The sequence below is a fragment of the Marmota flaviventris genome, chromosome 12 (genome assembly GCF_047511675.1).
Source record: "Marmota flaviventris isolate mMarFla1 chromosome 12, mMarFla1.hap1, whole genome shotgun sequence".
Lineage (NCBI taxonomy): Eukaryota > Metazoa > Chordata > Mammalia > Rodentia > Sciuridae > Marmota > Marmota flaviventris.
In genome coordinates this window covers 32,549,702-33,126,417 of record NC_092509.1, presented here as the reverse complement: position 1 = coordinate 33,126,417, position 576,716 = coordinate 32,549,702, and the positions used below count along the sequence as shown (strand labels likewise).

The window sequence follows — 576,716 nt, the reverse complement described above, 5'->3', positions numbered from 1 at the left end:
AGCAATCTCGGGTTATGGTTTACTGGGGTTCAATCTCCAGTACCCACCTCACCGCCAGAATTGACAGAACCAAAGGAACATAGAGACAAATTATTTTATTTTATAGATTTCAACACTCCCTTCAGTAACTAGTGAAATAAGTGTCATAAAATCAATAAAAATACATAAAAGCTAACAAAATTAGGGACTGGAAATATAGCTAGGTAGTGGAACCCTTGCCTTAGCATGTGTGAGGACCTGGATTCAAATCTTAATACAAAAATTAATAATTAATTAATTTTTAAAAACACGAAAAAAAAACCCACCATCTTCATCCAGTTGACATTCATAGAAGCTATACCTAATAACTGCAGAATGCACATTTTTTAAAAAAGAAACATGGAGTCAGTCATAGTAGCACTCATCTGTAATCCCAGCTACTAAACAGACCCAGGCAGGAGGATCAAAAGTTCAAAGCCAGGTCAGATAATTAAGCAAGATCCTGCCTCAAAATTAAAATAAAAATGTGTGCATGTACAAATATGTAATGTTAAATTCCACCATATGTACAACCGTAATGCACCAATAAAAATATGGAAATAAAATAAAGGTCTGGGAATGTAGCTCAGTGGTAGAATGCTAGCCTAGCATGCCTGAAGCCCTGTGTTCAATCCCTAGCACCAATAAATAAATAAATTAAATTAAGTGATATGGAACAGTCATCTATAGAGAGCATTTATTAAGATATACAATAAGCTTTGATAAACTTGAAAGAATAAATTAGAAACCAATAACAAAAAAATCTGGAAAACATTCAATTATTTTAATATTAAGCAACATAACATTAAAGACCCTGTGGTTCAAAGAAGAAAATAAAAGAGAAGTTAGAAAATATTTTGAACTAGGGAGGGAGGAGGGACAGGGGAAAAAAAGGAACAATGGAATGAATCTGACCAAACTCTCCTATGTACATATATGAATGTACCACAATGAATTTCATCTTCATGTATTTCCATAATGCACTAATTAAAAGAAAACATAAATAGGGCTGGGGTTGTGGCTCAGTGGTAGAGCAGTTGCCTAGCATATGTGAGGGAGGCACTGGGTTTGATCCTCAGCACCACATAGAAAAATAAATAAATAAAATAAAGTTTTATGTACAACTAAAATATTTTTTTTAAAAGAAAACATAAATAAATAGAAGAAAGATCAGTAGAGTAGAGGAAAGGGAAGAAGGAGAGGGAGGAGGGAAAGTGGAAGTACTGGGAATGAATTGGATAAATTATATTCCATGTTTGTGTAATTATGTCAAAATGAATCCCAATATTATGTATATCTATAGTACACTGAAAGACAAAAAGAAAAAATCTTTTGAACTGAATTATAGTGAAAACACAACACTTAAAATTTTGTAGGATGCAAACCAAAGTGATAATGCTTAGGAAATTTATAACTTTAAATATTCATATTCAAAAAGAAAAAATGTTTAAAATCAGTGACCTATGCCTCCCCCTTAAGAAGGTAAGGGTTGCAGGGAGCAGTGGCTCATGCCTATAATCCCAGCAACTCAGGAAGCGGAGGCAGGAGGAACTCAAGTTTCAAGCCAACCTCAGCAATTTAGCAAGACCCTAAGCAAATTAGTGAGACCCTGTCTCAAAATAAAAAATAAAAATGGCTGGGGATGTGGGTCAGTGATTAAGCAGCCCTGGGTTCAATCCCCAGTACCAAAAAGAAGAAGGAGAAGAAGAGGAGGAGGAGGAGGAGGAGGAGGAGGAGGAGGAGGAGGAGGAGGAGGAGGAGGAGAGGAGAGCATATAAAAATAGGAGAGAAAGTAAATAAAATAAGAGCAGAAATTGATGAAATAGAACATAGGCAGATAATAGTAAAATCTAACACGTGGTTCTTTGAAATGATAAATAAACTAAACTTCTAGCTAGACAGAACACAGAAAAAAAAAAGAAAACATAAATTCTCAGTATCAGGAATGAAAGAGAAGATAACACTGTGTGTTCTACAGATAATGAAAGAAAAATAAAGGAATGATATAAAAATATTTATGCCAGTAAATGTGACAACTTAAATACAATGGAGAAATTCCTCGAATGATTACCAAACTAACACAAAATAAGTAGAAAATCCAAATAGTCCTATATGTATTTTAAAAATTTATATTTCTCATGAAAAAAATTGCAGGACTTCCCTAGTAAATCCTATCTTACATTTAGGAAAGAAATACTATCACTTTTATACCAAGTCTTACAGGAAATAGAGAAGGAAGGGACACTTCTTAAGTCATTTTATGAGGGGAACATTATATTTATATCAAAACCAGGCAAAGACATTACAATAAAATGAAACAACAGACTAATATCCCTCATGATCACAAATGCAATCTTTAAAGAGGACCACACTAAATCCAGCAATGTATAGAACATCATGACCTAGTAGAGTTTATCTCAGTGGTGCAAGATTGTTTCAACATGCAAAATTCAATCAATAGAATCTAGCACGGCAGCAAAATAAAAGAGGAAAAAATCATGTGGTTATCTCAATAGATACAGAAAAAAGAATTTAACAAAACCTAATGACCATGTATGCTAAACAAACTGAGTAAAATGGAATAAAGAATATCTATTAGCAAAGCAGGGTGGTGTATGCCTGTAATCCCAGCTATGTTAGGAGCTGTGATAGGAGGATCACAAGTTCAAGGCCAATCTGGGAAATTTAGTGACACCTTGTCTCAAAAAAAAAAAAAAAAAGAGAGAGAGAGAAAGAGAATACCTATGAAAAAGTAAGTGTTAACTTCAACTTACTGATGAAAAAGAATGTTTTCCCTTTAGGAATAGGGATGTTTACTCTTTCCACTTACATTCAATATTTCATTCATATTTTTAGTTATTGAAATAAGATAAGAAAATACAAATAAAAGGCATACAGATTGGAAAGGAAAAATTAAAAGCATTTTATACATAGATTAAATAATTATAAACATAGATGTCATGAAGAATCCACAAAAATCGAATGGGACTAACAGTTGAACTTGGAAAGGTCACAGAATAAGAGGTCAACATAGAAAACCAATTATATTTCTATATTCTACCAACAATCAACTGGAAGATAAAAATTTTAAAATAAAGACGTGTGAGCTGGGCAAGGTGGCTCGAACCTGTAATTCCAGCAGCTCAGGAGGCTGAGGCAGGAGAATCAATAGTTCAAAGGCAGCCTTAGCAATGGTGAAGCACTAAGCAACTAAGTGAGACCCTATCTCTAAATTAAAAAAGGCTGGGGATATGGCTCAATATTTGAGTGGCTCTGAGTTCAATCCCCAGTACCAAAAAAATAAATAAAAATAAAAATAAATAAAGAAGTGTGAACTGGGTATAGTGGTGCAAACCTGTAATCCCAGAAGCTCAGGAGACTGAGGCAGGAGGATCACATGTTAAACCTGTAATCCCAGCAACTCAGGGAGGCCCTATCTCTAAATTAAAAAATAAAAAAGGGCTGATGTGGCTCAATGGCTAAAGGACCCTTAGTCAATCCCCGATATAAAAAAATAAAATAAAATAAAAATAAAGAAGTGTGGATGGACTAGATCAATGCACAGTGTATGCATGTATGATGATTATCACAGTGAATTCCATTCATTTGTACAATTCATATGTGCTAATAATTATAATAATAAATAAATAAAACATCATTTGCAGTAGCATCAATAACAAAATGTTTGCATTTATTTGTTTATTTTGCAGTGCTGGGAATTGAGCCCAGGGGTTTGCTCATGCTAGGCAAGAGTTCTACCACTGAGCTATATACCCAGCCCAGGGCTTTTATAATAAACAATAATAATGATGTAATTATGAAAAAAAGATGTAATTATGTACAGGAACTCTATCCGATACATTGACAACTACAAAACATTGCTAATAATAACTAAAGAATACATAGATAAATATACAATATTCATGGATTAAGAGACTTAATATTGTTGTCATATTGCCAGTACCTCACAAATTGTTCTACTGATTCAATGCAGTCTCAAAATCCCAGCAGGCTCTTTTGTAGAAGTTGGCAAACAGATTGTAAACAGATTGTAAAATTATCTTCCAGTAAGTTAATAAACAAATAATAAAATTATATTTGAATGCAAATAACTTAGAAGAACCAAAGCAAATTAGTAGGAAAAAAATAATATGGGAGAAATTACATTATTGCTGTGGTATTTAAGAGAAGGTAGTAAGTCCAGAAGTAGGCTCACTAAATAAGTGGTCAAGAAGCAAAAAGAATTCAATAGAGGTCTTTTCTTTTTTTCTTTTTTTTTTTTTCTTTTGTTTCCTTGCTGAAGATTAAACTCAAGGCCTCACACAGACTAGGCAAGCTCTCTATCATCAAGCTGCATCCCCAGCCCTTTATTTACTTTGAGACAGGGTCTTAGTACATTGCCCAGGCTGGCCTTGAACTTTAGATCCTCCTGCCTGAGCCTCCTGAGTCTCTGGGATTACAGGCATGCACAACTGCACCCAGCTCAAGTTAATTTTTGTGCATATTTTGAGATCTGAAAAGAGGTTGTTTATTTTTTTTTCCCTTAAATATCCAGGTAGTTGGTTGTTACCAAATATCACCCGGGTGTAGTGACATACACCAATGTCTATCTGTACTCACCACTGCAACAATTAATCTACAGGCAGCTTGGAAAGCAGCTGCCCTCAGAGAGAAAGGACATGTCCCACTATGTGTGCACTCCCTGAGGGGTAGGTAGGCTGATGTTTAATCCAGTCACTTCCCATTGCCTTCGTTCCCAAATAGGAGGCAATCACCATGCCATTCTAGAAATAAAGGCTCTCTCAAGATTCATCTTCTCAGTTCTTCCTAAGGCAGATGAGAGTCAATACTGAGTCAAGTATTACCTAGCAGCTCAGTCTAAATATAGAAAGTCATCAATCAGAAAATATGAGGGCTGCAAAAGCACACATTGCCCAAAGATGATTTTTAAGAGTGACAATGACAAATAAAGGACACAGAACTGAAAGTTGTCAAAAACGTTTTCTCTCCAATTGAGCAATTAATCTTATTTTGTAATTTTGTATATAGTTTGTATGGTGGAAAAACGTTTCTGTTGCTGAAAAAGCAGAGTACTACTGATCTCATCCAAAACTTTTCATTTTTAAGAAAGGACAGATGTGAAGGGTCTTGCTCAAAGTCATTCAGCTAAAGATGGCGGGCTGGGACCAGCATTCAGGTTCCTTGGCTCTCAGCTCTGTGTTCCTTCGTTTCGAGCACATTGAGTCTGAAATGTTGGAAAGACACCTGGATAGGTAAACTAACACATCTGTTAGGCATTACAACATGGAAATTGTATTCTGAAGTGCAACCCAGTCTAGCACATAAATATTTTTCACCCCATATATCTTTATCCAAGCATCTACATAGATTTAACTAACATGCAAGCAAATGAAGAGATACATACATAGAAATAAATTTGGGGAAATCCCATTCAAAATGTAGAGAAATATTAAAGAAATCTGAGTTTAAGAAATAAAAATTCAGAGCCTTTAGACCCTTCCCAAGGAGCATGCCCTTAACAAAATATCAGGTAAATCATGATCTAAGCAACAACCTGGATCCTGACTCCAATGTATAACTCACCATGAAAAAGAAAATAAATTTAGAGACTAGAAAAGATTTCATAATTGGGAAACTTAAGGTAGACCCTTTAAACATAAAGTTAAACATTTTATTAAATGTTTAAGAGACATATGCAATAAATTAACTAATAATATTTCATAGGCTTGACCACTATCAAATAAACAAAACTTTAAACATAGAAAATTTATTTTACAATAAGACACACATATGTAGAATCAAGAGCCTACCCTTTGACCTAATAATTCTATTTCTGGGATCCTAGCCTAAAGAAATATAAAATTCATAAATTTTTTATGCCCCAAAATGTTCACTGTAACATTTTTTTGTAACCATAAAGAAAGGATTCTGCCTAGATGTCCAACAGAAGGGCAATATTAAGCAAACCAGAGTTCAACCACAGGACAGACCATTTCATAGAAAGATGTAATATACAGAAAGATAGAATAATATGGGAAATAAGCATTGCTAACCTTTACTGAATGTTTTCCAAAAGCCAAGAACGGTGTTATGAACTTCATACACATTAACTCATTCAATCTGTACAAAAACCTATTAGAATAGTCCTTTCATTGTCACCTTTTTAGAAATGAGAAAGAAAGACATAGGGTGGTTATTAACTTGTCCAAAGTCACACAAATTTTGAAGGGAAAGCTGGCATTGGAACGTGGGCAGTGTGACTCCAGCACCTGAACTTTACCACTGTGAACAAAAGAACATAGGAATCAAAATTATAAAAAGAGATCTTTAATCTCCATTTTTAAACCAAGGAAAAATGCATCCAAAGATCAACAGTGGTTGTCTCTAGGTAAGAAGGTTATTTCTCTTTCACTTTCCAAATATTCCAGATTTTCAGTTATATGAATATAGTTTTCTATCATGGACATTCATTCACATGCCTGTAATCCCAGCAGCTCAGGAGACTGAGGCAGAAGGAACAAAAGGCCAGTCTCAGCAACTTGGCGAGGACTTAGGCAACTTAGTGAAACCCTGTCTCAAAATAAAGCATAAAAAGAGCTGGGGATGTGGCTCAGTAGTAAAAATACCACTGGGTTCAATTACAATAACAAAACAATCTCTAGTAGAGTTGTCCTTCAGATTGGTTTTAGGACTCTGCAGATACCAATATCCAAGAATGTTCACGTCCCTTATGTGAAATGATATAGTATATAAATACTACATACACCACACTGCCCCATACATCCTCACATATGCTTATTTCTTCCTTTTTTTTTTTTTTTTTTCCTTTCTTCCTTTCTTTCTATGTGTGATGTTGGGAATTGAACCAGGGGCCTCACTCATATTAGGCAAGTGCTCTACCACTGAGCTATATCACCAACTCTTGCCATGTTCTGTAAATCATTTCTAAATTACTTATAATATCTAATACAATGTAAATGCTATATAAATAGCTGATAGACTATATTACTTAAGGAATAATGTCAAGGAAAAAAAACAGGCAGTATTACTCAATACAAACACAATTTGTATTTTTCAATATAATTTCTGTCTCCGGTTGGTTGAATCCTGAGTAGCTGAATCTCCAGATGCAGAGGGCTGTCTTCATTTGCTTATTCATGGTCTTCTGAGTTACAAAGAAGATTACCCAGACACAAACCTGCTCCACTTGGAGGATTTTCTCTATGGACTCCTATTGCCCAGAAAAAAAGTTACAGAGAGGTATTACGATTTAGTCCCTGATGCCGAAGACCCATTGGGTTGGCTTGCACAAACCCTCCCCTTTTTCTGCACTTTCCTATGACCCCCTTTACCCACCAACCCCATTCCCTCACCCAACTTGTGAATCCCTTTAAGAAAGACCACCTAATTAAATTCACCTTTCCATCTTTTTCCAGGCCCAAACCAGTGTTCCACATATAATTCTCATGTAATTTCATTAATAAAAAGGTACTAAATAAATTTTGAAAAGTTTAGGTGCTGTGACCAGGAAAAAAGAATTTGCCAGAACAAAAGTGTGACTATACACTCCAAAGGTACAGAGGGTTTCCATGGCCAGTTGGATCAGATCCAGCTGAGCAGTGCCTGATGTGGAACATGGCCCAGATTCCCTTGGTGAGAGTCGGGTAGTGCGCCAGGGACCAGGGGTGGCAGGAGAACTCAGGCCTTGCTCTTTCACCTGCCAGGAATATTGGCTGCTAAATGTTACAACTGAGTTCCCCCACTATGTCAAAGGAGCTGCTTTACCCAGGGTCCTGCTGCCTCCCCAGGGATGACCTCCTTCAATGGCCAATCAATGACCCAGGCCCAAGCTTCAATTTAGGACAACTCCAAAGAGCCCTCCCAGCTCCTGAGCTCCCCGTGGGACCAGCTGAGGCCTCTGTTATGACCACAATGCAACTGAAGTCCCCTCTCTGCTCAGTCTCAGAGTTGCCAGAACCCAAAGCACCCCAATAGATCTGTGTGCAAATCTCCATCTCAGAGTCTGTTTCCCAGAGAATTTGACTTAATAGAGCCCCCAGGAAACAGAAGTTCTAACATGGCCTGGGGATGTGGCTCAAATGGTAGCGCACTCGCCTGGCATGCGTGCGGCCCGGGTTCGATCCTCAGCACCACATACAAACAAAGATGTTGTGTCCACTGAAAATTTTTAAAAAATATATTTAAAAAATTAAAAAAAAAAAAAGTTCTAACAGAGGCCTGGTTGTTAACAAGATAAAGACATGAAGAGTAACTGAGGCCAGAGGGACAATGGGAAGACTCCCAAGAGCTTTCCAACTTCGAGGAAGGCAAGAGAGGAGTCAGGAGGCTGAGAAATGGGGTGTCTCAGGTGCAAATGCCTAAAGAGTAGGAAAACCTGGTAGATGTAGGTAAATAGTCTGGTAGACAGACAGGTAGGAAGTAAGCAAGTTTAAAATGACCCTAGTAAGTAGCTTGGTTAACCATGATCCTAAGACAAAAACAGACTTAATACTGCTGGCTAGAAATCAGCAATAACAGTTCTGGGAGTGCAGATTACAGCTGAAATGTCAGGAGCTGCAAGATAAATTTTGCCCCTGATTGAGGAAAATAGAGAAATGTGAGGATTACCTTTCAGAATATCTCCTATTCCAGTTGCTTTTGAGCATTCAACAAGACATAATGTCTTTTTTCCCATTAAATCCAAGTGCTAGCCAGAGTCTCTCTGATAATTCCTGAAATTGCTCTTGACGCCTACTGATGGCACATCATAATGTAATTTCACACTCCACTCTGACAGCATGGATGTAAGGCATCCCCATGACCACTTCCAATTCTGTGTCCTGAAATCACATCCCCATAGCTCAGGGCACCTCTAAAGTTTTCCAGCAGAAGTATCTCAGGCACGTGAACATTTACATCTTCCATCTCTCAGGTATCCCTACACACCAGGAGAGTCCAATGACAACCCATGTCCTTCATGACTAAAATCTGTTTGTCCACATTAGACTACGGCCTTTGGCAGCCTGAAGGGAACACTAAGGCAGCCCAAAGTTTCCAAGGTAGACAAAAAGCATATGCGATGGTATATGCCTGTAATCCCAGCTACTCAGGAGACTGAGGCTAGAGGATGGCAAGTTGGAGACAGTCTGAGCAACTGAGCAATACCCTATCTCAAATTTAAATTTTTAAAATTTTTTTAAAAAAAGCAGAATCCAGGGGCTGGGGATGTGGCTCAAGCGGTAGCGTGCTCGCCTGGCGTGCTTGCGGCCCGGGTTCGATCCTCAGCACCACATACAAACAAAGATGTTGTGTCCGCCGAGAACTAAAAAATAAAAATTAAAAAATTCTCTCTCTCTCTCTCTCTCCCACTCTCTCTTTAAAAAAAAAAAAAAAAAAGCAGAATCCTGAAAGAATGCATAAAAGCAGAAAAGGTATAGAGGTTCCTCCAAAAATTTAAAATAGACCTATCATATGATCCAGCAACCCCACTACCAGATATATATCCAAAGGAAATGAAATCAGTAAGTCAAAGAGACATCTGCACCCCATGTTCATTGCAGCGTTACTCACAAAAGCCAAGAAATGCAAACAACCTCAATGTCCATCAGGTGATGAATAGATAAAGAAAATGTGGTGCATATACATAATGGAATGCTATTCGGCCATTAAAAAAAAAAATGAAATCCTGCCATTTGAGACAACATAGATGGAGCTGGAGATCATTAAATGAAGTGAAATAAGCCAGGCACATGATCTCACTCATATGTGGAATATATAAAAGTTGATCTCATAGAAGTGGAGAGTAGAATGGTGGTAACCAGAGGCTGTGGGAGCAGCGGGGAGGGAGGGAAGGGCATACTCAGATAGGATTAAGAGATTCCTGTGTGCCATTGCCCAGTGGGGTAACCATAGGTGACAATAATGTATGGTCATTTCAAAAAGCTAGAAGAATTTTGAAAGTTTTTACCATAAAGAAATAATAAGTGTTTGAGTAGATAGGTATGTTTAACCCAATTAAAACATTACACAAGGGGGTCTGGGGTTGTGGCTTAGCGGTAGAGCACTTGCCTAGCATGTGTGAGGTCCTGGGTTCGATCCTCAGCACCACATAAAAGTAAATAAATAAAATAAAGGTATTGTGTTCAACTACAACTAAAAAATAAATAGTAAAAGCAAAAACATTACACAACGTATATCAGTAACACAACATCACATTACCCCCATTAAAATACAATTTTTATGTTTTATATACCAAGGAAGAATAAATTTACTTAAAAATTTGTTAACATCTGTGATTACAAATTCAGTACATTTGATAAGAAAAAAAAAAAGAGCAAGAAAAAAAAAACAGCAGGCTTGATAGCAATCAAAACCATTAAAAATAAATGCCCTTGGACCCAATTTCAGAAATTTACCGTAGTTAAATTTGACACATATGTCTAAGAATATTAAGCAAAAATATTCACTTCTTGTGTCACAAAGATGTCCCGCTGGAGTCTCCCTGTCTTTCCAGATTAAAATAAGTTCAGATCAAAGTCCCACAGTGGAACAAAGCTCCCTCTGCACCCACCTTCCTCAAGATATTTTCAAATTCTCAGTAGGTCATATATTCCTCTGGCCAGTTCTGGCTTCAATATCCTGCCTCTGCACCTTGCAGTTCCTCTGTCTCTACCTTGATAACAATAGAATGTGGGTTGTGGCTCAGCGGTAGAGCACTCGCCTAGCACGTGTGAGGCCCTGGGTTTGATTCTTAGCACCACATATAAATAAAAATAAAATGAATATGTTGTGTCCACCTACAACTAAAAAATAAATATTTAAAAAAAGAAAACAAAATAATGTGGGCCATGGCCCCTTATATGATTGATCCTTTCTCTAAAGCCACCACTGGTAGAATAAACATGTTACTAGAAGTTTGTGAGTCACAGAAAACAACTTAGCTAGGGCTGGGGGTCTAGTTGGTATGAAATGTACTTCACATGCTGGAGGCCCTGGTCAGATACCCAGCACCAAAAAAAGAAAAGAAAAGATACCCAAGGAGACAACTTACCTCACATTTTATTTGGTCTTGTTTTTGTATTTATTTGTTTGTGGTGCTGGGATCAAACCTAGGGCCTTGTCATGCTAGGTAAGCCCTCTGCCAATGAGCTACATCTGCAGCCCTTTACATTTTTTATTTTGAGACAAGGTATTGTTAGGTTACCCAGGCTGGCCTCAAACTTGTGATCTTTGGGCCTCAGCTTCCCAAGTAGCTGGGATTATAGGCATGTGCCACCAAGCCCAGCCAGACTTATTCTTAAAGTCACCCCATAAGAGTTTTCTCACTGGCTGTTTCATTTCATGGGACACTCAGTGTTATGGTTTGGATCAGAATTATCTCTGAAAGGCTCATGTGTTAAAGGCTTGGTCCCTAGCAGGTGGCACTTGGGAGATGGTAGAAACTTTATAAGGTGGGGCTTAGTCAGAAGAAATGGATCACTGAGGGGCATGCCTTTGAAGGTTATATTTTGTCCCTAGACCCTTTCCACCCTTCCTTGCTTCCTGGCTGCCATGAACTGAGCAGCTTTGTTAAACCATATCTTTCTACCATAATGCTCTGCCCATGAACTGAAACTTTGAGCCAAAATAAATCTTTCTCCTTTAACTTTGTTTTTCTCAGGTATTTTGTCACAGTGATAGAAAGCTCATCAACATACTCAGTGTCTTAGTTTGTTCAGACTGCTATAACAAAATGCCTCAGGCTAGGTAATTTATAAATAATAGAAATTTACTTATCCCAATTCTGGAGGCTGGGAAGTTCAAGATCAAGTTTCCAGTAGATTCAGTGTCCAATGTCACAATGTATTAGTAAAAGAGTTAGTTAATCAAGTATAATAAAAGGCTTATATAAGACACATAGCTACTCAGAGGTGAGAGGTGAATCTGCTTTCAAATACCCCAAAATCATTGCCATTGTCCAGCCAGAAAGGGCAGGAGAGAGAAACAAATATCATTAAGAAAGTGACTCTCTGCTTTTCAGATAATGATTGAGAAGCTAATTTTAAAAAAATGGTTCCAGGTTTCACAACAGTAACAGCACTTTGCTCTTTTCTCCAATTTTGGTTTGTTGTTGTTTTTTTTTTTTTTTTTTTTTACCCACACCCCTCCCTCTTTTAATGGAGTATGCCAGATGTCTCTATAATTTTGTTTGGATGACTACAAAACCTGAAAAAGCTGTTGCCGAGATATATATATATATATATATATATATATATATATATATATATATATAAATTAAATTTGAATTTTTGGAAACTTGAGCTGTGCTATCAATTATGGAAAAAGTATCCCAGTTTACCATGTTGAGATGACATTGTACAGAAATTAACAGCCATATTGGTCTAGAAATGTTAAACTTGATTTTTTTCCATTTGTTCAGGGGTCATGCACTATATTAAATATGTAAGATCTTATCCACATGGGTTTGATTACAGAAACTAATAAATTATTCTCTAAATAATGAAAGAAAAAAAGAAAGAAAGAAAATGACTCAACCCAGGCATAGCTGTGCACCTGTGAAGATAGCTGCTCAGGAGACTGAGGCAGGAAGATTGCAAGTTTGAGTCCAGTCTGGGCAATTTAGCAAGGCCCTGTCTCAAAATAAAATTTTAAAAGGGCTAGAGATGTAGCCCAGTGAAAAAGAGTGCTTGCCCAATTTGCATGATATCTTAGGTTCAAACCCTTGTTCTTGGGAAAAAAGAAAAAAGCTTATTTTTTTTAAAGGTAAATACCTCCTGCTAATATTGACCTGTCTTCTCCAATAGAAAAGCTCCAGGGATGTATAACAAATTAGAACAAATAAATTAATTAATTAATTTTAAAAAAGAAAAGCTCCAGAAAGACTGTCAGTCTCCTATTTGTTCTTAGAGCCAAACACGATGCCTAGCGCATAGTAGGCTCACTAAATATTAGGTGTGAATGAATATTGAGCTCTACTATTGAAATCTAGTAGTTTTCTACAAATGTGTGTCAGATGATTAACTGAATGATCTCAATCTTACGTATGTCTTTAAACTATTCCTTATGAAGCCATAAAGATTTTTTTAGAGAAAACTGTAACACAGACCTTATTCAGCTACAGCATTCCTATAATCACAAATTTTCTTGTACCTTTATGAGTAGTAATACTCCTTATTGCAACATGGTCACCAGATTTTTCAGTATCCCCTCTGTGTGATGCTTTGAAGTAGAATATGATTGAACAACTGCAGTTTGAACTTGAACAAAGTTCGCAGTAAACAGATTACAGAGAATTCCCTTTAAATGTGCTCTTAAATGCTAAGAATATATTAAGCATATTAGAACATGAAGTTTACCAAGAAAAGGATGTGAGATTGAGCTTTCCAATCCAAAGCAACTACTACCATATTTCACTAAATCTAAGGCATCACTGATCTTCAGATTCCCTAAATCTACCACTAAAAGAAAAAGAAAAAAGAAAAAAAATCTGATGTCAGTTAAACTCTGATACAGTGTTTTCTTAACTACCTGGTCTCTGCCATAAAGGGCGGCCAGTGGTGGGGGGGTAGGCAGACAGCGGTCAGGCTGACATCAGATAGCAGAGGAGGAAAACTGGGTTTTCTGAAGGTCACTCTGCTGCCATTCAGGAGAGCTTCAGATCTATAGGAGCAGGACCTACAGATTAAGTGGTTTCTTAACCACCTGGAATTTTTGTATACCTATGAAAAAAACATCTTTTAGACTTATTTAGCAATAGTTTTATTATGAATTGTATAAATCTTTTTCCATGTCTTTCTGCAAATACAATAATTTTTATGCCAAATCATATAGAGATTATTGTGAAGAAATTCTAAAGGGCAATTAAATACAAATGCCTCATTTAAAGTGACAACAATGTGATAGCTATGACCAGATTCCTACAACCACAAAACAACTGTGACCTGCCCAGCAATTATTAGATAGCCATCAATTATAAGAGATACCTTGACATCAGAGATGTTTCTGTGGGGTGGGTAATGGAAGGGAGTAAGTCTTAGAATCAATAAAATTCGGGACTTAGTCCCTGAACTCGGATTCTAAGCTAAGATCCCTATTTCCCTGATTGTATCCTTGGTAACATACCATATTAGGGAGGGATCAGGGGAAAAGAAGAGGAATGGGAGAGGAAGGCAACAATTAGAGAATGGAAGTACTAGATTCATGTTCATCTTAACTAAGTCAGATTACAAATTACTTTTTAAAAAATTACTTACAAGCTTGACCCAGAGGTTCATTCCTATAATCCCAGCTACTTGGGAGGATAAGGCAGGAGGATCTCAAATTGGAGGCTAGCTTCAGCAACTCAGCAGGACCTAGTCTCAAAATAAAATAAAAAGAACTGGGAATGTAGCTTAGTGGTAGAGAACACCTGGGTTCAATCCCCAGTACAAAAAAAAAAAAAAAAATCACTCATAAATATTGCACATTAAATATTTGCTGGATAATGATTGTTTAACATAAGGCTGAGAACCAAAGAACGATCCAATGAATCCATCATTGGAGAGACTAATCTAAATCACGAGAAATCCCCCAAATGCCCAGAAAGAAATGCATATGCTCAAAAGTAAGGCTAGGTGTTTCCAAAATTAGACCCCAGAAAAGACAGGAAAAAAAGAAAGAAAGAGGCCCTTGCATTTGAGTCCTTTTGAAATCTTTCATATTGTAAATTACTCTTTCCATTACTTTATTTTGACTTACCAAATATAGTTTAAGGAAAACATTAACCTAATCTCACTTAATACTAGTTTAGATGCTTATTGATAAAACCTAATGAAACTGATTTTTAAAAGGCATATTGTTATACATTATTTGTGCCTGGGGGCATGAATATTGTAAGAGTTGGATGTCTGTCATAATTGAACCTTTCAAAACTCACCTAGAGCAATATAGAAAACACTGTGGGGGAACAGGGATGAGGCAGGAAGCCAAGAAGAGAAATAAAAATCCCATTGGCCTTAACATTACATGAATGGCTACTTGTAATTCAGGGTAGACTTTCCAGTTTACATCATGTATGAATTCAAAAATCATTTTAGATAGCAATATGAAGTGTTCTGAAAAATTGACTGGAGGTGGTGTTCAGAATGTGCTCTCCCAAAATACAGCACGTTGGCATTTGAGAAAACAGCAGAAACAGGAGTCCCCTTTCCTTTCTCCCCTAAAGCAGATCATAAAATCTTCAGGGGAGGGATACCGAGAGGAAAGGAACATTATAACTCTGGAAAACACATATTAGAAAAATATTATGCGGGGGTGGGGGTGGTTATTGGACATTGACTACGGGAGCTCTTTACCTCTGACATAACAACTCTAGTCCTTTTTCGTTTTTTATTTTGAGACAGGGTCTTACCAAATCACCCAGACTAGCCTCCAACTTTCGATCCTCCTGCCTCAGGCTCCCAACCCAAGCTCTTTATTTCACTTGGTCTTGTTAAGTAGTCCCTCCCCCTTTCAAGAAATATAATAAGGTAATGAACATGAAATCATTAAACAGAACTGCACCCAGGAATTTACCTAATGGGAAATTCAACAGAAGCCCAACTCAGCCTGGAAATTACTCCTTCCACCAAATAAGCAAGTACATTGCCTCCTCCTTTTTGTGCCCCAGTGTAAAAGAGACACTTCCAATAACCAGGGGTGGAATATCTGACCGTTGATCAAACCACTGATGAAGGGCAACCTACTGGTCTCGATGCCATAGACCATGAAGAGGAGCACTGATCCCTGCCCTCCCGGCACTTGAGCATTGGAGACAATAAGTTAACCATGAGCCCCATAGTTAATTATTTCACGACCAAAACAGCCTGAGTGAGTCAAGTATTTTGTTAGGTGGGTCAGAGCCCATGAGCAAACCAAAAAACTGTACCAGGAGCACAGGCTGTGCACAGACTGCAGCTGCCTAGTACTCAGACCACTCCCATTTTGTCTTAAAGTGAAAACAGCCAGAGAAAACCTCGGCACAGAATAATGTAGGAGCAAAGGGCACTTCCCACCCCCACTCTCTACAGGTTCAATCATTGAGTCTGCTGAAATAGACTGACAGACAGTAGATCAACAGGAGAAAAGGCAAACGAGTTTACCATGTGTCCAGGGGCATCGCAGAAGTTGAGTACCCAAAAATCCAGAGAGGTTTGTAAGCTTAGATAGGGGAAGTGGGGGGTATAGACAATTTTAGAGGAAGAGTAAATGATTTTTAGGGAAGATGAATGTACTCAAAAAGAGACAACAGCCTGAGACCAAAACCTGAAACAAAGTCTGTTGGGGTGCGGTGTGTGATGTTAACTCCAGACCTCCGTCTGCAACATGCCTCAGTCTTCCTTGATTGGTGGGATATCTGGAGAAGGGAGTCACAACAATTGACTATCTTCTGGAGCATTTGGCCATGAAGGGAGACAAGGCAAAACCTCTCCTGCATCTGAGGCTCCCTCCCCAATGGCTCTTAATTTGAAGTCCAATGTGGCATATTTGAGGGTTATAGTTTTTTGAACCCCAAAAGCAGACTACAGGCACATACCTTGGAGCATGTGTAGTGGCCATTTGTCAGCTAACAGGGATTCTGATATTTGAGCTCTCAACAGAGAACATCTGCAGTAGGGAATGTTCAATTAGCAGCAGAAAAGAGAAATGGCCCCTGATAAGAGGAAGCGACCATTCCGGTGCAGAATAAGAGTGGCATGGGACATTCTGAAAGGTCAGCAGACAAAACACAGAACTGGCTGACAAAGAGGTGAATATGCACCCAGCGGAGACCCTTCCTTAGGCACACATCCCCAGCAGTGAAGAATAATAAATTAATAGCGGAACCACACTGTAAGGTGTTTGAGGTTGTTATATATAAAATGGTGGTCACCTTCAGTGCCGCGTAAATCTGGGTCTCCTTCCCTGTGTGGGTTTTGGCATCCGTAATTAATGCTTTTATTATCTCTATAAAGTTCCAAGCTAATGAACCCCTCTAGGTATTGTTACAGCTGTATTCAGAGAAAAAAAAAAAAACAACAGACTGACAGTGAGAGTCCAGATTCTGGTGCCCCGAGGGGGTGGACCAGGTAAGCAATATCCCTCCCCCTGCAGAATGTGCCCAATGTTACAATTACTTAATGCACTTTTCAACTAGTGCTCTAGAAGAAAAAGGAGATGGATTAAATCAAAGGTTTTCAGCGCTGCCAACTGCTAAGGAGGAATCTGTCATTTTCTAGATCAGGAAGAAAGGTTAAAAAAAAAAAAAAAAAGGATGTGCCCCATGGACAATTATTTTGGTCTCTCTTTGCTCCCTCAGCTTCTGCCTCACATAACACTTCTCACACACCCCGGTGGCCTTTAGAGTACATACAAATTTCTCTGACATTACCCTTCTCTCCAGTCCCCTATTCTCATGCAAATTCCCCCTATAAGTCCTCTTCTTTCTCATTCCATTCCCATTTTGAAGCATAAAAAGAACAAAACCCCCCAGAAGCCCCGTGGTGGCACCAGAAGGGGTAGAGGCTAGATAACCTTTTGTACCTTTTCCATCAGTGATTCCCGATCTGATCCCAACGTGTTCCCACTAACGCTGCTGCCTGAAATGGTCTGCAGATTGAGCTTTTGTCGCCGTCCTATCAGATGCCCACAGCAATTCACATTCATAAAAAGGGAGATAAAATGTGTATAACTGTTGGCCTGGACTCCTGAATTCCGTTTTTGGCTCTACTAATGATTTCTTTTCAAGGACAGATTTTTTTTTTTTTTTTTAAACCTCAGTACAGAGAGTGAAGCTTCCCTGACTGTCAGGAATGGTTATTAAGAAACTAAACCAGATCTCTCCCACACAAAAGAAATTATTTGGTTAGTGTGGTTAATGCAGGGCAAAGTACAGCAAGAGAATCATTCATTCATTAAGTAAATACTTATTAGTTGCCTACATTATACCCTATATGAAATATTATACAGAAACTTAGATCCAACAGAAGAGATAAAACAAACATACTTTTTCAAGTGTGAGTGTTTGAAGGGCCCTAGGAGTTGAGAGAAGAAAGAATTAAAACTCCCTAGTAGATGTTTTTTAGCTCTTTTAGAGGCCTAAATGCAGCAAATTCAATCCGAACTAATTCAATAGTCATCAAGAACATAAAATATAAAATATTTGCTAGGAAGGCTACAAACATCATAATGAACCAAAGCTACTATTTAAGGAACTTGCTATGCATCCAACACTATGCTACACATTATCTGATTTAATCCCCACAGTGACCCTGAGAAGTAGGAAAAGTACCCATTTCACATATAAAGGAAATTCAAACAGGCTGAGTCATTTGTCCAAGAGAAGTGGCAATACAAGAATTCTAAAAATTATCAGATCTTGCTGTCCGAATATTTATCACTACATGCACTACCTCTTATTTTACCAGCAAGAAAATTGCATCATGGAGAAAAGACTTTTTCTTAATTCTTAGGTTCATTATCTGAGGGGCTGCAAATTGAATGACAAAAGACAGATTAGCAAAAGAGAAAAGACAGATTTTCATCCACATACATAGGAGTGCAAAGGGAAATGTGAGTCAAGGAAGCAGTAAGAATTTGAGGTTCATTCACCTTTTTTTTTTTTTTTTTTTTTTGGTGGTGGTGTTGCTGGGGATTGAACTCAAGGCTTATCACAACGGCAAGCACTCTACCACTAAGCTACATCTCCAGCTCTCTTTATAATTTTTTTTTTATTCTGAGATGGGGGTCTCACAGGCTAAATTGCGCAGGCTAGCCTGAAACTTGTGATCCTCCTGCCTCAACCTCCCAAGTAGCTGGGAATTCAGGCCTGTGACACCATGCCTGGCTATTTACCATCTTAATGAAGAATGAGTAGGAGCAGAAGTGCCCTTCTGTGAGAACAAATTACTTTTTAGAAGGTAGGCAGAAAAGGCACTTATGGAAACAACAAAGAACTTTTCTGAAAGATAAATGGACCCTTAGGAGAATAGATAGGAGATGTAATAGCTTTGTGACCACGTCTGCTTGGGGTATTACGCTGACTTCTCTCTTCTTTGAGAAGATAAAATAGAGTTGGTTCAGGGAAGGGATTTATGATAACAGAGTTCTTTTGGAAGGCTCTGATGGTGGGCATATAATGGATTTCAGCAACTCAAATGCCTTCAGCCTAAAGTAATTTTTATGCCCAAGTGGCATATTTTGGAGTGGCAAATCCTGATTCCCTTCTGTGATAGCTTATGAGAACAAGAACACAAAGAGCAATAGAGCAAAAGAGGACTTGTTAAAGGCCATTGAAGAATGATTAAAATACCATGAAGTTTCAGAGAAGAGATCACTCCCGATGAGGAGATCAGGAAAGCCTGAATCAAAGAAAGCAGAGGCATAAGATTCAGCATAGCAGGCACCGACTGGAAGAGCCTTCTGGTAAGCCGAAGCAGCATTTCCTTTGGACACGGTAGGAGAGAGTATAAAATCTATCCAGCGCACATTACATAATCTAATATGGCTGGGAAAATATGGAATAACTCAAAAATCCACATGTCATCTTGCAAAGGGTCTCCGCTCCCTCCGACATGTCAATACAGGTAAAAGCTAAGGAACACCTAATATTTAAGCAGAAACTCATTTTTGCCAGAATTAGGAGCTATTTTGATGCTTTGAAAAAAAAAACTATCCTTTTTAGGATATTCCTTAATAACATATAAATCCCTAATAAATTGTATAAAATTCTATGTTATGATAATTGATGGCTCTGATTTTACTGTTCTAGTTGGAGTAAAAGTCCTCAGCAGGAAGGTCCTGGCACCTGGGGTACTGGTGTCCATTGTAAGATAGACCACAAGCAGTAGCTCTCTAACACTCTTTCCAAAGATTTCCCTTTTTAAAAAGAAGAATCTGATTTTACTAAGTTGACTAACTTTACTCTCATCTAACTGATTTGCATTCCACCAAGCTCTCTTTAGTGTCTGAGAAAGGCAAGGAATCAGCTCTGGCAATGAATTGCACATAATAATCAGCCTATCTTCTGTCGATAGCAGAAAGTCTGCCCAAGGATGCATGACCATGTTCTCATATGGATCACTGTTGCAAAAGCTTGTATGCACCTGGCTTTCACCTCTATTCAAAATAGCAGTATTTTTGTCCTGTGTTCTGTGTAAAGCACATAGAACATATGAAGAAAGCTCTTTAAGCTACTATACAGAAAATGCATCACACAATTTAAAAGGTATTGTACTAATACCTTACAATCATCTCAAAAAACCTTTGCAAACACAGGCCTGGCCTCCTAATTTTTCAGAAACATTCAGTGCAGGGGTGGGAAATCTTTTTGGATGGTGGAAGGGATTCACACAACCTAAAACACCAGCATGAAAGGACCTCAGTGAATGATACAGACACCAGCACCTGCTGCATGATTGTGAGCTGTTATGTTGGACATAATGACATTTGCTGGACATATGGACATAATGAATGGAAATAACCCAGCAGGCTCACACCATGGGTCTGTTTAGTTGACCCTCCTCAAGATTGTAACTGAGTGTAGCTGGAAGAAAAAAGTAAACCTTCCCCTATATTCATCCTGCCCTCACTTGTAAGGAAGGCCCCACAGTTGCATAAACTAATTAACGAACCATTCAGATGTTTTGTCAAGAAGCAAGAATCACAGAAATTGCAGTGGTTCAAAACATGCTTTAAAAAAAATATACATACACACACACACATACATATACACATGAGACTGTTCCTGGCTAAGTAAAAGAGTAGTCGTAACTACTGTCATAAATCACAGTGACTTTTCTCAGGTTGTTTAAAGCAGGATGGAAAGTTCAGCCAGTCAAAGCTTGGGGCTGGCTCTCTGTTCCACACCTCATAAAATGAACCCAAGGTACCATTGTAAGAAAGCAACTTAGACCGGACAATGCCAGAGTCACTGGGGAAGAGAGAAAATGTGAAAAACTTTAAAAATGTAAATCCAGCTTATGTTTGGATTCCACCATTTTAAAATATGTCTTCTCAGCCTGCTAGCCACTCTGCTTGGAAGGAAACCCTTAATTTATTTCTAAGGAGTGCCAGGATTCATTAGAATCATAGTCTCCTTATCCAGCCTCATGGTTTTAAAAATGCCCTCTGGGTACTTGCCTAAAATAACTTTTTAGAGTCTGTACTCCAATAAAGAGTCCTTTGCTGAAACTTGGATCAGATGTTCATTTATTACCCTCACCTCTTAATCAATTAAAAAACATATCATAAAAGCACATTCCTTATAAGAGGAAAAACATAGGAGGTATTCTTCTTGCTGTGCTCAGAGCATAATTTTTCTAGAATGAAAGGAAACTACACATGTGTACTGAGTGAGGAAAATGTGCCTGCATCCTGGGGTAGCTGTGTGAAATATTATTACCTTATCAGAATCAGACAGAAACCAATGGGTAAGAGGAAATAACTTCCCCTTACAAGCATCGGCTCTGAGCAGGGTTGGGTGGGGATGTCTGTAGGACCAGAAAATCAGTTTACTTCTGATTTTTAAAACTGAACATTTTCTGGCTAAAAGGAAACTGTTGATCTATCCTAAAATTGAGATGGCCACAAAGATGGTAGTAGAGATGGTTTATTCCTAAATCTCCTCTTCTTGAAAAATATTTATTTAAGAGATCAAAGCCTGTGAGCCTATCATCAACTTTCCATTCTTCTTAGCACATGGCTATTTTGAACCCAGCCAGCTCCCAAATATAGGCATGGAGACATATGATGTCAGAGTCTAGCATGCACATTCTTCCCCCCACACCCACACACACATATGCTCATGAAGAATGGAAACATGTCCCAAAGTCATGAATAGTTGAGCATGCTTTGAAAGGTTACATTGCTGTATCCCCAGAGATGGAAGAGAAGGAAAACCTTGACTGCAGAGAGAAGATATTACAGCAGAGATAGCTAGCCTCTCTAATTAGAATTTTCTAGTCTCTAAAAGCAAGAGCTACTGAACAAATGAAAATAAAAAACAACAACAGGCTGGGCGCACCCTGTAATCCCAGCGACTCAGGAGGCTGAGGCAGGAGGATCGCGAGTTCAAAGCCAGCCTCAACAACTCAGAAAGACCCTGTCTCTAAATAAAATCTAAAAAGGGCTGAGGATGTGGCTCAGTGGTTAAGCACTCCTGGATTCAATCCCTGGTACAAAAAAAAAAAAAAATGCTATTGATCCCAGCTTAAAATTCTCTTAGGAGTCCATTTAGGTTCATTTAAGAGAGCAACATTTTGACATGTTAAACTTAGCATGACTTTGTCCCTCAGCTAAAGACAATCCATCAATGAACACATAATTTCAAGTGATACTTAATGTACTGCAACTAGGGATGGACTAAATATCAGAGAACTAAGTCTTCTAATCATAGAAGAATCTATCGCTGGCTCATGACAGGCCAGCAATTGGTGGAAGAGGTAAAATAGCTCCTTGGGGCGTTGCTTTTTTTTTTCTTTTTTGCAGTACCAGAGTTTGAACCCAGGGGTACCCTCCCACTAAGCTACATCTCCAGCCCTTTTCATTTTTTATTTTTAGACAGGGTCTCGCTGCATTGCTCAGCTGGCTCAAACTTGTGATCCTCCTGTCTCAGCCTCCGGAGTAGCTGGGATTACAAGTATGCACTTCCATGCCCATCTCTGGGGCATCTTTTATAATAGCACAAATCTCAGTGATGAGGGTTTCTCCCTTAGGACCTAATCACTTCTCAAATTCTCCACCTTCAAATACTATAATCTTGGGGGTTAAGATTTCCATGTAAGAATTTGAAGGGGACATGAATATTCAGAAACATAATAGAAAACATAAAGAAGATATGGAAGAATTAACACACTATGCCAGGTCATATACAATAAAGAGAGGAATGGTGTGACCATCAGAAGGTGTTATGAATTCCACTGGGCTGTGTTGTAGGCTAAGCTCCTCAGGAAGCAGACCCTGAGGCGGAGATCAGGGTGAAAAGTTATTAGACAGATGCTCAGAGCCAACACCTATGGAGGATAGGAAGGACTCAGGACAGGGCCGATGGAGAAGCTGGGCTATGGTACAGGCCCTCTGTGGGGAGTTCTGAAGCCGGGATGTTCTTCAAAATTGTCCCACACTGGACCTTTAGACCACTCCACACATTCCCACCGGTCACTGGGTGTGGCATGTCCAGAAAGAAACGTGGCCAAGGGCAAAGGGTACATTAAGAGGAAGCAATTCTCAGGTTTCCTGAGGATAGCTCCTACCTAGCCTGAAAGGCTCCCAGCACCCAAGGGAGTAAGCTCCACCCTGAAGGGAGAATCTGGACAATGTAGCCCAGCATCTGTGGGAGGAGGGCTCGAGAGCACAACAATTTCCACCACTAAGGGAAAGGATCCTATTCACAAAGGAAGGCCCTCAGTAACACCAGTTTCCTCAGCCACCTCTATCCACCTAGATGATCTAGGGATAATCACCTGACTCAAGGTTAAACATTTCATTTTTCTCCTGGGATTGATATTTGGCATAGATATAGAAAGTAGCCATCATTGATCTGTGGTAGTGCCTCTAGAGAAAGTCTTGATGATTTTGCAGGTGAGATCCCTGAAAGGGATCCTGCTGGTGGGAAACCAAAGTTCCAGCCCTCCCCTCAGTTCTGTGTAGTACCCCCATGACCTTCCTAGGAAATGCATGTTTTGGCTTGTGTTTTAGTAAGTTTTCTGTCACTGTGACAAAACACCTGAGAAAATCAACTTCTAAGGAGGGATGATTTATCTTGGCTCAGATTCAGAGGTTTCAGTCCATAGTCACTAGGCCCCCATCGTATTGGGTCTGCGGTGAGGCAGAGCTTCGTGGCAGGAACACGAGGTGAAGCAAAGCTGCTCACTTCACGGGGGGCCAGGCAGTAGAGAGAGAGGAAGGGGCTCAGGTCCCAAAATCCCAGGGCACGCCCCCAATGACTTAACTTTCTTCCACTAGACCCCACTCATAGAGGTCCACCACCTCCCAATAGCTCACAGGCTATTAACCAAGTTTATAGCATAAGAAACTTCAGGGGACATTTAAAATCCAAACCATAACAACCTGCATTCCAGAATTGGGTTTGTTGAGAAAGAAAGAAAGGAAAAAGAGAGAGAAAGAGAGAGAAATAAATAAATTATCCTACTTAATAAATAAGGATGACAAGGAGGACAGAAAGAATCTATTATGTGATTTGTGTGTGTGTGATGCCTAGGTCTCAGAGACTCTTAGTTTCACGAAGACAGGGAATAAGTCTGCTTTATGTGCTGTGGGATTCCCACTAAGCATTGGAAGTGGCATAGGGCAAGCATCTCATAAATATTTATTTAGTGAATGAATGAATAAAAATGGAGAACTTCACTGGGGATATAGCTCAGCTGGTAGAGCATGCACAAGGCCGTGGGTTCAATCCCCAGCACCACCAAAAACAAAAAATCATCTAAAAATGGAGAACTTCATGGTAGGCTAGAGTCACCCAAAGGCTTCATGATGGAGGTGGACTTTGACCTCAGCATTACAAGAAATGACTTAGCTGAGCAGAGAAAGAGAACCTGCAAGGAAGAAAAGTGGCATGAAGAAACTGGAGAAGAAGGGCAACCAGCCAGGAGTGGAGGGTGCGGATTATGGGATTAGACGAGATGGGGCAGACTGTTGAAACTCCTGAAGAACAAGATAGACTTCATGTGGCAGGAAGACATGGCCAGATCATTGTGCGAAGGATAAATGGCTTCTTCATCCACTTCCTTCCCCTCTGCCGAAAAACCCAGACCAAAAGACAAACTCATGCCAAAACCTATTACAAATTTCCACCCACCGTTATTGCCCATGGAGCTGGGTGGAGAAAAATCTAATCAGAGCCAGACTGAAAACATGTTATACCTCCCTCTGAGTCTACTTCCTGTCTCAGAGACCAAGGGTATGTGGCTACCAAAACACTAAATAATGAGAGAGAAGGAGCCAGAATAAGATCCCTGCATGTAGCCCATCTCTCTGCCTGAAAACTCAGGGCAAGAAAGGGGGTTTGGTAGCAATGATGCACTACATCCTCTGAGCATAAGCCCCACAATAGAACTCTCTAGGCTGAGCCAGCATAAAGATGTGCCCCTGTAGTCCCAGCTAATGGAGAGGCTAAGGTAAAAGGATCACTTGAACCCAGGAATGTGAGACCAGCATGGGAAACACAGGGAGACCTCATCTCTTTAAAAAAAAAAAATTCTAGAGACCCAAAGTAAGCCCACTGAAATATAAGCGTAAGAAGAAAGTATGCCACTCTCCCAAACTGCCTGTTTAGCAGACCTCATAGTCATAGAAGGAATTCTGAAAACAGAGTAGAAGTGGTCCTGTTTAAGGAAAGTATATCTGTAAAGGAAATTAACCCTGCAATGAACACTGCTTCAGTGAGGTGTTATCCATTCCTCTGGCTGTCACCCATGTATAGATGAGGTACACATATTAATAAACTTCTCTTTGTTTTTCTCTTACAGAGGTCCATCTGAACTAAGTATACAATAGGGATTCAAGACATGCTACCCCCAAATATGGCATGTTGGCATTTGAAAAAAAATGGAAGCAGGAAGTTCTCTCACCTGCACCTACTGTTCTCCCCTGGCACAGGCCATCAACAAACTGTCTGACCAGCCTCAGAGTGTAGCTCAATAGTAGAGTGTTCACCTAGCATGAGCAAGGCCCTGGGTTCCATTTCTAGTACCGTTAAAAAAAAAATACACAGCATTTCCTCTTTCTTTGGAACTTCATTTCTAAATGGATTGTGTCATATGAAACTTATATTAAATAAATTTGTATGCTTTTCTCATACTAAATAAATTTGGATGGTTTTCTCTTGTTACTCTGTCTTTTATTGTATAGATCTCAGCCTTGAACCTTGCAATGGGTAAGGAAAGGATATTTGTTCCTTCCTTACAAAGGATAAAGAGAAAAACATTTTTCCTCCCCTAAAAAGTAGAGTCAGAGAAAAGAAGAATCCAGGAGGCAGCATGACAGCATGGCAATCTGTCATGGAAGTTTGTGATCTTGCCTGGGGTATACAGTTTACCTGGAAGCTACAGGTGCTGGTTCAAATAATCAAAGGACAATTGAGGGCTGGCTTGGAAAGCATCAGGCCTGTCACAAGAAGCCCACTTGAGTCTATGTTAGAGTATGGATAGGGAGCTGAGTCCATAATTCTGTCCTTAGCTGCAAGGAGAAGCACTTAATGAGCAGAGCCAAGAGCAATTAATACTTTGGTCTGATAGCAATCATCAAGTATGAATAGCTCTTTTGTTTAAAGTTCAGAAAATAGAGGGGGAAAAAAACTTGAGGTCTGCAAAATCACACTAGATAAAAGAAAAGGGGGGTGGAATACTCAAAAGCTCACCCAAAAGCCTCAACTGAGAAGGCTCCTATGCAGAAATGCAGAATGCAGGAAAAAATTAGGGAACCTTTTGTTATCCTTAATACAATGAAAGCAAGAAGACACAAGTGATCAATTTGTAAAAGTAATAAGCACCACAAAGGAAAAACAGTTGAAATGAAGGCGAAAGTATTCATTAGATTAGTTAATTCACTTTACATATGCTTTATAATATACTTTATTATTTATGTACATATAAAGTGTATTCGTTATAAATAAATAATTTAAAAGGGAAGCAAAAGAAGAGAAGGAGTTTATAACACGAATATGGGGTGATTTACAGACCACAGGAGTGGAAAAGATCAGGCTCTCAGAAAGGACCAGAGCTAGAATGCTCTGGTATGCACATAGGGAAAGGAGGTCATGCTTTCTCTGACTTCTCTTTGTCCCACTTCCTCACCAACAATGGATATGATTAATATCTTTTATTTCTGTCTTGATGATGGGAGACACAGTAGCATCTCATTTTAATACACATTTCTTTGATTATTAAGGAAGTTGAGTATGTTTTCATGTTTATCAATATTTCCATTCAGCCTGAACAGGGCTGCTCTGAGAAATAAAATGAAAGAATAGAGAAAAAAATTGAAAACAAATGGAGGCTGCTGTGTTACTCTATTTTTGCAAAAAAAAAAAAAAAAATGAACAGCGGTTTATATTGAATACATATTTCAAATAAATTCTGAAGTTCATCAGGTTTCTATTAAAGAAGAGCAATATGTACAGAGAGAAAGACTATTTTAGATGATGAAATTGCAACCAAACAAATAAGCACTTGATGGCTAGATATGATAAAGATCTGTCATTTATCCCTAAACCAAACCAAAGTGGGAAAAAGGAAAAATTGCTAAGCCTAAAAGAAATTTCATGTCCTAGGTCATCCTTTCTAGACACCTTTTGTCTGGTTTTTGTGGGACTTTATTTCCTGCAGGGAAGCCTTCAGGGACAAACCACAGCCAAACCACAGCAGACCTGTTCCACTGGGCCTCCCAAACCTGGTTGAAAAAGTATAATTCCAACTAGTTTGGAATTATATTTTATATAGGCACAAGGATCTGTCTTGATAAAGTATTATTATTATTATTATTATTATTATTATTATTATTATTATTTTGTTTCCAAATATGCTCAGAGATGGTTAATTATAATCAGAAAAAAAATATTCTTAGCCAGACTCAATGGTGCAAGACTATAATCCCAGCTACTCCAGAGGCTGAGGCAGGAGGATCGAAAGTTGGAGACCAATCTGGGCAATTTAGCAAGATTCTGCCTCAAAATAAAATAAAAAGGACTAGGGATGTAGTTCAGTGGTAGAGTGGCTCTGGATTCAATCCTCAGTACCTCAAAGAAAGAAACAATAAAATATTCTTTACTACTTAAAAGAGGATTGAGCATTCTGCTTACAGCTGAAGGGTGTATAGCATACAAAGAACACCCAATCTAACTTGTGTAAGCCCTTGTTATGGTTTGGATGTGAGGTGTTTCCCAAAAGCTCACATATGAGATAATGTAGGAAGGTTCAGAGGAGAAATGATTGGGTTGTGAGAGTCTTAACCCAGTCAGCGAATGAATCCAAGGATAGGGATTAACTGAGTGGTAACTAAAGTGGTGGGGTGTGGCTAGAGGAGGTGGGAATTGGGGATGTGGCTTGGGGTTATATGTTTGTACCTGGTAAGGGAAGACCTCTCAGTCTCTGCTTTCTGATCACCATGTGAGCTGCTTCCCTCTGCCACACTCTTCTGCCATGATGTTCTGCCTCACCTCAAGCCCTGAGGAATGGAGCTGGTTGTCTATGGATTGAGGCCTCTGAAACTGTGAGCCTCCAAATAAACTTTTCCTCCTCTATAATCCTTCTGGTCGGGTCCTTTAGTCACAACAGAAAAAAAAAAAAAAAAAAACCTGATTAAAACAGCCCTAAAACCTGCCTTTCTAAAAATCCAACTTCAGTTTCTAATCCCCCACCCAGAAATACAAACAAAGTAAATGTTACAAGAAACTATTTCTACCTACTTCCTCAAGACCATTTATTTGGTCTTCATAAGACACTGTAAACTAGCAATGTAAACCTGATCTATGTTGAAAATGAGTTTAAAAAAAAAACCTATTTTCTTGATCAGAGATAAAAAAACAAAATTGTCTTATTCTAGCTCCAGATTTATTTTTTATTATATATATATATATATATATATATATATATATATATATATATTTTTTTTTTTTTTTTTTTTTTTTTTTTTTTTTTCCCTGCCATCCACAGTAAAAGAAAGAAAGCCAAGTGGAATCCCTGTGCTTCCTCCTCTGTATCTGAGGAGTGATGTCGTTATCACCCTAAGGAACCATTTCTGATTTAGAAGGCCGTAGAAATCTAAGCTCATGAGGCCAAGTATCCAAAAGCAAAACTGAGCATCAAACACATTCAGAACTACAATGTGCATTTTCCAGCTTGCTCTCAGAGTGGGCATATTTCTGTCATCTGTGTAACATTTAAAGGGAAAATGTCCATTAAAGAGAAGATAAGCATAAGCAAACCATTTGCACATATAAAAATCTGTTTTAAAAACTTGAAACAGTTGGAAATTCAACTGATCAGAAAGATCTGAATTTATGCTCACTTCAAAGCAACCTGGGTAACACTGGCATTGTCTTCTAAGGAATGCCCAGGCCCCTCTGTAACTCCTGTCAGAACTTTTCAAAATTCCAAAAGACCAGTCTTTCAAAGTGTTCCTGGGTGAAGGGAAAAATGACACTCACTCTCCCAGGCAAGGTTGTTTGCCTGTTCCACCGTGTGCTCCTCACTCACCCTTACTATGTTTTGTGTGTGACTATTTGTGTTTGTTCCTATTTTTTTTTTTTTTTTTTTTTTTTTTGGAGGTGGGGATGCTTGGGATTGAACCCAGGGGGCACTTAACCACTGAACCACATCTCTAGCCCTTTTTATTTTTTATTTTGAGTCAGGGTCTCTCTAAGTTATTTAGAACCTGGCTAAATGACTGAGGCTGACTTTGAACTCATGATTCTCCTACCTCAGCCTCCTGACTGGCCATCCAGCCCAGTTCATTTGCTCCTGTTGAGGCTCAGAAAACAAAATACTAAAGTATGAGCTTTGATGTGCTGAGCTGGAAAAACAGGCTCAAAACTGAGGTCTTTCTGACCCTCCTCCTCCAATCTCTCCTCCATCTTTGATTCTCTTTCTCCCCTGCAATGCTGTCAGAGGTTTTCACTGAAGTTTTATTATCTGACTAAGGAAAGTTCCCTTCCAAAGACCAGAAGAAATTAAATTGTTAACAAGTCTTCTTAATCAGGAAGAATTAATCACCTAGAGCCTGCAGGAAATTTGTTCCAGACCATTGTCTTTTCTTTGGGCCAGTTCGTCAACCCTAAAAATCATTTACAACCCCTAAAACTGCCTAAAGCCCCCTATTTCCCTCTCCCCTCTTAAGAGGATATTTAGGCCTCAACCATTTGGCCCTTCCTGAGGTTTATATTTACATGGCTCCATGCCCATGTGTGCGTTAAAAAACATGTATGACTTTTTCCGCCATTAATCTATTGTCAGTTTATTTCAGTAGATCTGAACCTTCAGGAAAGGAAGGGAAATTTCCTTCACCTCTGTATGCCTCAAAGGAAGGGACAGTGTACTCGACATTTCCTCCTCCCTCCTTTCCCAGCACCTACCACAGCAACTGGAACACACACTTCATTCAAAAACTGCTTTAGTAGACAAATGAGTGTATAAATGAATACGTCAGGGAGCAAAAACTGTACCCACATAATGCTCTGTATTTGGGACTTGCAAGTTAAATTGACAAAAGATTAGCAAGAGGAAACAAATAATTTAACTACATATATATGTATATATGTGTTCACAAAGATATGTGAATCAAGGGGACAGAATTTGAAACTACACTATGTTAGTAAGTGATAAGGCAAGGCTAAGAGGCACTTCTGGGAGAACAGGTGACTTCTAGGAAAAAAATCATTGATCCCTTAAAAGAATAGATAGAAGACAGGATAATTATCTTAATCCATTTAGGCTGCTATAACAAAAATATGACAAATAGTAGAAATTCCTTTCTCATAGTTCTGGAAGCTAGGAAGTTTAAGATCTAGACACTGGCAAATTCATGTCTGGTGAGGGCCCATTTCTGGGTTCATACGTGGTCATCCTTTCATATGATGGCAGTGGTGAGGGATCTTTCTAGGACCTCTTTTATAAGGATGCTAATCCCATTTATGAGGGCCCTGCCCTCTTGACCTAATCACCTGCCAAAAGTCCCATCTCCAAATACCCTCACATTGGGGATTGGGTTTGAGTGACACAAACGTTCAGACTACAGCAATAGTTTTATGACAGTGTCTGTCTGTCCGGGTGATTTCTCATCCAGATGCTGACTCATGCAGATTCTCTCTTCAGAAATAAGAGTCTAACTACCCTGGTCATGAAACTTCCAGGGAGGGAATTTTTGACAGTGAGCTTCTTTGAGGAGGCCCTGCTTTCAGGAAAATAATGGATGCCCAGAAAAAGCCTCTTCCTGCAGCTGTGGATTCCCAGATATCTTCAGTTCCAAATAACCCTGAGGCCACTGTAACATATTCTGCACACCTTCAAGAGAATAGATGAGTGAATGAATGAATGAATGAATGAAATCACCAGCGAAGCTTCAGCCCACCCCACCATTAGAAGGCAGGACAAGCAGTGTAGATGTGACAGCGTTCATGGTCTCTCTCCCCACCATGCAGAATTGTTATGTCCTTCTGCAGGAATCCAGAGCCTCCATCCCCAAGAGCAAAGAGATGGGAACCACAGGAAAAAGAGTCTGAGCCCAGAGCCTGAAGCAGTGGGGAGAAAAAGGGAGAGAAGGATTGCAGAGGTGACATTTCCCAGAAGCTAGCAAAGACCACCAGAAAGGTTGGAGGCCTGAAGCCCAGAAAGGCTTGAAATATGCCTGTCTACCTGTGTGGGCTACAGATGCTTGTTTTGGGTCTAATGACTTGAGAGGGGAATCAGTATGTGATTTGGGCACTGGCAAAGCAGCAGCACTCAAGAGAGAGGGAGAGTCTCCAAGGAGGTTCACTGGAAAAATTAAGTTATTCTTATTGTGTAGGAGAGGGCAACTGTCTTTTCCTCACACATCCTAGGGTCACCACTGACACCTCTGCAAGAACAGACAGATTACAAGAGAAAAGCAGTTTGTACAAGAAAAAACAGTTTGTTAACTGTTTAATATGAGTTTTACATGACATGGGAACTATAGGAAGTGAAGACCCAAAGAAACAGCCAGAGTGTTTTGTTTGCAGTGCTGGTGATGGAACCCAGAACTTCTCACCCTGCCCAGCCTTATGTTGTTTTTATATATGTGGATGTCATTGCCTGTGCAGGGTCAGGACCCCCAAATGTCTTTTTTTTTTTGTACCAGGAATTGAACTCAGAGGCACTCGACCATTGAGCCCCATTTTGCATTTTACTTAGAGACAGGGTCTCATTGAGTTGCTTAGCAAGCCTCAATTTTGCTGAGGCTGGCTTTGAACTTGCAGTCCTCCTGCCTCAGCCTCCTGAGCCTCTGGGATTACAGGTGTGCAGCGATGACCCCCAAATGTCTTAATTCACTCTACAATCACAAGTATTGATAGATACAGAGTTTGCATCTCTGGGTATCTAAATAAAGAGTCATGCAGAAGAGTACATGATATGTCACCATAAAGAAAAAGACTTTGGTGACAGCCTGTGAAAGCTGTCTCCTTATTTCCTAATGCACTTTGGTTATTTATGAACACACATGTGATTAAAGGTTTAAGCTGAGTCCTTGTGTAATTAACTCTGTGTGCATGTGTGTCCGTGTAAACGTTTGTAGCATGTGTACACAAGACGTGGGTAAGTAAAGGATCCCAAATGGGAACTCAATCTCAAAAATTTTGGCTCAGAAGTGAGACAGATTGAAACAATCTATAAAAAGGATAAGAGACAGAAAGGAAATGGAGTCAGCAGAGGATAAAGGCCAACATCTTACTGAAGAGGCACAAGTAAATTGAAAATAGATGTGTACCAACCATTCTAAAAGTTTGCTATGATGCCATGAGACTGAAAAATTACCATCTCTGTAATATGGTTTAAAACTGTGTTTACCAGCCTTGAATGAGTGTAGATAGAACCCATACACATGTGAATGAAGTGTAGCTCAGATTGAAAAAGAAACTCACAGAAGAACATAGTTTCTAGTTTGCGAGTTTTAATAAACCTAGACTATTATAAAATAGTACCTCACATTATAGAAAAAAGCAAAATTTCAGGGAAATGATTATTAATTTATCATTTCTTATTAATAGGAAGAAGTTAATTCTACTTTCTGGGGAAAATTACAAGAAACTTTTCAGTTTGATTGACTTTGCTAATATAAAAATGAAGATGTAAGGTGTAACGTGTTGAATCTCAAAGACAGGTTTAGAATGCAAGGTTACCAGGAAATGGAAGCGATAGAAGATCTTAGCTGATTTCCCCCTGGGACCTGTTTACTTGAAGGTTTAGGTATTTTGTAAATCTCCTGCATTCCTATAATGACTCACCCTTTTTCAAAGGGCTTTTGCATTTCTGATCCTTGTTGATCCCCATAACAACTTTGCACATTGTCAGAGCATTAAGTGTGAGGAAATGTGAGCTACAGAGAAGGTGTGTGGTTTATTTGAGGTGTCACGGTCAGTGACAGCCCCACAACAAATAATTCCTATTCTGCTTCCTGCAGTCATTAATGCCTCCCAAGAACAATGGAGCTGCCCAACATACTGTGTTATAATGAAGGCACACATGGAACTTTCCTGCTGGAGGATGCCAGACTGCCATCTTGGTTGTGTGTGTTCATTCCAATGAGTTTGTACCCAAGCCAGGATAAATATTTGAATGTGATCTGTGTTTACATATGTAAAGGCCTCCGGTCAGGACCTTTGAGTCCTTGCCCTTGTGTTTGCTATTAAGAATGATACAGCCAGGCTGGGGCAAAACTCAGTGGCAGAGCGCTGGCCTAGCATGCATGAGGGACTGGGTTCCATCCTCAGCACCACATAAAAATAAACAAATAAAATAAAGTGCCCATCTACAACTACAAAAAAAAAAAAGAAAGAAAGAAAGAAAGAAGAAGAATACAGCCATTGCTGTAGCATTGGGTGCTTACTACAAATAAGGCATCTCCCTGAGCATGCTATCTGGAACATCTCCCTAAATCCTCATAGCTACTCTAGGCAGTAAATACTCTTGGCTTCTGCTGTTCTGATAAGGAAACTTAGTCCCAGAGAAATAAAATTAATTGCCATTAATTGCCCAAGACATTGTTACGGTTTGGATATGAGGTGTCCCCCAAAAGCTCCTCTGTTTATGCTGGAGGGAAATGATGAGATTATGGTGATCTATCAGCCCATCTTGATTTGAATGGACTGGCTAGGCAGGTGGGGCATGGAGGGGTGGAGGAGGTGGGTCACTGGGGGTGTCCCTGGAAGGTCTCATCTTCCCTGTGACCCTTTACCCGCTTCTCTCTCTGCTTCCTGACTCCACCATGAGCTGAGCAGCTGTCCTCCACCAGGTTCTTGAGCCATGATGGCCCACCTCGCCTCAGCCTCAAAGCAATGAACCAGCCAAGTTGGACTAAACATCTGAAATTATGACCCAAAATAAACTTTTTCTTCTCTAAATTGTTCCTGTCCAGTATTCTGGTTACCACAATGAAAAGCTAACACAAAAATGCAGCTAATAGAATGAGAAGCCAGGATGTGAACTTGGTGGTCAGACTCCAGAACTCCTACTTCTGATCACTGTGAAAACCTGACTAGGGCAATCTTAGTTTCTCTGGGTTCAGTCTCCTTGATTATTTAGGAAAAAGGGTCTTACTAAGCCTCTTCCATTTCCACATATGTAGAATATAGGAATTGAAGAAGAAATAGAGACAAAGTCCAACTATCATTTGTTGATCAGCATGCAAATGGTGCTCTGAGCCCAACAGACAAAATTGAGGGCCTTCTGATGCCCACTAGCCATCTGTTTTCTCCATTTTAAACTTTTTGAATCCTGTTAGTTTATTTTACTTTACACCTAAGATATATTCTTAGTATGTTACTCACAGATTTTTAAAATCTAAATGTTATGTTAAATCTCCTGGATGAATAATCCTTTAAAAATCATTATCATGGATTGTTTATGAAAATGAAGAATTATCCCCAGCTGGGGAAAGTGGTGGGCACCTTAGGAATCTGAGGCAGGAGGATCACTTGAGTCCAGGAGTCAGAGATATATATAGTTGTTGTTGTTTGTTTGTTTGTTTTGTTTTGTTTTTTCAGGACAGGGGTTGTGGCTCAGTGGTGGAGTGCTTGCCTAGCATGTGTGAGTGTGAGGCACTGGGTTCGATCCTCAGCACCACATAAAAATAAGTAAATAAAATAAAGGTATTGTGTCTATCTACAATTAAAAAAAATATTTTTAAAAAAATCACTTAATTGCTTTTTTTGTGGAGGGTGGGATGTTGCTAGGAATTGAAACCAGAGTACTTTACTATTAAACTACATCCCCAGACCTTTTTTTTTTTTTTTTTTTAATTTTGAGACAGGGTCTCACTAAGTTGCTGAGGCTGGCCTTGAACTTGTGATCTTCCTGCCTCAGCTCCTGAGTTGCTAGGATCTTAATTGCTTTTATAAAACTGAGATTTTCATTACGAAGTGCTTGCTGAGAAGCACTCCTATACGTCAACTGCTCATTTATACGGCTTTGTGCTTTTTGTTTCATGATCATAAAAAATACTTCAAAGAGGTAGTGCAATCTGATAATACAACAATGCCTTCTTTCTTCTCAAATTCTTCATTTGCCTAATTCTGTTGCAGGGTGGAGTGGAGGGGTTCTGGTCTATCTGATGGTTTTTATGAACACATCAACAATTATTTTACTTCAGTGACATATTTTGAGGTGATAGTTCATCAATAGATTAAGGAAACACTGCAATCTAACACATTGCAGTAAGTAATCAGGACAAGATTAATGGTTACACTTAATGAAAGCCATCTGTTTTTTAAAGCGGCTTGCTTGCTTCATTTCATTTTGGATTCCAATAAGTTGTGAGTGCTTTGAAGCATACATGAGTCAGCTGAGTCAATGGAATTCTTTGAGTGTAATATTCACCTCTTTTAGAATACTGACCAATAGCCACATGGTTTGTAGTTGGAAGAAGGAAAGCAGTCAACTGACAGGCTGTTTGGTGGACTTGATGGCTACCCACAAGTCTGTCTTTTTATTTCCCCCTGGTTTAATGAATTGACGTGTGTTTTCTTGGTGTGCAGCCTCCATCACAGAATGATGGAAGCCAGACTGCTAAATTTGCTGGTCTTATAGTCGTCATATTTTACCCTCTTTCCCCAAAGATTACAAGTCAACAACCATAAAAATTATGTAATTGCCTAAAATTAAGTAGACAGTTTCTCCCATGGTGGCTTTTAACCTAATAATTGGATTAAGATACATGCCAGAAGGAGGGGGGAATGCATGCATTTCATCCTCAAAGCAAGTGTGTCTCCCTAAAATGTCCAGAACAGCTGGGCACAGTGGCACACGCCTCTAATCCCAGCAAGTCGGGAGTTATGGCAGGAGGATCACAAGTTCAAGATCAGCAAGTTAGTGAGACCCTGTCCAAAAATAAACAATAAAAAGGGTTGAAGGTATAGCTGAGTGGTAAAGCACCCCTAGATTCAATCCCCAGTACAAAAACAAAAAAAGTGCCGTATAAAAACATTAAAAAACATTAATAAATAAAACATTTAAAAACATTAATAGTAACTATCTCTGGACATGAGATTGAGTGATTATTTTCTTTTTAAAATGGTTTATTACCTGCGTTTTTCACTGTGTGTGCTTGTGCATTTGTGCACCTGGGTGTGTGTATGTGTGTGTGTGTGTGTTGCTGGAGATTGAACCCAGGGCCTTAAGCATGCCGGGAAAGTGCTCTACCACTGAGTTACATCCACAGCTCCAATATTCCAATACCTGCATTTTCAAGATGTTCTTTATAGTCTCATATAATAATTTCAATAATATATACATAATCTCGCTATAGATAGATAGATAGATAGATAGATAGATAGATATACACACACATATGTATACATAATAACCTTTTTGTTTTACTTCTTACAGGTGTAATTATATCATTTTCTGACTAATATTTTGATGGCAGGTATAATAGTAAATTAGTTCTAATTTCATATCATTTATACTTGATGATTTATAACTTTATTCCTCTTCTACAAGAGCATACAAGCTGTATCAAAGAAAGCCATTTTTCTGTACAGTTATACTGGTGCTGAAATTGCATTCATCTCCATCATCAAATGGAAAGATCTCAAAAATTTTGGTTTTCAAATAGAAACTTCTTGGCCATACAGTGGCACATGCCTGCAATCCCAGCTACTCCAGAGGAAGATCCCAAGTCTGAGGCCAGCCTGGGCAATTTAAAGAGATCGCATCTCAAAATTAAAAACAAAAAAGGGCTGGGGTGTGGCTCAGTGGTAGAGCCCTTGCCTAGCAGGTGCCAAGCCCTGGGTTCCATCCCCAGGATTCAAAAGGGGAAAAAAAAAAAAAAAGGCATTATGGCTGGAGGGTAGCTCAGTGGTAAAGAGTGTACTTAGCATGCAGGAGGCTCTGGGTTCAATCCCCAGCACACACCCATAAAAAGAACCTTCTTAGACAAAGAACAATATACCTGGAGATTCTCACTTTCTAACAATTTTAGCTAACCAGAATATAGCCCAGTATCTCCACCATTTAAAAAGGCCCCTAAAAAACCAACAAAATATCTTGCCCAGAGTAGAATCACTTTTCTTTCAAATACATGGAAGAGAGTCTCAGTGTACAGAGAGACCCTGGGCATGTTTGTTAATTCACCAGTGTCTGAGAAGACATTTTAGGGTGACTATTTTCATCCTCCAGGTTCCTAAGGGCCATTTGAGATCTATTAGCAGCCCTCAGAGTTAAGAACCCCACCTCTCCAGGGGAGCAAGAACCACCATCAGTTCTGCAGGTATTGTTCAGGCGGGTGGTCAGGTGTGAATTGGATGACAGCAAGACACTCAGACCTCCCTCCTAATATAAAGAGCCAGCACCTTTGGGATCTTGGCGTGTAACCGAAGAACAAGGAAAACACAACCTTTCTCACTTATTCTGCATGAAACAAAGATAACTCTAGCCAGCCCGTGATGCACCATAAATGCTACGGAAGTTGACAGGAGTATTTTCCTAACTTCCTGTTGCAATAATCCAAACCCATTGAGTTCATACAACAAGCCATTTATTTGCTCACAGTTCTGCAGTTGAGCTGGAACCAACTGGGCAGTTTTTTCCTACTCTTGTCTCTGGTAACTCATGCAACTGCACTCAGTTGATGGGGCAGCTGGGAGCCAGCTGGCACTGGCTGCCCCAGGATGTCCTCACTCATGTGTCTAAAATAGCTAGAATGACAGGGACAGCTGTGCCTCTCTCTCCCCATGTGGTCTCTCCTCCTCAAAGGGGCTAGCCCAGGCTCATTCACAAGAGAGCAGAAGCAAAACAACAGGACCCCCTCAGGGTTCACACAATGTCAATTCTACTGCATTCTGTTAGTCAAAGCAAGTCAGAAATCAGCCCTCATCCAAGAGGTGGGTGCTAGCCTCTATCTTGATGGAGAGAGTAGCAAAGTGAATTTGCAAGGGAGTCACTGAAGCATAACTCATTGGGGTCCCACAGTACCTTGGAATCCACTCTTTTGGCTAACAGAGACAGGGACAGCAATACCTCAGGAAAGGGTACACCCTTTGTACCCATTGGTAGTGCACCACATTGGCCATGCAGGGGCCAGAGTCCATGACCTTGCAAAGAAAGGAAGCTGAGCTGGGTGTGGGGGTGCACACTTGCAATCCCAGCTATTCAGAAGGTTGAGGCAGGAGGATCCCAAGTTTGAAGCCAGTCTGGGCAATTTAACAAGAACTTGTCTCAAAATAAAAAATGAAAAGGGCCAGGATACAGCTAAGTTGTAAGCACTACTTGCCTAGTGCCAAAACCTCTACCTTTTTTGCCCATAAGTGGAAATGTGAATGAGGTTGGGGTTCCTTTGATGATGCAGGTGAAAACTGAATCAAAGTATTAATGGGGCTAGGATGTAGCTCAGTGGTAGAGCACTTGCCTGGCATGTGCAAGGTCCTAGGTTTAATCCCCAGCACTGCAAACATAAATAAATAAATTGTTCTTGAATGTTCTCAATGCAAAGAAATGATACATGTGCATTGGAGCTAGAGATAGGTCATTACCATGATCTGATCATGACCTATTGAATATATGTATCAAAATGTCACACTGTACCCCACAGATACGTACAATTACTATGTGTCAAATTATTTTATTTTAAAAAGAAAAAATGGAAGCAAAAACAAATCTTATCCTTAGATTTTTTTCTATTTTCTTTTTATTCTTGCTGTTTTTGTTTTGTTTTATAATCTTTTTTTCATTACCTTCTTTTGACCTTGGTTCATGGCCCAGGATGCACATATAATTCTAATAAGCTTGGTCTACTGGCTTGCTAACCCATTTAAAAGGAGCTAATCCTAAAGAAGCAAAAGAACTGCTGGTGTTGAGTACTCTGACGAAAGCAAAAATGACCATAGAAAACCTAACAGAAAGGAAGAGTCAGAAAAGCCAAAAGGAACTGCTGGGAGCCATTAGCCAAGTAGGTATGACAATTTCCTTGCCAGCGTACCCCATGTTGCTGACATGTTGCAGCGACATTGAATGTAGGTGACCTTGCTCAAGGACCAAGGCAGATTAGGGTGTTCCCGGTTTTAAGATAATCGTGTTTAGGGCGTTCCCAGTTTAGGTTCCAGGTTTAAGATTATTCCTCCTGGGAATAGGGCGTATCCTGCTGCCTGAGTTCCCCTTGAGTTCTCACGGGATTCAGACAGTATATTTTGGGAGACAGAAGCCCAGTGGAGGTGGATTTGGGCAGAGAACGTGGATTTGGGCAGAGAACGTGGATTTCCCCAGAACGTGATTGTAGACGGCTGGTGTGAGTTCGGGAATAAAGAGTTGCTGTTTGAATCTACAAGCTGTGTGGTGGCTCGTGATTTTGTGCCCAGCCAGACTGCGGCATTTGTGCCCAGCCAGACTGCGGCATTTGGCGTCCCGTGCGGGGAACTTCTGAAGCTTAGAGGTAAGTGAAATTTCTCACCCTTGAGGAAGAGAGAAAGAATGGGTCACCAATTCAAAAAACAATGTGTTATTGTTTTGATTTATTTTGTTTTTATTTCAAGTTGCCTGTTCCTAGAACTTTCTCAGGCAAACTGGGAAAAATGGTTGACTCAAGGTTTGAAGTTGTTCGCCTCCGAGCAAGAGAAATTGTTAGAGGAAGAAGGCACCACAGTGAGACCAAGAACAATTAGGGCATATGTTGATACAATACAAAAATGTAGCCCATGGCTTTTTAAAGATGAGTTATTAAGTATATTAATGGGACCATCATGGTATCCTGTAGAAGGATTTTTCTTCAACAAGAAAGAGATGGCTAGTTCTGTTTACTACATTTGTCTAAGATTTGGTTTTTACAGACATCTGATTAATTTACAAAGCTAAAGTGTTAAAATATCAACCACTAAATATGAAATCAAGTACTCTTTACTTATTAAGTTCCATAAGGTAATATATTTAAACATTATGTGTGTTTTCATAAATTGGTAAATGGAAAAATGTTTAATATTGCTTTGTGTCTGTGTCTTTGCTAAAACAAGGTTACTAAGTGTTAAGATTCTATCATGTGTAATTTATATACAAAGAGTAGAAAAATTTTCAGTTGGGTTTCAATTATAGTATTATAGTATCATAAAAAACATGAAAGTCTTTCATCTTATTAAAGTGGAGTAATTTGTCTAAATCAGAAATTTTATAAGGGTTGTTTCAAAATGTGAATTTATAAAAAGGGTTAACGGCTACAAAAGAGATATTAAAAGATTGAAGATGTGAAAATATATTTTAATATGGTAGGTTAAAAAAAAAAGAAAGAAATGTTTCTAGATGAGATAATCTCTGTGTGGTAAAGTAAAAAGTTGTAAAATGCCATTTAAAAAGATTTTGAGGAAACTAGACTTACTTTAAAAGTTTGAGAAAGGAAAAAAGAAGAAAAAGGTATTTGTACATGGCAGATTGAGACAAAGCTTCTCAATGGAAAAAAAAAAAAAAGCCTTTGGTTGAAGGGCAGCCATGTAAACTAACATTAAAGCGATTTAAACAGAATCTAAGCCTCGTTTAAAAGAGTGAAGCTGTAGGTGGTGAAAAAGTATATTTAAAAGTACAGTATAGATGATAATTAAAAGGCTTTAAAAGGTTAAATTGAAGGTGGTTAAAATGCCTTCATGACGGAGAAAAGATTGTGTCATTTGAAGCCTAGTTAATTGTAAAGACATTACTTAAAAAATGGGAAGATAATAGGAAAAAAGATATTTAGATAAAGAAGATTAAAAATTTGAAGTGGAAAACTTTAAAGACAGAAGTATAGAAAGTTAAAAAAGATATAGGAAGATAAAAAAGATGTAGAAAGACAATAATTTTAAACCCACAAAAAAAAAAAAAAAAACTAGGAGGAAAATAAGCAACTAAGGGTAAAAATACAAACCTTAGGGGAAAAAAAAAAAACTAGAAGATAGAAATAAGATAGAAATGGTTGAAAATGTCAAGTAAGGTATTACACAGATAGAAAATTCAAAAAGCTAAGACAACTATTAGATACAGACATACTTATTAAAGCAAAAAGAGGGAATTGGAAAGGGGTATATATCCCCCATAGATAAACTTAAAATAACCCTTTTTACCCTAAACTTTTTAAAATTTAGATTCATCAGGACTTAGTGCTGCGGAAAGGCATATGTATCCAAAAAATGTACATAAGCCTAAGGTACTTTGGAAAGATATTCTAACAGGACAATGGAAAGGTCCTGACCCAGTGATTGTCTGGAGTCGGGGTTTTGTTTGTGTGTTTCCACAGGGAGAACAGCAGCCGATTTGGATTCCAGAGAGATTAACTAAAACAATTTCTACAGATCAAAAAGAAGATGATTTGACTCAAATCCATAACAGCTGATATCCAGAGCTCCAGCTTGGCCATTCTTACATCTGCGACAGTGATTAACCAGTGATGCAATTTTTATTTCCTTGCCAGCGCACCCCATGTTAGTTGTGGTAGTGCTGGCATATCTTTGCTGATGGTGTCACCAGTGATGCAATTTTTTCCCAAGGAGCCGTCAATTGGCTTGGTGTCGTGGCATTTCTGTATCCTCCTCCCTTCTGCTAGTGATGGTCTAAAATTTGGGGGCCAATGGCTTATGCTGGACCAGTAGTCAGTGACGGGTATGATCCAATTGCAGTGGTATCAACCTAAGACAGGAGGCTGACGCCTAAAGGTCAGTTTTCCGATGACGGGTAAGAACCATATGTTGAATTGGACAACCTACCAGGCACGGTCCATAAGCCACATTAACTTCACTCCCCCACTGGCACCAAGGCCAAATTTGGGGGCCAACAGAGGTGAGACAAAGAACCTCACCCCCCCACTGGTGCATAGACCTATCCACAAGTATGGCTGTATGCTGGACCGGTAGTCAGTGACGGGTATGATTCAATTGCAGTGGTATCAACCTAAGACAGGAGGCTGACGCCTAAAGGTCAGTTTTCCGATGACAATGACGGGTAAGAACCATATGTTGAATTGGACAACCTACCAGGCACGGTCCTTAAGCCACATTGCTTGTTGTTTAATTAATCAGAAGCGGGGAGATGCTGGGAGCCATTAGCCAAGTAGGTATGACAATTTCCTTGCCAGCGTACCCCATGTTGCTGACATGTTGCAGCGACATTGAATGTAGGTGACCTTGCTCAAGGACCAAGGCAGATTAGGGTGTTCCCGGTTTTAAAATAATTGTGTTTAGGGCGTTCCCAGTTTAGGTTCCAGGTTTAAGATTATTCCTCCTGGGAATAGGGCGTATCCTGCTGCCTGAGTTCCCCTTGAGTTCTCACGGGATTCAGACAATATATTTTGGGAGACAGAAGCCCAGTGGAGGTGGATTTGGGCAGAGAACGTGGATTTGGGCAGAGAACGTGGATTTCCCCAGAACGTGATTGTAGACGGCTGGTGTGAGTTCGGGAATAAAGAGTTGCTGTTTGAATCTACAAGCTGTGTGGTGGCTCGTGATTTTGTGCCCAGCCAGACTGCGGCAAGGAACAAACAGGATGACTTAATAAGCCAGGTGAGGTGGCAGGAACATGAAACCCCAGCTACTTGAGATGCTGAGTCAGGAGGATTCCCTGAGCCCAAGAATTCAAGGCCAGCCTGGGCAGCATAGCAAGACCCCATCTCAAAAAAAAAAATTAACAAAACCTAATCTGGGGACATGTAACTGCAGGAACAGAGACCATCCCGTATCAGATCCCAGCTATATTTGTCATGATAACCAAGACCCCCAGGCATTTTTAATCATTTTCAGCTTGAAAACCAGGAACAACTGACGAGAGCAATCTAAACAAAAAGCTCAGCATCATGTTAAAAAAAAAAACTTACCATCTTTCCTTTTTTTAATTTTTTTTAGTTGTAGATGGACACAATATATTTATTTATATTTATGTATTTGCTTCACACATGCTAGGCAAGCCCTCTCTACCACTGAGCTACAGCCCCAGGTTGGTTTGTTTGTTTTTTAAGATGGTAGGGGCAGGGCTGGGATTGTGGCTCAGCGGTAGAGCGCTCACTTAGCACATGTGAAGCCCTGAGTTCAATCCTCAGCACCACACACACACAAAAAAAATAAAATAAAATAAAGGTATTATGTCCAACTACAACTAAAAAAATAAATTAAAAAAAAAAAAAGATGGTAGGGACAGACTTTATTCCAGAGGGGTTACTACAATGGAACCTTCTCAGAGTACCTTTTGTATGCTTTATATAAATACATTAAATTTTCCTCCTGTAAATGCCCAAGCTTAGATCATGGTAGGGGATGTCAAAAGCCTAGACTTAGAAATCAGACACACCAGAACTTCACATACCAAGTGTATGACTTTGGCCAAGTTACTTAACCTTTCCAACCCTCAGTTGTGGAATGTGTATGTGTGTGTGTGTGTGTGAGTACACATGTGTTTCTCATGACTATAGATGGAACCCAAGGGCACTCTACCATTGAGCTACATCCCCAGTCCATTTTTTTTTAATCTCACTTATGTTGCCCAGACTGACCTCAAGCATACAATCCTCCTGCCTCAGCCTTCAGAGTAGCTGGGGTCATAGGCATGCGCCACCATGCCTGCCTCCAGACTTTTTTTCTGTTAAATGGAAATGGTAACAATATAATGAGCATCTATCATTTTGGTCTTGGCAGGAACCATTCCTCTGGGGATTTATACCCTCCCTAAATTACGTGTCGGCTCAGTAAATGGTGGGTTTTTATTAATTATGATTATATTACTAGCTGTCTAGGACATACTTAAGTCCCTGCAACAGAAAGAAATCTACAATATCATGGTAAATACAATGACAGATGTTCCCACAAAAATGTTCTCTATTCTCTTTCACTTAGATCCCAACCTGGAAAAGCTATGAGGGGAGATATTCCTGGAACCAGCTTCAGGGAATGTCCCCGGCATTGTCACGTGGCACATCCAGAGAGCCTGCAGCAAACCGCACCTAATTTTCCTTTCTGGGCATCAAGGTGTACTTTTTGTCCTTTGCTTTCATCAGACATTTCAGTTACCATTTTGCAGCTCTCTCTAACTAGTAGCCCCTGTTGTGAGAGTGATCATATCACACATAATGGTACGTCTGGCTTGGCAGATTATGGGGATAATGTGGGTGATGGTCACAGTTTAGCCAAAGTCTATATAAATTTCAATTACTACCTGCAGCTCTCTGCTGCACATAACTCGGTCCAGAGCTAGACTCCACTGCTTTCCTATGCTAGAAACTCTTCAGGCAGAACCTATAATCTTCCTCTATCGTCCTCATTCCTTGTTTTTATTTTCATTCTTCTCTTTCTACAATTGCAATATTCACAATTCAAATGCTGGCGAGTGAACCCCCATGACATTAACCATCTGGGAGGACGGCTCTTATCTCCTATCACCATGATTGGCTCTTCATCTTCCTGCTCATGCAAAAAATCTCAGAGTTGACAACACACGCACAAAGTGCACACCTGAGTCATTTTTAAGCCATGGACACCTGTGGTTCAGGTATATTTAAAAAGCAGTGATGATTCTAACTCTTTTCAAAAGAGCATTCGCCACTTTTCTATGTAGGGAAAGCTTTGTTAACTATGAGCCCCCACAAGTACAGTGGACAGAAAATGTCAGGAGGGCATAAATAAGCTCATCAAATAGGTTGCTACTACTTTCCCACAGAGTGTACTTTCTGATAGTCTTGTTCACTGGTGCCTTATTCTATAGTAACTAATTTCTGTAATGGTTCTATTGCCATGGGGAAAAATGTAAAATAAAATATTATTAAAATTGAAATTGGCTAAGGCCTGGATACACCCAGACATAAATTCCTTAAATAACAAAAGTGTTTAAGTTGATTTTTAGGAAAAGCATCCAGAACCCGGTTAAGGACCAATTGAAACAAGGTTTTCAAAAAAGCCAGCTTCACTGGTCAATGGCATTTTGACATGACAAGCTCAAAATCCCCCCACAGTACATGTTAACTCCCCCAAAAAAGAAACCTGTGGCCTATAAAGAAGCATAAAAACTATCTACATCTGTGCACACACACACACACACACACAATCTCCCCCTTCCTGTCATCCAATCAACAAGCAATACCACCCCCTCCCCAACTCCCTTCCTATAAATCTCCCTGCTACCAATCAGGGAGAGATTTGAGATTTTTGCTCCCATTCCCCATTCCAATCTACCACAAAATAAAATTCTTTTAGCAAAGAAAACGATTATCAGTCTATTGGCTTCTATGCGCCATAGGCAGCAAGCCCTCGCTCCCTATCAAAATGTCTGTAGAAGCTGGGCGCCATGTCCCAAACCTGTTAATCCCAGCGGCTTGGGAAGCTGAGGCAAGAGGATGAAGGTTTCAAAGCCAGCCTCAGCAATTTAGCAAGGCCCTAAGTAACTTAGCAAGGTTCTGTGTCTAAATAAAATTTTAAAAAGGCTGGGAATGTGGCTCAGTGGTTGAGTGCCCCTGGGTTCAATCCCAGTAGCAAAAAAAAAAAGAAAGTCTGTAGAGAAACCCTTTGTTTAGATGAGCCAGCTGATGTGCCTTGAAGAATTTAGGTGAAACAAAATTCTACAGCTCTACCAACTACAAACTCTCCCGCTCTCCCAGGACTGTACAGGGCAACTGCATGGCTGAGTCTACTTGGCACTTACCAGTGGGTAAGAAAAAATATATTTTCCACCAAGGAGAAATAAAATCAGAACTACTAGCGGTGAATTTGAACAGTTATCCTACAAAGTCCAAAAAGTGAGTGTGCAAGAATTGAACTACAGTTACTTTTATACTTTTTTTTTTTTTCAGTACTAGGGATTGAACCCAGGGGTGCTCAACCACTGAGCCACATCCCTAGCTCGATTTTTTATTTTTTTTTTTTTTAGAGACAGGGTCTCACTGAGTTACTTAGAGCCTCACCATTGCTTAGTCTGGTTTTGAACTCACGATCCTCCTGCCTCAGCCTCCCAAGCCACTGGGATTACAGGCAATGTGCCCTGGGTTCAACCCCCAGCATAGTGGGGGAGGAGAGGCAGGGATGAAGAAGAATGAAGACAGTTCTGTATTATTAACTGTATTTTTTAAATTAAGTAATCTAATACCCAATCCAAAATCAAATATCCTGATTTTCTCCCCCCAAAAAATGACATTTTCTCAAACCAGGATCCAAACAAGGCCTACACATTCTGTGAAATTGACCTGGGGTATAGCAAGATGATAGAGCTTGTGTCTAGCACGTAAGGCTCTGAGTTCCATTCCCAACACCAAAAACAAAAAAGGGTATAACAACACATGTCAGAAACATAACATTAAGTCTTATTTCATGTGTATGTGAGAAAGAGGAAGAGACAGAGACTGACTACATCCCCAGCCTTTTTACTATTTTTTATTTTGACTAAGTTACTCAGGCTGGCCTCCAACTTGTGTCTCAGCCTTCTGAGTAGCTGGGATTACAGGCATGCACCACTGTGCCTGGCTTAAGTCTTCTTAATTAATTAATAGTATAGCATAACTACAAGACCTTAATTCTCCTTAAAGACTGATTGTAAAATTTTACGACAGTTTTTATTCTTTTTTTTTTTTAATTAAGCCTTGAGAATAAATTCTTAACTGAATTTATGCTCCTCAAGGAGAGAGGAAAAAGGGAAGGGAGGGCCAGAGGAAGGAGAGTTTTTACTTCTGTTCTCTCCTGCTGTTTTCTGCTTGTAGATTTATATTCTCCAATAGCTTTTATTCATTCCCCCCCATCCCCCCTGGAAACTTGATTTTCCTCCCATGTGTTAGAAGAGATCGAGCAGCACAAACCCAGATTCTCAAGGAGAAAATTAAAGAGACTATAACCCATTTAACTAAAACATTAGGAATCATTTGAATAGCCCACATTTCTTTTACTTCCTGAGGAGTTTGTCTCAACACTGCTCTCTCTCCTGTCTGCCCAAACTGCTACCTTAAATTGTGGAGAAGGTCAGAAAAGACAGAAAACAAGTCCTGACCTTTGGGTAAAGATGGCAGATTGAGCCATTGCATTTGCTTCTATTGTCTCCTAAAATATGCTAAAATAACAGCAAAGGGATTTTTAATCCAATAAAAATAGTATTTTATTGGTATAAATTGGCAAAGTATAAACACTAGCCTTGAAAATCTATTTCAAAATTAAATTATAAAACTGGGCACAGCGGTGCGCACCTGTAATTCCTGTGATTCAGGAAGCTAAAGTGGGAGGATCACAAGTTTGAGGCCAACCTCAACAACTCAGTGAGACCCTCAGCAACTTGGTGACACCCTGTCTCCAAACAGAAAATAAAAAATAAAAAGGACTGGGGATGTAGCTCAGTGGTAAGGAGTCCCTGGGTTCCATCCCCAGTGCCAAAAAAAAAAAAAAAAAAAAATTAAATTAGGGCTGGGCATGTGGCTCAAGCAGTAGCGCGCTCACCTGGCATGCGAGCGGCCCGGGGTTCGATCCTCAGCACCACATACAAACAAAAATGTTGTGTCCGCCGCAAACTGAAAAATAAATATTGAAATTCTCTCTCTCTCTCTTAAAAAAAAAAATAAATTGTAGGCAAACATATACAGAAACTCAAAACATCTTTATGGAGCCTGATTTGAAAACCTTTGGCTGAGCTTTATAATGGGCCTTCCCTACAGTCTCAAGGAAGCAAGTGGACACAGTAGCAAAAGCTGGTAGCCTAGGAATCGCCAGATCTGGGCTTCAGTCCCAGCCCCGTCCCTAGCTAGCTACATGACATTAAGCTAATCTCTTCTCCTCTCTAGGCCTCAATTTCACATAGATGTTCTCACATGTCCCTGCCAGTTTTGAGAGTGGTTCTGGCTCCGGTACCAAAAATCTCAGGCAAAATCAAGTGAAATCCTAAACCTGGACCTTACTAAGCTGTAAGGGTTTAGATGAATAAAAATAAATCCATAAGGACAGGACAACTGGAGATGAAACAAAGCACCAACATTCAGAGAGCAGATAGGTGAGTGATGGCTGATTCAGCATCCTGAGAAAATTGAATCCTAATCCAACAGTGAGGAAAGTCAAGAACTGACTGGGTTCAGAGCAGCAGATCTCCAAGAGTCAGGAACTGGTGCATCAGACAGCTCTGGAAGTAGAGATGAAACCGAGCAGGAAGGATATAGGAAAGAAGAAAAAAGAATTGTCTGGAGGTCTGAGGAGTGATGGGGGTCCTCATCCCTTTCCTAATAACCAAGCTACTGCCTCATCCCTGCAAAAGATTTAATTTCTGGGTGGGTTAGGGTTGTGTCTCAGTGGTAGAGCACTCGCCTAGCACGTGTAAGGCACTGGGTTAAATCCTCAGCACCACATGAAAATAAATAAATAAAGGTATTATGTCCATCTATGACTAAAAAAATTTTTTTAAAGATTTAATTTCTGAAGGGGAATTAGCGAAGGTCTTGGGACTAGGGGCACCAAAAAATTATTTAAAGCAAAGGAAAACACAGAAACAGAGACTGTTGACCTTCTCCCTCCTCAGCTTGCAGAATGTTAACAACCAGGCCACTTCTTTTAAGCAAGATTTTACAGTCTTTTTTTTTTTACAGGATTTGACCAGCCCAAGAACAAAGATCTACTTGGAGGTACAGCGAAGACCCAGTACAGTGAAATGTACCCAACAAGTACAGCTTTGTAGTCACTGATGTTTACCTGGGAGCTGATACCCAGAGATCAATAGATATCCAAGATCAGTAGATATCCAAGGAAAGACTCCAATATAAAGGGTAGACACCACAAAGCCAGGCATGGTGGTGCATGCATGTAATTCCAGCTAGTTGGGAGGCTGAGGCAGGAGGATCACAAGTTCAAAGCCAGCCTCAGCAAAAGTGAGATGCTAAGCAACTCAGTGAGACTCTGTCTCTAAATAAAATACAAAATAGGGCTGGGGGTGTGGCTCAGTGGTGGAGTGCCCCTGAGTTCAATCCCTAGTACCCCCAAAAAAATTATTAAGGAAAGAATCACACAGGGCAGAATCTAGGAGAGTTCCAAACCTGGAGTTTGCAGTTGCCATCTCCACTTGGTGTCATGGACCCCATTACTCCTCCCAGCATTGAGGTGTGGCAATTGCCAACCAGAGAAACTCTCCAAACATCAGTATCCAGGGCTTTTATTGTGACTCCACCACGTAAGCATGGCTGACTGCCTACTCGGCTGATTTCAGTCATCAGTCCCTCAAGAGGTCAAACTAACTCTGCATGACCCAAAGCCCCCATTCTAAATCACATTTTTGGTGTGACTCAAAGACCCCAGGCAAACAAAAATGCTCTATCAAACATGATATTCCAGGGGCTTAGAGATTACTCCCAGAATCCTAAAGCAAAAAAAAAAAAAAAAACCAGATCTCTTTATGGGCAAGGTTAAATTCTTTACTATACAGGTCACCCCTTGGTTTGGGGCCAAAGTTTTCTTACAACAAAATGATGTATATTTCTTAGTTTCCCCCCAGTTGCATGTTCCTATACAAACCATTTCCATTTTATTACGTTGCCTTCCCTACTAATCTTCTCTAACATCACCCAAAACATTGTGAGTACTTCAGATTTTAATGTTATTTTACATCTTATAGTCATAGGGGCAGTTTCAATTAATGTCCAATAGTAATCTCTCAAATGGGAATTTTCTGGTCCAAAAATCTTAGTGGTTGCTTCCAGTGGTGCTCAGTCTTTTACCATAAGCCCCAGTCTGAAGTCTACATAGGGATATGGTGCAGGGAATCTGTCAATACCAGCCCTCCAGCTTGTAAGAGGACATTAATTAAAGTAATAATGTCTTCTTATCCACCATTTGTAAATTCTACCTCCTGTAACTATGGCAGTACAATTAATTGCAATGTTGTTTCAAATTAACAACCTATATGTGCTTGGGCAAACTTATTGGTTCCCATTTAACATACCAAATCAGTATGAGTGAAGGACGGATTTACCCAATGAGCAGGGCGAGAGGATGGGTAGCCATTTTAAGATTCTTCTTTTGTTTTGCTTCACTTTTGTTTTAAGTTGCCTGTCCCTGGAGATGTGTAAGATGGAAGAAAAACTGCTCACATCTGAGGAACAGATAGGGAGAAAGGATGGATGGACATTTCAGGAGGATAGAAAGGCTATAATGATTTTTTGTTGTTCCAATTTTGTTTCACTCTGTTTCAGTTTTGTTTGGCGTTATCTTCTTGGGTTGTATTATAGTTATAGTAGAAATATTCAAGTAAAAGAGAAGGTCTCTCGAGCTAGTCAGGCAGAGAAAGAAAGTGTAGAGCAGAAAAAGCCATCAGGGGTAAAGTTACAACAGGAGACTGCTACTAACACCTTTCTATCACCAGAAGGCGTAAGTGTCCAACCCAACAGCGCCACCTCTACAGGAGACTGCTACTAACACCTTTCTATCACCAGAGGACGTAAGTGTCCAACTAACAAGGCCACCTCCATATGCTGGGAGGCCCCCAACCCCTGCAGTTGATAGTTGGGATCCTGAGACAGGATCTCAAATATTAACATGCCCTGTATTTGAGGCAGGAGGGCAGCGAATTCACAATGCTTTAAATTTCAAAACAGTGAAGCAGCTAAAAGAGGCTGTAACAACCTATGGTCCTCAAGCACCCTTCACTGTAAGCATGGTCGAATCCATTAACAACTTGAACATGACACCAGCAGATTGGGCTAATATGTGTAAAGCTGTGCTAAATGGAGGACAATACCTGTTATGGAAGGTTGCCAATGAGGAATTTTGCAAGGAGACGGCTAGGCGAAATGCAGCAGCTGGTTATCCTCAGAGAAATCTAGATATGTTGTTAGGAAAGGGACCTTATGAGGATCAGCAGCAACAAATTGCATATGATCCTGGCGTATACGCACAAATTGCTGCAGATGCGATTAGGGCATGGAAGACTTTACAAGGACATGGAGGTTTACAAGGTCAATTATCTAAGGTAATACAAGGAGCTAATGAATCTTACGCTGAATTTGTAGATAGGCTTATTCAAACAGCTACCAGAGTTTTGGGGAATACAGAACAAGCAATGCCATTAATAAAACAACTGGCTTATGAGCAAGCGAATCGTTGGTGCTGATAATGCCAAGTCGCGGGTTCATTCCCTATACGGGCCACCAAATGCCGCAGTCTGGCTGGGCACAATTCAGGAGCCACTTGTCAAAAGAAACGAACTTTATTTTTAAATAAACCAAACCACACAGCTCCTCAGGAAAAACCTTCAGAGCCCAACTGCCACCACCGGCTTCCCACAAGCCTCTCAACCTCCCCCCTCCTCCTGCTCTTGAGGCTGATTGGCTGGGTCGTGTGGGCAGAGCCAAAAAAAAAGTCCCCCAATGAGCAGCTCCGTGGTCTGAAAGGGCGGGGAAACAGCCCAATGATCATCACCCCAAAGGAGCCAATCTATTGGCAGCTAGAAGTTTGCTGGGGCTGCTGTGAGCCAATCATCAGCTGGCAGCTGGAAGTTTGCTGGCAGCTGGAAGTTTGCTGGGGCTCCTTCGGCTGTAGCTCTCAACATCTTCCATTTCCCTATATGAGGTAGGAAAAGCATTCCTCCATCAGATATGGTGTCTGTCCTCATAACACATTCAGATAGAGACACAAACACTTCATATGAACTCCAATCATTGGAACTTCAATAATTCCACCATTTTCATCTAGATGACTTTGATCCTCTCAGCTATTGCATCCCACACCCTCCCACTCTTAAGTAGCTCCATTAGGACCTTGCCAACAGGTTTTGTAATCACAGTGTCTTGAGCTTCTATGTCAAGAAGTTCTAGAAAGTCTTTTATCTACCTGATGGCCATTTTACCCCCTTGTGTGCACATCACCTTAAATCCACATTGAGGGCTTAAGCCAAAGGATGAAGACCCCTCCATCAGTCCTTATCTTGATTAGTTTGCAGGACTATTGGCCTGGGTTTCTCTTTGCCATTTTTGTCCTCTGGCTTTTTAAATATGTCCAAACTATTGCAAATAGAGCAGACTTGTTTAAACTCCTTAAAATTTGTGGGACAGGGGAATATCCTAGATCCACCCAACTTTCAAGAGTGCTGCATTAAATAAGACTTTTATTTTGATCCTGTCAATTTCTATTTAAAACTATTTAAATATTTAAATATTTGTATCCTGCTGAGATGAGTTTAGGAACTCTCCCCATTTTTAATAATGAAGGGACTGTATATTTAGCTTTTTTATTGATTTTGCCTTTCCTTATGCATCCAGTGGGCCAACTCTTTAAATTCAGATCATTATTCTAAATTCCATTTATAAATTCTACCTCCTGTAACTGATGGCAGTACAATTGCAATTCAAACCTGAGGTGACCCTTTGACCACCTCAGAATGAAACTTCATCATCCCGCACAATCACCCCCATCCTCCTTCTTTCCAAACCACAGCTGTGAGTGAGTTCCATGAGTCCTTTTAGTTAATTATCAAACATAAGGGTCATCTTAGGAAACCATAAACTTGGAACTGGTTCAAAAGTGACAATAGACTTATACATGTTTCCCTTTAACTGTACAGATGCCAAACCAATAAACAGAAAATACCACCTGGAGCGAGACACAGTAGTGTGCACCAGTAGTCCAAAATTCTCAGGAAACTGAGGCAGGAGGATCACATAAGCTCAGGAGTTCAAGTTCAAGGCCATCTTGAACAACATTGTAAGACTCCATTTAAAAAAAAAAAAAAAGCAAACCCAAACAGAAAACAGAAAGAACATTGTAACTTGAAAAGAAGTTGGGAGAAGGGGTTCAGATACTATATCACAAAAACAAAACAAAACAAATTCATAAAACAGGAACTCTTTTTTTAAAAAAATATTTATTTTTTAGTTCTAATTGAATACTTTTATTTATTTATGTTTATGTGGTGCTGAGGATTACAAAAGATGAACTCTTAAGAAAAAGACAATTCTTAGAAATTATAAACTACTATCAGACATTTAAAAACCAAAAGAATTCTTGAAAAATAACACTTTCCCAAAAGAAGGACAAAAGACATATCAGGAAAACACAAAATAAAGGCTGGATTTCCAATTATGTAAGTACTGAAAAGTTTACTATCGCCCATGTATTGCCACCCATCTGTAATCCTAGTTACTCAGAAGGCTGAGGCAGGAGAATCTTCAAAACAAGGCCAGCCTAGGCAAATGAGTGAGACCCTGTCTCAAAATAAAAGTTTTAAAAGCTAGAGATGTAGTCAAAGGTAGAATGCTTCTGGGTTCAATCCCCAATATCAAACACACACACACACACACACACACACACACACACACAAGAAAAGGAAAAGAAAATGTTTTATTAATAACATTTTGCCTCAACACTTAAATTATTAAGGAATGAAACGGGACCCACAAATATGAAAAAGAACAAATTCTGCCTAGCATGTGCAATGCCCTGTGTTCAAATCCCAATGACACAAAAATAATTAATTAATTAATTAATTAAAACTTCCAAGGCTGGGGAATAGCTAAGTGGCACAGCACAGGCTTAGCATGTCTGAAACCCTGGGCTCAATCCCTAGCCTCTTAAGAAAAAGAAGGAAAAAAAAATTCAAATGAAACTTCCAGATCTTTTCCCATTTAGACATATACATGAAGATATATATTTACAAGGATAGAGTCAAGTTTACTGATTGCTTTTTCTTTTAAAAATACATCATAATCAAGAGTAGTGGCACATACCTGTAATTCCAGCTACTTGGGAGGCTGAGACAGGAGTATCCCAACTTTGAGGCCAGCCTGGGCAACCTAGCAAGACCCCCTCTCAAAAAAAAAAAAAAAAAGCACCATGAACAATTTCAATGACAATAAATATAAATATAAATCATCATCTATAATGGCTACATAGTAACAAGAAGTGGTGGTGTGCACCCGTAATCCCAGCTACTTGAGAGACTAAGGCAGGAAGAATGCAAATTTGAATCCAACCTCAGCAATTTAACAAGACCATGCCTCAAAATTTAAAAATAAATAAATAAAATAAAGGTCTTAGACTGTAACTGAGTGGTAGAGCACCCCTGGATTCAATCCCTAGTCCTGTAAAATAATAATCATAATGGTCACATAGAACTCTACTATAAGGATGTGCTATAATTTATTTAATGAATCAGTAGAGACTCTGTGTGTGTGTGTGTGTGTGTGTGTGTGTTTATTACTAGGAATTGAATCAAAGGCCTCCTACATGCTGGGCAAGGGCTCTACCACTGAGCAACATGCCCAGTCATTTATTTTATTTTATTTCATTTCATTTTGTAACATGGTCTCAGTAAATTACCCAGGTTGACTTAGACTTTCAATTTCTGCCTCAACCTTCAGAGTAGTTAGGATTATAGGTGTGTGCCATCATGTCAGCTTCAGTAGAGACTATTTGAAGTTAGTTGATGAGGGCAATACCATATGGAATCAGATACAAAGTACAAGACTTTGGTTCTATTCTTGGTTTTGCCACTTGCTGAGTGAATTTAAGTTAAAATCTGTGTGAAGTTAAAAAAAAAAAAAAAGTTCTCTGCTTGGTAAACACCTGTAATCCCAGTTGCTCAGGAGGCTAAGGCAGGAAGATTGCAAGTTCAAAGCCAGCCTCAGAAACTTAGTGAGGTCCTGTCTCAAAGTAAAAAATAAAAAGGGTTGGGGATGTGGCTCAGTAGTTAAGAGCCTTTGGGTTCAAACCCTGGTATCCAAAAAAAAAAAAAAAAATCCTCCACTAGGGCACTATCAATAAAATTATAATTTTTCATCAATAATTTTAAAAACCCAGATCTGTTGACTGGTTAAATATGAGAGTTAAAGAAAAATATTTTAAGTATGTAAATTTATGGTAGACAAAGATTTTTTTTTTTTTGAGAAAAGCACAGGATAGGAATTAACATAACATAGTTGCAAAAGTAGAGAGGACCAATATATCCAGATTCCCTTTCCTTCTCGAAAGCCTAACAATACTTCTTTGAGCTCTAGCTGAGTTCTCACCTGATGTATAAAGCCTGCTGTGATTTTTACCTTCTGATTTCCTGTAATACTTACAGTGTCTAACACATGGTTTAGCCCTTAATCATAGAGTCTTTTATCCTTCCCCAATTATTGGTCTTGGCTTCCCAACCAGGCTGTAAATTCCTTGAGTATAGAGACAGACTCCTCAAACATCCCCTCCAATACTTACTTTTGGGGACAATAGTACCAATGTAGTAGTGCAGGATTCATGGTAAGTGTCTATTAAGAACATTTGTTGATCTTCAATTTTGCAATTTAGTAATCTTACCAGTAGACCACTGTAGTTACTGATGCATATTTTGTGTCCCCAAAGACAAATCTCTAGGAATACTTAAACTTACAAATATGTCAAAGATAGCCACTTCAATTTAGACAGTCTCTAAATAATCTAGCATTTGAGGTTTCTTTCCCTTCCATCAGCTAGAAACCTAAGCTCCCCAAAGCCCCTTTTTTCCTATTTTTCACCAAATGACAGCTGCAATGACTTCCAGAGTTCAAGCCAGTACACAAATCATACTACCATGAAAATCTGCAGTTCTGTGTATTTGGCCAGCTCATTACACAATAAAACCTGAGGTCAGAGATTAAATTCTATTTCACAGCAAACAAAAAATTGATTTGACAATATACAACCAACAGTCTGTTTAATACAATATTTACAAATGGCAAACTTTGCTTCTGCCATAAATATTCTCTTTTTTTTAACATTTCATTATAAAAGCAACAAAAATAATTTTATTTTTCTTCCCTAAAGTGAAAACAGAGAAGCAGTGAATGGCTTTTCTTTTTAGTTGATATTAACTAACTTAGAACTCCTAAATATACCTTACCTGGCTAATGTTTTTAATATAGGCAATTTTCCCAATATAATTCTTTCTTTTGCCCCAGTGCTGGGGATAGAACTCAGGGCCTCACACATGTTAGACAAGCACTCTACCACTGAACAATATCTCCAGGCCCCAACATTATTCTTTATAGGAGGAAAAAGGAAAACAATTTGTCTTTAATTCCATCCTTTCTTCCTTCCTTTTTTTTTTCTTCCTTCCTTATTTCTTTCTTTAAATATTTAGTGCCTACTATGTGCCCTCACTGTACCAGGTATTGCACGAACAATAATGAACATAATGTAGTCTAGAGATAAGACAGATATAAACCAGAGATTGTAAACTGACAGCTTTCAGGTCTACTGTGGCCACACAGATGTTGGGAATTTGTAATGGTTTGAGGGTTTGTTTGCTTTTTAACCCAAGCCAGGGCCTTGCTCATGTTAGGCAAGTGCTGTACCCCAAGCTGCATCTCCAGCACCACGAGGAACTTGTTTAGCCCACACAATGTCTTTTGAATCATTCCCCAGGAGTTTAACATCAGGACATTTCACATAAAAAGTCGGAGTTCTGACTAATATGAAGACATGGAGAGTCCTGTAGCCCTGAGCCTCTTGCTCTCTCAAAAGAACAACTGGCAGATCCCACTGCGCACCACCCTGGCCAGAGACATAGAGTCCTTCCCAGTCCTCATGCAACCTCCCTCCCTGAGCGCTGAGTTAGCAACTGCCGTGTTAACAGTCACAGGAATAAGAACTGCACAGTTGCCGACAGCGTGAAGGCCACGAAAGGAAAGCGATTTATTAGAGAATATAAGAGGGAAACCTAATTTAGATTGAGGGTCAAGGATGATCTCTTTGAGGACAGGATATTTTTAACTTGGCTCAATATTGCCACTCACCTCTTTCAAGGTATTTATCCAAATAATAAGCACCATTTATTGAGAGTCTGTTGGTGCCAGGCACCTTATTTAATTCTCACAGAAACTTCTGCATAATCCCTATTTTGCTGATGAAACACCTGAGATGAAATACTTGAAGTTCAAAAAGGTCAGACGATTAACCCAAATATACAGAACCAAACGTGGAAAATCTGAGGTCAAGAAAGAATCCCTGATTGATTCCAAATTACATTGTTTAAACCACTGAAGAGTGGCTGCAGCTAAGTCCCAGTCCAATTCCAAAGTCAGTTCTCAGCTCTTCCCAAATATGATGGCAAGAAATTCAGTAGGGAGTTGGATCCCTGGTGGGTCTTTTTTTATTTGGGGGTGGGTGTTTTTTGCAGTTTTGGGGGTTGAACACAGAACCTCATGCATGCTAGTGCTATGGAGCACTAGGCAAGGGCTCCATACTATAGCTATGTCCCTATTCCTCCCTGATTGTTTTTTAAAATGAGATTGGTCCTGTTCTCAGATTATACTTCCTTCCATACACCCACAGAGCAGAGCAGGGTCACTGTTGGAGACCAGATAATTCTCTCTCTCTTTTTTTTTTTTAATATTTTTTAGTAGTTGATGGAACTTTATTTTATTTATCTGTATGTGGTGCTGAGAATCGAACCCAGTGCGTTACACATGCTAGGCAAGTGTGCTACCACTGAGCTACAACCCCAGCCCATCTTTTTTTTTTTTTTTTACAGGGAGCTGGGGTGGCACCCTGGATCGAACTCAGGGGCACTCAACCACTGAGCCATATCCCCAGCCCTATTTTGTATTTTATTTAGAGACAAGGTCTCACTGAGTTGCTCAGCACCTCAACATTGCAAAGGCTGGCTTTGAACTCACGACCCTCCTTCCTCAGCCTCCCAAGCAGCTGGGATTACAGGCATGCACCATTGTGCCCAGCTGGAGACCAGCCAATTCTGCCACTGGATCCCAGTGATTGGGACTAATGATACTTTCAAGGATTCCAACCTGAGCCAGGTTTATCAGGCTGAGTGCCTCATTTGTCAGTCCTTGCCACCTTGGTGGGGACTTCCTGCCCTCACCAATCACCCATTCTATCTGTGTCATTTAACCAGTGTGTAATCATCTCACAGAGCTCTGTCTCATCTGTTAGGTGTTCTCAAACTTCTGGGTCAGAATGGAGGAGTGTGTCCATAATCTGTTATTTCTTTTTTCTTTTGGAGTTGGGGATTGAACCCAGGACTGAGCATACTAAACACATGCTCTACCACTGAACTATAACTCCAGCCCCTATCGCTTTTTATTATGTGAGTTTATTGACTAATCAAATTACTAATCATAGCAGCTGCTTGAAAATCTCCTCCAACTTGGGCTTGCATTCGCAAAGCCCTGGGTTCTACCCCCAGTTCCAAAAAAGACAAAAAAAAAAAAAAGAACTCCACCAAAAATAAGATTAATAAATAAATAAAATCTCCTCCAACTCATTCAGGATCCCAATTAAACAGTATCAGGGGGCTGGGGATATAGCTCAGTTGGCAGAGTGCTTACTGCACAAGTACAAGGCCCTGAGTTCAATCCCCAGCACCACACAAAAAAAAATATATATATATATATATATCAGAATAGTTTTCCAAGATTAATTTTTGTAATAATAAATATTAAAGGATGGCATATTGAGCTGGGTTGTAGGTCAGTGGTACAATGCTTGCCTCACATGTGTGAGGCCCTGAGTTCAATCCTCAGCACCACATAAAATAAATAAATAAATTGTGTTTATCTACAACTAAAAAATATTTTAAAAATAAAAAGGATGGCATATGAGTTGGGCACAGTAGCACAGTCCCAATGACTCAGGAGGCTGAGGTAAGAGGATTGCAAGCTCAAGGCCAGCCTCAGGAACTTAGTGAGACCCTGTTTTGTTTTGTTTTTTTAAGGGCTGAAAAAAAATCTTTTTTTTTTTTTTAAGATAAAAAGGCTGGGGATGTAGCTCAGTGGTAAAGTATCTCTTTGGGTTTAATTCCCAGTACTAAAAAAAAAAAAAAGTATGACATGACATTTTATCAATGAAACCAATTTTAAAATGAGATAGATTTATATATGTGTATGTACACACACACATTCTTTTTTTCTGTCTAAGGCAAAAACCTAAGTATTTCAATATTTGAAGAAAGTAGAATCTTAGAATTCATGGCATGATGTATGGCTTAGCTTCCTAGCACTCCTTACCAGCAAGGACTTTTTTTCCTCACTAATAATGACGGAGCAGAAAGGAATGATACCTTCTCTCACCCATCATAATAGATGCATTCAACACTCCTATAACAAAAGATAGGTTAAGGAGAGAAAACCATAACAAATTCATGTAATTAAAGTTTTTATATGCACACAAGCCTTCAGAATGAAGACCCAGGAAAAACTGTTCATTTTTATGCTTAGTTTCAATGAAGGATGGGCAGCCAGGTAGAAATGTGATTGGTCAAAAGAGAATGATCAAGCTGGATGCACGCCTGTAATCCCAGCAATTTGGGAGGCTGAGGCAGGAGGATCACAAGTTCAACTGGGCAACTTAGGAGATCCTGTCTCAAAATAAAATATAAAAAGGGCTGGGGATGTAGCTCAATGGTAAACCAACTCTGGGTCCAATCCCCAGTACTGATTTTTTTTTTTTTTTAAGAATCCATGCTGAAGACAAGTTCAAGTACACAGAAAAAAAAAAAATTAAGAATCTATACCATGAAATAACCACCAAGAGAAAAATTTGGCAATAGGATAAAGATGATAATTTGTACTCAGGAACTGGTTTTAGTGAAATAATTAAATGCAAATTCAAAATACCTATGTTTATAATGTTTGAAGAGATAACATAAAGAATTTATTTTTTAAACAAAAACAGGTTCAATCTGACTGAACTGATTTGATTTACTGATCACCAACATATGCCCAGCATTGTTCTAAACACTTGAGATACTCGAGTGAATGAAACAAAGATTCCTGCTCTTGTGCAGCATAGATTTTAATGGGAATCAGTACAAAATCAGAGCATGTGGCTATTTCACATTATGACCTGCTAACACTAACATTATCTAATGCTATGCATAGTGAGCATAAGTCTTGATTTATAGTCTCAGGCAATTAAGAATTACAACTTTATTTCTCATATCTCTATTTAATTTTTATTTTGAATCTTCATTCCATTAACCTCATAGGCAACATTAACTTTGGACTTTTCAGGACTTTCCAACCCCTCCCCTATCATGTCCAGATGCCAGGGAACTTTCTACTAAAGCATTAAAGAAGTGATTCATTCCTCAGATCACCTAATATTGTTCTTATGACATACCATTTACTTAATAAATACTTTTTAATATAATGTTTTAGGAAAAACACATAATTATTTAATAAGAATGTCTTTTTCTATAACCTGAAAAACTTCTTAAATAATTTGAATACAAAGGTATCTACAATAAGTTTTTAAAACATAAAAGAATGCAAAAGAATTGAGAGGAAACAAAGAAAAAATATTTCTAGGAACTGAGAATAGCATTTTGTTCTAAGCACCTATGTAGCCAAGGCAATAGAGAAAAATTAAGAGTCTATACATAACATTATCAGAAAGAAAAAATGCACCATTCTTGCCGGGCACGATGGTGCATGCCTGTAATCCCAGTGCCTCAGGAGGCTGAGGCAGGGGGATCGAGAGTTCAAAGGCAGCCTCAGCAATGGTGAGGTGCTAAGCAACTCAGTGAGACCCTGTCTCTAAATAAAATACAAAAATGGGCTGGGGATGTGGCTCAGTCGTCAAGTACCCCTGAGTTCAATCCCCAGTACCAAAAAAAAAAAAAAAATACACCATTCTTTAATGGAAAAACTTCCTGTCTTTCCTTATCAGTTAAGTCTCTTAGGGACATCAATATTCAAAAAATGAGAGAATCGCAGCTTAATAGTGAACAGAATAAAAGGGATACTGAAGTTAAAATGATGTCATGAAGCTGAGATTCACAAAAAATAAAATCTGATGTTTGATTTTTTAAAGCATTTTTGGAAAATTTTGTATGTGGTAGTTTAGTCATTTTATTCCCATTTATAGCCTAATCAGAAATTGGAGCCTTCAAGACCAGATACATATTAAAGATGAATAATACTACACTCATTATGTTATTACTGCTAATAATCCAAGTCAATTGAATTGTTCCTTAAAAGTCTGAGCTAAGGTATGTCAAATCAGAAATAAAACTGAAGTAGTAATAAACCTAAAAAGTAAATTTTGTTAATAGATAAAATAAAATTGAACAAGCAATTTTTGGTCTGGAGATTAGACTCAGTGGTAGAGGGCTTGCCTAGCGTGCACCGAAGCCTGGGTTCTATCCCAAGACTACCAAGGGGGAAAAAAAGCAATGTCAAGGCTCAAAAGTCAGTTACTGAGCCAGCATAAACCTAGTTCAAGAAGCAAACAGCAGGGGCTAGGAGTGCAGCTCAGTGATAGAGTGCATGTTAACCCTGTGCTACAGCCCGAGGTTCAATACCCAGCAGAAGGAAGGGAGGGAGGGAGGGAAAGGAGGGAAGAAGGAAGGAAGGGAAGAAGGAGGGAAGGACAAGGTGAGCAAATAACTGAGGAAATAAATGTTTGAACCAAAATTACCACCATCTGGTCCTGCCTTGCTAACTCCTAAGACTCATTCAAAAAAAGAACAATCACTGGGCAAGGGGGCACACACCTGTAATCCTAACAGCTCAGGAGGCTGAGGCCGAAGGATTGTGAGTTCAAAGCTGAAAAACTTCTCAAATGATTTGAATTCAAAGGTATCTACAATAAGTTTTTAAAACATAAAAGTGAGGCACTAAGACCCTGTCTCTAAATAAAATACAAAAAAGGTACAAAATAGGGCTGAGGATGTGGCTCAGTGGCCGAGTAACCCCGAGTTCAATTCCCATTACCAAAAAAAAAAAAAAATCAAGATTGTGCTAAAAAAAAAAACTGGTCTCTCATGATCACCTTGTAAGAAAATGCCTATGCCTTGAGTGAAATACATTCAAGAATACCTCCCACTTCAATGACAAGAAAAATAATTATTATTACATTGTGTGTGTGCAAATTCACGGAAAGGCCATACAAAAAGAACTGTGGTTAATCAGCCTTAATCATGTTCTAGGTTTCTCTTCAGAAGGCCCATCAATCGCTCAGGGCCACTGGATGGTGAGTGCAGTGCTATTATAAGGAATGGCAGCCTAATGACCTGAAAGAGTTAATATAATGACCCTCCCCCCCAAGTTTATTACTAGAGAAATCTTTGAGATATTATTTGGCTCTGGCAAGAAAACGCTCATTTGTTCCCAAATATTTTTTTTACTCAAAAAGCCCAGCCAAGACACACTCTTTCTAGCTCCACTACTGCCTCCCCTAAAAACCATATTTTGTAAACCAAAATTTTAAACTATATGACTGGTTTTTCTCATGAGGCAAAGGAAAAGCCACTATGATTAATGCTTTAGCTAAAAGCATAGAACGTAGAATGGGGAGATTATTTATGGTTCTTCTCCTGAGGAGCTAATAGAGTCAGATGTTAGTCTAAAAGGTTGGAAATCCTACAGTGAGATTTTTTTTTTCCAACTGATAAAAGTGACTTCTGAAAGCAGCATAAATACTGTCTGCAGTAAGCCATAAGCACTAATAATTTTGCTATAAGTGCTCAGTCAAAGGGAGATGAACATGTTAAATGTTATTAAAAAATGGACAGCATATTATCTTGAAAGCCACAGTGAAATAGTGGCCTAAGTGACAAGCACTGCTTTCAGTGCCATGTTTTAAGATGGACAATGGTTGAGGGATTTACCAGGACCCGGCCATATAGTCAAATCACATACAGTAGCTCAAATATAAGATGGATTGAATTTTCAATTTCTACCTATATTTTCCCCAGGGCTGTTACATTTCTTTTCCCCTAAATTATTCATTCTTCTTAGGTTAATTCTGTTTGAAAGACCTGCTTTGCTAATTATTCAAGATAGGCAAGTGAGCATGAAACTTGATTTCATTATTTTTATAGTGTTAAATTTTAATTGGGCAGAGAAAGGTGTTTTGGTTTGTTTCTTTTGGTGGGAGGGAGGAGGAGTTGGTTTTAATAGAATATTTCCAGTGAAAAGCTTTTTATATTTTTGTTCTTTAAAAAAAAAAAAAAGCAGAATCCAGCTATTACAGAAGATGAGGTAGGAGAATCATAAGTTTGAGGCCAGCCTCGGCAACTTAAGGGGACACTGTCTCACAATAAAATTAAAAAGGCTGGGGGTGTAGCTCAGCTCTGAGGCCCTGGGTTCAATCTCTAGTATTGCAAAAAAATAAAATAAAACAGAAACATCAAAATTTACCCTTAATGATGCTTTTAAATTTTTTAAAGAAATGGATTCGATGAATTATTGGAAACAAATAAATAACAATTTAAAAGTAAAAGATCTGCACTATAGCGCTTTAACAAATATATTGTACCTTTACAATAAAAGCTATTTCCAAAGACTAAAGATGTAGCTCAGTGATAGAGCACTTGTCTAGCATGCAGGGTCCTGGGTTCAATACCAGCACCCCAAAACAAAACAAAAACAAAAATGAACAAAAAAAAAAAAAAAAAAAAAATATATATATATATATATATATATATATATATATATATATACACACACATACACACACACACACACATATATCCAGGCACATTGGCGCACACCTGTAATCCCAGTGGCTCAGGAGGCTAAGACAGGAGGACAGCAAGTTCAAAGCCAGCCTCAGCAACTTAGGAGGCCCTCAGTGACTTAGTGAGACCCTGTCTCAGGAAAAAAAAGGGGGAGCTAGGGATGTGGCTCAGTGGGCAGTTAAGCCTCCCTGGGTTCAATCCCCAGGACCACAAGGAAAAAGAAAGGGTTTCATGAATCTACATGAATCTGTTTGTTTTTTGTGGTATAGTGACACTCTACCACTAAGCTACATACCCAGCCCCTTTTGAGGCAGGGTCTCACAAAGGGGCTGATGGCCTCATTAATTTGCTCTCAAACTTGGAATCCTCCTGCCTCAGTCTCCTGAGTTGCTGCCATTATAGGGGTGTGCCACCGCACCCAGCTAGCGTTCAATTTCTTAACAGAAAAAAAAAAATTGAAGCAAATAAGACATAGATTGATAAATTAGCCCAGCATAGTAATCCCAGCCACTTGGGAGGCTGAGGCAGGAGGATTCCAAGTTGCCAAGTTTTGAGACCAGCATGGACAATTTAGTGAGACTGTCTTTAAAAAAAAAAAAAATAACCCTGAGACGGTCTTAAAAAAAAAAATGTGGATGGAGATATAGCTCAGAGGTAGAACACCCTTGGGTTCAATCCCCAGTACCACAAAAAAAAAAAAAGATTGGTAGTTGATAGATCAGTCTGCTTCTAACACATGACAGACTAGGTGAGTATTGCTAAATGGAAGAGTAATTTATAAAGGTGTTGTATTAGTTTAATAGGGTTCTAATATCAAAGTATCACAGGTTTGTTGGCTAATGGATAAAAATGAATTGTCTCATATTTCTGAGGCTACACAACCAAAATCAAGGTGCTGGCACAGTTGGTTCCTTCTGAAGGCGGTGAGGGAAGGATCTGCGACTGGCCTCTCTCCCTGATTTATGGATGAATGTCTTCTTCTGGTGTCTTCACATGGTCTTCCCTCTATGTGTCATCTCTATACCCAAGTTTATACTTGTCGTAAGGACATCAGCCGTATTGGATTAGAGCCTACTCTAATGACCACAGTTTAGCCTCTGTATCCAAATAAGGTCACATTATGATATACTGGGGATTAGGACTTCAACATATGAATGGGGGAGCACTCAATTTAATCCATAAAATGTATAGGTACCACTTGAGGAAACCTAGAGTACAGTGAGTACCCTGGAGCTGATCCTAGCCAGAGGATAAAAGATGAATGGGTAGAACAATATGGAACTTAATCCAATGGAGAGAATGATACCAAAGTCTTGCATTTTGGGTGGTAGTCAAACCTTCACAGGATATATATGAGGAACTGGGGAATTAACTGCCTTGGGCATTCTAAATGGAACTTTAAACCCCAGCTGTCGGAGGCCTGACTACATTAGCAATCAACAGTCTTTGCTTTAAGGTTGTATGCAGAATGTGTGTGAAAATCTTTCATAGAGACTCCCCCAGAACCCTTTCCCATGCCATTCCAGAACACTTAGCCTGCTTGGATGAGAAGTGAACAGAGCTGAGATCTTTTTTTTTTTTTTTTTTTTTTTTTTTGGCGTCACCATTGTAAGATTTTCTGTATGACTTCTGCAATGTCGTAGTAGGGTCTCTGTTTTTATATTGCCTAACAGATGTAAAGTTTTAACTTCAATATAAAGGTTACAGCATAAATTCCATATGTCTTTGTAAGTTCTATGACATGGTAAATAAAGTAAAAAACCAGCATCTACACATATGGTATAAAAGTCTCATATCAATTTTCATCAGCAGATGAAGAGTAACATACCAAGCATGTGCAAACATGTAATATTAGAGCTTTCCAGCTCGAAAAAATACTAAGCTTTTTCTCAAACTAACAACGATTGTATTCCTCAGAGGGCTATGAATATGTAGAGTTTGAAGGTTTTATGTCCAACTATTCTTAAAGTTATTTGAGGGCAGAAAAAGGTCACCCGGATTTTTTTTTTAAATCATTTTATAGGAAAACAGCTGAACTGATTTACTCTAATATCCACCAGCTACAAAATGGGAAAGAAATCTGCCCCTGTTTAAACCTGAACATCATGGCAATCCTTCAGAAAGAGAGCAAGAACATTTTTGTGTTGGAATGCTTTCTCAGATTTAATCAACTGTCATTTATCAAAGCTGCTGTCACTCTTAAGAATCCCACTTCTCATGACAAATAAAACTGATTAAAAAATAATTTCTTCTGAAGTTTGGATTATCTCAGATGAGAGGGAAAAAAATAGGAACACAAAATATCAAGATTAAGAACCAAAAAGACAATTTCCAATACCTAATTAAAGTTTGAACTATTCTCACACAAATTCATTCCTCACTAAAATATTTATCTTGGCTTTGAGCATTAACTCTCTTAAAGTGTACAAGTCTTTTGTGATTTGTTTTGTTCTGTTTGTGATGCTGGGGATAAACCCCTGGGTTTATTAGGCAAACTCTCTGCCTCTGAGCAACGTCCCCAACCCTTCAAGCCTCTGGTGAGGTTTGTTGTGATGGCATCTTCAAAAATGAGATGGCTCTGAAACATGGTGTATTTGTTCATTCTGTAATGACAATTCTGTAAGCCTCTTGGACAATGCACATTTTTCCACTGGTTATAGGGAAAATCTACAAATTGATATAGATATCCAATATTATGGGCTTCCAGAATAAAATTGAAATAATGTCTGGGGAAACAGTTTAAAATCATTAAAATGGGGCTGGAAGTGTTACTCAGTGATAAAGTATGTGCTGAGCATTCACAAGGCCCTGGGTTAGATCTCCAGCACCGGGAAGAAGGAGGAGGAGGAGGAGGAGAAAATAGGGTTCTTCCTGAGAAAAAGTAGTAAAGACCTCATAAAACAAGTCATCCTTTAACCAAATCTCCATTCAGTAGGTGAACTAGGAAGGAAAAGGAGTCGTCTAACAGTAAGAAGTTCAGAATGACTGCAGTGCTCAAAGATGGAAGGAAGGCAGGAATAGAGTGGGAGGAAAGAATGGGAATACCACGCAGCCCAGAGGGAAGATGGAATTCCGGATGTCTGATGGCCTCATGCTAAATCACTTAGGCTTTATTCTGAAGGTGACAAAGGCAAGACATATTCATATATTTGAGCTGGGGAGAGGACTTGTACTTTGGAAAGATAGTTCTCACAGTGGGCTGGAGGGTGGACTGTAAAAGAAGAAACTTGAGCCTGGAAGACCCATTGCAAAGCTATAGCAATGATGAGCTCACTACTTTTATTTTCCATTTCCAGCTAAGAGCTTTGGGATTATGAATTTTCACCCTCTGATACAAAGCCCAGACGTCAAATCGTGGTAACTCCTGCTGCTGTTTGATCTTGACCAGAGACATTGGCTTCTTCTAAAACTCGTACAACCACCCCATCTTCACGTGAACAGAATATCCCTTTCACTTTCCTTCAAGTACACCAAAATTTACTCCCTTCCCTATGGTGGATGACTTTCCTACAGTGGAGAAATGGGATTTGTCTCTCTACACCATAGTATACAAATGGAGACAAAGAGGAGATGGGTTTGCATCTGAAGACACAGATCTGGAAAACATCCCTGTGGCATGCAGCCATAAAAGAATACAATCACCAAGGGGAACATACAAAAAAGGAAGAAAGAGGCTGGAAAAGTGGACAGATATGGAGCCAGCAAAAGAAATGAAAGATCATTCCAAGATATCCGTCAAGGACAGCCACAGATACAAAGAGTCCCAAAGTTATCCCAAACAGGTCAAATAGGCAGGTCATTCATATGTAATCCAAAATTCAGCAACCCACCTTTTTTTTTTTTTGGTCACCTTGGGTGAAACCTTCCTTGAAGTTTGAAATTCGCCTGTGGAAATGCAAGTTAGTATAACCTAAAAAGAACATCATTTAAAAATATCTATTGATATTTTAAGCATACATATATTTGAGGTAGTAATTCTATTCATAGGAATTTCTCCAATAAACATGTTAGCACCTTTTCAAAATTATTTTTAAATGATTAATTAAGTACCAGGTTCAGTGGTCCGCACGTATAATCCCAGCTACCTGGGAGGCTGAGTCAGGAGAATGACAAGTTTGAGGCCAGTCTCAGTAATCTAGCAAGAACCTATCTGAAAAATTAAAAAAAGAAAAATGATTAGGGATATAGCTTAATGGTAGAGCACTTGCCTGGCATGAATGAGGCCCCAGTCTCAATCCCCAGTGGCCCAAAATAGGGGGATAAATGATTTTGATTGCATAATATTTCATGGTTAGAAGTACCACCATTTACCACCATTTGACCCAGCTATCCCACTCCTCAGTCTATACCCAAAGGACTTAAAATCAGCATACTACAGGGACACAGCCACATCAATGTTCATAGCAGCTCAATTCACAACAGCTAAACTGTGGAACCAAACTAAATGCCCTTCAGTAGATGAATGGATAAAGAAAATGTGGGGCTGGGGTTGTGGCTCAGTGGTAAAGCACTTACCTAGCATGTGTGAGGCACTGGGTTTAATTCTCAGCACCACATAAAAATAAATAAATAAAATAAAGTTATTTTTTTAAAAAGTAATATCTAAAAAAAAAGAAAATGTGGTATATATACACACTGGAATATTATTCAGCATTAAAAGAGAATAAGATGGGCTGGGGATGTGGCTCAAGCGGTAGCGCGCTCACCTGGCATGTGTGCTGCCTGGGTTCGATCCTCAGCACCACATACAAAAAAGATGTTGTGTCCGCCAAAAACTAAAAAATAAATATTAAAAATTCTCTCTCTTTAAAAAAAAAAAAGAGAGAGAATAAGATCATGGCATTTGCAGGTAAATGGATGGAGATAGAGAATATAATGCTAAGTGAAGTTAGCCAATACCAAAAAAACAAATGCCAAATGTTTTCTCTGATTTAAGGATGTGGTGGGTGGGAGGTATGGGAGGATTAGATGAACTCTAGATAGGGCAAAGTGGAAAGGGGAGGGAAGGGAAGGGAGGGGATATGGGGGTAGGAAAAAACCATGAAATGAGATGGACATCATTACCTAAGTACATGTAAGAAAACAAAAATGGTGTGACTCTACTCTGTGTACAAACAGAGATATGAAAAATTGTATTCTATATGTGTACTATGGATTGTAATGTATTCTGCTGTCATATATAACAAATTAATTTTTTTAAAAAATGAAAAAATAAATAAATACCATCATTTGCTGAGTGTGGTAGTGCACACCTGTAATCCCAGCAGCTCAGGAGACTGAGACAAGAGGATCACAAGTTCAAGGCCAGCCTCAGCAATTTATCAAGCCCCTAAGTGACTTAGTGAGATGCTCTCTCAAAATAAAAAATAAAAAGGGCTGGGATGTAGTTCAGTGGAAAAGCACCCCTGAACTAAAATCTCTAAATACAAAAAAAAAAAAAAGTACCAAGAAGTACATCATTTATTTAATGGGTACTGTGGGTTGAACCCAGGGCCTCATGCATGCTAGGCAAACACTCACCTCTGAACTATATACCCAGCCTTTTTATTTTATTTCATTTTAATACAGGGTCTCTCTAAATTGCCCAAGCTGACCTCAAACTTGAGATCCTCCTGCCTAAGCCTTCCAAGTAACTGAGATTACTTACAGGCATGAGTCACCAAACCTGGCCCAAAATCCATTTAAAATGAAAAGTGAAGGGGCTGGGGTTGTGGCTCAGTGTTAAAGTTCCTGCCTGGCATGTGTGAGGCACTGAGTTCCATCCACAGGCGCACACCTGTAATCCCAGACAGGAGGCTAAGGCAGGAGGATCTCCAGTTTAAAACCAGCCTCAGCAATTCAGTTAGGCCCTAAGCAACTCAGAGAGAAACTGTCTCTAATAAAATACAAAAAGGGGCTGGAGATATGGCTCAGTGGTTAAATGCTCCTGAGTTCAATTCCTGGTAACATAAGAGAGAGAGAGAGAGAAAGAGAAAATGAACCGAATATGTAAACAATGGTAATAATAATAATAAAAAAAAAACTCACTATTAACAAAATTCTTGAAATATCTCTTGGAGAAAACTCAAGAAATTGATAGCAATATGGATGTAAACAGTTAAAAACTAAGAGGGGATACTTATTTTTCATCACATGCTCTTTTGTTCTTTTTGAATTTTTTTCAAAGATTTATTTTTTAGATGTAGTTGAATATAATACCTTTATTTTACTTATTTATTTTTATGTGGTGCTGTGGATCTAACCCAGGGCCTTGCACATGCTAGGCAAGCGCTCTACCACTGAGCCATAACCCCAGCCCCCTCTTGAATTTCATACTATATGTTGTAAGATCTGTTCAAAAAAATGTTAGTTTAAAAAATGAGCAATTATATAAGTTTTTGTTTGTTTGCCTGGTTTGTGTTTGTTCTTGGTGGTGGTGGTGGTGGTGGTGGTGGTGGTGGGGATTGATTGAACCCAGGGCTTCAGACATGTTAAGCACACCCTCTACCACTGAGCTCCACCCCCAGTCAAGATTTTTTTTTAAGTGAGAAAATGTTTGTAAACAAGATGAAAAAATATTTTTATTTAAAGTGAGTTACTTCCCCATTCTATATACAGGGGAAATCTAGTGTCCCTCTCAATATTTCTAAGGATTCCGAAGGGAGAGAGGATACTATCATTTCTCCTAGCCTAAGAGTCCTCGGCTCTGAATTCCTAGGCTCAGCTCCAAGCTGTGCCCCCTACTCTGCTGCCCGTCACTGTGAACAGTAGCAAGGGCAGCAGCAGCCACTGGCTCTAATTAATCCTATTTTCTCCTTTAAAGTCCTCCAGTCCCAGAGTTGGAGGGTTTTTGTTTGGTTGGCTTTTTGGTTTGTTTTGTTGTTGTTGTTTATTTCTTTGGTGTTGTAGATTAAACCCAGGGGTGTTTTATCCCCAGTCTTTTTTACTCTTATTTTTAGTTTTGAGACAGAATCTAGACAAGATGCGAAGGCTGACCTCAAATTTGTGATTCTTTTGGCCTCAGCCTCCTAAATCACAGGGATTACAGTGATCGCTCCTGGCTTTTCTCAAAAATCTATTTACAGTCTTGGGTGGTGACACCCGCCTGTAATTCCAGTGACTCCAGAAGCAAAGGGAGAAGAATAGCAAGTTCTAAGCCAGCCTCAGAAACTTAGCAAGACCCTGTCGAAGAAGAAGAATGGACATATAGCTCGGTGAATGGAGCCCTGAGCCCTGGGTTCAACACCCCAAACCACCATCCGGCCAAGACACACACACACACACACACACACACAAACTCTGTTTACTAGTAACAAAAATATAGAAGTCTTATCTCCTTCCAGTTAGTGCACCATCAAAAAATTCAGTACGTGAGTCCAAGCTATCTATGACAACAATAGCGAATAGTCATCCAAGTGGCATGAGCTGCCAGCCACAGCCTCCCAGGCAGCTATGATTTCTGTAAGTAACCTTCTGTCATAGTCATTTGCTTCTCCTTCCCAGATATGTGCTGCTATTGTACCATCTCTGTGGTGGGGCCAAGTCACACATCAAAATCCTTAACCCTTGGACCAATGCAGTACGACTGTCGCCAGCAAGCCTGGCTGGCGACCTATGCTGGGTTCACAAAGTCTGACTACGTCAATAACTGAGAAAGCAGCAAGCACACAGAAATGCCTTTTCAAAATCCGGGACAGCTCTCAACCTTAGGGGTCCATTGGGAAGAGCGAGAGAGCACACCTGAGACCCTTTTTATCGAGGAGAAAGACACTTAAGAAAGTTCCACCTAAATGAGGCGAAGGATTGGGTCTCAGGGCAGTGTAACCCAATCTCATTGGATGATGCCCAGTCTCAAGGCTAAGGGTCACTCCTATGTGGCAGCTCCCGACACAGTACTAAGTTTCCAGAAGCAAATGTTTCCTTCCAGAAGCTCTGCGGTTGTCCAGTTGCTTGCCCTATAGTAGAGACCAGCCTCCAGGAGAAGGGTAAGAACATCAGTCAAAACCCACCTACCAAGGAATTCTGTAGCCACAATTCCGTGGCACCCTAGTTTCCAGGATCTTCTCTCATTTGTTACTTCTGCAGGGAATTTCTTGGTCTTGATCAGTCTCAGAAACCCACACAAAACTTCATACTTTCTGCCTTAAACTTCCCTTCTTGAACTATAGTTTCAAGGACCATCTCAAATTATTTCAGTAAGTTCTCAGACTTTGGAAACTATTTTTTTCTTTATTTTTTAAAATTTTCTTTTGTAATTGTAGATGGACAGCATACCTTTGTTTTATTTGTTTATTTTTTTATGTGGTGCAAGCACTCTACCCAGTCCTTAAAAATCTCATTTTTAAAGCATCCTTCCTTGTTATTCCTATCCTTCAGACATACTAAATCTAGTTTCTCTGCCCTATTTTTTGGGGGCGGGGTGCAGTACTGGGGATTGAACGCAGGGGCACTCAACCACTGAACCACATCCCCAGCCCTATTTTGTATTTTATTTAGAGACAGGGTCTCACTGAGTTGCTTAGCACCTCACTTTTGCTGAGGCTAACTTTGAACTCTCTATTCTTTTACCCCAGCCTCCTGAGCCACTAGGATTACAGGCATGTGCCACGGCTCCCTACTGCAACTAAATTTTAATAAATTACCACTTGTCGAGTTTTGAAATGGTATCACAGAATAATCCCAATGATTATCTAAAAAGGCTACTAACACACTCCTCCATTTTCCAGCTACTTGTCTATAAGACTGGATTTCCTTTGACTACTTTAACCAAAACAACATACTGCAACAAATTGAATGCAAACGCAAATAAGACAATCTAATATTTTCCTTGAGATTAGCTATTAGAGAAATTTGAGAAAATATAAAATAACACTGCTCTTCTAATTCCATTTTTCTTGGGAAAATAGAGTAATTTTCATAAAATGTATGTTATGTGCATTAACATGCATATGTGTATTATTGTCGTTTTAAAATGAAAAATTAATGAGTATATTTTTATAAAGTCTTTTTGTTTGCTTTAAGTACAGATGAATAGAACTCCAAATTAAAAGCACAATAAGGGGGGCTGGGGATGTGGCTCAAGCAGTAGCGCACTCGCCTGGCATGTGTGCAGCCCGGGTTCGATCCTCAGCACCACATACAAACAAAGATGTTGTGTCCGCCGAGAACTAAAATAAATAAATATTTAAAAAAAAAAAAAAAAAAAAGCACAATAAGGGCTGGGGCTGTAGCTCAGCAGCAGTGTGCTTGCCTAGCACGCATGAGGCACGGGGTTCCATCCTCAGCACTACATAAAAATATACAAATAAAGTAAAGGCATTCTGTCCATCTACAACTACTAAAAATAAAAAATAATTTTTTAAAAAATAAAGCACAATAATTTTTAGCCAGGCATGGTAGTGCATGCCTGTAATTCCAGCAATAGGGGAGGCTGAAGCAGGAAGATCATAAATTGGAGGCCAACCTCATCAACTTAGTGAGGTCCTAAGCAACTTAGTGAGACCCTGTCTCAAAATAAAAAATAAAAAGGGTTGGGGATGTAGCTCAGTGTTCAAGCACCCCTAGGTTTAATCCTTAAAACATCATAAAAAAAAAAAAAAAAAAAAAAAAAACTTTTTGTCCTGGAGATCCAAAAGTTTGAGAACTGCTTGTTCTGCTGAACTGAGAAAATCACTTTAGAATGATCTGTTTGGGGTTGTTGTTCGTGTTTGTTTGTTTGTTTCTCTCTCTCTCTCTCTTTTTTTTTTTTTTTTTTTTTTGGTGAAAAATCAGTGAGTGGCCATTTTTAGTTACATAAATACATAAGGAGCAGGCACCTACTGCTTGGGCAAAAAGCTCAAGGACAAAGTCTGTCCTTCAAACTTAGTATACAGTGGGGAATCACTGGCGATTAATCCACAAGGGGAGCAGAAGGATCTTAGGAATGGAGTCCCCAACACTGGCCCTCCTCTTTGAGATCCAGTGTTCTTTCAACCACTCTGAAGGCTTGAGAATGGTGGGAACAAAGGAGATCAAAGTCTTCAAAGGCTTCAACTCACACTAGACAGAGAAAGAATGCCACTCAGGTGGCCCAGGATCTAGACCACCACAGAGGAGGAGCAGCTTCTACGATGTGAAACCCCTGATGGCAAAGATCTCTCCACCTGCCTTTCCCAGTGGTCAGGTCCTGGGAAGAACGACTACACATGAAAGTGAACTGTTCTTTGGGAGTCCACACTGGGCCTCTGCAGAGCCCTGGACTAGCAGGGGCCTTCTTCCATGGTAAAGCCAGATCTGGGCTTACTCTTCACTGGTGATGCCTCGGCGCCATGGTGTGAGGCCTACAGCCCTAAACCAGGGCCCAGAGGAACCGAATAATTCTCCAACTTTTTCTTTACCTAATGTTTGAAAACAGAACTTATCCCCCTTCTTTTTTTTCCTCCTGTGCCAGGGATTACACATTCTAGGTAAACACCAAGCACCATCACTGAGCCACATCCCTGGTCCAGAACTCCTTCCTTTGGACTGAATAAGTTTCTGTTATTCTTGGGAAACTCGGGGGAGGGAGGGGATGGAAAGCTACAAAAGAGAGATTCTGGACTTCATGCAAAATGTGAGGCGCCAATGGATGAACAGGAAGGATGAACTGGGGGTTGTAGCTCAGTGGAAGGCCACTTGCCTAGCACATGCAAGCCCTGGGTTTGATCCCCAGCGCGGAAGGAAGGAAGGAAGGAAGGAAGGAAGGAAGGAAGGAAGGAAGGAAGGGAGGGAGGGAGGGAGGGAGGGAGATGTGTCTTTATTTGTGTAGTAAACTGACAAACAGTGACAGTTGTGCAGAATACTGTGTTAGACAGCAGTAAACAAGATAGAATCCCTGGCCTCAAAAATCTTACAGCTGCCAGACAGAAATAAGCAAACAGGGGCTGGGGTGGTGGCTCAGTGGTAGAGCGCTTGCCTAGCATGTCTGAGGCACTGGGTTCTATTCTCAGTATCACATGTAAATAAAAATATAAAGGTCCATTGACAATTTTTAAAAAAAAAAGAATGAAAGAAAGAAGCAAACAGACACTTATGGACTGTAGTGGTGATTTTGTATCAGCAATAAGGACAGAGAAGTATCCAACCAAATCTACAGAAGATGTAGAAACAGACTCCCAACTACATTAACTAGGACATATACTGTAGCTAGTAAAACAATCCCTACATGTCAGTGATTTAACACAATAAATACTGATATTTTTGTTCAGCCCTAGCAGATTTCTAGGTTCTGTCCTCCAGAAGTGTCCAGGAGACCCAAGCTGCTTCTACCTTGCCTTCACCCCAGCTCATAGCTTCAAAGCAGCAGCAGCCAACTGGTATATAGGGCCAGAGTGGGGACTTTGAGAAAGTCACATAGGATACTCAACAACTTGGGCCTGGAAGTAACATACATTATTTTGATTTATATTCTGTTCTCCAGGATTAGCAACATACACTACTTTGATTTATATTCTGTTCTCCAGGACTAGCAACTCCAGATCAGGAGAGATGGGTAATTTAAGTTTTTCTGTGTCCCACAATGAAAATGAAATGATTTGGTAGCCACATAGCATTTTTTTTCTGCCTCACAGAAAAACAATTTTTTTTTTTTCTGTACTGGGGATTGAACCCAGAGATGCTTTACCACTGAGCTACAACCCCAGCCCTTTTATTTTTAATTTTGAGACTAAGTTGCTGAAGGTCTTGCTAAGTTGATGAGGCTGGCCTCAACTTGTGATCCTCCCGCCTCCGCCTACAGAGATGCTGGGATGACAGGCATGCCACACTGGGCTCTATAGAAGCAAATTCTAAGTTAAAGGATGAATGGAGTTAATGGAAAAGATAACAATAAAGCAGCAAAGTGTTTCATGTGGGATTTTTTGTTTGTTTGTTTGTTTGTTTTGGTACTAGGGATTGAACCCAAAGGAGCTTTACCACCGAGCCACACTCCCAGCCCTTTTTATTTTTATTTTTATGTTTGTTTGGTTTTTTTTTGTTTGTTTGTTTGGTTTTTGAGATTAGGTCTTGCTAAATTGCTGAGGACCTCACTAATTTGCTGAGGCTGGCCTCAAACTTGCAATCTTCCTGCTTCAGCCTCCTGAGTCACTGGGATTACAGGTGTGCACCATCGCACCTTGTGAGCATACTAAGCAAGCACTCTACTGCTGAGCTATGTCCCCAGATCAAGAGCATTTTGAATACAGAGCATTGCACACTGAAAGCCCCAGAGGTAAAAGATGTTGGTGGGAAAGGGTTGGAGTAGATGTCAGGGGAAGTGGTAATAAGGTATGAGACTGAAAAAGCCCTGTCATAAACAGTCTGTACATCATGGACTTCATCCTAATAGCAGTGGCGAGCTATTCCAGGATTTCAAACAATGAAATTACATGATCCTATTGCCTCTGAAAGACAATTCTAGCTATAGCGTAGAGAGCCGATTGGGTGGAGGTGAGAGATCAAGAGAAAATAATTACAATACTCAGGAAGAGAAGCTTGGAACCAGGGATGTTGCAATGGGTATGAAGAAGAGCAGAGGAGTTTCAAAAAAGAATTGGAGTCCTAACTGAGCATATTTGAGGTTGTTTGAATGAGAAGTAGAGAGATGGGTGAGAGAGAGGGCGGGGACAGTGCCAATCACGGAGACCGAGAATTTTAAAAAGAAAGAGCAATTTTAAGAAGAAATATGATATGCTTGCGGAACAGCCAAGCGAAACCAGAAGGTATTTGAAAAACTGGGCCTAAAGACAGATCTTAACTGGAGATGAAAGATGTGATAGTCATCAATATAGAGATGAAGCTTAAGATTATAACTGTGGATTATTCAGGGAGTGTGTGAAGAGCAAGAATAGAAGCATGATATGCTAAGTGTTTAGTATTCATCTCTCCAGCTACAGGAGGCCTGATTTGTAGCATTTGCCCGTGTCTGTGGTGGGAACACTCCCACCCATTTCAAGCTACCAATGTGTCATCACTGAGCACTGACTTGTGAAGAGATGCACCCAGTTGGTCTTGTGAGATACTGAGAGCTGGCTCCAGCACCCAATGAATAGGAGGGAGTCCCACATATGATTATAACATGGTTATTTGAAGGATGGACAAGACAAAATAAATCCTAAAGAAGAAACCAGAGAAAGAAAGAATGTGAGGGAGGAAATGTCTGTTCACACCCTCCCCTGCCAAGATTAAATAAGATAAAAACCAAAAAGTGTTCATTGGATTTAGCACCCAAGAGGTTATTAGTATCCTTAATGAGATCAATTTCAATGGAGTGGCAAGGACACAAGGTAGATGACAGTGGGCCCAGAAATAAATGTGAAACCATATCTTTGAAACTATAGGTGTAGATCATTCTTGGACACAAGTATAGAAGACTGAATTCTATTTTCCAACAGAAAATCAAATCGGGGGCTGGGGATGTGGTTTAATGGTAGAGTGCTTGACTAGCATTTGCAAGGCCCAGGAGTCATCCCCAGCACTTCAAGAAGGAAATGAAAAGAAAGAAAATCAAGCTGGACTGATATTCAGAACCATAATAGCATTATTTATTTTCAGAAGCATAACTGCCCTCCATTCCACTCCCCACATACACATAAATGCCTGGATTTCTGTATTTCTATAGCCTCTCACTACAGACCTCAAATAAAATGGTACCATTTTCCCAGGAGGCATGAGAAAATGTATGGGTGTGTGCTGGATGGTGCTATTCTTGGCTTGGTTAACTACAATTCCCAGAATCCCTTTCCCTGTATGTTCCAAGTTAAATTTGGCCGAGAGGAACTTGAGGAGAATCTGTGAGCCAGAAGTGAAGCAGCAGCCAATATCCTCAAGTGGTCCACTGTCAGCTATGGAGAACAGACTCGAGATACTTCATGAGTCTCAGCTGGTCATCATTCTCTTTCCCTCTGCATCCACCCTGTCTTCCCAGACATCAGCCCTACGAGCAACAGGAGGCTGAGGCTAACCACTGGGTGTGTGGGTACAGACCCACAGAGACAATAGCTTCCCAAAGACCCGTGACCTCTGCCTTTGGGGGTCCCACTGATGGACCTGAATGGTGCTTGGCCTCTCTGATTTTTCTGCAGCTCTAGATTGTCCACCTCACTCCAGTACCTCAGGAGAGAAGTAAGAGCACAATAAAAGTCAAAATGCATGTTTTGGGGGCTGGAGTTGTGACTCAGCGATAGAGCACTCGCCTAGCATACTCGAGGCCCTGGGTTCAATCCTCAGCACCACATAAAAATAAATAAATAAAATAAAGGTATTGTGTCCAACTACAACTAAAAAATAAATATTGAAAAAAAAATACACAGTTTGGGGACTAGGTAGAATTTGGAAAAACAAAATGGAAATGGTTAGTCAACGCTAGAAAAGCAGATAACAAATCATTTGTAGAGGTTGGAAAGTGAAAAATTATCACGGGCTGGAAATGATGATTCATATTATACTGCAGTAAACAATTGGCAACACTGTCACCTGTGGTAATAGAGAAGATAGAAAACATACCTAATCAACTTGTGGACTTAGCTACAGTGATTTCCAAGCATAATATTGAAAGCCCCAGTTGGACTCCTAGCTGCACATAATAAAGTACTACCAAACTGTACTTTATCACTTGCTAACTGTAGTTAGAGGGAACTACAGTTAACTAAAAGGAATTAATTCAAGAGATCTATTGTACAACACAGATTCTATAGTTAATAACCATATATTACACGGTGTAATGCATATGTTAATTAGCTCAATTTAGCTATTCCACAATGTATACATATTTCAAAATAACATGTTATACATGATAAATATACAGTCTGGCATCCATATCCATGGTTTCTGCATCTTCATATTCAACCATGTTTGGATCAAAAATATTCAAAAAGCAGCAAGATGCTGTAGCTCCATGGTACAGCACTTGCCTAGCATGTGCTGGGCCTTGGGTTTAATCCACAGCATCACTATAAATAAATAAATAAATAGCAGGGTGTGGTGATGTGGTGGCACACAACTGTAATCTCAGCTACACAGGAGGCTGAGGAAGGAGGATCACAAGTTTGAAGCTGGCCTAGACAACTTAGCTAGACACTGTCTCAAAATAAAATAAAATAATAAGGACTGGAATGTAGCTCAGTAGTAAAGCACCTCTGGGTTCAATCCCCAGTACAAAAGAAAAAAATTTTTTTTAATTGAAAATCAAATGTACCTGTACTAAACATGTATAGACCTTTTTCTTGTCGTTATTCCCTAAACAATATAGTATAGCAACTATTTACATAGCTTTTACATTATATTAGTAGTAATCTAGAGAAGATTTAAAGTATGTGGTCTAAGCTGGGCAGGGTGGTGTATGCCTGCAGTCCCAGCTGCTTGGGAAGCTGAAACAGAAGGATCAATTGAGCCCAGGGTTTCTGGGTCAGCCTTGGCAATATAGCAAAGCCCCATCTCATAATTTTTTTTAAGTGTATAGGACATACTTGTAGGTTATGCTCAAATACTATACCATTTTACATAAGAAACTTGAGTACCCACAGATTTTGGTGTCCATGGAGGGACCTAGAACAAATCTTCCCATGAATACCAAGGGACAATTGTATACTTTTTTTTCTGTTTGAGGGATCAAAGAGCGAGCCTTGTACCCACTAAGCAAGCACTCTACTAACTATATCCCCAGTCCTGTATATAAATTTATTTGTAAATTTAAAGAATAATAATTTAGAGGAAATAAAATATAGGACTTGATTATGATGGAAAATTAAACTGTTTCATGTCCTGTTTCAGCCAGCAGAAAGTTCTCAGAGTAAGGAATGGCCTCAGGGTAAAAACCAAATCAAGGTTAGGCTCTAAGACCCTTTGACTAGGACTTCAGAAATATTAAGGCAGAGCCTAGTATACCTCCTCAGTGAGAAAAAAGAACTTCTAGGAATCATAAGGAAATAGTTCCAAAGAAGATCAATCCCCAAATAACTGTGAATCAGTTTAAAGCATAGGTCTGTCTTGAAAGCAACAGTGAGTGTTGGGCTTGAAATGTTGCTCAGTGTTAGAACATTTGCATCGAATGCTTAAGGCCCTGAGTTCCATCCCCAGTACCACGACATAATAATTATGGGTCTGGGACTATAGCTCAGTGGCAGAGCACTTGCCTAGCATGTGTGAGACACCAGGTTCCTTAGCACCACATAAAAATAAACAAATAAAATAAAGGCATTCTACAAAAAAAATTAAGAAATAATAATAATTGTGGATGTGACTTTTGTCTAATGAAGTGGGCCATAAATCTCATACATAGATATCTCACAGGTACTATAAGGAACCTATATCAGCTTAGCCTAACAAAAAACAAGATTATCAAATTTCAAGTAGACCTCTAGACACCAAGTTTCTGTGGTAGAAAGCAAGCTGAGCAACCTACTCAACTATAAACACAAATGCTTTTTTTAAATTTTTTTATGGAAAAGAGGATAAAGTAGAGTCCAAATCCCTAAGAGTATAGCTAAGAGCCCCAAAGAACAATGTATACAGAACCACCCCAACAGAGCAGAACCAGGCTCTAATTAAAAAACACACCTACAAGGCACAGTGGCACTGCCTATAATCCCCACAAAGGTATAGGGGGACTGAGGCAGGAGGATCGAAAGTTCAAGGACACCCTCTGCAACTTAACAAGGGCATAAGCAATTTAGCAAGACCCTGTCTCAAAATAAAAAGGACTGGGGATGTAGCTCAGTGGCAAAGTGCCCCTGAGTTTAACTCCTAGTACAGAAAGAAAGAAAGAGAGAAAGAGAGAGAGAGAGAGAGAGAGGGAGGGAAAGGAAGGACGGAAGGAAGGAAGGAAGGAAGGAAGGGAAAAGAAAAGAAAAGAATTACCATATGGCCCAGCAATTCCACTTCTGGACAAATACACAAAAGAATTAAAAGCAGGAATCCAAATAGGTATCTGTATACTTATGTTCATAGCAGCATTATTTACAGTAGTAAAAAAGTAGAAACAACCCAAGTGTTCACCAATCGGTAAATGGATAAACAAATGTGATATGAACATACAGTGGAATATTATTCAACAGTAAAAGGGAAAGAAATTTTGACATGATGAGCCTTGAAGACATCATTCTAAGTGAAATAAGCCAGTAACAAAAGGACAAGTACTATTTGATTCCACTCATATGAAGTAGTTATAACAGTCAAATGCAAGGGTAGGAGAATGGGGAGGTATTATCTAATGGGAAAAGAATTTTAATTTTGCAAGATGAAAAGTGTTCTGATGATAGGTGGTGATGATGGTTGCACAGCAATGTGAATGTACTTACCAACACTGAATTAAACATTTGAAAATAGCCAAAATGGTAGTTTTTGTGTGATATGTGTTTTTCTACAATATAAAAAAAATAGTATAGGGATACACAAGAGCTTTGGCCAATTTATATCTGATGCATATCATAAGAGTCTCACACGAGTCAGAATTGCAATCACCAAGAATACAAATCATAGCCAGGCTCTGTGGCCATGACTGTAATCCCAGCGGCTTGGAAGGCTGAGGCTGGAAGATCGCTAGTTCAAAGCCAGCCTCAGCAATGATGAGGTGCTTAGCAACTCAGTGAGACCCTGTCTCTAAATAAAATACAAAATAGGGCTGGGTATATGACTCAGTAGTTGAGTGCCCCTGGGTTCAATCTCCAATACCAAAAAAAAAATACAAATCATGATAAATTCTGGAGAGGATGATGGGGGGAAATGTACACTCATGACATTGTTGGCAGGACTGCAAATTATTACATCCACTTTGGAAAGCAGTATGGAGATTCTTCAAAAGACTATAACTAGAAAAACCATATAACCTAGGTGTCCCGCTCCTCAGTATTTATCCAAAGGAACTAAAATCACACCATACTTATCAGGCATATCAATGTTTATAGCAGTACAATTCACAATTGCCAAGTTATGGAACCAGTCCAGGTGCCCATTAACAGATTAACGAATTTTAGAATGTGGTATATATACACAATGAGTTTTACTTAGCCACAAAGAAGAATGAAAGTATGGCACTTGCTGGTAAATGGATGTAACTGGAGAACATTGTGTTCAATGAAATAAGGCAGACCCAGAAAGTCAAGGGTCCAATGTTTTCTCTCTTATGCGGAAGCTAGAGCAAAATAAGGGAGAAAAAGATGGGGAGTCGGATCTCATGAAAATAGAGAGAAGATCAGTAGAGTAGAGTAAGGAGATGTGAAGGAGGAGGAAGGAGAGACAGGAAAAGAGAGGACGTGCAAAATGAATTTGACAAAATTACACTATGTACATGGATAAATATATCACAGTCAATTTCATCTTAATGTAGATCTATAAGGCACCAATTTTAAAAACAGTAAATAAATAGAAGGAAGACAAGTAGAATAGAGAAAGGGGAATAGGAAGAGGGAGAAGAAGAGAGAAAGAGGAAGCACTGGGGACTAAAATGGAGACAATTAAATTCCATGCATGTATGATTATGTATAAATGAACCCCAAGTATAATGCACTAACAAAAGCATTAAAAAAAAAAAAATGAGGAGCTGGGGGTATAGCTTAGTGGTAGAGCATTTGCCTACTGTGCAGCACAGCAGAAAAAAAGATAATGAATATCAAGTCTGATATGATAATTGTCATGAGAGTTTTGAGGGACTTAGAATGTGAATCAGCCTATTTCACATGTGGGAAAATATAATTTGTAGCCACAGTATAGACTGCAATGTACTGCAAAAAAAAAAAAATGGTAACATATTCTTATTGCTCTATATATGTTCCTTTGCTATGTGATTTTGCAACTTCTTGTAACAGAGATTTAAGTCCTTTTTCTACTCTTTTAATCTGGCTTTGGCCAACAGAATACTTGCACAGGTGATTGGAAAATGAAAATGCATTGAGTCTTGCCTTCTCTTGCTGCTGGGAATGTTGAAATCACCATGTATAAAAACCCACGATATTACTCAGGAAGCTGATGCAGGAGAATCCAGAGTTCAAAGCCAGCCTGGGCAACATCGCCCACTTCAAAGCTTAGCAAAAAAAAAAAAAAAAAAAAAAGTCATATATCTCATGATTCTCTTGCTATGTGGTTCTTCTGCTTTATTCTGTGGGGCTTACTCATGTAGCTACCTTCAGTTAGTGGTTATGTTGGGGACTGGGTCCTTTCTCCATGTGATCCTTCATCCCAAAACTTCTTTGGGACAGGGCATTCCAAGAGGACAAAATTGGAAGCTGCAAAGCTTCCAAAAGCCTAAATTCTGGAACCGTGCCTCACTTCCACTTTATCCCATTAGTCAAAGCAAGTCTCAAGACCAACCCACATTCCAGTGGGTAGAAAATAGATTCCACTTTTGAATGAAAGAAGCAACAAAGTCACATTGCAAAAGGGTTATGCATTCTGGAACAGCAAGATCTGGGGGACATCAAAACAATTGTAGGGCATTATATTATTTTTATAGTTCAGACTGATGTTGTCATAATTAATGATACATTTGTTTGTTTATTTATTTTTTATTTATTCTGTCATAATAGGAATCAAGCCCAGGGCTCAAGCATACTAGGCAAGCACTCTACCACTGAGCTAAACCTCCAAACTTTAGTGATATAATTCAAAGCTATTCTCAAATTATAAGACTGTTATAAAAGTCTACAAGTGGGTGGGGGTTGTGGCTCAGAGATAGAGCTCTCGCCTAACATGTATGAGGCACTGGGTTCGATCCTCAGCACCACATAAAAAAAATAATAAATAATAACAATAAATGTATTGTGTCCACCTATAAACTGAAAACAAATAAATAAATATTTTAAAAAAAAAAAGTCTACAGGTGCTGACTTTCCAGGACACATACACACATCAAGAGTAATTTACCTCACCACTGGCCATTCAGTTTCTAGTTTGTTTAACTCACAATCCTCCTGCCTCAGCCCCGGAGGTAGCTGGGATTACAGACTCAGAGAAATTTTCTTTCCCCCTTTCTAGTTAGCTGTGGCAGTGCTTTCTTCAGTAGTAGCTTGGCAGTTACCTAAGTTTCCTACTCATGTTGGCCACATACCACCTAGAATATTAAGTCCCCTGAGACAAGCTAGCTTGTCAAAGGCAACACTCTTGGAACTGCCTGTTGCATTTTTTCCACGCTTGTTGGGAAGAGCATGACTCCCACAGGGCAAAGCAATCTCCTTTGAAAGGAGTTCGGAAAGAAAACTGGGAAGAGCTTGACTCTGACAGTCAACTTCTGGTAAGGTCTGTGGAACTACTTTTAATAATCTAGGTGAGCATCAACTTTAAAGGAGCTTTTTAAAATTTATATTATATATATGTATCATACACACACACACACACACACACACACACATACATTTGAGCCAGAACTAAAAGTAAATAAATAAATTTAATCTAAAGAAGATTCCTCAATTTGTTTTTTCAGTGAAAGAAATGCAAACTGCTTCCTTCCCTTGACCCCCATGGTACTAGGGTACCCAGGGCCTCCCATGTGCTAAGCAAACATTATACCTCTGAGCTACATCCCAAGGCCTTTTTTTTTTTTTTGGTACCAGGGATTGAACTCAGGGGTACTCAACCACTGAGCCATATCCCCAGCCATATTTTGTATTTTATGTAGAGACAGAGTCTCACTGAGTTGCTAGCACCTCACTTTTGCTAAGGATAGCTTTGAATTCATGACCCTCCTTGCCTCATCCTCCCAAGACGCTAAAATTACAGGCTTGTGCCACCACCACGCCCAGCTCCCAGTCCTTTTGTTTAACTTTTATTTTGAGACAGGGTCTTGCTAAATTGCTCAGGCTGGTCTTGAACTTACAATTACCCTGCCTCAGTCTCCTAGGCACCTGAGATTACAGGCATGTGCCAGTGCACCTGGCATTTTTTTTTTTTACAAGTATTAAAAATACTGGTATCTGGGCTGGGGTTCAGTGGCAGAGTGCTTGCCTCTAATGTGTGAGGCACTGGGTTTGATCCTCAGTACCACATAAAAATAAATAAACAAAATTGTGTCCATGTATAACTAAAAATTTTTTTTAAATACTGGTATCTGTCATTGTACACACACACACAAAAAAGTCAATAAGATGAATCCAGAATAAGAAATGATTAAGAAAACAATTGAAGTAAGTTTTCTGGATTATCCATAACTTCTAAATTTGAATTACTATCCATGTCAAATGATTACCTCTGAGATTTTATGATTACTATATTTGGTACTATTAATTTAGATGATAACATTTCTCCAGAAAGAAATAAAACAAAACATATATTAGGAGAAATTGATGCCAAAATAGTAAGTTTACAAATTTTCTACTCAAAGAAAAACATAAACCAAGCCCACTATGCACACCTGTAATCTCTGCTACTGGGAAGGCTGAGGTAGGATGATCACAAGTTCAAGGCCAGACTGTATAACTTAGCAAGATCCTGTATCAAAAAAAAAAAAAAAAGTGGGGGGACTGGGGTTGTGGCTCAGTGGTAGAGCACTAGCCTAGCATATGCAAGGCCCTGAGTTCAATCCTCAGCACCACATAAAATAAATAAATAAATAAAGGTATTGTGTCCAACTACAACTAAAAAATAAATATTTTTTTAAAAAGCATAAAAAAGGACAGGAATACGGCTCATTGGTAGAGTGCCCCTGATTTAATCCTCAGCCCTGAGAGGACAAAAAATAAATAAATAAATAACAGAAAACAAATTTCCAGAATAAATTGAGGAGAATTTTAAATTATTTTATTTTTCACTGAGTCAAATATTCTATTTTTGATTAGTGATTTTTAAATTGTTATAATATACAATTATTTCATGAAAACTATTAAATATTTTCATAGAAGGAATATGCCAGAGTTTCCAATTAATTCATTCCATTTAATTGATAAAAAAAAATCAGTATGTTTAGATTTACATGTGTATTATGTATAGATTATGTGTATTATGTATATAGATCTACATGTGTATTATGAAGCAAATTTATTTGAAACCCTCATACATTTAATAAATAATGAACTTTTGGATGATATGCATATTTTTCTCATTTCTCTTTGTATGTAGGGTATACTTGTTCATCTAAGGTAAAGCTGATTTTCTTTTTTTGTGGTTGTTGTTTAGATTTCTATTCATATAGTCAGACACTAATTTTTAAGCTTTTGGGTGGCATATTTGTCTGATACGTTATTTCTTTCAGGAGGTTCCCCAAAAAACTACTAATTTACAGCGAAGAGGAAGTATGCGCAAGTGAGTAAGAACAAAATACTCAGAAAAGAATCCTTGTGAAAGACGGCACACAAATGAATATTTCTTATTTTAAGTTATTCTTATGTTATCTCCAAAGAGTCACTGCTTAGGTTTTCACTGGCCTAGATGACCTTAATTAGACTTTACAAAGACTATAAAATTAGAAAACTTTCATTTAAAAAAATTAAAAACCCCTGGTTGGTTTCCCAAAGCACATCAAACATTACTTAAGACTTTATTGTTTCAGCTACTTGGATGTATCATATCTACAGCTCAGCCAGGTCTGGAAGAGTTCTGTGACTGACGCCTAATGGAACCAATTTTCACTCTGGCAGAACAAATTCAAGTTCTAATACTAACTTGAATTCGTTTCCTTTGGATGCTAGGAATCAGATCCTTTAAGAGGAAATTGCATCAGCGCCTCTGCCTATTAAGCAATATTCCATTTATTTCATCTAAATAGCTAGCAGGAACAATTGACTAGAGTCAAATCTAAAATAGAAAACAAACAATTTATTAATTTTGGAATTTACCTTTTTCTTTTTTTAGTCTTCTTTCCTTTGTGGCCTTAATTTTGTATAAACTTTACCCATTTTGGACCAATGATCTTCCCTACACAGGAAGAATAATGCAGTGCATTTACCTACCCACACTAACAATCACAGTCCAGTCGAAGGCCATTACCTGTCGTTCACATTTTTATTACCCTGCATCAGATGAACACTGATGCACTTGGAAAGAAAAATAATAATTTAGGTAGAATTCTAAAAGTTAGTGTGTTTTGTCAATAGCTTCCTTGTTCCTTGTGTTCATTCATCATATCTTGCCTTCCATTGAACTCTTTCCTTCCTTTCTGATATTATTAAAGTCAGTCATTATTAAAGTCATCTCAAAAAGAGATACCTTGGCCACTTCTAAGATACTGTCAACCAGGAATCATATTTTCAGCACTTGAAATTCTATTGTACTTTCAAGCTTCTGAAGCAAATACAATGTTCTTGTATATTTTCATGTAAACAATAATGTGATAGGAAAGATGATGCTTATCTAATGATTTTGGCATTGACCCTTGATAACTGCGACATTCTGAGAAAACCAGTCTCAGAACAAATTAAAGCATGTGTTCTGGAGTCCTACATGTCTTGACATTTGAGAGAGAAAATAACCGCTGGAAAGAAAGGATTAATAGTTATATTCATATAGTTTTAGTAAATTCTCTTTTGGCAATACTTTTTTTTTTTTTAACAATCACATAATATGTTACAAGACCATTTAAGGATTCTTGTATTGTTTAGTTCTTTCCCCCAGACACATAAAAACCAGATTTAACTAAAAATCATGAAAAGTCAAAAAATACACCAATAATTGCACAGTTCCTAATTTTCCAACTGCTTCTTCATTAAGCATTACTTAAGTCATTTGAACCACATAGGTTCAGTTATCAGTGTTACAGTGAAGTGAGTGTGGCTCTCTATGGAATGCATGCACTGTTCAGTCATTTTCAATTAATATGAAATTACTTTGCCAAAACATGACTGCAAATGAGAAGGCATTATTTTGAACTATCGGAATAGATATGGCTCACTTTTATATATTTTAATATTTTGATTAAAAAGTGCTATTTAGACAGTTCAACAGATATTTTCCACTTAATCACAAAGAAATAAATTCAGAGCAAACATGGTCAATTTACCAAAGATCCTTCCTTGATAAAGCATACATATGGGGAAGAATAAAGTAGGCCCTCAACAGTTTCCTCAACTTCTGTGAAAACTTAAAACATGGTTCCAGATTGACAGATTGTACATTAAATGCAGATTTTTAAAAGTTAACCCACAATGTGTATGCTATATGTGTGTTCATATGTGAGAAACAAGCAGCCAAAGAGAAGGTGGATGAGGGAGAGCCACAATTGCCTGCTATCTCTCCTAGCAGCTTTATTAATGGGAAATGGAGAGAACTCAGGACTCCTCTCCAGGGACAATTATAATACTAGAAAAAAAAAATCAGCCATCATGTATAATTTACTATAAAACCTCCTCATAGAAACAGAACTATAAACCCTGTTGCATGCACATCTATACACAGATGTAGATTGCACATTCTCTCTTCTAAAATTTTTATCTCAAACCTGCTTTAAATCAAAATTACCTGAACTTCAAACAGGGGTTGAGTGAGAAAGAACCTTCTACAAACTTCATTCAACCCAGCAAATAAATGCTTTAAAAATGAACTAATGAGCAGCCTCTCTCAACTGCACAAACTTGCTCCAACACTGACTGTCTCTCTTTACATTTTGATTTTGAAAGTGCTCCAGCTTTCAAAGAACAAAGAAGTAGGGCCTTCCTTCCCTCCCTTCCCACAATTTGTCCAAGCAAGTTTTTCCTTTTAAAATAAAGTTCTTTTTTCCATCCTTCTTTTGCCTTCCTTACCTTTCCATCTCTATGATCAGAAGCTTGACAAAAATATTTTTCCCCCTACGTAGGAACCTTAATACATGAACATGGGAAAGTGAGTATCATCATTCCGGGATTCAGCCTACCTGTTCACAGAGTTCCCCACCTCTACCCATTACAGCTATCCTCGCTTCTTTGCAGGCTTCTCAGGGCATCCCTGGCAGGGGGCGGGGTAAATGGAGTTTGCCTGGGCGCTGCTGCATGCACCTAGCAACTTCAGTTTTCTCCCAAGAAAAACTGGGAGATTAGAAATGCGTCTGCAATAGTTTCTGCTGCTCTGCCTGAAGTTTTCCAAAACAGTTCCAAAACATGTGCCCTGAACTCAGAAGGAATCTGGATTTAAGAATAACTCAATACACTCGGAACCCCAACATCCCAACGCTCATATTTGCCCTTCAGCCCCAACAAGAAAGCGCGAGATAGGGCTTGCATAGAGCCTATGGCCTCGGCGGGACCCGCGGAGAGGAGGGAGGCCAGTGGAGAACGACACACCGAGAAGCTGGAGGAGCATGGTGTGAGGGATACAGTCTGAGTTGCTCCACGCACGGGGATCGCAGTCGCGCTTCCTGAGTGTCCAGATCCCCAGAGCAATAGTGAGCGCAGATCAGTTTTCCTCTTTACCAGAAAGTGATCTTTTTATTGAAAAGGTAAAGCCTAAAGAAAGTCTTCTTGCGCGTTTGTTTTGGTTTTTCGTCTATTTGCTTCCCAATTAAAAAGTGGCCGCCTGGGCGACAGGTCTGCGGTTTTCACTGTGTAAAACGGATTAGACGGAAAGCCCTCGCCCTTCTCGACTTTCGTTTGCGGTTTGCAACCCCCGGGGCAGATCTGACCCCACGGCACCTGCCCAGGCTAGCTTTCCCGCAGGAGCCTAACCCGCGGATTCAGCTTACCCCAAGCGGGAACCACCCGGTGGGTCGTTCAGACCCGGGCCCGTTGGGGCGGAGCCCAACCGCACACGCAGGGGAGGGGGTAGTTCCCACGGTGAAAGTATTGTGCGCCCAGGGCCAGCAGTCTGGCTCCCTTCCTTTCAGCCCTCGCACCCTTGCTCTCTGCGCCTCTGGATCTTGGGTGTGCGCGAGTCTCCGAGCAGCCTGGGGCCGCACTCTCCTGGATGCGAAGGAAGACCAAAGGAACGGAATTTAAAGCAGAGACAGCACCATAACCTGTATTAGCTTAATCCTTTCCTGCCCAGGTCTCATAGGTTTTCTCCAAGAATCTGAAGATACTTCCAAGAGACGATGAGTTCTCATGTACATACCATTCTGTTCAAGGAAAGCATAAAAGAAAAAAGAAAAACTGCTCTTCGATCTTCCCCACGTTCCCTGGTCTCCTCAAATAAACAAAGCATCCGGGCGAGAGCGCGCTGAAGCTGAGGCGCACTAGAGGCTCTTTCGCTGTTCTGCGGCTGGTCCCGGCCTCTAGAATCCACACTTGTCGGGAGTTTGTGGGGTGTGAGTGCTAGAGGAGATTCCAGAACCCTCCAGTTTCATCCTGAACACTTTTAATCCGAGAGACCCATGAACATATCAACCCTTGGCGACCCTTTCGGACTGGCCTTCCGCTTTTAATAAACAAAAGTAAAAGTTTGTTTTTGTGTTTTATAAACGCCAGACGCGGGACTTACATAACCTCTTATACCCGCAGGTAATTATTCCTGATTGTCCAGAAAGCAGAGCATCCTTCAGGTAGTGGGGCCATGGGATCAGGAAATAGCAAGGATCAGCAGACTCCCCAACCGTTCTGGAGTGTCGTCCCGCTTAGCAAAGGAGACAAGTATCAGGTAGTGCCAGCGCTGCCAGCTTCGGGGCCCCCAAAAACACAAGCGCGGGAAGGGAATGAGGCCGATTCCACCTTAAGAGTCGGGGCGGCGCGGCGGCTGCGGAGTCGCCCCGCACCTGCAGGGGGCGCTGCTGCCCCGCGGTTCCTCCCGCACAGCCCTACGCCGCTGGCCTCCCAGATCCCGGGCCGCAGTTCCCGGAGGGGGTGGGGACGCTGGGGGAGGAAGGGCGCGAGTGCAGCCGTTAGGTAAGGAACCCGAGCCCTCCCGGATTTAGAAGCGACCTCAGCGAGGCGTTTGCTGGAGAGAGCTTTCCACATTCGGCCGCGAGAGGAAATGTGGGGAGGCGCTCTCCCCTGCCCCCACCGCCTGCCTTCCCGCCTCCCTCCACCTCGGTTCCCCGACCCCGACCGTGCTTCCCAGACCCTTTGTTCTAGAGGTTGGGAGGTGCTGGGTGGGGGTTCCCCGGGGAAGAGATCCCCCTGCGCCACTCTTAGAGGAAGGAACTGTCGCCTCATTTCCAACCCCCAGCCCTCCCCAGCGGCGTCCCTTTCTCCCCACCGCCCCTTCTCTCGCGTCTCCTTGCTTCCTTTCTCACTCGGGCGGACACCCTCATCTCCTAAGCTCTCGCTCCTAAGCCTGCACCGCCGGCATTCCCGCCTCCCTGCCCACTTTGGCACATCCGAGGTCTCCGGGATGAGGGTGGGAAAGGGGGTGGAGAAACCACGTAGTCTTCCTGACGCGGAGAATCCCCCGGGACCCCTTTAGGCCCCAACCCCTGGGACCCGCTGCAGAGGAAGGGCTTTCCCCGCGCCGCCTCGGGTCGGAGGGGCAGCCCCAGAGGGGAGGCCGCCTGGGCCGCGCCCCCACCAGCAACGAGGTGCGACGCGGCCTCTCACCACCCACCTCCAGCTGGAAAGAAGGGGACACTAGCTCGCGCCCTGGGGAGGCTAATTGCAAACGAACGCGGTCTCCTTCCCCCCAACCCACCCTCATGGGCGCCACCCGCGTCGCCTCTCCGCCGCGCGCGACCCCGAGGGCTCCTGCGATTGTATCTTCCTGAGTACAGTTACAATTGTGTTCAGCTTAATTTCTTACTGGGATGAAGGCGTCGCGGAGTGAAGCGAGGGCAAGGGGATTCGCGGGGAAGGGAAGAGCTGGGGCGGGAAAGCGAGCACCGAGGAGGGAAGACGTGGCCCGGGCGGCAACACCTTAAAGGGCCGCTTGGTGTCCCGGGCCCGAGTTCAGGAGGCAGGACTGCTGATCTAGGCCCACGCTCTGGGCACTGCAGCCGCAGACCCCAGCGGAGCCCTCCCTGCCCTCCGCTCCGTAGACGCGCTTCCGCAGAGTGTGATCCACGCACTCCTGCATGCTCACGACAGTGAAGGGGGCTCCGCACCAACGGGGTAACAAAGTCGGTGCCTCCCTCCCCAGGAGTAGGGGGCCGGTCCCGGGGCCATCACTTCCAGCTTCCTGGAGTCCCCTCCGGCCTCTGGCGTGACCCTGGTCCTCACTGACAGTCCAGAACCGCGCTAGCAGTTCTCTCGGCCGCGGGTTCCCGGGGACACACCCTGTCCCCACCCCCCGAGAGCTGGCGGCCAGCTCGGGATGCCAGGCGGCCAGACGGGCGCCTTGCCAAATTCCGCGTTCCTCTCCAGGAGACGGAGAATTGCGTCCCAGGCTCGGGAAAGCCCATAGTCCGGGCTTGGGACTAGCTTGTAAAGCCCCCCAAGGCGCCAGGGACGCCTCTGCAGGTTGAATTCCTGCTCCGTATCACTTAAATTTTAATTAATCTTTTAAAACACCGCTGTCACGTCGCTTGCAGAAAATTAATCAAACTTGAATCCTTGTTGCATAGCAAGAATTTCGATCCGAATCCTTTAAAAAGGACTTGACTTTGCAAAGTCACGTCTTTTACAGTTCCTTCATTCCCCCTTTAGCAAGGGAAATATTGCAGAAGTCAAGACATGTTTGTTTGCTTCTTTCTGTCTTCAAAATGAAACTTTGGTTATTTCTGATCTTTATTTTTCTGTCTTTGAACCAAAAAAAAGAGAGAAAGATAAATTGCCTACCTCTATTAATTCAAAATATAATTACTTTGAGTGATCTTTGTTTAAGAGCCCAGATAAACTAAGATAATCTTAATTTTAATGTGACACGACCCCTATTTTTCCTTGTGAATAATGAGAATAAAGAAGTCATTAATTAATACCAAGATATCTCCATAGAAGATGGTATCTAGTCGCGCTGAGACGCTGAAACATCAGTTGTATTAGTAATTGATACTGTATAATTGAACATGAAGATAGTTGTCTATTTTTAACCTCAAAGTTCAGAGTTTATTTGGTGATTACTGAGCTCCTAATAATTAATTTTAGTTCCTCCTTGCTGAAAAATAATTCTTATGACTCCCAGTTCCCATGCAATACAGAGGCTTCTCATTAAAATCTACCACTAAATGATTGTGAAGCTATATTTGTAGCAACTCTATTCCATTATTTATGACATATTTGCTCTATTTTCATATCTTCCTGTTACATTCACCATTGCAGTAATTTATCTACTTAAAAATGTGAGACTATAACTATAGTATCTTTACCACAGCTTTGTTTTTCTGTCATCTGTTGATTCCGTTTAATGCATAAAACTTAAGACTCAGTTTTTAAGTTTCTAAGAGTTGAGGTGAGTTCAGTTGGATCAAAAATTTTTGTGCAGTGAAGTTGCCATAGATTAGGCTCCCAACTAACACCCAGCCCATATTATCTCATAATGTCTCACAACTTTCTGTTGTTAAAACAGACTTAAGAAACAAATTCTCTTTTCCCAACAGAAATAGAAGATCATTCTCACAATTTCCTGTGTTAAATTTGAAGATAACACAACTTATATTGTAAGAAAAAAAAATCCTCCTCAAGTAATAGGGAACTCTTTTCAATAATGAAACCTAGATTCTAGCTTTAAGGTATCTGATTTTCTTAGCATCAATTTGTTGATGACCCTCACTTTTTAACCAGTGGAAGGGGTTATGAATTTATCTCATTCATTAAAAAAAGCCTCTCTACATTTTCCTCCAGTAAGATGTCTCCCCGAAATAAGTATGAGAAGTTTTGTGCCACACAATTATTCTTAGTACCTACCCTACCGAATCCATGTATTTTACTTGACTGCTATTCCTAACGGGTTGAAAAGTACATCATCTTTCCTCTTATTTCCCCCATACTACAATTAAAACTTTAGGTCAATATATGATGGAGTAATTCTCTCTTGGATTTTATATTTTCCCACTATAATTTAGACTGAAATGGGATTAAAACTGGATCTAGAGTTCTAATCTTGGTTGATGTTTTGGTGTATTCACCGTAATGAGTCCAATTCCCTGGGGTCATGAAGCTCCCAAATGTCAATCAAGCAAACTGATTCAGAAATGCCATTGTTCGACTCCCACGTCACTCGCCTTCCTCTCATTTTATTTAACAATACCGGAGTTCTCTGATCAGTCATTCGGAATATGAGGCATTATCTGGAGAAAATTCACAAAGTGTCTTGATCTTTCTTTGGGAGATACTGTTAAGGGGCTTCCGCAAAGCAGAAAGTGCTTGTTTATATTTCTGTCTTTGGGCTGCACTATGGATCGAAAGAACCAATGAATACTGCCTGAAAGAAAATCATACCGTAAATCCGTCAAAAATTAATTCATCCAGTCGAATGTTACATTTCTATTTTCATGTTGGAAGTGCCCTAGTTTGTCACCAGAGAAGTATCGAGGGTTCTGTGTCCAGTTGGCATGCCCCCACTTTCAATCCCCTCTACTTCACACATTTAATAATACTAATGTGTTTAGTCTACACTAGTTAAGAATTTATTTGGAGACGAAGAAGCTTTTGCCCCAGGAGCTTTACCCAAGCCATTCAGAAAAGTCCGGGAGCCTCCTCAACTCGCTTTTCCCAGTTGCAACCCAGGGTTATTCAAGCCTCGGTCCCAGCTCCTGGGACAACTCAAAAAGCAGAAGGCGTCGAACACTCGCTCTGAGCAGCCCAAATTAATAATCATCTCAACTCGTGAAGGCCTTGAGCCTTTATTCTCATTTCCCCGCAGGCTCCCAGGGTGGAGCCCGGCTCCTGCGAGGACTTCCTTGAAGGGAGGCAGGCACGGAAGGACAGATTTCATGGGAAAAGCTATCACTAGCGACTTTAACCTACAGGGCTGGGGGCAAAAAAGCACAAACCAATCCTCTAGGTCTGGGTTCTCACATCAGAACTCATCCAAAATCGCGACAGCAGCTCAGGCGCTGGATGCTCCCGTTTGCAGCACAGTCTCCAAACGCACCGTCCGCGAGCCGTGAGCGTCTTACACGCACACTTAGAGTGACAAGGGAAGGTGACGGCGGTTGGGACAGGGTGGAGCCGCTGTCTAATGGAACAAGCTCAATCACTTTAAAGTAAAGGGTTCAGAACTTCCAAGCTCCTCTTTGGAGGAGAGGCGCAGAGCTTCCCGCGGCCTGCTTCTCGCTGCTACCCGCGGGCTCCCAGCAGCCGCGCCACCTCTGGGGATGTCGGCCGCCGATTCCAGGCTCCACTTCCCCAGAACCTATTCTCCGCCTGGGAGCGGCCGGGCAAGGTTTACGCCGTGGTCAGGCGCAGTTTGGCTCCTGGGGGACGACCTGGCTCCCTCGACACGAACACACTCGCTGTCCGCACGGCCCCGGCCACGCGCTTTTCCCTTTCTCAGCAAGCGGGAAAGGCCTATTTGCCGAGCGGGCAGAGCGCGGGCGGCCCGGCAACGCGGGTCCTCGGCAGAAACCCGAGCTCCCTGCGACCTGCTCTGCCAGAAGGGGCGGGGGAGAGCCCAACAAGCTGCCCCGGAGGCGGGCTGTGTGAATTCCTGAGAAAAACCCCTTTGGAAAACGCCAAACCCTTCTGAACGACGTGGCTCTACCCCTCCCCCCGTCCTGCAGCCTTCCATTCAGTTCCCTCCGCATCACACAGCTCAGCCCTCACCTGTGACCTAGCCAAAGGCCTAGCCTCTCTCTCTGTCTTCCCCACCCCCGCTCTTTAAGCTCCATCCCCTCCCTGACCTTTCTGAGGCCTGAGCTAGGGTAGCCAGGGTGCTGCAGAGGAAATGAAATTGTTCTGGAGATTACAGTGGGGATTTTGGCCAGACGTTTTTCCCCTCCTCTTTTTCTCATGCTTCCATGTTAAGTGCAAACTTGTATCTCCCTTCTCAAGAATGGACAAAATTTCTCGCTTATTTGCAGTTTTGCAAAGTTCTACACACAGATCAGTGAACCTTAAGCGCCCTTGTTCAGACCCACATTGTGAAAGTTTGTCAGGGTCCCTGGGCAGTAAGCGTAATGACAGGTGAATCCAGAAGCTCCCGGGGGAGCCCGACCTAACCCCAAGACTTACAATAGGCCAGGAACCCAAAGGTTCCTCAGACAGCCTCGAGCAACAGGTACCCTACACCAGGGAAGGCCTTCAGGAGCCCAGAGGTTAGGCCCATGATCCTCCTTGACCTGAGGCCCAGAGGCTCCACCTACCTGTCTTCCCCCCAGGAGATTCCTTCTCTCCAGATTACCCCATCAGTCACACAAGAGCAAGAATCTCTGCAGTCTCCCACCTGCCCAGGCACCGCCAGTCCTTGTTTCAGCTTCAGCAGGCCCTCAACCATAGTACAGGTCCACTGGTACTTTCTACCTGCATTTTCTTTTGACTTGATTTAAAATGAAGAGCAGAAAGAAAGAAAAAGGTGATGGAGAAGGAAGAAGAGGAGGAGGAGGAAGATACCAAATAAAAAATGGCCACAGAGGATCAGAGTAAAATGGAACAATTCCTTTCTTACCCAAAGTCCCCTTAAGCCTTTCCCACACTGAAGGAGAGAGATAACTGGTCTCAATAACTATTTTCTCAAGGTAACTTTTTTGAGTGATTTTTTACTCCTGCACCTGACTGGACCCATCCTGAAGAGAGGAAAGAGCCATGTAGCTTAAGGGAGATAAACAGCTTTATAGGGCATAATAGCCTCCCTGTAGCCACTCATCACTCCACAGAAAGCCTGGGAGATTCAAGCTGCAGGAACCTAAGTGCTCTGTTGCACAACCAATCTCAGCCTTAACCCAGCCATGGTCAGCCCGAATTAGATTTAAAAGAGATGGGGAGGCTTAGGGTTCCTTCTCCTGCCTGGCCCATTCCCTGGTAAAGAAATTCTCATACAGAAATATGGCTGATCCTTAGGACCATGCTGCAAGTAGGAACTAGCCATCATTATGATGGATAGAAGACTAGATGACTGATGGCAGAGAAGGGAGAATATATACATGGAGAGGAGACACAGAGAGAGAGAGAGCTCATGGGGGTATTTGCTTTTGCCCAGCACTACAATCCAACCTGAGTCAAACCTTCTGAGTCCATCCTTACCAGGGTAAAATAGAAATCAGCCTCTGGGTTATCACAGAGAATAAGTAGTATGTGTGTGTTGGAGCAGGGGTGGGGGGTGGGGGGTAGCTAGCAAAGAAAGAAGCATATTAAGGTAAGAAAAGATCTCTTGGAAGGAGAAGCCTGAGCAGCAGCCATAGCCCATAAGTCAGTCCAAGGAACTCTTCCTCATTAAAGAAATCCTTTGTATGATGCTGCATTTCTTTCTCAGATTTGTAGCGGCCACACTGAAGGAGGAGGCAGCTGCAGTAGCTGCTGCTGCTGCATCCAGGCATCCAGCAGTGTGTCCCTAGCAGCAGACTTGGTGTCCCCAGTGTGAAGAGCCCAGGCTTTGCCCATTAGGCTGTGACTGAAAACAATTCCCCAGCTCCAAGCAGCCTCCACAGTGACTACCCCAAATCCCTAAACAGATTCCTGGACTTCAGGAACACAGTTCATAGTATCAATCTCTAAGAACTGGATTTGGTAGGGGAAAAAGAACAGAAATCCCACCCATTTCTTAAAATCACTAACAAAATCATGTGTGATAGCAGACATTTGTGTCTATATATATGACAGTTTCATACTTTTGTCCCCAGAATGACACTTCAAAAATCTTTCTCCCCTACATTGCACCAAAGGCTGTTTTTATGTCCCACTACTGTGAATCAACCTTCTGTATACCATATTGTGCATTTTCTCCTGGTTTTTAATGAAAGAAGAATTGTGCAAAAGCCACTGCTTTGTCCCAGTGCTGAAACAAAGACTAATGCATGGCCTCTCCAAAATGTCCTCTTCTCTTTTGGGGGGAAAGCTTCTAGAGTCACCAGCTCACAATTGTGGTTGATATTTAATCCTCCTTGGTACAAAGCTCATCTTTCCACTCTGCAGAAGTACCATTGAGATATGACTAACCTTTCAGGTTATATCCCAAATTGGGAGTCCAGGGCTTACATTTGGATTGTCTGGGCCTCTTCTAACCTGAACAAAAAGGATTTGAAGAAAATCACATTTTTTCCCTCACAACAAAGCATTCCTAATCACTTCAGCTTGTTGGTGAATTTTTATTCCCGTGTCCACTTGGGGTATTGAAATCGATCGCTGCAATATTTAATATATTACACTCCTAGGGTCATTGCTCTCCTAAGACCGAATTCTCTCCCTCTTGCCCTCAACTCAGTCTGGCTTCTACCCTCCCACTCCCATCTGTCCAGGCCCTCCATTTATCTGTCCACATAACACCTTTAATTCCCAGCCCAGTCAGGCAACTTCACCTTTATTCTGTTTTCTTCTGGTATGGAAAATTCTGAAAGCTCTAGGCAGCAGTGCACTTAAAAGGGAAAATGAGAAGCTCAGTAGATTGGAGAAAATTAACCTGCCACAAACAACCTCATTAAAGAACTGCCTTCCAAGAGTTAAGAATTAATAGCAAAATGGATGGGGGGGGGCGGGAACCTTGAGTGAAGAGAACTTAAACCCCTTTCCCTGAAAGGTGTATAATTTACAAGCCCAACCTAACATTCAGTTTTATTTCCCTTTCCTAGTGACCTGTCCCATAACCTTGTAATCCACTGTGGGGGCATTTTCTCTTTGGTCCCTTTCTTCTTTTTACATACACATAGGTCTGCAAGTCCAAATACTTTCTGATATTTTTGGTTCAAAAATACACTTAAATTGTTTGGAGCCTTTTAATTTAGAAAGACACTTTAAGAGACTCCTGGAATACCCTTTGGGAATTGTTAGATGATTTGAAGAGTGCCCTTAAAAGAATTGTGTTTGGATAGGAGGGGGTGGGGGAATCATGCAGAAAGAAGCATGAAAAACCAGAGTGAGGACATTTTGTAGATTTAGTGTTCTAATGGTGCTGTGGTTTATTTTGTACATGAAGTTCAAATTTAAGTAAAGCCCATGTATATGGCTTTAAGTTGCTTCTCTAATATTTTATTGGGCAGTGTATTCTACATTGGTGTTTTATATGCATAATCTCATTTCAATGCAGAGCTGCATACTAAATCCTGGAGCAAGCAGATGAGAATGCTGTATGGATATTACACTCAATTTCATTGGCTTCAATGAGACTTTGCACATTGCGATTTCCATTGTAATGGCTTATCTTTGGCTAGAATTTTACACATTGACATGCTATTCCTTTGGCCAGGATCCTGAATGAGGAAACCGTGTCAATGGGAACAGCCATAATGATTCCATTCACATTATAGCAGGTAACTGGGATCAATGGTCCTAACAGTATTTATAAAAGATTTCCTGCTTTTCTTTTCTTTAATAATGACTTCTGCACTTAAAAAAAAAAAAAAGGAGATCACATTTAAAATCAACCTTGGAGTATACACTAAAGTAATGGTTCAAACAGGAAAAGATAGGGAATTCACAATCAGGATGCTTCCAATTCATCTAGAAATTCTTCTGTTGTGTCAGGATATTATGTGCACCCCTCATGTATACGGGATCAGATCCTATTCAGATAAACCAGCTAGAGGACAAGATTTTTAGAAACCTTAGTAACCCAAGTCTTCAAAATAAATAATATTTCCTTCCAACTTAAGTTCTACAAAATAAGTTTATTTTTCTCCTATTTAATTATAATCTTACAAACACAGAGTGAAATATATATGGCAATAGGAAATGTTGATATTTTGGAGAAAATAGCTATTTCAGAAGTAATTTGTCTGAAGAATATGGCAGGAACATACAACAAATTTCCTAATTCACTTTGAAGTTTAAAGATGCGAAGGATAAAAACAATACAAGGATTAAAGTGTTTTAATTATTTTCTTAAAATGATATGCACTGGACAATTCAAATATTAACTAAGCTCTTCCACTTAAAAGTCTTTATAGGGAGCTAGGATTGTAGCTCAGTGGTAGAGCAGTTGTCTCCTATGCTCCAGGTCCTGGGGTCCATCTCCAGCACCTGCAAAAAGCAAACAAAACAGAAACAACAAGAAAATTTCTTTTTTTAGGGAAAAAAAAAGTACCACCTCCCTTTTTAAAATCAGATAAGAAACACTGGTGGTTGATGCTCACTCTTTTTAATTTTTCAATCATAAATGTTTAAGTCTTTATTGTTAACAGGAAAAAAAGTAAAAATGGGCTTTCTGAAGACCAATTTGCCACATGATGTATAACACTTGAAACAAAATTAAAAGCATCTCTGTACATTTGCATCTGGCAGTGCACTCCATGTTAAAACCATAGCCATGTGTTTATGGAGTGGAGCTCTCCTGGTCTTGAGATACACGTTGTTTTTTATAGTCTAACCAGAATAGCTCCACACATACAGGACAAGACGCTGAGAAGCCCTGGCCCCTCACCCCAGCAAGGAAGCTCAGAATCACTGGAGGCTCCCAGACTGCCTCTCTCAGCATTAAGTTCCCACTCTTCCCCCCTTTCCAACTCTGGAAATATTGTTATTTCCCAATGTAACTTTCACCTGGGTGCAAAGTTAGGTAGAGGGAGAGAAAGGAGAGAAGATGAGAGAGTGAGAAAAGAGAAAAAAAAGGGAAGATAAGGGGAAAAGTAAAGAAAGGTAAATAAACATATTCATGGCAATTCCTACTATATCCTGCAGGTCTTAAATTGATGAATGAAATAATAAGACATCTCAAAGCTTACCCATCTATTGGTCTGCATATTTGGACCCAACATAGAGGAAGAAAACTGATTTTTTTTATATTTACACCAATGACAATCAGGGTATTCATTTGAAGGGAGAAAAAAAAGAGAGAAAGAAAGAGTGACTTGAGGGGAATGAAAGTAAAATCTGCCTTTATTCCTGAGACATTCAGGAATCTAGGCTCTTTCAGGTCATTTCAGAGATTCAAAGGCCTTCCTACTGACTAACTTTTAGCCAAAGGATCTCTTATAAATTTGTGTCATATCTAACTTTCATAGGAAAGGGGAAGGGCAGCTGCCTAAACTCCCACACAGGCTCTCTTCCAGAGTGGTTTTCCTTTCTACTGCTCATCACTTATCACAAGTATTGTGTTTTTCCTGGAGCTAACAAACTGATCTTAAAGAAGGCAATCACTAACAATGGAAATAGTATTCCAGCCTTCCGGTGCCCTACATATGCTTTTCTAACAGCCCAGTCTTCAGGAGAATTCTGACTTTGTTTGTTTGTTGGTTGGTTGGTGGCTTGAGGAAAAGGGCAGGCCACTCATATGGTTTCCCTTCTGCTTCCTTCCCTTCCTTACATACAGCTGGGTTGGGGAGGGCCTTTGCAGACCTGTGAGCAGTTGCTCTTTGCTAGACTGGCAATATTTTAGGGTCTAAGTCGATTGACTACTAAGCCTTTTCCATCCCAAAAGCATCAAACACACACTGATTAGATGAATAACTGGATCTTACTGCAGAGCTTTGAGGCTGCCTGCCACTCTCTCTCTCCAGTGTTTTCTATCTTCTAGTTCTCTAACCTGAAGGAAGACCTAGGCAGCAGGAGCTAAAGAACAAGGTTACTCTAACATCCGAGATTCTTGAGGTGTTTCCTTTATAGATATTATTTTCAGACTCCACAAGCAGGCACATATTCACAGATATATCAGCTCGAATTAACTCCCCTCACCACCTCCTCTTTGGCCTTAAAAGTAGTCCCTTGCAACAAGAGGACAACCACTGCCCTTCCCCCCAGTTAGAACACCAGTCTACCCGCAGCTGAGGGCTGCAAAAGAATAGAGAGCTGGATGTGCTCCTACCCAAACAGTTCAGCTCTAAATGTCATTCTAGGAGACAAGTAGTGGTTACTCTCTCGCCAGTAAAATATTTAAATTGGGCAAACGTTTTCGGAGCACCACTATGGCACTTCTAGGTGCTACTGTTAGGTCCTAGGAAAATAAAGGGGGGTGGTGGCAGACAGCAATCTACGTGTGAAGAGACCCAGAGACCCACATGGAAGCCATTGACAAGGGTTTAACACCACACGTTTTGGGGTCGTGTTTTTCCAAGCAAATCGGAGTGATCTTTAGGGAAAGCCAAATACACTGGATGAAAACATCCTGTTTTGAGAGGCAGGCAGGATAGACACACAGCTATAGCCTGTGAATGCGTTAATCAGTCAGGAAAGGGGCGTGGGAGCTCAAGGCTCGAATTTGGCGAATCCGTGCAATTTGGAGCATTTCAACTTAGTATTGATCCCTAAACTCAATTTTGAAAACAGCCTCCACCGCAGATGTGTGGGCTGTGTTATCCCAGTATTTGCACGCATCGATTGGGCTAAAATAAAATGCATCATACTCTCCGCAAAGAAGGAAGAACCAGGGACAGTCACAAGAGGAATAGCAGAAAGTGCATAGTTAATATGGGTTGTACGCGAATCCGCGAAACAAGTGCTTTAAACCCAGGGGGATTTCACGTAATAGCTAATTTGGTGAGAGTGAGAGTGCTGCAAGCAGAAGGCTATCTTAAAAGGGAAGCTAGCCGAATACAGGTTTTTCTGATTGGTATTAACATTTCCTTGGATTTGCATTAGCTAATGTCCAAACGCTCACACACAGTCCACCTAACCCAGGTTTTCTTCCATCTGTGTAGGCTCAAGAAATTTCTTCTTTCTAGCTGCAGTGCCCGAGCTCGCAGGCTGCGGGAGAGGCGGCGGCTGCTTTTCCCCCAGAGACCAGCCGGGTCCTAAGTCCGGCAAAAGGCCGCGGGGGCCCATCCCCGGGAGGCACTCTCTGCAGGTCTGCAGGACTAAGCCAGTTCTTTTCCTCAAAGTTCATGCAAAGAACCCAGCGCCTGCCTGGTTTTGCCCGTTCCCTTCTGGGTCCCAGCTGGCTGGAAAGGGAACTGGAAGAGATAGGAAAGGAGGATAGGAATATTTTATCTTAGACTCAAGAAATTATTTTTCTTGTTAAACAAAACCAAAAACCTTTCCTCTTATTTCTCCTGTCTTCTGAGTCCCTTTCAGGTTTCTAACAGACTGTGTGTGTGTGTGTGTGTGTGTGTGTGTGTCCGTGCGTGAGAGAAGGAAAGAGAAAAAGAGGGAGGGAAGAAGAGAGCGCTTTAAACAAAAGATGTGGAGGCCCAGGCAGGGGCCTGGAGCTCTCCCCGCAGCCTGTTCTACCCGTTAGACCCTCCAGTTCCCTGGTCCGGCAGGCATTTTGGGGGGCAGGGGTCTGCAAACGTAGTGGAACGGGCCTGAGCCCGTGCTCCACGCGGTTGGAGAACCAGACAAAGCCCAAGATCCAATTCCACCGCAGCCCGGCTCAAGCCGGCGTCCGGTGCCAGCCGACTTGCGGTCGAGGCCTGACCCCCTGCGGGCTGTGACCCGGGAGGAGAGCCCTGCCCGCTCCGCCTCCCCGCAGCCTTAGCCGCCAGGGTCGCCACGGCCAGCCGGATTCCCCCCGCCGTACTCAGCCAGCTGCTCTTGGGGACCCGCGAGTTCAGAACACGCTTTCTCATTAATTAAAGCCTGGAAAGCCTTGCCACTTTCGTTCCAGGCTGAGGCAGCATCTCCAAAGGTCCCCGCGGCACTCTCGGCCGGCGCCAGCTTCCGCGCGAGGCTTTGGAGGCCGAGCGGCCCTTTACTGCCCTCTGATTGCGCTGAGGACCAGGTTAGCTCATAAAGCCTTTCACACTCAACAATGGGGATTTTCTCAACAATTAACAAGAAACAACATAATAAAGCCATTTACAAAGACCTTGCTATTTACTATAAATTAGGCACTCTTTAAGAGACCAGTGCGTAATTTCACACACTTTACAACTAGGGCCGCATTTTAAACACCCGGGAAAACAAGCTTGTTGCACTTTGCTGTGACCTATCTGCAGTGCACCTCTGTTTCCCCCTCTCCCAGTAGCAGCTTTGTTTGCCTTGCTGCACTCCAACCTCCCCAACTGAGGGTGGCTTTCCAGGTCACTGTCTCCCGTTTCCCGTTTCCAGGTCATCGTTCCACTTGCAGATAGATGCACAGAGAGAAGTTCCAAGGGACAAGAACCATGGCATCAAGGAAAGCAAGCGATACCCCATCACGTTTCTCTCACTTTAGGAGTTTCTCCCGGACCCAGCTAGTGCTTTAGCGCCCTCACCACACTCCAGGTCTCTGGTCTTGGGCCACTTCCCAGGAAATATTCGCAGCCAGGCTGGCCCATAGGAAGCCCTGTCCCTTTGCCACTCGGGTTCCACACGCTCAGTTTGGAGGCCTGGCTAGCCCTCTGCCCAAAGCAAAGAACTGGGCCTCATTTGCCTCGGAGGGAGAGATGAGGCTGGTTGAGAAGGTGAGAAAGAGCTGGGCGGCCTGTGCGTGTGCGGGGATGGGAGGTGACTTCAGGACACACAAAAGGAGTACAAAGTGAGGAGAGGCGTTCCAGTCCTAGAAGGTAGGCCGCGGGAGGAGGCTCAGGCCCTGCAGCTCTCAGCTCCAGGCCGTGCGGCCGCCTGACCAAAACACTAGGCTAGACAAGTTGGAGTGCAGGTTATTCTGTCCCAGGGAGGAAAATGGTCACATGTTCAGAGGAGAACAAGATCTGGGTGGGTGGGGGTGGGAGTCACAAAGAAATTTGTTAGCCACAGTGCAAAATGGCGGCACTTAAACTATCTTTCTTGTGTCGGTAGCACGGGCCAGAGAGCCCAGGGCTGTCTAGGTCACTGCGGCCCCCAGAACTCGGCTGCCAGGGGTTAGCGAGGGGCAATGGGACCCCGAAATCCCCCTCGAAGCTCTAAGCCCCAAGCCCCTTGCCCGCTCAGTTGTCCTCTGCCTTCCTTTTACAGGCCTCTAGGCCCAAAGCCCGCGCCTGCAGCCCCGACCACTGACCCCTGTTTACAAACACAGCCTGGGGGCGGGGTGGGGCTGGCCAGAGCTCAGGCTGGAGGGGTGGGGGAGGCCGCGCGCTCCAGAGGACGCCACCAGCAGAGAGGAACGAGGAGTTGGTGCGAGAGAGCCGGCCCGGCAGCTGGAAAGGACTGAACGCCTTGTTTTTGAAACTGTCAATTCCCTCAACCCCTATTGTGAGGGTTTCATGCAAAACATCTCAGGCCTTTTAAAGTAGGAGCTTGTGAGGCCGCCACAGTTTGAAAAGGAGCGAGAGAGTAGCGGGGGCCTAGGGCATGGGCAAAGAATGATAGCTGGGCCCCCCTCCTTTCTTTTTCTTTCTTTCTTTTCTTTTTTTCCTTTCTTTCTTTTCCTTTTTCTTTTCTTTTTTTTTTTTTTAAGTAAAAGAGGGCCTGCCAAACAGGTAAAATGCAGCCCTCCCCCACCTCCTCGATCTGCCCTAAATCCCCACCCCCCAGGCGAGTTTGCAAAGTGCCCTTTGGCCTAGGGAGCAAACCAAAACCAAAGCTAGCATTAAAAATAGTTCTTCCTCACAGTGAAGGGGAAAATCCTGGGGATGACTGGGGTGACTGGGAAGACTCGCTAAGGTGGATACCCTGTTCCTCCTTGCCAATATCCTGAGGTTAGTTGATTGGGAGCCTTTAATTTTTTTTTTTTTTTTCCCTCCCTCCTTCTTCCTAGTTTGGCTCAGGGAAATCCCTCTTCTCCCATCTCTTTCAGCAGGAAATTATTTTCAAGGTGAAGCAAAACTCACCACATTTTCTTTCTTTTGTAGATGCTGATGCTTTATTTATTTTATTTACCATGGAGGATTTTTTTCTTTGAAAGGAAAAAAAAAAAAAAAAAAGCTTTTGAGGATTTAGTTTCTTCTACATCTCTTCCTGCATGCAAACAAAACTATCATTCTTATATCAGCAGAAACTCCCAATCCAAGTCTTGTTGACAAGAACTTTGAGGAATTTGTAGACCATTGAAAGTCACCCAGACTGGAACAAGATAAAAATCCACACACTAGCCCATCATTTTGTGTTATTGCTGTTTAGTGGTGGCTCCTTGTTGTTGATTTTGAAATAAACAACCATTATTGAGATTACTCCACTGTAATCAAGTAAGCCAGTAGAAGGGAACACCCACTCTAAAAAGTAAATAGTTGGGGGGGGGGGAGCAAGCTGCATTTTCTGTAAAGGCAGATAACCTGACTATGGAAAAAGGTCCAACACATCTCTTAAAAAAATAATTAAATCTTCACTTTACAGTGTTACTGGGAAATTACTTTCATAGGAAACCAAACAAGTTTGTTTCCCCAAAAAGTCAGAGAAAGAGGCTTTTCCTGCATTTTCCTCAAGTCTATGAATGTTGAGCTAATTTAGACACAGGAATCAATGACCCTGGAGCCATATAACTTTTTTAAAAATCTATTCCCTGAAAATATTTAAATGTAAAAATGCAATCTATCAATGGAGGTAATTTTTGTTTTACTCTCAATAAGGCTTAACTTTTGAACAAATAGGACATTTATAGCATGTTAGAAAAATCTAGATATTTCCATTAATCATAAGACAACCCAAATAAAATAAACTGCACTGAGAATAATTCCCATAGCAGGATGGGAAAATAGCTAAGGGGCTAACAGCAATTGAAAGAATACCTTGTATTTGCCATATACTGCAATACTATTTAGTACACTTTCCTGACAGAAGCCCTAACTCAGGTTTTGCTGTGGTTGGCTGGCTTATAGTAATACTGTGGGGTGAAATTTGTGTTGACTATTTAATTTCTTTCCTTTTGATGGTATCACTCTGGAATGCCTCGGCCTCCATACTGCTCATTCTCCAGCTCTTATAAACTGAAACTATTGATTCTCTGAGGGTTAGAGACCAAGTGTCAAAGCTGGAGGCTGATATTTTATGTCAGAAATTCCATAGGGTATATTTGTTTTAATTTGTGCTTATTCCATCTTACAGTCCTCCCACACCCAAGATCTGTAGACTTCAAATATATTCTCAATTTATAATTTAGAGACAATGAGTCCATAGCCAACAAGGAAAGTATTAGTCTAAATGTAGTAGTCACTGTACTTTGAACTTTCTTGACTTAGCAGTAATTAGAGTAGAAATTACAGACTTCCAGTATGTGTGTCACACTTTTTACAGATTCATTTTTCAGGACAACTCACTACCTAAATTCTGTATTGCCTTTCAAAAAGGAAAGAACTCAGACTGAGAGGCCAATTTTTCAGCTTTCTGGGGCTTTAACTGTAACATGGACTGGTCTTTGGAATTATATACAAACGTGAATTTAAGGATAACAACCCTGAATTTTTGCTTTGACTATATCTACCATTCTAATAAAAAGCGATCCAGTGAACCTACATCTGGCAACATTCAAAAAGGAAAGGAAGGGAGACAGTTCAAAGCATCTGTTTACTCCATCCAAATGTATTTGGATGCAGGTATCCTCAGCTTCTGTCCTTTACAAGAGGAAAACCACAGAGCATATACAGCAATTAGGGCTGAGACCATCCAGATTTATCTGAAACATTTATAGACAAAAGGAAAATTTCAAAGGGAGTAGGAATTATAAGATAAAGGGGGGAAATAGATTAAATTTCCATGAGAAATTGTGACTTAAATTCACACAGTAAACATTTCGTTGGTGTTTTGTTTTGCTTTGTGATTTATGATCTATAGATGCAACTTCTTAGATTCAAGATAGCAAGGATATGAGATACATAATTTGTCATACTAAGTGAGATGGACCAAAAAATTATTAGATGCTACTTTTAAAACAACAACTGATCTCTGTTTTACTTTCTTAAATCTGAAACTTTTAGTACTTGATTTTTAACAAGTTTGTAAAATTTTCTTGTTATTTAGGGAAAAAAAAAAACAAAAAACAAAAAACCCCACCAGTGTTAGGCACAAAACCTGACCTGCCTCATCACAAACTATTACAACAAAACACTTCACCCAATAAATGCATTTCTTTTAGGCAAAAACATTACAAGTGAAAATGTCAACAAAACCATTCATTCCTGTTAACCATTCTTCAATCTGGAATAAGTAGAAATGTATGGAACCAGGAATTTTAAACAGTGTTTTTAATTGAAAATAAAGCTAAAGCATGCTTTTCAACAGTGCAAATTTCCATAATTTTGATTTACTGCTTCCATCATCACAACACAGTACACCAGCATGGCCCTTACCAAGGGCTAGACCCTAGCCATTTGCATGTTGAACTACTTTGATTTTAAGTGCAAATATAGATAGTCACCTCTGATTGTCACTTGCAGTAGAAACTCTCCTGCTGTATACACAAGATGGTCTGAAAACAGAAGTTTAGAGATGCAGAAAAAAAGTATAAGGTAATAAAATCCAAGTGCCTGAGTTCTAGTACCAAAAGCCCTGAAATAACTGTTCATTTTCATTTGGGGTATTATAACTCTGACCCCTCTTTCTTTTTCTTGGTTGTATTTACTACTTTGTCACTATGAAGAGTTAGACCATAAAATATCCTGCTATTAAGAGAAATATTTTAATCATACTGAAAGTTTGAAGAGTCATGTTCAGACCACAAGATAAGCAGGACAAGAGTAAGTCATCTTATTTAAAACATTTGGATGAGAACACAAAAAGGACTTTTCCAATTGCAAGGAGGGGCTGTAAAAGTAAAATCACATCTTTTACTCAAAAAAAAAAAAAAAAAAAAAAAAATCCCATATTTTACTTATTCTATTTGAGGCAGCTTTTTATCAGTAATCAGGACTCACACCCCAATCTTTCCATTAAAAAAAAAATTAAAAAGTTAAGTGCAACTATTTTTGGAGAGGGAATGAGGGGATTAAAAAGAAAAAGAGACCCCACAACCAAGAGCTCCAGAAAATTACATTTTGGGCTCACAGAAACTTCTTGCTACCTCACTGTGTAACCATGTAACCTAACAAACTTTCACTGAATTAACAGTTACACTTTCAGATCTGAAATCTAGTGCATAAACTTAATGGCTCATTGTAATATTTATTATTCAACCTTTTGACATTTATTTGTAGCAGTTGAATTGAGGTACCGGTGCATTATTAGTATTGAAACAGTAAAGTGTTCCAGCTCTACCATAATAACTGAGTTTTACTTGAGTCTTTAGCCTGAAGTAGTCTGTGGTATGTAAACCAACCCTTCTCCCACCCCACCCCCACCCTACTTAAAAAAAAAAAAAAAACCCGCAATGGAAAAAAAGTAATCCGATTTCTGTCTTCAAAATGCGATAAACCAGGACTCCAAAGGGGATGTAACACCATTAATGGACTTGTACAAACCATCCTGTGCAGTTTACAACAAAAGGAAGGTAATATGGTTCAAGAAAATATCTTCCAAAACATTTTTATGAATTAAATTTCCTGAATTTGTGACTAGGTGGAAGAGGTATTGCAGAACCGCCCAGCTGCCATTTCCATATAGGATGGGCCTTGTGAGGAGGTTGGGAATCCTTAGTGGTGTTTAAAGAATACGCTGGCCACAAATCCCCATCTTTCCCAATAATGAGTGATGGTGGACAAGGAAAATTTGCCATGAAATTAAACGGCCTTTTCACTGCTGATGCTACATTGCTGGCTACCTTTTTGCGTCTGTTTATAACTGTAAAGTCATCCAGTGTTCCTTCATGTGTCTCAGTTTTACCTGTAGGACGAGGGCTTCTAGCTGATTTCAAATTTGGTTTGACTGGAGGTGTCTGAAGGACAGGTCGTTTTCCCAGTACTAGTGTTCGGTAATTTTTTCTCACCCTGGCACCAAATTTATATTCCCCATCCTCAGGTTTTGGAGAACCTAAAGTGCATGAAAGGCCCTGACTCTGAGCCAGTGGATTTAAGGAAGGAGTTTCTTTCTCAGGGCATGCAAAACCTTCCTTGGCTGTGGTTAACAAGGCGTCCTCCTCTTTATTTTCAGTCACACTGTAAAACTCACCCTTTGTATCATTGCACTCGCACTTTAGCTTATTTGTAACAAGATCAGGTTCATATTCTTCATTAGCACTACTGTCTTCTACTTTGATTTTAATATTGTGCAGAAATGACAATGTCTTGTCGCCTGTGTCAGTGCACAGATTCTCCACTTTAGTTGCTGCTAGTGCTGCTGCATCCACTTCAGGATCAGTTTGTGAAGAGGGCAAATCCGTAGCAAATTCAGGACAATGAGGGATTTTGGAATCTTTTTCTGAATTTGCTGCTGCTCCTGAAGAATCATTATTTAAGAACCTAGCAGCTATTGTGTTGTTATCTGCACAGTGTGTAGTAGGAGTAGCTTGTAGGCATTTCCTAGCCTCTCCGAGTATTCTTTGTTGTGGAAATGCATTGTTTGTCTTTGGGCTAGGTGAAGAGGCCCCCTCTGCCAGGCAGTTAATTGTCAGGTCAGTTCTCTTTACAGTACTGGAAATTTCAGAGTGTGGGAATGTAATCTCAGATACCCTATCGTTCCTTATCTCTGGGAAACAACTCCCCAGGCTGGCCGGGCAGTACACTGGAGACGCTTTGGGGGCCCAACTCTGCAGATTCCACTCCTCTGGCGACTCCGCTTTGACACTACTCTTGAGGTCGGGAAGTCTGCCGGCATCCTCGAAAGCAGCGGGTTTGGTTGCAGCGGCAGCGGAGGCCAGATGGTACAAGAAGTTGGCCTGCGCCTGCACGCTGGGAGGCTTGCAGAAACTGGTGCGCCTGAAACGGATGCTCTGCACTGACACTTGGCTGGAGCCGGAGCTGGAGTCTGACTCCGTGGACGAGTCCTCCTCCTCCGAGCTGACTTCACTGGAATCCGAGGCCCCACTGCCCCCCTCTTCCTCCTCCTCCTCCTCCTCCTCCTCCTCTCCTTCCTCCTCCTCTTCCTCCGAGGACACAGAGTTGCTGGAACTGGACAAACTGGAGCCAAAATCCGAGTCGTTGGCTGCATGGTCCGAATAGGAACTGGACTCGGAGTCGCTGCTACAGCTCTCGGGAAAGCTGCCTAGATGGGGCTGCGGCCGGTGGTGGTGAGGGGGGTGGTGATTCGGCTGCGGCTGCTGGGCCCGGTGGTGGTGGTGGTGGTGATGGTGGTGGTGGTGGTGGTGGTGGTGGTGGGGAGGCGGGCAGAAGCTGTTGACCAGATGAAACCTCTCCAGGCAAGTGGCACCGGCAGCCGCGGCAGCCGCCGCCGCGGCCGCCGCCGCCGCCGCCGCCGCCTTGGCTTTGTAGGATCTGGGCAGCAGCAGCAAGCGCCGAGCGCCAGCGTGGGGCGCGAGCAGGCAGTCCTTGGAGCCCCCGCGCTTGCGCTTGCACCGGTAGGTCAGGTTCACCGGGCCTCCGGCTCCCGCCGCCGCCTTGGGCTGGGGCCCAGCAGCCGACGCCTGGTAGTAGGCGGCGGCGGCGGCGGCGGCAGCGGCGGCGGCGGCGGCGGCAGCGGCGGCGGCCGGATGCTTGCTGCACAGAAGGCTCCGAAAATAAGCAGGGTCCGAGTGAAAGGCGACGTAGTTTCCCTGGAGCGGGGCAGTTTCATAGTTTAGAGGGGGTTTGCAAGGCGAGCGTACGATTTCCGGGTAGTGCGAGCCCGGGTATTTGCTAAAAATCTGAGGTAGATGGGCGGCGGGGCGCGCGGCGGCGGCGCCGGGGCGCTGGGACTGCGCGCTGATTGGCAGGGGCCGCGCGGCTCCGCTCAGGCCCCGCCAAAGTTGGTGCTTGTCCTTCCAAAACCCCGGGCGGGGGCTGGCGGCGGCGGCGCGCTCTGGCGGCGGCGCCTTTGTGACCAGGGCCCGGCCGGCCCTCCTGCGCTTGGTCTTGAGGACACGCTCGGTTTTGCAGGAGGTGTAGAGAGCTTCCACGTCTTCCCGGGAGATGAGCGTGCATTTGGCGGCATGGAAGGCGATGCTGTTGATTGCCTTGAGTTTCCTCAACTCTTCCAGATCGCAGTGGTGCTTTTTCACTTTTAGATGATCCATGCGCTTGTGCACGGTCGTCCTCGGGATGTTTTTCAGCAGATCTGTGAAGACTTGGGAGAGGGCAAACATTTGCTTTCCTTTAATGATGAGGTAGCCGAGCCTCACGCCATCCACCTCTTCAAAACCTGACTTCAGGTCTCCCATCTCGGGCACTAAATGATCCCCACCATTTGCAGTAAATATATACGTGACGCATACATACACATGTATGTATGTTAATCCTCCGCCAGATGCTGCGTGTGTCTCAAGGCATCCTGCTAATAAAATAACAAAGACTGTTATTCCCGGCGAAGGGAGTGCCAAACTGTAGGCAAAATTATTGGGGGTAAAAACCCCATGAAATTACACTGACTTGATTCTTGCTTTTTTTTTTCTTTTTCGTTTTTTTTTTTTAAAAAGAGGGAAAAAACCATCCGGTTCCTGATCTGCCAGTGTGTTGCTCTGAGTCCTCGATGCAGATCAGTACCTGGGCCCCTCTATTCCTTCTCCATTGGAGCACTATGATAATGGAATGTGAAGGGAGAAAGAGAAAAGAAATGCAGCTGCTATTCCCGCCGCTGCTTTAGCTACAAATAAAATGACAGAGTGAAGTGAGCTCGTCCGGAGACACCTTCATCAATTAATTCCCCTAAAGCCAACGCTGATTGGACACTCCTGACAGGTGATGCAATAAAAATTGATATTCCACCCCTTCCCCCCAAAATCTCCTACTAATTAGCATACCCTTATACTGCCACCTCCCCTCCCAAAGTAAATAATACAGTCGGTATATAAATCTTTCCATTAAACTATCGGAGCTCAGAAACAGCCTGACTCACAGACTTCATCAGAAGCAGTGTGTGTAGGCTTAAAAAAAAAAGTATATTCCCCTTTAAAGAAATATTGCCTATTTTTGCTTTATTTGCATTTTGCCGATACAGCTATTATCGTTTCAAAGAAAAGCATTTTTTAAACATTATCAAGTCCAAATAGATATACCCCACCCCCTTTTCCTTTGGAAAATGGAGCTTAAGCGAAAATGTGCAGAATAGCCTGGTATTTCCCTTATGGGAGTGGGAAAGGAGACAGGCTCCGAGCTCCAAAGTTAAACCGCGCGGTGACCCCCCCCCCCCGCCCCCAGTACAGACTTACGTTTGGAATTTCTCTCGATTTTCCTTATCCCCCCCCCCCCCCGAAATGCCTTTTTACAACCAGAAACAAAGTTATTTGACCAAGGAAACAGTTCAAGGCTCCAGCTCCGAAACAGTGTAACAATTCAACTGGATTTCGGTTTTCTGCTGGGGGGTGGGGTGGGGAGGAGGTAGTTTCACGTCAGACCCATAACAAAGCATAGATAAGCCAGAAATGTGTACACTTTTCACAATTAACCAGGCTGGATTGTAGGCGGGATGTCCAAGAGTCCCCAACACAGCCTTTGCCACGGTCCTGTTCACGACAGATCAGAATTCCAGGGAACAGATTACTTCCTTCTGCAGCAAAGAAAATGTAAAACGCCCAAGGTGCTTCCAGAGGTTTTACATAACAACAATGAAAAGAAAGTGCTGATGTAAGTTGCAGGCTATTTCATTGGTCTGTGATGCTTTTGGTTGGTAGTTTAGGTGAATCTTCCACAACTCCCATTTTTTCCATGAAAGCCAAGCATCTGCTTCAACAAAATCACTTTGGATGAATATCAATATGGTTTAACCTCTTCTTAGTCAAATTAAGGCATAGTTTGCTGTCGTTTTCAAAGATGTCCAAAATATTGCCAAAAAGAGAGCAAGGTTCTTTCCACTTTTATTACCAGGATCCCAAGGCGGTTTGTTGGCTGCTTTGCAAAATTCGGTAAAATCTTCTTAACTGTTCGATGTTTGCAACTACAGCATAAATGCAACCCAGGCATTTATGTTTCCTTCTTCCTCCAAAAATAGACACATCCGTGTGGTTAAAGAATAAACGGATATTTCTGAGCCTGCAAGAAAAAAAAATTGCACAATAATTTCTTTCTTCACATTCAAAAGTTCCAGGTTCCCTGCTCTGGTCTGGCTAACAGGAGTAGGTATGGCAAACAAACAACCAACCAAACAAACACAAAAACCAAATCAGGAATCAGACACAAAAAGGTAGTTTGCTTGACAAGATGAAATCTCAGCCATAGTTCCCCACCCCCACCCTTCATCTTCCTTGTAATTTCCTAGGAATTTTGAAGAGAATTGGGAATTTCAAGAAGTACATCCGGAAATTAAGGAAGTCTATTTAAGAGAGTCTGTAACTCAGGAGGCTGGGATTTGAGAAGTCAGCCCTGGACTACTGTTGCACTCAGCACAGATGTAATCGCCGCTCTTCAACTTAATCAATGTGTGTACAAACCACGATGTCTAGTTCTTGCCTTTGAAATCTAAGGCTAGCATTTCCATCCAAGAAATCAGAGCTACAGCAAATTACATTTTTGTCCCTTGAATGAGGGAAGGATCATTGAATGGATCTCGTGATATTTCAGGCTTTAAACGTAACCGAGAGGCAGCAATGAACAATGCCTCGTCACAGCTAATACCATCCACCGAGTTGGCTTTCTTTTGCATCTGGATCTATCACACCGCGTTTTTCTCTTTCACTTTCACAGGAGGCAAAATGCACAAGGTTTAAACAGAAAGCGAAGTTTCCAGGAATATCATATGCTGGTGTTTGTTTTTTAAAATAGAATGACCAGAGTCTATTGCCAGGGACAATCATGTCGTTTTAAAATTCCTCCTGATGCACTTATATACTGCCAGCCCTCTCCCTCCCACCCACCCCCGCCCATTCTCCCCCTCCCCCAGCTTTAAGATTTAGACCAGAGTCAAACAGCTAAGAAATAGTAAACTCAAAAAGGCCTTTGAGAAGACATTACAAAAGGTTGGCTAGAGCGTCATTTTTTTAGGGGGAGGGCAGGTAGTTTTAGTTGTTCTTGATTCTTGTTTAGATTCACACACACACACACACACACAGGCACACACACACACACACACTCACACACTCCTATTGCTCCTGCACATAGTAACGTGGTGATTTAGTAACCATTTCAAATTTACCTTCTTCTTTCCCTTCCTCTCTTTTCACCTTTAAATTACTGGCAATATATGTGGCTTTCAAAACTAGTAGAATATTAAATATTTTCTTAAACTGTAGGTATTAATTTGTTGTGGCAATTAGAGAAAAATAAAGACTAAGCAATTTGGAAAATGTGTCTATATATACTATTTATGCAGTGTCTCTGTATGTGCACTCAGACACTTTTACACTTATACATTTTTAATACTCCTATTACACATCTTTTTTTCTTGTCTAATACATTCTTTTGTTCCTTTAACTTCCCATCATTTGTGTGTGTGTGTGTGTTTGTGTGTGTGTGTGTGTGTGTGAAGGTTCTAGCACTGGTGCTCCTGCATGTGTGTACACACACACACACACAGGAGAATGTGACAGACAGCTTTCTTGTGGCCATCAGCACACGTTGCATATCCGGGGTCTTCTCCAGGCACATTGGGGGTCGATCCCGATAAAAAGATCTAGCAGAGGTCCCTGAGCGCTCACACATGAAAGGCAGGGGACTTTAAGATGGATTTGCATGCACACCGGGGATTTCGATCAATAGCTACCAACATTTATGGCTTAGATTATTAATGCGAAAGCTGGCCAAAAGAATGGGGATGAAAAATTAAAGGTGTCTGTTATCAATTATGCTTAAAGTTATGCAATAATTTACTTACTTTGCCTGGGTGTGCAGATCCAGATGTATAAAGTACTATTCTTCAAAAGCCAGGGGGTTTCTTTGATAAATTTGTTGACCATGTCAGCTCTACAATCAAAGATGAACCCAATTCAGATGATGGACTGTATTCAAATTCTTTTTAAAGAAAGAATATATCAACTTCTAAGTTTCTATAATGCATGTGTATATGTGGATGAATATGCTCAAATTAACATTTATGTGTGTGTGTGTGTGTGTGTGTGTATCTCCATCTCTGTAAGTCCAGGAAATTATTGTGAATTTAGGCATATATGTGATATGCCCAAATTAGCATTTATGTATATATATCCATCTCTGTAAATCCAGGGAATTGTTGTGAATTTAGGCATGTATGTGATATGCATTGAGTTTGTTAATATGATCCTTTACTCAGTAAGGAATTCATAATCTACATGTTATTCTAAAAAGTATTTTAGTTTTAAAACAAAGCTGCTTACTCAAGGAAAACCCTCTGTAGCAAATACAGATTGAAATATATTCTTAATGTCCACTTACTTCTGCATTTATTGTAAAAAATCAGCACTTTCAGTTTTTAAAGTGATGGACTATGAAGATCTGAACATATTTGTCTTTACTTATCCCATATGAATGTGCTAAATTTACCTTCAGATGCTCTATTTTGATTTATTTTCACTGTATTTTATGTTTAAATACCATAGCAATTCAGTCTGACCTCTTTCCTCTGGAGCGAAGTAATGCACACGGCATTTACAGTCTTTTAAATGGTTAGCTGGGAAATGCAATAGCAATTTGCAGGAGTAGTTTACTAATGGGGAAAGTTCTTTTGAAAACCTGAAGGAAAACCTAAGAGTACTTTTGCATTTCTACACTACAACTGTCATATAATTAAAGTATTGAAGAGCATTAAAATAATCCTTTTCCTTCCAAGCTCTCTCACCCATACATACATAATTTAAATGAGGATCACCCCCCCACCCCCACCACCTAACTCTTCACCATATACATTTGTTTTAGTGATTGCTGGGCATATTTTGTTCACAGTGAATTCAGACAGAAAAGAATAAGGAACATCTCAAAGGCCTCAACAATGTAAATATACTGGTTAGAAGAATAAAAGAAATCTCTTATACTAGTAACTAAAAGTATGTATGATATTTACAATATGAAGTCTAAAATAATAATAAAGTCTCATATGGCTGAATTAGTGGAGTATACAGGAGAATAAAATCTCAACAGTTTCTTGGTTAAACTTATCTAATATCACACCTATACTTTTGGAAGAGGAAAATGGGAATGGACAAAGATGAAATGGCTAAAATGAAGAATAACTTGAATTATAATTTGATATATTTTCCTTATTTTTTTTTTGTCTCATTCAAACATATCAGGGGCAAGTCTTCCAAAGGGGGCCATCCTTCTGTTCTTAGCCATTTAAAAATCCTGTTCTTAACAGAAGTTTGGGACACAGAGTATATGCCATGTTGTCTACTGACCCATAATCAAAATGCAGTGACCTTCTACCCTTTTTTTGCCCCCTGACCCATCTTGAATTCAATGCAGCCTTTATAAATTTGCAAATCCTTGGAGGTAAAGGGGTTTTGTGAGGCTTTGTTCTGAAAAAGCCCTAAGAGTATGCTTTCTAAATGAGACAAAGGTAAAGCAGGAAACCCTAGTGGATGAGATTTTACACAGGTAAGCAATAGGCAACTCTTCAGATAACACATATTGCAAGTTAAAAAGCAGTTATAAACAGGAGACAAGGAGGTTATGGATTGCATCAAATTAGAGTGTGGTACAAATTACTTTCATGATGTAAGAAATGGTTAGGCCACAATCTTCCTGCTCTTCTCATCTCAAGGGCTGTGGGGGACCCTAGTGACCAAGGAAGGAATGGGGGTAGGGGGAAGCTGTGGAGACACAGAAGAGGGAGGAAGGGAAGAAAGGAAAGAAAGAAAGGAGTGAGACCTGATATGATCTGCAGGCACATTCCCTTATCTTTCCTGCTATCAGCCGGTTTAAAGGACACCATAATTATGATGGTGATAAAACAATGCCTGCTTATGTGTGCTGAATAAATAAAGAATGTTTACAGCTCAAGAATCTTTTAATTCCAATTAAATACTATCAAAGAAAAACCACTTTTCTTACTGCAACCGCCTTTCCCCCCAATTATCTTGTTTGTTGCAATATTTTCCTATGAGACACAAGGACCTTTCACAATTGAACCTGAATGTAGGGGGAAAAATCAGAGAAAGTAGAGTTCGACCTTTATATATTAAATAATACACAAATCTCAAGAACAATAATTTATTTGGGTTGCCCCAGTTTGTGTTTATTTTACACGAAGGCCACATGTGTAGAGACTGAAGTGATGACACTAAGTGTTGAGGCCTACCTATGGGCTGCTGGAGCCATGCTGAGCTCCTGAGCACCCGGGAGGGGAGAAAAGAAAGACAAGACAGGAGCTGCCTGACGGTCCCTGGAAAGGGAATCCTCTGGTTCTGTTCCCCTGGCTTCAGCCCAAATCCTTCTAGGAGCCCTGGAGCCAATCACTGTCTTCCACTGCTGCAGCTACTGGGAACACACAAAAAGCGGGAGATCAAAAAATCACAAGTTCGAATTTATGGATATACAAGTATCATTTCATATTCATGACATCAGCAAATCACATCATAATCAGATTTAAACAAGGTTTGGGCTGCAGTGCCTGGCAGGCAGGACACTAAACACTACCTACTAACCAGAAAAATTTATTTTCTCTTTTGGAATTATACAGTGAAAATTAAGTCTTTTAATATTGAAAGATTACTTTTCACTTCAAAGACCAATTTTTACAATAATAAATTTCAAAAAAGTCTCTTTTTAAGTTATTTCACAACATTTAAATTCAAACTTCTATTTCCTTTCTTTCTCAGTTGTAGTAGTGTTTTGTTTTTTAAAGACATATGGTACAGCAAGCCTTATGGAAAAATATACTCATTCTGCTAAATGCCTATACAAACCTGCCTTTTACTCCATGTGTCTAATGTATAGCTAACTATAAACTGAAAAAACAAAAACAAAACAACTACAAAAACAACAACAAAAAACAAAAAAGCAACCCAACAACAAACTTTCCTCAAAGAAACATCTAATATTTCTTGGTAAATACTATTTGGTGATGTGGTGCTAAAATCAATGGTAAAAAATTTCAGGGGATTTTAAAGTTTTCCGGAGAGTTGCAGGCCCCTTTCCTTTTGAAAGTTTAGAGCTCCAATACCCTCAATTCTACTGGCAGAATTAGGATGGACTTAGAGGGTCCTAAACGTGACCGATTCACTAAGGCGGGGGGCTACAGCTTGCAGCAACGTGCTCGGCAACTTAATCCTACGCTAAAAGAGGGCAGAGAGCGAAAAAGAATGGAATACAAACTGTCTCGACATTCCTAGTTACTTTCAAGGTGGATTGTGTATTTTAAGGCTGATGGGAGCATCTGGTTTTTGGAGCAAAAAGAAGAGAAGGTAAGTGTTTGTCCTTGTATGCACCAGTTCTAGAGAAACAATGAAAGAACAAAGGGAACCACTTCCCCATCTGAACATTTTCTGTATCTCCCTCCCTTTCTTGCCAAAAAGCTTGTGAGGGGATTGCTTTACTCTACCTTAAGTCGTAGTTGTTGCTAGGCTTGTTGAACTAAGAATAAAAGTTCAGAGGCAGTGTAAATATAGATTAAATAATAATAATAATAATAAAGGCTTGCTATGGCGAATCTCCACAGGGCCAGGCTCAGCAACTTGCAGCAGAAGTTGCTAAATGCATGAAGGCAAAGCCCAAGAAATAACCTATGCATACTAGATTTAGAACTCAGCCACTTAAATAGCCTTTATTGCTGTTTAAAGGGGTTCCTGTGCACAAAATGTATAGGTATTAAGGAAGCTGTGTACAATTTAGGTCCAAAAATGGCTCTATTGGTCAGGAAGAGAGTATTTTAAAGGGAAAGAGGATTCAACTGTTGACGCTACGGTTTTCTAATGGAAGAAATGGCAGCGGTGGCTGGGAAGAGAGGGATTCGTATTTGAATGTATTTGCTTTGGGGTACCCTGGCTATCGGCAAGCTTGCCTTTGTGGGTCTGTGTGGCTGAATAAGTGACCAAGTGACCTCGGCATTATATAAATGGATAGGCGTGTGTGGGGGTGGTGAGCCCCCAAAGCCGTAGAACACGTGAAACACGATTTTTTTTTACTGCCCCTCAAGCGGCGACCAAGCCCTCGTCCATCCACCCCACCTTAAAATCCGTATATTACCTGCCCTGTTAGTGACACATGTTTATGTTTATAGTCCTGGTTTGTAGTAGTGTCAAGAGCCGCAGCAAGAGGAGGGGGAGGAGAAATGAGAGGGAGGAGTAAATGCAACCACCCCCACTTGTTGTTAAAGCAAATTTATTGCGTTATTGCAAGCTCTGTACTGGGGGCTGGGATGAGAGTTGAGAGGAAGGGTAGAGTTGGGATGTGTGTTGGTGGTGGAGGGGGTGGGGAGGGGTTAGGAGATCCGCGATGGAGCTCTTCCCTCCAGCAGATCGGGAAAAGCAGCTTGGTCAAAAGGGGAGCATGCTGGCGCGGTCGAAAACAAAAAGGTTCCTCCTGCTTGCTGCGTTCACGTGGGGGGCTCTGCACGAGGGGCTCCAGGGCCCTGACCTCTGACCCTGGCTCCTCCGCGCTCTCCCGGTGCCGCGCGGCCACTTTTTACCCAGGATGCCTCGCGCGGGCCGCGCTCGTGCCGAGCTCGAGTCCTTCCTAATCCTCCATTCCCCGAGTTCCCTCCCCTCCCCCCAGTCGCCAGCCTCGCGGGAGGATTCTCCGGCAGGGAACCCCCGCCCCACCCCCACCCCCACCCCCTGGCCCGGCGGAGCCGACCGCAGCCAGGCCGGGAGGGGCGGGTGGTGCACAGCCGGGCCTCCCCGGCTGGGGCTGCGGGGGCGGAGGGGACTGCACGGAGGGAGAAGGGGCGGGCCGCCCTGCGCTCCGAGGCCTGGACCTGTTGACTGCTATTGGTCTGTCCAGACCCGCGCCCCTGCCGGCCGCAGCCCCAACCCTTCCACGGAGTCGTGGGGAGGAAATAGGGCTGGCTGTTCTCTCCGCCTCCCTCCAACTTTCTTTTTTTTCTTGGATGGGGGTGTGTGTGATGAGACAGCCTAGTAAAGTCCACCGCTGCCCCATCCTTTCTTGGAAAGTATCGTCATGCGCGGGCCCCCAGCCTCCCAGCCCCCGCTATTTAAAACCTCCTCCCTCTGTGGACCCGCTCCCCTGCCCGGAGCCGGCGGGCCCTGGGCGCCCCCGTGCGCCTCCCCCGCCTGGCCTGGCGACGTCCCCAGCGAATTGTGTTGCTTTTCTGCCCTGGAAGCTCCCTCGTTCACCTTCCACTTTTTTCCCCGTCCCAGGAGGCGTAAGATAAAACCTCTGATTGCTGCGTGCTGCCGGACACATCCTCTGCCCTCTCCTCAGAAGGCATGCGATGGAGAGTTTAACAGTATTTAAAGGAGGAAATAAAAGAGGAGAGAGTGCTTTTGCAGGTTTTAGACAACATAACATGGCGTTTAATTTTAACGCGAGAGATGTGTTTAAGGTTAAAGGTTTTCTTGGATTTGTTGTTATTTCCTTTTAGGTTTGGGATTTCCTGAGGAAAATTTTTTCCGGAGGGAAATAGCAAGTCAGCATTACTGGAAGTGAGACTTCTCAACCACTTTTGAAAATCAAGGGGGAAATTGTAAAAATACGTTAAAAAATAGCGGGAAAAAGGCCGCAGCGAGAAAAGGAGCTGCATAAGAAAGCGCCTTGAGGTCGCAGTCGGAAAAGGAGGGCCGGGCGGAGGGGAAGCGGTGAGGGGGCGGCTGAGAAGCGAGCACTAGGTCGGGCCGCGGGCCCGGGACCGGCGGAGGAATGAAGGCGCCGCAGGCCGGGCGAGCGGGAAAACCCGGACGGGAGGGTAAATGGGAGGGGGCAGGCGCGCGGCCGGTTCGGCGGAGGAAGCGGGACCGGCTCCCGTCTCCCCGGCCGCCCCCATTGTTCGGCCCTAGCGTGGCAGTTCGGCTAGCGCGTCTTTGCTGTGGGAGGGGTCGTGCGGCCCAACCCGACCCCCACCCGCGCCTCCCAGAACTCCCAAAGACTCGGCCCGGCGGGCGCTGCAAGTTTTACGATCCCACTCGGCCAGTGAGGGGTTCCCAACTCTAGACCTCGTAGAAACGCTTTACAACGTGCTGCTAAATTGAGGGAAGCTGGGCAAGCTGCAACTCACGTTAGAAGGGAAAGCAGCCTAGATATGTCTATAAATGGATCATTAGATAAGCGACGAATGTGAACAATTTTTTTTCAGCTTTTGGAAAATTAGAGCTTATCATATAAATATTTGAAAGATCTTTAAATGTAAGGGTTGCAAAATGAGTGTCAGAGTTCAGAGGAGTTAGGAAAAGCACGTTTTGCTATCCCTATTTGTGATTACTCAGCTCTTTGTTGTATCCAAGAAGTCCAATTTTAAAAGCGAGGGCTTAATTTCTTACCGTGAAATACATTTTCAAAATAACATTGAATTTCAAAAGGAAAAAAGTCCAGTGTGCCTTTAAAATGCGTATGGAAACAAATAATTGCAACCCAATCTATGAAACTACTTGTTTTCCTTTGTCAGGCATGTGGGAAAAATATTTCTGGCAAACGTCACGGTTTTTAAAAATGAAGATTTCCAACAAGTGCTCTCGAGTCTTGTAGGCAAGACCAAAGTCATCGTGCGTGAAAGGTCCTGAAAAAATAATTTCAGTTCTCTGGCCCAAACCGTACTAGGACAAGAGAGTAATTTCGACTTAGATTTATAATAGACGTTCTGGAAATTCCTTCTAAAATACTCATTACAAGCTTGTATTATGCTACGGTGTTTCCCAGGGTGGATTTTAAAAAAACCAATTAGAATTGATCTCTAATAGAATATTATATTTACATGTCATCATGAAAACATCATTTGACAAGTTTTGAATTACAAGAAAGAAGTCAATAGATGATGTTCATAAATAACATGTTTGAAAAGACCCCTTAAAAGTCAGTTAAAGGTAGTGATGGTTGTGATTTTACATTTGAAATGTTATAGAAGTTGTTTTCATTTTAACACTTTCATTTTGCAGATCTTTTTTCTAAACTTGCATTTTTTCCTGGAAATCATTCAGTTATTTTGAGGTTCAGAGAGAAATTGTTATGTAAGAAGTCATTTGAAACTAGCTAAGGAAAGGTTCAAACAGTAAAAAAAAAAAAAAAGGGGGGGGGTGGTTAAAAATTAAGTATTTTCTGTTCTTTCTGTTCTACACTCATCCATCCCCCGCCTAGTCCCCTCTCACCCTTTATATTCAATTTACATTTTTGTATAAGCCTTTGAATATTTAGAATAGCTATACAAGTTTACCCCACCCCCCACATCCCCTCGTAGTTGATAGTAAAAGGTGAATCTTTTTTCATCTTTTTCTGTTTCGGGTATTTGTTCCATTTAAAGTAAAAAAAAAGTTACAAGTCAGGATGTACTTGTGAGAAAAACAACAAATGGGCAGAAAAAAGGGCATGATGGGGGTGGGGACAGAGAGGGACATGTAGCATTCCTGGTCAGTCTTTGTGATACCTTCTTTAATATCCTGTCATTATATTTTACACTTATGCTTACACCAAAGATTATTGCTTTTTTAATTGGGCTAAAGTGCTACCATATAGAAATTACCGACATTCTGGCTCTCAATCGCTACGGTAAAGTAAGACTGACAAAAAGTGATCAGAGGCTTGTGTGTTGATTTCGCCAGGAATGCTAAGCTTCATAAGATTCACCCTATGGGGTCATGTTGGTAGTTGGCACTAGTACTGTACAATTTCAAGAGATAAATATACATTGTAGATTTTTAAAATCTAAAATATATTGGACAAATAGTTTGTTAATTGAAGGAATAAAAAATGAATTTGTCAAACTCATTCTTTCTAGGACACAATGAACTTAATTAACATATTCTTGGACTTGTTTCTGGATTTGGTAAGCAGTGGCCCCTTTTGAAGAGGAAAACATTTAAATCTTAAAAAGTGACTTCCTTTGGTCCAAATAGTATTTAGCAATTCAGTTTAATTTCTTCTTCTTCCTTTCTCTCTTTTTTTTTTCATTTTTGGAAATGTTTAATTTATTTTAAGGTTCTTTTCCATTTCAAAAACTGATTTTCCTCTTTCAAGTCCAGAATGGTAATCTTATTGTATTCTATAAACAGACACCTAAATATGTCATTTTAATTACACTTTAATTATAATAGGGATGCAAATCTTCAGTGTCAATAAAAAGTGGACCATGGACTTTATAGTCCTACTCTTACATTATATTGACAATATTCTAAAAAGTCAAAGTGTATCACATTTAAGTATTATTGCAAAATAGAAAAAAACATTTCAAGTATTAAATGGCATTTATGTAACACCTAGAAGAGGTAAAAGTATTTTCAAGATATTGTTTTTTATTGATAATTATATGGTATTGTACCCCAAAAATGTAAGTATTCCAATTAATATCAATTTTATACCAAAAGGAATAGCTAGTTCCCAAGCCAAACATAAAATTGACTAAGCCAGACCTTTTAAAGTAAATATTATACCTTGATTCCTAAAAATATTTTTAAATTTAGATTACATACAATTTAGGTTTGAAAATTAATTAAACTGCAAAAATTAAGTATATCTAACAATAATATTAAATATGATTGATTCTAAGAATCTTTTATAATACAATGGTGACTTTTATATAAAAAGGTGGTAGCATTTTAGGGCTAGTCAAATGTAGAGAATTCTAAAATATCTGGTAAATAAAAACTCTTCAGGCATATTAATTTCAATTATTGAAAATCTTTAAAGAAGCCAATTTAACTGAAAATTTCTGTTGGTTATTACTTAGAAATTTTAGTTCAATTATACATGTAAAATAAAGACTTGCTTTACTCTATTCCGAAGGATAAAGCCCAAGGCTGCAATTAGCTTTTAAACATCAATATTGTACATTAAACAAATGTTAATTGTGATCCTACTATGTACAAGATACTTGTTAAGCACTATCACAAGTTAAAAAAAATCACCTAGTAAGACTAACATGCTTCATTAAATGGAATCTTGCAAAAACCATTAGTAGAATCTCAACTGAAAACATAATTGAAATGAATGCTCTTGAATGAAATCTCAAATGCATGATACTTATAGGGGCCACGTGTAGGTTTGTATGTATAAAGATACAAAACTCATGGTAAGGTAAATAACAGAATTAGTTTCAGAAATACTATAGTATTTTAATCAAACTAGCATAAATATATATGGCTTATGATAAAAGTTTTCACATAAAAGATAGGAACTCTTGGGTACCAAATGAGCAAAACAAAATTTTATTCAAATATATAAAATTTTATATTAAAGAGGATATATCTGAAAGTGTACAGATAATAAGAAATTGCCTTTTTGAGTTTTCCAACTAATTTATTTAGATACAAGATTATAGTTTCCAATAAAGTTTAGTAATACATGACTTCTATTTTTTTTTAATTTAGCATCAGAGCTAATATAGAATTTTAAACACTTTGTGAAAGTCAATAATCTAAGCTAAGAAAAGGGTATATAGTCTTAGCATTATAAAACTACATCTCAGGTTCTATACCTCATAGACATATATGAGTCTTTAATGTTGGGTCTAATAGACATAATATGCATAACCTCTGAATAAATGTGGTTTTAAATATTTCTTTCACAGTTTCTACTTAGGTAAATGATTATGGAAAAGCAAATTCAAAAATTTGGTGCCTAGGGTACAGACTTAAGAAAATTATAAGAAGATATATTACCCACAGAGTGAAAATACATTTTCCCTTTATAGTAGGGTTAGAGGTTACATCATAAAATACTTTGGTTGAGTTTTTTGTGGTTTGCCTCAGATGATTAGTTTAGAGAAATAGATGAGCCAGTACTCTTAGTGGCTGTTATGTGGAGAAGAATAATAGACACAATAGGCTTTTGTTTAATTCTACAGGTACTAGATATACTTGGATATTTGGGGAATTAGATTTAAAGGGTAACATTATTTTAAGACTGAAATTGTCCTTTTCTATGAAGTTTTTCTATAAATCCCATGGTAATTTATTACTTTTTCAGAAGTATGTATGTGTAAAAGTTTACTTGAACTTTAATAATTCTGACCATTTAATTGTAAATCTTATACATTCTGAGACATGAGAATTAGTATATTCAGCCAAGTGCCATATACATATATGAATATATTTTATGTATCTCATAAAGGAAAAATACAACTTTCTCATTGGTATATTTCCTGCATCTAAAACTGTCCCTGGCACACAGTAAATGTTCAATAAATATTTACTGAATGAATAAATAATTCTCTGTATATTTGAACTGTTTTATTCTGTCTTCCTTTTCAGTTACTATTTTATAGAAATATATTAAGTATTGTTCTTCAGATATATAACATAAAAGTTCAATGTCTAGTATCTGAGTTAAAATGAAAATGACTTATTTATACTCATTATATTTTTATCATTTTCAAAACTCAACATGTTCAAATCAGTTTTATGTAATTTGAATTATATTTTGTTAACATTTATGCACATCTTTAGTCAGGTTACTATTTGAGATATTGATATTTATATACAGACCTGCTATAAAACATTATATTTCCCCTATTTTTAAAAATTTCAAAAAACTCTAATGAATGACAAATTTTGTTTTTTTTTTTGTTTTTGATTTGAAAGAGCAAGTGTTTAACCTACATTTCTTTTATTATGTATTACAGAAAAGGTGAGGTATTTATCCTTTACATACAAATTAATTCCATCCCAAGAATTAAGCTCCAATGCATTAAAAATAAAATGAATGTATTTTTAAATAATTTAGTGCAATAAGGCTTGATTGCAGTGTTGGAAAGGGAAATTTCACATTGATTTTAACTCAAAATTACTTTGCATTGGAGTTGGAGCAGGAATTGTATATTAAACTGGTATCCTTTGTACAGGGTAAAGATTAAATATATTGTAAAGATACATAAACCAGTACACTTTTTTTTTGAAGAACATTTTAGAATCATAAATTGTAAATACTTTTTGAGAACATAATTATCACAGGCCCATGAATTCATTGTTTCCATATTCCTCCTAAAACCTTACATTTAATATATATATGTACACATATATGTAATCCCGTAGTCGCCTTTTCTAAATATATTAATAAGTTAAATATTTGTGTCTTTTTCTTTACCCCTATCCCTGTGTATCTCTTTAGTATATAATTTTCTCTCTATGGTAAGCTTTGGTAGATTTCTAGTACTATGGATATCTCACTTGTTTTTTAAACATTTGAATATACTTGCAAATACATGCTTGCAATTAATTTGAAGTAGAAAAAAATAGCTGTTTTCTTTTCTTTCTTTCTTTCCTTTCTTTCTTTCTTTTTTTAATGAGAATGTTTGTCATGCTTTTAAAGCTTAAACCATTATATTATTTTCTGGTGACTGACTAGGAGAACTTACTTCCTCCGTCCTTTAGCATTGTATAAGTGCATTTTCCAGATCATCACATTATATTGCTAATTCCTGAGAAACCATTTTGTACCTGCAAGTTATTAACCACGAATTTGCCTTGTAACTGTCATCTAAACAATCTGTCTGTAATTCCTATTTCATGCTAAACTTTTATAATAGACGTTTTTTTGCTTAAAATCAAAAGTGGGTTTACGCGGATCTCAAAGGAAAAAAAGGTGACAGGAAGATTTTACAGCATAAAAATTGCACAGAATCCAGCTAATTAATCTATGCAGATAGGCCTAATCCATTTTCTGTTTGTGAGAAGGGAGCTCCCATCTTTCTGCCACTTAAATTACCTCACATTTCCAAGAGTAAATTTGGAGAAGAGTCTGATCAATCAAAACTGGACTCTGCTATCTTATGGTGTTAATTATCTTTTGGTGACAGACTAGGAGAACTTGGGTTCCTTCATCTAGTATTGTATAACTGTATTTTTCAGATGACAGTAATTCCTGATAACCATTTGTATTCCTATACAGCAAACTCAAGAGTGGTCTTGGTTCCCTCTAGGAATATAACCCAAACATATGTATTTGACCTGTGATGCTCTTTATCTGTCACTGGGGCCAATGTGGTGTGTAAATGAGGGGCATATCTGGTAACACTTCCACTGGGTGAACTTTGGGAAGAATCCAGGATGTGAATTTAATGGGTGGAGAGGCTGCGGCAGTACTAAGTTAGCGCGGCCAACTGCAGGAAGCCATGCTTCATTACACCCTTCACGGAAGCTGGCATATTCTCCCAACCATTGTTACCACCAGCCAGTTCTCCAGGAAAAGGCCGTCAGGTAGGTTCCCAGCGAAGGGAAATGCCCCCAGGAGTTCCCCCGAGGTACTCTAACAAAACCCCCTGCCGGCCCTCAGCATCCGCCTCCCGTCAGCGTCTCCTCCCTGCACAGCGTCTCTCCCCGACGCACACACGCAGCCCGCGAGACTGGTGCTGCAGAGGGCGGCCTCAACGTCCCCGCCCCCGCGTGCGCGTCCCCGCGCCCTCCCGTTGACTCGTTCCGGCCTCGGCGCGCCGCTTGCTCCTCGCGCCCCCACCCCAGGCACACCTCGGCTGCGGCGGCGAGAAGCGTGCGGGAGGGGTACAGGCCCGAGAGGGGCGGGTCCCGGCGGCCAGACGCGGCGGCGCGCACGCAGGCCTCGCCTCTCCCGGCCGCCTCCCTCACGCCGGCCGCGCGGCGGGCGCGCACGCCGAGTGACGCTTGGAGGAGGAAGCGCAGCCCTCTTCCCCTCCCTCGCTGCCCCAGGCCCAGCGGGAGCCCCCCCAGTGCGCCTGTGCGGAGGCCTACTTGATTATGTGTGCCCTCTTCGGGCGCCAGCGTTAGCGGCCGGGTGGAGGTGGGGAGGGAAGACGCCGAAGAGGAGGAGGCGGAGGAGGCGGAGGAGGCGGTGGAGGGGAGGTGGGGGGAGTCAGCAAGGACATGGCTCCTGACTCCTGTGCGGAACGTGAGTGACTGAGCGGCAAAGCCCGAGTGAGCGAGCGGCCGAGCGGCGGGCGGGCGGGTGGGGGAGCCGGGGAGAGCGCGGGGAGCGGAGGGCAGTGCGGGGGGAAGCACTCATTGGCTTGCTTGTGTTTTTTAATGGTCCCCCCCAACTCCCTCTTAGATGGTCTCTAGCGACCGGCCCGTGTCACTGGAGGACGAGGTCTCCCATAGTATGAAGGAGATGATTGGAGGCTGTTGCGTTTGCTCAGACGAGAGAGGCTGGGCCGAGAACCCTCTGGTTTATTGCGACGGGCACGGCTGCAGCGTCGCGGTGCATCAAGGTAAACACCCAACCGCCCGCCGGGCCGAACCGGCCTGCTCCCAACCGTCACCGCTTCCCCCACCTTGGCAGCAACTGCCAGACCGCCCGCCCCTCCCCCGCCCCGCCCCCGCCCCCGCCCCCGCCCCCGCCCCGTGCCGCCGCGGCGGCCGCGGGAGTGCCTAGCAGGGTCCGCGGCGAGGCGCAGGGGGTGTGGGCTGTGCATGTGGGAGAAAGTGCGTGTGGCCCAGACTGTCATGTGATTCTGCTCTCACTCTCAAGTGTCATTTGGTCGCTGCCTGAGCCCGGAGTCGGGGTTTGCAGACTCTCTGGGGCGGCGAGGGTGCAGAGGGTGCAGGGCTGCGATCCAAGCCCTGGGTGGGTTGGGCGGGAACGTGCACCCCTAGGTGGGGTGGCTTGGGGTGTGAGTTTGGGAGCTTGGAGACCCCTCCCCCCCTCACCGCCTGCTCCTGTCTGCCGCAGTGTGTCTAGAGACTTCCTGTGGCTTGCAGACCGACTCTGGAAGGCGGCTGGCTGCGCTGGGCAGGTGGGGGAAGGCAGGGGTGACCTTGCCTCTTTGGATCGGGGATCGAAGGTGGTCTCTGCTGTACCCCAAGCTTTCTGGCAGCTCACGCCTCCTGGTAGCTTCCTGCGGAGAAGACAGCGCAAGGCCAGTGATGTCGCTGCAGGAGTGTCTGGGGCTGAGATGCATTTGGGCTAGTTTGGTGGGGAGGCTAGTTAGTGGCTGCATTTGGCCACTGCTTAACCTGTGTAAATGAAGAGGAGGTGGTGGTGCTGCCAAGTGGCTTGGGGAACGTCTTAGTTTATTTCTGGCTATTTACACTTGGATATATAAAAAAGCCAATAAGATTTTTCTGGTTTTCTGAAGTTTTTTGACCTTTTTCTGTTCCAAGTGGTAAGGAATTGAGGCTGAGATAATCTGACTTTTTGGTGGCTTACTGTTTATTTGCCATCTCACCCCCCCGCCCCCCCCTTTCCCATTTATGAAACTGGCTTTGAGTGCTGCAGATGTTGTCTAATAGCATATTGGTAAGGACATTACCAAAGGGGAGAGAGGAAAATCTTAAGGTGTCAAAGTGCATTATTTGAAGAATGGATTATCACAATTGGGAAGAGGGATGCAGTGGTAATGATTTTGAGATAGTAAATTAACCTGAGAATGTGGTTATTGCCAGTTTCTTTTAAAGAAGGGCAGCGTTGCATACCTTCCCCCCTCCTTTCTTAAAAGGAGTGAAAAAATTGTGGAAAGCTGGATAAGGTTTTAGGATTGATATATAATATTTCTATTACAGGGTTCACTGGCATTGTGGGGGAATTATAAATCAGATGAAAAATTATCAAATTAAGTATTTTAATATGAAAATATTAAAATGTTTTAATATAAAAAGTTAAAGGTTAAAAAATTTTTCTTTCTAGAGCTACTTCCAAATAAAACTGTGTGTTTCAGACACTGATGCAGTGTTTCTTGGCCAATAGACTTTTTTATTTTTAACATTCGTATATATATTGAAAAAGGCTTAGAATTTTAGCCTTTGGAGTTTAAAAGTTTGCTGAAGTGGTGTGGGTAGTGTATTCCTGTAATCCCAACAGTTTGGGAAACTGAGGCAGGAAGATCACAAGTTCAAGGACAACATCAGCAATTTAGGAAACCTATCTATTAAAAAAAAAAAAATAGCAGGCTCAGTGCTGCACACCTGTAATCCCAGAGGCTGGGGAGGCTGAGGTAGAGGATTGCCAATTCAAGGCCAGCCTCAGCAACTTAGTCAGACCCTGAATCTAAGTTGAAAAATATGTATGAAGGCCTGGGGATGAGGCTCAGTTTTGAAGTGCCCCTGGGTTCAATCCCTGACACTCAAAATAATAAATGAATGAATGAATGGGCTGGGGGTGTAGTTCAGAGGTAGAGTGCCCTTGGGATCAGTCCCCAGTACCAAATAAAGGTGGTGCTGATTTTACATTCCTTTATTGCTTCCCAGTATTTAAGATATTTTCGAGTTTCTAGTGAGCAAACTCAAGAATGTCAATTAAATGTGTATTAGATTTCCAGAAAGTTTTCAGTTTTGAGCTAATTGATATTAAAAACTAACTTTCAACCAATGAGGCTGTGAATTAGATATATAATATGTACTTGGAATACTTGTTACAGTGTTCACAATATAAAATATTTAGAGATAAATATAGCAATTTTATTTTCTTATAATAGCTTTACCAAGAGATAATTCACATGCCATACAATTTACCCATTCAGTGGTTTTTCACTATATTCACAGAGTTGTGCAGCCATTACTACTATCAGTTTTAGATCCTTTTCCTTGCCCTAACAAGAAACCTTGGACCTGTTAACAGTCACCATTTACCCCCAACTCCCAGAGCCCTAGGCTGTTTATGGATTTGCCTATTTGAGACATTGAATGTAAATGGAAGCATTTTACTGCTATTCTCTCACTGTTGCTCTTTTTTTAGTTTTTATTTGGAGACAGGTTCTTGCCAAGTTGCTGAGGCTGGCTTTGAACTTGAAATCTTCCTGTCTCAGCTTCCGGAGTCACTGGGATTTAAAGGCATGCTCCACCCTGCCTGGTGGCATTTTACTGCTAACATTATATTTCATTTTTTTTTTCAATATCTGTTCATTTTGAAAGATTATTTGGAAATATTTTCACTAAGTCTAAAACACTTTCTCCTTAAACTATAGGGCATAGGAATGAATTAATGTATTTCTGAGTTATTTTATGCAAAAAAATCTTACAGTGTATTAAATTTTACATAATTGCTTGTTATAGTATGATTTAAAAAAATTATAGCTAGGCACAGTGGTGTACCTTTGTAATCCCTGCCACTTGGGAGGATGAGGCAGGAAGATCACAAGTTCAAAGCCAGCCTCAGCAAAAATGAGGTGCTAAGCAATTCAGTGAGACCTGTTTCTAAATAAAATACAAAATAGGGCTAGGGATGTGGCTCTGTGGTTGAGATCCCCTTAGTTCAATCCTCAGTACCCCAAAGGAAAAAAAAATTTTTGTGTGTGCCTGTGGGGAATGAAGCCTGGACCTTCAACATGCTAGGCAACTGCTTCATTGTTTCACTACCTTCCTGGCCCTTTATAAAAACCATTTTGAGCCGGGTGCAGTGGCGCATGTCTGTAATCCCAGGGGCTCGAGGCTGTGGCAGGAGGATCATGAGTTCAAAGCCAGCCTCAGTAATTTGTTGAGGCCCTAAGTAACTCAGCAAGACCTGTCTCTAAATAAAATATAAAAAAGGACTGGGGATGTGGCTCAGTGATTAAGTGCTTCTGGGTTCCATACGCAGTACCAAAACAAAACAAAGCAATTTTGAGACAGAGTCTTGCTAAGTTGCCCAGGCTGTCCTCAAACTTGCCATCCTCTTGCCTTAGCCTCAAAAGTAGCAGGGATAGTTAGGCATGGTGGCGCATGCCTGTAATCTCCATGGTTTTGGAGGCTGAGGCAGGTGAATGGCAAGTTCAAAGCCAGTCTCACAAAAGCAAAGTGCTAAGCAACTCTGTGAGACCCTGTCTCTAAGTAAAATACAAAATAGGGCTTGGGATGTTACTCAGGGGTCGAGTGTCTCTGAGTTCAATCCCTGGTACCTGCCAAAATACAAAAAAAAAAAAAAAAAAAAGAGAGAGAGAAGTTGGGATTAGAGTGTGCTACTATGACCATATGAGGTATAGCATTTTTGTTGTTATACAAATTTAGTTTTTAGTTAAACAGCTATATACATATGGTAAATAAGATGTAAGTATTTTAATTCTCTGTAAAGCCATTAATGAATAGTTTGAAGGTAGTTGGTTTAATAGAGCTTTGAAAAGGTTATTTGATTTTTCATAATTTTTCAAGTTTGAATGTTTCAAAACATTTTGTTTCCCAACAGCTTGCTATGGCATTGTTCAAGTACCCACTGGACCATGGTTTTGCAGGAAATGTGAATCTCAAGAGAGAGCAGCCAGAGTGGTAAGGACTGTTATCAGAAACATTAAAATACTTAGGAGCTTAGGATACCACACTTTTGTTGCAGTTTGAAGATTATCAGTCTTTTGTTCAAATATTATAACTTAACAGAACTTGGACCAAATATTGATTTGGAGTTTTATTTATTTGTAGTTGTAGATGGACAGAATGCTTTTCTTTATTTTTATATGATACTAAGGATCGAACCCAGTGCCTCACACATGCTAGGCAAGTGCTCTGCCACTGAGCTACAGCCTCAGCCCCTTGACTTGGAGTTTTAAACAGATTTTGTAAAATCTGAAAAAAAATCGAACCAAATAAGTGTATGTTGATGGATACTTTGAAAAAAATAAAGATATAAATAGTCATATTCAGCCTATTTTAACTATGGAATCAAGAAACCTGAAGTGGTTTGAAGGAAACATTGGTAATCATGGAATATGAGTGGCAGTAGAAGCATGACCAAGTTATATTGATATTTTTTCTGACGGGGGAGGAAAATGCCGAAATTTATCCACTACCCTAATTCTTGTATGTGAATTAATAGATTTTTAAACACTCGTATTTTCATACATTCATTCCTTTTGACAGAACAACATAAGGGCCTTTCTTCTTTTCTTGCCTGGCTACCTTCTTTCTGAACACTTTGTAAACCTCCATAAGAATGAGTAAGGTTTGTTTATTCTTGGTGGCCAATCTTCATTAGTCATAAAAAAGTTTGCAGTGTGATAGTTCCTTTCATTACTGATTACAGAATTTGATAGAAGGTAGAAAACAAACATTTTCACTTCTCTTCTTTATGCAAATAGCAAAAGTTAAAGTTACTATTTTTGCCAGCATCATTTTGGATCAGTAGAATTATGGCCTAGAAGCCAGATTGTGAGCCTCAGCAGTATTTTCGTAGTTGATATTCTTTGGTTGTGTATGAGAATGCATTACAGCAGAATTATAGCTATTGTATAGTGTTAAAATAATGGGATTTTTAGCAAATGGAGGATTTAATCAACCATAATAATTTTAGGTATGTATAGGTTTACTCTTTAATTTTTTGTTTTTTTTGTAGCATGTTATGGTTTGGAGTAGATAGGTCCCCAAGCAAAATAATTTCACGCTTTATCAGTAAATACTGATAAGTGAGATTTTTCTAGGGGGTGTCACAGTAGATTAAAGGCCAGAAAAGATTCGAAAATAGGTGATGCAGAAGGCCCTGGGTTCGATCTCCAACACCAAGAAAAAAAAAAAAAAAAGAGAAAGGTAGGCATCAGAAGAGAGTACAAAGTGATACATACCTAGGGTGTGGTAGAGTTTCTTAAATACCACTTGTTTGTTTTTATTCCTTTATTCTCTATGAATGTGATCAAGGTGTCAAGGTAAATAAGGTAGTTACTGAAAAAGGAATATTGGGAGGTACATTGCGGGGTATGTTTTATTTCAACTTCATTTGATGAGATGTAAGGGCTACTAAAGGTTTCAAAGAAGAGGAACAATCTCTAAATTCTTTTTTTTTTAGATTTTTTAAATTGTTGATAATCTTTATCTTATTTATCTGTCTATTTATTTATACATGGTGCTGAGAATCGAACCCAGTGCATCACACATGCCAGGCAAGTGTGCTACCGCTGGGCCACAGCCCCAGCCCCTCCTCTAAATTCTTTAGTGTACAACTATAAAAGTTAGGGTCCTTTGTAAGATTCAGAATCTCATTCTAAGACTATAGAAGCAAAGAAAGGGCATTTTATTTGAAGGATACAGGAACCAAAACTCTAACATGGCAATATGTCCATGAACCATAAAGGGAATTGAATTAGTCTTAATTATATTTCAATTTTCATCTGTTTGCTTGCTTCCTTCTTTTTTTTTTTAATAATTTTTTTTCAGTTTTCGGTGGACACAACATCTTTATTTTTATGTAGTGCTGAGGATTGAACCCAGCGCCCCGTGCATGCCAGGCGAGCGCGTTACCGCTTGAGCCACATCCCCAGCCCCCCATTTTTTTAATATTTCATTTTTTAGTTGTAGTTGGACACAATATCTTTATTTACTTATTTATTTTTATGTGGTGTTGAGGATCAAACCCAGGGCTTTGCACGTGGTATGCGAGCAATGTACCACTGAACTATAACCCCAGCCCTGCTTCTTTCTCTTTCTTTGAAGATTTCTCAGTTATTTACTCCCAAGAATCAGTAGTTAACTATTTGAGTGATTATTATGTGCTAGATACTGTGCTGAAATGTTTTATATCAATTAGCTCATATGATCATCCTATCAAATCTCTTGAGGGTTTTTTTTTGTGGGGGCAGGTATTGGTAGTGAGGATTGAACCCAGGGTCACTTAACCACTGAGCCACATTCCCAACTCTTTTTAATATTTTATTTAGAGAGAGGATCTTGCTGAGTTTCTTAAGGCCTTACTAAGTTGCTGAGGCTGTCTTTGAACTTGTGTTCCTCCTGTCTCAGCCTCCCAAGCCACTGGGATTACAGGCATGTGCTACTGTGCTTGGCACCTCCTGATATTTTCTGTTTCATGTTTCAAGAGACGAAATCTCAGTCCCAATTTCATGTTCTTTTAGGGAAAAGAATGGTTTGGGTGGAGTGAGGTACTTAGCTCTGGACCTTTTAGCCCTGATCTGAGAGTAGGGTCAAGTTGGACAGAAACAGTAAAGAGATCTCTGATTACGGATAGTTCACTTCTCTGAGAAATGAACTGGCTGTTCATTCTGGAACAGTAATGATCCAGAAAGATAAAGCAGCCTTTTCAAAAGAGTAGATTAGTAGTATAGAGGATGGATTTGAAAGGCGAGATTAGAAACCGAAAGAGGAGGATTTGAGGTAATGACCATAAAGATTGCAGTAGAGCTGGGCAAGCAGCTTGAGAGGATTGCAAATTCAAGGTTAGCTTCAGCAACTTAGTGAGACCCTATCTCAAAATGAAAAATAAAAAGGGCTATGGATGTAGCTCAGTGGTAAAGCTCTCCTGGGTTCAATCCTGAGTCTCTCTCCCCTCCCCCCCAAAAAAAGATGTAGGAATAGAAAGATTGAGAATAGAAATATAGAAATAGAGGGAGAATTTTGAAACATGAAATGACAGAAATACAGGAACCAAAAACTCTAACATGGAAATATGTCCATAAACCAGAAAGGGAATTGAATTAGTCTTAATTTTATTTCAACTTTCATCTGTGTGCTTGCTTCCTTCTTTTTTTTGAACTCAGGGGTGCTTTACCACTAATTATATTCCCAGCCCCCCCCCCCCCCCCCCTTTTTTTTCTCTTTCTTTTGAGACAGGCTCCCACTAAGTTAATCAGGCTGACCTTGAACTTGTAATAAAACACTAAAAGGGAACAGTTAAAGGTGATTTGAAGATATCAAGGCTAGCTGGGCATAGTGGCACATGCCTATAATCCCATGGTTTGGGAGCCTGAGGCAGGAGCAGGATCATCATGGGTTCAAAGCCAGCCTCACCAATGGAGAGGTGCTAAGCAACTCAGTGAGACCCTGTCTCTAAATAAAATACAGAATAGGGCTGGGGATGTGGCTCAGTGGTTGAGTGCCCCTGAGTTCAATACCCAGTAATCCCTTGTCCCTCAAAAAAGATATCAAGGCTGATCACTCTGAAATGGTGATACCATTAATAGGAGTTAGGACTGAGAGAGTAGCTTAGTGGTAGAGTGTGTTTATTATGTGGTATATCCTGGATTCAGTCCTCTCCACCAAAGAATACATACATACATAAATAAACAAATAAACATAAACAAACAAAACCAGACAGCATCCAGAGTAATAGTAACAGAGAAAAATGAGCAAATAGAAGAGAGCAAATGAAGCATTAAGGACAAATATGTTTGGGGCATGTTAGTTTATATACTGCTATGATTGTTTTTTCCCAGTACTAGGGATTGAATAGAGGATCTGGTGCATGCTAGTCAAGTGTTCTACTACTGAGCTACATCTCGATCCCTTTTAAAAATTTGTTTTTGAGACAGGGTCTTCCTAAATTGCTCAGGCTGACCTTGAAAGTTGCAATTCTCCTGCTTCAGCCTCCTGAGAAGCAGGAATTACAGGCATATGCCTGCATGTCCAGAACTGTTAGGATGTTTTATTGGAAATTTAGAATAAAGTTAATGGAGTGAAGTTAGAGTTGGAATTGTGTAGAGGGAATTGGGAACCAAATGACATTTTTGGTAAAAATGAAGACAGAACTATGGTGAAAAATCCACATTTGGGAGAGCAAGAGAACAGACAATTCGGTTTTCAGGAAATAGTAATTGATAGTAACAGAGTTACCATACAGAGGATTAAGAAGTTCTTGAGACAGCAATTATAGTTCTCTGGTTTGGGCAGAAGTCTTATAATAGTGCATTGGAGAGAGTAGAGGTTGGAGGATTAGATTGGTTGTTTATAAGGAAAGAGGCAAAAAAGTTGGAGGATTAGATTGAAAGTAGTTAGGTGGGACTGAGGGAAAATTTGGCCGTGTCCCCGTGCCCGTGTCCCCCAACTGGGAATTGAACCCAGGGGCACTTTACCAATGAGCTACATCCCCAGCCCTTTTTAATTTTCATTTTGAGATAGGATCTCACTAAGTATTCCAGGCTGGCCTTGAGCTTGTGATTCTCATGCCTCAGCTTCCTGAGTAGCTCCATCTAAGTTTTATTTTTTTGTGGTACAGGGATACTTTACCAATAGACTTCAGCTCTAGTCTTTTAAAAAAAATTTAATATTTTGTTTTGAGATAGAGTATCACTAAGTAGCCAGTCCTCAAATTTATGATTCTCTCCTCTCATCCTTTCTAGCTGAGATTGTAGCTGTGTACTACCCTGCGGAGCTCCATCTGTGTTAATACTTACATACATGTGAACTCCATATGTATAGTACTTTTCCATTCCAGGAATGGTATCATACTATATATGTATTCAAACTGACATATTATACATACATGTGAACTCCATACGTATAGTATTTTTCCCTTTCAGGAGTAGTATCGTACTATATTATATGTATTCTCAACTTGTGATGATATAGCTACATATTTGACCTAGTTGTTATTGTTGTGGTGGTTGTTTTTTTTTTTTTTTTTGGTATTGTGCTTGCTCTACCACTGAGCTCCCCAAACCCCGTTTTCCTTGATTTTGAAGTGCTTTTTTTTTTTTTTTTGAGGTTTTTGTTATGTATTTTCCTTCAGAGTCTATGAGAAAGTCTTTTTACTCCCCATCCTCCTGCCTCTATGTATTTTTTTTCCCCCCTGAGGATTGAACTCAGAGATGTTTTACCACTAAGCTATATTTCCAGCCCCGCCTTTTTTCCTCCTTTCTTTTGAGACAGGCTCTCACTAAGTTAATCAGGCTGACCTTGAACTTGTGATATTCATGCCTTAGCCTCTGAGTCCCTGGGATTATAGGCATGTACCACCTTATTCAACTTCTGTTACTTTTTCTTTTCTTTTCTTTTTTTTTTATGTTTAAGGATTTCATTATTTTGCTCTTGTATGCTACTTTGAATTTTAGCTGTTTTCTTATAACTAAGATTTTATTATAGTTTGTTTTTGATATCTGTTTATGCTAATAGAGGGGGGGGGTACCGGGGATTGAATTCAGGGGCACTCAACCACTGAGCCACATCCCCAGCCCTTTTTTGTACTTTATTTAGAGACAGGGTCTCACTAAGTTGCTTGATACCTTACTTTTGCTGAGGCTGGCTTTGAACCCACAATCCTCCTGCCTCAGCCTACTGAGTCTCTGGGATTATGGCGTGTGCCACTCCATGGCTAGATGGTCTTTTGATAGTCTGTTATAGTTGAGACTTGACTTTCTTTTTCATTCTTTTTTTTTTTTTTTTTTGTATTAGGGATTGAAACCAGGGGCGCTTAAGCATTGAACCATGTCTCTAGCACTTTTTATTTTTTTTTAATTTTGAGACAAGGAGTTGCTAAGATGGGTTGGGACCTTGCTAAGTTGCTGATACTGGCTTTGAACTTGCAATTCTCCTGCTTCAGTCTCCTGAGCTGCTGGGATTACAGGCGCATGCCACCATGCCTGGCTTTTTTTTTTCATTCTGAGAATTCAGTGTCCTTTTTCCACTTTGATATATTTTCAGACTTTATCACTTTCTCCTAAACTGTTTGTTTATATGTATGTTTGGAATTTTCATTGTGTTTTTCATGTCTTTTAAGTTTTCTTTTTTTCTATTTTTATATCTGTATTAGGGGTGACTCTTTAGCTCTGTCTTCAAATGTATGCTTACTGCTAACCCCAGGAGTAATTTTTTTTCATAGTAAACTATGGGAGGACACCTGCCCATAGTAAACCACATGTAGAACTTCTATTTTTCCTCTTTCAAGTCTTTGAGAAAATATATCTATCTCTTTTTAGAATATCTTGCTATTTGCTTAAGTTTTATGTTCCTTTTATTTGAACATTTAAAACATTTATTTTAAGAATGCAGGTTCAGTGGTGCACGCCTGTAATTCCATCTACTTGGGAAACTGAGACAGTTACAGTAGCAAGTTTAGGGCCAGTGTGGATAACTTTAGCAAGACCCTGTCTCAGAAATAAAAAGGGCTGGAGGTGAGTAAAGTGACCCTGGGTTCAATCCCTAGTACCAAAGAACAAAGCAAAAACTTATTTTTAAACTGCTCAGAGCTAGGAATGGTGGTGCATGCCTGTAATCCCAATGACTTGGGAGGCTGAGGAAGGAGGATTGCAAGTTCAAAGCTAGCCTCAGCAGTTTAGCCAGGCCCTAAGCACTTAGTGAGATCCTGTCTCAAAATAAAAAAAAAAATATAAAATCGGCTAGGGATGTGGCTCAGTGGTAAAACACCCCTGATTTCAATTCTTGGTTCCAACAAAATAAAAAACACTGCTCAGAGATTTTGAAATCTTTGTTAACTGTGGAGATAGATGTCTTCATATGCTTTGTTATTTTTGACTGCAATCTAATATTCAGTAGGCGTTGTCTTCCTTGAAATTCCTGTTCCTTTATTGTGAGTTGTAAAGGTGCCACTGGGAAATTTTTTACATTTCTTCCCTGTATTTTGTGAACTATATTTGGGTATGTCAGGGTGATCTGGCTTCAACTTCTTTCACCCTGTTGATGCTAGTGTTGAGAACTGTGTTTGAACACTAATAACAAAGACCATAGTATAATTACTTCTGCAAATTAGGGGCTTATTCTTTTCCTTAAAGGAGTTCAAAAAGACATAGTTTTTATGACAGCTCTGTGTGGACACCAGGGATTGGGTGTCTTCCATTTTACCATCTATCTTCCTATTATACCATCTTCAGCACATAGTTTTTATTTTTAGGCCATAGCATTGCGGTTGGATCTGTAGTTGTTATGATAGCACAAAGAAGTTGTAGGCAGAAAAGTGGTGGGGAGGGTAAGGTGTTAATATGATTTCCCTCTCAACTGAGTTGTACTCTTAAGTCCTCCTAGATATCTTATCCAACAACTTAGAGTTGATTTTCCTGGCTCTTAATTGTTAGGGAAGTTGCAAAGTATGGTCTTGAAGTTGAGCCCACTGAAGAATTCAATAAAATCAGAGTTCTGTTATGGTATGTAAGAAGGGAGAAGTGGGGTTTGGATTGACAAGCAGTGTCTTGTTTGCCTCATGGGGTTCATTACTTTAGACCATTTTTTTTTTTTTATTTTGGAATTGGGTATTGAATTACTGAGCTACATTCCTAGCCCTTTTAAAATTTTATTTTTATTATTATTTTTGTTCTGGGGATTGAACCTAGGGGCACTTAATACATTGAGCTACCCTTTTTATTTTTTGAAGCAGATTCTCACTAAGTTGCTTAGGCCAGCCTCAAACTTGAGATCCTCTTGCCCCAATCCTTGGAATCATTGAGATTATAGGCATGTGCTATATGCCCAGCCTAAAATTTCATTTTCTTTATGCTTTTTTGTCTAAGCCTAAATCTTTCCTCTTTAAATCTTCCCATTTGGTTAACCTATCAGGTAGTGTATAGATTTTTTCCTTCCTTCTTTTTTTTTTTTTTTTTTTAATATTTATTCTTAAGTTTTAGGTGGACACAGTATCTTTATTTTACATTTGTGTGGTGCTGAGGATCGAACCCAGTGCCTCATGCATGCTAGGCGAGCACTCTTACCACTGAGCCACCACCCCAGCCCCCTTCCTTTCTTCTCTATTGTCTTTCCTTTACCTCTTTTTTCCCTCTCCTTGGTCCTCTGCTTTCGGGTATGTGTGTGTGTGTGTGTGTGTGTGTATGTGTGTGTGTGTGTCTGTGTGTCTGTCTGTGGCTGGGGATGTAATCTAGGGTCTGCCACTGAGCTACACATACAACTCCCATCCTTGGTCCTGTTCTTTTCTTTCTCCTTCTCTTTCCTCCTTCCTTCTCCCTTTCTCCCTTCATCTTTTCTCCTGCTCTCCTCTTGCTTTTTCCCCCTCCACTTCCTTTTTTTTCCCTCTTCATTTCCTTTCTTTCCTATGCCTTTGTTACTGCTCTTTTCCCTGTCTTCTCTCTCCTTTTTTTTTCCCCCCACCTTTCCTTTGTTTTCTTCTTCTTTTCAAACCAGAGACCTTCTAGGTTTCATCTACCTGATTTCACCTGGGCTGACTGCTCTTTAGGACCATCTTATAGGTACAAGTCTGGAATTTTCCTTCACCACGGTTTCAGAATGTTTTCTTCCTGCTTTTGTTGGATTCCCTTTTTTTCTGATCTCCATTTCTTTACATTTAATGGTTCTTGTTTAGGTTGGCATATCTCTAAGAGCTTCATAGGAAAAGGTGCATAAAAAATAAGTTGTCGGGTTTTTCCCCGCCAGTACTGGGGATTGAATCCAGAGGTACTTTCTACTGAGCTCTGTTCCCAGCCGTTTTTATTTTGTTTTGAGACAGGATCTCACTAAGTTGCCTGGGCTGGCCTTGAATTTAATGATCCTCCTGCCTTAGTCTCTGAAGTAGTGGACATTTGAGGTGTGCATCACCATATGTAACTTTTTGTTCTTTGGATGCAGTATCCTTTCTGAGAACATTAATCAGGGTTTTGTTTTGTTTTAGTTGTCTGATATTTTCTTGTGCTCCTGTGAAACTTTTCCTTTGTATTTTTTGTTCCGATCTTTCTTGTTAGAGACTGCTTAAAAAAAAAAAGGTGACTCTTAGCCATTGATTCAAATTTAAGACAGGCTCCTAAAGAATTGATTGGAAACTGATTGACTGCATTATAGGTAACCAGCTGGGTTTTCAATTTATTCAAAGAGCTCTCCATTTATTTGTTTGAGGTCGGCAAACTTGATTACCAGTATTCTTTGAACTATTTGAGTGCCGGAATTTGAGTATGTAGAATTAGATTTTCATTTAATTCTTCTTTTTAAACCTGATACTTTTTACCTCAGCTAATCCTAATGTACCCAAGTCTTAATTTCTTCTGATATACCTTCTCCAGAATATTAAGGACTATATTTTTCTAGCATAGGGGAGAAATAGATACTTAGTAGTGTAGTAGAGAAGGAGATTGTTTGATTGCTTTTCAAATTGTGTCCATTCTCTCCTGGTTTTAGCCTCATCTGAAACCCCTCTCCTGTGCATTTTCCTTTTCTTATTGCCTGGTACTGAAGGTTCTTCTAATTTTTGGTGCTGTATGGTGTAAGATATATTTCTTTTGGGCTTGTCTTCCTGCTGCATATTTTTATACTCTGTGAAATCTTTGTTTTCTTTCTTTTTCTTTTTTCTTTGGTGCTGGAGATTTGAGTCCAAGGCCTAGCATGCATTCTTACCACTGAGCTACACCCTGTGCCCCTATGAAGTCACTTACTGCATGTTTTTCTCCTTTTTAGATTCTAAAGTTTTATAGCTATTGTCTTCCTCTAGGTTCTTTTTGTATTTGTGGCTTTATAGACCTTTATCTCATTATTGTCATTTGGTATTTTTAGGTAGATGGAGAGGGTGTAGTTTTTAAGTGGAATTAACTACCTGTGTTTCTGATATGGTCTTTTCCCATTTTTTTCCTTTTTTAATTTTTAAATTTTTTTTTGGTAGTGGGGATTGTACTTGGTACAGTGGTACCAGCTTTACCACTGAGATATATCATCAGTATTTTAGTTTTTGAGACAGGGTTTTGCTAAGTTGCTGAGGCTGGCCTTCATCTTGTGATCCTCCTGCTTCAGCCTCTGGAGTCACTGGGATTATAGGCATGGTTCACCATGCCTGGCTTCCCATTTCTTCTAGGGTCTCCCCCCACCCCCCCACCCTCAAATAAATTACTAGTTATGTCTTCTATCTTCAGTCTGTCTTTTTTCTTTACTTGATTTTTCTCATTCAAATTATAAATGTTTTTGAATTTTCCTATGGGTTCCACTTTTTACATGTTCGCCCTTTTGTCTTTTCCCCTTTTTTCTTAAACTTCCTGAAGGAATAGAATCATAGTTTTTAGTTCCACTTCTTCAACAGCCTGCTGTGTTCTAGTCTCTTAGTTATGTTTGATGATTAAAAGATACCAGTTGTCATTATCATAGCATAAGAAATTTGCATTTGCTATAACACTCATCATGGACACTGTCCATTTTGTCTTTCAGTGACCCTTAAATAAAGATCTATGTGCAAGAATTTCTTTAAATGATTTAACTTCAGGAAGATTATCTCCTTTGAGGATCTGGTATATCTCTTCCTTTTTGTTAGATACATGAAAAATTCTATTTTTCTTTTTGTTCTGGTTACCAGGCAGCTGAGAACCAAATCTGGTCTTAAGTTACATCAGCTGTATTAGTCACATTATTAGTATATTTGTTTTCTCTTCCTTCTTCCATTGGGTTTAGGACTTCACTTCTTATCTCTGTTTCTCTGCGTGTTGATTTCATTCTCTCATACTACAGACTCTCTACTACATGAGGCTGGAACCATGACTGCTGGCAGCTCTTGGCTCTCATCTTCCCAGCCCCTTCTACCACGAGAAGGGGTTTTCTTGAAGAATCCTGAGAAAAGGACTCTGACCTGTCTTGGATCATGTACCCACCATCCCTCTGGCTGGAGTGGGGAGGGTACTATGAATGGCAACCCTCACTAGAACTACATAGTTGGAGTCAGGGGTAAGAGCAGTTTCCCTAATGCAGGGGGGTGGGTACTGTTCACAAAAGAAGGGTGATGCTTATGAAGCAGATGAACAATAGATGTCCTTTATACTGGTTTTTAATATTAATTTTATTTGTAAGTACAGAAAATACCATACATTTTGATTCGACCATTACACTGTTACATTTGCCTCTTTACCACTCTTAAATTTTGTGACTAATTTAAAATGTCCCCCCCCCCCCCCCCTTTTAAAAAAGTTTTGATTCTACTTGGGCTGGGGATATGGCTCAAGCGGTAGCATGCTCGCCTGACATGCGCTGGGTTCGATCCTCAGCACCACATAAAAATAAAGATGTTGTGTCCACTGAAAACTAAAAAAATAAATATTAAAAAATTTTCTCTCTCAAAAAAAAAAAAAGTTTTGATTCTATTTAACCTATTTTCAGCATTTAAAATTATTGTGCCAAAGATTATAACTGGGTGTCATGGCACATGCCAATAATCCCAGCTACTTGGGAGACTGAGGCTAGAGGATCACAAGTTTCTGTCAAACCTGAGCAATATAGTTGAGGCCCTGTTTCAAAACAAAAACCACAATAAACAAAACCCCTCAAGATCCATGCTGTCTTTCTTGAAACACTATTTTCATGACTTCTGGGTAGCTATTTTCTTTTATAGCCTCTGAATTTTTTTTGGCATTACTTTTCTTACTTTAAAATTTAAGTTACATGATTGCTTTTCTGGCTTATTTGATAACCTCACCCTTGGTGAATTTATGCACGCATGTGGGTGCCTCTGGATACCAGTATCATCACCTGAACAATTTTTTTCCTGACTTCAGGTCTTATTTCTAATTGCCTCCAGGACTTTCTACTTAAGTAGAAATCCTATCCTAGGTATCTTTAGTTTCTCTATCTCTATATTCTTGCATCATAATCTGAGACCTAATTTTTTAAAGTTATTGTAATACTTTAATCATTTTCTTTTTCTTTTTTTTTCAAATTCTTTTTTTTTTTTTTATTTGAGAGAGAATTTTTTTTAATATTTATTTTTTAGTTTTCGGCAGACACAACATCTTTGTATGTGGTGCTGAGGATCGAACCCAGGCCGCATGCATGCCAGGCGAGCGCGCTACCGCTTGAGCCACATCCCCAGCCCCTCATTTTATTTTTCTAAGGTGATACGATGATCTGATTCAAAAAAATGTAAAAAGATGGTACGGTAAATATTCTCTTTCCCAAGAGCTGGGGGTATAGCTTAGTGGTAGAGTGCATGCTTAGTAAATATGAGGTGCTGGGTTCAGTCCTCAGCACAAAATAATCAAAACCAAAACAACAATAACAAAGATAAAAATTCTTCCTCCTGAATTTCCCACATTCACTCATTTTTATTTCCGACTCCCTAGTTTTAGTTTTTTATTTTTATAGTGCCTTTATGTGTGTGTAAGAATGTACATACCTTATTTTTCTACAAATATAGTACACGTACTGGCCTTCCTTGCCTTCTTTTTTTTGGGGCAGGGGGTGTTGGGTACCAGGGATTGGAATTGGGCACTCGACCACTGAGCCACATCTGCAGCCCTGTTTTGTATTTTATTTAGAGACAGGGTCTCACTGAGTTGCTTTCACCTCAGTCATTGCTGATCTGGCTTTGAACTTGCGATCCTGTCTCGGCCTCCCTAGCAGCTGGAATTACAGGCATGCTCCAGAGTGCTGGGCTCTCTCCTTCCCTTCTTTTTAGTACATCCCTTTCTGTCTCAAGATTATCTCCTACAATTAAAAATGTTGCTATTTTTTGTCCTTAAAAGTATCTAGTGGTCCCCCCCACCCCCATTTGTTTTATTTGTTGGTCCACCTACCCCATTTTGAATCCAGAGCCTCAGGCATTCTAGCTCTCAACCACTGAGCTACATTACCAGTCCTTTTTTCCTTTTCTTCCCCTTCAGTACTGGGGATTGAACCAAAGGATGTTCTATCACTAATGTACTTCTCCAGCCCTTTTTAGTTTTTATTTTGAGACAGAGTCTTGCTAGGTTGTCTGGGCTTGCCTCAAACTTGCAATCTTCAAGTTTGAGCCTTCTGAGTAGATGGGATTACAGGCATGTGCTATTTCCTTTGGCTTCCTGTGTGTGTGTATTTTTTTTTTTTTAATATGTATTTTTTTAGTTGTAGTTGGACACAATACCTTTATTTTATTTATGTATTTTTATGTGGTGCTGAGGATTGAACCCAGGGCCTCACACATGCTAGGCAAGCACTCTACTACTGAGCCACAACCCCAGCCCCTCCTGTTTTTTTTAAACTACTAGTGCAGGGAAAACATTCTTCTGTTCTAATGTATTTTTACTGAAAAATTTGCTCTGAAATCAGTAGTAGTGCAGGTATACTCGTTTTTTAGTAATTGTGGTAAAGGAAAATATTTTAGAAAAAGAATCCATGATCCACAATCTCACCCAGAGACACTCAAGTAGTATAGCAGTAGTGTTAAGACTATGGACTTTGGAGTCAGATCAACTAGATTTAAGACTGAACCAGTTGGGCTGGGGCTGTAGCTCAAGCACTTGCCTTGCATGTGTGAGGCACTGGGTTAGATCTTCAGCACCACATAAAAAATAAACAAATAAAATAAAGCATGCTGTCCATCTACAACTACAAGAAAAAAAAAAGCGACCAATTGCTTATCTATGCCTCAGTTTTCTTATCTGCAAAGTAGTATAGTTCTCTGGTTGTGGGCCAGGTACTTTTTTGAGGAGTAGGCAATTTCACCCTCTCAATAGGGCAATGAGATACAGATGTTATGCTTAACTGTATTTTTTTTTTTTTTTTTGGGGGGGGGTAAGAGATGAGTAAATGTTAGTAATATAGAAATCTAATAATTTGTTGAATTATATGAAAATTAATGAGCCACGATTTGAACTCTGGGTACTCCAGAGTTGGTGCTCTTAAGTGATATGCTTTAGTACAGATTATAGTTTAGAGAAATAACTTAATTTGTGTGTGTGTGTGTGTGTGTGTGTGTGTGTGTGTGGCTTAGTTCCAGCTTTATTATTTTCTTTTAAAGATGGGATGGGAAATTTAGATGAGCTGTGTCTCTGTCATGAATTTTTTTTTTTTTTTTTGGTGTTAGGGTTTCACTGAGAGGCATTTTACCACTAGGCTACATTCTCAGCCCTTTTGAATTTTTAAAATGAGACTGGTCTCATTAGCTGCTGTGGCTGGCCTTGGACTTGGGAATCAACTTGCCTAAGCCTCCCTGAGTTGCTGGGAATGTTGGTGTGTGCCACTAGGCCCAGCTACTCTTCACATTTTTGGAGCATGTTCCAGAAAGAGTTATTGAGTCAATTTAGTGGAGAGCACACCAGGTTTTTTTTGGTACTGGGGATTGAACCCAGGGGCACTTAAGCACTGAGCCACATCTCCACCCCTTTTTTATTTTTTATTTTCGATAGGGTCTCACTCATTGCTTATGTTTTAGCTAAATTGATGATTCTGGCCTGGATCTTGAAGTCCTGTTACCTTAGCCTCCTGAATTGTGATTGCATGGCATGGGCCATGTACCTGTTTTTAGCACTTTAAATATTCACTCCATCTCTCTCCTCCCTTGGATTTTTTTTTTTTAATATAACTTTATTTTTATTTTTTTTTAAAGAGATAATTTTTTTAATATTTATTTTTTAGTTTTCAGTGGACACAACATCTTTATTTTTATGTGGTGCTGAGGATCAAACCCAGTGCCCTGCGCATGCCAGGCGAGCACACTGCCGCTTGAACCACATCCCCAGCCCCATAACTTTATTTTTGTATTATTTATTTATGTGATGCCGAGGATAGAACCCAATGCCTCACCTGTTCTAGGCAAGTGCTCTACCATTGCGCTTAAGCCCCAACCCTTCCTTGCATGTTTTTTTATGAGAAGTCCACTTTTTTATCCTTGTTCTCCTATAGGTATGGTGATCTTCTCTGACTTCTTTTAAGATTTTACCTTTGTTTTTTTGCAGTTTAAATGTATAGGATTTTTGGTAATTTTCCTTGTCTGAGATTTGCTATGACTTGCTGTTTGTTATCAGTTATAGTAAATTTTCAGCCATTATTATTTTTTCTTTAAAATTTTTTTTTGTAGTTGTAGATGAAGAGATGAAGAGTATTTCTTTATTTTGTTTATTTTTATGTGGTGCTATGGATCAAACCTAGTGCCTCATGCATGCTAGGCAGGTATTCTGCCACTGAGCTACAGCCCCAACCCCTCAGCCATTGTTATTAAAACATTTTGTTTCTTTTTTTATTTTCCTATAGTTGTTAGAAGAATATCTGTGTTTTTTTTCTTTTTCTTTTTTCTTTTCATCATTTACTCTCTCTGCCTTGTTTTAGAAGTTTTATTGATATAAAATTCAGGAGTACTCTACCAGAGCCCTTTTTATTTATTTTAAGATAGGGTCTACCTAAATTGCGTAGGCTGGTCTTGAACTTTCAGTCCTCCTGCTTCAACCCTAGTAGCTGGAATTAAAGGCATTTGCCAATGCATTGACTTGGTATTATGTATTGAAATCAGGAAGTATGAATCCTTCAAATTTTTTGTTTCAAGGTTTGACTCTTTGTGGTCCCTTAAGGATTTAAATAAACTTTAGTATGAATTTTTAAAAATTTCTTAATAAAATATTGGGATTTTGATAGGATTGCATTGATTATTTAGGTCACTTTAGGTAGTGTTGACATTTTAGCAACATTAAGTCCTCTATCCTGAGACATGGGGTGGGATGTCTTTACATTCTTTTCTTTTTTTTTTTTTATATTTTTTTAAGTTGTAGATAGGTACAATATCTTTATTTTATTTATATTTATGTGGTGCTAAGGATCAAACCTAGTGCTTCTTGCATGCACGGCAGGCACTCTACCACTGAGCTACAAACCCAGCCCAACATTCTTCTTTTTATTCAACAGCTTTTATAGTTTTTAATGTACAAGTCATTTGCCTAGTTTGAATAGTTTATTAATTTATTTTTGATGTTTTAAATGGAATTTTCATTTTAAATTTTTTCATTGTAATTGATTTTTAATAAATCCTTTTGAGTTTTAATTTTCCTTCATCTTTGAAAGACTTTTTTTTTTGCCAGATATAGGATTCTTGGTTTGATAGTTCTCACTCCTTTCCTTCCTCCAAGATGGGATCTCCCTGTATTACCTGGGCTTTTCTTGAACTTCTAGAGTCAAGCAATCCTACCTCAGCCTCTGGAGTACCTGGGACAGTTTGTTCTTTAGAATTTTGCAGTGTGCCCGCTGTATTCTGACTTCCAAAATTTCTGATATGCTTCAGTGCTCTTTGGGAGGTGAACAGTCATTTCTCTCATTGCTTTTAAGATTCTCTTTTATTTTTGAAAATCTTATTTAGTTGTAGATGGACACAGTACCTTTATTTTATTTATTTATTTTTATGTGGTGCTGAGGATTGAACCCAGTGCCTAACACATGCTAAGCAAGCACTCTACCATTGATCTACAAATTCCACCCCTTCTTTTATTTTTGTTTATTCAGCATTATTGATTGATTGGGATAGGGGTTTTGCTATGTTGCTTCAGCTTCCTTGAAATGCCTGCAAGTAATCTTCATGCCTCATCTTGCCCAGTAATGGACTATAGGAGAGTGTTGTTATGCTCTTGGCTTTTCTTTCTCTTTTTTAGGGATGGGCTGGGGGGTACCCATAGGTACTTAACTCTGAGCCACATCCCTAGTTCTTTAGTTTTTATTTTGAGAAAGGGTTTCATTAAGTTTCTGAGGCTGGCTTTGAACTTGGAATGCTGCTGCCTCAACCTACCAGAATTTTAGATGTGTGCCTTCACACCTGGCTTTTGTCTTTTGAAATTTTAGTATATGTGCCTCAGTGTGGGTCTTTATGAGTTCATTTAGCTTCTTGGACGTTTATGTTCATTTCTTTTATAAAATATGGGAAGTTTTCAATGAGATATCCTTCCTGTCTCTTTCTTTCTTTCTTATGGGATTTAAACAATGCAAATGTTGACCTATTTGGTTCCATAGATTCCTTAGGCATGTTCATTTTTCTTCAGTCTTTTTTTTTTTTTTTTTTTTTTGGTACAAGGGATTGAACTAATGGGAGGCTTACCCACTGAGCCACATCCCCAGCCCTTTTTTGTATTTTATTTAGAGACAGGGTCTCACTGAGTTGCTTAATGCCTCCCTTTTGCTGAGACTGATCTCGCGATCCTCCTGCATCAGCCTCCTAAGCCACTGGGATTACAGGTATATGCCACTGTTCTTCAGTCTTTTTCTTTCTATTCTGCAGACTTGATAATTTCTATGTCCTATCTTCAAGTTTGCCGATTTTCTGCATGCTCTGATCTGCTTTGAACTCCTTTAGGGAAATTTTTATTTTAGTTTTTATGCTTTTCAGCTTGGGAATTTCTTTTTGGTTTATTTTATTTTTTCTAACTATTAATGTTTTCAATTGGTTCATGCACTGTTTTCTTCACCTTTTTTTATTTATTTGTTTTAGGTTTTTGAGCATTTAAAAAATGCTTGTTTTAAAGTCTTTGTGTAGTAGATATGCCAGTTCTGAGGCTGGCTTTTTCAGGGACATTTTCATTTCATACATGTATTTATTTTGAATAGTTCATACCTTCTTGATTCTCTGACTTGTTATTTGTGTGTGGTGTGTGTGTGTGTGTGTGTGTGTGTGTGTGTGTGTGTGGTGGTAGTGGTGGTCTGAAAATTGAATGCAGGGCCTCACATGTGCTAGGCAAGTGCTGTACAGCTAAGCTACATCCCAGCCCCAGATTTATTAGTTTTGATGAAGCAATTTGTAAGTTTTTCCTTTTATTATGGGTCATGCTTTTGCTGTCAAGTTTGATAAACTGTTATCTAATGCTAGATCCTGAAGATTTTTCTTCTGTTTCTTTAGAATTTTGTTGTTTTCTGTTTTAAATTTAAATATGTGATATATTTTGGATAAATTTTTGTGTAAGGCATTAGACTGAGATCAAGGTCATGGTTTTTGCTTTGGATGTCCAAATTCTCCAATGCCATTTTTTTTTTTTTTGGTATCAGGGATTGAACTCAGGGGCGCTTAACCTACTGAGCCATATCCCCAGCTCTGTTTTATTTTTTATTTTGATACATGGTCTTGTTAAATTGCTTAGGGCCCCGTTAAATTGCTGAGGCTGGCTTTAAACTTGGAATCCTCCTGCCTAAGCCTCCTGAGCTGCTGGGATTACAGGCATGTGCCACCACGCCTGGCTCCAGTGCCATCTTTTGAAAAGTGTTTCTGGTCCTCCATTGAATAATTGTACCTTTGTCCAAAATCAGTTAGACTTAGTTTATTTCAGTTTGTTTTTGAGTTTTCTGTTCTGTTCCATTGAGTTGTTCATCAGTCCCTCTGGATGCTATATCTGTAGTCCTTTTTATTTTTTATTTTGAGACAAGATCTTGCCAGGTTTCTGAGGCTGGGCTCAAACATGTGACCTTCTGTCTCAGCATCCTGAGTAGCTGAGTTATACGTATAAGCCACTGTGCCCAGCTCCACCCTGTCTTTATTATTGTAGCGTGGAAACTCTTGAAATCAGATTGATAACAGCTGATTTTATTTTCAAAATTGTTTTATCTGTAAAGTTGCTTTGTTGTTTTAAACATGCATGTGTACATATACACACTTTAGAATAATTTCATATAAATGTATCTAGAAACATTGATGGTGTGTTGACTGGAATACCATTAAATTTAAATATCAGTTTGGAGAGAATTGACATCTTTAACATGTTGGGTCTTTTTTTTAGTTGTTGATGGACCTTTATTTATTTATATGTGGTGCTGAGAATTGAACCCAGTGCCTCACACATGCTAGGCAAGCACTCTACCATTGAGCCACAACCCCAGCCAAACATGTTGAGTCTTTAATCCATGGACATGTTAAAGTCATTCAGATATTCTTTGATTTCTTATATCAGTGTTGTATAGCTTTTAATTATATCAGTTATAAACATGTTTTGTAGATTATATCTAAGTATTTAATGTTGGAGGGAGCAATTGTGAATAATAATATATATTTTATTTTGGAGTTCCTTGATAGTATGTGAAAATATATTTGACTTAAATATTTATCTTATAGTTTTGCTAAATTAAGGGTTTTATTGTAGTTTCCTTGGGATTTACTGTACAGATAATGATGTCATTTGTATGTAGGATTATTTTTATATTGGTTCCAATTTGTGTGCCTTTTATTCTTGTCTGACTTGTGGCTAGAAATTCTAGCTCTGTGCTCATTAAAAGTGTTGAGAGTGAATAAAGAAGTGTTTTTGACTTTAGAGGGAAGCATTCACTCAGTGGTGATAAGTAGTTAGTACTATAGTAACTGCACGCTTATTAATTTATTTTTTTCTTCTGGGGATTGAACCCAGGGGTACTTAACCAATAAACCACATCCCCAGCTCTTTTTTTTTTTTTTTTTTTTTTTAATTTGTTTTAGTTATAGTTAGACACAGTACCTTTACTTTATTTGTCTTTATGTGGTGCTGAGGATTGAACCCAGGGCCTCACACGTAGTAGACAAGCGCTCTACCACTGAGCCACAACCCCAGCCCATTCCAGCTCTCTTGATTGATTTATTTTTTTATTTTCAGAAAGGTTCTAAGTTGCTTTGGGCCTTGCTGAATTGCCGAGGCTGGCCTCAGACTTGTAATCCTCCTGCCTCAGCTTCCCAAGTTGCAGGAATTATAGGCATGCACCACTGTGCCCAGCTTTAACTGTGCTTTTTTGGTAGAAGCTCTGTATGAAGTTGAGGAAGTGTACACCTATACTTTATTGCTAATTTTCTTAGCTTTTTAAAATCATGAATGGGCATTGAATTTGATCAACTACTTTGTATGCAGTAGCTGACAGTTGTCTTTTTCTTTACTTACCTAATATGGTAGATATGTTAATTGATATTTGAATATTTAACCAACTCAGGAATAAGCTCCACTTGGTTATGGCATATAATTCTTTTATTTATGTTGTAGGATTCTGTGTAATTTTGTTAAGGATTTTACTATATAGTATTCCCTTTATATTTTCTTTGTTTGGTTATATTATTAGGGTAATATTAGCTTCACATAATGAATTGGAAAGTTCTCCTTCCTTTTTCATTTTTAGAGGAGAGTTGGTTAGAGTTTAGAGAGCCAGAATTGGTTTTAATTCTTTCAACATTTGGCATTGTTTTCCAGTTAAACATCTGGGCCTTCAGATTTCTATTTTGGGAGTTTTAAATTTATATATTTTTCACGTGTGATGCTGGGAATTGAACCCAAGGCCTCATGCATAGTAGGCAAGCAGGTGTCCTACTTTGTTAGGCTTTAACATTGTTTTTTGGTTTGTGCCCATTGATGCATCCTGGTTGCTAATTTCTTCCATTGCAAGAGTAGGGCGTCCTAGGAAAAAGAAATACTCAGGAAACTCACTGCCGCATTATACCTTGGGTCTTTCCCTTCAGTTTTGGAAATATATTTATTTTTAGTGTTTGTGGTTTTTGATTGTACTTAGTGAGGAAAAAGAGGGAGCAGTATGTCTATTCCATCTTCCCAGAAGTGGAACTCTGTCCTTTGATTTTTGTGTGTGTGATGATGATGATTGAACCCAGGGTCTTGTTCATGTGAGGCAAGCACTCTACCAACTGAACTATACTCCAGCCCGTCCTTTGATTTCATTGAATTTCCTCTGTTGTGTTTTACTTCTATTTAATTGATTTCTGCTCTGATCTTTATTATCTCTCTTATACACACACTCTTTCTCTCTCTCAGATTCTTCTAAGTCTCCCACCCCCACTTTTTTGTTTGTTTGTTTATTTTTTGCGGTACTGGGGATTAAACCCTGGTCCTTGAACATACTAGGCAAGTGCTCTACCACTGAGTCTACATCCCCAACTCTTTATTTTGACACAGGGTCTTAGTAAAGTTCCTGAGGTTGGCCTCAAACTTCTGCCTCAGCCTCCCAAGTATCTGGGATTACAGGCATGTACTTCTATGCTATTTCTTTTTAAATATAGGCTCTTAATGCTATAAATTTTCTTCTTAATTATTACGTTAAGTGCCTTAAATTACATTCATTTTTCTCTCTTTAGTTTTTGACCCATTGTGGGGTTTTTTTTTTTTGTTATTTTTTGTAGCAATGAGGATTGAACCCGGAACCTCTTGCATGCTAGGCAAGTTTTCTACCACTATGTTCTGACCAGTGGTTTACTTAAAAATATATTTAGAGTCCAAGTGTTGAGACTTTTCATGATTATTTTCCTGCTGTTGATTTCCAAAGTAATTTCACTGTGGTCAGAAAATCAGTATGACTTAACACCTTAAAATTTTTTTTAAAGAAGGTGGATTTTAAAATTAATTAATTAATTGATTGATTTTGATTCTGTGGGTTGAATCTAAGCCTTCACACTGCTAGGCAAATGTGTTCTTCCACTGAATTATATCCCTTTTTCCTGTATGAGTTAAACAATTAATTCATTATTTTTATGACAGGATCCTCTTGTTTTTTTTTGTAATAATTTTATTTAAAAATTTACTTTATATGATATTAATGTAACTGTTTCAACTTTCTTTTTTTCTTTTTCAATACTTTTTTAGTTGTAGATAGACACAATACCTTTATTTTATTTATTTATTTTTACATGGTGCTGAAGTTCGAACCCAGTGCCTCAAACGTGCTAGGCAAGTTCTCTACCACGGAGCTATATCCCCAGCCCTCTTTTTTTTCTTTTAAATTAGTTTTTAGTTGTTGAGACTTTTCATGATTATTTTATTTTTTATTTATTTGTATGTGGTGCTGAGAATCGAACCCAGTGCCTCACACATGCTAGGTAAGCGCTCTTCCACTGAGCTTCAACCCCAGCCCTATTTCAACTTTATTTTGATGTTGTAGTAACATGACTCTTTTCTTAGGCTGCTTTGAGGAGTTTTTATTTTTGTTTTTGTCAGTTTTATCATGATATATACTACTTTTCTTTTTTCTAGTGGTGGTGTTTATTGAAAGAGTGCCTTGTTACATATGTTTTTAATTTTCACAAAATATCAAAAAGTATTGTTAACTTCTGTAGGTTTTTTTTGCATTATTTTGTTTGTGGTTCTAATGACAAGTATATTTGGCCTCTTGAAGTTATTGCAATGTTAAGTTCTATTTACTTTTTAATTTTTTTGTACCAGGGATTGTACTCAGGGGCACTCTACCACTAAGCCACATCCCCAGACTTCTTTTGTATTTTATTTAGAGACAGGGTCTCACTGAGTTGCTTGCCGGCTTTGAACTTGCTATCCTCTTGTTTCAGCCTGTCTCAGGTGTGTGCCACCGCACCTGGCAAGTTTTATTTACTTTTTAAAGTATTTTCCCATTTCATTTAAATTAGTAACTATTACTTGCTTTCATGTATCATAGATCTCATAGTATCTTAGAGATCTGTAATCTGTATCTCTAGAATTTAAAATTTTTAAAATCTCTAATTTTTATTTTGTTTCTTCTTTCTGATCATGTGATATTTAGTTATAACTGTTTTAAAGGATTTGTCTGCTAATTCTGTCATTTGAGGATGGGTTAAATTGGTTTTAGTTTCACTATGGGAATGAATTTGCAACTTCTTATAAGTCTTATAAATTTTGGTTGATGGTTTGATCCCTGTGCATTATACCTTTTTCTTTGTTTTTGTATGCCTAAAAATATTTAGCATTTGTTCTGTGACACCATTAAGTTGCTAGAAAAGAGTGTGCTTCTTGAATCTTGCTTAGTTTTCTTTGAATGGACTGGAGCTATGTGTAGGTTTTTTTTTTCCCCCCTTTCTTCTGAAGCATTTCCTTTGTATACTGATATGATATGAATTACTAGGTTTCCATCCTGGCTTTTGGGAATAAGTATGGTTCACCTCATTCTGTTAAGTTCTGGTCATTTTTTTCTCTAATTCTTTTGATGGTTCTCTTCCTGGCCTTGGGTAGGTCCCTCACATGCAAGTGATGATTTTTTACTCAACCAAAAATTATAGGGTGAGCCTTTGTAGATCTCTTCATTTCTCTTTCTCTCTCCAGCTCTCTACTCAGTGCTGGTCTCCCTTGTGAGCTCTAGCCACCTTGACTTCCTTGGACTCCCAGCTTCGTTTCCTCAACTTGGGGAGACCACAGGCTCTGCCTGAGTTCCTTCTCCCTGTTCCTCGACCTGGAAAGTCTCTCAGTAAGCTGGGCACCTGTATGACTTATGTCATTTGTTTCTTGTTTCTCAAGGATCACACTGTCTTACATTACTTGTCTGATTTCTTCAGTGTTATTGTTCATTGTTTTAGGTTTTTATTATTTCATACAAGAAAGCTAAATCTAATCCCCTTTACTCCATTTTGACTCGAAGAATGATATCCTTTTGGTGATGATTTGCATTTTCATAATGACTTGTGATATTATTGAGCATGTTTTAACTTGTGTATTGACCATTCCAGTGTTCTCTTGAGTTTGTTCAGACCTTTAAGTCCTTCCCTTTCCTTTTCCCTTTCCCTTCCCCTCCTTTTCCTGCCTATTTTGAGTTTCAGAAGATCTTTATATGTCCTAGATACTGGTCTTTTGTTAGATAAATGTTTTGTAAATACTTTGCCCAGGTCTGTATTTACTTATTTATTTTAATTGTGCCTTTTGATGAGCAGAAATACTTAAATCTGATGAAGTCTAATTTATCAGTGTTTTCTTTTATAGTTATTGCTTACTGTGAGCTAAGACTTTTGCCTAACCCCGAAGTCATGAAGGTAATTTCCTTTATTTCCTCTAAAAGCTTTTGTTTTTGCTCATTTATATTTAGGTTTGTGATGCATCTCAAATTATTTCTTGTGCGCTTCATTTTTTTTGTTTGTTTGTATATGGCTATTCAATTGTTTTCATACCATTTGTTGAAAAGAATTTTTTTTCCTCACTGGATTGCTTTGGTGGAATACATGGCTGGCTGCATAAGTAGAATCTCTATAACGGGTGTAATTATAGAATCTCTATAATCACAGATACTCAGGAGGCTGAAGCAGGAGGATTGCAAGTTCAAGGTCAGCCTCAAAAATTCAGTGAGACCTTGTCTCAAAACTAAAAAATTAAAATTGCTGGGATATTGCTCAGAGGTAGATCATCCAGGGTTCAATCCCCAGTAACCACCTCCCTCCCCATTTACACACACACACACACACACACAAAAAAAAAAAAAAAAAAAAAAAAAAGATAGGCTGGGATTGTGGCTCAGTGATAGAGCACTTGCCTAGCATGTGTGAGGCACTGGGTTTGATTCTCAGCACTACATACCAATAAATAAATAAAATAAAAAAAATTCATCAACAACGAATAAAAATGTTAAAAAACAAAGAGTGGGCCATCTTTCAGGATCTTTATTCTGTACCATTGATCTGTGCCTCTAGTCTTAGTATCATCACATGATTTGTAACTTTATAATATATCTTGAAGTTAGAATCCAAGACCAGCCTTTCCCCCACTTTTCAATATTGTTTGCATATTCTACATCTTTTACATTTCTATATAGATATCAGCTTTTCCAGTGTTCCCAAAAAGGCCAATGGGATCTATCAAGGAAAACTATGAGGAAAATTGACATAACAATCTTTGAATCTTCTTATACACTACCATACTACATCACTCCATTTATTTAGGCCTTTTTTGTTTTTTTCTGATCAGTATTTTGTAGTTTTATTTGGTCTCAATCTTAAAATTTATTTCTCAGTATTTTCTTCTCTGACACGATTTAAAAATTTTTTTGCTGCAATTTTTATTTATTTAAAATAAGTAAATGCAATAAAATTATTTCTCAGTATTTTCTTCTCTGACATGATTAAAAAATTTTGCTGCAGTTTTTAAAAAAAAAATTTTAATTTATTTTTTAGTTTTAGGTGGACACAATGTCTTTATTTTTATGTGGTATTGAGGATAGAACCCAGTGCCCCATGCATGCCAGGCGAGCGCGCTACCGCTTGAGCCACATCCCCAGACTAGTTTTTTTTAATATTTATTTTTTAGTTGTAGTTGGACACAATACCTTTATGTCACTCATTTATTTTTTTTATATGGTGCTGAGAATCGAACCTAGGGTCTTGTGCTCTACCGCTGAGCCACAACCCCAGCCCTGCAATTTTTATTTATTTTAAATAAGTAAATACAATAGCTTTTGATGCTATCGTAAAGTGGTATTATAAAATTCAATTTCTGCTGGGTACAGTGACACACAGCCTGTAATCCCAGCTGCTCAGGAGGCTGAGGCAGGAGGAACACAAGTTCAAAGCCAGCTTCAGCAATAGCGAGGTGATAAGCAACCCGGTGAGACCCTGTCTCTAAATAAAATTCAAAATAGGACTGGGGATGTGGCTCAGTAGTTGAGTGCCCTTGAGTTCAATCCCTGGTACCAAAAAAAAAAAAAAAAAAAGATTCTAATTCTTAGCATATATCTTAGGATATAGAATCGATTTTTGTATATTGACTTGTGTCTTATGACCTTGCTTATGCTTAAGTAGATTACTTAAGATTTTTCTAGTGGGTGATCTCATGTCATAAATCAGTTTTGTGCTAGGGATGTCGTTCATTGGTGGAGTTCTTGCCTAACATGTGTGAGGCTCTTGGGTTGCAGCCCAGCACAAATACCAATAACAACACCCACAGTTTTTATCTTTTCCAGTTGTGTTTCTTTTATTATCTTCCATTATGGATTGTAGTTAATCTTGTTTCCATTATTTAAGGAGAGCATTTTGTGTTACAGTGTCACTGTAGACTTTTTTAAAAATATATTTTATTGGTTGTTGATGGACTTTATTTATTTATATGTGGTGCTGAGAATTGAACCCAGTGCCTCACACGTGCTAGGCAAGTACTCTACCACTGAGCCACAACCCCAGCCCCATAGCTGTAGACTTTATTAATAACTTTTATCAGGTTATTTCAAATATAGGTTTTATTATTCAGGAATGGCAAAGCCAACAGATCAGGAACACAACTGCTATTGAAAATACAGTTTGATCCAGATGCAGTGGTGCACGGCTGAAATCCCAGCAATTCAGAAGAATGAGGCAGGAGGCCAGCTTCAACAACTTGGCAAGGCTCTAAGCAATTTAGTGAGAACCCTGTCTCAAGATAAAAAGGGCTGGGGATGTAGTTCAGTTGTAAAGTGCCCCCTGGGCTCAATCCCTAGTAGCAACAAAACCACACACACATACACACACACACACACACACACACACTCTCTCTCTCTCTCTCTCTCTCTCTCTCTCACTCACTCACTTATATTTATAGGTCTGAAGAGGAGGAAGCATGTCATACCATAGTAGGGCCACATGGAGAAACACTGGGCTGGGTCAGGAGGCAGAGGGAACAAAGGGAAACCATAGGGAAATAATGGGTGAAGAAAGGTAAGTATGTTAGAATTGTCAAGTTTGAATAATTTCTAGGGCTCTGGGGCATAGGGACATTTGTGGTTTTGAGTCCTTGGCCTTGGGATGCTAGAGGAAGGGGATCTTGTGACCTAAAGTGTAAGATCATTAGTGGTATGTATGGGCTCTGGATTCCTTGGTTTGCACATAAAAGATATAGACCTGGCAGGTTGTTTTCCTGTCTAGAAATTAGTTAACCCTGGGAGGAGTGGTCTCTCTGGAGTTAGCAGAGCCTCAAGATGTCAAAGCATCAAAAATGCAGAATGTAAAATAAAATCATAATACATAAGTTGAATAAGATTTAATGATTATATAATAAGATTATCTTATCAGATAAGTTTTAAGTTCTCTTAAGATTTGTCTTAGTTCTCTGAGAGTTTATAACATAAATGGATGTTTAGTTTTCTCATGCTTTTTCCATACTGATTGAGATGATATATTTTAAAAAATTACTATAGTGAATTTTAATTGTTTCATTTTCCAGTGTTATAGTAACCTGTGTTCATGGGATACACTGCCTCTTCATGGTGTATTACCTGTTTTAAAAAAATTATTTCTAGATTCAAATTGTTAATATTCAATATTTTTGCATCTATGTACATGTAATTTTTTTTTGTCAGGTGTTGATAGTATTCCTAGTCCTAGGTATTAGTATTATTCTTGCTGAACTTAGAAAATGATTTGGGAAACATTTTTTCCTCTATTTTCTGAAAGTGTTTGAAGGAATTTACCTTCAGTGAAAAACATCTGAGCCTAGTGTTTTCTTTTTCTCCCCCTCCCCTCCCCTCCCCTCTCCTCCCCTCCTCTTCCCTCCTCTCCCTCTACCCTCCCCTCCCCGTCCCCCTTTCCTCCCACCCCCCTCCCCCTTCCCAGATTTTCTGTTTCATCTTGTCAATTTTGAGAAGTTGGGATTTTCCAGGAACTTTTGCATTTTATTGGATTGGGGATGTAGTTTATTGGTAAAATGCTTGACTAGTATGCACGAGGCCCTGGGTTCTATGCCCAGCACTGCCAAAGAAGGTGAAGTTTTCTATTTCATCCAAATTGTATTGTCCCTTTAATATCTTTGGGTTCTGAAGTGATAATTCTCTTATATTTTGTTACTGATGATTTGTGCATTTCCCTTTTTAAAAAAAGATTAAGTTTGCAATTTCAACTTTGATGTTCCCCTTCCTTCCTTCCTTATGTGTGTGTTTATTGCATTGCTAGGGAATGAACCCAGGTTCACTTTACCATTGAGTCCCAGCCCTTTTTATATATATATATATATTTTTTTTTTTTTTTTTTTTTTTTTTTTGAGATAGAGTCTTGGTGAATTGCTGAAGCCGGCCTGAAACTTGTTATTATCCTGTCTCAGTCTCTGAGTCTTTGGGATTGTAGGCATGTGCTACCAAGCGTGGCTATCTTGCTTTTTTTCTAGTATGGCCAGGGAACATAGTCTGATTTCAGTGGTTTTAAATTCATTGTATTTGTTTTGTGGCCAAGAATGTGGTCTTTCATGTTGAATGTACCAGTGTTTACCTGAAAAGAATATGTGGTTTATAGCTTTGATCAGATTATCTGTGTCTTTATTGATTTTTTTTCTTTCTTCCTCTCTCTCTCTCTCTCCTTTTTTTTGGAGGGGTCTAGTTTGGTCAGTTACAAAGAAAGAGGTGTTAAAATATCATACTGTTGGGATGGGGTTGTGGCTCAGAGGTAGAACGTTCACCTTACCATGCATGAGGCACTGGGTTCAAACCTCAGCACCACATAGAAATAAAATAAAGAGGGCTGGGGATGTGGCTCAAGCGGTAGTGCACTCACCTGGCATGCGTGTGGCCCGGGTTCGATCCTCAGCACCACATACAAAAAAGATGTTGTGTCCGCTGAAAACTAAAAAATAAATATTAAAATTGTCTCTCTCTCTTAAAAAACAAGATATTGTGTCCGCCTATAACTAAAAAATAAATAGTAAAAAAAAATCATATTGTAGGGAATTGTTTTACCCCCCCCCCTCCATTTCCTCCACCTTTTTTATTGGAACAAAGGATTGAACTCAGGCACTCAGCCACTAAGCCACATCCCCAGCCCTGTTTATATTTTTTTAAATTAGAGAAAGGATGTGACTAAGTTACCTCGTGTCTTGCTTTTGCTGAGGTTGGCTTTGAACTTGTAAGCCTCCTGCCTCAGCCTCCTAAGCCGCTGGGATTATAGGCTTGCATCACTGGGCCTGGCTGTTTATCCCTTTACTTTGGATAATTTTTACTTCGTGTATTTTGAAAATTTGTTATTAGGCACACACATTTATTTATTTTTTGCAGCACTGGGGATTGAACCCAGTGGTACTCTATTATTGAGCCACATCCCCAGCAATTTTAATTTTTAGACACAGGGTCTCACTGTGTTGCCCAGGGTGGCCTTGAACTTGTGATCCTCCTGCCTCAGTCTCCTGAATAACTGTGATTATAGATATGTGCTGCTGTATTCAACTTACCTTTATGATTATTACATCATCATCTTGACGCTTATTATCGTGAAATGCTCCTGTTTGTCTTTACTATATAATCCATCATCTGCTGTTTCTATTTTTATCCATTTTAATTTTAACCTGTTTATGTTTTTAAATTGTGTGTCTCAGCTGGGTATAGTGACGTGTGCACATAATCTCAGTTACTAGGGAAGATCAGCCAGGAGGATCACTTGAGCTAGGAGTTCGAGAGCGGCCTAGGTAACAAAATAAGATGCCATCTCAAAAACAACAACAAAAAAGGGTGTCTTTTATAAATACCATGCAGCTTGGTTTTAATTTTTCATATTTGTGTTAACATACTCTTTTATTCAGTCCCTTATTTTTTAGTCTGTTAACATTTAATGTAATTATTTGGTTGGGTTGAAGTCTACCATTTCATTAAATTTTGCATCTCATCTTTTTTAATGCTTTGGATTTACTTATAAATAACTTTTAAATATACTCAGAATTATTTTAAAAATCAAATAACAACATACTATAGAGCTATATAGTATGTATTATAGAGTATGTACATATGTACTCTATAGTATGTATATTATTATACTTGAGAGCTGAACCATTTTAAATATATAATTCATTGGTTTTTAGTGAACTGTTGACAGAATTGTGACACCATCAATAGAATCAAGTTTAGAACATTTTTATCATTTCCAAAAGAAGCTCTGGTTCATTAGCAATCCCACCCCATTACCCTGTTTCTCCTGCTCCTTGCAACCACAGTGTACTTTCTGTCTCTTGATTTGCTTCTTCTGGACATTTCTTTCTTTTTTTTTTGGCAGTGGAGGGTGGGAGGTAGGGTGTACCAGGGGCTGAATTCAGGGATGCCTAAATTCTGAGCCACATCTCCAGCACTTTTTATTTTTTAAGACAGGGTCTTGCTAAGTTACTTTAGGTCCTCACTAAGTTGCTGAGGCTGTCTTTGGACTTGGAATCCTTCTGCCCCAGCCTCTCCTGAGTTACTGGGATTACAGGCATGCTTCACTGTATGTGCCTACATTTATTAGAACTTTATTCCTTTTTATTGTCCAAAAATATTTCATTGTATGGACCTAGATTTTATCTGCATTTGGGCTGTATACATTATGCTGTTATGAGGAGTAAGAAGTTCTGTTGCACAATAGGGTGACTATAGATAACAATAATGTTGGGATGGGGAAGTAGCTCAGTGGTAAAGGATTAGGTTAGTATGTGCAAAGTCCTTGTTTCCATCCCCAGCACCACAGAAAACAAAGACACCACCATTAATAACAAAAAATGTACATTTCAAAAATCTGGAAGAAAGAAGTTTGAGTGTTACCATCAAGAAATGATAAATGAGGAGATAGATGTTTCATCTAGTTTCAACAAGTTTATCACCATATCATCTGGTACCCTATAAATATGTAAGCTTTTTATGGTTTTTTTCTTCTAGTTGTATTTGGACACAATGCCTTTATTTCATTTACTTATTTTCATGTGGTACTGAGGATCGAACCCAGGGACCCTGCATGTGCTAGGCCAGCGCTGCACCTCTGAGCGACAACCCTAGCCCCAAGCTTTTTATGTTTTTAATGTATAAGTTAAAAAATAAATTCATTTTAAATTTAAAAAGCACTGTTATGCACATTCATGTACCAATTCAATTCCCTTGGGTGGAGGATTTTTTAGCCATGTGCTAATTTTTAGTCTTTTGAGAAACTGCTAAAGAGGTGTGCCATTTTACATTACTACATGTAATACATGGAAGTTTCAATTTCTCTTTATTTTTGCCAAGGTATGTTATTATTTGATATTTGGTTTTACCTATCCTAGTGAGCATAAAGTAGCACCTCATTGGGGTGTTGATTCATATTTCCTTAATGATTAACAATGTTATGATTCTTTTCATGTGCTTGTTGGTCATTTTTATTTTTTCTTTAAATAATTTTTCAGATTCTTTGCCCGATTTTTAGTTGGTTGTATATCTTTTTTTTTTTAGTGGTTAGCTTTTTATATATTCTAATACAGTGTCTTTATCAGATAGGTGACTTGTAAATATTTTTTCCTCTCTGGAGGCTGTCTTTTTCATGATGATATTGTTTGCAGCACTAAAGTTTTGAGTTTGGTAAATTCCAATTTACCAATTTTTTCTTTTGTTGTCTCTGCTATTTGTGTTGTGGCCAAAAAACCATTATTAAACCAAGTCCTGAGGTTTTTATTATTCTTCCTTTTCCTTTTCCATCCCTCCTCCTTTTTATTTTTGGTACTGGAGATTTATCCCAGGGGCGCTTTACCCCACTGAGCTACATCCCCAGCCTTTTTTTTTTTTTTAGACAAAATCTTACTAAGTTGCCTAATTAGGGCATTGGTGAGCTGCTGAGGCTGGTCTTGAACTTGTGATTCTCCTGTCTCAGCCTCCCAAGCCATTGGGATTGGCATGCACCACAATGCCTGGTCCCAGCAGCATTTTATCACTGAACTGCTTCCTCAGGCCTTTTTATTTTTTATTTTGAGACACGATTTTGCTAAATTGCTAAGGCTGGCCTCGCCTCAGCTTCCTGCATCACTGGGATTACAGAGGCGCACTACTGAACCTGGGCTGGGGATTGACCTCAGAGTCACTCAACCACTGAGCCACATCCTCAGCCCTATTTTGTATTTTCTTTAGAGACAGGGTCTTGCTGAATTGCTTAGTGCCTCACCATTGCTGAGGATGGCTTTGAACTCATGATCCTCCTGTCTCAGCCTCCTGAGCCACTGGGATTACAGGTGTGCGCCACTCTGCCCAGCCTTTTTTTTTTTTTTTGAGTTGGGTCTTGGGTTCTATATTGCTCAGATGGCTCTTAAACTCCTGGACTCAACTGATCCTCATACCTAAGTCTCTGAGTAGCTGGGATTACAGGCATATACCACCATGTCCAATCTAAAGTTTTACTATGTTTTTCCCCAAGAATTTTATAGTTTTAGCTCTAACATTTAGAACCATGATCCATCTTTAATTAATTTTTGTGTATGATATCACGTAGGGATCCAACTTAATTCTTTTGCCCATATCTCTAGTAATTTCAACGTATTTCCTTTTTTCATCCTATTTGTAGAGTGTATCACTTATTTAAAAATTTTTAAAAATATTTTTTTAATTGTAGATGGACACAAAACATTAATTTATTTTTTAATGTGGTGCTGAGGATCGAACCCAGTGCCTCACACATGACAGACAAGTGCTCTACCACTGAGCCACAACCCCATCCCCTTATTTAAATATTTTAATGCTGTGTAAATTTTATATGTTGTGCAACTGCTAGATTTTTCGATTTACTTCTGTCCTTTGTCATTTAAACTCTTGCCATATGTGTTAGATCTACATATATTTTAATCCCCAGAAGATAATATTACTTGGTTTGCTTTCAGTTATCATATATAATCTTAGGAACTTAAAAGCTAAGTCTTTTTTTTATCTTTACCCATGTGTTTACCATTTGTGGTGCTCTTTGCTCTCTGAGGATTTGAGTTTTCTATATCATTTTCCTTAATTCTGAAGAATTTCCTATTCATTTTTACAATGCATGCTTGCTACTGATGAGTTCTGCTTGTGTTCTTGTAGCTGAAAATATCTTATTTAACTATCTTTGAAGGATGTTTTACATGGATATATAGAATTTTGTGTTGACAGTGCTCCCCACCCCCTGCCCCCAGCATTTTAAAGAGGTTGTTTGACTTTCTTTGGGCTTCCATCCTTTAGAAAAAGAAACTGGGGGGCTGAGGTTGTGGCTCAGTGTTAGAGTGTTCGCCTAACATGTGTGAGGTCCTGGGTTAAGACTTCAGCACCACATAAAAATAAATAAACAAAATAAAGGTATTTGTGTCGAACTACAACTGAAAAATAAATGTAAAAAAAAAAGAGAGAAAGAGAAATTGGGGGCTGGGTTTGGTGGCACATCCCTGTGATCCCAGCAGGTTTTGGAGGCTGAGGCAGGAAGATCTCAAGTTCAAATCAGTTTGAGCAAATTAGCAAGGCCCTGTAATTTCATTAACTAGACGGGGTTGGGAGTGAGGCTGAAAAAGGATTATAAATTCAAGACCAGCCTCAGCAATTTAGCAAGACAGTGTCTCAAAATAAGTAATAAATAGGAGGACTGGGAATATAGTTTAGTGGTAAAGTGCCCAAACCAGGAAAAATAAAATAAAAAGAAAAATTGACCATTTTTCTAATCACTGTGTCCTTGTTTATGATGTATCATCCTTTTTTTCTTTTTCACTGTTTAGACTTTTGCCCTCTGTATGTGCTTTTCCGCAAGCAGTTTGGCTTCTTGCGGAAAAGCACATACAGAAGGCAAAAAAAAAAAAAAAAGCTTGCTTCAATCTGTGAATTTATCTTTCTTGGGATTGAGAGAAAATTTGGTCATTATTTATTGAAAACACTTTCCTACCTCATTTCATTTCCTTCTTCCTCTCCTCTTACCACTCTTCTTTCCCAGGCCTTCAGTTATATATATTAGACCCTTTGGTACCATCTACTAGGTCCCTGAAATCCTGTTTGTTTGTTTTTACATTAGATATTCTCTGTTGATATAGCTTCAATATCATTATATCTATTCTTTGTCTTTTTTAGTTCTTAAGTCTAAATTCAGTGAATTTTTCACTTTACATATTTGCTTCTTTCAGTTTTAGTTTTTTGCATTCAGTTCATTTTTTTGGTGCTGGGAATTGAATCTACCATCTTAATTAAGCATGCTCTCTACCATTGTTTTATCCCCAGTCTGTATACACTTCTTCTTCTTAATAGTTTTTCTCCTTCATTGAGATTTCCTATTTTATTTGTAGGTACATTTTTATTAACCTCATATAGAACTTTGCTGTAATATTTATTTTAAAACCGTTTTCTGCTAATTCTAATGTCTGGTTCTTCTTGGGATTCTTTTTTTGGGCGGGTGGTAGTTGGATTGAAGCTAGGGTGCTCGAGCTATACCCCATCCCTTTTTATTTTGATACTGACTCTATCAGGCTGTCCATCAATTTGGGATTCTCCTGCCTTAGTCTGCTGAGTGGCTGGGATTGTAGATGTGTGCCATCATTCCCATCATAAAAATTTTAGGGTTATAAATGACCATATAAAATATTTGTACACATATTTTTTGTGTCTTAAAGTATATAAATGATGTAAAAAACAGCATATAATATTTGATAAATGTAATTTATTATTTCCTTTGTAGGAATGAAGTAATTGAGTCAATATTTTTTATGATTCATATTACTAAATTGCTTTATAAAAGAATTGTATTACAGTGTCATCAACAGTGGAAGATACTTTGTTGTCTTGTGCCCTATTTTCCATTTGGGATTGAGCCCAGGACCTCATTCCTGTGAACACTAAGCTACATCTGTACCCTAGGAATTATCTTTTACCAAAAGCTTTACTTTATTTGATTGGGATTCATCTGTTTTTAATTATAAAAGTTTTTTTTTTTTTTTTTAAAGGGCTTGGGATTGAGTCCAGAGCCTCATGTTTGCTAAGCAAGCACTCTGTACTGAGCCACATCCCCATCCTCCCAGAATCTCTTTGTGAATTGTCTATTCTATTGCTTTGGGTTTTTAAAAATAGAACATTTTGATTTCTTAGGTGTGACTATTATTTTTGCTTAAAAAAAAATTTGTTTTTTTTAGTTGTTGTTGGACACAATACCTTTATTGTATTTATTTTTACATGGTGTTGAGGATTGAACCCAGGGCCTCGCAAGTGCTAGGTGAGCGCTCTACTGCTGAGCCACAACCTCAGTCTCTATTTTTGCTTTTAATTACTGTATTGAAATTGTTATTTTGGAAGCTGGGCATGGTGGCGCACACCTGTAATCCCAGCAGGTTGGGAGGCTGAGGCAGGAGGATTATGAGTTCAAAGCCAGCCTCAGCAATGGTGAGGCACTAAGCAACTCAGTGAGAAGGGTCTCTTAAAAAGAAAGAAAAAAAAAATACAAAATAGGGCTGGGGATATGGCTCAGTGGTTGAATGCCCCTGAGTTCAATACCTGCCTCCCCCATTGTTATTCAGACATTTTGAGTTTACATTAAAGACCAGAAAGGCTTTAGGGTTTTTTTTTAAGTTAATTTTTAAAAAATTTACATATGACAGTGGAATGTATTATAATTATTATACATGTAGAGCATAATTTTTCATATCTCTGGTTGTACACAAAGTGGTTTTAGGGTATTATGTGAATTCTTTCTTCCCTGTTTGCCCAACTGTTCCTTTTTTAAAACACCTTTATTTATTTATTTAATTTTTTTTAATGAGGTGCTGAGGACTGAACCCAGTACCTTACACATAGTAGGCAAGTTCTCTACCACTGAGCTACAAGCTACAACCTCAGCCCCTGCCCAACAGTTCTTATACCTAATCATTGAAAGGATAATCTATACCTAATCGTTGAAAGGATAATCTATCAGGACTGGGGCCTGGGTTCATTCCCCAGTACTACAAAAAGAAAAAGAAACCAGGGAAAAGACAATGTAAGTCTAGATATATAGTCCTGATATTAGATTTAATTACACTTACATTAGAAATTCTTTGTTTTCCAGATAAGTCATTACTAATAGTGCTTCCTTTCTGTGAAGGAAAGGTTGTTGTATAGCTTATTTCTATAGTTATAGAGTCTATTCTTTCTTTCTTTTGCAATCTTAGCATTTGAATCCAGGGCCTCATGTATGAAAGGCAAATGCTTTACCACTGAGTTATATCCCCATATCTCCCCCTCACCAATCTCTTGAAATATTTTAGTTTGTAGATGGACACAATACCTTTATTTTATTTATTTATTTTTATATGGTGCTGAGGTGCTGAGGATCAAACCCAGTGCCTCACACATGTTAGGCAAGTGCTCTACCACCAAGCTACAACCCCAGCTCCCCCATCTCTTTTTAAAACTTTTATTTTGAGAAGTGGTCTTGCTAAATTACCCAGGTTGGCTTTGAACTGAGTGTCCTTCTGACTCCCACATATCTGGGATTACAGGAATAAGTTACTGTGCCAAGTTTGTTTTATAGTTTAGAACTATGTTTTGTATTCTGTGGTGCTAGGGATTGAATTTAGAGCTTTAATCATAGTTTGCAAGTGTTCTACTGAGCTACATTCCCAGATAGAACCAAATTATTGCTTTTTATCAAGTGTGCTTTTTTTTTTTTTGTAGTTGTAGATGGACCGAATGACTTTACTTTGTTTATTTTTATGTGGTGCTGAGGATCGAACCTAGTTCCTCACACATGCTAGACAAGCGTTCTGCAGCTGAGTTAGAGCCCCAGCCCAAGTGTGCTTGTTTTTGTTTTCTTCTTCCTCTGTCTTGTATTTTGGTTATTGTGTCTGATGACTGTGGTAGATGTTAGGGCTATAAGTCATGAAATGGAGCTTATGATTTATCAATGGAAATAAACTTAATTGTATACATAACTTATTTTTTTAAAAAAAGAGATCCCTTTTTTTATTTTTTAAAAATAGGCCTTTATTTTGTTCATTTATTTATATGCAGTGCTGAGAATCGAACCCAGTGCCTCACACATGCTATGCAAGCGCTCTACCACTGAGCCACAACTCCAGCTCCTGCATACATAACTTAGCAATTATTATTGCTAATAATTGTTTTTTTTGGAGTTCATTGTGTTGTTGTGGAAAGTTCATACTGTACATTGGTGGAGGTGGTTAAGAGTAAATATTGGAGGCTGGGATATAGCTTAGAGGTACAGCACTTGGATAGCATGCTCTAGGCCCTGGGTTTCATCCCCTGTATCTTAGTAGATTAATATACATCAATATGCTAAGAAGGAGGGTATAGGTACTTTATGATACCTAACCTAATATGGTGATTTCGAGGTACTGTCTCTGATGAAGTATCTTGAAGCAAGGACCTGAGGGAAGAATAGAGGTTAGCCAGTTCTTACTGTGCGTTAGTGGGGTTGGTTAAGAGTGCACTGGAGATGTAGCTCAGAGGTAAAGTGCTTGTGTAGCATGCTTGAGGCCCTGGGTTCCATAGCCATTACTTAAAAACAAAAAACAAACAAACAAAAAAAAATTGAACAAACCAAAAAACATAAGTCATTGAAGTGGTCCTGATGAGAGAGGGTAGGTTGGCTTGCAGAAAGGTAATTGTAGAGGTGAAGAGAGTCAGGTCTCACCAGCATTTAGGAGGAGTAAGGGTAAAATGTGGTGACTAAATGTAAGGTTAGAAAGTGGGGTGTGGCCAAGCCTGGGGCTTTGCTGCACCCCTGTAATCTCAGCTACTTAGGATGCAGAATCTGGAGGATCATAAGTTCAAGGCCAACTTCAGCAATCAATCTAGAGCTTATCCCAGAATTAAAGAAAAAAGAAAAAGGGCTGGTGATGTAGCTCAGTGGTAGAGTAACTCAAGGTTCAGCCCTCCCTACCTTAAAAAAAAAAAAAAAGATTATTAGGTAATAAAAAAGGAGGTGCTAAAGAGTTAAGTTGATAATTAGAGTAAAATACTGGAAGACAATGACTTAGCATTTTGATGTTTTTATTTACTATTTCTTACTCTTATTTTTCCTTGGTAATTTATTGTGTACTGTGTTGTATGCTATGAAACTTCTTTTGGGAATAAGATGAGATGAGATATAAATAATAGTCAGTGTGAGCTCTAGGAATATATTCTCCATAGTAGAGCAATGTATTCAAACTTACTCTGTTATATTCTTTTTAAATCTGACCTCTTGACGATCTTAAAAAGAAATGGTGGAGTGGAAGAATGTGATCCACAATAATTTTTTGGGGGGGGGGCATAGAATCTGGGGCGCTTTACCACTGAGCCACATACCCATCCCTTTTTATTTTTTATATATATTTTTTGGTACCAGGGATTGAAGTCAAGGGCACTCGGCCACTGAGCCACATCCCAACCCCTATTTTGTGTTTTTTTTTTTTTTTTTTTTTTAAATTTAGAGACAGGATCTCACTGAGTTGCCTAGCGCTGCGCCATTGCTGAGGCTGGCGTTGAACTCATGATCCTCCTGCCTCAGCCTCCTGAGCTGCTGGGATTGTAGGCATGCACCACCGAACCCGGCTTTATTTTTTATTATGAGACAGCGTCTTGCCAAGTTGCTGAGGCTGGCCTTGAATTTGTGATCTTCCTGCCTTAGCCTCCAGGGATTACAGGCATATGCCAGTGTGCCTGGCCCGTGTAATAAGAGTAACTAGAACAACGTAGTTTTAGAGAGGAGGTCATTGCGTAGGTGAGATCATGCCTTGCCACTTTAAATCAACATTCTAAATTCTTTTGGTTTGATCTTCTTTTTGTGGGGTGGTTGTGTGCTGACAATTACAATGGATTTTATCTCTTTATTGTAGGAGAAACGAGACCTACTAGACTACAGTAATATTAACTGATCTTAGAAAGTAAATAGATATAGATAAATGCCAAAACCTTGCCCTAGTTTTTATGTCGAGAGTATCTTTTTTGTTTGTTGTATTGTTTTTAAGAGGGGCCTTGCTATGTTGCCCAGGCTGGTCTCAGGCTCCTGACTCAACTGATCCTCTTTCCTTAGCATCCTGAGTAGCTGAGACTGTAGGTACATACCACTGTGTCTGGCCTTTTTTGTTTTTATAAATGTAAAATCTTAAAAACTGTGGCAGGATGTTTAAAAATAATACCATATTTTAAAAGAAGTTCTTAAACAAGGTGTGTTGGCGCATGCCTGTAATCTCAATGGTTTGGGAGGGTTACTGAGGTAAGAGGATAACAAATTCGAATCCAGCGGTAGTAACTTAGGCTCTAAACAACTTAGTAATACCCTTTATCAAAATTGGGAAAAAAAAAAAAAAGATTGGCTGGGGATGTAGCTCACTGTAGAGTGCCCCTAGGTTCAGTCCCTAGTATCCAGAGAAGGGGGGAAGTTGTTAATTTGGTGCTCTGAGGAAAATCACATGTCATTAAGAACAGTTATTTTGTTAGGAATGTTCTGGAATATACTTGGCAACTAATACAAAAACTGTTCTTCCATGTTTTCTATAGTTTTGAAGTTGTAGGGAAGATGTACTTTTGGTAATCTGAAATAAAATAATATCTTCCTTTCTTTCTTTTTTTTTTTAGAGATGTGAACTATGTCCCCATAAGGATGGAGCTTTAAAAAGAACAGATAATGGGGGTAAGTACAGAGATTTAAAAAAAAAATTTTTTTTTTTTTGGTTGTTGTAGATGGAGAGCATGACTTTTATTTTATTTTGCTTATTTTTGTATGTGGTGCTAAGAATCGAATCCAGTGCCTCACATGTGCCAGGAAAGCTCTCTGCCACTGAGCCCCAGCCCCAGCCCAGTACAGAGAATTTTGGGGGGGAAAATACAATTTTTTAAAAATATTGAAAACTATAGTGGTAGTACTATTATTTTATCAGTGTTTACTACTCAAATATTTTTCATAGTAGTGGATATAATTCAGTAATTTTTTGTAGTGACAGTTTTTTTTGTGTGAACAAACTTAAGCATTGACTATTTCATGCTGAGTGATCAACATACTTCATCAAAATCTTGATTCTTTTTTTTTAAATAGTTTTTTAGTTGTCATTGGACTTTCTTTTATTTATTTATTGTGTGAATTGAATTTGGTGCCTTATACATGCTAGGCAAGTGCTCTACCACTGAGCCACAAACCTTGATTCTTTTTTTTTTTTTTTTAATTTTTTAGTTTTATTTTTTAGTTGTTGATAGACCTTTATTTATATGTAGTACTGAGAATTGAACTCAGTGCCTGACACATGCCAGGCAAGTACGCTACTTCTGAGCCCCAGCCCCCGCCCCTCTTGATTCTTTTTTTTAAAATAGAATTATATTTGAAACTTTTGAACAATAATTTTTTGGGGCACTTGGAATTGAACTCAGGGGCACTCCACACAGAGCCATATCCCCAACCATATTTTGTATTTTATTTAGACACAGGCTCTCACTGAGTTTCTTAGTGCCTCGCTGTTGCTGAGGTTGGCTTTGAACTCACAATCCTCCTGAGACAGGTGAACAATAATAAATTTTTTATTTCTCTCTACACAGATAATGTTAGTAGTAAATGTTAATTTTAATACCCTAAAGATTTTTGTTGCTTGAATATAAAGAAATTCTGATTTCTGTCTCCTATATTATAGGATGAGCATTCCTAATCTGAAATGGATGAGCATTCCTAATCTGAAATGCTTCAAAGTATGACACGTATGAGTATCAAATTTGGATTTTGGAATATTTCAAATATTCAAATAGAAATGTTCAATTGGTAAAGTCTATGCAAATATTTCAAAATTGAAAATCTCAAATATGAAACACTTCTGGTCCCAAGCAAGCATATTAGAAAGACACTGAACCTATACTCATTTTTAAATTTCCATTTGAAGTTATCATAAGAATCAAGATTTCTTTCTATCTCAGTACCATTTTAAAATATGTAAACATGAATATATTAAGTCATGAGATACCATGAAAGTTAACTGATAGGAAACTCATTCCATGATAGTTTTCTGCCTCATTTGAGATTGTTTTTTCCCCTTCATTATTTTGTCAAGAATTATGCTGATTTATTTTTGAAAGTTAACCTATTTTCTCAGAATAAACTCTTATTATTGTGGGATCCAGTTTAATGGTTCATTTAGGATCTTGGCATCTGCTTGTTTATTTATGTATTTCTTTTGTGATACTGGGATTGAACCCAAGCTTTGCTTTTGAGCCATATTTTGGGCCATTCTCAATTTATTTTGGGACAAGGTCTTGCTGGATACCCAGGATGTGACTTCATACTTTTTTTTCCGGGTACTAGGGATTGAACTCAGGGGCACTTGACATTGAGCCACCTCCCCATCCCTTTTTTGTATTTTATTTAGAGACTCACTGAGTTCCTTAGCCCCCTCACTTTTGCTGAAGCTGGCTTTGAATTTGTGATTCTCCTGTCTCAGCCTCCCGAGTTGCTAGGATTACAGGCATGTGTCACTGTGCCTGGCTGGCTTCAAACTTTTTTTTTTTTTTTTAAATAATTTATTTTTTAGTTGTAGATGGACGCAATATCATTATTTTTATGTGGTGCTGAGGATCAAACCCAGGGCCCCGCACGTGCTAGGCCAGTACTCTTCAGCTGAGCCACAACCCTAGCCCTGGCCTCATACTTTTTCATTGCTTCTGCCTTAGCCTCCCAAGTAGCTGGGATTATAGGCCTGTTCCACTGTGCCTGGTTGGCATTGAAGAAATTAATCTGTGGCTTTCTTTCCTTATTATAGTTGTATCAGATTTTGACATTAATGTCATGCTGGTCTCATAACAAGTGGGGAGGTATTCTTTTTGTTTTTCTGGAAGCGTTTGTGTAAGATTGACATTATTATGTGTTTGGTAGGATTCACTTGTAAATTTGGGTCTAGAATTTTCTGAAGGTTATGATTGTGGATAACTTTTTTTTTTTTTAAGCTGGTTAAAGAATTCTTTAAAATTTCTAATTTTTATTGAGGTTCATTGTAGTTAGTTGATTGTAGTATTTTTTTTTGCAGTTCATTATTTCTTTATTTCATGGAGCTGGGAATTGAAACTAGGGATGCTCTACCATGGAGTTACATTCCCATTCCTTTTACTTTTTTTTTTTTTTTTTTTGTTTAATACCAGGCATTGAACCCAGGGGCACTTACCCACTGAGCCACATCCCCAGCACTCCCTCCCCCCACGTTTTTGAGACAGAGTCTTGCCAAGTTGTTTAGTGTTTCACTAAATTGCCAAGGCTGGGTTCTAACATGTGATGCTTCTGCCTCAGCTTCCTGAGTAGCTGGATCCCACCTGGCTACAAACATGTTTTGTTTTCTCTCTTTTTTTTTTTTTATTAATTTTTAAAAAAGTTCTTTGGTATTTGGGTTTGAACCCATGGATGTTTTGCTATTGAGCTACATTCCCTGTTCTTTTTAGTTTTTATTTTGAGATAGACTTTACTAAGTTGCTGAGTCTGTCCTCAAATTTGTGATCCTTCTGCCTCAGTTTCCTGAGTCATTGGGACTATAGGAATGTAACACCCACCATGCGTGGCTGCAAACATGTTTTCTATAAATGACATCCGAATGTTCACAGGAAGAAACAAACAAAAAACCAAAAAAACCCCCCCAAAAACCAAAAACCAAACCAAACAAAACCCAAAATGCCAATAGTTTTTAGTTTTTCTTGCATCTTTGTTCGGTTGCCACCCCCCACCCCCGCCAAACAACTTTTTATAGTGCTGGGGATAATACCCCATGCTTTGTGCAGGGTGATTCTTGCCAAATCTCTAGTCCTTGGTTTTATTTTTTTAAAAATTTTTACATTCACCTCCTTTTTTTTTTTTTTAGCCTTTTAAAACTATTTTGTTAAAAATGAAGGTAGAGGGCTGGGGATGTAGCTGGGCGGTGCCGCGCTCACCTGGCATGCTCGGGGCGCTGGGTTCGATCCTCGGTACCACTTAGGGTGAGGGTATTGTGTCCACCGAAGACTGAAGGATAAATATTGGAAAAGGGATTCTCTTTCTGTCTCTCTCTTCTCTCTCTCCCTCCCTGTCTCTCTCTCTGTCCCTCCCTCCCTCCCTCCTTCCCTCCCCCCACCCCTCTCTCTCTCTCTCAAAAAAAAAGGTAGAAACCCAGGCTTATACAAGGTTTAGGAACATCAGTATCACTCTGTTGACTTCTTGGAATGTTTTTAGGGCAGTTATATCCATGAAAACCTGGGGGTATAGCTCAGTGGTACAACATTGCCTAAGCATAAGCAAGATCACGTGTGGTCCCTAGAACAGAAAAAAAGTATGGAGCCGTCATCACTTATAGTAACAAGGCTTTCTTCTGGAATATCTCCTAAATGACCTGCCTGAGGTTGCTTTGCAGTTTTGTTGTTTTTTTTGTAGTGCTTAAGGATCAAACCGAGGGCTTTCTTCATGCTAGGCAAGTGCTCTGTCATTTAACCACATCCCTAACCAACTTAAAAAAAAAAAATAGTATGTGAATCTGTACTTTATTATCATTGACACGTTATTAATATACTATGTGTAATTGTATGTGCTATACTTTTATACTACTGGTAGCATAGTCAGTTTCTTTAGAATTGCCACAAATGTGAATATTGCATTTTATTAGGACATTATGATCACTGTAATTTCATTGGACAGTATGAATTTTTCACCTGGATTATAATGTTGTGGGACCATGGTCATATATCTGCTTTGTGGTTGACAAAAATGTCATATTGTGTGAGTATTATAAGCTTAAAATACTTTGTTTTTTTTTTTTTTGGTTGGGGATTGAACTCAGGGGTGCTTAACTGTTGAGAGCATCAGCTGAGTCGGGATGGCGCCTGGCGTTTTGCCAGAAGCATCTTCGTAGGTGTGGCGCACGCCCTCGTCGTCTGTGTGGCAGGTGGATGAGGAAGGAGAAGAGATGAAAGGGGGCTCCCTCAGGCTAGCAACCATGGGCGTGGAGGTTCCGGGGTACTGTGCCCACCAGGGACATGGAAGCGGGGGTCCACAGGCAGCGGAGCAAGGAGCAAACCACTCTGAGGAGGCAAGATAGAGGGACCAACAGCTCCACCTATGGAGACAACATATGCTGGGAGGCCCCCAACCCCCGTAGTTGATAGATGGGATCCTGAGACAGGACCTCAAAGATTAGCATGCCCTATATTTGAGCAGGCAGGAGGGCAGCGAATTCACCATGCTTTGGATTTCAAAACAGTGAAGTAGCTAAAAGAGGCTGTAACAACCTATGGTCCTCAAGCACCCTTCACTGTAAGCATGGTCGAATCCATTACCAATTTGAACATGACGCCAGCAGATTGGACTAGTATGTGTAAAGCTGTGCTAAATGGAGGACAATACCTGTTATGGAAGGTTGCCAATGAGGAATTTTGCACGGAGACGGCTAGGCGAAATGCAGCAGCCGGCTATCCTCAGAGAAATCTAGATATGTTGTTAGGAAAGGGACCTTATGAGGGTCAGCAGCAACAAATTGCATATGATCCTGCCATACACTCACAAATTGCTGCAGATGTGGTTAGGGCATGGAAGAGTTTACAAAGACATGGAGATTTACAAGGTCAATTATCTAAGGTAATACAAGGAGCTAATGAACCTTATGCTGAATTTGTATAATAATCTAGGCTTATTCAAACAGCTACCAGAGTTTTTGGGGATACAGAATAAGCAATGCCATTAATTAAACAGGTAGCCTATGAACAAGCAAACAGATGGTGCAAGGAGGCCATTAGACCATGGAAACATGGAGATTTAAACACATATATTAAATTATGTAGAGACATTAATAGCAAGGGCAAGTCTTGGCAGCTGCAGTACAAAAGCTTTAGATGCCAGGCCAAAAACATGCTACAATTGTGAACAAACAGGACATTTTAAAAGGAATTGCCCCATAGGAGGAGAGTTTAACAAAACTAGGTATCAAAGGGGTAGAATACCAGGTATTTGCCCATGATACCGTAGAGGGAGACATTGGGCTAATGAATGCCATTCTCAAACCACCATAGAGGGTACTCCGTTATCAAAAAATGGACCAGGACCAGGTGTTTACCCACGATATGGTGGAGAAAGGCATCGGGCTCCATTGCCAAAAAACGGACAGGGGGGCCCAATGCTCTGGGGCCCACGACCACAAATATACTGGGCACTGGAGGAACCCAGGAACACCATCAGGGTAGTGCCCAGGACGCATTATCCATTAGATCCCTCACTTGACAAACCAGAGGGAGCACAGGATTGGACATCTGCGCCTCTGCCAGAGCAATACCAACTCCAGAGATGGGAGTTCATATCATTCCCACAGGGGTAAAAGGGCCTCTTCCCCAAGGAACAGTAGGCTTATTATTGGGACGCAGTTCTTCTATTCTAAAAGGACTTATGATAAGTCCTGGGGTAATTGATCCTGATTATGAAGGTGAAATAAAAATTACAGCCAGTTCTCCAAAGGGAATATCAGTAATTTCACCAGGAGATAGAATAGCACAGTTATTAATAATACCCAGCCTACATGATAAATTTTCCAGTTGTACTGTAGAAAGAGGTTCCAGGGGATTAGTCTCCACAGGTGTAGATTGGGCTATGCTTTCTTTAAATTTAGATTCTCGCCCCATGCTAAAACTAAATATTCAAGGACATGAATTTAATGGGCTACTGGATACAGGTGCAGACCTTAGCATCATCTCTCGTCAAGAATGGCCAAAACATTGGCCGTTACAACAAGCCACTCAAACACTTCGAGGCCTAGGAGTGGCGACTAGTCCCCATAGAAGTGCAATGGTATTAGATTGGAAGGATCATGAAGGATGTATGGAAACTATACAGCCATATGTATTGGATCATCTTCCTATAAATTTATGGGGATGAGATGTCCTAGATCAATTAGGACTAACATTAACAAGTAACATCAATTCAAATGAGCCCACTATTATGGATAGACAAGGTTTTAGGAAAGGAAAAGGATTGGAAGAAAACGGACAAAGTATAGTGGCACCAATACAAATAGATCAAGAAATAGATAGACATGGATTGGGTTTTCAGGAGGGGTCAATGAGACAATCAAAATTACTTGGAAATCAGAAAGACAAGTATGGGTTCCTCAGTGGCCCCCGACTAAAGAAAAGATACAAGCAGCCCATGACCTGGTCAAACAACAATTAGCGGAGAGACATATACAACCTTCTGTATCTCCCCATAATACTCCCATTTTTGTTATTATAAAGAAATCTGGTAAATGGAGATTATTGCAAGATTTAAGAGCTATTAATAGTGAGATGGTTATTATGGGACCTGCTCAATCGGGGATTCCCCAGTTGTCTGCTTTGCCAAAAACCTGGTATGTTTTAGTTATAGATATTAAAGATTGTTTTTTTTTTCAATTCCAATTCATCCTGAGGATAGTCCACGTTTTGCATTTACTATCCCTGCATTGAATCATGAAGGTCCTGATCAGAGATATGAATGGAAAGTACTCCCTCAAGGGATGGCTAACAGCCCAACTATGTGTCAAATTTATGTTAACAAAGTAATCCAGCCACTTAGAAATCAAAATCCTGAGCTACAAATATTTCACTATATGGACGATGTATTATTAGCACACAAAGATAAAAACACATTGCTAGAATGTTATGCCACACTTACAAACTTATTAAAAAATTATAATCTAGAGATAGCAATAGATAAAGTACAATTAAATTTTCCAATTAATTATTTAGGAGTTCTATTATCCTCAACCATGGTCTGTCCACCAAAAATTCATATACGAGTAGATCAACTCAAATCACTTAACGACTTTCAAAAGTTATTAGGAGACAATTGGATAAGGCCTTATCTAGGCATACCAACAGGAGAGTTGGGACCTTTATTTGATATCCTAAAAGGTCCATCAGATCCAAATTCACCCCGCCTATTAACGCCTGAAGCAAGAAAGACATTAAAAATCATTGAAACATATATGGAAAATATGCATTTGGATAGAATTGATATAAGTTTGCCTTTATTATTTATTGTACTACCAACAAAAATATTCTTACAGGAGTATTTTGGCAAGAAGGTCCATTATTATGGATACATTTATCTTATTTTCGTAACAGTATTCTTACTAGGTATCCTGAGGCTGTAGGAAAATTAATACTCACAGGAATAAAAGCAGCAGAGGGAGTGTTTGGAATTTCTCCCAATAGAATTATTACTCCATATACTATGGATCAAATTGATGAGTTAGCTAATGAGTTAAATACTTGGGCAATAATCATGTGCAAATCTAATGTTTCATTTGATAACTACTTACCATCTAATCCTTTGTTGTCTTTTTGGTCTTCGCATCCTGTAGTTTTTCCAAAAATGACAAGAAAAACACGTATCATGAATTCTCCAAATATATTCACTGATGGGTCAAATAATGGTACAGCAGCAGTAGTTACCCCTGATCAAACTTTTACATTTTTAGCACCCAAACAATCAGCTCAAAAGGTAGAGCTTAATGCAGTATTACAAGCTTTTGTGATGTTTAAAGATTCTGTATTCAATTTATTTTCCGATAGTATATAGTTAATGCTATAGAATCCCTTGAAGATGCTGGTAGGATTTCCCCTTTCTCTACTGTTTTCTCTTTGTTTTCCACTATACAAAGTTTAATCTGGGACAGAAAAGATCCATTCTTTATAGGACATATCAGGGCACATGCAGGATTGCCTGGAGCCCTTAGTTTGGGCAATAATTTAGCAGATAAAACTAACATGACATACGTATTTTCTCTACACTTGAAGAAGCTACAAATTTTCATAAAAGGTTCCATGTCAATGCTAATACTTCACAAAAGCGTTTTAAAATAATTAAGAAACAAGCTAGACAAATAATAAAACAATGTCAAAATTGTGTGACCTTTTTACCACAAGTTAATCTTGGAGTCAATCCTAGAGGACTGATACCTAACCATATTTAGCAGATGGGCGTCACACACTTGCCAGAATTTGGAAAATTAAATATTTGCATGTTACAGTTGATACTTCTTCCGGATTTTTAATGGGCTCCTTTCATGCAGGAGGAAAAATCTAAAGATATTATAGCTCATTGCTTACAAAATTTTGCCACTGTGGGCGTTCCAAAACAGTTAAAAACAGATAATGCCCCTGGTTATACTTCTACCTCTTTTAAACAGTTTTGCTCATTATTTGGCATTACTCATATAACAGGAATCCCATACAATCCACAGGGACAAGGCATAGTTGAAAGAGCTCATCAAACTATTAAAATGTACTTATTAAAGCAAAAAGAGGGAATTGGGAAGGGGTATATATCCCCCAAAGATAAACTTAAAATAACCCTTTTTACTCTAAACTTTTAAAATTTGGATTCATCAGGGCTTAGTGCTGCGGAAAGGCGTATGTGTCCAAAAAATGTACATAAGCCCAAGGTACTTTGGAAGGATATTCTAACAGGACAATGGAAAGGTCCTGACCCAGTGATTGTCTGGAGTTGGGTGTCTGTTTGTGTGTTTCCACAGGGAGAACAGCAGCCGATTTGGATTCCAGAGAGATTAACTAAAGCGATTTCTACAGATCAAAAAGAAGATGATTTGGCTCAAATCCATAACAGCTGATATCCATAACTCCAGTTTGGCTATCCTTACATCTGCAACAGTGGTTCTCCCACACCTGGAGGCTAATGAAACCAGGATGCTTTTTTCAATATCTATTTTATTATTGCCCTTTCCCACATCATGAAGTTCTATTTTTTTTTTTTTTTGAGCTTATACATACCTAGGTTAATGTTTTGCTGATCAGTTCTATTTTTTGACTATGGTGTTTTTAAACATTGCAATGGAGATTTCACCTATAAAAAGTTACAAGGCCTTTACTATTATGTTATCTGTTGTATGTATTATATTATGTGTGCACACTTGTGTTTTGTGTTGAATGTTTGTATGTGCATATGTCCCCTCACTAAGATAATGCAAAAGAAAACCGAGACAAAATGAAACAAAAATTCTTTATATCAGCCTTTCTATCCTCCTGAAATGTCCATCCGTCCTTTCTCCCTATCTGTTCCTCAGATGCAAATAGTTTTTCCTCAGATGTGAGTGGTTTTTTTTTCCGTCTCACCCATCTCCAGGGACAGGCAACTTAAAACAAAGCGAAACAAAATGAAAGAAGAATCTTAAAATGGCTATCCATCCTCTCGCCCTGCCCTCAGGGGTGAGCAATTTACCTTATCACTTTCCGTCTGTGTTCCCATATGGGCCACCAAATTCCGCAGTCTGGCTGGGCACAATTCCCGAGTCACTTGTCAAGCAAGATCGAACTTTATTTTTAGCATGGAAGCTGCACCACGCGAGCTCTCCAGGAATTCCCTGAGAGCTCAACTGCTACCACCGGCACATCTGGCCAGCATTCAACCCCTAGGTCATTTTCAATTTTCCCTGCTCTCAAGGCAGACTTCAGGGTTGCGTGGGCGGAGCCAAAAGAGTCCTTCAATGAGCAGATTCCTTGTCTGAAAGGGCGGGGACACAGCCCAATGAGCATCACCGCAGAGGAGTCAATCAGCTGGAAGTTTGCTGGGGCTGCCGGTGGGGCGGAGTCACTGAGCTGTGCCAGCTGAGCTGGTGGTACCCGGCCCCTCTATCTTGCCGCCTCAGAGTGGTTTGCTCCGCCGCCTATGGACCCCCGCTTCCATGTCCCTGGTGGGCACAGTACCCCGGAACCTCCACACCCATGGCTGCTAGCCTGAGGGATCCCCCTTCCATCTCCTCTCCTTCCTCGTCCACCTGCGACATGGATGATGAGGGCGTGCGTGGCACCTGTGAAGATGCTTCTGGCAAAATGTCCCGACTCGGCTGCGGCTCTCAACACTTAACTGCTGAGCTACAGCCCTAGCCCTTTTTAATTTTTTTTTTTTTAATTTTAAGACATGGTTTTGCTAAGTTGCTTAGGGTCGTTGCTAGTTGCTTATAGTGGCCTTGGACTTGGCGCTTCTCTTGCCTCAGCTTCCCCAGTTGCTGGGATTATAGTCATATACCGCCATACCCAGCTTAAAAATATATGTCATACCCTTACACTACTGGACATTATAGCTTACTCTCATGTCATTGTGGCTTAATAGGAGCTGTGGCTCCTCTGAGAGTATGGTATCATATGTTGTTAGCCTGGTAGGAGCTCAGAATGCAAATTTCTACTGAATACATTGTTTTATACACCTTTGTTAAGTTGAAAACTTGATGTTGCACATTTGTAAGTTGGGGACTCTGTTTTGAATGCGTATCCTTTGTCATAAGTAGCTTCTCAAGGTTTTTTTCCTTTGGGTGTGTGTGTGTGTGTGTGTATGTGAGAAAGGGAGACAGAGAGAGAGAGAGGGAGACACACTGGGAATTGAACCCAGTGGTGCTCTATTACTGAGCCACATCCCCAACCCCTTCTGTTATTTAAAAATCTTAAAACAGTCTCCCTAAATTTCTGATTCTGGCCTTTAACTTGAGATCCTCCTGTCTTAGCCTCCAGAGAAACTAGGATTATAGGCATGTACCCTCATACCTGATTTCTCTTGACTTCTTCCTTTTTTTTTTTTTTTTTTTGGTGGTGCTGGGATTGAACTGATGGCCCTGTACATGCAACTACCAACTGAGCTATATCCCCAGCTCCCTTGACTTTTAATATTATTTGTTATGTGTTAGTGTGGTTGCCTTTTTGATCTTTTTCTTGGTGTTTTTCAAGTCTCTTGAATATATAGATTCATGTGTTTTTTAAAGTTTTGGAAAATTTGGGCTATTATTACTTTTTTTGGGGGGGTTTTAGGATCTAACTCAGGAATGCTTTCCCACTGAACTATATCACCAATCCTTTTAATTTTTTATTTTGAGACAGAGTCTCACCAAGTTCCTGAGATGTTCTCAAACTTGTGATACTCCTGTATCAGCCTCTCAAGTCATTAGAATTACAGATGTGTGCTCCTATGCCAGGCTTGCGCTATTATTTCTTTATTCTCTCCACCCACTTTTTTTTTTTTTTTTTTGCTTCTCTACTCATGGGAATCTCATTATACATATTTTCATAGGAATGGTCCTACAGGTTACTTAGGCATTGTCCTTAGAATGGATACTTTAGATTGACTTATCTTCCAAATTTGCTGATTTTTATCCTTGCTTTTTTGTTTGTTTGTTTAGTGTATTTTTCATTTCAGTTATTATGAATTTTAGCTTTAGAACTTTTGTTTTTTTTCCTTCCTCCCCTTCGCTCCTCTTTCTAATCAAAACCAGGGCCTCTTGTATGCTAGGCAAGTGCTCTACTACTGAGGTGTGACACAGCCCCAGCCCTGTTTGGTTGTTCTTTCTTTTGGTACTAGGAATTGAACCCAGGGGTAGTATGGTACTCCATCACTAAGTTACATAAGTAGCACTTTTTTTTTTTTTTTGAGACAGGGTGTCATTAAGTTGCTCATGCTAACCTCAAACCTAAAGGTCCTCCTGCCTCAGTCAGGATCCTAAGTAGCTGGAATTTCACACTAAAGCCACTGGATCTGGCTAACTTCTATTTTTTTTAAATTGATATTTAGCCCTTCGAGCAGATATAAGACAATTATTATTTTTTTTTAGAGAGAGAGAGATAATTTTTTTTTTTTTAATATTTATTTTTTAGTTTTCAGCGGACACAACATCTTTGTTTGTATGTGGTGCTAAGGATCGAACCCGGGCCGCATGCATGCCAGTGAGTGCGCTACCGCTTGAGCCACATCCTCAGCCCATAAGATAATTATTTTAAAGTCTTTGCCTAGTGAATCCAGTGGTGTGTTTCTGGGGGGGATAGTTTCTCTTAATATTGTCTGCAAATAAGCTATACTTTTTCTTTGCATGTACATGTTCTTTGCATGTTCTTGTTTTAAGGTGTGGATAAGTTTGGCTGGAGGTATAGCTCAGATGTAAAATGTTTGCCTAATGTGTGCAAGGCCATTGATTTGATCCTCATACCAACAAACAAATAATTTGATAACTCTGGAAGTCAAATTCTTCCCTTAGGGTATTGTTTTGTTGTTTATTGTATGCTAAAGCCATTTTTTTTTTAAAAAAAATGACTGCTAAATATTTTTGTAAAGTATGTATCTTTGTCATATGTACTAATTGAAGCCTCTTTATTTTTGTTTTGTCTTCATTTAAGTGTTTTGACAAGGATTTCCTTGAAAAATCAGGTGCTGAATAGTAAGGAAAACAACAAGAAAAAAAAGAAACACCCTGGCTCACTTTTGCAGCTCTGCTGTGTGCTGGGCTTTTCTTCAGTGTTTGAGTCTCTTTACAACTCTGTCGTAGCCTTCACTCCTGCTTGTCCTATATCCCAATTCCAGCTATAGATGAAAGTGAAGGATCTTCTGAGGATGAGTCTTGACTTGGACATGCCTGTGGCTCTCTGTATCTCCCAGCATACCTAAGTGTTTTTGAAAGGCACCAATTTCCCAGAGAAGATTTCTTTTTTGTTTTTCCTTGAAGGCTTTTGATACTTTAAATGTAACTGTAAACATTCACTCCAGAATTTTTTGGGTTTTCTTTGCCTTTCACTGATTTTTGAGGACCACTTTTCTGTCCTGAGTTTTGAGAAAGAAGAGTGACAAGCACATTGCCCCAGTCCTTTGGTAGTCTCCAGACATTTTGAAACAGGGATAGACAGAATTCTCTTTTTTTTTGGGGGGGGGGGGAGGCAGGTGGGTGATACTGGGGATAGAACCCAGGGCTTTGAGCATGCTAGGCTTGCACTCTCTCATTAAGCTATATCCCTAGGCCCTTTTATTTTTTTCTGAGGTAGGTTCTTCTTAAGTTGCCCAGGATGACCTCAAATTTGTGATCTTCTTGCCTCAGCCTCTGGAATAGCTAGGAGTATAGGTTTGTACCACTGTCCCTAGTACAGTTCTTTTTTTTTTTTTTTTTTTTTCCTGTACTGGGGATTGAACTCAGGGGCACTTAAGTACTGAATCACATCCCCAGCCCCTCTTTTGTAAATTATTTAGAGACAGGATTTCACTGAGTTGTGTAGGCCTTTCTAAATTGCTGAGGCTGGCTTTGAACTTGTAATCCTCCTGCCTCAACCTTCCTAGCTCCTGGGATTATAGGTGTGTGCCACGGCACCCATGTCAACAATTTTTTTTTAATATATTTTTTTTTTAGTTTAGATGGATACAATACCTTTATCTTATTTACTTATCTTTATGTGGTGGTTAGGATCAAACCCAGGATCTCACACATGCTAGGCAAGTGCTGTACCATTAAACTCCAACCCTAGCCCTCAACACAATTCTTTATACATAAAAGTTAGGTCCTTCTGAAACTAGTGACCAGGGTTCCACACTGGGAAACTCTGGCTACTCTCTTCTTCCAGATATCCTTCCAACCTAAGGCTTGCAAAGGTCAAGGGAAAGTAAAGATGCCAAAGATTTCCTGTCATTTTTAAGATGCCTTTTTCTTAAATTCTAAAAGTTGTCCTTTTTCTTGGTTACTGAAAACGTTTTACTGTTTTCCAGGGTTCTGATGAAATAGTTTCTGAGAATTTTTGCTTGATTTTACCTTGGAGTTGTATGCTCCACCATGCTGTAGTAAATCTGGATTTCGTGTATTCCTATAAATCTTTTTGAGCATTGTTCTGAAGTACAGTTAAGATCTGTGGGAACAGTTTGATATTTTGGGCCTGCTGCTATGATTTATCAGGTGGGTCTGCAATAGTGTTTGATCTAAGGGTAGTTATACCCTACTTTTGAGGCAAGACCTTCCTGAATATTCTGTCTAGTGCTTTATGAATTATGAGTTTTTCCAGTCTGGTTATGGGAATGCAAACTATTTCTGGCTGTTTGGGCTTGATGGCCATTGTTCTATCTAATTCTTTTGGAATGGCTTTTTTCCGACCTCAGATAATTTCTTTATGTATGTACACATACTGATCGATACTATGATGAATATTTAAATGGTTCCTCTGCATGTCTTTAGGGTTCTCTTTCTGAGAAGTTCTCATTTTCAGTAATCTGATCTGCTAGTTTTAGCTGTCTTGATTTCACCAGCGTTAGCTTCATCTATCTAGACTCTCAGAGTTTCCTGTGCCGTGAACCTAGAAAGCTCTGAAGATAGTAAGCTGGGGCAAACTTAGAGCTTACCTCATTTATTTATTGCCTTTTAGTCTTGATCGCCATTATCTGATATTCAGTGTCATGCATATCATTGTCTCAGGTATTTTGTCCATTTTTTTTGGATTGGGAGCATGTGAATTGTCTTATACAGAGAAGGCTAAATTTGGTCTTTGTTAAGCTACCTTAGAGCTGTTAATGTTGATTTTTTCTTCTTATGGTTTAATTTCTTCTTTTCTCCCTTCCTTTTGATTAGTCTTTAGTACTGTTTTTAATTAAATTAACAGTACAACTAATTACTATTGCATTTGAATTAAAGTAATTGCATTAAATTGTCCTTTTGGCCCTCTTTCTCTTTATTGTGGGTCATGTTGCCTCCCTTCCCCAAACCAGGGACTGAACCAGAGCGTGGTGAATGTGAGGCAAGTGCTGTATTATTAGAGCTACACGCCCTAACTCTCTTTCTATACACATTTATTTATTTGCCTGTAAAATGCACATTTACATACATATGACAGTAGAGTATATTATACATTACATGGAATATAACTTTTCTAATTAGGATTCCATTCTTGTGGTGTACATGATGTGGAGTTACTCTGGTTGTGTATTCATGTATGAGCATAGGAAAGTTAAATTTATTCTACTGTCTTTCCTATTCCCATCTTTCTCCCTTCCCTTCATTCCCCTTTGTCTAATCCAGATAACTTCTGTCCTCCCTCATATCATACCTCTGATATGATATTCACATATCAGAGAGAACATGATATTCACATATCAGAGAGAACAGAGGAATATCATACCTCTGATATGATATTCACATATCAGAGAGAACATTTATTCAGCCTTTGATTTTTAGGGATTGGCTTATTTGATTTAGCACAATATTCTCCCGTTCCATCCATTAACTGGCAAATACCATAACTTTATTCTTCTTTATGGCTGAGTAATATATAAATACTTCAGTTTATATATTACATATATGTTATATATTACATACATAATTTATTACAGTTTATATATTACATTTTTTTATACCAATAACTTCAGTTACTGTGTGCATACTTTACATAAGGTGTAGATTAAAACTGTATATATATCATTTACAATGTTCCTTCCTTGATCTTTTTTATAATTTTTTTTAAAATAGGAGCTTGTTAAGTTGCTGAGGCTGGCGTCCAACTAGTGATACTCCTGCCTCAGCATCTCGAGTTGCTGGAGCTATAGATGTGAGCCTGTTTTTTGGGGAGGGGAAGGGGGGGCGGACAGTATCGGGGATTGAACTCAGGGGTACTTGACCACTGAGCCACATCCCCAGCTCTTATTTAGATACAGGGTCTCTCTGAATTGCTTTGCTTGAGGCTGCTTTGAATTTGTAATCCTTCTGCCTCAGCCTCTGGAGCTGCTGGTATTACAGGCTCCTCTGCGACATGAGCTTTTTAAAAATAGTTTTAAAATGTTAAATCTACAAACATCAAATACCCTACCAAGGGCTGGTGATATAGTTCATTTGGTAGAGTGCACAAGGTCCTGGGTTCAATCCCTAGCAACCCCCTCCCCCAAACACAAAGACCCTACCAGACAGTGTTTTATTTTCATTTATGTGTGTATATATATGTGTATGTGTGTATGTATTTTATGGTACTGGAGATTAAACCCAGGTATGCTCTACACCAAGCTACATATATCCCCACCCTTTTTTAAGATTAATTTTTAATTTTTAAAAAATTTTTGAGTTTCCCTAAATTACTTAGGTGTGTGTTAGGCTGCATTTTTCATGTCTTCTGTTCCCTTTCTTTTGTATTTTTCATACTTGTATCTTGTTAACATCCTAGATATTTTTATTTGACCTATTTTTCTTGCCCACTAATTCTGTTTTCATCCATATTCAAACCATTGTTAATCTCCCATCTATTGATTTAAAATTTCTGTTTTTACTTCTAGAATTTTTATTTTATTGTTTTTAAAAAATATTTATAGTTCTACACGGACTCAGTATCTTTATTTTGTTTATTTACTTTTACGTGGTGCTGAGGATTGCACCCAGTACCTGACATGTGCAAGGCAAGCACCCTCTACTGATCTACAACCCGAGCCCCTAGAATTTTTTATGTGTAGTTTTCTGTTCACTGCAGCCATTTTTAATTTTGTCTTCTGTATAATTTGATCATAATACTTGTTGGGCTGGGGTTGTGGCTCAGAGGTAGAGTGCTCGCCTAGCATGTGTGAGGCACTGGGTTGGATCCTCAGCAACACCTAAAAATAAAATATTGTGTCCACCTATAACTAAAAAATAAATATTTAAAAAGAATGAAGATACTTATTTTAAAATCTTTATCTGATAACTCCAAAGTACATATCTTTTGATTTTCTTGTTTCTGCTGGTTTTCATTCATATTGTTTCATCTCTCATCTTTTGTTCTTTTTATTATTTTGGAATTCCAATTAACACGTTGTAGAAATTATTTGTAGGGAAATACTAAATACTCAAGGAAGATATATAGGGCTGGGGATATGGCTCAAGCGGTAGCACGCTCGCCTGGTGTGCGTGCGGCCCGGGTTCGATCCTCAGCACCACATGCAAACAAAGATGTTGTATCCGCCGAAAACTAAAAAATAAATATTTAAAAAAAAAAATCTCTCTCTCAAAAAAAAAAAAAAAAAGGAAGATATATAATTACTTCATTTCACAGGTTAGGGGTACTTGTTCAGGGTTACCTTAGTTACATGTTAAGAGTTTGATATGATAAATGCCCAGGTGTAGTCTCTTTAAGGACCCATGTATTTTTAGTTTATTCCTTCTCCTGGCTTGTGTCACATTTGAAAGTAGGGAGAGGTTTACTTCTTCCCTTTCTGTGTTGGTTGCCTGCACCTACCTTTCTGGAATTTCATTCTTTTCGAGTTTTATAATATACTTAACTGTGACATCAGTTCTTAATATCTTCAGTAACATTTAAAAAATTAAATGTTAAATTTAATATCAGTCATTCACATCTCAAGTGAAAATTTAAAATAATAAAATGAATGTTAATATTCAAATTGTTGATGTTAACGTGAAAATAAAAATTTAATGTTAACATTTAAGGTTAATATTAAAATATTAATTTTTTTTGGGGGGGTATAGTGCTGGGCATGAATGAATGGATGTACCACTGAGCTATATCCCTACCCAGCAAAGTATGAAAAGTTGTTTTATAAAACTTTTTTTAAGGTGTTTTTCAGAAGTAGTGTTGATCTGAATTAGTTTGCCCTTAGAAGAATTATCAGTGCTAGCATCTGAACTTATAAATGTTTTCCTTTATTTATGTTACTATGCATAATTACTGTAGAAATGGTTAAGAATACTTGGTCAGTAGTGGTTTGACTATTCTCATGCAGAACTAAATAATGAGAATTTGTTAATGCTATGCATTTCCTTAGTCATTTTTAAGAAATTTTTTTAAGAGAGGTAGTCATTTTATTTTTGATAAAACTTTTAAACAAACTTTGTTTATTTATTTTTTTTTTTAGGTTGGGCTCATGTGGTTTGTGCCCTGTATATTCCAGAGGTACAATTTGCCAATGTTTCTACAATGGAACCAATCGTTTTACAGTCTGTTCCCCATGATCGATACAATAAGGTACAGTGGATTTCATTTTATTAATATATGAATATATATTTTTGTTCTAAAACTAGACAAAAAGAAATTTTTAAAATTTTAAACTTAAAGGTTTATTTATTTATTTATTTACTCATTTATTTATTTATTTATTATTTTTTAGTTGTTAATGGACCTTTATTTTGTTTATTTATATGTGGTGCTGAGAATTGAACCCAGTGCCTCACACATGCTAGGCAGGCAGGCACTCTGCCACTGAGCCACAACCCTAGTCCCTAGTATAGAAGTTTAAAACATGAAAATTTTTTCTCCATACTAGTACGTAAAAATTTTTATTTAGTGTTTTCTAAGATAATTTGAAAAATACTTGTTTTTCCTTTGAATTTTGCAATAATTTTGAGCTTATATGTAAGTTGTAGGAATAGTACAGAAGGTGTTCCCCCTTAAGCCATTTGAGAGTAATTTACCAATATAATATCCTTTCACTCCCAAATACTGTAAAGTGTATTTCCTATAAAGAAGGGTATTTATTCTAAGGTCTGGGAATATGACTTAGTGGTAGAGCACCTGCCTAGGAGGTCCCAGGCCCTGGTTAAAAAAAGAGAGTGTTCTTCTATATAACTGCAATATAATCATGAAGATCAGGAAATTAACAGCAATGTATTATTGCTGTCTGATATTGACCTCATTCACATTTCCATGGTTTCCCCCAGAAATATTCTTTATAGCAAAAAGATTGCAATTTACATTTTTTTTTGGTGTCTTTTACTCTCAAATAGTAATTCTTATCTTTCCCTTACTTTAATAACGTTGATACTTTTAAATGTATAGTTTATAGTTGTTTTGTAAAATGTCCTGTTTGTCTGATGTTTCTTCATGGTTAAATACAAATTATATGTTTTTGACAGGAATATTGCAGAAGTGATTTGTGTTTCTGTTGCATCCTATCAGGGTGGAACATGATTTCAGTTTTTCCCATTACTGGTGCTGTTACTTTGATCACTTGGTTATGGTTTCCTTCACTATCAGGTTGATCTTTTCCCCCTTTATAAATCAATAAGCATTTTGGGGGAAGTAATTTGTATGTAAATATCTTGTTTCTATGCCTTCTATCTTTTATTCACCAATTTTAGCATACCTTGGTATTTTTTGGCTTAATTTATGCTAGTGATTAATAATAAGTGGTGGTTTCCCAATTCTGTAATTTCATTTACATTTGTCAGTTAGCATTTCATTATAAGGAAAAACTTTCTTCTCATTGATTATAAGTATAGACATATGTGTTGATATTTTATTTTAATGGCTTATATTCTATTACTGTCAATTTATGTTGATCTTCATATTATCTCAGATTTGGCCAGTGGGACCTCTTTAAACTGGCTTCTAGGTCCTGACATGTTCCTATTATTCTGTGAGCATTCCCTTGTGCTACAATATATTCCAGGCACAACTTGTATCATTCTTGTTCTAGCTCTGGAATTACTATTTCTCCAAGGAGTTTTTATTGCTTTTTAGGTAAGAATGATATTTAGAAACCAAAGTGGGCACTAGGTGTGCTTATTGTTCTTGGGATATTGCTAGTCTCAGGCTCTCTCATTTGTTATAATTAGGAAGTATATGCCTATACATACATACAGAGATATAACTTTTCACAATTGACATATTATTTCTGTGTTTATATATGTTGAAAAGTGCGAGGTCATAGTCACAATTCTGATGCAGTATATGAACATATATACATACACATCTGTATGTGTTTTTGTATCCATTTCTATATAATGAGATCTACGAACATAGTGATTTGTCTAAATCCAATCCGACAGCACAGGGTTCATACTATTTTTTTTTCGTATTAGGCTCATCTCAGACAGAAACTTGACTTTTATTATCCTAAATAATTTATTTGATTAGACTCTCCTATATTAATAAATATTCTGTTGCTGCTATTTCTTGATATAGGTGCCTTTCTCATCTCATTTTCAGGTTCCACACCCTGTTCCAGTTTGTTGCTGCTTTCCTTCAGGCTTTTTCACTTTTTTTTTTTTTTTTTGGTACTGGGATTGAACCCAGGGCCCCCTCAATCACTGAGTTGCACACCCCCCAATCTCCAGACCTCACCTCCCCCCTTTAAAAAAAATTTTTTTTTTTGAGACAGGGTCTTGCTAAGTTGCTTAGGGCCTCACTGAGTTGCTGAGGTTGATTTTAAACTTGTGATCCTTCTGCCTCAGCTTCCCCAGTTGCTGGGATTACAGGTGTGTGGCACTGTGCCTGGCCTTTTTCTTTCTTTTTTTTTTTTTGTGGTGCTGGGATTAAACCCATGGCCTTCTGCATGGGAGGCAAGCAAGCATTCAACCAACTGAGCTAAATCCCCAGCCCATGCCTGGCCTTCTTCACTCTTTTAGTGATTTAACAGCTTCCATTCTATGACTGCCTTCTCCCCCTTGTGGTGTTGATCTCTTCACCTTGCTCTGACATCACACTTACCTCTACCTCTGCTTCTCTCATAGGAGCAAACCCTGTTCAGGCTGTGACACTTGTATTAGACTGCCCCTTTCTCTGCAGCATGAAGACTTTCCTTTCTTGGCTGTACCTCATGGTTTAAGAATCAAATATTCAAGAAAGAATGGAAGGTTGGGTTATGGCTCAGTGAAAGCCATAACTGACTCACCACGTGTGAGGCACTGGATTCAATCCTCAGCACCACATAAAATAAATGTGTCCATCTACAATTTAAAAAAAAATGGAAAGGAAGGGTGAAAGGAAGAATGAATTATCCATATTTAAATCTTTTTATCAGTCTAGAATTAATTTTAGAATATGGTAAGATGTGTGTAACCTTTTCTCTGCCACCTGGTTAGTCATGTTTTTCAATCTGTTTTTTTAATAGTGATTTGAAATGCTGTTTGAATCATTGCTGAATTCTTGAGTATATTGCTGTATTTTTTTTTTCTGTTCTGTGGATGTGTCTATTCATGTCCTGAAATCACATTATTTTAAATTTATTATGTCTTTATGTATTTTGGTACTTGGTACAACAAACATTGTCATTTACTTTTTCAGATGAACATTAGGACTAACAAAAATGCAGTTTCAATTACATTAGAGTTACATTGAAATGCTCTTTTAGGGATTAAAATATTTTTATAATATGAATCTTCCCTTTAGAAACATGGATTTAGCAGGGCACGTTGGTGCACTCCTGTAGTCCCAGCGACTGGGGAGGCTGAGGCAGAAGGATTGTAAGTTTAAGGCCAGCCTCGGCACCTTAGCAAGGCCCTAACCGACTCAGCAAGACTGGAGTCTTAGCTCAGAGTTTAGTTCCCATTACAAGGGAAAACAAACAAGCAAGTAAGCAACCAAATAAATAAATAAATAAAATAAAAGAGCTGTAGAAATATGGATTTGATTTTTCTTCTTGCTTCTTTCTTTCCTTTTATTATACTTTTCTTATACTTGATTGCTCTTTGTATTTGTAGATATAAATTTTTTGCTGTAGATAGTTGGTATTGTTATAGTTCATTAGAATATGCTACCTTATGAGTCAGGTGCAATGTGCACTCTTGTAATCCCTGTCTACTTGGGAGGCTGAAGCAGTTAAGATCCCAAGATTGAGGCCAGCCTGGGCAACTTAGAGATAGACTGTTTGACGAAAACAACAAAAACAAACAAAAACATTTCACCTTAATAGTAGCTGGGTATGTTGGTACACACCTCTAATCTTAGCTACTCATGATGCTGAGGCGGGAGAATCTCAAATTCAAACTGAGCCTGGGCAACTAACACAGAGCTAGACTCTGTCTTAAGATAAAATGAAAAAGGCTAGAAATGTAACTCAGTGGTAGGGTGCTTGGGTAGTACGCGTGATGCCTTGAGTTCAATAATCTCTAGCACTGTGCACCCAAAAACAATTAGTAATGTTCTGTTCATATACATTTTATTTGCCTAATATGGGGCATGCTGTTCTGAAATGATAAGAATAGTTGAGAAATGAATTTTTGAGTTTTGGAAGATATCAATCCATTTTTGATGGTAGTGAGGGATAATTTTGGATGTATTCATTTATTTCTTTACATATGCTAGGCAAGGACTTAACCACTGAGCTATATCCTCAGTCCTGTTAAATTTTCTACATGTCATTCCATCTGTAATATTACTTTTTATTTTTTAAGCAGAGGATTGAACTTGGGGGCACTCGACCACTGAGCCACATCCCCAGCCCTAATTTGTATTTTATTTAGAGACAGGGTCTTACTGAGTTGCTTAGCATCTCACTTTTGCTGAAGCTGGCTTTGAACCCGTGATTCTCCTGCTTCAGCCTCCTGAGCCGTTGGATTACAGGTGTGCACCACCATGCCTGACCTGTAATATTCATTTTTTGTACCATTTTTTTATCAGATTTTCTTTCTCTCTCTCTCTCTCTCTCTCTCTCTCTCTCTCTCTCTCTCTCTCTCTCTGTCTCTCTTTTGGCAATACTGGGGATTGAACGCAAGGCCCCATACATACTAGGGAAAGCACTTTACCACTGAGCTATTTATACCCTTGGCCCTTTTTATTTTATTTGATACAGAGTCTCACTAAGCTGGTTAGGCTGGCCTGCAATTTTTGATCCTGTTGCCTCAGCATTCTGAATTGCTGGGATTCTGAGTTTCTCTACACTGCCTTTGATTTTAATGATAAAATGATTTAGTGTTCTCTGCATACTTACTGAGAATTTCCTGTTTATTTGCAATAAACTAAAAGGGTATTAATTCATGAGATTTTTGAGGGGGACAATTCTTTTTAAATATTTTTTTAGTTGTAGTTGGACCCAATACCTTTATTTTTATGTGGTGCTGAGGATGGAACCCAGTGCCTCGCCTGTGCTAGGTGAGTGCTCTACTGCTGAGCCACAACCCCAGCCCCAAAGGGCACAATTCTTTAAATACATGGTTATGGTAATTTGATCTCATGAGAAACAGATCCAGAGATATGTATTTGTTGAACTACTACTTATTTTTTCATTGTATTGTTATACAGTGTTCTTGAACATTGGAATAAGAGTACCAATTATTAGTTTATGTCAGCTTGGAATCCATTTGCACAAAATCGAGTAAATTGTGATATGTGTGAGTTTGATTTTAATACTACATATAGCAAAGTGTATCAAGTTGCCAGGGAGACATACTTTGAAGGCATGTCAGATTTTTTTAAACTAGTGATATTAAACTGTTTTTGAATCTTCAAGAGTCTAGCAAAATATAAGGAAGTTTTCCCCAGAATAATATACATTCCAAACACATAAATAAAACTCTCTGGGGGAGTATAGAAATACCCCTGATATGGCCTCAAACTCTCATTTCTCAATAATGAGAATTTTAGATTCTCCAGATAATATTTAAATAAACTTAATAAAAAATGTAGCATATAAAACATTTTTAATGTTTTAGGGCTAGGGTTGTAGCTCAGAGGTAGTGCACTTGCCTAGCATGTGTGAGGCACTGGATTCAATCCTCAGCACCACATAAAAATAAAATAAAGATATTGTGTCTACCTAAAACTAAAAAATAAATTTAAAAAAGATACTATTTAAAAATTTGTAATATTTTAGTATATTCTTTTTGATCTGCAATAAGAAAAAAGGTATAATTATGCCAGATATATAGATGTTATCTTTGAGTCTTTGCTTAATTTTAAGTTAGTAAAACTCCATCTAAGCCAGGTGCAGTGGTGCATGCCTGTAATTTCAGCGGCTTGGGAGGCTGAGGCAGGAGGATTGCAAGTTCAAAGCCAGCTTCAGCAAAAGCGAGGTGCTAACTCAGTGAGATTCTGTCTCTAAATAAGGTATAAAATAGGGCTGTGGATGTGGCTCAGTGGTCCTGTGCCCCTGAGTTCAATCCCCAGTAACTACCCCCAGGAAAAAAAAAAAAATGGAAAAAAAAAACCCACTTAAGTCTATCTAATGTTTGTGCTGTAATTTGCTTAACCATTCCCATATTACTGAACACGGGGGTTGCATCTAGCTGTTTTTCACACATTAAATGAAAACACGAAAACTATCTTGTTTCGCTGAAACTTCCTGCCACCCCGTGTTTTGAGTTATTCTCTGGCTAGAAATAGAATTATTGGGTCAAAGGCTATTTCTAAAGTACTCATAATATTGCCTCATTTTCTCCCAGATTCATACAGCTGTTTATAACATATGAAAATGGACATTTTTACCATACTATTGCCTATACTGAATTATTATTTTAATATTTATTAATAATTAATTAATATTTATTAATTTGATAATTGAAAAATAATACACAACTTGTGTGTGTGTATGTGTGTGTGTGTTTTATTAGGGATGGAATCCAGGGCCTCATGCATACTAGGCAGGTACTCTACCACTTAGCTACATCTGCAGTCCTCACTTATTTTATTTGTTTGCTTGTGAGGTTATCTGAGTAGTATTTGTTATGTATTGTCTGTATTTATTTCTTAAACTGTAAGCTTGATCTAAATTTTTGCCCATCTATATCAGAGGTACTTTTCTACTTTGCCTTTCAATTTTAGTGACTTAGAAAACTGAGTATTCATCTATACACATTTATACTTTATAGGTTTTGTGTGTGTGTGTGTGAGAGAGAGAGAGAGAGAGAGAGAGTGAGAGTGAGAGATGGTGTGTCAGACATACTGAGTGATAGAAAAGAAATTGAATTTTTAAAAAAATGTAATTCTTGTTAACTAGGAATATATATTATGTGCCATATTATAGTGTTGTTATTCGTATTTTTCTGCACTTGAATGGTGATATAATTCTCTGTGAAACAACCGATCTGTATACGTAGGTGAAGAGTAGGTATGTATACAGGACTAAGAAAATTATATATATCACATTTGCATCGCCGATCACTGAAGTTCCAGGAAATCAACACAGGATGTTAACTGCAATCCTTGTTCTGGCTCATACTCCAGAGTTAACATCTAATATCTTCTGCACAGTGTGAGACACATAAAGCTTTCACCTTACAACTTCTGCAGTTTTCAGAATCACATGGAAGATGAAAGTGACTTTGTTCATTGTCAACAGCTATCTTTTAAGGAGAAAAGTGCAGTTACCATAATGGTTACATCTGTACCACTAAAAACCTAAAAGCTGAGATGTTAACCATGTAAAAGATTGTCATAAGTTAATGTCTTTTGTGCCATAATATACACATGGGTCCTTGATCTATTCTTTTTTTGATGAAGAAAACAGTGAGGATCACTTATTTGAATGTGTTGACAGTTTTTCTCACAGCTCTTGGAATACCTCTGACAACACATTACAGCAGAGTTGGTCTCTACCTTGAATCCCATCCTGCAGCATGGAGGTGCCTTCACAGTCATCTTCTGTACTGCTGGATTAGGCATTGTGTTCTGTCAAAATCTTTTTTTTTTTCAGACAAATTAATATAGAGTATAAGTAAAAATTATTAATTTGCTAGCAAGGAAAATAGCAAGGTGACAGTAGAATGTGCAGGGTTATGGAGTGTATGGAAATGAAGGGATTATGTAGTTGGGAGATAGGTTGACTGATGTTAAGTAATATTTTAAAAATAAGAAAACATGAAGTTTTGTTTCAGAGAGTCACATGAATATGTCTATTTGTATATGTTTGTCTGTGATTACAGTGGGTAGTGGCATGACCTGAGATGCCAGATAGACAACAAGGCATCTAAAAGCAAATATTAAGGATACATTTGCATCTGAAATTGGGACATTTCCCAACAGTGATGTCCAGTATGCTCAGGTAATAAAAAACCATGAGGGTGCCATATAGAAACTAGATGCAGAGTACATCTAGCAACATGTACTTACTTTGATCAGGCTGCTACTGCTGGTGATATTTCTCTGGCTACAAAGTTGTGCTATAGTTTGTCAGTCTTTTCTCACCTCCATTATTGGTCAGTTTTATTTTTCCTTGAAAGCATTACCTAGTCTGGAACGGTAACCACCCACATTTCTAGAAGACACACCATATAATATCTTCACAGGGATATGTCAAAAACTTTTTTTTTCTTTTGGTACCAGAGATTGAACTCAGAGGCATTTGACCACTGAACTACATCCTCAGCCCTATTTTTGTACTTTATTTGGAGACAGGGTCTCACTGAGTTGCTTAGCACCTCTCCATTGCTGAGGCTGGCTTTGAACTTTCGGTTCTCCTGTCTCAGCCTCCCGAGCCACTGGAATTACGGACAAAAACAAAAACAAAAACAAAAAAAAAACCCAACAACTTTTTTTTTTTCCTTTTTAAATGAAATTGGGTGTTGAGTCCAGGGGCACTCTGCTACTGAGGTACAGTCTTCAGCCCTTTTTATTTTTTTGAGACAGAGTCTCACTAAGTGGTCTTGAACTTGAGATCCTCTGCCTTGTTCTCTAGAGTAGCTGGGATTATAGGCATGTACCACTGTGTCCAGCTGGGCATCTTTTCATTAGTCAGTCATACTAGTTTTTAGGTCCTGCTTGCCCTATTCTACTATGACCTCATTTTAACTTAAATTTGTAATGCTCTTCTCTCCAAATAAGGTCGCTATTTAAGCTACTTTACATATCTTTCTCAGGGGTCACAATTCATGATGATCTGTCTTCTGGCTATCCTCAAATTCATGTTCTACCAACATGCAAAATATATTCCATTTCATCCCAAAATTGTAATCCATTTTGGCAGCAACCCTAAGTCCCAAATCTTAAAATAATAAACTCAAAAAAATCTCGAATCTCTTCTTCTGAATCATCTAAATTGGGTATGAATAAGACTTTGGTCTATCAGATTTCTTTCTATCTGTGAACCTTGAAACGTAGAAAACAACAGGCACAGGATAGACATTCTTAAATAGATAAATTGGCAGCGTAAAAGGGGTCGAACCCAGTGCCTCACATGTGCAAAGCAGGCACTCTACCACTGAGCCACAGCTCCAGCCCAATCTGAATCATTTTGATGTGACTCTGTTCTAGAACATTGTTTCTTATATTAAAAAGGAAATCAAAGGATAATTTTTGTCTTTAAATAGTGAAAACTTTCAGGCTACGAATTTGCCATGGTATAGGCAACTTAATGTCTCATGCTTGACATTTTATTTAGATGATGTTTTGTTATTTGGGAACATTTTCTCAATAATCCTATTCACGTGTTTTCTTGATCCAGTCGCTATTTAGTGAGAGAATTATCACATAATTTCCTCCCTCTTTGCTTCATGTGTCTTAGGGCTTTGATGTAAGACACATATATGATTGTAATTTTTTAAAAACTATTTATTTTTTAGTTGTAGATGGACATAATATTTTATTTATTTATTTTTATGTGGTGCTGAGGATCAAACCCAGGGCCTCCCATGTGCTAGGCGAGTGGTCTACTGCTGAGCCACAACCCCAGCCCCTATGATTGTAATTGTTATATCTTAATCTGATGGATTGGTCATTGGCCATTTTATTATGATAAACACTATATTTAATAGCATTTTTATTTGAAAGTTCCTTTTGTGTGATAAGAGTGATAGGCACCCAGCTGTCTTGTGCTTGCTGTTTTTTATGGTATATCATTTTCATCCTTTTGTACCTGTTTGTACATTTGCATCTAAAGCATGCCTTCTGAAGATAGTAGTAAGATTTTTTTTTTTTTTGGTACCAGTGATTGAACTCAGGGGCATTCTACCACTGAACCCCTACTACCCCAGTCCTATTTTATATTTTATTTTAGAGATAGGGTCTTGCTGAGTTGCTAAGCACCTCACCATTGCTGAGGTTGGCTTTGAATTTATGATCCTCCTATCTCAGCCTCCTGAGCCGCTGGGATTATAGACCTTCAGTTTGCCACTGCACCCGGCTGACAGCAGTAATTTTTGTAATCCAGAGATTTTGTTTGAAAATGTCTTTTTATTTTTGTAAGGTGTCTTTGCTAGATATGGGGTTGTTGGTGAGAGGTTTTTTTTTTTTTTTTTTTTTTAATCTTGAAACATTTTGAATATGTTATTCTGTTTTCTAAAATCTATTGTTTCTTTTTTTCCTTAAACTTATTTAATTAGGTATATATGACAGTAGAATGCATTTTGATTTGTTGTACACAATGACAGCACAAATTTCATTTCTCTGATTATACACGGTGTAGTGTCACACTTTGTGTGCAGTCATATATGTATCTAGCATAATGTCCGTTGTATTCCACCATTTTTCCCCACCCCCATATCCCCCTCCTTTCTCTCCCCTTTGCCCACAGTTTCTCCATTTTTCCCATCCACCCACCATTATGGATCAACATGCATCTATTAGAGAGAACATTGGGCCTTTATTTTTTGGGATAGACTTACTTCGCTTAGCATGATATTCTCCAGTTCCATTCATTTACCTGCAAATGCCATAATTTTATTCTCTTTTAATGCTGAGTAATATTCCATTGTGTATATATCACAGTTTCTTTATTCATTCATCTATTAAAGGACTTCTAGGTTGGTTCCACAGTTTAGCTATTGTGAATTGAATTTCTATAAACATTGATATGACTGCATTACTGTAGTATGCTGATTTTAAGTCCTTTGGGTAGAGACTGAGGAGTGGGATAGCTGGGTCAAATGGTGGTTCCATTCCAAGTTTTCTAAGGAATCTCCATACTGCTTTCCAGATTGGTTGCACCAATTTGCAGTCCCACTGGCAATGTATGAGTGTGCCTTTTCCCTCATATCCTTGGCAACACTTATTGTTTGTATTCTTGAAAACTACCTTTCTGACTGGCATGAGTTGAAATCTTAGAGTAGTTTTGATTTGTATTTCTAATTACTAGAGATGTTGAACTTCTTTTTAAATATTTGTGGATTGATTGTATATCTTCTTCTGAGAAGTGTCTGTTCAGCTCCTTAGCTCATTTATTGATTGGGTTTTTGGTTTATTTTTTATTGTTGGTTGTTCAAAACATTACATAGTTCTTGATATATCATATTTCACACTTTGATTCAAGTGGGTTATGAACTCCCATTTTTACCCCGTATACAAATTGCAGAATCACATCAGTTACACATCCATTGATTTACATATTGCCATACTAGTGTCTGTTGTATTCTGCTGCCTTTCCTATCCTCTACTATCCCCCCTCCCCTCCTCTCCCCTCTTCTCTCTCTACCCCCTCTACTGTCATTCATTTCTCTCCCTTGTATTATTTTCCCCTTTCCCCTCACTTCCTCTTGTATGAAATTTTGTATAACCCTGAGGGTCTCCTTCCATTTCCATGCAATTTCCCTTCTCTCTCCCTTTCCCTCCCACCTCTCATCCCAGTTTAATGTTAATCTTCTTCTCATGCTCTTCGTCCCTACTCTGTTCTTAGTTACACTCCTTATATCAAAGAAGACATTTGGCATTTGTTTTTTTAGGGACTGGCTAGCTTCACTTAGCATAATCTGCTCTAATGCCATCCATTTCCCTGCAAATTCTATGATTTTGTCATTTTTTAATGGGTTTTTTGTTTTTTGGTGTTAAGTTTTTTGAGTTCTTTTTATATCCTGGAGATTAGTGCTCTGTCTGACATGCATGTGGCAAAAATTTGCTCACAAAATGTAGTCTCTCTCTTCACCTCATTGATTGATTGTTTTGCTGAGAAGAAGTTTTTTTTGAGTCCATCCCATTTATTAATTCTTGATTTTATTTCTTGTGCTCTAGGAGTCTTGTTAAGGAGGTCAGTGCCTAATCCAATGTAATGAATATTTGGGCTTACTTTTTCCTTTATTAGGTGCTGGGTCTCTGGTCTAATTTCTAGGTCCTTGATGCACTTTGAGTTGAGTTTTGTGTATGGTGAGAAATAGGGGCTTAATTTCATTTTGTTGCATATGGATTTCCAGTTCTCCCAGCATCATTTGTTGAAGAGGCGATCTTTCTTCCAATGTATGTTTTTGGTGCCTTTGTCTAATATGAGATAACTGTATTTATGTGGGTTTGCCTCTGTGTCTTCTATTCTATACTATTGGTCTACATACCTATTTTGGTGTTAATACCATTCCATTTTTGTTACTATAGCTTTGTAGTATAGTTTAAGGTCTCCTATAGCGATGCCACCTGCTTCACTCTTCTTGCTAATGATTGCTTCAGCTATTCTGGGTCTCTTATTTTTCAAATGAATTTCATGATTGCCTTTTCTATTTCTATAAGGAATAATGTTGGCATTTTAATTGGAATCTCATTGAACCTGTATAATAGCACTTTTGTGTAGTATGGCCATTTTGACAATATTAATTAATTTTGCCTATCCAACAATGTGGGAGATCTTTTCCATCTTCTAAGGTCTTCTCCAATTTCTTTTTTTAGTGTTCTGTAGTTTTCATTGTAGAGGTCTTTCACCTCTTTTGTTGATTCCCAAACGATTCGTTCATTCATTCATTCATGGCTATTATGAATGGGGTAGTTTTCCTGATTTCTCTTTCAGAGGATTCATCACTGATGTATAGAAATGCATTTGATTTATGGGTATTGATTTTATATCCTGCTACTTTGCTGAATTCATTTATTAATTCTTTAAGTTTTCTGGTGGAGTTTTTTGGATCCTCTAAGTATAGAATAATGTTGTCAGCAAGTAATGATAGTTTGAGTTTTCTTTTCCTAATCATATCCCTTTAATTTCTTTCCACTGTTGGAGTGCTCTGGCTAGAGTTTCAAGGACTATGTTGAATATAAGTGGTGATAGAGGTTATCCCTGTCTTGTTCCAGTTTTTAGTGGGAATGCTTCCAATTTTTCTCTATAGAATGACGTGGACCTTGGGTTTAGCATAGATAGCTTTTACAATGTTGAGATATGTTCGTACTATCCCTAGTTTTTCTAGTGTTTTGAACATGAAAGGGTGCTGTATTTTGTCAAATGCTTTCTCTACACCAATTGATATAATCGTATGATTCTTTAAGTCTATTGATGTGATGAATTATATTCATTGATTTCCATATGTTGAACCAACCCTGCATCCCTGGAATGAACCCCACTTGCTCATGGTGCACTATTTTTAAAATATGTTTTTGTATGCGATTTGCCAGAATTTTATTGAGAATTTTTGCATCAATGTTTATCAGGGATATTGGTCTGAAATTTTGTTTCCTTGTTGTGTCTCTCCCTGGTTTTGGTAACAGGATATTACTAGCTTTGTAGAATGAGTTTGGAAGGCTTCCCTCCTTTTCTAGTTCATGAAATAATTTGAGGAGTACTGGTGTTAATTTGGTTGGTAGGCATTTGATGGTATCTTCTGTTTCCTTGCTTGAAATTGATCTGTTTAAATTGTGCATGTTCTCTTGACTCAGTTTGGCTTGATCATATGCCTCTAGAAATTTGTTGGTTTTCTATTTTACTGGAGTATAAATTTTCAAAATTATTTCTAATTTCTTCTATATTTCAATAGTGTCTGTCATGATACTTCCTTTTCACGAATTTTAGTAATTTGAGTTTTCTCGTTCTTTTCGTTAGGGTGGCTAAGGGTTTGTCAATTTTATTCGTTTTCTCAAAGAACCAGATTTTTGTTTTGTCAATTTATTTAATTGCTTCATTTCAATTTCATTGATTTCTACCCTGATTTAAATTATTCCTGTCTTATACTACTTTTGGTGTGTGTTTGTTCTCCCTTTTCTAAGGGCTTTGGGCTGTAATGTCAGGTCGTTTATTTGTTGACTTTTTTCTTCTTTTAATAAATGAACTCCATGCAGTGAACTTTCCTCTTAGCACTGCCTTCATCGTGTCCCATAGATTTTGGTAGGTTGTATTGGAGTTCTCATTTACCTCTAAGAAAAAAAATTTTTTTTTAAATCTCCTTCCTGATGTCTTCTGTTATCCAAGTGTTGTTCAATAGCATATTGTTTAAGCTACTCCAGGTGTTCAAATTAGCTTCTATTTTTTATTTTATCATTGATTTCTAATTTCATTCCATTTTGGTCAGATAAAATTCAGGGTAGAATCTCTAGTTTTCTTCGTATTTGTTAAGACTTTTTTTGTGGCATAACATATGGTCTATTTTGGAGAAGGATCCATGTGCTGCTGAGAAGAAAGTGTATTTGCTCGTTGATGGATGGAATATTTTATAAATGTTGGTTAAGTCCAAATTATTGATTGTATTATTGAGTTTCTATAGTTTGTTTATTTTTTGTTTGGAAGATGTATCCAGTGGTGAGAGAGGTGTATTAAAATCACCCAGGGGGGTTGGGGTTGTGGCTCAGTGGTAGAGCGCTTGCCTAGCATGTGTGAGTCCCTGGGTTCAATCCCCAGCACCACATACAACTAAATAAACAAAAGAAAAGCATTGTGTCCATCTACAACTAAAAATATTAAAAAAAAAAAAAAAATCACCCAGGGCTGGGGATGTGGTTCAAGTGGTAGTGCGCTCGCCTGGCATGCGCGGGGCGCTGGGTTTGATCCTCAGCACCACGTAAAAATAAAATACAGATGTTGTGTCTACCGAAAAACTAAAAAATAAATATTAAAAAATTCTCTCTCTCTGTCTCTCTTTAAAAAAAAAAATCACCCAGTATTATTGTGCTGTAGTCTATTTGGTTCTTGTGTTTGAGAAGGGTTTGTTTGACATACATAGATGCCCCATTGTTTTGGGCATAGATACTTATGATTGTTATGTCTTGCTGATGTATGAATTCTTTAAGCAGTATGAAATGTCCTTCTTTATCCCTTTTCACTAGCTTTGGTTTGAAGTCCATTTTATCTGATATGACGATGGAAACCCCTGTTGTTTACATGGTCCATGTGAGTGGTATGCGTTTTCCCACCCTTTCACCTTCAGTCTGTGTTTGTCTTTTCCTGTGAGATCTCTTGAAGATAGCATATTGTTGGGTCTTTAAAAAAAAAAAAATCCAATCTGTCAGTCTATGTCTTTTAATTGATGAGGTTAGGCCATTCACATTCAGGGTTATTATTGAAATATGATTTGTATTCCCAGACATTTTGGTTTATTTTTGGATTTTATCTTGACTTGGTTTCTACTTTGATTGGCCTTTCCTTTAGTGTAGTTTCTTCCTTTGCTGATTTTCACTTCATTCTCCTGAAATATTTTGCTGAGGATGCTCTTTAGTGCAGGCTTTTTTGCTCTCAATTCTTTTAACTTTTGTTTATTATGAAAGATTTTTCTTTTACCATCAAATCTGAAGCTTAATTTTGCTGGATATGATTCTTGGTTGGCATCCATTTTCTTTCAGAGCCTGGTATGTGTTGTTCTAGGACCTCCTGGCTTTGAGGGTCTGGGTTGAAAAATCTGCTGAGATACAAATTGGTCTCCCCCTATATGTGATCTCATTCTTCTCTCTATGACCTTTAAGAGTCTATCGTTTTTCTGTGTGCTAGGCATTTTGATTATAATGTGCCTTGGTTGTAATTTTGTACATTTGGTGTCCTTAAGCGTCTTGTATCTGATTTTCCAATTCATTCTTCATGTTTGGGAAACTTTCTGATGTTATTTCATTGAAGAGATTGTGCATTCCTTTGAATTTGAATCTCTGTGCCTTCCTGTGTCCCAGTAGATCTTAGATTTGGTCTTTTGATGCTATCCCACAATTCTTGAATGTTCTTTTTATGGTTTCTTACCATCTTCACTGTGTGGTCAACTTTATTTTCAAGATTGTATACTTTGCCTTCATTTTCTTATGTTCTGTCTTCCAAGTGATCTAGTCTGTTGGTGATGCTTTCTATTGAGTGTTTTATTTGGTTTATTTTCTTCATTTGAAGGATTTCTGATTGTCTTTTTTTTTTCCTCCCCAGAATCTCTCTTTTTCTTCAAGTAATCTTTTGCTGCCTGTATTTGCTCTCTTAGCTCTTCGTTGGAGTGATCAATTTTTGCCTGTATTTGCTCTCTTAGCTCTTTGTTGGAGTGATCAATTTTTGCCTGTATTTGCTCACTTGGTTCATTCTTTAATTTGTAGATTATTTTAATTATGTGCATTCTGAACTCCTTTGACATTTCATGAACTGCGCTGTCTATGGATTCTATTATTGTAGTATCTTAAGTTTGTTTGGGGACACTTTCCTCCCTTGTTTTTTCGTGTTGTCTGTATCTTACTTGTAGTGTAGATCTGAGGCATTACAGTTTCTACCCTATAATCTTGTAGTGTTCCTGCAGATTGCCTGTATCTTACCTTGGTGTTGAGCTTCCAGTCCCCGTCCCCTGTCCCAAGATAAATGCTACTGCAACTGAACGTGTGGTGGTGGCAATATCAGAGTTTACTCAGGATAGCAGTTGGGGGTGTCCCAAGATGGCTGCAACCACTTTCAGAGATGGGGCTGAAAAGGTGGGCTTGCCTGTTCAGAGATGCAGCTGTCTCCAGACCATATATGTTTTCCCAAGGTGGAGGCTAATGCTTGAGGAGGGCTGTGGAGTTGGCTGCTGTGTCCCACGATGAAGGTGGGCCAAACCTGGGCTGCAGTGTATCTCAGTTGTTGCTAATGGGACTTCTGGTATTAATTTTATTGCTTTCTTTGATTGTGACAAGTCATGCTTTTCTCTTGCTGTTTTCAAGATTTTTTCTTTATTTTTAATTTTCACTATTTTGAATATGGATCTTTTGTGTGTATATTTTGTTTTGAGGTAGGGGAGCTTTTTTGATGCGTGGATTATTATTTTTAACCTACGTTTGGCATTTTCTACCAATATTTTTTCTCTCCTTTTTTTTTTTTTTCCAGATGTTGAACCCAGGAGTGCTTTTTTATATTTTGCGTTTTTATATATTGAACCCAGCTCTTTTTTTTTTTTTTAATTTGAGACAGAGTCTCACTAAGTTGCTTTAGGCCTGACTCAAGTTGTTGTATTTTTTTATACCCTTAGTTTACTTATTTACTTTTATGTGGTGCTGAGGATTGAACCCAGTGCCTCACATATGTCAGGTAAGCATTTACTACTGAATTACAACTGCAACCCCAGTCATTATTTCTTAAAATACATGTTCTGTTTCCCCTTTCTTCTCTTGGTTATTTTTATGTTGGTGTACCTAATGGTATACCACATATCTCTGAAACTGTTGTGTTGTTGTTCCTCCTCCTCCTCCTCCTCCTCCTCCTCCTCCTCCTCCTCCTCCTCCTCCTTTCTTCTTTTCTCTTCTTCTCATTACAAGGTATTGAAACCTGGGGCACTTTACCACTGAGCTACATCCCCAGTCCTTTTTATTTTTTATTTTGAGCCAGGATCTTACTAAGTTATCCAGACTGGCCTCAAACTTTCATTCTTTTTTCCTTAACCTTCCAAGTGGTTTGTATTATAGGTATGCCATTGTTCCAGCTCTGCAGCTATTCTTTAGAGGTATAATTTTTAAAATATTTTACTTAGATTGCATAACCTGTATTGGTCTATTTTTAAGTTTGTGTGTTTATTTTGTCTACCAGCTCAAATCTTTTGAGCCTCTTCAGTAAAATTTACACTTTGAAGTTCCATTTGATTGACATTTCACTAGCATCTGGGTACCCTCAGTGACAGTTTCTGTTGCCTTCCCCCCCCCCCCCCCCCCCCCCCCCGGTATATGGGTCACATTTTTCTATTTTTTTTTGTATGTCTTATAATTTTTAGTTGAAAACAAATTTTGGATAATACATTGTAGCCATTCTGGATAATGATTTTTCTTTCTCCTTGTGGGTCATTGTTTGTTCATTTGTTGCCTGACTTCATTGAACAAATTCTCTAAAATCTTATTTTCTCTCATATGGCTCTACTCAAATGTATACCCCACTTATTTTTTAGTTTAACTTTGTAGGTTTACCATGACATGACAAACCTAATGGCTTGGTTGTACTTAAGCCTTCCCTAGTTATATCCCCAGTCCTTTTTAAATATTTTTTTATTTTGAGAGATGGTCTTGCCGGGTTACCATTGTTGGCTTTGTACTTGCAGTCCTCCTCCCTTAGCCTGGGATTATAGATGTGTGCCATGGTGCATAGCCTTTAACTCTTCTTAACCAGCTAGGTTAGAAGGATCTGTGGCAGACTTAAAAGCAGTTCCCAAGCCACATACAAATCTCAATGATAGGCTTTTGGGAGGGAGGATAAGTATGGTAGTCCTTCCCTTTTTTAGTTTCTCTCTGCCAGCATGGATCCTCCGCTACACCAGCAAGTTGGGACAAAGATAATAGAGTTCCAGGATTCTTGACTTGTAAAACTGGGAGTCAGTGCATGGGAGCTGCCAAGGCTGAATAGGATATGAAGCACTGGTAGCTTGATCCTCCTTCTGATGAAACTGTAATCTCATATTAGAAACATCCCTTATCTTCTTGACCATCCTACCAGAGTGGAATTTCTCTAACTGGGGGGAAGAAGTGGGAAATAGGTCATGATGGGAACAGGTCATGGCCCCCAAACCATAGACTTTTACTGTTCTATTTTTTTAGATTTAGTACATTTTCTTGAAAAAAAATTTCTTATTTTATATATCCTGGAATAGTTACAGACACTTTAAATGGCTTTCACCTGTGAAGTTGTTTACTGCTGTGTGGAAAAGATTCCTAGAGCCCTTTACTCTGCCATTCTGGATGTTCTGTCTGTCCTCAGCCTTTTTTTTTTTTAATTTTTTAAGTTGTTGATGGACCTTTATTTTATTTATTTGTTTGTGATGCTAAGAATGCCTCATGCATGCTAGGCAAGCACTCTACCACTGAGCCACAACCCCAGCCCCCACCCCCTTTTTTTAAAGAAATAAGAATATATTATGGTTTTATTGAATTCAAATGACATTGTCTGTTCACTTTCAGTCTTTGGTTTTCTTTCTTTCCTTTTCCCTCCCTCCCTCTCTTCCTTCCTCCCTGCCTCCCTCCTTCCCTCCTTCTCTTCCTTTTTCTTTCTCTTCCCTTGTAATTGTTTGATACTTCCTTCTTATATTTTGAATAATTAGTAATGCTTTTATTCAGTGTGTTTAGGTTGATGATGTTATAATTTGGGATTTTACTTTTTAGAAGTATAAAATGATGTGCAATTCAGGTCAGACTGAAACTGTAATTTTTCAAAAAAGGAGTTGAAACCATTTACCCAAGTAGATTCTAGGATTTTTTTTTTTAAAGAACTCTGTCCTTGTAAATTTTGTTGCATGGTGTTATTTGGCACCACAAAATAGCATGAATGAAGTTCACTAGTTTATATCTTTTTACTCTTTAGAAATTTGATTCTGAAATTCCCACTCCCCATCTACCTACCTACCTACCTACCTGCCTACTTACCTACTTCCTCCGTCCCTCCCTCCTCAGGGTTTGAACCCAGGGGCACTTAACCTATAAAGCCACATTTCCAATCCTTTTTTTTTTATTTTGAGACAGGTCCTCAGTAAGTTGCTGAGGCTAGCTTTCAACTTGTGATCTGCCTGCCTTAGCCACCTGAGCCACTTGGATTACAAACATGCACCAGCTGGCCTTGCCTCACTTTATTTTGCTACATTTATCACCTGATTACATGTGGTTAGGCATTAATTTTTTGTGAAGTCAACTTCCAGTGAGTTTATAATTTTATTCATTATATACTGATACTCATAAATATTATTTGTGTTATTCAGCCTTGTATAACATGACCAGCCATACTTTATTTTTTGGTGGTACTAGGTATTGAACCCAGAAATGCTTTGCCACTGAACTATATCCCCAGCCCTTTTTATTTTTCATTTTGAGACATGGTGATTCTATGTTGCCCAGGCTAGCCTTGAACTTGCAGTCTTCTGCCTGACTTCACAAGTCACTGGGATTACAAGTGTGCACCACCACACCCACCACACTTAGCTTCATCCATTATCTTGAGCTGTGAAAAAAATATTACTGTTAGCTATTTTTACACGAGAAATAGACCAGATGGCAATCAGAGTTAACTTATACCTCTTGGGACATCTCGCTCTCTCGCTCTCGCTCGCTCTCTCTCTCTCTCTCTCTCTCTCTCTGTCTCGAGATTGAACCCAGGAGTGTTCTACTTTGAGCAACACCCCCAGTCCTTTCTGTTTTGAAAATTTCTTTTGAAACAGAATCTTGCTGTGTTGTTCAGGCTGGCCTCAAACATGCAATTCTCCTGAGTAGCTGGAATTAGAAGCCACTGTACCTGATTGACACAATTCCTCACAAGTAAATCTTTGGGGGCATTTCTGATTTACTAAGTCTAAAGTATCTTCCTCCCACTATAACATATTATATTGCTGGTTCTAAAGACCGTGGGAATCTTTGTGGAGAGTTGGAATGTAATCTTGCTCATCTATATGGGACAGTTCTTACTCCCATAGGTCCCAGTCTCTGTGTCAAATCCCTTGTAAATATGCTTATTTCCAGCAGAGAGGAAAGGTAAACTTTTTGTTGTTGTTGTTGTTGTACTCTTGTTACAGGAATCACTTGTTTTATATTGATGAGGAGGTATTGTGAAAATAGGGTGCAGTAGACTGTGCTAGTCCTGTCCTTGGTGCTTGTGAAGAGTCTTCCTGTTTATTTATTTATTTATTTTTATGCGGTGCTAATATTCAAATCCAATGCATGTCACATAGGCAAGGGCTCAACCACTGAGCCCCAACCCCAGCCCCTTGGCAGGGTTTTTGAGGCTATTGAAGACAGTCCTATAGTGATTTTTTTAGTAGGACTATTAGTATGTCATTGTTTGTTTTCCTATTTCTATTGTTTATAAAAATTACTGTCCAAAAAAATATTCATGTTTAGAAGTAAAGTGGGTTAGATAGTAAAACCTTACCTTCATTTCTGAAGACAGCCACAGTAAAGCATGAATGAATTTGGCTAGTTCAGGTTAGTGTGCATGCCTATAATAATTCTACCAGTCCAGGAGTCTGGGGCAGGAGGATCGCAAATTTGAGGTCAGCCTGGGCAAGGTAGCAAGACCTGCCTCAAAAAAAACAGGGCTGGGGTTGTAACTCAGTGGTATAGTGCTTGCCTAGCATGTGTGAGGTACTGAGTTTGATCCTCAGCGCTACCTAAAAGTAAATAAATAAAGGTATTAGGTCCATCTACAACTTAAAAAAAATTAAAAAACAAAATATGACTTTGGTTTTATTTTTGTTTTCGTTCCTCTGCCTTCAGACATGCTACATTTGTGATGAACAAGGAAGAGAAAGCAAAGCAGCCACTGGTGCTTGCATGACATGTAATAAACATGGATGTCGGCAAGCTTTTCATGTAACCTGGTGAGTACATTTCCATCATTGTGTAGAAAAGCAATTGGTAAATGACTTGTATTAAAGTTATAAGTTAAAAACTTAGGTATCCAAGTATTAGTTACAGTAAGTTTTATTGGAATAGTTTTTATGTTTATTTACTTATTTGTAGTAAAGATAATTCTAATAAGTGACTAATATTTACTAATGAGGATTTGCAGTAAGTGGACCTGGGTTCTAATGTACACTAAGCTCCCATTTCATCTTGTTTAAAATATTGGTATTGGTCACATACCCTTTGATTTGTAATTAGGATGAAATGAGCTGATACAGGTAGACTTGGCACAGTGTCTGAAATATTAGTAAGGATTCATTGTGCTTGTTCACCTTCTTTGTCTCAAGGGAAATTAATATGGTCACCATCATTTTTGAGGTTATGTGGGCTGCCTCTCACACATTTATATCACCAAATTTCAAGGACACAAATTATTAAAAACCAGATATTTTACATAATAGTTAAAAAATGTTTGGGAATAATCCACATACTTATTAATTTTAATAATCCATTTATGCCTGATGGTTAATGTAGGCACATGCTCATTTCTTGAGCTTTTAAGTATTTAAGTACATTCTAGGCTGTTTGAGGGGGGGAAAAGATTTTTATGAATTATCTTGATTACTATGCCTAATTTTTCAAATCTGAAATTCCCTTTTTGGGTATGAAAACTATTTTAATACTGTGATTTTGGAGTATTAAAATTGTGAAAGTTCAAATTGACAGAATTGTCATTGTAAACTAGCATTGTGTGTGTGTGTGTGTGTGTGGGGGGGGGGCGAGGTTGGGGGGGGGTGTGCCCACACACAAACACATCTTCGCACCAAGAATTGAACACAGAGCCTAGTGTGTGCCAGGCAAGAACTCTACAACTGAGACACCCCAGAGCCCTGTATTTTGTATTTAAAAATATATATATAAACATACAAGTTTCAGTTTCATTTCTTCTACTGTTTTTGGCTGAAGAACACAACTTAAGTTTATCTTGTCTACGTGCTATGTCACTGTTCCCTTCAAGAGTTGTGAACTTAGTCCTGGGTGAATGAATTTTTCCTCTTAAGCATATTCAATTTGCATCCATGGGCTAGATATATCATTTCATCCTTTTAGAGAGGCACGGGCTTTATTTGAACTTCTGATGTAGATTGAAAAAGTAAACTGAATTGTTAATTATGAAGTAGGATGTAATTTATCCTAAAGTTTTTTCTTTTTAAAGATGTGGCGTCACAGTGTTGTCCAGGTTGATCTCAAAATTCTGGGCTCTCCTGACCTTTCTGCTTCATTCAGCCTCCTGAGTAGCTGGGGCTACAGGCACACTGTATTGTGCCTGCCTGTGTCTCTGTCTTTGTCTGTATGTCTCTTCTGTCTGTCTGTCTCTATTTATTCATTCTTTTTTTTTTTTTTTTTTGGTGCTGGGGATTGAACAAAGGGCCTAGCACTTGCTAGGCAAGCACTCTATCACTGAACTACATCGCAGCCCCTGTCCCTGTCTCTTTAAGTAACGTAATGTCTATTTGGTAGCATTAAATATGTATACATCTTCATCCTTGATAGAGATGAAGAACACATTTTTTCGTTTATTCATTCTTTCATTTAGGTATTTACTTAGTTTTTGTAGCACTGGAAATTAAACCCAAGGGTGCTCTACCACTGAGCTAGATTCCCAGACCTTTTTATTTTTTGAGAGAAAGGGTCTCATTAAGTTGCCCAGGCTGGCCTCAAATTTGGGATCCTTTTTTCTCAGCCTCCAAGTAGTAAAGAGCTTATTTTAAATCATAACTATACATACCCTTTAAAAAATGATCAGTTGCAGGTTGGAATGAGATGTACTTTGCCACAAATAGAATAAAGCCTTTTATCTTAGAAGATATATTCCTTACAAGCATCTTAAGAGTAAATTTTGTTCATTTCTTTATGCTGTATTGTTTTTTAATCCATGCACCTGGACTTTATTTTCAGTGCTCAATTTGCTGGACTTCTATGTGAAGAAGAAGGTAATGGTGCAGATAACGTCCAGTATTGTGGCTACTGTAAATACCATTTTAGTAAGCTGGTAAGAATTAGTTTTGAATTTAATATTAAAATACTAGTAATTAGTTTTGACAATAGAGTGACACCATTATTTAAAAAAAAGTGTAAGAAATTTCTTTTACCTCAATTTTTGCTTATGATTAATTTGTTTAGCATGTTCTTTATTGGAAATGAAAAGATTTAATTTAAAAAAAATCTTGCTCTGCTTGTGTTCTTTTGTAAAGTTGAATAGTCTAGAATATTCTAGTTTAGAATATATATAAGTACTTGATAGCAAATTTTGCTGTACATTTAGTAGAAAAATTATTTTGTATAGAACTCCTACATTATTTTCAGTTAACTTTTGGCGTGTCATTATCCTTTTGTGATTTCTTTTCACTTGTTTCTCGTTTTTCTGTTTCATTATTGTTACTCATGTCATTTTAAATTTATTTTCATTTTTATTTACTAGGAAATAGTAAAATTGAAGTAAGGCTTTTTGACCTTAAGAAATATATTTAAGCCCATCTTTGGGAATGTTTTAAAATTTAATCAGTCTTTGCTGTTAAACATTAGCATGGATGATTGAGTTAGTAGTAATATATGATTAATCATTTCATATTTATGTTCATGTTCCTTTGAAGGATCAGTATTTCTTTAATGTCCCAAGTGTTTCTTTCTCAATCCTTATACATTCATACACTGAAGTTTTAAGGCACCTTTGTTTTTCTTTTAGTGTTTATTATTACCTTTTTCTCAAGAATGAGGCTTGCTCCTTCTTTCCTTTGTTCTTCTTTCCTTTCATATTAATAACATTAATAGAGGCTCCTGTCTTATGAAATGAGCAATTCATATCTCCAGTTTTCTGTATTTCATCCATATGAAATACAGTCATTAAGTCATCACATAATGATGATGGACTACATATAAGATGGCAATCCCATAAGTTTATATTGGAGCTGAAAAAATTGTATTTGTTTAGTAATGTTACCTTAGCTTTCATGTCTAGATACGCTTAGATTCACAAATACTTAGCATTAGTATTCAGTGTAGTATTATGTTGTACAGGTTTATAGTCTAGAAACCATTGGCTATACCATATAACCTAGGTGTATAGGAAACTGTACCATCTAGGTTTGTGTAAGAGTACTCTGATATTTGTACAATGAGAAAATCACTTAATAGCATATTCCCTAGAATGTATCCAGTTTTTCAGTGACACATGACTGTACTTAAAAGTTTTATCTCTATCATTTGATGTGAAGGCTTTGATTTAATGACTGACAAAAAATAACCAACTGTTCAAGAGAAATTTTGAGATTGTAAAATTGAAAATTTTGCTTCTGGGTATTAAGCCATACTGGAATCTTCATTTTCTAAATGAGATGTGGTACAGATAAAAATATACAAATAATGAAATGGATTTTGAAGTTTGTAAAATAGAATTTTCTCATTGCTAGTTATTGACAGAATGTTATCCCATTTGCTAGTTGGGAAAGAAGTCTGTTTAATAATTTAATAAGATCATATAAATTATTTGCATAGATTTTATCTTTTATGGTCATTTTTATCTAGTTTAAACTAATTATAGTCTCAACAATTTTTAAACACCCCAAATAAGTTTTGCCTTTGTACTTTATTATGCAGCTGTGTAAATATTTTAATTTTATTTAAATGTATAATGCTTTTAGTAATGCTTTGAAAAATGCATGGGTCTAATACTGACATTTCCTTAATGAACTGTAAAGATAAGTTTCTAGAAAACCGTATTCCATTTTAATACTGGAAGTATAAGATTAAAAGCTTCTTGCTTTACTAGTGGCATAAAGTAACTCTTCAAATATTTACTTTTCTATTCTTCTAGTCTTGGCATCCTTCTTTAACAATGGCATTTTCTCTTTTGATTGAAATATATATTTTTAAGACAGACATTGAAAATAGGTAATCTATTTTCACACAACTTAATAAAATATACAAAAATATGGCATTAATGTTAAATTGGGGGTTAGTTTTTTTCTTTGTAACAATGGATGATGTTTAAACTGGATTATATAAATTGAAATAGTGACTTTTTAAAAACTTTACCAACATTTAAAATATTTTACACTTGAGTTAGTTTAAATCTAACAAAAATTACTTAAAATTTTTATATACATATACACATATGTATATATATTTTCTTTTTTAGAAAAAGAGCAAACGGGGATCAAATAGGTCATATGATCAAAGTTTAAGTGATTCTTCTTCTCACTCTCAGGATAAACATCATGAGAAAGAGAAAAAAGTAAGTGGATTTGTTGTTGCTAAATATGTAGCACATCAATTTAATAAAAAAATTTTTTTGTTTATTTAGATAAGATTCTGATACCTAAATTGAAACATTGAAATACTGAAAAATTTTGACGAATGAAAGAGTATTAAAACCAAAGAGTAGGCTTAAAATAATGCCATATTTGTGAATATGGTTTTACCCATTGTAACTGAAAATTTAAAGTGCAACTTGATTGAAAGCATGAGAGTGATTTCTTGCATGTGTTAACTGTGGTCTTGTGAAATCTTTAGGTGACTTCAGCAATAATACTTTGTTGCTATATATCATTAACTGATTACTTCACATGTAAGTAATTATCTCATCAGCTTTTTTCCTTTATAATAGAACAGATCTGAAGTCTTGTATATTCTTGGCTGGTTTTTCTTTTTTTAGTCGTGCTAATGGTTTATTATTTTTTTCTAATGGCCAAATGTTACACCATTTGTTTGAGAATATTTTGTCTTTTAATTGAAACGCTAAAATCTTGCCTAAATACTAATCTGTCTTCTTCTGACTTGTTTTCTGCATATATTTTACTTAAGTTAAAGGATATAGTTAATTTTTAGATAAGATTATTGAATATTGTAGAATTGTTCATACTTGATTTATAATTCTTTTAGGAACATATTGCCAGTGTACTACTTATGAATTGTTTGAATGGAAGTGAGGCTAGAAAGTGCATCTTTAATAGAAAAGAGTATTCTTATATAGTTGGTATAAATTAGTTTTTGAAAATATTTTGGCATATCACAACATTTTCACATTTTTAAATAATTTGGATTTGGGGAATGCTAATGTATAATTATTTAAATACATTTTGGTTCAAGTTTTGTTTGTGCCTTTATTGAGGTAAACATTTAAAATTTTTCAGTATTCAATTTTAGGATTAGATTTCCTGTTAGGAGTAAAATAATAAATATAACTTTAAGTTTAGGACAGTTATTATGTATGTATGTATGTGTATATGTATGTATATATAAATACATATATTTGATTTTAGGCAGCAAGTACACATTTATCTTGACTTTGTTATGGAGCTGTTTTTGTGATAACATTGCAATAGTGGGGATCTATCTTGTGTCTGTCCTTTGAATTGCCAATAAAAAATGGCAGGGTTGGTTTAATTAGTAATTTTAGTAAGAGACACCACGAGTTTTTAAGATCACGATTTGCAGATTCTTAGGTAGGACTCATTATAAAGTGTGAAGAAGGAAATTTCATCTTTAATGATCTCATTAAGTTGTCTAGGCTGGCCTTGAACTTGAGTTCAGTTTATTTCAGCTTCCTCCATTGCTGGGACTACAGGCTTGGGCCACCAGTACTCACTGCCCAATACATTTACTATTACTGGTATACTATAAAAGATACCATAATTCAGGAACAACCAGATGGCAAAGATACATAAGACAATTTATGGGGGAAGTATGTAGAGCTTTCATGTTCTGTCATAATGTGTAACCCTCTTAGTGCCTCCAAATATTCACCAGCCTGGAAGCTCTCTAAACCCCATTGCTTTTTAAGTTTTTAAAATGAAGGTCTCATGCTATCACCGTTATTGATTAAGTCATTGGTCATTGGATTCAATCTCCAATATCTCTCCTCTTCCCAGGGGCCCAGGGGTAGGACTCAAATTTCCAATACATGGTTGGATTTTCTGGTGATCATCCAACCAATAAGAATTATTAGCATAAAAAAGAGTCATTAGCATGAACTCAAATGTGGTTGAAAGGAGGCACATAATAATGAATAACAAACGTATTTCTCTTATCCCTATCATTCAGGGATTAGAGGGTTTTTAGAAGCTCTGTACCAGGAATTGCTTAGGGCAGAGATCAAATAAATACTTCCTGTTATATATGTCACAACTGCAAAATAGAATTTTATTTTTCTTAAGTAGCAAAGTGGTATATAAAATTAACAGTTTCTTTGACTGTAGTAGAAATCACTAGAAATATATTTTAGTGATCTTTAATAAGGAAGTCATCTCTGTCGTTCCATACTTGTTAAAATCTTTTAAAAGAACCAACCTCACTTGTAAACCACTTCAATTTGAAGCTATTAAAAAACACTCTTTAAGAATGATTAAGCTCCCTTGGGTTGTGGCTCAGTGGTAGAGTGCTTGCCTAGCATGCGTGAGGCACTAGGTTTGATCCCTGGCACCACATAAAAATAAAGACAAATAAAATAAAGGTATTGTGTCCATCTACAACTTAAAAAAATTTTTTTAAAAGAATGATTAAGCTCCCATCATTATGTAAAACTATAGTGCACCAATAAAAACATGGGAAAAAAGCAATGTTTGAAAATTTAAAAAATGATTAAGCTCTTTTTTCATGGGAAGGCTAAAGGACTATTTAGTCAATAACTTACAGTAACTCATGGTAGTTAGAAGAAAATGGAGTTATTCTGACTTAAATTTCCTGTTCTTATGTTTAAAGAACCTCTGCCACAGAACTAGGTGTGGGAAGGATTCAGAAATGTAAAGAATAATTTATTTCTAAAGGATAAGTATCATTATTGGGAAATGAGCGTTTATTTATTTCATTGATATAGCAATTTATTTATTTCATTGATATAGCAGTTCATTTCATCTTCAGACTAATCTTTCTATTCCCCATTGCCAGTTAATCCATGTTGTGTCAGAAGAGTAGTATTAGTTTATAGAAAAAGTCACCATTAGTGATGGTATTACAGATGCTCCTCTACTCACGGTGGGGCTACATTCCAGCAAGCTTGTTATAAGTTGAAAAGAAAAGTCAAGAGTACATTTAATGCACCTAATCTGGTGAATATCACAGTTTAGCGGTACACAGTATATAGTATATTATAGAGTTTATGCTTGTGGTTGTATAGTTGGCTGGGAGCTGCTACTTGCTGACTTTGCCCAGGATTGCCAGATAGAATTGTATCTCATATTGCTAGCCAAGAAAAGCTCAAAATTCAGAATTCACAGTATGTTTTTCTTACTGAATGAGTATTGCTTTTATGAAATGAGTATTGTGAAAAGATTTTGTACCAGTTTAAAAATCACAGGTTGGACCATCTTAATTTGGGGACTGTCTATTTGTAGAAATGCACTCAGTTCCAAATATATATACCAGAAATCCATCTGTGCCCTTCTACAGTGAGATGGGATTTATCTCCTACCCTTATTTGTCCTTAATTTCAGTTTGTTGTTAACAACTGGCAACAGATATAGACACCTTTGCCATCATAAACTCTGTTATGGTGAAGGTTTGTGGCTTTTTGATTAGTGTTTTGTGCACCTGGGAGATTGATTGGATGTCTCTTTTAAGGTTACTAATCTCTTTGGAGAGAATTAGACTAATTTCTTCTGTAACCCAGAGAAATAAGACTCAATCAATGCATTTTCATTACTACTCTATGTCCTTTTAAAAGTTTTCAGCTTTGAGAGTCACCTGGCACCTGTTTCTTATTTTGTGTTCTTACCCTTTTGAAATCTTGTACTCAAGTTGAAGCTTTCAACTTCTGCATATGTAGAGAGGTAAGAAAGGGCAGAACTTAAAAAACACTTTAGAATGTCTGGGCTGTGTTTGGAAAGGCCAAAATGAGATGAGATGACTACTTAGCTAAGAAGGGCCTGATTCATGAAGAGGTTTATTTTTTTTTATTTTTATAAGCAGTTTCATTTGGCAAAATCATCATTCATGGAAACCTGCAGCTCAAAAGCACAGGGAGGTCTGTGCGTCCTCAAAGTGTGTGCTACAGTTTACTGCACAGCTTCTAGTAAGCCTGCTGGTATGGGCTCCTCTCAAAAGATGCAGGGTAGGGCTGGGGATGTGGCTCAAGTGGTAATGCGCTTGCCTGGCATGCGCGGGGCGCTGGGTTCAATCCTCAGCACCACAAAAACATAAAATAAAGATGTTGTGTCCACCGAAAACTGAAAAATAAATATTAACCCCCCCCCCCCTTTTCTCTCTCTTCTCTCTTTAAGGAAAAAAAAAAGATGCAGGATAGCCGGTATAAGACTAAATAGACTATCGAAGTAAGCCACTAGTAGCCTCCAAAATTTTGCGTTTATTTAAAGGTATTTTGCTTCCTTTTTAATGGTGTGAGTCTGGAGAAAACAGTTTTTCTTTGCCAGAGGAATTTGGCATTGTGAATTCTTCCCATAGACTTTACTTGTTGATTAGGTCTTTGAATTTTATTGTGTGAGTTTCTTATCAGCCAACACTGCTGGTATAGGTGTGATTATATCACAGATCTGATTTTCCAAGAAATAGTGATGGTTTTGGAAATCAAAGGATGAGGCATTTGCACTAAATCCTTGACATACCTATTTGCCTCAGGTGGCAAGGGAGTTTAGGTTCTTCTGTGGGAATACTTGAGACATATTGGAGACTTTGCCACTTGGTGTGATCTGATATTGACCCTTGTATGGCAGAGGCATTAGAATGTCCAAAGACAACCTACCTACCAAGTTCCTTCAGTCTGTGCAATGGATTTAATCATGCATTTGGTACTGTAAGAGCAATAACTAATCATGGTGGTAATTCACCATAAGTGTCCAGTTTCTCTTAGCCTTTTTTATTTGTTCCTATTGGTTCTGCAGGGCTTCTGTGTTGAGATACTGACTCTCTTACTACCTCTGCTACCTTTACATCCTTTTCCAAAGTTGTGGCTTTCCTTTGTTCTCCTGGAATTCTGTATTGCTTCTGTTAGACCACCCAGGAAAGGGATATGGTTTGATGAATGATTTATATATCCCACTAGTACTTCTGTATGTGATGCTTTTCTCATTAGGTGATAAAGATGTGCATTTGACACAATAGTAGTCAAAACTTTTCCTGTAAAGAACCACATAGTAAATATTTTGGGCTCTGTAGGCCGTATAAAGTCTTTTTCACATATTCTTTGCATTTCTTTGGTAAAGAATCCTTTATTTTTTGGTACCAGGGATTGAACCCAGGGGTAGTTAACAACTGAGCCATATCCCCTGCCTTTTTTTATTTTTAAATGGCGTCTCACTAAGTTGCTAAGGCTGCCTTTGAACTTGCCTCAACTTTCCAAGCTGTTGGGATTATAGGCCTGCATCACCATGTCTCGCCTTTAAATGTATTTTCTGATATCCAGTCTATAATCATCTCTTCAGTTTCTTCTCATCACCATATGATGAAATTCTATTCATTTCCTGGTTGGCCATAAAATATCTCACATTTTGATACTCATTACCATAGATTTCCCTCAAATCTTATAGTTGGCTTGCATGACCCTTATCCTTCTTCCAGAAAGCAATGTCTTTAACAGCATCACATTCTCATCAACAAACTGTCCAACTGTGAAAGAGGTATAACATTTACTCTTCTTGTGAGATATTTAGTTGGGACACAGGAGAATTCTGGGTCAGAGATGAAGGATAATTAATTACTTAAAAAAAAAAAAGAAGTAGCCAGAGTATCAGTATGTTTACACCATTCTCGAAGGCCTAATTCATAGAGCAACAACAGAAAAAGGGCCAGATGACATTTGCTCATGCTTAAAGGAAATGAACTCTGGGCTTAGGGCATTTGAATTTTTCAAATGGTGAAACATGGCTGCTTTTGTTGCACCCGTGGTAGACACAGTATCTTCTGAGCCTATTCACTATATAAACAACCTTGAAAAGACAGTTTAGAATTATGGACAGTAATTGCTTCACTTGAAAGACACACAGAAATGATTTGTTATGTAGAGTTGTCTCCAAACCCAGTATAATTCAAACTACAGTTGGTTTTATACCGTGTTTACTTTTTATTCACTGCTAAGTTCAAAATAGGCATTTTTGATTGACAGTTTTCCTCCAAGATATAAATCAGGGACTTTAAATTTCTTCTCTTTTGTGACTCTGCCTTCTTTAAAATATTGCTTTCATGGCTACTGTGCTCATTTGTATTAAATAAATCAGTGTGGCCACTAAATAGCTGGGGCTATGAAGAACTGGACCTAGAAGTTGCATACAATGGCCACATGTAACTGCACAGAAAGCTTGAAAATGTCTGTTTATATTCCAAATAAGAAGAAATTAGATTGGTGAGTAACTGTTTCTTTCTACCTCATTTAGCTCATTGTTTTTGTAAACCATATATAATTATATATGGGCAGACCATTTATAAAATTAAAGTTATAAAACAAAAAAACCCTCTCAAGATACCACCATCAGAAATAGCCATCATTACTGCTAAGTAAACATTCCAGATTTTCTGTGCATAGATAGTTAAAACTATAGTTAGATAAAAGTCATTTTTGTCAAAATGAGCTAAATGGAAGTAAAACAGGTATTATTGAACTTCAAATAAAATTTCCTTACAGAAAACATAATTCCTTAAAGATATCTTTAAGTTTAATAGTAGAAATTACAAAACAAATGAGACATTGAAGATGTAAGACTATCTTTTTAAATTTGGTTGCTTTTATGCCCCACATCCCCTTTAGTTGTAAATGGACACAGATTGAACCCAGTGCCTCATGCATGGGAGGCAAGTGCTTTACCAGTGAGCTATAGCCTCAGCCCTGTTTTTAACTCTTAATGGAATTCTCAAATCAGAGGGGCTTGGATTGGCTAAAACAATTGCAAGTTTATTATTTTGTCTAAGTTTAGAGATTAAGATTTTCTAAAGATTGGTTAATGTTTATTTTTTTTATTTTTATTTTTTTGGTACTGGGGATTGAACCCAAGGGTGCTACACCCTCAAGCCCTTTTAACTGTTCTGTTATTAAATTGCTCAGTACTTCATTAAATTGCCAAGTTTGGACTTAAACTAGTGATCTTCCTGCCTCAGCCTCCTCAGTCACTGGAGTTGCTGGTATTAGCCTCCATGCCTAGCCCAAGATAGGTTAATTTAATGATAGCCAGTTCAGCAGTGACAGGGCATTGTTGACTTTTTTGGTGATTCTTTTGGCTTTTTCAGTCCTCACTGCAGATTACTGAAGTTTTTCAAAGGTTATGGCCTAACACTTGAATATCTAAAGCCAGGGAGACAGGACCTTTTTAAGAGTGAGATGAATATTTCCAACTGTCTCCATGAATAAAATTTTTCTTCTGTTTTATTGTGCTGACTTAAACATATCTCAGCCCTAAAGCAGTCAAAGACTAAATATATCCGATCTATTTTACTGGCCATGTTCACTTCAGGGCTGGGAAGTGAGGCTACATTTATTAGAACATTAGGGGAAAGATCATGATTTTTGTGAGAGCCAGAGACTGTCAACAAGGGAGGGTTCTCCATGTTAGTTACTGTTTGGTGTTAAACTATTATGTTTTGTTTTCATTAAATGCTTTAAATTCTATATCGAGCTCCTGCTATGAAAGGCCGCCTGTGTCCATTTCACTTTTCCCTGCTGTCCAGTCTGTATGTTTTTAAAGATATTTATGTTAAATTTTTCCCATAAAAAATTCTGTGACATTCTTTTTTAACCATAATCCTCTGAGTATGGTGGGCATTCTGTGTTTAGATTTATTTGCTAGGTGTTTACTTCCAGTCCTTATGCCACAGCTCCTCCAATAAGTTCTTTCTTTCATATCTTACGTTGGCTGAATTTTGCTTTTAAGTAACATTTTGAAAGAAGTTGTTAGGACCTGTATTCTCTTGAGTTTTTCCATAACAGGAGTCTTCTTGCTTAGTTTTTGGGCTGTATCTTGGCTATATATAGGATCAGTGGGTCACAATTCCCAAGACTATGGGCCTGGAATATTGCTTTTGCTTTGGAAATGATTACAGATACACCTGCCTATCCCTTTCCCTCTTGCCTTCTTCTATCAGTTTGGGTGTTAAATATAAAAGAATTTTTAGAATTATTTTTCAATTTGTACAGTTCTATGTTTGATTATACCTTCTATTCCTCTTTATTGGATTCTACTTCAGGGACAAAAGTTATCTTTATGTTTGATTATCTTTGTTTTCTGTAGCTGTTTACTAGGTTTTTTGTTTGTTTGTTTTGTTTAATAGGGGATTGAACTAGAGTCTCATGCAGGTTAGACAAGTTCTCTGCCACTGAGGTACATTTCTAGCACTCCCACCCCCACCCCTTGTCTTTTTTTTTTTTTTTGGCAGTGCTGGGGATTGAGCCCAAGGCATTGTGCATGCAAGGCAATTGCTGTAGTACTGAGATAACACTCCACCCCCATGGCCCATTATTATTTTTGAGACAGGGTCAACTATGTTACTCAGCCTGGCCTTCAACTTGGGATCTTGTCTCAGTCTCCTTAGTAGCTGGGGTTGAAAGCATGTGTCACAATACCTGGCTTGTTTTGTTTTCTTTATATTTTCATTATTGTGATTATTTCAAGTCTTTTAGTAGAGTTTTTTTTTTTTTTTTTTTAGTTTCAACAATGTGTTGTCTTTTCCTTGCCATTTCTCTTGTATTTAGTAATTCTATAATGTTTTATTCATTACTTTGGTTCTGTAATCCTTTTTTATTTTTTTATCATCTCATTTTTGAATATTTTGGGGTTTTTTTGGGGGGGGCTGGGGTTTCTGGGGAGTGAACTCAGGGGCACTCCACCACTGAGCCACATTCCCAGCCCTATTTTGTATTTAAGAGGCAGGGTCTCACTGAGTTGCTTAGCACCTCACTTTTGCTGAAGCTGGCTTTGAACTCGCAATACTCCTGCCTTAGCCTCTTGAGCCTTTGGGATTACAGGTGTGCTCCATCAAGCCCTGCTCATTCTTGAGTTTTTTGTTTGAATTCATTTTACAAGTAAGTTTTAATTACTGTGGGGCAGTTTTGGGAAATATCTTTATTAAAGATGATTTAAATTTGCTTCTAGGTTGTAATTTTTGGGATATATATAACTTATGTATACATACATCTATATATGTGTATTTTTTAAAGTTTGGGTTTTATTTTTCGCTACAGTACTTGGGATTTAACCCAGAGCCTTGTGCATCCTAGGCAAGAACTCTACTACTGAGCCACATCTTCTACCTGATTTTTACTATTCTATGTTTTTTGTATTACGTTTTGACTACACTCTGTTTGCCATGCAGCTTTGTTTCATCTTGCTCTTTTTGGACATTTGCTTCACTTCACTAAAATTTTGGTGATTTTTTTTTTTTTTTTTTTTGCGGGGGGTGGGGGGGATTTTCACTGTTTTTGAGACCAGATTTGAGAGTGAAGTGTTTTGCAATTTTTCTGCAGGTAGAGAATGGGATACAATATAAAAGCTCACCTTTGGGCAATGTACAGTTGTTTTTTAGAATTCCAGACAAATTCTCCTTTCTAGTAACAACACAATTCATAATAATAAATTATGGAATCAACACAGGTGCCTGTCAATAAATGAATTGGATTCCAAGTGGTTATCTCTAATTAATATGGAGGAACACCCTTGCACTCATTCGCAGCTTCAATCCTTGATCCTTTACTTTGAAAGAGTCAGCACCTCTTACTTATCCTCCCCTTAACCTCAGGTTTTACTGTTTCTCTCCTGAAGCTAATACAGTACTAACTACTCTTTTTAGTCAGAAAAAGTTAAATAGGTAGGAAAACAAAGGTGAGATTTTCTTTCCAGTTTTGGGAGTCTGGTTATTTTCTTAAAAAATTGGGAAATTAGAGACAGGATTAAGAACTGAATCATATGGTTAAGCCAAGGCAGTTTCCAGTGTTTTCTAAAAATTGTTTATATCACTCTTTGTGACACTTTTTGGGTAATACATTATTATCTCCCTTGCTTCCAGTTTTTGATTGCATGTTGGTTGATTTGGTTGGCTCTTTTTACAGGTTTTTGTTCATCAAAATAAATAAATAAATAAACAAACAAATAAATATATATATATATGTTTTGGGTAATGTTGGAAGAATTTGCGATGTGATTCAAAGTCTTATGTTAAATAAGACTCATGTTTTACAAGAGATTGGTCTGCTGTGTTTTAAAGGACATTTCATATTTTTCAATGAAGGCACACTTTCCTTACTCAGTTTCAACATAAAGAATTGAGGTGTTTTAAAATAGCTCACATGTATTTTTCTTTTCTTATTTTGTGGCCAAGTATTAATTTTAATATTGGGCTTGCCGATGAACTCTTATTGTCAAGTAGTGATAATGAAATTATTTTCTCTGTGTTAGGAAACCTCTGCTAATTTAAGCTAGTGTGTGTGTGTGTGTGTTTTCCCCCTAAATCAAGTACTCTTCAGCACAATAGTGCTTTCTTTCTAGGAATCACTGCCCCAAGCTTTTCTGTTAGTGGTTTACTGACTAAATGTATATTGTTTAAAACTCTTGAGACATCTAATTCTTAGCCAGGAATTTACAAGTATTTACTACTTTTTTTTTTTTTTTTTGGCACTACTGGGGATTGAACACAGGGGTGCTCTACCACTGAGCTACATCCCCAGCCCTTGTTATTTATTTATTTTTTTAAATTTTGAGACTGGGTCTTGATAAGTTGCTTAGGTTGACCTTGAAGTTAGTAATTCTCCCAATTTTTGGGAGGATTTGGTCAGCCTTCCAAATTGTTGGGATTACAGATGTAAACCACCATTCCTGGCTTTAGGAATGCTTCTGGAACCATATATATAACCATATAAAAAAAAGTATATATATATATACACATACTTTTTTCCCCCCCTTTTTCTTTTTAAACCTGTTTTGTTTGAACCCTGGAAACAGAGAGAGATGTAAATGCTGCTGTGTTTATTTCTTTACTTGAAACCATTTAGTAATCTTAACTGTTGCTGCAGTTGCCTCTTTTCAATCCTTCTTGCATTCCCATACTGTTTGGATTTTCTGCTCTAAAACTTCTCATTCTGGGTACTCTGTATTTTTTTAAAAAATATTTTTTAATTGTTGATCTTTATTCATCCATCCATCCATTCATTCATTCATTTATATGTGGTGCTGAGAATCTAACCCAGTGCCTCACACATGCCAGGCACGAGCACTACTGATGAGCCATAGCCCCAGCCCTCCCCACCTTTTTCTTTAAAAATTCAAAAATGTTTAAGTTTTCTGAGCTGTGGAGAAATATAGGCAACAGAATCCACCTTGTATTTATTGAAACCATACCTTTCTGATCTATGAAGATATAAATATAAATTTCTTAGATATTTTAAAGATTATGACAACATGTATTTGTGAATCACAAATTTCTACAGTACTGATTTAAAAGAATTATTATAGATATAGATTCTTTTTGGAGTGACATTGGCTATCTTAACCTATGTGTTTACATAAAAATAATCCATGCTTTTTTTTTTTTTTTTCTTTTTTAGTACTTGGGATTGACCCCAGGGATGCTTGACCACTGAGCTATATCCCTATTCCTTTTTATTTTTTGTTTTGAGACAGAGTCTTGATGAGTGGCTGAGATTGGACTCAAATTTGTGATACTCCTGATTCATCCTCCTAAGTAGCTGAGATTATAACATGCTTATTTTTCAAACACACCTCTTCTGTACATTGACAGTTTTTTCTTTCATTTCCCCCATAGTATCTATATGTTGCTGTATTTAAATCTGTATTTAACAGATTGTATTTAAACCATTGTTTATCTCTTAGAGGTGAAATGACATTCAGAGGCTTTGAATTCATTAATGGTTTCTAATTGTTGTTTTAAAAATTGTCCTTCATGTATTTATATTCTGTTAATAATGTATGTAAGTGCTCATTTCCCTTTAATTTAGGCAACATTGAATCTTACTAAAAACAAAACCCAAGCTGGGCACTATGGCTTGTGCCTATAATCCCAGGGGCTGGGGAGACTGAGACAGGAGGATCAAAAGTTCAAAGCCAGCCTCAGCAATTTAGTGAGGCCCTTAAGCAACTTAATGAGGCCCTAAGCAACTTAGTGAGACCCTGTTTCTACTAAAATATAAAAATGGGCTGGATATGTGGCTCAGTGATTAAGTGCCCCTGGGTTTAATTCCCAGTACCAAAAACAAAACAAAACAAACAAACAAAAAAACCCCCATTTTTTGATGTATTATGTAAATCCAAACTTTTGTATTATTCCATGATTTGCTCTATATGACTTTTCTGTCTTTATATGTGACATTTTTGTATATTTGGCAGGTGTGTACCTTGCCTTTTACTCTCATGTGCTTTGGAGATTATTAGAATTTGTTTGCCTTTTGGTTACTTAGGATCATTTACTATTAAATTATTCTATCTTTTATACCCTGGAAAAATAAAGCCCAGTATGGGAAGAACATAGATAGAAAACTCCTTTATTATGTGTTTTAAAGGGAGAGCAATTTTGAGGACAGCCTGGGCAACTCTGTGAGAGCCTGTCTCAAAAAATAAAAAGGCCTGAGAATGTAGCTAGTGGTATTTAATTCCAGTACTACATAACAAAATAAAAAAGCCAATATTGTTTTTTTTTTTTTAATTTGTACTTTCTTAGCTTGTATGACTCAGTCTTGTATTCTAGTCTTGTTTTAAGTATTTACTGTTGCTACTACTCCATAACTTTTCTTTTTCACATTTATTATTATTTAAAAAAAATTCAGGCCTTTATGAAAGGAGGGAGCGGGGTTAGACCTCTCTCTAGTTTTACTAGTAGTTGGTTCATCTGGAAAAACTCATAACATGCATGGAATTAGATTTCATTTCTTGATCCCTCTTTTTCCCTCTTGTTCTCCCTTTCCTTCCCCTTTCTCCTTCCTCTACTTTACTAGACTTCCTTTAGCTCATCTATTTATTTGTATTTGATTGGTTCTTTTTACATATATATATATATAAAATTTGTACCAGAAATTGAACTCAGGAACGCTTAACCATTGAGTTGTATCCCCAGCCTTTTTTATTTTTGAGACAGGGTTCTGCTAAGTTGCTTAGACCATTGCTAAGTTGCTGGCTTTGAACTTGGCAGTCCTCCTGCCTCAGCCTCCCGAGCCGCTGGGATTATAGGTGTGCACTTCCATGCCCAGCCGTAATATGATTTTTTATAAAGAATACATTCCACATTGCCTCCACTTTCCCATCCCTTCACTTTGCCTCTCAATCTCTTCCTTCTACGATATGATCTTCATTTATGTTATCCTATCTTTCCCTCCCATGAGAGAAAACATTCAACCTTTGAATTTGTGAGTTGGCTTATTCACTTAGTATGATATTCCCCATTCCCATCTATTTACCAGGAAATGCTATAATTTCATTTTTTTCTTTATAACTGAGTAGAACTCCCTTATATGTGTCATACCACTATTTGTTAATTTATTCATTTATTGACAGGCACCTGAGTTGATTTCATAATTATTATTGTGAATTGTGCTGCTGTAAGCATTGAGGTGGCTATATTGCTATAGTATTCTGATTTTTTATGTTTTGGGAAACTACCAAGGAGTCGGATAGCTGGGTCATACCCACCCTACAACTTTTAGTGGTTTATCAGACAGGGCTCAACAGGGACAGTTTATCTTTCTTCCATGTGGTATCTAGCTGGATTTATTCATGAAGCTACATTAAGTTGGTAGCTGGCTTAGGTGTTCATTGTTGGTTTTATTCACATGTCTGGGACTAGGTGCTGCTGCCTGGAGGCCAGTGTCCCTCATTTCTCCCAAATATTCCTTCTCATTCTTTATTTGGCCTCTATTATCAGGGGAGTGTGGAATGGTTCTTTATGTGGTGGTTAGGATCTAAAATAGCAAAGGTAGAAGCCATGCAAATCTTTGGTTTCCTGAATTTGTACATCGTATCCTGCTGAATCAAAGCAGGTCTTGTAACTAACTCAGGTTAATGCAGTGGGAAAGAGAATGTTTTATGATTGGAGGAACAATATCCTATTGCAAAGAATGGGAAGCATGATTCCCTGGGAGCCATCTGCCACAATAATATAACTTGAGGATAGAAAAGTTTCCTCCACAAAAAATAAAAAGTATTATAGTGTTAATTTGTATTTTCTGTTGCAACAACATTAACATTGTGGTCAGAAAATATCTTATGCACTTCAGAAGTAAAAGTGAAGGAGTAGTTTGGGGTGTGATAAAACATATATCCTTAATTTTCATGCATTTTGTTCTGGTATATAATCTCTTTTAGGGCAGAGACAGATAAATTAATTTTTCGTGCCTGGAATAGATTAAGTCCTTTGAATGGTTAAATTTAAACATTATAAGAAGTAAATAAATTCAACTAAGTCTTTAGTAGCAAATTTGCTGGGTGCAGTGGCACACACCTGTAATCCCTGCAACTCACAAGATAGAGGCAGGATGATTGTAAATTTAAAGCCAGCCTTAGCAATTTAGTGAGGCCCTAAGCAACTTAAGCCCTGTCTCAAAATACAAAAGGGCTAGGGATGGAGCTCAGTGACAGAGTACCCCTGTGTACAAAAAATAGATAAATATCAATACTGTTTTTTATATTAATTCAGTTTTTAAAATATTTATTTTCTAGTTGTAGTTGGGCACAATATCTTTATTTTATTTATTTATTGTTATGTGGTACTGAGGATCGAACCCAGGGCTTCGCATATGCTAAGTGAGTGCTCTACCTCTGAGCCACAACCCCAGCCCATTAATTCATTTTTAATGGGGCTGGGGATCAAACCCATTGCCTCATCCATGTTAGTCAAATGCTTTGACACTGAGCTCAACCCCAGATCTCCATACTGTTTTTTTTAAACCTGTCTGATTACAACAACTAAGAACATTTAGGTTAAAATTCTTGACATGAAACAAAGTTGGGCTCCTAATATGTAGTTGATTTCTCATTTAATTAACTTTCTTTTTTATATTCAATTAATTAGTGTAAGTACTTTGAAGCACACCTAACTTTTGTTGTTGTTGTTGTTAGAGATAACTAATTCATAATTTTGTGAGTAAAGTATTTCTTGCCTAAGTTTCTATGCCCTGATCTCCAGTTTTTGGGATATGGAATTATATGGAAGTGGAGAATGTGGTACTTTTCAATGTGATAATACATGTGAAGGGCTATACAAACTTGAAAGTGCTGTTTATAAAAAGTATTTGTGTGTTTTTTTTTTTAAAGAAAAAGTATACATTTTGCTAAATATAAATGTAGCATTTGTTTAGTAGTATTGTTTTAGATTGATCAAGAATAAGGTGGATAATTCATTTAAAAATAAATTAGTTTTACTTATTTATATCCAAAATTAGATGATTTTTTTGGTTATTCTTTGTCAGAAGTTAGTTTTTGATAACGTTTTAAATTACTATATGGTTTAAAAGAATCTCTGCATTGCATATGTATGAGTTATGATTTAAATTTAAATTACTTCTGTTTATTTTTAGAAATATAAAGAAAAAGACAAACACAAACAAAAACACAAGAAGCAACCAGAGCCATCACCTGCATTGGTTCCATCCTTGACTGTTACTACAGAAAAAGTAAGTTTGAAGTATCTAATTATGTGCTGACTTTTAGCCCAAGAAGTGTTTTAACTCTCAATGTCCTGATTCCTAATTTTTCCCACCCACATCTTAGTCCTTTGTGCCACTTTCTGTTTATTCTATACTGTCTCCAAAGACCAATGAGGATAATAAGTGGGAGGCTCCATTGAGATTAAGAATTTGAGTGTGGGGTAGGCTTAATGTACCTGTGATTTTGTTGTCTGGCTTCACTTACTGATGGAACCCTTAGGTTAATTTTTCTCTCTGTAACTCAAATTTTATTAGCTGTAAAATAGGGGAAATAATTAATGCAATTGAATAAGATAATACATCTAAAGCAATTAGAATGGTACCTGGTTCATAGTAAGTATTTCTTAGCAAATATTAAGTATTATTAAGGTTATTATGTGGTTAATATGAAAATGAATATAGGCAGGGACAGGTGGCCGACAAAGAGTAAGCAAGTGAGAAAATGCAGTAGGAAATGAGGACAGAGTGACGGGTTATATATACTAGTGTAAGGGCTTTTGTCTTTTAGTTTGGGTGAAAAGCAAGCAATTGGAGAGTTCTGAACTGAGATGTAACATGGTCTGACTTGAATTTTGAAAGAACTTATGGCTGTATTTTCATGAATAGAGAGTCAAGAATAGTAGGGAGGACATTAGGAGATTGTTGGCAGTAATTTAGTGGAGATGGTGGTAATAGTGGAAGAGGTAATGAGAGGTGATCAGATTCTGAATACAGCGAAAGGTAGAACCCATGTGACTTTTTACAGATAAGTTGCAAGATCAGAGAGGATCCATATGTGATTCCAGAGGTTTTGATCCCTGATAAATAAAAGCAATGGAGTTGTTAATGAAGATAAGAAAGACTATGAGTGTAATAGGTTGTGGGAAAGGTGATGAATTCAGTTTTGTTGTATATTTGGGTTTTCCATTGCTGTCTGAACATACTACTGCAAATTTAGCAGTTTAAACAACATTAACTTATGTCACAGTTTTGTAAGTCAGAAAGGCTGGGCTCAAGCTGGTTCATTTACTTCATTTAAAGGTCATCAAAGTGTTTGATGGCCTGTGTTCTTATCTGAAAGAATATGCTTCTGAAGTTCATTCAGGTTATTGATAGAATTTGTTTCCTTGTGATTGTAGAATCAAGGTGCCCATTTCTGTGTTGGATATCAGCTAGGAGCCCAACCTACACTTGTAGGGCTTCTATGAAGTCTTTGCTTTCCTTACTACACAATCCCCTCTACCTCCCCTTCATCTTGGAGCCAGTCATGACATGCTGAATTTTTTCACATTTGGAATCTCTCTGACTTTCCTTCTGTTGCATCTCTTTTGCTTTTAGTCAGAGAATTCTCTCTTTTTAAAGGGCCCATGTGGTAAAATTGAGCCTACCCTGAAAAAATACAGAGTAATTTTCCCTTTCTTAAGATTCATGAGCTTAGAAACTTAAAGTTTCTTTTGCCATATAACATAAAAATATTCACAGGTTCCAGGGTTTAGGATGTGGATATAGTGGTGGGCTATTCTGCGTACATTTGATATATTAGGGTTGAGGTATCCGTTAGACATCTAAATAGAGATACTGACTAACCAGCTGTATGTATACTTGCCAGTCAGGAAAGGGGACCAGACTTTGGATATAACTTTGGGAATTTTATGCATATGAAGTTACTTAAAGCCATGAGACTAGATCACATCACCAAGGCCTAGGTTAAAAGGTCTGGAAGAAATGCAATAAGCAAACTAAAATAATAGGCCAGAGTTTGGAAGAAAAACAATAGGATGCAGTATGCTGGAAACCAAGTTAAAGGGAATGTGTGTCATATAATAAAGACTGGCTATAGATTTTTTCAAGTGGAGGTTATTAGTGACGTTGATAAACAGTTGTAGTGTGGTGGAAGCAAAAGCGTGAATGGAGTGGATGTAGGAGAGAATGGGAGGGTCAGACAGTATAAATTATTGTTTTCAGGAGCTTTGCCAAAAAGAGGAATGGTGATAACTGGTCAGGGAACTGGGGGTAAAAAAGGATATTTAAAAAAAAAAAGTAAAATTTTTTTTTTTGAAATTCTCTTCTGATAAATAATAATTTTTTTTGTGTGTGAGATATAAGAAGCAATGTTATCAATTGTAAGAATGAGATGAGCATTATAGATTTGAGCAGACAAAACACAGATAATTTACTATAATAATGGCAAAGAAAATTTACTAGGGGAATTTAGTCTAATTGTTTGGTTTACCATTTGAGGATCATGGTCAAGAATTTTAAATGAAGCAATTTTGCAGAGTTTTTAATTTTTCTCATTTCTGGTCTGCCTATATATAGCTGTGGGCACAAAGTAGAATTTAGTCAGGTTGTTGTTTTATTATGTGAATATACTGAATGAGTTGAGTGTGAGTGCAAGGAGAGTTATACTGATGGGTCATGATATTTAAAGTTAATACATAGGGAAATGAGGATAATAGAAGATAAGAGATAATAAATAATGAAATTAAAGGGTTGTTGGAATAGAGTAAATTGGAAATAGGTGGTAGTCAAGAGAGTAGGTTGTGCTAATGGAGATTATATAGTGATAACAATTATTAGTGAAAACAGAATCTAGGTGATGACGAATATGAGAGCAGAGAATAAGATGACTGGAGGAGAGTCTGTCAAGGAGCCGAGAGTTTGGAGACTGTCTAAGAAGTAAGATGGGAGTAGTGTAGGGGAGTCATAGTAATATAGTTCTAAAGTGGTGGTTGGAAAAGTTTTTGTCAAGGACTGGATACTAAGTATTTTAGGTTTTGCAGAACATACTGTCTCTGTCTAGTACTCAACTCTATGCTGTTATACCACAGAAATAATAATAGGCAATTTGTAAATAAGTGGATCTGGCAGTATTCCAGTAAAACTTTATTTATGGACACTGAAATTTAAATTTCATATATCATGAAATGGCCCTATTGATTTTTTTCAACCTTAAAAATATAAAAATCATTCTTAGCTGTTGAGCTGTGTGTACAAAAACAGGTGAATGATCAAAGGGCTTGTACTTTGCCAAATTCTGCCCTAACAGTGAGGCCTACTGTGTGATAAGGTCTGGTGACATGAGATTTTATACCTGGAGGGTTTTAGAGAAAGAGGCTTACAGTTCGCATCGCATAACAAGGAAACCTACCTATTCTCCCTATCCAGTGATAAGAACTATGGGAACAAAGTAGTCATCATTTATTGAGATAGCCACAGTGGACAGGGTGGTCCCAAGTATTTGTTGAAGCAAGAATCTGAAGGGGATGTTTAGAGAAAAGATTGAGTTACGTAGCACCTTATCCAGATGACACTGCGTTCCAGAGAGCACAATGGAAAGTTTCAGCTGTCAAGAAGGATGTGGAAGATATGGGTGTAAGAGGGTATGTTTAGAGCTGATAGGGAATTGACCTGGATGGTGTCTTTTGGTTTAGTGACATGAACAGGGGTAAAACCATAATTGTTAACGCTGGTAGACTTAAGGCAGGTGTGGTCTTGAATACTTTTAAGGGTTAGCATGGTATGGTAATTTGGGCTTCATGACCCTGATGGATGATGTAAGACTTGAGCCATAGCTTCTTTTCAGGGGAAAGATGTCATTTTAGTGTAGATTTACCACATTTATCTTTTATTGATATAGATCAGGGAATGTAAGTGTGAGTTTTATTCTTTGAGTTTCAGGGCTACTTCAAGACTCTATTTAATGTTTGTAAAATACATTTTAATAAAAAAGTCACAGGGAACTTTAATTCACTAATGTGATTTTTAAATGCCTGTATTGGTAGCTAATTTTTTTGTTATTTCTTCTTTCTTTTTTTCTGGTACTGGGGATTGAACCCACTGTTTCTGCATGGTGAGCAAGTGCTCTACCACTGAGCTATACCCCCAGCTCTGTCTTTTTAATTTTTTGGTATTGGAGGTTGAACATAGGGGTGCTTTACCACTGAGCTTCAACCCAGCTGTACTGTTCTTTTTTTTTTTTTTTTTTTTTTGAGATAGGGTCTCTTTGAGTTGTTCTGGCTGGACTTGAGTTTGCAGTCCTCCTGCTTCAGCCTTCCAAGTACCTGAGATTACAGGAATGAATTACCATATCCAGCTTGTTAGCCAGTTTTGATTACACATTTTAAAATTTTGTTCTATCTTCTGTACTTTTTTTTTTTAATTCCATTTCATGAAGTCTGAAGTAGGAGGATTACAAGTTTGAGACCAGTCTCAAAAACTTAGCAAAACCCTGTTTAAAAAAAAAAAAAAAAGTTTAGGAATATAGCTCAATGGTAGAGCATCCCTGGGTTTAATCTCCAGTGCCAGGAAAAAAAAGAAATCACATTTTACTTCTTTATTCTTGAAGTTTGCATCAAGTTTTAATTGTATTTTATATATACAACTTTTAACCCTTTTGGACTCTAAACATTTTTAAGGTTAGAAATTAGCAACAAGAGCTGGGCACAGTGATGCAGGCCTGTAATCCCAGTAGCTAGGGAGACCGAAGCAGAAGGATCACAAATTCAAAGCCAGCCTCAGCAATTTGGTGAAATTGAAACCCTGTCTCTAAATTGTATGTGTGTGTGTGTGTGTGTGTGTGTGTGTGTGTGTATGTGTATGTGTATATATATGGCTACGGATGTGGCTCAGTGGTTAAGTGCCCCTGAGTTCAATCCCCTATAGAAAGAAATTAGCAACAAGCAAACAAATTCAGTGTGATGTCATATTAAATGTAGCATTACTGTGATCTTTTAAATACTATAACTATAATACACTAGCATAATATTTTCAAACAAGCCATTTATAACCATGGTAGTGAATGACTAGTGATACATGAATAAATAAATATTGTTAAGAACAAATTGGGATTTTTTTTTTATTAATCACTAAGATTATTATCAGAACGAGCATAAAGGTATAAGAATACATAGCTTTTTGTGACTGACTTTGGGGTATTTATGTTTGTGGGTTTTGTTTATTGGTACTAAGTTCTTACATAAAAAAGGATTTGATGGAACACATGGGATTTGATGTCTGTAGGAACTTGTTTTAAAGAGTTCTTTAATATGATAAGAACAGGGCTGGGGTAGAGCACTTGCCTTGCATGTGAGACACTGGGTTTAATTCCCAGCACTGCATATAAATAAATGAATAAAGGTTCATCAGCAACTAAAAAAAATGATAAAAACAGGTAGAGATGGCTTGTATCTTTGACTGTGATTGCCTCTGCTTATATTCCCTATTTATAGTCTTTGTAGACTTTTTGAACCAGTTTTCTCCATAGTACAGTAGGATATTGCCAAGGAAGATAAGGGGAGAAAGTCTTTGCTCTTGACCTAATGAATAGATTTGCTTAGTGTTAGTTATTTTTCTAAAAAATATCTTAGATGCATATAAACCACAGTTCACAGTGAGGTTGTGCATGTCTGTAATCCTATTACTCAGGAGGCTGAGGCAGGAAAATCTCAAAATAAAAAGGCTGGGGATGTAATTTAGATAGAGCATCTGTGATTCAGTCCCCACTACTTGAAGAAAAAACAAGGTGGTCTTTATTCAGTATTTTACTTTTCATCATTATTATAACTTAGTTGTTTTTACCATCTTTGTAAATAACTCACAATTTTAAGTCTTAAAATTTGGATAACTTTTAAATGTATTTTTTTTCTCAGCATTTTTTTTGTACACCAGATACTTATCAGTTTTCTTCAGTCTCTTCTTACAGTTCTTTGGGAGAGAATAAAGAAGGACCTAAATTTTAAGTATACCTTTAAAATTATTTGTTAACTTTCATATATTCATATATATATATATATTTTAATTTAAAGACAAGTGCTTTTCTCTTTATTATTAAAAATGGTCTTATAAATAGAGTGGCAAGGTTCATAAGTTAAGAAAATTTAGGGTTTTAGTTTATGATTAAAATAAATTTAATTATATACATTGAAGTCCAAGTAACCATAAATGTCCTTTTCATATTGTTTTTGTAAGACTTTTTAAAAAATAGTTTTTAGTTGTCAATGGATCTATATTTTATTTATTTATATGTGGTGCTTAGAATTGAATCCATTGCCTCACACATGCTAGGCAAGCACTCTACCACTAAGCCACAACCTCAACCTCAAGACTTTTAGAGTATAGAACAAAACTATTTTTTGTAAAATAATTTCTTTGTGATATGTAAGTTTTTACGTGTTTGTTCCTTTTTGTTTTTTTCCAGGGATGGGAATTGAATTAGGGCCTTGCACATGCTAGGCAAGTGCTCTATGACTACACTACATTTCCAGTCCTTTTAATTTTATTTTGAGGCAACTCAAAATAAAGGCACTAAGGTGCCCTGTCTGGCAGTGAATTTGGGATTCTTTTGCTTCAGCAAAAATAATTGGTGGGATTACAGCATGAACCTCCTTACTTGGCCATTTTAAATATTTTTAAAAGATCAAAGAAATATTTAGAACTTTTAAGTTATAATGAAATCCAAATGTCAATTTCAACCACTTCATTATTTATTTATTTATTTACTTGCTTACCTGTTTATTTAATGAATTTTTATTTATTTATTTTTTAGTTGTAATATCTTTATTTTTATGTGGTGCTGATGATCGAACCCAGGGCCTCACATGTGCTAGGCAAGCGCTTTAACGCTGAGCCACAACCTCAGCCCCACTTCATTATTTATTGAAACATCTGTAGATACATACTGGGAGTTGAACCCAGGAGTACTTTGCCTCTGAACTACAACCCCAGTCCTTTTATTTTTTATTTTGACACAGGGTCTCCCTAAGTTGGGGTGAGGCTGGCCTCCCAACTTGCCAGTTTCCTGCTTCATCCTCTCAAGTTGCTGGGCTTACACGCATGTACCAACTTGCCTGGGTATCACTCTGCATTTTTAACAAAAGTTGTTATCACTTTGTTCTTTCCCTGTATTATTCAGCAAGATAATTGTATTCGCAATCTAAACTTTAAATTTTTAGAATTTTTAAATTTGTAAATGTTTTTTAATTTTGAAGAAACTGTGAATCTGGCAATAAAGGTATTCAAAAATTTAATTCAGAAATTTAATGTATCAAATACTTTGAATCTTTTGTTAACCGTTATTGAGGTATAATTGATTTGTAATAAGTTACATATATTTAAAGTAGAAAATTTGGTAAATTTTGATATAAACTATCTCCACAATCATAGACAAAAGTTTCCTTATGATTCCTTTTAATTTCTTCCTCCCTGTCTTCGTGTTCCCACTCCTGCTCCATCACCGACTGGTCCACTATCACTAAATTAGTTTTAATTTTTCTAAAAGATTAACAATTGGAAACATACACAGTGTGAACAGTTTTATTTTGGACTAGCTTATTTAACTTAGCATAATTATTTTGAGATTTATCTATGTTGTGTGTGTTAATAGTTCATTCATTTCTATTGCTGACTACTATTCTGTTATATAGCTATACCATAGTTTATCTGTTCTATAATTGATGGACATTCAGATTGTTTCCAGTTTAGAGTTATTAAAAATAAAGCTGCTGTAAACATTGTTACAGTCATTCATACACACACACACACACAAGCTTTCATTTCTTTTGCATATTATTACAAGGATTGGAATACCTGGGTATTCGTAATTTTTTATGTTTTCCTCTAGATGTTTTATATTTTTAAGTTTTATGTTTAGTTCTATGGTCTATTGTGAACTAACCGGTTTAGATTAGGTAGAGTTCATCCTTCAACATTGTCGTCTCCTCTCCCCGGAATTTGTTTGTTTTTTTGTAGTTTGTTTTTGTGGCACTAGCAATTTAACCGGGGGCCTCAAAGCATGTTATGAAACATTCTGTGACTGAGGTACATCCTCTGTCAGTTCTTTGCATTTTTAGAATTTTAAAATAAGATTGTCAGTTTGTAGAAACTAGACTGCTGACATTTTGATTGAAACTGCTTTCAATCTATAGAATATTCTTGAGAGAATTAATATCTTAATATTGAGTTTTCTGATGCCATTATATCACTGTATTTATTTAAGTCTTTAATCTCAGAAATGAGTGTACAAGTCTTGTACTTTTGTTTTTTATTTTTGGCTTTATTGCTAAACATTTTGTTAATTGATGCCATTGTAAGTAGAATTTTTTAAAATGTCAATTTCGGATTGTTTGCTAGTATATAGTAATCTAGTTGATTTCTTCTTGTTGATCTTATCTCCTGCAACTTTGCCAAAACTCTTCTATTCTAGGAGGTTATTGATTCCATAGGATTTTCTTAATAGATGATCATGTTATCTGTGAATATGATGATTTTACTTGGTTCTTTCCAATCTAGATGCCTTTATTTTGTTTCTTAGATCTACCAGAAACCCCAGTGTAATGTTGAACAGAAATAGTGAGAGTGAATTTTTTTTTTTTTTAACATTAGGGGGAAATATTCAACTTTTAAGTGTTACATATTATGTTGAAGAAGTTTTAGTTTGCTGAAAGTTGTTTTTGGTCCTGGGGATTGAGTCAAGGGTTACTTAACTACTGAACCACATCCCCAGCCTACACACACACACACACACACACACACACACACACACACACACCCACCCGCTTTTTCTATTTTGAGATAGAGCTTCCCTGAAAGTTTTTTCCTTTCATTTTTAAAATTTGCTCTAATTAGTTATACATGGCAGTAGAATGCATTTTGACAGGTTGTATAAAAATGGAGCATAACTTCTCATTTCTCTGGCTGCGCATGTTGCAGAGTCACACTAGTAGTGTAATCATACATGTATATAGGGTAATAATGTCTGTCTCATTTCACCATCCTTCCCATCCCCACACCCGCCCCCTCTGCACAATCCAAAGTCCCTTCACCCACCCACCCCAATCTCCTTATGGGTCAGCACCCACTTCTCAGAGAAAACACTTGGCCTTTGGGTGTTTGGTTTGGCTTATTTCGCTTAGCATGATATTCTCCACGTCTATTTCTTTACCTTCAGATGCCATAATTTTGTTCTTCTTTAAGGCGTTAATGTTCAATTGTGTATTTGTACCACATTTTCTTTATTCACCCATCTGTTGAAGGGCATCTAGGTTCATTCCGTAGTTTAGTTATTGTGAATTGCACTGCTGTTAACATTGATGTGTCTGTGTCACTGTAGTATGCTGATTTTAAATCCTTTGGGTATATACCAAGGAGTGGGATATCTGGGTCAAATGTTGGTTTCATTCCAAAGTTTTTGAGGAATCTCCATATTGCTTTCCATAGTGGTTGCACCAGTTTGCAGTCCCATCAGCAAATGTATGAGTGTACATTTCCCCCCACATCCTTGCTAACACTTCTTCCTCCTCCTCCTCCTCCTCCCCCCTCCTTCCTCCTCCTCCTTCCTTCTCCTTCCTCCTTCTCCCTCCTTTTTCTCCTCCTTCCTCCTCCTCCTTCCTTCTTCTTTCTTTCCCCCTTTTGGTACCAGGGGTTGAACTCAGGGGGACTCAACCACTGAGCCACACCCCCAGTCCTGTTTTGTATCTTATTTAGAAATAGGGTCTCAACGAGTTGTTTAGGGCCTCGCCATTGCTGAGACTGGCTTTGAACTTGCAGGCCTCCTATCTCAGCCTCCCAAGCTGCTGGGATACAGGCATGTGCCACTGTGCCTGGCCTTGCTTGTATTCTTCTTCATTTGTATACAACTGTCAACTAATGTATGTATATAATATTTGTTGCCAATGGACCTTTTTTAAAATTCTATTTATATGGGGCGCTGAGAATCCAACCCAATGCCTCACACATACTAGGCAAGTACTCTACCACTGAGCCACAATCCTCCAACCCCTTGCTTGTATTCTTCTTCTTCTTTTTTTCTAAATGTTTATTTTTTAGTTGTAGTTGGACACAATACCTTTATTTTATTTTTATGTGGTGCTGAGGATGAAACCCAGGACCTCACTCTTGGGCTAGGCGAGCGTTCTACCACTGAGCCACAACTCCAATCTTTGTTTGTGGTCTTGATAATTGCCATTCTGACTGGAGTGAGATGAAATCTTAACAGTAGTTTTTGATTTGCATTTGTCTAATTGCTAGAGATGATGAGCATTTTTTCATGTTTGTTGAACAATTCTGTTAATTCTTCTGTGAGGTGTCTGTTCAGTTCCTTAGTCCATTTAGTGATTGGGTCATTTTTTTTTTTTTTTGTGTGTGTGTGTGTGTGTGTGAAGTTTTATGAGTTCTTTATATATCTGGGAGGTTAGTGCTCTGAGATGTGTGTCGTAAAGATTTTATCCTATTCTGTAGGCTCTTATCAGCTGTGGATGTTGAATTTTGTCAAATATTTTTTCTGTATTTTAAAATTAGATATATTGAAATGATTACATGGGGTTTTCAGTATGTTAATATAATGCATTATATTGGATGATTTTCTAATGTTAAAAACAACCTTGGATTCTTGAGATGATTGTTACTTGGTGTTGATGTTGTATTATCATTTTTTACTTATCATTAAATTCTTTTTTTTTTAATTTTAAGGAACTATTAACATCTGTGTTTAAGAGGGATATTGGCTTATGCTTTTCTTACAATTTTTTGTTTGGTTTCAGAGTCAAAGTAATGCTGACCTTCTTAGAATGAATGAGTTTTAAGTATTTCACCCTTTCTTTTCTAGAAGAGTTGGTATAGATAGGTTTGTTATTATTTCTGTCTCTAGGCCTGACTTCTGAACACTTCTAAAGCAGTTGAGGCTAGGAGTTCTCTTTTTTTAAAAAAATTCATTAAAAAAATATTTTTAGTTGTAGATGGATACAATACCTTTATTTTTATTTATTTTTATGTGGTGCTGAGGATAGAACCCAGTCCCTTTCACGTGCTAGGCAAGTGCTGTGCTTAGCCCAAGCTAATTTATTTATTTCATAAATTTATTTATTCTTATACCCTGGGATTGAACCCAGGGGCGCTTAGCTGCTGAACCACATCCCTCACTAAATGGCTGAGGCTGGCCTTGAACTTGTGGTCTTCCTAACATAGCCTCCCGATATGTTGGGATAGGCATGTACCCCACTACCTAGCTTCCACGCCAACAAATTTGATAACCTAGATGAAGTGCACCACTTCCTTAAAAGACAGTCTTCCAAAATTCAAACAAAAAGAAATACATTACTGAATAGGCTTATGTCTATTTTTAGAAATATTAATATTTATTATTGTTAATAAAAATTAACTAGCAGTAATAAATATTTTTTTTGGAATTTTTTTAATATTTATTTTTTAGTTATTGGCAGACACAACATCTTTGTTTGTTTGTGGTGTTGAGGATCGAACCTGGGCCGCACGCATGCCAGGCGAGCGTGCTACCGCTTGAGCCACATCCCCAGCACGGTAATAACAAACATTCTCATACTCAGGCACTGGTTACAAATGAAAAGGACATAGATGGGTATATTCTCAATCTGTGAAGAAAATGTTCCTGAGTTTCGGCCTAGTTCTCCAGAATCGCAGAATCCTCGCCAGGTAGTCTGGCCTCTGCATGGAAGCTTCTTAGGCTGCATTTTAAGTGGAGAAATCTTTCCTATTTTCTGTAGGTCAACACCTCCAGGATTTGGCGCATTCTGTATTGCACATTTACTGAAGTCAATTTGTAAAGAATGGTCAACTGTGAGATCTGTCGGACAGGCAGGGTGGACTTTTTTAGCATCACCTCCAAGAGTTTTCACTGCTTCCCTCATAGCAGCAAAATCCACCATTGCTGGTATTCCAGTAAAATCTCAAAGAAGAACACGGGCAGGGAAAAAGGGCACTTCAACAATGCTTTGTTTGGTTTTCCAGTCTAAAATGTTCATAACATCTTCCTTTTTCATTAAAAAGTCATCACAATTTTGTACAGCAGCTTCCAACAGGACCCGTATTTAGTAAGGCAGAACATCATACTTGGTGCCTCCAAGTTTAGGTACATTGAAGAACTTCTTACTTGAATTGCCATTTAATGTTTCAATAAGGTACTCAAAGGCATATCCTGCACTTGGGGCGTCCATCGCCAGAGACCATATTATCCCTGCGGGGAGGGGCCGGCTGGGGGAAGGAGGGAGAGGCTGGGCCGGGAAGAGGGGGATGAAGACAGGCGGACTGGCAAGGAAGGAAGGAAGGAAGCAGTCTCCCAATAGGCTTATGTGTATTAAAGAAATTGTATCAATCACTGATAATCTTTGAAAACAGAAACTACCATGCCCAGATGGGTTTACTGGTGGATTCTACCAAACATTGCAGAAATTATACCAATTCTCAGGGCTGGGGTTGTGGCTTAGTGGTAGAGCGCTTTCGCCTAGGACATGTGAGGCACTGGGCTCAATCCTTAGCATCACATAAAAATAAATAAATAAAATATAGTTATTGTGTCCATCTACAACTAAAGATATGTGTGTGTGTATATGTATGAGTGTATGTATATAATATATACATGTTTTTTTTTTTAAAGAAAGCATATCAGTTCTCTCCAATCTCTTCCAGAAGACAAAATCAGAAGGAATACTTCGTAACTCATTCTGTTATGCTTAATATCAAATATGCATCACCTAATATCAGAGCTACATGAAAGCATTAAAGAACACTACAATTCAGTCTCTTTCCTGAATAAAAATGGGAAAGTCCTCAACAAAATATTAGCAAATCAAATCAAACATGTAGAAAAAGAATTATATGTCATGACCAAGTGGGATTTATCCCTGGTACTAAAGTTGGTTCAACATTTGAAACTCAGTATAATATATCACATCAACAAGCTAAAGAAAAATCAAGTGCTCATGTCAACAGATGTGAAAAAGGTATTTGAGAAAATCAAATTCATTCATGATTAAAAACTCCTAGCAAACTAGAAATAGAGAATTTCCTCAACTTTAGATAAAGAACATGTACAAAATTACACAGCTAACATCATACTTAATGGGTGAGAAACTCAAATCTTTCTCGCTACAATGAGGAAGAAAAGCAAGAATATCTGCTCTTACATCCTAGTATGGATGCCCGCACAAAAACCTGCATATGGATGCTTATAGCAGCATTTTTCATAACTACAAAATCAAAAAAGTTGATACAACTAATTTCAGCGGGCAAATGGATAAGCTTTTGTGTTCAAGGCTTATGCTAAAAAGAAATGAGCCAGCAAGTCTGGAAAAAAATGCGTTTAAGAAACTTAACTATGAATTACCAAGTGAAAGGAACCAATCTTAAAAGGCTGCATGCTATCTGATTCCAATTAAATGACAGTGTGGTAAAGGGAAGAGTAACCAGTGAAGAGATTGGTGGTTGCCAAGGGTTATTTGGATAGAGGGACACACAGATAGAGCACAGAAGATTTTTAGGGTAGTGAAACCACTCTTTAAGATAATAAAATGGTGTATACCAGATTGAACACATTAGAGTGAACCCAAAAGTAAACTATGAACTTTGGTTGGAGATCATATAAGAGTGGGGATAGAAAGATATGTCAGAACTTTGTGCTCAATTTACTATGAATCTAAAAGTTCTAAATATAAGATTTAATTTTGTATTGCTTATATTAGAAAAAGGCCAGATAAATTTTTTCACCTTCTACCTTAAAGTTTTAGAAAAAGAAAAACAGTAGAAAGTGGGAAAAAAAAATCACACTATTAATTAATACAGAACATAAAAATGCAGAAAAATCAATCAATGAATCCAAAAGTTTTATCATTTTAGAAGATAAACAGAATTCATAAACCTTTAGCCATATTGATCAGGGGAAAGAAAGGGTGAGGAGAAGGTAAAAATTACTGAAGCACGCTCAAGAAGTAAAAGTTGGGGATATAGCTCAGTGAATGCCTACCACTGGGAGAGAAAGATAAATTTTTTAAATAGATGTAGATAACCTAAATAGTCCTATATCAAAGAAACTGAACTGTGGTTAAGATCCCTCTCACCATGTGTGGTGGTGCACATTTGTAATCCCTGTGACTTGGGAGGCCAAGGTAGGAGGATCACAAGTTTGAGGCCAGCCTCAGCAATTTAATGAGGCCTTAAGCAATTTAGTGAGACCTTGTCTCAAAAGAAAAAATAAAAAGTTCTGGGAATGTGACTCAGTGGTTAAGTACCCCTGGGTTCATTCACCCCATTGCCAATATTTTGGTGGCATGGAATTGTTCATAGTATTCCTTTTTAATCCTTTTGTTATTTGTTAAATCTCTTTATGTTGTTTTATTATCATTTTAATTCTGTTGTTAAGTGCAAGGAATATATGACTTACATGTTTTCAGATTTGTTAAGATGTGTTTTCAGTTCAGTTATATCATTAACTGCTTTTTTACTTGTTGGATCTGTCCATTTTGGATAGAAGAGTGTTAAAGTTTTCAACTACAGTAGAGATTCATTTATTTCTCCTTGCAATTCTATCAGTTTTTGCCTCACATATTTTGATGTTTTATTATTAGTCATATACACTGGAATTATTGACACCTTTATCATTATATAATATCCCTCTCTATCCCTGTTAAATTTCTTTACTCTGGTTTATTCATATTTAATATTAAGTACTCCTGTTTTGGGGATGGGGGAATTAATGTTAGCATAGTACATTTTCCTCCATCTATTTTCTTCAGAGTGTGTATGCCTACATTTAAAGTAGGTTTCTTGACACTAGTATGGCAATATGTAAATCAATGGATGTGTAACTGATGTGATTCTGCAATCTGTATATGCGGTAAAAATGGGAGTTCATAACCCACTTGAATCAAAGTGTGAAATATGATATATCAAGAACTATGTAATGTTTTGAACAACCAACAATAAAAATTAAAAAAAAATAAAGTAGGTTTCTTAAAGAGAGAATATACAAAATAGGAGAAAATCTCTGCTAGCTTCTCTTCTATCCTTAATATTCAGAATATATACAAAGAACTCCAAAAAAAAAAAAAAAGAAAGAGAGAAAAGAAAGAACGAACAAGCGAGTGAGCAATACCCTAATAACCCAGTTGGGCAAATGCACTAAACAGACGTTTTTCAAAAGAAGAAATGCAAATGACTTAACAAATACATGAAAAAATATTCAACTTCTCTCTTATAAGGGAAATGTGGATGAAATATATGCACACTGAAATTTTATTGTACGCCAGTCACTATAGTAGTTATCAAGAATACAAACAATAATAAATGCTGACAAGGATGTAGAGAAGAAAAAAGGAGCATTTTTATATTGTTGGTGGGATTATAAATTAGTACAATCACTATGGAAATCAGTATAGATGTTCTTCAGAAGTCTAGGAATGGAATTACCTTAAGACCCAGCTATATCACTTAGTGGCGCGCCCCTACAATACCAGCAACCTTAAGAGGCCAAGGCAGGAGGATTGTAAGTGTGAGACCAGCCTCAGCAATTTAGTGAGATTCTGTCTCAAAATTTAAAAAAAAAAAAAAAAAAAAATTTTTTTTTTTTTTTTTCCCTAAATGGGCCTGAGATGAACTTCAGTGGCAAAGCACCTCTGGGTGCACCCGTACATGTGCATGTGTGCACATGTGCACCAACACACACACACAAACACAATCATCATGCTGTAGCAATACATGCATACCCATGATTTTTTTAAATAGCAGCACAGTTCACAATATAGCCAAATTATGGAACCAGCCCTGGTATCCATTAGTCAATGAATATATAAAGAATGTGGCATATAGACACAGTAAAATTTTATTCGGTCATAAAGAAAAATGAAATTGTGTCATTTTCAGAAAAATGGATGGAACTAGAGAATATTATTATTTGGCAGAATAAGCCAAACCTCAGAAAGTCAGTGGTCGTATATTTTCTGTGCGTATGCGGAGGATAGGACAAAGGGAAGCAAAGTTGGAGGTGGTAGAGAAATCTTATGAAAATCAAAGGGAAATTAGTATGGTAGAGGAACCAGGACTAGAGGGAAGGAGGAAGAAAGGAAGAAGGGAAATACTCTGGAATGTTATTGACCAAATTATATTGTCAGATAATTGTTTGTATGAATATGTAACAACAAATCCTATATAATTAGTTCTTGGATTTTTATGGGGTCATCTTTGTTTTCTTTTGGAGTATTTAGAGAATTGATGTTTAAGGTGATTCTTGATATAGTTGGGTCAATTGTGATCATAGTTTTTTAGTCTTTTCTATTTGTTGCCTTGTTTTTGTTCACCATATTTTTTTCTGCCTTTTGTGATTTTAATCAAGCATTTTAAATGATTTTATTTTTTCCTCATTTTTTTTTTTAGGAAATCAGTTATGCTTAAAATTTTTTAAAAAACCTTTTCAAGTAGTTCTAGAGTTTGCAGTACAACTAATCTAGTCCACAGTAGTGTAAGTACTAGTCTGAGTATTTTATAAACAAATGTTCCCAATAGTCTGCCTTCAGTTCCTAGTATTATTGCTGCCTTTCATTTCACACATACATAAACTACATGTGCATGTATATAACTAATCATGTACATTGTTCCTATTATTATTTTGAACAACTCTTACTCGTTAATAAAAGTCACCAGGGACAGTGGTACATGTCTATAAACCCAGCTACGCACAAGGATGATGCAAGAGGATCACAAATTTAAGGCCAGCCTGGGCAATGTATTGAGCCCATGTTTTGAAATAAAAAATTCAGAAGGCTAGGGATATTATTCAGTGATTAAGTGCCCCTGGATTCAATCTTCAGGATACACACCCCCAATCAATTAAAAAATAATATAGAACTGAGAGTACAGCTTACTGGTAGAGGGCCCCCCACCCTAGCAAAAGTTTTTGATTTATTTTCACTTGTTTATTTTCTGATGCTCTTCCTTTTTTAATGTAGGTCCAAGTTCCTGACATATTGTCCTTTGTCTTTTTTGAAAAATAAATATTTTTTAGTTGTTAATGGACTTTATTTTATTTATTTACATGTGGTGCTGAGAATTGAACTCAGTGCCTCACACATGCTAGGCAAGAACGCTTCACTGAGCTACAACCTCAGCCTGTATCCCCTGTCTTAAGAACTTTTTAAACACCCCCCCCCCCCCTTCTTTGTGGTGCTGGGGATTGAACCCAAGGCTTTGTGCATGTGAGGCAAGTACTCTACCAACTGAGCTATATCCCCAGCCCTTTAAATGTCTCTTGAAGAATAATTTACTAGGGTATAGAATTCTAGGTTTTTAGTGTTTTTTTCCCTCAACATACTTTAAATATTTCATTCTATTCTCTTCTTGCTTCCATGGTTTCTGAGCAGAAGTTACATGTAGTTCTCATCCTTGTTCCTCTATAGGCAAGGTGTCCATGTCCGTCCCCCACCTCTCTTATTTTTTTTTTTTTAAGAGAGAGAGAGAAAATGTTTTAATATTTATTTTTTTTTAGTTTTCGGCAGACACAACATCTTTGTTTGTATGTGGTGCTGAGGATCAAACCCGGGCCCATCCCCCCTCTCTCACATACACTTCTTTAAACAGTTTTTTTTCCCCCCTGTATGTGTTTGTTTTCTTCAGTTTGAATTTATACCAAGTGTAGAGTTGCTTTGTTTTATTTTTGTATTTATCTACTTGGTGCCCTCCGAGCTTCTTTGATCCGTGGTTCAGTTTTTGCCATTAGTTTGGGAGAGATTTCTTTCTTTCTTTCTTTTTTAATATTGGGATTGAACCCAGGGACACTTTACCTCTGCACTATATCCCCAGTTCTTTTCTAATTTTCACTTAAGACAGGGCCTCACTAAGTTGCTGAGACGGGCCTTTAACCTGTAAGACCATGCCTGGCCTATTCTCTTCCTCTTCCTCTTTTCTCTTCTCAGTCTTTTTTCTCTTTGCTCTTCAGTTTTGGAGGGTTCTATTGTCATATCCTCAAACTCAAAAATTTTTTTCCTTAGCTCTGTTCAGTCTCCTATTGATCTCAGCTTTTACATCTAAAAAAGCTTTTATTTTGAGCTGGACATGGTGGTACATACCTGTAATCCTAGTGACTCAGGAGACTGAGACAGGAGTATCACAAGTTGGAGGCCAGCCTCAGCAACTTAGCCAGGCTCTGTCTTAAAAGAAAAATAAAAAGAGCTGGAGATGTAGCGCAGTGGTCAAGTGCCTGTGGGTTCACCCTGGTACCAAAAGCCCCCAAATTAAAAAATAAACAAACAAAAGTCTTGTGTTCGAGGTTTTTTTTGTACTAAGGATTGAACTCAGGGGCACTTGACCGCTGAACCACATCCCCAGCACTATTTTGTATTTTATTTAGAGACAGGGTCTCACTGAGTTGCTTAGTGCCTCTCTGAGGCTGGCTTCGAACTCCTGATCTTCCTGTCTTCTTCCCAAGCTGCTAAGGATTTGTGCCACCCTTGCCTGGCTGTGAGTTTGTTTTTAAAAGGTGTTTTGGCTTGCTATGGAATGCTGGTTGACAGTTTGTGTCTTTTACTACTCTTTTATTTCTAGGTGCTTTGTTTCCATGGAGATCGTTTTGGTTGGTTTGTTTTTGGAGGTACTGGAGATCAAAACTAGGTGCTTTTTTCTACTGAGCTACAATCCCAGCCCTTTTATTTTTTCTTTACATTGAGATTAAAGTCTCACTAAGTTACAAGGTGACCTTGAACTTGGTGATCCTCCTGCATCAGCCTTCCTAGTAGCTGGGATTACAAGTGTGTATCACCACACCCAGCTGATATCATCTTTGTTGTTGTTTTGTAGTGCTTATGACATTCCAAAAATGATAAATGTAGAGAAGACCCTCTGGCAGAGCCCAAGCAAGGCAACTGAGGATGTCCCCACCTTGGATTCTTGTGTTTTTACTTGAGAGGATTCTAGGCAAGATGAGATTCAGTAAAAGAATAGCAAAATTAATTAGGAGGAAAGGGAACAGGAAAAAAGGAAAGGGTCAAAGTGGGTTCTCTGGACAAGAAGAGTGACTGTGGCCCTCACCAAGTCAGGGATTTTTAAGGATTTCCAGGTCCTATTGTTTTTGCCTTAATTTCTCATACTCCCTTAACGTGCTTATTACCTTTTGACTAGCCCGAAGCAAAGTTTTGTGAGAGATGATTGTGACATAATTTCAGTTAGAAGGGAGGATCCTGGTTGCCTGTTTGGGTATGACAGGATCTTGAAACAGTTTTCTTAAAGGACATAATTAATTATGGCAGGGATGGTTTTGACATACCAGGTCCCCATCCTCTAGGCCCTTGCCTGTCCCATTAGGCTCCCTGTCATTTTCAGTCACTCTTTATTGTCCTTTTCCTGTTCCCGAATTCATGGCTGACTAGCTACCTAACAGTAAGCGGTTTGATAATGATTGGGTTTGGGTAGTTTCGTGTGATTGGGGTTAGTTAAGCTTCATAAATCTGTGGGCTTAATGTTTTCGTCAGTTATGTAATTTTTTCTGGTATTATTTCTCCCTTCCCATTTTTCTTTGGGTATTCAACATAATGTAGATTAGGATGCTTAAAGTTGTTCCACAAATTGCTGTTTTGTGTGTGTGTGTGTGTGTGTGTGTGAGTGTGAGTGTGTTGTTGTAGTTTATTTAAAATGTCTTCATTCTTTCAGTGTTAGATAATTTATGTGCTGTATTTTCAGGCTTGGCCTAGTTAAAAACTTGTGGATATGCTTGAATAGTACATAATTTAAAATTTTAAGCACCATATTCTGTTTACTAATGTTTAAAGGCACATCTTTGTCATTCCTCTTCCTTCTGCCTCCTTTTTCAACAGTAGATAACAGAGCCTTATAGAATAATCTGAGACACCCATACTTTAAAAAAAAAATCACATCTTTGATTACCTCTTACAGAATTATTACTTGATTCTAAATGTAATGTAAAATTTTTGTTTGAAGTAGGAAATATATTTTTGTTTCTCATTAGTGCTATTGAGTAGGTATATTGGGGTTGTATCTTCTTAGAGAATTAATAATTGTACTTAGCCACTAAAAAATTATATGCATTGTAAATCACTCATTGCAAATCACAGTATAGACCTATATATTTACACACTAAGTTGGAGACTCAATAAAACCAAATAATCCAGTTTTATCTTTAATGAGAAAGAACGAAAAGACTATTTTCTTCCTTTTTTTGTGTGTGGGGATAGGGTAGTGGGGATTGAACCCAGGGGCATTTAATAACTGAGCCATATTCTCAGTCCTTTTTTTGAATATTATTTAGAGACGTGGTCTCACTGAGTTGCTTAGGGCCTTGCTAAGTTGCTGAGGCTGGCTTTGAGCTCACAATTCTCCTGCCTCAGTCTTACGAGCTGCTGGGATTACAGGCATGTGCCACTGCGCCCCTGCACCCGGCAAGACTATTTTCTTTAGCTGAGTACTGTTATTTTTCTATCACTATGATAAACTAACTTAAACAATTAACTTGTAAGCAGGAAAGGTTTATTTTGGCTTACAGTTTCAGAGGTTCAGTCTGTTCCTTGGCCCCATTGTGGCACATTACATCGTGGCAAAGCTAATAACCGAAAAGGTCTGTTTTCCTCATGGTAGCAGAAAAGAAAAGAGAGAGAGGGGGAAAGGAACTACTATCCCAACATTCCCTTGAAGATCATGCCCCCATTGACCTAATTTCCTTTCATTAGGCCCCATTTCCTAAAGGTTCTACCACTTCCTGAAGGTTGTACCACCTCTTGGTCACACCACAAGCTGGCAGTTAATTAAGCCTTTAGACACATGCTTCTTTGAGGGACAAGCCAGTCTAAACTATAAGCAAGTACCAAATGAAGTAGTTTGCATTTTGTGGTCCATATTGTATTTTTATGCGCTAAGATCATCCTCAATAGTGAGTCACTCTGTGAGAAACATTTAGGATGAGAATCTGAGAAACCAATGGCTTTGTGAATTTAATCTCAGGCTTGCTCATTGTCTCATTCAGCCCTTTTCATTTCCCTCTGTTTTTTTTTTTTTTTTTTTTTTTAAATTTTTAAATCTTCTTGATTTTGAGTTGATTGTTTGTAGTGGAATTCCCTAGTATTATAATTATCTTAACACATTATTGAAAAAGTACTTGTAAATTAACTTTCAATATGGAGTTAAGGTGATGATTCCTCTGAAACCTGTGTATCTTTGGAGGGGCAAATCATTATGTGAATTTTTTTCCCCTTAATATTCTTGACTAACTTCCTCTCCCCCCATATTAGGAAGTCTGATATTTTTGGAAACTTAAAAGGTATGGACTCTTGTTTTAAAATAAAATGTTCAGTTGGGTGCAGGGGTACACACCTTTAATCCCAGCTACTTGGAGGCTGAGGCAAGAAGATGGCAAATTCAAGGTTATCCTGGACAACTTAGCCAGACCTTGTCTCAAAATTAAAAAAAAAAAGACTAGGCCAAAGTTCAATGGTGGAGTGCCCCTGGGTTCAGTACTGTTAATTAAACAACAATGACAACAACAAAAGTGTTCAGTTATGGCTTTAATGTGATATTTGTTTCTGAATTTTGATTGTTTCTTTCACTGCTTTCTTTATAGTACCTTTTCTTCCAAATGTAATATTTTTATTGAATTTATGAACATAGTCATACTTCAGGGTGGAAGCAATGATATTCTGTTTAATAAATGGGTAAATTTCCCAACCCTAATCAGGTTGTTTTGTGGAAGTGAATAGTATATTTGCATTCATAGTACTCCACCACATTTTCTCTTTAGCCTTTATTTGATACTTGAACATAATACATGAGTGAAGAACACCACTGTTTTTTCTTAGATGACTTTTAAACTTCACTAGGTTATACAAGGATCAGATGTGAGAGGAATGGAGAACCTTATGATCAACTCAAGTAATTCGAAAAAAAAATATTTGAAAAACGAGGTGGGGTAGTTTCCAAATTGACCTGCCTAGCATGGAAAAGGTTCATGTCTCTAAAGTAAGCTATGAAGTTTCATCAGCTTAATGTGATTGTTTGTTAAATGGCCATACTTACTTTGAAACCTTTGTTCTTGTTTGTGGATTATAGTTTGTTAGAACAGTGACTGTTTTGTTTTTATGAGCTAATGTTTTGAAACTTGATTTTATGATCACTTTCTCATTTTTAAAATTTCTTCTGTGGGAAGTTCACATTTGTGTATTTTTAGGACATCCCCCCCATTTTTAGAGATTTAAAATGAAAAATATTAACCAGTTACAGTGGCCCACTCTTATAATCCCAGAGACTCAGGAGGCTGAGGCAGGAGAATTATAAGTTCCAGGACAGCTTCAGCATTTTAGTGAGACCCCATCTGAAAATAAGAAAGAAAAGACTAAGAATGTAGTTCATTTTTAAAGCACACTTGGTTTCAATCCTCAGTACCCCCAAAATATATAAGTGAATAAATAAAAATGAAACATATTATATATGTACATATATATGTGTATATATAAATATACACATATGTGTACACACACATACACATACGAATGATCAGTTCTGTTCAAGGCACTTAGTGAACTTAAATGCACTGGGTGCTTTAGATACTTTGTGAATGTAACTATGACTTAGTCTTTTAATTTCCATTTTTTGTACATACCTTGTATTTAAAATGATCATTGAAAACTAGTGGTTCAGTGGAATCTTTATCTTGTTTTTTCCCCCAATCATGTATCTTGATCAAAGTGTGGGGTAGTTGAGAATCACTTTTTAATAAAAATATTAACTCTGTAACTATAATTTTTTCCTCCAACTAATACTTGGGAAGAAATGATTTCTGTTTCAAAGACTTAAGTCATTTTTCTTTTTTTAAAAGGAGACTTCATCTGAATGCTTTGAAAAGTTATACTTTAAACTATGCAAGAGCCATATAATGGATATAGTCCCCTAATAGATTTGTAGTACCTTAGTTCTAAATATTGCCTTCATGCTTTGTACACTAAAGCTTATTATGATTTTGTGTCTAGGAGATAATATGTTGTGAAAAGTGTTGTTGCTTGAGAAGTGATACCTTTGATGTTGCTTGGGAAGTGATACCTTTGATGTCACTTAATAAATATGATTAATATGTACCTTTATTAATTGCTGCAATCTGGCTCTCAGATAGCAAAGCATTATGTATAGTTTTTTGTTTTTAATAATAGGTCTAGGGATACAGCTCAGTGGTACTGTGCTTGTTTAGTATGTGTGAAGCCCTGGCATTCAGCCTCAGGTCTACCACTGGGGGAAAAAAAAAGGTATACTATACTGAATTGTTTTTACATGATTTTCTTAAACAGAGGGAGTTATTTGTACTACTGAAAGTTTCATAAGTTTATCTTACAAGTTGAGTAATTATTATTAATTTTCCATATATTGTTTTCTGTAGCTAAATGTAATCAGTTCTTTTTTTTTTTGTTTTTCCTTTTACTTCCTTTAATGAAAATGTTAGACTTACACAAGCACTAGCAACAACTCTATATCTGGATCATTGAAGCGCTTGGAAGATACTACGGCACGATTTACAAATGCAAATTTCCAGGAAGTCTCTGCACACACCTCTAGTGGAAAAGATGTTTCAGAGGCTAGAGGGTCAGAGGGCAAGGGGAAGAAATCTTCAGCTCACAGCTCAGGTCAAAGGGGAAGGAAACCTGGTGGTGGAAGAAATCCAGGAACAACTGTGTCAGCAGCTAGCCCATTTCCACAAGGTATTAATCATGATATTTTAGTTAAAACACTTGTTCTGATTATAGTGAATAGTACTTTTATTTTGTAAAAGAATTTATTTTTTACTTACAATTAATGAATTGTTCTGGAATATTATCTAATTAGATGATACAGTAAGATTACTTTGAAGTCTAGTATTTTCTGTTAAAATATTTCTGGAACTTTTGGTATCTTTTTATGTTATAATTTGTGCTTAAAAAAGTTACAATGTAGTTTTTATGTTTAGTTGTAGAATAAAGGTTAAGACTGGGGAAAGAAACAATAAAAACAGGAGTTTTTCTTTTTACCCTTTTTAACAGTCTTTTCTATAAATTGTTTTTACTTAACCTTTCCTAATTAAACACTAGAATCATAATTAAACATTAGAACAATTGTTAGAGGATTGAACAATTTTCAGGGAATCTAAGTAGGTCTCAGTACATGGTAACTGTTGATCAATAGTGCATTTATTGTGAGGCTTGAAGTTTGAAGTAGAATTTTACTCGTCTTTATATCTTCTGTGGTTAGGCTGTTTTAGGATATTCAGTTAAATTTGAATTTTATATAAACTATTAGTATGTTAGAAATACTGTTTGTTTTTTAACCAAATGTCAGAATTAAATGGGTATGCTGTTTTAGAGAGAAAAAAGTAAGTCAGCCAAATTAATTAATTTTGGTGATACTGGAGATTGAACCCAGGGTGATTTTTGTGTTACCGGAGATTAAACCCAGGGCTGCTCTTACTACTGAGCTACATCCCCAATCCCTTTTTGAAACTTTTTGAAAGTTCAGTATCATTAGATTAATTATAGTACAGAGTTTTGCAAATTTGACTACGCTGGCCTTGAACTTGGATCCTCTTGCCTCAGTCTCAGGCCTGGCTACAGCTAAAATTTATAAAGCATAACCCTGATTGGTTTTTATAATTTTAATATGAACATAAAATTTGGACAATTAGAAACATTAATAATGTTGGAGGAAAATATACCATACATGTCCCCAAAGGACTTTTTTCCCCTAGAAGTAAATTACCCTTTGAAACTTCTGCTAATAATAAACTTATAAAGAAAATCTAGCAGAACATTATTTGAATATGTAGATTACTTAGTTTGCTGACCTCTCAGTAAGTATATTAAGTAAGTATACTTAAAAAGTATATTCATATATTTATACAAGTAGTAATTTGGGACTTGAAGATTTTCAGGTCCCAGTTTTTTTTTTGTGTGTGTGTGTTTAAGTATACAATCAAATGCCAGATTTATTATTTTATTTGAGTAAAATTTAACATTTGTTGTCATTAGTGTACCACCTTGAAAAAATAGTGAAACCTTAAATAACCTTATATGTAATAACTTCATTCACATTTTGAAGGTGATACTATCCGAATTCAGTCAGTATTTCTGCAGTTGATACTTTATTTCCAGCTGTTAAATCACATTTTTAAGTTTTTTTATTTTCAGTAGTGAAAATGGAACTCAAGGCCTGGTGCATATTAGGCATGTGCCCTATACCCCCAACCCTGTTTTTATTTTTAAATTTTGACATAGGGTCTTGTAAGTTATAGAGGCTGGCCATGAACTTGTGATCCTCTGCCTAAGCCTTCCAAGTAGCTACGATTACAGGCTTGTGCCAATAAACCAACTTACATTTAAAAATTTTTATAATCCATGAAGCATTAATCTGTTTGGAAGATAAATCACCCATTCTTGGGGAACTTCATAATATTTGAAGAATCTTTTCAGTATTAAAACATGGTTGAGAATGTCTTATGTGTTATATCTAAGATAATCTGTAAAAGTTTTAAATAAGAGGTAAGGTATTTAAGATAATTAGTTGATTTCTTCATAGTAGGTAGTATATGAATTTCAGAAAATATACATTTAAAGTATTACATATACTATTAAAGTATGCAGTGAGCTTTCAATACTATCTATAAAAACAACAACAACAACAAAGTTTTAGAAGAAAGATTGTTACAGATCAGAATGTATAAGAACTTCTTTTTACAAGGCCCTGGGTTGATCCCTAGCACCACTAAAACAAAAACAATTTCTTTATAACTGCTACTTACCTGGGAAATTGCAGTAATTCTTAAGTGACTGATGTAATGTGAATGGCCTCTTACTATGTTTTTCTGAACAAATGACTGAAAATGCTCATATAAGTACAAATAATTTTCTAAATTAATACAACAGATGTATTCTTAAAATACTGAAGTTTTAGAACTATTAATACTTTTAAAAAATATTTATTTCTTAGTTGTACACAATACCTTTATTTTGTTTATTTTTATGTGGGTGCTGAGGATCGAACCCAGGGCCTTGCACGTGCTAGGTGAGCGCTCTACCGCTGAGCCACAACCCCAGCTCCCTATTAATACTTTTTAAACAGCCATTTCAGAGGATGTTAAACTTTAAAAAATGAAAACCTTGAGACTTAATTTGAAAAGAAATTTTTGTGTGTAAAGGAAAAAATCTTTGTAAACATTTAGGTTTGATTTGTGTGAGATTAATTATGAATATAGTCTATAATAAAATTTAATACTTAGCTTAAAATTTCCTTTCCTTTCTACTTGAATAAAATACTTAAAAAAAGTTTTTATTTTGAAACACTCTAGTTGAAATACAATATAGTCTAGTTTTATGAAATAAAATAATACGTGTAGTCACAACTGAGTCTAAACATTTGCCTACTTCATTTGGCAAGCATGGAAGCGGTTTCATAAAATTATTTGGTGAACCAAACCTTTATTTCCTTACAGGCTATATTAATTTTCCACCAGGTAATAAGAACCTTGAGGTTCTTATATCACAAAATGCCATGGTGAGCTGTTCTTTGGATAGTGAGGAAAGAATAAGAATCGTGAAAGAAGTTCATAAAAACTGTCTTTCCCATTATTTTTCCTTCCCTAAAAGGAATAGGAGAATATTTGTGGTGGACTTTTCTTTATGTGGTTTCACAGAAAGTGGACCAAGAGAATTTAAGATGTAAATTAGACTACTTGTTACCATTATTTTATCATATCCATGTTTTCTTTGGGTAGATTCAGCTGAATAATAGCAATCACTGATCTGTCTTAAAGTAAACTTAGAAATTATAACCCAAGAAATATTTTGGGTGTTTATTGTATTTTGGGGAACATTTATAATCATATCTTAAGTATTTGAAAAATTAGATTTGCCAGGCATTGCAAGGTCAGATTGTGGCCTTGTTGGGTCTTGCTTGACTGTCAGAAGGTGACTTTGCTTCTTCTTTAGTCCTTTATCAAGCCTACCCAAGGTGTTGTGGGTAGGGTGGAGTGGTGGTGGTGGGGGTAGGGATGGTGGTGGTTGTGGGGTGCGGGGGGACGACTGAGGAATGTTGTGGTAAAAGGTAGGTTAAATAAAACATATCTTATATATTAGTAATTGTATAAATGATAGCTTGCAATTTAAAAGTGAATATTTAACACTATCTATAAAATGACAAGTGTTTTTAATGAAGATAATTTTAGGTAATCCTTTTCAAATCTTGCTTTGTTATAATACTGATGTCCTTAATTTTATAGTTAAGTTTTTAAAAAGTCCTCTCTTCTTTTTGATTATTGTTTCACATCTACTATTCATGGGAACTTTTGCATCCAATTTTTTTTCTTTTCCTCCCCCATTTTTTATTTTTACTACAGGCAGTTTTTCAGGAACTCCAGGCAGTGTAAAATCATCTTCTGGAAGTTCAGTGCAGTCTCCCCAAGATTTCTTGAGCTTTACAGACTCAGATCTGCGTAATGACAGTTATACTCACTCCCAACAGTCATCATCAACCAAAGATGTACATAAAGGAGAGTCTGGAAGCCAGGAAGGGGGGGTAAATAGTTTTAGTTCCTTAATTGGTCACCCTGCGACCTCAGCTATTGCACAGCCTAAAAGCTTTGAAAATTCACCTGGAGATTTGGGTAGTTCCAGCCTTCCTACAGCAGGATATAAGCGGGCTCAAACTTCTGGCATAGAAGAAGAAACTATAAAGGAAAAGAAAAGAAAAGGAAATAAACAAAGTAAGCATGGGCCTGGTAGACCCAAAGGAAACAAAAATCAAGAGAATGTTTCTCATCTCTCAGTTTCTTCTGCTTCACCAACATCATCTGTAGCCTCAGCTGCAGGAAGCGTAACAAGCTCTAGTCTCCAGAAATCTCCTACATTGCTCAGGAATGGAAGTTTACAGAGTCTTAGTGTTGGCTCATCTCCAGTTGGTTCAGGTAGGGATTTGCCCGTCATTGTTCTCTCTCACCTCAACCCACTTCTGTACCCCAAAAAGTTTTAAACAGTTATTACGATAATATTTTGAACTACTAAGTGACATTTCTTAATTTTTTATTTCTTAAGAAAGTAAAAATATCTTACAATCTTAGAAACACAATTTGGTATTTAAATGTTTGGTACTAATCTGATGTTACTTATCTAAATGTAGGCTGAACAGTTTATCTGGTCATTAATTACTTAAGAAACACCTAGAATCCATTTCTTATGTGTTTGTGGTTTACTTTTCTAGTATTTTAAAAACCAACCCAGAATTCATATTTAGAATGTGAAATTTTTGGCATTATTTTTTTCCCTTCTTCTTTTGTTGAGACAATAAATGGGGATTTATTGAAACAAAAGTATACTGCGTAAGAGAGGGGCAGGAGGCTTACCCACTAAGTCTTAGGGGAGGGTCTAGTATTTTGAACTCACTTTGTCTAAACTTCACTTTTTGCCTTTACTGTCTCAATAATTTTTCCACACAAATATTGTGAATTATTTTATCTAGAATATTTTTAGCAATCACATTTTCAGGATTATTAAAATAATTTAATTTTTTGTTTTCAAGTATGTTTAAAGTATGTTTAGTGATTTTACCATTATTTTTATTATAGTACCCACGAGTTTATGTTGTTCATATCATTGGGATGCTTCTGTTACTTTTAGTTTGTGTATGAATATTTTCAGTTTTTAAAAGATTATTAAAAATGCATGTTTTTAAGACAGATGCTTAACAGTTCTAATATTAACTGACGTGTTAGTGTTATCTTTTTATATTGGATCTTGAATATGAGGTAAATGGTTTTCAAGAAATATTGATTATAAACTTTTATCTTTTCTGGTTTTATATTTCTTGTTGAAATAATAGGACTTTAGCTAAGATTAACTATTGTTGGTTATGTTTGTTCTATTTGCTGATGGGGAATAGAGATAGGTATAGAGAAACCAGTACAATTCAATGGATGGTCATTATATTTCACATTATATATTTTATAAACGCACAATTTTGAATTTCTTTTAGTGGTGGAAATGCAAACCTTATTAACAAACATAAGAATGGCCATTCAAAAAAGAAAGGAGTATTATAGGTAAAGACGAGATGTGACGAATAGTAAATGCAACCAACTATCATCTGGGATGTATCCCATTTTGTTAAAAGTTTATATTTACTATCATTTAACAACTTTTTGTATAAAGTGTTGTTATTGTGTGTATTTTGTAGCCGATATGAGACTTTGAAAGGTAGATAAGTTGCCCAGGATTACACAGCCAGGGATTTATTTTTATTTCTAATAAATAGCTTTGGTACCTGTAGGCCAGAACACACCCCAACCTGCGCGTGCGTGCCCTCTTCCCCCACTGTAAGACCAGAACTAAATTTAAATAAATCTACTTAGAAAAAATAGGGTTCATATTCTTTTTAGCAAAAGGCATAGATTGAGTACCATATTGAGAAAATTAAGCCTAAATTTGCTTTAGTGGAGAATGATCTTCAGTAATTTCCTATAGTTTTGAAGCATAGTCTGAATTTTCAGTCTGAAAATTGCTGAAATTTTTTTTGGTTTTTGTTTGTTTGTTTTTGATTCTTGCAGTACTGGGACTGGAACCTAAGGGCACATACTAGGCAAGTGCTGTACCACTGAGCTATATCCCCCAACCCTGAAAATTCCTGAATTTTAGCACATATTTTCAGATTAGTGTAATTAAATATTAACTTACATCCCTAAAAAGATCTTAGTTGTTACAAATTTAGGGGAGATTTTGGGCATGGCAAACTGTGTTTCTTAAGGGATGGTTACTTTCAGAGGATCAGTGTTTGTGGTACATCTGTGGCATTAAAAAATGGGATTTGTAATTCCTTTACCTTATTATTAGATCATGGTAATTTATGGTTGCATTCCCAGAGATACCTTATTTCACAGAAGTAAATAACAAATTGAGCTTGCCAAGAAAGTTGGAAGTTATGTTAAAAATCACTCTGAAGATTGTATGTTTTGTAAAAGCTATAATTATGGAATACTACTGCTCACTTAAAGCTATTTGATATAATATATTCTTTAGATCTTTTTTTTAAAAAGATTTTTAAGTTATCAATGGACCTTTATATTTTTTAAAATTTATTTATATGCAATTCTAAGAATCAAACCCAGTGCCTCACACATGCTAGGCAAGTGCTGTCTCTACCACTGAGCCACAACCCCAGCCCTATTCTTTAGTTCTATACACGTTATTAGAGTATCAGATAAAACTCAGTGTAAAAAGTATTCTTATCTAGAAGAAACTTAGCAAACTGTCATGTATATTTAGGAATTATGCCTTCTTGACTACAAGTTAAGAATTACTGACTACTAATAGTATGTGCCACACACTGTTAAGCATTTAAGAAAACATTTAGTCTTATTACTCATTATATAGAATTTTTATTACTCATTATATAGAAAAAGAAACTCGGCAGATATTATAGCTCTAAGTGGTGGAGGTATGTGTATTCACTGAATTGTGAAATTTGACAGATGTTTGCTGTTGAGGGTTAAAGCCACACTAGCATAATGTCAGTCATACTTTAAGCAGAGAGAATCCATGAGTAAATTTGAACCAGTAATTTAACTTTCAGCAACAATATTTCCTTCTGATAAGAACAAGTTAACTTTTCCATTGGACTAATTTAAATTGAGAAGGCATTTAGTAATTGTAAGAATAGGGATCTTTCTCCCATATAAATAAGTATAAAGGAGGAAATGTCTACTGTGCACTGCATTATCAAAAATTGTTTTCATGCCAGACACAGTGGCACATATCTATAATCCCAGCAACTAGGGAGTCTGAGGCAGGAGGATCATAAGCTCAAAGCCAGCCTCAGCAATTTAGTGAGACTCTGTCTCAAAATAAGAAATTAAAAGGGCTGGGAATGTGGCTCAGTTGTTAAGCGCCTCTGGGTTCAATCCCCAGAATCCTGCCACCCCCAAAATTGTTTTTATGATACTCCTTCTATAAGAATGATTTGCTTTAATGTCAAGTAAGTTGATAATTTAGTAATGGTAGAGACGACCCTTGTAAGCACATGTTGGCATGATGTTATAACATAACATCCACTCTAATACTTGTTCTGTTATGTTTGTCATGTTCATTGCTCTATCCCTACTGCCAACATAGTGCTTTGAAGATAATAAATACTAAACATGTCTTAAAAAAAAAAAAAAAGAATACTACTAGTACTAAGCACTGAATGCATATCATATGGGTAATGGTATCCCATGTGATTTTTGTTCTTGATCTTGCAAGTGTCTATCGTTAGGCTGCAAGTTAAACTATTTTATTTTTAAGGCTTTTGGTATAGCATCATAGTCTATGAGGATAAGAAGTATTATTAAGTTTGAAAAAAAAAACACAAAGAGATTGAATTTTCCTTCAGAATAGTACGAAATGAAGTTCAGCAATATTACCAGAAGAGGAAGTAAATGTATGTTTAGGGTATAAGCCTAATAGAAATAAGAAGCTTGAATTTTTAGCATAGTTGGAGGTAATATTGGTTAATTAGGGTAGGATGGTTTCATGGAGAGTTGAATTCCACAGGCTGAATAAATAATCACCCAACAGTGGTAATAGCCTATGTTTGAGCACTTAAATGTTTCTAAAGAACGCTTACTTTTAGGTACTATAGTTCAATAGTTCATTCCAGGTAGGACAGCTGCTATTAGTATTACTATTTCTCCTATTTTATCATACTGGGACATAAAACAGAAGTAGAATCAGGTTCTAATAATGTGATTATCTCTTGGAATTGTTAAAAGCATGACTTTTAACAACAATCAGAATCCCATCATAACGGGTTCTAATTGTAGTAGAGTGTAGATATTTATTCTAGAAGTTCTAGATAAAATTAGAATAGAAACTCCTTGATCAAATAAGAAGTTTATAGGGATTTTATCTGATTAAAGGGTTTGGATTGTAACATTTTCATTAGAATTTAAGTACACCCTGATAAATGGCCTATTGTTTTACAATGACTTGTACAAAATGATTATTAGTATTTTGTTTTGAGAGACTGCTATAGGTTGTTCACGTTTTGGCTTCTAGATTATATTAAGATTTTGATTAAATTTCTTCCTACAGATATTTTTTTGGTACCCGAACAATTAGGTACCCAGTCTTTTGAAAATCAGTACTGTAGCATTTGGAAGAGTTAACATGCTGAACTTATCCTTTTCCTCTTTCCAGTTTATCTTCACTATATTATAAGAATTTATGATTTACTAAAGTGAAAGTTCTGCAACATTTTTTTTTCTAAACAAAAATCAGGATGTTATTTTCTCTGAGAAACATCTCATTCTTCAAATGACAAGAGGTCAACATATTTAGTATTAACTTCTTTTCTTGCAGTGTACTGTTTCTTTTCAAAGAATGTAATTCACCATTTTTAAAACTCTTAAGACTTAAGTTGTTAAATATAGATAGCACTGCCTGCCATATTGTTCCTAAGATAAGCTATTTGGAAATGTATTTCAGGGGTGAGACTCTTTAGTGGTGATAAATGCTACTAAAGGAGATTTTGGAAATATGCTCTCTTGATTGAGATCAATTTTATAGAACAAGTTGTTATAACTTTTACTGAAATTAAAGGTTAGAGAGTTTTAGTATGAGCCCTTAGAACTGTCAGTTTCCTTACTAAACATACTTCTATATCATTTCTATTTAGGTTGGTAAAATAAAACTGAAGTATTTCCCTGGTAAAGTAGTTCCATTAGTGGTATTGATTCTGTAAGCAAATAAGGGAATTATAAAGATACAAATATTAGTTCAATAAACTCTCTTAATGAAGACAAGGATTATGGGCAGTTTGTGAAGATAATATTAAATGTATCTTACTGACTCAAGTTCACAATTTTACAAACCTTGATTATCTAGGGTCATAAATGAAAATTATATAGCATATTATGTACTGCTGAGTCTAGGATATAACTTGGAATTTGTTCTTTTGGAAAATTCCCTGATTTTATTTTGGTATTTGACGATTGGAGTATTTGTTAGTACTATACCACAGTTGCCTTTCTGTAAAAGTGCTAAATTGACCAGGCCAGGCATGGTGGCACATGCCTGTAAACTCAGCAACTCAGGAGGCTGAGGCAGAAGGATTCAAATTTGAGGCCAGCCTGTCCAACTTAATGAGAACCCTGTCTCAAAAAATAAAAAGGGCTGGGAATGTGGCTCCAAGATTAAGTGCCCCTGGGTTCAATCTCTGGTACCAAAATAACAACAACAATTATAGAAGTGCTAGATCAAAGGCCAGATTAGCCATATTTCAGGGTTTTTTCCTATCACTAAAATACTTCTGCTATTACGAATGTCCTTTGATTATTTTTCATCACCATTCCAAACAGCTGCTATTTTTTCTATAATGGACAATGTCAAACACCTCAGCAGCTACCTACCCTTTTAAATCTTACTAGTATTATATTTTTTAATGAGGCATTAAGATGGAGAATTCCCCACGGTGTCTCATTTTTGAGTGTCAACTGGGAAGGAGTTAAGCCAGAGCCTAAATTGTTTCTAGATGATTGTTCTGAACTGGACTAAATGTTTGAATTTTTAAAACTGCATTTCACATAATTTTTTTTCAGATATTACAGTGATTACAAGTGTGTGCTGGCTTGTTTTTACCTTGCTTTGTCTTTCTTTCTACCTCAAGTTACTCAGGGTGGACGTGGTTAGACTAGATTTATGAGGAACATATGTTGGCAGATGTGTGAGTGATGGCTCTGGGAACCTCTCTTGTACATACAGTTCCTAAGGGGCATCTTTTGGTTAAGTGATATCCAGGGAATTCCCAGCTATCCCTTTAATATAACTTTTTGCCAAGTGTTAATTTTAAGGGACTATCAGTTCTTCCTAGCAAACCAGATCTTTTGAGTTACTCACTATCTTGATCTTGGTTTTATCATTTATTTTTCCCTTAGCATGCCATATTGAAATTTATTTTCCATATTCTGAGCAGCTCTTACTTTTAAGCATTGTTTTATTGTTTCAGGTCACTCTGCTTGTTTTCCTCATTTGGGTGGAATAAAAGAGTAAGAGTAATATCTCATTTATTCACTATTTTTGTCAAAAATAAAAGGTATAAGGAAGTGAACTAAGTGTAATTTAATGAGTTTTATACTGTTGTATATGTCATTATGGCTTTGTTTATGTATAAACTAATTATAATTCTTAAATTGTAATTTCGAGTCAGCTACAGTATTAAACTGTTTTTGATAAATTGTTGCCATCTAATGAATTATCTAAAGTGCATTAGCATATCTTGTTGCTAACTATTCTCTCATTAATGAAGTCATTTGTTATCAGATACTTTTTATACAGTTTTGTTTATAAGCCTTTTTGCCTTTTCCTTACCTTTGTTACATACAATAAATTTGTGAAAATTCCATTATGTTTGGTTCTCTTCCTCTCATATCCTGTTAGCTTAAATTTTTGTTCCTGCAGTTTGGTTTGACCCACTTAGCTAGACTTTAAGGTGGATTCCCCACGTTTTTCTGGTCTGTTTCTTATTCTCTCTTTGAGTCACTGGCAACTTCTTTGCTGATTTCTTTCTCCTCCCTCCCAACAGAAATTTCCATGCAGTATCGGCATGATGGAGCTTGTCCAACAACTAGTAAGTTGTCCAACTGGGTTGGTAACCCTGGCTTTTTGACTCTTACTTTAGTGCTTTTTCTAGTATATTTGTCTACCTTTGAACCTCTGAGTTTTATTTTTCAAAATATAGTTTTTAATAGATTTGTTTCTTCTACAAAGATAACAGCTTTGTCTTATGTTCAATATTGTATTACAGTCAAATTGTGGGCAAATTTAAGTTATTGTTGGCCTTTTAATAAAATACTTCCATTGTAGAATTGTGACTTCTGCCCTTTCATAAAATATTTTCAGTATTTTGGTTTCCATTAGTCTTAATACTAATAAAAATTTTCAGTATTTGTGCATTGGCTTAGATTCTGCACATGTTGTGACTTCTTATACTGAAGGTTGGGAAATGAGAATGTTTGATAGGGTTAGATTTTTCATTGTAATAAATACTGTTGTACGTGTCCTACTGTAGATTTACCTGTATAGAATTACAACTTATAGAGATGCATTTTTATCAAGACATTGACATATTTTAAAAAATGATTTAAAGATTGTATATATTTATATATAAAGATATATATTTATTACACTAAGGAAATTGTTACCATAAAGGCAATAAATCTAGCATCTCAGTTTAGCATGTAATATATTGGCAAATGGAATACAGTATTTAGAAATCTTTGTTATATAAAAACTGAGTGATGCTTGAAGTTGTAATAGTTGAAGCAAATAATACATGAGAGACTTAATGAAATTTTATTATTCTGATGTAGTCTGTGCCTATGTATTTCTTTTGTGTATTTGAAAATGATCTTAACCTGAAGTCCTTTTTTCCTCACTTAAAAGCTTTCTCAGAGTTGCTGAATGCAATACACAATGGTAAGTTTTATTAGACTCTTCTCTGGTGGTTGATTTATCCCTATAAAGGTTGCCTTTTGTAGATAATTCCAATTGAAAGCTAGCATGTTCTATTGATTATATGAAACCCAGGGATGTGTGGTGAGTCAGTTGTTCAACACCTCAGTGAAAACTTTGTAGATTGTCTATAGGAGGATGATAGGTCAATGTAGCTCATCAGTTTGGCTTTTATTGTCTTTCTGTGTGGCAGAATGATAATAGTGTTAAGTTTCTGAAAGTCTTTTTACGTATGCAAATAGTTTTTCTAGTTCTTTTGAGTTATCTCTTGCCAGGGCAGTTAGTAATTAATATCTACATTAGGAATTTGCTACATCACACCCCCATTGAATGTGAATTCTGTTTTTTGGAATTTTGATTTATTAATGAATTGTATACTTTTATTATGTACTCTTATTTTTTACTTAGTGTGTAGGTTGGAGACAGCCTTTTAAATTGTATCTAGTTTGACTCAGGTTTTATGGTGGAGTTGCATGTTTTCCTGGGATGAATTCTGAATCAGCATATAAGGCAAATACTGTCACTTCTCATTTTTGTGCAATTTTAAAAATTTTTTAAAATTGTACATAACACAATCTTTATTTTATTTTATTTTATGTATGTATGTATGTATGTATGTATGTATGTATGTATGTATGTAGTACTGAGGATCAAACCCAGTGCCTCACACATGCAAGGCAAGCGCTCTACCACTGAGCCACAGCCAGAGCCCCACATTTTTGTGAATTATAATGAGGATCAATCTTGTAAAAATGTGGTAGGATTTCTTTAGCTTCCCCAAGCACCTTCCTTTATCCTTTAAGCTTCAAAAATAGTCCTTTTTTGAATCTAGTGTCTCCCTTTGTTGATTTTATTTCTTTTTCTTTTTTTTTTTTGTTAAAAACACATTTAATTGCACTATTAACTTGAATCTAAGTTGCTTTTTCTTCAAGTACAGTATTTAAAGTTATTTTAAGAATTTCTCCTTTATACAATGAATTTAAGAAATAACCACTTTCTTATTAACTGTGAGAAATATTTCTTCAGACTTTAATTTCTCTCTCAAAGATTTTAGTAAAATTTGATTTAATAAAAAGTCTAGAGAAGGGTAAAACAAACTAAAAGGATTTTATTTCTTCAAGATTGTATATGACTCCAGTAATTTTTCAGGTACATTTTCTGTGACTTCATGAAATATTGCATATTTTGCTAATGTAGTTTAATTTGTGGCCAATTGGCATTGTGTTTGGGTTAACAGTAAACAAGAAACCGAAGGCAAAATGAGCATCCATAGATGCTGTTTCATTTCTTTAAGGGTGTGGGCAGTCAAAGTGGAAAATTTGTAAGTGATCATTTTGTTAATACATTTATTTATAATTTTTGCTGCCCTATATAGCCTGTAACTTACAGGCTTAGATAATGAATAACAAGGAGCTTCTGAGGAAAAAGGGATTGAACATATTCTTGAGAACAAACATGTTAACATTTTGGGGTAGAGAAGTATAAAAGCTGAAGAAATTTAACATCTTTTTTAGTTGTATAGATACATTTAGTCTTGTTCTTTAATTGATAAAATATTAGAGGCCCTGATAGAGTTTAAAGGAAAATAAACATCATAGGGAACAATTGATGTTATCTTTCACTGACAAAAGTACTAGATTGTATTAATTCAACAGGACAGTTGACAAGCACTTGATAATACTATTTCAGACACAATCTTCTAAAACTCAAAATTTTAAAGATTTACTGATATTATTTTTATAATATTAATTTATTTAACCTATTTATTAATGTAGTAATGTGATGTTTTAGTATCTGTATATGTTATATAATGTTTAAGTCAGATTAAACATATCTGGCTCCCCAAACATCATTTTTTTTTTTAATGGTACAAACTTTTCAAAATCTTTTCTTCTAGCTTTTTGATATGTATAATACATTATTGTTTTCTATAGTCACCTTACTCTTCAGTAGTACAGCAGAACTTCTTGCTCCTATCTGCCTATAATTTCGTACTTGATCTTAATGTTTATGTAATGTTAAAAATTTTAAAGTTGTTGTACAGCAGATATCTAGAATCTTTCTATTTTGCAATATTGAAATGATATACCTATCAAACATTTCCTCATTTCCTCCTTTCCCAGTTTCAATATAATGTTGACTGGAATTGGTGAGAGTATATATCCTTGTATTTTCCTTTCTTCTACAGAGGAAGCTTTCAGTTTCTAATCATAAATATGTTGGCTGTGGGTTTTTCCTAGGTGCCCTTTATTAGACTGAGGAAATTTTATTACTGACTCAATCTTTTTTATTTGTTTTGGGTTCATTCTGAGTTTCTATCTTTTCATGTTTATTAGAATTTGCCCATTTCATCTATAATGCCTTAATTACTTTGCATATGGGTATTCATAGTATTCTTATAATCCTTTTTATTTTTGTAAGAATAGTACTAATAACCTCCTTTTATTCTGGATTTTAGTAATTTGAGTCTTTTTCATTTTTCTGAAGATTTGTCAATTTTGATGTAAGAACCAACTTGTGATTTTGTTTTATCATTTCCTAATTTTATTAATCTCTGCTCTAATGTTTATTATTTCCCCTTCTCTGTTTACATTGGTTTAGTTTGCTTTTTCTAGTTTCTTAAGGAGAAAAATTAGGTTGTTGATTGAGATCAGTGTTCTTTCTAAAAGTAGGGTTTTTTTTTTTTTGTTTGTTTGTTTGTTTTTAATGCCGGGTGAGGTGGCACATGCCTATAATCCCAGTGGAATGGGAGGCTGAGGCAGGAGGATGGAAAGTTCAAAGCCAGATTCAGCAACTTATTGAGATCCTGTCTCCAAATTAATAAAGGGTTGGGAATATGGCTAACCCCTGGGCTCAATCCCTGGTACCAAAAAATAAAACTAAATGAAAATAGGTCTTTTATGATGCCTGTGCCTATTCCTTAATTGTTTTTTCCCCTAGTGTTTTCTCCTCTTTCTTATCCCATTCACATTCCATTGGAAAACATATTCCCCGCTACTCCCTGCTGCTATCCCACCCCCAGAACTGTGAACCCAGTCAAGTGTTCTACCACTTTCTTTCTTTCTTTTTTTTTTTGGAGACACTTTAGCTATGTTGCCAAGGCTGGCCTCAAACTAGAAGTCTTCCTGCCTCAATCTCCTAAAAGAGCTGGGAGTACAAGTAAACTACTGTACCTGGCTCAGAAAATATATGTCCTTCAGCTTCAGCTGTCATCTGTATTCATTAGCTCTCCAAATCTGTGCCTCCTAAGTAGACTTTCTCCTAAAATTCTAGACTCAAATTTCCAAAATACTAATAATCCTTAGTTCTTATTTTCTTCTCTAATTTGTTGTGTTCTTGTATTTCTCATCTCTCTATGGTACTCAGCCACTGAAACCAGACATACACTAGAAAGTTAATCTAAACTCTCTCATTATTTTCTTGATCATTTCCTTAAAAACATTTTTCCTATTATTTATCAGTTTACTTTTTTCTCCTCTTTTCACTGCCTCTGCTTGGTAAAGTAGAACATGATTTGTCATCTGAACTTTTTTCAGCAACTTCTTGAACTTCACACCATTAACTAATCCCTTCTCTAGATGCTTGGCAAATTGATGTTCTATCTAAAATGCAAACCAGAGTGGGCACTGTAGCAAATAACTCTTTTAATTCCAGCTACTCAACTCAAGAGGCTGAGGCAGGAGGATTCTAACTTTGAGTCCAGCACGGGCAACCTGTCTCAAAATAAAAAGGATGGGAATGTATCTCAGGGGAAGAGCAGTTGCTTAACATGCATGAGATCTTGGGTTCAATCCCCACTACTGCAAAAAAAAAAAAAAGCAAGCAAACAAAATACTTTAAAAATGCAAACCACACCATTTCACACTGTCTTAAAGGATTTTCTAGTACTTAAAGGATAAAATTCAAAGTCTTTAGTATGGCATATGAAGTTTTTCATAATCTGGCTCTTACCTGATTTTCCAGTCTTATCTCTTTTATCCAACTAGTATCAGTGTAAGCTACTTATAGTTTTTTTTTTTTAATATACTATTCTCTGCAATATGTGTGGTTTAGATTTTGGTTGTATTTGTATCAAATAGCATTTAGTAAAAGTAGCACAGTTTTATCTAAGTTTTTCTTTTCATTCATGTTTCTAGAATTAACATTCTTTTAAATATTTTTGTAATGGTGTTCTATTATTTTCTTCAGTCTATCTCCGTTATTCTTCCTGACAATTATTTGTTTCTGTAATTTATATCTTGGTTATATTTATCTTAAATTGTGAACTTAAAAACTGTTTTATTAGACAGTTAAGATTCTGGTTGGTTTTTATCATTTACTCTCTAGCATTTGATGTATTGTGTTTTATATAGAACTTTATAAAATTAAATTTTATTTGCTGAAACTTGTTCTGAAAAAAATAGTCACAGACATTGCATTTCAAGCAAACATCTTGATTTGATGGTTCTAAGATCCTCTCTGAGAAAAATTAATCAATACAAAGAAAAATACTTAGATACTTCCTGATCAAATGAGACACAGTGGGATAAATTTTAGATGCTGAGAGAAGTTTAAGGAACTTAAAAGTTAAATAAATAATGTTAAAGTTATTGAGCCAGCAAAATAAAAAGAAAGCAGATGGACTGGAAATATATAGCACAAAGGTAGAGCTGTTGCCTGGCATGCACAAGGCCCTGGGTTCCATCTGCAGCATAACACACAAACACACCACAACAAAACATATTTTTAAAAAGTAGAATCGTTTGAGATATATAATGCAAAAATCTTTTAGGAACTTTGTTAACTTATTCGAAGGCAGTTTGGAAAGGCAAATAGTCACTTAAATATATTTGAAAAAAAAAAAAAACAATATGAGGGGTGAAGCAGTATTTGATTTTGTGGTGGTGCCTTAGAAATTAGACAGTTTTGACGAAGAGAGTACAGATTTCATGGTACTAATAAGCTATAAATTTAACTTCTCTGTTTCATTTAGATACATTTAAATACTTGTAATGATTATGAAATAAGTAATATGTATAGAAATATTACAGTTTTTAATTTTGTTCTTTTGGTAGTGGGGATTGGACTCAGAGCTGCTTTACCACTGAGCCACACCCCCATATGCTTTACACTTATACAATAAATCATCATATCCCAGGATATTACAAGTGCTAAGTTTTCCCTTCCCTCCAGGCCCCTGTACTGGAGATTGAACCAGGGCAGACTTATTAGGAAAGCATTCTGCCCCCGAGCGAAAACCCAGCCCTCTAAGGTTGTTCAAATGTCCATGAATTGTGAATCATTCAATAAGAGTTAATTAGTGGGGAAATGGAATCTAGACCTTGAGTATGTTAAAAGGTTGCAAAGAACACTGGTAGAAGGTTTGGAATGAAACCTGGAAGAGTTACCTGAAAGAAAGTTAAAACTTTGAATTGCTCTCTTTAATCACAATCTAAAATGAATAGAGATATGTTGATTAATAGAAGTTCTAAGATATAAGATAGAGCTATATGAGTTCGAGGGTGACAGAACACATAATGGAATGGTATTAAGCTACGGGCAGGGTCATGATTAAGCCTGTGTAGCAAAGAATTCGGCCAATACTATACAATCTTGCTACTGAGTAGTAGAAGACATATATTATAGATAAGACTCCCGTTTCCACATTATTCTGTCACTATCGATTCCTGGAAAATAGGCTTCAAAGACTGTTTATGTTAATATCTTACTGTGTTTATCACTTCAGTTGTTGACTTAACCACTGAGGAGAAGATTATATTTCAATATGCACATTAACTGCTATAAAGAAAAATGAATTTGTGAGTGTCTCATTAAACTTCAAAGGAGGCCTTATTCAGTAAAGAAAGTAATATAAAGGGAAAGGAATTATATGAGAGATTCTTTTAAATTAATTATGTGGTAATGCATTAACAATCCCTTATATTTAGAATGCTGCTAATGACTTGAAATTCACATTGTGTTTTTTTTTTTACTTTAACCTTATTGGACACCCCCCACCCCAATAATTTCTGAAGTTTCTCAGTATCTTTCATGGTAGTTTTTAGAAACTGTGATTAAAGAAAAAAAATCAGAAATTAAAGTGTGTCTTTTCTTCAGACAGAGATGACAGTTCTCCACTAACAAAGCAGGAACTTAAATTCATAGGTATGTACCAATCTGAAGCATGGTTTTAAATGTAATAATGTAAAATAATCTTAGGGTATCTTAGTAATCTTCCTAGATTAAGCAGTGCTAGGGATCTGTAGATAGAAAGATGAAGCCTGGAAAGGATTTACCCATAATCTTGGATGGTAGGTGGGATGAACTGTGTTATCATGTTCTTATTGTTACGCTTGTTTGGATTTGTTATATAACTTTAAGACATAATAGATGGGTTTTAGAATTAATAAAATTGTTATTCATAAGAGTCTAGGTGCCTAGGTCTTTAATTATTAAGGGTGCTTTCTACATAATGTCATAAGAAGGAAAGAATATGAGATCTTATTGTTTTATTTGTATAATTCTCTAATTCTTTAATGTGTTTTTCAGAAAATTTTGGATCAGTTGAGAATGAGCATGTATATTCTGAACTAGAGAATGGAATTCACTACTCCTATGCAGCTAATATATGCATCTGTTCCATCTCTTTCCCTAAAATTGTTAGTTTTCATATACAGACAACACTAATCTTTCAGGCTTTGAAAACTTGCAATATGCAACTTTCCTTCTCAAGACTGGCTTACTGTGTTTTTCATCTTTCTTTTTTTTTAAAGCAAAATAGATTTTCTTTAAAAAATATATTTTTAGTTGTAGGTGGACACAATATCTTTGTTTTATTTATTTATTTTTTGTGTTGCTGAGGTTTGAACCTAGTGCCTCACATGTGCTAAGCAAGCACTGTACCACTCCAGCCTGTGTTATTTTTTTTTTAAATTTGAGAAGTATATATTAAATTCTTTCTACGTGTAAGATCATTAGTCACTTTATGGAAATAAGGATATACCACAGATGAACCCTGCCTGTAGGAAATACACAATCTAAAAGGAAGAGCCAGGCACACACCTTTATTCCCAGCGGCTCAGGAGACTGACACAAGAGAATTGTAAATTCAAGGCCAGCCTCAGTGATTTCACAAGTCCCGAAGCAACTTAGTCTAAAACTAAAACATAAAAAGGGCTGGGGATGTAGCTCAGTGGTAAAGTGCCCCTGGGTTATATCCCCAGTACCAAAAGTAATAATTTCTTAAAATGGAAGATAAATATGTTTTTTAATAGGAATTTCAGGGGATGTAATTAAAGCATCTTTAATGATCTCTATAGTACAAAAGCAGTTCGGAGTGAGGGAAAATTACTTTCTACTGAAGGAATGAGATGTCTAAAGAATTTTATCATTTGCTAGGCTCAGTGGCACACACCTGTAATCCCAGCAACTAGACTCAGGAGGCTGAGGCAGGAGGATTGAAAGTTCAAGATCAGCTTCAACAATTTAGCAAGCAACTTAGATCCTGTCTCAAAATAAAAAAAATTAAAGGGGCTGGGCTGGAAATGTGGTCACGCACCCCCTGGGTTCAATCCCTGGCACCAATAAAAGAAAGAGAGGGAGAGGGAGGGGGAGAGGAAGGGGGAGGAGGAGGGGGAGGGGGAGAGAGATTGATTTAACTTGATTCCTAAAGAATGTGTAGAATTTAGCTATTAGAGATAGGGTGACAGCTGGACTCCCCAGTCTCAGGTATATAATTAGTACAAGCCAGTGGCACTGACCTGAGAATACACAGGCTGTAAAGTGACAGTGATAATTATATTTGATATGAAATATTTGAGAAATCACAGCCTTGGCTACTAGGTCAAGAAGTTAGAAGTATTTGAGTTGATAAATAAGACAGTACAACCTGTTCTTTGGGAAGATTCATTTGTTTGCTAAGGATGGCCTTCAATTAGTAATCCTTTGGCCTCAGTCTACTGAGTCTCTGGGTTTACAGGTGTGTGCATCCATGCCCTTTTTAAAAAGAAAAGAAACAAGTGTAATAAAAGATACAAAAGGAGAATAGTAATTTGAAACAAAGTATTAAAAAGAAACAGTAGAAACCTTAGTATTAAAAACTTTAGCAGTGGAAGCAGAAAACACAATAAATGAAATAATAACAATGAATATAGGTAGCCAAGGAACAAAGTAATCAAGGGGCAAATTAGATGAAGGAAATCCTAGAAAGAAGAAAAGGACAAAAGATGCATGTATACATTAAATAAAGACTTTGTAATAATATAGAAGACAAAAATAGAATCCAGATAATAGAATCCCCAGGAGGGGAAAAAATAAAAGTGGAGAGGAGGAAATATTCAAAGAAATAATGGAAGTAAAGTTAAATAAAAAGTCTTAGATTGAAACTGTCCATACAGTGCCAATGGAAAGAGTGGAAAATTTTTCATCTAGACATTGAAGGAATATGTATTTAATTTAAATTAAATTTAGTTTTTGTTTGTTTTTTTTTTTTGGTACCAGGGATTGAATCCAGGGGCACTGAACCACTGAGCCACATCCTTAGCCCTTTGTGTTTTTTACTTCAAGACAAGGTTTCACTAAGTTGCTTTAGGCCTCACTAACTTGCTGAGGCTGGCTTTGAACTTGTGATCTTCCTACCTCAGCCTCCTGAGTCACTGGGATTATAGTTGTGCACCACTGTATTTGGCAGAAAAATTTTAAAGTGTTTAAAGATGGAGAATTCTAAACGAACTAATAGTTTTGAAAGTTTCCTTGGGAAGAAAAAGTCTAAAAGGATTAATAGACCAAAAAAAAAAAAAAAGACTTTTGTCACAGGGAAGTGTACATAATAAAGGTTACAGAAGTATTTGTCATAGCAAAGAATTGAAAATACTAGTAATGCGAAGAGTACACTCATTTTTTGTAGCATTTCCTGGATTTGATAATCAAGTGATATTTAGGAAGTTTGTCTAGCAACTTGGAAATGTATCTGTGATACATTTCTAGGACACTTAGCTGTCAGAATAACAAATAACTGAGACAATAAATTTATAAAGAGAAAAGGATTGTTTTGGCTCAGTTTTGAAGGTTTCAGTCTCCGGTTGGTTGGCTTCTTGCTTTTGGTCCTGTGGCAAGGCAGCAGCATATCATGGCAGGACATGGGGCAGAGTATGCCACTCATTTTGTTGCCAGGAATCCAAAGAGAGAAGAGAAAGAATTGGGGTCCCATTTTCCCCAATTAGGTCACTGGACGTAACGACCTAATGACCAGTGACCTAACGACCTCCTATTAAGTCCTACCTCTTAAGCATTTTAAAATCCCAGTAGCATCTCCCTGAGGAGCAAGCCTTTAATACCTGGGTCTTTGGGGGACATTTAAGATGCAAACTATAGGAGAGAGGAGAAGAGGAGATATGGGGGATTGTAGTAGATTGTAGTAGACCAGTTTATGCTGTGTGCAGGTAAAAAATATATTACAGTGAGGCCTACTGTTATACATAATTATAATTCACCAGTGAAAAGAAAGTGGGGGGGGGGAATCCAAACTATAGCAGGCACTACACCCAGATCTAATAAGATTGTTTTTCACTTTAGTTGGCACTTTCTCCCTTCCTAAATCTTTCTTTCACTTCCCTAAACTTAAGCAACAGCAAAAGGAATCATTGCATTTCTTGATGTTTCATGTTTGAATTTAATGATTATTGTTTATTTTGGTATGTCTCATCTCTTAATTCAGGTATTCTTTCATTAATGTGACTACCCATACTTTTATCCTTACCTGTGTTTGTAAAGAAAAAAAATCACGCAGATTTATATTGTTATAGATTCATGATAACCTCAGTTGACATTTAAATTACTTTGTAATGTTAATATACTTTAGTAAACTTTTACTTTCTGCCATCACTTATTTGTACCAGGGATTGAACTCAGGGGCATTCAACCATAGAGCCACATCCCCAGCCCTATTTTGTATTTTATTTAGAGACAGGGTCTCATTGAGTTGCTTATGGCCTTGCTGTTACTGAGGCTGATCCTTCTGACTCAGCCTCCCGAGCCACTGGGATTAAAGGCATATGCCACCCTGCCTGGCTCACTGATGTATTTTGAATTCCACCTACTTTTCCTTCCCCATCCCTAATATATTAGATCTGTCTTTTCCTCCTACTACCAGAAAATTTCGTCTTCTTATAACCCAATTCTGCAAATGAGATTAATGTTATACATATCTTTACTTTCACTGAGTCATGTTTATAGTCAAAGGCTCTACCACTGAGCCACAATACCAGCCCCTCAAATGCTAGTCTTTAAGTGTGCTTTAAATTTCGTCTTTTTCTGCCTTCTTGCAGACTTTGTCATTTTAGTTTCTTGATTCTCTCTTTTCCCTATCTGCTTCTAATCATACTTTACTCTCTCTTTCATCTTGAAAACAACAGCACCAAAGAAATGACAAACAACAAGCAAGCAAGCAAACAAGCAAACAAATAACCCCAACCCCAAATTCTTTTGATCCTGCATTCCTATTGTCTGCCTTGAAACTTCTGCCACTGATCCTTTGAGATCCCTTCTTTGTTTGTGTGACATGTCTGTGTGTGACTTTTTTCTTCTTGGGACTTCTTGTGCTTCCTGATTTCTTTCTTCAATTCTGGACACAATCTTCACCATCATACTTTACAAATCACTGTTTCCACCCCCCCCCCTTTTTTTTTTTTGGTACTTGGGATTGACTTCAGGGGCACTCAGCCACCGAGCCACATCCCCAGCCCTGTTTTTTACTGAGTTGCTTAATGCATCACTTTTGCTGAGGCTGGCTTTGAACTCATGATCCTCCTGCCTCAGCCTCCTGAGTCACTGGGATTACAGGCGTGCACCACCACGCCCGGTACTTTATCTCATTTTTTCCAGTCTATTGTATGGAATTTTTGTTAGACACAATTGGAGTTTATTTCTGCTCTTTATGTTTTTTAAGCTCTCTTTTATATTTTCCATTTCTCTATCTGTTCTGGATTGGGTTATTTTCTATTTTTAATTAATTTGGTAATCGTGTCTTTAGCTCTGTTTCCCACTGTCCCCCATCCCCATGGGGAATGAACTCAGAGATGCTCTACCACTGAGATATATCCCCAGTCCTTTTTATTTTGAGACAAGGTCCCACCAACTTGCCCAGGCTGTCATCTTGATCCACTTTGCCCCATCTTCCCGAGTAGCTGGGATTACAGGCATGTGCCCTGCTTTTAGTTCTGTTTAATTAATTGTTTCACCTGATTGTTGAGGAAAAAAATTTGTTTTTCAATTTTAGAAATTCTTTGGGGTCCCCTTTAAAATGGGCCTAGTTTGGTTTTCTTTTCTTTCTTTTTTGTTTTTTTTTTTTTAAAGTATGTAGTTCTTTTCCACATCTAAAAATATTTTTGTTTTTAAACAATCTCAAGTGTATAGAAATATTGAAAGTATAAATGCGACAACTACTATTTAGTCTTTTTGAATGGTTATGTTAATATTTTTTAAGATGACCAATTAAATTTTGGATTTTTAAAATTAGATTCATGTTTTAAAAATTTAGATTATGTTTTTGAGGCAGAATATCATAGAAATGATCTTTTTATTGCATATTAACAGATGGCACACAATCAGGTTTTTCCAATGTAAAGGTTTTCTTTTTTTCCCTTTATAAGTAGTAATTATTTTGTGGAATAAACTGTGGGACTATGTAAAAATCTCATTGCTCATCTTTCAGTGTGAACTTACAGATTAGCATATTTATAATGTAGCCCTCATGATTTATTATGAAACTGAAACTGAAATTGTTCACAGTTTTTGCCAATAGGAGCACTTGAACAAATTCCATGTCCTTTTGACACATTCCTGTTATTCTTTGAATGATTCTTTGCTTTCTTGCATGCAAATATATTAGTTTCCTATTGCTTCCATTAAAAAAAATTACCACATATGTAGCAGCTCAAGAGCACACATATTTATTAGCTTTCATTTATTTTATAAGTAGATTGGGTTGAGCGGGCTGATTTTTCTGTTTAGAGTTTCACATAGCTGAAATCAAGGTGTTGGCCAGGGAGCTCCAGAAAGAAGCCTCTTCCAAGTTCATGCTAGTTCTTGGCAGATTCTTCTCTGCAGGGTAGGACTGAGGTTTTGATTTTCTTACTGGTTTTTAGCAAGAAGGCTACCCTTCTACATTTTAGAGCTAGTTGAAGGCCAGGTAGATTCTTCTCACACAATCTTTCTGATTTCCCAATCTGCTGCATTTCTCTTTTGCCATATCTTTCAGTGACACTTCTGCTCTCCTTTTTGGTTCTTCTTCTTTAAAAAAAAAAATTTTTTTTTTTTAGTTGTAATTGTCAATACCTTTATTTTATTTATTTATTTTTATGTGGTGCTGAGGATCGAACCCAACCCTCACACGTGCTAGGTGAGCACTCCACCCCTGAGCCACAACCTCAGCCCTCCTTTTGGTTCTTAAAGACTCATATTGCATCTTATTTCATGGTCAGCCGGCTGGTTTTCTTATTTTAATCTGCAAAATTTCTTCCAGCCATACCTACAATAATGTTTGATTAAATAACCAGGGAATGGGAAATTTGTAGGGGAAGTCTTTAGAATTCTGCCCACCACAGCAAGGTATTCCTGGTTCCTTTCTCATTTTCATTCCTCATTTTAGGTTCTTAATCATTTAAAATTTTTTACCATTTGATTTTTATTTGCCACCTCTATTTTCTTTTCTTCTTCTTCTTCTTCTTTTTTTTTTTTTTAGAGAGAGAGAGAGAGAGAATTTTTTAATATTTATTTTTTTTTCGGTGGATACAACATCTTTGTTTGTATGTGGTGCTGAGGATCGAACCCGGGCCGCATGCATGCCAGGCGAGCACGCTACGGCTTGAGCCACATCCCCAGCCCACCACCTCTATTTTCTAAGGTTCTTAAAGGGGGGTCTATTTTTGTCTGCTTATATGTCATTATGGGGATTGTTCCATGTTTTCTAATGTAGGCTCGTGATTCACTTTTTAGTGTGGCTGAGCATATATCCTTTTATAGAGGTGAGATGCTTGCTTTCCCATCTGACCCTTTCTCACATTCATTTCATTTTTTGTTTACTAAACCAGGCACATTCTTCTCAATTCACATCTTGTACCTAAGGGCAGATTTTCACCAAAGTATCCGAAGTATAGATCAAATTTGACAAACTTCTTTATTTTCTCCCTATGCTATGGTTTTTGGTGTGGGATTTTGTGTGTGTGTGTGTGTGTGTGTGTGTGTGTGAGAGAGAGAGAGAGAGAGAGAGAGAGAGAGAGAGAGAGAGAGAGAGAGCCTACTCTTCCATTGAAAGTATGGCCCTTTGAAAGTCTCAGCTATATAAATAGGGTCTCATCAGTTTCCATCTTCCATCCATTAGAAGATCAAGGTCTCATCTCTTTTTCCTTGTGGGCACTGAAACGAAAGCTCATATTTTACTGAGACAGGATGACTCCTATAGGGTAGTCAGCAGACTTTAAGTTGCCTTTTCATTTTTTTAAAAATTTTTTTTCTTTTTGAGAGAGAGAGAGAGAGAGAGAATATCTTTTTAATATTTTTTTTTTTCGGCGGATACAACATCTTTGTATGTGGTGCTGAGGATCGAACCCGGACCGCATGCATGCCAGGCGAGCGCACTACCGCTTGAGCCACATCCCCTGCCCATCCTTTTCATTTTTGACCCTTAAGAGTTTCTTTTCCTTTCTTGTGGGATCAGGTATTCATTTTAGGTAACTTTAATTGGGATTTTTAGGTTCTCTTTCTGCCTATTGTCAGATACAGGAATTCTCCCATTGATAACTAACTTCTGCAGCTGCAACTCCAGTCAAGTCAGGAATAGCTTTCATGTCATCGAATGAATATTTTTCAGGTTTTCATCTTATCTGATCTCTTAGTAGATTTGTTAGGACATTCCAATTAGAAACACCTTCTTTTAAAAGTGTGTGTGTTTTTTTTAAATTACTATTTTGCTTTTAAAACATGCTTCTCTAGCTTGGTGGTCCTTTAAGACTCTTTCTTCATTAATTCTCATCAAATTTTAGCTATTTAAAATTTCTGGTCTAAAATATTTAATACCTACTAAATAATCTTACCTGATTCTATTTTCAGGTCATTGTCTGCAGTGCAGTCACAGTGACCTTATAAAATTGTTATTCTGGTCATTCCACTCTTCTGGTTACTCTGAAATGAGCCAGGAACAGTAGGCTGAGGCGGGAGGATAGCAAGTTGGAGGTCAGCCTGGGCAACCCTGTCTCAAAGTGAAATGAAAAGGACTTGGTATGTATCTCAGTGGTAGATTACCCTTGGGTTCAATTCCCAGTGTTGCAAAATGAAACAAAACAGAGTCTTTTCTTTCCATTAGGGTAAAATTAAGAAGTCCTTTATGGCCAGGTGTGGTGGTATATGCCTGTAATTCTAGCTATTTGAAACACTAAGGCAGGAGGGTGACAAATTCAGGACAGCCTCAGTGACTTAGTGAGATCTTATCTCAAAATAAAAAAAGGTTTGGGAATGTAGTTCAGTGCTAAGGTAACTCTGTGTTTAATTTTGGGCGCACGCTCGCGCAAGAGAGCAAGCCTTGTGGTTCTAAGGCTCTACCTAAGCCGGCCCCAACCTCCATCATTGAGCATTGATTTCTTTGCTTAATGTACCATACTGTCGCTGTCAGCTAGGATTCATGGTGTATAAGCCACAGATGTGAATCGTGTCCAATTCAAGCAAAAGATTTATTGGATATACATGGTTATTTTAGAGAAAAGAAAACCCTCATCCCCTTGTTCCATATCTCTGGAAGGAAAGAAATAAGGGTAGTTTCAGTGGTTAGATAAACAAATATTAATCCAGAGGCTCCTAATTTTACTACCATGATATTATTAGACTAACTTGGGTCTGACAGTTTTCTACACTTTTGAGTTTAGGATTTAAATTTTCATGAGACAATTTGACTGCGTCAGCTTGGATCCCACGTTCATCCTGGGCCAATAATGTATGAAATGTGGGAGGGGTATTTCCTATATAGAAAAATAGGATGATATCGGGAAGAATTTTGGACAGGAAAACAACAGAAATTATCTTTAAGTACTTTCTTTTAGTTTATTTGGCACTTCATAAAGATTCACTCTGTATTGCTTATCTCAATTAAGGTATCTCTTAGTCATAGGACATTACACTTTTTCCTCATACTACAAATATTTGTATAATTATTCATTTAATGTCTATCTCACCCATACTTTATAAGTATCATGAATACAAAGATAGCATCTGTTTTCTTTTTCATAGTATCTTCAACATTTATTATTGTGTCCGGGCATAGGAGCAACATAGGTTTTATAAAATGTTATATAACAAAATTTGGTTTTGGTACTGGGGATTGAACTGAGTGGTGCCTTACCACTGATTTATGTCCTCAGTCAGGCATTGTGGTACACACCTGTAATCCCAGCTGCTCGGGAGGCTGAGGCAGATGGATCGTGAGTTCAAAGCCAGCCTCAGCAAAATCGAGGTACTAAACAGTTCAGTGAGACCCTGTCTCTAAATAAAATATAGAATAGGGCTGGGGATGTGGCTCAGTGGCCAAAGTATCCCTGAATTCAATACCTAATAAACCCCTCCCCCAAGAAATAAATAAAATATTTTAAAAATTTTGAGACAGTCTTAAATTGCTGAGGCTGGCCATGAACCTGCGATCCTCCTGCCTCAATCTAGGATTACAAGCATGCACTACCACGTGCAACCATGAAACAAAGGTAACTATGCAATGTCCTATTGAGTTAGTCAATAAAATGTTATTAAAAATAGGAAAGTATGATAGTAGTTAGTCATCCCTTATCTGTGCTTTCACTTTCTATGTTTTTTGTTATCCACTGTGAACAGTGGTCTGAAGTTATTAATTGGAAACTTTCCAGAAATAAACTATTCCTAAATTTAAAATCTCACACCCTCTCACTCTGCCCTACCCAGAATTATAATCATCCCTTTGTCCAGCATGTCCATGCTGTGTATACTACACCTGTGAGTCACTTATTAGCTATATTAGTTATCAGATTGACTTTTATGGTAGTGCAGTGCTTGTGTTCAAATAACCCTTATTTTAATCAGTAATGGATCCAAAGCACCAAGAGTAGCTATACAGAGGAGGCAACCAGGGTACAAAACATGAAAGAACATTTTAAATCTGGTACTATTTGATAATGCTCTTCAGGGAATAGGAAAAAAAAAAGTATCTATAGGCTTGGTACTGTCTGTGGTTCTAGATGTCAATGGGGGATCTTGAAAGATATCCCTGCTGGTAAAAGGGAGACTGCTGTGTGTTAAGTGTATAAAGGATTAAAATTCTATATTTAATGTGCAGGCAGAATAAAACTACAAACTACACATTAAGATGTTTGAAAATATATGAAAACATATCAAAATTTTAATAATATTTGTGGTTCTTTTCTACCTTTTTATTACTATTAATTATAGTAATTTATTACCATTAATTTATTTATTTGTATGCAGTGCTGAGAATTGAACCCAGTGCAGTGCCTCACACATTCTAGGCAAGTGCGCTACCGCTGAGCCCCAGCCCCAGCCCATCTACTTTTCTGTGTATTTCAGATTTTTAGTGAGTGTGCTAACTTTTATAGTTAATATCAAAAGAAACAATATATAAAAAGTAAAATAGTTAATGCTTGCCTAAATAGATTTACAAATACTGTATTCCATCAAGATAGCCAAGAGTCTCAGGAAACAAAGCTCTAACATAATTTTGTTTTACCCTTTCTGAGTTTGAATGCCTTAGTTATGTATGGAGACATACTCCATAATCTAGAAAGGGGGAGTTAAAGATAAAGAATATTGCATTTATCTATTAGATGCCAAAGGGAAAGGCTGTTAAGGCAATATTAGTAGGTATTATTTCTCCTTTATGATTAATATTATGGTTATTATTAAATGCTTACTATATGGTATGACAAGCTAATTTTAGTATGTAATACTAATGTGTAAATATAATGTGTATGTACATATTACATGCTAATATATGCAAAGCTAATTGTACTAATACTGAAATCATTGGTATCATCCCTGCTTTGTTAACTATTTCTTAAGATGATACTATTTATTACTTTGGTTCTTTTGCTGAACAAGCAACTCAATATGGTACTGATTTGACCTAGGCAGTTCAAAACTGGCAAGCAGAAACTCAAGTTGGTGAATACTAATATTTCTGTCACTAGGCAGATATGTCTATCTTAGATATCAATCTATCAATTTTGTGTAATTGGTTTTCAAGTGCTCATTAAAACTTGAATGTTCTCTTGGCTTCTGCCCTTACTATCCTATTTTTTTTTTTTTTTTAATAAGAGACAATGTAATGCTTTGATTTATGTATGTCTTAGTGGTTATTTAAAAAATTTTTTTAATATTTATTTTTTAAGTGTAGATGGACACAACACAATGCCTTTATTTTTATGTGGTATTGAGGATCTAACCCGGGTCCCGCCCGTGCTAGGTGAGCTCTCTACCACTGAGCCACAATCCCAGCCCCATTAGTGGGTTTTATACTGCAAGTTGCCACCTATTAATGGCTAATGCAATAATTTTTAATAGGCTGTGATTTACATTTTTAATATTTATATTTTGGTGCTGGGAATTGAACCCAGGTCCTCATGCCTGCTAGGTAGTCTACCACTGAGCTTTAAAGCACCCACCCCCTTAATTTATTCATTTTAATTTGGGACAGGGTCTTGCTAAGTTACTGAGGCTGGTCTTGAACTTGGAGTTTTCTTGTCTCAACTTCCCTAGTAGCTAGGATTACAGGCATGTACCACCGCCCTGGGCCATCCTACTCTGAAGATCACCATCTGATCCCATGTTTCCAAATTTTATGAACATTTTTGATCGACATTTTAACTGGACTTCTCAGAAGCATTTGATACAGTTAATACCCTCCCTTTCTTTATGCTGTTTTGCGTGGCTTCAGTGACACCACAGTCATTCTTTTCTCCTTCTCTTATAGATCACATCTTGCTTTACAAATTCCTCCTCCATGAACTGTCCTTAAAGTATCAGAAGTCCTTAAGACTTAGGCTGGCTTTTTGTTTGGGGGTGAGGGTACAGAGTCTTCTGTGTAACCAAGATTGGTCTTGACCTTATGAACTCAAGTGATTCTTTTAGGTTGACCACCTGAATAGCTTGGATTACAAGTGTGTACCACCAGCTAGACTGACTGTTAACAACACTTTCATTCCTTATGCTCCAGTTTTCACCACCTCAGTAAATTATACTTTTAATTAGTATGCAGAAAGCTATCATTCATTCATTAATGTTTTTCTCTATCCTTACCTACCAAATGTAATTTATCTTTAAGTTTAGGTAATTCTAACTTTTGGATGTACTTCAGATCCTCCCTGTTAGTTCAGAGGGGCGTAGTTTTTCATCTAATTTATGAAATAGTCTTCTAAAACCTGTTTCTTTTCCATTTATCTCCCTTCCAATCCAGTTGCAACATAGTGGTCAGAGGGATTATCTTTTTAAACAGTAAGTCATGCTTTTTGCCTCTGGTGTCTCCCTGTTGATCATAGCTTAAATTCTAAACATCTTTACATGGCTTACCAGGCCTTGTGAGATCTGCTTCATTCACCCTCCAAGTTTTCCTTCTACTACTCTCAACTATCCTTTAGCTGTTACATACTTTTTCATCACTGAATATTTCAGGGTCTTTTGAACAGCTTTATTTGTTTGCTTTACTTTGTCTGTTAACCAGACACCTACCCAACTTTTAGTTCTCGGCTTATGCAGTGTATCATTTCAGACAAGTCTTTCTTTTTTTAAAAAAATTTATTCTAATTTGTTATACATGACAGCAGATTGCATTTCAATTCATAGTACACATATAGAACACAATTTTTCATAAAGTAGAGTCACACCATTCATGTCTTCATACATGTACTTAGGGTAATGATGTCCATCTCATTTCCCTGTCTTTCCTACTCCCCGCCCCTCCCTTTCCCTTGCCCTATCTAAAGTTCCTCTATTCCTTCCATGCTCCCCCCACCCCATCTCCATTATGGATCAGCATCCACATATCAGAGAAAACATTCGTCATTTGGTTTTTTGGGATTGAGTTACTTCACTTAGCATGATATTCTCCAACTATCCATTTACCTGCAGAAGCCATGATTTTATTCTCTTTTAAAGCTGAGTAATATTCCATTGTGTATATATACCACAGTTTCTTTATCCACTCATCTATTAAAGAGCATCTAGGTTGGTTCCACAGTTTAGCTATTGTGAATTGAGCTACTATAAACATTGATGTGGCTGTGTCACTATAGTATGCTATTTTTAAGTCCTTTAGGTATAGACTGAGGAGTGGGATAACTGGGTCAAATGGTGGTTCCAAGGAATCTGCATATTGCTTTCCGTAGTTTTCATTGTAGAGGTCTTTCACCTCTTTCGTTGATTCCCAAGTATTTTGTATATTTTTTGAGGCTGTTGCACCAGTTTGCAGTCCCACTAGCAAAGTATGAGTGTGCCTTTTCCTCCACATCTCGCCAACACTTATTGTTGTTCGTATTCTTTTTTTTAAAGAGAGAGAGAGAGAATTTTTTAATATTTTAGTTTTTTTGGCAGACACAACATCTTTGTTTGTATGCGGTGCTGAGGATCGAACCAGGGCCGCACGCATGCCAGGCGAGCGCGCTACTGCTTGAGCCACATCCCCAGCCCCTATTGTTTGTATTCTTAATAGCTGCCATTCTGGTAGGAGTTAGATGAAATCTTAGAGTAGTTTTGATTTGCATTTCTCTAATTGCTGTAGATGTTGAACATTTTTTCAATTATTTGTTGATTAATTGTATATCACCTTCTGAGAATTGTCTGTTCAATTCCTTGGCCCATTTATTGATTGGGTTATTTGTGTTGTTTTGGTGTTAAGGTTTTTTAGAGATTAGTGCTCTATCTGATGTGTGGTAAAAATTTGCTCCCATTCTGTAGACTCTCTATTCACCTCATTGACTGTTTCTTTTGCTGAGGAGAAGCTTTTTAGTTTGAATCCATCCCATTTATTGATTCTTGATTTTATTTCTTGTGCTTTAGGAGTTTTATTAAGGAAGTCGGGGCCTAATCCGACATGATGAAGATTTGGGCCTATTTTTTCTTCTTTTAGGTTCTGGTTTAATTCCTAGTTCCTTGATTCACTTTGAGTTGAGTTTTGTGCATAGTGACAGATACGGGCTTAATTTCATTTTGTTGCATGTGAATCTGCAGTTTTCGCAGTACCATTTGTTAAAGAGGCTATCTTTTCTCCAGTACACAATTTTGGTGCCTTTGTCTAATATGAGATAACTGTATTTATGTGGGTTTGTCTCTGTGTTCTCTATTCTGTACCACTGGTTTGCAAACCTGTTTTGGTGCCAATACACCATGCTGTTTTTATTACTGTTTATCTGTAGTAGAGTTTAAAGTCTGGTATTGTGATGCCATCTGCTTCACTCCTCTTGCTTTAGCTATTCAGGGTCTCTCATTTTTTCCAGATGAGTTTCATAACTGCTTTTTCTATTTCTGTGAGGAATATCATTGGGATTTTGATTGGAATTGCATTAAATCTTTTTAGTGCTTTTGGTAGTATGGTCATGTTGACAATATTAATTCTGCCTATCCAGGAACAAGAGAGATCTTTTCCATCTTCTAAGGTCTTCTTTAATTACTTTCTTTAGGGTTCTGTAGTTTTCATTGTAGAGGTCTTTCACCTCTTTTGTTGATTCCCAAGTATTTTATATATTTTTTGAGGCTGTTGTAAATGGGATAGTTTTCCTAGTTTCTCTTTCCGAGGATTTGTCACTGATGTATAGAAATGCCTTTGATTTATGGGTGTTGATATTATATCCTGCTACTTTGCTAAATTCATTTATTAGTTTTAGAAATTTTCTGGTGAAATTTTTTGGATCTTCTAGGTATAGAATCATGTTGGCAAATAGTGATAGTTTGAGTTCTTTTCTTATCCGTATCCCTTTAATTTCTTTTGTCTCAGATCTTTCTTGATTTCTAATTTTTCACTCTCATATTACCTTTTTCTCTATCATCATAGTATGTGTTGGCATTTATATTCATATATTTGTTTTAATGGTCACCTTTCTGGTAAATTGTAAATTCCTTGAGAACTTACCTTGCCTTGGCTGTTCCCTGCTTATTCCCTGCTCCTTGCAAATTGCCTGTTTCCTAGTAGCTTCTCAACATTTGTTTGCTAGACAGATGGAAAGATAGAGGATGGATGAATAGATAAATGAATATGAATCAGTCTGTTCCTGCCATCCTCTGTATCATTCTGTATCTTTGTTTCTATTTCTCTGTCCTGAACAGATACCTTTCAGAGTGTTTTCCTAGAGCTTGAGCATTTCTAGAATTCAGTTCAGTTTAAGTGAATGAATGTCTCCTTGGTTTGGTTAAAATAGTATATAACTTGTAAAATATGGAAACAGAATGAAATAAAATAGAAAGCAGATACAGAACAACTTAATAGGACTATTTTCCTGTGAAGAAAAATCTAGAGGTTTTATTTCGCTATTCATACCAATCATACCTGAGGGATGAGGGAGTTGAGGGCTATCACCAATCATTATTTTCCAAAAAAGATTTTAGAATTTTAAGCTCTTCTGCCTTGAATGAAAAGAAAAATTTTGATGTGCTCTATTTTGTAGTAGAAACCTGAGTGTGACATATAGTTTCAGAATGTCATCATTGGATTGTCATTTGGCTTTGCAATTTTGCATTTAATCACATATTAGTACAATATCAAAACAGAATTAAAGTTTTAAGATCGAAAGTCTTCAGTCACCACAGCTCTGTTTCTGAATATTATAGTTACCTGATATATTACTGCATGTGGTGATAGCCATTACTGCTTTCAAAGTGTAGTAGGAAACATTAGAGGCCTTGATAATTACAACATTTCACTTGTTTGACTTTTTATTTTAGTTAGAATTTAAAATACCAAATAGCTGTGGCTACCATTTGGTTGAAACTTACTGTGGGATAGGCATTGCTAGATAGTAAATAGATATTCTCAAAGTCAGGTAGCTAAGATTTTTGTTATATAAATGACAGTATTATGGAGGCTCAAAAAAAGATAAATGATTTAAGATCACATAGTTGGAAAAGTCCGTATTTGAATCCAATTTTGTCTCAGTCAAAAGGTTGTTCTATTTTGATGCCAGCATGCTATTTACTGCTAACTTTTGTATTTTAGTTTTAAAAGTTGGAGGTATGCCTGTAATCCCAGCAGCTTGAAAAGTAAGGCAGGAGGATCACAAGTTCAAAGCCAGCCCCAGCAACTTAGCAAGGCTCTAAGCAACTCAGAGAGACCCTGTCCCTAAATAAACTATAAAAAAGGGCTGGGCTTGTGACTCAGTGGTTAATCCTCCATTGGGTTCAAACTCCAGCACCAAAACAAGAAAAACTCTACTGTCATATACATCTAAAAGGAACAACCAGAGATATGAAAATTGTGATCTATATGTTTAATATGAATTGTGATGCATCCCATTGTCATATATAAATTTAAAAAAATAAATAAAAATAACAAAGATTTTAAAAAATCTGGAGGAAAAAAAATGTTGGAGAATTTATGTATAGTAGGCCTTTCAACCAGGTTCAGTACATACCTATAATCCCAGAGACTTGGAAGGTTTAGGTCTAATGACAAGTTCAAGGCCTGCCTTGGTGCCTTATTGAAACTCTGTTTCATTGAAAAAATAAAAAGGGTTGGGAATGTATTCAGTGGTAGACTACCCCCGAGTTTCATCCCCAGTGATACAAAAAGGTGAGCTTTTCACCATCAAATTAATAATGTAATCAGCATTTTATCTTTTAAGACACTTTGAGAATTGTTCAGTAGTTCCATAGTTGTCAACCTGAGTCTTCCTCTGAACTTAGTCTTATATTTCCTTTGTACTTTTAGGGTGCTCACTAGCATTTCTCTTCTGAATATTAGTAGCTTATGAATACTGATCACCTCTGCTTTGAGATTCTTTAAGTTCTTTGAAGGCAGAATTTTTTTCTTGCTGTCTTTAGTACTTTTTAAAAAAGAGTCAATGAATATTGATTGAATGAACCATTGACGTAATCAACTTATAAAAATACGTATCTTTTTCTTGTGTATGTGCCTGTCCTTTGCAGTGTAAGGTTGTAAATATTCATATCATTGATGTGCTTTTTCTTTTCTTTTTTTTTTTTTTTAGTTTTAGGGATTGAACCCAGGGATTCCTTGCCACTGAGTACATCCCCAGTCCTTTTTACTTACTTAGTAAAGAGATAGGGTCTCAGTAAGCTGCTTAGGCTGGCCTCATACTTGCAATTCTGCCTCCGCCTCTCTAGTCACTAAGATTATAAAGCTTGTGGTGTCTTCTGTCTTGCACAACCAAATTGAGCACTTGCCTAGCATGTGTGAGGCTCTGGGTTCGATCCTCAAGCACCACATAAAAATAAATTAAAAAGGTATAAAAAACATATAGTTACATCTTTTTTTTTTTTTTTTTTAAGTGTCCTCTTACCAAGATTTATTGCCACATTTAGTGACTTCTTTTTCTGGCCTTAAATCATCAGTGTTTTTGATTGATCTTTTCCTTCGGCTTTTTTTTTTTTTTTTTTTTTATTAATACCTTTTTTTTTTTTTTAAATGTGTTGCTGAGGATCGAACCTAGGTCCCGCCCGTCCTAGGCAAGGGCTCTATTGCTGAGCCACAATCCCAGCCTCAGCCCCGACTTTTTTTTTAACTTGATACCTAAGATGTCAGTCTTCTAAGTTTGTCCTTTGTGGTTTTGTTTTTCTTTGTCTACCTTTTAAATGGTAATTCCCTAAGATCCTGTCTTTGGTCTGCTTCTCTTAATCATACTGAGAACTTTCCCTGGGTGATAGATATCATTTTTGTTGCTTGTCTTTGACCATTGTCCATATTAAGAATGGTAAATCAAATACTTACAGAGGCTGGGTGGTATTATATATACATGGGTAAAAAGGTGAGTGACACAGTAAGGGATAATAGGAATTCTGGTGGATTAAGTTATCTATGTCTTATCTGAAGATCCAGCCAGATTGTTGACAGCTCTTCAGTTTTTCCAGGGAAGCTAGAAATCTAGACTTTTTAATTTGAAATTTCCATATTTCTACATATGAGCAGGTAGTTAAAATTTTTAGCTTTAGTGAACACCAACAGAAAGTCTTTTTGAATTTGCAAGTTTACTTTAATTTACTATCCCTCTGTGTGTGTCTAGAACTGATTTTTCTGCCAAGCCTCAGGCTCATCCCATTGTATTGTAGTGTATACAGGAGTCCTGTGTTCCACAGGTATCTCAAAGAATGTGATCATCTGGAACTTCAAAGGTGTATTAGGAAAGAGCTGAGCGTGGTGGCACATGCCTGTAATCGCAGTGGCTCGGGAGGTTGAGGCAGGAAGATTTCGAATTCAAAGCCAACCTCATCAATGGCTAGGCACTAAGCAATTCAGTGAGACCCTGTCTCTAAATAAAATACAATGTAGGATGGGGATGTGGCTCAATGGTCAAGTGTCCCTGAGTTCAATTCCCCTGTACCAAAAATGAAAACCTTAAAAAAATAATAAAAAATGTATTATGACATGGTTTCATTTTACAGAATCAGGCAGGTATGAATTTGAATCCTGATTCTCCCTCTTATTAGATCACCAAGGAAGTAACTTTATTTCTTTAAACTTCTGTTTGCTCATGTAAACTGGAAGCGATGTTTAGCTCCTTGAACTAGCCCTTTTTATTTTTATTTTGAGATAGGGTCTGACAAGTTGCCCAGGCTGACCTCAAACTTGAGATGCTCCTGCCTCAGCCTCCTGAGTAGTTAGGATTACAGGTGTGTGCCACCATGCCAGGCAATATTTATGTTCAAAGTAAATTGATCTGTTAATATAATTTAGTAATTGTTGTCTTCTAGGGCTAGAGTTTCTAAAAACAATTTATAGGGGGTGGGTGGGGAGCCACTACAGCCCATTAAGATCATTCTTTTCTGTTTTCTTTCTCTTATTTAAGTGTCAAGTTCTCTTGATCTTCCCTCCCTCCTGTGAGCCCATGTTTATATTTATAGCAAGGTTTCTCAACCTCCAAACACGACACTCTGGGCCCGATTATTCTTTGTTGTGGAACTATCTTGTGCAGCATTCTTAGCCTCTACCCAATGGATATGAGTAATATTCTACAGTTTTTGACGACCAGAAATGTTCCAGACATTGTCAAATACCGCATGGGGCACATGAGAACTACTTGTTTATAGATGTGTTCCTATCTCTTATTTTCAAAGAGCCTTTCTTCTCCATGTTTTTTGTTATTAGCATAAATGGGCAACTTCCCCCATTTAAAAAAAAAAACACTTGCTTTCCCCCAGTAACTACTTATTTGATCTTAGGATTATTTTCTCTTCTCATTTTCTTTTCTAGAATAAGAAGCCTTCATGTCCTTATTTCTGCTTTTCTTTCTGGCTTTTACCCCTCATGGAGCAACTGAAAGTGTTTTTCACCAAGTCTTTTATCATGTTTTATCTCCCGAAGTGAATGATACCACTTCCTAGCTGTCCAGGTCATCCTCATACCTTAATTCTTCCTTTTCTTTCTTCCCACTCCCATGCACATACCCATACAGTCAACCATAAGGTCTGTTCTATCTCCTCAATGTTTCTCACATCCATTTCTATTCTTTATTCTCTCAGCTGTGTCACAGAAAGTCATCCGGCCTCATCAGTCTTTGTTGTTCTCTGAAATTCAAGTCAAGTTCCATTCTACTTTTCCCCCCCTACGTTATAGCTTTCTAGAACAAGTTCTCTTCCCATTTTAGACTTTCTAAATCATTATTTCTGGTTTTGAGCTTATGCGTTTTGAAAGACTTACCAAGTGATTGTTATACAGCTATTGATTGCTTTATTTTCCTGTTTCAGAAACCTTTCATTGCTCTTAGAAACCTTCTACAAACTTTAATGTTTTTTATAAAAGCCTTCCCAATGTGGTTCCTGTCTTTTGTCAAAAGTGTTTTGCCCAATGAAAAATTATTTAGGTTCTTTTAGACAAGTATTTTATAAAATATCAGTATTTTTTAACACCAACAATACAATTTTTAATTGGGAGAGAGATCAGGAAGAAATGTAAGTATTCTCATTCATTAATTAATCTTGTGTGTCTGTGGCAAATTTGACTGCAAGTTGTTGAATAAGATTTCTTTTCTTGCAGGTATTTATAACAGCAATGATGTAGCAGTATCCTTTCCAAATGTAGTATCTGGCTCAGGATCTAGCACTCCTGTCTCCAGCTCTCATTTACCTCAGCAGTCCTCTGGTCATTTGCAACAAGTGGGAGCTCTCTCCCCCTCAGCTGCATCATCTGTAACCCCTGCTGTTGTTACAACTCAGGTACATATTATAATGTTGTGAAGTCAGGTTCAGATGGGTCTGCCATTTTTTAAAGTAAGGGTAGTTGGAGGAGAGGCAAATTAAATAGAGCTTTAATGTATGAAATATCTGAATTGTATTAAACTTGTTAATAATAGGAAATTTTTCATGATCTTCATGAGAGAGGACAAATGATTGTATGGGTACTAAATGATTCTTTTCTCTTTCTTTGTTTCTGACTTTGTCCTGATGTAAAATTATACTTTCAGGGGAGCTTTGAATTCTTTTCTTTAAAAACATAATGGTGACAAAGTATGAGCCAATTTTGGACTTTTGTGGGGTTTTAAAATAATGTTTAAAATCACAAAATAATATATGAATATCTGATGTCTAAACATTTAAAAACTAGTATGAATGTTAACCTTGTGCAGTGTGCGTACCTGTAATCCCAACAATTTGGGAGGCCAAGGCAGTAAGATCACAACTTTGAGGCTAGTCTGGGCAACTTATTGACACCCTGTCTCAAAATAAAAAAATAAAAGGGGCTGGGATGTAGCTCCATGGTAGAACACCCTTGAGTACAATCCCCAGTACTGAAGAAAGAGGAAAGAAGGAAGAAGGGAAGGATTATAATCTTAAATTGTATCAATAGGACAGTAAATGGGGAAAACTGTAGACATACTTTTCCAAAGGTAATAATTTAAGATCCCTGAAGTACGTATTGAAACCTAGGAGGCTTTACTGTTGAACTGCAGCCCCAACCCTTTTTATTTTTTTAGTTTCAGATAAGGTCTTGCTAAATTACCAAGGCTGGCTTCAGATTTGCAATCCTTCTGCTCAACCTCCTGAGTAGCTGGGCATATAGGTGTGCGCAACTGCAATAAATCTTTTTAAAATTTATTTGGAATTCTTTATATTTTTATTTGTTATTTTCTAAAATTCAAGTCGTAAGTCTTAACATTTCAACAATATTGTAATAGTATAATTGTAAATATCTAATTACAAACAGCTAGTTAAGTAGTTGTATGTAAGTTGCCGTAAATTTGAGCTTTTAGTATATGTGCATAATTTCCATTGTATGGAGCTTTAGAATATGTATGTAGTGTGTGTGTGTGTGTGTGTATGTGTGTGTATTTGTATGTAATGTGTGTGTGTATATGTGTGTATGTGTGTGTGTATATATTATTTTTCAGTATTTTTGTAAGCTGTATATCAAAGCTCAGCATTAGGTTATCTTTAAAGCATGTGAGTGAATGATGCAGTGTGAATAATCGCCATTATAATTAAGCCAAGTGTCAGAATGAACAGCAGACGGTCAGCATAGAAAATCGGTGGCATGATTATTAGTATCATCTTTGAAGATGAAAGTTAACTATTTGGTGAACCTATTATCCTGAGTAAGGAAAGTTTGATTACTTTAGGAGGGTTTTTCTTTAATTCATTTCACTAGAGAAGTGAGGTAGGCATAAGGGTTTGGGGTTAGAGAGGGTGAAAGGATAAATGAAACAATGGCTTTCATAAATAGTTTTTCTCTTTTAATTAAGTGTAACCTTGGACCAAGTCTCACATGAACATATTCAATGTGCATTTTTGTTTCTGTCTTTATACAAAAGTCTGTTTTAATTATTCTGGTTAATTCCAGGCTGAATTATGCAAAAATCTCATTCATTATGTTTGTGGGTTTAGGGGCTAGCATTAGGAAGAGGTGGATGGGGGGATGTAGGGAGGTAAAGAGAAATTTGTAGCTAGAGGGAAAATTCCATTTAACATGTGACTCACTGAAAAATCATAGTTGCGAATAATTTAGGATTCAGTCCAATTAAAATCTTTACTTTTTATCCCCTTTTCATGTTTCATTAAGATGGGTTTCTTATATCATCCAGTTTGATTCAAATGCTGCATACTGACAACTGCATCTGTGTTTCTGCCTAGCAGTAAATGCTTTCTGCCTTGAAGCTGAAGCTTATTTAGTTTGGCTTATCTGGTGCTGCTGTAGCAACCATCAGTCTCCAGGCAACTGAGGCATGTTGACCTCTCCGTTGAACTGAGTGCAGAACTACTTCCATTTAGCTTCCTGAGACAATTGTGCTGATGTTGAATGTGAAAAAATGTGAAAATTTCTAGGCAGTGTGCAAGGGAAAGTAAGATAGCCCTCAATATTTAGGTAGAAGTAACAGGACTCTTAAAATTGGTAATTGAATTTTTTCCCTGAAGTGACGAAGTTCATTTCTGTTTAACTCTTATAGAGGCCTTGTTTGTCTTCAAACCATACAATTCATTGTGTTTAAATAAACACATCTTAGTGTTTTATTTAGGTGTGCTTTATAGGTAGATGATTTAAAATGAAGAGAGCAATGTGATAAGATGAAACTATCAAAACTATCAATACAAATGTAATTCTAAGAGTGTTATCACAATCATCAAGAATCACCATACTAGGAAGAAAATGATTTTAAAAATATGAGCAGAGAATATAAGTTTTAAATTTGATTAATGTTATGCTAATCATCTTACCACCCTGCCCCCCAGTAAATTTAAAGTAGTAATTTTTAGTGAGTGGATTGGTGCCAGTGAGGATAAAAATCCAGGGATCATTCTTTTTCTTTTTTGACTTTGTTTTTATAAAAGTAAATAGTCCTCTTGTTTGAGGAGGTAAATCAAGAACGGCTAATAAAAGTTAAAACTGATTTTGGATTTTTAAAAAATATTTTTTAATTTTAGATTTGGCACAATGTCTTTATTTTATATTTATGTGATGCTGAGGATTGAACCCAGTGCCTCATGCATGCTAGGCGAGCACTCTACCACTGAGCCACAACCCCAGCTCCTTGATTTTGGATTTTAATGGGTGGTGGGGAGGGAGACAACTTGTAAAATCCTGGGGAGGGAGGAAAGTCTGATGATTAGCAATCCAAGTTCCAAAAAAAAATATTTAGAAAAACTGTTGGATAAATCAATTTAAAATCTTAAGTGTTAATTTTGTGTTACTTAATATGTTGTACTTGTTTTTAGCATAATTGTTTTTCACAAATACTTGGTAGAGTACCTGCATTACTGTACACTAGGATATATCAGTAATGTAGTTGAAATTGTAGTCTGTTAACAATATTGGAAGATAGAACTCCTGTCCATGATTGTTAATGATGTGTTCTTCCCTTGTTGGATCACAAGTAGAGAAATAAATTAGTTTCTGTAAGAATACCAATAATTTTTCATTTTCCCTTTCAAATTCCACCTTTTCCTAGTTCTGCATTCATTCTCTCTTTGGGAGAATACAAGTGTTTTGTTTTGTTTTTTTTTTTAAGAGAGAGAGAGAGAGAGAATTTTTTTTTTTTAATATTTATTTTTTAGTTTTCGGCAGACACAACATCTTTGTTTGTATATGGTGCTGAGGATCGAACCCCGGCTGCACGCATGCCAGGCGAGCTCCCTACCGCTTGAGCCACACCCCCAGCCCAGAATACAAGTTCTTTTGTTTGAAGAATGACATCTTTAATAGAAGAATTTAAGATTGAATGTAATGAAAAATAATTACATTGTATCATATATTACATTCCAATTTTTGCTTTTGGATGTAGTCTCCATGTATATAATGGTTGTTTCTTGTCCTACTTAAGAATGATATAGGTTTAAAAATCATTTAAAGTTAAAAAAATTTAAACAGTGTTTGTTTTTTTATATGATATTTACTAAATACAGACATTTCCGTATTTTAAATACAGATATTACTTTTTTATTTATAAAAGCAGCTTAGATTTCTGTGACACTTTCATCATTTTGTTTTCAGTACTGTAGCACATGCCTCTGTGTGTGTGTGTGTGTGTGTGTGTGTGTGTGTATATATATATGCACATGTTGGATGTATTATCTTACATGTAGCCTTGGATTTGTTCTGTGATAGTATCTGATAATGACACTTTCATTCTATTTGAGAAAACGAATGTTGCCTAGGCAGATTCAACTAATTGAGGGGGAAAGAGAGTGGCATGTCTGTGTTTTAATTGATTAGAATGAACATTTTATATTTTTGAGTAATTTCATAATGAATTAAAATTTTAAGGAATTTTCCTTTCTAAGCAAAATAAGTTTTTATAACTTTTCAATATATCAATATGTTGGATGATGAACAGATTAAGTAACAGTGCAAATTTGCATTTCTGAGTGGTGAAAGTAAGCCTGGAATCAAGATAGCTCTAATTTACCTCTTTTAATGAACATTTTATATTATAAAAATGAATTTTCCAATTATGTGCCTCTTATGCTAAGAGGTAACTCTTTGGAAAATTTTACCATGTCCTATTTGTGTGATGGAATGCAAAAATAGCAAAAAAATTTGAGTCAGAAGACCTGGGTTCTAGGAGATTTAGCATTCACGAATGTGATCTTGGGTAGGTCTTTTAATTTGTGTGATCCTCAGGTTTTTTCTTGTATAATACTTTGTTCCTCACCTTTCTGCTATATAATTTTGTTTTTAAGTTTAAATGCAGGCCATAAAGGACATTACTAGGTATTAATTTCAACTGTTACAAAAACAGCAGGATTACCAGTATAAAGAGGAATTGTACAGAAATAATTCCTTTATTAAAAATAGTATGAAAAATTTTTTTTGTTAAAACCTATAATTTCATAATGTAACTATGTTGAGTTCATCTGTGGATGAAGATCTTTTCCAGATCAAAAATTACTTCAATAGCTGTCTTTCTCCTAGGAATTTAATTTTCCTGATACATGGACAAGATATTAACCAATTTTGAAGCCTGCTTAAAATTGGTTGGTTATTGTTACAGTCCTGTTGTCCAATCATGAGTATTGAGTGATGATTTAACTACACTTTAATCCCTCCTACTACTTTTTGGGAACTCAATTGTGGGACATTTCAGCATTAGCCTAAACAATAGTTTTGAATACATTAAGCTCTTCACAATTAGGGAGCAGTTTGGGGCATTGAATAATGTGAAGTGATGCAATTGAACCTGACAGCTTCAACAGTCGGCCTACTCACGGGACCTGAAAGTTGTTCACACTTGGTTTCATCTCTCATCACACGCTGGGTATTAAAGCCTTACTGGTGGTAGCTGACACAGAAATGGGCTCTGTTACCAGAATGTGTTTCATAGTATAAAGTTTGAATTGAGCTGGAGCATAGATGAAACTTTCCATTGGTTCTCTAATTCTGTGTAATGTTCATTCATATTTTTCCTGGAGATCTTTCTGGTCAAACATTGTGTTTGCAAATTCAGGAAATACATAAACTATGTTTAAAAACATTTACTTTGTAGTATTGCTATATTATTATAGAACAGATTATAATATTACTGTATAATGATACGTTTATACAGTCTACACTGTTATACCATGTTACTGAAAAATGGGTTTTAATTTTGGGAATTTGGTACAGTATCGAGATATGATTAGTAAATTATACTCTCTAATGTAATTAGTAGAAAAATAGAAACCATAATTACTTACAAAAATAATATTTAAATGAGTTAAAATATAAATGCTTACTATGTTCCAGGCATTCTTCTAAGACGTGTTATATAGTCAGTTCATTTTAGAGCTTGCTTGAATCATTTGACTTTAATGTTTATTGACAGGTTAATTGTGTAGTTTTGAAAATGCGTGCTATAACCTTTCATTGTATGAAATTCCAAATGTGCTTCTAGCTGATATATTATAATACTTTCCAAAGTTGAAGTTTCCCATAGGTACTGTCCCTTCATATCTAATTTTTCTGGTTCATTTTTCCTAATTCTGCCTTTATCAACATAGGACAGGGAGAAATCTACGACAAACAATACCTACTTATAAGTCTTCACATAATTGAGCAAACATTGCTCTTTTCTCCAATCTGTATACAACTAACTCATTTATGATGAAACAAGTATCTAAGAGTTACTACTTTACAGCAAGAGCTCTTTATACACATCTCTGTGGACATAAGCAGACATTTGAAATATAAGAGGTAACCGATTGACAGGAGAAATTTCTACCTGAAATATAATTCTTATAATGTATGTTAGTCTACTTAGGAAATGCTAAATTTATTTGTTTTGAGTTTGAATACTGACTTCATAGAGACATGCATTTTTCCTAAACATTTAATAAGTTATTCTAAATTTGTTAAGGGTGTTTTAGGCACCTACACATATTTTGTTTAAAAATGATCTATATTTACCTCAATAATCATTCAGTTTAGTTTTCATCTACTGGTCTTTAGGTCCATCTTATAAAATAATTATTCTTTTAATGAGGTTTTTACTAGAGTGTTAGAATAAGATTTCAGGTTAAAGCAGAAGTTTATCATAGCAGTACTAACTTATTTTAAAATAAGTGAATAGAAAAGTTGTAAGAACAACACTGTGTGTGTGTGTGTGTGTGTGTGTGTGTGTGTGTGTGTGTGTGTGTATTAAAGCTAACCTTTACTTAGCTTCTCCTAGTGTTAATTATATGCTTGGAGTACCAATAGGTCCAAGGATAATATCTATCTACCATAGATATTTTCCTTACCTGGGCAGGATAAAATTAAAATGTCATAAGGCAGGTACTTCCTTTCAAAAAGAATTTCTCATTGCGTGGGCTCTCTCTTATCCAGTGAGGAGGTCCACAGAACAGGGTAGAGGAGAGTGTGGCTGCAGAGTCACTAATCAAGACCTCTGGAAACCAAGCAGGAAGTAGGTCTGATTTTATTGCGTAGTTACCATGTACATATACTCAGGCAGTAGCTAAGCAGATTATAGGCAGTCACCAGTACAGTTTCTGCTAACTATCCTTGCAGCGGCCAATCGAGGAGTGGGCCATGGAGCAAGCACAGGGACTGTAACACATGGCTTCATGCCCAGGGCTGTGCCTACAGGGTAAGTGGCCTGTGGCTTACACACCTAGCGCTCACATACCTAGCATGAGGGGAGTAGCCTGCCACTCCAGACGCCCTCAACGTATGCCATGTGTGCCGTACTCCATGCACTTGTCCCCACATCTGATCTTTATAGCAGATCGTCTGAAGCAGACTGATGGTACATTAGTAATTTACTTTCAGTGCACTTTTAAAAAGCCATGCCCAAAAGTATGTTGTAGAGAAGTATTTCCTTTATTCCTTGTTCCAGATTTCTTTTACAGAAAAGCTTTCAGTGTCCTTTGCTTCATAACCCTTGCTTCCCTAGGTTAATGTGAACTTCTTTCCATTCCCCTGAATCTTAATGTTTTCACTTTTTAGTGACAACAGAGATTCTTTAAGTTTACAGAATGCCAGATGCTGTGTGTATACTTTAATAAGTTGTTTTTCTTTACTCTCCCATGTATCCATTTTCTCTACTATGAGTTGTAAGATATTTTCATTAAGGTATGGGGCTGGAGGCACCAACAGAAAGAGTCATCAAAGTTTCCCAGCCCTAAATGTGCCACACATTGTTTTCAAAGTACTGTTATAGACATTAGTGGAGTCCTTTGCCTACCTTAAAATATTTATAACTTGAGCTTTCTGGCAGAAATTAATATAGACTGATTTAGATGTTTTAATATACCAAAACAAACTCTGGTAAAATTAATAATGTTTTTTTCTTTTACAAAAGATTCTTGTTTAGAAAAACATATATCAGTTACTTTTTAGTCATCCTGATTGTTTTGGAAATTGGTAATTTAGGGTAGTATTCTCAGTTTATTACACTATTATTAATATCTTTTGCCAGCCGTCTTTTAAAAATAGACTTTTATATCCTAAAGATAGTTTACATTATTCTCTTTCTGTGATTGTCATTATGCAAATAGATTATGTTGCACTGCTTTCTGTTTTGATCTTAGTGGGCCTAATGGATGATAGGGAAACTAAAGATAATTTGGAATTTAGAATGAGAAAGTTCCACCCTGTGAAATTTGGAAGTTACTAAGGGTAGATATGAATCCTTTGGCAGAAGAAATCCTTCCTAGGAAAGAGTATATCTTTTTTTTTTTTTTTAAATATTCTTTTAGTTGTAGATGGACACAATACCTCTATTTTATTTATTTGTTTTTATGTGGTGCTGAGGATGGAATCCAGTACCTCACAGTGCTCTGTCACTGAGCCACATCCCCAGCCCAAGAGTAGATCTTATTAAGAGACTAAGGCCTCTCATAGGACTGACCATTGGGACTAAAAAGGTATTCTACTTGGTAAATTATTTGTTGTAATTTAGCCAATAGATGACTGCATAAAAGGAGAGTCAGAACCCTAAGAATGTTTCCTTGCTTACAGGAGGTGTATGTTCTTTGAGGAACATCCCACCAGTACTGTAATATGCTCTTGTTCTTCCTCATATTCCTCTCTCTTCTCATGCTGTCAGCTGCCAACAGACTGTCTCAGGAAACTACTTTTTTTCCCTCTTCCTGATTAATTTTATATTTCTAATCTGTTATATGCTTAGTTGATTCTTTTATGAGAATTTTGTCTAAAATAAGTAAATTTGCCCTGTGTAAGGCATTGTAAGTATTAGGTATCTGAGACTTTAATAACCCATGAGACTGGTAACATCTGGCTTTTCTGATGGTTTGTTTGTATTTGTCTTGTTCTCAGTTATTTTATGAATAGCTGAAATTACCAGATAGTTGATTTTTGGAGAGAAAAAAGTCTTACAGTATCCCAATTTATAAATTGTGCATTTTATGTATCCTGTAATACTAAATGCATGGTAAATATCCAGTATGATCTTTAGGTTGAGGGTTTTTATTTATCTTTTATGAGGACTTTATAATATGAACATATTGACTCTGTATGCATATAGTTAATAAGAGGGAAAAATTAAATCCAAAAATGACAGGTTGAATTTACACATTAAAGTGTAAGCTATAAAATGTACCCTTTGAAATAGTGGAAAGCAGGACAGGGATCTGCATCATGAACTAATTCTGGAATTGTTAAGTACATTTTTTATGCTTACTAGGTTGGCTAAAGGCCAAGATTTAGTGTCAGATATGAGTCAATCCAGAAATAGTTTATTCTCTGTAGCATTTCCTTGTTACAACTATTATGTTCTCATAGTCTCTTGTGTGCTATTAATACTTGTCAGAATGTTTCACATCTTTTGTTCTGCTCTTATTTAGCTTCTTTGTTAGAAGTGTTTTAGTTCATTCAAGTTATTTTCAAGAGTTTTATTCTGAAATAACTTTGTAATGATTTCATTTTATAAAAGCCTAAGTTTGACTTCATTCATGGAAACAATAAGATATTTACTTAAAATTTGTGGTTCTGTTAAGTCTGAGAATAATAGTATTTTGTGTACAAGAATTTGCTTCCAAAATGCCACATTTTAAGTTTATAATATTCTTGGAAAGTGGGAAAGAGTATACACATCAAAGAAAGCATTTTTATTACATTGGATTACGCAATACTTTGGCCAGCCTCCTCAGCTTCATCTGTTTAAGGGTTCATTTTCGCTTGTTTGGCGCAAGTCCCAGTAGAGGCCTTCAGAATTGTGGTTAGCAACATGAATGAATTACAAACTTTGGACGAGCTCTTCAGTTAGTAGAGCTGGCTTCCTGCCAAAAAGACAGTGCCTTATAAGGGGTCAGGGCAAAGCTGTGATTCGTTGAGCCCTGCATTGTATAGAAAACATACTTGTGATGCCTGTTTGCTTTCTTTTAAAATAAAAACAAAACAAAACAGAAAAAGCAGCAGGCTTCCAAGTCTACCAAAATAGGAAGTAACAAAACAGTGTGCAGGTTTTACTAATGACAGAGTTAAGCAATGAAAATATGGCTCCGTGCTAAAATACTAGAAGTGGAAGTTGGACCCTTTGACCTTCTTAGCCAGCTTGTGATGTAAGTGGCTGAAGCATTTGTTAGGCATCTGTTGTCTCCCTACCTTATTTTATAAATGGTTTAATAAGATTAAATAATCAGTTGATTTCCCACATGTTTACCATACCACTGGGTTTTAGTGTTGACTAGGACATGTTGGAATGGTGAAACTGGAATGAAATTTCCTTTTCAGAAACTCAAAAACTTCTGCTCATATTCTGAAGTTGGAGAGAATAGTTACTAGAACTAGAAGGAGGAAAAACATTAAGATATTTTCAGATATAACTTATTTATCAATGTACTTCTTTTCATTTAGGCCAATACCCTATCTGGATCTTCTTCTCTTAGTCAGACACCATCTCATATGTATGGCAGTAGATTAAATCCAAATCCATCAATGGCAGCTCTCATAGCTCAGTCTGAAAGCAATCAAACAGGTAAGGCTTCAACAATTAAATTCTAAATTCTAATAATCTCTCCCACCCTCATTGGTTCATTTTCTTTGAAGAAGTTTGCAGGTGTGGTTAATAGAGGATTGATTGTTGTTGTTTTACCCAAAGAATCACAGTTGGAAGCAAATAGTATGCTGTGCTGCAAAAGTGATCTTTTTTTTTTTTTTAAACTGTCTGAAATGTAAATGTTTAAGCAGAGCCATCAGCAGGCAGGAATGCAACAATGTCTCCTGTGACTTTTGTGATTGATGTGTTCAGTCCTCAGTTCTATGCAATGAAAGTAACATAACACTAGGCTTTTCTGTGAATAGCCTAAACCTTTATTTGCATAATTCATGAAATTGCATTACACAAACTTGTTTAAAAAAAAAATCCTGTTAGAGAATTTCTGCAGTGTTTAGTAATCCTGTGAATTTTTACCAGTTGACGTTTTGTAGCTTTTGTCTCTTGTCCTGTTTTAATGAGCCACTGGATTTGCTTTGTTTCATTCCATCCTTAAGGATTTGTTGACATGTCCAAGTAGTCATGCCTGTTTGGGGGAAGGGAATAGGTTTAGCAGTTCACCAAGAATGGATCAGTCATGTCTTTACCCTTCAAGGGTCAGAGGTTACCTGACTCAGAATAAGGGGAGGACAACCTTGAAAGAGGCCAGTTAGGGTTATTTTATAAGGGGCTAACTGCAGGGAAAATGTGTTACCCTTCAAGCAGAGATACTCTGTTGTTACCTATGGAGTATTTAGAAGACTTAAAAATTATTTTCTTTTAAATATAGAATTCTGGATTTCTACTTGTTTGTGTCAGTTTGTAAATTTAGTGTTATGTAATTTCATTCTTGGTGTAAGGATTCATGTAACTTTAGCTTGGTAAAAGGTATGACTTGTCTTGGGATGCAAAGTGTTAAAAAATACAAAGCATAAAGATTTGCTGTGATAAGCATACAGATTATCTGTCCACAGCTGTGATTCATTACTTTAACCGTAGAAATTAAAAGTGGCTGAGGGGAGGGTTCTGCAAATTCAAACCACACTTCTGTGCTGTAAAACTGAAAGGAATGAAAGAACAGAACATAATCCATGGCCTTCTACACCCACAAAAACGTGTAGGGACAACGCTTTACACGCCATAGTTCAGCAGTTCTAAACTAGTAATATGCTAGATCTTTTTCTTTCATAGTACTGGAAAGGTAGTGGTAAAGGTTTAATGTGTGTTTTAGGAAAAATCAGGGCAAGAGCTTAAAACCTCTTATCTAGTGAGAGAGTCACTTTATCAGCTCTGAAATATTTACACTGCAGATCAAGATCTTGGAGACAATAGCCGAAGCCTAGTTGGCAGAGGAAGCTCACCCAGAGGAAGTCTCTCACCACGGTAAGCACTATTTACCTCTATTTACACTACCATGCATCTCTGCAAAGGAAACATTCCACATTTTGGAAACTTGTTATCTTCTATTAGTAGAGTGAGCATTTGTGAAGCCCTAAAAGCATTCTGTAGATAGGAAGCTTGTCTAGACAGTCAAGAAAAATGATTCTAAATTAAATTTGAATGTTAATTAAAACACATGATTAAGATTTCTGCACTAAAAGGAATATCTTAGGTTTCCAATTAGTTAGAACTCTATTGTTTTTATTACCTCTATATTTAGCTGCTGGTACTCCTCAGGCATTGATTTGGGTGACATAAAATAGTCCTAAGATCTCTCAAAGCTGCAAACTCAAGTCTTAAAACTTTGGGTTCCAGTTTTAACTCTGTAGTGGGCAGTACACTTATCCTTAGTTTGTAATTCCTTTTTTGGGGGGCAAACAGAGTTCTTGTGGTAGGTTTCAGAAGTCCTTCTTATTCTTAAATTGTTTGAGGCAAAATATAGAAGATGTATTAAATGCTTTGAGAAATTCTCCTAGACACATGATAGCATTCAGGTACCATTTATTATTAATATGCAACTTATCAATAAATGTAACTTACAGAACTGTGTTTTTTTTCTGTTCTAAAATGAGAGAATGATAGTATGCAGCAGTGTATGTCAGTCTATAGAAGAGAATGGAACTTTAGTGTCATGCATGTCTTCACTTTATTTTACTTTTTCAGCTTCTGCACCTTCTTCTAGTTTGTTTTTTTTATTTTACAAACTCTGCTTCAAACATTAGATTGAATGAAAATGGAGAACAGGAGGAGAAAAGCTCAGGCCAGGCCAGGGTCTTTTCTTTATGTCTGGGAGTAATTCTATTTAAAATTGAAATTTTGTTCAATCTCTAGTAAAAAATTTTATAAAGTGACAAATGATGAGTATTAATGTTGCCAATATAGTTGGGTAATGTGTAAAGGAACATCTTTATCAGTATAGACATTAGTCAAACAACCCTGTTTCCTAATGGTACATCTAGTAGTGCTTTTCCCTCATCCTGATTGAACTCTGCAGAAAATTAAATATTCTTTCTTTAGAAACCAGAAATATGAAATATACAATGAAAAAAATTACCTCACTGATTTATAAGTATTTTTATACTTTTCAAAGAAGAAAGTTAGTGGATTTTTGCTCATATGTTTTAGTGGAGGAAATATTCTTTATCCCCCTTTTAAACTTAAAATTTCACACAAGTTACCCAGAATTATTCAGAATCCCTTAGTGTTCCTTACTTTGGTGTTTTTAATCTTCATTTTTTATGGAACGTAACATAATAAATGGTACTAATTTACTTTTAGCATGTATTTCCAACTTTGTATTACTTTTTGGGCTGTGGTTGTGACTCAGTAGAGCACTTGCCTAGCACATGTGAGGTACTGCATTCAATCCGCAGCACCACATAAGTAAATAAATAAAGATATTGTGTCCATCTACAACTAAAAATATTAAAAAAAAAAAAAAAAAAGCCTGAGCCACGTGATCCCAGCTATTTAGTAGGCTGAGGTAGGAGGATCGTGAGTTTGAGGCCAGCTTGGGCAATTTTAGGAGACCCTCTGTCTTAAAATTTAGAAAAAGTTCCCAGTGGGTGGTGGCTAGGAATGTAATTCCTTGGTTTAGTCCGCAGTATAGTGATGAGGTGTGTGTGGGGGTGTGTGTGTGAATCATCCTGAAATGTAAAACCTAGACTATCATTATCCTGGCATAATGTGGTATTTGGAGAGGGATGGCCAACTGTATTTAGCACATGATGTTTGCATGTGAAATAGAAAGCTTTATTTGTTGAACTTCTTATTTTAAGATATTTTTGTAGAGAAGCATATTAAAACTATGGCAAGAACCTTAGTGAAATGTTAGAAGACCTGAATTAATGTGACTAATGGACAAGTAGTATGTCTTCGGACAAGTTGTCAAAGCCCCATTTTGTTTCCTTATTTGAGAATGGAGCCAAAACCCCAGGTTTTTATTTCTCACCAGGTTGATGTGAAAATCAAGAGTTAATTATATAGAAACACATTGAAAACTTTAAGACTCTTTACTGATGTATTGTGGTAGAATGAAGTTTGGCCACATTTTAATTCAAAACATAATGTGGACAAGAGAACATTGCATGTTTATCTTAATACAAATAGTATTTGTCTTAGATTAAGTGATTATCATTTGAAGTAGAGATTTAAAAGACTTTTAAAATATTTGTACAATGGAATTAATTGTTTAGGGCTGGCCAAGCACAGTGGCAACATGCCTGTAATCCCAGTGACTCTGGAGGCTGAGGCAGGAGAACTTCAAGTTTGAGACCAGCCTCAGCAATTTAGTGAGGTCCTAAGCGACTTAGTGAGTGAGTACGTACGTACGTACGTACGTACGTACGTACGTATATATATATATATATATATTTTTTTTACATATATATTTTTACATATATATATATTTTTACATATATATATATTTTTACATATATATATGTACGTACGTCCGTATGTTTTTTTTGTGTGTGTATGGCGTAATGTTCCTTCGTACTGAAAATTCTTCAAAATAAGTGACTTTGAATTTATATCAGAATTGCTAAAATTTTCTTTTCACTGATTTATATTTTTAAGTTGTTGATGAACCTTTATTTTATTCATTTTATTTCTATGCGGTGCTGAGAATCAAATCCAGTGCCTTACACATGTGAGGCAAGCGCTCTACCGCTGAGCCACAACCCTGGCCCTTTTTCTGATTTTATAACAAAAAATTTTTTAGCTGTAGGTGAAACAATACCTTTATTTTATTTTTATGTAGTGCTAAGGATCGAGCCCAGTGCCTCACGCTAGGGGAGCACTCTGCCACTGAGCCACAACCCTAGCCATTCTTTTCACTGATTTTTGAGATTTTATTAGTTATAAATTTATTAGTTATTGAGATTTTATTAGTTATAAATTTAAATATTTATAATTGTATGGCCTTACTCTTTTATCATGTATATTAAGGCAGAATGGTGGAACTCTTTACTCTTTACAGTTTTTCTTATCTTTTCCTTGTTTGTAATCTAAGCGATGCAAAGTTCTTTTACAGTTTTTTTCAGAGATTATTGGTGGTATGTTTGTATTTTTTAGTGTTTTTTAGTTACCTAGTATGGTGAGCTATTTCCTTGATTTTATAATTTGAGGAGGAAAAATAATAATTACTCAATTTTAGGGTAGATTATGGTTTTATAAATGCAGGAATCTGATACTCTGGCACAGGTAACCTTGTAACAGACAAACTTGTACAGAGAAAGGGGGTCAACATAAGGTAAGAAACTTAATGTACTCATCTTAAAAGCATTGCCCTTCTTTTTAACTTGAGATTTAATGTTTTCAACAGATCCCCTGTAAGCAACTTACAGATTCGCTATGACCAACCAGGAAACAGCAGTTTGGAAAATCTTCCTCCAGTAGCAGCCAGTATAGAACAGCTTTTGGAGAGGCAGTGGAGTGAAGGACAACAGTTTTTATTAGAACAGGGGACTCCTAGTGACAGTAAGTACTGATTTTCTTGTCTCTAAATAAAGATGAATGGATGGATGAACGGATAGACAAATGGATCCGGAAGCCACTTTTTTTAGTCCAAAATAATAATGAAATTAGTCAGAAAGTATAATGTATTAGTTTAATAGAGATTCGACTGCTTTAACTTGAATCCTGCCTTCATCTGCTATTAACAAATTTAGAATTTGGAGTAAGAGCATACCTATATCTTAGGGTTGTTTTGAAGACATGAAAAATGCAAAGAACACTACCTGCCATGCATGAGAACTTTCTTTTATCTGGTTACTATTTATAATTATTATAACATTAATGCTTTATTTCTCCATCACATTTTGTCCTTACCAGTTTACAAAAATAAATGAGCTCTATCTTCTCTAAGCTTAGTTGTTGGACAAAAGTTTTCTCACTTCTGGATAATTTCTTAAAAAACAAAAAACAACAACAAAAAAACCCCTGAATATAGTAAAAAAAAAAAAAAAAGGCCCTCTACCTTCTTAATTTAACAATGTAAAAGAATCATAATTACCAAATTTTGTGTGTATATGTAAATATATACACAATTAGGATATATTATATATAGAGTTTACATTATGTTTATCATATATTTATTAAATTATTGAAACAAAACTTTTATTGCTAGTGAGCCAGGGGCCATAAATTGGCATTTTTATGAATGATCTCTGACCAAAAAATGCTAAGTGTAAGGAAATTCATGCCAGGATAATCCTTTAAACACGATAGCTGGAGGACAGGTTTAGCTTAGTCTTATTGCATCTGATTTGGGCACACTAAGGGTTTCTTTGTGGCATCTTGAAGAGGAGGGATAAAAGTTAAATCCTTGGGAAATGACCACATGTGTCCTTACCAGTAGAGTTGTGTCCTTTGAAGGACCTGAGGTCATGTTAAACAAACACAACTCTTAAATACATGGAGTTTTTAAAGTGTCCATCACCATAGCCTAACAGCAAGGCTCTGTGTTGTCAGTTGGGATGTCTGAGGCTTGGAAGAAATTAACAATGTATCTGAGATGATGGGGCAGAAAGAAAGCCAGTTTCCAGAAGATGCACCTTTGTCTGGGAGGACAGAGGTGGCAGGGGTGCACATACAGCGCTCCCTGCTGGGGGATGTTTGTAGCAACATGCTGAGAGCAGCTGGGTATTGGAGGCTTCCTGCCAGGCATCTGGTGGTGTGCTTAGTAATCCCCCCACTCCAACCCCCTACTCCCCGCCCCCGTACCCCCACCTCCCTCTGCCACACACCCTCCTCCATGCTGGGAATTGAACCTAGGGCCTTGTGTAGCTAAGCAAGGATTCTAACACTTGAGTTATTGCCCCCAGCCTAGCATGCTTAGCTTAAATTGAGCAACGAGTAAAAGGTTCCTATTGTGAATAGGACTTCAATGAAATGTTATGGCAGGCACTTTGAAGTTTTAATTAAGCTTTTTATTTTGAGGAAAATAAACTTATCATTTTTTTCTTTGAGACCGGAAATAACCTGAACCCAAGGAGTTTTTGGTATGTGGCAACAGTGTTTCTAGATGGCACATCTAGGAACAATCTCCTTATGTACATACAGATAAAAATGACATTTATTATCTGTATAAACTTAAAATTAAGCCTTGTTTAGAAATATTGTACAGGACTTTTATATTTTTAACTTATTTTAAAGTTATCGACACTGTGTCCGTAAAAGACTTATTCCTGGGTATGAACGTGTCTCCATTAAAAACCATCCAAATGTTTGCTAGTTTTAGGAATGCTGAAGTCATTACATCAACTTCAAGTTGAAAATCGAAGATTAGAGGAACAGATTAAAAACTTAACTGCCAAAAAGGAACGTCTTCAGTTATTGAACGCACAACTTTCAGTGCCTTTTCCGACAATAACAACAAATCCTAGTCCATCTCATCAGATACATGCGTTTTCAGCACAGACTGGTGAGTATGAAAACATTTATTTTGTATATGAGGAAAATGGGATAGACTTCTAATGTCAGTTGTATAATAAATAGGTGATAATTGCTCACTAGTTCATATGAAGAGAAGGAATGATGGGATATTTTTGAAGGGCATAGAGAATCCTATTAAGTGATTGACTTGATTTGCTCTCCCTATTTTTTTTCCCTCCCCAATACTGAAAATTGAACCCTGGGGCATTCAACCACTGAGCTTACACCCGTAGGCCTTTTTATTTATTTTGAGATAGGTCTTACTGAGGTTGGCCTTGAACTTGTGATCCTTCTGCCTCAGCTGCCTGAGTTTCTTGGATTATAGGCATGTGCCACCATCTCTGATGACTGGCTACTTTGACTTCTCAATACATAGTTTGATGATATTTGTTTAAATGTGTAATGATCTCATTAGTGATTTAAAGCTATGGTGTTCAATAGAGATACAGTTTTGGTTTTTTGATTTTTCATTCAAACTGATTTTAGAAATAGTAAGATTTAATAATATTCAAGTATTATTAGTATGGACTTCAGCATAAGCTTTTACATAAACCTATAGTCTTACACATAGTATGATTTAGCAGGGTAAATAAATGTTTTGTTTTGTTTTGTCTTTTATTATTCTAGCTCCTACTACTGATTCCTTGAACAGCAGTAAGAGTCCTCATATAGGAAACAGCTTTTTACCTGATAATTCTCTTCCTGTATTAAATCAGGTAATTTTTGTGTGGTTATAATAATTTGTATGTTTTACTTATAAGCAGTAGTCTATAACATTAAATGGCTTAAAATTATTTTAAACAGCTTTACTGTGCTCTTTACAACTTAATTTTTATTTTTCTTCCATTAGGACTTAACCTCCAGTGGACAAAGCACCAGCAGTTCATCGGCTCTTTCTACTCCTCCTCCTGCTGGGCAGAGTCCAGCTCAACAAGGCTCAGGAGTTAGTGGAGTTCAGCAGGTCAATGGTGTGACAGTAGGGGCACTAGCTAGTGGGATGCAGACTGTGACATCCACCATTCCTGCTGTGTCTGCAGTGGGTGGAATAATTGGCGCTTTGCCAGGGAGCCAACTGGCAATTAATGGCATCGTAGGAGCTTTAAATGGGGTCATTCAGACCCCTGTGACAATATCCCAGAACCCTACCCCCCTGACCCACACAACTGTACCACCTAATGCAACACATCCCATGCCAGCTACACTGACTAACAGGTAAGAAACTTAAATATTTTTTGGGTTTTTAGTACAAGATAGTACTAGTGTTATCCATGCTTTAGGTTGGGACTTGTAATGTGTTTCTTGTAGATGTACTGTCAGTCAGTCTACCAGAAATTTAAAACTAAGTATATAATATGTAGAATATATTGCTTTTTGAAACTTATGTAATTCCAATTAAAATTAAATCAGTGTCCATAACAAAGTATTGTCTGTGTTGAAAATTTCAGTTTTGATCTGTGATGTCTGTTTTTAAATGATAATTTTCCTCATTCCCCTGTATATTGTATTCATGCGTATCATAAGCTCTGAAGAAGAGTAATAGTATGGTGGTTATCACTACTGATACTGGTTTCTTAACTTTCTATTCAAAGTGTTGAATTTGACAAAATAAAATATTTTAATATAAGATTAAGGGCAAATATTTATCTTGCATTTCCAGGAAGCAAGTTTCACTATTTCCATTGTATTAGAGTTTCACTTGAATATTTGTTCAAAATAAGGGTAATAAAGCCATGTTTTTATTAAACATATTTTGAGAGAGTAATTTTGAATGATTTGCAGTGGGTACTAGTAAGCTATTTCTTTTGGCTTTTTTTTTTTATTCCCCCCTCCTTTTCCCCCAACTGATGCTTAATTTTATTGGCCACTGGGACCATTAAAAAAAAAAAAAGGATATATTAAGGTCTGGGGATGTGGCTCAGTGGTAGAGTGCTTGCCTAGCATGTACAATTTGATCTCCAGCACTGCCCCCCCTCAAAAGGCTAGGTTTAAATAATGACAGATTCTGTCTTTGTTTTAAGTATGTATTACTTAGTGTGGGTTAAGCTATATTTGAATAATCAAAGATGTTACATGTGCTTTGTTATAAACACATGTAAATTTCTGTTCCATAAAACAAATTTGTGCCTGTTTGGTTTATAATAAAAATAGAAACAAACACTTCTTGGCAATGTGAATTCTTGTTTAGCTGTATATAGAAAGAGAAGAAATAATTTGTACATAATTATTTTTTAAAAAATGTTATGGTTAAAAATTTGTTAACTTTTCAATCAAATACTTAATAAGTTATCTTTCATTTTACATTTTAAAAAAGACTTTAGAAGTGTGTAGCAAGTAAGAATTTTAATCATTTTTCAGTGCCTCAGGACTAGGATTACTTTCTGACCAGCAAAGACAAATACTAATTCATCAACAGCAATTTCAGCAGTTGTTAAATTCTCAACAGCTCACACCAGTAAGTTCTTTTGATAACATTTGATTTTTATTAGAGCAAGTGTTCTAAACTATAATAGGAGTTACAATAATTTAAGGTAGGTATTGATTATTCTCTTGTGAAATAACATTATCGAAAGCATAATCCAAAAAATTTGCCCACCATTTGGTATAATTGGTGTACCTGGGGTGATATTACATTCAGCCATTAATCTACAAATATTAGAACATGTATCATAGGCCAGGCTCAGTGGCACACACCCAGCAACTCAGAAAGCTGAGGCAGGAGGATCACAGGTTCAAGGGCAAACTCAGCATCTTAGTGAGATCCTATCTCAAAACTTTAAAATTAAGATTAAAAAGGGCTGGGGATGTAGCTGAGTGGCAAGGCCTCTCTGGGTTCAGTCCCTAATAGTCACTGTTATAGGCTGTTGTGATATAATGGTGCATTAAGACATGGGAATAAGAAAGATAGTAGAATGAATCGGGCATAACTTTCCTATGTTCACATATGAATACATGACCAGCATAACTCCACATCATGTACAACTAAAATAACGGGAAGTGTTACACTCCATGTATGTATAATATGTCAGAATGCACCCTGCAGTCATGTATATCTGAAAAGAACAATTTTTTAATATATTTTTTTTAGTTGTAGTTGAACACAATACCTTTATTTTATTTATTTATTTTTATATGGTGCTGAGGACTGAACCCAGAGCCTTGCACATGCTAGGTGAACACTCTACTGCTGAGCCACAACCCCAGCCCCTGAAAATAAAGAAATTTTAAAAAGAATTTAAAAAATTTTTTAAAAATTTAAAAAAATTTTTAAAAGTCTGTTTTCATGGAGCTTCATTTTGATAAGGGAGAGAGACAGTAAATATGTGCTTTTTCATAGTGATAAATACTGAGAAGAAAAAAGCAGAATGAGGGGATAGAGAATAATGAGATGGGGCCTTGTTATTTTATTTACTTATGTAGGGCCTCACTCATGCTAGGCAAGCTACAATTCTGGCCCCACTAAGGACCTTTTTAGATAGGATGCTGCAGCTTCTATGGGGAGGGGGTGTTAATGATTTTTGAGCAAAGACCTGCATAAAAGTTGAAGAGAATGCCTTTTTTACTTTGGGGAAAGAGAAGGTATGTTCAAGGCAGAAGCAGTTGTAAAGACCTGGCATGTGTTAGGTTCTGGAAGACTAGAAGGCAGGCCGCAAGAGAACAGTTGAGAGGTAAGGGAGGTACTGTCTAGAAATCACATGTTGCCTTGTTTGGCTGTGGCAGGAAGTTCATATTTTGTTTGAAGTATAATAGAAAGACACTGGTCGTATGTTTTGTTTTATTTTGTTTGAGGGAGCGGGTTACTGGAGATTGAACCCGGGGCCTTGAACGTGCTATGCTAGTCAGATCCTAGCCCTTTTTAAAATTTATTTCGAGACAGGATCTTGATAAGTTGCCCATGCTGACACCAAAATAGCAGGCCTTCTGCCTCCCAAGCAGCCAAGATTACAAGCATGTGCCGCCATCATGCCTGGCCTTTGTACTTTGGGAATGTTCATATATACATAAAGTGGAGAGTAGAGTATACTGAAACCCCACGTACCCATCGTTCTGTCACTTGGCTTTAATAATTATCCTAGTTTTGTCATCTTTTTAGGTACCGGGGATTGAACTCAGGGGCACCACTGCCACTGAGCCATGTCCCTAGCCCTGTTTTGGCTCTTATTAGAGACAGGGTCTCACTGAGTTGCTTAGCGCCTTGCTGTTGCTGAGGCTGGCTTTGAACTAGTGATACTCCTGCCTCAGCCTCCTGAGCCACTGGGATTACAGGCATAAGCCACCGCACAGGGCCCCCAGTTTTGTCTATCTTGTTTTGTCTAACTCCAGTTTTTTGAGGGTTATTTTAAAAAATCAATGAGAGGGTTTTGAACCCAATAATGATGTGATATTTATTTACATAGTACTGAAGATTGAATCCAGGGGCACTTTACCACTGAGCCATATCTCCAGTCCTTTTTATTTTTTATTTTGAAACAAGATCTCACTAAGTTGCTTAGGATCTTGCTAAATTGCTGAATCTGGCCTCAAACTTGCAATCCTCTTGTCTCAGCCTCCAATTTACTGGGCTTACAAGCATGAGCCACCACTGCACCCAGCACTCAAAAGACTTTTTTAACTGAAAAAATTAGAGAAAATAGGCAGCAAAAGAAAAAAAGACATAGCATAAGGGTCTGTTTTTGTTAATTTTGAATATTACAGTTGTGTATGTTGAAAGGAAATTTCCTGGTGTAGGAGAGGAAGGGTTCTAGCAGAGCAGCAGGGTTGTTAAGGAAGAGGAGATAAAGCAGCTCACTGGAATGCCAGGGCAGAAAGTGCTGCCATTAGTCATTTATGATAAGAAGCTGAGGAAATTAATGCTTTTAATGTTTCTGATTTTTTTTTTTTTTTCTCTGTTGTTCTGGGGATCAAACCCAGGGCCTCACACACATGCAAACAGGCCCTTTACCACTGAGCTACACTCCCAGCCCATTATGTTTCTGGGCTTTTGTGATTCTGATGATTGATCCCTGGAGTGCTGTATCACTGAGCTACACCCCCAACCCTTTTATTTTCTTTTAATTTTTGAGACAGGGTCTCATTAAGTTGCCCAGGCTGGCCTCAAGCTTATGATCCATCTATCTCAGCCTTGAGTTGGTGGGATTTCAGGTGTGCACCACTGCACCTGGCTGCTGATTTTCTTAACTAGAAGTAAAGTTTCTGGACCAGTGAATGAGATAGATAGGGGTATATCTTATAGAGGAAAGAAAAAGCTGAGAAATATGTATCTTGGAGAAGGGTGAAAGACTTGACAAAGTCATACATGGAGCTGTGAGGCTCAAGTGCAAGGGCAGTACTGGCTCTCTCTGTTCATCATTATAAAGTCAGATCCAACTGACAAGCTGTATGATTTTTCTCCAGCCCCATTTCTGTAGCACACTTCATTTAGTTGTGCTATTTGGAGAATGCATTAATTAATTAATTAATATGGGGTGCCAGCCATGCAGACTTTGTCTGTAGTTTCTTTTGAAAATACGTACTCTTCTAGGACTAGGGTTGTTGCTCAGTGGTAGAGCTCTTGCTTAGCAAGAGGCCCTGGGATCCATTCTCAGCACCACGTATAAATAAATGAATAAAATAAAGATCCATCAACATCTAAAAAAATATTTAAAAAAGAAAATATGTACTCTCTTGCTTTAGTAAAAATATGTATGGCAAAGACTTGTTTTGACCGAATCAAAACTGACATTGTTTTACATTGTGTAAAAATAGTTTTTTTATATCTAAGGTCTGGGGTTGTGGCACAGTGGTAGAGCACTTGCCTAGTATACACGAGGCTTGCCTTGTTCGTGGGTTTGATCCTCAGCACCACCTAAAATTAAATAAATAAATAAAATAAAGGTAGTCTGTCCATCTACAACTAAAAAAAAATGTTTTAAATAGATTACATCTAAATTGTTTATACTGAAGCTGGCCATAGTGGCTCAGGAGACTGAGACAGGAGGATCGTGAGTTCAAAACTAGCTTCAGCTACTGAGTGAGATCCTGTCTCAAAATTTAAAAGGGGGGCAGCACCTGGGAAATGTAGCTCAATGATAAAAGTGCCTTTTTTGTTAAATCTTCAGAACCACCCCCCCAACCCCTTGGGGAAAAAAAACAAAATCCACATTTATACTAAAATGTGATGTTATTTTCTTACCTCTTGTCTTATCTTAGTAGGAAATACTAAAACTCAGTTTATTTGGGCCTCTTTCTGTTAAGTTTTTAAATAATAATAGCGTGTTTAGACTTCTCATTTCTAAATCATGGTTAATGAAATTTCAGCACAAATTATTGGCTCAGACCATAAAGACAGAGGGGTTTAAATGCTCTCTTTTTCTTCATTAGCCAAGTTGACAGGTAAAGCTTGTTCCTTTGTGGGCAGACTTTATGTAGGTAAAATTTTTGTTACAGGCACATGCAACTCCAATTTAAAAGTAACTCTTGCTTGACCCACTTCTCGAACCAGGACAGCACTGTTTCTTATCTCCTCCCAGGAGACATTCACTTTGTGAAGCCTAATGATCAGTCCTCATTCTTCGTTTTACCTGATCTGGCAATAGCATTGGACAGAGTTGATCACTTTTCTTGCTCTTCGAAACATGTTCTTCCCACGATTTCCATGATTCCTCATTATCTTGCTTTTCTTCCTACCTAACCAGTTCTTCCTTTTTTGCCTGATTTCTTGGGGTTCCCCTCTTCTCTTTAGCGTCTCACTTTCAGTACCCTAGAATTCAGTGAGCGCCTCCAGTCACATCTCTAAATTATGTTTACTGTGTAATCTTCATCCCAGGCCTGTCTTTGGAATTTCATATTTCTGGATCCAACTGCTTTACTCAGTATCTCCACTTGCAAATCCTTTACTTTTGGGGGAGGCGCTAGGAATTGAATTTAGGGTTACTGAACCACTGACCCCGACAGGGTCTCTAAATAAAAGTTGCTTAGCACCTTGCCATTGCTGAGGCTGGTTTTGAACTTGAGATCCTTCTGTCTCAGCCTCCTTAGCAGCTGGGATTATAGGCATGTGCCACTGCGCCTCGCTTCAACTTGCAAATCTTAAAAGATATTTTAAACATATTGTGTCATGAACTGAATTGCTGATCTTCTTCCACAAATCTGCTCCACCCAGTTTTCTCCACCTCAGATGAGCATCCTTCTAGTTGCTCAAACCCAGAACCCTCTAGTCTGTTCTTTCTGTGATACACCCCACATTGACTCTATCAAGAAATCTAAAGTCAGATTATGTCACTCTGCTCAAAACCTTCCACTGGCTTCCCATTTTGAGAGTCTTCATGATGTGGAACTGTGAGCCCTGCATTCTTCTCCCACATCCTATGTACTTACTCCAGCCTCACTGAACTCCTTGTTGGTCCTGGATATGCTGCTCTGTGGGCCACTGGCACTGGCTGATCCACCTGCCTAGAGGTCCCCTCCTTACTCCATGTCCACTCATCTCTTTGTCCAGATGTTAACTTCTCAATGAGATCTGCCTTAACCAGTCTATTTAAAATTGCAAAGGGACCACCCTACCCCAGCAGGCTCTCTCACATACAATAATCACATTTGAACATTTTTGTCTTATTTGTCTCTCTCTGATCTCTCAGGGTAGGCAGCCAGGGACCCTGTCTCCCTAAAAAACAGTGCCCGCTTCATAGTAAATACTCAGGAAATGTCTGTTGAGTAGACTGTATGTTTGCTATAAAGCAATAGTTCATAACTTCATTAAGAGAGACCCTTTGTGAGGCATGAAACTTTTAAAAGTTGTTTTAAGTCTGGTAAGGGAAGGGTTTGGTTCACATGATGCACCCCTCTTCTTTGTGTGTATCTGGGGGAGAGGGATACTGGGGATTGAATCCAGGTGCACTTTACCACTGACCTACTTCCCTTCTCTTCCTCTCCTCTTCTCCCCCTCACTTCTCCTCTCCTCTGTTCTTTCCCTCTTCTCTCTTCTCCTCTCTCCTCATGGACAGCATGCCTTTATTTTATTTGCTTATTTTTGTATATGGTGCTGAAGATTGAACCCAGTGCCTCACAGATGCTTAGGCAAGTGCTCTACCACTGAGCTACAACCCCAGCGCCCAGTCCTTTCTTTTAATTTTTTATTTTGAGGCAGGTTTGCACAAAATTGCTGAGGTTAGCCTTGAACTTGAGCTCCTCCTGCCTCTGCCTCCTCAGTCATTAGAAATACAGGCGTGTATCACTGTGCCCAGCCACATGATACGTTCTGAATCAGAGATAACTGTGACTCATCTAAGTTACTCTTTTCCTTGATCATCATGGGCAACCTAATTTGAACGGAGGTCTTCTATATTTGCCCTGTTTTGAAAATAAGCTGTTCACTGGTGATATTGACATTTTATAGTAGATGGGGATTATTCAATGCAGCTTGTTTTCTAAGTCAGATTCTTGATTTCCTTAATAGTGTGAAGTGACACATCACTTAAATATCTAATGTTAAAGTAAAGAGAGAAATATAAAAGGCTGACGCTGCTGACTTCTGTGACTAGGAACTTATTTTATCCCATGGTTTGGCCTTAGGAACAGCACCAGGCCTTTCTGTATCAGCTGATGCAGCACCAGCAGCACCACCCACCGGAACTTCAGCAGCTGCAGATCCCTGGCCCTGCGCAGATACCCATCAACAACCTCCTTGCAGGTACTCAGGCGCCCCCACTTCACTCGGCTACCACCAACCCCTTCCTCACCATCCATGGAGACAATGCAAGTCAGAAAGTCACAGTAAGTGTGTGTTCTGTGTTATAGCTGATGAAGTAATAAGAACTGTATTGATTAATCACAGAAGATTGTTCTCTAGTCTCTTAAAAAAACATATTATTCCTCTGATAAACCAATTATTTCAGCAGCTGGATATTATAAACACAAAGGATCTAATCCAATTTATATACCTCTTGAGTATCTTGACTTTAATCTGCATATAGGTTTGCATCTGTTGTATAATTTTCAAAATGAAAATATATTTTAGTTAGCAAGTTGTATGGGACAGTCCAATCCAGCGAAAATAGCTGTTTTCCTAGTGACTTTGCTTATTGATTTTGCTAATTATATAGAACAGTCTGTATATTTTAGGACTATTTCTACTTTGATACAAAGTATTTTTTAAAATTGAATTATAACTAATATATAAATTTTAGAACAGGTAATAAAAGTATTCTTCTGTATTTTTAAAAAAGTAAATCACAGTCACATTTTAATGGAATTTAAATATTTTATTACATGTAAGTGATAGCATCTTACCCTTTCAATGTAAAAGTTAAGATAAATTAACAATGGATGCAGGAACAGTATGCTGTACATACAATGGCACACAATTTAAGGCTGTTTCTTTCTATTAATTCTCCCCTTCAATCAGGTCTACTTTACTGGAGTATAAATGTGTCCCCTAAAGTCCAGTTGAGGGCAGAACCCTGTTAGATGAAGGATATTGGGATATAGAATGGAGACTGGACATCAGGAAAAGGAAGAAGGGGAAGAATGAGGTGGGAGACTTGGCAAATAAAAGTGTTAAAAGTCACAATGTTTGCTATTTCCCATTACTTTTGAAAATTTCTGTCTACTGTGTTTTTAGTCTTCAGAAACTTTAGTTTTTATTTAGTAATGAGAACTGGTTGAAAATACAGGATAATTGTTTTTCATTAACTCTTTAATGGTTTTTGTTTGTCTTCTTGTTTTGCCAACTTCCTGATTGTGAATACTGTTATCACAAACCTTGTTACTTCTCCACTGTTTTGCTAACATGGGAAATATCAGTGATTCTGTATTAATTTAGAAATTTTTGTACTCTTTTTTCTACTCTTTTGTTCAGTAGTTTTTCTTTTTGTGTTAAAAAGTGAATAAATTGCAAACTAATGTTTCCTGAGTTATATAGTATGAGATGTATTTTTTGGTAGGAGAACCACAGTAATAAATATAAAAATAAACAGATTACCTACCAATTAGCTAATAGGGGTGAGCAGGGCTAGGAAGTGAGACTCACCACTTCCCTGCCAGGTGGCAGGCATCCTTGTCAGATACATGGCATTATGTGATTTCACCCTTTAACAGGTAGTGACTGCACTTGTTTATAACAGCAAAAGGAGATTCAAAGAGGTTAAAGTTCAAAGGACAAATAGCAAATGTGGGACCAGAGCCTGTGACTTTCGTAGCCCATAAAAAAACTCATTATAAAGTTGATTTGGGTGGATGAATTCTGCATTCTTGCCTTGGGAGTTCTATCCCACAGGTGGGCACACTGCCTCTTTTATTTTGGAATACTACTGAATTTACTGTTTTGAAAGTAGTTACTATTAAATTCATGACTTTACATTATACTGAAAAGTAGCCATGCCAACTTGCAGAAGAAAAGGCATAACTGTATACCACATTTTATCTGTTACGATTTCAGTTAAAGAGGATAATACCGCAAGTGTTGTTCAAAATTTATTCAACTAATGCATCTGATATTTTTGTTTGTTTTAACTGCAGAGACTTAGTGATAAAACTGGGCCTGTAGCTCAAGAGAAAAGTTGACATTTGAGAAGCATCTAAAAGTTGCTTATCCTGCTGCTCTGGCACTTCATCTGGCTGCTGTTGCAGTCCTTGCTACAGCTATGAAGAAACGCAACAAGAAACCGCACAACCAAGGATTGCCACAGGACTTCTTGTAAGGCTTTGATTAACTTTCTTGTTGCTTTGTTGCACTGAAATGGATTTCCCACATCCCTACCCCCACCCAAAAGTTTTTGAACTTTCAGAGAAAATTTAATAACTTTTGTCAATGAAATAATTTACATGCAATGAGTTTATCAACCCATGAAAAGTTTAATGTAGTTGGTGCACAACTAGTTTTGTTATAAATTAGAGATACAAATAGCAAAACTAAACATTTGTTCCATATACAAGCTACTTGGTCTTGTACAAGTTGGGATATGAAATATGATCTCTTATTTGGGCTCCATTGTGCTTTCTCTCTGTAAGTCAGATCTTAAATTTCAAAGAACTGTCAACTTTCTTTTCCTGTAGTTTTTATTCATTAAATATTGCAGTTATATAGGTCATCTACTGCAAACTTTGTTTAAAAAGTTGCCTTTCTAATGAGATTTGGCCAGTTTTGGTAATCAAGTTAGGATGGTAATGTCTACTTCTGCTAAAGGTAATTTTCATTTGCTGAATGCTTTTTCTTAATGTTTTTAAAGAGACCTTGAGTTCTAAGGCTGCTGGGGAAACTAGATCAATTCAAAGCAAAAGACTTCTTTCAGAAAGAGGCTACTCTGGAAACTGCTGGTAGGGTCTGGCCTTAACCAAGTGCCTATTAGCACCTCCCGGGGTGGAAGCGGCTCTAGACAGCAGGTCTCCAGCCAGCCAGCCCTGTGAGTAGAAGAACAGCACTTTCACCAGCAGCCTTCCCCATGCTTCTGCCTTTATTGAAAACTTTCTATGCCACTGTAGATAGCTCAGGCAAAACTATTACCTGGGTATTTATCCACTAATGAGTCACAAGAAAATGAGTGGATTTTATAAGAGTATATGTTTGTTTTATTTAAATAGCTTCCCATTACTGACCACACACACACACACACACACACACACACACACTCACACACTCACACACTCACACACACTCACACACTCACACTCTCACACACCACTACAGTTCCCAAAGCAGGTGAAACCTGTATTATATCCTTTCCACTTCAGGTAGCCATGCTCTTGACGTGACAGTACGGCAGAGTAATAAATTAACAATTGGGGACATAATCATTGATCTGTTCTTAAATGTGTGAATTATTAGTGGAAAAGACCCAGCTGTAATTAGACCTCCACTGTGTACTTAGCTGGAAGAACATGTTAATTCTGCAATATGTCTCTTGGTTAAACATTGCACAGTTCTTACCTCATTTCTGTAAATAAGGTTTTGTGAATCTGTTTTGTATTGTGAAAAATTCATAAGATAACATTGATATTTTGATTTGTAATATTTCTAATTGGTAGATTTAATTGAAAAGTAAAATTAATTTATTTTTATATGTTCAGGGGAATTTTAAAGAAAGCCAAGCCTTTTGTAGATAATTAAAAAAATCAGTGTGGTTTATTTTACTTATTTAACCCACTGGTTGTTATTCTGTAACGATTTGTATAAATGGTAAATTTTGAATGTGTTGTTATTTTACCTAGATGTAAAATTCCACATGTATTAAAATGTACAAAGTTTTTGTTAATAAAATTTAATAATGTTCATAACCCTGTGCCATTCTTGTTTGGTAGGGGCAACAGCATGTAGTGCATTCCAGCAGGCCTGGGTGGGCTTTTTATTGGGAGTATCTGTAGAATGTCACCTCAGAGTTATCTAAACTCTTCATGAGTGGATTTTGTACAGTGTGAGAACTGTGTGCAGAGCAAGGCAACCACATACTCAGAGACTCCAGAAAATCATGAGAGAGGAGAATGCACTCATTCTCTTTAATGCCTTAAAGAGGGAAATCATCTCAGTGGAGATAAAAGGAAAATCATTTCCAGATGAGATCATTCATTATAGCCCATTAGTAAGTAGCATTCATACTTGGTAAAGATTAAATTTGTCTGGTTTAAATAGTCAGCTATGGGGCTGGGGTTGTAGCTCAGCGGTAGAACGCTCGCCTCCCACGTGCGAGACCCTGGGTTCGATCCTCAGCACCATATAAAAACATAAATAAGTGAAATAAAGGTGTTGTGTCCAACTACAACTAAAAAATAAAAAATTTAAATAAATAAATAGTCAGCTATAACTAGGGACATTCTCTGAAAGAGAAATACAAATTTAGTTGATGGTTCTTGGGTTAGGTCTTGGAAGCATCAGAATTGCCTATGGCATTTTTCAAAACATAAATGCTCAGATTTTATCCCAGTTTTAAGTGAATCAAAATATACTGATCTGGGGGCTGGGGATGTGGCTTGAGTGGTAGTGTGTTCGCCTGGCATGCGGTAGGCACTGGGTTCGATCCTCAGCACCACATAAAAAGATAAAATGAAGATGTTGTGTCCACCTAAAACTAAAAAATAAGTTTAAAAAAAAAAACTCAAAATATACTGACTTGTTTCTGGTAATTAAGGGTTCAGTGAATAAGAAAAACTGGTTCTAGGTTCCTGGAGAGAGGGATTTTGTGTGTGTGTGTGTGTGTGTTTCCTCCTTCCTGCTGCTGCTTCCTCTTTGGTAGGAACCCTTCCCAGGGGCAGTTAACCACTGAGCCCTTTTTATTTTTTATTTTGAGATTGGGCCTAGCTATGTTGTTCAGGGCCTCGCTAAATTGCTGAGGCTGGCTTTGAACTTGCAGTCCTCCTGCCTTACCCTCCCAAGTCTCTGGGATTACAGATGTGCGCCACTGTGCATAGCCCTGGAGAGTTTTTAAATACACAGATGAAAATTATTTGATTCTAGTCTGCTAGGATGACAAGTGGTTCATCCATTATTTATTTCTTTAATTTGCAAACTCTCCAAACAATTGACAACAAATGAAATATTACTTGGATGTGCAGTTTCTAACTTAATCTTAAAAGAATATCCTTGCTGGGGATGTAGCTCAGTGGGAGAGCACTTGGGGAGCATGTGTGAGCCCAGAGTTCCATCCCTAGCACCACCAATAAAAACCAAACACGTCCTTTATTCTGGTCCTTATTGTTAGTAGCTCCTTGGTGTGGCTTGTGTGCTTTCAGTGCTCACTGGCCTGTGGCCCTGGGGGTGAGCCTGGCTACCTTGCTGGCTCTCAAGTGAGCCTTGTGCTTGAGGAAGCATCTGAAGAGCTGCTGCTGAGTTGCCGGCCCTGAGGGGCTTGCCTTGGCTGGATCCTGAGTCGCCCCTGTGCATTGGGCCTGGGGATGTGCTGGGTTGTGGTCAAGATCAAGCACAAAGAGTAAAGGCCAAGAAAAACAAGCCACCGTGTTGTTTTCTTAATTTTGTATCACCAAGCAGGGGAGGGAAGGAAGGAATGATCCCTAAACTGTGTGGACAGGCAGAATAGTCCCTGGGAATTTTATGGGAAAGGTGCAAAAGGGTCACGTACTTTTGAATAGAAATCTCAAATACTGTTCATCTGTTTTATTTGTTGTCAGTGTTTCATTTTCCACGTTATCTGTGTAAACTTTCGGAATCAGATAGCTGTGAACTTTTATACACGTTTAGAAATCTGTTAAAAAATTGTTTGTTATGGCGCTGGGGATAGAACCCAGGGCTTTGCATGTGTGTGTGAGCATCTACCACTGAGCTACATACACCAACCCAGGAAGTTGTTTTTTAAATTATTTTTCATGTTGTTGAAAGTTCAATCCAACTGTTATTTGCAACAAAGGAAATGTGTTTTGCACACCTCTTGACTAACTGTACCGTTCTGTAAGATTCCTGTGAAATGTGGATTTCGTTTGACTGACTTTGTTCACAAACAGCTTGAGTTTGGCAGCTCTTCCCTGTGGAGCAGATTCCCTCCTTTGGTGAGGGACACAACCCTTCCTGTGGTCTCAGACTTCTCCTTTATAACCACTCAAATTTCTCCGGCTGTTCGGGGTCTGACGTTGTAGTTGTGACTGTAGAGCAGACACTGCATAGGCACCTGCAGGGCACTTTAACACTGTTAGGTCCTCACAGTTACTTTTGTGTTTGTGGTAGTAGGGATTGAACCCAGGGACACTCTGCTGCTGAGCAACATCCCCAGCCCATTTTTATTTTGCAGCAAGGTCTCGCTGAATTGCCCAGGCTCACCTCAAACTTGGCGATCCTCCTGCCTCAACCTCTGGAATAGCTGGAATTCCAGGTGTGCACCACACCTGGCATCATAACCACTTTTAAAAATGTGAGTGCTGGGGGTGTAGCTCAGAGATCCAGCATTGCCTAGAATGCAGTCACATTGTAATCAATGTGATCAATCTTGAGTACAACCCAAATGTGTGGCTTTAGCTCCCAGCACAGTTCCACCCTCCCTGTAGCAGAACTAGGGTTATCCTGTTCTCACTCTGCCTCTCCCAGGTGCCAGTGGTAAAGAGAAACAAAAACCTGGATGTGGCTGCAGGTAGAACTGGGATGTCCTTGATTCTGCATTAATTGTGAGCTGTAGCCAAGGTGTGGTTCCACCTGCCCTTTCCAATGGGGCGGGGGTGGGGGCTATGCAAACCTGGACCACTGTGCTCAAGCATTGCTACCCTGTCATGGCCACAGAGCACACAGAGTGCAGTTAAGGCCCAATGGCACAGGGACTGGAGAGGAACTAGTGAAGAAACAGGAGACGGCTGCGGCTATAGCTCAGAGAGTGCTTGCCTAGCACGCCCAAGGCCTTGTTCAGTCAGTCCCCAGCACTACAGAAAACAAACACAGGAGAAACCCCGGTGGGACTGGAAATCAAACTGATGTTGACACCTTCGTGGTTTATCCCACTATGAAACTTTGGCACCATAAACATAGACTTAAATGCATGCTCTTGGGTTTTATTGTGGGTCTATGAGGAAAACTGTGCTGGGCTGAAGCTTTCCTGCCTTGGTCCAAGTGAAGAGAAGCAGGAGTAGGGACCTCATAAACCAGGGCCCTTTCTTGCCCTGCAACCCTTACTTGCTCTGCAACCTCTTGAATGCCTGAGAGTTTCTTCATTTTGATGGATGACCTGCGTTTAATCTCCATAACACTAATCTTTTCTATAACCCTTCCCAACACTACATTTTTTTTTTTTTTTTTTTTTTTTTACTTTTGGAATCAAAGTCCAATCCCCCAAACCAGAAAAAAGACAGCAAAGGCCTGGGCTGCCCCTGGGGGTAAGGCATAACAAGATGCCCTCAAATGGCTCTGCCAGGCTACCCCACTACCAGCCTTCCGGCCCTCCTGGCAAGGAGGAAAGGGCATCAGTTGGCTTTGGAAAGCCTCCACGTACCCCAGCTTTAAGAACAGTGGCTGTGGCTGGGCCCCACCATCTCTTCTGGCTCTGTCCCCAGAGTCCTGGTGTCAAGGTTGTTTCTCTAACGCTGTGCATTCCCGCAGTCCAAGATAGGAGGTCAGAGACGGGCTCGTGTTCTGGCCCTCCTGGTGCAGGGAACGTACCTGTGGACCAGTCACTGAATGCCAGCACCATGGGAGCAGCCAAGCAGTGCCCGGGACATGACGTGGGCGGGCTTGGCTCCTGCGAAGGTGGGCCAGAAACAAAGCGGATTCCTTGGCAGCAAGAAGGTGGGTGGCAGAGCAGGCGGAGGGTTTGGAGCGTCCAGGCTTGGGGTTGGAGTGAGTCAGTTTCAGTGGGCTGACTGCTCCCTGGCTCACTCAGCCACCCAGGCCAGGCTCTTTCCTCTCCTGCCCCAAATGTCCACACTCGATTTTTAAATTCCAGGGGTTGTTTCCTGCAGGGCTGGTGGGTACCCAGGGCCCCATGCATGCCAGGCAGGTGCTCTTCCCAGAATCCATCCCTGATTCCAGTTCTAATATACAGGGCAGGTCTAGGTGTGGCCAAAGGGGAAGTTTCCAGTGGGATTTTGTCAGTGAGTTCTTCAACAGGGGAACAGTGAGGTCAAGTCCACGCAGACACCACTGTTTACCATGGCGACATCTTCCTCCTGGAACACTCTGTAGCCAAGAGGATTTGGTTTAAGTGATTAATTTATCTTCTGTTTTACACAGTATTTCTTTTTGAGTAATGAGGAAATATGGGAGGCTGTTCATTTTCCTTTATGACTGACTCAGGATTAGGTTCCTGGGGCAGTTCCTGCATGTGACACAAAGGAGGACAGGAGAAGGTAACTTGACTGCTGTGAGGGGTTTTCAGGAAGCCTGTGCTCCTTGGCTTCAGCCTGAGCAGCTGGTGTGTTCCTCTGGCCCAGGTGCCAGCTCTTGGCTGTGTCCCAGGCAGGGCAGGAGGGAAGAGCGTGCCCCCTCCTCACGTCGCTAGCCCCCTGGGCTTTCCACACAGGGCAGCGCCCAGCACCCCTTCACTGACATGCGTCTGTCCTCTGGTGCCAGTGGTCCCTGTCTATCCTGGGCAGTCATTCTTCCTTTACCGGCCACAGAGGAACAACCAGCTGCTTGGTTTTCTGGCATATTCATTTAGCTCCCAAGTGAATAGAGTCCAAGGTTGCAGCCAACAGGTCACCCACACAGGAGACGGGCGACAGCAGGACAGTGGGTGGGCTTCCGCAAGGGCAGAGCCATCTGGCAGGGAGGACAGGCACTGCTGACAGCCTCTATGACTAGAAAGACCAGTTCCTGCCTAGACCTCAGCCCCGTGACACGGCCGACCACTGTTACAACCCGCAGAGGACTTTGGTGAGCCTCCCCAATCCTTGCAAATGGCCCAGGGAGGCTGCGGGCACCCTGAAGGGCCAACACAGTTCAGAGGCCACTCATCTGACAACCTTGGGTTTGGTCTGTGAAGCCAACACCCAAGCTGACCCCGACCTGACATAGCACCTGTGTCTGCAGACTCAGAAGGGAAGTCACACATGCTAATGAAGTTGGCTTTGCTTAGGACCTTAACTCGGATGATGACAGGGCCTTAAAATTTAGGATGAAATAGCCATCTTCCCAACCTCGACAGGTGAAGTCACCGCAGTCACGTTCTCATCCGAAGCCTTGCCTCACCTTGTCCACTAGGGGCAAGCCCTGGTCTTAAAAGGTCTGAGACCACCTGGGTGGTGTGGTGGCAGTGAGGGCCTGTGGGGGTCTGGGGGTCAGCTTGGCACACCACCGCCCCTCCTGGGCTTCCTAAATCAAAACACACTGAAATCTCTCTGCCATTCTTCCTCTGGGGGGGGGGGGGGTCCCTCCAGGATCTGCAGGCGTCTGGGAGTGGCCATCTGTTAGCAATACCCCATTACCAGGGTGGCCAGGTAACCGAATGGCCCTAGCTGGGTCTAAACTGGGGCTGTCTTGGGCAGTGTGGGACACATAGACTCCCTGTGTATACAGAACATCACTGTTTACATGTCACCATTTTAATTTCAGGAAAAAGCCTGTCTGCTAAAACAGATAACTACAGCAAATACCTTGACGACTTGAGCAGGGATAGATGCCTGCTGTTTACAGTTCCTCAGCTCTCTATATTGGAGGGGTCTTGGGAGTGGGGTGGCACATGTCAAGGCAAAGTCCAGCCAGCAAGAGGCACTTCATAAGGCATCCATAAACTTTTCCAGTGGAAAGTTTTAAGATTTGATTTTCAAATGGAGATGGGAGTTTGCAAACACCAGTACAAGAGTAAAGCCGTTGGCCGCTGGCTTCTAGTTGAAAGCGCCCTAGCGGGGCAGAGGGCCACCAGGCCCCAGGCCCACGTGGAGCCATCAAGGAGAGAGAGGCGCGCAGGAGGTCTGCATTGTTCCTGAGGCAAATTTCACAGAAGAATCGGATGATCTGCTGAAAATCTAAGCAATTTGCTTCCCTGATGCCCACTCCTCACCCTGTCCCCTGACAGAGCATTCTAAGACACAGCTGGGAGAGAAACCCAGCTCAGCCTGACCGCACAGAGAGTGGCTGTCAGCCCTGCCGGGCAGCCAAGAGCCTATTGGCCCAGCTGGGTCTTATGAGGACAAATGAGATGAGATGAGTGGGTTTTAAGAATTGGTGCTCTCAGGGTTTTAAAGAAACAGTAGTGCTAAGACTTGGGCCCTTAATGGGGAAAGTACATTTAAATCATTAAAGCATAAGACTCGAGAAGATGAAGGCAGAGATCCCAGGGCAGGGCTCCCTCGCAGAGCCACTGGCCTGGCTGTTCAGAGCTGGGCAGGAGCAGATGCCTGGCCAGCAGGCACAGTATCCATAGAGGGAGGAAGCCAGTGCCCAGGGCCTGCCCAGTGCTTTGTCCAAACAACTCAACAGAAACAGACATCTGCCATCTGCTGCTCTCAGCCCGGCTGGGTCCGAGTGGAGACTCTGGATGGGATGGATCCCATGGCTCAGGCCTTGCCCACCTCCTCAGGTGCCAAGCCCCCTTCTCCCTAGGAACCACACGCCTTTTCCAAACCTTAATCCAACCGTCTGGCACAACTTGGTCCCAACACCTTCCTCACTGGGCTCAAGGTGGCCATCAGACATTAGCACTTGCATTTTCCTTACCAAAAACAAACTTCAGAGAGAGGCTAAACTAACTTGTCCAGGCCCCAGGTCATCAGTCGCCCAGCTGAGGTCTGAACTGAGGTGTAGCCTCGGGTTCTTCTTGGTCCACCTTGGCCTACTGGCTGCCTTAGAATAATCATTACAGCACAGGCGTTGGCCTTTTTGGGTGAGACCAATAGGGCGCCTGGTGGATGATTAGGCCCTCTCCCTGAGAATGACAATTGAAGACACAGGAAGATTCTGCAGAGCTGGTGAGTCCACATAGGGACCCAAGATGGGCACTGGGCCTGGAGGCTAGGAATGAGAACGGAGGGAACCTGATGCTGGCCCATCAGCTCTGCTGACGGTGTCCACAATCACACAGAAATGATAGTAATGGAGGCTTGGACAGTCAGAAAGAAACCTAATACCTATTGCTTTTGACCAGCTGGGTAGTGTGTTCAAGATTTCACAATTATCTCATCACCCAACAACCAGAGCAACTACCATTATTCTCTGTTTAAGAATTAAGACGACAATCTTGACATCACATAGCTCAGTAGACACTAGGGAGCCAGTACCCCCACCTCCCAACCTCCAGTGGGGTCTGACTGCACACATGCCACACACAGCAGGACAGCAAGGGAACAAGACACACGGCGCCTCTGAGGCTCAGGCCTGGAGAGATGGTGCCTTATTCTGGGGACGCTGCCCAAAGTGCTGTTCCATGCAGCACAGTGACTGTCCTCCAGGATCTTTGGCTGTTTGCAAGTATCAAATTCACCCCCAAAGACTTAGTAATGGCCTTGTTGAGAATATAACCAAGAATGTCCTATAGACTCTGAAGACGATACTCCAAAGAAGCTGCAGGTCCCTGGAGGGTGCTGCAGAACTAGAATCCCCGCCTCCCAACCTGGGACCTTCCACCTTCCTGTGTAGTCAGGCAGGGCAAGACAGACATTCACATGGCAGTGCTCGCCATCTCTTCCCTTCTTACAAGAAAAAAGCGCAGGGGGTGTAGATCAGTGGCAGAGTGCTTGCCTGATGTCCTTGCTGAGGCAGAACAAAAAAGCAGGCAAAGGCCACTTGCACAGGCAGCTGGGGAGTGCAGGGAACCTGGATGCTTCTGAAGGGAGGACAGAGGTGGAAAGATGTGGGGAGGCCCCAGCATGCTGTCTGGGCTGGGCAGTCAGGGCTGTCAATGAGCACAGCTGGTGCCTAAGCTTTGGTCCCCAGGCTGTGTAGTTTTAGGTCCCTTTTGGAGGTGGCTTCACTAGACCACAGCCTTGTGTGTGTTGTCCTCTCACTGGCCTCTGAGAGTCAGGAACCCATGCATGTCTCCCCACTGGTCCTCCTTCAAACCCCTCAACTCCTGCAGTCCCCAGAAGAGGGGGAGCCATGGAGAATGCTACTCACCCAGAAGTCAGAGACAGGCCTCTGAAGAGACCATGCCTTAGATTCCCAAGGAGTTGAGAAAAGGTGACAAGTTTGGGGATTCCAGGGTGGAGTGTGTGTGTGTGTGTGTGTGTGTGTGTGTGTGTGTGTGTATATATATAACAGAAATCCAGTTTAAGATGCTTTAAATAAAAAGGGTGATCTAATGGCAGGGTGGTCACAGGATGTCACAGGCTGCATGGCAGATAGGTCTGAGGTTGGACCAGAGGGACCCAGGCCTGGAACACAGCCAGGACATTCTCTCCTCTGTTCCTCCCCGTGTACTAGTTTTATTCTCTGGAGCTGCCCTAGATAAGGGAGAGGGGGGTGTGTGACCCTGTGAATGCACCACCTGGAGCCCTCCCCAGGACTCATGGTCCTGGTTTGTTGCTGGGAAGAGGGCAGGTGAGCACTACTGAGTGCGAAGGTCCTGTCCCTCTCCCCTCCTGGCCAGGTAGACACAGCCTCCCTTCCCCAGGACACTGAGGCTGAAGGAAGCTTCCCCATAACTCCGGTGTCCAGTGAAAAGCAAAACAGAGCTGGTCACCTGCTCTTTTGGGGACTAGGCAACTCGGCCTCTGAAGTGTGAGTTCCCTACAACTTCCACTCAGAGCTGTGTGGCGCCCAGGTCAGCTGACACCAGAGGCCTCTTGTCATCTGCTTTTGGGGAGGGGCTCAGGGTTGGCTTACCTGGCTCCATGTCCTCTTGTGAACACTCAGTGCAGTGGTGACCTCTGTCCCCCAATGTTTCCTTCAGAAAGCTGTAGCCTCATTTTAATCCTTAGGGAAGAGTGACACCTTTATAGGCATCTTATCAAGTCATTTCTCTGGAATGTGCCCTGGTCATCTTTGTGTTTTCCAAGCTCAGGCTGCAGTGACCACACTCTATCCAGCACTGAGCAGATGGTGACAGATTTCAAAAGGGAGACTCAGAAGACAGCGCCAGCTCAAAAGTGAACAATGAGACCAGCCTCCACTGAGGCTGACGGTACAAAACGGTGACTTTAACTCAGGTCTTGAAAAAACAGGACACAGTTCCATCAGTTCCTAATACTTTTCTGCATGTTCCTTGGCAATTCTATTAGTTGGGGCCACATTTCTACTAAGCAGCCCACACTTCTGACTTTACCACCCTATGTCCAATGTCCTTTGCTCATTTAGACACTTTTTACCTCCTAGATACACATAACTAATTAAGAGAACCTCCTGTTATTCTTAGCTAGCCAGATGGTTTATCTCTAAGCAACTTCATCCTGCTACTCAACCCCAATGAAGACGTTGTTATGCATTTTACACACACACACACACACACACACATACACACACACACTTTTTTTTTTGGTACTGGAGATCAAACCCAGGGGCACTTTACCCTTGAGCCACCTCACTAGCCCTTATTTTTCATTTTGAGACAGGGTCTCACTAAGTTGCTTAGGGTCTTACTAAGTTGCTGAGGCTGGCCTTAAACTTGCTCTCCTCCTGCCTCAGCTCCTAAACTGCTGGGATTATAGTCATGCGCCTAGCTTAAATGTTATGCCTTTTAGAGAAACACATTAAATTTGAATTCTTACACATTAGTTCATGTTTATGTTCCTTTAACAACATGTATGCCTGGTTGCTAAAACATAGTTTTTGAAACATTCCCCCAAAAGTAAACTTTGCAGGGAGGAGAAATAATCTGTTAAATACCCAAATTCTTTTCTCCCCTTAACACAGGATTTGTTTAAACAATGCAGCACAACATCTATTATTTATTTATTTATTTATTACTAAGGCACGTGACGTATAGAAATACTGAGGTACAAAATGCAAATTTCTGCATAAGATTTTTGAAATACTCATTTTGGAAAATGAACGTGAATATCATCTTCCAGAACATTCAGCTTTTAGCTTGTTTTTTCTTTTGGACCAGTTCAACCAGCAGCTTGTACCTAGCGATGCAGTCTTCCTGTAGGAAGGAAAAGAAGAGGTGGAACAGTTACAACCTGTTCCTGTGTGTGCAGCTGCGCCAGCAGGGTGCGGCCTGGGCATTGGCCTATGCCCAGTGCTAGTTAGGTGGCCTTGTGTCCATGGCCTTGTCCCGGCCCCTTCTGGATTTCCTGGGCAGGCCCAGCTTGGCACAAGGCAGACCTGGTTAGCCGCATTGGACAGGTGAAGGAGGAACTGGTGGAAGCAAGCGTGCCCAAGGTGAAAGTGCTAAACAAGGGGTGAGGGCCCAGGGCAGCTGTTTGTGAGGAATATTCTCTTTACCAGGTTCGACTTGCTAAGGACAGCTATTATGTTACATTCCACTGATATCACCTGCCACTTCAGAGAAACCAAGAAACTAGAGACCCAGCAGCCACAATATTACTCTCATTTGTGTCTACCTCTCCCTGGGGGCCTCTGAAACCTTCCTGGGTGGGCCACATCAGCCCGTCCCCAGGACACTGGCCTGCAGGGAGCTCTGGAGTATGTGGAATGCTCTATCCTGCTGCCTTGGCTCAGCTGCCTGGAGGTGTTGTACCTTCGGTGGGATTAAAGCAGGGAGGGGGTGATGGTGGGCAGGGGCTTCAGAATTCTCACATTGATCTCCAGGTACTTTCCAGAATTCATTCTGTTTCTGTTCAAACAACACTAGCCTTTGTTGAGCCAGGGACTGGGTAAGTAATTCTGTCTAGAGCAGATGACTTTATGAGGTGTTGTGGACATTCCTTTCTGAGGCCTGCAACATGGCCGTAGTGCACAAGCATCTTCCAGGAAGTGCCCTTCCTGCATCTGCAAAGACACTCACCTATGGTCTTTAAAAATATCAGTGTTTCCTCAGCAGCCATGTGTTCCTAGCTGCCCAGTGTATGGAACCAACCTAAGTCTGAACACATTAGCCCAAGTGCTGAGCTGAGAGGTGGCAAGGCTCCGCCCAGGCGCCCTACATCCCCATGAGAGGGCTGGCAGGAGCCTCCACAGCCAGGCTGGGCGCAGCTGCTCCGGGACCCGCTCCTCAAGTCAAGGCTTATGGGAACCCTGCCCTTTCCTAGCTGAAAACAGGACACTTCCAAACCCCTAGGCAATGGGTTTCTGAGTGTTCTGTCCCAAGGAATCCACAGTTCCAGCTCCTTTATTTCCAGCCATTGCCAATTCATTACACATATAAATGCTGGTGTCCTGACTGACGCGAATGAAACTCAGGGGAAATAATTACTTCTGGCAAACCAGTTGGAGAGAGTAGGAGAATCTGTGCTTCCCAAATAGATCAACTGCTAATGGTTTATTTTTCTCCCCAGGAACTCTCAACTTCATCATCTTAAAGTAGGTGATAGATAACTAGACCTGTGCACTCAGGGACATGCATGGCCACAAGCTAGATTTTTTCCAATTAAAAAAAAAAAAAGAATGTAAATGAGCATCAGTATGCCCAGAGGCTACTAAGTGATAGGCACAGAAGGCACTAGAGATTGGTTCTTTTGATTTCTGGCATTCCTGATGCCTCAGACTGTGAGAACTCCAGGAGACGAGTGTGGCGGGAAAGGGCATGTTGAAAAGATCACACCCTGAAGCTCTATAGCTCCAAACTGTCAGATCCCAAGCAGGGAGAGCACCGAGCCTGGGGCAGGGGCTGGCTCTCTGTAGGAGACAACCCTTCTTCTCTTCTGAGATTTTATTTGAGAATGACCTGCAGGTGCACTTTAGCAGATACTAAGAGCTGTAAACAGGAAAGAAGTCAATTATAAACAGCCCAGGTTACAGAGGGCAGGTCAAGACCTAAATGTCAGTCCTACACTGACCCCACCCAAGAGAGTCCTGCCTTAGAGCCTGGGGGTGGCCAGGTGCTACAACCAGGTCCAAATTCACATCACAGAACTGATGGTTATCTTGATAATAGCAAGGTAGTTCTACCCCACAGGTCCCTTTGGTTTTAAGCCTTTTACAGAGCAAAGAGGGCCTTGTCATTTTATGACCCATCCCACTTCCAACCATGGCCTGCTGGCTGGCTGCTGCTTCTGTGGTGAGGATGATGCTCGCGCCAGTTCATGCTTCTTTCAACTGCCTGACTGAGTAGAGCAAACTCTCAAGGAGCCTGGCATATTGTAGAGGTGAAGTGAATGTTCCAAAAATGGAATCTTCTCTGGGAAAAATCAGCTAGTCTGTATAATAACTAAATTTTTAGCTTCTTGACCTCACTTACACCCACCAATCAAATGATCACACAGATTCATATGTTAAGGAAAAAATATGCTGGAAGATAACTGGCAAATATGAGAGCAGACGGACAGCTGATGACAGATTTGTGTGTGACAAATGAAGTAGGTACAGGGACTGTAGCCACGTTGGTGGGACTCTATACCAGCATACAGTCACCTTTCTCCCCATTCACTTACCTTGCTCTTAGCTGGGACACATTTGGCTATTTTGTCCCAACGGTCAGAGGCCCCTTTTGGATACTGCTGTAATGCCATTTCCAGAAGCTTCTGCTGATTCTGAGTCCATGGCTCCTCTGTAGCATGAGTTCTCTCTTTTTTCTGGCTCTCCTCATCACTGGATTCATTTTGTTCTGATATGTCAAAGTCCTTCTGCCTCTTTCCTCTACACTTCTCTGGCTCAACCTTTGTTACTGCCTCGAGCAGCCTGGCTGCTTTCCTCCTCCGAGGCCGGATTTCAGTGTCTGCTTCCTGCTCTTCCTCCTCCACTGCCCTTCCTGCATCTTCTCGCTGGGTGATGATGTTATCTGGCAAGGTGGTGGCCGTCTTGATGGGCCTAGAATTGTGAACTGTGGATCTAAGTTCAGAGAGTCTGACCATCCCTAGGAAAGAAGGCCACAGCACACAGATGACTAGGCAAGGTAAACCCAGGCAACAATGAAAACAGGAGCTGTCTGCCACACATGGGGCAGTGGGCTAGACATTCTGCATAACTTATATTTTTCATACTAATCTAGAAAGATAGGTATTGTTATTTTAATTTTACAGGAAAATCTCAGAAAGCAGAGGAGGTGGGACTTGGACCCACTTTTGTCTGATTTCTTTCCTCTGAGGGATACTAGATATATAAATATGATCAAAGAACACAAGGATCTCTCTGCAAAGGGACAATGTGATATTAGGTAAGGAAGGACATTCTTTATACTCCAGCATTTTCATTATATCTGTTAGCATAACTAAAACAAATCAGGCAAGATTTATACTATGCTGTCTCTGGCATGCACATGAGTAAATTATTCTGTAGCTATTAGAGGAATTCTTAAACATAGAAAATTTTTACTAAAAAGTTAACAAAGGAAGAAATGCAAATAGCTTATAAATGTTTGGGGTATGCAAATTGAAGCAACAAACTTCATCTTTCAATTATTAAATTGACAAAGACAAGAAAGTATGACAATGTTCAGTACTGGTAAAGATGCAGAAAAACAGGTGCATTCATGTGCTGGTAGTGAGAGCAGAAACTGGTCTTATCCCTGGGCTTTTAGTAAAACATTCTGTGTTGCTATTAAATACTTAATAAGCTAGTCCAGGAAGTGTTTGTGATTTTACTTAATTCTGGGGACTGAGGATGTGGCTTGGTGGTAGTGTGCTTGCAGAACATGTGAGAGCCCCTGGGTCTAATCCCCACCACTGAAATAAACAAACAAATAAATAAATAAAATTTACTTAATTCAAATTAATTTAAACTTTAATTTCAAATAGCTCTAACTGGCTAGTGGTTAGAATATCAGACAATAAGGATAAATCTTTCTGGAGGACAGTTTGTCAAATGTAGGTAAACCTTGAAATATGTTTACATAATGACTATTTTATTTAGAGGAGGTTCTCCTAAGGAAATAATTATGTATGTACAGAATATCTAGCTATTAAGAGGCAGTATTTTACTTATCTCACATTTTGAAGTGATGGTTTCTTTCTTTTTTTTTGGGGGGGGGGTCAGCTTTTTTAAAATAAAAGGAAATTCTGCATGTAATAAAAATATTCAAATAGTGTAAGCTCTCTGGGTTCCCAGGCTCCTTCTTCCAAGGCAATAAAGGATTGGGGTGTGAGATAGAGTGTATGTGTGTTGAGTGTACAAATGTCTAGAAAGAAACCAGTAAAGCACACACTGTGCATCTGTCTTTGCCTCCCCCTCTTTGTGTCTGTGGCAGTACACATCATTTTTAGTGGCTATGAGTGGATCTGTCATGATTGACTGAAATAACGCTTTACAGATAGATATCTGGTTGGTCCTTGTCTGGTGTTGAATGCTACAAACAAACAGCATTTCCCAAGCATGAGCTTCATACTTTTTGATCACGTGTTCTATCAGAAGAACACTTTTGAATATATAATTCTAACATATAATATTTACTTATTCATAAATTATATTAATATATTATAAATGTTCATAATGAAGCACACCCACAAAATAAAATAAATTTAAAGATAAAAATGAGAAACAACAGTTATCTAAAATTTTTAAAATTTTTTAAAAAAATTCTATTTGAAGTAACTTTTATTATTTGTCAAGAAGTTTTATTTGAGGCTGGGTGTGGTGGTACACACCTGTAATTCCAGTGACTCGGAGGCTGAGGAAAAGTTGGAGACCATGACCTCAGCAACTTTGCCAGAACCTGTCTCAAAATAAAAAGTAAAAAAAGGCTGGGGATGTAGCACAATGGTAATCAATCACCAATACCTAAATAAATAAATAAATAACATTTAAACATTAAAAAAAATCTGTGTGTATGGGGTTACTAGGAATTGAACCCAGTGGCCTTTTACCACTAAGCAACATCCCCACTTTTTTTTTTGTTGGTGTTTGTTTTTCTTTGGTACTGGGGATTGAAGACAGTGCTACTTCACCTAGCTATTTTTATTTTTATTATATATTTTATTATTATTTTTATTTTTTAACTTGAGACAGGGTCTTACTAAAATGCTTAGGGTCTTGCTAAATTGCTGAGGCTGGCCTTGAACTTGCAATCCTCCTGAGTTGAGGTATGGGCCACCATATCCAGCCCTAAAAACACTAAGTGAAACAAAACATCACTATGAAAATATTATTAATATTAAAAACAAAGAGACTGAAAAGTTGTTTAATATTGGGTAAAATACTAAGTTAGCAGGTTAGTTCCAAATTCTGTTTATTTTGGTGTCTGATTTTTTTAATTAATTAATTTATTTTAATTAGGTATATGTGACAGTAGAAAGTATTTTGATTCATTGTACACAATTGCTGCACAACTTTATTTCTCTGGTTGTACCCAATGTAGCATCGCATCATATGTGCAGTCATACATGTACGTAGGGTAATGATGTCCATCTCATTCCACCATCTTTCCTACCCCTATGCACCCTCCCCACTGCTCCCTCCACTTTGCCCAATCAAAGTTCTTTCATTTTTCCTATGCCCCCTGCCTCCCATTATGGATCAGCATCCACTTATCAGAGAGAACATTTGGCCTTTGGTTCTTTTGGGATTAGCTTACTCCGCTTAGCATGATATTCTCCAACTCCATCCATTTACCTGCAAATGCCATAATTTTATTCTCTCTCTCTTTTTTTTTTTCTCAGAAAAATTTATTGAATTAAAAAGGCAGAGCAGAAAAGAGAGGATGAGGGGTAAGAACAAAGACTGCGTCCTGTGGCAGCATTCATTCCTAGGTATTGGGGCAAAACTTAAAACAAATGGAATTCGCTACCTTCTTGATATGACATGTAATTCCTTGCTTCTTTCACATTCTTAAAAGAAAAAGCTTCATATTGTTCTGGGAAAAAATTAAAAGCAACTGATAAATTAGTGTCCCATATTCATCTAGAAAGAGGGTAAATGAGAATGCCTTATTTCACAGGTTTTTCCAAACATCACAAAACTAAAGATAATATGTCAATTCTATTTTTTTTGCTAAACATAAATCTATGACAAAATGAGAGCCATGTTGGCAAATAAAGGGGTATGTTTTAGATGATATATACTGGAATGCAGAAAGCAGCTGGTACATTGAGACCAATGCTGGATCATTAATAGCAGGTCCACCTTTGGGTTATCACTGTTAAGTTTCAACTGTCAGATTGTGATCCTTTGTGAGATCAGATCAAGAGATAGTATAGTCAGTTTCTCAGGTGGTAAATCTAACACCACTCTGAGGAACAGCCATCCCCTTTACTGGGATGGAGCTATGTTGTGTTATTCAATGTGCAGGGCTCAGTGAGGGAAACACAGATTGACTGGTGTCAATAGAGGTGACAGCAAGAGGAACAGCAGTTACCCTGTGTTCCTGATGCCTGGCTTGTGCTCCTACCCTTAGGAAGAGGACCGAGTAGTGCATGGGTACAACATGATAAACAAAGCCTAATGAAGCAGGAGCTTCCATGTTTTAACACAGGTCTGTGTTGACATTGTCTCAGGTGGAATCTGCCCACCAAAGTAACCTTTTAAGGAAGAAGCAGGCCCAAGCTGAGTTCCACATGCTGGGTGAGCCAGATGACTTCTGTGCTTTGGTCAGTTTCTTCAATGGGGCAGATTGGAGCTGCCAGGTTTTTAAAATCATGCTTCATCTTGAAGGGCACGGTTACTTCACCCTCCTCACGTTGGGGGGTAACTTTGATGAAAATGCCCACTTTGTTGGCCTTTCTGAAGGCTATAATGTCAGGATCATCCTGAAAATCCTGGGGTTCTGCCAACTCATCATATTCTGCTGCTGCATCCTTGCCAGCTAAAATGAGCTCTTTGGGAGGCGCCACCACCTTAGCAGTGCTATTGATATCATCAGGATCCCCCTTCTCACACTCAAACAGAGTCGCATGGGTAAGGTTTTCCACAGGATTTGTAAAGGGCAGAAGGACCTGGCTCTCTTCCATGTAGCGAAGATTGGGAATTGACATGATTCTCACTTCTGGAATATAATTGACAGCAACCAGTTGGATTTTAAATTTGATAGATGTTGTATTAAATTCTGGCTTGCTCAAATTATGTTCACATTTTTTGGCAGTGCAGGGACCATTTGATCAGAAGATGTTTGTGATAAGGATAGACTTGTGAAGCACAAATTGGTTGGAAGTCAGGCTGTAAGAGGCGCTGCTGAAGGGTAGTCACCTCTTTTAAATTTACTGGTCTTGTGTAACAGTCTTCAGGTAGAGGTTTCACTTCATCCACGGCCTGAGTTGGCTCAATCTTTATCACTTTCTGGTCCTTTCCTTCTTTAAGGGAAAGCCCAGCAAGGATACTGATGGATACACCAGCTTGTGGTAGCTGAAGCCTGGTTCCAAGACTATATTTGTCCGAAAAAGCCAGAGGCATATAGTTTCTACGTCGTGCCAATTTCTTGCAATCTCACTCAACCTTCTCTTTCTGAACAAGCTGCTGGTAATATTCAATCAATTTGTTCATCCATTGTGTGTGAAGATTTTCTGGTTCCTGCCAACCACCACTAGCTACAGATTTGTCTGCCATGCCCACATCTCTAGATGTCCAGTGACAAAATCCATAGGCCAAGTAATAGGCTTTCTTCATGGTGGTTTTTGGCTGGGTCATCTGGGAGCTGTGTGGAGATGCTTGTTGCCCGGGTAAATAGTGTGTGCATGCAGCCAGGACAGTCAAAGCAGTTGGCACATCTATTTTTTTTTTTTTTAGTTTGGCTTCGGCTGATGGCATATTTTCTAAGCAACTGGGACAATAATGGGAGTCCACCTCGTGACACACACATTCCAGCGACTGCAGCTCGCTACAATAGCGGCAGAAGCAGAGCAGCCAAAGCGGGCCCAAACCTTCTTTTCTCCTTGGACTAGATAGAGAACCGGCTCCGACTACAGCAAGGACGCCATCTTGGAGAAGGAGGAGCCAACCTTTATTTTCTTTTAATGTTCAGTAATATTTCCTTGTGTATTTATACCACAGTTTCTTTAACCATTCACCTATTAAAGAGCACCTAGGTTGGTTCCACAATTTAGCTATTGTGAGCTGAGCTGCTATAAACATAGATGTGGCTGTGTTACTACAGTATGCTGATTTTAAGTCCTATGGGTAGAGACTGAGAAATGGGATAGCTGGGTCAAATGGTGGTTCCATTCTAAATTTTCTAAGGAATCTCCATACTGCTTTCCAGAGTGGTTGAACAAATTTGCAATCCCATCAGCAATGTATAAGCGTGCCTTTTCCCCCACATCCTCGGCAACACTTATTGTTGTCTGTATTCTTGATAACTGCCATTCTGACTGGTGTGAGATGAAATCTTAGAGTAGTTTTGATTTGCATTTCTCTAATTGCTAGAGATGTTGAACATTTTTTCTTATATTTGTTGATTGAATGTATATCTTCTTCCAAGAGGTGTCTGTTCAGTTCCTTAGCCCAAATTATTGATTGGGTTGTTTGTTTTTTTGAGTTCTTTATATATCTTGGAGATTAGTGCTCTATCTGATGTGTGTGTGGCAAAAATTTGCTCCCCAAATGTAGGCTCTCTCTTCACCTCTTTGATTGTTTCTTTTGCCAAGAAGCAGCTTTTTAGTTTGAATCTAGCCCATTTATTAATTCCTGATTTTATTTCTTGTGCTTTAGGAGTCTTGTTAAGGAAGTCGGGGCCTAATATGATGTGGTGAAGATCTGAGTCTACTTTTTCTTCTATTAGGAGCAGGGTCTCTGATCTAATTCTTAGGTCCTTGATCCACTTTGAGTTTTGTGCATGGTGAGAGATAGGGGCTTAATTTCATTTTGCTGCATATGGATTTCTAGTTTTCCCAGCATTATTTGTTGAAGAGGCTATTTTCCTCCAATGTATGTTTTTGGTGCCTTTGTCTAATATGAGATAACTGTATTTATGTGGGTTTGCCTCTGTGTCTTCTATTCTGTACCATTGATCTACATGTCTATTTTGGTGCCAATACCATGCCAATATTGTTACTATAGCTTTGTAGTATAGTTTAAGGTCTGGTATTGTGATGCCTCCTGTTTCACATTTCTTGCTAAGGATTGCTTCAGCTATTCTGGGTCTCTCATTTTTCCAAATGAATTTCATGATTGCTTTTTCTATTTCTATAAGGAACTTTGATTTTTTTTAATATTTATTTTTTAGTTGTAATTGGACACGATACCTTTATTTTATTTATTTTTATGTGGTGCTGAGGATCGAACCCAGGGCCCCACACATGCTAGGCAAGTGCTCTACCCCTGAGCCACAACCCTAGCCCAACGATTGGATTTTAATTGGGAATAGCATTGAATCTGTATAGCGCTTTGGGTAATATGGCCATTTTGACAATATTAATTTTGCCTATCCAAGAGCCTGGGAGATCTTTTCATTTTATAAGGTCTTCTTCAATTTCTTTCTTTAGTGTTCTGTAGTTTTCCTTGTAGAGGTCTTTCACCTCTTTTATTAAATCAACTTTTTTTTTTTTGAGGTTATTGTGGATGGGGTAGTTTTCCTAACTTCTCTTTCAGAGGATTCATCACTGATGTATAGAAATGTATTTGATTTATAGGTATTGATTTTATATCCTGCTACTTTGCTGAATTCATTTATTAATTCTACAAGTTTTATGGTGGAGTTTTTTGGATCCTCTAAGTATAGAATCATTTCATCAGCAAATAATGATAGTTTGAGTTCTTCTTTTCCTACTTGTATCCCTTTAATTTCTTTCTTCTGTTGAATTGCTCTGGCTAGAGTTTCAAGGACTATGTTGAATATAAGTGTTGAAAGAGGTCATCGCTGTCTTGTTCCAGTTTTTAGTGGGAATGCTTCCAATTTTTCTCCATTTAGAATGATGTTGACCTTAGGTTTAGCATAGATAGCTTTTACAATGTTGAGGTATGTCCCTACTACCCCTAGTTTTTCTAGTGTTTTGAACATGAAAGGGTGCTGTATTTTGTCAAATGCTTTCTCTGCATCAATTGATATAATTGTATGATTCTTATCTCTAAGTCTATTGATGTGATGAATTATATTCATTGATTTCTATATGTTGAATCAACCCTGCATCCCTGGAATGAACCCCACTTGCTCATGATGCACTATTTTTTAAATATGTTTTTGTATGTGATTTGCCAGAGTTTTATTGAGAATTTGTGCATCAATGTTCATCAGGGATATTGGTCTGAAATTTTGTTTCCTTGATGTGTCTCTGCCTGGTTTTGGTAACAGGATGATACTAGCTTTGTAGAATGAGTTTGGACAGGTTACCTCCTTTTCTATTCATGGAATAATTTGAGGAGTATTTGTATTAATTCTTCTTTGTAGGTCTTGTACCACTCAGCTGTGAATCCATCTTGTCCCAGGCTTTTCTTGGTTAGTAGGTTTTTGATGGTGTTTACACTTCCTTGCTTGAAATCGATCTGTTTAAATTGTGTATGTTCTCTTGATTCAGTTTGGGTTTATCATATGCCTCTAGAAATTTGTCGGTCTTTGAGGTTTTCTATTTTACTAAAGTATAAATTTTCAAAACAGTTTCTAATTGTCCTCTGTACTTCAATAGTGTCTGTCTTGATATTCCTTTTTCATCACAAATTTTAGTAATTTGAATTTTCTCCCTCCTTCTTTTCATTAGGGTGGCTAAGGGTTTGTCAATTTTATTTATTTATTCAAAGAACCAGCTTTTTGTTTTGTCAATTTTTTGAATTGTTTCGTTACAATTTCATTGATTTCTGTCCTGATTTTAATTATTTCCTGACTACTTTTGGTGTTGGTTTGTTCTTTTTCTAGGGCTTGGAGATGTAATGTCAGGTTGTTTTTGTTGACTTTTTATTCTTTTAATGAATGAGCTTAAGGCAATGAATTTTCCTCTTAGTACTGCCTTTATAGTGTCCCATAGATTTTGATAAGTTTTATTGGAGTTCTCATTTACCTCTAAGAATTTTTTAATCTCCTCCCTAAATAATTTTTTTTTATCTCCTCCAAATGTCTTCTGTTATTCATGCATCATTGAATAGTGTATACTTTAGACTCCAGGTGTTGGAGTAGCTTCTACTTTTATTATCATTGATTTATAATTTCATTCCATCATGGTCAGATAAAATGCAGGGTAGTATCGTTATTTTTTTGTATTTGCTAAGACTTGCTTTGTGGTATAACATATGGTATATTTTGAAGAAGGATCCATGTGCTGCTGAGAAGAAGGTGTATTTGCTTGTTGATGGAATATTCTATATATGTCTGTTAAGTCCAAATTATTGATTGTATTATTGGGTTCTATAGGTTTTTTGTTTAGTTTTTGTTTGGAAGATGTATCCAGTGGTGAGAGAGGTGTATTAAAGTCACCCAATATTACTGTGCTGTGGTCTATTTGGTTCTTGTGTTTGAGAAGGGTTTGTTTGACATACGTAGATGCCCCATTGTTTTGGGCATAGATACTTATGATTGTTATGTCTTATTGATGTATGAATCCCTTAAGCAGTATGAAATGTCATTCTTTATCCATTTTCACTAGTTTTGGTTTGAAGTCCACTTTATCTGATGCTTGTTTACATGGTCCATGTGAGTGGTATATTTTTCCCACCCTTTCACCTTCAGTCTGTGTATGTCTTTTCCTGTGAGATGAATCTCTTGAAGGCAGCATATTGTTGGGTCTCTTAAAAAATCCAATCTGTCAGTCTATGTCTTTTAATTGATGAGGTTAGGCCATTCACATTCAGGGTTATTATTGAAATATGAATCGTATTCCCAGAAATTTTGGTTTATTTTTGTCTTTTAACTTGACTTGGTTTCTACTTTGATTGGCTTTTCCTTTAGTGTAGTTCCTCCCTTTGCTGATTTTCACTGTTTTTCATTTCCTCCTCCTAAAATATTTTGCTAAGGATGCTCTCTCAGGCTTTCTCACTGTCAATTCTTTTAACTTTTGTTTATCATGAAAGATTTTTATTTTGCCATCAAATCTGAAGCTTAATTTTGCTGGATGTGATTCTTGGTTGGCATCCATTTTCTTTCAGAGCCTGGTATGTGTTCTTCCAGGATCTCCTGGCTTTGAGGGTCTGGGTTGAAAAATCTGCTGAGATATAAATTGATCTCCCCCTATATGTGATCTCATTCTTCTACGGCCTTTAAGATTCTATCATTTTTCTGTGTGCTAGGCATTTTCATTATAATGTGGATCTGTTGTAATTTTGTACATTTGGTGTCCTGTAAGTGCCTTGTATTTGATTTTCCAATTCATTCTTCATGTTTGGGAAATTTTCTGATATTATTTCATTGAAGAGATTGTGCATTCCTTTGAATTTGAATCTCTGTGCCTTCCTGTATCCCAGTAAATCTTAGGTTTGATCTTTTGATGCTGTCCCACAATTCTTGGATGTTCTGTTCATGGTTTCATACCATCTTCACTGTGTGGTTAACTTTATTTTCAAGACTGTATACTTTGTCTTCATTTTCTGATGTTCTGTCTTCCAAGTGATCTAGTCTTTTGGTGATGCTTTCTATTGCGTTTTTTTATTTGGTTTATTGTTTCCTTCATTTCAAGGATTTCTGATTTTTTTTTTTCAGAATCTCTCTTTCTTGAAGTAACCTTACTACCTGTATGTTTTAGTTGTCAATGGACCTTTATTTATTTATTTATATGTTGCTGAGAATCGAATCCAATGCCTCATACACACCAGGCAAGCACTCTACTACCAAACCACAACCAGAGACCTGGTATCTGATTTTTAATGATCATCATACATCATATAGTGTATGCAGTGTAGCATACTATTGGCTCTTCTTACTTGACTGTAATATTCATTTTGCAATCCAAATTATAGGGATTTTCATAGAAATTTTCCTTAAACCAATTGTTTTGTAAACTAAATGGAAAGTGTTATATACTTATATTTACCAAGATGAGCTTTGTTTGAAGAATTTACAGGTTAAAATTGTACTTTGAACATTTTCATTATTATTATTATTATTATGGCTCACTACGTTGCTGAGGGCTGGCCTTGAACTTGAGATCTTTCAGGCCTCAGCTGCCAGAATGATTGGGATTATAGGCACGTGCCATCATGCCCAAAGACATTTTTTAATCTGTAAAAATGAGAGTTTTTATATGTCACATAATTTTGGCCACACACACACACACACATGAAAAAAAACAAACAAAAAAACCCAACCAACTAATAATAAAGCAACTATTTTAATATCTGTCACCAAATTAACATTTTTTGATGAAAAATATAAAATTTAAATTCAGTATCTTTTTAAAGCACTTTGTTAAAATATTAGGAAGACTGTTTAATATAAAATAATCACATTGTTACTCTCCATCTTACTAAAAAGTATCACTGAGATTCTAGTACTATCTCCACTTGATGAGATATTTTCTTGTAATATTTGAAAGTGAAAGGATGAGTGATAAGGCCACCCCAACCTGTTAGCACTGTGGAATTTCCACTCTTCCTTTAGGAAATTTCAGTGTCCTCTGTAGCAGTACCATTTTATAATGGACACAGTAAATAGTGCTGTTTATATATATATATATACACACACACACACACACACACACACACACACACGCAATTCCCTTCTCACTGTTTTAATATAAAAATAAAAATAGGTAGAAGCCAGGTTTGGTGGCACATGCGTGTAATCCCAGCAGTTGGGAGGCTGAGGCAGGACTGCAAGTTCAAGGCCAGTCTCAGAAATTTAGCAAGACCCTGTCTCAAAATAAAAAACAAAAAATAAATGGGTATGTAGCTCAGTGGTATAGTACCCTGGGGTCTATCCCTAGTATCTGCTCCCCCCACCCCAATATTGGTAAAAATCTTAATTTAGTCTTCCTATACTCCAAAGGATCATTTTGCCTATGTAAACTGGAGATAATTACTTCATAAATTTTTTTTTTAAAATAATAAAAAGGTAAGCCAGGCATAGTGGCATGAACCTGCAATCCCAGATACTTGGAAGGTTGAGGCAAGACAACTGCTTGAGATCAAGAGTTTGAGCCTGATCAACATAGTGAGACCCTCACCCCTTCTCTTCACAAGAGAGTAAAGAGCCAAAGTGTCCAATAATAAGAACTTGTTAAATAAACTATGATGCAATTATATTATGGACTACTATGTAGTCATTAAAATGATGATATAGAAATATGGCATATGGAGTGAAAAAAATACAAAGCCATTGTGTTATGGTCACATTCTCATAAAATATGACATAAAATTCTGAAGAAATAACACCAATGGATAGGTTACATGTGATTTTTATTTTCTTCCTTTCGTTTATTTTTATTTTTTTGAGTTTCTACTAATGGGCATTTTTTTCTATGTTCACTATAGCAACTCTAATAAGAAAAGTCCAAATACTTGAATGGATTGTGTTTTTGACCTCTAGTAGATGGTTATTTCTACCTTGTGGTCTAATCAGCCAGCTTTATTTCTCTGAACTTTTCTACATCAAAGTCTTTGAAAGGCATTCACAAAATCTTTGGAAACAAGTTCAGATTTTCTAATATTTCAGAAAGCACAGTTTTATGGGGAAATATTTAAAATAGTGAACAAAAATAAAAAGAAATATTTTAATTTCAAAATTCTTTGGATTTTTTTTTTTTTTGTACTGGGAATTGAACCTACAGGGCACTTAACTACTAAACCACATCCTCAGCCCCTTTTTAACATTTTAATTTAGAGACAGGTTCTCACTAAATTGCTGAGGTTGGCTTTGAATTTGTGATCCTTCTGCCTCAGTCTCCTGAGACGCTGAGATTACAGGTGCAGGCCACTGCACCCAGATTTAATTCTTTGGATCTTTAAAGGCTCTTAGAAAATAAAATACAGAGTTCAGTAAATATACTTGTGATTGAGACCTACTTTTAGAGAGCTGTAGGATATTTGGATATGGCCAAATATCACATAGGTTTTACTTTTTTCCCTCTCTGTGTGTCACACACATAGGTTCTAGTCACTGCATGAAGCTGCCTCTGGTGCCACTGACACTAAAGGGCGAACATACTCTTCTCCCAATCGCAGGTATCACCTCAGAGCTTCCTTAAATGTTCAACTACATACTTCTTGTTGTCTTCATTATACTTGCCCCTCCAGCAATGATCTAGAAAGATCTGTGTCTGCTGCTTACTGTAAGCTGCAGTGCTTTTCAAGAACACATTGTTGGAGACCGTCTTGCAGGCAGACTGTTCTCACACAACATCTAGAGCCTAGCTCTGCCTCATGGTCCAAACCAATAACTTCACTGGTAGAAAAGGAACTGTCCTTTTCCAGGAAAGCACCAAGTGGAATCCTTTTGGGGGTGATCTGGAGATCTTAGGGTTTGCTAATACCTGGCTTGTCTGCATTACTCTTTCTAGAACCTATATTTGAGGTAGATGGGAAGATTTAGAAGGGACCTTCTTCCTGGTTCCAAGCAGAGTATAGAGATTCTAATAAAATTCCAGTTAATCTTGGAGGACACAGAATTTTGAAAAACACAAATTCTCAGGAAAGCTGCTTATCCATTCCTAAGGGTAATGCTGATGTGTGTTGTGGTGGACAGTGTGGGGAAATGTTGAATGGTGAATTTGTGTAATGGGCAGATAGGTGCTCTACTGTGTTCCCTGTCCCACAGATACTAGAGAAGAACAAGATTTGTATAATTCTTTAAACTTATTAAATATATCTTCTTAGCATCAACTATATATACAGGGCAGAATTGGCTTGTTGGTGCCTGCAATTTTTTCAGAGTTAAGACCGACAAGAGTTCATTGGGCAAAACTTATCATACCCTTGTATTTGAAGAAGTATAAGAAATGATTTATTTTGAAGAAACCACTATATATTAGTGAGATAAGGTGGGTTCTATAACTCACCTGGAGAGCAGGTAACTGAATCTTTCAGTTGCTTGGCTTTGGTTGTCACCTGTTTCAAAAACAAGAAAAGCAAAATACCTTACTTTCCATGTGCCTTGTAAGTTGAGTGGCCTATTTCATGTCAAGTTCATGTGAACAGCCAGGGTTCATTGTATCTTAGGCCTAGAAGACACTCAGCCATCAATCAGTCCAATGCATTTATTTAACCAACTGGGGAAACTGAGGCCCAGAGAGATTAAATGGCTTGACCCCAAATATCCATCCGTTCAGTAGAAAAATCAGAAGAACTCAAATCATCTCACTACCTCTGAATGACAGTTCTATTACACTAGACTGCCTCTTAAAACATGCTACTTTTGTTGGGAATAGTGGTGCAAGCTTGTAATCCCATCTTCTAGGGAGGCTGAGGAAAGAGGACTTTAAGTTTGAGGCCAGCCTTGGCAATTTAGCAAGACCCTGTTTCAAAATAAAAAAAGGACTGAAGATGTCTCTCAATGGTAGAGTAAATACAAGTGGGTCATTTTCATCTCTTCCTTTCATTCTTCTTCTTGTTTTTCTTTTTTTAGTTAGACTTCCAGAAATTGAGGAATGTCATATCAGTGACTACAGTAGTCATCATTTATACTAATGATCTCACAATGTAAAATTCTATGTATCCCAGAAAGAAACCCTAAGATAATATAACTTTGACAGTGATGTTAGAGGAACAATCTTTTGGTGGTGTGGGGCAGTTGGATCCAAAAATCATGATTAATTTACATCTGAGTGTGGATTCACAAAAGTAGTTTTATTTAGTGGTAATTCTTTTCTACTTTACATTTTAACCAATGTACCATATTGTATGTTTCATTCTCTAGTTTGCTTTTTTCATTTGATAATGCCTTGGAGCTCTCTCTTTCTATATATAGTTCTCTCTCTCTCTCTCTCCACACACACACACACACACACACATATATATTTCCATATATATATTTTCCCCTTTTAAAGAGATAAAAATTTACAGAGCATATGATTTTATATGTACAATTCAACAACTTTCTTTAAAAAATAGATCTTCGTCAAAAATTTCCCAATTGAATTATAGAACATTCTTATTACTCCAGAAAGTCCTCTTTCTACTCTGCCATGAATAACTGCTATTCTGATTTCTATGATATATTTTTTAAAAAACTGAGCCCAAATTAAAAATTTTAAATGAAGTTATTTGCCCCAATACATCTCTAACAAGATAGCTTTTCTCAATTTAAAATGTTATTAAAGTAATATTCTATTGTATACATGGACAAATTTTTAAGCTTTTCTATTCTATTAATCCACACAATATTCTTTTTTTATACTTTTATTTTGTTTACTTATTTTTATGTGGTGTTGAGGATGGAACCCATGGCCTCACATGTGAGAGGCAAGTGCTCTCTACCACTGAGTCACAACCCAGCCCCTTAATCCACATATATTGTTGAACCAACATATTTCACTTAATAAAATTTGAAAATAAAACCTCAGAAAGTATGATTGTTAAGGACTTCAAGTTAGGTGGGTAGACTGGTACTCAAACTTGGTTCCACTTTTATCAGCTGGATAAATTCGAGCAACATTATCTTTTCTTTGTCATGTGTAGTACCTTCTCTAATATGTGGATCATATTTCTAATACCACTTGTGTCTTATGGGTGTTTTAAGTTTTAAACAAGCTCTTAGCATAATACCTAGCAGATGTTAAAGATTCAGCAAATACTCCTATTATAATCGAAATAAATCATTTTCCATTCATACAAAGGGCAGAAATAGAGAAAACATTTAATGTTGCTTAGAAACAATTTCATTCTCAACCTTCTCTCTCCACAGATGACCTTGCTTCCTATTTAATAGAAACAAATTGAAGTTACTCAACATGAGTGTCCTTGACTTCCAAATTTTCCAATTCAAAATTTGATTGCACTATCACATATCCTTCCCTTCTTTAAGTCCAAATCAAAGAAAAAAATTATCTTTCTTCTTCTTAAGCTAAAGATGTCACTTGAATCCTCATAGGACTATGTCCCATAAATTAAATTTCCTTTGCTTTTATCTTCATCTTCTCCTGGTCTGCCAGTTACATCCCATAAACCTTCATATTTAGCTTAAATAGGCTCTACTCTAAGACAATGTTCCCTTGATCTTGTTTTTTTCTCTATTCCACTTGGCTTTCATGAGAGTTTCTCCTAGCTTTTCTTCTCTCTCTTCCATCACAGGCTCCTCCTACATACTCCTGCCCCTTGTTCTCTAATATAATTTCCTTAACATCCAGTTCTTGCCATTTTATAGTTCTTCCCATTTTCTCCTTTATTATCTCATTCTATCTATTTAACAATATCTTAGAAAATAAATTATTAACCTGTGTCTCTGGTCCTGCCCACTACTTTTGAATGCCAATCTCACAGAAATTAACCATGTAACATGGATTATTGGATCTGAAAAGGACCTATGTGCCATGTTGTGTTCTAAATAAGAGCTGCACATGTGTATGTGTATATACCAATTGTTCACAGCAGCCATATTAAGTAGGTTTAGAATTCTTATCCCCACTTTACAAAATCTGAAGCCTGAAGAAAATAAATAAAGTCCAAGGTTGAACCCAGGAAAGTAAAGATCTAAAATCTTTGCTCTCAATCATTCTAACACATGTCCTTTTGAAAAAAAAAATGCCTCATTTATGGACAAATAGGTCAAGTACTCTTTGTCCTCTACTACATAGCTTCTCTCTAACTGCCACTAAATTTCTCATTTATAGATCTATTAGCTCCTTAGACTAAACAAAACCCAAACTAAACTCACCAACTTCTCTCCAAAATAACTTCTATATTCCTCCTCCTCTTCTTAATAGTACTGTCATTCCATTCACATAAGATCAAATCCTGAGTCAATTTTTAGATTTTTTTCTCCCTCTTAACCCATTGCCAAGTTCTTCACTATAGCAACCTCACCAGTTCCCTCCTTTCTCCTGTACTAGTCTCACCGCCTATATCAGTCTGGATTAGGCTAATCATTGATTATATAATAGTGTTCAATTCTGAGCCTAACAGGCAAAGGAATTCACACTACAATTTCATTCTCTTTCCTGTTTGTATCTTTTAGTTCAGGAGAACCAAATCATTAATGCTGTCCCAGATGTCAGAAAAACTCAGGGCAACCATCATCAACATCATCTGAAATGTCTTTCCTTCCTTCATCAAAGCTCTCCATAAGTATGTGTTTGTCTAGAGCCAAACCACCCTTCAAGGTACTTTCAAATGTGCCTTTCTTCTCGAACACTTCTCTGATGTCCACCATCATGACATTCAACTCTCATTACAATTAATCCTTGTTCTCCCAATTGATGTTACATATTTTAAAAAATTTTTGTTTATGTTTTTGGTACCAGGGGTTGAACCCAGATATGCTTTCCCACTTGACCACATCCCCAGTGCTTTTATTTTTTATTTTTAAACAGGACCTTACTAAGTTGTTTAGGGCCTTGCTTAGATGCTGAGATTGGCCTTGAACTTGTGATACTCCTGCCTCAGCCTCCTGAGTCACTGGAATTATATGTGTGTAACACTGTGCCTGGCAAGATTTAATTTTTAAAAACATTATCATACAAAACATTGCCTTTTTTCTTTTTTGTTGTATAGTTCTATAAATTTTAACCCATTTTAGATTCATGCAATTATAAACACATATAGGCTGTGGGATAATTTTTCTTGCATCTTGTTTTATTAACAAATATTTTTGAGATTACTCCAGAATATTACACAAAGCTCTCGCCCTTTAAAAAATTCTTTAATATATAATTCATCTAGTTTTCTCACTTAAAGTATGCAATTCAATGTTTTTTAGTATATTTACAGATATGTATAGTCAATTACAGAACATTTTTATCACCTCAAAAAGAAATACAGACCCTTTAGCTATTCATCCCCATCCCTTAACCCAACCCACTCCCCACCAAATGCTAATCAAACATTAAACTACTTTCTGTCTCTATAGATTTCTCTATTCTGGACTTTCATATGAATGGAATCATATAACATGGGCTTTTTGTACTGGCTCTTTTTACTTTGCATAATGTTTTCAAAATTCACTAGAGTTGTGGTATGTAACAGTATTTCCTTTTTCCCTGAGTGACATTCTGTTGTATAGATATACCTCATTTTGTCTATCCATTCATCAGTTAGTAGATATTTATGTTGTTTCTATCCTTTAGCTATTATGAATAATGCAGCTATCAATAGGTATGTGTTATTGTACCTGGCCATGTTCAATTTTTATTGGACATGTATTTTCACTGGAAGAACATCTATTCATCTCCTGTATCCATTGTTTATTTGGGTTATTTGTTATTGAGTTATAAATTTTTAAAAATATATTCTGAGTACACATATTTTATCATATATAAGATGCAGAGTACATTCTCCCATTCATTAGGGGGTTATCTTTTTACATGTGGGTTTTTTTTGGGGGGGGAGGAAGTACTGGGGTTTGAACCCAGGGGTGCTTTACCACTTAGCTATATTACTAACCCTTTTTTATTTTGAGACAGAGTCTAAGTTGCTGAGGCTGGTCTTAAACTTGGGATCCTTCTGCCTCAGTCTTCCAAGTTGCAGGAATTATAAGTTTGCACAACTGTGTCCAGCTTGTCTTTTTACTTTCTTGATGGTATTACTTGAGGCACAAACATTTTAAATTTTGATGAGAACTGAATGTATTTAATTTTTAATATTTTGGTTTTTTATGTTCACCCCCAACCCCCATACTGGGAATTGAACCCAAGAGCATTCCACTATTAAGCTACCCCATCAGCTTTTTGTACCTGTAGCTCAGTTGCTCAGAAGGCTGAGGTAGGAGGATCATATAAGCCCAGGAGTTTGAGGCCAGCTTGGGTAACACAGTGAGACCTCATGTCAAAAGGAAAAAAGTAATTCCTGAACATGGGATATTTTCCATTTATTTTGATCTTTATGTATTTCACAATGTTTTGTAGTTTTCAGACTAAGGTTTTCCACTTTTCTTGGTAAATCTGTCCTTATTTTGTTTATTTTTTTAAAAAATGCTACTGAAAATGAAATTTTCAGAATTTTATTTTCGGGCTATTTACTGAAAGTATATAAAAATAAAACTGACTTTGGTATGTATGTAGCAAAATCGGATATCTGATATGTATCCTGTAACAAGGCTAAACTGATTTCTTAGTTTCAATGATTATTTAGTGGATTCTTTATGGTTTTTTCACATATCAAACCATGTCATCTGCAAATTGAGATTGTTTCACTTCTTCTTTTCCAATTTTATTTTCCTTGTATAACGGTGCTGGCCAGGACCTCTGCTACAAAAAATGTTGAAAAACAGCAGAATGGACTTCCTTGTTTTTGTTCCTGCTCATGGTAGCAAAGCACCTGTTTTTCACCAGTAAGAATGGCATAAGCTGCAGGGTTTTAGCACGCTTTTTATCTGGTTAAGACACTTCCCATTTATTCCTTTTGTTGAATGTTTTTATTCTGCCCACTAGCTGCGTTTTGTCAAATGTGTCTATGAAGATGCTCATGTGGCACTGTTTTTTATTCTACTAACATGAGGTATTTACATTAGTAGATTTTTCAGATGGTGAACCTACCTTGATCATGAAAAGAGTTATTTTTATAAGTTGCTGGATTCAGTTTGCTGGTATTTTGTTGAGAGACTTTTGTATTCATAGTCCAAATTGCATCATAGTTTTTCCATGTTTTTAATCTGGTCTTGAATTAAAGTAATACTAGCATCATAAGATGAAGTGAGTATTAGCAGTGGTCATCCCTCTTTTATTTTTTAAAAAATATTTCTTTTTTTAGTTGTAGATGGACACAACATTTTATCTATCTATCTATCTATTTATTTTTATGTGGTTCTGGGGATTGAACCTAGTGCCTCATGCATTCTACCACTGAGCCACAACCTTAGTCCTTCTCTTTTATTTTTTTGAGAGCTGTGAAATATTATTTTTTTTTTGTTTTGTTTTGCAGTGCTGTGGATATAACCCAGGTCTCATGCACAATAAGCAACTTGATTTTAATTTTTTAAATGTTTGTTAGAATTCAGTGGTGAAGTCATTTGGGTCTGGGCCTTTCATTGTGTGTAGAGTTTTGATTACTAGTTTAACCTTTCACTTGTTTCATTTTACCACTGAGCATCCCCAACCCATTTTTAATTTTTATTGCTAAGTTGCTAAGGGTGGTCTTGAACCTGTGATCCTCCTACCTCAGCCTCCTGAGTCACTCCAATTATAAGCATTTGGCACAAACATTTTAAATTTTGATGAGAACTGAATGTATTTAATTTCTGCTGGATTTAGGTAAACAATTTGTTCTTCTTTTTCTAGTATCTTAAGATGAAAGGTGAGTTAATTACTTGATATTCTTCTTAACACAAGCACTTACAGCTACAAAATTCCCTGTAAGAACTGTTGGCTGCATTCCCTAAAATTTAATATGTTTTGTTTTCATTTTCATTTATCTCTAAGAATTTTCTGGTTCCCCTTATGATTTTCCTTTGACCTACTGGGTATTTAGAAGTATGTTGTTTAATTTTCATATATTTCTTAAGCTTTCCAATATTTTTCCAATATCTGATCACTAATTTCATTTGTACTATTTTTATCCTTTTAAATTTACTGAGCTTTAGCTGATGGCCTAGGGTATGGTCTATTCTGCAGAATGTTCCATGTGTACTTAAGAAGAATGTATATTCTATTGTTGTTAGATGGAGAGTTTTAGAAGCGTTAGGTTTAGTTGGTTTATCATATTGTTCAATTTTTCCTTATTAATCTGTTTGTCCATTATTGGAAGTGGGGTTTTGAAATTTAAACCATTATTACTGAATTGTTTATATCTACCTTTAGCTGTCAGTTTTTCCTTCATGTATTTTTGTGTTCTTTTATTAGGTACACAAATGTTTATAATTGTTTTATCTTCCTGGATTAGTATGTATGTATGTATTTATTTATGGTACCAGGGATTGAAACCACGGGCACTCAATCACTGAGCCACATCCCCAGCCCTTTTTATTTTTTATTTTGAGATAGGGTCTTGCCAAATTCCTTAGGATCTCGCTAAGTTGTTGAGGCTGGCTTTGAACTTGTGATCCTCCTGCCTTAGCCTCCCTAGCCTCTGAATTATAGGGGTCGTGAGTCACTGTGCCCAACTGGATTAGCTTTTTATCATTACGAAATGTCCCTTTTTACCTCTAGTAAATTTTTTTTTAGCTTTAAAATTTACCAAAGATGCATAAAGATACAGAATATCTTACATTGTACCTAAACAATAGAGGAAGCAAAATAGACCAATTCTCAGAAAAGCTTATGGTCTATCTTTTAGATCTTATTTGTCTGATTCCTGCCTGTACTCATAAATTATAATATGCATGGTTATATCAGGAGTTCAGAAAACTTCATTTGAGGTCAATAGTAAAAATCACAAATATATTTTGCTGCAGAATTTCTTAACTCAAGACACATAATTCTCTGACACCCTAGAGTCATGATACAGACTTCCACATAAATCTTTTTTCCCCTTATATATGAAGGGCTAATACTTATTAAATATGTTAATATATTTTCTTAAAGCAAGTAGACTCTTAATTTCAAGATCCTCTTCAATAAGCAAATTCCAATGATACTTGGGGTTAAAATCATTCATTTAGTATTGACACTCTAGTTTTAGATTGTATTGATCCAGAGTCTCCTGATATGTAGTCTAGAGCAAGTTTCCTGTTTTTAGAGTCAATGAATTGGACTGAGAATACTTAGCTAGAGACGCTTCATATTGTCTACTACACAACATCACAGCCCTTCTTATTCTCAGTGTAAAACAATGAAAGTGGTGGAACATCACTCTCATCTTGAAGCTATACCTTTTCACTCTCACTTAAAAGGCAATTTAGAACTTATAACATGTTCATTAGATAGATGCAAAGTACAATTTTCCAATTCAACGTGGTTTAATAATTACTATAATATTCTAATCTCTTTGTTAAGTCTGTATTTTTTGATGTCATAAGATGGTTTTATAAAAATGACAACTGCAAGTGACCTCTTTTTATTAAGAATTTTTCTTTTCAGTTTCTGACTCAGGAGGAAGTATTAATGTGGGAGATGATGACAAAATGTTTTCATTTGGAGAAGGTGTGGTATCTGCAATTGATAAAGAAGTTTCCAAATAAATAGTGGTCTAATATAAAGCTTCATCCAGGGTGTCTGAGTAAGATATCATGCCATTTCAGGAAAGTTAAGATGTGTCTCAGTAAACATGGTCATCACCAAATCTATTTCTCTCCTTCCACACATTTGGAATGACTTCCATAATGTGAGTGCCAACTTACTCTTGAAATATTCAATGTTATTTTCTCACATGGTCCATAATGAATTTTCTAGCAATTCATTCTGGATATCATATGCAACTGCAAAAGATATGGTCCCTAACTTAACAAGGATATTCAGGACTTTTTTCTAGTATCCGGTGGGAAGAAAACACATCCTTCTACAAAGGCCTCACAAGATGACCTATTTGAGCAGTTAATACTATGGGTTATGAGCTTGGGTAGGCTTTTGGACAAACCACTGCATCCACATGTACACTAGCAGAACTGGATTGCAGAACTGTGGGAGGATATGTTTCACTATGTTCTGAGGTTAAGAAAAAAACATTTTTAAACTACTCTTCCTATTGCCTAAATTCATCTTTAAATTCTTAAAAAATAGGGGCCCTATGATTTAGTCTAAGACATACATGTTAAAGTAGAATGAATGAAAAAAAATTCCAAAATAGGTGTCATTTCCACTGGTGAAAACACTGATGAAATAATAGAATATTAAATTATCAAAATTAAAATGAAAATTATAATCCATAGGGTAGAGCTAGGGTTAGTGGATAGTTATATGTTACATACTTCTGCTCAATTTAAAGAAACTATCCAAGTGTATGTTCCTTTTCCTGGCTTCCTCAGATAATTCAGAAAAAAAAAAGTTGATTACTAGTAATAACTTTAAGTCACATTTTTTCAAATTTTGGCTGCCTTGATATTTTAAGTTTTTTTAATTGAGAGATTCATTATTTGTATTTGTTGCCTTTATTTATTTATTTTATCAACTCTCCATTTGAATTTAGCACTCATTATAACTGAACACTACTGTGGCTTTCAAATACAAAGTGCACTGTTACCTGAGCATTAAATAAAGCACTTTGAAAATGCTTCCAATTGGTACAAAGCAGTGCTGTTCACTCTTATTATATCTCCAATGTCTTAAAAATTTTCTCTGGATTCTCTGTCTGGATAGAAAAATACAAGAGATAATAATTGTGTTCATCTTAATCATTTAAAAAAAAGGGACTCTTTCATTAACTGATTATAGTGTAGATGGCCATTTACTGGGAAAAAGTACTTTTGTCAACAGACAATAGTACAGTTTTATAGAGATTATTATTCTATTCAGTGAATATTCTTGACAGTCCTATATATATTCACCCACCTTCTTCTCTTATATATTCACCCACCTTCTTCTCTTAATTGTTTCCCCAAATTTTTAGGACCAGAAAGTGATTTTAAACTGCATTAACATTTAAGTATCTGCTCAAGGGTCTATGGACTTGCTGCAGCTCCAAGCTGTAAATACGAAGTTAAGCAAGTAATTTAGGGGCAATAAAATAAATCCCTACTATAAAGTGTGATGCTATGACCAGACCATAACCAAAGCAACTATTTTATGAATAAGGTCATCCATAGTATTAAAAGTACATGTGATTGTAACTAGTAAATGAGAATTAGGCTTTAAAGTAGATACTATCCTCTCAGTAAGATAGTGGGTTCTGATAAGCAAGTAAAAGTTACAGACTCAGTATATTAATAACAGAGAGGACATTTAACATGATACAGAAAAAAAAATAAGAATCTTAAAAGGGAACTATAAAGAAAATGTTTCATGTAGTCTTCAAATATACTTTGCTTTAATGAGAAAAAGTGGTCTGGTCCATTAGAGCTTCATGAGACCTTGAATATTTCTGTGGTTCACGTATTCAAAAGGGTTTCTGTGCTGGGCATGGTGGTGCCTGCCTGTAATTCTAGCAGATTGGGAGGCTGAGGCAGGAGGATCATGAGTTCAAAACCAGCCTCAGCAAGAAGCAAGGTGCTAAGCAAATCGGTGAGATACTATCTCTACATAAAATACAAAAAGGGCTGGGGATGTGGTTCAGTGGTCAACTGCCCCTGAGTTTAATCCCCAGTACAAAAAAAAAGGTGTCTTGGAAAGCAACTGCTTATGGAGTTTTTCAGAAGCATAGCAGTCAGAATGATCCTTTTAGATTCCTGCACTCCTTTGTTTGTACTCTTCCAGGTCTTTCCCATCTCACTCAGTAAAATCTAAAATCTTGACCCTGCATACCCCAAGCCTACCCTAGCGTCAAAGTCTTTGCAAGTGCTGTTTCCCTTACCTGTAATGCCCATTCTCAGACAAACTTGCTCCTTCACTTTTGAATCTCTGCTCAAATATCCCCACTCAGGGAGGACTTCCCAGAACCCTGTTTCTAAATGGCAACTTCCTTCAATTTCTGTCCTTTTACCCTGCTTAATTTTTCTTCATATTACCTGTCCCTGTCTATGACTTTTACTCCACACATTCCCTTAGGGAAACTGTCTTTGCCTGCATGGTTGCAGTTTAGTTGCAGACAAATTAGTGTTCTAGCTCCATGCAAAGGAAAAATGAGTAAGAGATCCTACAAATGCACATTACTTCCATTATGTTGCTCTGAAAAGAGTAACATAGCCATATCAGAGGTTGTGAGGCTTGGGAATACAGTGTTCTTGGATGCATATGAGCCTAAAATATAAATCTATCACTAAAGAGGAAGAAGAGACATATTTTGGTGAACAACATGCCAGAGTCTTCCACAATTTGTAGATTTTAAAAACTGAAAACCCATTTGGAAAATATGTAAGACGGTTAAAATATGGTACAAAAAGATAGTACAATATTACATAAGTGTGACCTGGTAAATACTATTCATTGTTGTGACAAATAATGTGCTGTGATCACACTTGTGCTACTCAAAGGAGAACGTTGGCAGTACATATTCTTTTGCTCTATCACTCTGGTCTTCAATCTACTGAAATCTGGACTATTCCTTTTTTTGTGTGGGTTTCAATAAATTGTAGAGTTTCTAGATGCCTGTTTCCATGTATATATTTTTCCAAGTTCTCAGCCATACTGTCTATTCTATAAATCTCCCTCTTCCCAGGGTTTCAAACATGCAGTCCATAGTTCTCCTATTCCAATGTGATCTTACTGCTCTCTTGCCCGCTGTGTAGCTGTGGAGTGCAGTGACTTCTGTTCACTGGGGTGTATCCACTATTTCTTAGATTCCATTTTGTCTTCTTTAATTCATCCCTCTTTTTGCTGGAGTACAACCTCAGGAAGACTTCTAAGAAAGGGTACGAGTCTTTACCTCATGTGTTTGTCACTGTACTTGTTCTCTTCTGGATTCAGAACATTTCCCCTCAGAACTAAGAAGGCATTTTCCCCTAGTCTTTCAGAATCTAGTGTTGGTGTAATTTTTTTAAAAAATATTTTTATTAGTTAGTGATGGTCCATCCTCCCTCCCTCCCTTCCTTCCTTCCCAGTGCCTCACACATGCTAGGCAAGTGCTCTACCACTGAGCCAGTGTAATGGAGCTTTTCAGGAGCAGCCCGCTGTAATTTTTATCATTATATTTTGTCTTACTTTGGAGGTGTCTTCATAGAAACTTTGAAGATCTATATATTCTAAGTATTCATATTTCCCAGGACCTTTTCTATGTATCCCACTTGACTGTGGAAAGCTCTCACAAAGCTGTTTCAGGTGTCCTTACATTCTGAAAAACTTTATTATATTAAACTATTGAACAAGACCTTGCCTCCGTTTTCTCTTTCTCTCTCATTGTCATTCCTTCTAGTTAGATTTGGACTTCCTGGAGTGATTCCCTGAATTTCCTTTCTATAATATTTTAAAACAATTTGTCTTTTTATTCTGTTCTCCAGGAGATTTTCCTAATAATAACTTTCAATCATTCTACTTCATTTGTTTTTGTTACTTGATATTCATGTTTGCTCTAATTTTTCTCATGGCATCCTGTTCTTTGTGTTATGAATTCAATATCTGCTTGACTATCTAGATGCTAGAAGGCTTATATAATGAAATAATCGAGTAGGCTACAATAAATTAATTCTAGAAGGTTGCCTACCTAAATATTTAGTCTCTATCTAAATATATCCAACTAGTAAACTTCAAAATTTCTATAACATTCTCACTTGTACATATAAATGCAAGAATTTTAAATCAACAAATTAAATTTGGCTGTTTTTATTAAAATAATATATATGATCAAGTAGAGTTCATCTGGGAAATGCAAAGAAAGGACTTTGACAATATATTCCTTCTTATTAAAAAAATTAAATGCTTCAAAAGATATTTAAAAACTATTATTAGAATTCCACATCAATTCCTCAAAACAATTGTCATAAATTAAAAATGAAAAAAAATCAAACTCAAGAAAACTTCCCCAGCATTAACCATCTTTATATTTTTCATATAAATTAATCTATATATTTCATATAATATAGCTAAACCTGAAAATTCTTTATTAAACTGGGGATTGGGGAAAGGTTTGCATTAATCATTAAGTAATATATAACAAAACTTCAGCCACACCAATGGAGAGATTAATTAATTCTGTAGTTTTGTCTGATGGACACAAAATGTCCCACTACCTCAAAACAGCAATAAGAACTTAAAAGATTTTAAATATAAGTGTGTGTGTATGATATCTAATGACATTAAAATATCGTCATCTATTAATATTGAAAGTTGTATATCAGATTAACTAGTGACTCACCTAGCAAAGAGGATGGGATAAAGCACTCACTCCATTCTAAAATTTAAATGTCTTTGACAGTTGTGAAGTTGACAGGATAAGGAACAAGGGAGGGAGAGGAAAACAGACCATGCTCAGACTAAGAACTGCTCCAGTAGAAAGTTGGTAAGGGGTCTGTAAGGATGAAAATGGAAAATGGACAATCCTGTCATCCTCACAATTTTGGGTAGGGCCACTATGACTCTAAAACTAATAGTAACATATTAGCTAAAAGAATAACTATATATTTAGTACACTGATAAACCATAAAGCTTGTTTTCGATTTAGGATTAACAATCCATTTAGGATTTTTTTTTTTTTTTTTTTTTTGCAGTAGTGGGGGACTGACCTAGGGGTGTTTTCTGAGCTATCCCCCTATCCCTTTTTAGTTTTAATTTTTGAGACCGGATATCACTGAGTTGCCCAGGCTGGCATTGAACATTCGAATCCTCCTGTTTCAGCCTCTTGAGTAGCAGGGATTATAGGTATGTGCCACTACTCTGGGTTTACTTCAGTGTTTCTGAAACAACCACCATAACAATATATAAATTTCCCCAAATGTTATCATCCTCTATCTCTACCCTAGTTGTAGCTGTATAAAATCTTATTTTCCTCCTGCTCAGTGGCATAATGGGATGCTTATCTAACTACATGCCTCTTTCCTCACACTATGGCACTAAGTTAATTATAAAAGTCTGTTTAAATTTAGCCACCTGTCTTTTGTTTTGCTGCCTATCTGGACCTTTTCTAAGCAAGCGGAAAATCTCCAATCAGTCTGTTATCACAACCAGAATGCAAGAGATTAGTGACCACAGAGAGAAGGAGAATCAGTTTACATCCTTTCAGGCAAGAGAATAACACTACTTCACAAGTCAGAAATATGAGGCTCCCTGACCTTAATTTAGAAAATCTGCAGTTAATAATCACATTAAAGTTGGTTTAACATGCCAGACAGTTTTTGTTTCCTCTGTTGTTTTTACAATTTAAGTGTCCTTTGTGGTTACTAAAATTATTTGCTGAAAGGCATGTATTAACATTTAAAAATATTTAATCCATAATAAAATAGGTCTTAGAGTTTATTTAGGTGTATCTGAATTAAAATGTACTTTGTGTCAATTTTTTAGAAAGTGAAAAACATTGCTTATACTTATCCAGAGTAGAATTTAGTAATTTAACTGCTAATTATGAGAATTAATATACTTAATTCCCTTCTTAATTGAGGAATAAAGTAGGTTTTTCACTATAATCTGTCAATCCAAATAAAGAACCATATAGATTCCACCACTGTCACACATTCACCTCTTCGCCCAAAAGGTTAATTGTTTCTTGAAGGAAAGAGAAGCAAGCCTGAAGCTACAAATTCTGCAAGGAAACCAGGTCAAAGGACAGCTGTGAAGAGCAGGGGCAAGCGTGTCAGGTGATCAGTCAGTATGCAGAGGTAAAGGGAGAGAACCTGGTTTCTTTTTCATAATCAAATACTTACTGAAAACAAACGTGATTAACACCATAAGCCAAAAAGAAGCCTAAGTGTTCTTTTAAAGTGTGATTAACTTTCACTTAACATTCTACTGAAGGAACTCTATTAGCTGAACCCATTCAGTTGCTTCAATGTGATTTACAAGTCATCCCTGAAAGGAGTTTTTTGAGTCTTTGCACACCTGTTCTCTTTTAGAGTAATTTATACTCTGTGTGTGTGTGTGTGTGTGTGTGTGTGTGTGTCTGCACGTGCACAGTTACTAAAATGAAATGTATAGTGCAGCTACACAGATGATGCTCACAAGATAAAAATGCAGTGTAAAAATGCAATGTGATAAATCCTGACATAGAAGAAAAGTTACAGTGGCAATTTTTTTGGTGCTACAAAAGTTTAGGTTCATTAACTATTTCCAAGGTTCTTTTGATATTATTAAAACAGAACTAATACTTGGCATGTGTACGCAACGAACAACTGAAAAAGTCACATTTGCCACTTCCATGCACGCATAAAACAAGTCTCCCTTAGGGAGGTCTACAGAGAGGAAAAAAGGAAAAGAAACTCAGGATGAATTTGCAAAAGTTTGAAAAGATGTCTTTGTACCAACACTACTCTTGTAAATTAAGTATAGATATTCTAGATCTATGAGGTTCTGTGGTTATATCAGGCATAAGTTTTAAAAACTTTCTCTCCTCTAAAAAATACAGAAAAAAATTAATCATATTTTAATGACAACAAATTAAAATATTACTTTAATCAATTTCCTATCTCCTTTTAGCATTAACTAAAAATATTACATACAAAATTAGAAGTAGTGCTGTCTTCAATGGAAACACTAAATTGATGTACTTCTTCATTAAACAACTAAAAGTTTTGGTCCCCTTTCAACCAATGTTTTATAACCTTGTAGAAATTAGTAATTTTTTTAATCACTATATTATTAGCAGTTGTATAACTGCAGGGTCATAGTACTTAAAACATCAATAACCATGGATATTCATTGATAAATCATTATTAACTTACCTTTTACACACATATTTAAAAATTAGAAAATAAAATGCATATCCTAACAACATTCTAAGCAGAAGAAAGGTTTCCTTGTAAGGTTTTCCAGTTACTAAAGTACTGGTCTCTTCATCAAACAGCAAAATAAATTTGTTACAGCATACAATAGCTATTCTCCCCACGATCATACTTCAACTGTGAAGTGAAAATAATGCAAAAAAATCTTATAAATATTCAAATAGTTTTAAAATGTGACTTCAAAAAGACCTGTGTAGTAACAATATTTATATAAAGTTTTAAAGAAGTTTCTATTTAAGAGAATAAAGGGGAAAAAAAACCCTCAGAAAATTTGGCAGTAATTTTTGTATGTTTGTTTCTAAATTTAAAGTGAAATTTACTATGAAAAGTAAGTTTATAGGCCAGTTTTTTGTTTGTTTTAGGTAGCTGTATTCAGTGAAAATTTTCAGTTCTTTTTAAAATTCTGTATTATCAAAAAAGATCTGATAGCATACTAACAGAAATGAAGGGAAAATTTAAAATCTTTGCTTTCAGTAACTCCTTAAGTATTTTTAGATCTATAGAATATATTTAAAATAAATTTAGTAAAGAATATTTACTATCCTTTATGAAAATATCAATTTTACACTGAAATGTTTTTTCCTAAATTTTTATTAAATGTTTACTAAGTATTTAGTCCACGCCAGACACTATGTAAGTGTCTAAAGATTCTCTAAGTTTACTGAATTAAAGCACTTAAAGTGTTAAGTACAACACCTTTATAAACAAATACTTTATCTTCTAAATGTTAGCTTTGGACATTCACACCTACATACGAATGACCATACATACGTGTGAATGATCATAGCACATAGACACACAGCTTGTCAAAATGAATAGTTAGTATCATCCTTGAAATAAAAAGTCAAACATTCTATTTGTATTATAGGACTAGGACTCATTTAATTAATCCAAACCACCTGTCTAAATACACTAGCAATCTGTACAATGTTAAAAAGATCCAGCTGAAATACAATCTCTAATTCTGATCAGTTTGAGAACTGTCTTTTCCACAATTAAAGGGTCACTATAAACACAAAACCTGGCATTGTTTTTCTCTGATTAGGTTTCAGTAGCTCAAGTAGGCCAAACACTAGAATTCCTCAGGCAGCTGTTAATTGTGGACCAGGGGACTGATTCACATCTGCTTCTTGCTTATTTCATTAATGGTTCACTTCCAGGTCCTCAAAGAATTGCAGCCTTTCTCCAAAGACAATGTAGGACCCATCTATGTCTGCCTCCTACATAGTTAGCTTGTTCTGATTTGTCACTCTTCATACAACGCAAATCTGAGTGAACTCACATCTGTCACAGATCGACCCAATTCATGGGCAATCTTTTCCCATCGACCTGGGGTCCCTCCTGGGAACTTAACCATACTTCTTGTCAGCTGGCTGAGGTCCTCTTCTGTCCATTCAGGTGCCTGAAAAACATTAAAGAAAATAAAAGAGATAATTGGGAGAATGCTTGATAAAAAATTTAACAAGCATGTAAAACAAATTATTGGTAACATGCTTTCTACAAAAACAAAAACAAAACTCTAAAATGTATCTAAAAGTTTATTAGATAAAGATTTGAGTTGTATATTAAACATTAGAATACAAAATTCCAGCAGCCTTAATTTTTCCTACATGTACCAAATAAGAAAGAAAGAACAGTACAAAACTAGGTTTTTGAAGGCATTAAAAAAAAATTAGTTTTACCTTAAAGTGAGAAATCATTATTAAAGCCTATGAAATGTGGTGCTGCTCACAAATGCCTCACATGACTATTAAAGGTTTTGAAGTTTAAAAAAATTATACCTTATAGAAAACAAAAAATCTTACAAGTATAAATTAAAATATGATGTACTGGTTCAGAATCAGAAATGAGACAAAGATTTTTTATGGAAAAAATTTCAATTTTAAAAATAACAAATTTTCAAGAAGTTTAATTTGTGAAATGATAACATTTTACAAAACTTGAGAACAAATAAAATTAGAAACTCCTGTGACTAAGATGTAAACCGTCCAATCCATGCAATGCAACATATCAGTTGTAAGAAGGTAAAGAGCTGCTAGAAGTTGGCCAAGTTATTAAACTGAGTAAAACATTTTGAAAATTACAAAACCACACAAAGATTCTAACAGCAACCATATCCTCTGCATTATACTCAGCCCAGCCAGTGGTCAAACCCAAAATTTAGCAAAGCAAAATAAATTATTATCAAATAACAAAATCATGTGATGGTTATTTTATATTACATTTTAGCACTAAGCTATCCCCATCACAGGCAGTAACCACTTTGGTATAAAACAATAATCAAGTAAGTAGTCAGCAGAGAGATTGAGGATGCTTACCTTATTTTCCTTTCATTAATTAATCAATTAATTTAAAAGGGAGGAAAGGAGTGAAAGAAAAGAGAAAGAAAAAAGACAAGGAAAGAAAGGAAGAAAGGGTGGAAGGAAATCTTTGAAACAAATACCTTTTCTAATCACTATTTCCGATAATGAACAGGCACACATCAGGCAGTTTGCATTACAGAACCATCAGCACAGAACAACAGTCAGAGGTGAGTGACCCCAGGGACTATCTCCACAGCTACAGCAAAGCTTCTCCCTGACACTAATCCTCCCTGTCATTCTCCCACTGTGCTCTAACCACACTGACATCCGCCTGCCTCACTGCAAGCTTAAGGGGGCCCTTCCTGACTTTTTACTGTCTCCCCCAATCAATGGTTCAAGCGTGCTCTTTTCACCATGTCCAAATGGCAGCTTCACTCATAATCAAAGTGCACTGCCCCTGTTAAAGGGCTTTCCGAAAGGCTCTCCTATTTGCATTCATTTGCAAAGCAAACTACTTTTATTCACTTTGTTCTGCTATCAAGAATGTTCCCTGAAGCAGATAAATTGGCATAAATACAACCTGCCACTTAAGAGTCAGTAAATAATAGCCAATAGTAGGGAGGATTTTATCAATCATTCTATTTTGTATCCACTAAGAGCTGAAAGCCTCAAACATATTCATCAGCACGGTCCCTACAATACATGCATAAATTCACTTATATAAAAAAGGTAGCCTACATTGGGTCTAGTTGGAATTTCTTTGATATTTAATGAATATCAGAAATCTAATTCTCCATATCGGATGATTTAAAAATTTACGTGTAGGATTTTTTTTCTTTCTTTTTGCCTTATTTAAGGAAAAAAGTATTATTCTTTTTCAGATACCATTTAGAGGAATGTAATTGGATTTTCAAGGAAATAATATTTTTACTGGTAAAAGCTGAAGCTGTAATAATTATACAAAATGGTTTCAGAACGCAAGAGGTAAGTTTTAAGTAGAATTTAAATATAAGCTTACTGTACAAAATCACACCATGAAGAACATTAAGTTGAAACTGCATGAAGACACACATTGATACAGTACTCAAACCATGTAGTATATCAATAAAAGTTTCACACTAAACCAAATCAACCAATTTCTGCGTTAACTTAACGATATTTTTGGAGCAAAACAAAAGTGTCTAAAATGTCAAAACCAGAAATCATTGTTTTACATAATAAACCAATTTAAAAAAATAATTTCTATTCCTAAGAGATTGGTTTTCCAAATATACTACATATATGAACAATAGGCATTAAAAAAAATCTGATTTTAGTTCCTTGTTAATGAGAGTCTTAAAGTTCCACCTTTTTTTCCTGGAAAGGGAAAATTTTAAATAAAATATTTGGATCCATATCTTGAAAAATCACCTACTGCCATGGTGAACTTACCTTTTAGATTCATCGTTCTTCATCACCATGATTTTTATGATTAATATTTTAAAAAGATCAATAATAACTAGGACCACAGTCTGAAATCTGAGAGAAGCCTTTTAGCAATTCATTATTCTCTCTCCTACAGCTGTAAGGCACTTTGGTGAATGTGTAATTCCTCAGCAATAGTTAGTTGTGTCTTTAGAAGCAACAGAGCCTACTGTGATCCAGCTACTACAGCAGCCATGAGGGTGGTCATGGTGTGAATGTATTCTCTCTGTTCTAATCTGGAGCCAACTGTAGCTGTGAAAGTCAAATGAATGCATAAGCATACTGCTTTGCCACTTAAAACCATGTGTGTCCAATATTACTGAAACACTGGGCCAAAAATTCATCTCTACAGTAAAGTAATGGAAGATACCACATGGTGTGGGGACAGCTGTTGTGACTACACAAGCATTCCAATTTTGCATCAGAAAAGCCCCACTCTGGGAATAAATCTCCATATTGAATACAAAATAAAAAGTTAAGTTTTCAAATAATTCAGTATTTTTATGTAATAACCCAAAAATATATCTACGAAAAGAAATGATTGGGAAATTTAAATTGTAATACCAAATAATGTCCCTTTGGGGTGAATTTTTTTCATGAAACCTGTTATATTCAAAGATTTGGTGTCTTTGAAAATCTTCTAACACTTTTGGGTTATAGGGGTAGGGGGCTGTAGGGGAAAGTACACTATTATTTCACATAACCTATATGTACATATTTCCCTTCACAGCTTTAGACCATAAAATGTTAATTAAAAAGTATCATGCAATTTATTTGGTAATGAAAAATTATGGCCAAATTAAAAGAAACGTACTTATTATATTTTCATATTAAATGACAAAAGGTCCTTTTCTATCTAATAAATAGATTCAGAAACTCCCTAATGAGAAATATTTCCATTGAAAGGACCAATTAATGATCGTTATTTATATAATAACAATAGTTAAAATTCAGATTCAATGATTTTTAGAAGGTTTAGCCCAACTCATAAATTCTCAGAAATTTTACCCAAGAAAATAAAATAGCACCCTTACATACCATTACCCATTTAAAATATCAGATGTAGAGCTAATGTTAATGGCATAATACCAATCTAGTAATCTGCAACCCTCTAACTCTATGTTCCCTATGTACTTTTTGTTTTAGAAAGCATTTAGCTTTCAGCTATACAATGTATCTTTCCAACTTAAAAATTGAGTAGTTAGGTACCTTTGATAAACATCTATGTAAACAATCTATGTTAACATTGACAAAATTAAAAATGAATCATTCTTAGGAAGAGAAACTCTTTCAAGGGCTCTCTTCCCTCGTTTGTAGGGGGCTACCTTCTTGTTATGTCATCACATGGCCTTTTGTGCATTCATATGTATGTGTGTGTGGGGGGGGATTTCTGATCTTTCTCCTCTTATAGGAATACCAATCCTATTACATTAAGGCCCCACTCTTATGATTTCATTCATTTAATCTTAATTACCTTCCCAAAGGCCCTCCCTCTAAATGCAATTGGGGCTAGGGCTTCAACATATGAATATGAGGGGACAAAATTTAGTCCATAATAGGGAAGAAATACATAAAGAAAGCTGAAACAGAAATTATAACTTAAAAAAATTTTGGGGGGGTACTAGAGATTGAACCCTGGAATATTTAATCACTGAGCCACATCCCCAGCCCTTTTTATTTTTTATTTTGAGACAGCATCTTGCTAAATTACTTTGGCCTTTCCAAGTTGCTGAGTTTGGCCTCAAACCTGCGATCCTCTTGCCTCAGCCTCCCGAGTTCCTGGGATTACAGGTGTATGCTATGATGCCCAGCAAAGAAGTCCATAATTTGACCCAATTGGTAGCCTCAAATTTATTGTAAAAATTTATGCAACAAGTAGATAAAAGGGCAGGGAGTTACTTGTGCCTTTTATAACACTGGCTCTGACTTAACTGAACATCTGTTGAAATATACTAAAATTGGTAAGCCTTCATGCCCTTAATCAATACTAGACATCCCACTAAATTTAAACAAAGTATCCCTATAATATTAGCAGAGTTACTGAATATAATATAGAGGACAAACAGGTATGCCTAACCTTAACTACCAGATCAAATGTCTTGCCTAAATTCTCTATAATCATAACACCCACTGTCTGAAAATATCCCAGAGTAGTCACAAACTCTCTGATTCGATGAGTAATGAATAAAACTAGGTCTTTGGCACTTACAAATTGCCTTGATAAAATGGAACCTATGGACCTACCTCTTCCCCATTAAAATGGTTAATATGCCTCAATATGACTTAACACAGATCCTTCAATGACTAATACCCATTATACAAGACCTCTTTAGAAAAGGGGTTATCCTTACTGGTAGTTCATTTAACAAGCCCAATTTGGCCTGCTCTTACACTTGAGAAAAATGAATGGTACCTCATGGTGGATTACTTCAACCTTAATACTGTGGACTTATTAAAGGATCAATATCCAGTACTATTGAAATTACTAACAATTTAATTGGGAGCTGGTAAATATTTTGCCTTTATAGATTTGGTGAATGTGTTCTGTTCAGTGTCTATTTCAATAGTCTCTTAACTGCAGTTTGCCTTCAATTCTACAGGCACCCAATACATTTTCACCTAGTTGTGTGGTACTGAAACAGTCCTGCCATAACAGAATCTTTAAAGGCAAGAACTTAACTATATCTTACTTCAGGACTGCAGTTATGACATTACATTGATAACATTCTTCTCTGAGAAGATTCATTAGATACACTATTTGGCACACTATTTAGGACATGCAAATACAAAGAAGCTTACAAAAAGGAGATGGGTCACTGCCTTACATGAAATGCAGAGCCCTTGCCACCTTGATTTAATTTCTTAAAATCATCTGGTTAAACTGACGGCTGCTCCATTCATGCCATTGCTAAGAAACAACTACTGATCCTAACAGTTCTCACAACTTCTTTTAGGCTCTTTTAGGTTCTGGAGAAAATATGTTACTCATTTACAAATTATACTAAGCCCATTTATGCTATTACTTGCACAATGGCTCACCATGAATGAGGCCCCTTATAACTAAAGGGCCCCTTATAACAAAAACAACTAACATTTCTGGTATTACCCTACCCTTTCATTCCTTTACTGAAGAGCAACCTTTACTTAGTTTTAGGGAGTTGTGTACAAATAATGACTTTGAAATGGCAAAACCAAAACTATTTCGACTTTGTCAAAATTAAACTTTGGAATTTTAAAAGAAATGATTTAAAAAATGAAAAGCCATATCTGGGAGCAAATATTCACAACACACATCAGAAAAGATTTGTATCATAATTTGTTTATCCATTCTCCTATTAATGGATATTTGAATTGCTGTCAGTTTTTGGTTATTATGTATTAATAATACAGCTGCTATGTCAACTTATGTACAACTCTCTAAGTGGCATTTGTTCTTTATCTCTTGTGTAAACACCTAGAGATGGAATTGCTAAGTCATAAGGAAAGTATATATCTAATTTTATAAGAACCGACTTAAGTGTTTTTCCAGAGAAGTTATATTGTTTTGTAGTATAACCAGCAATGTTATGAAAATTCTTGCTATTTCATATCCTTGCCAACACTTGACACTGTCAGTTGTTTTGACTTTGACCATTCTGGTGGGAACTGCATTTCCCTGATTACATATGATTTTGAGTATTTTTATGTGTGCTCATCAGTAAACTAAATATCTATTTCATAAAGTATGTGTTCATGCTTTTTGCCCATTTAAAAATTTTTTTATTATTCAGTTGTAAGAATTCTTTATATTTTGTGAATATAAGATCTTTGTCAGATATATATATATATATATATATATATATATATATATATATATATATTTGAATATTTTCTTTCAGTCTGTAACTTATATTATTTCATTTAAAATTCTTTGAGCTTTATTATGAAGTAGTTTTAGATTTACAGGAAAGTTGTAAAAATAGTAGAGTTCCCCTATACTCTTTTTCTTCTTCCATTTTATTTTATTTTTTTTGAGAGAGAGAGGGAGAGAGAGAGAGAGAGAGAGAGAGAGAGAGAGAGAGAGAGAGAGAAGAGAGAATTTTTTAATATTTATTTTTAGTTTTCAGTGGACACACCATCTTTTTTTTTTTTTTTTAATGTGGTGCTGAGGATCGATCCCAGCGCCTTGCACATGCCAGGCGAGCGTGTTACCGCTTGAGCCACATCCCAGCCCCATTATTATTTATTTTTATTAATTAAAACTTAAACAAGGGCTGGGGTTGTGGTTCAGTGGTATAACGCTCGCCTAGCATGAGTGAGGCACTGGGTTTGATCCTCAGTACCACATAAAAATAAAGATATTATATCCACCTACAGCTAAAAAATATATTTTAAAAAAAGATGCTAAATTTAAAAAAAAATTTTTTTTTAGTTCTAGATGGAAAAAATACCTTTATTTTTATACCAGACCTTAAACTATACTACAGAGTTATAGTAACAAAAATGGCATTGTATTGACACCAAAATACACTTGTAGACCAATGGTACAGAATAGAGGACACAGAGACAAACCCATATAAATATAGTTATCTCATAGTTAAGGGAAAGGTGCCAAAAACATATATTGGGGAAAAGATACCCTCTTCAATAAATGGTGCTGGGAAAACTGGAAACCCATATGCAATAAAATGAAATTAAGCCCTTCTCTCTTACCATGCACAAAACTCAACTCAAAGTGGATCAACGACCTAGGAATTAGACCAGAGACCCTGCACCTAATAGAAGAAAAAGTAGGCCCAAATCTTCATCATGTCAGATTAGGCCCTGACTTTCCTTAACAAGACTCCTACCGCAAGAAATAAAATTAAAAATCAATAAATGGGATGGATTCAAAATTGTACATATTAATTGTACATATGATGTTTCAATACATGTATATATCGTGTAATGTTCAAATCAGATGAAACATACCTATCTCCTCTAACATTTATCATTTCTTTGTGGTAAAAACATTCAAAAATCCTGAGCCACATCCCCAGCCTCTTTTTTAATATTTTATTTAGAGACAGGGTCTCACTGACTTACTTAGGGCCTCCCTAAGTTGCTGAGGCTGGCTTTGAACTTGCAATCCTCCTGCCTCAGCTTCCCAAGCCACTGGGATTACAAGCGAGCACCACCATGCCTGCTCAGATGTCTCTTTGACATAGTGATTTAATTTCTTTTGGATATATACCCAGCAGTGGAACTGCTGGATCATATGGTGGTTCTACTTTTAATTTTTTGAGGAAATTTCATATTGCTTTCCATAATGGACACATCCATGTACTCTTTATTCAGCTAACTATGCTATTAATATCCTATGTGTTAAATTGTTGTAATGAGTCTCCAAGATAGTCCTTAATAACTCCCATCTCTTAGTATATTCCCTTATGTAGTTTCCTCCCACAGTGGCTAGGCTGACCTGCGTAACTAATAGGAGATAGTGGAAACAACAGAGTTGTGTCTTCTAAACACAGATTATAAAAGACACATAACTTTTGCCTTGCTTTCTCTTGGATTACTTGGTTCTAGGGAAGTCAGTTGCCAAAATGTGAAAGGATGCAAGCAGCCCAAATGATAAGTTGTGATAATGTCTCCCTTGGAATCAAAAGGAAAACATTCTTATTATCTAATGTAGTGATGACAATGCCTCCCTCTGAAGGAACGAGTAGCCATATTGTCTGTTGTAAAAGATTTGGGTTTCCTAAACTCAGGACTCCTCTTCTGTATCATCTCACTGATTGTATAAGGGTTAACTGGTCCTTTTATTACTCTGAGAGAACTGTCCTCAGAGAACTGGCAGAAAAATGCTAATACCCTACTCACCCTGGAAAGCCCTTCTTGTCCTTATGTTGAAACTGAGACCCTTTGGAGATGTTATCTTGCTAATGGGAGAGCAGATACTTTAGATTAAGGTGGATTCCTTAGAGAAGGTCACCACTGTACAAGGTTGTCAATCAGAAGTGAAAATCCCATGGCTGAAGTTGGAGACCATGTTGGCCATGGTACTGAGCCCAGAGTTCTCAAAGCCATGATGGCCTGTCACCTGAGAGAAATCATGGGGCCACGAACACTGGAAGTACATGTGGTTGAGCCACAAGCCACTGTTGTGCTACTTAAAACTAAAAATAAATAATAAGCCTTGAAGCCTGGGGGTATACCTCTGTGGCAGGACACTTGCCTAGCATGTGCAAGGCCCGGGCATGGCAAAAAAGACAACAACAACAACAAAGTTTTATTTAATGGCATGGAGTCACTCTCATTCCCTCTCCCTAATCTCTTCTTTTCTCTCTCCTTCCCTTGCTGTACTAGGGATTAAATCCAGGAGTGCTCTACCACTGACCTAAGTCCCCAGAGCTTTTTATTTTTTTACATTTTGAGACAGGGTTTCTTTAAGTTGCCAAGGTTGGACTTGTGACTCTCCTGCCTCAACCTCTTAAGTAACTGGGTACACTACCACAGCCAGCTTAATTTCTAGTTTTTGACAACTATTTTCCAAAACAGTTATACCACTTTACATTCCCATCAGCAGTACATCAGAGTTCCAATTTCACACCCTTGCCAACACTTGTTATTATCCTTTTTATTATAACAATCCTAGTAGATGTGGAGTGATAGCTCATTGTGTTTGATTTACATTTCCCTGATGCAAAAAATATATTCTAGACAAATATCTGAAAAGGTCTGGTGTCCAGAACACAGTAAAGAATTCTTACTACTAAAAAGGCAAATTATCTAACAAAAAATGGGCAAAGGATCTTAATAGATATTTCTCTACAGATGATATATAAAGAGTAAGTACATGAAAAGATGTTCAACATCATTAGCCACCATGAAAATGCAAAACAAAATCACAATAAATCTGAATCTTGGGTCTTGATTCAGGATAAGTAAGATTTTGAGAGACTCAAGAGGTACAGGAGTTAGATCATACAAAGCTTTGCTGACATTCTTATAGATGCTTACTAGGGCACTATCTCAAGTGCTTTATGTATATGAATAATTTAATCTTCACAATAATCTATAAGATATTATTACTACAGAGGTATTTACAGAGGTACTGAGAGGTTATATAACTTCTCCAACATCTCACAAATTTGGTCCCAAATGAGTTCAATACAAAAATTCATCAATACTCCTAATTTCCTATAGGAAAAAATAAATCTAAGTTCCTATATATAGCATCTAAAGACTACCTATCTAGCCCCTTCCTGCCTCCCAGTTTTATTTCCTCTTGATCCCTGCCTCAAGTATGCTTCAAATATCCAAAACTACTGGCTGTTCATATTCAGGCCATTTCATACCTCTCTTCCTTTTGACTATTTTCCCTCTGCCCAGAATGTACTACTCAAAATTATCAACCTAGTAACTTTTCCTCTTTTGAAACTAAGTTTCCTTGGTGAAATCTTTTTAACTCCCCAGAATACTTAGGTACTCTTGTTATCTTCCCTCCATATCTTTATATAGTTTTAGTAAAATTATTGCGTTATATTATGATGATCTCTTTTTATAACTTTCTCAGTACAGATTCCAATCCTAAAGTTTCAGGATTATGACTCTCTCATGTCCTTAGTGCCTGGAGCATGTTACAGTCAACAAATGATTGTTGAATGAATATTTTAAGGAAAAAACAAAAGAACTCATAGGAGAAATAAATGGAGAGCTACTAGGCCACTTTGCTCAAAGTGCAGCTCTTTTGCTTAGTAAAGTCAGAATTCTACCAAAGAAATGTTTTCATGTCTCAAGGGACATTTTAATTTATAGATTTATAGCTCTTAGAATTAAATGTGACCTCAAAGGAACAACTATTCTGTTTTCAGGCAGAATATTTTCTGTATTATCTTACTGGGGAAAAAACTAAAACCAAAAGAAATTGAAAAGATTTTTTGCTGTTGCTGTTGTTAAAATCAGGGCATATGATTGGCAGATGCTACAAAGGAAATTAGAAATCTGCCATATTCTTTCCATTATATTCTACAATGGTACATCTGGTACTTATCAAAGATCACATTATTCAAAGGAATGGCATTTGATTCTTAGTTTAATAACTGGGATCATATATGTATACTAAAATCTAATTACCATTTTCAAGCATAAAAGGTAAAAGTTTTAGGAATTAGATTATTTTAAAATAGACTCATTTCAACAGCTACAGACAATCTAGTCCAATGTCCTATTTTTTAAGAAAGAAGAAATTGAGAGCTTAATGTCTTAAGTGAAAAAACTTCCTATGTGTACCAGTAATGGAACTAGGAGAAGACCTCAGGTTCCCCAATTTTAGCTCCAGTAATCACCAGTAGTTTTTTAGGTTACAAATATAAATGTTGTCATAGACAATTAGGATTTAGATGGTATCATTGAAATTTCATTAAAAATATATTTCCAGGGGTTGGGGTGCAGCTCAGTGGTAGCAAACTTGTCTAGCATACATGAGGCCCTGAGTTCAATTTCTAGTTCCACCATAAAAATAAACAAACAAATAAATAAAATCTTATATGTATGTCCTGTAACCTCTTTAAAAAATTATGTGTGTATGTGTGTGTGCATGTACACATATACACACACAAATTATTAAAGTGGGGTATCTTTTGAATGTTTCTACAAAAATTAAGGCAGGATTACAATTTTATATAGCATTACAGTCATGAAAGTGCTTGAAAATTCTATAAGATCAAGACAAATGATTTTTATTCTAGAAAATAATTTTAAGTATTGTTATAGTATGTCGTAGCAAAGTCCTAGATTCATACTAGGTACACAGAAAACACATGCTGAACTGACTATAAGAACCCATGGTAACTTCAGGTTATTAACCATTCAAAAGGCAAGATCTATGTATTATAGAAAAGGGATATAAGAATACAACTAGGGAAAACCTATAAATCATGACAATTTTAAAAATATATATTATTTAGGTCTTTATTAACCTCTGTAAGTTCAAAGAGAGTTGAACTGAAATCTACAAAACCACAAACATAAACCTATTAGGAGGCTTTTAGATGAAAAACTAAAATTCAGACAGTCTGAGCTTAGGAGCTACTTCTTGGTAGCAGTAGTATATTTTCCTATTTCATCCAGATCTACTTAGGGTCAGTGCAAAATGGTTCCCAGGATGAGGGAAGTGGATGTCAAGATTATAAAAACCAATCTCACACAGGGACCAAATCACAGCATGACTTCTTTGATGATGCTCATATTATGTGCCACCATTTATTTAATAACATTTTTAGATGTGGTGGTTTATTCAGCCATAATTTGTTTCCTAATTTAACATTTGTAGTGATTTTTCTCTCAAAGATGTTTATTTTCCTTATGCTCAAGAAAACATATTCAGTTGTCATTATATTTTCTTCCTTCTTCATTCATTCTGTGTCTTTATATTTTTGGCTGCTGATATGCTTTTCTTTCTTTTTTCAGCATTGGAGATTGGGCCAAGGGGGGTTTACTACTAAGCCACATTCCAACTCTTTTTTATTTTTTGAGACAGGGTCTTGCTAAGTTGCTGACTCTGGCTTTGAGCTTGCAATCCTCTTGCCTCAACCTCTCAAGTAGCTGGGATTACAGGTGTGCACTACCATGCCTGGTTATTGATATACTTTCTACTTACATATAAACAATATCAATCAATAAGATTTTTTTTAGTTTGAAAAATAATAAAAAATAAAGCACTCTGCTATTCTTTCATGTGATTCAATACTTAGAATGAAACTGGATATAATAAACACATCAATGAACAAATTCCTTGATTATCTTAGAATACATTGTGCCTGACACAGAGCAAGCTTATAATAATTATATAGAATGAATGGCCCATTAGTAAGAATGAACGAAAAGATTCTGGCCATTGTGCAAAGGACAGAAATTTGCTACTAAGCAGTTCTCATATATAACCAAGAGGACTAAACTCACTCAATTTTCTAAAGGAATGGAAAACTTCCATCAAAACCAGTAGCAGTCTTAAAAGCAGCTCTCACACCCCACACCAAAAACTATCCTAAGGCCAAAAGAAAATAGAAGGAAAAGGGTTTGGGACAGATTATTCTCAAAATCTGCCTAATGCTTTTGAAGCGTTAAGAATTCCACAAATTACATTATAGGAGCACAAATGCCATAAATAAAAGAAAGTACTAATGTCTCAAAGTAGAGAAAAAGGTTTGACATCAGGGGATGGTGAAAATGAGGTTGAGCACATGAAATGTGGTTCTTAGGTCATAAATTAAGACCCTGGATAATACTTAATGTTAGTCCAAGGTTACTGAACTTCCAAATGCTCTTCTGGAGGAAGGTAGGGGGGATTTACTTATTCAGGATATTTCATAAAAATAGACACACAATATGTAACCTTTTATTTCTGGCTTCTTTCAATTAGCATAATGTTTCAGAGTTCATTCACAGATGTACCAGTTCTTTTTATGGTTGAATAATATTCTAAATGTTTATACATCCATAGTTTATTTATCCATCAGTCTACTGATGGACAGTAGACCACCTGTTGGGCTGTTTCCACATTTTTGGCTACTGTGAATGGTGCTGTGGTGAACATGAGAGTACATGTATTTGAGCCCATTTTCCGTTTTTTTGGTTATATGCCTATCATATATATAGTAACTCCATGTTTAACTTTCCAAGGAACCACCAACATGTTTTTTTTTTTTTTTTTTTTTTTTTAAGAGAGAGAGAGAGAGAGAGAGAATTTTAATATTTATTTTTTTTAGTTTTCGGCGGACACAACATCTTTGTTTGTATGTGGTGCTGAGGATCGAACCTGGGCCGCACGCATGGCAGGCGAGCGTGCTACTGCTTGAGCCACATCCCCAGCCCACCAACCTGTTTTATATAGCAGCTGAAACATTTTATATCCCTACTATTAATTACAAGGATTCTATTTTATCCACACCTTCATATTTGTTATTTTCTGTTGGTGTTAGAGCCATTCTAGTGGATTTGACGTATCTCACTGTGGTTTTCATTTCATTTCCTAATGATTAACTATTTGAGCTTTTTTTTTTTTTTTTTTTTTTTTGTACTGGGGATTGTTGAACCCAGGGGTGATTTACAACTGAGCTATATCCACAGTCCTTTTTGTTTTTTAATTTAATTTAATTTTTTTTATTGGTTGTTCAAAACATTACAAAGCTCTTGACATATCACATTTCATACATTTGATTCAAGTGGGTTATGAACTCCCATTTTTACCCCATATACAGATTGCAGAATCACATAGGTTACACATCCACGTTTTTGCATATTGCCATACTAGTGACTGATGTATTCTGCTATCTTTCCTATCCTCTACTATCCCCCCTCCCCTCCCCTCCCATCTTCTCTCTCTACCCCATCTATTGTAATTCATTTCTCTCCCTTGATTTTTTTTCCCTTTCCCCTCACATCCTCTTATATGTAATTTTGTATAACAATGAGGGTCACCTTCCATTTCCATGCAATTTCCCTTCTGTCTCCCGTTCCCTCCCACCTCTCGTCCCTGTTTAATGTTAATCTTTTTCTCATGCTCTTCCTCCCTGCTCTGTTTTTAGTTGCTCTCATTATATCAAAGAAGACATTTGGCATTTGTTTTTTAGGGATTGGCTAGCTTCACTTAGCATAATCTGCTCTAGTGCCATCCATTTCCCTGCAAATTCCATGATTTTGTCATTTTTTAGTGCTGAGTAATACTCCATTGTGTATAAATGCCACATTTTTTAATCCATTCATCTATTGAAGGGCATCTAAGTTGGTTCCACAGTCTAGCTATTGTGAATTGTGCTGCTATGAACATTGATGTAGCAGTATCCCTATAGTACGCTCTTTTAAGGACTTCAGGGAATAGTCCGAGAAGGGCAATAGCTGGGTCAAATGGTGGTTCCATTCCCAGCTTTCCCAGGAATCTCCATACTGCTTTCCAAATTGGCCGCACCAATTTGCAGTCCCACCAGCAATGTACAAGTGTACCCTTTTCCCCACATCCTCGCCAACATTTGTTGTTGTTTGACTTCATAATGGCTGCCAATCTTACTGGAGTGAGATGGTATCTTAGGGTGGTTTTGATTTGCATTTCTCTGACTGCTAGAGATGGTGAGCATTTTTTCATGTACTTGTTGATTGACTGTATATCCCCCTCTGAGAAGTGTCTGTTCAGGTCCTTGGCCCATTTGTTGATTGGGTTATTTGTTTTCTTATTGCTTAATTTTTTGAGTTCTTTGTATACTCTGGATATTAGGGCTCTATCTGAAGTGTGAGGAGTAAACATTTGTTCCCAGGATGTAGGCTCCCTATTTACCTCTCTTATTGTTTCTCTTGCTGAGAAGAAACTTTTTAGTTTGAGTAAGTCCCATTTGTTGATTCTTGTTTTTAACTCTTTGCTATGGGTGTCCTATTAAGGAATTTGGAGCCCAACCCCACAATATGAAGATTGGAGCCAACTTTTTCTTCTATCAGACGCAGAGTCTCTGATTTGATATCAAGCTCCTTGATCCATTTTGAGTTAACTTTTGTGCATGGTGAGAGAAAGGGATTCAGTTTCATTTTGTTGCATATGGATTTCCAGTTTTCCCAGCACCATTTGTTGAAGATGCAATCCTTCCTCCATTGCATGCTTTTAGCCCCTTTATCGAATATAAGATAGTTGTAATTTTGTGGATTGGTTTCTGTGTCCTCTATTCTATACCATTGGTCCACGCGCCTGTTTTGGTACCAGTACCATGCTGTTTTTGTTACTATTGCTCTGTAGTACAGTTTGAAATCTGGTATCGCTATACCTCCTGATTCACACTTCCTGCTTAGAATTGCTTTTGCTATTCTGGGTCTTTTATTTTTCCATATGAATTTCATGATTGCTTTATCTATTTCTACAAGAAATGCCGTTGGGATTTTGATTGGCATTGCATTGAACCTCTAGAGAACTTTTGGTAATATTGCCATTTTGATGATGTTAGTTCTGCCTATCCATGAACAGGGTATATTTTTCCATCTTCTAAGATCTTCTTCTATTTCTCTCTTTAGGGTTCTGTAGTTTTCATTGTATAAATCTTTCACCTCTTTTGTTAGGTTGATTCCCAAGTATTTTATTTTTTTTTGAGGATATTGTGAATGGGATGGTTTTCCTCATTTCCAGTTCAGAAGATTTGTTGCTGATATACAGGAATGCCTTTGATTTATGTGTGTTGATTTTATATCCTGCCACTTTGCTGAATTCATTTATTAGTTCCAGTAGTTTCTTTGTAGACCCTTTTGTGTCTTCTAGGTATAGGATCATATCATCTGCAAATAGTGATAATTTAAGTTCTTCTTTTCCTATCTTAATGCCTTTAATTTCTTTTGTCTGTCTAATTGCTCTGGCCAGTATTTCGAGAACTATATTGAATAGAAGTGGTGAGAGAGGGCATACCTGTCTTGTTCCAGATTTTAGAGGGAATGCCTTCAGTTTTTCTCCATTTAGAATGATGCTAGCCTGAGGCTTAGCATAGATTGCTTTTACAATATTGAGGTATGTTCCTGTTATCCCTAGTTTTTCTAGAGTTTTGAACATAAAGGGATGCTGTACTTTGTTGAATGCTTTTTCCGCATCTATCGAGATGATCATATGGTTCTTATTTTTAAGTCTATTGATGTGGTGAATAACATTTATTGATTTCCGTATATTGAACCAGCCTTGCATCCCAGGGATGAATCCTACTTGATCATGGTGTACAATTTTTTTGATATGTTTTTGTATCCGATTCGCCAGAATTTTATTGAGGATTTTTGCATCTAGGTTCATTAGAGATATTGGTCTGTAGTTTTCTTTCTTTGAAGTGTCTTTGTCTGGTTTAGGTATCAGGGTGATGTTGGCCTCATAGAATGAATTTGGAAGTTCTCCCTCCTTTTCTATTTCCTGAAGTAGCTTGAAAAGTATTGGTATTAGTTCTTCTTTAAAGGTTTTGTAAAATTCTGCTGTATACCCATCCGGTCCTGGGCTTTTCTTAGTTGGTAGTCTTTTGATGGTTTCTTCTATTTCCTCAATTGATATTGGTCTGTTTAGGTTTTCTATATCCTCCTGACTCAATCTGGGCAGATCATATGACTTAAGAAATTTATCTATGCCTTCACTATCTTCTAATTTATTGGAGTATAAGGATTCAAAATAGTTTTTGATTATCTTCTGTATTTCTGAAGTGTCTGTTGTGATATTGCCTTTTTCATCCCGTATGCTAGTAATTTGAGTTCTCTCTCTTCTTCTCTTCGCTAGCATCGCTAAGGGTCTGTCGATTTTGTTTATTTTTTCAAAGAACCAACTTTTAGTTTTGTCAATTTTTTCAATTGTTTCTTTTGTTTCGATTTCATTAATTTCAGCTCTGATTTTAATTATTTCTTGCCTTCTACTTCTTTGGCTGTTGTTTTGCTCTTCTTTTTCAAGGATTTTGAGATGAAGTATGAGATCATTTATTTGTTGGTTTTTTCTTTTTTTAAGGAATGAACTCCAAGCAATGAATTTTCCTCTTAGAACTGCTTTCAATGTGTCCCATAGATTCCGATATGTTGTGTCTGTGTTTTCATTTATCTCTAAGAATTTTTTAATTTCCTCCTTGATGTCTTCTATAACCCATTGATCATTCAGTAACCTATTGTTCATTCTCCAAGTGATGTATGCTTTTTCCTTCCTTCTTTTATCGTTGATTTTCAGTTTCATTCCATTATGATCAGATAAGATGCATGGTATTATCTCTACTCCTTTATATTGTCTAAGAGTTGCCCTGTGACATAATATATGATCTATTTTTGAGAAGGATCCATGTGCTGCTGAGAAAAAAGTGTAACTGCTTGATGTTGGGTGGTATACTCTATATATGTCAATTAGGTCTAGGTTATTAATAGTGTTATTGAGTTCTATAGTTTCCTTATTCAACTTTTGTTTGGAAGATCTGTCCAGTGGCGAGAGAGGTGTGTTGAAGTCTCCCATGATTATGGTATGGTGGTCTATTAGACTCTTGAACTTGAGAAGAGTTTGTTTGACGAACATAGCTGCACCATTGTTTGGGGCATAAATATTTATGATTGTTATGTCTTGTTGGTGTATGGTTCCCTTAAGCAGTATGTAGTGTCCCTCTTTATCCCTTTTGATTAACTTTGGCTTGAAATCTATTTTATTTGATATGAGTATGGACACTCCTGCTTGTTTCCGAAGTCCATATGAGTGATATGATTTTTCCCAACCTTTCACCTTCAGCCTATGTATGTCTTTTCCTATCAAATGCGTCTCCTGTAGGCAGCATATTGTTGGGTCTTGTTTTGTGATCCATTCTACTAGCCTGTGTCTCTTAATTGGTGAGTTTAAGCCATTAACATTTAGGGTTATTATTGAGATATGGGTTGTTCTTCCAGCCATATTTGTTTATTTCTGTTACTAAACATGGTTTGTTTTCCTCTTTGATTATTTTCCCCCCCTTTACTGTCCTACCTCCCACTGTTGGTTTTCATTGTTATTTTCCATTTCCTCTTCCTGTAATGCTTTGGCGAGGATGTTTTGAAGAGATGGTTTTCTAGCTGCAAATTCTTTAAACTTTTGTTTATCGTGGAAGGTATTAATTTCATCTTCCATCCTGAAGCTTAATTTCGCTGGATACACAATTCTTGGTTGGAACCCATTTTCTTTCAGTGTTTGAAATATGTTATTCCAGGATCTTCTAGCTTTCAGAGTCTGTGTTGAAAGATCAGCTGTTATCCTGATTGGCTTACCCCTAAATGTAATCTGCTTCCTTTCTCTTGTAGCTTTTAAAATTCTCTCCTTATTCTGTATGTTGGGCATCTTCATTATAATGTGTCTAGGTGTGGATCTCTTATGATTTTGCACATTCGGCATCCTGTAGGCTTCTAGGATTTGGGATTCTGTCTCATTCTTCAAGTCTGGGAAGTTTTCTCATATTATTTCATTGAATAGACTGCTCATTCCTTTGGTTTGGAGCTCTGTACCTTCCTGTATCCCAATGACTCTTAAGTTTGGTCTCTTAATGTTATCCCATATTTCTTGGATGTTCTGCTCATGGTTTCTTAACAGTCTTGCTGAGCTGTCTATGTTCTTTTCAAGTTGAAATACTTTGTCTTCATTGTCTGATGTTCTGTCTTCTAAGTGTTCTACTCTGCTGGTAGTATTCTCCATTGAGTTTTTAAGTTGGTTTATTGCTTCCTGCATTTCTAGGATTTCTGTTTGTTTGTTTTTAATAACCTCTATCTCCCTGTATAGTTGATCCTTTGCTTCCTGGATTTGTTTGTGTAATTCATTGTCGAAGTGATCTTTCATTGTCTGATTTTGCTGTTTAATGTCTTCCTTGATACTCCAGATCATCTGAAGCATGTATATCCTGAATTCTTTATCTGACATTCCATCTGCTGCAGCTGTTACCTCTTCTAAAGTTGCGTTGACCTGCATTGCTTGTGGTCCTTTCTTTCCTTGTCTTTTCATACTGCTTGCGTATCTTTCCTGCAGGCGCGGGCGGCGGCTCTGCTCTCTCTTTATTCCAATTGGGGTGTCGTGGCTACCACGCTGGCAGGTCACTGGGCCTGTTCTGGGCGCTGGCGGCAGCTCTGTTCTGCCCCTACTCCAATTGGGGGGAGGAGTGTACCACGCTGGCAGGCCACCGGGCCTGATCCGCCGGTCGGTTGCAGGTTTGCCTACCCTGCAGGCGCGGGCGGCGGCTCTACTCTGCCCCTACTCCAAATGGGGTGACGTGTCTGTCGTACCGGCAGGCCACTGGGCCTGTCCCGCTGGTCGGTCGCAGACCTGCCCACCTTTCGGGCACGGGTGGAGGCTCTGCTCTGCCCCTACTCCAATTGGGGTGTCGTGACTACCCCTCCTGCAGGACGCTGGGCCTGTTCCTGGCACGGGCGGCGACTCTGCTCTGCCCCTACTCCAATTAGGGTGGTGTGTGTACCACACCGGCAGGCTCCTGGGCCTGATCCGCCGGTCTGTTGCAGGTCTGCCTACCTTGGAGGCGCGGGCGGCGGATCTGCCCTGCCCCTCCTACCATGCCTGCGGACCCCTGGACCTGATCTGAAGGTTGGTCACAGGTCTGCTCACCCTGCGGGCACGGGTGGCGGTTCCGCCCCGCCCCCACTCCAATTGGGGTCACGTGACCACCACACCGGCAGGGCCTGATCCGGGCGTGGGAGAAGGATCTGCTCTGCCCCTACTCCAGTTGGGGTGACGTGTGTACCACACTGGCAGGCCACTGGGCCTGACCCGCCAGGCTGTCACAGGTCTGTTTACCTTGCAAGCGCGAACGGCGGCTCTACCCTGCCCCTCCTACCACGCCCATGTACCACTGGGTCGTGGGTCTGCCCACCTTGCGGGTGCGGGTGGCGGCTCCGCTCCGCCCCCTCTCCAATTGGGGTCACGTGGTCACCACGCTGGCGAGCCGCTGGGCCTGCTCCGGGCGCTGGCGGCGGCCCGGCTCCTCCCCTCTGGCTCGACGACAAACTGAGGAGACTCGGGTGTCTGTGCCTCACCCCCCCCACCAGGAGACCAACTGTTTATGTCGCCGCTGGTATTGATGAAGTTCTCTCCTCCACCGCTTTCTGATGACATCAGATCTCTGCCATGTTGGTATCCTATGCGAATGGCAGCATTTCGTTCCCCTTGCCGGGCAACCAAAGCAACGGGTGAGTCCTGACCGGCCCTCAGCAGGACCCGGACCGAGAAGCAGTTTCCGCTGGCTCCTAGCCCCGGGCCAGGGAAGTTCCGGGAGCCGGAACTTGGCCGCTCCGTGCTCGGTGTAAGCTCCTATAAGTGTAGGCTCCAAGAAGCAGTCCCCGCGGGCTCAGTTCCGGGAGCCGGAATTCGGCCGCTTAGTGCTTGGTGTATGCTCTGATAGGCGCAGGGCCCAAGAAGCAGCCTCCGCAGGCTCCGCAGCCCTGGGCCAGGGCGGTTCCGGGACGGTTCCGGGAGCCGGAACTCGGCCGCCCCGCGCTCGGTGTTCGCTCCGATAAGATCAGGTTCTAAGAAGCACCCAGGCACTGAACCCTAGCAATCTGTCTGCAAGCCGCAGGCGAATTGCAGCCTGAAATTACCTGTTCTATGGCAGAATGAGCTGCGGTCAGTCGAAAACAGGGATGGTGACGTCAGCTTTCCAACATGGTGGCTGCTGGCCTCCTCTGTGGTCTGACCGGTGTGGAGAACCGAGATGGACCACTTCCTTCCCCCGTCTCGAACCCAGAATTCAGCCCTGAGTACGGTGCTTGCACGGCTGGCAGAAACTGCAGCGCTGTATCCCTGCGTCGCTATCTCCTCGTTTCCCAGCGCGCGCTGCAGACTCTAGCCGCGGGGCGATTTGCTGAATAAGCAGTGTTACCCTCCGTGCGACAAACCTCTCGCGTTTGAGTCCCCATAGCCGATCCTCGTGCGATGGAAATCCTTCCTCCAGGTTCCGGAGCACCCCACTATTGCTGGAAATTCCTTACAAGATATCCTTTAGCCGTCCTGACTTGTCATACTCCCACACAGTGAAGCAGCACACGGGGGCAATGCACTCCCCTCGCCGCCATCTTCCTTCCCTATCCTATTTGACTCTTGAACTTGAGAAGAGTTTGTCTGATGAACGTAGCTGCACCATTGTCTGGGGGCATATATATTCATGATCGTCTAGTCTTGTTGGTGTATGGTTCCCTTGAGCAGTATGTAGTGTCCTTGTTTAGCCCTTTTGATTAACTTTGGCTTGAAGTCTATTTTATTTGATACAAGTATGGACACCCCTGCTTGCTTCCGGGGTCCATATGAGTGATATGATTTTTCCCAACCTTTCACCTTCAGTTTGTGTATGTCTTTTCCTATCAGATGAGTCTCCTGTAGGCAGCATATTGTTAGATCCTTTTTTTAAATCCATTCTACTAGCCTATGTCTTTTGATTGGTGCATTTAAGCCATTAACATTTAGGGTTACTATTGGGATATGGTTTGTATTTCCAGCCATATTTGATTATGTATGTTACTTAACATGATTTGTTTTTCCTTTATGCTTAGTTTTTCCTTTACTGTACTACCTCCCACTGTTGGTTTTCATTGTTATTTTTCATTTCCTCTTCCTGTAATGTTTTGCCAAGGATGTTTTGAAGAGCTGGTTTTCTAGCTGCAAATTCTTTTAACTTTTGTTTATCGTGGAAGATTTTTATTTCATCTTCAATCCTGAAGCTTAATTTTGCTGGATACATGATTCTTGGTTGGAACCCTTTTTCTTTTAGTGTTTGAAATATGTTGTTCCAGGATCTTCTAGCTTTCAGAGCCTGTGTTGAAAGATCAGCAGTTATCCTGATTGGTTTACCCCTAAATGTAATCTGCTTCCTCTCTCTTGTGGCTTTTAAGATTCTCTCCTTATTCTGTATGTTGGGCATCTTCATTATTATGTGTCTTGGTGTGGATCTCTTATGATTTTGTACATTCGGTGTCCTGTAGGCTTCTAGTATTTGGATTTCTTTTTCATTCTTTAAGTCTGGGAAATTTTCTAGTTTTATTTCATTGAGTAGATTGCTCATTCCCTTGGTTTGGACCTCTATACCCTCTTGTATCCCAATAACTCTTAGGTTTGGTTTCTTTATGTTATCCCATAATTCTTGGATGTTCTGCTCATGATTTCTTAACATTCTCGCTGAGCTGTCTATGTTCTTTTCAAGTTGAAAAACTTTGTCCTCGTTGTCTGAAGTTCTATCTTCTAAATGTTCTACTCTGCTGGTAATACTCTCATTTGAGTTTTTAATTTGGTTTATTGTTTCCTGCATTTCCAGGATTTCTGTTTGTTTGTTTTTTATATCCTCTATCTCCCTATAGAGTTGCTCTTTTGCTTCTTGGATTTGTTTATGTAATTCATTGTCAAAGTGATTTTTCATTGTCTGAATTTGCTGTATAATGTCTTCCTTGAGACTCTAGATCATCTGAAGCATGTATATCCTGAACTCTTTGTCTGACATTCCATCAGCTGCAGATATTATCTCATCTAATGTTGAATTGACCTGTATTGTTTGTGGTCCTTTCTTTCCTTGTCTTTTCATACTGCTCATGATTCTTTCTAGCTTTGTGAAACTGTTGTGTTAATGTTTTTCCCCTTATATATTTGAATTGTTCTTGTATAGCTCCAAAATCCCTCTTTTGCGGAGAAAGACAATGTTAACACTTCCCAATATCAACAGTACATTATCTAAGCACAAGTTTTCATTATTAATACATTTATAGTTAGATTCTAAGTCTATAGATATTGGTTTTAATTATTACTTAAGAATATATTCATTAGTTTCATAAAAGGCGTACCATATTTGGTGGTATATAGAAAACTTAATTTCAGATGAAGGATGTTATACTTAGAGGGAAAGGAGTGAGGGTATGAGGTTAAACTAACTTAGCACCTTTGGAGAACTCTAACCAATAGACTGGTAATTTATGGAAGAATGTATAGACTCAACCTCCTATCTGTATTTAGATAGTTACCCTATGTATAGATAGCAAAAGTTAGGAGATTGAAAGTGGGATAGAGAGAATACGAATGAAAAAAAAAAGAAAAAAAATAACAAGGAAGAAAAGAGAAATAAGAGAAGGAAAAGGAAAGTAAGATAGAAATAAAGAAAAAAAAATTGGGGGAAGGTGGGGTATATGCAATTCCTCTATATTATATTACTTGGTAATTCAGTTGTTCATGCACAGTTCTTGGTTTCACATATGTTGAAGTTGTGGAAGAGAGAGAAGGAAAGAGAGAAAGAAAAAGAAAAAAAAAAAAGTCTCTCAGAACACTGTTTTCCTTGCTTCCAGTAGGTGGCGTTGTCTATTCCTAGCTTGAGCCTCTGTATTCAGGGTGGTGGGTATAGCCAGTGTGAAAGGAAATGAGCTTCCACCTGTATCTTCCCTACTCTAGTCTCTGAGGTAGAAACCAGGTGCCTGTACAGTTGTTGTTTTGCATTGATAGCTACAACCCCCAAAAGCTTATGGGAAATATTTTGAGTTATCGCAGCTAAGGGTGGGGGAGTTGGAAACCGGGTACCTGGATCAGCCGCAGAACTGTGCTGGTAGCCACACCCCCTTTGATGGGTTTTAAGGGTTGATGGGCTTCCTTCGGACTACTAGCACACGGGGCGGGGCGGACTTCCTCCTCCGGTCTGGCTTGGCGCCGGATGTCTTCCTCCTCCGGTCTGGCTTGGCGCTGGGTGTCTTCCTCCTCTGGTCTGGCTTGGCACGCGCCGGGTGTCTTCCTCCTCTGGTCTGGCTTGGCGCGCGCCGGGCGTCTTCCTCCTCTTTGTTTTTTAATTTTAGAATAGGGTCTTGCTAAGTTGACAAGGCTGGCTTCAAATTTGCAATCCTCCTGCCTCAGCCTCCTGAGTTGCTGGGATTCTAGGTGTGTGCCACACACACAGCTTCAGTATTTCTCATGTAGTTATTTGGATATCAGTACATCTTTCATGGAGAAATGTGCATTTCTCCATGTCCTTTGCCCATCTTTGACTTTTCAAAAACATTTTGTTGAGAATTTACTTTGATGGAGATTGCATTGAATCTGTAGATTACTTTGGATATTATTGTCATTTTAATAACATTTAGCTTCCAATTCATGAACATGAGAAGTTTTTCTATCTACCTATGCATTTATTTATTTATTATTTCTAAATTTTATCTATTTATCTATCTATCTACCTACCTACCTACCTACCTATTTGGGTTGAACCCAAAGCCTTACTCAGATTAGGCAAGTGTTCTACAATTGAGAAGCCCTATTTTTGCTTTCTTTAATTTATTTTAGCAATGTTTGTTAGTTTTCAGTGTACTTCAGTCATTTTTTATAATTAAGTTCAAAGCCAGTTCAAATTTTTTTTTTTTTTGCTTATCAGAGGTCAGTTTCCTTCTGCTTTGGGACTATATAATTGCATCAGCCCACACACTCTTCTCATTTGACATTACATTTTCAATATTTATACAAATTGATACTATGGTTCTAGTGCATTTATTTTGACTGCTATATAATATTTGATTGTGTATTAGTTTCCTAGGACTGCCATAAAAAATTACCACAAACTGGATGACTTCAACAATAGAAATTTACTTTCTGACAGTTCAGGAGGCTGTAAGTCTGAAACCTAGATGGTGGCAGGACTAGTTCCTTTTAGAGGCTCTGTGGGAGAATCTGTTCCATGTCTTTCTCCCTGTGGCTGGTGGTTTCCAGTAATCCATGGTGTCCTTTGGATTGTACTGCATCATTCCAATTTCTGCTGTGTAACCAGATGGTCCTCTTCCTTGTGGTTATTTCTGTGAATTTCTCCTCTTTTTATAAGGAAATTTGTCACTGCTTTTAGGACCCATCCTAACCCAGTAGGACTTCATCTTAATTAAGACCCTAATTCCAAATATGACCACATTCTGAAGTTCTGTGTAGACTTTTGAGTAGGCACTACTCAACCCAACATACATTGTATGACTATAATATATAATTTATTTATCTATTCATTCCCCTTATTGATGGACATTTAGGTTGTTTCAAATTTTTCACTACTAGAATGCTGCAATGAGCATCTTTCAAATAATTCTTTATCTACATGTGTGTGTGTGTTTCTATAATGTATATATTTAGGAGTAGAATTTCTGATTAATATAATATGGGTAGGTTCAACTTTATAATTACACATCATCAAATTATTCTCCAAAGAAAATGTATTAATATACTTTCCCATCCACAGCAATGAAGAGTTCCTATTTTTATTCCATATACTTGCCAACATCTAATTTTGATTTTGCCAGATAAATTAGTTTGTTATTATTGCAAAACAAATAACTGCAAATGTCAATCTATAAAACAATCAGCATTTGTTTATCATATGAGATAGCTGATGTAAGTTGGGCTCTGCTGAAGTAGCTTAGCTGGATCACCTGTATTTCATGTGCTTAATTAAGTTGGTATTATAGTTATACTCATTTAACAAATCAGAAACTTATATAAGGCAACTTTCCTAAGGTCTCACAGAAGTAACTAACATTTATATATCAGATCTTTAGATAATGTTGAATGGGAGGAGATACAAGAATTATTTACATGAACATGATTTTTAAGTGAATGCTTCAAATATTTTATAAATAAGTATATAATTTTATATTTTGGCCAAGTAGCTGGGATTACAAGTGTGTGCACGGCTTCCCTTTTATTCTTTAAATCCAGGCTATAATTATGATTTTTTGGTTGTTGGTTCATAATACTTAATCATAAATTGGAAAGACAGGGCCTTAAATTCTGGTGACTATTTACTTGATTAATACACAATCAAATATTAATACACAATCAAATATTTAACATATTTTGGAAAATCTTTTTAAGAGGAGGACATTTAAACATATCCTAGAAGTACAACTAATAGTAAAATATATTCTGAAGTACTCGTCACCTAGCTTCAATGATGATGAATTCATAATTAATTTTGTTTCATGGCAATCACTCTCCAATTCTTCTCTACTGTACTACTTTGAAAAAATCAAAGATATTAGAAAATAGCTTTAAAAAACTCAATGGCTGGGCACATCCCACCCACTCGGAAGGTTAAGGCAGGAGGATAATGAGTTTAAGGCCAGCCTCTGCAAGTTAGTAAGAACCTTAGCAACTTAGCGAGACCCTATATCAAAGAACTGGGGATGTAGCTCAGTGGTGAAGCGTCACAGGTTCAATCCCCAGTATATACATATATACATACATACGTAAGTCAGTATCTAGCTGGACATGGTGGTGCATGCCTGTAACCTCAGCTACTGGGGAGGCCGAGGCAGAAGGATCTCAAGTTTAAGGTCAGCCCTGGCAACTTCACAAGACCCTGTCTCAAAATTAAAAAATAAAAAGGGCTAAGGGTATACCTCAGTGGTAGAGGGCCCCTTAGTTTAATCTCCAGTACTACAAAACAAGCATATGAAAAAATAACTCAGTATATAATATTTTGGGGAGGATTTTTATCTTATGTAACATTGGTCTTTGTTTTTCCTAATGTATTTATCTAATTTTGAAAATAAAAAAGAACTTTAAGAAATTTTCCTTTATATATATTAGATTTATCTAGAAGACAGAAGTTATCAGGTCCGTAAAGTTGTGGTAATTGTGTATATTTTCTTGCCACATTTAACTTTGGGGATATTAGATGTATAAAGATTACCGGAGTCAGGATGCTTATTTTCTGTCCTTTTACTTTCAACCTTTTAGAGACATTATGCTCTTGTAAAGCATTTTATTTTTTCAACTTGGTTAACTCTAGCTAATTTTAGTCTATTTTAACTTCTTGTGATTATTGAAATATTTGGACTTATTTCTTATTTTGTGCTTTTTATTCACTTTGTGTTTTTATTCTTTTTCTTGTCCTATATTCAACTGATGAAATTTTCCTACCATCTTTGCTTAATTCATTAGTTTAGAAGCTCTCCATTCTAATTTCATTAATGTATACTCTAATATTTTTTAAACAATCATTAATGAAGTTTAAAGTTTATATCTTTAATTTCTTCCCATTCAACACAAGGATCCTAAAATGTTTCTCTGATTTCTTTCTCTCGTCTTCTAAGTATTGCCATTAAGTATTTTATCTCTAGATGTTTTTAAACTTGCTCCAAACTAGTTATCATCAGGGCAATTATTTTTTTTACATTCAGTGCTTATCAACATGTTCACTTTTTTCTTTCTTGCTCACAACCTTTTCTTATTGCCTTCTTCTTTCTACATTGAATTTTCTTCTTGCTGAAGTATATCCTTCAGCAGCCTTCATAGTGAAGGTCTATTAGTGGCAAACTGTACTTAGTTTGTTTGAATATATCTTTAGTTTATTCTTATTCTCAATTACACTTTAACAAAGCATAAAATAATAAATTGAAACTTATTTTCTCAGATATTTTCTATTTTCTTCCAATTTTTTTTTGTTGTAAGAAGGCAACTGTTAATATAACTGGTGACAGGTGTTCCTTAGTTTTCTCTTTGTAGCTGGTTTTTTAAGATATATTTTTTTAGTTGAAGATGAACACAATAGCTTTGTATTTATTTTTATGTGATGCTGAGGACCGAACCCAGTGCCTCACACTGTGAGGCAAGCGCTCTGAGCTACAGCCCCAGCCCTGTAGCTGGTTTTAATACATTGTTTGCTTTAATGTTCTATAACTTCTCCTTGATTTGTTTAGATATGGATTGCTTTTATATATCAGTATACTATTTGAATATGAGGACTTTTCTATCTTAATAATTCTGGAAAATATCAGCAACCATTTCAATACTGCATATCCCATCCTTTCCATCTAAAATTGTCATTAGACATTCTATCTTCAATGTCTCTTAGCTATTATACTTTCCATATTTATATCTTGGTTCTATATTCTGAGTGATTAGAGCAGATCATCTTCTAATTCACTCATTTTCTTTTCAGTCTCAATGAACCACTCATTTCTAGAAGTTCTTCCTCTTTTTTTTCTTATTTAATTATGTTTTTTCATTATAGTTTTATTCCTCCTTTTACCTTTTAAACCCTTATAAAAATAATTGGTTTTATGTTCTCTTTCAGACTGGTTTTCTTCTCTCCTGTTCTTGAAGTATAAATTTTCTTCTTTGTTGCATCTGCTGAATATCCTCAGAGTTTGATTCCTTTCTTGAGAGCATACCTTCACTTCACTGAGAGTACTTTTTCCTTTCCCTCTTCCTGTTGGACTCCCAAAAGTCCTGTTTGGAGAAAGCCTAGAGAATAATTTTCGCATTGGCTTCTGTTAGTGTCCGGGAGGTTCTAATGGTCTGGAACACTGAAATTTCCTTTTATGCTGGAGGCTCAGTTCCAGCCACCCAAAGATATAACTCCCCTCCAAGTATGTATTAAAATCCCAGGCACTAAGGCTTATAGTCTGTGGTGTCAGTTTCTGATTCTGAGCTATTATAACAGGTACGAACACAAAACTAGAACTCCCTTTTATTCTTCCTTTTTGGGTACCGGGGATTGAACTCAGGGGCACATCCACAGGCCTATTTTGTATTTTATTTAGAGACAGGGTCTCATTGAGTTGCTTAATGCCTCGCAGTTACTGATGCTAGTTCTGAACACGTAATCCTCCTGTCTCAGCCTCCCAAGCAGCTGGGATTAGAAGTGTGTGCACGGCTTCCCTTTTATTCTTTATATCCAGGCTATGATTATGAATTTTTTGTTGTTGGCTCATAATACTTAATCTTAAATTGGAAAGACAGGGCTCATTCATTTCAGTTCAGTCTTTATATTGCCAGAAATCTCCTAAAGGAGTCTTGTTAAGGACTAATCTATATTTAATACACACCTATTAATATTCATTTTGTCCGTGTATATCTAACATGCATAGATATGATGGTTAATTTTTGACTTTCAGGTGCTATGAAGAAATATAGAATTGATTATAAGGTGTAAGGACTATTATTAAAGTAGAATAGTCAAAGAAAATAAAAATACAAGAGAAAGAAAACAGCATCTATAAGGCATAGAATAAATAAACATTGCTATATTTGTTTTTTCTCTCTGCAACATTCTATTCTTTCACCTCCTTTGTTTTTTGGGGAAATGTACCAGGGATTGAACGCAGGGGCCACATTCCAAGCCCTTTTATTTTTTATTTTCAGACAGGTCTTGTTAAGTTGCTGAGGCTGGCCTGGAATTTATAATCCTCCTGCCTCAGCCTACCAAGACATTGGGATTACAAGTGTGTGCCACTGTGCCTGGTCCTCACTTCCAATTTTAAGTCACTGTAATCTTCCGGTTGTCTTTGGGAATATATATATATCTATATATATCTATATCTATATCTATCTATATATATATATATATATAGATAGATATAGATATAGATATAGATTCATAATACTTAATCTTATATTGGAAAGACAGGGCTCATTCATTTCAGTTCAGTCTTTATATTGCCAGAAATATCTATCTATATATATCTTTTTTTTTGGTTCCAATTCCTCCATTTGACTCTTAGATATTTTTTATTCCATTGTGTTTCCCCGATTTTAGTTATCAAATGTAAGCCAAGGTTCCTAATAGTTATATCTTAAATTACAATCTCTTAAAATTTACATTATCAATTGTGTGCTAAAGGGTCCCTGCTGTGTATCCTACTGACATCATAAACTCAGCATGTTCCAAACTAATTATAATTTTTTCTCCCAAACTATCATCTCCTAACAGTAAACCTTATTTTTGTTAATGGTTCCTGTCTCTTCCCATCATCATCCATTTTTACTCACCCCACCTCCCTGGCTCTTTCCCATTTTATATCCAATCATTTGACTTCTTGAATCAGAGTTGTCCAATCTCTCTTCTGGCCTCTGCTTTTCCTGCCAGCTACCTGTTTCAGACTATTGCAATAACCTTCTAATTGTTCAGTCTCTTTCCTTCAGCTTTATATACTACTGCAGCTAAACATTTCTAAGACTTAATAATATTGCTCCACTGCCTATAAAATATGACTTAAATGTTTTAGCCTTACATTAAGATCTATGATTTGGCTGCAACCTACTTTTATAAATTTATTTTCTTTTTATCATTTCAAGTACCCTTGACCCAGCTACATTAACTCACTCACTATTCTTAGTAATATGCTCTGAATAGTCCTGTCTCAAGAGTGCTTTATTCCTCTTTCAGAAATGTTTTTCCTATTTCCCTTCCCAATCCTTCATAAAACCTTTTTTCTTTCCGAGCTGGAAGTAATCTTTCCATTTACTGAATTGCAAGAGTACTTTAGATGTCTCACAAAGCTCTCACAGTGTACTTCACAGTGTACTTTAAAATCTGATTATTTAGGTCTCTGTTTTACCTTTATAACTAGATGATATCAGCACTAAGATGATATAACCACCAAGCACAGATTATGAAGCCAGTGAACTGGGTCTGAATCGTGGCTATGCCATTTATTAGCTAAGTAACTAGGAAACTGTGCCTCAGTTTCCTCCCGCATCAAATGAGGAAAATACTAATGTATGCCACATAGAGTTATTTATTGCATACAATAGTGTTAGGCATGTAGTAGCCACTTAATAAACATTAGGTAATATTAAGGTCAAAGTTTGGTACCTCTTATTTATCATTGTATCACCCAATTATATTATTTTCCACATAGCATGCAGTTAACAACTCTTTCCTTTTTGACTAAAGTTACAATGAACAAAATACTAGACAATTTAAAGCATTATATAACCAAATATAAGATGAAGTAGTATAGAAATAGTGTTATAAGAATTCAAATAAAGGAAAGATCCATTTTAGGATGAACTTGTAAGAAAATAATTTTATGAAAGAGGGACTCTCCCCCTCCCTTAAACAGATGAATGGATACAAAAAATGTGGTATATATACAAAATGGAATATGGCTCAGCCAGAAAGAAGAATGAAATTATGACGTTTGCAGGTAATTGGATAGAATTGGATACTGGTAAATGAAATAAGTCAATCCCAAAAAACCAGAGTCTGAATGTTCTCTCTGATATGCAGATAATAGGGTGGTAGTGGTGAGGGAAGAGTAAAGGGAAGTGAGGGGTATGGGAATAGGAAAGACGGTAGAATGAACTGGACATAACTTTACTGTGTTCATACATGAATATAAGACCAGTGTAACTCACATCATGGACAACCACATGAATGGAAAATTATACTCCATGTATGTACAAAAAGTCAAAATATACTCCACTGTCATGTATATTTAAAAAGAACAAATAAAAAAAAGAAATTTAAAAAATAAGGAAAGGGGCTGGGGTTGTGGCTCAGTGGTAGATCACTTGCTTAGAATATGTGAGGCACTGGATTTGATTCTCAGCTCCATATATAAGTAAGTAAATGAAATAAAGGCCTATCAGCAACTAAAAAAAAAAGTATTAAAAAAAAAAAAGGAAAGAGGGGCTCCCCAGTGAATTGGTGTTTTGAAAGACCTAATGTGAACAGGGTGGGCAACATAGCCAGACCCCTTCCTGAAAAACAAAACAAGAAAAAGATCTAATGTGAGAGAAACAAGTAAAATGAACTGACAGGTTAATAAAAAATGTATTATCAGGCACGATATGACAAGAGACTGAAGTAGGATGGCAGTCCTGAGGGATTTAAAAGTGAGAGATGGAAAGAGATTACCGCCCCCCCCCCCAAATTATACTTGTAAAATAGGAAGAAATGAATGAGAACAAAAAATCTATATAATTCTGAGTCTATAGAACTTACAGAATAAGGTGCAAGTACAGATATAAGAAAGTTGGTGAGGATTAAGTTCAGTTTTCGATATGTTGAATTTCAAATACCTTAGGGGGAAGGTTATATTGGTAGCTATAAATAAAAGAGGTTTCTAAAATATAAATTGGGAAATAATCAGGATAGAGCTGATGGCTGAAAATGAAAAAGTAGGCATAGATGAACTGGCAGGAGCAAATACGATGAACAAAGGATGGAGTATAGTTTGTGAGAAAATTTCCACCTCTTTCTTCCTATAACATAGGATAGTTTCTATTAAGATTAATAGTCCAGTTACCAAAAACTGTCAATGAATATTCTGATGAGGGACATATATAAAAATAACTGAGAACATCAAGTAAAATCTATCTCTTTAGTGAGAATACAAATTCCATGAGAGCAGAGCCTATCATTTTCTCAAATGTGTATACCCATTACTTAGTTCAGTGTCTTGTACATAGTAGTCAATACATTACCTATCAGTTGAATGAATGAATAAAAAGCATCATGAAAAGTATGTTTGTGGATGAAAATATTATCAATATTGAATGTAATAGCTGGAAAGGTAAATGAATATTTAGCAAAATGTCATAATCAGAGGTTCAAAGTTGGAAACATTTAGAATTGAACAATGCCTCACATACAATTGGAATTAGAGAAAATAGGTATCATTATTAGAATAAACTTAATTTTTTTTGCATGCATATATATAGCATTAAGATGATCTAAAAACATTTGCTTATCTGATTTTGTAAGCATAGTAAAGTCCTAGCTCTCTGATCTTTTAGGTAAAGAATTCAGTTTTTAATTCAAATCAAAGATAGTGCTGTTTTCTAAAAAAATCCAAATTCTAGTTCTAATAAGTTTATTTACCTCTCCAGCCATGGCCTATTTCACAATATTACTGACAATATTTTATCTGTGCAGATTGGGTTTATATAAAAAGATCTGAATTATTAAGATTTCTAGGAATACATAGAGAATAACAGCAATCTAAAAAGTTTTAGGTGGGGACATAGCAGCAAAGGGACTACACAGTAATTAAAAATTTCATTCATCTTTGCAGTTTTTGATTTTTGTTGGTTTTCAAATAATTTTATTTTACACTTGCTTTTCTAATATATCCAGAACAGCTTCTAAAGATATTATCATTGATGGCTGTTGATAAGAATAAATTTTTAACTTCTCAATGGAATTTTGGGTTTGGTAGCTATACAGATATAAATTTCAAGACCTTACTAGATGAATTAATGAAATACATGTAGGAAAGGAAAAGCTACCCAGAATGAGATCCAAGGAGTTAATGGTATGAAAAATGTGACAGAAAGGTTATAAGACATAGGATATGGAGTGAGAAGGTCTAACAAACAACTAATCAGTCTCACAATGAGGCAAAAATGGGGTGGGCGATTATATGAAGAGATGATAACTGAAGTTTCAAACATTTGAATAAAAACACTAATCTATTCAAGAGGCCCAACAAATCCTCAGAAGGGAGAAAAAAAGCATTCACATCTAGAGAGAAACAAACATTCAAAGCTTCTGCACAGCAAAAGGAAGAACTGAGTAGAGATACAATCTACAGAGTAGGAGAAAACAATCTCTGCCAGCTACTCTTCCAACAGAGGATTAGTGTACTAAATATACAAAGAGCTTAAAAAGCTCAATACCAATATTAAATAAATAACAAAGCCACAAATAATCCAATAAATGAGCAAAAGAACTGAACAGACACCTCTTGAAAGAAGTACAAATGGCCAATAATTTTATGAAAAAATACTCAACATCTTTAGCCATCCAGGAAATACAAATAAAAACTAGTGTCTTACTCTAGACAGAATGGCAATTAGCAAGAATACAAATAGCAATAAACCCTGGTGAGGATGAGGAGTAAAAGGAACTCTTATACATGGTTGGTGGGAAAAAAGAAAAATAAAATAAAATTATGTCATTTTCATGAAAGGGGATGGAATAGAAAGCATCTGTTAAATGAAATAAGCCAGACTCAGAAAGATAAGTATCATGTTTTCTCTTTTATGTAGAAACTAGTTAGAAAAAATAGAAAGGAAGAAAGAAAGAAAAGGGGGGAAATACCTTGAAAATAGAAGGGAGACCAATAAGGTAGAGGAAGGGAATCAGAGGGAAGGAAAAAGGGAGGAAAGAGGAATATTAAGGAGTGAATCTGATCAAGTGTTATATGCATACACCAATATAACAATGAAGCCTACATTCTTTATCATTAATATGTGCTAATATAAAAAGCTCTTAAAGAAGCTAGGAAAGGAAAATCAAACTAAGCCCAATGCGACCAAAAGTAGGAAAAAATGAAAATGAAACAGAGAACATGAAAACAATAGAATCAATTACACAAAAAGTTGGTTCTTAGAAAAGATAAAAGTAATAAACCAAAAGTGACTGAAATAGAAAAAAGGGAAATGCAAATAATTCAATCTTTCAAAATGTTTTCCAAAAAACTCAAAAGAGAAGGGAATATTTTCTAACACATTCTATGAGGCCAGTATTACCCTCATTCCAAAATCAAAGACTTCATAAGAAAAGAAAATTATAGGCTATTATATCTATACATACTGATGCAAAAAATCTTTAAAAAATACTGGCAAAAAGACAAAAGTACATTAAAACCATTATATATCAAAAGAAATAGGATTTATACCAGGAAAATCAGGTTTTTTAAAATAAGAAAAATCTCTCAATGTAATACACCACAATAACAGAATGAAAGAAAAAAAAAGATCATCTCAACTGATGTAGAATATTTGACGAAATTCAACATCTTTTCATGAAAAAACATCCCAAAATAGAAGAAACTACCTATGATAGTTTGGTTGAGTGCCCCCCATAGGCCTATGTATTAAAGGTTACAAGGTGAGCAGTTTCCTCTACATAAGTCTTGCCATGATATGCTATCTGCTACAGGCCCAAAGGCCAAGCAACCATGGACTGAAACCTATGAAACCATGAGACAAATGTGCTAGTCAGCTTTCACCACTGTGAACAAAACATCTGACAAGAACAACTTAGATGAAGAAAGATTTATTTTGGTGCATAGTTTCAGAGTATTTATTTCATCATTGGCTGAATCCGCTGCTCTGGACTTGAGGTGAGGGAGAAATAATGGCAGAAGGGTGAGGTAGAGGAAAGCTACTTAGCTTTTAGCAGCTGGAAAGCAGAAAAATAGTGAAGATGGGGCTGGAGAGAAGATAAACCCTCCTAGGCTCACCCCCAATAATCTACTTCATCCAGCTAGGTCCCACCTCCCAGTAGTCCATCAGCCATTAATGGATTAATCTACCGATGAGGTCAGAGCCCTCATGATTCAATCACTTCCCCAAAGCCCTACATTTAAACACATGAGATTTGGGGGGATATTCCTGATTCAAATTACAAAATAAACTTTTCTCATTTTAAACTGATTATCTCAGGTACTAAGTCATAGTAATACAAAGCTGACTAACACATTGCTTCTGTTGAGGGCCACAGCCCAGTCGGGATGATGCATGGCATTTTTGCCAGAAGTAGTGGTTGAGAGGTGACGCCAGCGAGCCATTAAGATGATGACTTTTGAGTTCTCGCGGAGTTCCCATTGAGTTCCGGTTGAGCTCAAGTGCTGGTAAACTCATGGAGCAAACTGAATCCCCAGACATTGCCAGTGAGAATGTAAAATAGTTTAGCTTTAAACACGAAATTACCATATGACCCAGCAATTCCACTCAGGAATACACTCAAAATTCAAATAAATGTATACACATGTTCATCAGCAACCCTATTCAAAGTCTAAAAGGTAGGAGTAGTTCAAATGTCCATCAATGGATGAATAGATAAACAAATTATGATACTTAAAGGTGAGACAATATTATGTAGTCATAAAAGGATGGCTAGTAGCTACAATGTGGAAAAACATCAAAGTATGCTAGGCAAAAGAAAGCATAACAAAAAGTTGCATACTGTGGATTCCACTTACATGAAATATTCAGAATAAGTAAGTCCACAGAAAGAGGATACAGATTGGTGGTTGGCATATGTTGGTGGGAATGAGGAGTAACTGCTTGATAGGTATAGGTCTTCTTTTGGGGTGATGAAATGTTTTGGAGCTAAAGTTGGTAGTTGTACAGATTGTGAATGTACTTCATGCCACTGAACTCTTCACTTTTAAAAGGTTAATTTTATGTCATGCAAATTTCACCTTAATTTAAAAAAATGTTAAAACAAAAATCCTACCACACTGATATATCCACCAAAAGAGTTAAAATGGAAGAGTGAGTGAGAGAGAGAGAGAGAGAGAGAGAGAATGAATATCAAGAGTTGGCAAAGTGTGGAGCAGCGGGAATCCTCTCAAACTGGTGGATGTGTAAGTTGGTTACAATTATTTGAGAAAACTACCAGTATCTAGTAGAGCTGAACCCATATGTACATCCTAGCACAATGCTTGGTTAGTACTTGATAAATATTTATTGATTGAACTAATGGAAGTACTCACTTTTTTTAAATATGCATGATGCTAAGACACTAGGATATAAAATAAAGACATGGTTTTCTTTCCTCATAAACTGACATAAAAATCATAACATAATATATTTTGCAGGGTAAATAGTGTGGTGGTATTAGAGTCAGATTTTTGAGTCATGGCTCTACGATTTACTAACTAGCTACTATTTTGGACAAGTCTGAAAACTTTATTTCTACAAAATTTATGAAATTTCCTTCCTTTCCACTGTCACTCCACAGTTCTAGTCTACTGCTGCACACAGCACAACCACACCCCATTTCTTGCAGCTCAAAATCCAGATTTCTCACTATATTGAAATCTAAACTTCCTAATGTGGTATTCAAAAACTTCCATGTTTTGTTATCTACCTGTCTTTCCAGTAATATCTCAGATTAAATAAACTCCCACAATGCTGCAGAAGGAGTTCTGGCTGCTTTCTTATCTTGAACATGCTGTGAAATGTCTTGGCTCAACATGTCTTCCTAGAATTCACTCTCCCTGCTTTTAAGTATCATCAGGTCATATCAGAGTAATTTTTCAGTTTATATTTCCTATTTATACATTTTTTATTGGTGCAGTATAGTTATACATAATTATGGGACTTGTTATTACATATTCATCCAGGCACACAATATAATAATATAACTTGGCCAATTTCACTCCCCAGCACTTCTTCCCCCCCTCCTGCCTCTCCTTCCCTGGTCCCTTTTCTCTACTGATCTCCTTTTGATTTTCATAAGACCCATTCCCTCAATTTTCCCCCCTTTTCTTCTTTAGCTTCCACATATGACAGAAAGCATACAACCCTTTGGCTTCTTTTACTTAACATAATCATCTCTAATTCCATCTATTTCTCTGCAAATAACATAATTTCATTTTTCTTTATGGCTGAATAAAAATCCACTGTGTATATATTTTCTTTTTCCAATTATCTTTTCATGGACAACTAGACTGGTTTCATAATTTGGCTATTTTGCTGCTATAAACATGGGTATGCATGTATTGCTATAGTATGATGACTTTAATTCTTTAGGATAAACCAAGAAGTGGTGTTGCTAGGGCATATACTGATTCCATAGCTAATTTTTAAAATTTTATAATTTTTAGTTGTAGATGGACACGAGACCTTTATTTTATTTATTTTTAATGTGGTGCTGAGGCTCAAACCCAGTGAGTGGTGCTGAGGCTCAAACCCAGTGCCTCACACAAGCTAGGCAAGCGTTCTACTACTGGGCTATTATTACCCTAGCTCCCATTACTAGTTTTTTGAGAAAGTTCCATACTAATTTCCATAGTGGTTGTACTAATTTACAATCCCACCAACAATATGAGTATTCCTTTTTCTCCACATCCTCCTTTAGAATTCTTTTTTTAATAATTATTTTTTAGTTGTAGTTGGACACAATACCTTTACTTTATTTATTTATTTTTATGTGGTGCTGAGGATCGAACCCAGGGCCTCGCACATACTAGGCAAGCACTCTACCGTTGGGCCACAACACCAGCCCCTAGAATTTGTATTCTTGATGACTGCCATTCTGACTAGTGTGAGATGAAATCTCAGTGTATTTTTGATTTCCATTTCCCTAAATGCTAATGATGAACATTTTTTTCATATATTTACTGGCCATCTGTATTTCTTCTTTTGAGAAGAGTCTGTTTAACTCGTTTGCCCATTTATTAATAGGGTTATTGGCTTTTTGGTGATAAGTTTTTTGAGTTATTTATATATTCTAGATATTAATCCTCGTCACAACAGTAGGTAGGAAAGTTTTCTCCCATTCTACAGGTTCTCTCTTCACATTCCTAATTGTTTCCTTCGCTGTGCAGAAGATTTTTAATTTGATGTCATCCCATTTATTAACTCTTGGCTTTATTTCCTGAGTTTTAGGGGTCCTCATAATTTATTGATAAAGGGTCTTTGGAATGTAGTTTTCCTGAACATACAGGAGAGAAAAAAGTTGATCACATTTATGAAACTAGTCTGATACACAGGACAAATGAATAAATTAGTATTAAGAAGCATATTTTGGCTTCCTGGGCATTTTACTTAGGAATATAAAACTTACTATTTCCTCTTAACCATATTGTTGCATCATAATACCCCTTCTTAAAAGACTATCATAAGGAGCTGGGGTGGTAGCTCAGTGGTAGAACAATTGCCTAGAACGTATGAGGCACTGGGTTCAATCCTCAGCACCACATAAAAATGGTGAATATAAAAGTATTTGTCTATCAATAACTAAAAAAAATTTTAAAAAGAAGACTATCATAGGGAAAAGCCTTCTTCCATTCTATCTACTTCAATCTAATTCAATATCAAAATAAGCTTGCCCTATTAACACTAGTTGAGAATATGGAGAGATATTTCCAGGAACTTTAAAATGATGGAATTAAAGTTGTCATTTGAAAGATAAAACACATAAAGGATAAAAATGTGTAATGTGTACTGAGTAAAGTAAATTAGTGGGATCAATCTAATTCAACAATTCAATTAAATTTACCCTATAGAGAGACACTAGAGTGGATTAAAACACCAGGTTGTTTGTAGTGGGGTAGAAGAGGAATATAAGTTGCAATAATAATACAAGAATTATATCTCAGTTTTGTTTTTTCTGGAAAAAAACCCTGATATGTTTAAGAAGACTGGATACAGGGATATGTTTAAGGAGACTGGATACAATACAAAATACAAAACCTAAAACCTTTACTACAGAATATAGGAAAATAGTTTATGTTATAAAGGGAATATTAGATGCAAATGTGGAATTAAAATTTTTTCCACAGTTATCTCTAAGTTATATTTTTAAATATTATAAAAATGGTACTTTTGGAACGCATTTAACATAAATTGTCTCTTTCACGATTTCTTTCCCTTCTGTAAAAATAAAATTTAATTTAAGTATCTGTTTTATGTAACATCATAATCTTACTAAGATAGAAGTGGTTCACTTAGAGATACAAGGGGAGAAAAAGTATTCAGCTAATCAGTAATGTGATATCTGACTAGAACAAGTAGCATATCAGTTGTTAGAAAGTAGAAAGCATTCTCAAATTTCAAAGCAACACAGATATGATAAGGTTCAAGGCAGAAGAGAGCAGGTGGTATGGCTGCAGTCATTAATTATAAAATGTGCAGGCTTAACAAAAGACCCAATTAAAAGACTTAATTAGCAATATTGGCATTCTTAAAAATTTGATTTTAAGCTATTTCCATTGAATAAAGTTTTTAAGAGAAAAATAAAATTCACAACTATAAAGTAAAAGAGCTATCACAAGAGAAAAGCTGCTCAATTTTCTCTGAAAATAGTTTTTGAAAAACATTATGAAACCAAAGATAATGTTAGAGAGTATTGGTCAGTGGAATAAAATATGCTGACAAATATCTACCTTAACCATAATTTCATTAACTCTTTCAAAAAATTATCTAATTAGGATTAAGTAAAAATGAATCAAAGAGCTATGAAGAGTCTTCTGTTTTTACATATATACCTCATTTAATTCTCATAGTATTTGTTATCTAGTCATACGTATACTTGAATATATGTATGAATGCTATATAAACTGAGATTTAAGTCTTGTGTATTTTATTTGGTACTAGAAATTGAGCCCAGAGGATCTTTACCATGGAGCCATATTCCCAGTCCTGTTTATATTTTAAGACAGGGTCTCAGTTATGTTTTAAATATTACAAAAGTGGTACTTATTATAATACCTAAAAGTTGCCTAGGGCCTTGCTAAGTTGCTGAGGTTGGCCTCAAACTTGCCATTCTCCTGCCTCAGGCTCCCCAGCTGCTGGGATTATAGGCATGTGCCCACCAGACCCATCTCGTGTATGTATTTTAGACCATACAAATGTACACTTTCTAATTTTGTGCTTCTACTTCATCTTGGTATTTAAAACTCTGAAGCCAAGACTATAATCATTCTCTTTTTTCCTACTGAAAGAAAGCCACTTCAATGAAATGAGTTACTATGAATTTAATATAGAAGAAAATGAAATCTTGCTATATTGTTTAGTTTTTACTACTTAAAAGAAATGTGTCACAGTACAGAAGTATCTAGTACTTACTGGTTGTAAAAAACCATTAGGTTGCATTTGTGTGAAGAAAAATGGGTAGAAAAGAAAATCTGAATATAAATGGAAGAGTTGAAAGAAAAAACAGCTAATTTTGAGGGTGAAAGAGTTTCTTAAACTGGGAACAGGTCCCAAGTTTGTGAAGTCTAGGGTACTATGTGCAGAGCACCCTGGAGATAACAGGACTTTGGAAAGGAGTGACTACATATGTAGCCACAGAGGGAGGCCTGACAGCATAGTGAAGATGCATGGTTAGCTTGGCATTAGGGAGGGCAGCTCCCCATGGGGTTCTTGTCATGTCAGAGACTAGAGATACCACACTGGCCTAAGAGGGAGGCAACAAGCATGTGGGACTTACTTAAAAAGGAATCTGAGGACATTTTCAGATAATCCACAAAGCAGCAATTCCAACTGAGCAACTTCTTTTTTTTTTTTTTGGAACCAGGGATTGAGCTCAGGGGTACTCAACCACTGAGCCATATTCCTAGCCCTATTTTGTATTTTACTTGGAGACAGGGTCTCATTGAATTGCTTAGCGCCTTGCTTCTACTGAGGCTGGCTTTGAACTCACTATCCTCTTGCCTCAGCCTCCCAAGCTGCTGGGATTACAGGTGTGCACAACTGTGCCCAGCTGAGCAACTTCTTTTGATTGTCCTTTGGGAAAGGAATGGTATTGCAAAGAATGTCTGATGATAGACCTCTTCTGGTCCCTAGATGGAGGAGGACTTAAAGTCAGAAATTTGTTTGGAAAAACTGAGAGACTGGACTTTTTTTTTTTTTTTCAGTCTTTTGTTGTCACACAAGTTTTACCTCTAACAGAATTCTACAAAATGCTGGTACTTACTATTTGTAGAGAGTGATTTTAATAAACTTAAAATAGTGTTTTTTGAAAATATTTTTTAGTTGTAGATGGACACATATCTTTATTTTTATTTATTTATTTTTTTGTGGTGCTGAGGATTGAACCGAGGCCTCATGCATGTGAGGCAAGCGCTCTACCACTGAGCTACAACCCCAGGCCATTAAAATAGTATTCTAATAAAGAACATGCAACATATATCCAGTGAATAAATATCTCAGTTTATTGAACTATCAAATCACAGGCCTTTTCTATCTTGATGACGAAAAGAACAGTGAACTGTACTTTTAATAGTGTCATGTAATCATTTGTTAAGGTGTCTTCTATTTATTTTACCATAGTTTTAAAGAAGGATTGTGAGATTTTTTTTCTTTGTGTGCAGCTGGGGATTGAAATCAGGGCCTCATATATGCCAGGCAAGGGTCTCCCAGCCCCTTTTCTTTTTTATTCATGCTTTACTAATATGATAAACATCTTTATTACAAAAGGCCAATTCAGCAAAATATATAATTTTCTAATAGGCCAAGTTCAAATTATTCAAAAAATTTAACAAAAGGCTAATGCAGATATTCTAGTTCTAAAATTGCCATAGACAAGTTATTCTAAAAAGATAAAAATGTTTTAGGCAATGAGTGTAATAAAAACAATTTTATTAGAGGGCAAATTAATGAATGATGAAAATGTTCAGTGGCAAGCAGGTATTATCAATGACAAATATAAATAGTTGATTACTAGGGATACAACTTGAGATATATCACTGAAGACTTCATCTGTTATTAAACTAATTAAATTAAAAAGCTTTTAAAAAGAAAAGTTATTCTTAATAAAACAGATCAACCTAGGCAGTTTTAGGTAGCTGAAGATCTAACAACACTGTTTAACCAATACTCTGGTGTGCTCAGGGTTGGTCTCTTTTAGTTCCGTTTAGTCATGGGAAAGAAGCTCATTTTGGTGAGTTTAAAGTCATCTTACTGGGCTGGGGATGTGGCTCAAGCGGTAGTGCGCTTGCCTGGGCATGCGTGTGGCCCGGGTTCGATCCTCAGCACCACATACAAACAAAGATGTTGTGTCTGCCACCGAGGACTAAAAAATAAATATTAAAGTCATCTTACTAAGCAAGTAACAGAAAGGTAAAGGACTAAATGACTATAGAATAATATAAGAAATGACTTAATAAGATGGAGAGAATAAGCTGGTTAAAAAAAAATAGCAACAAACAGGCTGGTATTTATACCCTCTAAATATCCCTAAATACCAAGAGCAAAATAATTTATATAACTGTTTAAAGTGAAAAATTTTGGAGACAGAGATTGGGGAATGGATGAATCAGACCTATAGTGGGAATTTTATGTATTTTCCTGAATGTAAAGATCACATAAGGGTTTTTTAAAAATTTTTATGAGTGCATTTATAATTATACAAAATAGTGGGATTTGGATTTTCTCAAGGAGCAGTTGTGTACTGGATCCTATATACCAGCTTGTGAGAGACAAGTGTTTTCAGAAACTTTGCAAGACTGTTTAATATATCCATTAGTAAGAATTAAATTATATAACTTACATTAAATTGAATTTAAAAAGGTAATACAAACTTGGTATGCCTTATCTGAAATGCCCAGGACAAAAAGTCTTTCAGGCTTCAGAATTTTTTGGATTTTAGAAAATTTGCATAGACTTCATTGGTTAAGCATCCTACTCTGAAAATCTGAAATGCTCCAAAATCTGAAATATTTTGAGCATCATGTCAGACCTCAAAACGCTTCAGACTCTGGAACATTCTGAATTTCAGATTTTAAGATAAGGGATGTACTAACTCTAAGCTAAATTCATCACTTCCTATATTGCTGCATTTTGTTATTGTGTATGCTTTGAGGAGGTTTATATCTATTATAAACACACATGGTAGAAATATTATAAAATGGTAAACTACTACAATATATCTCTTCCCAATTGTACTTTCAGAGATATCACATTATAGTTTGGAATCAGTCATGGTGGGAGAAATGACACCACTAATATTGGTGAATACTATAAATCAAGGCTTTTTCCCTCCAAAGAATTGATTTTAAAAAATTGCCAATATATCACTCCTATGGGATATTCTAAAATTTTGATAAGGAGGGCTGGTTTAAAATTGGTAAGACTGTAGCTAGGCACAGTGGCACATGCCTACAACCCCAGCAACTCTGGAGGCTGAGGCAGGAGGATCACAGGTTTGAGGCAAGCCTAAGCAATTTAGTGAGACTCTGTCTCAAAATAAAAAATAAAAAGGCCTTGGGGTGTAGTTCAGTGATTAAGTGCTCCTGGGATCAATTTCCAGTATTTAAAAAGAAAAAAACCCATAATACAAATAATTGACCATTCTTTTCTCATAAATTGGTATAAGTCACTCATCTTTAAAGATATGACTTTGGGGATTTAATTTTGATTTGGGATCTCTCTAGCAAGAAATGAAGAGAGTAAGTGTAGAATAGAATCATCAAGAATCATTGTTGAATACTTCTCAGGACCATGCTCTTAGTTCTAACATTTAAAAACCAAAATATAAAACTTTTCAAAACACTAAATTAAAAAAAAATATATATATATGTATATGTATATACATTATATATATTTTAGTTGTAGGTGGACACAATACCTTTATTTTATTTATTTATATGTAATGCTGAGGATCAAACCCAGGGCCTTACACATGCTAGGTGAGCTCTCTACCACTAAGCCACAACCCAGCCCCAAAACACTAAATTTTTGTGAATATGGATGAGTATGAAACTGAACAGTGCAGACGTGTTCCTTAAAATTCTATTGTTTTTCAAAGTGCCTTACCACATGGAGTAAGAAAGAGGCTGCACAGACGACCCTATGTCTCATGTGTTGGCATTAACCAAATAAACTAAGCTTTTCGTATCATTTTTTAATATATTGAGGTTCTATGCAAAATGTTATTAGAAAAAAATATTCACTGAAGAAATTAAGGAAAGAAGGGAGGAAGGAAACCAGAATGTTAGAGAATGTAGGTGTGTTTGTGCGTATGGGTACATGCATGTATGTACACCATCAGAACTTATGAAAGGTATGTTTGTGTGGGTGAAACAGGTACAGTTTTAGAAGGTATATATGTATACACACATACACACACATATATGTATGAAATTGTTGGTATTTGAGACTTTAAGATTATAGAGTATGTAGATAACCTTTTAAAGGGAATAAAAAACAAGTGTAATTTTGGATCTTAACAATTACATTATTTGGGCTAAAACACAATTTTATGTGGTATATTTCATCATTTGTAAGGCAAGGGCAACTTTATCAAACTAATAGAAAAAGAAAATAAACACTTTAAAATGAGAAGTCTCAAAATTTTTAGACAATAAAAACATTGCTAGTTAGAATATTGTCTCAAGAATATAAGCAAATATCTTTCAAACTAAACAGCCTTTTGAAAATGGAAAACAAATAAATGCATTAATTTAAATGAACAGAAATGCATCTACTTTTAAGAACTCCCCCCCCCCCCCCCCCCCCCCCCGAGCAAGCAAATCAACCAGAGGAAAGTACAATAATAGCTGTAAGACAAGGTTTCATGGAAGATGAAATACTGGCTGCATGGAGGATGTTGTGGTCCATACTTTGTTTTCTTTGAGGTCTTCTACCCTAATGGTAACCAGGACCATCTAGCTTAGCTTATGAAATCTGACAAGGGTATAGCCCATGGCAATAAGGATGCAGGACAGTGATTTTATTTCTTATTTTATTCATTGCAGCCCCAGGGAGAGAGATAACGAGAACAGGAATGAAATCCACATCTCCTACATAAAACACTGTGGAACGTTACTACCAGGTCACCAGGGGGGAAAATAACATATTTTATTTTAAAAGACTTCGTTATACTATTTATGATGGAAAATCATTTGTTTTGGGTTGTCCAATAACATTAAAATCTTACTTCCATTAATCATAACTTTGAATGATTATTTTCACAAAAATTATTTGATATTTGTTTATTGGATTTAAAAAATTTAGCTACTGTTTCAGAAATGGGAAAAAAGACTACTACCAACTTATAAAATATGTCAGATGACTATAAAATAATCAGAAATAACTTTTAAAAAATTTGTTTGATTCATTTAATATTCCTACATGGATGTTTATTGTCTTTCTCTTATTGCTACACAATGTTGGAGACACTGATGAGAATCCTAGCAAATTCTGGGAGAAATTATCTGGATTTGACCTTCCTAAGAGCTGAAGAAGATTAAGAAATTCCACAGATGAATTAATGCCTAATTTACTTACATTTGTTGAGCCATGTAAAATTTTTGATATTTGAATGTTTTGACCTAAAAAATGATAAGTGAATATAATTCAATTAAATATATAACTAACAGTGACCCTGACATTCAAACATTCTCTATAAAATAGAGAAAATACTATTATATATCATTCTTGTGAGGGTTAAGTGAGCACTGCATGTACAGCACATAGGATCATTCCTGTGCTATATGTGTATACGGGGTACAACAATCATAGAGCTATGTGTCTACATGTAGTTTGTATACACAAATCCCATAGGGAAAATACCATTGGAGAAAAATAGTTGTTGGGAGTTACTGATGATAACATGTCAAATAATAAGTAACTCCCAACAACTAGTTTTCTCCAATGGTATTTTCCTTATGGGATTTGTGTATACAAACTACATGTAGACACATAGCTCTATGATTGTTTTACCCCATTTAAACCCAAGGCATCCTTCCTTAAAAGCTCATCTGTCAATTACATCATTTTACATCCGTACCTTCTAAAAGCATGTAGATAAGGTATTTCAAACCTTCCCAAATAAATACTGGACCAAAATAAAACTAGTTAGGGAGGCTTTTACATAAGTTGTTGAAAATACAAACAGCAACAAGGGTACCTGGAACATATATTTATCTTCATTTAGTTTCTACTGATGAAAAGGAAAAAAGGGAAACTTTTGAAATGAAAACTTTGAAAATCATAGCAGGATCCCAAACACGGCTAGTATAAGAAGAAAAGTTCATGTTTTAGGGTTCCTCAGTTTTTAAAATATTTTATTCTCATATCTCTAAGGAAGAAGGAGCAGACAAATTCTTATTTTTTGTAAGGTGTTAAATAAGACAACTAAACCCCAACCCTGTAGGTAATAAATAGTGATGCTAAAACTATAAGATTTGGGTCTCTCAACCTTAAGAATTCAGTATTTTGTCTCCTACTTGCCCTATTATTATGCTCTCTCAGCAGAAATTACCATGATAAATTATTTTGGACGTTGATTAATTTAACAAATATTGACTGTGAGTCTAATGTATACACATTTTTTTACAAGTTCGAAACCAGGAAAAAGTTCTAATGAGAAAAGAATATAGGCTTTGAAACAAAATAATCTGAGAAAGCAAATGCTACTTAAACACATAGTTCTACAGACAAAAATTACAGTATGACCTCACTGTATGACATCTATAATGATCCTATTTACAAATAGGGTCATATCCTGAGGTACTGGGGGTTAGGACTTTGTTATGGTTTGGACCTTAAATGTCACCCAAAGGCTCATATATTCAAGGGTTGGTCCCAAGTTGGATGGTGCTGTTGGGAGATGGTGGTACCCTTAGGAGATGGCGCCTTGGGAAAGGGAGTTAGTTCACCTGGAGTATGTGCTTAAAGGGGATGTTGGGGCACTGCCCCTCCCCCCATTTTTCTAACTGCCATACATTCATCATAATGTATTACTTTGCCACAGGCCCAAAACCAACAGGATCAAGCAACTATGGACTGAAGATTCTGAAACTATGAGGCAAAATACATATTTAAATTAAGTTAGGGCATTTTGTAACAGTGGCAGAAAGCTAACTCAGACCTTAACATGAGTTTGGGGGGAATATAACTCAATTCCTAACACAAAAATCAGAAGGAAGATGGATAAAGTAAGGGGTTTAAAATTATTGCACTGTCTGGGAAGTAGCTAAGAAATTAATACAAGATTGCAATAAGATGCATTTTACATGTTTTATATTATCCATTAAAAGAAAATGAAAAAGGAGTGTGTGTGTGTGTGTGTGTGTGTGTGTGTGTATATGTATATATATATATACACACACACACACACCTATATATATATATATACACACACACACACACACACACACACACCAAATTCACAGCAGGATAAAATGAAATATTAAAACTTAAATCAATCCAAAAGAAAGCAAAAGAGGAAAGAGCAATAAATATAAAATAAGAGGGAGTAGGGGAAATACTGGCAAATGACACTGGCCAAAGTATACTGGTATATTGTGTGCATGAATGAATAAGTAACAAAAAATTCTACTATTATGTATAATTAACATATACCAATAAAAATATGGAAACAAAACTTTATTTAAAAAAGAGGGACCAGTAGAAAGCAAATATTAAGATGACAGATTCAAATTCCAAAATGTCATCAATAATACTAAATGTAAATAGATTACTCATCCAAAATTTCAAAAACTATAACACTTTAGTAATAATAAAAATTGTAAGCAAACAGGAAGCAATATCAGAAAGATATCTGCAAAATATGCATCTATTAGGAAACTAAACATGAATAAAAAATAGCAAGGGAAATTAGAACATGTTTTAATCTTTATGAAAACCAGAATATAATTCTAAAATTTGTAGGATACAGCTAAAAGACTGAAGTATTCAAACCAATGACTCAATATTTCATCTACCTTAAGACACCAGAAAAAGAGAAAATTAAAAAGAATACAGAAAAAATTAATTTAAGAGTAGAAATCAATGCCTTACAAAGCTGAAAAACAATATAGAAAAATCAATGAAACAAAAAACTAATTTTTTAAAGATCAGTAAATTGGATGTACCTCTAGACAGCCTGATCAGGACTAAAACAGTAGATATAAATTGCTGTGCTAATACCAGCTGGACGCATGCCTGTAATCCCAGGGGTCAGAAGGCTGATGCAGGAGGATTCTGAGTTTAAGAGTCAGCCTCAGCAAAAGCCAGGTGCTAAGCAACTCAGTGAGACCCTGTCTCTAAGTAAAATACAAATAGGGCTGGGGATGTGGCTCAGTGGTTGAGTGGCCCTGAGTTCAGTCCCCAGTAAGAGGGAAAAAAATCTAATATCATAAATAAAGGTGAAATATCAATATAAATTCTACAGATATTAAAATAATAATAAGGGAACTCTAGGAACAACTCTTGTCAGTACATTCAACAACTTAGATGAAATAGTCATGTCCCTTCACAGACACAAACTATCATAGCTCACCAGAGAAGAAACAGATGAAAAATTCCACAAATGTTTCTAGAAAAGAGAAGAGAAATATCTTCCAATGCATTCTATGAGGTCAGCCTCAAATGATATGATAAGCAGACAAAAATGTTGAAATAAAGCACTAAGACCAGTATGAACACAAACTGAAAAGAAAATGAAATTCACAATATATAAAAAGTGATAATATGTAATGACCAAAGCACAGTTTGTCCCAATAACTCAAGAGTGGTTTAACATTTTAAAATCAATACAATTCACTGTATTATACATTAACAGATAAAAGAGAAAGACCATGTAACCATCCTTTTAGATGCAGAAAATAAACAATCTGGAAAAAAAAATCCAACTCCATTCATGATAAAAACTCAGCAACTAGAAATAGAAGGAATTTTCCTCAAGATGATGAAGAATATCTGTTAAAAGCCTACAGCTAGCATCATAATAAGTGATGAAAAGATAATACTTCCTGAGATCAAGAGTGAGATAAGGATGTTTTTTTCACTACTTCTTAAAAAAAACAAAAACAAACAAACAAACAAAAAACACTGAATTGGAGGTCCTATCCAATCAAAAGGCCATAAAAAGATACAGAGCTTCCAAACTGGAAACTAAGAAGCAAAACTTTCTTCACTTATAGGCAACATAATAATTTATGTAGAAAATCCTAAGGCAAGGGGTAAAGAAGCAACTAGAACTAATAAGTTAGTTGAGCAAAATTGTAGAATATAAGGTCAATATACAAAAATCAGTTCTATTTCTATGTATTAGTAAAGAACCATCAGAAATATATATATATATAAAATATATATATAATCAATTGCTTTCTAACCAAGATACCATGGCTATCCAGTGAAAAAGGATAATCTTTTCAACAAATGGAGCTGGAACATGACATAGTCATATGTAAAAAGGTTTGAATCTAAAAAAAAAAGTTTGAACTTTGACGCCTACTTCACACAATATGCAAAAGTTGAAATGGATCACAAATCTAAATGGAAGAGCAAAATTATACAACTTCTAACAGGGAACAGGAGAAAATATTAGTGACTTTAGGTTTGCAAAGATTTCCTAATTAGGACATAAAGGATTAAATATAAAAGAAAAAATTTTGTTAATGGGAACATCTGAATTAAAGACTTTTTGCTTTCAAAAGATACTTTTACTAAGAAAAATCAAGTTATAGATTGGAGGAAAATATTTGCAAAATGACTAGTAACAAAGGGCTTACATCTAAAATATATAGAAAACTTTCAAATTCAATAAACTAGGAAACAGACACTTCATAAAGTAGACACTTAGATACTTCATAAAATAAGATATTCAAATGGTAAATGAACATATGAAAATGTACTCAGATATTATCATTCAATAGAGAACTGAATTTTGGAAGCAAAATGAGATACTGTTATACATCTGCTAGAATAGCTAAAATTGAAGAGAATAGTCACAGCAAGTATAGAGCAGGATATAGAGCAACTGTAACCCTCATACACTGCTGGTGGGAATGCAAAAATAAACAGCTACTTGGGGAAACAGTTTGGCAGTTTCCTAAATATTTAATTTCCCTCCCTCCCTCCCTCCCTCCCTCCCTTCCTTCCTGCCTTCCTGCCTTCCCTCCCTCCCTCCCTTCCTTCCTTCCTTCCTTCCTGCGGTCTAGGGATTGAACCTACTGGCACTCTATCACTGAGCTCCATCCCTGCCCTTTTTATTTTTGAGACAGGGTCATGGTAAATTGCCCAGGCTGTCCTCAAACTTGTGATCCCCCTGCCTTAGCCTCCCCAAATCACTGAGATTACAGACATGTACCACTGCACCTGGCTTAAATACTTAAATTATGCCTATCACATATTCTAGACATTCTACAATTTATTCATCCTAGGGAAAAGAAAGCATATAACCACACAAAGACTTGTGTATACATAAAACAAAATGTGACTAAACTACAAGGAAAAACAAACACACCTATAATCTCAGTAGAAGATTTAAAAAAAATTTTTTTTAGTTGTAAATGGACACAATATCTTCATTGTATTTATTTATTTTTATATGGTGCTGAGGATTGAACCCAGTGCTTCACACATGCTAGGCAAGTGCTCTACCACTGAGCTACAACCCCAGGCCCTCAGGGGAAGATTTTTAACACATCTCTTGGGGGCAACTGGTTAACAAGCAATCAAAAACTGAATGATAATAACAAGAGAATTCAAAACATAGTTAATAAACTATTTGGCACATACAGAATACAGAAACTACAGTTGCACAATTCTTTCAAGAGTAAATCAAACATTTGAATAGTTGAACATAGGTATAATTGGATTGGATGCTTGTCGGCATAAGGTTTATGTATTAGGAGCCTGGTCCCTAGTGTGGCAATGTGGATGCTGATGGAACCTTTAAGAGGTGGGGTCAAGTACTTAGTCCTTAAGTCATTTGGGATATTGCCCTACGAAAGGAATGCTAGTCTCCTGAAGGGAGTTCTTCCAAGAGTAAGTAGTTATAAAAGCCTGAGCCTGACTCCTGAATCTTACTCTGGCTTCCTGCTTCAAACTGACAAGCATAAAGGGAGGTGGAACAGAGTTGAATGGGAGCCAAGTTTTTGTATTCTATCGAAATTAAGTTGGCATTAATCCTAACTAGATTGTTATAAAATAAGATGTTAATTGTAATCCCTACAGAAACCACAAAACATGCTCAGACTTGTATGTTAATTTTCATAGCACCTTCATTTATGATAGCCAAAAAGTAGAATTAACTTAAATGTCCATCAGCTGATGAATGGATAAATAGTATATCACATACCCACAAATGGAAATATTATTCAGTCACAAAAAAAAAAAAATAAAGTACTGTTACATGTTACCCTATGGATGAACCTTGAAAACATTATGCCCAATTTCAAAAGCCAAACATAAAAGGCCACATATTATATGATTCCAATTATACAAACTATCCAGAATAGGCAAATCTATATAGACGAAAAGTAGATGAGTGTTTGCCAGGGGAGAGGAGAGCAGAGAACTGAAATTAACTGCTCACAGGTACCATTAGCACTGTTTAGAGAATGAAAAGCCAAGCCAAAAATAGAATAGAAGGATTCATGTGCCAAAGACTAATTTCTGAACTCTTTACAGAGCAGTATCAAAAAAGATAGGCAATCGAATAAAAAAATAGACTTGGAAAGGCACTTCACATAAGTATTTATCAGTGTTCAGTAAACATAAGAAATGGTGTTCAATTTAATCATCAAAGGATATGAAAATTATACCATAATTAGATATCACCACAAAACTACCAGAATGGTTAAAATATAGAAGCCATGATCAAGTACTAGCTAGGATGTACAGTAATTAGAACTATCATATTTTGCTTGCTGTTGAAGGGTAAACTGAAATAAACATTTTTAAAAATGATTCAGAAATACTTACTCAAGATGATCTATGACCTGAAAGTTAACTCCAAAAATAAAATTTTATATATAGACAAACTGAAAGACATGTATGAGAATGTCTGCAAGAAAACTATTTATTATAGCCATGAACTGGAAATACCATATTTCTCTAACAAAATAAAATATACTGTTTGAAAATAATTATATAGCAATGAAAATAACCTACTAGTAAACATAATCATTAATACATAATACTGAACACAGAAAATCTGATGCAAAGGAATACAATAAAATGATTCTATTTGTAAAATTCAAAATGTGGGCAAAATACCTATGGCATTAGAAGTCATGATAATTGGAAAAAGAAAGTAGCAACTAGGAGGAAACATGGCAATGTTCTAGTAATTGATCTTAGTAATGGTTAACTTGGTGCATCTTGGATACACCTTGGTGAGCTGTATAGCTATATTTTATGTACTTTTCTGTGTTTTACTCAATTAAAACAACTTTTTAAAAGTTCATTTACCTGTTTTTTCTGTGTTCTGTTCCTGTTTTCCAGCCAATCATCCATTTGCTCCTCAATTTCTTCTATAGAAGTTCCATGATCATAAGACTGAACATACGTATTTTCTAAAGGCATGTATACAGGAAATTCGGGTTTTGGTTTTTTAACTTTCTTCTGTTCTAAAAAATATTTAAAAGAACCAGTTATTGGATGTCTTAAGAATAAAAAGGATTTAAAAATATTCTAATAGTTTAGTCATAGACCATATCATGAAAGAACACATGGACGATTTTTTAAAATCAAAACAGAACTTCTTTGTTATGAATAACCTGCTGCAGTTTTCTTGTATATTAATCACTGCATTATTTTAAAATAAAACTTAGATGCTAATAAGATGATTATGACATTATCGTTGTATCTTTAGTTTTCAAAGTACGTTTCACCAAACATTTCATTTTGGCACAATAGAAAGAGCTTTAACTTCATGTCTTAATCCTATGTTTAACATGTATTAGTTGTATAATATTGGGCAAGTAACTTAATACTTAGGATAAGTATCCATTTTTTTCTGTAAAATAAATTGGCTCTCAATAAATAGTATACATTTATATTTTCAATATTCTACAAAGACAAAAATATTAGCTGGCAACATCAGGAATAGTTATAAATACAGTCATGTGTGACATAATGATGTTTTTGTCAATGAACATATTGCCTAGTGACATCATAGCCATCTTTGTATGTGTAAGCCCACTATGATGTTCCCACAATGATGAAATTGCCTAATGACACATTTCTCAGAATGTATTCCTGCTAAGAAATGCACAACTGAAAATGGCTATCAACTGGGCTCTCTACTACATCCCATTCTGATCAGCGACTCAACATGAAGAAGCGACTCATTCTTAATTACTATCATCAAAACTTACCAAGCCTCACAACCATATTTCCATCCTCCTGTATTGGCATACATTTGATTATGTGTGCTATAATGCCAATGTAATAAAATCAGTAAATACTGAACCCATAAATATTTAAATTCAATGAGAAAAGGATTTAATAAATGATTCTGCAAAAATGGAATACTAATTTGAAAGAAAACTGGACATAATCTTGTAAACATTTTGTAAAATAAATTCCAAGTGGATAAGAGAGTTTATTTTGAAAGTAATACAAATTTTACAAATGATATTAAAAATGACATTTTTAAAAAGGAAGAGTACATCTTAACTACTGAAAACCCAGGTTTTTCAAAAGACAGATGTATCAAGAAAATAGAACATAGAATAAACGCATCAAAAAGACAAAATATAGAATAAACCTATCAAGAGACAACAGATTTCAAAAGAATATTTGCAATCCAGAGAAGAAACAGAAGATTAATATAAAGAGTATAATAAAGAGATTAAATAAATTGACAAGGGAATAGGCAACCCAATAGAAAAAAATAGGTAAAGGTCACAAATAGGCAATACACAGATGAACAAATCCATTTGGCTGAGAAACAAGAAAAGATGTTCGTACTCTCTAAAGGTTAAAGAAATGCAAATTTGAGCAATGTCAAATATGGTTGTGAACCATCAAATAGAAATTTAAAAAACTAATAATATGTGTTATTGGCAGAGAAAAAGCCATCTCTAAATTGGTGGTAAAAATGACAATTATTATAGCCTTATAGAAAAGCAGTCTATAAACATCTATTAAAATTAAAATTTAACCTTTTCCCTAGCAACAAAAGTATTAGAATGTAATTGTATGTGTGTATGTATATGAGTATGTGTGTGTATAACTATTTATTATTTTCTTTAGAGAGATATAAAACTAGTAACAATAAATGCTTATTAGTAGGAGAAATGACTGAATAATTATTGAACATGCATCCACACTGAGAAATATTAGATCCACACTGAGAAATATTAGATCACCACTGAAGTAGAGCTACAGCAATTGACTAACAGAGATTCCATGAATTTCAATAACAAAAGCAAGATGAAGAAAAGCATATAAGTCTATACATTCAGGCAAAATAACACATCTCCAAATCCCTATGTGTACATATCTGTATATGTTTGTATATATTACATATATTCATGTGAATATATTTGAATATTAGTCTATAATCCATATAGAAAAAAATATGGATTAATATACTAAGGTATGTTGGGGGAAAAATGAAGGATAGAGGAAACAGAGACAAACAATAAAGGAAAAGAGAAGAAACATCACAGTAAAAATAAATAACATATGAATGTATTTTTATATACTTTAAAAATTATTAACATAAACATAAGATTTAAAAAGGTGATACAATATAAATCTATCTGAAAGTGCAGATTTCTAAAACCACAAGTCAATAGCTTAGTAAATTTTAAATTCTGTGCCATTTTAATAATGTAGGGCTAAGTTTATATCATCTAACGTTTTATAATTGGCAAGATTTTACATATTTTTTAAAAATAGGTATTTTCAAAACTAAATGTCTTTTAGAAAATATGTTTAAGTAAATTAAAGACTTCTATTTGCTAAGCAGTCTCATCATTCCTCTAATTCTCTATCTTTAGTAACACCTATATAATCAGCATGGATCCAAGCATCATGAATTCTGGAAGTAATGAACATATCATTATTTATACTTCATTCAGGAAAAAAACAAATCTCAGACTATTTTTAGCAATATTATGAAGTTTATATGAAAAATTCTGAGTTAAATAAAAACATGGAGTATCTTGATGCTGGGGAGGGGGGCCTTATTAAAGTTTCTTAAATTTTGGCATCAAGTTTAGATAAATTGATTCCAAATGATAAAGGCCTGACAAAGGCAAAAAACAAAATCAAACCAATTAACTAAAGAAAAAATCAAATAACAAAATTAAAAATAAACAGCAAAAAAGCAAAAGTAAAACCCTGATTCATTACATGTCTGGTGAAGAGAAATGGTTTCTTCGTCCCCCCAAAATTAATTCAGTAAGATTATCAAAGGAATGATAAATGAGCCAATTATCATTTTAAGGGGGTCCTTCAGTTTAATGTTCTTTCCAAACAAAGTGGCAAGGACCTTGGACCCAGGAATAAACAAAACAAAAACAAACTAATTCTGGGACAGTGTAACTCTGTAGTGGAGCATTTCCGAGTATGCACAGGCCCTATTCAATCCCTAACACCACAAAACAAACAAATAAACAAAAACATTCTGGCACAAGTAGTCTGTTTATTACATATTTGGAAACTTAAACAACTCAATTTATAAGCCAGCTACTTTGATCAAATATTTTCTGTCTCAAAGTACAAGTGTTTATTGTGGCAGGACACATTTACCAAATAGTGATTAAGGTTCTTTGGTCAGGAACTTCAGGCTATTTTTCAGGTCTTAAGATTAATACTTGTACCTTGATAGTATTGTACAAATTAAGCAAGTCACAACATCTTAAACGTATCTTTTTTTTTTTTTATCACACACAGGTAATAGGTAATTTTTCTTGGGAAAATATTCTGACAATAACAACCATTGTTTCAGGCAAACAAGTCAGAAAAAAACTGTAGCCACACCCTCTTCCCCATACCTCTCATCTCTGTAAAGGCTAATGGGAAGATTAGACTTCTGCCATTACCAGCCTGCAATGAGGCACTCCAACTACCCCACCAGAAGGATGTGAGAGAAGGCTGAGAGGTAATGAAGATTCTCCCCTCCCTCTGTGGAGTCAGTGGAGACCACATGAGTAGGCTGGACTTTCAGGTCTACTGGGCAGTAATAAGGTATCTGTGTCTTTCCCTGACATAATAGTTTCAGAGGAAGCCTAGTGAAGAATCAGGGCTTTCACAACTGCTCAGTGGCACTTGGAATACCACCTTCTATAATATCAAAAGACAGATTGGTAAAGCAGATGAAAATCATGGCTTATGTATATGCCATCCACAAGAAACTCACTTCAAATATAAATACAGGTAGGTTGAAAGTAAAAGGATTGAGAAAGATATACCATGCACATATTAACCAAAAGAAAGCAGAGGTACTCAATTAATATCAAAGTAGACTTCAGAACAAAGAAAATCTGGGATGAAAAGGGATACTGTATAATGACTTATAAAAAAGGTCAGTCTACCAAAAAGACATAGCAATCCTAAATGTGTATGCACCCAAAAACAGAGCTATAAAATAAAATGCAGAAAACTGATGGAACTGAAAACAAATTCAAAATTATAGTCAAAGACTTCAACACCCCTTTCTTTATATTTAAAAGCATAACTAAACAGAAGGTAAGAAAGAATATAGAACTAAACAATATCATCAATCAACTGGATTTAACTGACATATGTAGAACATTCCATTTAACAAAAGCAGAATATATATTCTTTTCAAATACATGTGGAATATATGCCAAAGAGAGACAATATCTTGGACCATAAAACATACATTAACAAATTTAAATTAACTGCCATCAGAGTGTGTTTTCTCATTAAAAGTGAATCAAGCTTGAAATTTGTAATGAAAAGGTAAAAGGAAAATCCCTGAACACTAGGAAATTAAAGAACATAATTTTAAATAATCAATGGATCACACAGAGAAAATCTCAAGAAAGAAAAACAATGAATCTGAATCAAATGAAATTACAATATATCAAAATATGTGGGACATAGCCCAAACAGTAGAGAGGGAAATTTATTTATTTATTGATACCTGGCACTGGTTTTTTTTTTTTTTTAAATTAACTTTTCAACCATCATCTGAAAAGAAAACATTCATGGTAACATCCTTTAAAATAGCTCTGAGCAGACTGTGGTTGTAGCTCAGTGGTAGAGAGATTGCCTAGCATGTGTGAGGCACTGGGTTCGATTCGCAGCACCACATATGAATAAATAAAAATAAAGGTCTTCAACAATTAAAAAAAATAAATCAAAAAAAAAAAAAAAAAACCCAGCTCTAATAAAGCATGGCCACTACTATGTATCATAAAGCAGGTACAAGAAGTTTTATATTCAGAGTATGATATAGTACTGTCCTACATCTATGATACTAGAGGACATAATTAAAAAGGCATTATTTGAGACTTGATTCTACTTTCCAGCAGAGGCCCAAAGGATGGTACGACACAGCTCTGTAAAGAAGTGTACTTCCTTAGGATTTCCTTTCATTGGTGGCACAGTTCCCAGTACTCATTCGTAGAGAGGGAGATTTACAGCACTAAGTGTTTACATTGAAAGAGAGGGAAGGCTTCAAGTCAAATTCTAAATGTCTACATAAAAAAATTAGGAAACCAAGATGAAAACAAAACTGAAATGCATTCTGCTGTCATATATAATTAGAACAAATTTAAAAAGATAAAAACAAGCCTAAAGCAAGCAGAAGAAAGGAAATAATAAAATCAACAAAACTGAAAACAAAAACAAGAAAAAAAAATCAATGGAAAAATTCTTTGTAAATATTAATAAAATTTAAAAACATCTGGCAAAACTGATAAAGAAAAAAGAGAGAAGACAAAAGTTACCAATATTAACACTTTCTGAAAAGGGGGAAATCATAGGACATACAAACATGAAGAGAAAAAGTGAGTATTAGAAAAACTCCAGATATATAATTTTTTTTTTTTAGTTGCCAGTGGATTTTTTTACTTTATTTCTATATTTATATGTGGTGCTAAGGATCGAACCCAGGGCCTCACACATGCCAGGCAAGTGCTCTACCACTGAGCCACAATCTCAGTCCCTAGATATATAAATTTGATGATTTATATGAAATCAACCAATTTCTCAGAAATACAAATTATACCAACTCTCCATGAATATATATATATGAAATTGATATTTGAATAGCCTCATCACTACAAAGGAAAATTAATTCGTAATTTAAAAACTTCAGAAAAAGATAAGCTTAGGTGGTGTCACCAGAGAACTCTGCCAAACATTTAACACCAATACTACACATTTTTTAGAAAATAGAACACTTCCTAATTTATTATATAAAGCTAGTATTACTCTGATACTAAGGTCATACAAAAAACAATATAAAAGAGAAACCTAATATTATAGTTGGAATGCTTATGCCCCTCCAAAATTCATGTTGAAACAATCTCCAACAAGATAGGCTCTTTAAGAGGTGATTTGGTCATAGAGGATCCTCCCTCAGGAATAGGATTAAGGCCCATATAAAAGAGGCTTCATATAGAGGCACCTTTTCCTCTTCTACCCCTTCTGCCATGTGAGGACACAGTACTTGTCCCCTCCCCAGGACACAGCAACACAATACCATCCTAGAAGCAGAAACTAAAAGGTGAAGGAATTAGAATAGCTAAAACATTTTGAGAAAGAAGAATAAAATGGGAAGAATCACTTAATCCAATTTTAAAAGTTGTATGGCCACATAATCAAGAGTATCATATTGGCAGAGGAAAAGAAATGTAGACCAATGAAACAGCATAAAGAATCTAGAAGAAAATTCTTATGCCCACACAAGTAAGTGCAACTGATTTAAGATAAATATTAAGTGAAATTCAATGGAAGAGAAATATATTTTCAAAAAACAGTGCTGAAGCAAAAAAAATGAACTTCAACCTAAACCTTACAACTTTAAGACAAACGAACTCAAAATGGACCACAGAGGCCTGGCGCAGTGGTGCATGCCTGTGACCTCAGTGAGAGGCCAAGGCAGAAGGAACGCGAGTTCAAAGCCAGCCTCAGCAACAGCCAGGCACTAAGTAACCCAGTGAGACCCTGTCTCTAAATAAAATACAAAAAAATGCTGGGGATGTGGCTCAGTGGTTGAGTACTCCTGAGTTCTATCCCCAATACTCCCCCCAAAATGGATCACAGGATTGTATAAAATTATAATTTTTTTCAACAAAATTCAGGAGGAAACTTTTAAATCTTTGACCTAAAACAATTCATAGAAAACAATTAGATAATTATTCTAATTATCATTAGAATTTAAAACTTGCTCTACAATGAAAAGAAAAGCTACAGACTGGGAGAAAACATTTACAAATAACATATCTGATAAGGGACTCATATCTAAAATATAGAAAGAACACTCAAAACTCAACAGTAAAAAAGATTCAATTAGGAAGCAGGCAAAAGATATAAGGTTACAATTCACTGAAGAGAATATTTGGTTAGCAAATAAGCACATGCAAAATGTTTCACCATCACTAGATATCAGGGGAATGTAAATTAATACCATAATATCTCTATACAGCTAAAACTAAAAATAGTGACAATGTCATATGCCAGTGAGGATGCAGAGACCAGCATTTGCACACATTGCTGGTGGAATGTAAAATGGTACAGGCACTCTGGAAAATAGCTTTATGGTTTCCTAACACTCTAAACATAAATTTACCATATAATCCAGCAATTGCATTTTTGGCCATTTCCCAGATAAATGAAAACTAAGTTCATACAAAAAGTTGCCCATGTATAGCAGGTTTATATACAATCGCTAAAAATATAAACAACCAAAATGTCCTACAATTGATGAATGCTTAAGCAAATTGTGATACATGAATACCATGGAATATTATTCGTCTATGAAAAAATAAATTATTGGTACATGGAAAAACTTGGCATTATGCTGAGTGAAAAAAGCCAATCTCAAAAGGTCACATATTTTATGATCCTCAAAAATCACATTCTCAAAATGACAAAGTTATAGAGATGAAAAATACATTAATAGTTGCAGGATATTAGGGATGTCAGGGGATGGTGAAAGAAATAGGAGTGACTGAGGGTAGAATAAGAAAAAGATAAAACAATGCTAACAATGCCCCAGTATGGACTGGGGTGGTGGTTACATGAATATATAAATATGATAAAATAGTACAGAAGTACCAGTTAACACTTTGTATCAATGTCAATATCCTGATTTTGGTAGATAAGATGTCAGCAATGACAGAAATTGAGATGAGGGTACATGGAACTTCTTTGTAACTTTCTGTGAGTCTATAATTATTTCCAAGTAAAAACAAACTGAAAAACGTTACACAATTTTATTGTAGTAACAATGAAAACAGGAAAAGAAGATCCTAATATTAGGTGACTAGTACTTGTAGTTTGGGTTTAAATTTCCAGAGACATCATTATATATAGATTTAAAGGGACCATATAGACTCAACATGGCGGCGGGCAGGGAGGCAGCGCTTTCAGTACCTCCTTAGCCACGCAGACAGAGAGACACATCAGAATGTTTGGATTATGCCTGCTGAGAAACTCCCAGCAAAATTACGCTGTAGTGAGACCTAGACGGGGAGTCTGGGATTATTGGAGGTGACAGCTTGCCCCAGAGGGGTGAATCTCGGTCAACCTGTGCGCGGAGGTGCGGACCGCCACTGAAGGAGGTGTTTCAGCACTGCCGGATACTGGATACCATGTGTGGCGTAGAGACCCTTTGAAGAGGTTGCTAACCAAGCCTTCGTGAAACAGCGGACCGACAACCGAAACCTAGACTGGGACAGATCAGACATAGGTCAGACCCACCCCTCCCATTGGTCGGACACTCCGGCAAGGCGTCTGGGGCCCGCCATAGCAGAGAGCTGACGTCACCAGAGTTTGGCGGACGGGATCCCTTCGCAGCGAAATCACTTCAACAGGTGTGTGACTCCCATCCCCACCAGATGCATACAGCTGGGAAACCTCAAAAATCTAGCCCCAGAGCTCCGTGGGTGTGAAGGTAGGGGCTGAGGGAAGCACAGGGGACTCCCGACCCCAAACTCCCCCTACCACCAGCAGCGACACCCAAGGCCTTAACTGCCAGCTCCCGGGGGTGTGGCCACCAAAGGAGTCCAGGCAATTTAAGCTGACGGTTCCCAGATCGCCCGCTCCACAACCTTGGGGTCTGGGTGAATGGCAAACAGAGAGAGTGCTCAGTCGTTCGGGAAATAGGGCACTCAGGGGGGCTGAAAGTGTAACTAGATCTGTGGAGAACACCTCTGGTGAGCAGGGCCTGGCTGGCAGGAGGAAGGGGGGAGGGGCCGGAGAAGAGAAATGGCTCTGGACTAACAGGATTGGAGAGACGCCCAGTAGGGGAAAAGGAGCTGCCTTACAGGGATTGCTGCCAGCACATAGAGGGCAGAAGCTTGGCTCAGAGGGCACAGCTCCACCTACTGGAAGAGAAGAAAATAGAACTCTAAGACTTCATTTATCATTTTTTTTCTTTTTCTTTTTTTCCCTTTTCAATTTTTATTGTTCTTTCCATTCTCCTCTATTCTACCTATTTTTCTATCCCTCTTTTTCTTTAAGGACTTCTTCCTTCCTCTTCCCCCTAACGTTCACCTCAAGCATTATGACTTTCATTACGGGTAATCTTCTAAATGCAAGTAGGTAAATGTTCCGAGACTGTCTATATGGCTCCGAAGTACCTAGCTACTACCAAATACCCTGATCCTTTCGCCTGTTAATATCTCCCTTCAGTAGAGAAATCTTCTAAGTTGCCAAGACATACTAACCTTCATACCATCATAGCACCCAACCTAAACATAAAGTCCTAAGACCAAACAACAAATCACCATATGCCTACAGAATCCGTAAGCCTTTTATGAAACGAATGAATCATCTTTAAATTACAATAAAGCCCAACAGCTCTAGACATAGTCTCCCACCACAAAGGAGAGACCACAGAGATATACAAAACCAAAACAAATTTATAGGAGAAAACAGAAGCACAGCAGTTAAACAGAGTTGGAAAGTAACGTGAACACCATGAAAAAACAAGGGAAAAAAGGATTACAAACAATGCAGGACAACTTAAATTTACAGGAGAACCTAGAGGCATCAGAAAAATGGACAGAGAAAGAACTCAAGGCATAACTGACTCAGATGGAATGGAATCATAGAGAAGTCATTAGACAGCAAGTCCAAACAATGAAAGAATACTTTGAAAATGAATTACATAAGCAGATTCAAGAAGCGAAAAATCAAATCTACCAGGAGATAGAGATTTTTTAAAAAAATCAAACAGTAATCCTAGAAATGCAGGAAACCATAAACCAAATCAAAAACTCAAATGAGAATATTACAAGTAGACTAGATCAAATAGAAGTCAGAACATCAGATAATGAAGACAAAGTTTATCAACTCGAAAAGAGTATAGTCAACTCAGAAGGGCTGGTAAGAAACCACAAGCAAAACATCCAAGAGATATGGGATGTCATAAAAAAACCAAACTTAAGAGTCATTGGGATAGAGGAAGGTATAGAGGTCCAAACCAAAGGAATGAGCAATCTGTTGAATGAAATAATTTTAGAAAACTTTCCAGACATGAAAGATGGAATGGATTGCCAAATGCTGGAAGCCTACAGGACCCCAAACAAACAAAACCGTAATAGACCAACTCCAAGACACATTATTATGAAGATATCCAACATACAGAACAAGGAGAGAATATTAAAAGCTACAAGAGAAAGGAGGCAGATTACATTCAGGGGTAAACCAATTAGGTTAATGGCTGATTTTTCATCACAGACGTTGAAAGCGAGAAGATCCTGGAACAACATATTTCAAATGCTGAAAAATAATGGATTACAACCAAGAATATTGTATCCAGCAAAATTAAGCTTCAGGTTTGTCAATGAAATTAAAATTTTTCACGACAAACAAAAGTTAAAAGTATTCGCAGCCAGAAAACCAGCACTGCAAAGCATTTTGAGCAAAACACTACAAGAAGAGGAAATGAAAAACAGCACCCAAAACTAACAGTAGGAGGTAACTCAGTAAAGGGGGAGAAAAAAATAATCAAAGAGGAAAAACAAGCCAAATTAAAATAAATAAATAAATAAATGAACAAACATGACTGGAAGTACAAACCATATATCAATAGTAACCCTAAACGTGAATGGCTTAAACTCACCAATCAAGAGACATAGGCTAGTAACTTGGATTAAAAAAACAGATCCAACAATATGCTGGTTTCAGGAGACTCATATGATAGGAAAAGACATACACAGGCTGAAGATGAAAGGTTGGGAAAAATCATACCACTCACATGGTCCTCAGAAGCAAGCAGGAGTGGTCATACTCATATCGAATAAAATCAACTTCAAACTTAAGTTAATCAAAAAGGATAAAGAAGGACACTATATACTGTTAAAAGGAACCATCCACCAACAAGACATAACAATTATCAATATGTATGCATCAAACAATGGTGCTACAACGTTCATAAAACAAACTCTCCTCATGTTCAAGAATCAAATAGACCACAACACAATAATTATGAGTGACTTCAACACACCTCTCTCACCATTGGACAGATCCTCCAAACAAAAGTTGAATAAAGAAACTATAGAACTCAATAACACAATCAATAACCTAGACTTAACTGACATATATAGAATATATCAACCATCATCAGGTGGATATACGTTTTTCTCAGCAGCACATGGATCCTTCTCAAAGATAGACCATATATTATGCCACAGGGCAACCCTTAGTAAATATAAAGGTATGGAGATAATACCATGCATCTTATCTGATCATAATGGAATGAAACTGGAAATCAATGATAAAAGAAGGAAGGAAAAATCCTGCATCACCTGAAAAATGAACAATATGTTACTGAATGATCAGTGGGTTACAGAAGACATAAAGAAAGAAATCAAAAAATTCTTAGAGATAAATGAAAATACAGACACAACATATCGGAATCTATGGGACACAATGAAAGCAGTTTTAAGAGGGAAATTCATTGCCTGGAGTTCATTCCTCAAAAAAAGAAAAAGCCAACAAATAAATGAGCTCACACTTCATCTCAAAACCTTAGAAAAGGAAGAGCAAAACAACAGCAAATGTAGCAGAAAGCAAGAAATAATTAAAATCAGAGCAGAAATCAATGAAATTGAAACAAAAGAAATCATTTAAAAAATTGACAAAACTAAAAGTTGGTTCTTCGAAAAAATAAATAAGATTGACAGACCCTTAGCCATGCTAACGAAGAGAAGGAGAGAGAGAACTAAAATTACTAACATATGGGATGAAAAAGGCAATATCACAACAGACACTACAGAAATACAGAAGATAATTAGAAATTATTTTGAAACCCTATATTCCAATAAAATAGAAGATAGTGAAGATATCGACAAATTTCTTAAGTCATATGATTTGCCCAGATTGAGTCAGGAAGATAAACACAATTTAAACAGACTAATAACAAAGGAGGAAATAGAAGAAGCCATCAAAAGACTACCAACCAAGAAAAGCCCAGGACCGGATGAGTATACAGTGGAGTTCTACAAAACCTTTAAAGAAGAATTAATATCAATACTTTTCAAGTTATTTCAGGAAATACAAAAAGAAGGAGCTCTTCCAAATTCATTCTATGAGGCCAACATCACCCTGATCCCAAAACCAGACAAAGACACTTCAAAGAAAGAAAACTACAGACCAATATCTCTAATGAACCTAGATGCAAAAATCCTCAATAAAATTCGGACGAATTGGATACAAAAACATATCAAAAAAAATTGTGCACCATGATCAAGTAGGATTCATCCCTGGGATGCAAGGCTGGTTCAATATACGGAAACCAATAAACGTTATTTACCACATCAATAGACTTAAAGATAAGAACCATATGATTATCTCGATAGACGCAGAGAAAGAATTCTACAAAGTACAGCATCTCTTTATGTTCAAAACACTAGAAAAACTAGGGATAACAGGAACTTACCTCAACATTGTAAACGCTATCTATGCTAAGCCTCAGGCTAGCATCATTTTAAATGGAGAAAAATTGAAGGCATTGCCTCTAAAATCTGGAACAAGACAGGGATGCCCTCTCTCACCACTTCTATTCAATATAGTTCTCGAAATACTGGCCAGAGCAATTAGACAGATGAAAGAAATTAAAGCCATAAAAATAGGAAAAGAAGAACTTAAATTATCACTATCCTATCCCAAAAGGGTCTACAAAGAAACTACTAGAGCTAATAAATGAATTCAGCAAAGTGGCAGGATATAAAATCAACACGCATAAATCAAAAACATTCCTGTATATTAGCGACAAATCTTCTGAAATGGAAATGAGGACAACCACCCCATTCACAATATCCTCAAAAAAAAAAAAAATTGGGAATCAACCTAACAAAAGAGGTGAAAGATTTATACAATGAAAACTACAGAACCCTAAAGAGAGAAATAGAAGAAGATCTTAGAAGATAGAAAAATACACCCTGTTCATGGATAGGCAGAACTAACATCATCAAAATGGCGATTTTACCAAAAGTTCTCTATAGGTTTAATGCAATGCCAATCAAAATCCCAACGGCATTTCTTGTAGAAATAGATAAAGCAATCATGAAATTCGTATGGAAAAATAAAAGACCCAGAATAGCAAAAGCAATTCTAAGCAGGAAGAGTGAATCAGGAGGTATAGCGATACCAGACTTCAAACTATAATACAGAGCAATAATAACAAAAACAGCATGGTACTGGTACCAAAACAGGCGGGTAGACCAATGGTACAGAATAGAGGACACAGAGACCAATCCACATAATTACAATTATCTCATTTTTGACAAAGGGGCTAAAAGCATGCAATGGAGGAAGGATAGCATCTTCAACAAACGGTGCTGGGAAAACTGGAAATCCATATGCAACAAAATGAATCTGAATCCCTTTCTCTCGCCATGCACAAAAGTTAACTCAAAATGGATCAAGGAGCTTGATATCAAATCAGAGACTCTGCGTCTAATAGAAGAAAAAGTTGGCTCCGATCTACATACTGTGGGGTCAGGCTCCAAATTCCTTAATAGGACACCCATAGCACAAGAGTTAAAAATAAGAATCAACAAATGGGACTCACTCAAACTAAAAAGTTTTTTCTCAGCAAGAGAAACAATAAGAGAGGTAAATAGGGAGCCTACATCCTGGGAACAAATGTTTACTCCTCACACTTCAGATAGAGCCCTAATATCCAGAGTATACAAAGAACTCAAAAAATTAAACAATAAGAAAACAAATAACCCAATCAACAAATGGACCAAGGACCTGAACAGACACTTCTCAGAGGAGGACATACAATCAATCAAACAAGTACATGAAAAAATGCTCACCATCTCTAGCAGTCAGAGAAATGCAAATCAAAACCACCCTAAGATAACATCTCACTCCAGTAAGAATGGCAGCCATTATGAAGTCAAACAACAAGTGCTGGCGATGATGTGGGAAAAAGGGTACACTTGTACATTGCTGGTGGGACTGCAAATTGGTGCAGCCAATTTGGAAAGCAGTATGGAGATTCCTTGGAAAGCTAGGAATGGAACCACCATTTGACCCAGTTATTCCCCTTCTCGGACTATTCCCTAAAGACCTTAAAAGAGCGTACTATAGGGATACAGCTACATTAATGTTCATAGCAGCACAATTCACAATAGCTTGACTGTGGAACCAACCTAGATGCCCTTCAATAGATGAATGGATTAAAAAAATGTGGCATTTATACACAACGGAGTATTACTCAGCACTAAAAAATGACAAAATCATGGAATTTGCAGGGAAATGGATGGCACTAGAGCAGATTATGCTAAGTGAAGTTAGCCAATCCCTAAAAAACAAATGCCAAATGTCTTCTTTGATATAAGGAGAGCAACTAAGAACAGAGTAGGGAGGAAGAGCATGAGAAGAAGATTACCATTAAACAGGGACGAGAGGTGGGAGGGAAAGGGAGACAGAAGGGAAATTGCATGAAAATGGAAGGAGACCCTCATCGTTATACAAAATTACATATAAGAGGAAATGAGGGGAAAGGGAAAAAAAACAAGGGAGAGAAATGAATTACAATAGATGGGGTAGAGAGAGAAGATGGAAGGGGAGGGGAGGGGAGAGGAGGGGGGATAGTAGAGGATAGGAAAGGCAGCAGAATACAACATACACTAGTATGGCAGTATGTAAAAACGCAAATGTGTAACCGATGTGATTCTGCAATCTGTATACGGGGTAAAAATGGGAGTTCATAACCCACTTGAATCAAATGTATGAAATATGATATGTCAAGAGCTTTGTAATGTTTTGAACAACTAATAAAAAAATAAAAAAAATAAAGGGACCATATATATAGAAATAAGGATGATATAGTCTGGAAAGCTGAGCTGTTTATTCAAAAAACAGTTTTAGTGATGCCAAAGACATTCTTGAAGAAATGTTGTTGAAGAGTTTAAATTGTTTTCAGAAGTATGAGGGTGGAAAAGAGTAATAGAGTATTTCTCCCCACTACTTGCAGTGCTGGAGATTGAACCCAGGCAGGACCTCATGCATACTAGGCAAGTGCTCTAACACTGAGCTATAATCCAAGCCTTAGTATTTCTAAATTCATTCATTAGTTCAAGACATATTTACTGAGTATGTAATATATATATATATATATATATATATATATATATATATATATATATATATATATATATGCCTGGCATTGTTCTAGGCTCTGGGTTTATAGCCACAAAGGACATATATATATATATATAAGTACCAGACAGCATGAAGCTTATAAATTCACACATTATTTTGTAAAGCATACCACTAAATTAGGTATTCATTTCCAAACTAATAGGTAAATTTTTGATTAAAATTTGAATTATTAATCTATAGCCACAAACATTTATATATTCAATTAGATAAAAAACTTAATGGAATCATTTTAGAGAGAAAAGTAAAACATAGTGCATATATACATAGCACTATGATTTGAAATATTAAAGGCATTGATAATTTATATTTGAGCTGTATTATTCAAAAAATTCACTCTTTTATTATAATTAGTATAAAATATTCTCTAGGGATTTTTTATCTACATACAAAATCTTGGAAGTATGGTTTCTACTGGGTTTTAAAACATAATATAGCTCCTAAGTTGAGGTACAGAGTTTCAATTAGTCCTATTTCCAAATATAATGGAGCTGGGGACTAATCATGCCTTACCATAAATAAAGTTATCTTCAGTTATCTTGTTATTCTCCTATCCATGAACACCCTATATATAAGGCAAAGTCAAAGTGTTTTAAATCGAAATTGGAGCTACACTTCCCCGCCAAGCCTCTTTTTTCCTCTTTCTCATTAACCTGTGAATTAATTTATACATCAGCATCAGCATCTCCTTTCTTCATGAACCCAAGTTTTCTAGGAAACGAATATTCTTTATCTTAAGGAAGGTGAATGCTCTCTCATCCTGAGACACTAAAAAGGCATATTCTGTCCCCACTGTCACTAAATGTCTCATCCTACTTTGTGTCTCCTTGGTAACCAACTTAGGTCCACCACTGGAACATGCAACGGGGTGCACAAAACAAGCAGCAAAACATGACTAATGTCGAAAACAGTATTTTTACATATAAAGATGTACTTGGCAGGAGGATTTGATAACTTTTGTAATTTTAAAATCATAAAAGTTATAGAGAAAAGAGCAAAGGAATTACTAAGTTTTACTTCTACCTTTTCTTTTATCTATTCAAATAATGACCTTTTCAGACAATATCTCTATAAAATGAGCTAAACATCTATTTTGCATTCATTGATAATGTATTATTTTTAAAAAGCTAATAAGAAAGGATTTGAATGTTTTTGCCACAAAAAAATAAAAAACATTTGAGAAAATAGATATTTGCCCTGATTTGAACATATATAATAATACATACATGTATCAAAACATCACATGGTATCCCATAAATATGTGCAATTTTTATGTGTAAATTTAAAAACTTTTTAAAAAATGAGCCAGACCTGGTGGCACATGCCTGTAATTCCAGTTACTTGGGAGGCTGAGGCAGGAGGTTTGCAAGGTCAAAGTCAGCCTTGACAAATTAACCAGACTCTGTCTCAAAAAAAAAAAAAAAAAAAAAATGCTGGGACTCAGTGGTAGAGTGCCCCTGGGTTCAATCCCTAGTACCAAAAAGATAAAGAAAAATATATAGACTTACATATAGAAATACATATATATACACACATATATATGTGTATATACATATGTACATATATAAATGAATTTTCCATTCATGATATGAATTGTTTCATTTTCATTTTTAATTCTTAAAAATTGACTTCTATTGATTTAGAATGGGACAGGGAATTATAGCTCCATGGTAAATCATTTGCCTGGTTTGATCCCCAACACAGAAAACTTTTTAAAAAGTGATTTAAGGATGAAATTCACATAAATAGAGAATGTATAAAAATATCCCAAATACTCAAAAAATATTTATATTCTTATAAATATTTATTTATTTAAACTTATAAAATTGATTAAAGGTTCATAAAAATAAGTGCCAAACATTTCCCAGAGATTGACAATTTTTTTGCACAAAGATTTCTTAGAAGGATATTTATTTTTAAGAAATTACCCTATTTACACTCCCCCTCCTCTGAAATATCATTTTAATAAGACCACCACACCCTACTGAAGGTAGTTCTGATACAAGCCTCTGAGAATACTGCACCACAAGCAGTAAAGCAGATAGATGTGAGGGAAGAATAGCAGTTAGATGGTGAAAATTAACTTAATCTGCTTGAGTTGCACTAACTCAATTAAATAGATAGAAATATTATTATGAACTCAGTATTCCAATGATAGTCTTAAAACTAAGGAGGATAGGGGCAAATGAAATGCACACTAGAGGTTCTGGGATTCCTTTATGTATTAATTCTACAGTACATAATACAGAACACTACAATGAAATTAACAAAATTAATTAAAATATTCTTTTCATGTAACCATTAGAGACTACATTAAAATACACACGACAATTTTTGACATTGTTAACAGTGAATGTGACTGTTCTTTACCATTCTTAATGTTGATACCATCACCTTTTCCAAATCTATCACTAATAGGAAAATAAAAAGAGAGAGAGAAACAGCAGTCTCATTACCTAGAGCCTAGTATGAGTATTGTTTTACATGTTTTATTACATTTACTTATTCTATTCTGAGTTTCAATAACTGATAAATTAGTAATAAATTTTCAAATGTTTTAGAAGACTATTATATATCTACTGAAGAACAGAGAGGGCTGTCAGATACTTATTTAAGATTTTGTGTTCCTTCACATTTTTAAATTAAGGAACAAAATAAAAGTATTATTAAAATCTTAGAATTTTAATCAAATTCTTAGAACAAAAGTCTTTGAATATAGCTGGGGATACAGTTTAGTGGTAGAGCCCTTGCCTATCATACATGAGGCCCAAATACCACAAGCAACAAAAACAAAAATCTTTGAACAATTTTAGAAAAAAATGACTACAAACTTCAGAAGGAGCTTTTTCATTGTGATAAGTATTTCATATTTAACCTGTATTCTCATACAGGCCATATGTATAGTTAGTTCATTATCATTAGACAATTCTAACATATGCCAAAATTGAAAAGTAATAACTGGTTTGTTACAAAAAATTATATGAAGCTATGAAATATAGTGTGTTCACACTCTCTCTACAGGTAAAATCTAGGTTAGTTTAATATTTTCTCTTTTTTATTAATGTGATTTTTTTACTTTTGGTGAATCTGAAAGGCTTGAAAATATTTATGTACTATCTTACTTAAAAACAATTATATAAAAATTACATTTGTAATTTCATTTGCCCATTTCTTCCCACCACATGCATCTGCCAACCTTAATATGTAATCTTCTATTATCCTAATTCTTCTCTCAACAGAAGTTTGCTTTAAAGAATTATATAACTGACATGAATATTATTTTGTAATTGTCTTTTGTAATTGTCTAGAAACTTGTCTAGATGCTTAGATGACATTTATAAATATACATGGAACTATACTTATTTACAGTTCATAATCCATTCATCCATTTACTGAACATTTGCTATGGGCCAGAACACTATTCAATGCTGCAGACACAATATAAAAAACAGTCCTTAAAGCTGCCTAGAAACACGAAGGAATATTGTAGACAAAAAATAGCACCTTAAAAATTACTATGCCCTAACCCCTGAAATTTGGAGTGAGCAACACATGTAAAGTCCCTACCCTCATGGAGCTTATATTTTATTGGAAGAAACCAGATGTAAACAAAACTAATAAATAATGTTAAGTGGTATGAGATGCTCTGGATAAAATAAAGCAATGTAAAGACACAGAGCATTTATGTGTGGAAAAGATAAAGAAAAGCTAAAATTAGATAAAAGGACCAGGGGTTGGAAAATGTCTTCTTTAATAGTATGTTCAACTTTTCCTAAAATCAGGAAGAACTATCTTTAGTATTCAATGGAAGATTTCTTTATAATATGCTGATCATTTATTCAAGGTTGCTCACATCATACAACAATATTGCAAACGGAACAAAGACTTTCAAAACAATGCTATAGCATTGTACAGTACTGTTAAAATATACGGTAGTTGGTTAGATTTGGCACTAAATATCAATTGTGCCTGGCATGGTGATGCATGCCTGTAATCCCAGCAACTAAGGCAGCTGAGGCAGGAGGATGGTAAGTTCAAGGCCAGCCTCTCCAGCTTCGTGAGACTCTGTCTCAACATAAAAAATAAAAAGGGCTGGGGATGTAGTTCAGTAGTAGAGTGCCCCTGGGTTCACTCCCTAGTGCCCATCCCCCAAATCAATTATAATCATAGTACTGAATATAATAGGACTTTGTAGATTTTGGAAGACCCCATACTTGAAGAGTTGTGTGACTCCATATTGATTTTATCCCTCCTTTGGATTTTGGACTTTGAGTTTAGTAATAAAGAATTTTTCTATGCACAATACATTAAGTACAAGTGAGTCTATTGGAAAGTGGTAAAGAAATCATAAAAAATTTAATGACTGCTGAATATGAATTTAAAGACAATCCAAATTTAGTCAGTTTTATATGACACTGTTAACAAAGTAAGAGAATCTTTAAAACTCACTTGGAAGTGTTTCAAGTTCATTTCTAGTCAGTGCATCTTCTTTTTCCTTCAATCTTGTTTCTTTATATTTAGCATAAAACTGCCCAGCATCCTTAAAAAAAGAAGTTGTAAGTAAATTAACATACAAATCAGTTTGCTTTGTCAGTGTTTTCACTATAACTTCCTTTTAAAGCAGTATATTCATTTTATAAGTAGGCATTCTTTTTTTTAATATATATTTTCAAATTTTATGATGAACACAAAAAACTGAATAAACACTTCTCTACAAGTTTTTTCTCCTGAAGAATTAAAGCCACTAGTATGGCAATATGTAAATCAATGGATGTGTAACTGATGTGATTCTGCAATCTGTATATGGGGTAAAAATGGGAGCTCATAACCCACTTGAATCAAAGTGTGAAATATGATATATCAAGAACTATGTAATGTTTTGAACAACCAACAATAAAAAATTAAAAAAAAAAAAAGAATTAAAGCCAGAAACTGCATGAGTATAAATTTAAGTAAACTCTTTTCTCTCATATATGAAAAGGAGCTTTACACTTCCTGTTTTCTTCCATCATATGGCATTTTCTTGAAATCACACTATTAGATGGACAGACAGAGAAAAACTCATTTGCTGAACTGAATTATTTGGCAGCACTCAGTCTATTTTCATATTAGTCCCTTACCTCCAATATATTTTCAAAATTATTATGTGCAGATCTGATGATAAAACAAATATGAACATGGTGATATAAATGAAAAGTCATCCTCCTCCTTCCATCACCTTTAGATACAAACTATAATAATGGAGGGTTGAGGACTGAGGACACATAATGCACACACTTAGGTAAGATATAGTGGCTAAAGTCTCAATGAGTGCACATAGGTAAGAGACTTCAGCAAGGTGCCCCCAAACGACTAGGCCTTAAATAATCACAGACATGAAAATGAACAAATTGATGCTTTAGGTATATGATGATCCTAACAATGAAAAAAAAAAGTAAAACATATTCCCTATATGCCTTGACTTAAACTTCATATTCTATAGCAACAACACTTGTAGCTACCAGTTCACGCTGTGTTTCCATGACTACATTTGCTTTGCCCTCTAGCTGAAGTGATTTTGCTCCCCCACCATTATTCTGGCAAACTACTTTCCATAGTTGAAAACTGTTCAAGCAATATCTTCTCCTGTATGCTACTTCTGTACTTAAACACTTTTATGAATATATAATGCTGTATTCTTTCCTAGAAGATAGAACATTTGAGATAGGAATATGTGTATACCCAGTGCAAGTATCTTGCCATAGAGTGGGCAATAAGTGTTAACTGAACACAACTAGATTGAAATATATGAAAAACCTTATAAAGAAAGAAATGAAAGACTTGATGATTAATATGGAATAAGAAAAGAAAGGTATCAAAGATAACTGTAGGGTAACATTACTAGACTCTAAGATTTCTTAAGATTTTTAAGGCAGATATATCATAGATCCATCTGAGAAGGTTATTTCTGCAGAAAATAAAGAAATAAAACCAATCTTTGACACCACCCAGATCAGAAGTAAATACATGAGCACTTAAGCCCTAGATTGGAATTATCTCTTTTCATCTATGACTATATCCAAGTCAAAGCTTTCTTCTACATTCTATGTCTCTTTGGATTATTTCAGAACTCTTATTATTAATCTGATAATGAATTAGGGAAATAATAAGGTATTTCTAAAATCATTGCATAAATATAGTAAAGATGTTTCTTTATTCTTTTCATTCTCATTTTTATGTTTCTACCTCATTTCTACTAGAAGGGTTCCCACAGTCCTGGGCCAGCTAAACAGTGGTGTAACTTGAAAAGCACAGAAGGTCATGCACCCAACTTATTCATTCTCCCATGCCCATATATACTTTAAATTTCAACAGGGTTTTGGGTTAAAGTTTTATCATCCCTTAATATTCCCCACCCCCCTTAAAAAATTCAACCCTGGAGGAGTATTATTTTATATTAAGCCATATCAGTTATTTATACCTTGGTGTGAATGAATGAATGAGCTTATTAGCTTCTTTCCACAGAGTAGGTTTTAATAGTAGGGAAGAAGAAAAGGCCAGGAAGGCATTGGCTCCTTGAGGGGAGTAGGAAATGTGGCACCATGCAAAAAAAAGAAGGGCAAAGGTTAGTTATATATGAGAGGTGAAAGGAGGTAGGTTGAAATCAATCATCATAGTATAGTACAGTGAGATATGATTAAGAGGACAGATTTTGGAGCCAGACTACCCAGATGAAGATCCCAGCTCTGCCATTTTACTAGCTATATGACATTCAGCAAATCACTTTCCTTCTCTATGGGTCAATTTTCTCATTCATAAAATGGGGATAATAAAATTACCTAACTCAGAGAAATCACTGTGACGATAACTGTCAATGTTTGGGAAACACTGAAGAATGATGTTTTGTGCCTAGTTAGGCTTTATATTTTTATCATTTTGACTAGAATCTTGTTGTCTACCAAAAGGGTAAGTTTTTAATGATTTATACTTCAACAAATGCCTCTGGCCAAATCCTGTATCTTGCTGCTTATATGATTTCTATCTATATCCTTCTTGTCTCAATGGAAAGACCTGTTGCTGGGTAACAGCAACTTCCTTCTAGTGGTCTTGCCAAATTTGAACATTTCTCTACTAATGTTTCTTCTTTTTGCAATAGCACACAATTCCACAAAAAGTTCTTCTTTAAAATACCTATTTGATCCCAAACAACATTCATCTGAGGGCTGCAATGCACTGAACAACTTAACCTTTTCCAGCTAATCCAAGAGTTTCCATACATTCCTGTCTCATTCACTATTGGTTGAAGGCAGAGCGTCTTCCATTTGTTCCATTTTATTTAAATGTTCCTCATGCTTTTTCTTTTTTTCTTATCCTACTTGTATTTTCAAATTATAATTACATATGTGCTTTCCAGAAAGCATTACTTCACTAACAAACCTATAATTTAAAAAAGTTCCACTGTACTAAATAACTACTTTGTTTCAACTATCCTTGTATATGGCATGGGATATCACACTTTCAGATGCACTGACAAACAGAAGACTCTAAAAGAAAAGTGATCAAATGGTGAGGCAGCTTGAAACTCTCTGTATCTTGTAACAGATTGGAGATGAGAAGATTTGGGATAACCTGATAACTACCTCAGAATATTTTAAGGGTTACTGCAGGAAAGAATGGTGTGAATTCTACATAAGTTTCAGAGATGGAAGTTTTGATAAAACTTTTGGACAAACAAGGAAGCATTTTCTGGTAATTAAGATTTGGTAAAAATAAAATAGACGGACTCAGGAGGTAGTATTCCAGAAAAGACTAGGTGACTGTTATTTAAGTTCTAAAGGGGATCAGTCACTCAAAAAGCGGTTGAACAAGATCAACTGTTTCCAATCTTTCTTCTTTCCCATTCTTCCTTAGAGGTTATTTCAAGAGAACACAATTGTTGTATTTAGAAGAGAAAATACCTCTCTCCTCAAAAAAAAAAAAAAAAAAAAAAAAGTCATTTTGAGTCCAGAATAAACTCCAGTTTACCTAAACAGGAGTTACATATTTCCTACGAATATAAACATCATATTCATCCCTTCATCTTTTATATATTGCCTGTCCCATCATAGAGGTTTAATAAATATTTAACAAATAAATGAATGCTTACTTTAATTCATTAAGGCTCTGAACTGCCTAGATTTAGTTCCATAATACTGTATTAAAAATGAAAGAGTTTGATTCTCTAGGAGTTTATAATTGTTTGGGGTAGAATCATGAGCAAAAGCTTTTACTCTATCTAGAAGCAACTTTCTTTATACTTAACAAAACTTCTTGAAGAGTTCAATATTCACCTGTGTAGACAACAAGCTGAGGGCTTGATTTTACATTTGAAATTAAGGCAAACTTAAATTTATGTCATGAGTATTCATTGTATTTAACTGTAAAGTATAGGCACCTGCACAAAAAGTTATATATATTTATTTATATTTATCTACTGAACCATTATTATGTATTCTTTTGTTAGGATATGCGGGGATTATATGATACAAAAGTTGTCCTTCAAAAAGGCATAAAAATAGGAATGAGCATGTAGTTCAGTGGTAGAGTGCTTATCCGGCATATGTGAGACCCTGGGTTCAATCCCAGATACTGCTAAAATAAATAAACTAAATTGGAATATAGAATACAAGTTCCTTGAGAACAGGATTTTTCTTTTCTATTTTAATTTCCATGGCCTAGTACAGTTCCTGGTACATAGTAAGGACACATAAATATTTGCTGAAGAGAAGATGGTACTTGCCCAGCATTCTATCTTTTCCCCTACATTTCCATGTCCTCTTAAGATCAGGTAGGTTCAAAGAACTAGTTCTAGATGAACTGTGGATGAAAGTATTGTTTAAAAACAATATCATTTACAAATCAACAGAAAAGCTTATGCAAATCTCTAGCTCTCTACACTTGCCATGGTGAGCAAGGAGAACACATGTTTCAGATGGGCACAGCTAGAAGCTGGCAAAGACATCATTGTGCTCAGTTCCTGAATGCCTAGCTAGAACAGAATGCTCCCTTTCCTAACAACCATGATGGACATATGGAATAATCCAGAAAAATATTTACAGCTACTGGAATTTCAGGATATCCCTCATACAAAATGGTTGAGACCAAAAGTGTTTCAGATTTCTGATTTTTTCTAAATTTTGGATATTTGTATATAGATAATGAGATATTTTGGGGATGAGACCCAAGTCTAAACACAAAATTATTTTATATTTCATACATACCTTATAGCCTGAAAATAATTTTATACAATATTCTTGAAGGTAACTTCATACAACATTCTTAATATTGTATATGAAATTCTGTGTACACTGAGCTATCAAACTGGTAGCATCAATGTCAATAACTCAAAAAATTTTGAATTTTGGTGCATTTTGGGATCAAGGGATGCTCAATTTATAATACAAAATGCTAAGTGTTATAAAGTTAGTACAAGAGAATGTACCATGGGAACTTTTGGGTTGGCCTTATAAAGACTTCATAATGATGATAATTTAGCCAAACTTTGAAGATGTAATATTTCTGAGGTTAGTGGTCTGTGATGTGAAGAAAATACATACATAAATCTTTCTTTTAACATTGTGACATACTTCATTATGTGATAAAAATAACATACTGAGCTGGCCTTGTGTTACACTTTGGCTTGCTTTTACTTCTTTTTATAAACTTCAAAATATTAAGCAACCTAAGGAAAGATTGGAAAAAAGGGCACTGATCTAAAGTGAGCAGAAGCCAGGAAATATGAGAACAAGGAATGTGGAAAAGCTTTGAGAAGAGGTAATTGGAAAAAAGACTGAGTATACACCATTTCTTTTCTTTTCTTTCTTTCTTTTTTTTTTTTTTTTTTGGTAGCTGTAGATGGACAGAATGCCTTTATTTTATTTATTTTTATGTGGTGCTAAGGATTGAACTCAATGCCTCACACATGCTAGGCAAGCGCTCTGCCACTGAGCTACAGCCCCAGCCCACTCCATTTCTTTTTGACTGCTTGATAGCTTAGAGCAAAAGAGGAGATTTGTGCTAACAAATAACCTTAATCACAGGAAGACACCAAAAGTACATTTCTGAAAATCTGCCTACAAAGTGATATGCTCTATATTAAATTTTGTTGTTTTATTGACTATTATTACAATTTCAGGATTACACATAATGTATAATACATTTATAGTAAAGAATAAAGAATATAGAAAAAAATAAGTATACTTTGAATAAGGTTCAACATTTCTATACAGAACTATAATAATACTGAATTCATAAAAGGGAATAAAAATACAACAGAAAACCAGAAGCTGTGCCCTCTTCTGCCTGAGACAGTTGTACTCAAAAGATGCAAAGTCTAAAAGCTACTTTACAACTTGGGCTAAGAGAGAGATAAACTAAGACCATAGAAGCCCTCTATTGTGCCCCAATCCAATATAAGAATCCTTCTACAGCTTTTATCATAATTATAATCAGCCTGATTATTCTGAAAGAGAGTTTAGAATTAGACAATTTATTATACTAAATAGGAAGCTCTAGTTATCGAGCTATTGGGAAAACTTATTTTTGAGCCTTTATATTTCTTATATGTTAATATTTATTTTTATCTACTTTAAGTTTCACTTCTACCATTAACTAGTTGTGTCACTTTGGACAAAATGCTCCACCAATATGAGTCTTAAATATTTTTCATCTACAAAATATGAAATTAGTAAGACTAAATATCTCTAACATCCTAGCTAATTAGCATTTTGTGGCTTTTTATCTTTTCTACATCTAGCAATAAAACTAGAAAACTTTAAATTCTGTCTCTGGATTTCTGAGTACTTGCATCTAAAGCCCTCCTTTCATAGAGCTGAAGTAAGGAATGTTTGCCTTACGTTGTGAGGTTTTTCCAGTTTTCTGCAGCTTTTTGTCCCTTTTTAATAGTAGAGTTCACTCATAAAAATTCAGACCAGCTTCCTATCCCTTCTCATTTGTGTATGTACTTCCTATGTAAAATATATCTATCTGAAAAAATGTTGTTGTTGTTTTTTTTAAGTTTTAGAAAACTAAAGTATGCTGCTTCATCCCTTGGAAAACCTGTATTTAACTCTGAGAAGGGCAGGCAACAAATGCCTCTTAGTCTTTTAGAGGCTTTTCTTCCTTGCTAATTAGCTATGAATGTTTTGTTTGTTTGATTTCTGACAGAGTCCCAGCAAAGAGAAGCAAAAGGGTCTAGAAAGGAAGGGGCCTGATTGTAAAGGAGGGTGACCTCCAGACTTGTCCACAGTTGTAGTCTCCATGGGAGAAGCTGCTTGGGAGGGAGGATGCTTTCATTTATTGATAATTCCATAAAGTTCTATATCATACTCCCTTTACTCTTTAGGAACCCATTTATTGATTGATTGAAATAAAAGCTGGATCAACAGAAGATTCTTCTCTTTACTCAGTTACTGCTCTTAAACAACCTATAATTTCTCATGGGAGCGAGGATATACATACTAGAAACTTCCTACAATAATTTTTATTTTAACTGTGTTTATGTTAGAACAGCTTGGTAGTGAGAAATGGCAGAACTAGAACTTATCAATGTGAAAAAATTACAACTTTAGGCAATGCACACCTAAATGAGTTTTATATTTTGTAAGTTATATTACTAAGAAGCATATCAGAAACTTAAATAGTGAATTCTCTAAAAGTAAAACTATCTAGTAAATAAATTATGAGTACTTAAGACCTGTTTCATCTCAGACAATGACTATGATTTAAATTGATAATCACTTGAGATATCTGGCACTTTCTAATCTTAGCTGAGAAACAGATGATCTTAATAATCCAAATTGTTTATGGACCCAAATGTATGAGGCTCCAACACAAACAATGACAAAAATAAAGTTATAAGAGTAAGATTGAAAATAAGCACATAACACTAATTATACTTCATCAACTTTTATTACTTTCATGAATGCAAACACAAGATGAGTTTAAAAATATTCCAGGGTTGTGAGCATAGCTCAGTGGTAGAGTGCATGTTTATCATGTGCAAGGCTCTGGGTACAATCCCCAATGCACACATACACATACATCCCAGAAAGACATTATGAAGGTTAGAATAATTTCCTGGAATTAAACACTGAATAACAACAACATTAATGACAGGTTGAGTCTTAAAAGAATGTGTACTCCCTTCAAAACTATCATGAAGACATAAACAAACTCGTAAGATGTGAGAGTGTCACTGGGGCTATACTTTATATGTTACAAATAACTTCTAGCCTCAATGCATATAAGCCATGCCTTAAAAGAGTCCAAGTTCCTTGATATATTCTAATACATATTCCACATCTTATGCTGATCATTCTTCATGCTTTCTTAACTATTCACACAAACATTTTCAAGTTTCCCAAACTTCCCTGCATATAGAAATGCATCTTACTCCTCTCCAGTGTTCTTACCTCTCCAAGCACACACTAGCCTTCTATCTACTTCTCAATTCTCATTTGACTTCTTTTACATTTCTGCCTGTGTAAGTACATGAATGATATGGGGCATATATTTTGCTAAATAGCAATTTCTGTCGATCTTTTCCTTGAATATGAACCCATCTAGGAAATGTTTGATTTATTAAGTCAACATTATCAACAATGTTATACAGCAACATGTCAAGTATAATAGCATTGTTTTTCTAATCTACCAAATTCTTATCATCATCACAATATCCTTTTTAGAGAAAAAGAAGGAACACAACTTAGTACTGGAGGAAATAAGAACCTTCTCAAAAAGCAAAGGATATGGGTTGGGATGTAGCCCAGTGGTACATTTTATGCTTAGAATGTGCAAGGGCCCTGTGTTTAATTCCTAGCACAGGAAAGAAACAGAAAAAGAAAAAAGCAAAGGGTACTACAAAAACATACTTTTACCTCTACCCTGCCTGATCACAGAATCATTCAAGAGTATTTTCTACCCACTTAATAACCATTATGTGCTTTGTATCTACCACTTCTAACATTGTACACATATCTTTGCAGACAAGTAAGATAAAAATACTTTCCTATTCTATCAAGTAACTTTATTCTGTCTAAATGTTTTATTTTAGACTTGTTGTATCATATTTATCTACTAGAATATAAATCCCTGATCATCTATTAGAATGTAAATTCCTTAATTGATATACTCAGCATCTGGAGGCACAGAATATAATTGTAGATGATACTAATGGGCTATGTGATATCCTCTTTAAAAAAAAAAAAAGCCACTGTGCAATGTTTTTCTTAGATCTCTTTCAGATTTAACACAGTATATTAATAAACTGATTGTATGGGAAGTACTATATCTATGATATTATCTTTGTATACGACCTATTTCACAAAGTGGGTACTTTACTGTTAAGGGTCTATTCATCTTTCAAGACTTGGTTCAAGTGGCTCCCCTTTTCAGTTTTTCCTGGTCATGCTAAATAGATACAACTTACATCTTTGAACATCCTCAGAAGTCACTGTTTATACTATACATGTGAAACTTATATACCATATTGAATCCTGGTTATTTCAATTCATGTGTTGTAACTGTTACCTGACTTACATCCTAGAAGGCATATTTATTTCTAAAGTCCCTTGTAGTGCCTTATTTTTACATGTGTTTATACATTTTTATTCAAATGGCTGCATTATTTTTAAACATATGACCACATGAAGCTTAAATATTCTATATATAATAAATTATGTGTGTGTGTATATATCTATATGTATATGAATGAACTATTGTCATTTGTAAGTATTTCTTGGGGGTACAGAAAATAAATTTGGGTAACCTAAATAGGCAATAAATAACAGAGTTTTCTTAGAGATCCTTAATGTTGTGTAACAAATATAACCTGGATCATAAGTGAGTCAAAACTATCACTTTTCCCAATCCAGTAGATAACTCTATATGTATACAAAATGTAGTAAAGAAAAGGATATTTAGAGGATGAATGGGAAGAAAATAAGTTGGGAAGGGATGTTGCTATGACAAGATTTGGATACAGATTCTCCAGAGTGAACTGCACTTGCTGGAAAACTCCCACTTTTAAAAACTTACATAGAATATTTGCAGCTCAGTTTTACTTAATTTTTCATGAAAATTCAAGAGGCTCACTCAAGATGTAAAACTCTTGTTAATTAATATCTGCTTATTTATGCTTACAAGGGCTGTTTGTGTTAGCTCTTAAACCTATGTAATCCTACCTGCTCAGGAGACAGAAGAATCACAAGTTCAAGGCCAGCATGGGCAACTTTATGAGACCCTGTATCTAAATAAAAAAAAAAGGGGGCTGGGGGTATGCTTAAAGGTATAGCAACCTCAGGATTCAATGTCCAGTACCACAAAATAAACAAAAAACCCATTTTTGTCAGTTATACTTGTTTTTGTAATTACACAAGTCAATTAAAAACCATGTTAAAAAGATAAAATACGAGTAGGAATTAAAAGTTGTTTCTAAGAGAACCAAGTTTAGTGTTTTGGAAAGCTCCATGTAAGATTGCTAAAGATGCTTTTAACTAGAGATGAAAAACTATATAAGGATTCTGCAATGACATTGTTTCCTAAGAGTCTAATTAGATTCTTCTTTAAAGATATCAAGATTGGGATTGTCTTTAAAGAAACTGAGATTATAGGTATGGTTTATGCAAGGAAAAGGACAGGGAACTCCAACCAATGAATACTCTTTTAAAAATACAACAATAGCTCTATATTACTAGAGTAGTGATTAAATGTGAAGTACATGTTTAAAATGTTTAAGGCTATATGTGTCATTTTTTATGCGCAGGTCTCTATCTATTTTGGTTTTGTTTTGCTTTTGTTTTGGGGAAGGGGATTCTGGAAATTAAACCCAGAGGCACTTTACCACTAAGTTACATCTTCAGCCTTTTCAGTTTTTCATTTTTCGACATTTTTCTCTAGGTTGCTTAGGGCACTGCTAAATTGCTGAGGCTAGCTTTGAACTTGCCATCCTCCTGTTAAAGCCTCCTAAACCATTGGGATTATAGGTGTGCACTGCCATACCCGACTTTTATTCTTAGGTCTTTAGTAGGGCCCTTTTTTGACTATTGTACCAATCACCAATTCAGATTGCTTTCTGTTAAAATGAATTTTTCTAAATTTCCTAAGTATGCTATTTAAGAGGTTCTCAAAAAAGTATCACATAAAAACGTGTATCATCAAGCATATGTATTCACATTATAGAGTTTTATGGATGAACTAATATAGAATTTTATTATGAATTAATACAAAGTCACAACAGATAAAAAAAAAAGATAAACAAAAATCTAATCCTAACAGCAACTATTCAGTATTATTTTGCTAATGTCTTACATAAATTATATGTCTACCAATTTAAAATACTTATTACACTACTACAATCAGTAAAAGCAAACTGTATTACATTATTTTTTCAGTGACCACCAGAAAAACTGATCTTGCCTCTTCCTTTCTCCCTCTCTTCTTTCCTTTCCCTCTCTCCCTTTCACCTCCCTTTTCCTCAGACCACCCCCTCCCATTTCTTCCTTCCTTCCTCCTCTATCCTACCCCCCCCTTTCTGTGAATTGAATCCAGGGGCGCTGTTCCACTAAGCTACATCCTCAGGCCTTACTATTTTTTTTTTATTTTGACACAGGGTCTTGCCAAGTTGCTAAAACTGGCTTCAAACTTGTGCTCCCCTGACTTGGCCTCTAGGGTAGCTGGGATTACAGGTGTGTGCTACCACAACCAGTTCAGAAAAATCTTCAAATCATTATAAAAATATCAAGAATTTGCTTAAGCAAAAGGAAAAAATCATCTTGTTTTCCTTCTAGAATGCATTTGTGAGGAAGAAATAATTTAAATTATTAGATTTAAAATTTGAAAGTTAGATTTATAGAGGCCCTAAAAGGCTAATGCATAAGTATCTAAAAGTTGATAGGCAAAAGGTACCAAAAGATAGTAGAAACTTTAAAATTCAAACCAATTAAACAGCTTAAGAAAATAGTTCCTAAAAAGAATTTAAAGATTTTGTAAAATTTCTTATTTTCTAAAAATTTATGATTAAGCAAAACAGTTGTTTAATCTGATGGGTCTAGATACCATAGGCAAATAATTTAAAATAAATTGTAAAGGTAAGCCACTGAAATACATTAGTTCTTGTTTGGCAAATTATCTTGCATGCTAAGAAATATGTTAATTTTATAAAATAAATGACTGCAAATTACTTAGAATAAAATAACAAATAAGTATTTAAGATTGACAGCTCTGATGATAACAAAAGACAAAGTAGGCAGAACTGGTTCTCTAGCTTAAACACACTTATTTACTGAAGCAAAACATTTCTCCTCCAAAATTATAATCTCAAAAATTTCTGCAGTAAAAAGTATTTACTTACTTTCAAGTATTATATTTATGTGTTGGGAATTTTCTAAGTAAGCAAAACAATTAGAATTAGCAAAAGCAATAATTTAATAGAACACATTTTTTATGTTAATTGCCATATAAATAAATATACCCACATTTTATTGGGTATTATCTTGAAACAGACACTCTGATTATCAGAAAACAAAATGTCCTCACTCCTCTTAAAATTCCAAATAAATGGAAAGCAATATATATGTATTTTTGCATAATTACACAGATGCTCATGTTATGGGCTTTTTTTAAAAAAAAAAAAAAACATCATGTACTCAAATGCTATTAAAATAATAGGTGATAAGCCACTTGAGTTCTGTTCCTTTTTACTGGTTATGCCTTTCATGATAATAGCAGATTAAACTTTTACTGCTTTTATATCTGTCCTAACAATAGATTTTTTTTTCCTTTTCCTAGTGTCCTGGAATTCTAAGGTGTTCTAAAAGCAAAAATAAAAGATAATTATAGAAATAAGATAACTAAACAATCTTGAAACTACTCTAAACTACTTATAAAAATATCATTCAACTCATTCAATCTTATGAAGCATATAATAGCATTCATACAGCAGACACTGGCCTAAATTATTTCATGAATAACTAAAAGAGAAAGCATCTAATAGGATATGAAAGAAGTACCTTTTACCTGAATTAGATGAGGCAAGGCTTTTAGTGTAAGGCAAAACCAAATTCCTAGCTTGCATGGAAGCAAATCATGCCACTGTGGTTTTATTAGCAATCTAAAAGGGGAAAAACCCAAACACATCAGTGAAATAGAAAATGCTAGGAAACAAAACAAAATGTTTTTTAAAAGATCATGAATTCTTTTTTGAACACCTATTTTAACCAAAAAAGTAAAAGTATTCAATGAAATACTTATGATGTTATCACTTAATTTTACTCTACTATGAAATGCAATACTTACAAATGCAATAATATATAGCAAGTAAGAGAATCTAGGTTAAGATTTTGGGAAAGGAGACTCATACTCAAATTACAAACAAACAAAAATCCTCTTTCTAACCTGAACTTTTCATCATTTTTGCATAATGAATTCTTAAACCTTATGATTACTTCAGCTATAAAAGACTAACCATAGTCAGAATGTTCCCAAGTGCTGACAACCAGATCCGAAGACTGTAGCATAAACAAACCAATACATAAAAATTAATGTCATTTGCAGTTCACTGAAGCATTACTCACTGATGTCATCAGAATAGAAGACAGGCAGAATGGTCTCTGATCTCCATCCCACATTGATCCAGTTTATGTCATGCTGTGTGAACTATTTAAACCCTTTATTTATTTCTATGAATCAATAGAAGAAATCATGGTATCTTTTTGAGTGTACCGCATATCACTGCCTCTTTATATATTGTCATTCCTGAGCTAAGAGATAGATTCTTTTAGTAATATTTTGTTTCTAAAGTTTAGTACAAAAATTTCATACTACAAGAATTTGAGAGTTTATATTATTTAAATATATATGAGCACTTCATAAGGAAAGAAAACCTGTACTAATTTTCTTAAAGATTAGAATTTGTCTTACAAACTTCAGCTCACTAGTCTTTATAAACCTACTATAGATAAAAATGAGAGCATATGTGAAATGGATATACATATGAAGTTGACTCATATTAAAGACATTTAAAAAGTTTCAAGTTATAAAGTATTTTTATATACTCCTACCTTTCATTTTTTTCTGAAGCACCAAGTTTTGATATATCCACACTCTTGTTGCCGGTCTTTTTTTTCTTTTCTCTCTTTTTTCTACTAAGCAGTTCATCCTTAATGTGGAAAGAATTATGGTTACAGGTTATCATTAACATGTATTCTTAAATGTTATCAAGATGCTTCTGTGAAGAGTAAACACTTCAGAGGTACATTTATGCAAATGTATGTAAGGTCCAACATAATTAAGTAAAATCATCAATCTTTCACAATAACTGTTGCCATGGTATCCAGGCCTTTACACACATGAAGTTTGGCACTGTCAGTCATGTGCATCTCCATAGCAATCGAAGTTTTCTAAGAAAAAGCATTCAACTTACTTTTTCTCATTCATGCGACTTTAATAATGTCTCTTCAAAAGGAATGAGTAAACAGATTCTAATTCATGAATCCTGATAAATATGTTTGATTACCTTTAGCATATAAATAAAAACCCATGGCAGAATAAAGTGTATAATAGCATTTCAGACCAAGAAAAATGTAATAATTTTCTGTTAAACCAATCTCTGAAGTCATAAAATACATTAATCTTGAATCTTATGAATTAGTTAAAATGTTTTTAAAATAAACATTCATTATGTAAGGGCCTATGACAAAAAGTTTCAAGAATCAATCTTACATTAAAAAATAATATATTTAAAAGATGATAATTAAGAAAACATGTACTTTCTTATTTTCAGCTAGATATTCAGACCTTCGCAAAGTTTTAAAATGAGTGCCATATTTTAAAAAATATTTAGTTGTCAATGGACCTTTATTTTATTTATTTATATGTGATGCTGAGAATTGAACCCAGGGCCTCACACATACTAGGCAAATGCCCTACCACTGACCCATAACCCCAGCCCCTGAGTGCCATATTTTTTAAAAAGAAGTATTATTTTTCTTATTTCATTGGTACTTCTTAGGAATAAATAAAACACTAACTATTGAGTGTAAAACTATTAGAATGATGAGTATATGCTGAAAATAGAAATTCTCATCACTTGAAAAATAAATGTCTGAAATTCCACATGAAATGAAGGAAGCCAGATCATTTGATTTATCACCAATACTCACCAATTGTTTTTCCAGGTAGATTGACCAAACCACAGCATAATGACCCACTGTGAGAATAATGAACAAGAGTAATGCCAGCTCAGCATTGCTCATTTTTCTCACCCGCCTGTAGTAAAATACAGGCTGCCGCCAATCTGGAAGTCCATTGATCAGAATATCATCATACCTACAGTAGCAAATATAAAGATTATCCATAGGGACTTTAAAATAAAAACAAAAAGCTTTATTTATACCTATATTTTTTTTAAAAAGAATTTTCCCAAATAGATAACATAAATTATGTAGATTGCCAGCATATAATGTCTAGTGAATTCAAAGCACTGTATGTGGCTCCAAATACTGACAACCTTTAAGAATGTGCACAGAAAGAATACACTATGTTTTACAGAACCCCAGGATCTAAACTAAAGGAGGTAAAATAATTTACCTGTCTACCACAGTCTCGCATCACAAAAAGTTCACAAGAAAAAGCTTATACCACAAAAGTCCACAAGAAAAGGAAGGCTCTTGCTGGGAGAAAAATCAAAATCAGAGGTTTTGTTACCATGAATTACATATATATTGAATCAAATTCAGGATAAATTTTTTAGTCTGTGTTTTTAGTTCTAACCTCATACTATGGGGATTCAAGTTAAAACATTTATATGCCTTATTTTATGCAAAAAAATTAAAGCTATAAAATGAGCACTTTGTATTTTGTATTGCTCAATTTCCTTTAGAAAAAAAGGGATATGGAAACAGCCAACATTTATATCAGATTTCATAAAACTGCTTATTTGTAACCATTTAAAAAGTGGCGATTTCCTCATTTTTGGCTTTTGCTGGGAAGGAAGAACATTAATAAGTAAAAAAACCTTTCCTTGCAATACATTTAAATTATCTTTCCTGGTACTATAGGGATAAAGTATATTTTTTTTATTTAAAAAATTTCTTTAAAATAAAATTTCAACTGAATTTAAATTTACCTATCAGTTATTAAAGCAAATATTTTTAAGATTAAAAATAAGAAGTAATTGTTTATGACTGTGAAACACAAAATGGTCACAAACACTGTTATGTTCAACACACGTAACCTGTTAATCTTAATTGAACACAACTCATTAAATATTCTAATCACACTATATCCAGAATTAAATCTTCACTGAAAGGCCTAATTTGGTGCAACACATTGACCAAAATATTTTAATTAAAAATATTCTGAGTTAGTCGCAGGCCTAATTACAGGAATAGAAATAGGGTCTATATTGTCAGGCAGGTCAGCAGAACTCAGTAGTAGGTTTTTCTCAAGTAAATTGACCGATCTAGGAATAATAGCGCAGCTGCTAAACTGCCAGTCTTGACGTGTAAATCAATTTAAATGCTACAACTGCAGTAGCTACTTTGATAGTTATTAAATTGATACCTTGGAGATATACTAAAAAAAAATTTAAGCAGAGGGTCTATTACAGGCAACTTCTATTTTCCATAGAAAAGACTGGTTATTAATGCAAAATATATTTTATTGGCAATTTTAGAACATCTGACTATTAAATCAACTTAGATTATTAATAATACTATTAGATCAGAATAACCAAATATTGAAAACAAAGAAAATTAATTAACATTAAACTCTTAAAATGCAAACTGTGTATTATGTGAGAATATAGAAATTAAAATATGGTTGTACAGTGGCAGGGTCAAGAAAGATTTGATGCTAAATATCCTCCTTTTCAATATTTGCAGCAATTCTTGAATATTAGCATCAAAATATAATGACAAAAACCCTACCATTACTGTTCTTAAAAATTATATTTAAATCTATTTTTTTAAAAAAACTGTCTCATTTAAAACTAGATGTGGAAAGGTAAAAAGGTTTCAATTACTACAGCACACGATTGTAACATTCAAATGAAGTCCAATGAATGTTAAGTTCCAAGTTTATTATAAATCCTTATTTTACTTCATATTCATTGGGGTGGAGGATCCTAATATAAAAATTATTATCTCCAGCAAATCTCTCTGAAATGACTTTGTGAAAAAAGTAAGGTTATTAATGAAGACCATCTAAGAAAGTGGAGACAATTTCCTAGTAGCAGTACTAAATGCTAAATTTGTTTTATATCTAAACTGCACTGGAAAAATACATGGTTGAACTCATAGCTAAGAATTTCCTATCAAATATTTTATTATCAATACTGCTGAAAATGCTAAGTATCTGTTAATAATTACTTTTCTACTCCCCATATAAACTGTATTTAGTGCACAACCAAATCCAAAAGTAGCAAAACCCTGTGTACTGAACACATTAAACACAACCAGATATTTATTAGATTATGTTGCCACTCTAAACAATAGTGTCCAAGGATTAAGCTTAGAATCATGTTCTATTGATTTTATTATCAATGAACATTATGACCTAGGGGACTGATCATTTTAAGGGAAGATGGCTTCTATTATAATTCACTTTTTAGAATTTATACTGTTAAAAGATAAATTACTGCTTTCCTGATAAAACACTGAAAAGAAAAATATACTTTTAAAATACACAGGCACTGTATTTTTCAATAAGCTATTTAAAGAAAAACGTGTTATGGGCTGGGGATGTGGCTCAAGCGGTAGCGCGCTCGCCTGGCATGCGTGCAGCCCGGGTTCGATCCTCAGCACCACATACAAACAAAAGATGTTGTGTCCGCTGATAAATAAAAAATATATATATATTAAAAAAATTCTCTCTCTCTCTCTCTCCCTCTCTCTTTAAAAAAAAAGAAAAAAGAAAGAAAAACATGTGTTAACACCACAAAATTTAAGACATCCCTTTATCATGTTTTTATATTTAAGCACATAACACTGTTAAAATACTCTGTAATTGAGACTGATACAAACTGTTCTTAATTGTGTGTGAAAACCAGATCAAGAATGTAGAAATGGGGCTGGGGTTGTGTCAGCAGTAGAGCACTCGCCTAGCATGCGTGAGGCACTGGGTTCAATCCTCAACACCACATAAAGATAAAATAAAGATATTGTGTCCACCTAAAACTAAAAATAAATATTTTACACAGAGAAGCAAATCTCTATGATAAAAATATCATTGAGGCAAAAAGTATATAACTGTAAGGTATTTTATTCTAAATAAAAACACTGATCAATTCCACATATCTAACATATGACCTAATGCATGCTTATTTCATTTGATTTTCTTAAAATCTATGTGATAAACATGAAATAATGGTTGTCTAATCTTTAGTGAGTTCCATTCAGAACCCACAGTTCATCAAACATATTCAGCCTAATATAGTTTTTAGAAAGTAAGTAAAACCTTAAAATTTCGAATTACCAACAGGAAAAATTATGTAAATTTAAAATACCAGTACATTTTGAAACAAAACAGAAATTATGTAACTAAAATAGAAAATTTGTGTATTTTTAAAATGAATAATTCTGGCACTTGCCTAAATTGTGATTCCCATCATATAAAGCTTAAATTTTTAGCTTAACAACAACATAACTTTAATTTGGGTCAGATTTCAAACTTTCCAGTAAAAGTTAATTATACAGAGATCATAAACAGAAAATAAGACAAAATTAATTGATCCTATGCTTTCTTTAAATATGTTTATATATATTTAACATATAATATATATATATATATATATATATATATATATGTTAAAAATTGTGGTACTTAGCACTTTCTACATTGTATATGTGTCATATCTTCAAATTAGGTAAGTTCTAAAATGAGATTTTTTAATTCTCAGATTAATGTTTATTTTGATTAAAACAAATTTGTAATCAAACAACAATAACTAGGTAATGGATTTTTAAAATTTTAACTAACTGAGGCTGATAACTATACTTTCAATTGCACTGTAAACAAAACATGATTTCATTTAGTAAACTAAAAAATACATTCAACTTTCATAAATACAGAAACAAAATACACAAAAAAATTTTAATCTGCAAAATAAGACTGGTTAAAATTTATAACAGATTTAAAACAAAAGTAAATGATGTTAATATAACTAAAGCACAATGTAATGTGTATATATATATATACACATAAGTAGATTGTACTTTAGTCATATTAACTAAATAAATTGTACTTTAGTCATATTAACTAACATAATTAAGAGAGAGAGAGAGAGAGAGAGAGAGAGAGAGAGAGAGACTGTTACCCAATACTTGTATTTAATATGTACGTATATATACAGTTACATATATATGGTGTGTGTGTGTGTGTGTGTGTGTGTGTGTGTATGATGACTGGTACCCAACATTTAGCTAAACTCAGGGCACATGTATAGAAATTTATGTTGGAACATAGCTGGGCTACTGTTCCCCAAAATAAGTGAGTTACCTAAGAAGTTTAAGAAAGGCTGCTATGCTAAGTTTCCTCACACCACTAACCAGTAAAACCTGTTATTTTCATGTTACAGCTTATGCCTTTGAGAGAATAGGGGTCTAAAAGTTTATTCATAATTGCATTTCTAGGAATCTACCCAAAAGAAATGAAAACACACGTCTACACAAAGATTTATTCATAAATATTCATAGCAGCATTATTTAACATCACCAAAAAGTGGAAACAACTCAAAGGTCCATCAGTTGGTGAATGGATGAACAAAAGTAGTATATCTACACAATGGAATACTATTTAGCAATAAAAAAGAATGAAGTGCTACAATGTGGATAAACCTCAAAAATATTATTTTCTAGAAGGAAGCCAGATGCAAAAGACTATATATAATACGTGATTCCATTTATAGGAAATAAGCAGCACTGACAAATTTACAGACATGAAAGTAGATCAGTGACTGCCCAGAGATAGGGATCAGAGACAAGAGTGCCTGCAAATGAGTTTTGAGTGAATTTTTTCAAAAATATTTTTTAATTGTCAATGAACCTTTATTTTATTTATTTATACATGGTGCTGAGAATAGAACCCAGTGCCTCACACATGCTTGGCAAGTGTTCTACTACTGAGCCACAACCCCTTGAGTGAATTTTTTGAAATAATAGAAATATTAAAAACCTGGATTGCGGTGATGGTTTGTAAAACTCTGTACATTACCAACAGTAAATGAGTTGTAAACTTAAAGCAAAAGATTTTCATGATATATAATTAACACTTTGGCTGTCATGAAATAAAATAATACTTGTGTTTTTCTTAAAAACATTATCCAGTTTGGTGGTTATTTCATTTCTCTTCCCTTTTCTACCAAAATTTAGATAATACATCTGATTATTTCACACGTAAGGAAAAAAAAAAAAGAAAAGAAAACATGTCTGACAATTTTCCAAACTGCAAATTCCTAGAAGATCACTTTTAGTGTGTGTGCAGGGGATAAACTCCAAACCAGCACCTTGCACATTTTGGGCAGGTGTTCTGCCACTGAGCTATATGCTTAGCCCTAGAAGGTTATACTTTTAAAAGCTCTTATTTAATGAATATTTATTATAAACAATTGTGATATCAAGAATATTTTAAGGCCAACATGAGACACTCTTCTGTAGAAGATAAAGCTGTGTTCTATTCTTTCTTTCTTTAAGGAATTATGAACATTAGGTAATTGTCTGCAGAGATGCCTTTCTCACTTAAATACTCACAGGTCACCTGGCCTCAGGCGCAAGCTTTAGAGGAGTGAATCTCAGCTTGATTAGTTAAGACTTTTGCCTCAAGGAAAACCAGTTACCAAAGAGTTACTTGGGCCTCAAGGGGTCTAAATACTACAGCTGTTTGTGTAACTGTCAGATCCATTTTTTTCTACCAATACTCTAAAATAAACGCAGAGGGAACTAATCCTAGAGAGATAATGTTAGATGAGTTTATGTTAATGAAAAGACAGCTTATACATAAGAAGTGATTCATATGAAAAGACAGATAATTTCAGTAACTGAAAGACATTGTTACAAAGTTTATTGACAACAACAAACAAAAAGTCAAAATCTGATGCTAAGGATGTTGGAAGACTAAATAAAGCTATCTTTACAGACACATTTTTGATGTGTGAAACAAAAGTAGGGGCTCATTGAAAGGAACTAACTAGAAAATTTGCACAGAATGACCAACACTTCTTTCAACACACTTTTAGGACTCTTTCAACACTATAGATTATCTCAAACCCAAGGAATGTCTGCTATGGTACCTGGATCAATGCCAGCCCTTGTTATAAAGCCAAGAATACTTCAAGAGAATATCTTGATTCCTTGCTTTGCAATCTGACAAACTGAGGAGGTATTCAAACTAAACAGTCAAGATGACAACCAAGAGTGGTAGCTAACATTTTAGGATACAGAATAATTCTGGACAATACATTTGAACAAAGACTCAAAATGTTCATAGCTTATTTTCAGGGTTGTTTTTAAGATGTATTTTTAGCACCACACACAGATACAAATACTTAAGTTGGATTTAAGCTTATATTTCAAATAACTGGGCTTTGGGGTTGGTGGGTTGTTGTTGTTTTAAGTACTTTTTTTAAAAACTGTAAGGCAACATTTTAAAATTTTGGATTGTGGCCCATGTCTCATGAAATCAATTTTATGAACCAAAGCAGCTTTGGTGGGTTGGGAGACTAGACAGACCAGAATGGAAAAAAATCAAGTCTCTTTCAAATATAATAGGGTTTTGTGAGCCTTTTATTTCAGTTTTGTGTGTGTCCCCTGAGGTATTATTTTGAATGTATATCTTACTGTGAGTCTGACTTATAAAACTTCGAAGCCCCACAATAGTATCTATATTCCACCCATTCTAAAGGGAGTAAAGGAAAGGAGCCTCTCTGCAATCTCTTCTTAAGTCAATGGTATTAGAAACCACTATGTAAGAGTATTACCCTCTTATGAAAGGGGCACAGAAAAGTCCCAGAGTAAGAGGCTGCCTCCACTTTGAGGTTTAACCCTAAACACAATAACTTGAGCAGAATTAAGAAATGGGAAGAAGGCAAAAGAAATGAGAAAGGCATGAATATTTTTCTTCCATCTGTATCTTCTATGGGCTTATCCACATCATTTTCTCACTCATAAATTTGGTTAATTATTTTGAGAGTGAGGAAATATGGAAGCGTACTAAGGGCTAGGTTGTGACTCAGTTATAGAGTGCTTGTTTAGCACATGTGAGTCACTGGATTTGATTCCCAGCACCACACAAAAACTAAATAAACAAAATAAAGGTATTCTGTCCATCTACAACTAAGAAAGAGAATGTATCAACTTGACTATTTTTTAACAGGCTAATTATAAACATTTAAGAAATGAGAGAAGGAAGACCAACAACCACATATCAGATAGGAGCTAATAAAGATATATCAAATAGAATGGACATTTGTTTGGAATCAAGTAGTATTTATATTTCCCAGGGCATAAACATCCATGTTAAAAATCTTATCTATGAAGCAGAACCACCTAATATTATGACTCCTGATTTTAGAGTCTTATAGACTCTGATTCAAACTAGTAAATATTTCAACAAAAAATTACATTTAATTGTAAAATATTTTTTAAAAACTACATTTGTAAAAAATACAGTTGTAAACACTGCATTTCTTGGAAGGAATGAAAATAGAACACCAACTTATAATAAATAAAATGTTCAATAAGACTTAATTCTTTTTAGAAGATGTGGCATGAAACTACATCTTAATTCAGAAGCATAAATAAACACTCACCTCTGCCTTCGTTCATCATCCTTTAAAACTTCATAAATGGCCACCAACTAAAACAGAAGCATTACTTTAAAACAAAAATACTCTCAACTATAAGAAATAACACACAGGTGAGTGAAGGCTTTATAATGTACATGCAGAAAACCCTATGTGTGCATAAGTGCAATAAACAGACAAAATCTTAACTATAAGTAATGTTTTATGTTTTGGGTAGCACCTTAAGAAGATTAAAAAAATGCTTGAGGTCAAAATGAACCTTTGTGAAAGCAGCAAAAGTAACAGCTTATCTTAAAATACACTTTTTAAAAACAAAAGCTGTAATTTAGACAAGAAAATTATGACAATTATGACCCTCCAAGCATTTAGAGAGTCTGACACTACAAAATGTTGGTGAAAACTTATTTCATTAAAAATTGAATAAATTTATATTTTTAGACTACTATTTCATTTTTAAAAGGAAATATTCTACATGTAAGTTAATATTCAACCATAGATAATAATTATTAATACAATTGTCACAATATATATATAAAGGCATATTTCACTTACTTGTCTAAACTGAGTTTCTGCATTTTCATCTTTATTCTTGTCTGGATGTAAAGTCAGTGAAAGCTTACGATATGCTTTTCTGATGTCTGCAGATGAAGCATCCTGGAGGTGGTAGGGGGAGGGGAAAATACAAAGCAAACTTTGTCAGAAAAAGAAATTCCCAGAACCTTGTTAAGATCTGAGAAGACAGCCAACCAAGTGCAGGACCCCAGGCAATGTAATTTGAGCAATCAGTCTAACAACCGGGCTATGCAGCTAGCTTCACCCACATGACTGAACAATTATTCAATCTAATTTGGCTCTCCTCTTAACTTTTCATTACCATACAGTCACTTAAAGAAGACAGTATTTGGCAAAACTTTTCAAACACTTGCCTTCCTAAAATTAACCAATAAATCTTTTTCAGTAATTAAGAGATCAAAAAGAAGCAAATTAAAAATTAATACATCTGTGTGCCTTCAAAGAAGGTCTTTATGTATTTGAGAATCTTAAAGCTAATTTCTGAATCCCAGGCTTACCATATGTACTTTATTTATTGTTATTTATATTGAATTTAACATTCAGCAACAATTTATGGAATATCAATTTCACATGTCAAAAAGTATGTCTATTTGAAGGCAGTTAAATTTTCATTTATTTAAAAATTATAATTTAAAATAGTTATGTTATATAGTTATATTGTACTTAAATATTTTTCAGTACTTTAAAAGATGCTTTCAATGTTTTCCAGTTTCCCCAGTATTTGTAGAAATAAATTTTCCCACTACTTGTATATTACTAATATAGTTTAAATATGTTTTAAAGGACACTTGGTTCAGTACTTCAGATTAAGTGCATGTTAAAACTACATTTTATATAATCTTGTGTGCACAGGTAAAATCAGAGAATATCATTCTACATGGCTAATACAAAATACACAAATAAAGAACAAAGAATACACTGAGATTTAAAATTTTATCTCTACTAAGTTTAAAAGACATTTCAATAACATATTCATGAGGCAAAATGATAACAAAGTTGCTTATAAAATTTTATCTTTTATTTTATAGCTATTTGTCCAAATAATTCCTCCAACTAATAAAAAGTTCAAATGACTAACAAATTAAACAAACAAGGATTTTTACAGTGGGACTAAAAAGTTGTTAAAGAAACAGGTGGAGAAAGATAAAGTGAGACTATATTTAATCTGTAAAGATTTCCTTTTATAAACTACTATTTTCATTACCAGTTTTCTGGGGCTGGTTGCTTCTGCTCAGTATCCTATGCTAGGTATTAATATTTTTGTGACTAGAAGGCTGAGAACTAGAAAATTAGCAAAGTAAGTTTTGCAGGTAATATGGTTATTTTTTATTCTAATTTGCTCAATGAAATTGATGTCCTCCCTGCATTAGACTACAGGTCATCTGTGGTAAAAGGAATGATTGTCTAATGGAAATGTGTGATGAATCTTTTTGTTGATCAGAAGCCAAGTGTCAACTGAATAACCATTCTCTAATTTGGACTTCATATTTTATTAAATTGAGACTATACCATAGAGAAAATTACTCCCAAAGTAGATTTCTTATAAAATAAGAACTTACATATCTTTTTTTTGGTGGGGGCGGGTACTGGGGATTGAACTCTGGGGCAATCGACCACTGAGCCACATCCCCTTCTATCTAAGCCTCTGGAGCTGCTGGGAATACAGGCGTGCTCCACCGTGCCTGGCTACATATATTTTTTATTAAAAAATTGATAAATGCTAATCATATAACATCTATGACTTATTTAAAAATAAAAATGACTAATAGTCACCCAAGGCATTTCCTTGCTTCCATTCTTGCCATTCTGACCCAAATACTCCATTTTTTCTGTCACAGTATATACTCCAAAAACAAATTTGGCCAGATGGTTCTCCTGTTACAAACACTTCGGTAGCTACCTTTAGTGTCTTCATCAACTGTATTTTCCCATCTTTTTAGCCTTATCTCTATGTTGGCCCATCCTCCTGATCTCCCAGATCATTACATTTTAAGATGCAGTTCACCAACTTCATGTATACAGCCAATTTCTGTTAGGGAATTGATCTCTCAGGCTACACAAAAACCCTGCCTGGCTATTTTCCTCTTAAGAACCCACCCAATAGAGTTATTTCACCAATAAGCTCTATTTTAAGTAGATAAAGCTGAAATGCTTAGAGATGTTTCTATCTAAAAAGATATGCTCTAGACATGTTGTACCTAAAATTAGATGATGTATTTATATAATGTAACATGCTTAATGAATCTTAACTTGTTTTTACCCACATAACAAACCTATAATGTAAGTCCAGTTATTACCAGGTCCATTTTACTGATGAGGTGAGAGAGAGAGGTTAAGTAATTTTTCAAGTACACACTGCTTGCATATAGATGAAAAGAGAATTCAAATACAGAAAATACTTGATTCTTTTTCATAATCAGTCCCCTTTGTTAGCTTCAATTTTGGGCTTAATAACTTCACAAAGGGCTACTGATTTGGGACGGCAGTGAGAAGAAGTGTTATATTCCAATTGATCTGATAAAGTATATTGAACATGTTATCATAACTACAGTATGAAAATACTCAATTGAAATTTTGTTTGTGTATTTTTGTTTTTTGAGATAGTATTTCAATATGTTGACCAGGCTTTCATCAAACTCCTGGGCTCAAGTGATCTTCCGGCTTCAGCCTCCTGAGTAGATGGGATTATAGGTATAATACCTGGCTTCCAGTGGAAGTTTTAAAGGTAAAGACTGATATGTGTTGGCTTGTCTAACACATTTTACATTACTTTCTGCTAGGATTGAATCTTAACACATTCAACTTCCAACTTCAGCAGAGAGCTTTTATCTCTTTGGCTCATAGAGAAAAGTTTTTGACAGGGCTATGACTGAGTTGACCATTTTTAACACAGTTGATATTAGAGATCTACTGGATTAATTTGCCAGGATTCTTTTCCTAAGTGTGACATAGTTCTCTGGCACTATGAATGATTCACTATGAATGATTTTAACATTTGGATAACCTCTGTAAAGAAAAGACATTGTCATTCTTTAAAAAACAAATGAAAGTAATATATGCTCGTCAAAACTGAAACAATGGGTGATGAACATGGCAGTGAACACTGGCAGGATAGAAAACTCTAAGGGCCTGACCTTCCAAAAAACAGTGAATAACCTGGCAAAATCTGTCAGAATCAACTTTAACTGAACTCTGGAAACCAATCAAAGTTTACAGCAATCAGGCAAGCACTTAAGAATTAGAACTCAGCTAATTCTTAGGCTATTGAAGATGCTAACCTAAGTTTTTGGTGACGTTTCTGTTGCTGGAGGGAGCAGAGGTATTCTCAAAAAATTGTGGTTGTTTTGATCTGCCTGTTGGCAACTTGACATTGTATAAAAGGGCTGCCTTTACTTTGCCAAACTCAGAAGTCTACTAGGGCAGAGAAGGCAATGGTTAAAAACATTAAAAGGCAACTTATTAGATGGTGCTAAATTGGGCAAATGAAAATGTCGGGGCAAACAATGGACACATCACAAAGTGTAGGAAAAAAGACTGGGGAATAAGACACTAGCCAGCTGAATATTGAAGGTATGATACAACATACACACAGAGCCACCAGCAAGGACTAGAAGACAGGTGTATGTGTGTGTGTGTTTTGTCTGGTTCTAAATATTTAAGGAATCTTTGTCAAATCATCAGCTGACCACTGAGCTAATAAGCAGATATTCCAGGGGCCACACACAACAAAACATAAACATTTTACAAAGTAAGTTCAGAAGAATCACTAGACATAGCATCACACACAACAAGTTGGAAAAACAAAACTGAGAAGCTGAGAGAATCTAATTGTCACCATTATATATTTAAAATGTCCAGTATTCTTCCAAAACTCATGAAGTATGCAAAGAAACCAGAAGTTTTTGGTGCACACACAGAGAAAATTAATAATAACTGTCTCTGACAAAGTCTAGATCTTCGACCACTAGACAAAGACTTTTAACTATTTTAAATATGCTCAAAGAGTATGCACAAAGAACTAAAGAAAAAGCACGATGGTTCACCAAATTGAGAATATTAACAAAAAGGTTGAAATTTTTAAAAGGAACAAAACAGAACTTCTAGAGTTGAAAAACATAATAATTTAAATGAAAAGCTCTCTAGGTAAGACACTCAACAGCACATCTGAATAGGCAAAAGATATAATCAATAGACATGAAGATAAGCCAATTGAGATTACCTGGTATGGAAAGCAAAGAGAAAAAAAAAGAAAAATGAACACAACTAAGAGACCTATACCATTAGGAGTACAAATATATAAATAATAAAGTTCAAAATAGAGAAATAGAAGGAAAATATTTGAAGAAAAATTGACTAATTTTTAAAAATATTTTTAAGTTGTAGATGGACACAATATCTTTATTTTATTTTGTTTATTTTTATATGGTGCTGGGGATCAAACCCAGTGCTTCATGCATGCTAGGCAAGCACTCTACCACTGAGCCACAACCCTGGCCCTTGGCTAATTATTTTGAAAGACATGAATCTACACATTGAAGAATTTTAACAAACTCTAAGGCAAAACAAAAAGAGATCTACATCTAGAAACATTATCATCAAACTGCAGAAAGTCAAAGAAGAGAGAATATGGAAAGTAAGAAAAAGGACGCAATTTATTATGTACAAGGGATTCTCAATAATATTAATACCTAATTTCTCATCAGAAAGTAAGCGGTCAAAATTTAGTGTAATGACATAATGAACATGCTAATAATATAAAAATCCGTCAACCAGAAACTTCATATTCAACAAAACTATCACTCAAAATGAAAAATTAAGAAATACAGTTGAACAAACAAACAAAAATTAACTTTCAGTGGTAGTAGACATGCTTTACCAGCAATGCTATAGTGATTTCTTCAGGCCTAAAAGGAAAAAAAAAAAGACAAACAAACAAACAAAAAAACACTAGACAGTAATCAAATTGAAAGCAATGTTTGTGACCCTCCAAAATTCATGTGTTGAAACTGAATCCCCAATGGAATGGTATTAAAATTTGGGGCTATTTATTGATTCTTGATTTTAATTATTGTGCTATAGAATTACATATATAGAGCACAATTTTTCATATCTCTGGTTGCATACATAGCATATTCACACCAATTCATGTCTTCATACATGTATTTTGGATAATAATGATCATCATGTCCCACCATCATTAATTACCCCATGCATTTCCCTTCCCCTCCAACCTCTCTGCCCTGTCTAGAGTTCCGTCTATTCCTCCCATGATTCCACTCCCTAGCCCACTATGAATCAGCCTCCTTATATCAGAGAAAACATTCAACATTTGTTTTTGGGGGATTGGCTAACTTTACTTAGCATTATCTTCTCTAACTCCATCCATTTACCTGCAAATGCCATGATTTTATTCTCTTTTATTGCTGAGTAATATTCCATTGTCTATCTATGCCACATTTTTTAATCCATTCATCTATTGAAGGGCATCTAGGTTGGTTCCACAATTTAGCTATTGTGAATGAAACAATCTGTGAGGTGAATAGAGAGCCTACATCTTGGGAGCAAATCTTTACCCCTCACACATCAGATACAGCACTAATCACTAGGGTATATAAAAAACTCAAAAAGCTAAACACCAAAAAACAAATAACCCAATCAATAAATGGGCCAAGGACCTGAACAAACACTTCTCAGATGATGATATAAAATTAATCAACAAATATATGAAAAAATGCTCATGATCTCTAGCAATTAGAGAAATGCAAATCCAAATCACTCTAAGATTTCATCTCATTCCAGTCAGAATGGCAGCTATTATGCATACAAACAACAATAAGTGTTGGCTAGGATGTGGGAGAAAAAGCACACTTATACACTGCTGGTGGGACTGCAAATTGGTGCAGCCAATATGTAAAGCAGTATGGAGATTCCTTGGAAAATTGGGAATGGAACCACCATTTGACCCAGCTGTCCCTCTCCTGGGTCTATATGAAAGGACTTAAAAACAGCATACTACAGGGACACAGCCAGATCAATGTGTATAGCAGCACAATTCACAATAGCTAAACTGTGGAACCAACCTAGATGCCCTTCAATAGATGGATAAAAAAATTGTGGCATAGATACACAACAGAATATTACTCAGCAATAAAAGAGAATAAAATCATGGCATTTGCAGGTAAATAGATGAAGTTAGAAAAGATAATGCTAAGTGAAGTTAGACAATCCCAAAAAACCAAAAGCTGAATGTTTTCTTTGATATAAGGAGGCTAATTCATAGTGGGATAGGGAGTGGGAGCATGGGAGGAATAGATGAACTCTAGATAGGGCAGAGGGGTTGGAGGGGAAAGGTGGGGGCATGGGGTTATTAATGATGGTGGAATGTGATGATCATTATTATCCAAGTACAGGTATGAAGACACAAATTGGTGTGAATATACTTTGTGTACAACCAGAGATATGAAAAATCGTGCTCTATATGTGTAATAAGAATTATAATGTACTCTGCTGTCATATATAAATAAAAAATATGACACAAACTAAAAATGTTGAAAATGAATTTTATATTTCATTATAAGATAATGAATATTAAGTATTTATTGATTCCACCATGGTTGATTATATAATAGTTCTTAATCATAAAGTATGCTTCTTGTTTTATACAATATCAGTCATAATAAAGGCACATCTGCCATGGGGGGAAAAAAAGTTGGGGCCATTGTGAGATAAACAGATCATAAGGGCTCATGAATGGAATTAATACTCTGATAATAAAGGCCCTAAAGAGCTACCCTTTTTTGTCTTTCTACCATCTGAGGATATAGATGATACCACTATGAGGAACAGGTTCCTACCAGACACTGAATCTCTGGTGCTTTGATCTTAGATTTTTCCAGTCTCTAGAATTGTCAGCAATAAATTTCTATCATTTATAACTTACCTATTGCAAGGAATCTTTTTAAAGTACTCTAAACAGCCTAAGATTAATATCTATGTAAATATAAAAAACAATACTAATATATTTTGGTGACTCCAATTTTTTCTATATGATACAAATGTAATTACTATACTATAAAGCAATAATTACAAATCTGTTTTAAATAAAACAACAGTACAAATCTATGATTATGGCATACACATATAAAGATGTAATCTGTGAAAATAAAATAAGGAAGGAATAGTGATCACTATAGGAGAAAACTGTTTCATATAATTGAAACTAAATTGGTATTAATCTGAACCAGACTGCTATAAATTAAGATGTTAACTGTGGTCCCCAGGGAAAACCAAGAAACTAAGATCCAGAGTAAAAGAAATGAAAAGCAAATCCAATGGTCAGAAAAAAGTCTAACATAAAAGAAGGCAGGAATTGAAAAATAGATAAGATAAAGATATAGAAAATAAAGAGCAAAATAGCAAAAGTCTTTTTTTTTAATCAGTGATTATTTTAAAAGTAAATGTATTAAACTCTCCAATCAAAGAGAATGGCAGAATGGATTATGAACAAAAATGATGGGACTATATATGATATCTACAAGAGATTCACCTCAGAACCAAAGACACAAATAGGCAAAAAATGAATGGATGGAAAAAGATATTCCATGAAAACTGTAACAAAAAGAGAATTGGAATCACTATAATAACATTAGACAAAATGGACTTTAAGACAAAATTTATCGCAAGAGGCATAAAATGATCTTATTTGATGACACAATGGTCAATCTATAAAGAGAATATAACAATTATAAACAAGTATAAACCTAAATATGTGCATATAATAACAGAACTCCATACTAATATGAGCAAAGATTTAATGGAATTGAAAGAAGAAATAGACAGTTTATAGTAAAACACTCCACTTTACATTACAACTGAAATAATCAGAGGTATTAGCAAGAAAACAAAATTTGAACAATTGTACAAAACAATTAGACACACATCACAGATATTATAGAATATTACACTCAACACAGAAAACACCTTTTTCTCAAGTACACTTGGAATACCTTATGTAAGCTACAAAATAAGTCTTAATACATCTTAAGAGACTGAAATTATAAGTATATTATCTAATGACAATGGAATAAAATTAGAAGTCAATGACAGAGGAAATTTGGAAAATTGACAAATATGTGGAAATTAAATCACACACTCTAAAACAACCAATGAGTCAAGGGAGAAATAAAAAAGAAAATCAGAAAATACTATAATATGAAAAGTGTTCTTATGTTGTCTCCATAGAATACCACACTCATTATCAGGTAAGAAAAATGTGCTCTAGGAGAATAAAATTGGAAAGCTTAAGAAAAAAAATTTTTCTACTATGTTTAGAAGGTTTGTTATTGATACAGCAAGGTCATAAAATATCAGTATTTGAACACCTATTGGACATTTCCTTTTGGACTGCTGCTTTATGGAAGATTTTAATTCATTAACATTAATAGTTAATGGTAGATAGGGAGAATATCAGGCACCTTGAAAGCCAGAAAATGTTCATTGAGTATTAAAGATGGTGAATTAGAGGAAGGCTGCATTTTCAGTTGCTCTGTGGCTTGAAATATAGCAGAAAGAGTACTGCTTCTCGGAGAGGTAGGTGAAAGATAGAATTCACAGAAATTCAGTATCACACAGTGAGACTCTTAAGAGACCAAAAAATTTAGGTGCATGGAACAAATGACAAGGAAAACTACACTGTAGCAGTTGCAGCAGCACTGGTTCATCACAAATGGGAAAAGCAATATAAACAGAAAGAGCAAGAGAACAGACACATTTGGCCTTGTAGAACAGAAAAGCAGTCAGAACTTAGCGGAACCAGAGGTTGCACACAGCAAGATGCTCTGTGTTTCTTAACTGGCAAGCAGAGAGCTGAGGCAGGAGCCATCTTGAGGAGGCCATGCTGCAGCTTGCTGCTGTTGGAGCCAAGGAGATCATAGTAAATATTGCCATTTTGTCCTGGCAAGCAGTTACCTGTGGCCTAGAATGTATCTAGAAGAATGAGTTGAATCAGGCACAGAGAAGAATGTACCCAGAGGAATTCTGTTAGAAATATGGAGGGAAGTGCAGCTTGCTTTGCCTTGTCTGTCAGTTCACGTGACCAGCTGAAGAAGGTTGGAAAATGAATGGGCAGGTGGATTACACTCGGGTCCGAGCCTGGTAAAGCCATATTCATGACTGTTAGAGTGTGTGAGACATGGAGGGATGATGCTCACTCACCCTACAAGAAGAATTTGCAGAAGGCCCCTGTTAGTTATCTGGACACCCAGCAGAGATCAGCATCTACCTGGTCCTAGGGTTGTGTTGATCCAATTTCTCCACAGCAAATACCACCTGTCAAACTCCCAAAGGCCTGATTAGAGCTAAGCCCCAGCCAACAGAACTCCTTACTTAGAATTCTGAAGCAGCCCCACCCTAGGTGAGCATGGATCTGGGGGTCTGTCCAGACAAAACTCCAAATGACAGTACTTCCCATCTGTCCTACCGTATACTAATGAGAAGGGAAGCTGAGAGTTATTTCAACCAGCTTCAGTTTTAGGCTGCTCCAGCTAGCAGTATGATGAGCAACACAAAAAGGGAAAAGGGTTTAACAAATTCCATCCCAGTATTTTAGGGGTCCATAACTCAAATAGAAACAGGAAGGATAGGTGGGCATAGGCAGTGAACATCATCCTTGTTGACAATTCTGACCATTTCAGTAGAGACAATTCTTTCATTCTATGTTACAATTTTTTTCTGTTTTCTTTTTCTTTTGGTGTTATTTCTGTGCTGATGGGTTTGTGGATATATACATATTTGTTTCTTTTTTTCTCATTTAAAAAAATTTTAATTGTGTGCTGTTTTTGTTTTGTCTTTTGAGAGTCCAGCTTTTTGTTTAACATGTTTCTTTTTCTCTCCTTTTCCCTCCAATACCCAAATTTTCTTGTTCTCTCTCTCCGTCTTTTATTTTTTTATCCTTTATAGCCATCACTTGCTACAATTTTTCTTTCTGCTTTCTCTGTTCAAATTTTAAGCATTCTAAACTTTATCTTCTTATCAGATTTTCTTTTAATGAACTATTTTTAACATATTTTAGGACTATTTGATTTATATAATTTTTGCTACTATTACTCATGCTGCTGCAATTATTAGATGGTGTAGTTGACATTGGTTGTCAGCATTAATGCCAGATCTAGTTCACAGCTATTTATTGTTGTTGCTATTGGCAATTGCTGATCCCTCATTTGTGTTTCTGTAGTGTTTCAGATATCATAGTAGACAATGGGCATTTATCTTGATGCTGTATATTGTTTGCTGCTGTTGTTGGTTATCCCTTTTCTGTGAGATGCTGGGAATCTACTGGGACACTATAAGTTCATAAAGTAGATATTCTGCTGCTGAGCTAAACTCAAAACCCAGCTAAGAGACATGCTAAAAATTCAACAATACAGGAGAGAAAACCCCCAATCAATAAATAGGCCTCAAGTACCAACAGATATGGGGTGGGGGAGCCCTCAGATCTCACTTGTGGACACCCAGTCCTACAGCAAAAACAAAGACTTAAAGACTGTGAAAGCAACTATGGGGGGTCCCAATCTAGATCATTCCCATATCCCTTTAGAATATACAGGGTTGTTAAGTGAAGAAGGGCAATCACAGAAGGTGTACCCTACATACTCTGCTATACACAATGCAATTGCTAGATCTCAAAGCAGAATCTCACTCTTTTGAGACCTACAGGAAAAGTGGAATGCTTAAGCTCTAACACAATACACATTATGTCAAAATACAATAATCACTGAAGAACTAATAGGGAAAATATACTACAAACCCCACTTGGAAATATTTTGAAAAATTCACAACAACCTTTTATTCCAGAAAATTTGGCAAAAGAGTATGTGCCCTAAAAAGGCCCATATAAAAAAGTGGAAGAAAAATCCATCCTGACACATACATAAAATCCAACATAGGATTACAAGAAATGTGAAACAAACACAGTAACATGACATCTCTTAAATTGCAATTTGCCAGCAACTGATTACAAAGATACTGAAGTGACTGAAATACCAGATAGAGAATTCAAAATAATGATTATAAGATTGATCGATGAATTCCAAGAGTACACAAAAAGATAAATAAATTAATTTAGGATGTCAGTACAGAATATGAATAAAAAAATCAATCAAGGAGATAGAGATAGTGAAAATGAACCAAACAGAAATCTTAGAAATGAAGGGCACAATAAATCAAATAAAATGTTCAGTTGAAATAGAGTAGACCATGAAGAAGATAGAATCTCAGAGCTGGAAGACAAAGTGGCTGTCCATGAACATTCCCATAGCATTAAAGAAAATAAAATAAGTAACTACGACCAGAATATATAAGAAATCTGGGACAACTTTAAGAGACCAAACTTAAGAACCATCAGAATTGAAGAGAGTTGTGAAATGCAGACTAATAGCAAAGATAACCATTCTTGGTCAATAATAATAAAAATTTTCCAAATTTTAGAATGAGACAGATATTCAGAAATAGGAGGCATTTAGAACCCCAATAGACAAAATCAAAAAAGAACTTCTCCATGTCACATTAAAATTAAAATACCTAACATGCAGAACAAGGAAGAATCTTAGAAGTTCCAAGAGAAAAAACATCAGGTCACATTTAGAGGCAAGCCAATCAGAATAACTTTTGATTTCTCAGCAAAACCTACAATCAAGGAGGGCTTAGATTAATGTGTTCAAATTCCTGAAAGAAAATAACTGTCAACCAGGATTGTAATATATAGTAAAGCTATCCTTCAAAACTGAAGCATTCCAGACAAGCAGAAACTGAAGAATTCATGACTACTAAACCAGCACTACAGAAAATCCTTAAAGAAATTATACACAGAAAAAAAAATTAAAAGCAAACTCCAGAGCTTGCAAATGGACAACCTCATTTGAAAAGTAGCTAAACAAATGAGAAATAGAACCAAACTAAAAATTAGAAATCAACTGAATGCAAATGGTTTCAACTCTCCAAATAAAGGCCGACTAGTAAAATAGATTAAAAAATAAGACCCAAGTAGCCGGCACAGTGGTGTACACCTGTAATCCCAGTGTCTCAGGAGGCTGAGGTAGGAGGATCATGAGTTCAAAGTCAGCCTCAGAAACAGCAAGGTGCTAAGCAACCCAGTGAGACCCTGTCTCTAAATAAAATACAAAATAGGGCTGAGGATGTGGCTCCATGATTGAGTTCAATCCCTGGTTACTATCGCCCCACACACAAAAAAAGACCTAACTATCTGTTGTTTGCAAGAGACTTATAGGCAAAGACAGTCATGGGCTGAAAGTGAAAGTATGGAAATTTATACTTCATGCAAATGAAACCCCAGAACAAGCAGGAGTAGCTATTCTCTTAGCCAACAAAGCAAACATCAAGTCAAAATTAACCAGAAGAGATAAAGGTCACTTCACACTGGTAAAGGTAAAAACCCAATAAGAAGATATAACAATAGTAAATATTTATGCCCCGAATGTCAATGCAGCTATTTACATAAAACAGACACTATTCTACTCAGATAGACCCTAGTACAATAATACTGGGTGTCTCAACACACCTTTCTCACCAATAGCTAGGTCATTTTTTAGTATCTTTTTCATTGCTGTGACCAAAAGATATAACAAGAACAATGTAGAGGAAAACAAGTTTATTTTGGCTCATTGTTCAAATGTTTTAGACCATAGATGGCCAACTCCCTAGCTGTGGGCCTGCGATGGGATAGAACATCAGGGCAGAAGAGTGAAGTGAAGGGAAGCAGCTCAGGACATGGCAACCAGGAAGCGGGGATACTTGCCGGGACAAAATATAAACCTAAAGTCATGCCCCCAGCGACCTATATCCTTCAGCTTCACCCTAACTGCCTACAGTTACTACCCAGCTAATCCATATCAGTGAATTAATCCATTGATTAAGCTATACCTTTTATAATCTAATCATTTCACCTCTGAAAAATTTTACATTGTCATACATATGAGCTTTTTCTGGGGACAAAAAGCTAAATCATAACAGTCATCCACTTAGTAAAAATTCTTCAGAGATAAAAACAATTATAAATCAAATAGACTTAACAGATATCAATAGAATATTTCATCCAACAAAAGTCAAATTCATTTTCTTCTCAGCTGCTCATGGTACCTTCTCTAAAATAGACTATACTTTAGGCCACAAAGCAACTTTGAACAAATTAAAGAAAAACTGATATAATTTTTTGCATCTTATACATAATGGAATGAAATAATGGAATAATAGAATGAAAAAAATACATTTTTGAAGTTGTTTTTTTTTTGGTACTGGGTATTGAACTCAGTAGTACTCAGCCACTGAACCACATCCCCAGTCCTATTTTGTATTTTTTTTAGAAACAAGGTCTCACTGAGTTGCTTAGTGCCTCACTTTTGCTGAGGCTGGCTTTGTACTTGTGATCCCTCCTACCTCAGCCTCCTGAGCTGCTGGGATTACAGCACCTGGCTGAACAATACATTTTTGAATGATACATCAATGATTGAAGAAATCAGGGGGAAAATTTAAAAATTCTTTGACTCAAACAAGAATAGTGATACAATGTATGTACCAGAACCTTTGGAATAATATGAACCTAGTTCTACAAGGAAAATTTATTGCTATAAGTGCCTACATAGGAAAATCAAAAGATCCCAAATAACCTATTGCTGACTCTCAAGTCCCTTGTAAAATAATAAGAAATTCCAAACCCAGTAGAAGTGTTTTAGTTAGTTCTTTTATTGCTGTGACCAAAATATTCAACAAGAACAACTTACAGGATGAAAATTTTATTTGGGGCTCATGGGTTTCACAGGTCTGAGTCAGGAAATGGTTGACTCCATTGCTCTGGGCCCAAGGTGAGGCAGCATATAATGAGGGAAGAGCCCACCAGAGGAAAGCTGCTCAGCCATGATTGGGTCAGGAAGCAGTGGAGATGGGAGTAGGAAAGGGATGAAGGAAGAACAATACTTTCAAGGCATGCTCCCAGTGATCCACCTCCTCCAGCCATGCCTCACTCCCTATAGTTATCATCAAGTCAGCCATGCCTCACCTCCCCACGGTTATCATCAAGTCATTCAAACTAGGATGGACTGATTAGGTTACAGGTCTCAGAATGTCATCATTTCACCTGCTTCATTAACAGGAGATTTGGAGGGAATACCTCATATTCAAACCATAACAAAAAAGGAAGGAATAATTAAGATCAGAGCCAAAATCAATGAAATAGAGAATAAAAAAAAATACACAGGATCAATGAAGAGTTGGTTCTTTGAAAACATAAACAAGATTGATAAAACCTTAACTGAACTAACCAAAAGAAAAAGATGACCCAAATTAGTAAATTAAAGATGAAAAAGAAGAAATCATCACAGATATCACAGAAATCCAGATATTCATTAAGGGCTATTTTGAAATCTTATATCTCAATAAATTCGAAAATTGTGACAAAACTGAATACATTTCTAGATACATGTTATTAGAGGACACAGAAAACATAAACAGAACAATAACAAGCAATGAGATAGAAGCATTAATAAAAAGCCTTCCAAAAACAGAAAAGCCCAAGACCAGATGAATTCTCAATTGAATTCTACCAGACCTTTAAAGAGAAATAATGCCAATGCTCCTCAAATTATTCCATGAAATAGAAATGGGTAGAACACTACCAAATTCATTTTATAAAGCCAGTATCACTTTGATACCAAATCCAGATAAGGATACACCAAGGAAAGAAAACTACAGATCTATATCCCTGATGACCTAGATCATCAGGGATTTAGATGCAAAATCTAAATTAGATGCAAAATTTAGATTTTAGATGCAAAAATCCTCAATAAAATATTAGCAAATCATATTCAACAACATTTTAATACATCACAACCAAATTGGTTTTATTCCAAAATTGCAAGGATCGTTTATGCAATCAACAAATATAATTCACTCCATAAATATAATTAAGGACAAAAATCACATAGTCGTCTCAGTAGATGCAGAGAAAGCTTTTGACAAAATTCAGCATGCATTCATGATAAAAAATGAAGAAATTGCTTGGCATGGTGGTACACACCTATAATTCCAGCAGTTCAGGAGGCTGAGGCAGTAGGATTTCAAGTTCAAGGCCAGCCTCAAAAACTTAGCAAGCTATCTAACTTAGTGAGACACTGTCTCAAAATAAAAAGTAAAAAGGAGTAGGGATGTAGTCCAGTGGTAAAGCACCCCTGGGCTCAATCCCCAGTACCAAAAAATAAATTTAAAAAATGAAGAAATTAGGGTTAGAGGAAATTACCTCAACATCATAAAGCCTATATATGATAAACCCAAAGCCAACATCATAGAGAATGGAGAAAATCTGAAAGCATTTCCTTTAAAATCTGAAACAACACAAGGACACCCACTCTTACTACTTCCTATTGAATAATATTACTAGAAATTCTAACCAGAGCAATTAGGCAAGAAAAGGAAAAACAGAAAAGGAAGAAGTCAAATTATCACTGTTTGCAGATGATATGATCCAATGCTTAGATGATCCAAAAAGCTCCACCAGAAGACTGCTAGAACTATGAAACTAATTCAGCAAAGTATTAGATTACAAAATCAACATACAAAAATCTCAATAGCTTCCCTACACACCAATAATCAATCTCCTGAGACAGAAATCAGAAAAATGACACCATTTACACACACACACACACACACACACACGTGCGCGTGCCAAAAAACAAACAATCATATCAATGTAGGAATAAATCTATCAAAAAAGGTGAAAGAACTCCACTTACAATGAAAATGTGGAAAATTAAAAGAAAGAAAGTGAACAAGACACTGGAAGATAGAAAGATCTTCCATGTTCATAGACAGACAATACGAATATTGTTAAAATGGCCATATCATCAAGAGCAATATACAGATTCAATGCAATCCCCATCAAGATACCATGACATTCTTCAAAGAACTAGAAAAAAAGAGTCCTAAAATTCATTTGACAGAATACGACTCAGAATAGCCAAAGTAATTCTAAGATAAAAAAAAAAAAAAGCAATGCTGAAGACATTTTAATACCTGACTTCAAATTATACTACAAGGCTATAGTAACAAAAACTGCATGGTACTGGCATAAAAAACACATAAGTCTATGGAACAGAAAGAAGACAAAGAGATAAATGCACATAGGCACAGTAATCTGATACTTGACAAAAGTGCCAAAAACACACATTAAATGAAAGATAGCCTTTTAAACAAATGGTGCTAGGCAAACTAGTTATGCGCATGTAGAAGAATGAGGCTAGTTCCCTATCCTTTTCCCTGCACAAACATCAATGCAAAATGGATCAAAGGTCTTGAGATCAGACAAGAAACTATGCAACTCCTAGAAGAAAACATAGGGACAACACTCCAACATATACAGGTGTAGGCAATGACTTCTTCAATAGGACTCCTAAAGGTCAGGAAATTATAACAAGAATTAATAAATGAAATGGCATAAAAATAAAAACCTTCTGCACAGAAGAAGAAAAAAATTAAGAATAGGAAGAGAGAATCTACAGAATGGAAGAAAATATATTTACCCTCTGACAGAAAGATTATACCCAGAATACACAAAGAAAAAAGAAAACAAAAACCAAATATCCCAATTAATAAATGGGAAAATGAACTACATAGACACTTTTCAAAACTACACTGAGATTCAGCTCACTCCAGTTACAATGGCAGCCATCAGGAATATAAACAATAATACATGCAAGAGAAGATGTGGAGAAAAAGAAACACTTTTACACTGTTGGTGGGACTGAATATTAATACAACCACCATGATATCAGTATGGAGGTTCCTCTAAAGACTAGCAATGGAACCACCATATGATTCAGCTCTACCACTCCTCAGTGTTTATCCTAAAGAGTCATCATAATATTACAGCAATGCATGCCTACCCATGTTTATGGCAGTTCAATTCATAATGCCAAACTATGGAACGAGCCTAAGTGTCCATGAATAGATAAATAAATTAACAAATGTGGCATATATACACAATGAAGTTTTATTCAGCAGTAATGAAGGATGAAATTATGTCATTAGCAGGAAAATGGATGGAACTTAAGAACACTGTTTTAGAGGGGAAAAAGAAAAAGAAAGATATGTGAGATCTCATGAAAATCAAAGGTAGATCAGTACAATAGAAAAAGGAACCAGAAGAAGGGAAGAAAAAAGGAAAAGGGGACATACTGGGGAATGATACTGGCTACAATATTTTGTTATACTGTGTGCATGTACAAATATGCAACAATGAATACCACCATTATGTATAAGAAATATAAAATAACAAATATGAATAAGAAATATGAAAAAACTATTTTTCCAACTTAAGACAATTGACAATTAAACAAGAATGAAATTATAATTATGATATTTAAGATTTTTTAAAAGTCAAAAAGAAATCACTAGGAAAATGAGAAAATATTTTAATGTGAGGAAAAATGAAAACATAACTTGCCAAAACTAAGTATGCAGTAAACACAGTACTAAGGAGGAAATTTACAGCTATGAACACTTAAAAAAAAGAAAAGAAAAATCTTAACCTAACTTTGTATCTTACAGAAACACAAGAAAGGATAGCAAGTTAAATCCAAATCATGAAGTAAAAAGGAAATTATAAAGATTAAAGCAGTGATAAATTAAATTTAAAAAGAGAAAAATAATAGAATCAATAAAACCAAAAGTTAGTTCCTGAAAATGTCAACAAGATTGACATATCTGTAGCTAGGGAGAAAGTAGAGTGGGGAGGATTAAATTAGACTTCTCAGAACATATCCCCATCATTAAGCTCTATCATGTATGAACATGACAGTATGCACTTACAAAAATCTAGATGGGATAGTCTACTATTCATCCAGAAAATGGAAATATAAATATGTATATATATACACACATATACACACATACATACATAAATATATTTAAAAGACCATGTAGCCTATTGCTCCAAGGATCATGAAGAACAAAATATCACCCAGGGAAAATGATGCAAAAATGATGCAATTAATGTTCGCGGTAAACATGTACTTATGAGATGTATAAGGCTGTTGCTGGTATAATACGGTATTGCTGTTTCTTCTAAATAGAAGAAATATACTTTAAAATAACAATAAAAATATAGTAAATAGCATCACAGTAAAGTATTATGTACATAACTGTATGTGCTATACTTTTATAAAACTGGCAGTTCAGGTTTGCTTATACTAGCATCACCATAAACATGAGTAATGTTATTATTATTACAATGGGTGGGCTAGAAAGTCACCATTTCTCCGTTATTTTAATATCTGTCAAATCTGATTTGTAGTATACTTGGATTCATGATTTAGACTGTGTTACTAGGAAACTGAGAAGATTAAAACAGACTTGGAGCTTTTTAAAAAAATATACTTGGCAATTTTGTATGTGGGGGAGGGCAATGGGGACTGAAACAAGAGGCCCTTTACCACTGAACCACAAGTCCAGCCCTTTTTATTTTTTGAGACAAAATCTCACTACGTTGCTGTGGCTGGCTTCAAACTTGAGGTCCTCCTGTCTCAGTCTCCCAAGTAGCTGCGATTGCATGTGTGCTGATTCAGCAATATTTATTGAGTGCTTACTATGTGCAAATTTGAGGATACAATAATGAACCTGATAAACACAGTTCCTATCCTCATAAAGTTTTGCTATATAAGAGTAATGAAATCTCTACCTTAGGTAACTTGGGTAGATTTCTTATTTTATATCAGATATTAACAAACTTTTTCTGTGAAGGGCACAACAGTAAATACTTTAGTCTTTGTGGGACAAACTGACTTGACTGTAACTATTAAACTATTCCATTGTAGTGAAGCACTCACATACAATACAAAATCAAATGAGTGTGGTAGTATTCCAATAAAACTTTATTTATAAAACCAACCAATTAGTGGCTGGTTTGGTCCACAGACTATAGGTTGATGACCATTTATATCAATGGATTTCCAATAATCTAAAATTCATTTTACTTATACAGTATCCCCACGAATCTGACATCCACATTTTTAGGTATGCCAGGGGATTGAAAAAATCCTCAGGAATATTAAATACAAGCAAACATGATCTATTTGGCTATCAGATTCAATAGGAAGGAAGGCAACAAAGTAATATATTTAGGTACACAGTTCAGTAACTTCTAGTTCTAGTTGACAACTGAGAATCTGTATAGTGCTGTTAACCAAGATCAAATGCCTCAAAGTTGATAATTCCACACAGTAATCTTTCTTACTAGGTCTTTGAGTCATTCTCTCATCGGATATTACAGATTATAAACTCTTAATAATGACTTTTCCTTCTTAACCCTGATCTTCTCATGTAAATTCATTAGTCAACATAGCCCAATCCCCCAACCATATGCAACCAAAAAAAAAAAAAAAAACAAAACAAAACAAAGCTATGTGTCTGGACATAATTGCATTTATCACTAGAATAACTAAATAACATACACTTAAGATAGGTATAGAGGTGCACACCTGTAATCACAGCAACTTGGAAGGCTAAGGCATAAGGATTCCAAGTTTCAATCCAACCTGGGCAACTAGTGAGACCCTATCTCAAAATAAAATTTTAAAAAGGACTGGGGTAGGTCAGAAGTAGATGTTCCTGGCTTCAATCTCTAGTACCAAAAAACAACAACAACAAAAAAACTCAGACATTTAAAGGACGTTGTCTCTGAGAAGGACTATTAGGAGACTAGGGGTAGGGAAGAGAAGGGAAGGCAAGAAAGGGTATTAGAGAGGGCAGATTTGAACAAAGCATAATATGTGCATGTGTTGAAATGTCAAAGAGAAAACCATTCATCTGTCCAATTAATAAGAGTTAATAATGATAATAAAAACAATTTCTATTATCTGGTCTCTGGTCTGTGGTTCAGAGGGGCAGGGAAGAAAACTTGTATTTATCAAAATACTGTCTTTAGGACTACAGGATTTTATAACAGATGCATATAAAATTTATAGTACATTGAAAACAGAAAATGTTTAAAAATAAATTTAAAAATAAAGGGATTGTGGGTATGGGTCAATGGTATAATACATGCTTAGTATGTGGGAGGCCCTAGGTTCAATCCCCCACACGCCACCCCAAATAATAATTTTCTGTGGCAAATAAAAATAATAAATAAAATAAAGCAGTTTACTTCATGATAAATTTTGTCTGGGCTTTTATGGCCAATATGCTACAAAAGAATTAGGGAAAAGGCTTTGGGTTCTTCCACTATAGATCACTGTTGAAGCCAATTACTTTTGGAAAAATCTACTAAAATTTATTTAGGATTATTGCTTTGACTTTCTCAGCTTTAAACTACATATAGTAACCAATGCTACATTGACCTATATAGAACCCTAGTTATTGCTCTAAAATACAGAACATTTATTATTATTTGAGAGTTTAGGTAAGTAAAAACGATTTCCTGACAAATTGGATATTAATCTCCAATACAGTAAAAGAGGAATTATTCTGCCCTTAGCCCAAATGTATTTGGATTAATAACCTGTTTATGTGAGTTGGATACACTTGTGCCTTCCCCGTAAGATTTAAAAGGAAAGCATCCTCAAAATGTAGATATACAAGACTGCAGCCTCAGGAGACAGCTGCTTCTGATATCTAATTACTGGGGAGCTGAGTTGCCAGGAATATCAGATAAACTATTCACAAAACAAAATAATCATTTATGTAATCTGGTAATTATATTAGCTGTCTTAGAATATATTTTGCAACTGATTTACCTTGAAAAGGAGATTTCTTTTCAACAAGTCAATGGGAGGGAATAAAGGGGAGAAGGAATAGTTCTGTATTAAAAAGATTTAAGAGACAAAACAACTAAATGTCATGTATGGAACTTGTTTGGTCCCTGGTTCAAACAAAACCAGAGTAAAAGGACATTTTTGAGACAACTGGAAACATCTAAATAATAACTGCCTACTAGATATTATTAAGGAATTATTAATTATATTGGGTAAGATAATAGTATCATGATTACTTAAGAAAATGTCTTTAAAGAGATGCTTAGTGAAGTACTCCAGAGTAAAATGTCATAATGTCTGATATTTATTTTTAAAGACTTCAGAAAAAAGGAGAATGCAGCAAATGTTGATGATTGTTAAATCTGAGTGATGAGTATATTCATTAAAATGTTCTCTCTACTGTTTTATGTTTTAAATTTTTCCATAACCGATAACACAATAGTGAAGTACTAACTCAAACAATATGCAGGATTGGTAATTTGTTATATATGTGTTTTATAAGTGTTCTTTAAACAAAAGAGACATGCCATAAGAGACAACCTAATAATCACCTAGAATCTTTTAAAAAAGAAAAGAAAGAATAAGAAGGGTAAGTGGTGAAGCAAATGCTATTGTTTTATTTATATCCATAAATTCAGAAATATAGGTTTTATTTTCATCTTTAAGGATAAGAAGTGTAACAGAATAGTTTATGAGGGGAGCCAGGCACAGTGGCACATGCCTGTAATCCCAGCAGCTCAGGAGGCTGAGGCAGCAGGATCTCAAATTCAAAGCCAGTCTCAGCAAAAGCAAAGCACTAAGCAACTCAGTGAGACCCTGTCTCTAAATAAAATGCAATATAGAGCAGGGGATGTGGCTCAGTGGTTGAGTGCCCTTGAGTTCAATCCCTGGTACCCGCCCCCCCAAAAAAAAAATTTATGAGAACTTAACTGACAGGAAAAGAAATTTTACTAACTCAATAAAAGCAAGTAAAACAAAACAAAAAAGTATGATAAATACTAAGGGCAGGAGAGAAAAAGAAAATAAAGCATATTAGTTTCTAATATAAACATATACAGTTTTTTAATGTTTTACAATAAATTGGGTTAAAATTTTTTAAAAAACTGAAAACAAATGAACAAAGACAGAAATAAACACAAGAAAAGCAGTAGTGTTGACATTAATATCAGAAAAGTGGAATTCAAAGTCAATTCAAATAATAGGCAACAATAAAGGGTCTAATCCATTGAAAAATTAAAAGTTATCAACTTTCGTGTTCTAAACAACCCAAATTTCATCTATATAACAGCAAAAACTCTGAAATATAAGAACTTGATAAAAACAATCATCATAGAAGACTGCAATATACCTTTCCCAAGATTTAACATATCAAGTAAACCATAAAGAAACACAGCTATCAAGAATTTCAACAATAATGTTTTTTAGAGAGAGAGAGAGAGAGAGAGAGAGAGAGAGAGAGAGAGAGAGAATTTTTTAATATTTATTTTTTAGGTTTTTTTTTCAGTGGACACAACATCTTTATTTCATTTTTATGTGGTGCTGAGGATCGAACCCAGTGCCCCGTGCATGCCACATCCCCAGCCCACCAATGATTTTTTTAAAACCAATAATTTTTTAAATACCAATAACTTTAATATATATATCAGCATACTGCAGTGATGCAGCCACATCAATGTTTATAGCAGCTCAATTTACAATAGTTAAGCTATGGAATCAACCTAGGTGCTCTTCAACTGTTGAATGGATAAATGGAATATTATTCAGCATTAAAGAAGAATGTAATTACGGCATTTGCTAGAATGGATAGAACTGGAGAATATCATGCTAAATGAAATAAGCCAATCCCAAAGATCCAAAGGCTGAATGTTTTCTCTGTTATGTGGATGCTAATTCACAATAAGGTTGTGTGGGGTGGGAAGAATTGAGGTACTTTGGACTAGACAGAGGGGAATGAAGGGAGCGGAGAGAGTATGGGGATAGGAATGATAGTAGAATGAATTGGACATTATTACCATATGTGCATATATGATTATATGACCTGTGTAATCTACATCATGTACAACCAGAAGAATGAGAATTTACACTCCATTTATGTCTGATGTCTCAAAATGTATTCTACAGTCATGTGTAACTAATTAGAACAAGTTTGAAAATAAAAAGAAATCCAAGTGTAGCACAGGTCAAAGAAGATGGTTAAATCTAATATAATCACAGGGGAGACAGAATTACAATACTGCAAGTGTGGTAATGATAACCTCCAGGGGAGACAGAATCAAAAATCTTTAAGAGTCAGATCATCATGTTAAAACTTAAATATATGCAAGTTTTTATCTGTCAATTATACTTCAGTAATGCTGGGCAGTAAAATAAAAATAGGAAACACTGTTATTAGAATTTCTGTTGATTAATTAAATTGGAGGAAAGGTTGTAAATAATTGTGGGTGACAGAGTTGCACAAGTAAGGATATTGGTATTCACAGATACAGGAAACACTGGAAGAGAATTAGGATGGTAGCGAGAATTTGAAATAATTAAGTGGAACTGTTAATTAGGCATCTGGATACGTATATCTAAAGCTCAAAGACACAGTTTGTAGTAGACATATAAACTTAAAAGTCAATAGTATGTGAAGAAAATTCAAATCATAGGAAAGAATGAGATTGCTTAAGGATGAAAGTACAGAGTGGTAATATGTGCAGGCTTAAATTAGCTTTGAAAAATGTCAATTACTTACTAATAGAGAAAAGTTAAATGGAAGACTGTGAAGACAAAACCAGAAAGGTAGATATAAAATCAGAAGGTGTGGTTTTATTCTGAGAATAAAGAACAGTCAGTGCCGCAGTCTGGCTGGGCACAAAATAACCGAGCCGCCATGAGGCACTTGTAGGTTCAAACAGGAACTCCTTTATTGCCCGAACTCCCGTGAACGCCACCCACACTGCCCTTCCAGGAACACCACTCCAACCAGAACTCCCTCCCCCGGAACTTCCTCCACCCTCCACCAGGCTCCCCTCCCCGAGAACTCAACTGGAACTCCGTGAGAACTCAACTGGAATTCATGGGTAACTCCACAAGAACTCAACAGGAACCGCCCTATTGCCGGACAGCAGGGGTCCATTACAACTGAATACACAGCCTGTTTCAAATCCAGCATCATCCAGTCACAGCAATTATACACAGCTTAACTTAATTATCATCATCTTAATGGCTCACTAGCATCATCTCTCAACCACTCCTTCTGGTAATATGCCAGGCGCCATTCTGACTTGGCTGTGGCTCTCAACATCTCCCCCCTTCTGTTTAATTAAACAACAAGCATGTGGCTTAGGAACCTAGCCTATCATTGACTACTGGCCCAGCATACAGCCAAACTTGTGGATAGGCCTTTGCACCAGTGCGGGGGGGGGGGGGTGAGGTTCTTTGCCTCACCTCTGTTGGCCCCCAAATTTTAGAGCATACAGCCATACTTGTGGATGGGCCTTTGCACCAGTGGGGGGGTGAGGTTCTTTGCCTCACCTCTGTTGGCCCCCAAATTTGGCCTTTGCACCAGTGGGGGGGGTGAGGTTCTTTGCCTCACCTCTGTTGGCCCCCAAATTTTAGCTGAACGACCATCACAAGCAGAAGGGAGAAGGATACAAAAATGCCACGACACCAAGCCAACTGACGGCTCCTTTTGGAAAAATTATACCACCGATGACACCATCAGCAAAGATACCCCAGCACTACCACAATTCGCTGAACCAACAGATAGTTCACAATGCATACAGGTGATACATAGTCCAGGCAAGTTCTGCAAGCAGTTCAAAGCAGAGGAATCTATTAATATGTCCATTTCCTCCCAAAGTAAATCGACTCCTTGATTGAGCATCACTTGTTGAGTTACATTATTCATTGATGCATCAGTTTATACAGTTTGTTGTGATAGCTATCGCAGAAGCTGTAGTTTGGTTTTATCTTTGTCTTCACTGGCACTGGGATAAAGATAGGAATTCTGGCAATGATGGCTAAAAAAAAATTATGTAACATTCCAGCAGGCACTAAAAGAAAGCAATTTTCTAAACAATTTAGTAACCTAAATAGAATTAGATATAATGAAAAGGAAAGGTGAAAGTAAACAAACAGATCTGTTAACCTCCTTTTTTTTCACATATTAAAATAATCCTCAACAGCTGTTTACCCAATTTAAATTAAACCACTTAAATCACATGAATAATAAAAAAAAAATATTTGGATCCATTTTTTTATGAGCGCTCCTCATATATGATATATGGACATACGCACATACAGACATACAACACAAAATACAAGTGTGCACACATAACATACAACACATTAGACAATAGTAAAGGCCTTGTAGCTTTTCACAGATGAAATCTCCATTGCAATGTTTAAAAACGCCACAGTCAAAAAATAGAACTGATCAGAAAAACATGAACTTAGGTCTGTATGAGCTCAAAAAACAAAATAGAACTTAATGATGTGGGAAAGGGCAATAATAAAATAGATATTGAAAAAAGCATCCTGGTTTCATTAGCCTCCAGGTGTGGGAGAACCACTGTCGCATATGTAAGGATATCAGCTGTTATGGATTTGAGCCAAGTCATCTTTTTGGTCTGTAGAAATCGCTTTAGTTAGTCTCTCTGGAATCCAAATCAGCTGCTGTTCTCCCTGTGGAAACACACAAACAGACACCCGACTCCAAACAATCACTGGGTCAGGACCTTTCCATTGTCCTGTTAGAATATCCTTCCAAAGTACCTTGGGCTTATGTACATTTCTTGGAGACATGTGCCTTTCCGCAGCACTAAGCCCTGATGAATCCAAATTTTAAAAGTTTAGAGTAAAAAGGGCTATTTTAAGTTTATCGTTGGGGGATATATACCCCTTCCCAATTCCCTCTTTTTGCTTTAATAAGTACATTTTAATAGTTTGATGAGCTCTTTCAACTATGCCTTGTCCCTGTGGATCGTATGGGATTCCTGTTATATGAGTAATGCCAAATGATGAGCAAAATTGTTTAAAAGAGGTAGAAGTATAGCCAGGGCCATTATCTGTTTTTAACTGTTTCAGAATGCCAACAGTGGCAAAATTTTGTAAGCAATGAGCTATAATATCTTTAGTTTTTTCTACTGCATGAAGGGAGCCCATCAAAAATCTGGAAGAAGTATCAACTGTAACATGCAAATATTTTAATTTTCCAAATTCTGGCAAGTGTGTGACGTCCATCTGCCAAATATGGTTAGGTATCAGCCCTCTAGGATTGACTCCAAGACTAACTTGTGGTTAAAAATGTCACACAATTTTGACATTCTTTTATTATTTGTCTAGCTTGTTCCTTAGATATTTTAAAATGCTTTTTTAAAGTATTTGCATTGACATGGAAGGATTTATGAAAATTTGTAGCTTCTTCTAGCATAGAAAAAATATGTATGTCATGTGTAGTTTTATCTGCTAAATCATTGCCCGAACTAAGGGCTCCAGGCAATCCTATATGTGCCCTGATATGTCCTATAAAGAATGGATCTTTTCTGTCCCAGATTAGACTTTGTATAGTGGAAAACAGTAGAGGAAGGGGAAATCCTACCAACATCTTCAAGGGATAGTATAGCATTAACTATATACTGACTATCAGAAAATAAATTAAATACAGAATCTTTAAACATCACAAAAGCTTGTAATACTGCATTAAGCTCTACCTTTTGAGCTGATTGTTTGGGTACTAAAAATGTAAAAGTTTGATCAGGGGGTAATTACTGCTGCTGTACCATTATTTGACCCATCAGTGAATATATTTGGAGAATTCATGATACGTGTTTTTCTTGTCATTTTTGGAAAAACTACAGGATGCGAAGACCAAAAAGACAACAAAGGATTAGATGGTAAGTAGTTATCAAATGAAACATTAGATTTGCACATGATTATTGCCCAAGTATTTAACTCATTAGCTAACTCATCAATTTGATCCATAGTATATGGAGTAATAATTTTATTGGGAGAAATTCCAAACACTCACTTTGCTGCTTTTATTCCTTTGAGTATTAATTGTCCTACAGCCTTAGGATACCTAGTAAGAATAGTGTTAGGAAAATAAGATAAATGTATCCATAATAATGGACCTTCTTGCCAAAATACTCCTGTAGGAATATTTTTTGTTGGTAGTACAATAAATAATAAAGGCAAACTTATATCAATTCTATCCAAATGCATATTTTCCATATATGTTTCAATGATTTTTAATGTCTTTCTTGCTTCAGGCGTTAATAGGCGGGGTGAATTTGGATCCAATGGACCTTTTAGGATATCAAATAAAGGTCCCAACTCTCCTGTTGGTATGCCTAGATAAGGCCTTATCCAATTGTCTCCTAATAACTTTTGAAAGTCGTTAAGTGATTTGAGTTGATCTACTCATATTTGAATTTTTGGTGGACGGACCATGGTTGAGGATAATAGAACTCCTAAATAATTAATTGGAAAATTTAATTGTACTTTATCTATTGCTATCTCTAGATTATAATTTTTTAATAAGTTTATAAGTGTGGCATAACATTCTAGCAATGTATTTTTATCTTTGTGTGCTAATAATTCATCGTCCATATAGTGAAATATTTGTAGTTCAGGATTTTGATTTCTAAGTGGCTGGATTGCTTTGTTAACATACATTTGACACATAGTTGGGCTGTTAGCCATCCCTTGAGGGAGTACTTTCCATTCGTATGTCTGATCGGGACCTTCATGATTCAGCGCAGGGATAGTAAATGCAAAATGTGGACTATCCTCAGGATGAATTGGAATTGAAAAAAAAACACAATCTTTAATATCTATAACTAAAACATACCAGGTTTTTGGAAAGCAGACAATTGAGGAATCCCATATTGAGCAGGTCCCATAATAACCATCTCACTATTAATAGCTCTTAAATCTTGCAATAATCTCCATTTACCAGATTTCTTTTTGATGACAAAAAATGGGAGTATTATGGGGAGATACAGAAGATTGTATACGTCCCTTCGCTAATTGTTGTTTGACCAGGTCATGGGCTGCTTGTATCTTTTCTTTAGTCAGGGGCCACTGAGGAACCCATACTGGTCTTTCTGATTTCCAAGTAATTTTTATTGTCTCAGTGACCCACTCCTGAAAACCCAATCCATGTCTGTCTGTTCCCTGATCTATTTGTATTGGTGCTGCTATACCTTGTCCTTGTTCTCCTAATCTTTTTCCTTTCCTAAAACCTTGTCTATCCATAATAGTGGGCGCATTTGGATTGATGTTATTTGTTAATGTTAGTCCTAATTGATCTAGGACATCTCCTCCCTATAAATTTATAGGAAGATGATCCAATACATATGGCTGTATAGTTCCTTCACATCCTTCAGGATCCTTCCAATCGAATACCATTGCACTTCTATGGGGATTAGTTGTCACTCCTAGGCCTCAAAGCATTTGAGTGGCATGTTGTAACGGCCAATGTTTTGGCCATTCTTGACGAGAGATGATGCTAAGGTCTGCACCTGTATCCAGTAGCCCATTAAATTCATGTCCTTGAATATTTAGTTTTAGCATTGGGCGAGAGTCTAAATTTAAAGAAAGCAATCTACACCTGTGGAGCCTAATCCCCTGGAACCTCTTTCTATAGTACTACTGGAAAATTTATCATGTAGGCTGGGTATTATTAATAACTGTGTTATTCTATCTCCTGGTGAAATTACTGATATAGCCCTTGGAGAAGTGGCTATAATTTTTATTTCACCTTCATAATTGGGATCAATTACCCCAGGACTTATCATAAGTCCTTTTAGAGTAGAAGAACTGCGTCCTAATAATAAGCCTACTGTTCCTTGGGGAAGAGGTACTTTTACCCCTGTGGGAATGATTTGAACTCCCATCTCTGGAGGTAGTATTGCTCTGGCGGAGGCGCAGATGTCCAACCCTGCGCTCCCTCTGGTTTGTCTGATGAGAGATCTGATGGATACTGTGTCCTGGGCACTACCCTGATGGTGTTGCTGGGTTCCTCCATTGCCCCATATATTTGTGGTTGTGGGCCCCGGAGCATTGGGCCCCCCTGTCTGTTTTTTGGCAATGGAGCCCGATGCTTTTCTCCCCAATATCGTGGGTAAACACCTGGTCCTTGTCCGTTTTTTGATAACGGAGTACCCTCTATGGTGGTTTGAGAACGGCATTCATTAGCCCAATGTCTCCCTCTATGGCATCGTGGGCAAATACCTGGTATTCTACCTCTTTGATCATATCCAGTTTTGTTAAACCCTCCTCCTATGGGGCAACTCCTTCTAAAATGTCCTGTTTGTCCACAACTGTAGCATGTTTTTGGCCTGGCACCTAAAGACTGTCGTACTACAGCTGCCAAGACTTGCCCCTGTTCATTAATGTCTCTACATAATTTAATATATGTATTTAAATCTTCATGTTTCCATGGTCTAATGGCCTCCTTGCACCATCAATTTGCTTGTTCATAGGCTAGCTGTTTAATTAATAGCATTGCTTGTTCTGTATCCCCCAAAACTCTGGTAGCTGTTTGAATAAGCCTATCTACAAATTCAGCGTAAGGTTCATTAGCTCCTTGTATTACCTTAGATAACTGACCTTGTAAATTTCCATGCCCCTGTAAAGTTTTCCATGCCCTAACCGTAGCTGCAGCAATTTGTGAGTATATGGCAGGATCATATCCAATTTGTTGCTGCTGACCCTCATAAGGTCCCTTTCCTAACAACATATCTAGATTTCTCTGAGGTGTTCTTGATTTTACTGAGATGCCTCCTTCCTTTAGCACTTTATTTAACGCCCTTTCGGTTTGGTTCTTATTAATTTTTAATTCCATATTTCCGTGACGAAGATACCCCTCACTAAGACAATGCAAAAGAAAACCGAGACAAAATGAAACAAAAATGGAACAAAAATTTATTATATCTGCCTTTCTATCCTCCTGAAATGTCCATCCGTCCTTTCTCCCTATCTGTTCCTCAGATGCATATAGTTTTTCCTCAGATGTGAGCGGTTTTTCTTCCGTCCCATCCATCTCCAGAGACTGGCAACTTAAAACAAAAGGGAAACAAAACGAAAGAAGAATCTTTAAATGGTTACCCATCCTCTCACACTGCCCTCAGGAGTGAGCAGTTTACCTTATCACTTACCCTCAGGCGTTCCCCGTACGGGCCACCATATGCCGCAGTCTGGCTGGGCACAAAATAACAGATCCGCCACGAGGCACTTGTAGGTTCAAACAGGAACTCCTTTATTGCCCGAACTCCCGCGAACGCCACCCACGCTGCCCTTCCAGGAATACCACTCCAACCGGAACTCCCTCCCCTGGAACTTCCTCCAGAACTCAACGGGAACTCAAGGGGAACTCCACAAGAACTCAAGGGGAACTCAATGGGCGCCTGAGGCAGCAGGAGCCGCCCTATTGCTGGACAGCAGGGGTCCATATACAACTGAATACACAGCCTGTTTCAAATCCAGCATCATCCAGTCACAGCAATTATACACAGCTTAACTTAATTATCATCATCTTAATGGCTCGCTGGCGTCACCTCTCAACCACTCCTTCTGGTAATATGCCAGGCGCCATTCCGACTCAGCTGTGGGTCTCAACAAGTCAGCAGATAAAGCACTGTTAATATCAGGTAAAATCAGCACTAAAATGTATCAAGTGGATCTGGTATTGTGAAGGTCACTGGCAATCTTGGGAAGAGAGGTTTTAGTAGAGTAACAGGTATAGATGCCAAACTAGGATGGGATAAGGAATGACAAAGAAGTGAAGTCCTGAAGACAGATTTTCAAAATATCTGGCTTTCTGGAAGGAATGAGATGTGTGGCTGAGTAAGGTTTTTTCCTTTTAAAGAAACATCTATTTAAATACCAATGAAAAAGATCCATTTGAGAAAAGAATTTAAATGTAGGTAATACATAGAATCACTGACAGTATATTTCCATGGCAGGTGGAGCTGAATGAGGAATAGAAACCAAATGTAGGAGAAAAGCTGGTCTTCAAAAAGAGGACACCTCCAGCAGAAGAACAGAGAGGATAAATGCAAGCTTATGTCTATATAGTTTAGTTGTTGGAAGTAAAAATAACAGCATAAATGATAGAAATCTAATGATGTGTAAATGTATGGACAATAAAAGTTTAGAGGAATAGTCTATGGATTAATAGGAATGAAGGTGCAACTGAAAGGTAACAGATCTTTTACATTCTTCATTGGAGGTGGTAAAAGGTCATAGGGGAAAAAAGACATGGAAAGAAAGTCAAATGAAAGGGAGAGAGAACCAGCAAAATAGGCTGTACAATTTTGCCTAGCTGTTCTTTAAAAGATCTGGGGTATATTGTTATTGATTCTACATTTACCTTAATCATTTATTCTATATTAGTGTTTCTTCATATTTCCAATTTTATACAAAACACCTGATAATTTAAATAATTTGAGAAATGATAGACAAAGAATTGAAATCACAATAGATAATTACTGAGGGAGAATGAATAAATTTAAATTTCCTGCTTTTCTATATAAGAAAATTACCCCAACATAGATGGTACTTTATAATCTATAATTTGATAGCTTAATAGCCAATAAATAAGCAAAAATACTCAATTTCACTAATCATTGAAGAGCAAATTAAAGCCACAGTTAGATATCACTACATAGCTACCAGAATGGACAAAATAGATGATTTTAAAAATTTTATTAAAGATTTTATAAAACATTTTATCTGGATTTTTTGGGGGGTGATCTGGAGACTGAACTCAGTGCATCATCATACATGCTAAACACTCTACCACTTAGCTACAGCCCAAGCCCCAAAGATTATGTCTTCATAACAAAGACAACACCAAGTGTCGATGAGGATGTAGAGCAACTGCCACACCAATGCATTGCTGGAGAGAATATAAATTAGTATGGCCATTTAAAAACTGCTTGGCAGTATCTACTAAAGCTGAACATACACAAATCCTATATTGGGCAATTTCATTCCTAGGAATATAACCAACAGAAAGTCATACACATGCTGAGCACAGTGGCAAACGCCTGTCATCTCAGCAACTTGGAAGCCTGAGGTGGGAGGATCTCAAATTTGAGGCCAGTCTTAGGAAATTAGTGAGGCCCTGTGTCAGAATAAAAAGGGGCTTTGGATGTAGCTCAGTGGTAAAGGGCCCCTGGATTCAATTACTAGTACAACAAAACAAAACAAAACAAAAAAGAAGAAAAGAAATCCAAAGATATCAATATACATGCTTATCAAAAGACATGTACAAGAAAGAATGTTCATAGAAGCATTGTTCAAAATTGTCGCAAATTTCTTTTCTTTTGTTGTGGTTGTTGTTTGTTTTTGTTGTTGTTGTTTTAATACTGGAGATTGAACCCTGGGATGCTCTACCACTGAACTACATCCACAGACCTTTTTATATTTTATTTTGTTGACAGGGTCTCGCTAAATTGCTGAGACTAGCCGCAAACTTGCTGTCTGCCTGCTGAACAGCTGGGATTACAGGCGTGTACCACTATGCTCACTACTGTACCTGGCAACAGTCCCAAATCTGAAACACTCTAAATGTTCATCAACAATAGGATGAATAAATAAATTAGGGTACATTCATACAATGGAATACATAGCAACGAACATGAGTAAACATTTGCTCTATACAACATGGATAGATTTCATGAGGAAGAAAAGAAAGAAAGCCAAGCAACTAGAGTATATACTCTATAATTCTGTGTATACAAAATTTTTAAAAAGGTACAATTAAGGCAGGAAAATAGTTACCTTGGAAGAAAATAAGTGGGAGGGAGTATAAGAGGGTTTCTAATAACATTGTATTTCTTCATTTGGGGATTACACAGATGGATTCCCTTGAGAAAACTGATCCAAGTGTATACTTTGGGTTTTGCATTTTTATGAATATATAAATTTGCACACTTCAATAAAATGCTTACATTGGAAAACTGCATATCTTTTAAATGAATTTGGTAGATTTGACTCTTCAAGTGAGCTCCTTCCAAAAGGGACAATTCAATAGTAAATAAAATATATAAGCTGGGTGCCATGGTGCATGCCTGTAATCTCAGTGGGTCAGGAGGCTGAGACAGGAGGATGGCAAGTTCAAAGTCAGCCTTTGCAATGGTGGGGCGCTAAGGCAACTAAGGGAGACCCTGTCCCTAAATAAAATACAAAATAGAGCTGCGGATGTGGCTGAGTGGTTGAGTGCCCCTGAATTCAATCCTTGGTTGTTCTTCTTCTTCTTCATCATCATCATCATCATCATCATATAATAAAATATATAATGTTTGCATTTAAGCAACCTCTCTTCTAAAGAAAGCAAAATAAAAATACAAAAAAGATTACATCCAAATTAAACAAAATATTCCTGCCAACCAGCTTTATTCCACAGGCTTAAGTAGTTGGTTTTCCTACTCTTCCTTAACCTGCATAAACAAAAAAGGAGAGAAGCCTCATTTCTGATCTTCTAAAAGAAAATGGATGACATGATACATAAAGCCCCGCTTCATTCTTCCTCTTGATTATGCGGTTCATTTTAAGAGTATAGCTACAGAGAAGATTTGCAATAATTCTTCCCTGTTGCAGGATATAGGTCTAATGAACACAAATTCAGAAGACAATCAGCAAGCAATATAAAAATTAATATCAGAGTGATATGTACTTTAATACTGCATATCTTTTCTATGAATTTTAGAGGAATTTTACTATGTAATAGCTGCTTACAGATTTTTTCCTGATTCATTATGCCTGAGGAAGAGAGAGAGAGAGAGAGAGAGAGAGATTTTGCTTCAGTATACTTGTTTCATTTGACTTATTGACAAAAATTTTGGTCAAATTATTTGCAATAATTTGCAAGCATATCATTGCAGAAATCACACACAGACAAAAGAAAAAGCACAAATAAACAACAACAATGACACAACATACACAAAGAAGCAGCTGAAAATATAGGTCATTAAATTCTAAATTTTGTTCCACCTGTTTTAAAGAATGAGTATATAGCCCGAATGGTTTCAGGAGATTATGGCAATAATTAAAGCAAAATGGTTATGAAAAACAAGAAGGAAGTTTCTTAGTGATCTGTAGACAGAAATGAGCCTAACTAGAATTTTGATATGATCTGGGAAACGAAATAAAAATATTCAGTTGCTGGAGGTTGAAGATTTTAATAATGCTGGTTCTTACAAGAAAAGAATACATTGATTTTAATAAGGTCATTGAAATCAGGTCTGGGGTTGTGGCTCAGTGGTAGAGTGCTTGCTTAGCAAATGTGAGGCCCTGGGTTTGATCCTCAGCATCACATAAAAATAAATAAAATAAAGGTATTGTGTCCAACTACAACTAAAAATAAATATTTTTTTTAAAAGGCCATCACAATGAATGACATCCAAAAAGTCTGTATTTCAACCTTACAAAAATGATTTCATGCAATGGGTCATCAAATAATTTTGAAGCATGTATTACCAAGATGTACTTAAAATTGGAATTTAGCTGGTTCCAGGAGAAAAGCTAAAAAGGTAATGAAAGTAGTATATAATCAGGTTATCATCCTATGTGATCATAAACAAATATAATAATAAACAAAAAAGTTCAATTAATATAATTTTAATTGTCCTACCCAACTAAATTCTGAAGTATAAATAACTCTGAATAAGGAACATGCAATAGAAATTACCAAATGTCAGTTAAAATCTATTCTTGATGATCAATACATATTTTTGCCTTTGTAGACAACTACAGGATAAAATTATATGATAATTGGACTGAGAACACTTGTAGCATGGAACACTTAAGCAAAAACTAGAGTAAGTTTGAATAAAATTGACCCTGTCCCAAAATGGTTCATCATGCAAAACAGCACACAAATATACAACTAAATTAAAAGTAGACTATGTTTCATAAAAGTGCATTTCTCCTTAACTCTCCCAATTATCAAGGTAATCCTGAAGATTTAGAAGACTAGTTTACCTAGTTTGGTATTAGAAAATAATCACTTTACTGAAGCACAGGAAATTCAAAATAGTATAGAACATAACCCTTTAAATCTGGAAATGATTTAAAATCATTTATCAAACCAGTTAAAGGCATACAAAGAAAAAGAGACTACACTCAAATACCTCCGGAAATTATTTCAACAATCTATTCCTGATTCTAACACAAATGTAACATGAAGGAAAAAAATTTTGAACCTTTATTCTTAGGGTTATTTCACTTTCCTTTCTGGAATCTTCTTTCTGTTCTGTTAGTTTTGCAGTACACAGAAAGATTTAGTCAAAATATGCATTCAAATTAAAATCTTTTAAATACTATAGGTAAGCAAAAAATTAAAAATATATTGCTTCCAATGTAGTTGATAAGGTCTGACCTCCTACTGGGAGAGATACAATTTGATTGAACTACGCATCGGAAGATATGTTTTATTAACATCAAAGTCTCCAACTGGAAGGTATGACAATGAAGCTGAGATTAGTAATATGTATTTTAAAGAATGGGAGCTTTTAATTTGTCTTAGGTTGTTCTTAAACTTTGGATTCCTAATGTGCCTAAAGGTCACTGAACACAATCAATCTGGAATTAGAAATTTTGCAAATTGATTCCATCAAACTGATTTGAAGATCAGTGTGATATTATATCCAAATGCTTTTCAGATTCAACATTTGGTCATTTAAACTTTATTCTAGAACTATTTTGGGCAATAGTTTCTGCATCCTTAAAAAGTAATAATATGTAGAATGTCTCACAGATAACTTGAACATTAAAGACTGCACGCTGACAAGAAAAAAGAACTGGTTAGTACTAAGTAATATTTTTATTATATCCCATTACTTTGAATCATGACATTAGAAATCAAACTATTTTTCAAAAGTTAAACACACTTTCACCCCAATCCAGAACAAATCTATTCTTAAACTGTTGCTTAAGATGAAAACAAAACAAATCTTTGGATATCATTGGTTAAAATAACAATTACTTAGAAAACAACTTAATTAATAACAAAACTATCAGTGAAAAATTAATAATTAATTACATCTATAGTTCTTTATCTGAATAATTGAGGCTTACTTCACTAATTGTAACATGTAAAGTTCTGTAAGGCCACATACATGATTTTTGCATGGAATTCTATTCAGACAATTTGATGCAAATAATTAAAATCAAACCAAATTAATTTTTAAAGGTTAAATGAGAAATGACATTGATAACAAAAGACTTTCCTTTAAAAGTCTCAATATAATCATACATATACACTGTAATTGTAATATATATATATATATATAATAATCATCTGTGTACAATCAGAGAGAATCACATACATGAATAGTACCGTGATCAAAAAGTTAGAAACTTTGATCAGAAAGTTTCCTTAATCCTTTACTCTGGAAGTCCTTTTACAAGATGACTACTTTAAATGGAGAAGAGCGAGTTTTCTAAAAAATTTAGTCATTAAAATAAGAAATTTGGCTATTGGTTTATATTAAATGTTAGGATATCTAAATTTAAATGCCTTTCACCACACTTAACGAACCCTAAGGGTCATGACTTATACAAAGTATCCTAATGCTTATATTTATTTACTGATCAATTTTAATTTCATTATGTATTTTAATTCTTATTATTCTAAACCATATAATTTTATGAGTTGTCATGAAGTGTTCAAGAAATCATTACTAAAGTATTTATAATAATTTATAAGCAAGCTCTTACATATTAAAATTTTTGGTGTAAAAGGGTTTATTTAAGTTATGGCTTTTCATATCAAAACATCACATTTACTAGGTTAAATTCTAATTGTTTTTAAATATAGTATTTATACTAGCCTATAAAAAATAACTTTTAGGGTAATTCATAAAGCATATGTCACTAGACTCTTTATATTCAGGGAATACATTACCTCTTCACTAATTACATATTTAGAAATAAGAAAATACTCTAAATAAACATTACCAGCACATGAAAAGATTTTTTTTAATTTTTTATTGTTGGTTGTTCAAAACATTACAAATTTCTTGATATATCATATTTCACACTTTGATTCAAGTGGGTTATGAACTCCCATTTTTACCCCATATACAGATTGCAGAATTACATCAGTTACACATCCATTGATTTACATATTGCCATACTAGTGTCTGTTGTGTTCTGCTGCCTTTCCTATCCTCTACTATCCCCCCTCCCCTCCCCTCCCCTCTTCTCTCTCTACCCCCTCTACTGTCATTCATTTCTCCCCCTTGTATTATTTTTCCCTTACATGAAAAGTTTTTAAAAGGTACACTTTTTTATCCTAGAATAGATGAGATTCAAAGTGAGCTTACGAATTTATTTTCTATACAAAGTTGCATTCTGAATGTCAAAACCAAAAGGAAATGAAATGACTACAAAGGACACATAAAAATATTGATTCAAACATTTAATAAAAATCTAAGGCCAGGCACGGTGGTGCACATCTGTAATCTTAGGGGCTCAGGAGGCTGAGGAAGGAGGATTGTAAGTTCAAAGCCAGCCTCGGTAAAAGTGAGGTGCTAAGCAACTCAGTGAGACCCTGTCTCTAAATAAAATATAAAATAGGGCTGGGGATATGGCTCAGTGGTTGAGTGCCCCTGAGTTCAATCCCCAGAACACACATACCCCCCCCAAAAAAAATCTAAGATAATTTTGTTATAATTATATTCATATATATGTATACTCTATATACTTTATATGTACTTGTTTCATATGACATTATTTAGTTAACCTTCACTAATAAAATATTAGTTCATACTGAAGTTTCTCTTTTAGATATTAACTTTTTAAAAGTATCAATGTATTTGGAGATGTTCACACAATTACAATTTTTATAGACTACCACATCTGCATTTATATTTATTTATTTATTTATTTTTAATATTTATTTTTTAAGTTAGGTGGACACAGTATCTTCGTTTTACATTTATGTGGTGCTGAGGATCAAACCCAGTGCCTTATGCATGCTAGGCGAGCACTCTACCATTGAGCCACAACCGCAGCCCCTGCATTTATATTTAAATAAATGTTTCATAAATCAGGGTTATTTTACTTAAAAATACTAACATAAAATTTACATTTTGAAGTAAACTAAAGTACCTTTAATATTAAAATTTCATCTACATTTACACTGACATGGCCTTTCATAGAGTATTATTCACATTCATAAAAATTAAAAGGACACAGAAGACCAAATTCAGATGGTTTATTCATTGATATATCTTGCTTTTTAATTTAAAAAGTCATGGTCCTACTAGAGAAATAGTTACTTTTTCATCTGATTTAATGATGAAAATTTTAGGAACTAGGGATGGATTCAGAGTAAGAAACAACCCCAGGAAATCACTGTCATACAACTTCATAAAAAAGATGTTTTTCAAAAGAAAGTAAGCTTTGCAAAAGTATTTCAATAGCTATCTAAGTAGCTTAATGGTAGAATTATTTTAATGTAAGATTAAACACTGGAATTTTTAAAGTGCTAGAATAAAAATGATAAAAAATAAAATTTTTATTGAAAAACAAAATAACTAGATAGCCAAACTTTTTCCAGCTGCTATTCTGATTATATTTCAGATATTAGTAAAAACTATCCAATAGTATAAAACCAAACTTGAAGACATATTGAAAATGATATCTGAACTATCTAGTGGGGTATAAAGCTATCCAGATATATTTTAAGAATTGACAAATGTAATCTGTACTGTTCATAGTTTGTATTAACAGCAGGAGCTGCTACAGTGTACTTTTTTCCTAGTATAATAGAATGTTTTGACAAAACAGATCTTTGTTAAGAAGTATAATAACTGTTACAGATTTCCTTGTGTTTATTACACCTTCAACATACAGTTTAATAAAATATGTTAACTAAATTACATTTCAGGAAAATTTATTTCAAACCTAGTTTACTGAAAGAAATGAGAACTTTGATAGTTCTTCTCTACTTGATTATTTTGTCTTAACAACACTTATAAAATATACTGCTAATGATGATGTGTATAGTATTAAGATTGAAAGTGAGCATAAATACTTTAAATGTAACTGGAAGTGTTAATCAATAGAAATGTTTCACTGCAGAGTTTGGAACTACTGGCAGCAAGATTTAAACAGTATCTAAACAAGCTTTAAATGCTAGTGATAGTACTATATAATGCCTACATACTGGTTAAAAAGGAGAAAATACAATCTAGCAACCTAAATGACAGAAAAAGAGTTGTTTTTCCACCACCAAATTAAAGAGAGTATTAATTAAATTAATTTAGCAGTACTGAGGATCTGGCCCTTTTTAGTTTTCAAGACAAGGTGTCACTAAATTGCCTAGGCAGGCTTTGAATTTGCAATCTTCCTGTCTCAAAGCTCCTGAACAGCTAGAATTACAGTTGTGTGTCATTGCACCTGGCCTAAAGACAATTTTGAGCCTGTACTACTATTGCAAACAATAGTCCTACAATTCTAATATTTACATCACTTCATCTTTTTCCTTAAAGAAGTTTAACAAAACAAAACAAAAAACAAAAAAAAAAAAAGTTTAACATGTAAAACTAACCTGGTATATAAACCACTGTTACTTCGTAGAACAAATGCTTTAGGGAAATGGGAAAATGTCAAGAGATTCCTCAAGTCAACAATTTTGGTTGAAACTTAACCAGAACCACTTTAAATGAATTTATTTCATTTGTAATTACTATTATAAAGTTAATATTTATAGATCTTTATAGTATCCTAACAGTCTCTTGATTTGGAGTTTTCCTTCTCTGAAAAACAAACCATATCTTTTCAATTCATTTATTACACAACTGAAAACTAATTTGATGCAATTATATTACTTTACAAGGCATTAATAACAAAAGAACACTTGAACATTTATGAAATGTTTCTAAAATGTGTTCCCTTCTTGCTAAATTTCAAATAATTTATATTAGATAAAAAACAAATAAAAGAACACATGGTGTTCTGTGAGATTGTTACTACTGAGGTGATTAACAACCAAATTATGCTACAAATTTAGCTAACTCTACACATATCCTGAAATGAATCTGTACCATATTTGCTTAGCCAAAGAAAGAAAATCAACTGTTTCTAACTCTATCATTACATGCATTTATAAAAAGTCATGGCAAGTATTCTATTTCAATGAGCTTTCTGTCTCAAATAGAGTAAGAAAAAGTAAAATCATTATTCAAGAAATCGAAGAAAGTAAAACCACTGCAACCCATTTTTTATATGATTTTTCCAGTTACACATTCTCTTTCAACATAAAACAAATATTATCTAATGTCAATTCCAAATCAAATATTATCCAATATTTCCTTTCCATATTTTAAGTCCTATAAATACCAGTTATAAAATAGCCACATATTCACTGAAATGCTTTGAGACATTACAATAACCTAAATAATAGTATATTAGAAAGTAAGAAAGTTTACTATTATTGTTTCAAGTTTCTTATTATCCATAAAAGAAATAGACACTAAAATAAACAGTGCACTGAGAACATTAATATTTCCCCTGATAGAAATAATAACTTGTCTTCAATATATAATAATGGATTGTGACTATAAAAGGAAAACATTTCTAATAAGAGCAGGAATATATGCATGTGTGTTCTTTTTTATTTAAAAGAAGATTTTTGTAAAAATTCCTAAGGCTTTCAGTTAATATTTTTAAAAATTGGAGAACCAAATTGGAAAAATATTTGTTTCAAGAACTCAAACGTTGAATAATAACAGGTATAACAATGAAAGTATATTTTCTTATAGTGCAACATTGATTTTACCTGATTTCCTATTAATAAAATACCTTTGACTAATTTGTTAGATATCTAAGCTAACTCTAAACGACTCAAGTAATATCACCGTTTTCCAGTCTAAAGGCAACATAAGATAATAGAGTAATGGCTAACTTTATTCAGAGTTAGTTTGTTAGATGTTCACATAAATCCCCAAATCCTAAAGTCTCTTATTTGTAAAGAAGTATCTACCAACAAATTTATTGAGAAAATCATCATTTAGTTTAATGAAAAAAAACTGCATTTAGATTTCCAAACTTGCACTATACTATCCAGTGTAAATGTGAAAAATAGTACATTTTTATTTTAGCTATAATTATTCAAACTAATTACCTCTTGTAGTTAAGACTATCATTTTTAAAAACCTAAATTAAAGCCAAACCTAAATTAAAACTAAAATCAAAGTTCCTGTTAACAAGTTTAACATCAATATGTTCTTTCTCTGACAACCGCCTTACTAATAAAGAACTAAAGAACTTGACTCTATATACATTTGTCATTTTAAATTCAAATTCAATTCAAAACTAAGTGTATGTATAAATATATACACATACACCATGTATATACATGTAGTATATATGTATATATATTTATATATATATATATTTCACATAAAATAAGCTAATATATGACATTAGTAAAGGACATTTTATTAATACAAAATCAAGTGCTTAAAATTGATATTGAAAAGAAACAATGCAAAGGAGAAAGTTCAGGGAATAATGTGAAAAAGCACATGAAAAGTTGTGTTATCTGTAATATGGGGAAATAAATGGCCTATTTTACATGAAAAAAAATTGATATTGTCCCATAATTAAACAAGTCTATTTTTTAATTACTATTGATTATAACAGATGGTTTTAATCATGGGGCAATATCAATCACATACATATATAATTCCAATAAACTATCAGAAGTTGAAATACAATGGTCTTGTAACTAAAATGTGAAAAGAAAATTGGAACTTTAATAAAAAATATACTTTTGTTTAATTATAAAGCAATATTAATTTAAGCACCTGATATCTTATTAATAAAATGCCTTTTACTAAGTTTTTAGATATGCAAGCTCATTTTCATACTAGATAAAAACATTTGAATAACACTTTAACATACTTTTCAACAAATATTAATAGTAATGAAATAGAAATTTAAGACATTAAATAGCTATTTTTTTCAAATTATTAGTAGATATGGTGAATTAATTTCCCTAATTACAATTGACATAAATTCATCCTTAAATATTATCTTGTAAGACGTCCATTTGGATTCAATATATTATGAAAATAATATAAAGCATGAATTTAGAAAGAGAGCAAATGTTCTCCCTTAGAAAGTACTGAAGCTCCATCTAGAGGCTTTTTTCCCTATTACTGTCACTTGCAATATAAGTAATATCACCTAGAAATGTGAATAATATTAAAATGTCAGTGATTTCCTTTGTACCTACCCTTTTGTTATTCATAATGAGTTCTTGCCCTAACCTTCTTGGGGTAGCTCTAGCTCCATCACTGCCATCAAGTGGTAAAAACTAAAACTGAACCTAAAAAAAGAGGAAAGAAAGCAAAGAAAGACAGGAAAAGAAATCCATGTGTTTTTTTTAATCACTTATCCACCTTCTTTTTTAAGTTCAAGAAATGGATTTATATTTTTCTCCTATGCCATTTAGTCTTAGAAAAATTGTGGAAATAATAAAGTTGTATTTGTTTTTAGAAAACAGTAGCATTATATGTGCCTTTAAATCTGAAACTGTTGCTTGGTATTTTTATATTTGGAAGATATATGAAAATACTTTGAATTAAACCTATTAAGTTAAATGATGTGTTTTCATGAACTACTGCACTGATAAAGATAATGGTAAGAAACACAGCTAAGATTAACAAATTTTATAATACAGTAGTTATTAAAAGAGAAAATAAAAACTATGATGTGACTAATAAGTATTTTCTATTCCTTCCTTATACAAATAACCTAGAATTTAATAAATTGAACACTCTTATTCTACCCTTAGGATGTAGCTGTAACAGTGTTTCCTCAAAATGTCTTCTTGGCCTAGGAAAACATCAGAATAAGGATTTAACACTGAGGAAAGGATAAAAAACAAAAATTAACAATTAAAAAGCAAGGTGGGAATTCAATTCAAATAAAAATTACTTAATCTTTCCCTTTTATATGAACAGTTATTTCCTGAATTATGTTCCCAGAGTTAGGACTTTCAAAAAATAAAACTTCAACTACAGAACTTAGGAGAAAACACCAATGAAATGACGTCTCAGTTCAAGGAATACTGCTCTACCAGATGCACCATAACGTAAGCTATAATTTTTAAATATTTAAAAAAATAACTTACATAAGAAATACATATAGGAATATAGAGTTAACTTGGTAAGTCATATCATTTCAAAAATTTCCCCAAATTGTTAACAAACATTTATTAATAGGCACTTTTATTCATATATTTGTAACAGGAATCTCAGGCTGATCTCATTTCATTCTTTTGATTAGATTTTACTTTTATGAGAAATTTGCTTATCACAGAAAAAACTGAAAAAAATTGTAGTTTTGATTACAGGTCTGGATTTCCATGCTAAATTAACAATATAACAATAATAGCTCAAATCCCTACTATGTTTCAAGCATTATTCTAAGTGTTTCACATGTATGGTTTTATTAATATGTCTCTCAACAACCTTATAAGATAGGTGCTACTATTATTATATAGGTTAGGAAACCGAAGCATAAAGGGGTTAAATAACAAAGCATAGTCACAAAAACAAGCAGTCAGCCTGGGTAGTCCTCACTCTTAATCTCTTTCATATAAGGCAAGCTTTCTGAATTTAGTATTACTGACATCTTGGACCACATAATCTTTTGTTGTAGGGAGCTCTTCTGTGCATTGTAGGATGTTTAGCAGCACCCCTAAATTATATCATCCAATGCCAGTAGCATGGCCCCACTGGTAACTCCCTCTCCAGTTAGGATAACCAAAAATGTCTCCCAACAAGTGTCTCCACTGTCAAATATCCCTGGGGGAGACAGAACTGCCCTCAGCTGAGAATCAATGAGATAAGATAATAATTTTATAACATTGCAGACGCAAATGATGAACAACTTAGCTGAAATTAGTTTTTATCAATTTAAAATTATTTATTTACTGCAACACAGAAATGTATACATATATGGATAGTTCAGAACAGTAATACCCTAAAAGTCTTATAATTAAACGAATAATATATGATATGATTCAAAACCACAAGGTACAAAGTTGATAATGCAAGTTTATATAGGTTAATTTGAAAATAATGGAGATCCATATATTTCATGAAACTTTAAAAACAATCACCTCTGGAAAATGGGATTGAGGATAAAGTAGGAGAGTATTACCATTTAATTTAAATATTTTCATATTATATTTAACATTTTTCTTTGCTTCTTCCTTGTATTTGTTTACAATGCTGGTGATGGAACTCAGTATATTGGCCAAGCATTTTTTTCTTCCCATGGTACTGGGGATCGAGCCCCAAAATCGAACCTTGTGCATGTGAGGCAAGCACTCTACCAACTGAGCTACATCCCCAGTCCTATTTTGAGACAAGGAATCAATAAGTTGCTGAGGCTGGCCTTGAACCTGAGATCTGCCTCAGCCTCCTGATTTGCTGGGATTACTGGCATGTAACACCATGCCCAGGTTTACTATGCTTTTTAAAAACCAAATTTTAGGAAAACTTTTTCTTTTTGACATGAATATGTCAGTTACACTTATGAAGTGAGCTGTTTTTCACATATTTCTCATTATGTTCTGTATAGATTTACATTTTCTAGACACTTCATGTAAGTGGAAGGAATAAGTTTTTTCTGAAGTTGTGAATAGATTTTACTCAAGTGTCAGATTTGATAGCCAAGAAACTTTTATTTATTTTTTAAAAAATATCTACTTTATTATTTGTTAAATTTATTTATTTATTTATTTATTTATTTTTATGTGGTGCTGAGGATCTAACCCAGTGTCTCACAAGTGCTAGGCAAGTGCTTTATTGCTGACCCACAACCCCAGTTCCAAAATCTTTTATTTTTTTGGCAGAAAAATTTTGCTGTTAAAATTCTTTCTAAAATTTATTAACAAGGAAATGAACATATCATAGCTTTGAGATGCTTCAGTTTCTCCTCAATGTGGAATACATTTTTTAAAATATTGATAAGGAGTCCGTTTAATACACACATATCCTAAAGTTTGGAATTCCACCTGCAAATGCAAATTCATCTTCCAAAATCCTTTGGCATAACCCTTAACTTCTCTTTCACAGTCCACACAAAATTCATTAGCAAATCCTGTTCATTTTTCCTTTAAAAGTATACTCTGAATCTAAACACAATTACCAGTAATACCATGTATCATTATCAGTATTTGTTTTAAGCCACCATAATTTTTTGCCTGGTTCATTATAAAATCTATTTCACAACTTCTGCCCCAGCTTGGCATCTACCTTCAGCAGTCTATTTTTAGCATAGCAGCGAGACTAAGATGAAAAAAAGATCCAGTCAAAAGCCTCCAATAGTTTTCCATTTTACTCAGATCAACAAGTAAAGTCCTTAGTGGGGGTATCTTCAGAATTACAATTAATACCTTCAATTTATAACAACCTAATTTAACTTATTACACTAGGTAACCACTTAGAATATAACTAAAATAGATATTAAACAAGAAAGAAAAAGGGAATCATAATGATATACTATAAAACAACAACAACAACAACTAAATGGCTAGAAGTGTAGTTCAGTGGTAAAGTACTCATCAAGCAAATACTAAAGCACTGGCTTCAATCCCCTACACCACCAAAAGCAAACAATCATAAACCAAGAAAACATAAAATCAGACAGACAGTAATGGAAACAATGAGGAACAAAAACACAAGATACAGAAAACAACATGAAAGGAAACTATCAAGAAAACAAGTCCAGAAGGGTGAAAATATCTGCAAATCATATAATAAGAAGTACATATAATAAGGAGTCAATATCCTGAATGTATCAAGAACTCTAACAACAACAAGGAGACAAATAATCCAATTTTAAAACAGGCAAGGGACTTGAATACAATTCTTCAAAAAAGATACACAAATGGCTATTAAGTATATGAAAAGATACTCAACATTAATCATTAGGAAAATGTAAACCAAAACTACCACTTCATACCTAGAATGGTTATATTTTAAAAAGTAGAAAATAACAAATGTTTGTGAGGATGTGGAAAAATTTGAAAAGCTTATAGATTACTGGAGGAAAAATAAAATGATGATACTGATATGGAAAACAGAAGGACATTTACTCAAAAGGTTAAAACACTTCATTAACACATGATTTAGCAATTCCACTTCTAGGTATATACCCAAAAGAACTGAAAGCAAGGCCAGTCAGTGGCACACACTACTTGGGAGACTGAAGCAGGATGATTACTAGTTCAAAGACAGCCTGGGCAACTTATCAAGACCCTACCTCAAAATTTTAAAAGGGCTAGGGATGTAGCTCAGTGATACAACACTTGTCTAGGAAATGCAAGGACCTGGGTTCAATCTCCAGTACTGCAAAAATAAAAATAAGATTAAGGGAGGAGGAGGAGGAGGAGGAAGAGGGGAGGGGGGAGAGGAGGAGGAAAATTGAAAGGAAGGACTCAGTGAAACTTGTACATCAAGGTTCATAGCTGCATTATTCACAACAGCCAAAGGTGAAAACAACCATAATTGTTATCAATAGATAAATGGATAAATAAAAGTGTTATATACATAAAATAGATTCCAGTCATAAAAAGGATTGAAATACTATATGTTCTACCACATGAATGAACCTCGAAAACATTAAATTAAGTAAAATAAGCTAGATACAAAAGACAAACATTGTACAATTTCACTTATATGAAGTATCTAGAACAGGCAAATTCATAGATGGAAAGTAGAATAGAAGTTACTAGTTTACCAGGAGAGAGAATGGGAGACAGACTTTCAGTATGGGGTTATGGAAAAGTTTTGGAAATAGATCATGGTGATAGTTTTGTAACATTGTGAATGTACTTAATGCCAATGAGTTCTAATCCTAAAGATGTTTAAAATGATAATTTCTTGTTATATACATTTTACCATAATTTCTTTTTAAAAAGTCAAAGTCCTTACAATCACATCTAGACCTCCAAAATCCTCAAAATGTCCTATGATGTCACAGGGACCTGATGACTCATTATCTCTGAACTCATCCCCAACCACTATTCCTCTGGCTTTCTCCACATTCATGCCTCCTCCTTGATGTTTCTTGAACATACGGGCCATAGTCATGCTCAGAGCCTTTGCATTTGCTGATCCCTCTGCCTGATATGGTCTTTCCACTCATCTTCATGATTCACATCCTCTCTTCTTCATTGTTTTTGTTCAAATATCAATCACTCTGTGAGGACTTCCCTATCTACCCCCACCTAAAACTGCAGTTTTCCACAATTCATTTCCCCCAAAACATCCCTATTGCATTCTTCCACTATGTGTTTCTCTATAGAATTTGAACTATCTGGTTAATATATGTTCCACAGATTTTCAATCTCTTCCAGTAGAATGTAAACACCAAAGAGGCAGGAATTTTAAACTGTTTTGTTTAGTGCTGTGTCTCTAAAGTCATGACAGGCACATATTGAGCAATCACTAAATAATTGTTAAATTAATGAATAGTAAATGACTCTAAATACTAATATCAGACTATTGATATAAGACTTTCCACTTCTTAAACCTTCAAAATTAGAAAGGGCTTTATTTTTACTCTAAAGTCTATTCTATCCATCTAAATATAATTAAAGCCTGTTACTTTATTACTGACTCCCCCCCTTTGCTATGTTTAATTTATCATTGAAGATCATTATTACTATTTCTGTAAAGTTTAAAGTTTAATTTAAATTCAAGTTTCCTTATTCACTTTAATAGATAACAAAATTATGTACTGAAAAATATTATATAATGATTGATAAAGCAAGGCTTCTAATTTCCAATGCAATTTTCTCTCTCTAGGATATTTTCCTTCAATTAAAAAAATTTTTTGAATTAATACATAAAACATGAAAATTGTACATATTAATGAAGGACCTTATGCTTTCCTTTATTTATTTATTTATTTATTTATTTATTTATTTATTTATTTATGGTACTGGAGATAGAACTCAGGAGCACTTATACTGAGCCATATCCCCAGCCCTTTTTATATTTTATTTAGAGACAGGGTCTTACTGAGTTGCTTAAGGCCTCGCTAAATTGCTGAGGCTGGCTTTGAACTCACAATCCTCCTATCTCAGCCTCATGAGCCACTGGGATTACAGGCAGGAGCCATCACCATACCTGGCTTCTTCCTTTAGTTTCTTATTTTAAATTATTGTTGTTTAAACTCATACAGGAATTAGAATCAGAGGGTCTTTAATTCTGTATGTCATGAAGCACAATCCATTGGTAAGATATTTCAGTTTTGTTCAAGTTGCCAAACTATATCCTACTTGCTCCCCAAACCTATTTCTTTCTGGTTCTTCCTGATTATCCTAAGACAACAAACAGTATATACACAGGTAAAAGTCAATTTAAACAAATTTTCAAATACACTTACAAGAAGCAAAACACATTAATGTCTCTCACTAACTGATATTTCAGTTTTGTTCAAGTTGCCAAACTATATCCTACTTGCTCCCCAAACCTATTTCTTTCTGGTTCTTCCTGATTATCCTAAGACAACAAACAGTATATACACAGGTAAAAGTCAATTTAAACAAATTTTCAAATACACTTACAAGAAGCAAAACACATTAATGTCTCTCACTAACTAGAGCTATTAAAGATAACTATTGTCTCAAAATCTGCTTCACATAATTGTAAACTCTGCTATGTATAAGAAGTGCTATTGAGCAGGACAGTTTGTGCTTTGCTTCTAAGTACTGGGTGGGTCCAGTCACATGAATTTATTTCCATCTATTAACTTCTACTCTTTTTAAATCTTTATATGTTGGGTGTTTCTCTTATAAACAGCATATATCTTTGTTTTGCCATTTTAAAAAAAAAATTGTTAACTTTTTTCTTTAACTAGATGATTTTGTACATTTAAAGTGGTTTATTAATACTCTGATCCTGGCCTTTTATATTTCTTTTTGTTTGTTTTCTTTCTTTCTTTCTTAAGTGTTCTTTTTGACTATTTCTTCATACATTCTTTCCTCTACTTCCCATCATACTTATTTTGAAGTTACAGGTTCTATTCTATTAATGGCTACTCCAGTTAGTTTGAAATACATATTAAATTTGACAAAGTCTAAAGTTAATTATCTTCTTCCTCCTCTTAAAACTATAAGAACCTTAAAATAACCTGAACTCTGATCACTTCCTCCAAACTTATATACTGCTGTCACACAAACTTTTAGTTTTATCCTATTTGCCCTTTTCAAAAAATCAGATATTTCTCTTATACAGTCAAGTTTGCTTAGGATTTACTTACATAATTATCATTATACTAATTTTTCCATCTTGCATCTCAGACTTTCCCCATGACAATCACTTTCCTTCTTCCTGAAATTTAGCCTTGGTATGTGCTTCAAAAAGGAACTGTATCTTTTTAACTCTGTTTTTGTTATTTATCTGGAAATGTCTTTATTTTGTTCTCTTTCTTGAAAGACAGATTCACTTTGTATAGAATTCTAGAGTTAAGGTTATTTTCCTTGGTGCCCTTAAGACAATACACCCTTTTCCCCATTGTTGCTCTTCAAATTTTATCATTCTGAAAGTTATTTAATAAATTAATATTCTCATTTTCCTCCTTTACTAAGTTGTTTAAAGGAGGTCAGTAGGAAAAAAACAACAAAAATTTCATGTTTCTTAATAAGTATTGAAATATGAGATTTCTTTTTGAAAGCAATAATGTAGAAATAGCACTAAAACTAGAAAGTAGACAGAAACAGGAAATTCTCCCTTAAAGACAGACTGATAAACACTTAATAATAAAGGATCTGAAACTTATCAAGTGGGAAGAAAGTACTTGCAACCCTGTCAAATATTGCTCCTGTCCTTCCATGATGAATATTTTTCTTTGTAGATCTTGACAAACTCCCTCCCTTGTCAGCATCTCTATCTAAAGTTGACAGACCAAAGATTTATTTTCAAACATGGATCACAATGGAATATAAAGTTGATTTGATTTCTGCTACGTTACTGCCACAAAAATATTTCTAAAATTATTTTCTCAGGCATAATTAGTGTGTTCACTGATTAACAAATAAAATTATCAGCCAAAAAATTTAGACTCTTATCCTAAGTATTTTTGGAGATGTTTTGCCTAATTTGTCTATATTTATGATCTCTTTTCCACATTTTATGTCATACTAAAGTTTGAAAGAATAGCTTCTAGACTTTTCTCCTAACTTCATTGAGTTACAATTGACAGTTTAAAATTATAGCATTGTAAACCAGGCACTGTGGAGCACATCTGTAATCCCACTGGCTTGGGAGGCTGAGGCAGGAGGATTGCAAGTTCAAAGCCAGTCTCAGCAAAAGCGAGGCACTGAGCACTTCAGCAAGACCCTGTCTCTAAGTAAAATATTTTTTTAAAAAAGGGTTAAGGCTGTGGCTTAGTGGTTGAGTGCCCCTGAGTTCAATCTCCAGTACACACACACACACACACACACACACACACACATTATAGCACTGTAATATCTAAGTTGCAAACTTGATACTTTGGCTTGTCTTTTTGTTTGTTTGAGACAGGGTCTCAATAAATTGCTTAGGGCCTCGATAAATTGCTGAGGTTGGCCTTGAACTTGTGATCCTCCTGCCTCAGTCTCCTAAGTGACTGGGATTATAGATGTATGACACCATGCCCATCTGATAAGTTGATTCTGATACACGTATATACATTGTGAAATATTCACCACAATCAAACTAATTAACATATATTACCTCACATAATTAAATTTGTTAAAAAGTTTCTAAACTTTCACGCCCTATAGAATAGGATAAGTGTTTTAGTTTACACTGATACAACTCTGGCCATAGAAATATAAATAATAATCAGTCTAATCATACATAGTGGCATAATGCCTTTGAACTTCTTACATATTTAGAGATATTTAGAAAACCAATGACTACTAGTGAATGTTTTCCTTCAAACATTAGATCTGTCTCATGAACAATTCAAGCATAACTATAAATAAAAAAATATGTCTGGATGTCAAGCATCAAGCAATGAACTATTTATCTTAACAACAACATAATTCACTTTCAGGAGCTAAAACCATTTCAAAGAGTCATATCTGTTCTTCTCTTTGCTATATATTTATAATAACCAACTTAGAAGTTTTCAAGTCCTATGAGAAGTCAAAAGAAAAGAACATTTGAGAAAAAGATTTTGAAGACTCTTTTAACTAAATAGTAGCCTAGAAAAACTGACATGAAAAATAACTCAAGTTTTAGGCTCCTTCTTTTTAGGAACATTAGATATGCTGTGCTTTATTAAAGTAACTTGTCATAACTGATTTGTGCCCATGTTACAACTCTTCTAAAATTACTTTTAAAAGAGTCTAACATGAGAGTTTTCCTATAGAAGTAATTCAAATTACTTGTATAGAAAGTGTCAATAGGGCTGGGGATGTAGGTCAGTGGTACAGAGCTTGCCTACCATGTAGAAGGCCTTAGAGTTTAGCCCCCAACACTGCAAGGAAAGGGAGGAGAGGGAACAGAAATGGAGGAAAGGGACAAAGATAGATGGAAGGAAGGAAAAGGGGAGGTGCCAAAAGGGGAGGGAAAAGAATGAGTCATTAAAACAAAACAACAAGTGGTATAAATATAAATATGTGGCATAAAAGTTCTAAAAAAATTCTACTAAGCTTTAGAATTTTAGTTACAACAAACTGGATATTATGACTGTATAGAATAACTAGTGCATAAAAAGTTCCACGGTGGCCTGGCTGAAACCAAACCCAGGGGTGGATGGCATGGAGAGAATGCATAGTGGGCTCAAGTGGGACCAGATTGAGCTTGTGCTGCTTCAGGACACACAGCATAGAGAAGGGGCAGAGACTCCCCAAAAGGGGGGCAGTGTGAGCCCATGAGGCCTGTGGGAGCTGGTGAAGATGGTTCCCCCCCCAACCGCCCCCAGCCAGTCTGCAGTGGTTGCTCTGTTGCCTGGTGCAGGTTCCAGTTCCAGACCAAACACAGACCAAACCACAGCCTGTGTGGGTATGGCTGGGCAAGCTGTGGTTGCGGTGGCAATAGCCAAAGAAGTCTTGGAGGAGCCACGGGGTGCCCTTCAGCCATACTAAGGGGTGGTCCTGGAAGAAGTATGCAGGGTTGTGGCAACATTGTCTGAAGACATGAAACCAGGCCCTAATCCTTATGGCATTCTTTGGGAGTTGGTGATATGTACAGCTATTGGATTTTTTGCTGTTCTCTCATTTTTGTGGAGATGTTTTCAATCTGTGAAAAGCAGGCTATATGTGGGAAGAGAAAGAAAGCTTGCTCTAAAACTTTCTGGACTAATTGAAGAAAAATGTGAACTACTTGAAAAAGTTAGCCTTGTTCAAAAAGAGCATGAAGGCTTACAGTCATCTTTAAAGGATGGTGGTTTTGAGAAGGGTTCAACAGAAGCACAAAATTTGGAGGCAACATATGAATAGCTAGATAAGTCCAAATCTAAATGTGGGAATGAATTACTCTTTCTAGAAAAAGAGCTAAAAGAACAGAAAGTTAAACATTCTAAACAGGATGAAACAATGGCGGATATATTAAAAAGGATAAAATCCCTAGAAGACAAATCAAAATCCCTCAAATCACAAATAGATGAAGCTAAAACAACCCTCAGAATATTTCAAGTGAATGAAGAAGGACTTATGCTGGCAATAAAAGAGGCTTTGAATGAAAATTCCCAACTTCAGCAGAGTCAGAAACAGACTTTAAAACAAGAAGCTAAAGTATGGAAGGAACAAGTATGTGTCCACAATAAAGAGAAAATACCATTTGAAGACTTTAAAGTACATGCAGAAAAAGTTCTAAATGATAAAGAAAATCACATCGAATCTCTGACTGAATGCTTGCTGAAGATCAAAGATAGGTCTTCTCCAAGCACAGGAGCCCAAACAGATGATGGTAACTTGGAATTGGAAATGAAGAGCGAATCAGAAATTGGTGCTCACTTAGATAATCAACCAAAAGGAGCTTTGAAGAAACTGGTTAATGGTGCTAAACTAAAGGCCCCTTTAAAAATCTTAGAAAGAGAAAGAAGTCAAATTTTTACTTTATAATCTGAAGTAGAGAAAACAAAGGAAGACCTTATAGAACATACTAAAAATCTAAAGACTGAACAAGCATCTTTGCAGTCAGAAAATACACAGCTTGAAAGTAAGAATCAGAAGCTTCAGCAGAAATATAAAGCCATGATGGAATGATATCAAGAAAGTATAATGAAACTCCACAGGAAATTAAGTGCAGAGGAAAATTACCAGGTAGAGCAAGAGGAAAAACTTCCCAAAGTGGAAGAAATGATCAGTCATACAACTGAACAGCTGGAGACCTACAGAAAGCAAGCCAAATATCTTGAAGAAGAATTGGAGATAACTATTCATTTCTCTCAGGGGCAGATTATTTCCTCTGAGAAAAAAAGCACATAATAGTGAGTTGGCAGCTTGGATTACTGAAAGAAACCTCAATTATTTAAGGAAACAAAATGCTCGCAACACACAAAAATTAACTGAAAAGGAGTTTAAATTTAAACTTTTAGAAAAAGATCCATTTGCACTTTATGCTTCAAATACAGCATTTGGCAGAAAGCATTCCCCAAATTGTCCCTCGCCTTTGGGCCGACCTTCATCTGAAATGAGACCTCCTCATTTGGAAAAGAAAGGTCCACTCACACTCTCACCTTTGGGAGGAGGAAGAGGCTCAAGGGGCCCAGAGAATCCTCTGGACCATCTGACTAGCAATGAAAGAAGAGACTCACACTATGATAGGTTAACTGATCCTCAGAAAGCATCTTCTGACATCGAGTCCCTGTTATCTCCATGGGAACAGGCACATAGGATAATGATCCCTCCACCAGGCCAACCATATTCTGATCCACGTCTTTCTCTACAAAGGCAAGATGGATGTTATTCTAATTATGATAGACCACCAGGTCCAGCAGAACTCAGAAGTTCTAATATGCATTCTTCAGATAAAGTGAATGGGCCTATGTCTTTAGAAACAGAATCCAGTAGAAAGGATACCAAAGTCGATCTTGGTGATTCCAGTGTGCCTGATTCATCTCTCCCTGCTGAAAACCAAGCAATCGGTTCTGCCTCTGTTTTTGCACCTTTTTCTCTAATCAGAGGTCCCTTGTTTCCAGTGGATCCAAGTAGTCAGTTCATGAGAAGAGAACCTTTTTCCCTCCATGTCCTCCAGGAAACGTGTATGGAGCATTTCAAGATTATATTCCACCAGGCCCACCATCCCCTCCATTCCCAATGGGACCCCAGTGTTTTCCTCAGTATCTCCCCCAAGAGCTGGATTTCTCCCCCTCCCCAGACTCACCACCCCTTCCATTCCCAATGGGACCACAGTGTTTTCCTCAATATCTCCCCTCAAGAACTGAATTTCGGGGCTGGGGATATGGCTCAAGCAGTAGCGCGCTCGCCTGGCATGCGTGCAGCCCGGGTTCGATCCTCAGCACCACATACAAACAAAGATGTTGTGTCTGCCGAAAACTAAAAAATAAATATTTAAAAAAAAAAAAAAAAAACTGAATTTCCACCCCTCCTTCCCCCGCATTCTGAAAGTAGAAGTGAGTTCCCTTCATGTTTGATTCTACCTTCAAATGAGCCTGCTACTGAACATCCAGAAACATAATAAGGAACCTGACAATAGTTTTGATCTCTCGTCAAAAGTTATTTGATTTAGCTCTTATTTTTAGTTTAAGTATCTGCTATTACTTCAGTGATTTTACTTTTGTTCCAATTTAAGCTTAATGGAATTATAATTCTTAGAATAGTATTTTGTAAATAAAGATTTAAATATGAATCTTATGAGTAAATTACTTCCATTTTATTTTATTCTGGATGGTATAACTTAATTTGATTAATCCACTATTACATAAACAACAATGGGAGTTTTATATTTGTAATCTTGCAGGTGGGAATTTTTTTTAACATTTTTTAGGTGTAGATGGACACAACACAATGCCTTTATTTTTATGTGGTGCTGAGGATCAAACCCGGGTCCTACTTGTGCTAGGGGAGCGCTCTACCGCTGAGCCACAATCCCAGCCCAGTTGGGGATATTTTAAACTCCAAACAAAGGCTATGCCTTTATGCCAAGAAATGTATTTACTATGATTGCTGCAAATGTGAAAGTAACACTATGCTTAATGAAATATTTTAATTGATTTAAAGTCTTGTTTGGCATTAAAATAAAAATCAGCTAGTTTTTCCATAAAAAATAACTTGAACTTATTAAGAATAAACAAGAAAACATGACTGAATATATCATGTAAACAGGAGGTTTCAAATACAAAAAAAATTCCAGTTCTCAAAAAATTTTTAGGAATTGGAAACTACAATTTAAGCTCACTTTATCCCAATTTTCCATTATATCTTCTTTATTTTATGTTCATTTTCATAAAATAAAGAATTGCATTCGGCTGTGGTTCACTGATATTTTGAGTGTCCTAGTCTTTGTTTGGCTTTCAAGGAGACTTTTGTAAAATATAAATGAATTATTAGAACACTGAAATGAAAAAAAACCAAAGATATAATTCCATATTTTGTTATTGTTAGATTCGATAGTCATGACTCTGCCAAACTACTATAAAATTTTAAAAACTCTTACTCTCAATTTCTATATCAATGCAAACAAGTAACAATTTGCAAAACTGCACCAGTCCAGAGACTATTGGACTATGTTTTGACTATTGGACTAACACTTTGAACTATGTTTTCCCCATAGAGATCAAGAAAGAACATTTATTAAAGATACTTTAATTAAGAATTAGTGGTTAAAGCTTTATTCAAGTGTTAAATATTCTCTTAACTTTTTTTTGTGAAGAGTATACATTGGGGGCTGGGGATGTGGCTCAAGTGGTAGCACGCTCACCTGGCATGCGTGGGGCCCGGGTTCGATTTTCAGCACCACATACAAACAAAGATGTTGTGTCCACCAAAAACTGAAAAATAAATACTGAAATATTCTCTCTCTCTCTCTCTCTCTCTCTCTCTCTCTCTCTCTCTCTCTTTAAAAAAAAAAAAAGAGTATACATTGAAGTCTAAAATAAATGCCGTAATATGACTTTCTTCTTAAAAATAAGAAGCAGCTTTATCACATTTGAGGGCCAGTGAAAAGTCTGAATGATATTTGAGCATACAATTAACTTAAATGAGAAAACAGTTGGGCCTTGAAAAAAGAAACTCTACAAGTTTAATAAATCTAATCTTTCTGTTTTCCCTCAAGAGTTACACTAGTTGTTAAATAAATCCTATAAATAATTCTTACTTGACAGCATAAAACAATATGTGCTCTAAATGAGTAGACAGAAGTCTACAGCCATGGTCTCTATAAAATGATCACTCATTTTTAATTCAGAACTACTTTTACCTTAACTTCTACTGGATAATAGTTGCTGATATAGTTCATGTTTTACAACAAGAAACTGGAAATAAGATAATTTCAGATTGAAAACAGAACTGAAATGCCTAAATATCATGATACAGTCTTGTAAAAAGTTTTTGCTTCAAAAGAATAAAAAGCTGAAAGGTCCTTCTAAATATGACACCATTTATCAAATCAGCTTCCAACTTTGATTATAACTCTATAAACCACAGTTAAATAAAATAAAACAATATTAAAAATTGGCAATTTATAGAATAAGCCTTAAGGAAATATTAAGTCCAAAAATGAAATTAGTATATACAATACATATTTATGTACACATTACCTAAATAATAGGGCTACCTGTTATTATAAAAATCAAAATTCTCACAACCAAAGAAGAATCTTTCTTCCAATATTTGAGCCATCATAATTAAAGGAATAGTCTTTCCCACATGACTTATGAGGACAAATAGAGCATCAATGAATGAAACAAGTATCTGATTAAGTTTTAGTAAGCACTAACAATAACCTAAAAAGAAAAAGACTATATCTCCATTATCAAAAAAATACAAGCCAAAAATAGATAACCAACAATAATTAGACCTAAATTATTTTCTAATGTTCTATTCATTACCAGGATTCTTTCATTCTATAGTGGTCATAAAAAAGGCCTGAAATACTTCTTAGCACTTGCCTACCATCTGTTCTTCTACAATAGAGAATATAGGTGCAATAGAATTTTGCTGAGATGCATTAAATTCACATATTGAGGGATATCAATATTCCTCCAATATTCTATGAACCTGAAGGCATTGATATTGGGTAAAAGAATTGTGTTTAAAAACAAATTTGAGATAAACTGTAAAGTAATAGAATGTGATATCATTAATAAAATTATTTTTAATAATTATTAAGACCACAGTTTTATGCTCATTATTTAAAAAAAAAAAGAAAATGTTAGAAAAAATTGTGGAGATGAAGGTTTCTCTAGCTTTCATACAATTTTTAATAGTAATCTGTCAACTGGACAGGCCTTAATACTTTTCCATTATAAAGAAGTTATACTTAACCTCACTAGTTAAAATTAAAATAAGATAGAATTTTTCATCCTCAAGAATATAGAAAATGTAAAAGTGTTAAACAAGAATATTAAATAGTGCTAGCATGTGGGGAGCATAAATTAGCATTGCCACTTGGAAAAGTTGGCTGTGTCTAACAAAATATGACGTAGCCTATGATCCAGAATAATCCACTTGTAGGCACATAACCCAGAGTAGGCTAAGATATACAATATAAAATATATTTTTTATTAAACTTTTTGATTGAGTTCTACAGTAGCAGATTTATTTAATATTTACAACTCAAACCCAACAATATATATTTCATGGAAAAATAAATACCATTTACTCTGACACTTTTTACTACGTTGTTCTGTTCTCTTTTAAAATGCAGATTCCAAACTACTCAACTGATTTTTTAATGCTGTTTGGAAAACACTGCCCGGAAAAACTAGTGATACATACATAACAACATCTATAAGTCTGTTCATTGTGGCATTGCTTAAAATAGAGAAAATAACTGAATATAACTTTAATGTCCATTAATAGGCAAAAAACTAAAATATGAAATACAATGCAGTTATCAGTTTAAATTAGATCTAGGTAACATGAATGCATCTCTATGTAATATGCATAATTCATAAAAATACAACGTATAGTGAAAAAAGCAGAATGATATTTTCAGAATATCATTAATTTCCAGCAATATCATGTTTATAAATATATAAAAATACTAAAATTGTTTAGAAGTATATATTTTAATATATTAACTCACAGTAGGGTGGAGGTACTAGCAGATAAAGAGGACTTTAGCTATATATGTTTTAATTTTTAAAGAGTTTTTAAATGTTACTTGAAAAAAAATTTCAGAGTTTCAGTAAGTTTTGTGGTATAAATTGATAAAATGAGAACAGAGGTGAGGAAGAATTAAGGACAGTTCAGTAGAACCAGGTATAATATCCACACACATGAATCAATAAGAGAAAAAAAGAAACTTAAAAAACATTCATAAGGACTAAGGAAAGATTAGGATTAAAGAAGTATGTAGCAACAGCTGGAGAAAAAAGCATGAAGTGGGCAGAAAAGGAGGAAGAAAAGGCCTAACAATTGGTAAACTGATCCATCCCTCATTGGTGGTTCAACTGTATAAATAAAAGAGTGGCAGCTTAGTGGGAAAGTACTTAGCAACTCTGTTTACACAGATAACAGAAAGTGCCACTGGAGTGGCAAATTGAACCCAACAAGGCCAATTAACCCTTTCACCTTAGTGTTTTACACTACCTATCCTTCTTACTATGCCTCTGTTGATCTACACAGATATGTGTTAGGACCAAATGCAATGATAAATCATTGTTACATGTATTGATGAATTCTGCCAATTCCACAAAGCACAGCATTTTATTTAGTGTTCTGAATACCTTCTTTTCTACTCTCATCTGTTTTTAATTAAGAAACACTTTCAAAGGAAGATAAGTTATCCCTAAACTTAACCTACACATGTCCTTTATTAAACTACTCAAGTTTTTTGACTTAAAGTATTTTTAAAATGTAATACTCACCTCAAATTTCTTCTAGATAAATTAGGGAAATATTAGAGAAAGATTTAGATGGGCAAAAATGTAATAAAGAAACACTAAAATTCACTGAAGAGGTCTGTAACAACCTTATAGCTGCTGAATGAGCAATATTTCTATGACTACAATTTATTACTTAAAGAGAAACTTTACATCTTAAAGGGCTATATTTTTTAAGATAGTGATAGGTTTACTGCTGACTCATTTTTCTGCTTCTCAAATACAGTCATGTCTTTTTAAAATCATGTATATTTGAGAGCAAGGATCATATTCTCAACATATTCTATAAAATCTAGAAAAATGTCATGTACCAACTAGGTGTACAAATATTTGGTAAAAGTATGTTGTGCACTGTTGACATGTGAAAGTCTTGTTTCTATGAAGTAAGGTAAATAACAAAAGTACATAATTGTTTAGTTGCAAACTAAGGCAATTCACATAAATGTTTATTCATTAATCCTAACACTGTCTTTTCCTCACTATCCACGCTCCCAAAGGTACCAACATCATCCTGCCATCAGCTGAAATTCCATGTCAAATTTTCTCCTGGCCATATTATTTATTACTGAATCTTATTAGTAATTATATTTCTAAATGCTAGTCAAATAATGGGAAAATCCCAACAGATTATTTTGAGGAGGGTTGTGAAGGGATAATACACTGTATTTCTTAATCCAACAAAGACCAACAGCACTTTGAAAAGGTTACCCTTGCATTTTAAGAGGAAGGGATGTTTCCCTGCTCTGGCTTTTCTCAACTCTTCCTACTTAGTAACTAGAGAATTCTGCCTTCCTTATGAGACAGATGCTATGTTGATTTCCATGGCCATGTTAAAATTGGTGGAGAAAAAGACAATTATGGCAGCTTCAGCCTTTCTCTCATTTAGATTAAAAATTTGTGAATGCAGGCCACCTACTAGGATCTTCTATTTCTCTTTTTTCCATAACACCAGCACAAACATTGCAAAAGCAATCAATCAAAAACAATCAGTAAAGAGGCAAAGAGCCAATGGTAAGCAACAGAAGAAAGAAGCAGATATAACCCACATCTACTCTCTTGAATGAGTTGGAGTATGATGACGCTTTTTTTGGAGGTAGATAGAGAATAGAGTGGACCCTCACCGCACTACTGGACTCCTACTCCCTTGAAATATTCTCATGAGCACAAAAGCAGAATCCTAGTACTTAAATACCAGACAAAACTCAAGCCTTTATCTTAGCAATTTTTTTAAAAAAGAAAACTACCAAACTTAAAAAGTGAAAACAATAGACCATTCCAAGTAAACATTACTTAGCTAAAAGCTACAATCTAATGATCTAATTTACAAAGCTTACTTTGTATAAAGGAACTAATACCAGATTCTTCTCAAGAATTCACTCTTGTTTTGTAGATATTTATAGAAACTAAAATATGAATTAAGTTAAAAATTCTGAAAGAAAAATAATTTCCCAAAGTAGGAAACCCATGCAAAGACATGTATGGCTCAAAAAGATACAGATATCTCTATATCTCTTCTGAATTCTCTTAATTGTGAGGGTCAATTTTGGACTTCAATTTAGAACTGATTCCTAAAGCAAGAGACCAAAGTATATGGAGCCAATAGTCAATTACTATAATTTTTTTTCATTAAATAAAAGCATCCTAATATACCCAATAAAATATTTACATTAAGAGTCAGGAAGTTTATATTCTACTGTGATCTTACATGTGATCATTACATCATTCGCAATCTCCACATTCCCATCTGAATTATGAGGGTTTATAATAGGTCATTTCTCACTTTAGGAAAGATGAAATAATTGTATAATACAAAAATTCCTTGAAAAATCTAAAAAAAAAAAAAAAAACTACTATTTTTTTTTTCCAAAGTGACATGTGGGGGAAAAAAAAATCCATGCCCAAGACATATTTTACATTTTATATATCAAAACAACCATTAGATAATATTTAACTGCAAAAGGGTTGTTTGTTTTGTTGTTTACTAGAAATTGAACCCACAGGCACTTTACCACTGAGACATATCCCCAGCATGTATGTATGTATGTCTGTATTTATGCAAGGGTCTTGGTAAGTGGCTTAGGACCTCACTAAGTTGCTGAGGCTGCCCTTGAACTTTTGATTCTCCTGCTTGAATCTCTGAAGTCACTGGAATTACAGGAGTGCACCACCACACCTGTATTTTTAATCTAAATGGGGATGTCTAGGTTCTATATAGGAACATTTACTTTATTATATAATTTAGATAAGCTTCAATAATTTTCTCCCTAAAATTTCTAAATTTCTTCCGACTTTTTAATTTCTTAGCAACTAAATATATATGAAGAAATATATATTTTTCTTAATTAACTTTTTAATACATAATACAATATTCAAGAAGTACTAAAGAGTTCCTAGTACTAAAGATTCTCCCCAGAGGGAAAGGGAAAGGGCAAAAAGATCTGCCAGCTGGAGATCCCCTCACTAGGACAAAATATAAACACCAAATGCCCCAGGACCAACCTCCTCCAGTCACACCTTGTTTGTTCACAGGTATCACCAAGTTAATCCCTTTCAGGGAATTAATGTACTGATTAGGTTAAACTCTTATAAACTCTATCATTTTATCTCTAAACTTTCTTGCATTGTCTCACAATGAACTTTTGGGGACACCAAATATCTAAACCATTAACACTGACAAAGTAAATTTATAGAATTCAGAAATCCTCTCCTTTCAGTAAAGTGGGAAAATCAACAAGTGAAAAGATCAATTCACAACTTGATAAGACTGGAAGATCAGCAACATCTTAAACTGGAAATGCTTTTTGAAAAAGTAGGCAAGGCTAGGACACAGCACAAGCAAGCCTAGTGTTTACAACTACATACGGCAGTCTACTAATTGATTATATTTTGTCTTATAATGATTCCAAATTATTTCCTATCTGTAAAGAGCAGGAATCACATGCTTCTTCAAAAGATTTCATTAGACCTAGCCCAGAGTTTGGGACTAATGAAATGAGTGAAGAAATAGAAGGAGGCAAAGGAATAGGAGAGAAAGAATTTAAAAGACTGTAGAATTATACACAAAATTACTACTGAAAAGAGCCTCTATAAGACCCAGGTATCCAAAGGTTAAAATATTTCATGAAACCATCATTCATTCAAAGACTCTGCAAATTCAACAAGTGATATGTGAATACAGTGTTATCAGAAACATCTAAGACTATAAAAATACACAAGTAGGCAATATCAACTCTGATTAAACATTGTCTTTGATGTGTACACATATTAGCAATCATTCAGCATACTGACGGTTAATTACCACTAGAACATGTGCTTCTTTAACTTAAATTATCTTATACATAAATAATAGTTAATATTGGAGTGATGTCCTTATAAAATAGAAATTGTGTGAATTTAACTTGATTGTTTTCCCCCGGTACATTCATTTTCTTAAAGATTAGAGACAAGTTTGCTTACAATTAAAGAACTAAGTCTTAGCAATATATGAACACCTTTATAAAAAACAGCTAAAGGTCTACAGAAGTGCCTTCCATTAATCTAAGTAGCAGCTGGTTTACTAGCTTCAAGAACTTCTATGGCTACCATGATGTAAAGCTATCTGATGAGTCCGTGGGGCGCAAAAGAAGCTCAAAGAAAGCTGGACGCGGTGGCACACGCCTGTAAGCCCAGCAGCTCAGGAGGCTGAGGCAGGAGGATCATAAGTTCAAAGTCAGCCTCAGCAAAAGCGAGGCACTAAGTAACTCAGTGAGACCCTGTCTCTAAATAAAATACAAAATAGGGCTGGGGATGTGGCTCAGTGGTCAAGTGCCCCTGAGGTCAATCCCCAGTACTCTCCTTCCCCCTGCAAAAAAGAAGCTACAGAGACAATTCCTTAATTTTTAAACTTATGCATTAGTGGAAAACACTGTACTCTGAATCACATTTTGAATTTTTATTTTATATATATGTACATATATATTATATATCTCTAATATAAGAAGCATGAACACTAGGTTTTAAAGGATTTTAGGAACTGACCATGATAGGAGACGGAAATGCTGATGAAGACTTAATTAATTTTTTAAAGTACTGCTTTTTTTGTTAGTACTTATAAAGTTCCATAAATTTTGAGGACTCTAACCTAATTTTTTCTGTCAGTCCTGTTTTAGGCTACTATTTTGCAGAATATAAAGTATATATGGTATTATTGTAGAAATACCTGTACTTTGATCTCATCTACATAAAGTAGAAAATAATGAATAGAAAGCAATATTAGAACACCAGTTAAGGAGATATCCTCATTTGCTTTTCTTCTTTTTTCACCATAGCTTTACTGATAAAGCCTTCTGCATATCAGGCTAAGTGGGTAAAAGGACTTTTAGATCTTCAACTTCTTTCACTGTTTTTGATAATAATAAAACCTTTCTGCACCCATGACTTTTGCATTTCTCTTATTATGAATATACAGAGAGTAAGTTTGTTTGGTATAATTCTCTAGCTTATCTTTCTCAGAATCAGAACATAACAGATTTATGAAATTGGAAAGTCTCTAGGTTACACAGTCTAATTTTATACCAAGTGAGAAATTCTTTCTATACTATTAGCTATAAATTCTGTTCTAAACATGTGCTAGTTATTGAATAGTAGTAAACAAAGACACAAAAATCTAGATATCAACCTATAATACATATATTTCCTAGTTCTGTTCATTAAGAAATACACAAAGGAAACAATAAAAGAAATACACAAAGGAGACTTACACCCATTTAGTACCTGTATTTTGATATCTAAACTATATATTCTCCAGTAAAAAGAACTAGATAGCCTTAGAAAAATGACTGACTCCAGAGCGAGGGCAATGGAAATACAAGATGAACCCAGAATGTCTCATGGTAACAGAAAAAAAGAAAATACCCTGAAATATAGCTGGGTGTGGTGGCACAGGCCTGTAAACTCAGGGGCTCGGAAGGCTAAGGCAGGAGGATAGAGAGTTCTAAGCCAACTTCAGCAAAAGTGAAGTGCTAAGCAACTCAGTAGTACCCTGTAGGGCATGGCTGCCTGCTTCCTGGTTTTGAGGCTGTACATGTGGCTGGGATGGCTCCTGGCCATCAGCCAGGAGGCGGTGCTGTGAGCAGTGACGGAGGAGGCAGACCACCTCAGGATAGGTCCAGACCACCTCAGGATAGGTCTTCGCCCTCATGGACAGCTTGTGCCTTCCCTTACAGACTATGGGGTGGGTGTATACGTGAACTTGCTCCACCCCTCTGGCCTTTATCCTGATTGGCTCCTGTGCAGTATATAAGCTGTGTGTACTTCCTTATTAACCGAGATCCTGCTTTGACTGTTCTCCCTGGCATGTTTGATTGTCCTCCGGGGAGGGACGACCTTTATTGGCTTGTCCTGGTCGGGGTGTGCTTTTCCCGCTTCTCCAGCTGGTCAGGAGGAGACGGGGGCTAAAAACCCTGACAGTATCCTACCTCTAAATAAAATACAAAATAGGGCTGGGGATGTGGCTCAGTGGTTAAATGCCCCTGAGTTCAATCCCTGGTACCCCACTCCCCAAAAAAGAAAAGAAAATGCCCTGAACTATAATAAGGATAAGACAAAAGACACAGGAGTCAAGGTAAAGGAGTTCCCAATGGCCAAAAGTAGGATGCTATGAGCAACAAAATAATGATAGAAATGGAGTAAAATCCACTGAGTAAAATAAAAATTCATAAGCTCATCCTGATCATCAATACATGCTAAAATTATTATGAGAAATAGGATATTTGCATAGTCTGAAAGTATGTTCCATATGGAAAATAAAACAAAACAAAAACACTCCAAATATTAACTTTACAGTAGAAAAAAGACAGAAAAACTGAAAAATGGCAGACATTCAATCAAGTGATCAAAATTAATATCATCTGTGATGAGATATATTGTTAAATGGCACGGCATTTCCATGGTTTTTAAGATGAACATGCATAGACTGAAGTTAGTCTTTAGAAGTTTTTTGTTTGTTTGTTTTGTTTTTTAAAGACAAGCCTTGCTATGTTGCCCAGGCTGGCCTCCCACTCCTAGCAATCCCACTTAAGCAATCCTTCTGTCTCAATTTTCTCAATAGTTGGGATTATAGGTATGCCCACCAAGCCCAGCTCATGAAGATATTTTAAACAAACCCAAATTGAGGGACATTCTAAAATATAGCTATCCAATACTCTTAAAAAGGATCAAGATTAAGAAAGACAAAAATTAAGGTAATGTCCTAGAGTGGAAGATATTTAATGCGATAACAACTAAATGTGATTCTGGACCAGGAAAAGGAAGTTAAGGGGATAGTGGACAAAATTTGCATAAGATCTATACATAAGTTCATAGTATTGTATCAGTGTTAATTTCCTGGTTTTGATAATTTTACTAAGGTTATGAAAGACATTTAGGAAAGTGAGGTGAAAAATATACAAGCAGCCTAATATTTGTGCTATTTTTAAAGTCTTAAATTATTACAAAATGAAAAATTATAAGTAACAATAGCCTAGAAATGTATTTTTTTAAGTTTTTTAACAGTTGAAGTCAGAGATCAGATATCTCCTCAGCCTTTCTTTTTCACATTAAACATGTTCCTCTTTGGACAAGATTCCCAGAACCCCTTCTATATTTGCAGCTCTACTTTCTAAAACTCAGTTGTCAGTAGCCTTCTTAAAGTATGTTACAAGGAATGTTTATAATATATTGAAAAAGAATGCATTAAATTTCTCATTTTCTGGGATAGAGTAGTTGTATATTTATTAGTGCAAATTGAAGTTAAATTTTAAAAACAGATTAAACCATATAGTTGGCCTAATTCAATGCGCATTCAAATTAAACTTGAGCATTTATTTTTATTGAGGTTGAACTAGATCTTCCCACTTTATCCTTGTGTAATTGATTTGTTTAAGCCAACTGTAAAATTACATTTTTCCCTTGAATATTCCCATCCTTGCAATTTCAACTCATATTTTACACTGGTATGGCAACATTATTCTGATCCACAATTCTATCATTTATTAACTTGTCATGTATTAAATATATACAATTTGCAGTAAACTACAAATAAGAATCTATTAAAAATTTGCTACTGGGGTTGGGGAGTAGCTCAGCGTTAGATAATGTGTTTAGCATGTATAAGGACTTGGGTTCAACCCCCAGCACCAAATAAATAAATAAAATTAGAACTTCCATGTAGTTAAGATTGGTCATATCAGAGATTAGAAGGGCAGGTGATAGAGAAAATCTTAATAATTATATTAAATTTGTGGTGGGCCTTTAAAAATAAACAGCATTTGGATTTTGAATATATTTTTGTTTTCAATTGGCATAGAGCAATAGTACATATTTATGAGGTACAGTGTGACATTTCAATACGTGTACACAATGTGAAATTATGAGATCAGGATAACTGGCATATCTGTCACCTCAGACATTTATTTGTGTGTGTCTGTGTGTGGGGACATTCAAAGTACTTTACTACTTATTTAAAATATTCAATTAATTGTCAATCACAAATATGCTACTATGTTATATAATATAAGAATTTATACTATCTGCACTCTACCTATTAACCATCATCTCTTCATAATCCCTTCCCAGGCTCTGGTAACCAATGTCTATTCCTTGCATCTTGGACATCAACCTTTTAACTTCCACATAAGTGAGAAATTGTATTTATTTGTCTTTCTGTGCTTATTTCACTGAATATATTCTAGTTTCATCCATGTTGTTGCAAATGAAAGAATTTCATTCTTTTTTAAATTTGTTTTAATTAGTTATACATGACAACAGAATACATTTAGGCACTTTGATATATCAAACATAGATGGGATATAATGTCTCATTTTTCTGAGTGTACATGTTGCAGAATCATATTGGTCATGCAGTCACATATATACATACAATAATAATGTCTGTTTTATTCTACTATCTTTCCTATCCCCACATTCCCTCCCTCCCCTCCCATTACTTCCCTCTACCTAATCTAAGATAATGCTATTCTTCCCTAGTGCTCCCCACCTTATTGTGAATTAGATCCACATATTAGAGAAAACATTCCACCTTTGGTTTTGTGGGATTGGCTTATTTTGCTTAGCATGATATTCTCCAACTCCAGCCATTTACTGGCAAATGCCATAATTTCACTCTTCTTTAAAGCTGAGTAATATTCCATTGAGTACATATACCACATTTCTTGATCCATTCATCTATTGAGGGACACATAGGTTGGTTCCATGGCCTAGCTATTGTGAATTGAGCTACTATAAACATTGATATGGCTGTGTCATTATAGTATACGGATTTTAAGTCCTTTAGGTATAAACCAAGGAGTGGGATAGCTGGGTCAAATGGTGGTTCCATTCCCAGTTTTCTGAGGAATCTTCATACTGCTTTCCATAGTGGTTGCATCAATTTGCAGTCCCACCAGCAATGCATGAGTGTACCTTTTTTCCCACATCTTCGCCAACATTTATTGTTGCCTGTATTCTTGATGTCTGCCATTCTGACAGGAGTGAGAGTTTTAATTTTAACTTCTCTAATTGCTAAGAGATATTGAACACAGTTTTTCATAAATTTGTTGATTAATTGTATTTCTTCTTCTGTGAAGTGTCTGTTCAGTTCCTTAGCCCATTTATTGATTGGGTTATTTGATTTGTGTTACTTGTTTTTTATGGTATTTTTTGAGTTCTTTATATATCCTAGAGATTAATACTCTATCAGAGGTGCATGTGTATTGCTGTATGTATATACATGGCCATATAACCAATGTGATTCTGCAACTTGTACATTGGAAAAATGAGAATTCATACCCCATTTGATTCAAATGTATGTCAAGATCATTGTATTGTCATGAGCAAATAATAATAATAAAAAAGAGGTGCATGTGGTAAAGATTTTCTCCCGATCTGTAGGCTCTGCCCTTACATTATTAATTGTTTCCTGTGCTGAGAAGAAGCTTTTTAATTTAAATCCATTCCATTTATTGATTCTTGATTTTACTTCTTCTGCTTTAGGAGTCTTTTAAGGCCATCATGGTGAAGATATGGGCCTATTTTTTCTTCTATTAGGGTCTCTGTTCTAGTGCCTAAGTCTTTGATCCACTTTGAGTTGATTTTTCTGCAGGGAGAGAGATAGAGGTTTAATTTCATTTTGCTACATATGGATTTCCAGTTTTGCCAGTACCATTTGTTGAATAGGCTATCTTTTCTTCAGTGAATGTTTTAGCACCGTTGACTAGTATGAGATAACCATATTTATGTGGGTTTGTCTCTGTGTCCTCTATTCTGCACCATTGGTCTTCAAGTCTATTTTGGTGCCAATATCATGCTGTTTTTTGTTACTATAGCTCTGTAGAAGAGTTTAACGTCTGGTATTGTGATGCCTGCTGCTTCACTTTTCTTGCTAAGGATTGCTTTAGCTATTCTGGGTCTCTTATTTTTCCAAATAAATTTCATGATTGCTTTCTCTATTTCTATGAAGAATGTCATTGGAATTTTAATAGGAATTGCATTAAATCTGTACAACACTTTTGGTAGTATGGCCATTTTGACAATATTAATTCTGCCTATCTAGGAGCATGGCAGATCTTTCCATCTTCTGAGGCTTTCTTCAATTTCTTTCTTTAGTGTTCTATAGTTTTCATTGTAGAGGTCTTTCACCTCTTTTGTTAGATTGATTTGCAGGTTTTTTTGTTGTTGTTGTTTTTTGTTTTTTTTTTTTGAGGCTATTGTGAATGAAGTAGTTTTCCTAATTTCTCTTTCAGTGGGTTCATCACTGATGTATAGGAATGCGTCTGATTTATGGGTGTTGATTTTATATCCTGGTACTTTGCTGAATTGATTTATTAGTTCTAGAAGTTTTTTGATGGAATTTTTTGGATCTTCTAGATATAGAATCATGTTATCAAAAATAGTGATAGTTTAAGTTCTTCTTTAGCTATTTGTATCCCTTTAATTTCTTTCTTTTGTCTAATTGCTCTGGCTAGAGATTCAAGGATGATGTTGAATAGAAGTGGTGAAAGAGGACATCCTTGTCTTGTTCCAGTTTTTAGCAGGAATGCTTTCAATTTTTTTTTTCCATTTAGAATGATGCTGGCCTTGGGTTTAGCATATATAGCTTTTACAATGTTGAGGTATGTTCCTACTATCCCTAGTATTCTAGTGTTTTGAACATGAAGGTGTGCTGTATTTTGTCAAATGCTTTTCCTGTATCTATTGAGAAGATCATATGATTCTCATTTTTAAGTCTATTAATATGATGAATTACATTTATTGATTTCTGTATGTTGAACCAACCCTGCATCCCTGGGATAAATCCCACTTGATCATGGTGCACTATCTTTTTAATATGTTTTTGTATGACATTTACCAGAATTTTATTGAGAATTTTTACAACCATGTTCATAGGCATAGTGGTCTGAAGTTTTCTTTCCTTGATGTGTCCTTACCTGGTTTTGGTATCAGAGTGATATTAGCCTCATAGAATGAGTTTGGAAGGATTCCCTCCTTTTCTATTTCATGGAATACTTTGAGGATTATTGATGTCAATTCTTCTTTGAAAGTCATGTAGAACTTGGCTGAGAATCCATCTGAACCTGGGCTTTTCTTGGTTGGTAGATTTCTGATGGCGTTTTCTATTTCATTATTTGAAATTGATCTGTTTAACATGTATTGACCTCCTCATTCAGTTTGGGTAGGCCATATGTCTCTAGAAATTTGTTGATGTCTTCAATATTTTCTATTTTATTAGACTATAAATTTTCAAAATAGTTTCTAATTATCTTCTGATTTCAGATGTGTCTGTTGTGCTATTTCCTTCTTCATCTTATATTTTAGTAATTGAGTTTTCTCTCTTTTTCTTTTCATTAGCATCACCAGGGGTTTATCTATTTTACTTATTTTTTCAAAGAACCAGATTTTTGTTTTGTCAATTTTTTCAATTCTTTCTTTTGTTTTGATTTCATTGATTTCAGCTCTGATTTTAATTATTTCCTGTCTTCTACTGCTTTAGTCATTGATTTGTTCTTCTTTTTCTAGGGCTTTGAGATGTAGTATTAAGTCATTTATTTGTTGACTTTTTATTCTTTTAATAAGTGCACTCGATGCAATAAACTTTCCTCTCAGTACTGCCTTCATAGTGTCCCAGAGATTTTGATATGTTGTATCAGTGTTCTCATTTACCTCTGAATTTTTTTATTTCATCTTGATTTCTTCTTCTATCCATTCATCATTCAATTGTGTATTATTTAGTCTCCGTTTGTTACAGTAGCTTCTATTTTTATTTTATTGTTGATTTCTAATTTCATTACATTGTGGTCTGATAAATGCAGGGTATTATCTCTGTTTTGTGTTTGTTTGTTTGTATTTACTAAGAGTTACTTTGTGGCATAAGATATGGTCTACTTTAGAGAAGGAACTATGTGCTGCTGAGAAGAAGGTATATTTGCTCATTGGTGGATGGAATATTCTAATATGTCTGTTAAGTCTAAATTATTGATTGTATTATTTAGTCCTACAGTTTTCTTATTTAGTTTTTGTTTAGAAGATTTATCCAGTAATGAGAGAGGTGTGTTAAAGTCACCCAGTATTATTGTATTGTATGTACATAGACGCTACATTGATTGGGGCATACATATTTATAATTGTTATGTCCTGCTTATATATACTTCCCTTAAAAAGTATGAAATGTCTTCTTTGTCTCTTCTGATTAACTTTGGTTCAAAGTCTACTTTATCTGAAATGAGAATGGAAACCCCTGCTTGTTTACGCAATCCATATGAGTGATAGTTTTTTCCCATCCTTTCACCTTCAGCCTGTGGATGTCTTTGCCCATGAGGTAAGTCTCTTGAAGACAATATAATGTTGGGTCTTGCTTTTTAATCCCAATCTGACAGTCTATGTCTTTTGATTGATGAATTTAGGCCATTAACATTCAAGGTTATTATTGAGATATGATTTATATTCCCTATCATTTTGATTTACTTGGGTTTTTTTTTTAAGAGAGAGAGAGAGAGAGAGAATTTTTGATATTTATTTTTCAGTTTTTGGCGGACACAACATCTTCGTTTGTATGTGGTGCTGAGAATCGAACCTGGGCCGCACGCATGCCAGGCGAGCGCACTACCGCTTGAGCCACATCCCCAGCCCCTACTTGGGTTTTTTTAATATTTATTTTTCAGTTTTAGGTGGACACAACATCTTCATTTTTACATTCACGTGGTGCTGAGGATCAAACCCAGTGCCCCATGCATGCTAGGCGAGCACGCTACCACTGAGCCACAATCCCAGCCCCTATTTCTGGTTTTTGATTTGTCTTAGTTTCTCATCTGGTTGAATGTCCCTTTAGTGTAGATCCTCCCTTTGCTGGTTTTCACTTTTGTTTTTCTTTTCGCTTCATCTTCATGGAATTTTCTGTTGAGAATTCTCAGTAGTGTAGGCTTTCTAGTTGTGAAAATTCTTTTAATTTTTATTTATCATGGAATGTTTTAATTTCATCTTCAAATCTGAAACATAATTTTGCTGGATATCAAATTCTCAGATGCATCTGTTTTCTTTCAGAGCTTGAAATATATTGTTCCAGGACCTCGTAGCTTTGAGGGTCTGGGTTGAAAAATCAGTTGAGATCTGAACTGGTTTCCCCCTATATGTAATTTGATTTTTTTCTCTCACAACCTTTAAGATTTTATCTTTATTCTCTGTGTTGGTCATTCTCATTATAATGTGTCTTGGTGTGGGTCTGCTGTTATTTTGTATATTTGGGATCCTGTAAGCCTCTTGTATTTGATTTTCCATTCCATTCTTTAGGTTTGGGAAATTTTCTTCTATTGTATCATTGAAAAGATTGTGCATTCTTTGGTTTGTATCTCTGTTCCTTCAACTATTCTGATAACTCTTAAATTTGGTCTTTTCATGTTATCCCATAATTCTTGGATGTTCTGTCCATGGTTTCTTACCATCTTCTCCACATGTTCAACTCTACTTTCAAGATTATATATTTTGTCTTCATTGTCTGAGGTTCTGTCTTCCAAGTAGTCTAGTCTGTTGGTGATGCTTTCTATTGAATTTATAATGTGGTTTACTGATTTCTTCATTTCAAGGATTTCTCTATCTCTTTTTAAAGATCTCTAACTCTTTATTAAAGTGGTCATTCACTTCCTATATCTTTTCTTTGATTTCACTCCTTACACTATCCTTTACTTCACATATCAATTTAACTATATACAATCTGAACTCCTTCTTGAACATTTCTTCTCCTGTGCTATCAGTAGCTTCTGTTGTTGAAGCATCTTGGCTTGTTTGGGGCACTTTATTCCCTTGTGTTTTCATGTTGTTAGTGTGTTTTCCCATCTAAAAGTATGGATCTAAGGCAGTATAAATTCTACCCTGTAGACCTAGAGTGTCCCTGAAGGTTTGCAGCACTTCGCCTTTACTGGTGAGGCCAATATCAACAGCACCTAGTGTACACAATATATAGCCTTGAATCTAATAGCTCCCACTAAGGTGTGTACTGCTTTCTTGCATGAAACCAAAATGATGAGTTCAATAACTATCTATAGTACAAACAGAATATTTGTTAAAACTGTATACAATTTCAAATGGTGGATGAGAAAACAGGCAGTGTAGTACGTAATATTCATGAAGGAGGAAGAGAGAAGCTAGAAGTAAAAATTCACAGGAATAGTGGAAAAGGAGCTGACAGAGATTAGTTGTTGGTTGGAGAAAAGTTGGAAAGAAAATAGATGAGAGAGAAAGATACGAACAATGAGAAAAAATTAAAGACATAGAGTACAACAAAAATGCAAAACACCATTCATATATCATTGTCTTCCATACACTGATGCATAAAAAAATTCTGTTCCAAATATGGTAGAGAGATTAGTGAATCAAAAAATAAAGTAAATCTTGCTGGAAAGTCAAACTGTCTCTATCAGTGTTCAACAGTCTCTCAGCCCTATCTCTGACATCTCTCGGGATCACCAAACCCAGATCAGCCCTCACAAACGCAGTATATATCCCACCGATCTGGGCTTCAGATACATCAGTCTTGGACACACTGCAGTCTCAAGATCTCAGTGCTGCTCCTACTTGTAGAGAGACTAGCAAGGATACACTCATGCAGCCCTGTGATGTAGCGGCAAGACACGTGCCAACCAGCACTCTGAACAGTAAGACCCCAGGCTCCTCCAAACCTGCAGGCAACCCCCACTCTGGACATGCAGGTTCCAGCTGGAGTCCCCAGAGAGAGGCTCTTGTGGTGGTTTACTGGTAGCACCAGGCCCCTGGCCCTGGCTGGTGTCCCAAAACGGGTGCAGCCACGTGCAACCAAACCTGGAGTCTCCTCCAAAGCAGTATTCTAGGCCATGGTAGCAGGGACAGTGGCTGTGGTTGTTGGCAGCAAGCAGCGGGTCAGCAGTAGCTGCTGGTGTGGGGACACCATCACCAGGCAATCTCTGAGGGTCAGCAGCAGTGTAATGTCGGCTTCAGTTGCATCCAGGGCAGCGGTTTCTTCCATGGCAGCAGCACCCAGAAAGAAGACCTCCAAGCGACCTCAGGCTGGCAGCAGCAGAATCAGAGGCAGCAGCAAAGGTGGTAGCAGTGTAGGCAGCGGTTGATTGACGGAAGACTTCCGGTTTAGGGGCAGCGACCAGGGAGGTAACATTGGAATTTGTTTCCCAGGTAATTGAGGCAGCAGCTTCTGGATCAGCCAGAATTTCATTCTTTTTTAGGATTAATATTCTACTGTGCATCACTTTATCTTTTCATCCATCAGTGTGGACCTGGGTTGATTCCACACCTTTTTTTTAAATATTTTGATTGGGTATTTTAGTAAAATGCATTTTGATTCATAATTGCAGCACAACTTTTCATTTCTCTGGCTGTACACGATGTAGTGTCACACCCTACATGCAGTCTTACATTATCTAGGGTAGGGATGTCCATCTCATTCCACCATCTTTCCTGTCTCCATATATCCTCCCCACCTTTGCCCAATCAAAATTCCGCCATTTTCCCCATGCCTCCCACCTCCCCATTTTGGATCAGCATCCACTTATCTGAGAGAACATTTGGCCTTTGGGTTTTGGGCATTAGCTTACTTCATTTAGCATAATATTCTCCAACTCTATCCATTTACCTGCATAATTTTATTCTCTTTTAATGATGAGTAATATTCCATGGTGTATATATACCACAGTTTCTTTATCCATTCATCTATTGAAGGGCACCTAGGTTGCTTCCACTGGTTAGCTATTGTGAATTGAGCTGCTATGAAAATTGATGTGGCTGTGCTACTATAGTATACTGATTTTAAATTCTTTGGGTAGAGACTGAGGAGTGGGATAGCTGGGTCAAATGGTGGTTCCATTCCAAGTTTTCTAAGGAATCTCCATACTGCTTTCCAGATTGGTTGCACAAATTTTCAGTCCCACCAGCAATGTATTGATTTCCATATCTTTGCTATTGTGAATAGTGCTATAATAAACATGCAGTTGTTTCTTTGACAAACTGATTTCAATTTGTTTGGATATATACCAGTGGGATTGCTGGATCATAAGTAGTTCAAGAATAGGTAGCACTTGAATAGTAAGAAATAATACAGAGTAATGATAAAATGATAATGATCTTTAAAATGAATGTGATATTTGAATCTAAAAGGCTCTTTAGTTTTGTGACCCTGGGGAAGCCTCTGAATTCAATTTCCTCATTTACAAAATGGCAGTAAGATACCAAACTAGATAGTGCTGGTTTTTTTTTAATTTATATATGACAGTGGAATGCATTATAATTCATATCACACATACAGAGCACAATTTTTAATATCTCTAGTTGTATACAAAGTATATTCACACCAATTCGTGTCTTCATACATGTACTTTGGATAATGATGACCATCACATTCCACCATCGTTTCTAACCCCATGCCCTCTCCCTTCCCCTCCCACACCTCTGCCCTATCTAGAGTTCGTCTATTCCTCCCATGCTCCCCATCCCTACTCCACTATGAATCAGCCTCCTTATATCTGAGAAAACATTCAGCATTTGGTGTTTTGGGATTGGCTAACTTCACTTAGTATTATCTTCTCTAACTCCATCCATTTATCTGCAAATGCCATGATTTTATTCTCTTTTATTGCTGAGTAATATTCCATTGTATATATATGCCACATTTTTTTTATCCATTCATCTATTGAAGGGCATCTAGGTTGGTTCCACAGTTTAGCTATTGTGAATTGTGCTGCTATAAACATTGCTGTTGCTGTGTCCCTGTAGTATAATGTTTTTAAGTCCGTAGGGTATAAACCAAGGAGAGGGATTAGCTGGGTCAAATGGTGGTTCCATTCCCAATTTTCCAAGAAATCTCCATACTGCTTTCCATATTGGCTGCACTGATTTGCAGTTCCACTAGCAATGTATGAGTATGCCTTTTTCCCCACATCCTCGCCAACATTTATTATTGTTTGTATTCATAATAGCTACCATTCTGACTGGAGTGAGATGAAATCTTAGAGTAGTTTTGATTTGGATTTCTCTAATAGATAGTGCTGTTTTTAAAACTAAATAATATACATTTAACAATCAATTCGTTTTTGTCAGCAAATAGTGTTAGGAAAACTGGATATGTGCATGCAAAAGACTAAAGCTGGTTCCCTACCTTTGACAAAGACTCCACCAACAAACTTTAGTTAGGCTACTCTAAATTATATTCCTAATCAGGCCTCAACCTTTGAATTTCATCTCCTTCGTTACATCATCCAATTTTAGCAAGAATTCTGCTAAGACAGTTGCACCAGAATTCCCCCCAATGGTTTTTAGTATCTGACCACCATCAAAATATCTAATCATCCCAATATATCTTATCATCCCTTCTGATCACCTTCCTGCCTAAAGCAAAAGTCTTATTAAGTTGTTTTTGTCAGAATTCCCCTCTTACCCTTGGTATTTCCTCCTACTAATTTTCCATCCACTTGCTCAGTTGTTTGAATACAAATCCCTACCTTCTAAGGTGCATTCAGAATTGAGCCTAATTTTATAAAGAGGTCTCTTTTCCTCTATCAAAATAGTTCCTCATTAAAAATCTGTTTTTATTGATTTACTACTGTCAGGCTCTGGTTTTCTTTGAAATCTTATACTGTATACCAAAATAATTTGAACACCTAAACATAAGAGGTAAAAGGGCAAAGCTTATAAGAAAACAAAGGAAAAACTTCATGATATCTAATTTGGCAATGTTTCATATATATGACTCCAGAAATGAAAACAAAAAAGAAATAAATAAGTAAACTGGACCTCATCAAAATGAAAAACTTGTGTACCAAAGAACATTAATAAGAGCAACTCACAAAATGGGAGAAAATATTTGTAAATCATATCTGAAAAGGGGTTACTAACCAGAATATGTAAAGTATTCCTACCATTCAACCATTAAAAAATTAATAATCCAATTAAAAGTGAGCAAAGGGCTTTAATAGAAGAAATTTCCCCAAAGAAGATCAGTTATTACATGAAAAAATGTTTACAGTCACTAGCCATTAGAGAAGTGCAAATCAAAACCACAGCAGACATCATTTATTTTCTTAGTAGTTACCATTATGGTTTGGATCTCACATGTTGGGCTTGTGTTCTATGGTGGTCAGCCTGGGTGGGGCCTTTAGGAGGTCAGGACACTGCAGGCATGCCATTGAAGGGCTGTTGCGATCCCAGTGCCCCCTCCCCTCTGCTTCCTGAGGTGAGCAGCTCCCTCCTCCGCACACTCCCTGCCATGATGTTTTGCCATATCACAAGACCAAAGGCAACAGAGCCAAGAACCCATGGACTGTAGCTTAAGCCAAAATAAACATTTCCCATTTTGTTTATTTTAGGTATTTTGTCATAGTAACAAAAAGCTAAGACAGCTATTATTAAACTTAAAAAATAAAATAAAAAACAGAAAATAAGTGCTAGTGAGGATGTAGAGAAATTTGAACACTTGTGCTTTGCTCGTGGGAATATAAAATGGTACAGCAGTTGTGGGAAACAGTTTGGCAGTTCCTCAAAAAGTTAAATGGAGAATTATCAGATGATCCAGCAATTCTAGGTATCTACCCAAAGAACTGAAAGCTGGGGCTCAAACAAATACTTGTATACAAACAAATACTTATATACAAACACTGGTATGCCAGTGTTTGTAGCAGTATTATTCACAATAACCAAAGGTGAAAACCTAAATGTCCATCAACAAATAAATGGATAAACAGTGGCATACACATATAGTGGACTATTATTCAGCCTTAAAAAGGTTTGAAATTCTAAGAAATTCTACAACATGGATGAACCATAAAGCACTATAAAAACTAAGTCAAATAAGCCAGATGCAAAAGGACAAATAGTATATAATTGCATATATGTGAAGTACACAGACCAGATAAATTCAGAGAGAAAGAGAAGTAGATTAGAGGTTACCAGGAGTTGGAGGGGAGGAGGAAGGTGTAAGTTACTGTCTAATGGAAACCGTTTCTATTTGGAATGATAAAAAATATATAGAAATGAATAGTGACAATGGTTGCACAATGTTGTAAATGTACTTAATGCCATTGAAATTTACATTTAAAATGGTTAAAATGGTCAGTTTTACATTATATATATATTACCAAAATGAAATAAAAGCAGCATACTGTATTCTCATAAAAGGTACTCACACAGGGTACTGTAGGAGTCAAAAGAAATTTTAGGTACAGTTAATAGTATGAACAATGTTACTGAGGTTAAAAGAAAAAAAAAAAAGGTATGAAAAGAAAAAACCTGAAATGGTATAGATAAAAATGTCAAAAGTGGTTTTCTTTGAGTATTTGTATTAAAAAAATTTAGTAAGAAAACACATGCTATAGTTTGGATATAAAATTAGTCCCAAAGATTCATGCTCTGAAGGCTTCAGGACTAGGCTATGGCCCTCCTGGGAGGTGATGGAAACATTAGGGTGTGGGGCCTAGTTGAAAGAAGTAGGTCACTGGAGGCATGTCCTTGAAGGGTATATCTTGTCGCTAGCTGCCTCACCTCACCTCCTGCCTTTGCTTCCTGAATGCCATAAAGTAAATAATTCTGCTCCACCACGCTCTCCTCTCCAAAAGTCCAAAGCAAGAAACAACAGGACTAAATGAACATGGTTTTCTAAAACCTCTGAAACCATGAACCAAAGTAAATCTTTCCTGCTCTAGGTTGATTTTCTCAGGTATTTTTGTCATAGTAATGAAAACCTGACTAATGCAATATATTGAAAGAACAACTTCTCATACAGGTAAGAATAGTTGTGTCAGAAAAAGATTACATGTAATGGAAGCCCAAAATACTAATGGCTTAAAAAAGTAACAGAAGTCTATTTTTTTCTTGCACAGAAGAATGGAGATGAACAGTGTAAAGGCAGTTATGGTCACAAAGACCCAGGGTCCTACCACCTCTTTAGGTTTCTCAAGATCACCTCAAATTTCAAGATATCTACTATTGCAGCTACAGATATCTCATCCAGGGAAAAATGGTGTATCATCCTTTAAGTGCTTTACCAGAAGTCCAACCCTTATTAGCTACTAGTGCCTGCAAAGGAGGCAGGAACACATAATTTTTTAACCTCAGTATCCAACAGTATGAGGTTCTGCTACTGAAAAAGAGGAGAATGGACAATTAGTGGTCTGCCTCAGACACTTAAAATCATATTTCATCTAACTAAAATTTCAATCTTCATCATTACTATTTGAGCTATTTGCTAAAAGGTATAAAATTAATATATATATTAACAAGCCTTTAAGACATTTTAAAGAAATCATATGGTAAATTCTAAAGAAATTACATTTTAATGAACATCAAAATTAAAAACATAGTAAGACCAAGTTCTGACAGCAAGATGCAGCAGTAGAAATAAGCCCATGTGTTTAATTTACTCTGTAAATGAAGGTCAGTGAAGAAGTGCACAGACATATTGTAATTTTCACAATTTAAGTTCTTTTACAGAATAATCTGTCAAGACTTTCAATACAGAAAATAAAAATTTTCCCATAAAATATCTTATTTTTCCTCATATCTTTGTTGAGGTATAATTTATATAACATAAAATTCACCTGTGGAAAGTGTGCAAATCAGTGATTTCACTTAATTTATAAGTTGTGCAACCAAATTCCCACGTTAGAACATTTCTGACACCTTAAGATCTATCGTGCCCATCTGCAGTCTATTCCCATTTCTACACAACCACTAACCACTTTGCTTTCTGTCGCTATGTTTGTTTTTTCTCTCATCCTGCACATTAAATTAACTCTATGTGGATCAAAGACCCAGGAATTAGACCAGAAATTCCGCACCTCCAAGAAGAAAAGGTAGGCGCAACACTTCAACATACTGGCATGAGAACTGACTTCCTGAACAAGACTCCTAAAACACAAGATATAAAGTAAAAAAAAAAAAAAAAATCAATAAATGAGATGGCATCAAACTAAACAGCTTCTTTACAGAAAAAGAAACGAGTATGAAGAGAGAACCTACAGAATGGGAAAAAATCTTTGCCACCTGCACCTCAGATAGGCCATTAATTTCCAGGATATACAAAGAACCCAAAAAGCTTAACACCAATAAAACAAATAACCAATCAATAAATGGGCAAAGAAACTGAGCAGACCCTTCTAAAAAGAAGAAATGTGAATGATCAGCAAATATATGAAGAACTATTCAATATCTCTAGACAAACGCAAATTAAAACTGAGATTCCATCTCACTCCAATCAGAATGGGAATTGTTAAGAACACCAGTAATGGGCTGGGGATGTGGCTCAGCAGTAGAGCACCACATAAAAATAAAATAAAGATGTTGCATCCACCGAAAACTGAAAAATAAATATTAAAAAATTCTCTCTCTCTCTCTTAAAAAAAAAAAAATCCACCAGTAATGGGGCTGGGGCTCAGCAGTAGAGCACTCGTCTAGCATGTGCGAGGCCCTGGGTTCGATCCTCAGCACCACATAAAAACAAATAAATAAAATAAAGATGTTGTGTCCAGTTATAACTAAAAAATAAATATTAAAAAAAAATTTTAAAAAGAACACCAGTAACAACAAATGTTGGTGAGGATATGGGAAAAAGGGAATGCTCATCCATTGTTTGTGGGATAGCAAATTGGTACGACTACTCTGAAAAGCATTACGAAAATTCCTCAAAATACTATGAATGGAACCATCATTTGACTTAATTATCCTACTCCTTAGCATATATCTAATGGATTTAAAATCAGCATACTACAGCTACACAACCACATCAATGTTTATAGCAGCACAATTCACAACAGGAAAACTATGGAACCAACCTAGATGCCTATCAACAGATGAATGGATAAAGAAATTGTGCTATATATACACAATGAAATATTACTCAGCCATAAATAAGAATGATTTTATGACATTTGCCAGTAAATGGACAGCTCTAAAGAATATCATGGTAAGTGAAATAAGCCAATCCCCAAAAACAAAGGTTGAATGTCTTCTCTGATATGTAGAAGCTAAAACCACAATAAAGTGGGAGCGGAAGAAGAGCAGTTCAGTAGATTAAACAGAGAGTAATGAAAAGAAGACATGGGATAGGAATAGGAAAGACAGTAGAATAAATCTAACATAATTTTCCTGTGTACACATATGAAAATACTTAAGTAAATCCTACCATCATGCCCAAACAAAAGAATGGGGTTCTAATTAGAATAAGATATATTCCATGACTGTATAATTTTATCAAAATAGATTCTAATGACATGTATAACTAAGAAAAACCAATAAAATAAGAAAAAAAAATTTAAATCTCTTGTGCTCATTTGCAATCAATTCCCATTTCTAGACAATCACTATTCTGCTTTGTGTCTCTATACTTGCTTTTTCTGGATATTTCATAGAAATGAAATCATACAGGGCTCAGTGGTACAGTGCTTGCCTACCATGAACAAGGCCCTGGGTTCGATCTCCGGTAGTACAATCAATCTATTAAGTGAAATCACACAATATGTAGTCTAACTTCTTTCATTCACTTAGCATAATGTTCTTGAGATTTATCCATGTTGCAAATTATTCTAGAAGTTCTTTCTTTTTTATACCAAACACTGAACAATATTCCACTGCATAGATACACTTCATTTGATTCATCCATTCCTGGGTTACTGGGCATTTGAAATTGTTTCCAAGTTTTGGCTAATATGAATGATGCTGCTATGAACACTCATGTATATTCTACGTGGAATACATTTTTACTTCTCTTTTGTGGATACCTAGGAGGAATTGCTGGGATATATGTTACAATTGTTTTAACTTCAACAAAAAGGCCACACTCTTCCAAAGTGACTGCACCATTTTATACTACCGCTACCAGTGTACAGAGGTTTCTTTCTCTTCATATTCAGTGCTTTTTACTGTCCATCATGTTAACTACAAACATTCTCTTAGGTATGAATTATTCTTTATGGCTTTAATTTGCATTTTTAATACTGTTAATCACCTTTTTTATATGCTTATTAACCACTTGTATCTTTCTGGCCTAAGAGTCTATTAAATTTTTTTCTTAGATTCTCTTTTAGGTTAAAGTAATTACCTTCTATTTCTAGTTTGTTGAGAGTATTTATCAGAAATGTTAAATTCTTCCAAATATCTTTTCCTGTGTCCGGGATGACCCTTTAGGTTTTATTCTTTATTCTATTAATATAGTATGCTATATTGAATTTTAGATATTAAACCAACATTGCCTTCCTGGGATAAATCTCATTTGATTACAATGTTTACTCCATTTTATATGTTGTTGAATTCAGTTTGCTAGCAATTTTTAAAAATTATTTTATTGAGATGGGGTCTTGTTATGTTACTCAGGCTGGTCTCAAACTTCTGGGCTCAAGTGATTCTCCTGTCTCACCCTCCCAAGTAGCCGGAGTTATAGGCATGCACCATCATTCCCAGCTATTTTGCTAGAAATTTTTACAAGTATACTTGTGAGGATTACTAGTCTATAGTTTCTCTCCATCTCTATTTCCATGATGGTTGCACCAATTTGCATTCCCACCAGCAATATATGAGTGTACCTTTTTTCCCCCACATCCTTTCCAACATTTATTGTTGGCAACATTCTTCATAGTATATTTTATTGCCTTCACAAAAATTCTTTTTTTAAAGCTTTCTTTTTAAAAAAATTTTTAGTTGTAGATGGATATAATACCTTTATTTTATTTATTTATATGTGGTGCTGAGGACCAAACCTAGTGCCTCACACATGCTAGGCAAGTGCTCTACCATTGAGCTCTAAGCCCAGACCCTACAATAATCCTGTTCACTGATGTAGAGTTAACTGTAATACATTCTCTTACCTTTCTGAAGTTGGTAATTTATGTTTTGTTGTCTTGAACAATCTAGCTAAGAGTTTATTAATTCTGTTAGCCTTTTCAAAGGGCCAAGTTTTGGTTTCATAGTTTTTTCTACTATTTTTGTCTTATATTTATTGGTTCCTGCTCTAATCTTTAGTATTACTTTTCTTTTCCTTGCTTTTGTGTTTAATTTGCTCTTTTTCTCTCTAGTGAACAAAGGTAAAAACCTAGGCTATTTTTCCCCCTAGTACTAGGGATTGAACCCAGGAGTGGTCCACCCACTGGGCTACATTCTCAGCACTTTTTATTTTTTATTTTGAGACGGGGTCTCGCTAAATTGCCTCGGCTAGCCTTGAACTTGAAATACTCCTACCTCAGCCTCCCAAATTGCTGGGATTACAAGACATGTGCCACCATACCCAGCTAAAAGCTTATGTTATTGATGTGAAAACTTTCTTCTCATCTAATTAAGTATTTAAAGCTGATGATGTCTTACAAACGTTTTCAGAGTGTGTGCGTGTCTCTCTCTCTTTCCTTACCTCTCTCTTTCTTCTGTTTTACAAACTGAATAATTCTGCTGGTATAACTTTAAGTCCATTGATTCTTCTGTCATATCAAATCCCATCTAGTTAATTTTTCATTTCAATTCTTATATTTTTTAAGTCTAGAATTTCCATTTGGTTGTTATTTTTTAAATGTCTCTCTCTTAACTGATATTCTCAATTTGGTGAGTCACTGTCATATTTTTCTTTATACATAATTCCTCTGTTTCTTTGAATTATAATAACAAATTTGAAGTTTTTGCCTACTAAATACAATACCTGAGCCCATCTAATGGCAGTTTTAATTGACTGCTTCTTTTTCCTATGAGTGACACGTTTGTTCCTGAGTATGTCATATTTTTTGTTGAAAATCAGATAATTTGATATTATTTTGGAGGTTTTGACTCTCCCTCCTACCTCCTATACATATTAGGGGTTGTTATTGCTATTTTCTGTTTGTTAAATTTCTTGCTGAGGACTATTCTCTAGAGTCTGCTGAAATCTAGGCTCAGATGTTTTTGGATTTTTCTCCCTTATTTTTATTTTTAAGGCTGGTTTTCTAGATAATGTTCCTATGTCAGCATAAATTGATGATTAACCAAACATTGGTCAGAGGCTGGGCTCAAACATACTGGTCAATAAGGTTTCTGCTTTTTTACTGATGGATAGGTCTATGAATTAGGGAATTCATTCAAACTTTAGGCATTTTATAAATCTTCCAAGGTTCACAGTTTCCACTGGACCCTCTTGTCTCTTTTCTGCATAGGCTCAGTTAGGAATGTATAAGTAGCTAGAACTCTCTTTGTTCCCTCCTGAGTATACATATATCCTTGTGTTTATGTGAAGACCTTCAGATTGTCAGATTATGTTGAAGTTTATTGAGACCTACTATGACTGTCTCATTCTCTGGATTTAAGTTTTCTGAGAAGTCTGCTGGGCTATTGCTTGCCCCATTTGTTTGCCAACTACACCCAGAGGCTACAGCTATTTTCAGTTTCACTTCAAATCCAGTCAAGTACTACCCTCCAGCAGTGAAGCTGTTGATTCTCACACCTTGCACTACCCTGGCAGAACTACCTCCCAGATAGAGCTGGAAGAAGGGAAAGGTGCAGTCCTAGGTTAAAATACCACAAACCTTGTTTTGTTTTGTTTTGTTTAACCTGAGATTCCTTAGTTTTGTTGTTCTTATTAACACATTTTGTCAATATGCTGTATGCCTTTGGTCAATTTTCCAAGTCCTAAAATGATTGTTTTTGACAATTTTGTCAAGTTTTATCATTGTTTTGGGGGAGCAGATTTTTTGAGCTCCTTATTTCTTCACTCCAAAAGTTCATCCTCCCATATCTTTCCCTCATACCCCACTACCCCAATATCCTCTAAACTGTGGTCATCAAATATTGTCAATCAAATGCTTTATCAGGAAAAAATTATTAATTTTTATATTTACATCTGAATTTTGTCTACCTACTTATTCATTAACTTATATAGACTCTATTACTGTACTAATATATGCTATATTAGAAAAGATATATAAAACATAAAAATTTAAAGCATTACTAAATAGAAGGTTTCTTTCTGAACTCACCAGTTATCTTTCGTACCTCTGGACAATATGAATACCTGCTTCCCTACTTGACTCCATTGTTCTACACCAGGACTAAGCCAAGGGCATGCCACAGTTTTTCCATCCCTGCAGTAAATCAGTACTATCCAATAGGAAAATAATGCAAGTCTTTACATTTTCTAGTAACCACATTTTGAAAAGTAAAAGAAAACAGAAAAAAATAATTTTAAAAATACATTACAATAAAAAAAAAATACATTACATGGGGCTGGGGTTGTGGCTAAGTGGTAGAGCGTTCACCTAGCACATGCAAAGCCCTGGGCTTGATCCTCAGCATCACATATAAATAAATAAAATAAAGGTATTGTGTCCAAATACAACTAAAAAAATAAATAATTTTAAAAAATACATTACATTAGCCAGACACAGTGGCATACACCTATAATCCCAGTGACACTGAAGGCTGAGGCGGGAGGATCACAAATCAAGGCCAATCTCAGCAACTTACCGAGGCCTGAAGCAACTTAGCAAGACCTTGTTGCAAAAAAAAAAAATAACAAAAAGGGCTGGGATATGGCTCAGGGGTAATGTTCCTCTGGTTCAAGCACTAGTACCAAAAAAAGAAAAGAAAAGAAAAGACTTTATTACTTTAAACCAATAAATCAAAATATTATCTTTTCAACATGCAATAAACATTAAAAAAATCATTGAGATATGTTACACTGTTTTTTTTTCATGTTAAGTCTTCAAACTCCAGTATCTACTTTTTACAGCATATCTTAATTCATAAGTGAAATTTTTGATGGTTCAAGTGAAATGTAGTCCTTACCCAAACAATAAAATCATGCTTAATGGGAAAATATTATTTACTCCTTCTGGTTTTCAAATTTAATTTTACATTAATTACAAATTAAATACAGGGTAAAATTCATATTCTTAATCTAACTAGTCATATTTCAAGTGCTCTATAACCAGATGTGGTTAGTGACTACAGTACTAGACAGCACAACTCTAACCTGTAAGCACCGTGAGGATTTAAAGGGTATAAATTCTACAGTGTGGTTGGTTGTCCAGTAGTATCTGCAATGTTGAATTAAAGAGATATAGTAGATATAAAAGGATTCAGATGAATAATGCAAAGATTCAAAGCACCAAACTGTGGTCTCAACCTCAAGACTTATTAACATTAAAAATAATAATTATTATAAAAGACTTGTATCTTTCCCAAATATTCCAATGTCAAAGCAGCACTGAAAGAATTTGAGGGACCTCCTCCCAAACCCCACTCCAAATATGAACCAATACTAAAATTTAAAGAGAGAAAAATTATAAAATATACACATGATTAAAAAAAATTGTTAAGGGGGCTGGGATTGTGGCTCAGCGGTAGAGTGCTTGTCTTGCACACGTGAGGCTCTGGGTTCGATCCTCAGCACCACATTAAAAAATAATAATAAATAAATAAGGATAAGGATATTGTGTCCATCTAAAAAAAAATTGTTAAGTGTCTCTGTAGACAAAAACAAATGGGCTGGGGTTGTGGCTCAGTGGTGGAGTGCTTGCTTAGCACATGTGAGGCACTAGATTCAATCCTCAGCATCACATAAAAATAAATAAATAAAATAAAGGTATTGTGTTCTTCTATAACTAATATACTAATATATATAATTCTATATATTATATCTGTATGCATATATAACATATATATGTTTTATATGTATATATAAAACAAATGGAAACTTGTAGCCATAAATAGGGTTAAGCTGTAGGCCTACTTGGCTCCATCAATTCAAACAGGCAGAGGAAACCAGAAGTTTGATCCTGGGAACAGACTTGATGATTGAAACCAGAGACTGCAATGGAGCCCTACCACCTGTGGGGGGGGAAAAATGTTTAAAGTGAGAAAATCACTAAAGCTACAGCTTATAAAAGATTATATATCTGAGATGTTAAAGAGGCAATGGTTTTAGCCCCGCAGCTGAGACCAGGCCAAGAAACTTGCAGGCTTGGTATCTGGATCTGCAATGGCCTCAATATAACCTCAGGAGGGAGCCCTAAGCTGCCTATATACAACCTAGTTCTTGTCTAGATGGCTCATGGAAAAGAAGTAAAAGCAACTATAAACACTAGGAAGAGGTAAACAGGAAAGAGAAACTCCCTCTCAAGATGAATCTGAAAATTAAAATTCCACCTACAGAAATATATTTTAATTACCAAAGAAATTATTTATTGCAAAGTTTAACCTATGTGTAATTCTTCACAACAATCCTGAATTATAAACATTTTTATACCAAGATAAGAGGTTTGAAACAAAAACACAACCTACACAACTGTATACAGGGTTTCTGATTTAAAAATTTATAACAACTTCTGGGAACACTTCTAATTAAGTTAATTCTATGGTTCATGTTATCAAAAAATGCATATCCCCCAATCATCTTATTTTCCCATCTTCTGGAAATTTCCTATAATTGATGTTTTTGATGAGCCCCTGGAATTATTTATAGAAACTTCAAACCATGCTCAATGTAGTTTCAAGACAACTCTAAACCATGCTCAATGTAGTTTCAAGACAACTCTAACGATTGTGGCTGAAGTCTTCTCTAAAAGAAGACTCAGTACACATCTAAAGATGATGTAAACAAGTATTACATTAATTAGTATCAGATTATCTGTATTATCATTTTTTAGCAACCCTACTGTGTGGAGAGAATCAACAATTATTTCCCTTGTGAATCTATTTTAAGGCATTACAGAAAAATAATTTGAAGGAATACATATTCAAAGATACCCCCAAAGAAGGTGGTGAATGATTAATGAAAATAGGTATAAGAAGAATGATTTTGGCTTTAAATAAGAAAAAAATTTCCAGAGTACTACTATTATACAAAAAGTTAATAAGTCGTTTAATAATTTCCTTTGTTAGACATAATCAAGCTGGCTGGATGACCATCGGATGGGAATGCTACAGAAGAAATTCTTTGTGAGGAAGCAGATATTGGTGAGGTCTTCTCCAACTTCAGGACTCAATTATTGGTTCTTTAATTTTTGTTTTGTTGTTATTTTTCCCTTAATGTGGAATTTTTAACATCTTGGACTCTCATGCAACTTGTTTCTTGTGTCAGATCATTTAAAATAACAGTAGTTATGTAGGTTTAAGGACTGTCAATGTTAAGATTGACTTCTTTTCTTCAGCTGCTTATGATATTATAAAAAGCAAAGTCAAAAGATTGGTAATTAATAATTCAGTCCAAAAGAAAATAGTACTCATTAGGAGCTATAAAGAGGTGGCAAAGCCAGGTAGTAAAACTGGATGACTTTGAAATTTCTGATTGGTATTACAAAGAGGCAAAAGACTGGCACAAAAACAGAACTGCATCTGGAAATCTCTTTCTAGTCACTTGATTATATATAACGTGAAATAATCAAAACAGATGACAGCAGAGAATACAGTAAATATTTAATAGCTATCAATAGATCATACTGTATAAGTTTGAGAACAAATAGAGAGAACAGGCAAATCCAAAGTTAAAATGAAAAGTAGGAACATGGGTGAGTTCTTGGTCAAAGCATAATTAAAGATTTAATATATTAAATTAATATATAATACAGGATTATAAAATATATCAGGTGAGTCAGCAAAGTCAAATGACCAACTTGAATTAAACTGATTACTTGAAACAACTCTTAACAGAGAACCTATGCATGGAAGTTCATTGTTCCTACAAGAACAGCATCACCTCTATACAAACAGCCTTCACAGAGCAAAAAAAAGCATGGACAAGGGCTGGGGCTGTGGCTCAGCAGTACAGAGGTCACCTAGCACATGCAAGGCCCTGGGTTCGATCGTCAGAACCATATAAAAATAAATAAAATAAAGGTATTGTGTCCAACTACAACTAAAAAATAAAAGTTAAAAAAAAGCATGTCTAGCACAATTGGAAGAACCACCTCAAAAACAAGATAATAAAAACTACACTGGATTAAAATACAAAAATATATAAAAACTACAAAGTATGTCCCTGACAAAACAGAAGCAATAATCAGTGATTTTACCCCAAAATACTTCACTACAGCTATACAACATAGAAATGTTTATTCTCTAATGCTTTATTATTCAGTGAGTGCCATCCAATGTCCATTAACCATATCTGAGCACTGAAAATGTGCTAGAACAGAGAAAACAAATTTTTAATTTTAATTAATTTATATATGCATTTTAAAACCGCTGTTCAATTCAGTTCAAACTTTTATGTATTTTTGGAATATATGGGTACATGAATCTACTTTTAGCAGAACATCTTAAGAAATCACACTAAAGTATTTTCAATAAAATTTAGCATCTTACATTAGGTGTGTGGAAATATAAATGTAAAATACACACCAGATTTTTGAGGGGTTAGTACAAAAAACTAAAATGTGAAATATCTCATTAGTAATATGTATTTGTGTGTGGCTATTGGTGTGTGTATGTTGCTAGAGATCAAATCCAGGGCCTCAAGCATACTGGGCAAGCACTTTACCACTGAGCTATATCTCCAGCCCTCCAACTTTCATACATGGGAATACATGTTGAAACAATATTTGTAATACTGGGTTACATAAAATACATTCTTAAGAAAGAATCTTATGTCTTTAAATATGGCTTCTAGAAAATCTAAAATTACATCTGTAGCTTGTTATCTACCACACAGTGCTTCTTTAAGGGATAAATGATCGGAAAAAGTCTGCAAACTGTCAAAAATCTGAAATAGTTGTTGGTCAAGATTGAGTGGGTGAAATTTTTCTTTTATTTATTTAGATATCAGGGATTGAACCCAGGGGTACTTTACCACTCACCTATAACGACAGTCCTTTTTGTTTAATTATTATTTTGAGACAGGGTCCTGCTAAGCTGCTGAGGCTAGCCTTGAACTTTTGATCCTCCTGCCTCAGCCTACCAAGTCTCTGAGATTACAGGTGAGTCCTACCATTGAATCCTACCATATGGGGCTGGTAAGTAAAATATTTTATATCGCCTAGTATAACAAAATATTACTTTAGGCTACCAAGAACTTGAACATTTACATATTCCAAAAGCCATCTGTTTCTTCTTCTTATAGACAATGGTTATGAACCATTAAAGTACAATCCTATTGGTTCCAGGACCCTCACAGACACCCTAACCCATAAATGCTCCAGTCTCTTTCATAAAATGGAACAGTAATTGCATATAACAGCATACATCCTTCCATATACCTTAAATCATCTCTAGATTACTTGTGATACCTAGTAAAATGGGAATGCTATGTAAAAAGTAGTTACATTGTATTGTTTAGGGAATAATGACAAGAAAAAAATGTGTACATGCTTAGTACAGATGCCATTTTTCCCCCAAATATTTTTCATTCATAGTTGGTGTGGAGCTGTGGATGCTGAGGGCTGACTATATTCCTCTGACTTATTGAAAACTGCAGAAATGTGTAATCATTATCATTCTGCCATCTAAAGCATGTAATCAAGTAACCAACAAATGCTTATTCCTCAAAAACTTTGATTCCTTCTCTAGCCTGATTCTCTAGCCCAAAGGCTAAAAAATGCTTTAACTTTATAAGAGTCAAATGAGGGTATTCAGTTTATTTAAAATGTTGATATAGACTAAATTTATAAATTTTATGTTTTTACATATACATATACATTTATATACATGCTTATAAATTTATATACATATTTTCCCCAGGAATAAAATATCAGAACTTCATGCCTTAGTACTTTCCCAACCTCTTTCATACCATGGCATTTTACAGAAAAATGTATTTGTAAGATACACTGGAGTGAACCGTTAAGGATGCCCAAGGGAGGACATCATTATGTCAGCATGCAGTACATTAATTGTGAAGGTCAGTCTTAAAGTTTCCTGCAATATACTACAAGAAATCTTTAACCCATATTTTATTTTCATCTGACTCACATTTTATTCTTATTTATGCCTACAGTTGTGAAAATACAACCCCTCAACATTTTTAATGGCAATATCCAAAGAAGGCCACAAGATGGAGATATTACCCTATTACCTTTTATATTTGCATTTGTGCATTTTTTTTTCTGTATTTTTTTCCCCAAGGTCACTTACTCCAATACATACTATTACCCTATAAAGCATTAGATTTTACTTCATGATTATCACTCAAAGTTTCTCTAAGACTGCTCGAAGAACAATACTCAAGCTAGCTTATGAACCTTACACAGTTTATATGCAAATCTCTTTAACAATATAAAGTACATTTATTTGAGCTTGTTAACCTAATTTAATCACCAGTTTGGTGCCAGATAACATTAACTATATCCCCCAATCAAATCCAATGTGCAGACTTACTACAATGAAGATAATATGAAGAATATGCTGCAATATGTTGTTTTGAAGACAATTCAAAACAATAAGTTTTAGTGATGTTTTCAAAGATGGCAACATCGTTGAAAATTGTAAAGCTTTTCACAGTAGCTACTTTCTTTTCCTCTTTTTCTTTTCTTTTCTTTCTTTTTTTTCTTAGTTTGGTACTGGGTATTGAACCCAGAACCAGGGGTCTGGGTTCAATACCCAGTACCAAATACCAGTGCTTTGCCACTGAGCTACATCCTCTGTCTTTTATTTTGAAACAGGTTCTCACTAAATTGCTGAGGCTGGCCTTGAACTTATGATCCTCCTGCACAGCCTTATGGAGTATACCACTGTGCCTGGTTGATGCTGACATTTTTCCAAAATACTCTGCACGTCCTGTGGATACCATCTTTGCTTCCTTGATGCTGTTCTTGTGAGGTGTTCAATTTCCAGTGTTGAGATCTACCTCAGGAGAAATTGATTTGTCCACACAAGGTGTAGTTTCCAAAGCTGTCTACTGAGAATCTGAGACATGTGAATGGAATTGAGCTTTAAGTAACCAAAGTAGAAGTTCTCAAACAACTTTAAAATGTTTCAGTCATCAAATGATTCTCTTTCCCTGAAGATATGTTTGCCATCCACTGTGTAGGGATTGTAGCTGCCTTTGCATTGGGGTCTTTCTTGAATAGTGTATTAATGACTGCAGCATCAGAATAACTACTTTTGAGATCAATCTAAATTAAGTCTTAAATACTTTAAGAGGTGCAATGCAAAAATCACACATCAAGGGGTTGGGGTTGTAGCTCAGTGGTAGTGCGCTTGTCTGGCATGCGTGAGGCACTGGGTTCGATTCTAAGCACCACATACACATAAATAAAATAAAGGTCCATAAACAACTAAAAAATATTTTTAAAAAATCACACATCAATTCTGTATAACTACTATAAAACTATACAACATGGCAATTATTTTAACTTTATCAAATATCTAAATTAGTATGTTTTTCTTAAACCAAGGAAGTTTATTTCCTACTGCAGATAAAAGATCCATACAAAAATACTGTAAGATATAGTTAACTACAAGTAAAATAAAAATTTTCAGTTTTTCTACATTATATATACATTAACTTCCACAAATCAAATTTAATCGCCAAACTACTGACTCAAAACAGTATTTAAAGTCATAAAAGAACCTAAATATTAATCTTTTATGTGTTACTAAAAATGCAGTAATTGAAAATAACTGCTAATAAGATTTGCTATTTTGAAAAAAAAAATTCCAAAAGTCAAAGGTTTCTTGGTAATATATAAATTCAATTGATCAATGAATACTTCCTCAAACATGATATATTTTAATGGATGAATAAAGTACTTAAGGATTTGCTAGAAATAAGAAGTTTCTATCTTCCTAAGTAGGCATGTATATAGACCTTAAGATTTCTCTATGGATTTCCCCAGTAAATGACAACAGGGTTTGTTTGTTTAGTACTGAGTATGGAACCCGGGTGCTTAATCACTAAGCCACATCCACAGCCCTTTTTTATTTTGAGATAGGGTCTTGCTAAGTTACTTAGGAACTCACTAAATTGCTGAGGCTGGCTTTGAACTTGCGATCCTCCTGCTTCAGTCTCCCAAGCCACTGGGATAATAGGCATTCCTTCATTTTTAAATACTGTTCACTATATATGCCACAGTATATACAAGTCTCAGGTAACTTTTCAAAATTCTTGTGCCTTTTACAACTTTGAATTATATGTATTCCAAAATTTGTTTAAGAAAATTACTCCTTTTCAGAATTCTAATTATTGTGCTCAGTGGCATTTTAATACTACTTCTTTTCCATTTTAAAACTGCTGCTTATACTACGACATGTCCTTTATTTAATCTGTGATTTTAAACTCTTAGCTTTAAAATTAAACAACTCAAATTCTATTAGCTGACTGTGTAGATGCACATAGCTAATGTCTACCTTACTAGCAATAAAACTGGCATCCATCTAATGATGAAGCATATTGTTTTCTCTAGCCCGGAATGTGGAAGGAGACACGCCCTTGCTTTTGCAATATATCTGATTATGCATGAAAGTCCAGATGCTAGATGATGGTAATCAGAAACACTAAGTGAATGAATCCTAGCCTTACTGAATTTGTTATTAAATAAGATGGGGAATGAAACAAATTCTAGCTTGAATTTCTAAGTAAGTCTTAACTGTACTAAAAAAAAATCAGTAAATATAAATAATATCCCAAAACTCAAATATTTAGCTCTTAAAATACTATGAGATATTTTAAAACATAACAATAGCATTTCTACATTCGTTAGTATAAAACCAATATTAATCACAGTTAAGTTTTTTGATGAAAATAAAGGTTTTTGAAGATTTATATGACTGTAACTTCATGACAGTATATCCTATGTGCCTAACTATGAAGTAAATAATTATCTGTTGTAAATGAGGCAACTAACTTGCCCAAGGTCATAAAGCCAGCAGGTGGCCTGGTCCAAGTTCTAGAAGCCATTGGTTATTTAAATTATAGAGCTTCACGAGTGAATGAGAACACTAAAACCTGGTGGATTAAGGGATTAAAAGAAGACACCATGGTTATTCACTACTGTCCAATTTTCTACATTAATTATCTCCAATTCTTCCTCTTCATTCTCTCCTGAACCCAATCTAACCAGATTACTGATCTCACTAATTTACTGAAATAGCTCTTTGCTGAGGAAGCCAAAGACCTCCACACTGTTAAATCCAAACAATTGTCAGAATCATCTTATTTGAATTATCATCATCATTTTAACCAGCTAATCAGTTTCTCCTCTTTGGGATACTGTCTCCACTTGATTTGAAAGACAGCACCTTCCTTGGTTTGCCTTCTGTCTCACTAGTTGCTCCTTCCCATCTTCTTTGCTGGTCCCTCTTGATTGACCTGACAACATTTGGATCCCCAAAGCTTAGCTCCCAGACCTCTTCTCTTTTGCATTCATTCTCTTGTGTGAACTCATCCAGTTATATGGTTTCCAATTATCTTCTAAGTAATTAATATTTCTGGCCCAAACTATTATGGTTTGGATGTAAGGTATCCCCCAAAAGCTCATATGTGAGACAACGCAAGAAGGTTCAGAGGAAAAACTATTGGGTTGTGAGAGTCTTAACTCAATCAATGAATTAATCCCCTGATAGGGATTAACTAAGTGGTAACCAAAGTGGTAGGGTGTGGATGAAGGAGGTGGGAATTGGGGTATGGCTTTGGTGTATATATTTGTTTCTGGAGAGTGGAGTCTCTCTCTGCTTTCTGATCATGATATGAGCTGCTTCCTTCCACCACACTGTCCCACAAGGATGTTCAGCCTCACCTGAAGCTATGAGGAATAGAACCTGCTGTCTATGGATTAAGACCTCTGAAACCATGAGCCCTCGAATAAACCTCTTTTCGTCTACAGTTGTTCTGGTTGGGTCCTTTTAGTCATAGCAGGAAAAAAAAAAAAAAAAACCTGACTAAAACATAAACTTTCATGCTTGAACTCCAGACCTAAAAAACCAAATAGTTATATGCCATCTCCACTTCAATGCTTAACAGACACAATAAATTTGGCATGTTCAAACCCCAAATTCCTGATTTTCCCTCAACTAGATTCCTATTCCATACTTCCCCAACTCAATAAATGGCAACTGCATCCTTCAGGTTATTGAAGCCAAAATCTTAGAACTGACTTCAATTGTTCGTTCTCTCTCTCTCTCTCTCTCTCTCTCTCTCTCTCTCTCTCTCTCTCTCACACACACACACACACACACACACACACACACACATCCCACTTTCAAACCATCAGGAAAATCTGTCACTTCTTTGTTCACATTAAATCCAGAATCTGACCACTTGTACCACCCATGTCTATTCTACATACTATATCACAATTATTCCTTATTCCTCCAAGTAATTGGCACCTTATAGACTATCTTGAACACAATAAAGTGCTCATTTTGAAATTTAACTCAACTCACACATCTCTTCTTTTCAATGTCACCCCTCTCAATTGGGCCCACAACTTACTTATAAGTAAAAGCCAAAATCTTTATAGTGGCCTATAAGGCCCTACATGATCTTCTTCTACCACTTATGACTCTGATCTCCTCTCCTCTTACTGTTCTCCTCCATCACTCTGCTCCAGCCACAATGGCTGCCTTGCTGTTCCCAAAACACTAAGCAAGCTCCTGCCTCAAGGCCTTTGCACTTATCTCTGCTCTCCCTTGAATGCACCACCAGCAATGCTATGTTCTGAATAGCTGAATCCCTCCAAAATTCCTCTGTTGAAACCTAACTTCCAATATATTACTATGAAGTGGCATTTGAAGGGTGATTAGGCCATAAGGTTGGAGCCCTTATGCATGGGATTAGTGCACTTACTTATAAAAGAAGTCCTAAAGAACTGCCTCACATCTTAGTGATGTAAGGGCACAATAAGAAGGTGCCATCTATAAACCAGAAGGCATTCATCAGACACAGAATCTGCCAGCACCTTGGTCTTCCTCTTCCCAGCCTCCAGAACTATGAAAAATGTCTGTTGTTGAAAGCTATCCAATTTATGGTAGTTTGTTATAAAAGCCCCTCAAAACTAGACTTACCTTCTCTGACCATATACTTAATATTTACCTGTTTTTCATTCTTACTAAGTGTTTTCCTAAGTTTCATGAGGTCAGGAGTACTGCTTTATATAAAGGACTACTCTTAGAGTTTAAAAATTCAGCAGGCACCAAATAAATCTCTGTTGAAGATTGGTAAGTGCATAGAATCAAGTCTCCACTATCCTATCTACTTTGTCCTGTTCCCAAATGTCTGTGTAGTTACCAAGAGACCTCTTAGCTAAGGCTTGAAAGTTATACATTAAAGACCTTAAACAGGCTGCATTTGTCTCTACCAAATGTCTGGTCCCTGAAAGATTTCCAAGAAAAGTTAAGACATTATTATTACTGTGTGTATATATGTGAATGCATGACCAATGTGATTCTGCAACCTGTATAATCAGAAAAATGAGATATTATATCCCATCTGATTCAAATGTATGATATGTCAAAGGTCGTTGTACTGTCATGTGTAACTAATTAAAACAAATTAAAAAGAAAAAGAAAAGTTAATTCAAATAAGGAATTTGTTCTAATCAATTTCTCTGATTAAAAGTTCCTTCTCACTTTCTGTCCAATTTCAACATAGTTGGAGAGAGAAACACAAATTAAAATAATTTTCTAAATTATTCTTTTCAATTCTACCTCGACAAAGAATCTTTTCCATTATCAATGCTTCTTTACTTCCCCATGTTTGCTCATACATTCAAGTGCTCTGGTTGTTCATACTGCTGAAGTAACTGAAAATTAAGCTGCATGAAATTATAAATGAAAATTATGAGAGTGCACATGCAATGCTGGATTACACAGTTGGAAATTTTAAGCTCCTACTACTAAAATTTTGTATACCTTAATCTCCAAGAATAACTGGAAAGCATCTTCAAGATTTTTTAAAATTAGGTTATGTATAAGCTACAGAATTTACCAATAAATTCTAAATAATTATTCTCTATATTAAAGGACTTCTCAAAAATTAGTCTTCAAACTTAGCTTAACTAATTATTGTTACACATATGGCATCGTCATTTACTTTAAAATGACAAATATTTTGGAGCAGGAAATGGCACCAGATGACACTTCATAGTATTACAAAATTGTTTGCAGATTAGAATTTTAAGAGTAAAATACTTGTTCTTTATAACTCTCAAAAATAAAAATTGTTAAACTCATGGTGCCATGGCAACCTAGCAATTTTAGATTCAATAATGGGATGAAAATGCAATGCTGAAAAATTAAATTTCCATTTAATTGTTTGATTTAAATGAAAAATTAAATTTCCATTTAAAAGTTCAACAGTTCACCCAAACTTTTAGTAATCTAGGGGGGGAATGTGCATTTCATCTAGTTATGTTAAGTTCATCTTGAATGACAACTGTTGGTAAATTTCCTTTTTTCCCCCTGCTCGCATAACTATTTAAAGCATTGTATAAAGGACTAAAAGGAGATTGTGTGAAATTCTTTCTCTCTCCACAATTCTGAAGTCAGTGAAAAGTCATCTTTTTCTTGGCACAAAGTTTCATGTAGACTGAATAATTACCTTCACTCTACCACCTTAGATGGTAGAAATAAAGGGCAACAAACGGATTTCACAAGTTAACTTCTCAAGCTAAACAAAAGGAAACCAAAGGAAAGGCAAAGTAACAGATTCTGCGTTAATAGTTGGGCATCTCTTCCAGCAGCACCCCAAGTAATCTACTGCCTTGAAAGTTTCATGGCTTCTCCTGTGAGTCCCAGGACCAACCTGGTGGAGGCTTCAATTCCTCCAGATTTCTAAACTGTGATATGAACCCCTATCCAACAGGCGGAAAAGATTACAAAGTACAGTGCAAAATAAAACAAACAACAACAAAAAATACACTTCTGCAATACAAACACTGGCCAAAATGCGAGCCTATGTTTCTCAGAAAGGAAGAGGAAAGGAGGCAGATGAGATAAGAATAAAAACCTCTACCCGCACCACTTTTCCTTCTTCCTCCTGTGGGAATGGGGGCGGGGAGAGGATCATACCTAGAATGCCAAAGCAAAGAGGAGGTATCACCACCGTCCAGCCTGTCACTGAGACCGGAACTTGAGAAGTTGGAGCGAGGGTGAGAAACTGGGAAAGTGAACGAAACCCTTGCCAAGCTACAGTTACGAGGAGACGCCGGTGAATCGGGCTGAGGATGGCAGCAGAGCCCGGAGTGAGCACATCCAGCCCCCGGTACCCGGCTCCCTCGGAGGAACAGGATCAGAGTCCGCCTCCGCGCGCCTGTCCGCCCGGACCCGCGCGCTTTCGCTCTTACCTGCTGCACCCCGAGGAACTGGTAGAAGTTGAGCTGCACCTCCTCCACCAAGTCAAACAACTCTAGATCGCCGCTCTCCCAGCCGCGCGCCGGCACCGCGGCCGCTAGCAGCAGCAGCAGCGGCAGCAGCAGCCGGCACCGCGGCAACGGGGGCGAGAACCACACGAGCCTGCGGCGCTGAGGAACCCGCCCCAGTCCGGAGCAGGGAGCAGACATCGCTCTGGGCTCAGAAAGGTCACCCGCCACGCAGTGCCGTCGGCCGAGACCCAAGACGTGGCGGGCAGCTCCGGCTGTGGGAGCGGTGCCTGTCAGTCAGAAGAGCGGCAGCCTCTCGAGAGTCACCAGCCAGGCGGCCGGCGCCAGCTGGAGCGCTGGGACTGTGGGAGCAGACGGCCGGACCCGCGGGTGCGCGGACGGGGCCGCAGCCGGCTCTCCCTTCCGGGGACCCTCACCCCCAGGCCTACAAACAGCTGGAGAGCCAGCGCCAGGGCGCCGAGGTTTCAGAGGGGGAGAGGCTTCCCCTCGCCTCAGCCTATCGCAGGCCTCGCTTCCGGTGACATCACGTTTCCTAGCAACTGCGGGGAGGGGCGGGGCCGGAAGTAAGGACGCTAAGCGCCCCAGATCTAGGCCTCGGAGAGTTGTCTCTGGTGCTCGCTCTGGCGCTCAGCTAGGAACTGTAAAGTGTGTTTACACAGGGTTTTTAAAAGACTGAACGGTTAGACATCACGCATCCATCAGGAAGATCCCACCTGTAGGTTTCCGTTTTGCCCTCCCCTATTGAACACTAAAAGCATAAATGAAGCCTGATATATCGATTTTGTAGCTTTTATTCCATACAGGACAGGTAGGAGGAATTGAACCAATACCTAAAACAGGAAACAAACGTAGTCAGCAGTCTACAGTTTTGTTGTTGTTGTTTCATCCCCAGTCTTTTTCTTTTCTTTCCTTTTCTTTTTCTTTTTTTTTTTTTTTTTAAACCGGTCTCCTTGACTTGCTTAGAGTCTCACTAAGTTGCTGAGGTAGCTTCCAATCTGCCATCCTCCTGCCTCAGCCTCCACAGCTGCTAGGATCACAGATGTGCGCCACGACACCAGTCTTAGGGTATCTTTTTGAGAGAAGAAACAGAAAAGGAATCCTAACCAAGACAAAAAAGTATAGCTTGAATTATGAATTAATATTTACCAGCATAACACCATAAAATAGGCAATTAGGAGAATTCACAATGGTGACTCAATCATAGTCTCAGAAGTGTAGTTTATCCACTTTGGGGTTCTTTTCTTGATTGAGAAAAGAAAGACACCTAGGGCTAAAAACCTCTTTTTTTCCATAACAATGTCTCACCTTCTGGTCTTGTGTTGTTTCTGTTCAATGCCTTTTAAATATTTTTCCTCCACCACTATTGTTCTCTTATGTAAACTTTATTTCATTTTACCTTTCTCACATTTCTCCTCTCTCATTTCCTACTGTTATCGAAAAAGTAAGTGCAAACAAACAAACAAAAATGCTTGCTTAAGTTGAAGTGCTTGAGTTAGATAAATTTGGCCTCTTGCTTTTTCACTTCTTGGGTCTGGCCTTTTAAATCGAGCTCAACAGGGTTGTTGTTATAGTTGTTGTTGTTGCTGTTGTTATTATTATTATTAGGTATTGGGGACTGAACTCAGGGGCACTTGAGCACTGAGCCACATCCCAGCCCTATTTTGTATTTTATCTAGAGACATCTCACTGAGTTGCTTAGTGCCTTGCTTTTACTGAGGCTGGCTTTGAACTCATGACCTCTGCCTCCTGAGCTGCTGGAATTACAGGCATGTGCCACTGTGCTATCCTCAACAGGATGATTATAAACCTACTTTTGCTTTCATAGTAAGAATATATTATGTTTGATAAAAGTTAAAGACTATTAGGTTGTAAATCTTAGGACTTAGCACAGAGTTTGAAAATATTTTTAAATGTTATAGACAAATGCAAGTATATCTTGCTTTAAAATAATACATAGGCTTGAATTCACCACATTTTAATCTATCATGAAGTTGGCCTTTCAAAAATGCCAGAACAGGAGTGTCTAAGTCTGCTGTAGCTGCTATAACAAAATACTTTAGACTGAGTGACTTACACAACAGTATTTCATACAGTTCTGAAATTTGGGAAGTCCCAGATCATGGTGCCAGCATGCCCAGGTTGTGGTAAAGAGCCCCTGTTTCTCAGTTGGCTGCCTTCTTGTTATATCCCCACATGGCCAGGAAGAGTGAGGGGTACAGAGACATCACATATTTCATATAAAAAGGCACTAATTCTTCATAAACTCCTCTAAACCATCCAAGAACCCCACCTCCAAATTCCATGTCATTGGAGATTAGGGCTTCAGCATATGACTTTCAGGAGGACACAACATTTAATTCATAGTAAGAGATACTACCTTGTCTGTGTATCTCCAGTACTGAGCATAATGTATAGTACCTGACAGTAACCAATTAGCTGAATTGAATCCTGCAAATACCTGCTACCACATTTTCCTTACTATGATTTTTAGGTTTTTTTTTTCTTGTGATATATCAGTTTTCTTAAAGGAAAAGTCATCTTCACCAAGTCCCTAAATAAACATCAAAATAATCTGAAAACTATGGTGTTAAGCATTACTTTTATGTAACATCCTAGCATCCATATTTTCTTATTTAATCATCAGATGAAATGCAACATAACATTTGAAACTGGTACCATATTGCCACAAATCCAGGAATCTTACCCTGATCTTTTGGGAGCTATTATTTCCCTCTTGATCTGTAACCTTATATTGTCAAAGAGATGCCAGGGATGTATTCTATCTACACGGAGACCATCCCTTTTTAGGGCTAAGCAGACACAGAATTGACATCTCTTCAGTATAGTGCTTCTCACTGACATAAGGTATTGCTCTTGAAGATTCATTTTCCTCAGGTAAAATAACACTAGTCCACTCTGAGATGATGTACTTGCTGGACCAGGACCCTGCCAAAATCACAGTGACATTCATGTTATAAACTCTTAGTTTGGCATCTTCACATACTAGTCATTATGCCACAAGGAACTATGCATTAAGTGACTCTTCTTTTGCTAATGCCTAAACTTAATGAACTGATCACCATGAGCTGTTTTCTTCACCTGTCACATCCACCAATTCTGGCCCCTGTCCCATCAAGCTTGTTCTGGGTAGAAAAAAAAAGAAACCAGAAAAACATTCATAGTCATGTGAGTTGTGTAATGGATTGGAAACATAGGAAGGCCCAAACATACAACCAGTTTTCCCACAAGACATTTGGTGAGGAAGTTAAGAGGCTGGGCCTAATAACTAGAATAAAATCACCCCACATTCTACCAGCATGTAGAACTAACTCTACCAGAAGGAAGAATCTGTCTCAAATACACAGGTATTCTCTCCACTCAAGACATTTGCAATTATTTTTGAAGTTGTATGAATAGGAGGCTAACAAAGTTTAAAACCTCTCAAAGACAGAACTGAATCTCCGGAACAGAGGAGACAGTCACCTTCCTGGTTCTCAATTGAAATCTCAGAGGAATCACATATGAAGAATAGAGAGAAACCACAAGTAGATAAAGTCTTACTGCAACCCAGTCCCAACCCACTGCATCCCTAATTGAACTGAGGTAAACAGACTTTCAACCCATTTGTCTCTTTCCATTTCTACAGAGAAATAATACCTATATTGTCTATAGTTTTTTATTTAAAAATGTGGCATGTAAAAAATTATGAGACATGAAAAGAACAGGAAAATTTTGTCCAATAATGAGGAGAAAAAACAGATAACAGATGACCCACAGATAAGTCAGATCAACTGGAGTCTGACTTTAAGAACTGTAAAATAACTAACATGGAATAAAGCAATAGATTGTAAAATTGAAGAAAAAATGGACAAATGGATTAAAAGGGACAGAATTTTATTAGAATCCATAAAAAGAATCAATGGAAAAATTCAAAATTTAAAAATATAGTATCTGAAATCAAGAATTCAATGAGTGAAAACAACAGAATACCTAAAGTTGAAATGCAGAAACACCTAAACTGAAGCACAGAAAGAAAAAAGAATGGAGAGAACAAAATAGAGTTTTAAAAAGTGCTCAACATATAATCCAACATAGGTATAACTGGAGTCCTAGAAAAAGAGGTAAGAGAGAATGAGGCAGAAGCAATAGTTCAAAAGGGAATAGCCAAGAATCATAGAAGGAATGAAAGACACAAAACAACAGGTTAAAAAAAATAACTTAAAATTAATCATAGACCTCAATGTAAGAGTTAAAACTATAAAGCTCTTATAAGAGAAAACAGAAGTAAATCTCAGTGACCTTGGGTTAGCCAACAATTCCTTAGATATGACACCAAGTACATAAATGATACAATTTTTTAAAAAAGACAAACCGAACCACAAAGAAATTTAAAATGTTTGTGTTACAGTCAGTACTATCAAGGAAAGGAAAAGATAATTGACAAAATGTTTGTAAATCACCTACCTAATCAGGTACTTACACCCAGAATATATAAAGAATCCTTACAACAAAAAGACAAATAACTTCATTTTTTAAATGAGAATTTGAATAGATATTTCTTCAAAGAAGATATACAAATGGCTGATAATTACAAAACTATGATCAACATCTTTAGTCATTAGGAAAACATAAGACAAAACTACAGTGAGATATCAGTTTACATCCATTAGAATGGCTATAAAAAAAAAGACAATAAAAAGTGTCAGTGAACACGTGGTGAAAATGGAACCTTCCTACATGGTGGGAATGCAAAATGTGGCAGCACCTTTGGAATATGGTTTGGCAGTGTCTCAAAAAGCTAAGTATATAGTTACTATATAACCCAACAATTCCTTTTTCAAGGAAAGGAAAATATATGACCACACAAAAACTTTTACACAAATGTTTATAACAACATTATTCACAATAACCAAAGGTTGAAAATAACCCAAATAAATACCCATTAGCTAATAAACAGATAAACAAAATATTATATTCATATAATAGGATTGTTATTATTCCGATTGATTATTATTCAGCAATAAAACGAAATGCTTTGCCACAGATGAGCCTTGAAAAAATTATACCAAGTGAAAAAAGCCAGTCACAAAAGATCACATATTATATGATTCCATTTAAATGAAATGTTCAGAATAGTCAAACTTAGAAAGTAGATTAGTGGTTACTTAGGGTTGGTGGTAGGGGAAGTTACAGATTGATTACAAATAGGAAAGGGATTTATTTTGAGGGTTATGAAAGTGTTCTAAAATTAGATTGTGGTGATGGTTGCATAACTTTTGTACAGAAACTAAAAGATATTGGTTTATTTAAAAATGGATGAATTGTGTGGTATGTCCAATATTTCTCACTAAGAGCTATTTGAAAAAGAGAAAGAAAAAATCAGCCACACAGAGTAAGCTCAGCAAACCTAAAGTAGGATAAACACAACAAAACAAACTTAAGCATCTATCATAATTAAACTGTAGAAAAAGCTTGTGGAATTTAGTGGAGGCAGTAACTTCAAAGACCATTTATACCCTTTAATGTCTTGAAGAAGGAAGGTAGACAATTAATGAGCTAAGTCAATTTAAGGAGTTACAGTCAGTTAAGTATGAGGAATTACATAAATAACCATAAACCTGAGTTGAGGGTTTCAATGAGGGCATCTAATTGTTTTCCACATGGTGCCTATGCAAGTGAGCTGGGAGCAAATCTACTCTCATGCAGTAATGGAATTTTTATATTTCATATTTTGTAGGTTATGGCATTGGGAAAGTTCAAGGTACGATCAAGATATTGTGTGGTGAAGATGCATTAGGAGAATAAGCCATTGGCAGTGAAAAGAGAAGAATCCAAGCTGTTGAATGGGTAACTCACATAAATGTAATGAGGGGCATTCTGATCTCATAAGAACTTGAATATTATAATAACCACAACTCTGCATGGGTTAATGCAAAAGAGTACTGGTAATTTAACAGATAAGTAGGACCCAAAGAGGTATCTATCTATCTTTCTTTCTTTTTTTTTTTTTGGTGTATGGTGGGGTGGTAACCAGGGATTGAACTCAGGGCACTCAACCATTGAGCCACATCCCCAACCCAATTTTTGTATTTTATTAGAGACAGGGTCTCACTAAGTTACTTAGTGCCTCACTTTTGCTGAGGCTGGCTTTGAACTTGCTATCCTCCTGCCTCAGCCTCCCAAGCCAGCATGTACCAATGCACCTTTTTGGCCCCCAAAAGAGGTTTACATAAACCATTTAGTAGTCTAGCCCTCACTTTTCAGTAAGATCAAATTTAACTATATCCAAGTTGAATGTGATATACCTGTTCTAGCTAAAATCCAAATCTCTCTTAAAATAACCATAAGTGGCCTATTCATTCTGTGATTTAGAACATCTGCCTCTCATTAAATCTTGAAATGTTCTCATTAATCTCTGTATGGCTGTTTTGCAAATATATGGAATCGTGGTTCTAAGATATGATTGTTCTTTAATGGAACATTATTTTCAGTCAGTAATTTATTTACTCAAACACCATTCACAAACTTATATTGAGTTGACAAAGGTTAGAAAAACATTGTTTTGGGGAAGCGCCTCCTTGGAAAATAATCCTCTTTGAATTGCAGTATTGAATTTTAATCATTTTGAAGGTCTTCATAAATAAATACAGATGTTCTCTGTTATAAATAATACATTTATTTCTAACATGTTGACACTATGGTTTTCACTTCTCTGAATAATGTACTAACTCAAATAATCTCACAATGCATAAGAACACAGATTCTAGAGGCAGATTGATTAAATTTGAATCCTGGCTCTACTAGTTAAGGGATCTCTGTTTTGGCTTTCACATTTCTAAAATTAAGATAATACTACCGTGTTTCAAAATCATAAGAGTATTTTGGAAAGTGGGTAAGATAATTACTGCCTAGTACATAGTAACAGCTATTTAAATGTTAATATCATACTACAGGAAATCTCCACCTACATTGCATTAAGGTTTCCATAAGGAAAATTTATCAATTTATAAATGTTTCAATGTTGACTTCAAAGACATCACATAGGCTGTGATTGTTCACTACACCAGAGATGTATCCATCCACTTTCTTGTCCAGGATGGTGAAAGACAAAACTCTATGAAATAATGACTGATTTAATTTTAAAACTGATTTAATTTTTTTGTTCTAGTTCCATAAAAACACATTATCCATGATTTTTCCTGCCAGATTCAGATTAAGTTTAAACAGTAGATACTGAATTAAGAGCATGTAGCCAACAAAGGAAAGGGAAATACTCACATTCAACTATTGAGTCACTGAAGATGCAGTGATTTTTTTGTTGTGTAAAGTAGCTCTGTATTTTCACACTGCTTGTTTTCTGCTTCTCGTGGACTTTACAACATTTATTGTAACACATAACAATAAAATCCATGTTTAAACTTCTTCTAACATCTTCTACATTTTGAGAGTTATCATTAGTTTTTCTAAGGTTTGTAGTAACTTACTTGAATCACTTAAAATTTTTCTCCTTTTAGCCAACCTGGATATTTTCTCCTACAGATTCTTCCATTCAGTCTGAGCACAGCAATTGTTGTATTTTCTTCATATGAAGGCTCCAATTAGTCTGCAAAAGAAAAATTTAACAGACCTCTTCATCATCTATTCTTTTAGGCTGAACAGCTTGGTTTTGGCATTCTGCCACTGAGTCTTAATATTATTTGTGATGCCAAATTGGAACTCAAAAGAAAACAGTACAGAGTCAGTGTTTACTTCAATCAACAGGCCTCAGATAAGGCATTAGGTTATGTATAGAAATTCCAAGACTTGTAAATGCTTATTATGAGATTTACTAAAAGGAGGCAGCATTCTTTACAATACTAAATTAACAATATGACCAACATGGAAACAAATAGAAATGGACTAAGGAAAGCTTAGTTTCAACTGGTAAGATATGAGAAATTTAAATGGGCTGTCCCAAGCATGACTTGTATCATGCCCATTTTACCAAGCCACATGGTTCAACTTCATCTCTCTATACCTCCAATATAAAATGCTCTATTTAAAAAAAAAAAAAAAAAAAAAAAAATATATATATATATATATATATATATATATATATATATAATTTTTTATTAGTTGTAGATGGACACAATACCTTTATTTTATTTTTTTAATGTGGTGTTGAGGATCAAACCCAGTGCCTCACACATGCTAGGCAAGTGTTCCACCACTGAGCCGCACCCCCAGCCCTAATGCTCTATTTTTTCTTACCACAGAAAGGATTTTAGGGCCAAGACTCCATAATTTAAATTTTTTAGCATAAAATAATAATAATTTCACCACCAGGGGGCAAACAACATTTTCATAGGCAAAGGATATTTTTAGCATTCTAAAGGAATTATCATGGGTGAACATAGTTCATTGTTGTTAGAACTTCAATAATTTCAAATTAAGAGATATTGATTCTAACCTAAACCTGTACATTTAAAGAAAATCATGTTTATAAGAGAAAACTGTATATGTTACCATGAACCAGATACCCTTCCTTTACTGTAGTTTTTAGATACTTGAATGGAAAATATTCCTCTCCTTTTCCTTTCTCCCTTCATAAATTTGCTCATAAGGAAGAAAAATAGAATTGAACTTTTGAAATGCTAATCTAGTCTTTGTCTATAATCTAGTCTTTGTCTATGATTGCCTTATGATTTTAGTACAGGGCTGTCTTTTGACCAATGACTTCCTAAGTATTTTAGCTCATTTTTTTGTTAATAAGATTAACTCATATATTAACTTCAAATATTCATCTCCTTTGAAAGCTGAGCTCACTGATTCTTGTTTTGAGCAATGGTTTGCCATTTGTTAATTTTAGAAGTGTAGAATGAAAATTACTGATAAGCATACAAATTATAAATTATTCCTTTTAAGAACGTGATAGCAGTGGATTTCTTTGTAAAGTACCAGAGTTGTGAATAACACAGTAAGCAAAACTCTCAGTACAACAAACGATTGGTAATGGGCAATAAGAATCACTTTGGTGAAAATTTGGTCCAACATGTGTAAGTCTTGACTTGTGAAATTTCAGGAAATTTGATTATTTATGACTTGTAACTTGATGAAAGCCAAATGGAGAGTTTTAAAATCCAGGTATCTGTGGTATAGGAAAATAACCACATTTTATCCCTCTTTGGCTTACTTTCTCTGCCCTCTTCCTGCTCCTAAGTACCTGTTCAGACCACATTTCCCTGAATCAATTATAATGATGCCACTATTTCAAATGAGGGCTGGAGGAGAATGAAGATGTCACAGTGATCTGGCAAGAACTACTACTGTTCTTTTCCTTGACTGCTCACCCAAACCTGGTCACTATCTCTACTGTCAGTCCCTGGTGCCAGGACTGATACCATGGACTGCAAAATTGAGCCAGAGACCACCATATGTTCATCAAAAGAGCATTTTTATCCAGATGAAATCATATTGAAATAAATATTGAAAGCAAAAATAAAGTGAAAAAGAAGTTATAAAAAGGCTAGTGTTAAGGGTTTATTTAGAGGCACACTAAAGAACATTCTATGACCTACCCTCTACTACATTGTTAATGGAGAGAGATGTAAAGAGAGAGGATTTTTTCTGTTGTTGATTTGCTTTTTTAAAAATTTTATTTTAATGTGAATGGATAGAATCAAGTATGTCTTTGACCGTTCTTAGCCACCACGTGTTCTAAATATAAATTTTCACTTTCATACATGATAACCTGTATTAGACACATTGGTACATCTCCTCAAATCTTCATATTTCATATAAACTAGACTCAGTCAAGTAACCAGTCCCACACTGGTTTCAACCAGCCCTTCATAAGTGTACTCTGACAGTACCATTCCTTGGGCAAAATTTTCTTGTTTCTTTTTATTTGCAGTGTTGGGGATCAAATCTATAGCTTTGCACACACAAGACAAGTGCTCTACTACTAAGCAATGCTTCCAACACCATAACACAAACGTTAAGAAAAATAAAACATAAATGTAGAACAAATACTGGAACATAAAGAAACAGTATTCATTCTTTTGGACTAAAAAAGAAATCATACAGAGAATTACAAAACTGATTTAAAATACAAGGAGCTTATTCATTAAGCGTCCAGAAGAGATAATATAAAGATGTCAGAACCAGAAATATTCCATCAAAGTTGATGTCATCTGCAACCATTTATCAGGCAAGAAGAGTCACATAAAAATTTTCTTCATTTACATTTACATTGTTATTCCTTACTCTTCTGGATACCGGTGTAGATGTATAAATGACAGGCCCATGTTCCAAGACACAGTTTTAACTATTAAATGACAAGCCTATGTTCCAAGCCAAAATTTTAACTATTAACTTGAAAATGTATTTCAAAACTTGGTTCTGATGAGCAAAATAGAAAAATATAATATTCATGGATACTGACACATACTCTTCAGAGGTTAGGCAATATCATGTTCCACCACTTGTCTAACCATATTCCAAATATTGTCTGTTGATATTACTGAATTTTACCTGAAGTATAATTCCATTTCAATGCCATGTTTTAATCCCATACTGAAAGAAATGCTTGTAAAATGTGAATTCTTTCTTATAAGAAAACACAAAATACGTATGAAACTAGACTGAGTTAAAATTGTAACCATTTTAAAGATTTCTAATATTTTTGTTTTTACATCATTGGGGTGCCTTTCTTTGGATTAAAATTTTCTGATTTCTATTTATGATGATAATGATGATCAGTAAAATGCCACTTTTTAAAAGAAGAAATTCTAATTTGTTTTTCTTAAAAATTTGAAAACACCATGGAGACTTTTAAAGGTTAAAACCAATATTTTAACAACGAATGAGAAAGAAGCACAAACCATACAGAGAGCCACCCATGGACATGAATATTTGAAAACATTTCAATATTCCATGATTTTTTTGTTTCTTTGCCAAAAATGATATGTATCCCTAATAAAAACTTTTTTTTTCTGGGTTTTTAAAAGTTTGCTTAAAATCTTCTAAAATCCATTAATTAAAAAGATCTTTTAAAGGCCTCAGTTTTCAATTAGTTTGTAAAAAATAATTACGCAATGTCAGGAGGGATGGAAAATTACTAAATTAAATATTAGCTAAAACCTTTGTGCCGTTGCTGAATGGAACTGAAAATGAGCCTATGGCTAGGTGGCAGAGCCAACCAAACACTTCTTCTATTGAGATCTATGTCTTCGTGAAGAATCTTTCTCATGTATGATAGCCATGAATACAAGTATGTAGCTGGGTGCAGTTGTGTAAACCTTAAGTAGCAGCTTTTCAGGTGCTTATGCAGAAAAGTTATATGAACCCAGGAGTTCATCAGTTTAAGACCAGCCTGGGCAGCATAGCAATACCCCATCTTAAACAAAACAAAACAAAAACAAAAAAAGAAACTCTTAAGTATCCAAATAAATAAAAATTAGAATCATATTTTCACTTTATCGTTAAATGTTAAGTCAGATTTCAAAATAAGACATCATTTTTAATTATATCTGTCTCAATGAAAAGTCAGATTCTTTATTCTAGGGGAAAATCTTGGCTTAACAAATATTTCCTGTTATAATATTTAAGATGTTAGTTTAAGGTTAGTTTATGTAAAACAAAAGCAAAACAAAAAAAATTGTTCCTTGCTTACTTTAACTACTTTCAAAATGTTTACTTTTTCCTCATTGTTAGAATACCAGCTTCACCTTTACGGAATATATGAAGTATGTTTATTTATGTAACTTTTAATTTAAAAGTCCCATGGCTCTTCCTTACACTTCAGATAAATTTCTTTTGGTCTCTACCTAACTACAACCTCACCTCATACCATCCTCCCTCTTGCTAGGCTGGTTTCTTCCTTCAGAATGCACAGAGCTCAGCTCATTGCTCGCCACTCTCTCTGCTCCAAAGCTCTCCTTCCAGATCTTTGCCTGGCTGGCTTCTCCTTTCATTCAGGTCTGTACTCAAACTTCACCATCTCAGATATGCTCATCCTAATGACCTAACCTAAAAGGGCATCCAATTGTTCTCTTTCACTACCTTGTAAAATTTTCTGCCACAACACTACTTCTGGTTGTTTTAATTGTTTATTCATTATTCATGTATTGTCCAATCCACTCACTAGAATGCAAGTTCCATAATAATGGGGACTTGGTCTTTTACATCCCCCAAATAGTGCCTAGCCTATAGTAAGTTTCCAATAAATATTGCTGAATTTAAAAACAAAAACCATTTTTTCCTCTCTGAGGGCAACAACCTAAATTATGGGTCAATCCCCAAGACAAAAACAATCAAATAAACTGGAGAACTGTTCATGTTCCAGTCATGAGAGAGTGTTGAGGTATAGAAGTAAGTCACTACTTCCAGGAAGCATTCTGTGCTTCACCATGTGTGAACCCTCATGGTAAGAGACATGCTATTAATGCAAATCCTTGGTTTCATTTTTTTTTGTCCGAGATGACAGATTTGTTTGGATCAGTATGTATTAAACCATCCATGATTTTTTAAAACAAGTCAGTTTCTAATGGGGTACCATGATGAATCCTATATCCAACAGTTCTTCAGTCAAATAACAATTCTCATTGATATTTTGAATAAATACAGCCAAGAAATATAATTTGCTAATATGTTCTCCTCAGTTGTCATAGGACATGTCACAGACAATTCAAATTTTTCTCAAGCTTTGTCCTGCAAGGTTAAAGACAGTTCTTCAATATGCAGAATAAGAGCATTTTGAAGAAGACTTAGATGTGCAAAGGGTACAATAATTTTGCACACTCTCTAGAAAATATTTTGAAGCTCAACCACTTTTTCCATTTAATTACAGAATTGCACTTCACAATCTTTGTGTTTACTTATATTCAAAAGCAGTGCTTACTGGGTTTCTGTTCATATTATTCTTCATTAGCTTTATCTAATTATCTTTTTTCACATAAGATCATAGTTATGGTTAAAGTTTGTTTCATAATGATATCTCAAATTGTATTCTTCTGACGTATGAACAATTTGTTCTAAGCACATGGGGATATTCTCATTTCTACAAAGAATAATCCTTGCTCCCATTTTTAAAATGTAAAGTCTTTATTGTAGGGTTGTCAGATTTAGCAAATAAAAATACAGAACTTCCAGTATCATGAGACAGTATCCTAATACATATTGCTAGCCTAAGAAAAGATTAAAATTCAGTATTCAAAAGACAGTTTTTACTGAGTGCACATTGCTTTCATACCATTGTAAAGTCAAAAAATAATTGGAAGAACCACTGTAAGTTGGGAACACCCATATTCATTTTGCCCACTTTCTCTCTCCTCTTGTTTTACAATTCCTATGTTGGTATGTCCAGTGGCATCCTACAGATTTTTGAGCTTCTATTCATTTTCCTTCATTCTTTTTTCTTTCTGTTCCTCAGAGTAGATCATTTGAAATCAACTATCTTCAATTTTTCAGATCCCTCTGCCAGTCCAAATCTTCTATGGAACCTGAAGTGAATTTTCACTTCAGTTTTTGTACTTTTTGACTCCAGAATTTCTATTTGCTTCCTTTTAATACTTTCTACTTTTTTATTGATGTTCTTCATTTGTTGAGACATCATTGTCATACTTTTCTTTATAGTTTTTTTTTTTCTTTCTGATACTGAAGATTGAATTCAGGGGCACTGGATCACTGAGCCACATCCCTAGCCCTATTTTGTGTTATATTTGGAGACAGGGTCTCACTGAGTTGCTTAGTGCCTCACCATTGCTGAGGCTGGCTTTGAACTCGCAATCCTCCTGTCTCAGCCTCCTGAGCCACTGCGATTACAGACATGCACCACCATACCCAGCTAGTATTTTATGTTATTTTTTTATACATGGTTTCATTTAGTTATTCGAGTAAGTTTAAAATAGTTAATTAAAAGTTTTTCCATCATCTGGTTTCTTCAGAGACAATTTTATTATGTACTGTTTGTTCTTTGTATGGACCATACTTTCTTGTTTCTTTGTATTTCTCCTAATTTTTCTTTGAAAATTGCAAGTTTTATAGTGTGGTAAATTTGGAAATCAGATTTCTCTTAATTTCCAGGGATTGCTGTTACTGTTGCTATTTGTTAATGAATTTCCTGAATTAATTATCTAAAATCTGTGTTGGGGGGGTGGGTGGGTGTGCATGGTGGTGCATGTCTGTAATCCCAGTGGCTTAGGAGGCTGGCACATCTATTTGGTTATCTTATCATGTAGTTAACAATTATTCAGATATTTCCTTAAATGCTTGGACCAGTAAGTGAACCAAACTTTGCTGAGGGGTTTTGTGCACCTGCTGGGATACGCCTTCAAAGTTCAGACAGGCAGTTTACAACTTGGCCTTAATCTGCGCTTCCTGCTTACACAGAGTTAGTTAATAGTTAGTCAGAGATGGCTTTAAGAACCTTCTCAGGTATTTTCTGGGAGGCAAACAGCCCTATATGTGCATGTGTGGCCATCATTTTCCTAGAAACATTTCAAAGTCTGCTAGGAATATCTGATATCCTAGCTTTTCCTTTCACGTATTTATGGCTAGCTCTTTGTCCCAGCTGTTATCACTGCCTCAGGAAGTTGTGATATTAAACAATTGCCACTGATTGTTTTCTACAGATATCTTTGGGGAAAATGCTGTTCACAATGAATGACCTCTGAGTGAAGTCAGAGAAAGACAAGTTTTATGAGTGAGATGTTCTGGGTACCTTAAAGGTCACAATATGACAGTTATCTGGGAATAGGATTTAGGAGGAACAACATTCTGCTTCTTCTAGTGGCTGCCAGACTGTTGGTTATTATCTCCATGATTTCAGGCATCTTCATTTTAAAATCTACCCTAGAGTTAGGGAGAGGAGAATGGGGACAGGTTAAGTTAGAATGCCACAAAACTCAGTATTCTTACCAGGATTTAACTATTTTTCTTGAAGTCAAATTATTGTAAGTCTTTGTTAATTTCCAGAGTTATGAAAGTCTGACTTTGACAATCCTTGCTAGCATTCTTGTCACTTTTATGGAAGAATGAACTTTCAGAGGTCCTTACTGTGCCATTCCTGAATCAATCCCCAGTTCCTATTGTTATTTTTAAATTTATCTGTTTATTATTATTATTATTATTATTATTATTAGTAGTAGTAGTAGTAGTATAGTAGTAGTGCTAGGAATTGACCCAGGGATGCTTAAACACTGAGCCACATCACCAATCCCTTTATTTTAAAAAATTTTTAAGACAGGATCTCACTAAGTTGCTTAGGATCTCACTAGATTGCTGACTTTGAACTTCCTCCTGCCTCAGTCTTCTGAGCCTCTGAGATTATAGGCATGTGCCACCATGCCCAGCCTATTATTATTTTTAATTTTTTTTATTTTTAGATAATTGTAGATTCACATGCAGTCATAGAAAATAACATAAGGAGTTCCTATATCTGTTTCAACCATTTTTCCCCCAGTGGCAACCGCTCGCATAACTGAAGTACTATCTCCTAATTAGAAAGTCAGTACCGCTAAAGTCTGCTGGCCTTACTCAAATTTTACCAGATTTGCATATATTTATGTGTATTTGTGTGTTTAGTTCTACGCAGTTTTATCACAAGTAGATTTGGATGATGAACACTGCAGTTAAAATACATAACAGTTCCACCATAGGATGCCTTGTGCTAACCTTTCATAGCCATAGTCACATTGCACCCACCCACTAAAACCACCACCCCTAACACCTGGAAACCATTAATCTGTTCTCCATGTCTGTAATTTTGTAAACTCAAGAGTGTCATAGAATATATTCAATGAAATACTACTTAGTAATAAAAAGAAACAAAGGACTAACACATGCATATTAATGAACTTTGAAAACAATCGAAATGAAAGAAACTACCCACAAAAGATCACACACTGGATGATTCCATCTACATGAACTGGCCAGAATAGATAAAGCTTTAAAGACAGAAAGTGGGTTAGTTGTTCACTGGGCCTGGTGAGATGTGGGGGAATAGTGGGTGATAGTTGATAGATACAGGGTTTTTTTGGGGGGATAATGAAAATGTTACAAGATTGACTATGGTGTTAGTTGCACAGCTCTATGAGTATTCTAAAAAATATTGTGTATTTTTGGGGCTGGGGATGTGGCTCAAGCGGTAACGCGCTCGCCTGGCACGCGTGGGGCGCTGGGTTCGATCCTCAGCACCACATAAAATAAAATAAAGATGTTGTGTCCGCTGAAAACTGAAAAATAAATATTAAAAAATTTTCTCTCTCTCTCTTCTCTCTCTCTCTCTCTTTAAAAAAATATTGTGTACTTGAAATAGGTAAAGTAGATGGTAAATATGTGGGTAAATTATATTGTAATTTTTTTGCTTTATAAAGCTGTTTTTTTAAAAAAAATAATGCTATATAAATGGAATCATACATAATGCAACCCTGTGGTCTTATGACTTTAAAGCAAAAGTTTGGTCCCAAAGAAAATACCTGTTACCAGGAGTAGCTGACAGGCAAATTACAGTACTGAAAAATTTACATATATTATAGTTGGGTGTGACAAAAGGCCACTAGGCATGACCAAAGGGAAGAGAGAATCTCTTCTTGCTCTCTGAGGAGTCTCAGAGCATTGCCATTCATATGTGAATGCCATTCAGGTGGGTCCTTTTTCAAATATACTCTACAGATAAGATGGTTGTCTTTCTGGGACTGGCCCCAATGGATGGATGGAAGGGAGATGTTTCAGCTCAATTCTGATAAGATAAAGTTTTATTGGAAGAGAAAACCAGCAGCAATGACAGCAACACACACACACACACACACACACAAGTTTACAGTCTCAGCTGCTTCTAGATTCACAGATAAAAACTGCAGCTCAGCTCAGAGAGCCTTTCTGTACTTGACATAGAGATTGAACACCCTCTCTTCACATTTGGCTCTTATCTTGTTTTCTGTATTCTTATTGTCCTCCACACTATGTTATTACCAAACTTTCTACATGGAGAGCTATGCTCATAGACTTTACATAATTCCTTTTGGGTAGAAATAGAGTGACTTGTTCAACTGTGGAAAGCTGTCCCTTGATTAATGTTATCATGATTATCTGCCACTGGCGTTCAGTAGAAGTAAACTTGATTGCAATTAGGGTCTATAGATTAGTGTGTGATACAGTTTCAAAGCTAGAAATCTGAGAACTTAAACTTTTCAAAAGGAGTTCTGAAAGGCAAATCCTTTAATAATTTCAAAAATGAATTCAAAAGAATGTGCAATCTCCTGAATCACACAGTGCGTTTCAGTGGAGAGAGACAGAGAAAGAGTGAGTGAGCAGTTGCACACGAGAGAGAGCTGTCCAAGATTACTTGCCATTATTCTGACTCTGGATTCTTAGCCAAGGTGTATTGTATTGTGCAATAGAACAAAGGTACATGAGTGATTAATTCTTAACTGGCAAAAAAAATTCTTACAGGGAGTTACCTTCTCTGACTTTAGAGATATTAGCTACAATAAAAAATGTTTCACAGATGTAGCATTTTACAAATGTTAGAATTTGCTCTTTAAACCAGGGTTACCAACCTTTTTCTGAACAGGGCCAGATTCAGGTTTTGTGGGCCATATGGTCCCTGTTGAAACTAGTGTACTCTGCCATTGTCGCTCAAAAATAGCTGCAAGCAATATATAAAGGAATAGGCACGACTGTGTTCCAAAGAAACTTTATTTATGGACACAAATTTGAATTTTATATCATTTTCAAGTGTCATGAGACATTTTTTACTTTCAAATTTTTTCCCCTAAGTTCCTGGACCATACAAAAACAGGCATAGAGACAGACTTGGCCTGTGTGGCTTAGTTTGTTGAACCCTGCTCTAAACTGATGGAAGAGTAGAAATATCAAAGATTGTGCAGTGGAAGGGTGTGGAACCCATGCTTTGGAGATATGAGTTGGATACCGGCTCTGCCACTCAGTTGTTGTATTACTTTGAACAAGTTATGCAACCTGTTTGAACCTCAGTGTCTTTGTCTATAAAAGTGAGGATAGTGATAGCTACTCTACAGAACTGTTATGGAAATTAAAAGAAATAGTGTTTAGCACACACGAGGTCATCATGAATGTAGTTACTACTATAATGAATGATAATTGCCACAAAACTTTTGTGTTTCTCTAATCTCTGTCCACATACTAGAATTTACAGCAGGATATTTATCAAGATAGATTCATCAGGCTAAGTCTTGGAATTGTCTCTGAGACCTTATTCTCCCATTCTTCCAATTAATTTTGTCAGCAAATCATGTCTTCTCTAATCTCAGAAATGCCCACCATCTCCTCACTTCTCCACAACTAACATCCTCATTCATGTCACCATCAACTTCACCTGGTGTTTCTGGTTCTATTCTTGTCCCCTCCCGCCTAATCTCTTCAGAGATACTTTCACAATACAATGTAGATTGCCTCATTCCTCTTCTTAAAGCCCTCAGATCATTCTCTAAGAGGAAAATCCAAAGTCCCTACCATTTAGGCCCTCTGATCTGCATTCTTCCTTTATTTGCTCCCTTGGTTCCAGCCTTAGTGGCCTTGCAGTTCTTCAATCATGTCCATCCTGTTCCTACTTCCCACTTAATATTTGCTAGAATTTCTTTCTGTAGTATTCTTTTCCAAATTACAATGTGGTTTCAATTTTACTACTTCCTTCAGATTTCTGCTCAAATATAATTTTATTAGAAAAACACTCTCTGGCTCTCCTTAACTTTCTTATCCTTCTTGGTGGTGGTACTACTACCTCCTGCTATTGAAGTTATTGAAGAATGCCTCCCCCTACTGGAACATGTTACTTCATGAGAGCAGACTTTGTATCCTCAATGCCTAGAGCAGTGGTTGGTACTGAGTACTGAGTATCGTTGAGTGAATTAATAACTAAATTTTAACTGCTCTCTATGATTCTAAAGTATGAGGGCTTTTCAAATACATTTGGCTGTGTATAAATAACAGCAGCTAAAAGGAAAGAAATTAATTTCGCTATTTTCAAAAGTCTGAAGGCAGGTGGTTCAGAGAAATGCTCTATGAGGTTATCCAGTTAATCAAGTGCCCTCCATTCATTGCTCATGATCCCAAATTGTCTTTCCTTTATCTCAAAAATCCAAGATGGCTCTCATCATATATATGTTCTAACCAACAGGAGGCAGAAAGGTAAAGAAAGGGCACGCATAGACTCCATTGAAGGGTGCATTCTGTTAACCATACAAAACTTTCCACACACACCTTATTGTGAAACTTAATCATATAACTACACCTGGCTTCAGGAAGGGGTGAAGTATGTAATCTTCCTTCTAAAGGGCCATACATTCAGTGAAAAATCAGTAGTTCTATTTTTATAAGGAAAAAAGGGCAAACAAATATTGAGGCAGGGAGGTTAGTCTTTATTACAGTTCTCTATATTTTTTCTTCCCCTCATTCCAAAAATTTAGCCAAACCAGAAAGCACTCTCCTAGCCCTGCCTCTTGGCCCAAGTGTGAGAGTGACTGTCCAAGAAGTCAATATTCCTTTGCTAAAGAAAGGCACAAAGAAACCGGCTTTTGGCCAAATTAGATTTATCATTTGACCCAATCATTCATCCTCCTCATTCCAAGAAAAATTCTGAGAAAAAGTATTTTTTTTTTAATCTTTGAAATTACCCTCTCTGGTTTCTATATCTGATATCCTCTGAGAGCCTTGAGGGCCAGCTTCATGGACCTGGGAGCTGGGCAGTCACACAGGCTTCACACTAGGTCCCTGCTCCTCTGTCTTGACATTCTTATTAATGTTATCTTTGAAGGTGTGCTTTGTTGGTGAAGTCCAGAGGGACGATGCAGCATGTAGTGATGTGGCCTCATCTCTCAGCTGTGGCCATTAATTCAGAAAAACCGGCAAGAGATGATGGGGATTGAGAAAAGACAAACAGACACACATAGGGAGCAAGCTGGAACTAGGTAGGACACTGATCTCTGATGGAGGAGCAGTGACTCAGAGCTAGTACGGCAGGCACATTTATTATACAGGTTTTATCATCAAAAGTTTATTTGTGGGAGTTTCAGCAAAGCAGGAAATCTGAAAGACACAGGACTGGCGAGACATCAGGGTTATCTTGTTAGGCTTAGAATTCTTATCTGGGAGTTGGTGCCTGAGTTCAAGGTCCCAAATGATACAGCTCTACACTTTTGCCTCCTCGGGCTGGGCATCACCATAGCAACTGGGCCATCTTGACCTGCACCTTTGCACAGGAAGTTCCCAGTGCAGTGTAGCCACCAGGCAGTTAGAGAGACCGTGCGTGATTCAAGCCACTGCTCTCCACAATGTACCTGAGGAGAGGCAACATACATGTAATATGTGGGCAATT

General features: G+C 36.7%; 4 protein-coding genes and 3 pseudogenes across 13 annotated transcripts; 3 read left to right on the top strand and 4 right to left on the bottom strand.

Moving 5' to 3' along the window:
• Positions 1–108,438: 108,438 nt before the first annotated feature.
• Positions 108,439–111,317, bottom strand: Skida1 (SKI/DACH domain containing 1). The gene has a single exon (XM_027928476.2). It carries the CDS (start codon positions 111,315–111,317, stop codon positions 108,594–108,596), a length of 2,724 nt encoding a protein of 907 aa, XP_027784277.1. The 3' UTR covers positions 108,439–108,593.
• Positions 111,318–120,816: 9,499 nt separating this feature from the next.
• Positions 120,817–127,806, top strand: LOC139707790 (serine/arginine repetitive matrix protein 1-like). Its single transcript, XM_071619662.1, has 3 exons — positions 120,817–121,086; positions 122,607–122,657; positions 127,372–127,806. The coding sequence occupies exons 1-3, from the start codon at positions 120,817–120,819 to the stop codon at positions 127,804–127,806; spliced, it is 756 nt and encodes a 251-aa protein (XP_071475763.1).
• Positions 127,807–127,908: 102 nt separating this feature from the next.
• Positions 127,909–321,031, top strand: Mllt10 (MLLT10 histone lysine methyltransferase DOT1L cofactor). Of its 10 annotated transcripts, XR_011703945.1 has the most exons (25): positions 127,909–127,985; positions 128,119–128,278; positions 132,163–132,242; positions 171,234–171,288; positions 189,238–189,347; positions 210,315–210,418; positions 212,403–212,496; positions 214,642–214,737; positions 229,954–230,049; positions 253,289–253,544; positions 257,207–257,773; positions 264,418–264,462; positions 265,278–265,310; positions 271,443–271,490; positions 291,547–291,725; positions 301,792–301,912; positions 303,220–303,292; positions 306,675–306,829; positions 308,586–308,774; positions 309,413–309,501; positions 309,636–309,997; positions 311,141–311,237; positions 317,333–317,533; positions 318,165–318,291; positions 319,277–321,031. XR_011703945.1 is itself a non-coding variant. In XM_071599855.1 (24 exons), exons 2-24 carry the CDS (start codon positions 128,119–128,121, stop codon positions 319,319–319,321), a joined length of 2,826 nt encoding a protein of 941 aa, XP_071455956.1. In that variant the 5' UTR covers positions 127,909–127,985; the 3' UTR covers positions 319,322–321,031. The 10 variants fall into 10 exon arrangements, 9 of the variants coding, with proteins under 9 accessions (XP_071455956.1, XP_071455951.1, XP_071455952.1 ...); XM_071599855.1 differs by lacking the exon at positions 318,165–318,291 and having other exon boundaries at positions 257,636–257,773; XM_071599850.1 differs by lacking the exon at positions 318,165–318,291.
• Positions 237,174–242,053, bottom strand: LOC114087037 (iron-responsive element-binding protein 2-like; annotated as a pseudogene).
• Positions 321,032–330,994: 9,963 nt separating the features above from the next.
• Positions 330,995–556,851, bottom strand: Dnajc1 (DnaJ heat shock protein family (Hsp40) member C1). Its single transcript, XM_027928571.2, has 12 exons — positions 556,346–556,851; positions 458,780–458,881; positions 458,234–458,280; positions 450,591–450,756; positions 449,490–449,587; positions 448,447–448,540; positions 435,862–435,952; positions 416,050–416,207; positions 363,713–363,832; positions 346,949–346,997; positions 333,608–334,029; positions 330,995–331,197 (listed from the first exon to the last, which is right to left on the bottom strand). Exons 1-12 carry the CDS (start codon positions 556,559–556,561, stop codon positions 331,129–331,131), a joined length of 1,632 nt encoding a protein of 543 aa, XP_027784372.1. The 5' UTR covers positions 556,562–556,851; the 3' UTR covers positions 330,995–331,128.
• Positions 337,628–339,016, bottom strand: LOC114087137 (dynactin subunit 4 pseudogene; annotated as a pseudogene).
• LOC114087171 (melanoma inhibitory activity protein 2-like) lies at positions 510,755–513,327 on the top strand (annotated as a pseudogene).
• Positions 556,852–576,716: the final 19,865 nt, after the last annotated feature.

Bases quoted from the DNA above. Each gene is read 5' to 3' on its own strand.
- Skida1 (XM_027928476.2), bottom strand. From the start codon at position 111,317: ATGGGAGACCTGAAGTCAGGTTTTGAAGAGGTGGATGGCGTGAGGCTC.
- LOC139707790 (XM_071619662.1), top strand. From the start codon at position 120,817: ATGAAGGCGCCGCAGGCCGGGCGAGCGGGAAAACCCGGACGGGAGGGT. The intron at 121,087-122,606 runs GTGAGGGGTTCC...ATTGGGCTAAAG, and splicing joins TTTACGATCCCACTCGGCCA to TGCTACCATATAGAAATTAC. The intron at 122,658-127,371 runs GTAAGACTGACA...GCCGGCCCTCAG, and splicing joins CTCTCAATCGCTACGGTAAA to CATCCGCCTCCCGTCAGCGT.
- Mllt10 (XM_071599850.1), top strand. From the start codon at position 128,119: ATGGTCTCTAGCGACCGGCCCGTGTCACTGGAGGACGAGGTCTCCCAT. The intron at 132,243-171,233 runs GTAAGGACTGTT...TTTTTTTTTTAG, and splicing joins AAGAGAGAGCAGCCAGAGTG to AGATGTGAACTATGTCCCCA. The intron at 265,311-271,442 runs GTAAGTTTTATT...TCTTTTCTTCAG, and splicing joins GCTGAATGCAATACACAATG to ACAGAGATGACAGTTCTCCA.
- Dnajc1 (XM_027928571.2), bottom strand. From the start codon at position 556,561: ATGTCTGCTCCCTGCTCCGGACTGGGGCGGGTTCCTCAGCGCCGCAGG. The intron at 458,882-556,345 runs GTAAGAGCGAAA...TACCACCTCCAG, and splicing joins AGTTCCTCGGGGTGCAGCAG to GATGCTTCATCTGCAGACAT. The intron at 448,541-449,489 runs GTAGGAGTATAT...TTCCCCTTTTAG, and splicing joins GCTTCAGAAAAAAATGAAAG to ATTGCTAATAAAACCACAGT.